The sequence below is a fragment of the Rattus norvegicus genome, chromosome X (assembly GCF_036323735.1).
Source record: "Rattus norvegicus strain BN/NHsdMcwi chromosome X, GRCr8, whole genome shotgun sequence".
NCBI classification, from domain to species: domain Eukaryota; kingdom Metazoa; phylum Chordata; class Mammalia; order Rodentia; family Muridae; genus Rattus; species Rattus norvegicus.
The window spans coordinates 11507558-12084273 of record NC_086039.1 but is presented as its reverse complement, the minus strand read 5'-3'; the positions used below and the strand labels follow the sequence as shown (position 1 = coordinate 12084273).

The 576716-nt window shown below is 40.5% G+C and overlaps 4 protein-coding genes, 1 long non-coding RNA gene and 2 other non-coding genes across 26 annotated transcripts; 5 read left to right on the top strand and 2 right to left on the bottom strand.

Moving 5' to 3' along the window:
• Window positions 1-109557: 109557 nt before the first annotated feature.
• Nyx (nyctalopin) lies at window positions 109558-130594 on the top strand. Its single transcript, NM_001100967.1, is given in 3 exon segments — window positions 109558-109702; window positions 110007-110084; window positions 128847-130594. Coding segments are annotated over 2 exon segments (1431 nt in total). The 5' UTR covers window positions 109558-109702; window positions 110007-110062; the 3' UTR covers window positions 130256-130594.
• Window positions 130595-168442: 37848 nt separating this feature from the next.
• Cask (calcium/calmodulin dependent serine protein kinase) lies at window positions 168443-511946 on the bottom strand. Of its 18 annotated transcripts, none has more exons than XM_063279864.1 (27): window positions 511223-511946; window positions 436850-436980; window positions 378920-379025; window positions 343245-343322; window positions 338347-338419; window positions 289133-289235; window positions 284167-284342; window positions 279465-279587; window positions 273816-273899; window positions 265361-265460; window positions 261484-261501; window positions 252291-252412; window positions 228632-228709; window positions 225110-225190; window positions 216795-216983; window positions 208674-208752; window positions 206817-206902; window positions 204609-204677; window positions 202011-202079; window positions 200597-200632; window positions 198824-199020; window positions 194437-194552; window positions 187460-187525; window positions 187285-187365; window positions 184709-184911; window positions 177386-177469; window positions 168443-173671 (listed from the first exon to the last, which is right to left on the bottom strand). In XM_063279864.1, exons 1-27 carry the CDS (start codon window positions 511279-511281, stop codon window positions 173495-173497), a joined length of 2784 nt encoding a protein of 927 aa, XP_063135934.1. In that variant the 5' UTR covers window positions 511282-511946; the 3' UTR covers window positions 168443-173494.
• On the top strand, window positions 230195-230266 carry Trnad-guc13 (transfer RNA aspartic acid (anticodon GUC) 13). The gene has a single exon. It is a non-coding gene; the product is annotated as a tRNA-Asp (tRNA).
• Window positions 262625-286481, top strand: LOC120099226 (uncharacterized). The gene is made up of 3 exons (XR_005498289.1): window positions 262625-262879; window positions 274069-274119; window positions 286376-286481. It is a non-coding gene; the product is annotated as an uncharacterized LOC120099226 (long non-coding RNA).
• Window positions 297634-306607, top strand: Gpr34 (G protein-coupled receptor 34). Of its 3 annotated transcripts, XM_006256675.5 has the most exons (4): window positions 297634-297796; window positions 298265-298455; window positions 299070-299135; window positions 304902-306607. In XM_006256675.5, exon 4 carries the CDS (start codon window positions 304995-304997, stop codon window positions 306114-306116), a length of 1122 nt encoding a protein of 373 aa, XP_006256737.1. In that variant the 5' UTR covers window positions 297634-297796; window positions 298265-298455; window positions 299070-299135; window positions 304902-304994; the 3' UTR covers window positions 306117-306607.
• On the top strand, window positions 326748-332428 carry Gpr82 (G protein-coupled receptor 82). The gene is made up of 4 exons (NM_001401218.1): window positions 326748-326854; window positions 327729-327816; window positions 330015-330074; window positions 330170-332428. Exon 4 carries the CDS (start codon window positions 330204-330206, stop codon window positions 331188-331190), a length of 987 nt encoding a protein of 328 aa, NP_001388147.1. The 5' UTR covers window positions 326748-326854; window positions 327729-327816; window positions 330015-330074; window positions 330170-330203; the 3' UTR covers window positions 331191-332428.
• Window positions 511947-523344: 11398 nt separating the features above from the next.
• On the bottom strand, window positions 523345-523416 carry Trnaq-uug5 (transfer RNA glutamine (anticodon UUG) 5). Its single transcript has one exon. It is a non-coding gene; the product is annotated as a tRNA-Gln (tRNA).
• Between the last annotated feature and the right edge of the window lie 53300 nt (window positions 523417-576716).

The window sequence follows — 576716 nt, the reverse complement described above, 5'->3', positions numbered from 1 at the left end:
GGAGGGTATTAGGTTGGAACACAGGACTTCACATTTGCTAAGCCTATACTCACTTGTGAGCTCTATGTGTCCTAACAGTGGGACAATTCTGAGGTGTGCTCTGCACAATCTCTACACTGCTTCCCAACAGGACAGAGCCCCATGGAGGTAACCAGGTCATAAATAACAGTCCAATGTCTTTCCTCACTACCCAGTCTCTCCTTTGTGCTTCCTGGAGTCATGTCCAGAACGAATCATCTGCTCCCCAAGCCTTTGAGTCAGCACCAGGGATGGGAGTGGAGACTCTGTGAGCACAAAGAGGGGGGTGTCCACCCAGATTTGCTGGTTTGCAAGATGTCACCAAGTAAAGGGCCATAGCCAGATTGGATTCAAAATCTTAGTGTGGAGCTGGAGAGATGGCTTAGCAGTTATGGACACTTGTTACCCTGCAGAGGACCTGGGATTGGTTCTTAGCACCAAATGATGGTTCACAGCCACCTATAACTCCAGTTCCAGGGAATCCAATACCCTCTTCTCTCCCCCATGGGGACAAGGAACACACATCATGTACATACATACATGCAGGCAAAACATGAACATACGTAAAGCAAAACAAAACAAACCCCTAGTGCATTAGTCATAAAGGAAAAAGAATTGAGGTCCAGGTTGAGTCACTAGCAAGGGGAGCACTGTGTGGATGTGAGAACCTAGAGGAGGACATGCTCCTTCACTTACTTAATAGAAAGAGATGGCTCAGCGGTTAAGAGCACTGACTACTCTTCCAGAGGTCCTGAGTTCAAATCCCAGCAACCACATGGTGGCTCACAACCATCTGTAATGGGATCTGGTGTGTCTGAAGACAGCTACAGTGTACTTATATATTATAAATAAATAAATCTTAAAAAAAAGCCCTTGCAGAGTCTCTGGCTTCAGTTCCCACCACCTATGTCAGAGGTTTGCAACTATCCCTAATCCCACTCCAGGAGATCTTTAGACAATATCCCAAATTGAATGTGTGGTCCTCTAGGATAACCAGCCCCACTGCCCTGAGAGTGGCTCATAGTGCTGATGGTTGCCTGCAGTTGGGCAAGCCCCTTGAACACAAGGCCCATTTTATAAGAAAATGGGAGAATGCCTCATATAATTTGTTGACCACTATTCTTTTTTTTTTTTTTTTTTTGGTTCTTTTTTTTTGGAGCTGGGGACCGAACCCAGGGCCTTGCGCTTCCTAGGCAAGCGCTCTACCACTGAGCTAAATCCCCAACCCTGCTTTTTTTTTTTTTTTTTTTTTTTTTTTTTTTTTTTTTTTGTAGTGCTTAACTCTTTTTTTTTTTTATTAACTTGAGTATTTCTTATTTACATTTCGAGTGTTATTCCCTTTCCCGGTTTCCGGGCAAACATCCCCCTAATCCCTCCCCCCTCCCCTTCCTTATGGGTGTTCCCCTCCCCATCCTTCCCCCATTGCCGCCCTCCCCCCAACAATCTAGTTCACTGGGGGTTCAGCCTTAGCAGGACCCAGGGCTTCCCCTTCCACTGGTGCTCTTACTAGGATATTCATTGCTACCTATGAGGTCAGAGTCCAGGGTCAGTCCATGTATAGTCTTTAGGTAGTGGCTTAGTCCCTGGAAGCTCTGGTTGCTTGGCATTGTTGTTCATAAGGGGTCTCGAGCCCCTTCGAGCTCTTCCAGTCCTTTCTCTGATTCCTTCAACGGGGTTCCCGTTCTCAGTTCAGTGGTTTGCTGCTGGCATTCGCCTCTGTATTTGCTGTATTCTGGCTGTGTCTCTCAGGAGCGATCTACATCCGGCTCCTGTCGGCCTGCACTTCTTTGCTTCATCCATCTTGTCTAATTGGATGGCTGTATATGTATGGGCCACATGTGGGGCAGGCTCTAAATGGGTGTTCCTTCTGTGTCTGTTTTAATCTTTGCCTCTCTATTCCCTGCCAAGGGTATTCTTGTTCCCCTTTTAAAGAAGGAGTGAAGCATTCACATTTTGATCATCCGTCTTGAGTTTCATTTGTTCTAGGCATCTAGGGTAATTCAAGCAATTGGGCTAATAGCCACTTATCAATGAGTGCATACCATGTGTGTTTTTCTGTGATTGGGTTACCTCACTCAGGATGATATTTTCCACTTCCAACCATTTGCCTACGAATTTCATAAAGTCATTGATTTTGATAGCTGAGTAATATTTCATTGTGTAGATGTACCACATTTTCTGTATCCATTCCTCTGTTGAAGGGCATCTGGGTTCTTTCCAGCTTCTGACTATTATAAATAAGGCTGCGATGAACATAGTGGAGCATTTGTCTTTGTTATATGTTGGGGCATCTTTTGGGTATATGCCCAAGAGAGGTATAGCTGGATCCTCAGGCAGTTCAATGTCCAATTTTCTGAGGAACCTCCAGACTGATTTCCAGAATGGTTGTACCAGTCTGCAATCCCACCAACAATGGAGGAGTGTTCCTCTTTCTCCACATCCTCGCCAGCGTCTGCTGTCACCTGAGTTTTTGATCTTAGCCATTCTCACTGGTGTGAGGTGAAATCTCAGGGTTGTTTTGATTTGCATTTCCCTTATGACTAAAGATTTTGAACATTTCTTTAGGTGTTTCTCAGCCATTTGGCATTCCTCAGCTGTGAATTCTTTGTTTAGCTCTGAAGCCCATTTTTTAATAGGGTTATTTGTCTCCCTGTGGTCTAACTTCTTGAGTTCTTTGTATATTTTGGATATAAGGCCTCTATCTGTTGTAGGATTGGTAAAGATCTTTTCCCAATCTGTTGGTTGCTGTTTTGTCCTAACCACAGTGTCCTTTGCCTTACAGAAGCTTTGCAGTTTTATGAGATCCCATTTGTCGATTCTTGATCTTAGAGAATAAGCCATTGGTGTTTTGTTCAGGAAATTTTTCCAGTGCCCATGTGTTCCAGATGCTTCCCTAGTTTTTCTTCTATTAGTTTGAGTGTATCTGGTTTGATGTGGAGGTCCTTGATCCACTTGGACTTAAGCTTTGTACAGGGTGATAAGCATGGATCGATCTGCATTCTTCTACATGTTGACCTCCAGTTGAACCAGCACCATTTGCTGAAAATGCTATCTTTTTTCCATTGGATGGTTTTGGCTCCTTTGTCAAAAATCAAGTGCCCATAGGTGTGTGGGTTCATTTCTGGGTCTTCAATTCTGTTCCATTGTTGACCACTATTCCTAAAGTGACAAATAAGTGTGTAAGTTTACTTTCACATCATCATACAGTCCAAGAGGCAAACTGAAGCATCTGAGGTCTGGGCCAACTGCAGAAAGCAGTTTACATATGTGTGCAAAGTGCAGCCGGGTATCTGGCTTGTGCTCTGTGCTCCTTTTGTTTTTCTTTGTTTTATATAATGAAAAATGATTGTATTTTTAGGTGTATGTATGTGTGCCTGCATGGGTTTATGTGTGCCATACACATGCAGATGTCGGAGGGTGTGGAATTCCCTGAAACTGAAATTACAGGTGGTTGGGAGCCATCTGATGTGGGTACTGGGGATCAAACCCCAGGCCTCTGCTGCAAGAGCAGTAAGCTAAGTCTTCTCTCCAGCACCCCACACCCTTTCTGAGACAGGGTTTGGTTATCCTGGAATTTCTGATGATCCTCCTTCCTCTGCCTCCTGAAAGCTGAGGTCACAAGCATGCACCACAGCAGGATGTGGACTCCATTAGCTTTTCCAGTAGCCTCCTCTTCCCCACCGAGATCACAGGCACACAGCTCTGTGACAGGACTTTATGCTTGTGCTGGGGAGTGACTTTAGGTCCTCATGCTTGCATGGCACACATGTCACCAGTTGAGCCATTTCACTACTTCCTGAATTACATTTGTGATCGAGTGCTTTCAACTTTAAAAATCAGATCATTTTATACCAACACCTTACCCGGGGTTTCTCTCTACCTTGACACCCATTGAAAGGAAATAACATCCAATCTTGAAATGCTGGCCTTTTAAGAAAAGTTTGGACAGTTTTCTTATGTAAAAATGTTTTACATTTGCTCAGTGGTGGTGACTCACATCTTTAATGTCAGCTCCTGGGAGGCAGAGGCAGGTGGATCTCTATGAGTTTGAAGTCAGCCTAGTCTACAAAGTGAATTTCAGGACAGTCAAGGCTGTCGAGACAGAGAACTCTGTCTTGAAAGCCCTACCAATGAAACCAACCAAATATTTTACATTTATTTACTTACTGTGTATGTGTGTTAGCACATGTGTTAGTGTGGAGGTCAGAGTACAACTTGTGTGAGTAGGTCCCAGCACATGGATTCTGGGCCTGGAACTTGGAAGCAAGCACCCTTAACCTAGATTTTTCCCAAATAAACATAAAACATTTCCAGGCCAGAGACATGGCTCAGTTGGTAGAGTGGTTGCCTAGTATGCATGTGCCCTGGGTTTGATAGATAAACCAGGCACTACGGCATAAGATAACATTTGGGAAATTCAAGGTCAGGTACATAATGAGTTCTAGGCTAGCCTGGTATATATGAAACCTGTCTTTTTTAAAACAGAATTATTTATTTAATGTATGTGTGTACACTGTAGCTGTCTTCAGACACACCAGAAGAGGGCATCAAATCCCATTACAGATGGTTGTGAGCCACCATGTGGTTGCTGGGATTTGAACTCAGGCCCTCTGGACGAGCAGTCAGTGCTCTTAACCACTGAGCCATTTCCCCAGCCCATGAAACCTATCTTAAACGAACGAAACAAAACAAGTATTTTCACTCCAAGTTGGGATGGGGCAATGGATAAAGTAATTAACTGGTGGTGCATGCCTACAGTCCTAGGGAGGTTGAAGTAGGAGGAATGTCATGAGTTTGAGAGAGGCCAGCGTGGGGGTACATATTGAATACCAGGCCAACAATGCCTAATGGCAAAGACCATGCCCCCATGCCCAAATAAAATGTCGCTTGGTTCACTATTTAGTCTCATCATAAATTTGGGGCACTAGGGATTGGGTTCTTGGGAGAAGGACTAACTGAGTGAGGTACCACCATGTTGGTTGCATAGTCAATCCTAAGGCATTATTCTTGTAGGGGACATCTTTGTTTCCAAGTAGCAAGTAGACATTTCTGTTTAAAAAAAAGCCAGTGCATCTGTGTCAAGTGCAAGAGACAGCCACATCTGTTTTATACTTCCCTTGGCATGGACAGTAGGTATGATCCAAGGGATCATGCCAGTGACCAAGATTTCATTGGCATCTTTGTTTAACAGCACTGACATTTTCACAATGACAAGATCACCAGATCACCTAATGATGCATTTCTCAGGAGTCCCTTTGTTTCTTTCCTCAGCTGAGCAGAGGAAAAGTGGCTTCCCTGCCTCTTCTCCCTCCCTCCTCCCTGTTCTGTCCTCCTCCTTCCTCCTTTCCCTCTTTTCCCTTCCCTCCAACTCACTATGGGAACAAAGCTAATCTTAATCTTTTACTGCTGTTTGTTTTTCTTGCTGGGTCATAGAAACAAGACTTTGTTCTTGAAAGAGAACAAAGGTCACTGGGAAACAGCCTCTCTCCTTCCTCGTCCCCTCCCACACAAAAATCCTTGGGACTAGTTTATCCTCTTCCACAGATCCTCATCAACACATCGATTATGTCTTCCTTTTAGCCTCTACCTAAACAGTAGCATTTTCTATACCACCCTAAACTATATGGTGTGTGTGTGTGTGTGTGTGTGTGTGTGTGTGTGTGTGTGTGTGTGTGTGTCTACTTGAGCACTTGTATGCTTGTGATGACCAGACCTATGTCAGAATGTCAGATGTCTTTCTTACTTGCTTTCCACTATATTCTCTGGGACAGGGTCTGTCACCAAACCTGGAGCTCACTGATTGGGTCAGGTTAACTAGTCAGCCAGCTCCTGTGTCTGCCTGCCCAGGGCTGGGATTGGAGGCTTGTGACAGCATTGGCCAGCTTTAAGACTGGATCTGAACTCCAGCCCTCACATGTGTGTCCCAAGTACTTTCTTGACTGAGCCATCTCCCCAGCCCTCCTAAACCTTATGATTTTAGCTTAACGTAATCCCTGGATTTATTTCTGTGTTACTGTATTTGGGGTGGTCTCATAATGAAGGTGCATGCTATTGTGTGTTTGCCTGGCCTAGATATTGACATATATGTAGGTCACACATAATTTTTGTTATTTTAGACAAGGTATCTTGTGTATCCCAAGTGTGTGGATATATTTGTTGGGAGGATTTTCTAAAGGCAGAGCTGTGGGGTCAAAGGGACCTCTTCAATTTTACCTCCAATTTTTAGATATTGCCAATTTGTCCTCCATAGAGGACTATTTACACAGCAGCCAACAATCAGTGGACGTGGCAGCTTCTCACACCCTTTAAACACAGTCTACTGGATTTCCGGTGCTGTGCAATAAATTACCTCATACTTAGTGACTTATGACAACACTCAGTAATTAGCTCACTGTTTTGTAGATCAGAAGTCTGCAGTGGTCCAGCGAGGTGCTTTATTCAGGAATCACCGGGGTGAGACGGAGGTGTTGTCAGGGCTGAAATCTTTCTGGAGGCCATGACAAAGTCTTTAGTGATGATTGGCAGAATTCAGGTCTGTTCAGTTGTAGGATGGCGATCTGCCTATTCTTTCTTAAGTCCAGTCAGGGGCCTGTTCTGCATTCTGGACCAGGTGGCCTCCTCAGTACTGCTCCAAATCTTTCTACTGTTTTGGAATGTCTCCTCCTCCTCCTCCTCCTCCTCCTCCTCCTCCTCCTCCTCCTCCTCCTCCTCTTCCTCCTCCTCCTCCTCCTCTTCCTCCTCCTCCTCCTCTTCCTCCTCCTCCTCCTCTTCCTCCTCCTCCTCCCCCTTCTCCTCCCCCTCCTCCTCCTTCTTCTTCTTCTTCTCTCTCTCTCTCTCTCTCTCTCTCTCTCTCTCTCTCTCTCTCTGTCTCTGTCTGTCTCTCATCTATGTCAAGCACTAAGAGACTTGTATGAAGCTGGGATGATGGTGGAGGCCTATATTCCAGTTACTTTTAAATTTTAAAAACACTTTCTTAAAGATTTATTTTCTTTTGTGTATATGTGAGTGTTTTGCCTGCATGTATGTATATATACCACAATGATACCTGATGTCATTGGAGTTCATAAGAGGGGATCAGATCCCCTAGAACTGGAGTTGTAGGTGGTTGTAAGCCATTGTGTGGGTGCTAGAATTGAACACGGGTCATCTCTAAAAGAAGCCCATATTCTTAACTGCTGATCTATCTCTCTAGCCCCAGTTTGAAACTTTTAGACAATTGCCTAGGAGGCTGAGGTAGGGGGTATCTAAGATTCAAAGCTCACCTTGGTCACAGAGTGAGTTCAGGATTTTTATATGTAAAGGATCAGTACTTTCTTTTAAATTTTTTTTTGCGTGTGGTATATGGTTGTGTGCACACCTGTGTGCAGGTGTGCTTACTGGTGTATGTCTGTGTGGAGACCAGAAGCTGACATTTAAGTGTTTATCTAAATTGCATCTTCATATATACATATACATATATTATATTATATATATTAGAGACAAGGTTTCTATGTAGTCCTGGCTGTCCTGGAATAATAGACCAGGCTGGCCTAGTATTCACAGAGATCCACCTGTCTTTGTATCCCCAAGTGCTGGGACTAAAACCTTGAGCTACCACACCTAGCTTTTTGTTTTATTTTCTTGAGACAGGATCTTACTACGTCGCTCTGGCTGTCCTGGAACTCACTCTGTAGAACAGGCTTGCCTCAAACTTACAGAGACCCATCTGCCTCTACCTCCAGGGTGCTGGGATTAAAGGAATGTGCTGCTAGTACTACCAGGTTTTGAGGCTGAGCTTGATGTAGTGAGGATGATCTTGAATTCTTGAGCTTCTCAAGTGCTGACATAAGAGGCACGTGTCACCACATTAGGCTCTGCCAAGTTCTTTTTTATTGCAGAGATACAAAGAGATTGCTGTATAAAAGTGAACATGTGAAATGCACAAAACAAAATAAAAATGGAACCAGATATTATAGCAAGCACTTGTAATCCACACGTGGGATGCTGAGGCAGGAGGATTGAGAATTGGTAGCTAAATGTTCTGCCATGGAGCTATATCCCTAGGATTGAGAGTTTGAGGCCAGCCTGGCCTATATAGCAAAACCTTGTCATAAAAACAAAGCAAGCAAACAAACAACAATAAAAAACAAAACAACAAAAAACCTAGTATCATTTATTGGAATTTTTAATTTACATTTCAAATGTTATTCCTTTTCCTGGTTTCCTGGACATAAGCTCCCTATCCTATCCCCCCTCCCCTTCCCCTCCTCAACTATGCCCCCTTCTACCACCCTGACATTCCCCTGCACTGTCCAACCTTGGCAGGACAAAGGGCTTCTTCTCCCATTGGTGCCCAACAAGGCCATCCTCTGCTACATATGCAGCTGGAGCCATGGGTCATGTCTTTGGGTAGTGGTTTAGTCCCTGGGAGCTCTGGTTGGTTGATATTATTCTTATGGGGTTGCAAGCCCCTTCAGCTCCTTCAATCTTTCTCTAATTCCTCCAACGGGGATTCCATTCTCACGATATGGATATCTTGAATTAAATCTGAACTCTCCATTCTCAGTGACCATACCTTCTATGTATATTACAAGTAGCCATTACCATACTTCTTTACCATTTTTCCCCTTTGAGACAAAGTCTTGTGTAGCCCAGATTGACCTAGAATTCACTATGTAGCAGAGAGTGGTCTTGAACACCTGATCCTCCTGCCTCTACCTCGAGAGGGGTAGCATTAGAGATGGGTGTCTGTTTTTTTTTTTTTATTTTATTTTTTTTAAAGATTTTATTTATTTCATATATATAAGTACACTGTAGCTGTCTTCAGACACACCAGAAGAGGGCATCGGATCCCATTACAGATGGTTGTGAGCCACCACGCGGTTGCTGGGACTTGAACTCAGGACCTCTGGAAGAGCAGTCAGTGCTCTCAACCGCTGAGCCATCTCTCCAGCCCTGTTTTTATATTTTTAATTTTTATTTCATGTGTAATGGAGTTTTGCCTGCTTGTATGTCAGTGTGAGGGTGTTCAAGCCTCTGGAACTGAAGTTACAGACAGTTCTGAGTTGCCATATGGGTGCTGGGATTTGAAGATCAGGCAATGCTCTTACCACTGAGCTACCTCTCCAGCCCTGCACCATGTCTGTTTTATATGGTATTGAGATATGAACCTAGGACACCGTACACACATTCTATCAACCCTGCTACATTTGCAGTCCCTTTTTGTTTTGGGACAGGCTCTTATACTGTAGCCCTGATAAGCTCCTTGTAAGCATCCTCCTGTCCCAGCTGTTGAGGTCTGCTCCTCTAGCATAGATGTAACCATTTTATTCCATAACTGCCAGCTATTACATACTGTTGCTGTAATATGCCTGCCAGTCATTGACACAGAAAAATAACTTGACTCAGATCAAGATCATGCTGATCACATATCCTGTTATGTTCTCTATGAGGTTTGTTAATCTTAAGAACTTCCACAAAGCTTTGTGTAGGATACATCGAATTAAAGGTCAATGTGAACCATTATGTCTAAAATGACTTGCATCAGAGCAGACCAGCAGGCAGCACTTCCTGTATGAGCTTGGTGTGGTTTTGGCAGTTTTAGCGTCCATAAGCTGACAGAGATAAGATGTGTCTTCAGAGCCTCAGCCCGGAATTCTGAGCTATGGCTCTGATCTATCAGTCTTAGGATGTGTGTTCAATAAACCATCCCTGACTGACTGATGTTAGTGTTTGCGTGGTTTGTGGGTGACTCTTGAACCCCAACATCAGCCTCTTAGTCCCTGTCACCTTTGTGAGGAATCTACCTGAGAAGACTGCTTGGACAAGGGTTTAAGCCAATAGAACAATTTTGGTGGAAGAAGCTCAGGTATCCCTGTGGTGATGGCTATGAATCTGGTGATGGAAATGGTGGCTATGGTAAAATCTTTTTTAAAGATTTATTTACTATTTTATGTATGAGTACACCATAGCTGTCTTCACTCACATCAGAAGAGGGCATCGAGTCCCATTACAGATGGTTGTGAGCCACCATCTGGTTGTTGGGAATTGAAATCAGGACCTCTGGGAGAGCAATCATGCTCTTAACCTCTGAGTCATCTCTCCAGCCCCGCTATTAGTTATCTTTTTTTTTTAAATTAACTTGAGTAATTCTTTTTTTTTTAGATTTCAATGTAATTTTTTATTCTTCCTTTATTTAAAGAAACTTGCTTTAAAATGGCCGCTCTCAGTAATCAGCCACTTACGTCTTATAGTAAATGATAGGGTAGGGGGAAAAGTATATTTTATGTAAGATTTGGAAGCTTAAGTAAGTTGTAAGGGTCTAAAAAGTGTTTTTTTTTAATTTTTTTTATTAACTCGAGTATTTCTTATTTACATTTCGAGTGTTATTCCCTTTCCTGTTTTCCGGGCCAACATCCCCCTAAACCCCTCCCCCTCCCCTTCCTTATGGGTGTTCCCCTCCCCATTCTCCCCCCATTGCTGCCCTTCCCCCAACAATCCTGTTCACTGGGGGTTCAGTCTTGGCAGGACCAAGGGCTTTCCCTTCCACTGGTGCTCTCACTAGGATATTCATTGCTACCTGTGAGGTTGGAGCCCAGGGTCAGTCCATGTATAGTCTTTAGGTAGTGGCTTAGTCCCTGGAAGCTCTGGTAGCAGAAGGTTTTAAACTAAAACAGAAACGGCTACAGTTCTTGGTTCTTTTTTTTTTTTTTTCGGAGCTGGGGACCGAACCCAGGGCCTTGCGCTTCCTAGGTAAGCGCTCTACCACTGAGCTAAATCCCCAGCCCCCATGGCTACAGTTCTTAGCAGGAGAGAGAGCGAGGAGTTACTTTGAGACAGTCGTCCTGAATGCATTAGAGGAACTGTAAAAATCTGCCACAGAAGGAATGATGATCCATAGTCAGAAAAGTTACTGCAGCTTAAACAGGAAGCCCTTCTTGTTCAGGACTGCCACAGCCACAGTTTGCAAAAGTGCAGCTATTGATTGATGCAACATGATGTCAATTGTATATACATCCCTGAGATTATTTTATATGCTGTAGCTTTTTCTTTTCATCACATCAGGTATATACAACTCTGTAGATTATTGTAATGATACAAGAATAAAAATTAATGAACTTGTCTTTATTAGCAGGCAGCCACCTATACTGGGTGTTCAGGATCCCAGTGTAGCTCTAAGCTTTTCTCAGGATGAGCTTTTAAACACAAAAATCATGTCCTGGTTCAGCATACTTCAGTTAACAGGCAAAAGCAGAGCTACAGAAGCCAAAAAGCAAGGTTAGTCCATTTGAGACTTTCCCAGACTATGGGCTTTGATGGTTTAGGTCTTTGTTTTCATTCTGGCATGTGGTATTGTTAATGCGTTGAGTTTTACAGCCTGAATTGTACCTCCATCATGGCGTCAGTTGTGCTAAGGTCTTGGTGCCTGTACAGTTACATCCCAGTTGTTCCCAGTCTCACTCTCTAGAATAATAGTATATCTGAGGCAATAGATTACAAGTAAATCCACAATTTGACTGCTGTTGTCCATTATAATTTCTAAAGTCATTATAGTTCTCATTAAAACCATCATATATTAATAAAGCCATTAAAAGAAAACATTTAACAACTTTTAAAATGTCCCATAGCTTTATATATTTAACTATAATCTTTGAAAGTTTCTTTTGTAATATCAAAATAAAGTATCATTTTTTGAGAATGAAGAAGTCGTAGGGCATAACCATAATTTTAGAAGACAAAACTAATTTTCAATTTTTAAAAACAGTTTAAACAATCAAGTGTTTCTAAAACCAATATCAAGTTCCTTATTTTCAAGTTACAAAGTTTGACCATCAGCAAAAGCGTTTGCATACAAGCACTTTTCTTGCTGGCGTTCAAATCCTACAATGTGAAGGTGCAGATTTAATACCATTATTAAAGAAACATTTTTAAAATCCTATCTTTTTAAGTCTGGGTTCTAGGACAGGAATTACATAAAATATTATTCCAATCCAAAAAATCTTTAGAGACCTGTTTCTCTGGGTTGTCTCATGCTGACTGTTGTTGCCCAGAATGGCTCCAACCCTAAGTTGTTTGTTTGTAGGACAATTTTTTGTTACCGACATTAATTTAACCATAAACTGGAGACCTGCCTGGCCTTGGAATGACTAGAGGTGGGACACAGAATTGGATGGAGGCTAAAAGACTGATGATCTCTGTTCTGGAAACTCTTTCTAACTGTACTAGGAGCTTCTAGAAACTTAATACTCTCTTGCTTATTTTGTGGCTGAAAACTTCTGGCTTTGACCATCGACACATGCTATATAGTATTGGGGTGGGGGAATTAGGTAAAGGATTTCTTGCTAGCATTTCCTTCTCTGGCTACCCAGCCAGGAGCCCATCCTTGCCCAGGCTAGCTAAGCCTTTGTGAACCAGAGAGGAAAGAGTCACTTATACAGAAAACACGCATACCAGATGAAGCAGAAAATGGCTATAGCCATAAATCATAAATTATAAACCAATATTTTATAACAAATACATACAGAACAATTCATTTAAGACCAGTAAGAAGTAAAGATGTAAAATGTAGTGGCCATATACATTTATACATTAAAAAATTATTTTATTTATTTACATTCCAGCTGTTCCCCCCTTTCAGTTCCCCTCCCACAGTTCCTCATCCTGTTCCTCCTCTCCCTTGCCTCAGAGAGGGTGCTTCCCCCACCAGGCATCCCCCTTCCCTGTGGCCTCAAGTCTCTCTAGGGTTAGGTGCATCTTCTCCCACTGAGGCCAGACCAGGCAGTGCTCTGCTCTATATGAGCTGGGGCCACAGACCAGCCCATGTAGATAGACAGGGCCTCAAGTGGAGGGATGGGGTTACCAACCCACATTCAAAATTTCTGGCTCAGAACTGTTACTGTTTAAAAGAATTGTAGGACAAAATGGAGAAGAGATTGAGGGAAAGGGAGTCCAGTGACTGGCCAAACTTGAGATCCCTCTCATGTTGGGATAGTGGTGGTGGGCGCCAAGGCCTGACACTATTACTGATGCTATGATGTGCTTACAGACAGGAGCCTAGCATGGCTGTACTCAGAGGCCCTACCAGCAGCTGACTGAGACAGAGGCAGATACTTAGACCCAACCACTGTACTGAAGTCAGGGACCCCTATGGTTGAATTAGGGGAAGGATTGAAGAAGCTGAAGGGGAGAGTGACCCAGGAGGACCAGTAGTTTCAACTAATCTGGACCCCTGGGAGCTTCTAGATACTGAGCCACCAACCAGGCAACATACATTGGCATTTATACATTTAAAACAGACAGACAAAAGATTAACCTTGATACCTGTTGAATCCAATTCTCACGGGCACAGAGATTTTGTATTGGCAGTTTTCTTATCAGAGAAGCTGAGAAGCTGCTGCTGTCTCTGGCCTGCTGTCACCGTGGTCCAGGCAGGAGGCAGGGCTTCTCCTGCAGTTTTAGACTCCTAGCTGCAGGTGCCAGATTATCTTAGCCGCAGATGATGTTTTAACCAACAGAGCAATAATCAAGTAATACAACAAAACAACAGACATAAACAGACCGGCTCGACAAGGACAACCAATAGAGGTGGGGTAAGAGGGAGAGGGAAGAGAACCAGATGTCCCACCAAAGGAACCCAGAACCAGAACCTGGCCTTTCCCCAGTGGGAACCAGAGAGGAAGCAGAACGTCTCCTGACCTCTTCTTGACCCTATTAGATTTCGCTTTGTCTAGCCCTCCTCCTTTGGGTCTGCAAAAGTCTAGACCAAAGCAGAAACAAAACCAAAACAAGAAAAAGAACTGAGCAGGCACAGGAGGGAGCCAGCTTGGTGGGGTTCATTAGCAATAAGTGAGGGGTACTCAAGGGTAAGGGGCATTCCCTGCCAATGCACCAAATGTTGGGGCCTAGAATAAGCTGTGCACTGACCATTCAGACACCAGTCTCTAACATGATGGAAGGTTATTGAATGCTTTCAGACTGATCAATCAGGACCACAATTAGGCTTTCCTTCCATGAGATCCAATCCTACATAGATTCGGAATCATCTTGGAAATTTGACCACGAAATGTAATAAACTTTTTTGATGTACTTTGTGGCTTTAATGAGTTGACTGGTGTCATGGGGTAGAGACCCAAATGCCACTTAGCATGACCAAAGTCCAAATTGAGAGTCATAGTAAGCTAGCTGGTCTGCAACTGCCTTGAAAGAAACACCTCTCATAGAGCTACCTGAAATGCATTTTACAGAGAGCTTTAAGAGGCAAAGAACACACACATACAAAAATCCCCTACATCCTGTTTGGGAGTTGCAGAGGGGAAGTAGAGCAAGCAAGCTGTTTAACAGAAGTCAAAACATACAGCTAGTTGGGTCATTTGGATCCAGAGTTTCTAGAACAGAGCTGGGTACTTTTCCATGGGATTTTTCATGGCAGGGGCTAGAAAGGGAAGGTGTCAATTTCAGGTTAAATAAGATGGTTTTAGCTGGGACAAGATGGAGCAACATTTTTCATGTCACAGCTAGATACTCAAAAATCTTTCTCTGGTATTACAAGTGAGACAGACTTGGTTTTTGCTGTATCTCCCCCGACCCTTTTTTTTCGGAGCTGAGGACAGAACCCAGGACCTCGCCCTTGCCTGGCAAGCACTCTACTACTGAGCTAAATCCCCAATCCCTGTATCTCCTTCTTATACCATTTGCTGAAGCAAATTATTCCCTAGTCTAGATCTTTATTTGTCAAATCAATCAGGAACTGGGTACATGCCTATAATTCCCACCCTTGAGAGGTAGAACAAGGAAGATTGAGTGTTTAAGATCATTTTGGCTACAAAGTCAGTTCAAGGACAGCCTGCATTACCTGATACACTGTTTTAAAAAGAAAAAAAAAAGAGAAAAGAAACTTCTGGGTGTGGTGGTATGCATCTTTAATCCCAGCACTACTGAAGCACAGGCAGACTATCCTGGTTTCCATAGCTCCAGGAAATCCAGTAATACATAGAGAGAGCCTGTCTCAAAAAACAAAAAACAAAACAAAACAAAACAAAACAGGCTGGCAGTGGTGATTCAGGTCTTTAATCCCAGCACTCAAGAGGCAGAAGTAGGGGGATCTCTGAGTGGTCTACAGAGTGAGTTCTGGGACAGCTAGAGTTACACAGAGAAAACATGTCTAGAAAAACCAACCCCACAAACAAAACAAAACAAATCAGCTAAGCCAGGTGTGGTGGTGTATGCTTTTATGATCCCACTTGGAAGGTTGGAGAATAATGAAGGTCAGGTAGGATACATGTGACCCTGTCTCAAAAGCAAGAATGACAAAACCTAAATCAGAAATCAAGCAACCAACCAAAACCAGCAAGAAAATCAGTCAGGATGTTCTTGCCTCCTACTGTGGCTGTCAGGATTGAGTGAAACAAAGTACTTCTTTCATTGCAGCATTCACTGTGTGCTGATCTATGTAGATAAGAAATGTCTTAAGCATTAAAATAAGTCAAATTGAATTTTACCTTTATTGTACAACCTACATTGAAATGAATGCTTCTTTTCTTGAAATGCATGTTAACATTCAGCTGCAAAAAACATGATAGTCAATAGGTCATGGTTCCTGCTGGGGTCTGGGAAGTGCCACACAAGACACGCAGACACTGATCTCAGTCAAACACACACCCCGAGACTGATCCATCAGGGATGCAATCCAGACTCTGGAGCTAAACTGACACACCTGGCTGAATCCTATAGAGCTTTTAAGCCTGAAATTCACAAATATTTATGCCAAGTTATTCCACCAATTGGGATTTAGGGATAGGGCATTTCCTTAGGAACACGTCTTTGTTGTACACTTGTCCTGCTCCCATTGGTTGGGGTATTCAACTGTGGTGGGAGATTTGCCTTGTCTAATATTCATGCCCTAACTTGTCTACCAGGATAGGATTGTCTAACATTCATGTCTTTGCTTGTCAACCAGGTTGTTAGTTACCCATGTACATGACTGTCAGCCAAGTAGGATGTTAATTCCCAGGGAGGCCTTGGGAACTTAAACTTTATTCGATATCTACTCAAAATGGAAGTCTTACTCCAAATGGCTTCTTATATTGGTGCAGGTTGGGGTCCAGCCCAGTGGAAACTTATAAAAGTAAAACCCATAAAAGCTCATACACAGGTGCAGGAAGTGCTGCCGGGTGGTCGGTTTGGGTCCAAGATTATTGTGGCTAACTATACAAAGCATTCTAACTGAACGCTACTGTGATTGGATTCCAAGAACACCAAAGCACAGAACATCACAGAATATGCAATCAACTTGAGCATGAGAAAGTTTCCTTACTAAAAAACAAAAGAAAGTTTCCTTATAACACTAGTAACAACACAAAATGACTGGCTAGACAGGTGACAGTTACCAAGGCCTTAACTGTTCACATAGTGTTCAGTAGTAGAAAGGACATTGTTTGCAGTGTTATCTCCTCTTCTGCCCCTAGGGAATGATGGGGAGAAAAGTCACACATGGGAGCTGGCAGAACTCATGCTGTCCAACAATTATTCTTGTCTATAATTTCAAGCTTTCTTAGCCTGTCTTTAAAGAATACATTTTTAAAAATTTAAAGGAATTTTAAATGAGTGTGTATGTGTGCACAGAGGTTGAAGGACAACTTGGTGGGTGTCAGTTCTCTCCTTCCACCATTGGGATTGAACTCAAGTCATCAGGTTTGGTGGCAAGTGCCATTACTCACCGAACTATCTCTCTGTCCTGCCAATTTGAGGTCTTGGGAGAGGTTTTACAGTTAATGGTCAGCACTTTTCTCATCTTCCAAATATAATCGACCAAATAATCTGTTTTCAAGATCTGAGAAGAGCAATATCTTCAGGTTGTATTTGGTTTGTTTTATAGTTTTTAGTTCAAAGTCTTTGCTCAAAGGCAAAGTCTCATTATGCAGCCCCAAGCTGGCCTGGTATTATTCACCATGCTGCCCAGTTTGGCCTTAAACTTAAAGCAAACCTCTTGCCTCAGCCTCCTAAGTTCTGGGATTAGTGTGTGCTGCCAAACCTGTCTTGTATGCTCCTCCTCCTCCTATTATTATTATTATTATTATTAATCTGTATGTGTGTTTTACTTGTGTGTATATCTGTATTCCATATCCATGCCTGTTGCCAGTAAAATCTGGAAGAGGGCATTGGATCGTCTAAAACTGGAGTTACAGACGGTTGTGAACTGCCATGAGGGTGCTGGGAACCAAATCCAGGTCTGCACAACAACAGCAAGTGCTCCTAATTGCTGAGCCATCTCTTCAGCTCCTAAAGCCTAATTTAAAATGATGATCACAAAATAATGCTTTCCTTTTCTTTCTGTTGAGGAAGGATGAGAAAGGATCTTGTGCAGCCCAGGCTGGCCCCAAACTTGCTACATAGCCAAGGCTAGCCTAGAACTCTTGACCCTCCTGACTCCCATCTTTTAAGTGCTGGAATTGCAGGCTTATGCTACTATATCCAACTGAACCTTTTAATTTAAACCAAGTAATTCTAGGAAAATTTTCTTAATGAACACAATAGAGGGCTGGTGTGGGGACTGAGCAGGCAAAGGCACTTGTTTCAAAGACTGACAAGAACCAGCTCCTGCAATTTGTCCTCTGACCACCACAGGATACATGATAATCAAATAATTCAAAAATCACACATACACACACACACACACACACACACACACACACACACACACACACACACACACTTGTTTCAGGGCTGGTAGATAAACACTGATGGCTTTTCAACTATGTTTGTGAGGTCTGGTTCCCTTGTAGGAAATGGTGTAGAGACCACTTGTAAGTCCCCATGTTCTTGTCCTTTTGACACTCATTTTGACACTCAAATAAAATTTATACCTAAATGTTTTTGAAGGGTATCTCTAGCAGGCCTGAGCACAGCAAACATGGCTCTGGCCGCCTTGCTCTTCTCCCCCATTCCCTCTGCCCTGCTACGTCTGTTAGATGACATTCCTAAAGCTTATCACCAAGGTCTGTTCCCTTATTTGGCTACTTCCTCTTCCTGAGGCTGACCACTAAGATCCAGCACTCAAACTATAAAAGTCCTGCAGTCAAAAGCCCCATTTTACTACCCTAATTAATATAATCAAAATCAAACACCTCATCATGACATGAGGCTTCCCCTCTTTATAAACTGCCATTTGCCTATGTGCCACATCTGTTTCTTCTTATCCAGAGGCAGTCTTGTCCCTCCAGGGCAAATAACTCTTTCCCCCCCTTCCCTTGCTACCTCTGTCGCCCTCCTTTGTTTCCCTTCCCCTTCTCCCTCTGTCCTCTGTCTCCTGTCTTTGTTGATTTTTTCCTGCTCTTTCTCCATCTGGGGCAAATAAATCTCCTTTGTGTTCAGAAGTTAGTCTTGGGGTGTCTAGCGCCAGCATCAAGGTCCTTTCAGTTTTCCCAAATGACTCATGTGCACCCCAGCATGCAAAGACACATGAAGACCTCATGGGTACCTACGTCCTAGCTCTTGTGGGACTCGGCCCTGCACTCCGCCCTTGGTTCGGTGTGGGTTTGTATTGGTCTTCCTATTCATGTTGGTTTGGGCTCTGTTAATGAGACTGGAACCTGTCATGTGCTAAGCATGCGCTCTACTGCTGAGCTATTCTTCCTACTCTAGCTCTCTCAAAGCCCAGCCGTGCTGCGCCCTTTGGTCTCCTGAAATGGCTCCTTAGTCATACCTCTTTCTGCTCCAGCTGTGTCCCACAGCTGCTCTGTTCTGGCCTGTCACTAGTGGAGTGGTTGGCTGCTGTAATCAGGACAAAGTCCAGGAGCTTTTGTTACAGACACAGGGCTGCGGTGGCTTCTACTCAAGGCTTATCTTTGTTGGGGGTTAAGCAGCTTCAATCCCTGTCCTCATGTACTTCAGCTCATAGGCTCAGGCAGCTCTTAGAGCCTGGCCATCCGTTCCTGACCCCAGAGTGCCTGTCAGAAGCCATCTGCTGGGTTTTCTGAGAGACTTGGCACCTTAAGGCCAAATATCACTTTGGTACGTGCATTCAACAGACCTCCACCCACCCTGTTTACAAAGAGCCTCTCTCTCCACCTCCGCAGGCCACCCCGCCAGATTTGCAGCCGAGCTGCACTTTTCTGTAATTACAGCCTTCACTGAGTACTTTTCGTATGCTAGGCACTGCGCTAAGCATTTTGCTAGGAGTATCTCCTTTGGGCTAATTACAGCCCTGAGATGTAGGTACTGGTTCAGCCCACTTCACAGATGAAGGAACAGAAGAGTCCGGAGTTTCTGTCGTTAGGCAGGCTGCCACCACAACTTTGCAACTAATGCCCTTACAGCCAGACTGAGTGACTCACTTGGCTCCATGCTAACTCATCATCCGGGTAACAGGTCACCTGTGAACGTGTCTCCCTCTATCCAGAACATTCATTCTACTTCTTGGTGCTCTGAGTGTCCATTCCAACTGCCACGGAACTATGTCATAATGTCCACCGTCTGTTAATATCTAGCAAGGCTGCTCCTGCCCCAGTAAGGCATGGCCCTTGTTATTTACCTTTTTGTTTCTTTGTTTTTGAGACAGAGTCTTGCTATCTCTGATCCCTGGGTATCCTGATATCCCTGGCTGTCCTGGAATTCTCTATGTAGAGCAGGCTGGCCTCAAACTCACAGAAATCTGCCTGCTTCTGCCTCCCCAGTGCTAGGATTTGATGTTTGTACCAACATGCTTGGCCTTATTTTTCTATGTCCTATTTGTTGTCTGAGCATAAAGGGCAGAGGACAAACTTGAAGGAGTTGATACTTTTCCTTTCACCCTTTAGGCCCAGAGATTAAACTCAGGTCATCAGGGTTGTGAGGCAAGCCCTTTTATCAACTGATCTCAACAGCACCCCCCCACCCCCCCCCCACCCCCGTCAGATTTAAAGTAGCCTGTGGGTTATATTGTATACTATGGGCTAACCAACAGACTCTGGGCTTCAAGAGAGACAACCAGAGGTAAGAGCCCAAATCAACAGTTTACTTTGCTTGGTGGAAACGAAACAAAACAACAAAACAACGTCCGTTTTTGAGGGTCTTGCCAGGTCTGCGGACTCAAACCACTTCATGGTCAGTTGACTGTGAGTGACCTTGCCTAGAGTCCAACTCAACAGCTGCTCTGGGGAACATCTGTTCTCAGTCACTTGCTTGTGGTCCTATGTTACAGCAGAATTCTTTGGTCCATGTCTCTCTCCCCATCTTCAAAGCCAGAAGCATAACATCTTCAAATTCCTAGATCTCTCTCCTTTGTTTCTTTCTCCATTGATACCCCACCTTCTCTGGCTGTAACCATAGTCCAAGATGAGTTTGCCTTTGTGAGACCCTTGACTTAATCATCTACAAATTCCCTTTTGTCGTATAATTAATAAGCGATGTACTCCAGGTTCTGGGATCAGCATACATACCTCCTGTGATGGCATTTTTATATTTGTTTTATTTTATGTGTATTAATGTTTTGGCTGCATGTATGTACACTATGTGCATGTCTTTTGCCTGCAGGGGTTCAGAAAAGGGCACTAGATCCCTTAGAAATGGAGTTACGATGATTGTGAGTTACCATGTGGGTACTGGGAAACAAACCCAGATTCTCTATAAGAGCAACAATTGCTCTTAACTCCTGAGCCAACTCTTCAGCCCTGAGGATCAGTTTTAAATATCTGCTTGCTACCATTTGGAATCAACTGGGATGGGAAGAGAATTCTCAACTGAGCAATTGTCTTTATCAGGTTGCCCTGTGAACATGTCCGTGGAGGACTGTCTTCATTGGTAATTGATGTAGCAAGACCAGCCCACTGTGGGCAGCACCATTCCCTGGACAGTGGTCCTGGGCTACATGAGTCTGTACTTTCCAAGCAGACTCCTCCATCATTCTTGCCCTACTTCCTTGATTGACAGTGAGTTCCTTGGTCATCAGTACTGCTGTGTGGGAGTGTAAGCAGACCTGGGTCTGACTTTTCTCATGATGAGGCAACTTGTTTTATTTTCTTTGTGGGGGAGGGGTTGAGACAGGGTTTCTCTGTATAACAGCCCCAGCTGTCTTGGAACTCACTTTGTGGACCAAACTGGCCTCAAATTCACAGAGATCTGCCTGCCTCTGCCTCCTGAGTACTGGGATTAAAGGTATGTGCCACCACTGCCTGGCTTTTGAACTGTAACTTGTAAGTGGAAATAAACTCCCCCAAGTCCCATGCTACTTTTGGCCACAGTGTTTGCTACAGCAACAAAATGCAACTAGAATAGCTTCCTACTACCATAGCCCAATCTCTGGGGATAGCAAGGAGGGCATGGCAAAAGCAGTTGTTTGGGACAACATCTAATTGGGGCTTGCTTAAAGTTTCAGAGGTTCAGTCCATTATCATCATGGTGGGAAGCGTGGCAGTGCAGGCAGGCACGGTGCTGGAGGAGCTGAGATGTTAGATGGTGTTTGCTAAAGGAGACATGTGAAGGAATGTTTTGCTGAAGCAGACACAAGTGAAAGGATAATTTGCTAAAGCAAGCACATGAAAGGACACATGTGGGGCTGGAGAGATGGCTCAGTGGTTAAGAGCACTGACTGCTCTTCCAGAGGTCCTGAGTTCAAATCCCAGCATCCACATGGTGGATTACGACCATCTGTAATGAGAACTGATGCCCTCTTCTGGTGTGTCTGAAGACAGCTACAGTGCACTCATATAGATAAAATAAATAAATCTTAAAAAAATAAAGAAAGGACACATGTTGAAGGATTCTTCACTAACGAAGTGTGTACATGTATTGGGTCGCCTTGCACTGTGTAGCTGAGCTCCATTTATTGTGACTCTTTAAAAAGAAACACACCAAAAATTTCTAGTGCTGTTCTGGTGGCTTTTGCCACTTCTGTGGACTCAGGACGATTGGCAGAGTGATGTCAGCTGATACAGACTCATGTGCTGAGAGAAGACCCGTGTGAGGACAAGTGATGTTTGGAGGGAGTATAAACAGGACTTGACAGACTGTGTGAGGGGCCTGCGTAGCCAGCTTTGCAGTGCATTGTTGCTCTTCGCTGATCTTCACTTTGTTGAGAGAGGCACAGCAAAAACTATTCCTGCTGTCCCTGTTGGTTCTGGTCACTCTCCCTGACTCACGCCAGCTGAGTCCTGCCTCTGCTAGGTCATGCCACTACTGCTGAGTTGTGTTTGCTATCCCGACTCTACTGAATTGGACACATTCATGAAGTGGTATATTCATGAAGTGTTTGTGAGTGGAGTACCTTTATATTTATTATAACTCTTAAACAGTATAAAAACTGGGTAGTTGCCTATCCTCTATGTTGTTAAAATCTATTTTTATATTGGTAGTCCTGTTATTATTTACTATGTTTTATTTGGGCTGTTCTTAACTCCAATTGGCCAGTCCTCCGGGGCATGTTTTCCTGACTTCCAACCCATGGCAGCTTCTCCTTCCTTCTCTTGCCCTTCTATGGTCCTCTCCAACCCCCAACCCCCACAAACTAAACCCACCTATGTCTCTTCTACTCAACTATTGATTATTGACATCTTATTACCAATCGAAAATTGCTTAAGGCCAAGACTCTCTCATCTCTAAGACAACCAAGTGTTAGAGGCCCACACTTAATATTACAATAGATAACAAAAGACCTAACAAAATACCCGTGTGTCAGCCACTGCACCTTAAGAAGGTGATAATGCTCTTTGCAAAGGATCTAAAAATACTCACTGCTATTCTTGCCTTCTTCTCCCTGGCTTCTGGCCCACAGGCACTCTGACCTGAATGTGGTGTTATGTACAGATTTTTTTCTGCTAAATAGAAGCTTGGATTCATGAATAATTGAGGGTTTTTTCCTCTAGACATACAATCTCAAAATACTTAATGGTTTGGTTCATTCAAACGTAGCTCTTCAGCCAGGCATGGTGTTGAGGTTTGTAATCACAGCACTCAGGAGGCAGGAGGAATGATGAATGTTCAAGGTCAGCCTACTCTACATAGAGAGTCCAAGCTGCCCATAGGGAGATCCTGTGTCAAAACCCAAAACTAAAGCTGGAGAGAAGGATCAGTGGTTTAAGAGCACTGGCCAGTCTTCCAGAGGATGGGAATTCAGTTGTCCAGTACTTACACGGCAGTTCACAGCCACGTGAAACTCCAGTTACTGGGGAATTTAACACCCTTTCTGGTCTTCTCAGGCACCAGACACGCACACGATGCACAGGCCAGCACATAGGCATATACATAAAACAAAATAAACCATAAAAAACAAAAGAACAAAACCAAAACAAATACGGTTCATCAGGTTTCTGTCCAACAATGGAAACAATACAGTGAAGAAGAAACCTCAGAATGGAAGAGAGTCTTTGCCAGCTACACAGCTGACAGGTGATCAGTATCCAGAATACACGAAGAACTCAAACAAACAGACAAAACCAAAGAGTCAAGGAAACAAATGACCCAGTTTAAAAGAAATGGGCTAGGGGTATCTAAACAGAGAGAAAAAAAAATAAAAGTGGCTAAGAGATGTCTTTAAAATGTTCATCATTCCTAGCAATCAGAAAATATAAATTAAACAATGTTAAGATTTCATCTTGCCCTGGTCAGAATGGCAAAGGTCAATAAAACAACTGACAACAGATACTGGGGGGCAGGGGGCTATAGGGAAATGGGAAGCCCCATTCTCTCTTGGTTGCAATGCAAATTGATGCAGCCACTCTGGAAATCAGTCTGGAAGACCATCAAACAAACAAATAAACAAACAAACAAGCAAACTGAAAATAAGTCTACCATATGACACAACTATGTGGTGGTGGTGGTGGTGCACACCCTTAATCCAAGCACTCCAGAGGCAGAGGCAGGGGGATCTGAGTTCAAGGTCAGCCTGCTCTATGGAGTAACTTCCTGGACAGTCAAGGTTACACAGAGAAACCATGTCTTGGGGCAAAAATATAACCCAGCCATTCCACTTCTTTGCATGTGTCCAAAGGACCCAATATCCTACTGCACAGATACTGACTCAGCCATGTTCGTGGACGCTCTAGTCACAATGACTAGTAATGGAAACAACCAAAATATCCTTCAACTGATAAATGAGAAATGACAACATGCACAGTATGGAATAATCTTCAGCTATAAAGGAAAATGAGACGAAGACATTTGCAGGTAAATAGAAGAAATTTGAAAAGATTTATAGCCATTGGGGTAACCCACAACTGCTGTGTATTCTTTCTCACCTGCAGTTCTTAGCTCCACACTTTAGATGTGACTATATAACGGAGTATAGCCACACAAACCAGGAAAGACTAAAGGGACCATTGAGGGAGGGGGCTCGAGAGAGGAATAGCACATGATGTGAAGTGGGAAATGCAAAAACAGGAAGGGGGCTCTAACTGAAGAGAGGGAGGAAGGTCAATACAGGAGAAAGAGGGTCGGGGAAAATGACAGCAAGTCTGTTTGATATACCTTAAGGAGTCTTATCTTGTATTTACCAAAAATCATACACATTACATACAAACATATGAACACACATGTTAAAGGAAGTAATATCATTAGGGCTAATAATTCTTCCCATGAGACCAATAGATGAACAAGAACCTGTGGCATAAAAAATTTCCTTTAGAATGGTTGGTCATGGTAGTCTAAGTGACTCCCAAAACAATATAGACTGTTGCACTTGTTTTCCTCTCAAGAGGTTGAAGCCCCTATTGCTGAAGCACATACATACTCTGGACGCCGGACTCAGATTATTCAAGCTGGATCTAACCTGAAAGCCTCCTTCCTGTGGTGTAGCTTCTATAGTACAAGAAAATACTATGCATGTTGCTAAAGGATGGAAACAATTAATAGTCCTACTTAGCAGTAACACCTATGAACTACAATTACCAGTATCCAGGATGTGTGTAAAGATGAGGTAAGTGACAGTCACATATTAGTGGTAACCAAGAGCTACCTAATTGGACTGAAGTCCATTTGACAGGAGGGAAATGATACATGGTTCTAGAAACTTAGCCAGCCTCCTGGGGCTAGTGAGGTTATACATATTTTTTCCCCCTTAATAACATTTATTTATTTATTTATTTATTTGTTTGTTTATTTATTTATTTACAGCCTGATTGCAGCCCCCCTCTCTCCTTTCCTCCCAGTCCTACCCTCAGATTCCCTCCCCCACTTTCCCATCCCTTTTTTTCTCAGAGAAGGGGAGGTCTCCTATGGGTACCAACCCACCCAGGTACATCAAGTTGAAGGAGGATAAGTGCATTCTCTCCCACTGAGGCCAGACAAGGCAGCCTAGTCATGTGGAAGGGATCCAAAAGCAGGCAACAGAATCAGAGACGGCCCCACTTTAATTGTATTTAAATTTAATTTATTTACATAAATATAATAAAATAACAAATATAAATAATTGTATTTAATTTAATTAGGGGACTCATAGGAAGAACAAGCTGCACACATGATACATCTGTGTAGGGGCCTAGGTCCAGCCTACAAATGCTCTTTGGTTGGTGGCCCAGTCTCTATGAGCCCCCATGGGCCCAGGTTAGTTGACTCATCTGCCTCGATTCTCTGCTGGATGAGGCCTCTCAGGAGACAGTTATGCTAGGCACCTGTCTGCAAGCATAGCAGGGTATCATTAATAATGTCTGGGTTTGACTCTTTCCCATGGGATGGGTTTCATTTGGGCAGCCATTAGTTAGCCATTCTCTCAGTCTCTGCTCCATATTTATCCCTGCACATCTTGTGGGCAAGACAAATTTTGGGTTGAAGGTTTTGTGGGTGGATTGATGTTCCCTTTTGTCCTTTGGAAATCCTGCCTGGCTACAGGAGGTGGTCACTTCAGTCTCCATATACCTTCTGGTAGAAACTTTAGCTAGGGTACCCCCAAAGACTCCCCTTATAAGTGGACATTAGCCCTCCACAAATATTTATTCTCATTCCCAGCCTTTTCCCGCTCACCCTCCCCACACCTAATAGCCATCCCTGTTCTCCTTCTCATCCCATTTCCCATCCAGTTCCCTCCCTCCCTCCACCTCCAATGACTATTTGTTTCCCCTTCTGATTGAGCTTCAAACATGCTCCCTTGGAACCTCCTTATTACCCAGTTTCTTTGTGTCTGTGGATTGCAGCATGGTTATCCTACATTTTATGGCTAATGTCCACTTATAAGTTAGTACATACCATACATGATTTTCTCACCCAGGATGATATTCTCAAGTTCCATTCATTTGCCTGTAAATTTCATGATGTCATTGTTGAATAGTATTTCATTATGTAGATGTACCACATTTTTTTCATTCTTCAACTGAAGGACATCTAGGTTGTGTCCAGTTTCTGGTTATTACGAATAAATCTGCTATGAACATAGTTGAGCAAGTGTCCCTGTGGGATGATGCAGCATCTTTGGGGTATATGCCCGAGAATGGTATAGCTAGGTCCTGGGTTACAATTATTCCCATTTTCCCCCACTATCAGTGGAAGAATGTTCCCCTTGCTCCACATCCTTGCATGAAAAACCCTTTCCAACCCTTTACTCTGAGGAAATATCTATGTTTGTTGCTGAGGTGTGTTTCTTGTATGCAGTAGAATGATGTGTCCTGTTTTCACATCGATACTGTTAGCTTTTGCCTTTTTATTGGGGAATGGAGTCCACTGATGTTGAGAGATATTGATGACCAGTGATTGTTAATTCCTGTTATTTCGAAGTTGGTGGTGTTTATGTGTGTGTGTGTGTGTGTGTGTGTGTGTGCGCATGCACACACTTCCCTTGTTTTTGTTGGTATGGAATTACTTATTTCTTGTGTTTTCTTGGATGTAGTTATCCTTCTTGGGTTAGAGTTTTCCTTCTAGTATTTTCTGTCAAGCTGGATATGTGAATAGGCATTGTTTAAATTTGTATTTGTCTTGAAATATCTTGTTTTCTCCATCTGTGGTGATTGAGAGTTTCGTTGGGTATAGTAGTCTGGGTTGGTATCTGTGGGTTTTTTAGAGGCTGTAAGGCATCTGTCCAGGCCCTTCTAGCTTTTAGAGTATCAGTTGAGAAGTTGTCTGTAATTCTAATAGATCTTTTTACCTTGAAGTTTTTAATATTCTTTTCTTTTTCTGAAGATTTATTATTTTGTGGTGGGAGGATTTTTCTTGTGCAATCTAATTGGTATTCCATAAGCTTCTTGAATATCTATAGGCATTTCTTTCTTTAGGTTGGGGAATTTTTCTTGGGCCTTGGAGCAGGGACTATTCACCTTCTATTTCTATATTCTTAGGTTAAGTCTTTTCATAATGTCCCATATTTCTTGGATGTTTTATGGATGGTCCTGGTATAGCAGGTCTCAATAAGGGGGACTAACTTGGATGTTTCCTGTGTAGCAGTCCCTGGGTGGGAATCCTTGGGCTAGATAATGGTACTCAGGTGACAGTGCATGTGTCAGGGCAGCTGGACATGCCTCAAGGGACTTGATGGGCAAGAGATTGGGGTAGGAAGGGATCTAACCTGGCTGTTCCTGGTACATCAGGTCTGGCAGATCTGTGGCAGGATTGAGTGAGGGTTGGGGGTGGGGTGGAGTGAAGATCTAACTTGGATGTTCCTGGTACCACAGGCCTGGTGAAGGGGGGTAAAGTGGCTGGACAATGGAGATGGGGGTTGGGGGACACAGCACTGAATATTTCGTTTTTTGGTTTTTGTTTTTCTTTCTTTCTTTCTTTCTTTCTTTCTTTCTTTTTTTTTTTTGGTTCTTTTTTTCGGAGCTGGGGACCGAACCCAGGGCCTTGCACTTCCTAGGTAAGCGCTCTACCACTGAGCTAAATCCCCAGCCCCGGTTTTTGTTTTTCAAGACAAGTTTTCTCTGTGTAGTCCTGGCTGTCCTGGAACTTACTCTTTTGTAGACCAGGCTGTCCTTGAACTCATAGAGATTCACCTACGTCTGCTTCCCAAGTGCTAAAATAAGATGTGTACCACCACCCAGCGAAGTTATGAATCTTAGAGGCCTATCTACTACCTCTGTTTTGCTAGACCAGCATAATTCCTAACTACATTTTAAATCTTATCCTTATATGAACAGAAAAATATAGCTACCATACCTCATCAAAGAAGCTTCTCTTTACAGCAAGTGAAGGCTATCACAGAAAACTTCAGTTGGACACAATGGGGAGACCAATGAGATCATGGGTAGCCCAGCCTCAATGGATACATTTCTATGATGGTCCCAACATCTGTGGCTCAGGGAAGTTCAGGAGGAAAAGATGAAAAGAGTCTAAGGGCCAGGATGCCAAGAAGTGTGCTGTAAAATGGCCTCTTCTAGAAATGGCTTCAGAAACAAGATCTGAACAAAGGCAATATCAATAGACATGGTAACACAGAAGTGGGAGAATGTCATGGGATCATACCTCTGAACAAGGAGTTACAGGCAACTGATGACTACTGAGAGAGGGAGAAATAGTCTCTCCCAGGGATGTGGCCAGGCCCAAAACCATATACATACACAACAAAAATAGACTCAGCACACTGTACTTATATATTTGTACACACACACACACACACACACACACACACACACAGACCATTTTAATTGTGGAAGAAATACTATCAAACTGGAAGTGGAGAAACATGGAAGGAATTGGAGTGATGGTCTAGAAGGAGGAACGGGGAGGGAGAAAATAATCTAATTATGTTTTAAATAATGTATTTATATGTTTATATACTTTTGCATGTATGTATTTATGTATGTATGTATGTATGTATGGTATGTATGTATTTAAGACATGGTCTTATGTATCCCAGGCTAGCCTCAAATAGGATGTATAACCAAAATTGGCTTTGAACTTTGGTCCTTGTGCCTCCACTTTTCAACTGCTGGGATTACAGATGTGTGGCATGGCATCCTTCTGGTGATTGAACCCAGGACCATGTGCATGCTAGACCAGCATCAGCTACTGAGCTACAACCCTCTCCTCAGATCTTGGATTTTAGCAGGATAAAGTGGTGTATGTACCTGCAATCTCAGCACTTGGGAAGTTGAAACAGGATGAATGCCAAAGGTTTTGGACTAATTTGGGCTGCACAGTGAGTTCCACATGAGCCAAGGCTGCACAGCATGAATCACAGTCTCTATGTTCCTTACTCTGAAAATCATTCAAACCAAACCCATTAACAAACCCCAACAGATCCTGGCATCTATGGGGGAAAGAATGATTTGCAGTGAGCAAACCAGCCTATAAAATCAGAACTGATTAGATAGCCAAAACATATGACAGACATCTGGACATGTGGAAAACATCTGCCTGAATTCTGTAGCTGTAAGAGAAGCAAGATAACTGGATACTTGAAGAATCGTCTCTGCCAGCCCATGGTGGCGAGCGTCCTAAGATAGCCATGGCTACACAGAGATACCCTCGCTGTGCTATCTGCTTTTGCAGAGGACCCAAACAGAACCATATCAAGGTTTTCTGAGTGCTAAAAACATCAAGAGAAAGTACTTGTGCATTGAGCAACTGATGCTTGAGGGAAGGTTTGATAAAACTAAAAGCTAAAACCCAAGTTAAACAGACACAGCAAAACAAATGCATGACCACATGAACTATTATAAGCTGAATATCTTCATAACCACCACAAATGTCAACAATGACTCTCAGGCGAGCAAGATGACTCAGTGGGCATTTGCCACCAAGCCCAGTGACCTGGGTTCAATCCCTGTGGTCCCTATGGTGGAGGGAGAGGACAGATTTCCACAGATTTTCCTCTGACTTCTGAGTGGGCTTTGTGGTACCCATTCATGCCCACAGAAGAAATAAAACATAACAGTTTTTAAAAGATAAGCATCTTAGGGGGCTGAAGAAATGGATCACCAGTTAGGGCCACCTGCTTTTGCAGAGGACCCTGGTTTGGTTCCCAGCACACACATGGCTGCTCACAGCCATCTTTTAACTCTGGTTCCAAGGGACCCCCACCCCCAATAAGAAAGAAAACAAAAGCCCTGTTTGCATCTTCCCTACTCATATTCCCACCAGAGTCACTCATGGAGACTGCCTTACATGGCCACTTGTGACTCCAGCTCTGGGACATCCAACACCCTCTTTCGGTCTTAATGTGAACCTGGACAGACAAGGCGCCCACCCACACATTCAGATAAGTAAAAGTAATGAAAATGAGTCTTCAAAAAGATGTCTGTTAGCCCACTCAGGAACTCTGAGGCTTGCCATGTTCATCACTGTTCTTCCCCCTCCATCAGGATTCAGGATGTCAGCTTTGACAGTAATCACAAAACTATGTCATCAGTCAACTGCCCCTCCTCACACAGCAAAGTTTAGCTTGCCTTTACATTCTGTTTGTTTGAGGGAGGGACTGGAGAGATGGCTTAGTGGTTAAGAGAACTCTGCTCTTGTAGAGGACTCTGATTTGATTCCCAGCCATCTCTTAGCTCTAATTCTGAGGGGAAATCAAACCAAAACCCAGTCAAACCAAACCATACAACAACAAAGAAAGCAAATAAAGAAAGAAATGGTTCTGTCTCCATTTCCCCTGACTACATTTGCAACCAGAGTCAACCATAGGGACTGCCTGCCCACTAATATGGTAACAGTCTCCTCCTTGTCCTGTCAGTGGAAATAACTCTCCATCCAATTACTCTCTCCATTTCATCCCCATAACATTCATCCCTGGATGTTAGAATTTGGTTAAGAATTGGCATTATAGGTCTGGCCACTGCCCTGGCAGCCCCTATTAGGTCCGATGAACAAGGAAGAACCAGGTTAGATGCCCCCACCCCCAGCCCCACCCCAGCTCCTCTGCCCATCCCCCAGGGCATGCCCAGTTGCCCTGACCTGCTGCTGGCTGTCCTCAAAGCTCCATTGTCTGGCCACTGCTCTTCTGGCCTCCATCAAGCCAGCCAAAACAAGGAACATCCAGTCCTGCTACACCAAGAACATCTAAGCCAAGGCTGCCCACCACAGGCCTGCTGCCTGGGAAACATCTAGATTAGGCCTGCCTTCCTGATGCCTGCTCCACCAGGAATATCCAGGCACAGCCAGATGGCTAAAGGCCAGTATAAGAACACAAACAGTGGGGTTGGGGATTTAGCTCAGTGGTAGAGCGCTTACCTAGGAAGCGCAAGGCCCTGGGTTCGGTCCCCAGCTCCGGAAAAAAAAAAAAAGAACCAAAAAAAAAAAAAAAAAGAACACAAACAGCAAGAGTCAAGACCACATGGCACCTTCATAGCAAAGCTATCCCACTACAGCAAGCCCTGGATGTCCTAACACAACCAAAGCACAAGAAAATGACCTTTCAAGTCACCTTATAAAGATGATTGATGCCTTTAAAGAGGAAACATATAAATCTCTTAGAGAAATTCAGGAAAATACCACCAAACACATAGAGGCCTTTAAAAAGGAAACTAATAAATCCCTTAAAGATATACAGGAAAATACAATTAAACAGATGAAGGAAATGAGTAAAACTGTGCAAGACCTGAAAGTGGAAATAGAAGCAATAAAGAAAATACAAACTGAGGGAGTCCTGGAGATGGAAAAACTGGTGTCAGTGGGAAAGGATGCACCTAGTCCTGCAGCGACTTGATGTTCCAGGGTTGGGGTGATGGGGGTAGGGGGCTCTCCTCAGACAAGAAGAGGAGAGAGAATGGGGGAGGCAATGGGGGAGAGGGACTGGGAGGAAAGGGGCAGATATTGGGATGTAAAGTGAATAAATAAATTAATGAAGAAAAAAATTCACAGTGGGCTTAGAACATGGCTCTACGGTGAAGCCCTTGCCTAGCGTGTTTGAGCCTCTGAGCTGGATTTCTACCACTTTAAAAAAATCACAGCTCATACAAACAAAAGCAGTGGAATGGGAAACGACGTTATATTGCAATAATATCATGGATTCTAATATTTCATCTAAGTATGCTTCCAAATGTCAGAACCAGAACATTCTACACCTCCTCCTCTATGATGTGATGCAGTTAAATCGTACAGCTCCAGGGCCTGGTGGCACAGGCCTAGAACCTTAGCTACTCAGGGGGTAAGGCAGGGAGATTACAAAATCAAAGGCTTACTACTGAGTGAGTGGGTTGAGTTTAAATTCAGCCTGACTCATTTAACAAAGACCTTGTTAAAGGTCTTAGGATCAAAATCAAAAGCTTCTAAAGTTAGTGTGTAGCATGTGCAAGGCTCCAGGTCTAGTCCCCAACAGCAAAAAAACAAAACAAAATAAAACAAAAAACAAAACAGAGATCGGCCAGCTCTGGTGCCAATGTTACACCAAACTGAAAACAAAGCGGAAAGATCACAAAGACCTACCCACTGTTTAAGGAAACGTGACAGATGGAGGAAACTCGTTGGAAAACACCAGACAAATGCATAGTCAGCTAAATATAGACTGGAAAGCTCTGTGTGGGATAAGATCCTTTTTTTCCCACCAAGTTGATAGAATGGGGAGAGAGTGAAAGAAAAAGAGACTTCTAAACAAAGAAAGAAAGGGAGGAAGGAAAGAAGGAAGGGAGGGAGGGAAAACAAAAGGACATAAGAAATATCAAGTAATGCAATTGGAGAACAATCGTTGCCTGAAACAAAAACAAAATAGACTGGGTGTCAGATAGCATTAGAGAACTCGTTTCCTGTTGGCCATGATAAAGGTCTTAAGCTTCTGTTTTTAAAGTCTTTACTCACTAGGGGAAAAACAGAAATGTCTAGTGTGAAATGAGATTGCATACTGGATTTGACTTTAGCCAAGCTAAACAAGTGGTGGGGCAGAGGAGACAAAGGGGTAGTAGAAAGCTGGTAGCTTTGGGAAGTGGCAGATGATGAGGGTTTTCACTGCCTTCCAGTGTACTGCTAATTCTTCCTAAAGCTTCAAAGATACATGGTCCTCACTCAAGCCTTTTCAGATACAGCTGATGCAAAGAGTCTTTTCTGGTTTTCTCTGCATTTTCCTCCAGGCATCCTACTCAGATTTCTTCATCTGAAAATGGAAGGAAAGTAAGCAATCTGATTGTCCATTTTGAGCTATAAGAGTGCCATACATAACCTACAGTGGAAAACTATTAAAGAGGAAAATGAGATTCAGAATGACCGAGTTTTATGGCCCATTTGATTCCCTACGCTTTCCTTTCCTGACTATTTTTTTTTGTTGTTGTTGTTGTTTGGTTGTTTGTTTGGGTGGTTTGGGTTTTGATTTTTTTAAAATTTGTTTGTTTTTATTTTCACTTGGGAGGTTGTTTTGGTTTTTTGGTTTTGTTTTGATTCTAGTAGGGGTAACTTAAAATAAGCTTTATTTTTCTTTGACATGGTCAGAATGGAAAGCCAGGGCCTGTATGCTAGGCTGGTACACTACCACTGAGTCACATCCCCACTCAATAGTGGGGGGTGGAGGGTGGGGGATGGGGTGGGGGTGGGGGGTGGGGGTGTTTCTTGGATGTCTCAGGTGTCAAGGCCTTAGTAAATTTGTATTCTTCCTGGTGGAAGGGAAAGTTTCAGCCCACTGCAGATCAGTCAGCTGGAGAAGGCAGCTCCAGTCAGCCAGAACCCCCCCACCCAATATCCTTCAAGCTTCTTCTCTTGGCATTTCATTTTCTTGTTTTATAAAATAGGCTGGGTTTACTTCTTCATAATTAAAGCCTGTGAAAGCACTTTTAAAGAAGATCCTAAGATGTGTGGTGCTAGAGAAGTGAAACTTATCATTAATATATTTTAATCATCATGTTAAATACCCATATAGACACACCCGCCTCTTCTCAACTCAGACAGGTTTGTACTACTGGTTAATTAACAGTGATGGTGTCAAAACCACAGGTGGCTACAAAGTTTCCAAACACCCCTGATTGTACTGTGAAAGCATATTTACGAATTCTCCATTTTATTTACAAATTCTCCCTATCCGACTTTAAAAAGTATACAAAAGAGAAAGCCCTTGCTTCTTTGTCTACACCACCAATGAACATCACATTCACCTTCCCTTGGTAAAGTCTGATAAAAGTCCGGAAAAGTAGCAAGACTGAGATAAAAGGCCAAGAGTGAAAGCATGTGGAATCAAGGGACTGCCTCTGTGAAGAACTAACTGCCTTTTATATCTTTGCCAGGAAGTGAGCCAATACAAGCTTCCTGTCTTTCCTTACTGAGCAGGGGTGACAAGTCTCCAGCCATTAAATGACAAGACCAGTTCCTTAACAACCACCATGTGGCTCTTTGAAGATCCAGTGCACTGGTTCCTAATCCCTTGATGGTGACTAAGAAGTCTTTTTCCAGAATCTACAGGGATTTCCTGGAATAGGGGGTGGGAGCTGTAATGGAGGTTTTGGGAATTAGGATGCCTAAATGATTTGGCATGGTACCAATGCAAATACCCCCATGAACCCTGACATCTGTGAGGGTTTCTTCTCCTAGGACAAAGATATATCTCTCAGTTCAAGTAGCTGAAGCCACAGCTTAACCTCCATATGCAAATTCCCTGTCTTTTATCTGAATTCATTTCTATGAATGGTAACATTATAGTGAGTAAGGCAGAGACACTAAGAAGTTTATTTTCCGAAGTTCTGACCAGAACTGTAAATAGACGCATCCATCCACACACACATTGTGTTTTGTTTTGTGTTGTCTTTTTCTTCTTTCTTTAAGAATCATTTTTCCCCATCTTTATTAAATTGGGTATTTCTTTTGTTTTTTTTGTTTTTTTTGTTTTTTTTTTTTTTTTTTATTAACTTGAGTATTTCTTATATACATTTCAAGTGTTATTCCCTTTCCCGGTTTCCGGGCAAACATCCCCCTCCCCCCTCCCCTTCCTTATGGGTGTTCCCCTCCCAACCCTCCCACCATTGCCGCCCTCCCCCCATAGACTAGTTCACTGGGGGTTCAGTCTTAGCAGGACCCAGGGCTTCCCCTTCCACTGGTGCTCTTACTAGGATATTCATTGCTACCTATGGGGTCAGAGTCCAGGGTCAGTCCATGTATAGTCTTTAGGTAGTGGCTTAGTCCCTGGAAGCTCTGGTTGCTTGGCATTGTTGTACTTTTGGGGTCTCGAGCCCCTTCAAGCTCTTCCAGTTCTTTCTCTGATTCCTTCAATAGGGGACCTATTCTCGGTTCAGTGGTTTGCTGCTGGCATTCGCCTCTGTATTTGCTGTATTCTGGCTGTGTCTCTCAGGAGCGATCTACATCCGGCTCCTGTCGGTCTGCACTTCTTTGCTTCATCCATCTTGTCCAATTGGGTGGCTGTATATGTATGGGCCAAATGTGGGACAGGCTCTGAATGGGTGTTCCTTCAGTCTCTGTTTTAATCTTTGCCTCTTCCTTCCCTGCCAAGGGTATTCTTTTTCCTCATTTAAAGAAGGAGTGAAGCATTCACATTTTGATCATCCGTCTTGAGTTTCGTTTGTTCAAGGGATCTAGGGTAATTCAAGCATTTGGGCTAATAGCCACTTATCAATGAGTGCATACCATGTATGTCTTTCTGTGATTGGGTTAGTTCACTCAGGATGATATTTTCCAGTTCCAACCATTTGCCTACGAATTTCATAAACTCGTTGTTTTTGATAGCTGAGTAGTATTCCATTGTGTAGATGTACCATATTTTCTGTATCCATTCCTCTGTTGAAGGGCATCTGGGTTCTTTCCATTTTCTGGCTATTATAAATAAGGCTGCGATGAACATAGTGGAGCACGTGTCTCTTTTATATGTTGAGGCATCTTTTGGGTATATGCCCAAGAGAGGTATAGCTGGATCCTCAGGCAGTTCAATGTCCAATTTTCTGAGGAACCTCCAGACTGATTTCCAGAATGGTTTTACCAGTCTGCAATCCCACCAACAATGGAGGAGTGTTCCTCTTTCTCCACAACCTCGCCAGCATCTGCTGTCACCTGAGTTTTTGATCTTAGCCAATCGCACTGGTGTGAGGTGAAATCTCAGGGTTGTTTTGATTTGCATTTCCCTTATGACTAAAGATGTTGAACATTTCTTTAGGTGTTTCTCAGCCATTCGGCATTCCTCAGCTGTGAATTCTTTGTTTAGCTCTGAACCCCATTTTTTAATAGGGTTATTTGTTTCCCTGCGGTCTAACTTCTTGAGTTCTTTGTATATTTTGGATATAAGGCCTCTATCTGTTGTAGGGTTGGTAAAGATCTTTTCCCAATCTGTTGGTTGCCGTTTTGTCCTAACCACAGTGTCCTTTGCCTTACAGAAGCTTTGCAGTTTTATGAGATCCCATTTGTCAATTCTTGATCTTAGAGCATAAGCCATTGGTGTTTTGTTCAGGAAATTTTTTTCCAGTGCCCATGTGTTCCAGATGCTTCCCTAGTTTTTCTTCTATTAGTTTGAGTGTGTCTGGTTTGATGTGGAGGTCCTTGATCCACTTCGACTTAAGCTTTGTACAGGGTGATAAGCATGGATCGATCTGCATTCTTCTACATGTTGCCCTCCAGTTGAACCAGCACCATTTGCTGAAAATGCTATCTTTTTTCCATTGGATGGTTTTGGCTCCTTTGTCAAAAATCAAGTGACCATAGGTGTGTGGGTTCATTTCTGGGTCTTCAATTCTATTCCATTGGTCTATCTGTCTGTCTCTGTACCAATACCATGCAGTTTTTATCACTATTGCTCTGTAATACTGCTTGAGTTCAGGGATAGTGATTCCCCCTGAAGTCCTTTTATTCTTGAGGATAGCTTTAGCTATCCTGGGTTTTTTGTTATTCCAGATGAATTTGCAAATTGTTCTGTCTAACTCTTTGAAGAATTGGATTGGTATTTTGATGGGGATTGCATTGAATCTGTAGATTGCTTTTGGTAAAATGGCCATTTTTACTATATTAATCCTGCCAATCCATGAGCATGGGAGATCTTTCCATCTTCTGAGGTCTTCTTCAATTTCTTTCTTCAGTGACTTGAAGTTCTTATTGTACAGATCTTTTACTTGCTTGGTTAAAGTCACACCGAGGTACTTTATATTATTTGGGTCTATTATGAAGGGTGTCGTTTCCCTAATTTCTTTCTCGGCTTGTTTCTCTTTTGTATAGAGGAAGGCAACTGATTTATTTGAGTTAATTTTATACCCAGCCACTTTGCTGAAGTTGTTTATCAGCTTTAGTAGTTCTCTGGTGGAACTTTTGGGATCACTTAAATATACTATCATATCATCTGCAAATAGTGATATTTTGACCTCTTCTTTTCCGATCTGTATCCCTTTGATCTCCTTTTGTTGTCTGATTGCTCTGGCTAGAACTTCAAGAACTATATTGAATAAGTAGGGAGAGAGTGGGCAGCCTTGTCTAGTCCCTGATTTTAGTGGGATTGCTTCAAGTTTCTCTCCATTTAGTTTAATGTTAGCAACTGGTTTGCTGTATATGGCTTTTACTATGTTTAGGTATGGGCCTTGAATTCCTATTCTTTCCAGGACTTTTATCATGAAGGGGTGTTGAATTTTGTCAAATGCTTTCTCAGCATCTAATGAAATGATCATGTGGTTCTGTTCTTTCAGTTTGTTTATATAATGGATCACGTTGATGGTTTTCCGTATATTAAACCATCCCTGCATGCCTGGGATGAAGCCTACTTGATCATGGTGGATGATTGTTTTGATGTGCTCTTGAATTCGGTTTGCCAGAATTTTATTGAGTATTTTTGCGTCGATATTCATAAGGGAAATTGGTCTGAAGTTCTCTTTCTTTGTTGTGTCTTTGTGTGGTTTAGGTATAAGAGTAATTGTAGATTCGTAGAAGGAATTCGGTAGGGCTCCATCTGTTTCAATTTTGTGGAATAGTTTGGATAATATTGGTATGAGGTCTTCTATGAAGGTTTGATAGAATTCTGCACTAAACCTGTCTGTACCTGGGCTCTTTTTGGTTGGGAGACCTTTAATGACTGCTTCTATTTCCTTAGGAGTTATGGGGTTGTTTAACTGGTTTATCTGTTCCTGATTTAACTTCGATACCTGGTATCTGTCTAGGAAATAGTCCATTTCCTGAAGATTTTCAAATTTTGTTGAATATAGGTTTTTATAGTAAGATCTGATGATTTTTTGAATTTCCTCTGAATCTGTAGTTATGTCTCCCTTTTCATTTCTGATTTTGTTAATTTGGACGCACTCTCTGTGTCCTCTCGTTAGTCTGGCTAAGGGTTTATCTATCTTGTTGATTTTCTCAAAGAACCAACTTTTGGTCCTGTTGATTCTTTCTATGGTCCTTTTTGTTTCTACTTGGTTGATTTCAGCTCTGAGTTTGATTATTTCCTGCCTTCTACTCCTCCTGGGTGTATTTGCTTCTTTTTGTTCTAGAGCTTTTAGGTGTGCTGTCAAGCTGCTGACATATGCTCTTTCCTGTTTCTTTCTGCAGGCACTCAGCGCTATGAGTTTTCCTCTTAGCACAGCTTTCATTGTGTCCCATAAGTTTGAGTATGTTGTATCTTCATTTTCATTAAATTCTAAGAAGTTTTTAATTTCTTTCTTTATTTCTTCCTTGACCAGGTTATCATTGAGTAGAGCATTGTTCAATTTCCACGTATATGTGGGCATTCTTCCCTTATTGTTATTGAAGACCAGTTTTAGGCCGTGGTGGTCCGATAGCACGCATGGGATTATTTCTATCTTTCTGTACCTGTTGAGGCCCGTTTTTTGACCAATTATATGGTCAATTTTGGAGAAAGTACCATGAGGAGCTGAGAAGAAGGTATATCCTTTTGCTTTAGGATAGAATGTTCTATAAATATCTGTTAAGTCCATTTGGCTCATGACTTCTCTTAGTCTGTCGACATCACTGTTTAATTTCTGTTTCCATGATCTGTCCATTGATGAGAGTGGGGTGTTGAAGTCTCCCACTATTATTGTGTGAGGTGCAATGTGTGTTTTGAGCTTTAGTAAGGTTTCTTTTACGTATGTAGGTGCCCTTGTATTTGGGGCATAGATATTTAGGATTGAGAGTTCATCTTGGTTGATTTTTCCTTTGATGAATATGAAGTGTCCTTCCTTATCTTTTTTGATGACTTTTAGTTGGAAATTGATTTTATTTGATATTAGAATGGCTACTCCAGCTTGCTTCTTCTGACCATTTGCTTGGAAAGTTGTTTTCCAGCCTTTCACTCTGAGGTAGTGTCTGTCTTTGTCTCTGAGGTGTGTTTCCTGTAGGCAGCAGAATGCAGGGTCCTCGTTGCGTATCCAGTTTGTTAATCTATGTCTTTTTATTGGGGAGTTGAGGCCATTGATATTGAGAGATATTAAGGAATAGTGATTATTGTTTCCCTTTATATTCATATTTGGATGTGAGGTTATGTTTGTGTGCTTTCATTCTCTTTGTTTTGTTGCCAAGACGATTAGTTTCTTGCTTCTTCTAGGGTATAGCTTGCCTCCTTATGGTGGGCTTTACCATTTATTATCCTTTGTAGTGCTGGATTTGTAGAAAGATATTGTGTAAATTTGGTTTTGTCATGGAATATCTTGGTTTCTCCATCAATGTTAATTGAGAGTTTTGCTGGATACAGTAACCTGGGCTGGCATTTGTGTTCTCTTAGGGTCTGTATGACATCAGTCCAGGATCTTCTGGCCTTCATAGTTTCTGGCGAGAAGTCTGGTGTGATTCTGATAGGTCTCCCTTTATATGTTACTTGACCTTTTTCCCTTACTGCTTTTAATATTCTTTCTTTATTTTGTGCGTTTGGTGTTTTGACAATTATGTGACGGGAGGTGTTTCTTTTCTGGTCCAATCTATTTGGAGTTCTGTAGGCTTCTTGTATGCCTATGGGTATCTCTTTTTTTAGGTTAGGGAAGTTTTCTTCTATGATTTTGTTGAAGATATTTACTGGTCCTTTGAGCTGGGAGTCTTCACTCTCTTCTATACCTATTATCCTTAGGTTTGATCTTCTCATTGAGTCCTGGATTTCCTGTATGTTTTGGACCAGTAGCTTTTTCCGCTTTACATTATCTTTGACAGTTGAGTCAATGATTTCTATGGAATCTTCCGCTCCTGAGATTCTCTCTTCCATCTCTTGTATTCTGTTGGTGAAGCTTGTATCTACAGCTCCTTGTCTCTTCTTTTGGTTTTCTATATCCAGGGTTGTTTCCATGTGTTCTTTCTTGATTGCTTCTATTTCCATTTTTAATTCCTTCATCTGTTTGATTGTGTTTTCCTGGAATTCTTTCAGGGATTTTTGCCATTCCTCTCTGTAGGCCTCTACTTGTTTATTAATGATTTCCTGTGTTTCCCTAAGTGTGTTCATGTCTTTCTTGAAGTCCTCCAGCATCATGATCAAATATGATTTTGAAACTAGATCTTGCTTTTCTGGTGTGTTTGGATATTCCATGTTTGTTTTGATTGGAGAATTGGTCTCCGATGATGGCATGCAGTCTTGGTTTCTGTTGCTTGGGTTCCTGCGCTTGCCTCTCGCCATCAGATTATCTCTAGTGTTACTTTGTTCTGCTATTTCTGACAGTGGCTAGACTGACCTATAAGCCTGTGTGTCAGGAGTGCTGTAGACCTGTTTTCCTCTCTTTCAGTCAGTTATGGGGACAGTGTGTTCTGCTTTCCGGCGTGTAGTTTTTCCTCTTTACAGGTCTTCAGCTGTTCTTGTGGGCCTGTGTCTTGAGTTCACCAGGCAGCTTTCTTGCAGCAGAAAATTTGGTCTTACCTGTGGTCCCGAGGCTCAGGTTCGCTCGTGGGTTGCTGCCCAGGGGCTCTCTGCAGCGGCAGCAACCAGGAAGACCTGTGCCGCCCCTTCCGGGAGCTTCAGTGCACCAGGGTTCCAGATGGTCTTTGGCTTTTTCCTCTGGCGTCCGAGATGTGTGTGCAGGGAGCAGTCTCTTCTGGTTTCCCAGGCTTGTCTGCCTCTCTGAAGGTTTAGCTCTCCCTCCCACGGGATTTGGGTGCAGAGAACTGTTTATCTGGTCTGTTTCTTTCAGGTTCCGGCGGCGGTGTCTCAGGCGCAGAAGTCCTGCCGCTCCTGGGCCCTCCCCCACGGGAGCCCAGAGGCCTTATACAGTTTCCTCTTGGGCCAGGGATGTGGGCAGGGGTGAGCAGTGTTGGTGGTCTCTTCCGCTCTGCAGCCTCAGGAGTGCCCACCTGACCAGGCGGTTGGGTCTCTCTCTCACCGGGTCTGGGAGCAGAGAGCTGCTGCGGGCCGGGATCCGCGGGTGTGGGACTTCCGGTAAACACAGACCGTGCCTCCTAGAGAAATTCTGCTTCCGTGTCCCAAGCTCACCAGGCAGCTTTCTTGCAGCAGAAAGTTTGGTCTTACCTGTGGTCCCGAGGCTCAGGTTCGCTCGTGGGGTGCTGCCCAGGGGCTCTCTGCAGCGGCAGCAACCAGGAAGACCTGTCAAATTGGGTATTTCTTATTTACATTTCAAATGTTATTACCTTTCCCGGTTTCCAGGACAACATCCCCCTAACCCCCCCTCCCCTTCTATATGGGTGTTCCCCTCCCCATCCTCCCCCCATTGCCGCCCTCCCCTCAACAATCCCATTCACTGGGGGTCCAGCCTTGGTAGGACCCAGGGCTTCCCCTTCCACTGGTGCTCTTACTAGGCTATTCATTGCTACCTATGAGGTCAGAGTCCAGGGTCAGTCCATGTATAGTCTTTAGGTAGTGGGTTAGTCCCTGGAAGCTCTGGTTGCTTGACATTGTTGTACTTTTGGGGTCTCAAGCCCCTTCAAGCTCTTCCAGTTCTTTCTATGATTCCTTCAACGGGGGTCCTGTTCTCAGTTCAGTGGTTTGCTGCTGGCATTCGCCCATGTATTTGCTGTATTCTGGCTGTGTCTCTCAGAAGATATCTACATCCGGTTCCTGTCGGCCTGCACTTCTTTGCTTCATCCATCTTATTTAGTCTGGTAGCTGTATATGAATGGGACACATGTGGGGCAGGCTCTGAATGGGCGATCCTTCAGCCTCTGTTCTAAACTTTGCCTCCCTATACCCTCCTAAGGGTATTCTTGTTCCCCTTTTAAAGAAGGAGTGGGGTTTTTAGCAGGAGTCCCAAACCCGTGGATCCCTGCCAGCAGCAGCTCTCTGTTCCCAAACGCCGTGGGAGAGAGAGCTCACCGCCTGGACAGGTGGGCACTCCTGAGACTGCAGAGTGGAAGAGACCACCAACACTGCCCACCCCTGCCCACATCCCTGGCCCAAGAGGAAACTGTATATGGCCTCTGGGTTCCCTTGGATAAGGGCACAGCAGAAGCGGGTCCCCTGCGTCTGAGACACCGCCAGAACCTGAAGGGACCGACCTGATAAACAGTTATCTGCACCCAAAATCCCTTGGGAGGGAGAGCTAAACCTTCAGAGAGGCAGACACGCCTGGGAAACCAGAAGAGACTGCACTCTGGACACATTACTGATTCCAGAGGAAAACACCAAATGCCATCTGGAACCCTGGTGCATGGAAGCTCCCAGAAAGGGCGGCATAGATCTTCCTGGTTGCTGCCCCAACAGAGAGCTCATAAGCAACACCCCACGAGCAAACCTGAGCCTCAGGACCACAGGTAAGACCAACTTTTCTGCTCCAAGCGACCTGCCTGGTGAACTCAAGACACAGGCCCACAGGAACAGCTGAAGAACTGTAGATAGGAAAAACTACACGCCTGAAAGCAGAACACTCTGTTCCCATAACTGGCTGAAAGAAAACAGGAAAACAGGTCTACAGCACCCCTGACACACAGGCTTATAGGATAGTCTAGCCACTGTCAGAAATAGAAGAACAAAGTAATACTAGAGATAATCTGATGGCGAGAGGCAAACGCAGGAATCCAAGCAACAGAAACCAAGACTACACGGCATCATTGGAGCCCAATTCTCCCAACAAAGCAAACACGGAATATCCAAACACACCAGAAAAGCAAGATCTAGTTTCAAAATCATATTTCATCAGGATGCTGGAGGACTTCAAGAAAGACGTGAAGAACTCCCTTAGAGAAACACAGGAAAACATTAATAAACAAGTAGAAGCCTACAGAGAGGAATCGCAAAAAATGCCTGAAAGAATTCCAGGAAAACATAAATAAACAAGTAGAAGCCCATAGACAGGAGTCACAAAAATCCCTGAAAGAATTCAAGGAAAACACAATCAAACAGTTGAAGGAATTAAAAATGGAAATAGAAGCAATCAAGAAAGAACACATGGAAACAACCCTGGAGATAGAAAACCAAAAGAAGAGACAAGGAGCCATAGATACAAGCATCACCAACAGAATACAAGAGATGGAAGAGAGAATCTCAGGAGCTGAAGATTCCATAGAAATCATCGACTCAACTGTCAAAGATAATGTAAAGTGGAAAAAGCTACTCCAAAACATACAGGAAATCCAGGACTCAATGAGAAGATCAAACCTAAGGATAATAGGTATAGAAGAGAGTGAAGACTCCCAGCTCAAAGGACCAGTAAATATCTTAACAAAATCATAGAAGAAAACTTCCCTAACCTAAAGAAAGAGATACCCATAAGCATACAAGAAGCCTACAGAACTCCAAATAGATTGGACCAGAGAAGAAACTCCTCCTGTCACATAATAGTCAAAACACCAAACGCACAAAATAAAGAATATTAAAAGCAGTAAGGGAAAAAGGTCAAGTAACATATAAAGGCAGACCTATCAGAATCACACCAGACTTCTCGCCAGAGACTATGAAAGCCAGAAGATCCTGGACAGATGTCATACAGACCCTAAGAGAACACAAATGCCAGCTCAGGTTACTGTATCCTGCAAAACTCTCAATTAGCATAGATGGAGAAACCAAGATATTCCATGACAAAACCAAATTTACACACTATCTTTCTACAAATCCAGTACTACAAAGGATAATAAATGGTAAAGCCCAACATAAGGAGGCAAGCTATACACTAGAAGAAGCAAAAACTAATCATCTTGGGAACAAAACAAAGAGAAGAAAAGCACACAAACATAATCTCATATCCAAATATGAATATAAAGGGAAACAATAATCACTATTCCTTAATATCTCTCAACATCAATGGCCTCAACTCCCCAATAAAAAGACATAGATTAACAAACTGGATACGCAACGAGGACCCTGCATTCTGCTGCCTACAGGAAACACACCTCACAGACAAAGACAGATACTACCTCAGAGTGAAAGGCTGGAAAACAACTTTCCAAGCAAATGGTCAGAAGAAGCGAGCTGGAGTAGCCATTCTAATATCAAATAAAATAAATTTTCAACTAAAATTCATCAAAAAAGATAAGGAAGGACACTTCATATTCATCAAAGGAAAAATCCACCAAAATGAACTGTCAATCCTAAATATCTATGCCCCAAATACAAGGGCACCTACGGTTGGGGATTTAGCTCAGTGGTAGAGCGCTTGCCTAGGAAGCGCAAGGCCCTGGGTTCGGTCTCCAGCTCCGAAAAAAAAAAAAAAAAAGAACCAAAAAAAAAAAAAAAAGAACAAGGGCACCTACATACATAAAAGAAACCTTACTAAAGCTCAAAACACACATTGGACCTCACACAATAATAGTAGGAGATTTCAACACCCCACTCTTATCAATGGACAGATCATGGAAACAGAAATTAAATAGAGACGTAAACAGACTAAGAGATGTCATGAGCCAAATGGACTTAACAGATATTTATAGAACATTCTATCCTAAAGCAAAAGGATATACATTCTTCTCAGCTCCTCATGGTACTTTCTCCAAAATTGACCATATAATTGGTCAAAAAACGGGCCTCAACAGGTACAGAAAGATAGAAATAATCCCATGCAGCCTATCAGACCACCCCGGGCTAAAGCTGGTCATCAATAACAACAAGGAAAGAATGCCCACATATTCATGGAAGTTGAACAATGCTCTACTCAATGATAACATGGTCAAGGAAAAAATAAAAATAGAAATTAAATACTTCTTAGAATTTAATGAAAATGAAGGTACAACGTACCCAAACTTATGGGACACAATGAAAGCTGTGCTAAGAGGAAAACTCATAGCTCTTAGTGCCTGCAGAACGAAACAGGAAAGAGCATATGTCACCAGCTTGACAGCACACCTAAAAGCTCTAGAACAAAAAGAAGCAATTACACCCAGGAGGAGTAGAAGGCAGGAAATAATCAAACTCAGAGCTGAAATCAACCAAGTAGAAACAAAAGGGACCATAGAAAGAATCAACAGAACCAAAAGTTGGTTCTTTGAGAAAATCAACAAGATAGATAAACCCTTAGCCAGACTAACTAGAGGACACAGAGAGTGTATCCAAATTAACAAAATCAGAAATGAAACTACATAACTACAGATTCAGAGGAAATTCAAAAAATCATCAGATCTTACTGTAAAAGCCTATATTCAACAAAACTTGAAAATCTTCAGGAAATGGACAATTTCCTAGACAGATACCAGGTACCGAAGTTAAATCAGGAACAGATAAACCAGTTAAACAACCCCATAACTCCTAAGGAAATAGAAGCAGTCATTAAAGGTCTCCCAACCAAAAAGAGCCCAGTTCCAGACGGGTTTAGTGCAGAATGCTATCAGACCTTCATAGAAGACCTCATACCAATACTATCCAAACTATTCCACAAAATTGAAACAGATGGAGCACTACCGAATTCCTTCTATGAAGCCACAATTACTCTTATACCTAAACCACACAAAGACCCAACAAAGAAAGAGAACTTCAGACCAATTGCCCTTATGAATATCGATGCAAAAATACTCAATAAAATTCTGGCAAACCGAATCCAAGAGCACATCAAAACAATCATCCACCATGATCAAGTAGGTTTCATCCCAGGCATGCAGGGATGGTTTAATATACGGAAAACCATCAACGTGATCCATTATTATAAACAAACTGAAAGAACAAAACCATATGATCATTTCATTAGATGCTGAGAAAGCATTTGACAAAATTCAACACCCCTTCATGATAAAAGTCCTGGAAAGAATAGGAATTCAAGAAGTGCAAGGCCCTGGGTTCGGTCCCCAGCTCCGAAAAAAAGAACCAAAAAAAAAAAAAAAAAAAAGAATAGGAATTCAAGGCCCATACCTAAACATAGTAAAAGCCATATACAGCAAACCAGTTGCTAACATTAAACTAAATGGAGAGAAACTTGAAGCAATCCCACTAAAATCAGGGACTAGAAAAGGCTGCCCACTCTTTCCCTACTTATTCAATATAGTTTTTGAAGTTCTAGCCAGAACAATCAGACAACAAAAGGAGGTCAAGGGGATACAGATCGGAAAAGAAGAAGACAAAATATCACTATTTGCAGATGATATGATAGTATATTTAAGTGATCCCAAAAGTTCCACCAGAGAACTACTAAAGCTGATAAACAACTTCAGCCAAGTGGCTGGGTATAAAATTAACTCAAATAAATCAGCAGCCTTCCTTTACACAAAAGAGAAACAAGCCGAGAAAGATATTAGGGAAACGACACCCTTCATAATAGACCCAAATAATATAAAGTACCTCCGTGTGACTTTAACCAAGCAAGTAAAATATCTGTACAATACGAACTTCAAGACTCTGAAGAAAGAAATTGAAGAAGACCTCAGAAGATGGAAAGATCTCCCATGCTCATGGATTGGTAGGATTAATATAGTAAAAATGACCATTTTACCGAAAGCGATCTACAGATTCAATGCAATCCCCATCAAAATACCAATCCATTTCTTCAAACAGTTAGACAGAACAATTTGCAAATTCATCTGGAATAACAAAAAACCCAGGATAGCTAAAACTATCCTCAAGAATAAAAGGACTTCAGGGGGAATCACTATCCCTGAACTCAAGCAGTATTACAGAGCAATACTGATAAAAACTGCATGGTATTGGTACAGAGACAGACAGATAGACCAATTGAACAGAATTGAAGACCCAGAAATGAACCCACACACCTATGGGCACTTGATTTTTGACAAAGGAGCCAAAACCATCCAATGGAAAAAAGATAGCATTTTCAGCAAATGGTGCCGGTTCAACTGGAGGTCAACATGTAGAAGAATGCAGATCGATCCATGCTTATCACCCTGTACAAAGCTGAAGTCCAAGTGGATCAAGGACCTCCACATCAAACCAGATACACTCAAACTAATAGAAGAAAAACTAGGGCAGCATCTCGAACACAAGGGCACTGGAAAAAATTTCCCGAACAGAACACCAATGACTTATGCTCTAAGATCAAGAATCGACAAATGGGATCTCATAAAACTGCAAAGCTTCTGTAAGGCAAAGGACACTGTGGTTAGGACAAAACGGCAACCAACAGATTGGGAAAAGATCTTTACCAATCCTACAACAGATATATATATATATATATATATATATATATATATATATATATATATATCCTTATATCCAAAATATACAAAGAACTCAAGAGGTTAGACCGCAGGGAGACAAATAACCCTATAGAAAAATGGAGCTAAACAAAGAATTCACAGCTGAGGAATGCCGAATGGCTGAGAAACACTTTTTTTTTTTTTTATTAACTTGAGTATTTCTTATATACATTTCGAGTGTTATTCCCTTTCCCGGTTTCCGGGCAAACATCCCCCTCCCCCCTCCCCTTCCTTATGGGTGTTCCCCTCCCAACCCTCCCCCCATTGCCGCCCTCCCCCCATAGACTAGTTCACTGGGGGTTCAGTCTTAGCAGTACCCAGGGCTTCCCCTTCCACTGGTGCTCTTACTAGGATATTCATTGCTACCTATGGGGTCAGAGCCCAGGGTCAGTCCATCTATAGTCTTTAGGTAGTGGCTTAGTCCCTGGAAGCTCTGGTTGCTTGGCATTGTTGTACTTTTGGGGTCTCGAGCCCCTTCAAGCTCTTCCAGTTCTTTCTCTGATTCCTTCAATAGGGGACCTATTCTCAGTTCAGTGGTTTGCTGCTGGCATTCGCCTCTGTATTTGCTGTATTCTGGCTGTGTCTCTCAGGAGCGATCTACATCCGGCTCCTGTCGGTCTGCACTTCTTTGCTTCATCCATCTTGTCTAATTGGGTGGCTGTATATGTATGGGCCACATGTGGGGCAGGCTCTGAATGGGTGTTCCTTAAGTCTCTGTTTTAATCTTTGCCTCTCCCTTCCCTGCCAAGGTTATTCTTTTTCCTCATTTAAAGAAGGAGTGAAGCATTCACATTTTGATCATCCGTCTTGAGTTTCGTTTGTTCTAGGGATCTAGGGTAATTCAAGCATTTGGGCTAATAGCCACTTATCAATGAGTGCATACCATGTATGTCTTTCTGTGATTGGGTTAGCTCACTCAGGATGATATTTTCCAGTTCCAACCATTTGCCTACGAATTTCATAAACTCGTTGTTTTTGATAGCTGAGTAATATTCCATTGTGTAGATGTACCACATTTTCTGTATCCATTCCTCTGTTGAAGGGCATCTGGGTTCTTTCCATTTTCTGGCTATTATAAATAAGGCTGCGATGAACATAGTGGAGCACGTGTCTCTTTTATATGTTGAGGCATCTTTTGGGTATATGCCCAAGAGAGGTATAGCTGGATCCTCAGGCAGTTCAATGTCCAATTTTCTGAGGAACCTCCAGACTGATTTCCAGAATGGTTGTACCAGTCTGCAATCCCACCAACAATGGAGGAGTGTTCCTCTTTCTCCACATCCTCGCCAGCATCTGCTGTCACCTGAGTTTTTGATCTTAGCCAATCGCACTGATATGAGGTGAAATCTCAGGGTTGTTTTGATTTGCATTTTCCTTATGACTAAAGATGTTGAACATTTCTTTAGGTGTTTCTCAGCCATTCGGCATTCCTCAGCTGTGAATTCTTTGTTTAGCTCTGAACCCCATTTTTTAATAGGGTTATTTGTTTCCCTGCGGTCTAACTTCTTGAGTTCTTTGTATATTTTGGATATAAGGCCTCTATCTGTTGTAGGATTGGTAAAGATCTTTTCCCAATCTGTTGGTTGCCGTTTTGTCCTAACCACAGTGTCCTTTGCCTTACAGAAGCTTTGCAGTTTTATGAGATCCCATTTGTCGATTCTTGATCTTAGAGCATAAGCCATTGGTGTTTTGTTCAGGAAATTTTTTCCAGTGCCCATGTCTTCCAGATGTTTCCCTAGTTTTTCTTCTATTAGTTTGAGTGTGTCTGGTTTGATGTGGAGGTCCTTGATCCACTTCGACTTAAGCTTTGTACAGGGTGATAAGCATGGATCGATCTGCATTCTTCTACATGTTGCCCTCCAGTTGAACCAGCACCATTTGCTGAAAATGCTATCTTTTTTCCATTGGATGGTTTTGGCTCCTTTGTCAAAAATCAAGTGACCATAGGTGTGTGGGTTCATTTCTGGGTCTTCAATTCTATTCCATTGGTCTATCTGTCTGTCTCTGTACCAATACCATGCAGTTTTTATCAGCATTGCTCTGTAATACTGCTTGAGTTCAGGGATAGTGATTACCCCTGAAGTCCTTTTATTCTTGAGGATAGCTTTAGCTATCCTGGGTTTTTTGTTATTCCAGATGAATTTGCAAATTGTTCTGTCTAACTCTTTGAAGAATTGGATTGGTATTTTGATGGAGATTGCATTGAATCTGTAGATTGCTTTTGGTAAAATGGCCATTTTTACTATATTAATCCTACCAATCCATGAGCATGGGAGATCTTTCCATCTTCTGAGGTCTTCTTCAATTTCTTTCCTCAGTGTCTTGAAGTTCTTATTGTACAGATCTTTTACTTGCTTGGTTAAAGTCACACCGAGGTACTTTATATTATTTGGGTCTATTATGAAGGGTGTCGTTTCCCTAATTTCTTTCTCGGCTTGTTTCTCTTTTGTATAGAGGAAGGCAACTGATTTATTTGAGTTAATTTTATACCCTGCCACTTTGCTGAAGTTGTTTATCAGCTTTAGTAGTTCTCTGGTGGAACTTTTGGGATCACTTAAATATACTATCATGTCATCTGCAAATAGTGATATTTTGACCTCTTCTTTTCTGATCTGTATCCCTTTGATCTCCTTTTGTTGTCTGATTGCTCTGGCTAGAACTTCAAGAACTATATTGAATAAGTAGGGAGAGAGTGGGCAGCCTTGTCTAGTCCCTGATTTTAGTGGGATTGCTTCAAGTTTCTCTCCATTTAGTTTAATGTTAGCAACTGGTTTGCTGTATATGGCTTTTACTATGTTTAGGTATGGGCCTTGAATTCCTATTCTTTCCAGGACTTTTATCATGAAGGGGTGTTGAATTTTGTCAAATGCTTTCTCAGCATCTAATGAAATGATCATGTGGTTCTGTTCTTTCAGTTTGTTTATATAATGGATCACGTTGATGGTTTTCCGTATATTAAACCATCCCTGCATGCCTGGGATGAAGCCTACTTGATCATGGTGGATGATTGTTTTGATGTGCTCTTGAATTCGGTTTGCCAGAATTTTATTGAGTATTTTTGCGTCGATATTCATAAGGGAAATTGGTCTGAACTTGTCTTTTTTTGTTGTGTCTTTGTGTGGTTTAGGTATAAGAGTAATTGTAGATTCGTAGAAGGAATTCGGTAGGGCTCCATCTGTTTCAATTTTGTGGAATAGTTTGGATAATATTGGTATGAGGTCTTCTATGAAGGTTTGATAGAATTCTGCACTAAACCTGTCTGTACCTGGGCTCTTTTTGGTTGGGAGACCTTTAATGACTGCTTCTATTTCCTTAGGAGTTATGGGGTTGTTTAACTGGTTTATCTGTTCCTGATTTAACTTCGATACCTGGTATCTGTCTAGGAAATTGTCCATTTCCTGAAGATTTTCAAATTTTGTTGAATATAGGTTTTTAATAGTTAGATCTGATGATTTTTTGAATTTCCTCTGAATCTGTAGTTATGTCTCCCTTTTCATTTCTGATTTTGTTAATTTGGACGCACTCTCTGTGTCCTCTCGTTAGTCTGGCTAAGGGTTGATCTATCTTGTTGATTTTCTCAAAGAACCAACTTTTAGTTCTGTTGATTCTTTCTATGGTCCTTTTTGTTTCTACTTGGTTGATTTCAGCTCTGAGTTTGATTATTTCCTTCCTTCTACTCCTCCTGGGTGTATTTGCTTCTTTTTGTTCTAGAGCTTTTAGGTGTGCTGTCAAGCTGCTGACATATGCTCTTTCCTGTTTCTTTCTGCAGGCACTCAGCGCTATGAGTTTTTCTCTTAGCACAGCTTTCATTGTGTCCCATAAGTTTGAGTATGTTGTATCTTCATTTTCATTAAATTCTAAAAAGTTTTTAATTTCTTTCTTTATTTCTTCCTTGACCAGGTTATCATTGAGTAGAGCATTGTTCAATTTCCACGTATATGTGGGCATTCTTCCCTTATTGTTATTGAAGACCAGTTTTAGGCCGTGGTGGTCTGATAGCACGCATGGGATTATTTCTATCTTTCTGTACCTGTTGAGGCCCGTTTTTTGACCAATTATATGGTCAATTTTGGAGAAAGTACCATGAGGAGCTGAGAAGAAGGTATATCCTTTTGCTTTAGGATAGAATGTTCTATAAATATCCGTTAAGTCCATTTGGCTCATGACTTCTCTTAGTCTGTCGACATCACTGTTTAATTTCTGTTTCCATGATCTGTCCATTGATGAGAGTGGGGTGTTGAAATCTCCCACTATTATTGTGTGAGGTGCAATGTGTGTTTTGAGCTTTAGTAAGGTTTCTTTTATGTATGTAGGTGCCCTTGTATTTGGGGCATAGATATTTAGGATTGAGAGTTCATCTTGGTGGATTTTTCCTTTGATGAATATGAAGTGTCCTTCCTTATCTTTTTTGATGACTTTTAGTTGGAAATTGATTTTATTTGATATTAGAATGGCTACTCCAGCTTGCTTCTTCTGACCATTTGCTTGGAAAGTTGTTTTCCAGCCTTTCACTCTGAGGTAGTGTCTGTCTTTGTCTCTGAGGTGTGTTTCCTGTAGGCAGCAGAATGCAGGGTCCTCGTTGCGTATCCAGTTTGTTAATCTATGTCTTTTTATTGGGGAGTTGAGGCCATTGATATTGAGAGATATTAAGGAATAGTGATTATTGTTTCCCTTTATATTCATATTTGGATGTGACGTTATGTTTGTGTGCTTTCATTCTCTTTGTTTTGTTGCCAAGACGATTAGTTTCTTGCTTCTTCTAGGGTATAGCTTGCCTCCTTATGTTGGGCTTTACCATTTATTATCCTTTGTAGTGCTGGATTTGTAGAAAGATATTGTGTAAATTTGGTTTTGTCATGGAATATCTTGGTTTCTCCATCAATGTTAATTGAGAGTTTTGCTGGATACAGTAACCTGGGCTGGCAGTTGTGTTCTCTTAGGGTCTGTATGACATCAGTCCAGGATCTTCTGGCCTTCATAGTTTCTGGCGAGAAGTCTGGTGTGATTCTGATAGGTCTCCCTTTATATGTTACTTGACCCTTTTCCCTTACTGCTTTTAATATTCTTTCTTTATTTTGTGCGTTTGGTGTTTTGACAATTATGTGACGGGAGGTGTTTCTTTTCTGGTCCAATCTATTTGGAGTTCTGTAGGCTTCTTGTATGTCTATGGGTATCTCTTTTTTTAGGTTAGGGAAGTTTTCTTCTATGATTTTGTTGAAGATATTTACTGGTCCTTTGAGCTGGGAGTCTTCACTCTCTTCTATACCTATTATCCTTAGGTTTGATCTTCTCATTGAGTCCTGGATTTCCTGTATGTTTTGGACCAGTAGCTTTTTCCGCTTTACATTATCTTTGACAGTTGAGTCAATGATTTCTATGGAATCTTCTGCTCCTGAGATTCTCTCTTCCATCTCTTGTATTCTGTTGGTGAAGCTTGTATCTACAGCTCCTTGTCTCTTCTTTTGGTTTTCTATATCCAGGGTTGTTTCCATGTGTTCTTTCTTGATTGCTTCTATTTCCATTTTTAATTCCTTCAACTGTTTGATTGTGTTTTCCTGGAATTCTTTCAGGGATTTTTGTGATTCCTCTCTGTAGGCTTCTACTTGTTTATTAATGTTTTCCTGTGTTTCCCTAAGTGTGTTCATGTCTTTCTTGAAGTCCTCCAGCATCATGATCAAATATGATTTTGAAACTAGATCTTGCTTTTCTGGTGTGTTTGGATATTCCTTGTTTGTTTTGGTGGGAGAATTGGGCTCCGATGATGGCATGTCGTCTTGGTTTCTGTTGCTTGGGTTCCTGCGCTTGCCTCTCGCCATCAGATTATCTCTAGTGTTACTTTGTTCTGCTATTTCTGACAGTGGCTAGACTGTCCTATAAGCCTGTGTGTCAGGAGTGCTGTAGACCTGTTTTCCTCTCTTTCAGTCAGATATGGGGACAGAGTGTTCTGCTTTCGGGCGTGTAGTTTTTCCTCTCTACAGGTCTTCAGCTGTTCCTGTGGGCCTGTGTCTTGACTTCACCAGGCAGCTTTCTTGCAGCAGAAAATTTGGTCTTACCTGTGGTCCCGAGGCTCAAGTTCGCTCGTGGGGTGCTGCCCAGGGGCTCTCTGCAGCGGCAGCAACCAGGAAGACCTGTGCCGCCCCTTCCGGGAGCTTCAGTGCACCAGGGTTCCAGATGGTCTTTGGCTTTTTCCTCTGGCGTCCGAGATGTGTGTGCAGGGAGCAGTCTCTTCTGGTTTCCCAGGCTTGTCTGCCTCTCTGAAGGTTTAGCTCTCCCTCCCACGGGATTTGGGTGCAGAGAACTGTTTATCTGGTCTGTTTCTTTCAGGTTCCGGCGGTGTCTCAGGCAGGTGTCCTGCCGCTCCTGGGCCCTCCCCCACGGAAGCCCAGAGGCCTTATACAGTTTCCTCTTGGGCCAGGGATGTGGGCAGGGGTGAGCAGTGTTGGTGGTCTCTTCCGCTCTGCAGCCTCAGGAGTGCCCACCTGACCAGGCGTTTGGGTCTCTCTCTCACCGGGTCTGGGAGCAGAGAGCTGCTGCGGGCCGGGATCCGCGGGTGTGGGACTTCTGGTAAACACAGAACGTGCCGGGTCCTACCGTGTGTCCCAAGCTCACCAGGCAGCTTTCTTGCAGCAGAAAATTTGGTTTTACCTGTGGTCCCGAGGCTCAGGTTCGCTCGTGGGGTGCTGCCCAGGGGCTCTCTGCAGCGGCAGCAACCAGGAAGACCTGGGAGAAACACTTAAAGAAGTGTTCAACATCTTTAGTCATAAGGGAAATGCAAATCAAAACAACCCTGAAATTTCACCTCACACCAGTGAGAGTGGCTAAGTTCAAAAACTCAGGTGACAGCAGATGCTGGCGAGGATGCGGAGAAAGAGGAACACTCCTCCATTGTTGGTGGGATTGCAGACTGGTACAACCATTCTGGAAATCAGTCTGGAGGTTCCTCAGAAAATTGGACATTGAACTGCCTGAGGATCCAACTATACCTCTCTTGGGCATATACCCAAAGATGCCCCAACATATAAAAAAGACATGTGCTCCACTGTGTTCATCGCAGCCTTATTTATAATAGCCAGAAGCTGGAAAGAACCCAGATGCCCTTCAACAGAGGAATGGATACAGAAAATGTGGTACATCTACACAATGGAATATTACTCAGCTATCAAAAACAATGACTTTATGAAATTCGTTGGCAAATGGTTGGAACTGGAAAATATCATCCTGAGTGAGGTAACCCAATCACAGAAAAACACACATGGTATGCACTCATTGATAAGTGGCTATTACCCCAAATGCTTGAATTACTCTAGATGCCTAGAACAAAGGAAACTCAAGACGGATGATCAAAATGTGAATGCTTCACTCCTTCTTTAAAAGGGGAACAAGAATACCCTCGGCAGGGAATAGAGAGGCAAAGATTAAAACAGACACAGAAGGAACACCCATTTAGAGCCTGCCCCACATGTGGCCCATACATATACAGCCATCCAATTAGACAAGATGGATGAAGCAAAGAAGTGCAGGCCGACAGGAGCCGGATGTAGATCGCTCCTGAGAGACACAGCCAGAATACAGCAAATACAGAGGCGAATGCCAGCAGCAAACCACTGAACTGAGAATAGGTCCCCCGTTGAAGGAATCAGAGAAAGAACTGGAAGAGCTTGAAGGGACTCGAGACCCCAAAAGTACAACAATGTCAAGCAACCAGAGCTTCCAGGGACTAACCCACTACCTAAAGACTATACATGGACTGACCCTGGACTCTGACCCCATAGGTAACAATGAATATCCTAGTAAGAGCACCAGTGGAAGGGGAAGCCCTGGGTCCTGCTAAGACTGAACCCCCAGTGAACTAGATTGTTGGGGGGAGGGCAGCAATGGGGGTAGGATGGGGAGGGGAACACCCATAAAGAATGGGAGGGTGAGGGGAGGAATTAGGGGGATGTTTGCCTGGAAACCCGGAAAGGGAATAACACTCGAAATGTAAATAAGAAATACTCAAGTTAATAATGAAAAAAAAATGAGTGAAGCATCCGCGTTTTGGTCATCCTTCTTGGGTTTCATGTATTCTGTGAATCTAGGGTATGGGCCTTGAATTCCTATTCTTTCCAGGACTTTTATCATGAAGGGGTGTTGAATTTTGTCAAATGCTTTCTCAGCATCTAATGAAATGATCATGTGGTTTTGTTCTTTCAGTTTGTTTATATAGTGGATTACGTTGATGGTTTTCCATATATTAAACCATCCCTGCATGCCTGGGATGAAGCCTACTTGATCATGGTGGATGATTGTTTTGATGTCCTCTTGGATTCGGTTTGCAAGAATTTTATTGAGTATCTTTGTGTTGATATTCATAAGGGGAATTGGTCTGAAGTCCTCTTTCTTTGTTGGATCTTTGTGTAGTTTAGGTATAAGAGTAATTGTGGCTTCATAGAAGGAATTCGGTAGCGCTCCGTCTGTTTCAATTTTGTGGAATAGTTTGGATAGTATTGGTATGAGGTCTTCTATGAAGGCCTGATAGAATTCTGCACTGAACCCATCTGGACCTGGGTTCTTTTTGGTTGGGAGACCTTTAATGACTGCTTCTATTTCTTTAGGAGTTTTTAAAAATGATTTATCTGTTCCTGATTTAACTTTGGTACCTGGTATATGTCTAGGAAATTGTCTATTTCCTTCAGATTTTCAAGTTTTGTTGAATATAGGCTTTTGTAGTAGGACCTGATGATTTTTGAATTTCCTCTTATTCTGTTTTTATGTTTCCCTTTTCATTTCTGATTTTTGTTAATTTGGACATACTCTCTGTGTCCTCCGGTTAGTCTGGCTAAGGGTTTATCTATCTTGTTGATATTCTCAAAGAACCAGCTTTTGGTCCTATTGATACTTGTATAGTCCTTTTTGTTTCTACTTGGTTGATTTCAGCTCTGAGTTTGATTATTTCTTGCCTTCTACTCTTCCTGGGTGTGTTTGCTTCTTTTTGTTCTAGAGCTTTTAGATGTGCTCTTAAACTGCTGATATATGCTCTCTCCTGTTTCCTTCTGCAAGCACTCAGAGCTATGAGATTTCCTCTTAGCACAGCTTTCATTGTGTCCCATAAGTTTGGGTACGTTGTACCTTCATTTTCATTAAATTCTAAGAAGTATTTAATTTCTGTTTTTATTTTTTCCTTGACCATGTTATCATTGAGTAGAGCATTGTTCAATTTCCATGAATATGTGGGCATTCTTTCCTTGTTGTTATTGATGACCAGCTTTAGCCCGTGGTGGTCTGATAGCACGCATGGGATTATTTCTATCTTTCCGTACCCGTTGAGGCCTGTTTTTTGACCAATTATATGGTCAATTTTGGAGAAAGTACCATGAGGAGCTGAGAAGAAGGTATATCCTTTTGCTTTAGGATAGAATGTTCTATAAATATCTGTTAAGTCCATTTGGCTCATGACTTCTCTTAGTCTGTCGACATCACTGTTTAATTTCTGTTTCCATGATCTGTCCATTGATGAGAGTGGGGTGTTGAAATCTCCTACTATTATTGTGTGCGGTGCAATGTGTGCTTTGAGCTTTAGTAAGATTTGTTTATGTATGTAGGTGCCCTTTTATTTGGAGCATAGATATTTAGGATTGAGAGTTCATCTTGGTGGAATTTTCCTTTGATGAATATGAAGTGTCCTTCCTTATCTTTTTTGATGATTTTTGGTTGATAATAGATTTTATTCAATATTAGAATGATTACTCCAGCTTGCTTCTTCAGACCATTTGCTTGGAAAGTTGTTTTCCAGCCTTTTACTCTGAGGTAGTGTCTGTCTTTTTCTCTGAGATGTGTTTTCTGTACGCAGCAAAATGTGGTGTCCTCATTGTGTATCCAGATTGTTAATCTGTGTCTTTTTATTGGGGAATTGAGTTCATTGATGTTGAGAGATATTAAGGAATAGTGATTTTTGCTTCCTGTTATTTTTGTGTTTGGATGCGAGATTATGTTTGTGTGCTTTTCTTCTCTTTGTTTTGTTCCCAAGACGATTAGTTTCTTGCTTCTTCTAGTGTATCGCTTGCCTCCTTATGTTGGGCTTTACCATTTATTATCCTTTGTAGTGCTGGATTTGTAGAAAGATACTGTATAAATTTGGTATTGTCATGGAATATCTTGGTTTCTCCATCTATGTTAATTGAGAGTTTTGCTAGATACAGTAACCTGGGCTGGCATTTGTGTTCTCTTAGGGTCTGTATGACATCTGTCCAGGATGTTCTGGCTTTCATAGTCTGTGGTGAGAAGTCTGGTGTAATTCTGGTAGGTCTGCCTTTGTATGTTACTTGACCTTTTTCCCTTACTGCTTTTAATATTCTTTCTTTGTTTTTTGCATTTGGTGCTTGATTGTTATGTGACAGGCGGAGTTTCTTCTCTGGTCCAATCTATTTGGAGTTCTGTAGGCTTCTTGTATGTTTATGGGCATCTCTTTCTTTAGGTTAGGGAAGTTTTCTTCTATGATTTTGTTGAATATATTTGCTGGTCCTTTGAGTTGGTGGTCTTCAGTCTCTTCTGTACCTATCATCCTTAGGTTTGATCTTCTCATTGAGTCCTGGATTTCCTGTATGTTTTGGGCCAGTAGCTTTTTCCATTTTACATTATCTTTGACAGTTGTGTAGATGATTTCTATGGAATCTTCAGCTCCTGAGATTCTCTCCTCTATCTCTTGTATTCTGTTGGTGAAGCTTGTATCTATGGCTCCTTGTCTCTTCTTTTGGTTTTCTATATCCAGGGTTGTCTCCCTTTGTGCTTTCTTTATTGCTTCTATTTCCATTTTTAATTCCTTCTCCTGTTTGATTGTGTTTTCCTATAATTCTTTCAGGGATTTTTGTGTTTCCTCTTTATAGGGTTCTGCTTGTTTATTTGTGTTTTCCTCCATTTGTCTAAGTGAGTTCTTTATGTCTTTCTTGAAGTCTTCTATCATCATGTTCAAATGTGATTTTAAATCTAGATCTTGCTTTTCTGGTGTGTTTGGATATTCAGTGTTTGCTTTGGTGGGAGAATTGGGCTCTGATGATGCCATATAGTCTTGGTTTCTGTTGCTTGGGTTCCTGCACTTGCCTCTTGCCATCAGGTTGTCTCTGGTGTTAACTTGTTCTGCTATTTCTGACAGGTTTACCTTCCTATAGGGCTGTGTGTCAGGAGTGCTGTAGACCTGTGTTCCTGTTTTCTTTCAGCCAGTTATGGGAACAGAGTGTTCTGCTTTCAGGTGTGTAGTCGTTCCTCTCTACTGGTCTCCAGGTGTTCTTGTGGGTGTGTGTCCTGAGTCCACCAGGCAGGTCACTTGGAGGAGAAATGTTGGTCTTACCTCTGGTATCGGGTCTGATGTTGCTCCTCATTGCTGGGTTTCAGCTTTCCCTGAGGGCAGCAACCAGAAGGGCCTGCCCCTCCTTCTCCTGGGTCCATGTGCACAGGGGCCCAGATGGCTCTAGGTGTTTTCCTCTAGAGTCAGAAATATGGGCAGAGAGTAGTCTCCTCTGGTTTCCCAGGTGTGTCTGCCCCTCTGAAGGTCTAGCTCTCCCTCCCAAGGGATTTGGGTGCAGGGAGCTGTTTGACCAGGTCCCTTCAGATCAGGGCAGAGTCTGGACTGCAGTGTTCCTGTAGGTTGAGTGCCCCTATCTTCTTGTGTTGTCTTTTGAAATGGAATCTCACTGTGTAGCTCTGACTGGCTTGGAACTTGTTGTGTAGATAAGATTTGTTTAAAATCAGAAACTCACCTGATTCTGCCTCAGCAAGTGTTGGGACCATGCCCAGGCAAAATTCCCAATTGTTTTTTTTTTTTTAATTTCTTGGGAGAGTGCTGTGTTTAGCTTGCTCTGCAGATCAGCGCTGCACTACAACTCGAAGAAAAAAAAATCCATCTCTCCCCCTTGCCAAGGTGCTGGGATTAAATGCATGTGACACTTTAGATGCTTATCTATTTTGTGTCTTCTTCTTTTAATGTGGGAAGCAGTTCTTACTTACATCCAACTTTTATGGTCTGGGGTTCCAAAAACAGGATAGAGGAGAGCTTCGTGTTTAACCATTGACTTCCTATTCTGATCTCCAGCTTTCTCAGAAATCTGTATTCCTCATTTTGCATCTTATTTCCTCTCCATTGTAGTTGCCAACCTTACCATATAGTAAGCTTGTCTTTCTCAGTTTCCCCAAGCATCACTGTGAATTAGAGCAACAGATATTTGCTGTAGATTTAGACCAGCTATGGGCACCATAAGGTCTTAAGACCATGGGGTCTTAAGAAATTCAGATCCTTACAGGAAATACTATACCAGCAACAAAAACAGTCTACCCCAGGAGCCCTGCACACTCTCATGGGAGAAAGATTTTAGCCAAAACTGCAAATGAATTAATTTTTCCATTTTATTTCTGTGGTGTTGGTATGATAGACCTCTATGTGCATGCATGGTTAAATGTGTGCTCAGGCACACATTTTTATAATAACCATGCATTTGCACCTGAAGGCAGAGATCAACATCAGACATCTTCCTAATTATTCTCCACTGTATGTATTTTTTGGATGGGTTCTTTCACTGTAACTGGAGTTCATGGATGCAGCTACATGGACTGTTGGGAGAACTCCAGAGATTCACCTATCTCTGTCCCCATCTCAGGACTGGAAATACAAACACAAGTTTTGCCTTGCCTTTGCCTGTGCCTGGCTTTTACATTGGTGCTGGAGATCCAGACACAGGTCTTCATGCTTGCCGAGCCCAGCAGACCCTAGTGCAGACAGAGTGACATGGTTCCTGACCCTGGGACAAGGCCCTGGTATGAGCCTCCATGAGTGTCGATGAATGCTATAAACATGAGGCTTGTTTGTGTAATAATGTACACATTTTCACATCCCTCTGTTAACATTTATGACTCCATGACAATCTGAGACAGCATGAGTTCAGGAGTCAATGGTCAGGCTAATGTCTCAGCAAAATGGTAAATACTGGGGCCTTTAGGAGAGAGCCCTTAAGAACTTAAAATACATGAGTTCAAGAACATACAATTTCCCAACTATGCGAAAATATAAGGATGCAATCAATATAAATTATGGGGGTGGGGTTCACAAATCTAAAGGAACCAAAGGCACTTGCATTAATGAGTCAGCTTGTCAGAAAGATACAAAGGCAGGCAGATTCCTGAGTTTAAGGTCAGCCTAGCACACAGCAAGGTTAGGCCCAGGTATGATAGAACCAGTTTGCTTAGTGTCTGTGTGTAACACAGGCAGTCAGATCTCTGAATTCTTTTGCAATGTTAAAGGAAAACGTGTGCTTGCAGTTTCCTAAGAATCAAAGGGCCGGGGTTCACAGGATGCTGATTCATAGGATAATCAAAGGGGAACCTGGAATAAATAACTGAATTGCTATGTAATATAAAAAACTGGGATTTTGGTCTACATGAGATGAGCTAGCAGAAAGTGATAGCAGTTCTTAAGAAATTTCTCTATCAAAAGCTGAGTTGTCTGGAGATCTCTGGAGAGCAAGAACAGCTCTTCAGGAAATTTTTTCAACAATAGAAACACCAGAAAGCCAACAAACTCATGGAAATTGAACAACTCTACTCAATGTTCCCTGGGTCAGGGAAGAGATAAAGAAAGAAATCAGAGATGTTTTAAAATTCAATGAAAATGAAGGCATACTGTACCCAAATTTATGGGACACAATGAAAGCAGTACTGAGAGGAAAGTTCATAGCACTAAGTGCCTTCATAAAGAAATTAGAGGAGAGGAGACAGGAGGGAGACAGCGAGAAGCCATGGCAGGTGATGTTAAGATTCTGCTCTGTGTATTTACAGGTTGTTGTTATTAATGTTCTTAAGGTATGGATGGTACTGGGCTTTGTATGTTTAGGTGGGCAATTATATCTTACCAATTGGGTCAAAGATTATTGTGTTGTGTCTTCTTTCATGTATAGATTTAAGTGTAATGGAGTATGGGGCGGCTGGTCCGAACTGCCAAGGAACTGGAATGTGTGCTTCTGGCAAGATATCCAGCAGATATCTTGGGGCATTGTGGTGCCGGACCTAGCGGGATAAAAGACAACCCTATCTTTTTTATTTTTTTATATTTTACTACAACAGATGGTGAACCAATATGATGGGCAAGAATGCACTAGTAATCCTAAGAGTTGAGAGAAACTTTTATTTTCTAAGTAAGAGGAGGCCAGCGCCATGTTGAGTCATGTGATATCTCAAGGGCGGGAATTTAAACAAAGAAACAGGGAAATAGCCTGGGCTGGCAGACTGTAGGTCCCCTGCTGTGTGATAAGTAATGGCAGATCAGAGAGTTAAAGATTAAATGCTGCTTTTTAAAGAAAGTTGTTTAGAAAGTCTTTCAGGACACTCATATTCCTTTCAACTTGTCCACAGGAATTTTGGGTTGAAATCCTAGTTAGACAAGCTACTTCTTAATGACAGGAATTATTAAAAGGTGATTAAGTTTGTTTTTAGAAAGAAGAGAGTAAAGAGATTGCCTGAATCAGGTGGGGATTTTCATCCATAGTTCAGAATTTAGATAGGGAAAATTTAGTCACTAACTCCAAGTACAGAGTTGTGATAAATGTCTGTAACACCAGGCAGCGTGAATGCAGATATATATTATAGAAATTATTAAGGTTAAATAAAAATCTGAGGATCCAGGTAGAGAGCTTATCAGATCAATATATTTTGGGCTAAAGTCCTGGTTTGATAAGTTGTTTATTGGTATTAGAATTGATAGAAGGTGTTTAAGTTTGTTTTAAGGAGAGTACCGAGATCACATGGGATTTTCATCCATGGTTCAGAACTTAAATAGGGAAAAATTAGTCACTAACTCAAAGTAGAGAGTCGTGATGAATGTCTGTAACACCAGGCAGAGTGAATGCAGACATATATTATAGAAGTTATTGAGGTTAAATAAAAATCTGTGGCTCCAGGTAGAAAGCTTAACAGATGGACATATTTTGAGCTAAAGTCCTGGTTTGATACATTGCTTATTGGTATTACAATGGATAGAAGGTGTTTAGTTTGTTTTATGAATTACCCCGCTAAAGGCCATATGGCTCATTGGTGCCGGCTAACGAGGGTTTGTGGTTATTTTTTATATCTACCACGACAGAAAGCTCAGATTCTCTTAATGTGGGTTCCACAGGAATTTTGGGTTGGTTTCCTGATATCACAGAGTACAAAAGCCTATCAGGCTCACTGTTTAGATTACTTCCTTTTTAAAATTGTTTAATCTTCATAATGGCTTATGCTCTAAGATCAAGAATCGACAAATGGGATCTCATAAAACTGCAAAACTTCTGTAAGGCAAAGGACACTGTCAATAGGACGAAATGGCAGCCTACTGATAGGGAAAGGATCTTCATCAACCCTAAAACTGACAGAGGGGTAATATCCAAAATATATAAAGAACTCAAAAAGTTAGATTCCAAGAAACTAAATAACTCAATTAAAATGGGTTACAGAGCTAAACAGAATTCTCATAAGAGGAGTCTCAAAGGGCCAAGAAACACTTAAAGAAATGTTCAACATCCTTAGTCATTAGGGAAATGCAAATCAAAAAAAAACCCTCTGAGATTCTGTCTTACACTGGTCAGAATGTTTAAGATTAAAAAACTCAAGTGACAGCACATGCTGGTGAGGATGTAGAACAAGAGAAACACTTCTCCATTGCTGTGGGAGTGTAAACTTATATAACCTCATTGGAAATCATTTTGGCGGTTTCTTAGAAAACTGGGAATAGTTCTACCTTAAGACCCAGCTATACCACTCACAGGTATATACCCAAAAGATGTTCCACCATCACACAAAAGACACTTGTTCAACTATATTCATAGCAGCTTTATTTATTAATTCATAATAGCCAGAAACTGGAAACAACCTAGATGTCCCTCAACTGAAGAATGGATAAAGAAAATGTGGCACATCTACACAATAGAATATTATTCAGCTGTTAAAAACAAAGACATCATGAATTTTGCAGACAAATGGATGGAACTTGAGATTATCATTCTGAATGAAGTAACCCAGTCCCAAAAGGACATTCAGGTATGCACTCATAAGTGGATATTATTAGCTATGTACACTCCATAGACCCAAAGAAGCTAAACAAGAAGGAAGGCATAAGCAAGGATGTTTGAATCTCACTTAGAAGGGGGAATAAAATAGTTATAAGAGGCAAATAGAGGGAAGGAACTGGGAGGGAGAGGAGATGGGGAGAGAAATGTGGGGAGTCAAGATCAGATGTGAGGAGGGACAGGAGAGATGACTAGATGACCATGAGAATTAATGGAAATCTGCAACTGACAGGGAAGAGGAGGTAGGAGGAGTCTCCACAAGACAGAGACCTGGAATAAGGGAGGCACCCAAGAATCAATGGGGGTGACCTAAGCTATGACTCACAACACTGGGACTATGGAACCTGAAGAGGTCATCTCTTGTAGCCAGGCAGGAATCCCAGTGGAGCAATAGAGACACCAATCCACACACACAACTTTTGACCCGAGATTTATCCTGTCTATGAAAAATGCAGAAATGGGGGATGGAGGACAGCCTGAGGGAATGGCCAACCAATAACAGGTCCAACTTGAGGCCCATCCCATGGGCAGGCACCAATCCCTGACACTATTAATGATACTATTATGCTTGTAGACAGGAGCCTAGCAAGGCTGTTCTCTGAGAGACTCCACCCACAGCTGACTCAGACAGATTAAGATACCCATAGAGCTTGGGGACCTTTATGGAAGGATAGAAGGAAGGATTATAGGCCCTGAAGGGAATAGGACCTCCACAGGAAGACCAAGAGAAACAACTAACTTGGACCCTTAGGGCTCTCAGAGACTGAACCACCAACCAAAGAACATACACAGGCCTCCCCACACATTTGTAGCAAATGTGCAGCTTTGTGTTCATGTTGGTCCCAAACAGTAGCCAGGCTATTCCCAAAAGCTGTTGCCTATCCATGGGATATGTTCTTCTAGCTGGGCTGCCTTGTCTGGCCTCAGTGGGAGAGGATGCACCTAGCCCCACAGAAACTTGACAAGCTAGGATGTGGGGGATACCAAAGAGACCCTTACCTACAGAAGAAGGAGAGGGGAGATGGATGGAAGGACTGTGGGAGAGGTGGTCAGGAGGGGAGCAGTGAGTGGGATGTAAAATTAATAAATAAAAATAATAATAACAATTTAAAAATACCATTCTGGGCTGAGAGATATAACTTAGCAACAACATGCTTGCCTAGCATGCATAAGGCCTTAGGGTTGAGTCTGGAGAGGTGGTTCAGTGATTAGGAGTACTGACTGTTCTTCTAGAGGTCCCAAGCCAAGATCATGGCATCGATAACCTCACACTCCAAATGCCCATGCCAGGCTTTAACCCCAAGGCAATTATAGAAAACAGAGAAGACCTGTCAATAGTAAGATGCACAGGAGAAATCAGCCCATTATAACACTGACAAAGGACAAATTTGACAAGACAAAGTAACACAGCAACCAAAGACTTGAAAGATGGGACAGAGAACAAAGAGTCAAGTTTTTAAAACTAGCCTTTAGGCCATGTGATGGCCATTCCTGGTTGTCAACTGTATTACCTCTGGAATTAACTAAAACCCAAGCAGCTGGATACATCTATGAGGAATTTTTTCTAAAATCATTTGAATTGAAAAGACCTACTTTTAACCCAGATCTTTTGGGGTAGGAAGATCCACCTTTTAATCTGGGCCACACCTTCTGCTAGAAATCTATGTAAAGGGCTTGAAGAAATGAAGAAAGAAGCTTGATATTTTTGCCTGCTTGCCCTCACAAGCAAGCAAGTCCATCCCTTCACTGGCATTAGAGCATAGTACTTTAGGATTGCAGTGTATACTGAAGACCAGCTGAGACATCCAACCTCATGCACTGAATTCTTGGACCTTCTGTTGGTAGACAACCATTGTTAGACCACTCATAAGCCATTCTAATAAATCCCCTTTAGATAGATGGATAGATAGATGATAGATGATAGATAGATAGATAGATAGATAGATAGATAGATAGATAGATAGAGATTGTTTTTATAAATTCTGTTCCTATAGAGAACCTTGATTAACAAAGATTTAGGTACTAAAGCAACAGTACTATAGGGATGAATTTTTTAAACATAATGTTTTTATTGATTATTTGGAAATTTCATATAATGCATCCTGATCACATTCACATTCCAGTCCTCCATGGCCAACCTCCCAACCTAGTGACCTCCTCAAAAACAAAAGAAGAAAAAAATTACCAAGTTCAATTTGTGTTGTTCATACACTCACTGGAGCACGAGCAAACTTCTGGTGGCCAGTCCCTTAACGAAAACTGAGTTAGTGATGGATTTTTTAAGTGTCTGGAATAGGCTTTCAAATTGCCAACATCTACAGTAAACCAAAGCTTCTCCAGTTACTGAAACCTCTCCTGGGAGTTCAGAGAGTACTGAAAGCCCATGATGTAAACTGTTACTAACTTAAGTACACAAATGCATTTGATTATTCTGATTAATCAGTTGAGGGTGGGCAATGGACTTCAAGATTCTGTTTATAAAAAAATTGGCAATTTGTGGGAAAAGTAAGTTGCTCCTGCACCTCTGGATAAATTGATGAAGGAAAAGAACAAGCTCTGTGATTAACTAACTTCTAGCTTCTCAGTATACAATAAAGGGAAACAATGAACCCAGTAATAAATTGACCAACTGCAGACTTGTACAAATAGTCTCTAAGTGTGCCCTTGAAGGGAATCTTTTCTCCAGCAGCCACAGAGCTCAAGTTGTGGAAAGCTGAAACCCTTAGTATAAGGTTGGCCAAATTATAGTGAAAATTCAAGTCCCGGCCTCAGAAATTATCAGCTTTTAAAAATAAGGGCATTAACTGGGAAAGAATGGGATCTCAAAACTTGGGATAGGAATGTGTAAAAGGACCAAAGAGAGCGGTGCTTCTCAATTTGTGACCCCCTTAGAGTTGAATAACTCTTTCACAAGGGTTTCCTTAAAACCATTGGAAAGCGCAGATATTTACAATGTGATTCAGAACTGTAGCAAAATTACAGTTATAAAATAACAATGAAAAAAATGTTATGGTGGGGAGTCGCCACATCTAAGGAATGATATTAAAGGGTGAGAACCTATAGTTGAGAATTCAGCTATAGAAACTGAAAACTTTGAACCCTCAGATTCTAAAGGGTTTATCTCACCGGAGTCTCTTCATCCTCAACAGAAGATGTACCTCACCCCCCAACTGTTGGAGATTAGTTCTAATTCTTTGATTCAATTGAGAATCTGCATACCCAAATGCTAAAGGTCCTTGTTCCCAATTGGGTTTTTGATCAATACAGATCACAATAGCTAATGGCTGCGCACAGGGCAGGACACTAAGAAGATGAGAGAGGAATGAGAGCGATTCGCCATGACTCAGGGAAGAATAGAACACAGTAGCAACAGGAGATAAAGCCAACCGGCCATGTGAGATTTTGGGTAAGTGGCCACTGGCCACTTCCTCGATTGGGCTGAGGGTAGCAGGTTTAAGAGTTCAACCTTTGAGGCAGCCAAGGCATTTAAAAATAAGCTAATATGTGTGTGTCTTTCATTTGTGAATCTAAAGATAGCTCCTGAGTGGAGGCATGCATTCGAACCGTAGGGAGCCTAAGTGGTATAGTGAAAACTCCCGCTGTAACTAACCCTATGCCTAGCCCCAGAAATTTTGCCTTTTTTACTTTTGACTAAAGAAATTTAATCCTTTATTGTCTGTTAAGCCAGCAGTGACTTTCTCTGAAGGAGATGCCAGGTACGACAATATTGATGTCTCTCAGGGCCCACCAACAATTGCCTCTAGACCCATAACCAGACTAAAAGCTCAGCAGGCTCCAAGAGGGGAGGGGAGAAAGTGCAGTCCATGAGGAGATCCACTTCACTTCAAGACACTGTACTACACTAAAGCGCTTCACGAGTTGGCTAATTCATTCAAGCAGAAGTCTGGGGAATAATGGAGATAGTGGATTTTAAGGATGTGGGATAACGGACATAAAACTTTGGTCAGGTTGAGGTTATTGATACAGGGCCTCTGAGTGGAGATTTTTTTTTTTATTAACTTGAGTATTTCTTATTTACATTTCAAGTGTTATTCCCTTTCCCGGTTTCCGGGCAAACATCTCCCTAATCCCTCCCCCTCCCCTCCTTTATGGGTGTTCCCCTCCCAACCCTCCCCCCATTACCGCCCTCCCCCCATAGTCTAGTTCACTGGGCGTTCAGTCTTAGCAGGACCCAGGGCTTCCCCTTCCACTGGTGCTCTTACTAGGATATTCATTGCTACCTATGAGGTCAGAGTCCAGGGTCAGTCCATGTATAGTCTTTAGGCAGTGGCTTAGTCCCTGGAAGCTCTGGTTGCTTGGCATTGTTGTTTATATGGGGTCTCGAGCCCCTTCAAGCTCTTCCAGTTCTTTCTCTGATTCCTTCAACAGGGGTCCTGTTCTCAGTTCAGTGGTTTGCTGCTGGCATTCGCCTATGTATTTGCTGTATTCTGGCTGTGTCTCTCAGGAGAGATCTACATCCGGCTCCTGTCGGTCTGCACTTCTTTGCTTCATCCATCTTGTCTAATTGGGTGGCTGTATATGTATGGGCCACATGTGGGGCAGGCTCTAAATGGGTGTTCCTTCAGTCTCTGTTTTAATCTTTGCCTCTCTCTTCCCTGCCAAGGGTACTCTTGTTCCCCTTTTAAAGAAGGAGTGAAGCATTCACATTTTGATCATCCGTCTTGAGTTTCATTTGTTCTAGGCATCTAGGGTAATTCAAGCATTTGGGCTAATAGCCACTTATCAATGAGTGCATACCATGTGTGTTTTTCTGTGGTTGGGTTACCTCACTCAGGATGATATGATATGATATGGCCGTTCACACAGTTAGAACTAAAAGAGTGTCAAAAGTTTGTTTGATAGCTGGATAATGGTGGTGTGCACTTTTAATCACAGCACTAGGGAGGCAGAGGCAGATCTCTAAGTTTGAGTTCAAGGCCAGTCTGATCTACAGAGTGAGTTCCAGGACAGCCGAGGCTACACAGAGGAACTAAAAAACCAACCAACCAACCAACCAACCAAACAAACAAACAAACAAACAAGTTTATTTGAACAGTTGACTGAAGCATTTGTCAAAAGGTGCTCTAGTAGAAAGGAGTTGCAGATGCCTGATAGCCCTTGGCTCAGTATTGATAAAGGGATTTTAAGGCCCATTGCAATACTACAGTGGGTATGCTAATCTTCCACAATGGGAAGACCCAGAAGACATGCCCTTCACTAACCCGATAAAAGATACAAACTGGTAAGGGCCACCGGCACACTGGAAGAGCTTTGTCGTTGCCCTTTTCCTTGTGCCAGACCTTACTTGGGGCTGGAGATGCTGCTGCTCAGTTGTATTGGGTGAATTAAATGCCACGGGTTTAATTGTGTCCCAGTGTAGCAGGGGCCAGGCAGCAGCACTGAATTGCCAAAGGCAAGGTGACCATGGTCAGCATAATCAGCAGCAAAGCAATGTTCATGACCCCTAATGGGCAGTGCAGGCGGTGAATTTTATAGTAGCATGACTCATATAGACTTTTGGTACTCTGCTAATCAGTCATGGTGCTTCCAGACATGAAACAGATAAGAAGCCTACAGAATTTCTGCTTTATCCATATAAGCAGAAAAATCCTCAAACAAATGAAAGAAAGGCTATATACACTGTCTTGGCCTGTGACCCAATTTCCAGACATGAGCCAGTTTGTTGACCCAGAACTCTTTAAAAGAAGGGATGGTTGGGTCCCCCTAAGCAAGGATCTTGATAAAATACCTTAGATTTTTACTGTACACTGGAGGAAAGGGAACAATCAGATATTTTAGGGGTCTGTTGGATGCTGGTTCTGAATTGACACTGACTCTAAAAAAATACCAAGAAACATTATGGCCCTCCAGTTAATAACCCTCCAGTTAAAGTAAGGGCTTACGGAAGTCAGGTAATTAATGGAGTTTTGGCTGAATTCCAACTCACAGTAGGTCCAGTGGGTCCTCTAACTCATTTTGTGGTTATGTCCCCAGTTCCAGAATGTGTAAGTGGGATAAATATACTTAGGAAATTGGCAGATCTCTCATGTTGGTTCTCTGATCTTTAGTGTGAGGGCTTTTATGGTTAGAAAGGCTAAAAGGAAGCCTTAGTGAGAAGGGATTTTTTTGTTTGTTTTTCAAGACAGGGTTTCTTTGTGTAGCCCTGGCTGTCCAGGAACACACTCTGTAGACCAGGCTGGCCTCAGAATCAGAGATCCTGCCTCTGCCTCCCAAGTGCTGGGAATAAAGGTGTACACCATTGCCCAGCTGTTAGAAGGGATCTTGTCCCTCTGTTTCTTCCACAAAGTATTATTGGTGCACTATATTAAGGACACTATGCATTTTGGACCAAGTGAACAGAAGATGAAACCACTGTGGACTTCTTGGTAACACATACGTGCACCAAAGGATGAGAAACAAAAAGTCCAACCAAAATTCCAAAACCGTCTACCTCAGTGAAATTCTTAGGCATACAGTGCTATGAGGCACACAGATCTATTCCTTTTAGAGTGAAGGATAAGTTATTGCACTTAGCTACTCCCAATTACCAAGAGTGAAGCACATTTAATGAGCCTACTTGGATTCTGGAGACAGCACATTCCTCACTTCTGTGTGTTACTCGGGCCCATTCACTAAGTGACTGAGAAAGTTGCTAGCTTCATGTGGGGCCTGGAACAGGAAAAAGGTCTTCGATATGTTAAGGCTGCTGTGCAATGATCCGGAAGCCCTCATGGCACTTGAGGTGTCAGTGTCAGATTGGGGTGTTACTTGGAGTCTTTGTGAGGGTCCCTGGGGGTGAATCACAGAAAGACCTTTGAGATTTTGGAGCAAGCTCTTTGATCATCTATAGACAACTATTCTCCCTGTGAGAGACCACTCTTGGCCTGCTACTGCTAAGGGCCTTAGTGGAACTCGACATCTGACAATAAGCCACCAATAGTATATATATATATATATATATATATATATATATATATCCTGTGCTGCCCTTTGTGAACTGAGTGTTGCCTGACCCACTAAGTCAGAAAGTAGGACGTGCACAGCAGCAATCCATTATCAAATGGAAGTGATATATACATGACTGGACCTGAGAAGGTCCTGAAGGTACAAACACGTTACATGAAGGTGTTCGAATGTTGGGGCTTCTACTCCCATTAAAGTGTAGTCTGCTGCCAAGCCTGCACCTATAGACTCAGAGAGTGTGCCCTATGATCAGTTGACTGAGGAAAAGAAGACTGAACCTGCTTTCCTCATTGTCCTACACACTATGCAGGGACCCAGAAGTGGACAGCTGCAACATTACAACCCCTGTGCTGGTTTGAATAAGAGTGGCCCCCATGATATATTTGAATGTTTATGGAATGCCATTATTTAAAAGGATTAAAACGTGTGGCCTTGTCAAAGTGGCTGTGGCCTTGGTGGTGTAGGTGTGGTCTTGTTGGAAGAAGTGTCTTAGTTGGGGTGGGCTTTGAGGTTTCAGAAGCCCAACCCAGACCTGGTGGCCCTCTCTCCTCTTGTTGCTCAAAGAGCCAGATATAGAATTCTCAGGTATAGCTCCAGCGGCATGCCTGCCTGTGTGCCACCATCCTTCCCACCATGATGATAATGGACTAAACCTCTGAACTGTAAGCCAGCCCCAATTTAATGTTTCCCTTTGTAAGAATTGCTATGGTTGGTGTTTCTTCACAGCAATAAAATACAGATTAAGACGAGCCCTTTCTAGGGCAACCCTGAAAGCCACCAGTGAAGGGAAATATTCACAGTGGTCAGAACTTTGGGCAGTACACATTTTGTTTGAAAGAAGAAATAGCCTGATTTATTTCTCCTCCTCCTCCTCCTCCTCCTCCTCCTCCTCCTCCTCCTCCTCCTCCTCTTCCTCCTCCTCCTCCTCCTCCCCCTCCCCCTCCCCATCCCCCCCTCCTCCTCCCTCCTCTTCCTCTTCCTCTTCACTTTTGAGACAGTGTTTATTCCATTTAATTCTGGCTGTCCTAGAACTTACCCTGTAGACAAGACTGGCCTCAAACTCAGAGAGCTATGATCTCTATCTTCCAAATGGCAGTAGTAAAGGTGTGCACCACCACTGCCCAGCTCAAAGTTTCTAGAGCTCACTGATTCGTGAGCCAATACACTGACTGGATGGTCAGGAACTTGGAAAGAACATGATTGGAAAATTGAAGAGAAAGTTACCTAGGCAAGAAGTATGTGGTTAGATCTTTGCAAATGGGTGAAGGATGTGTGCCATGTAAATGTTCATCAAAAGGTGACTTCACCTGAGGAAGAATTCAATAATTGAGTAGATAAGGTGACCCGTTCTGTGAATAGTCAGCCTTTCCCCCAGACATTTCTGGAATTGCCCAATTGGCCCATGAACAAAGTGGCCATGGTGGCAGAGATACAGTTTATGCATGGACTCAATAACATGGACCTCTGCTCAATAACATGGACTTCCACTCACCAAGGCTGACCTGGCTATAGCTGCTGCTAAATGCCCGATCTGCCAATACTGAGCCTCAGATATGGCACTATTTCCCAGAGTGACCAGCCAGTGACCTGGTGGCAGGTTGACTACTATTATGGCTATTCCAGGTTGTTGTGGTGGTAGCTTAAATAGGTATAGACCCTAAAGACTTGTGTGGCACTATTACAAGGTATGGCCTTGTGGGTAGGTGTGGTCTTATGGGTGGAAATGTATCACTGTGGAGGTAGGCTTTAAAGTACATCCATTCCTTCACTAGCATCAGAGACTACCTGAGGATTCCAGTGTATACTGAAGACCAGATAAAACATTCAGCCTGTGGACAGAACAACTACTGGATTCATGGACCTTTTGTTCATATAGGTAGCCATTGTTGGGGTTAGCTGGACCACACCAATACGTCATTCAAGAAATCTCATATATATATATATATATATATATATATATATATATATATATATATATATATATATATAAAAGAGAGAGAGAGAGAGAGAGAGAGAGAGAGAGAGAGAGAGAGAGAGAGAGAGAATGAATCATTCTATAAGTTCTGCAACTGTAGAGAACCCTGACTAATACAACAACTATATTGGACCACTGCTGTGGAAAAACAACGCTTTGCCCTCACTGAAGTAGATAGTTATTCTGGTTATGGAATTGTTTTTCCTCCATGTAATGCTCCTGCCAAAATCACCATCTAGGGACTTTAAAAGTACCTTACTTATCATCATGGTATTCCACACAGTATTGCTCCTGACCAAGAAAATCTCTTCACAGCCAAAAAAGTATGAAAGTGAGCCCAGGATTATGGAATCCACTGGTCTTACCATGTTCCCCATCATCCTGAAGCAGCTGGTTTAATAGAAAGTCAAAATGGCCTTTTAAAGAAACAGTTATATTGTCAATTAGGTGGCAGCAGCATGGAGGGCTGGGGAAGTGTCCTCCAGAAGGCAGAAACATATATTTTGAATATGTTTCCAATATATGCTATGGTTTCTCCCATAGCCGGGCTCCATGGGTCTAAGAATCAAGGATCAGAAATAGAATAGCTCTAGTCACTATCAACTCCAGTGACCCAGTAGGAAAATTTTTGCTCTTTCCCATGATCCTAAGTTCTGATGGTCTAGAAAGTTTGGTTCCGGAATGGGGAGCACTCCTGCCAGGAGCAAAGGCAAACATTTCATTGAACTGGAACCTCAGACTCCCCTTGCCTCGCCCTCTAGTCACTCTGGATTTCTGATGCCCTTAAGTCAACAGGCTAAGAAAGGAATCACAGTGTAAGGAAGGATAATTAATCCAAATTATCATGGGGAAATTGAATTTCTTCTACACAATGGAGGTAAGAAAGATTATGTCTGGAGTGCAGGAGATCCTTTAAGGCAATGGTTCTCAAACTTCCTAATGCTGAGACCCTTTAATACAGTTCCTCATGTTGTGGTGACCCCCCAACCAAAATATTATTTCATTGCTATTTCATAACTGTAATTCTGACATTATGTTATTACTATTCAGGATATCTAATATGACCAAAGAGGTCACAACCCTAAAGCAGGTTGTGAACCATTGCTTTAGGGTAGTACTACTGTGTCCTCTGTTTAAAGTCAATTGGAAACTACAATAGCACAATATGGGCACACATTTTGCAGCCTATTTAAATAAGCATTCAACCTCCCCTCTAGCCCACCACCCACCAGAGGTAGTGGATGAGAAAAATTATTAAGACACAGGGGAAGTAGACCTGTTTAGAAATAGTTCTTTGGGGTGAGTCCAATCTTCATTCAGGATATCAGTAGTTCGGTACAATAGCAAACACCAAATATGAATCAGCAGCTGTAGTTCAGTCCTCTCATCAGTCACCAAACATGAACCAGCAAGGGCAGTTCAATCCTAAAGAAACAACAAGGCTTGCTAACCTTCTGGAGCCCTTGGAAACAGCAAGAAACCTCAGGAACCTAACAGGAAGTCTGGTGCATTTCTCTCTATGGGGTCACCACAAGAGCTGCGCAGCAACCTAATGTAAGGCGAACCAATACATGCATGCTCTTAGAAAGAATAGCGAGGCAGAGCCAAAGCAAACCAACGCGAAAGTGTTGTGGGGTCATGTTTAAGTTTGAACATCATGTGTCCTTCCAGGTGTTTGCTATAGCAAAACATCCTTTCATCTGTGTCTGCTTCAGCACAATATTCTTTCACATGACTGCCCCATTAAAACATCCTTTAACCTGTGTGCCCCAGCAAAACATCATTTGATATAACTGACTTTCCAAAGAAATCAGAAGTTTCCAATTTAGCCTAATCCAGGAAGGATGACAAAGGGCACAGAATGAAGGCATGGAATGAAGGCATGAGTCACTGCTCCAGGAAACCATGTTCCTGTCAAGAATGGGGGAAAGGGGCTGGAGAGATGGCTCAGCGGTTAAGAGCGCTGATTGCTCTTCCAGAGGTCCTGAGTTCAACTCCCAGCAACCACATGGTGGCTCACAACCATCTATAATGGGATCTGATGCCCTCTTCTGGTGTGTCTGAAGATAGCTACAGTGTACTTATATACATAAAATAAATAAAAAACTAGAAAAAAAAGAATGGGGGAAAAACGGAATGGGTACTAGAAGAAGGCAGTTATAAACACCAGCTAAGGTCATGTGACCAGTTGCAGAAATGAGAATTATGATTGACATAGTACTTCTGTCATATTTTGTTTAAAATGTGTTTGTACAGATATTTTGTTTTCTTCCTCAATTTCTTTTTTTTTTTTTTTGGTTCTTTTTTTCTGAGCTGGGGACCAAACCCAGGGCCTTGCGCTTCCTAGGCAAGCGCTCTGCCACTGAGCCAAATCCCCAACCCCCTCAATTTCTTTATCCCGAGATGCAACATCAATTAAGAAAATATCAGTAGTTATCATATATAAGTTGGAGAAACTAAATGATTGTCCTTCAAGGAACATTGCTATCTATTCTAAAGTTAAAATGTTTTTGCAAGGGATAGTTATATCATGTTAGTCATAATTATGACCTGGTTAAACATATAATGAGTTTGCAATTGTATGTGGAATTGTTATGTTAGACATAACTATTGTTATGTTTTTGGTTATTGTTTTCATTTGGAAATTACCATGATATAAGAATATATGAATGAGTGTTAAATTGACAAGGAGTAGACTTGTGATAGTTATTCTTTGGAATTCTGGCATATACTGAAAAGCTGTCTGTGAGACATCTAGCCTTGTGGACTGAACAATTACTGGATTCTTGGACCTCCCACTGTTAGAAAGCCGTTGTGATACTAGCTGGACCAGGGCCTGTAAGCCACTCTAATAAACCCCCTTAATAGATAGATAGATAGATAGATAGATAGATAGATAGATAGATAGATAATTCTATAAGTTCTGTTCCTCTAGAGAACCCTGTCTAATACAGGCCAAAGGTAGTAGCACAGGCCTTTAATCCCAGCACACAGGAGGCAGAGGCAGATGAATCCCTGTGACAAGCAGATCTCTGTGAGTTCAAGGCCAACCTGGTCTATATACCAAGTCCACGCTAGCCAGTGCTATACAGACAGACCTTGTCTTTAAAAAATAAACAAAAGAAACAACAACAACAACAACAACAAAAACCTTGGCTTTATTCTATCATTGTTGGTGCTCAAACTCAGAGCCTCGTATACTAAGCGAGCTGTCTATCACTGAGCCACAGTCCTAGCCATTAAAAGGTAGAGTTTTAGGTTCCACTTGAAGGCTGGGCTGTAGCTCACTGTCAAGCATTAACTTATTTTGCATGAGTCTAAAGTTCCTGAAATGCAAGTTTAAAACAGAGAGACAGAGACAGACAAAGAGTTAATCCAAAATATCCAGGTTAATTATAGAAGTGAATGTAAGTGCTAACAGTTTTATAAAAGTATAACAAATTGCAAATCTTAAGAAGATAAATTTATTAACTGTTGATGTGAGGTTTTTTTTTTTAAGTTTAAAGTATCCTGCATAAGCACCACAAATTGAAATCAAGGCAATACATAAAAAGTAAAAAGAAGCAAGGCATGGTAAAAATGTTAAAAATCCAGGCATTGAACGACAACAAGCTGAATTCGTTTATCAAAAGATGGCTTCCTGGCTACAAAAACAATCTAAAAAATTTTTGCTTATAAGAAATACAAGCCGGGGTTGGGGATTTAGCTCAGTGGTAGAGTGCTTGCCTAGTAAGTACAAGGTCCTGGGTTCGGTTCTCAGCTCCTGAAAAAAAAAAAGAAAAAAAAAAAGAAATACAAGCCAAGAACATTGTTCACAGAACAGCCTTGTAAGAGGCTATTCCTACATGAGCAGGGGACGAGCTGGGATTACTATGTTGGCAGCAGATAAGGCAGATGTCGTAGAACAAAGCAGCACAATAAGTAAATAATGTCCCCACATACTGGCAAGCACTTGCGGATTAGGAAAATTACAAGAACACTGATGAGTGCATCACCTAAACTATTGCTACCCAAGCATAGTGGTGCACACTTGTAATCTCAGCACTTAAGGCACTGAGGCAGGAGGATAGCCATGAAGTCAAGCCCAGCCTGGCTTACATAGTAAGACCCTGTCTCAAAACAAAATTGCAACAACACCCACACTGGTTATGATGACACACAGTTGTAACCTCAGAACTCAGGATGCTAAAGCAGGAGGATTAGCATAAGTTTCAGGCCAGCCTGGGCTGTAGAATTAGACTCTGTCTCAAAATGGGACAGCGATAATAAGAACAAATAAAAATCTATCGCAACAACACAAATGTAGCACTATACAGTGGCACACATTTGTACTCCTGGTACTCAGGAGGCTAAAAGCAAGAGGACTGTTGTGAGCTCGAGAGCATCTGGACCGTAAAGCAAGTCTCAAGACAGCCTGGGCTATATAGCATGGTATCTACCAAAAGAGAGTGGGAAGTATGCGGGAGAACCTCTTTCCCCCGCTGGTTATCACAGTGTGATACTTGTGACACTATGTAAGCGGTGGTGTGTGAAGTGCTGCGTGAGAAGCCATGCAAGCACAGGAACTTCCTGCAAACGGTGGACCTACACGTCAGCCCGAAAAATGATGAGTCAGGAGGACAAGAGCTTCTCAGGTACCATCAAGCTTACGTCCACTCTAACTGAAGTTCTCTGTGTGCATCCTGGGGAGCCAGCAGCCCAGTGATGAGAGGGTAGCTGTGGATATTCTAGGCGTGTACATCCAGGTACAGAAGAAGCACAACAATATGAAGTCGAGGGTTAGAAAGAAGGCTTGGTAGGTAAAATTGCTTGCCTCAACATCCTGAGGATCGAAATTCAATCCCTGAAACCCCACGTAAAAAGGCAGATGTAATTCCAACACTCTTATTACAAGATGAGAGGTAGAGTCAGTATCAGCCAGGCACCTGCAGGCAAGCTAGTCTAAAGTACACAGAGAAATGACAGAAACAAGAGACCTTGCCTCAAAAATACAGTTACATGTCAAGAGACACATAGCCTTCTATAAATTGCGCTCCAGAGGATCTGATGCCCTCTTCTGACTTCTTTTGGCACCTGCACATGTCACACACACACACACACACACACACAATTTCAAAAATTAATAAAATCTTTTTTTAAAAAAAGAAATGAATGAACCAGCTCCTGGGAAATTATCCTCTGATCTTCACATGCATGCTGTAATATGTATGCACCCATTCTCCACCCCCCCTCACACATACACTCACTGAATAAATAAGTGAATTTTTAAGAGAAAGAATATGAAGTTGGTCAAGAAGTTGGCCAGGAGGTAATAGGGCTTTTTCACCTCTGAGCCTCTGTTGATGTAGCTCTCAGAAGTCCCTAGAGCCAGGCCTAAATGAAGCTAGCACACTCTTTTCCCTGATGGCATACAGTAAAAACACAGTGGCCTAGTCAAGAATTGAAACTCAAGTCAAATTCCAGATGAAAATGGTTCTCCAACTGCCTGTGGCACTTGGTCATGTGACAGTGACAGCCTATTAGCTAGTCTACAGCACCTGCCTGGCCAGCTATGTCTTGATGTCATTGCTCACAGATTGGAAAAATATCCAGACGTTATGCATCAAGAGTACCAGGGGCAACACTCACTGTCTGTATTAGGGCTTACCTTACTAAAATTTTAGTGCTAACAAACCAAACCAAAGATTTTTGGAAGACCAGAATCATAGCTCAGTTGGTAGAGGGCCTGCCTAGTACTTGTGATGTCCTAAGTTCAATTCCCAGCTCCACATAAATTGGGTGTAGTGGGGCATGCCTTTAAATCCCAGCACCCAGTGGCAGAGGTAGGGAGATTAAAAAGTAAAATTCATCCTTGGGTGCACATTTGGGGCCAGCCTAGGCTACATCAGATCTTACCTAAAAAGCAAATGAGCAGGCCTAGGGATGTGAGGAAGTTGGTACAGTGCTTCCCTAGAAAGCATGCACTCGTGGTTCAGCCCAAAGCACTTTGTAACTAAAATGCAGGAGAATCAGAAATTCAAGGTCATCCGTAGCCACATTTCAAGGTTGAGGCCAAAAACAAAACTAAGCAAACAAAACAAAATGTATTGCATTGTTATTTCCTTCTCAAACTACATGTACAAGATGGACAGGTGGATGAGGTGGTCTAGCTCAGGAGGTGGTGCTGGCCACCAAGAAGTCAATTTCTGGAACCTACATGGTAGAAAAGAAGAACTGACTCCTGCAATTTGTCACACGCACACACAGACACCCCCAAACACACACAGACAGACACACACACTCACACACACACCCCCACAGACACACACACACACACTCACACACACACAGACACCCCCCCCACACACACATGAATAATATGCCTCAACCTCCTGAGTGTTGGGATTACAGGAATGAGCCACCACGCCCGGCTTTTCCCTTAAGTCTGAATATCAGTTACAAGAGTGGCTGTCTCAAGAAAATCATAGTTTGGGGCTGTATGACCACTGGAATTCAAGATGGCAGACTTGCCTGTGCAAGTTTCTCTACATTCTTTTGCCATGTGGCAGTCTCTAAAACACGGAGCTTCCTTTCACATGGGCTACCCTGTGTCTTACTTTTCTAATACTGTGAGGAGACTAAGGTATGTTAAGGAAGAAAGGGGGGACTTGCTTACAGTTTCAGAAGATGTGCATGACCATCATGGCAGGAAGCATGGCAGCAGGCAGGCAGGCATGGCACTGGAGCAGTAGCTGAAAGCTTATGTCATATCAGAAAGTTGAGGTCAGAGAAAGAGAAACTGGATCTAGTTTGAGCTTTTGAAACCTCAAAGCTTACCTCTAGTAATACACCTCCTAATCCTTCCCCAAAACAAACAGTTCCACCAGCTATGGAATAAGCGTTCAAATACATTAGACTATAGAGGTCATTCTCACCAAAACCATCACAGCATGTTCTGGACTCATGGAAGGGAAGGAAATCTTCCACAGAGAACCTTCTGGTCAATCAACTACCTGGTTTGTTTGTTCTTTGTTCAATCAGTCTCTCTCTCTCTCTCTCTCTCTCTCTCTCTCTCTCTCTCTCTCTGTGTCTTTCTCCCCTTCCCTCCCTCCCTCCCTCCCTCCTTCCCTCCCTCCCTCTTCCCTCTCTCAGGGGAGGAACAATTCTCTTTGTGTCTCCACAGTAGGCAACCCATCGACTGACCTCGGGCTCCTGGGCTCGAGGGATTACTGCCTTAGCCTCCTAAGTAGTTAGGACTGAGCTGCACTATGCCAACTGAGGCCCTTTTGGAGGAACTTCCCAACAGTGGTGGCAGTGCAGGCAGAAACAGGTCTTTTGTAGAAAGACGAGTCTCAACTGAGGCAGGCCCTGGATGCTATTTGATGAGGGCCTGGCTTCTTTCACAACTTCGGGGAAGCTTGCCAGAACTGAGGATGAAGCCAACAGAGAGTGACTTGTTGGATGTTCCCCAGTCCTGCCTGGTATAAAATGGGGGAAGTGGAGGAAGAAATTTTGAGGAAGGAAACTGGTCAGGATGAGAACCTAGGGGCCAGGATGAAGAGGAAGATGCTACTATGAGAATCTAAATAGTGACAACTAAATATGCACTTGCCCTATTGAAAAGCCTGAGTTGGTGGAGCTCACTTTGCAATCTTCCTTTTTTGTAGGCAAAACTGCCTGATAGAAGACAGAAAAACATGGGGAAAACACAACAAATGGATCACTAACAGCTGACAGTCTCAGGAGGCTGAGGCAGAAGGATTGCCATGATTTGGGTCTACACAATGATTTGGGTCTCCAGGCCAGGATAGGTAGGCCAACAAAGCGTACTTGGGAGTGGGAGGTGGGGGTGTGTTCTTCTATGAAACAGGGTCTCATTATGTATACCTGACTGGCCTGGGATTTATTATATAGTTCAGGCTGGCCTCAAATTCAGAGATGCAGCAACCTGTGTTTCTGCAGTGCTGGGATTAGAGATGTATGCCACCATACCTGGCCAAAAACAGTTTTATACATTTATCTAGATCTTCTTTTAATTTAATTCACCAGAATTTTGGATATGATCATATATATCATTAATTATGGTCATATGATTGGCTTTATACTTTTAACTTTCACTTGCTTTAGGCCAGTATATTAAAAAGCAACTGACTTTTAAAAATACTTTTACATTTTCTTTGAAATTTTCATACATGTATACAATGTATTTTCATCTTATCCACCCCAACTACCTCCCTCCAACTTTGCCAGGACCCACCAACCCATCTCCCTCCCAACTTCAATTTCATGTCCCTCTTTTCGTAGTAGTATTATTATCAATATGTCCTTGAGTCCAATTCGATCTGACCATGTTTGAATGGCTATGGAGTCATCACCGGGACATGGACAATCTACTGGCAGTCACATTTCCAAAGAAGGGTGATTCTTTCTCCCCCAGCATCCATCAACTGCTCAAAGCTCCTCAGCTAAGGGTATGGGCTTCAGGAAGGAGCCCATCCCCTGTCCATGCTGGAAGTTTGACTGCCTTTGTATCATGCTAATCTTGTGCAGGAGACAACGGCTGTTGTGAGTTCATGTGTGCATCACCTGTATCATATCTAAAAGACAGCAATCACAAGTCACCTCCCCATCCTCCAGATCGTTCATCACCTGTCCCATACCAGATCCTATTTCATTTCCCAGAAAATTGTAATTTTAACCCGTCACAGAGGAACTAGTGTTTCATAACAAACTGGAGTACATGATTCATTTGATTAAATAAAAATAGACATAAGGGTGGTCCTATAAGCATCTGGACTTTAGGTCTACCAATTGGCCTGTGGATCCAAAGTGATGCCATGAGACTCTCCATAGGACAGGGTGGTTCAGCATGATTTGCAATGGGCCCCTCTTGAGATATCATCTGGGCAGGACAGAGGAAGTCAGCAGCCCCTCACTGTGAGCATTCTATGGATTCTCAAGGTGCCATGCTGCAGAGGGGAAAACTTGGATGGCTTTTTTGAATTCCTCATATACAATGAACATGAAAGGTCCCACCCATGTCATGCAGGATATTGGAGCATATCCCTTGAAGAAAGCCTTTCTGTGCTCATTCTTGAACACCTTTCTCTAGCAATCCACAGTGCCCAGATATGTGATGTCCAGTCCTTTCCAGGCAGACTGCATCACATGTCTCTATTACTCCCTGCACTGTCATGCAGTGGTACTACGCTATGCATGCTCTTGGGGTCCAGGAACATGCCACACTTGGCGGTATGCTTCACCCTGAACTTTGCAGCACAGTAGATAATGACACCCAGAACAAAGGTGTTGAAGCTCTAGTATGGGCTATAGATTCTGTCTGATATACTGATCGTCAACAGTCCTCACAAAGCCCTCAAACTCACACACTCAGCCAGACTTGTCCTGATTGGCCAGCGTCTGGATGAAATCTAGCAGGTAGATGAGGCACTGGAAGGTCATACCAGTAGACCTTCTGGGGACCAGAGTACTGGAGAAACTCCTCCAGAGCTGGGCGTGCGTTTCTTTCCATGCTGCCCAAGAATAGCTGCTTAAACTTACCCTTGAAGGTAAAACCGAAAGCTACAGAGGGGAGTAATGGATGATGTTAGCCATGTTGCCATGCCAGAAGAATGGCATGGCCTCCTCTTTGGAGATTCAAACTGTGCAGCCCACAATGTCCTTGTGCTGCTTGTCTGGCAGGATCTGCTTGCCAACCAGGGTGCTGCCCCTGCATGCGCAGCTTGCCTGGCTTGATCTAGCTCCAGTTGCATTGGAGATTGTATCTGCAATTTCCCCGGACTGACTGGACATCTGTAGTCATGCAGGGAGGAGCTGGCTAAGGCCTGCTTGGAGCTGCTAAACTGGCTCACCATCAATGCCATCACAGAGATCTGAAAAGGATAAAATGGAACAGGAGTAATAAACCGAATGGCCTCTGTATCAGTTAAGATGACAGAGATTTATCCACTACCTGGATAAATGATAGGGATCCTCTATGGTGATCTCAATGGCTTTGTTGGGGACAGAGGTCATCAGTTTCTAGGTGTCATATAGGAGAGCATCAGCCTTCAACTGCCAAACCCAAAATGTCTGAGAGATTTTCCTGTAGAAGAGAATCTTGTGGATATTGACCTATCTTGGTGAGGCAGAGTAGACCTGTCAACCCAACAGTGTCCACAGTTTGGACAGGGCCCTGCTGGGGCAATAAGGAATGGAACAGTTCTTTGCCCAGTGGTCAGCGTTACCACACTTGAAGTTAAGCGTAACAGGACTTTTGGCTATTTTGTGAGTTCCTTTTCCTTCTGTTCTTTTCCATCCCTTTACTTCTTCCCTTTCAACCCCATAACATTAGGTAGGATAGAAAGAATAGAGGGAAGAGAGAGACAGAAAGAAATCCTCAAATATAAAAGCAGGAGTAGCAAAGGGGGTGATATTGTTAGACTACATCCTGCTGATAAGGGGCACTGAGTTCCTTAGGGAAAGTTTGATCTTTGCCATCAGGATAGCTAATTTCTTCTTCTCATTTCTTTGTGCATGACTACTTGACAACCTGCAACCAATAGCATCCAGCCACCAACTGGCCAACTGGCCAAACAGCCAAACAGCCAAACAGCCAAACAGCCAAACAGCCAAACAGCCCCTTCTATGGGGTTATAGCATGTATATATCCTCTGAAAAGTCCCCAGAATTCCAAAACATCATACACTTGCAGAAACTACCTGCAGCTGACAAAATTATGCCCATGTTGGAGCACAAGGCAAATCAGAGTCACCTGCTGTGAAGCAGCCCCATATCCCCCTACCTGGGATTAAAACATAATCCCATAATATTTCTATGTTTGTGGTGTTTTGAATATAATTAACCCAGGGGGTGGCACTATTAGGAGGTGTGGCCTTGTTGGAGGAAGTGTGTCACTGTGGGGTTGGGCTTGGAGACCCTCCTACTAGCTGCCTGAGGATGCCAGTCTTCTGTTTGCCTTCAGAACAAAATATAGAACTCTCAGTTCCTCCTGTACCATGCCTACCTAGGTGCTGCCATGCTCCCACCTTGATGATGTTGGACTGAACCTATAAGCCAGCCCCAATTAAATGTTGTCCTTATAAGTGTTTCCTTAGTCATGGTGTCTGTTCACAGCAGTAAAACCTCAACTAAGACAGTGTTTTATGAAGGAACCAAAATTTTCACTATAGTTAAGCTCTAAGTGTAGTCCTTTGGTGCTTGTAATCTTTGGAGATACCCTCAGCTGCTGCAGCCAGAAACTGGTATGTCTATCAAAGGAAGCCTTTTGATTAATCATTTTACATGTTATATTCAGCAGATCTCTCTGAGGAGTTGGTGAACCATCATCTATTACATTAGATATATCTGATTTTAAACAAACTTTGTTTTCGTTACCCTGACAACAAAAACAGAAGGCTAAAATAGACCAGGTAAGTGAGTTATAGTCGTACATGACTATAAGTGAGATCTGAGCACATTAAAGAATTTGATCGGGGTTGGGGATTTAGCTCAGTGGTAGAGCACTTGCCTAGCAAGCGCAAGGCCCTGGGTTCAGTCCCCAGCTCTGGAAAAAAAAAAAAAGAAAAGGGAAGAATTTGATCACTTATACGGTGACTGGTGACTAGTTTGTATAACTTAATTATATTTGACAGTTTACAGGCTGTCCTAGTTACTGTTCTGTTGCTGTGAAGAGACACCATGGTCTCAGCAACTCTAAAAAGAAAGCATTTAATCGGGGTTGGCTTGCAGGTTCAGAGGTTTAGTTCATTACCAACATGGGAGGAAGCATGAGAGTCTGCAGGCAGACACGGTGCTGGAGAAGGAGCTGAGAGGTCTATGTCTGGATCCTCAGGCAGCAGGAAGTAACAGTGACACACTGGCCAGGGTTGAGTTTCTGCCACCCCAAAGCCCACCCCTAGTGACACACCTCCTCAATAATGTCATACCTACTCCAACATGGCCTTAGCATCCATTCTTCTCAAGTATTGCCACTTCCTGATAACAAAACATTCGAAAATATGACACTGTGGGGACTGACTTGGTCAAAGTTACGTTGTGGTTAAGAGACACCATGATCTACTTAACTCTTATAATAGGAAAACATTTCATTAGGGCTGCCTTTCAGGTTCAGTCCATTATCATCATGGTGGGAAGAATGGTAGCATGCAGGCAGATGTGGTCCTGGAGAAGGAGCCAGTCCTACATCTGGATCTACAGGGAACAGAAAGAGAGAGTGACACTGGTCCTGGATTGAGTATTTGACACTTCAAAGTCCGCCCTCAGTGACACACTTGGAACCGAATCAAAGTCCTCTACAAGAGCAGAGTTCACTTAACCACTAAGCCATCTCTCCAGTCCCTCCCTCAAACAAACAGAATGTAAAGGCAAGCTAAACTTTGCTGTGTGAGGAGGGGCAGTTGACTGATGACATAGTTTTGTGATTACTGTCAAAGCTGACATCCTGAATCCTGATGGAGGGGGAAGAACAGTGATGAACATGGCAAGCCTCAGAGTTCCTGAGTGGGCTAACAGACATCTTTTTGAAGACTCATTTTCATTACTTTTACTTATCTGAATGTGTGGGTGGGTGCCTTGTGTGTCCAGGTTCACATTAAGACCGAAAGAGGGTGTTGGATGTCCCAGAGCTGGAGTCACAAGTGGCCATGTAAGGCAGTCTCCATGAGTGACTCTGGTGGGAATATGAGTAGGGAAGATGCAAACAGGGCTTTTGTTTTCTTTCTTATTGGGGGTGGGGGTCCCTTGGAACCAGAGTTAAAAGATGGCTGTGAGCAGCCATGTGTGTGCTGGGAACCAAACCAGGGTCCTCTGCAAAAGCAGGTGGCCCTAACTGGTGATCCATTTCTTCAGCCCCCTAAGATGCTTATCTTTTAAAAACTATTATGTTTTATTTCTTCTGTGAGCATGAATGGGTACCACAAAGCCCACTCAGAAGTCAGAGGAAAATCTGTGGAAATCTGTCCTCTCCCTCCACCATAGGGACCACAGGGATTGAACCCAGGTCACTGGGCTTGGTGGCAAATGCCCACTGAGTCATCTTGCTCGCCTGAGAGTCATTGTTGACATTTGTGGTGGTTATGAAGATATTCAGCTTATAATAGTTCATGTGGTCATGCATTTGTTTTGCTGTGTCTGTTTAACTTGGGTTTTAGCTTTTAGTTTTATCAAACCTTCCCTCACAACACACAAGGACTTTCTCTTGTTGTTTTCAAGCACTCAGAAAAACATTAGCATGCTTTTGTTTGGAGTTTTTTGTTTGCTTGTTTTTGGTTTGTTTTGCTCTTGTTAACAACAAAACACAGGGTTTCTCTGGGTAGCCTACTGTCCGGGAACTCCTGCTATAGATCAGTCTGGCCTAGAATTCAGAGATCCACCTGCCTCTGCTTCCCAAGTGCTGCAATTAAATGTGTGTGGCACCACCAGCCTTAACATTTCTTATTATGTATCTTTTTTTCCTCCATATTTATTAAATTGGGTATTTCTTATTTACATTTCAATTGTTATTCCCTTTCCCGGTTTCCAGGCCAACATCCCCCTAGCTCCTCCACCTCCCCATCCTCCCCCCATTACCACCCTCCCCCCAATAATCTAGTTCACTGGGGGTTCAGTCTTGGCAGGACCCAGGGCTTCCCCTTCCACTGGTGCCCTTGCTAGGCTATTCATTGCTACCTATGAGGTTGGAGCCCAGGGTCAGTCCATGTATAGTCTTTAGGTAGTGGCTTAGTCCCTGGAACCTCTGGTTGGTTGGCATTGTTGTTCATATGGGGTCTCAAGCCCCTTCAAGCTCCTCCAGTCCTTTCTCTGATTCCTTCAATGGGGATCCTGTTCTCAGTTCAGTGGTTTGCTGCTGGCATTCACCTATGTATTTGCTGTATTCTGGCTGTGTCTCTCAGGAGAGATCTACATCCGGTTCCTGTCAGCCTGCACTTCTTTGCTTCATCCATCTTATCTAATTGGGTGGCTGTATGTGTATGGGCCACATGTGGGGCAGGCTCTGAATGGGTATTCCTTCTGCCTCTGTTCTAAACTTTGCCTCCCTATTCCCTACCAAGAGTATTCTTGATCCCCATTTAAAGAAGGAGTGAAGCATTCGCATTTTGGTCATCCTTCTTGAGTTTCATGTGTTCTGTGTATCTAGGGTAATTCGAGCATTTGGGCTAATAGCCACTTATCAATGAATGCATACCGTGTGTGTTTTTCTGTGATTGGGTTACCTCACTCAGGATGATATTTTCCAGTTCCATCCATTTGCCTATGAATTCCATAAAGTCATTGTTTTTGATAGCTGAGTAATATTCCATTGTGTAGATGTACCACATTTTCTGTATCCATTCCTCTGTTGAAGGGCATCTGGGTTCTTTCCAGCTTCTGGCTATTATAAATAAGGCTGCGATGAACATAGTGGAGCATGTGTCTTTGTTATACGTAGGGGCATCTTTTGGGTATATGCCCAAGAGAGGTATAGCTGGATCCTCAGGTAGTGCAATGTCCAATTTTCTGAGGAACCTCCAGACTGGATTCCAGAATGGTTGTACCAGTCTGCAATCCCACCAACGATGGAGGAGTGTTCCTCTTTCTCCACATCCTCATTCTCCACATCCAGCATTTGCTGTCACCTGAGTTTTTGACCTTAGCCATTCTCACTGGTGTGAGGTGAAATCTCAGGGTTGTTTTGATTTGCATTTCCCTTATGACTAAAGATGTTGAACATTTCTTTAGGTGCTTCTCAGCCATTCGGCATTCCTCAGCTGTGAATTCATTATTTAGCTTGAACTCCATTTTTAATAGGGTTATTTGTCTCCCTGCAGTCTAACTTTGTGAGTTCTTTGTATAGTTTCGATATAAGCCCTCTGTCAGTTATAGGATTGGTAAATGTCTTTTCCCAATCTGTTGGTTGCCGTTTTGTCCTAACAACAGTGTCCTTTGCCTTACAGAAGCTTTGCAGTTTTATGAGATCCCATTTGTCGATTCTTGATCTTAGAGCATAAGCCATTGCTGCTTTGTTCAGGAAGTTTTTTCCAGTGCCCATGTGTTTGATATTCTTCCGCAGTTTTTCTTCTATTAGTTTGAGTGTATCTGGTTTAATGTGGAGGTCCTTGATCCACTTGGACTTAAGCTTTGTACAGGGTGGTAAGAATGGTTGTTCTGCATTCTTCTACATGGTGACCTCCAGTTGAACCAGCACCATTTGCTGAAAATGCTATCTTTTTTCCATTGGATGGTTTTGGCTCCTTTGTCAAAAATCAAGTGACCATAGGTGTATGGGTTCATTTCTGGGTCTTCAATTCTATTCCACTGTTCTATCTGTCTGTCTCTGTACCAATACCATGCAGTTTTTATCACTATTGCTCTTTAATACTGCTTGAGTTCAGGGAGAGTGATTCCCCTGGAAGTCCTTTTATTGATGAGGATAGTTTTAGCTATCCTGGGTTTTTTGTTATTCCAGATGAATTTGCAAATTGTTCTGTTTAACTCTATGAAGAATAGGAATGGAATTTTGATGAGGATTGCATTGAATCTGTAGATCGCTTTTGGTAAAATGCCCATTTTTACTATATTAATCCTGCCAATCCATGAGCATGGGAGATCTTTCCATCTTCTGAGATCTTCTTCAATTTCTTTCTACAGAGAATTGAAGTTCTTATCATATAGCTCTTTCACTTGCTTGGTTAAAGTCACACTGAGGTATTTTATACTATTCGGGTCTATTATGAAGGGTGTTGTTTCCCTAATTTCTTTCTCGGTTTGTTTCTCTTTTGTGTAGAGGAAGGCTACTGATTTATTTGAGTTAATTTTATACCCAGCCACTTTGCTGAAGGTGTTTATCAGGTTTAGTAGTTCTCTGGTGGAACTTTTGGGATCACTTAAATATACTATCATAACATCTGCAAATAGTGATATTTTGACTTCTTCCTTTCCAATCTGTATCCCTTTGACCTCCTTTTGTCTGATTGTTCTGGCTAGAACTTCAAGAACTATATTGAATAAGTAGGGAGAGAATGGGCAGCCTTGTCTAGTCCCTGATTTTAGTGGAGTGCTTCAAGTTTCTCTCCATTTAGTTTAATGTTAGCAACTGGTTTGCTGTATATGGCTTTTACTATGTTTAGGTATAAGCCTTGAATTTCTTTTCTTTCCAGGCCTTTTATCATGAAGGGGTGTTGAATTTTGTCAAATGCTTTCTCAGCATCTAATGAAATGATCATGTGGTTTTTAATCTTTCGGTTTGTTTATATAGTAAATTACTTTGATGGTTTCCTGCATATTAAACCATCCCTGCATCCCTGGAATGAAGCCTACTTGACCATGAGGGATGATTGTTTTGATGTTCTCTTGGATTCGGTTTGCAAGAATTTTTTTGAGTATCTTTGCATCGACATCCATAAGGGAAGTTGGCCTGACAGTCTCTTTCTTTGTTGGGTCTTTGTGTGGTTTGGGTATAAGAGTAATTGTGGCTTCATAGAAGGAATTCGGTAGTGCTCCATCTGTTTCAATTTTGTGGAATAGTTTGGATAGTATTGGTATGAGGTCTTCTATGAAGGTCTGATAGAATTCTGCACTAAACCTGTCTGGACCTGTACTCTTTTTGGTTGGGAGAACTTTTAATGACTGCTTCTATTTCGTTAGGAGTTATGGGATTGTGTAAATGGTTTGTCTGTTTCTGATTTAACTTTGGTACCTGGTATCTGTCTAGGAAATTGTCCATTTCCTTCAGATTTTCAAGTTTTGTTGAATATATGCTTTTGTAGTAGGATCTGATGATTTTTGAATTTCCTCTGAATCTGTAGTTATGTCTCCCTTTTCATTTCTGATTTTGTTAATTTGGACACACTCTCTGTGTCCTCTGGTTAGTCTGGCTAGGGGTTTATCTATCTTGTTGATATTCTCAAAGAACCAGCTTTTGGTTCTGCTGATTCTTTGTATAGTCCTTTTTGTTTCTACTTGGTTGATTTCAGCTCTGAGTTTGATTATTTCCTGCCTTCTACTCCTCCTGGGTGTGTTTGCTTCTTTTTGTTCTGGAGCTTTTAGGTGTGCTGTCAAGCTGCTGATATATGCTCTCTCCTGTTTCTTTCTACAGGCACTCAGAGATATGAGTTTTCCTCTTAACACAGCTTTCATTGTGTCCCATTAGTTTGGGTATGTTGTACCTTCATTTTCATTAAATTCTAGGAAGTCTTTAATTTCTTTATTTCTTCCTTGACCAGGTTATCATTGAGTAGAGCATTGTTCAACTTCCATGTATATGTAGACGTTCTTCCCTTATTGTTATTGAAGACGAGCTTTAGCCCGTGGTGGTCTGATAGGACGCATCAGAATATTTCTATCTTTCTGTATCTGTTGAGGTCTGTTTTATGACTGATTATATGGTCAATTTTGGAGAAAGTACCATGACGTGGTGAGAAGAAGGTATATCCTTTTGTTTTTATTTATAGAATGTTCTATAAATATCTGTTAAGTTCATTTGGTTCCTGACTTCTCTTAGTCTGTCTATGTCTCTGTTTAATTTCTGTTTCCATGATCTGTCCATTGATGAGAGTGGGGTGTTGAAATCTCCTACTATTTTTGTGTGAGGTGCAGTATGTGCTTTGAACTTTAGTATGGTTTCTTTTATGTGTGTAGGTGCCCTTGTATTTGGAGCATAGATATTTAGGATTGAGAGTTCATCTTGGTGGATTTTTCATTTGATGAATATGAATTGTCCTTCCTTATCTTTTTTGATGACCTTTGGTTGAAAATCGATTTTCTTCGATATTAGAATGGCTACTCCAGCTTGCTTCTTCAGATCATTTGCTTGGAAAGTTGTTTCCAGCCTTTTACTCTGAGGTAGTGTCTGTCTTTTTCTCTGAGGTGTGTTTCCTGTAGGCAGCAAGATGCTGGGTCCTCATTGCATATCCAGTTTGTTAATCTGTGTCTTTTTATTTGGGAATTGAGTCCATTGATGTTGAGAGATATTAAGGAATAGTGATGTTGCTTCCTGTTATATTCGTATTTGGATATGAGATTATGTTTGTGTGCTTGTCTTCTCTTTGTTTTGTTGCAAAACGATTAGTTTCTTTCTTTTTCTAGGGTGTATCTTGCTTCCTTGTGTTGGGCTTTACCATTTATTAACCTTTGTAGGGCTGGATTTGTAGAAAGATATTGTGTAAATTCGGTTTTTTCATGGAATATCTTGGTTTCTCCATCTATGTTAATTGAGAGTTTTGCTGGATACAGTAAATTGGGCTGGCATTTGTGTTCTCTTAGCGTCTGTATGACATCTGTCCAGGATGTTCTGGCTTTCATAGTCTCTGGTGCGAAGTCTGGTATAATTTTGATATGTCTGCCTTTATATGTTACTTACTGTTTTTTATATTCTTTCTTTGTTTTGTGCATTTGGTGTTTTGACTATTATGTGAATGGAGGAGTTTCTTTTCTGGTCCAATCTATTTGGAGTTCTGTAGGCTTCTTGTATGCTTATGGGCATCTCTTTTTTTAGGTTAGGGAAGTTTTCTTCTATGATTTTGTTGAAGATATTTACTGGTCCTTTGAGCTGGGAGTCTTCACTCTCTTCTGCACCTATTATCCTTAGGTTTGATCTTCTCATTGAGTCCTGGATTTCCTGTATGTTTTGGACCAGTAGCTTTTTCCGTTTTACATTATCTTTGACAGTTGAGTCAATGATTTCTATGGAATCTTCTGCTCCTGACATTCTCTCTTCTATCTCTTGTATTCTGTTGGTGATGCTTGTATCTACGACTCCTTGTCTCTTCCTTTGGTTTTCTATATCCAGGGTTGTCTCCCTTTGTGCTTTCTTTTTTGCTTCTATTTCCATTTTTAATTCCTTTGCCTGTTTGATTGTGTTTTCCTGTAATTCTTTCTGGCATTTTTGTGTTTTCTCTCTATAGGCTTCTGCTTGTTTATTTATGTTTTCTTGCGTTTCTCTAAGGGAGTTCTTTATGTCTTTCTTGAAGTCTTCTATCATCATGATCAAATGTGATTTTAAATCTAGGTCTTGTTTTACTGGTGTGTTTGGATATTCGGTGTTTGCTTTGGTGGGAGAATTGGGCTCTGATGATGCCAAGTAGTCTTGGTTTCTGTTGCTTCATTTCCTGTGCTTGCCTCTCACCATCAGGTTGTCTCTGGTGCTACCTTGTTCTGCTATTTCTGACAGTGGCTTGACTGTCCTATAGGCCTGTGTGTCAGGAGTGCTGCAGACATGTTTTCCTGTTTTCTTTCAGCCAGTTATGGGAACAGAGTGTTCTGCTTTCAGGTATGTAGTTGTTCCTGTCCCCTTGTCTTCACATGTTCCTGAGGGTGTGTGTCCTGAGTCCACCAGGAGGTCACTTGGAGCAGAAAAGTTGGTCTTACCTCTGGTCTCAGGCCTAAAGTCGCTCCTTGGAGATGGGTTTCAGCTCTCCATGAGGGCACCAACCAGAAGGGCCTCCCCTGCCTTCTTTTGGGTCCCTGTGCACAGGGGGCCCAGATGGCGCTAGGTGTTTTCCTCTAGAGTCAGAAATGTGGGCAGAGAGTAGTCTCCTCTGGCTTCCCAGGTGTGTCTGCCCCTCTGAGGGTCTAGCTCTCCCTCCTTTGGGATTTGGCTGCAGGGAGCTGTTTGACCTGGTCCCTTCAGATCTGGGGGGAGTCTGGACTGCATTGTTCCTGCAGCTTGAGTGCCCTTATCTTCCTGTTCCCAGAGGCCCTATACAATTTCCTCTTGGGCCAGGGATGTGGGCAAGGGTGGGCAGTACTGGCAGTCTCTCCTGTCCTGCAGTCTCGGGAGTGCCCACTAGTGTGGGCGATGAGCTCTCTCCCCCCTGGGGTTTGGGGGCAAGGAGCTGTGGGCCGGGATCAGCGATGTTCAGGCTAGAAACCGGAAGTGCCTGGTCCCAGAGGAATTTTGCCTCTGTGTGTCCTGAGTCCACCAGGCAGGTCATTGGAGCAGAAAAGTTGGTCTTACCTCTGGTCTCCTGCCTGAAGTTGCTCCTCAGAACTGGGTTACAGCTTTCCGTGAGGGCAGCAACCAGAAGGCTTACTATGTCTCTTTGAAGGCTGAGAAAAATCTGCACCAAGCTCTCATCTGATTCTAAACTTTCCTCAGTAACTCAGTAAGTAAAGGAAACCTGAGAGCCTTCCTAGAGAGATGAAGAGAAGCTCCCATCAAACATGTTACCTGAGATCTCAAGTCAATGGGGGAATGTCTCATCTTGAGAGAACGCTTATTGTTTATCTGATATTGTGAACATAAGTTAGTCTGCCCTGACCCTGAATATCAAGCAGAAATTATAAAATTATAATTAGAAAAGTTTGCCTGGGGTCTGACAATACCTGACACTTTCAAGAAAACCAGTAAGGTGTTCTATAATCTAGACCAGGAGGAAACTAGGGAAAGAGAGCAACAAGACAGAACAAAGACCCTCTTCTTAATGGCTACCCTCCAATAGCAAAGAGCTACTGTGACTCAGTGCCTTTTACTGGTAGGTGGTGTGAATGTGGAAGGACAGGGCATTCCAACGACCACCACCCCAAGACCTGTCCCAATTGTCAGTAAGCAAATGAACAACTTTCCCAGTGACAAGGGCTCAGGTAGACAGAAAGTAACCTGATCCTGGTCCTGCAAGTGCTGGACTGAAGGATCCTGGGTTGTCCTATACCTCTAGGTGACATCTAATATCTCTTTGTGAATCCTGGGTAACCCTGTTGGTAGAGGGACAAGATATCTGTCCTTGAGAGTGCCAGAGCACCTTTTTCTTCTGGGGCAAGATCTCATGTCCTGATTGGGAACTACCATACTTTTGGTTCAGGATAGGACTTCATTCTCCCTGTAATGGAGAATGAAATCAATCCAAGAGTATGAGCTATCTAGGAGGCAGACTGAAAGAGCAGATATAGGCTTGTAACTTTATTTTTTTAAATCCTATTTTTAATGATGATTCTTAAATGCTTTAACTTTCCTTGTAACCTACCAACCACCAGAGGTAGTAAAAAAAAAAGGATGGGAGGGTGTGGGATGGGGGGAAGTGGATCTGTCTAGAAAAGTTCTTTGGAGCAACTCCTGTACATGTTGTCTGACAGATGAAGCTCAACTACACAATGTAAGGCAGACTAATACATGTATGTTACAAGCAAAGGATCTTTCATAACATGTCCTTTCATTTGCTTGTTTTAGCAGAACATCCTCTCTCCTGCGTCTGCTTCAGTGAAGTGTTCTTTCATGTGTTTGTCCCTGTTGTTATAATAATATAATAAATAAATCAGTCTTTTTATCTCCTACTAGATCCCAAGACATCTGCTAGATATCTTAATTATCAGCCAGCAAAGCCTCTCACCCACTTTGCTCCATCCTATATCACACTGCCGAAGGTCTCTCTCTAAGCCATCAGCAATCTTTCTACCTATTTCCCAAGGCAGGTTTCCATGCTAGAAACACACATCCCAATTCCGTGGTGGCCCAGTGTCTCCAAGCTGCCACACACTTTCCTACACTCAAACCGTCACATAATAGAACACACAACAAAATAACCTTTGGCCTAATTGATAAGATATAATTGCCCATCTAAACATAAAAAGCCCAGTACACATCCATCCCTTAAGAACATTAATAACAACCTGTAAATACACAGGGTGGAATCTTAACATCAGCTTCCATTTTCTCTCCGCCGCAGCTACCCTCTCCGTCCCTCCTGTCTCTTCCTCCTTTCCATTCCTGTCTCCTCCTCTTCCTTCAAACTTTTCTCCCGCCCATCCTTCCTTCTCATCCAATGACAGGCCTGCTTCTATCCTGTACCTGCCCTCACCTGTATTTTACAAATTAAATGGGGAGAAGGTTCTGGTGAAGTCACCTGTGTCCTGAGTTTGTGACTAAGTAGCTGTCCTTGGGGCAGCGGAATTAGCATCAAAATACAGATAACTTCAGGGCAAACCACAACATGTCCCAGCAAAATACCATCCAACCGTCTTTCCTTCTTTTTCTTTTCTTTTATTTTTTTCGGAGCTGGGGACCGAACCCAGGCCTTGCGCTTGCTAGGCAGGTGCTCTACCACTGAGCTAAATCCCCAACCCCACAACCGTCTTTCCAAAGAAGCCTTGTTTTCAATTTATAGCTTCCTTATTAAAAACCATCTCAAAGACTCCTTTTATTTCCCCTTCCCCAACAGTAATCGTTACAACTTGATGCATGACATAGCTTACAAAACACCATATAATTGGAAACAGTAGTGTTTCATGATTCCCTGTAACACCCCTAATCTAGGTTTTCAAAACCCTAATAGTGGAGACTATTCTACTTTCCTGACCTAGATCCTAGAGGACTCCAAATGGTTTACTGTTCTAGACTTAAAGAAAGCCCTTTTTTGTATACCTTTACATCCTGTGCTGGATAGTTTTATGTCAACTTGACACAAACTGGAGTCATCTGAGAGAAGGAAACCTCAACTGAGAAAATGCTTCCATAAGATCAGGCTGCAGGCAGGCCTGTAGGGCAATTTTTCTTATTTAGTGATTGATGGGGGAGGGCTCAGCTCATTGTGGATGGGTCAATCCATGGACCAGAAAGCCAGAATTTTATAAGAAAGCATAAGGAACATAAAGCATAAGAAAGCATAAGCCATGAGGAAAAATTCAGCACCCCTCCATGGCCTCTGCATCAGCTCCTGCCTCCAAGTTCCTGCCCTGTTTGAGTTCCTGTCCTGGCTTTCTTCAGTGATGGACAATGATGTACAAGTGTAAGCTGAATAAACCCTTTCTTCGTCAACTTGCTTTTTGGTCCCAGTGTTTCATTGCAGCAATAGAAATCCTAACTATGGCATACTAAGAGTCTCGATACATGTTTGCTTTTAAAGACCCAACTCCTCAGATTAGCCAACTCACCTGGATGGTCCTGCCCCAGTTGATACCCAGAGGCAAGCTTGACTCTTTGGGTAGGCTTTATCTAGGGACTTGCTTGACTTCTTGAGCTCTCAAGCCAAGATGTGGATGATTTTCTTCCTGTGTCCTCACAGAAAGAAGATCCCCAAGAAGGATACAAAGCACTCTGAAGTTCTTACTTAAAAGGGGCTAGAAGGTCACCAATTGTCAGTGAGATACTTAGGACTGGGCATACCTAAAGGAGAAGAGACCTGAGGATCAGGTGCAATTTTTCTTTTTCCTTCCCTCTACTAAAACCACTTGAACACTTTTAGGAGTTCTAGGAATTAAGGGATTCTACAGGCTCTGGATCGACCATACAGAAGAAATAGTCTGGCTTCTGTATCAGCTAATGAAAGAGACTCAGAGGGAATGAAAATTCGAACCCTGTCCCAGGGGCCAAGGAACTAAGACTTTAAGGATGCATTCCTAAGGGTCCTAGCTTTGAGTCCTTCCTCTAGTAAAGACTTCAATCTCTAAGTAACTGAAAGAGGAACAATGGTTTGGGGGATGCTTGCTGTAGTCTAGCAGGCCCACTCAATAATGCCTAGGCTATCTTGGCTTAGAACTGGACCTCATGGCTAAAGACTGGCTTACATGCTTCAGAGATTGTAAGCCAGTCACTGTGTTTGTTCCAGAAGCACCTGCATTGACCTTGGGACATGACTTGACTGTATATCTCCAATAATATGACAGGGCCATTGGAATAAAAAAGGAGTCCGAATAGCTGACCTGTCTTTACTCTTGGGGGGCCCAGTCATTCAAATAAAAACTTGCTACATCTTTGATCCTGCCACCTTCCTCCTCAAGAAAATTAAAAGTGAAGACAGTGCAAAACACAACTGAACAAATAATTCAACAAACTTCTATTATTAGGGAAGGACTTGGACAGTGCTCTGCAATCTCTAATTAGGTCTTTATGGATAGCAGTGGCTTCATTGAGCATGGAATCCACAGAGTCAGGTATGATATAATAATCCTTTATGATACCCTAAAAAGTAAAGCTCCCCTCCCCAGGGACCAGTACTCAGGTAGCACCAACCAGAACCTAAGAGATGTCAAAACAAGAGGGGCCCCCTTTACACTGATTCTAAATAAGCCATTTTAGTTCTACATGACTATGCCATGGCTTACAAGGAGAGAAACTACTGAATATCATTAAGAAACAAACAGGCTGCTTTCTGTCATATTTCAGCCCCCAAAATGACAATCACCCATTGTAGAGGACAACAAAGGGGAACTGATGAGGTGCAATACTTGCTCAAATTGGGTTACTACACCAGAGGCTTCCTTTCCATGGCCACCATAATCTGTGGCTTTCTTACCCCCTGGCTCCTGTAACCATGAGAGGAACAGGATTTCTTTTTTACTTTTTCTGTAGTTATTGGCTACTGGTCAGCGTGACTGACACCCTCTTACCCAACTCACTAATGTTTCCGATTGCTAGATCTTTCCACAATAGGACCCAACCAACCCCAAAGAGACATCTCTGTGAGCCTAGTTCCTGAACCATACCGGGATGGGTCCAATCTTACCAGTCAATAATCTGAATCCTCTGAACCAGTACAATGGCTTCACTTGTGTACCTGAAGGAGACAAGATGCTCTTTTCCTGACTAATGTTCTAATGTTTTCTTTGTTTTGAAACTATTTAAAAGCACCCTCCTCACTGCTTGTTCTTCTTTGGGAACTTCAGGAGTTCAGGAGTTTCCCTTTGGTGTCCTTTCTAATCTACCTACTGATTGAGTCTGTCTCTCTCTGTCTCTTTATCTCTTTCTCTCTCTTTCTCTGTCTCTGTCTCTCTTTCTCACTTTCTCTCTCTTTCTCCTCTCCTCTCTCTCTCTCTCTCTCTCTCTCTCTCTCTCTCTCTCTCTCTCCTCCCCCCCCGCCCCTCTCTCTCCAGACTTCATTTCTCCTTGTCCCAGGACAACCATCCTGGGATTGCAGACCACAGCTATTATAATCTTCCAGCCTCAACCTCTGGAGTGCTGGGTTTACTTATGTGAGCCACTACATGCCTGGTATAGTCACTGTTCTTGATGATGCTACTGTTAGCATCACATCCATGAACCCGAATGCCTTTGTTACTCTGTATTTCCTTTATTTAAACATTTAAACAGTTTTATTGGAGAGAGAGAGAGAGAGAGAGAGAGAGAGAGAGAGAGAGAGAGAGAGGAACTCTGGAGGCCAGGGAACAATGGCAGGAGTTATCTTCTTTCATCACGTAGGTCCAGGAGATAGAACTCACATTACTGGCTAGTTTCCCTGTATTGTAAATAAAGCAAGACCCAGACATTTGTAGAAACAATTTTGGTTTCTTTAAAAAACACAGAAATATTATAAGAACATGTTTTTCAGGTGTGGGGACATGGGGCTGCTTCACAGCAGCTGACTATGATTTGCCTCGTGCTCTAGCAGGGGTGGGGTTTTGCCAGCTGCAGATACTTTCTGCAAGTGTGTAATGTTTGGAATTCTGGAGACTTTTCAGAGGATGTATAAATGCTAGAGCCCCAACAATGTGACTGGCCGTTTGGTGGTTGGATGCTATTGGGTGCTGTAGGGTGTGGTTTGTCAGGTGGTCATGAGCAAGGAGATGAGAAGAAATTAGTATCCTGGTGGCAATTAACAAACATTCCCCAAGGAACTTGATGACCCCAGTGAGTAGGAAGCAGTCTAAAGATAATGGCCCCCTTTCTCTCCTATCCTTTTCTCACTCCTACCTAGTGTTGGCAGAAAGGGTAGGGTAAGGGCAGAAGAAAAAGCAAACCCACAAAGTGGGCAAAAGCCTGGCTACAGACATTGGTAAAGAAAAGATGATTTCTTTAGAGTTTGGCCAAATGGGGAGACAGAGAAGTCTAAATTCCTCACCAGTGAGCCTTTGGCCATTTTACATTTTATAAACAGCCATAGGACAATGCCTAGAACATATGTAAATGTAAATGAGGAGTGCTAATCAGTTCTTTCCTAAGAAAAGGGAACCTGTGTTCCCAGGTTGCCTATGTTCCCTATAACAAAGTTTTTATTTATTTCTTTGTGTGTGTGTGTGTGTGTGTGTGTGTGTGTGTCTGTCTGTCTGTCTGTCTGTCTGTGTGCAGTGCATGCTTGGTGTACAGAAGTAATGGTCAGAGCAGGATGTTTGATGCTTTTCTCTATTACTCTCAGCCTTGCTGCTTTGTTCAAGAATGATCTCTTATTGAACAGGAACCTTATAGGTTCAGTTATGGTGGCTGGGCAAGCAGCTCCCAGGACCCACTTGCGTTTCGGTGCTCTTGTTGCAGGCATGTGCCGCTGTGTCTGGGTTTTGTTTTTCTTTTCAATGTAGGTGCTGAGGATTTGATCTCAGGTCCTCATGTTTGCTACTTCATCCCGCAAGCCATCTTCTTTGCCCCAGTGTATATATTTGATTTTCATTCCACATTTTAGAAACATAAAATCATTCATATATAATGTATATTTATAACAATGCACATGCATGTATGAGTGTCACACACACACACACACACACACACACACACACACACACACACACACACACATACAGGGCACATATAGTCCAGGGTGACTTCAAATGCAGTCCTTCTGCTTCAGCCTCTTATGTGCAGACTTTTAGGTATGCATTGCAAGTCCTACCACCAATGATATATGCTGTATAATGTTATACATGTTTTATTTTACTTTAAATTATGCTTATAATTGAAATAGAATCAGCTACCCTTGAAGCCCTTCCATGTCCTCTTGTACTCCCAAGTAGATACCACATTTTTGTTTATTGTCACTTATTGTGTATGTGCATGCATGTGAATGTGAAATATGGACACACACATATTTACAACCTGCTGAGTCTGTTTTTGTTGGTGGTGTATATGTAGTTTCAAGGCTGACCACTGCATTAGACAAACAAGAAAGGTGCTCATCCCTGGGAGAGGCTAATTCTCCTTCCTGCAGTCATTAGGTGCCTATAACTCTTTGCCTAGGGATGGGGTTCGGTGGGTTTTCCCCTTCCCTGAGAACATGTCCGTGACATTACCATTGTTCTGATGTGTTTATGCAGTCATTTCTGGAGTGACTGTTTCACAGCAGACTTCCTGGTATTCTGCCTATCAAGATCTTATTGTCCTCTCTTCCTTGATGGTCCTTGAGCCATAGATGGAGGAGCTGTGATGTAGGTGTATCCGTTGGGACTGGGCTCCCCATGATCTCTGTATTGGGCTCTCCTGTATTGTATCCAGTTGTGGTTTTCTGTGGTAGCCTCCATTTGCTGTCAGGAGAGGCTTCTTTCACGAGGGATGGTAGCCACACGTATCCAGGGAAGGTGGCTCTCAAGCCTAACAAAGTTTTAAATTCAAGTCCTGGGTGAGGAAAATAAGGGTTTTTTGTTTGTTTGTTTGTTTGCTTGGGGTTTTTTGTTTTTTTTTAAATAATGTTTTAAAGCCCTTCCATTTTTTTTTTCAAATAGAAAAGTGTCTCGGGGTTTTGTGGGGTGGAAGATCCCATTCCATCTCAGGCCTGACAGACTTCTTTGTTCCTAGATCCATTCCTTTGACAAATGGGAAGTAGAAACCTTTGTATCTTTTCTTTTCGGGTCAGCTTCCAGCTCTAGACTCTGATATCTCTGTCAAACACTAATTTTCTAAGTGGCAAAGGTGATGATCTGAGAGCAGCAGGGAGGCCCACAAGCATTTGTTCTTCTGACAGGGCATCAGCAGAGACTCCATTACATGGCGGCTCAACATTCCACAGACTCAAGTATCTTTGATGGCTTGTCTTCTGAAATCAGATGTTCCAGGATCTCTTGCCTGCCCTGAATACCTGTGATAAGAGAGCTTTGAAATGCTCTAAATTAAGTTCCAGGCCAGGGGATGGAGGGAGAGATCAGACGAGATTATTTTAACTGACAGCTTCCAGCTAAATCAACAAAGAAAAAGACAAAACCGCTGCACTGCATTATTTTCCCGTGTACCGAAGGCTCCATGAAGGTCACCTCCCTTTCAGCTTCCAGAACAGACTAGTCAAAAAGCAGCAAGTCTGCTATGGACTGAACTAACCCTTCAGTCCTGGGACTCTGTCCTTATCCTAGCCCTTATTCCTCTTATCCTAGCCCTTCTGGTCACAGGTTTAAACAATGCTTCTTTCCGCCAACATTTTATTCTAAAGCATCTGGCTCCTTAGGTCCATAACTACTGCTTTTATCTGTTGTCTGGCCATGCTGCTGGTGGCTTAGGAAACTTGGCCCAGGACCTCTTTCACCTCTTAGCATGTGTCAGCGCCATCAATCACTTTTTTTCAGAGGCCTATTTGAGACTGCGATATTGATTTGATACTTGGCAGTGCCCTGATGCATGGAGTTTTGGGTCTTTTCCTTGGGCAAGACTGATGGACCTACAGCTCTATTTTGGAGGCCACACAGAGCGATTTCACAAGCAGCTCCTAGAAAGTGCATTTTGGAGTAGAGGGGCAGCGAGTCTGTTGAGAAGGATGGCTGAAGGAATGAATCATGTGCTGTGTCAAAATGGCTTGCTTATAAGCCACCCTCCTGACTCCAGGGCCCGTCAGATGAGTAGGTCACTGAATGACCCTCTCCAGAGGGACCTTATGCAGGCTGGGCTTTGGCCAGGGCAGTCAGCCTTCCAGCGGCTTCAGGTGCGTGACTAAGGTTTCCGGCTCAGGCGTGCCCCGGGCCTTTCCGGAGCAGGCAGCCGCCCCCGCGCCGCCATGCTGGAGCCTGCCTCCGGGCGGGGGGCGATAAGGCGGGCTGCGGTGGCACTGGTCCAGCGCCGGAGCTTCAGCGCCCTCTGATGGACAAGCCTGGGAAGGCGGGGCCCAATGCTCTGATGCCCTGCCCCTTCAGACGCTGGGAGCGGGCGGGGCTGCAGCATCAGTTACGGGCAGAGTCTGCCCAGGTTTCGCAAGGACGTGACCTTGAGGTGGAAAAAGTCCCCTGGTGCGTCACGAGTGGTTGTTAACCCGGGCTAGCGAGCTGAACTAGTTTTCGAAGTCCAGAGAACTGAGAAGGAATAGGGACTTAAACGTTCATAATAGGGATTCTAGCTGCCTCTCTAGAACCGCCAAGGCGGCTTTGTGCCCAGGGCCCGAAAGCCTGTAAGAGCCTGTATCGCTACGTCGTCTGGGCCTGCCCTGGGGATGACGTCATTCTGAGAGTCAGCAGAGTATGTCGCTTCCCCTCCTTCAGTCCAGAGCTAAGGCTGTTGATGCAGGTCGATTTGCCTAGCCCCAGAAGGAGCTAGGGGTTTTCAACAGAAGGATGGTTTCGCTAAGGTAGTTTAGGGGGTGCGTCACAAAGACTAGAATGGATGGTTTGCCTCATCCTGATCTCACATAGGCAGTGAGGGCGACTCTTTGTCTTCTTACTGGAGTCTCAGGAGAAAACAAAAAACAACAAAAGCAAAACCAAAAACCAAGCACGACCTAAGCGTCCAAGTCTTTGCTCCGCCTTCAGCACTGTGAACTGACATTTTCTGAAGTTTTGTCTGACTAGAACAATTTGGTGGTGGAATTTTGTGAAAAGAGGGGAGTCAAAATTGCCTTATTTTAGAAACTTTAATAACCATTGACTTTAACTTTTATATCTGATCTAACATGTGTGCGTGTGCGTGTTGCGTGTTGCGTGTGTGTGTTGTGTGTGTGTGTGTGTGGTATGTGCGTGTGTGGTGTGTGTGTTAGGTGTGTGTGTGTGATGTGTTTGGTGTGTGGTGTGTGTGTGTGTGTGTGTGTGTGTGGTTTGTGTGGTCTGTGTGTGGGGTGTGTGTGTGCGTGTGTGTGTGTGTGTGTGTGTGTGTGCATGTGAAATCCAGAAGACAACAACCTTGGGTGCCCTCAGGAGACGTCTACTTGATTTATTTTGAGATTTGTCTGAAGCTTACTAAGTATGCTGGGCTGGCTGGCTAGTGGGCTCCAGAGATCTGTCTGTTTCTGTTACCACGTTGTTGTTTTTTTAAAATGTGGTTTCTGAGGATCCAACTCAGATTTACTGACTAAGCTATCTTCGAAGCCCTGACCTAAATTCTTTACAAATTAAAAAAAAGTGTGTGTATTTGTGTCTGTGGGTGTGCATGCCACACCACATGAGAGGAAATCAAAGACCAACTTACGGGAGTCTATTCTCTCCCTCCACCGTGTGGGTCTGGGGGAGGATCCAGCTCAGGTTGTCAGGCTTGGCAGCAAGCACCCTTAATAGCTGAGCCATTTTACAGGTCCCTAGCCCAATGTTCTTGTAATTATCAGAGAAGCGTCACCACTGTATCACAGAACTTAGCAGACCTTTGGCCTCCACATTCCCTAAAACAAAGAACTCTGGGAGATAACACATAGCTGCTTTGTGGCCTGGCCGTTGCCAGTCTACAGGATGCTCCTACCAATGTAATCGAATGAAAGTTTATTGATTTACAACTTTACATTCTTCTGTAACTCTACAGTTCATGTCATCTCTTCCACTATGGAACATAATATTCAAGGCTCCCAGGTTATATGACTCAGAATAAACTCTTTTCTTACTTCCTTTAAGGCAGAGTCACTTTCTGTCAACACTTGCCATCTTGAGCAGCAGGTCTCTTGCCCTTTCTGGGCCTTAGTATCCTTACATGAGGAATCTAGGGTCTGAGTTAGACTATGAGGCACAGAACCTCAGGGTGTCTGTCTGTCTGAGACCAGAAAGTGAGAGAAAAGGGCAGGATAAGGGTCAATCTTTACCCCAGTTCTTTTACTCTAGTTCCTCCACACAGGCTTCACTTCAGGCTAACATTTGGACACCTCCACCTATATAGCAAACAGGCTAGCCTCTGATATTTGTGGGATCTGGGGTTAAGAGTACACAGGGAGAGTCATATACCATGTGTCTAAATGTTTGAATGTTTTAAATATTTGAAAGTTATAAATCTAACAAACCATCGAATGAAATATGTCCTATCCTCCCTCTGCGTGTGTGTGTGTGTGTGTGTGTGTGTGTGAGAGAGAGAGAGAGAGAGAGAGAGAGAGAGAGAGAGTTAGACACATTCCTTGGAAGTCAGACAGAGAAGGATAAGGGCCATGACTAGAAAATAAGACAACAAACTTCTAAGATGGCCAGCTTCCTCTTCTCAAGATGGCTGCCTTTTTCCTCACCTTCTTGAATTGAGATAATGGCCTGACCATCTAAAATAAAGGCCTGGTGGACTTTTTTTTCTTTCATCAGTAGGACCTGATAAGTTTAAGGCCAGATCAGTAAATGTTTACAGGCTCTCAAGTTCCTGCCTAACAGCAGCTGTTTTTAGGGTGTCTACAATATGTTGACACATAGCTCAAGATGGCTAGCAAATACATAGTCCCTCATCGCCCCTGGGGGCAGACATCAGAGAGAACTCAGGTGGGTGGTGGGCAGGATAAGTGGCATCAGCCCCGGGGGCCTGATAACAGTGCTTTATCCATCCCTACCCTCTACCCTGTCCCCTGTGGAGCTTCTGTCAATCACCTCCCAAACAAAATAATTCCATCTGTGTCCTTGTCTCAGAATCCACTTCTGTGGGAACAAGAGGCAGAGAACATTTTATGCTACAGACCAGGCATCCAGAAATAAAGACCTGAACTATGGCTGAGACTTCTTCTTGCCCTCCTAGGTCTCTGCCTCTCAACAAGCAAAACCTTACTTGGTTTCATTGGTGTCAGGCTAAACATGCCATGCACACACACATTAGCCCTCCCTAATGGTCTAGTTTTTATTGGCTGTGTGTATGCCTGTGAAGTAGAGGTTTGAGGCAAAAGAAAAAAAAATGTGGCTTTAGTATATGAGCTTTAGCCAAAAGCACCCAAGAAGACTCTCTGAACATCTGAAGCCATGAACCTCCTTAATAGGTTCAAATTAAATATCTTTCTGAAGGTAGTGAGAGAAAAGGACCCATGGTGAGGGTTGTATCTGGCTACTATGTGTTACATTGAGAACACAGGCTGGGATTAAAAGAAAGATTAAGGGTAAAAAAATGTCAGTCTGAGATACTGAGGAAGAAGAATAGGAGGGATGATAGCTTGCTGTGAGATAACCAAGCTAGACTGATAAGAGGCCAGCTTCCTCCTCTCAAGATGGCTGCCTTTTTCCTCACCTTCTTGAACTGAGATAATGGCCTGACCATCTAAAATAAAGGCTTGGATAGTGACCTCCCTCCGGCTTCCAGTAACACACAAAAGGCACTGTTGTCCTTTCATATATTCTTGCTTCTAATGAAAAGCCTTAATTGTTAGTAAATTGTTAGCTTCTAATAAGAAGCTTCTAGCTGGGAGACCACCCCAGAACACTGTATAGACAAGGAGCTAAATATGACAACTAAAAAAGACTGTATCTATATCTTGGTAACTGATAGAATTAATGCTCTGTCATGGTAAAACTTCAAGTTGATCATGCTCACAGGCTCATGGTTAGCTAACTTTCTTATATAGACCAGGACCACTTGGCCAGGGAATGGTGCTGCCCATAGTGGGCTAGGCTTTCCCATATCAGCAATACTTTCTGGGCAAGTGGTCCTGGGCTGTATAAAAAAGTTAGCTAACCATATGCCCGTGAGCAAGTCAGCGAGCCACATTCTTCTATGGTTTCTGCTTCCAGTTTCTGCTTGAGTTCCTGCCTGGACATCTCTCAATGATGAACAGTGACTTGGAAGTGTAAGCCAAGAAAGTCCTATCTTTCCTTAAGTTACTTTTGGCCATGATATTTGTCACAGCAACAGAATGAAATGAGAACACTGGCCAAGTGACTAACAGCTAGTAGGCAGTCAAGGTCAAAGCTGGATAGAGAGGGGCTTCAACTACCCAGAGTAGGTAGGCAGTACATAAACAGCATATGATCAACTTCCTGATTGGGCTAGGGCAGCAGGCATAGAGCACATAGGCCCTTCCTTGGTACAGCTCATGATAGCCTAGAGAATTAACCAATGTCAGGAGAGATGTCCCTAGCCTTTCTCCAGTTTCTGCTGTTGCCCTATAAGGAACTCTAGAAGAGAAGAATTTAACCGAATTCCCATACTCTTGTAAGCCCCCACAATTCTCTGGAGTTCCTTTCAATTTTCCTTAAAAAATTAGTCTTCTCATTTTCTCACTCTTCTGTAATAATTCAGAATAAAGCCTGCCTCTGCTTTGCAGAGCCTCACCACTGTCTATGTCATTAATATTCCTTGGTATGTGACAGTGAATTTTGAGCTACTGTTCCACGCCAGTCTCTGATGACTGCATGTGGTTGGCATCTTAGGTCTATGGGGCATACCTAACTGTGCTGTGGAAGGTCCCGTCATACTAAAACCCCTGCATAGGGGGAGTTTTATATTGCCTTTCAATTGTGATCGCTTTGAAACCAATGGGCAGAAATAACACAGAAACACTTAGCCTGTCTCTTCTGATGAGGAAGCATCCTTTAGAAGACCTGCAAGGGGGAAAACTGGGTCTGAGCCATCTCTCATCCTTCTCTCCCTCCATCCCTCTGCCCAGTGAATCATGACCTAAAGCCAGAAAGAACATATAAGGACCCTTCTACATTTTTAAAAAATTGAGACGAAGTGTTGTGTGACTTCTCTCTCTGTCTCTGTCTCTCTGTCTCTCTGTCTCTCTGTCTCTCTGACTCTCTCTCTCTCTCTCTCTCTCTCTCTCTCTCTCTCTCTCTCTCTGTATGTCTATTCACCACAGAAAATGTTAATACCATCGAATGAGAAAAAAGACCACTGACCCAAATCCTTTTAGTTGAATTAAGCGAGCTTTATTTTCTGTCAGACACAGCTGTCTCCCTAAAGCAGGGTTTGAGACAGGAGCCATAAACACAGGAATCAGTGTGGTTTATATAGGTCAAAAACCTGCAAGACTTTGAGGTTTCAAGGGTTGGGTGTTTTTTGTTTCGTTTCGTTTTCGGTTTTTTTTTTTTATTATGTAGGAATTTGGATGAAAAATTATTTGGCAGAACACCTTATCTGAGTGGAGGTCAGGATATAGGGTATGGAACATGTCAAATTCTAGAAAATGGGTCAAGATACTGTCAAATTTAAGTTATACAGGAAACAAGAATGAACTTACTTTAACCTTGTAAGAACATGGCTTCTAATCTTAAGATGGAGTCAGGCTGGTTCATCAACAGGTCCCAGGTAACAGACAAGGGTTACTTATTCCGTGATGTCCCCTTCCCTTTCCCATAGATGGCAAGGGTCTTTGTCAGTGAGCTTCTTGTGCTAGAGCTCTTGACCCATGGGTTTGATGAAGCTGGAAGGTAAGAGGGACGTGATTAGCTGCCAACAAGGGCTGTGAGTGTAACCAGACCCACTTTTATAGCCATATTCCAGCCTCTGACTTGCTGAAAGGGGGAGGGAAAGGGCATGGAGACTTCACTGTTCAAAGTGAAGGTACAAGTGGATTCAGTGGGGGTCAGGATTTGGTTGGTTCCTTCAAGGGATTCTAGGTTCTGTGTTGAGGATAAGAAAGGACCCAACAGGGAGGACTTTAGCCGAAATACCCAACAAAGGAGGGAGAGAACCTGTCTACACATTCAGTAGGTAGGGATGGCCCCTGGTTGAGGGATGGAGCCAGCCACCCATCTCAAAATATTAACCCAGAATTCTTCCTTTCAAAAGGAAATGCAGGGACAAAGAATGGAGCAGAGGCTGAAGGAAAGGCCTTCCAGGGACTGCTCCACCTAAGGATTCATCTCATATACAGCCACCAAACCCAGTCATTATTGCAAATGCCAAGAAGTGCTTGCTGACAGGAGCCTGATACAGTTGTCTCCTGAGAGGCTCTGCCAGAGCCTTACTGATACTGATGCGGATGCTTGCAGCTAACCATCAGACTGAGCATGGGGACCCCAATGGAGGAGTTGGGGAAGGACTGTAGGAGCTGAAGGGGTTTGAAACCCCATAGGAAGAACAACAATACCAACCAACCAACCAGATCCCCCAGAGCTCCCAGGAACTAAACCATAAACCAAAGAGTAGACATGGAGGAACCCATGGCTCCAGCCACATATGTAGCAGATGGCTTTGTTGGGCATCAATGGGAGGGGAGGCCCTTGGTCCTGTGGAGGCTAGATGGTCCAGTGTAGGGAATACTAGAGGGGTGAGGCAGAAGTGGGTGAGTGGGTAGGGGAGCACCCCCATAGAGGCAGGTGGAGCTGGGAGGGTATAGGAGATTTGTGGAAGAGAAACTGGGAAAGGGGATACTATTTGAAATGTAAATAAATAAAATAACCAATAGAAAAAGGAAAAAGAAAGCTAATGCTGACATGTAGATAGCAGCAGAAGCAGGAATGGTTTATTCAACTCAACAGTTAAAGATTATGAGTACTTACTGCTTTTCCAGAGGACTGGGGTTGGGTTCTGGGCACCCATGCCAGGCGTCTCCCAACCATCTATCACCCCAGTTCCAGGGGATCAGATGCCTCTGGCCTCCTCCGGCAGTTGAACTCACATACCCATATGTGGACACGTCCACCTACACATAACTAAAAATGATGAAAATATAAGTTGAAAAAGGTGCATTCGAGGGGAGAAGCAAGAGTAGGAGGAAGTTTAGAAGCACAAATGGCCAACTCTGTACCAGGATGGGGCTTTTATGTCACATAGCAGGGGCTTTGGAGCTCCTTTGTATAACTCGGACTTTCTTGTCCATGCTATTCTGTGTGATTCCACTCACAAGTTAATGGATTACCCGTCTCTCATTATCATCCTCACACACTCTGGACCTTCTGCTCCTATGGCTTCAAACAGTTGTAGCAGGCCTCTTGGCTCTGTGTGTGTGTGTGTGGGGGGAGCAGGGTGGTTCCAGGCTTGGGGTTTGTTTACCAGCGGGTCTTTCTCTAATGCTAATCTTGCATGGTTTCTGGTAGGCCTTCAGACCTCATGGCCAGTTCTACCTTCCTGCTACACAAAGACCTCTGCAACACTGGTGGCTATAGACTGTGTCTACCAGCCCCAATTAACCTAGGGATAAGGACTTCAGGTGGGGTGAGGGAACGCCTCCTTTACTATATTACTTCCAGCTGTCCCATCCCATCCCATTAATTCCTTCCTGTGGTGCTTTGACTAGGAATAGGGACCCTCATAAACTCATGTGTTTGAATGCTTGACCCACTGGAGTGGCACTATAGGAGGTGTAGCCTTTTTGGAGTATGTGTGGCTTGTTGAAGGAAGTTTGTCCCGGGGGGTGGGCTTTGAGGTCCCCTATACTCAAGCTATACCCAGTGTGCCGCACAGTCTTTCCCTGCTGCTTTCGAATCAAGATGTAGAACTTTTATCTCTTCCAGCCCTATGCCTGCCTGGACGCTGCCATGCTCCTGCCATGATGATAATGGACTGAACCTCTGCACCTGTAAGTCAGCCCCAATTAAATGTTGTGCTTTATAAGAGTCGCCATGGTCATGGTGTCTCTCCACACTTCGTATCAGAGGTTAGAACAGTTCAGTCATATTTTGGCTTTCAATGTCCAAATGTAAGAAACCAGTAATTCTCCACGGTATTGTGGCCTTGATGGCTGAATTCACAAACAGAGCCCTTATTATAGGAAAGGAATGTCAACTTTCCTCTCAGCAGAGCCAGAATTTGGCATGTTTTCATGGATATCTGGGACTGATAGTGTCTCATAAAGGAGCAGCCCTTAACGTCCATCCACACTCAGGCCTGGAGGAACTGCTGGGACCAGGAGCATGTAGGACAGCCGAACTATGCTGCGGTAGTGGTGGGGTGGTGGTGGGGGACAGAGAAACATATCTGCCTGTCCAGGAATCAATCTGTGTAACCTCCCTGGAGAGGAATCTCCCACACTTGCTTGTTAAAATGCAATGAGCCTGGGCTGGGGGTGGGGCGCCTGAGTCTCTGCGTTCCTAACCAGCTCCCAGGCAGTGCTGCAGCTGTCACCTCTGTTGCATCCACAAACCAAACAGAGCAGAAAGAGCTTACGTCCTAGCCTGATAGGATTTTAAAAACCTCAGATTCTGAACATGACACGGAACTTAATGGCCTTAGGCCAAGCATGGCTGCAAGCCTCAACACCAAAGCCTCTTGCCTGCTGGGAAGGGCCTCTGCCACCTTCTGTTTGGGGATCATCCGCCTTTCCAAAGAGATGAACTCAGCAGTCTGCAATTTGGGAAAAACACGGTTATGTTAAAGTGCCTGGTCGTCGCTCAAGTCCTCTAAAGTTACGTAATGTGCCCTTGTTGCAGAGACCTATAATACCATTTGGTAGCGGGAAGCCGATTTCAGACTGCTTATTGCTGATGGGTGGGGCTAGGGCTGGGGTCAGGGAACTGGGCAGAATGTGGGAAGGGTTTAAAGAAAAAAAGGGGCCTGACAGATGGAGAGGGCAGGAAGGCTCCTGGTGGCCAAGGCTTGGGGATAAAACTGATTGGTGTGTCAGCAAAATCTGTCATTGGCTTTGGCAATTCAAAAGGCAGACACGTTTGCTCATCTTTGCTAATCCTTATCTGATACAGAGGCTTTTCCAGCTTCTCTCTTTTGAGAAAGAAAAATAAGCAGTCAAACCTGCATGCACAGTCCTTGCTCTTCACCCCTGTGTGCTCCCTGCTCCAGCCTTTACTTCTTATTGCACCATTTCTTGGGAGATGGAGGGACTGGGGATGCTATGGGCAGATCCCCAGGACGGTAAGCAATATTTGGAGATGGGCCTTTAAGGGTTTTCTGCAGAGGCTTTCCACCATCTATTTCCTTGCTGGGTCCTGAGTGATACCTCGGTTGCTGCTGGGCCTTAGCCTGGTGAAGGGTTTCCAAATGGATGGACATGGTGAAATTGGAGTGCGCCCAACATTAGGAGCCTTGGGGAAGGAATGAATGCAACGAAGGGGACATGGCTGGGTATAGACAAGGAAGAGTGGAGATGCGGGCAGAGTTCCCAAGGGACACCTCTTGGGGAGCCTACGACCTGCTGATCTGCTCTTTCTCCTCTCAGGTAGGGATCCTACAACAGAGTGGCTCTAAGCCACCAGGTGCAAAGAAGGCCAAGGTATGCTGAACCTGCTTCTTTATGGTGAGTCCTGGGCCAGTGGTGCTGGGATGGGACGGTAGGCAGGGGTCACAGGGCTCCTACCTAAAGAGTATGAGCTCCAAGTGGCGTCAGTTACAGCTGTATCTCTGGATACTCTTTCTGATTAGATGACCCTGCTCTGTGACTATGGGGAAAAGCTAGAAAATGAGAAAGAAGTAAATGGTAGGTTGTTTTTCCCCCTTAATTTCTTCATAAACAAAACTCCTGAGCCAAATATGGGATAGTTTTTTAAAAAATTAATATTCATATACTCTTACATTTTGATTATGAATTTATTAGTGATTTTCTAGACTTACTATTTTAAACTCAAGGTAGGTATTGTGGCTTAAGCTTAATTTAGTCTCAGAACTTAGAAGACAAAGGCAGGTGGATCTCAGTGAGTTCAAGGCCAACTTGATCCACATATTGAGTTCCAGGGCTACATAGTGAGTCTAAATTGTGAAAAATAGTTTCATATTTTAAACTCATTTAGCAAAAACCAACCAAAAATCCCTTGGAAAGGCCATCTTCCTAAAAAGGGGGTTGGAGCCAATGGAACTGTGACATCATAGATGTTTAAATATTTTTATTTTTTCAAACTTTGTGCATATATATGTGTGTGTATGTATATCGAAACAGAGTCTCATATAGTGCAGGCTAGCCTCAAACTTATTATGTGTCCAAGGCGCACCTTGAATTTTCAGGATGCCTCTTCCCTTAGCCTCCCAAGTGCTGGTGTTACAAGTGTGTGCCACCATCCTTCCCACTACCCCTTGGTTAGTATATCAAAGCAGGGGCTGTGCCTATAGCTGCATGGTGGAATGCGTGCTTAGTGTGACTAGAGAACCATCCCCAGCCCTGCAGAAAACAAGCACATCTGTCTTCAAAATGTTTGTCACAAAATACTTTCTCCAGTGGCTCAAAATCTCAGCCCAGGGGGGTGGGGACAATCTCGGTTTCAGTTCTTCAGTAAATGATTACACACTAACAATCTGTTTTTCTGTCCCTTATGGGAGTTAACTGCTTGAAGTTACAGTGATGTATGTCATGCTCTTTATATATGGCGCATGTTACAGAATATTTTACCAGCTGATTCTCAAATACACATAATAGTATTTTATGTTCTTGTTTTTTTAATGTGATGGTGAGAAAAACACTCGGGCCAAAAACAACAAAGGGGAAGAAGGGATTTATTCAATTCACAGTTCTGGGTCATGCTATACATTCAGAAGTCAAGGCAAGCTCAAGGCAGGAACTTGAAGGAAGGCTCCTTGCAAATCCATACAGGATTTCCATTCACCTAGGGACTCACAGCCAAAGAAGTACAGCAGGAACTGAGGAAGGATGCTGCTTGCTGGCTTGTTGGCTGGCTTATGTTTAGCTGGATTTCTTATCCAGCCCAGAACCACCTGCCTGGGGATGGTGCTCCTATAGTGTGCACTCTCACAATCAACCAACAGTCAAGACAAACCCTTACAGATGTGCTCATGGGCTAATCCATTCTAGGAATTTCGTCAATTGAGGCTCCCTTCCAAGATGACTCTAGGTTGTGTCAAGTTGACAGTGAAAGCTAACCAGAACATTCTACCTTCCATCTTTTTTTTATAATAAGTGGGAAATGCTCTGTTCCATCAAACAATTGATACTGTACGTTCAGTGTACACAAGGGATGCCATAGGGGTAGAATAACCACATGGCTTTTGTCTTTGAGAAACCTACATGCCTTAATGGAGAGCCAGTGAACAAATAAGAAAGCAAAACTAAGCCAAAAACCACCAAGGGGGCATAGGGCCCATCATGACAAATAGGATATGACTCCCTACTCAAGGATCCTCCAAAGGACAGAGGTTGACATTTATATAATGACTAACACCCAGCACCTTGCCATTTCTCCTCCTTAGAAAGGAGAAGATTGACTGAGTCATGGGGACAGAATGTTTGCTTCCAAGAGCCAATATTATTTTCAATGCATACCCAGAGTTCTGCTGCCAGTCACAAAGTCCAGACCGTATTCAGAGCCTGCGTGCTGCAGAACAGAGCTGTCTCTGCTACAGAACCCTGAAAGACATCCAGACTGCTTGTGACAGTTTGGCAAGCTCAAGTGGTGACATCATTTACTAACAATAGACACACATCCCCTAGTGCTTTCATTTAAAACACACTCCAGCAGCACAGAGACTGTTTCTCTGATGATAAGTTTCAAGCAATGGGAACAACATGTTCCCAAGAAGCAGGCAGGGATGGATCTGTCTCCTTGGCTGGGAGAACAAAAAGACCGTGAGAATTAGAAGTGGCTCAGAGCAGGAGAAATGTGAGGCAAGACTGAATGAAGCAGAACAGTTTTCTTGGGGACATGTTGGAAGTCTTTCTCACAGAGAAAGACACTCCCACATCCTCCTCCCGGTGGTACCAATTTCCTAGCTTCTTGTTGTTTGCAGGATCATATTTCAGTTCCAGAACTCACTTTCTAGAGTCCTCCATACTCTGCTTGCTCTACACTGACTCATTAAAGTGATCAGGTTTTGCGTCTTGACCACTTCTCTGTCAGAATCTAAGAGGTGCCTAATAATGGCTTGTTGAATGAAAGCATGAAGCAGCCCAGAGTAAGTAGATTCCTTTCCTCTGTTGGATGGCCTCATTCATACTAGTTCTTAGGCCTCTGTCTAGAAGGATAAGGAAAGCCTATAGGAAACTTGTAAGATGCTATTCTCAGACCCACACCAAGAGCCAAAATGTGAAAGATTGACAACCATCAAGCTTTGATGAGAATTAAAACAACTGGAATGCTCGTGTGTCCTTGGCAGGAATAGAAAATGGTACAACCATTTTGGAGGACAATTTTGTGGAAAGGCAAATATATTTATATGGCCCAAGAAGTCCTACTCCTAGATAAGTGAGAAATGCATGTTCATACACACACACACACACACACACACACACACACACCACACAGACACACACACCTCACTCACACACACACCACACTCACACACACACACTCACACACACACCACACTCACACACACACACTCACACACACATACTCTCACACACAGAGACACAGAGACACACCACACACACACACTCACACACACACTCACACACACATACTCACACACAGAGAGACACACAGAGACACACAGACACACCACACACACACACACACACAGAGAGAGAGAGAGAGAGAGAGAGAGAGAGAGAGAGAGAGAGAGATAGTTTCCTTTGTTCATCATGGCAGGGAGGGAATGGTTGAATAGATCAGTTAATATCATGGCAGAGCCAGGAAGGAAACAGGGAAAAAGGAATAAGGAAGGGATGGGGCACGATACCTCTCCCAAGGACTCGTTCATTTGGCCTAGATTGTCCAGGTAGGCATCACTTCCTCAACTTACACTCAAAATAACTCCAGGAGCTTGGAGCAGGCACTCAATACCTGTATCTATCAGAGCCATCTCCTATTCAGACCATAGCACAGATAAAGGAATACGTTCGTCAAGGTACCGCTATTGTTTATCACAGGCTAGTGAACACATCTCAACATGGAAAAACCCCATAAGCATACTGTTGAGTGAAAGAACCATTCACTACCATTTCGATAAAATCCTACAAAGACAGACCTCAGTTCAGAAAGCAGCTCTGTGGTCTGCAGAGAGGACATGTGTCAAAGGGACAAGAAGGAACTTTCTAGAGATTTGATGAGAAATCCCCTCAGTCTTGATTGATGTGATAGGTGTAAATATTTGTTCTACACTTTAAAATGGGCACTTTCTTGTGTACCACTGCACCTGCTTTTACATGATGCTGAAGCCAAGACTTTATGCTTGCTAGACAATACAACTGAGCTACAGTCAGTAACCAACATGGGTACATTTTTATTGAAGGCAATCTTAATTGTACCTCAAGCAACTAAGCTTAAAAGAAGAAAGCAGGAGTGTATGGAGAGAGCTGGACTCCAGGGGGAATTCTCTCACTGCAGAAGTAGATACTGTGGCATGTTGAACAACACATGTAAGAGATGCACTGGTGACCAGTGAATATGGTCTTTGTATGGATACATTGTTGATGTATGTATTTCCTTATTGTTAGGAATTGAAGTTGATTCCTGTTAGGGCCATGTTTTTGGTTGCTATACCAAAATGTTCAAGGCTAGATATTTTATAAAGAAAAGAGGTATATTTAGGTTATGACTTTGGAGGTCAAAGAACATGGCACCAGTATGTACTTAGCCTTGGTGAGGGTCTCATAGTAGATGAATATGCAACAGGAAAAAAGTAAATATGGTGAGACAGGAAGCAAGAAATATTCTGGGGAGGTGCCAGGCTTGCTGGTAACATCTACTCTTCTGGGGCTTCCTGAGAGAATAAGAAATACATTAATCTCTTCTAAGAGCAGTGCTCTCAATGACCAAATTACTTGCACTAAGTTCCTGTTCTTGCAGGGCTTACCACCTGGACTGGGCATACTGGGAAATGCCTACAAACCCAGCACTCAGGAGGCAGAGGCAGGAACATGGGGATCAGGAGTGTAAGGCTTTCTTTGGCTGCAATAGAGAAGTCAAAGCCAGCCTGGGCTACATGAAACTTTGTCTCAAAATAACCAAAAGGGAAAACAAGTGGTGGTAGGTGGGTTTGGAAGACACTGGTGAGATGGTTCAGTGGTTAAGAGTACCAGCTGCTCCAGCAGAGAACTGGGCATTGATTCCCAGTACCCACGTGTAAGCAAACTTAGAAGTGTAATTCCAGTTCCAGGAGATCTGACTCCCTCTTCTGGCCTACATAGGCACCACACAAATGTGGTGCACAGAAATGAAGGCAAAATACCCATACACACAAAATAAAAATAATAAAAGAGAAAGAAAAAGTCTACACCCCGTCATCACCACATTGATCTTTTCTTTTCTATTTCTAGTCTAAAAGTCTTTTGGTACCGAGTCAACTTCATGTATTTTGAGTGATTTGCTGGGTCATAAGGTTCTCCAACTTGTTTTACTTTTTAATAAAAGATTTATGTATTTTGTTTATTTATTTCGATTGCTGAGTCATCTCTTTGGCTCCTTCTTTTCCTTCTTGTGATAACAGGTACCTGCATGGAGTAAGAAGCAAGTTCTGGGGTCACCTGAGGCCATAGGCCATGGCATGTCGCTCCCTCGTACATTTCTGTCTCTCCATTAGTCCTGTTTTGAAAACCTAGCCCTGGGCTTGGCTGGAGGAGCAACCAGGACAACGTTTGCCAGGAGTGGGAAGAGAATGATTTCTAGAGCCAAAGTGGCTAAGTAGATTCTGCTGAAACCAGAAAACTGACCACATTTTCCCATACTATTTTAGTTTTGTAAGGCACAAGTCTTTTTCAAACAATGAGAATACAAAAATATTCCAAGCTCGGCCTGTGGTTGGAAACTCCATGAGTAACCATTCCCCTAACAAACCTCAGGGGGGATAAACACATATTTGCAGAGCCTAGTTCCTCTAGAGAGAAGCTTCCCAGCTGGCCCATATTAAGACACCATTCTGTGGGGCGCCTGGGCCTGGTCAGCAATGCCTCCCCGTAGCTTGGAGCTGGCCCATCCATCTCACCAGGCCGCAGACCGACAGCTTATTTCTGGTGTTTGCCAGATTTAGGAACACCTTGTAAGTTTTTAAAAAATAAATTGATATAAAATTCACATAAAATGTACTACCCTATCACATGGGATGTTTAGAACAATTAACAGTGTTGTGTAACTGTCACTTTTATCTAGTCGCCACAAGCTTTGCACTGTCCCAGAACTTGCGAAATGTGCTATTATTATGCAGTTACTTGAAGCTTGCCCCTCTTCTCAGCCCCTGGCAACCTCTAATCTGCCATCTTTATGGATTTTCCTGTTGGAGACATTTCCTATAAATGGAAGTAATATGATATGTGGCCTTGTGACCAGCTTATTTCCCCAAGCATAATTTGTTTTGCAGTTTTGGGGATTGAAGCCTGGGCCTCACACATGCTTTGTAAACCCTCTGTCACTAAGCTTTATGCCAGACCTCTTTTTGATGTTGTTGTTTTTGACTACATAGCCCTGGTTGTCCTAGAGCTCACTATGTAGACCAGCAGGCTGGACTAGAACTCATAGAGATTTGCCTGCCTCTGCCCCCTGAGTACTGGGATTAAAGGTGTGAGCCACCATGCCAGGACCTCCCCCCTATTTTGAAATAAGGCCTCAATATCATGTACAGGCTGGTCTTGAATTTGTGATCTTTCTTTCTAACTCTCTGAGATTACTGACCTGTGTTAGAGAGCCCAGCTTTGCATATTTTAGAAATTTCCACTTCGTCTGCATCTTGGCATGTGCCTATACCTGTTCTTTTTAAGGTGGGATGTTCCGGCGTCCAGGGTACCACACTTGCTTCTCCATCCATTAGTTCATAGCTATTAGTTGTTTCCACCTTTTGGCTTTTGCTCATAGTGCTACCATGAATGTTGGTGCATATCGGCTTTCTTTCTTTCTTTTTTCTTGTTTTTTTTTTTTTTCCCCAAGACAAGGCTTCTCTGTGTAACAGCCCTGGCTGTCCTGGTACTTACTCTGTAGATCAGGCTGGCCTTGAATTCAGAGATATGCCTGCCTCTACTTCCTAAGTGCTGGGATTAAAGGCATGTGCCACATTCCTTGATTTTACTCCTAGGAGAGACATTGCCAGGCCACTCAGTGATTCCATACTAGACCTTACCACTGTCTACCTCTTTAGAGATAAGGTCTTATTATAGAGGTCAGGCCGGCTTTGAAATTGTGATCCTCCTACTTCAGCCCCCTGAGACCTAGGATTACAGGTATGCATCCCAACACCTAGCTTACCACAGTTTGCACAGCAAAGATGGACCCCATTTTTACAAAGTTGGTCTACAAACACTTTGATTTTAAGCTTCACATTGGAATTGGTATTTGGTTGGTGTGTGTGTATGTGTGTGTGTGTGTGTGTGTGTCCAGGCAACCTCCATCTTGGGTAGCATCCTCTGGTGCTGTTCTTGGTTTCTGAGACAAGGTCTCTCATCCACCTGCTATTTGCCAAGTAAGACAGTGAGCCCCAGGGATGAGCTTTCCTAGTTCTGCATTTACAGTCCTGCACCACCCTGCTCTCCTTTATCCGGGTTCTGAGGTGGGACTCAGGTCCTTGCAGCACTTGCAGTCTATAGACTAAACTATCACCCCAGGCCCACATGTAGAACCTTAAAAATATCAAGGTTCTGGCAAGGCACACTGGTACTTGGCAAGTGGTCACAAATTCAAGGCTAGCGTGGGTTACACTGAGTTCCAGGTCAACCTCAACTACCTAACAAGACCTTGATTGAAAAAGAAAACAGGACAAAACAAGAAACCAAACCCCACGTACACACAAGAAAAGCAAGCAAACTACAAAACAAGGGCTGGGGATGGAGCATCTAAGAGGCAGAGTATTTTTTTTTTTTTGGTATGCACAAGGCCTTGGGCTCCATGCTCAGCGTAGACTACTAAGCAGATAAGTAAGCAATATAAAAGCACACGGATGCTGGAGCCCATCCATGCTACAGCTAGCTGGGGCATTGTGAGCTTAAGAAACTCCATGGGATTTTAATGTGCAGCCCTAGCTGGACCATCCTGGATCCTTTGCATAGTCAGACTCTCCTTAGTAATAGCGTCAATGTTCTGATTCCCGATGTGTCAATCAGCTTTCCATTGCTGTGGCAGAAATACCTGAGCTAACTAATTTGCTAAGGACACTATTCATCTCATGCCTTCAGGCTTCAGCCTGTGATGAGCCAGCTGTCTTGTTCTGGGGCTTCAGGTGAGGCAGAATACCATGGTGGGGAAAACACAGTGTAAAGCTCTTTATTTCATAGCTGCCAGGAGACAGAACATGTGTGAGTGTGGTGAAGCTAGCATCCCTTCACAATGGCACATGCCCAGTGACCTGATTGCCTTTCACTAGGTCCTGTCTCTGAAAGGTTCCATCACTTCCCAATAGTGCCACAGGCAGGGGACCAAGCCAGCACATGAGATTTTAGGGGATATTTAATCTAAACAGAATGTCTGGTGTTTTGCTTCCTATTCTGGGACATATTTGCACTTGGCTTTGAGGGATTTGTCTCTTGATGATCTTTAATCCTGCGACAAGTGGCTCGTGGAGTCCACTTCTGGCTTGGCCTAGTGCTTTCACAGCTGTCCCAAGCAGTACGGTCCACCTGTTCCTCATAGCTGCCCACACAACCCAGGCAGGGGAACTGAGTGACAGGGATATTCTGTCTGAGGTGTAAAAAGAAGAAAGCAGCATGAGGACACTGGGAGACCGAAGTGGCAATCGCAGAGCCTACACGGGTCTGCAGTAGGCCCTCTGCATACATGCTGGGCTTGCTTGGCTTGGGGTTTTGTGGAACTCCGAACACCGGGAACAGGGCTGTCTCTAACTCTTTTGTGTGCACTTGGGACCCTTTTCCTCCTACTGGGTTGCTTCACCCAGACTTGATCTGAGCGTTTGTGCCTGTTCTTATTGCATCTTGTTATGCCCTGTTCAGTTGATATCCCTGGGAGGCCTGTCCTTTTTGCGGGGGTGGGAGGATGGATAAGGGAAAAGAAGTGACTGGGAGGAGTGGAGGGAGGGGATTCTGCAGTTGGGATGTATTGTATGAGAGAAGAACAACTAAAAATGTAAGAAAAGAAAGAAGGGAGCAGAATGTGAGCAGAGACGAGAGTTATCCTGGGGAGAGTCTACGGGACTCTGAGAAAAGTGGAACAGAAGGACATGACCTCAGGGAGAGGATTTGACCATGGGATGTTTTGGAAAGGCTCACGTCTGAATATGCCAGAACCTTCTCTAGCATTTCTTGTTTTCCCCTCCCTATTCCTTAGACCTGATATCCAGATAGATCCATCCTCAAAATACTGCCATGAGAGGGGATACTGCTAAGCAACTGACAGACGAATTGACTTTCTATTCTCACAAACTGGAATCTTGATTTTAATTGTGCAATAGGCTCTTCTGTCTAAGGATTTCCCATGGAACTCAGCTCACACCAGTCAAGGAGATTTATTGTTGAAATCACTACTGCTGATTCTGAGAGGGGCCACCCTTCATGTGGTACGGAAGAGTCAGGGTTGTCTGGACTTCTCAATTCACTCTTACAGATTTGCTCTCAAGGAAGGTTCCTTTTGGTTCTGAATTCAGGGCATTTTCCTGGGCAAGGTGAAATATTCACAGTTCCTCTAGGGGAGAGGAGGAGCCACAAGGAGGGAGCCTGTACTACAAAAATGAAGGTGGTGAGTTGTGTTAGCTTTCCATTTCTGGACCAAAGATCCACGGTAGACAGCTTAGGAGGAGGGAACGTTTATTTACACTCATCATTTCACAGGTTTCCATCCATGTCTACTTGGTTCTGTTGCTTTAAGCTCAAAGTGGCGCAGTCTACCATGGTGGATGGTAGAGGCAGAGGGCCGATCAACTTCACGACATTTAGTAATCGAGGGGAGAGAAAGGCTGGGCCTGGGATGTCAATAGTCCCTTCAAGGACACCCCTCCCTCTAAAGACCTAGTTCAGTGAGCTCTATTTCTTAAAGGTTCCTCCTAATAGTTCCAGAGGTTTTGGACCAAGGTTTACCACATGGGTCTTTGGAAAGGCATTTCAAAACCAAACTATAACACCTGTGTTAGGCTGCTGCTTAAGACTTTTACCAGGACTGGCCAGATGGCTCAGTGGGTAAAGGTGTTGCCCTCCAAGCCTGACCATGTGAGTTCAATCCTTAGAATCCACATGGTGCAAGAATAGAACTGACTCCTACAAGTTGTCCTCTGATCTCCATATGCATACTGTGGTACATACTTACACAAACACACACGCGTGCGCGTGCGCGCGCGCGCACACACACACACACACACACACACACACACACACACACACACACACAAGCTGCAAACTATAGGACCTATTCTAGGCTACAGAGGCAAATCAGGAGCTTATTCATGTTCCTAGCATTCTTGATTGGAAGCTTCACTGACAGGCAAAACGCCTATATCAGGAGGTGGGCAAGTCCAGCCATTTAGTGCATACATTTACACATAGGAGACATGTTAGGAGCTGGGTGTCAGCAATTCCATCATGCAGATTTTTTCTCTCTCTGAAAGTCAAATGTCCTGCCATTCTGTCCAGAAAATGGTTTCTGCCTGAAGCCTCCTTCTATTCTAAATCTTGCTAGCTGTCTGCTTGACAAATCTAGGTCATGGTTTGAACTGCGAGAGAAAGTTAGGAAGGAGAGTTCTGGCTTCTAGGTAAATGTAGAAGGAGTAGTTTAAAGGCATCATCTCTGCTGTCAAATGTTTACTATAATCACAGACTGTTTCATTGTAAAGAACAGAAATCCACTTATTCATACAGATGATTTGAATGCATTTCTGAAATGGGAACAGGGAAGTAACAAGGGCCTTGTGGGAACTCTATCGGTCTCTCTGCACAAGAATGGACTGAATGCCTTGAGTTGCATTCCTAAATCACAATTGAAACCACATTCCCAGTGGGCTGGAATGAGGAGGGAGGCAGGGCCTTCTGGGAGGTGATAGGTCACAAAGGAGGAGCTCTCAAACCTGGGATTGTCATTATTGAGACAGGGTCTCACTATGTATCCCTGGCCTGGAACTCACTGGCTTGCTTCTGCCTCTCTAGTTCTGGGATTAAAAATGTACACCATGTGCCAGAGAGTTCTTCTGTCATGAGGACAAATCAAGACGATGGCTGTCTGTGATACAGGAAGCCAGCCCTCACCAACCACCAAATCTGCTTTGATCTGGACCTTCCCAGCCTGTGGACCCACAAGAAATGTTTGTTTACAAGCAATGTACCCAGTTTAGAACACTTTGTTATGGCATTCTCAGAAGTGGGACAGTACGCTGGCTTCCTCAGACTGCCCTTGGCTTAGCTTCTCACAGCTTTGCATCACATGCTGCTTTTTGTTAGTTCCAGGTTTTGTTTATTAAGACAGGATATTATACAGTAGCTCACGCTGATCTCAGAGTTGTTATGTAGCCAGTGATGGTCTTGAACTCCATTCTCCTGCCTTCAATCACGAAGTGCTGGTGTCACAGGCTTGCATCATGACATCCTCATTACTTGCGGCTTTGAAACAAACCCCAGTCCCAAAGCTAGGCAGACCTCTCTCACCAGAGCTTGCTGGCCTTATGCCTTCCTTATTTATTTCACTTTCATGGAGAAGGAATGAATCCAATTAGATTTGCTTACATCAAAGTGTTCACCCATGGTGCAAACAGCTGGTCCTGGGAGGAGGCAGCAGAGACCCATGGGACCTGGAGTGGGGCGTGTTTTCTTAGAAACTGTGCTTGGTAACAGCCACTATAGAACCATGGACACCGAGTGTCAGGAGGGCCCGCAAAGGTCAGAGAGCGCAGTTCTTTCATAGCATAGTTAGACACAGAGCTCAGATTAGGTGTGTGGTCTGGGAGACAATAAAGTTTAGTGGAAAGATAAACAAAAATTAGTACCATTGAGCCCACGCCCTTAACTTTCACTTTCTATTAAGACGAGGAGAATAATTCGGAGGAGCAAGGCTGTCAGAGTCAGAGAGAATATCTTATGACTCCGTGAACGAACACTTACTAAACTTGATTATTACAGCTAGGCATGACGGCATACACTTGTAATTTCAGCACTTCAGAGTCTGAAGCAAGAGGTTCATGAGTTCAAGACCAGCCCGAAGTACAAGTGAAATAGGGTTTCAAACTTTTAAAACGTTGGTTCTTAGGCAAGGAAAAGAAAATTGAGTGGCATTATAATGTTCATGTCACTTGTGTGACATGTGTTGCTATAGTCCCTGAACTATTTCCTATAGTCACTGCCCATGGGACTTTGCTCACTGTACATGGTGTGAGGGAGGGGTTGAGATTCTTTTTATTTTCTGGGGATTTCAATATGCAGGTCCGATTTGTCCTGGTCTACCTTAATCTTGTTACCATACATTTGGGAAGTCTGGGTGGGGTTGTTAAATGTTGCAGGGGAACTTGGGGTCTCTTTTCAGGGTTCTTAGTCTTGTTAGTAAAACTATTTGGCGATCCTCCCACCACCTTTCCCCCACCTGCATCAGACTCCTGAACCACACAGACAGGAGCATGTTGTCATCCGCGAGGCTCCGCCCAGCGGCTGACCCAGACAGTCAAACAGTGGGTGGAGCTTGGGCACTCATATGGAAGAATAGGAGGAAGGATTGCAGGCCCTGAAGGAGATAGGAACAACACAGGAAGACCAACAGAGTCAACTAACCTGTACCCTTGGACTCTTAGAGGCTGAACCACCAACCAAAGAACATGCACGGGCTGGACCTAGGCCTCCCTGAACATGTGTAGCAGATGTGCAGCTTGGCCTTCATATGGGTCCTGAACAACTGGAATGGGGGCTGTCCCAAAAGCTATTGCTTGTTTGTGGGATATGCTCTTCTAGGTGGGCTGGAATCAGTGGGAGAGGAAGTGCCTAGCCTCACAGAGACTTTAAGTGCTAGGGACTGGGGGATACTCATATATGTCATAAACTCCACAACTACATGCTATTTTTATTTTAAACGATCTCTTGTCTGTTAAGCAATTAAGGTGAGAAAAGGAAGGTTTTGTGTATTTCGAGATGCATCTACCCTTTCCATTGTTCTTTATTACCTTCCTCTAGCTTTTTCTCTAGCTTCATTTACGTCCAGAGCGGGTCCATAGAAAGCTTCATATTAGGATTACTAAGGAAACATTTTTATAAATCTGTTAAAAAGAATTTACAGGGAAAGATGGGTCTAAGGAATGAAAGCATGGGGAACAGGACTTCCAAAAAGAAATAAAGGAACTCTAAAAACAAGGGTTGAGGAGGTGACTCAGCTAGTAAACTGCTTGATACATAAGCATGGGAACCCGACCTCAAGTCCTAGCACCAGCATAAAAAGCAGGAGCGGAAAGATTACAGCCTGTAATCCCAGGGCTGAGGATACAAACACAAGAGGCCCTCTGGGGTTTGCTTACTAGCCAAACTAGACAAATTGGAGAGCTCCAGATTCAGCAAGAAACTCTCCATATAGTGCTGACTGAGGAAGACATTCAGAGTGATTTGTCCTCCACACACACATGCACACGGTGCAGGCACATACTCTACCAGAAGTATATTCCTTGAGTGGATATGCCACATTTGTTCATCCCTTTATCCATCAATGGGTATTTGTTGTTTCTATCTTTTGGATGGTATGCTGCTATGAACACCCCTGTTCAGGTGTTTCTTATGCCTGTTTACAACTCCTTTGATTGTATACTTCAGCTTGGAGCTGCTAGCCACCCAGTGGTCACTCGGTTATATCTTGTAACATCTCCCCATCCAATCCCTACAAATGAAATCCCATATTATAAAGTTGGTTTCTTACTTTGGATGCATATTGGGACCAGCCCCTTGGGGATTTACAAATACCAGTGCCTGGTCTCATCCCTAAAGATCTTGATGCAATTAGCTTGAGAGTATTAGAGCTCTCATGTAGCTCCAGTGTGAGTCCTGGTTAGTATGCCCATAAATTTTGACCTTTCTCTATAGTCTCCTTGTAGCAATAACTATGGGCATAATGTAGCTATTAGCAGAAATATTCATGTGATGGAAGACACTCTGCTATGATTTTGAGCAGGACTGACCACAATATGTTATTATTATATTTTAAATATTTTTCTTGACACCCTGCCTACTAATCACATACCTAGTCTTCATACCTGGTAAGCAAATATTGGAGCTCTGTTGTCTGTTTTGAGAATTGACTTGATTTCATTTAAGTTTTGCTTACTAATATAGGTTGATGTCATTATGCAGGTGAAAGCAGACAAGATAAAACAAGACTTGTCATTGGATGAGAAGGAAGAGAGGCAGGAACACAGGTTTTAGAAGAAGTGGGAGAAGCAGGAGGACGGGCTGGAGAAGGAGCGGGGAGAACATGGCAGCTGATGTTAAGATTCTTCCTGTGCATAGACACAGGTTGTTATGAGTTTTAAGGGATGGGTGTATACAGGATTTTGTGTTGTCCAAATGGGTAAATTATATCTTAATTGGATCAGAGGTTATTGTGTGGTGTGTTCTTTCATTGGGTGACTTAATTGAGTCCACAGTGAGAGCCACAAAATAGGCGGTCTCTTTATGAAACTTGCGTGGCAGCAACCAGCCAAGGGAGCTGTGAGTGAGGATAGGGTGGCTTGTCAGGGTGCCACGCTGGAACTGCTCGCAGACAGCCCGGGTCACACTGGGGGCAGCGTGGAGCCACTGAGATAAATTAGCGCTAGATCCAATGGCCTGCCAGAGCTGGAACCAGTGAGAGAGCAACCAGCAGGGTACGCATGGAACCATTCTGCCCTTTTTTATTTTTACCAAAACATATTAATCCAGTAAAGTACTGTCTCCAATGATTATCAGTCTCAGAGACCAAAAATAGGTCTCTGGTGGTGATATATTGAATGCTTTGTAGAAATTTAAAATAAACTGTAATCTACTTTTTGAAATAGTTTATAATACATCCACATGGTAAGTGTCCCATTTTCATCCTGGTTTTAAAGAAAATGCCTGGCTCAGTGGTAAAAGCAAGTATTCCTCTTCCAGAGGACCCAGATTTGGTGTCCAGAGCCCACATCAGGTGGCTCACAACTGCCTATAACTCCAGCTGTAGAGAGTCAAATATACTCCTTTGTCCTCTTTGGGCCCTAAACTTGCATGCATAATGTGGCTCATGGCTTCAGAGGTTTTAGTTCATGTCCCTTCTCTGTCTTTGGGCCTGTGGTGAAGCAGCACAGAGTGTTGAGTGGGTTTGGTGTAGTAGAGCTACATGGCCATCAGAAGCAAAGTGAGACAGATAGGATTGGGACAAGACACATGCATCAAAGACTTTTTATCAGTGCTCCGCCTCCTCCCACTTTTTTTTTTTTTTTGAGACAGGGTTTTGCTGGGTAGCCTTGGCTGTCCTGGAATTTATTCTGTAGACCAGGCTGGACTCAAACTCACAGAGATCCACCTGCTTCTGCCTTCTGAGTGCTGGGACCAAAGGTGTGCACCACTGCCACCCAGCTTCTTCCCATCTCTTAACAGTCCACTCAGCTATGAAGCATCTCTCGAGATACAATCACTGATCAAAAAGCCAGCAACTGGGCCTCTACTGGATGAGGTTTTGAGACATATTTTTAGATTTAAACCATAGCAACATGGCTCAAAAATTTAATTGTAAAAGGGAATATACAGTTGTTGTGTTGTGGTAAAAAATAAAAAATGGAACGGCGGCTATTGGTACCCGCGTGTTCCCACTCTGCGTGGATCAGCGAGAGCTACACGCTCTGGCTGTCTCTCTGCCAGACGCTTTCTCACACTGTCCCCTTGGCAGGTTGTTATGACGCCTGACACACACACATCACGTTCCCAGGTATTCTATAGCCGCTCTCTCCAGGCTGTCTCTCTGCCTGCTGGGAACTTTGCTCACATCCCCTGTAGCCTGGTAAAATTCTAGACATTTGTAATTTAGCAATCAGACTTATAGGTTAAATCCTCAATCCACAATACATCCACAAAGTAAATTCACTGCCAATTAATAAAGATATAAACCAGCCACCTAAACTGGATGAACAAACATTGACCTAAACAAAAATTGACCTTGTCCACCTGGACCTGCTCCATCTTCTCCATCTTGATTTTCCCGCTTCTCCTCCTCTCTCCTTCCTAGACGTTTTCCCCGCCTACCTTTCCTTCTCATCCAATGGTAGGCTTATCCTTATCCTGGACCCTCCTTGCTGCATAATGACATCATCCTACATTGCTGGGCATAGTGGTGAATGCTTTTAATCTCAGCACTTGGGAGGCAAAGGCAGGCAGATCTGTGAGTTCAAGACCAGACCTGGTCTACAGATTGAGTTCCAGGACAGCCAGGGCTACATAGAGAGCACTGTCTGGGGGGAAGTGAGATGAAGAGAGGCAATATACAATGGAAAACGTCATGCTATGTGTCTCAAAAGCATGTAAAAAACATTAGCAACCATCTTTTTGATCTCTTGAATTATACACACCAGTTGTGATTATCGCAATAATATAATTTGCTAGAGCTGGAGTTACAGGCAGGTGTGAGCCACTCTCTTATAATCCTGAGTTGTTTACAAAGAGTTCTCAAAACAAATGGCATTCTTTGGCAAGAAGTTCATAAAGGAAGGCGTCAATTCCATTTACTTCTGCAAACATGTATTGAGCCATACTGTGTGCTTGGAACAATGTTGGCTGTTCAGCAGGAGACACATGAGTCATATGATTGAGAATGTACTTTACTTAATTAGAAAGAAGAGAGGAAAATGAAGGGCTGCTGGTAAGGAAATGTGACACTTCAACTTTACCTAGTTGGAAGGGTTGATGAGAACAGGTTACTCCTGTGTTCTGAAGAGGACTGGAGTTAAGGTATTTTGGGCCCTGCTACCCTAGCAGGATATATCTCAATCAACAAGAGATCTTATTCACAGCCAGTCTGACAGTCTAAGTTCCAAGAATCTTGCTGGTAGCTTGATGTCTATCTCACAGTGTTTAGGGAGAAGGAGAAGCTATATCAAGCTTCCTCAACAGCAGAATAATAAAGTAGCACATTTTCAGTTGAACACTCAAAGACAAGTCTGAAAGTGCCAAATTGCCTTTGGAGCAGCTCGGAAACCATAGAGTGTTCCCAACAGATGAACTGCTGGAAGCTGAGCAAGCCCTCAGTGGCAGCAGCAAACATCTCGAGTACATCTGTGTTGTCTATGCCTTCAAGTTGCACAGGGACTTAAGAGAGCCAAGGTACTGTGTATGTGATAGGAGGGACCAAATGTCAGGATTGGGGGTAGGTTGCTAGAACTTGAACAAGTTGTACCTGGACACCCCCTTTCTTTACAACCTGTGAAACTGAACACTGCCTGAAATCACTTGGTCGGAAGATAAACGTGGTCCATCTGTCAGTGTTGCCTTCCCCTCTTCTCTCCTCTTCTCCAGGGTCTTATACTTGGCTGGCCTTGAACTGAAGATGACCTAGAAGCTCAGATCCTCCTGCCTTCCTTCCTGAGCACTGGGATTACAGGCAGGTACCACGGAACTTGGTCTATGCAGGGGCTACAGATGGAACTCAGGCCTTCGTGTGTGCTGACCAAGTACAATACCATCCAAGCTACATCCCCAGCCTCAGACTAGGCTTGGGACCACTGCTTTGCATGAGGAAGTAGGCCGTGCTATCCTGTTTGCTGTCAGTGGTAACCATACTGGAAGTGGTGAGGTTTTCAATGACTTTATTTGGTCATTCACTTGAATTTTCATAATGAAATTTATAGGTAGTTTTCTTTCCCAGTATGATATAAAACAGTTTCTAGAGAGTGAGGACTAGTGAATGGAACTTAACTCTATAGTGTCCATAATCATTTCTTTCAAGATGTAAGAGGTCAGTGACAGTGTAGTCAACATATGCTGACCTTGGAACATGAGAGGCCATGTAGTGCTGGTGAGGTGGCTCAGCAGGCAAGCACATGTGTGACCAAGTTTGATCTGAGTTTGATCCTGGGGCTTCATATGATAGAAAGGAGAAAACTGATTCCTGTAAGTTGTCTTCTGACCTCTGCATGTACACATCCATGCACAGGCATAAAATAAAGTAAAATAAGATGGTGGGTAGCAGGGGTGGGGTGGGGTGGGGGTGGGCTGAGGGGCAGATAGGGATCCTCATGGGGACAAGGCAAAAAAAGGTTCTCATGCCCTTAATTCGTAACCTGATAGCTGGTCAAGAGTCCCTTTGTCCTTTTAGACAATGCATGGCATGTGCTTGTCCCTATCACAAGATAACAAGAAATCTTACAGGATGACTCATCAGCCATTGATCTTGGAGACTAACAAAAAAATCACTAGGTCTCACACCACTCATACCAGTCAGAGTAAAATGTCTGCTTTCTGCTGTTTCTGAGTCGGATCTCCCACAACAGCTCTCTCCCTCTTTTCCAACTGAAATTCGTCTGAGAGTTCCTTCTGTATGTTTCACTTTTTATCTCTGCCATCACTGGGATCAGACATTATCTTTAATACTTAAATTTTAAGTGACTGTTAAAGACAAAGAAAGGCAATAATAGGATTTTCCAACCCCCCCATCCTCTAATATTTCCTTTTTTCATGAAACTTAATTGAATCACTGTGGGGGTGGGGTGTGTCAAAATGGAATTCGTATGGTGGGCCAGTGACTCCAATTAAAATGTATCACAAGCTCCATTCATAAATACATTTCCCAAGTAGCCACATTTGACTTTAATCTGTATCATCTAAAACCACCATTTCAATATGTAACCTATACAAAATTATTGATGTACTAGTTAACTTTTTGGCATCCTCTGTATACTTTTAGTACTCAATTTGGCTGGACACATTTCAAATGGTCTGGGCCACATGTGGCTACTGGCTACTGCACTGGGTAGCACAGACCTTAATGTGGGGTATAGTGACACCCGCGGAGAGTCCCCTACTCTCACAATCAACAAACCTAGTCATATTCTAAAAGTGTACGGTGTTCTCTGTATCATAAGGAAGGTTAGAGCAAAGTGGGATGTAGCAGAGTTTCTGATTAAGGTCAACAGAAAGCGAAGGCGAGGGCACTGCAGATGGGGAAACCTGTGTTGGTAAGCAGATGGAAGGAGGCCATTTGATGATGGCAGGACTCGGTGGAGGGTCTGTAACCTGCAACTGGGGTGACCTTTGACTATTGTTGTCTTTTCTTCTGGCCCCTCTCTTCTCTAGCGGTGGTCTTCAGCCTGCCCTGCACCCGGGCCACCGAGGCCTGTCTGCGGGCCTGCCCTGCGGCCTGCACTTGCAGTAACGTGGAGCGTGGCTGCTCAGTGCGCTGTGACCGTGCGGGCCTCCAGCGGGTGCCCACTGAGTTTCCGTGTGAGGCGGCCTCCATCGACCTAGACCGGAATGGGTTGCGCATCCTGGGCGAGCGGGCCTTTGGCACGCTGCCATCGTTACGCTGCCTGTCGCTGCGCCACAACAACCTGTCCTTTATTACGCCTGGCGCCTTCAAGGGCCTGCCGCGGTTGGCCGAGCTGCGCCTGGCGCACAATGGTGAGCTACGCTATCTGCACGTGCGGACCTTCGCGGCGCTGGGTCGCCTGCGCCGCCTGGACCTGGCGGCCTGCCGCCTCTTCAGCGTGCCCGAGCGTCTCCTGGCCGAGCTGCCGGCCCTGCGTGAGCTCACGGCCTTCGACAATCTCTTCCGCCGGGTGCCCGGCGCGCTCCGTGGCCTGGCTAACCTGACGCACGCGCATTTCGAGCGCAGCCGCATCGAGGCTGTGGCCTCCAGCTCGCTGCTGGGCATGCGGCGTCTGCGCTCGCTCAGCCTGCAGGCCAACCGCGTGCGCGCAGTGCATGCCGGGGCCTTTGGCGACTGCGTGGCCCTGGAGCACCTGCTGCTCAACGATAACCTGCTGGCCTCGCTGCCTGCCGCCGCCTTCCGCGGCCTTCGCCGTCTGCGCACCCTCAATCTGGGCGGCAACGCGTTGGGCAGCGTGGCGCGCGGCTGGTTCTCCGACCTGGCAGAGCTCGAGCTGCTTTACCTAGATCGCAACAGCATCACCTTTGTGGAGGAAGGCGCCTTCCAGAACCTCTCGGGCCTCCTGGCCCTGCATCTCAATGGCAACCGCCTCACTGTGCTCTCCTGGGCCGCTTTCCAGCCAGGCTTCTTCCTGGGCCGCCTTTTTCTCTTCCGCAACCCTTGGCGCTGTGACTGCCACCTGGAGTGGTTGCGTGATTGGATGGAGGGCTCTGGGCGTGTGGCTGATGTGGCATGCGCCTCCCCTGGCTCTGTGGCCGGCCAGGACCTCAGCCAGGTGGTCTTTGAGCGCTCCTCTGATGGCATCTGTGTGGACCCTGATGAGCTGAACTTCACCACGTTCAGTCCAGGCCCGAGTCCAGAGCCAGTGGCCACCACTGTGAGCAGATTCAGCAGCCTCCTCTCCAAGCTGCTGGCCCCAAGGGCCCCTGTGGAGGAGGTAGCCAACACCACCTGGGAGCTGGTCAATGTCTCCTTGAATGACAGTTTTCGGTCCCATGGAGTGATGGTCATGTGCTACAAGGCCACGTTTCTCTTCACTTCTTGCCTCTGGCTCAGCCTGGCCCAGTATGTGGTGTTGGGTCCACAGAGGGACTGACTGCCACACTGAAGTGACCCAAACCACTTTGGCCAAAAGGGGGAAGGTTTGCCTGGTGTGTCTGTAGTAAGTGGAGAGAGAATAGGAATGGGATTGGTGATTAAAGTTCTTGCTCAGTGTGGAAGAAACACTTTGTCTCCACAGATAGCCCTACGCAGAGAGCTCTGGAAAATGCCACTGGAGTGGGTGTAAATTTATGCTTTCCTCGCATGGGCATCCACTGAAAACGAGAAGAATGAACACGGGCCCTTTGGAGGGTAGATGAAAAGTGGAAGTTCCTGGGAAGTACTCTCCTACTTCACCAGGCAACAGGGCCTACAGGCCTAAATTAAAGTAGAACTCAATTGGCTAAGTACTAAGAACGATGTCAGTTCTTCTGTCTCAGTAGCCCATAAACCCAATCCCCGTCTTTTCTAACATGATACTTCTCCTTCCCTTTATCCCCAGGAGCTTGGGGCCAGCAAGGTTCAGGAAGATGGACAGGGCATTAGAGAAGGGGCATGGAAAAGAGACCTAGATCCAAGGCAGGCGGTTGTTGCTGAGGTCTGAGGTGTGTGTTAAGAGGCATTTAAAACAAAGATTCATTTCTGTCACAACTGATCCCTCAGTATGTAGGCACTGTCAATCTTATATTAAGGTGTGTGTTTGTGGACCACATTTATAAAATGCTAAAGTTAAACCAGTTTCTCTAAGCCTTTTCAGAGTCTTTCAAATGCTATTGTGAGTTTCCAGTGTATTGTGAATGTCCAAGGAAGCACAAAATCCTCTAGAAAATGCTAAGAAATAGCATTTCTTTTTTGTGGGACGAGTGTCTGTTCCCACAAAGTGCTTTGTTAGCAGGGAAGACCATCTCCAGCTGGGATGATTCCATTAGGTATGGAAATTGCTGTGAGCTGCTTGAATGGAGACTAACAGCCAGGAAAGAAGAAAGCAGCAAGGACCTATGAAAGACCCCAGATTTCCCAGGGTTTTCCCACTGTATTCCCGAGGGCAAAGTTCTACCAGATTTTTTTTGTGAATGTTCAGGGGCTGAGTGTAGAGTCGGAGAAGGTACAGATGCCAAGCCCCACCCAGGGCCCCTGACACACCAGCTTTTCTCAGGGTGATGTGGAAAAGAATCGAGGTTGACTGTTTTGTCAGCTTCCAAATTAGTAGCTCTTTAGGCCTCCTGCTCTGAGGGCCTAAGTGTTTGCAGGTTGCCTTCTAAATGTTGGCCCCTGGGCTGGAGGTTGTGGGTCAGTTGTATAGTGCTTGCTTAAAATGGGTGAGGCCCTGGCTTCTATCGCCATTGAAGAAAACAACAACAACAACAACAACAACAACAACAACAACAACAACAATAAAACTAGCCAGACCCCCTCCCATGTTGGCAGTAGAACCAGCCTGTGCTGATCACAAAAGGTGCAGGTTCCTAATGGACTATCGGGTGATCAGGCCAATAAACATGCTATGTGTCTGCAAAGTAGATGCTCCAGTAAGTCTCAACACTGAGCAGTGACAGCTCTATTCATCAGTGTCCTGGAAATAAGGTACAGTCTTCATGCATTGACTTCCTTTCTTTGTACATAGAGAGGTGAGTTTTCAAAACCCACAGAGATTAGGGTAGGCCAAGATGTCAATGGCAACAGTACTTTAAAAATATGGTTATTTTTATTCTTTGATAAGTTCATAATTCTTTGTGTTTGTGTGTGACAGGGTCTCACTATATAGCTGGCCTCAAACTATATAACATGCTCCTACTTTCTCAGCTTCCCCAATTGCTGGGATTACAAAGGTTTCTAGTGTGCGTGTGTGCACACACATAATTAGAAGTAAATCTTTAAAAGCAAACACAAGGCATGAGGGTTTTAAGAATGTAGCTCAGCGATACTGTATACCATGAACAAGGTCATGTGTTCTTTCCTCAGTACAAACCATAGCAAAAACTCCAAATCCAACATCAACATTGCATTGTAAAGTCTGTAATTTGCATGTGCGTTTTCAAATTGTAAGTACCTGTGTGTACTATGTTGCTACAAGTTATATGTAATGGTGGAGTTATAGTTTAAAAAATATGAAAGCTAGTGATCTGGAGAATGCACTTGCTTTGGTTTAACTTTTAAAATTACATATTGTGGAGGCTCTCCTCTCACGCCATGGCATGACATGGGTAGAGGTCAGAGCATAGCTGTGGAAGTCTGTTCTCTCCTTCAACCGTGTGCGTCCTAGGGATTGAACAGGCTTGGCAAGCATCTTTACCTGCTGAGCCATCTCACTGAGTTCTGATCCCCAGAGGTCATGTACAATGCTGGTCACGGTAAATGAGCCTGTAATCCCAGTACTGTTGATGCAGGTGGGGCAAGAAGATTACCAGAACTCTCTCTCTCTTCCCATTGTAGTATTTCTTACTAATACTTTAAATTCAAATATCATGACCCTTCCCCTTAAATACATTTGTGTGTGTTTCCTAGGAATGAAACTATTCTCTTATCAATACCATTCTTGAAAATCAGGATATCTATAACTGATAAAATACTATTATTTAAATTATAATCTTTGGGGGCTAGAGATTGAGCCATGCCTAACATGTACAAACCACGGGTTTGGTTTGATCCCCAGCGCACTGCATGAAGCAGGCTTATGACTCTAAGCACTCCCTGCACTGGGAAGGTAGAGGCAGGAAGGTCAGAAGTTCAAGAAGTTCAGCCTAATACGCAGTGGTATAGCCGATTCTTGGCCACCTGGGCTACATGAGACCTCAAAAAATACAAACAAAAACATTCTGGTCTAGGAGTGTGGCCTAGTGGTAGAATTGCCTAGCATATATAAGACCCTGAGTTTCAGCTCCAGAACAGATACAACATTTTAAAAAGTTAAAAAAAATACTCTATTGAAATATCAACAACTGTGAAGTATTTATTTTTAAATTGGCCATCTTCCTACTGCTAGAAAATGAGATTCATAAATCTTGACTTGTCTTCATTTGGTCACAGTCCTCACAACTCTAAGCCTGTTCATTGACTTTAATATTTCAGAGCAAACTGGTTCTTTGAATGTCTTCTTTTCCCAACGTGAGACTCTGATGAAGTCAGAAATGTTATTTGCTCAAGTGTGCATTGTGGCCATGGAGACTGAGTAAAGACCACTAGAGTCCCCTAGGGCAGGTCTCTGTGTTTGGGTAACCATGGAAGTCCACAGCAGATACACAGCCTAGGTTACTGAGGAATGAGGTGTTGCCTTGAGAGTAATGTCCTTTCATTTGGAATAGCGTCAAGGCTTTGCTCTAGTTCTGCCTAGGTTGGGTGGCCAGCTTGAAATGAGTATTTATTTGGATGAATTTTTGAACAAATATCAGCACTAAAATAGCATCCTGGGAGACAGAGTTTTGCAGACGTACCTACTCCGATAGAATTCTGGGAATGTGGGAGCTACTTACTGCCAAATAGACCCAGAGATGCCTGAACAGTAGCCTTCATAAACTCTTGAGAGATCAGAAAGTGAATCTTCCCCATTATGAATTCATTAAAGCCTGTCATGTGTGAACGAGGCCCTGAGTGAACATGTGCTGTTGACACGAGCACAGCCCAAGGCCGGCCCCAGACCCATGGGAGTGTCAAAGCCTTCCCCAAGTAAGGCTCAGAGGGATGGCAAAGCCTTCCTCAGGGGTCTAGGTGTGAATGTTGGCAGTGTGCAGAAAATATCCACCATAGCTTCCTCCTCCACCCCAAATTTACAGCCTGCAGACTGCTCCCCTACAAGACTGCCCCTACTGAAATTAGCTATACATATCCCTTTGATCCATTGTATACTGTAAATCTCACCTCTTCAGCTGTATCCAACAACCTGCTTCTCTGTTCAGTTCCCTATAATAAATACATATGCCGAGCTTTGGGATGTTGAGGATCTCCATATGTCTGTCATTTCTTCATTCCCCCACCACCCTATTCAGGTTAATCACCAGAGCCATGTGAGGGGGCAGCACTCCCCTCAATCGTTGGCTAGTTATCACTTTGGGAAATGTTACCTAGGTGCCATAGGTTTTGCTAAGCAAAACTATCTGTAGCAGTCAGGATGGGCCACATTCTGCTACAGTGACAAACGGCCCTGGGGGCGGGGGGGGGCAGTGGGTTAGCCATCTTACTGTAGTTTGTTTCTTGCTTATAGTATATAGTCAATGAAGGCTTATTAGGGGAGTCACTGTGGTACTTCCTCCTTGTAACTACTCAGACTCAGTCATGGTTACCAAAATACAAAGCTTCAACATTCCCAGCCACAACAAAAGGGGGGTTGGTAGAATTAAGCATTCTTTTTAAATGTTTCTACACAGTTGACCCATGTTGATGTTGTGTGATAGATTTCCTGGGTAGATGCAGCACACTGGTCTACTCAACCCAGATAGGGAGCCTACAACAGACCAAAGTGCAGATTTCACCAAAATCCAACTTGGTGAACCTAAGAGTTTGATTGGTGTTATTTATAGGAATATGGGTGAGGGGTTACTTACAGGAGCAGAAATGACTCAAAGAGAGCTGCTTCACCAAATCCTACCCCAGCATTGTGACAGCTCATAAAAGTTGGAAACCTGGAGCATACTGCACATCCTGCAGGCAACTCAACAGTTGGAGGCTGTCCTTTCCAAGTGACTCAGTTTGTCTGAGCCTCTTCCAGGAGCTGGGCTTGTCTCTCTGTTCTTTCTAGGCCGTTGAGCTCACCTCAGTTTTCTTTGTAGTTTAATTCCTCTGAGTGCAACTCAGCAGCTCTTTACTGTTTATTCTTGAAGGGACCTAGTGAATCTGGTCAATTTCAGAGACTTCCTGAAGCTCTTTTGGATTGTTTGCTTCCTCTCTTAAGGAGCTTCCCTGCAGGATGAAATGTTTCAATCAAGGAGAAAACTACTACACAGTAGTCCATGCTCATATAAAAGAAACTGTACTTACTAAGACAGGGAATTAGGGTCCCTCATCTCTCCAGGAGAGGAGAAACCGGTCTATATGTGAACACAACAAAGCATAGTGCTAGTGACTCTAATTTGGTGGCCCGTTCAGTAGAGCACTCCTTAGAACTGCCTGAAGGAGACTGAAGGAATAAAGCTCCCAGGAAGGATTCTGAAAAGCGTTTGCTTTAGCTAATAGTGTTGCTATAATCTCTTTCTATTGGTTATTTCGAGAAAGGGGAGAGATGCCAGGCATGGCGCCACATGCCTGTTAAAGGGACCTGCATACAGTGGGGGCTCTCCCCTCAATCCTGGAGTAGGCGCTAACTATACCCAAACCTCTATTTTCACAGAGAGATCCTTTATTAAGGTGGCAGCTTTCTGTCTCAGGCAGAAAACAGGAGCAAATGACCTCACAGGTGTAACTTTTAAGAACAGGAAAAAAGGTCTGTGTTAGAATGGGCTAGGATGTGGTGGTATATTTTGATTGGGCATGTTAAGTAGGTGAGCCAAAGGGGGCTTTTAATTGCTGGACTTTTGGTAGCCAGCTTCAGGAATGAGTCTGACATTAGAAGGTGTCTAAATAAAGGAATAGACCTAGCTTTAGGGGTGTAATTTATAGTTTACAAGGGAGAAGGAAGCAGGACAGAAGCAGGGCTAGGCTTGCCAGTATCATGTTAGCCAAGCCCAAGACTGCTAGAGCCTGCCACCTGTTATCCCAGCACTTGAAATGCTGTGGTAGGAGGATGGTTCAAGGTCAGCCAGGCTATATAGTGAACTTGTCTCCCACAACATAAAATGGTGGATCTTGGAGGAGTTAGGGAGAAGAATGGGGAGGAGATATGATCAGGTATATTCTATACTCATAGGGGATTCTTTTTTAAAGATGTATTTATTTATTATAAATAAGCATATAAGTACACTGTAGCTATCTTCAGACACACCAGAAGAGGACATCAGATCTCTTAACGGATGGTTGTGAGCCACCATGTGGTTGCTGGTAATTGAACTCAGGACCTCTGGAAAAGCAGTCCCCCATGTGGGATTCTTAAAGAATAAAAATATATTGAAATCAACATACTAAAATGGGTAAAGACAGAGTTCATATTTTTCCTTTAAAAAGTGTTTTTCAGCTGGGTATAGTTAGTCTCTCCTCTCTTTCTCTTTCTCTCTTCTCTCTCTCTCTCTCTTTCTCTCTCTCTCTTTCATACACACACACACACACACACACACACACACACACACACACCCCTTTAATCTTTGTATTTGGGAAGCAGAGGCAGGAAGATCTCTGTGAGTTTCAGGCAAGCCTGAAATAGCAAATTTCAGGCCAGCCAGAGCTACAGACCCTGTCTCAAAGAAAAACATTTTGCAAGCTCAGGGATAGCACTTTAGCATGTGTAAGGCCCTGGACTACATCCTTGGCTCTTAAAAATGCTTTTTATACACGCACTCACTTTATAATACTTCCTAAAGTTTGATCTATGAAAAAAGTTCCCCAAGGGAAGATCCATAGATGGTTTGCAAAAATAGTCCCTTAAGCTGGCCTCCCAAGGATGGTCAACAACACTAATGTTAACTCTCCTCTTTGTCAGGTCAGCCCTATACTCCCTCCACAGCTAGGTCTGCTGGGCATAGCTGTCCTTTTTCTTGGTCTTCATTGCTACCCTCCCTCCTGCAAGAGAGAAGACACATTCTCTTTTGTTTTTGGCCAAAGTTGTCCCTGACCTATGAATCCCTCACAGTCCGGAAGAGAGGGGAATAACACTTTTCCAAAGGGGTGGTTAGAGTGGGAGAGAGAAAAGTAGGCCAGCCAGCTGTTGCTGGGAGGGGCTGTTGGCATCATTCGAGGCCCCAGCCTTCTTGTAGGCCTCACCCAAATGCCAGGAACTGCCAAGGTGTCTCTCTGTTTCCCAAACCAAACTGGCAGTGAGGAGTTTTTTTCTTCTCTTTAAGAGCCGGCATCTGAAGCTCCACCTAGGAAATTGCAGTGTCTAGAAAGTGGCTGCCCTGTCATTTTCTGCAGTACTTCCCCCTAGAATATAACAGTCCTACTGTGTGGCCACCACAGCAAGAGACGATAGAGAAGTTCAGACTGTCAGCCCTGCCTGTTGACCTTCTAGTCTTTTCTCCATCCCAGTTCTATAATGATTAAAAATGGCTGCTCAGAGCTGCAAGGATAACAGTGAGGCCAGTGGGCCTAACCTACATAGACTGACACAGTTCTCTATAAATAGTCCCAACCTATAGGAAGTGGGATCACCTCTCATTAACGTGTTCCACGTACAATCAATGTTTTCCTCCTTTCTGTTGCAGGCCCTCTCTGAGAATGTCTGCAGGTTGTTCTTAGAGAGGCCTTAGTGGGCTCTTTCTGTTCATATAAGGGTTCACAGACAAAGGACAACAGTGTTTTCGTCTTGGGAAGCAGGGACTACTGAACTCTGCCATCCTCTGTCCTTGCATCTCCTGGGTTAGTGGGTGCTGGGGCTGGCACACTATCATATTCAGCTTTCAGGGAACGTAGGGGAGCACAGTGCATGGTTGATCTCGATTGTATGATTTTCTTTTTCAATTCTGGGGATGGAACTCAGGGCCTCATACATATTAGGCAAGCTCTCTGCCACCGAACCACACCCACAACCCTGCTTTTATGTCCTAAGCAGCAGCAGAAACTGCTGGATCACTTCCCCTTGAGATGGCTGTTTCTCCCTGGCTGGGTCGATTTGAGTTTTCATCTAATTCTCTTCTCCCTAACACACCACATACAATCAGCCCCTGGTCTGGAGGAGTGGTCTGGTGTTTGCTTCTTTGTGGTTTGGGGTACAGGCTGGAGTGAGGCCTGGCCTTTGGCCTCCTCTCTCCCCATCCGCAGCCAACTTCAGTTCCTGAATGAATGCGACCTCTATTCCTTCTCTTTGTGCTCCAGGCAGATGAAGTTGAAAGGCACTTGGGTAAACATACAATTTTGAAGGGCGTTCCCTTGACATTTTGCTGACTTTTAAAACTGTGTCCCTAAGAGGAGAAAAAGAGTTGTTATTTATGGCCAGAGTGAGTTCCACCAAGTCCAATGCACACGGAGGGCTGAGGAGGCTTTTTCTCTGTCCTTGCCATTGATGGAGTTCCCTATTGGCCTGCAAATAGCTCCTCATGCCAGAAGGCTACTCACAGCTCACTCTTTTGTTGTGGTTTTAGGAGATTTTTACTTTGTAGCCCAGGCTAGCTTTGAACTCAGGGCAACCCCCCTGCCTCAATCCCCTGAGTACTGAAATGACAGGCACGACTCAACTCGCTGTACCTGGTTCTTATCACCCATGTTTTGTACATTAGTGGGTTATGGAACTAGTAGATGCTAAAACAAACAAACAAACAAACACCAGAATTGCTCAGAGTAACTCAGTGGTATAGTGTACTTACCTTGTGGGAGGCCGTGGGCTCAGTCCTCAGCAGTCCCCTACCCCCTTGTCTTGGTTTCTTTTCCTGTTGCTATGATAAAGTAATCTGATGAAAGCAACGTAAGGGAGAAAAGGCTTATTTTACTTATAATTAAATGTACAGGGAAGTCAAGACAGCGGGAGCTTGAAGCAGCTGGTCACATTGCACCTACATTCTGGAAACAGAGACAAATGCTGCTGCTTAGTTCAGGATCCTAACCAGGGAATGGTGCTGCCCACAGTGGGCATGTCCTTCCTGCCTCAATCAAGATAATCAAGATAATTCTCCACAGGCATGTTCAGAGGCCCAACTCCTACATGATTTTAGATTTTGTTGACAATTAACACTAATCACCACTCCTACCTCACAAAATAACTAAGTAAAGAGAAATGTTAGCATGTGTCAGAAGTAGTGAAAATGTGTTTACAGGATTCCTTGTGTACTATAATTTTGTTCGTTTGTTTTCAAGACAGGGTTTCTCTGTGTAGCTCTGACTGTCTTGGAACTCACTCTGCAGACCAGGCTGGCCTTGACCTCACAGAGATCTGCCTGCCTCCGCATCCCCTGAGTGCTAGGCATGTGCCACTGTACCTGGTTAATTTTAACTATTAAGCCAGGGTCACAGATCTCTCTGATTCCTTGTTTTCAAAGAGTGTATCATTGAAAGGAGATGTGGGATTAGTCAGTCTCTCTTCTCAAGCCACCAGAACATGTGACTTCCGTATGCTCTAACATAGTTAGATCCAAAAAAGTTAGACCAGGAATTTGGAAGATCACCTGGGCCATTGCAAGGATATACATCCAAGCTGCTAATGAGTGCTGGTCTCCTGCAGTGAGATGCTGCTTCATTTAATAAGTTAATAGCTATTAGTGAGAATGTCCTTGAGTGACCCTCCTGGTGTCCTGCAGTGATACTTATTATTAATTCTCTTAATAACACAAAACCCCCAAAAACCCAAGGAGAAAATAACTACAGGGATTGTCATCAATAGGAGGAACCTCATTATGTCAGTTCTGTACCCGATTCCTAATGCTATATATACCTGCCTTTGCCAAACTTTTCTCCCTTTATTTCAAGATGTGTATTCCTCTGGAAATGTGATGGTTACTACCATCCATTGTGTACTATGTGCCCGGTAGGGAGTCAGTGCAGAGTTATTTCTCTCATCTAGCCCTGTAACAACCCTGCAGGATAGGCAGTTACACCCGATTTTACAAATGTGGAAACTGAGGTTAGAGGCTCAAGTGACTTGACAAAAGTCCATAGCTAGTATATGGCAAAAGTGGTATTTGATTATATGTCTCAGCTCCAGTCTCCAAGACAATGTCCCTGCTCTATATAGTAAGGGGACGGACACTTCTCTCTGGAGCTCACAATTGATGGTTGGAAGGGATGAAAAAAATGATTCGCAAAGAAGTAGCCTCTGGGTTAGTCATCGTTCTCGTCACTTTGACAAATACCTTAGAGGGCCAGGCAGTGATGGTATATGCCTTTAATTCTGGCACTTGGCAGGCAGATATTTTTGAGTTTGAGATTAGCCTGGTGTATAGATAGTTACTTCCAGAACAGATAAGGCTATTACACAGAGAAACCCTGACTAGGGGATGGAGGACAGGCAGTGGCACAGAAACAACCTGACAGGAGCCACTTAAGAAAGACAAGATTGATTTTGGCTGAGTTGCAGATTTTATTCTGTAGTGCTGGGGAAGGCATAGCCGAGTGGCTCCAACCGTGGAGGTGGGCTGTATGTTATGGATTTCCCATATGACTGTGGTATACAAGAAACAAAGAACTGCACTAACTGGGAACTAATACTGGGCTTGCATTGAGGTTTTTTCCTTTACTGTCTATTGTAACGCTAAATGTGGGCCCCCAAGATCTGGAGTCTGCACATAGCCTCTGGGCCCACAAGTTAATTCTGATTGGTGAATAAAGATGCTGACGGCTGATAGCTGGGCAGAAGAGGCATAGTTGGGGTTGAGATTTTACGACAGGATTGGAGAGAGAGGACCAAGAGGAGGGAGGGAGGAGAAGGATGCCACCGTGGAAGAAGAATGTGCAGGGAGTGGGGGAGCTACCATGGGCTAAGGGCCAAGAGAACGTGGCCCAGAGGGTTGTCAATTAAGTTAAGTGCAGGCCAGACGGGGCATAGTAAATAGTAAGTGATAACTTGAAGTATCTGTGGGAGGTAGATTCTAACAGCGTGGAGGGTAGGCAGGTGCCCAGCCATTGTGCTGCTTAAGACATATTAAAATATAAAGGCTGTATGTGCTTTTCTTCTGGGAACATAAATGGTCTGAGGTGGCTGGGAGTTTTATTATTTCTACTACAGGGTTGGCCTGTACCGTCTTCAGGCCTGGCCTTACTGACCCACTTCCTCCTTCCAGGCCCCTCCTCCTAAACAGGGGTTCCCAACCTGTGGGTTGCAACCCCTTTGGGGTTGCATATCAGATATTTACATTATGATTCATAAAAGTACTAAAATTACAGTTATGAAGTAGCAACAAAATAATTTTATGGTGGGGGGTCAGTCACCACATCATGAGGAACTGCATCAAAGGGTTGCAGCATTGGGAAGGTTGAGAGATCACTGTAAGGTTTTATAGCCTTCAGAATACTTCCACAAGCTGGGATGAAACTTGAATCATTCACCATGTTCAACATGTGGCCTTTGGGCAAGTGGGTGTTTATAGGTTAAAAAAACAAAAAGCAAAAAGCCTAAACCTCACACCGTGTACAAAAAATAACTCAAAATGAGTCATTAAATTAAGTAAAAATATAAGATATTTGGGAAACAATGGGATGGGGTTGGGTGGAACTTTGGAGCTAGGAACAATCTTAGACCTGATGTCAAAAGGATAAACTGATCGATTCTCATCAAAATTAAAACATTATTTTGTAACAGACCACGTGTTTAAGATGGACGCATAAGTTACAGGGCTGATGAGATAGCTCAGCATATAAAAACATGATGGCCTGAGTTTAATCCCAGGGACTTACGTGGCAGAAGGAGAGAACTCCTGGAAGCTGCTCTCTGATCTCCACACACATGCCAAGGAGTGCATGGGTCAACACATACACAAAATCAATAAAGAAACAAAACAATAAATTACAGATTGGAGGGGTTGGGGATTTGGCTCAGTGGTAGAGCGCTTGCCTAGGAAGTGCAAGGTCCTGGGTTCGATCCCCAGCCCCGAAAAAAAAAATTACAGATTGGAGGAACATATTTTCAAACCACATAGCCCACAAAGGGCCTTCAAACCTCAGTAGTGAAAATGGCGACAGTACAGTTAGGAAATGGGCAGAAGCCATAGACAGACCTATCATTGAAGAGGATGCAGAGACGGAGAATAAACATGCAAAGACACTCAGTGTCACCACCCAGCAGAGACAGGCATAGCCGAGCCACAGTGAGGTAAGTCAGTATGTCTCTCGGAATGGCAAAAATAAAACCCAATGATGACACCCGATGCTGGTGGCTCATGTATGAAAGTGCAGATGGAAGAAATTTGGCAGTTTCTTATAAAATCAAACACACAACTGTAGGATGATGTCATACAGCTGAAGGCAGGTACAGGATAGAAGGAGGCCTGTCATTGGCGAGAAGGAAGGATGGGTGGGAGAAAAGTTTGGGGGAAGAGGAGGAGACCGTAAAGGAAGGAGACTGGAGAGGAAGCCACCAAGAGAACATGGAGGCTGATGTTATGATTCCACTCTGTGTATTTACAGGTTGTTATGAATGTTCTTCAGGGATGGATGTGTACAGGGCTTTGTATGTTTAGGTGGGCAATTACATATTATCAATTAGATCAGAGGTTGTTGTGTTGTGTGTTCTTTCTTGTGGTGAATAAGTTTAAGAGAGTATGTGGCGGCTGGGACACTAAGCCACCATGGAATTGAGGTCTATATTTCTGGCATGGCGACAGCCTGCATGGGGGACTGGATGGGTAGAGAGATTGTTACCAGGCTCAGAGAGAGACCATTGCCAGTGTTATGTGGGATGGAGCAAAGCGGGTGAGAGGCTTTGCTGACTGAGATTAAGATATCTATCAGATATCTTGGGGCACCATGGTGCCGCATCTAGTGTGGGGTGAAAGACAGCCGTTTTTTTATAATTTTACAACAACACACAACCACCATGCAGTATAGCATTAGCACTCCTGCCCCTTCGTCCTACTGAAATGAAAACTTCTATTCACACAGGGACCTACATATGAATGGTCATAGCAGTTTGACTCATAAGAGCCAAAAAAGGGAAAACCAGCTAGATGTCTGTCCAACTGGTTACAGAAATTCAGGCACCAGTAGAGTTTAATTGCTGAAATTCGTTTGCTTTATTTTTTTTAAAAAATGGCTTAAAATTTCATTTATGGTTAATAATATAAATTATTTATTCTTCAAGAAGCTTGCTCATGTATACGATGCATTTTAATCATAATCACCCCTCACTTTCTTCAAACTCTTTGCAGACCACTCTCACTGTGTCCTGTCCTGATTTGATTTCTTTTTTTAAATTTTTTTATTAGATATATTTCTTTACTTACATTTCATATGTTATTCCCCTTCCCGGTTTCCTGTCCATAAGCCCCCATCCCCTCCCCTCCTCCTCCCCTATACGGGTATTCTCCCTATACATCCCCCTTATTGCCCCCCATATTCCCCTGCACTGGGGGTCCAACCTTGGTAGGACCAAGGGCTTCCCCTTCCCCTGGTGACCCAACAAGGCTATTCTCTGCTACATATGCAGTTGGAGCCCTGGGTCAGTCCATGTATAGTCTTTGGGTAGTGGCTTAGTCCCTGGAAGCTCTGGTTGGTTGGCATTGTTGTTTTTATGGGGTTGCAAGCTCCTTCAGCTCTTTCAATACTTCCTCTAATTCCCCCCAAGGGGGTCCTGTTCTCAGTTCAGTGATTTGCTGCTAGCATTGACCTCTGTATTGGACATGCTCTAGCTGTGTCTCTCAGGAGAGATCTATATCCAGTCCCATTCAGCATGCATTTTTTTAGCTTCATCAATCTTCTCTAGTTTTGGTGGCTGTATATATAAGGGCTCTGAATGGCCATTCCTTGAGTCACTGCTCTAAACTTTGCTTCCATATTCCCTCCTATGAATATTTTCCCCCTTTTAAGAAGGAGTGGGAGAATCTGCATTTTGGTCATCCTTCTTCTTGAGCTTCCTGTGGTCTGTAGATTGCATCTTGGGTAATTCAAGCTTTTTGGCTAATATCCACTTATCAATGAGTACATACCAAGTGTGTTTTTCTGTGATTGGGTAACCTCACTAAGGATGATATTTTCTAGTTCATTCCATTTGCCTATGAATTTCATGAAGTCATTGTTTTTGATAGCTGAGTAGTACTCCATTGTGTAGATGCACCACTTTTTTTTTTTTCAGAGCTGGGGACCGAACCCAGGGCCTTGCGCTTCCTAGGTAAGCGCTCTACCAATTTTTTTTTTAATCCATTCCTCCGTTGAAGGGCATCTGGGTTCTTTCCAGCTTCTGGCTATTATAAATAAGGCTGCTATGAACATAGTGGAGCATGTGTCTTTGTTATATGTTGGAGCATCTTTTGGGTATATGCCCAAGAGAGGTATAGCTGGGTCCTCAGGTAGTTCAATGTCCAATTTTCTGAGGAACCTCCAGACTGATTTCCAGAATGGTTGTACCAGTCTGCAACCCCACCAACAATGGAGGAGTGTTCCTCTTTCTCTACATCCTCGCCAGCATCTGCTGTCACCTGAGTTTTTGAACTTAGCCACTCTCACTGGTGTGAGGTGGAATCTCAGGGTTGTTTTGATTTGCATTTCCCTGATGACTAAGGATGTTGAACATTTCTTTAGGTGTTTTTTGGCCATTCGATAATCCTCAGCTGAGACTGTTTTGTTTAGCTCTGTACCACATTTTTTAATAGGGTGATTTGGCTCTCTGGAGTCTAACTTCTTGCTTCTTTGTATATTTTGGATATTAGCCCTCTATCAGATGTAGGATTGGTAAAGATCTTTTCCCAATCTGTTGGTTGTCGTTTTGTCCTAACGACAGTGTCTTTTGCCTTACAAAAGCTTTGCAGTTTTATGAGGTCCCATTTGTCTATTCTTGATCTTAGAGCATAAGCCATTGGTGTTTTGTTCAGGAAAATTTCCCCAGTGCCCATGTGTTCGAGATGCTTCCCTAGTTTTTCTTCTATTAGTTTGAGTGTATCTGGTTTGATGTGGAGGACCTTGATCCACTTGGACTTAAGCTTTGTACATGGTGATAAGAATGGATCAATCTGCATTCTTCTACATGCTGACCTCCAGTTGATCCAGCACCATCTGTTGAAAATGCTATCTTTCTTCCATTGGGTGGTTTTAGCTCCTTTGTCAAAGATCAAGTGGCTATAGGTGTGTGGGTTCATTTCTGGGTCTTCAATTCTGATCCATTGATCTACCTGTCTGTCTCTGTACCAATACCAACACCATACAGTTTTTATGACTACTTCTCTGTAATACTGCTTGAAGTCAGGGATGGTGATTCCCCCAGAAGTTCTTTTATTGTTGGGTATAGTTTTCGCTATCCTGGTTTTTTTGTTATTCCAAATGAATTTGCAAATTGCTCTTTCTATCTCTACAAAGAATTGAGTAGGAATTTTGATGGGGATTGCATTGAATGGAAAATGGCCATCTTTATTATATTAATCCTGCCAATCCATGAGCATGGAAGGTCTTTCCATCTTCTGAGATCTTCCTCAATTTCTTTCTTCAGAGATTTGAAGTTCTTGTCATACAGGTCTTTCACTTGCTTGGTTAAAGTCACGCCAAGATATTTTATGTTATTTGGACTATTGTGAAGGGTGTCATTTCCTTAATTTCTTTCTCAGCCTGTTTATCCTTTGAGTAGAGGAAGGCTACTGAATTGTTTGAGTTAATTTTATACCCTGACACTTTGCTGAAGTTGTTTATCAGGTTAAGTAGTTCTCTGGTGGAACTTTTGGGGTCACTTAAGTACACTATCATATCATCTGCAAATAGTGATATTTTGATTTCTTCCCTTCCAATTTGTATCCCTTTGACCTCCTTTTGCTGTCTGATTGCTCTGGCTAGGGCTTCGAGTGCTATATTGAATAAGAAGGGAGAGGGTGGGCAGCCTTGTCTAGTCCCTGATTTTAGTGGGATTGCTTCAAGTTTCTCTCCATTTAGTTTGATGTTAGCTACTGGTTTGCTGTATATTGCTTTTCCTATGTTTAGATATGGGCCTTGAATTCCTGATCTTTCCAGGACTTTTATCATGAAGCGGTGTTGAATTTTATCAAAATCTTTCTCAGCATCTAATGAAATGACCATGCGGTTCTTATCTTTGAGTTTCTTTATATAGTGGATTACATTGATGGTTTTCTGTATATTGAACCATCCCTGCATGCCTGGGATGAAGCCTACTTGATCATGGTGGATGATTGTTTTGATGTGTTCTTAGATTCTGTTTGCAAGAATTTTATTGAGTATTTTTGCGTCAATATTCATAAGGGGAATTGGTCTGAAGTTCTCTTTCTTTGTTGGGTCTTTGTGTGGTTTAGGTTTAAGAGAAATTGTGGCTTCATAGAAGGAATTCGGTAGCGCTCCATCTGTTTCAATTTTGTGGAATAGTTTGGATAGTATTGGTATGAGGTCTTCTATGAAGGTCAGATAGAATTCTGCACTAAACCCGTCTGGACCTGGGCTCTTTTTGGTTGGGAGACTTTTAATGACTGCTTCTATTTCTTTACGAGTTGTGGGGTTGTTTAGATGATTTATTTGTTCCTGATTTAACTTTGGTACCTGGAGTCTCTCTAGAAAATTGTCCATTTCCTCCAGATTTTTTTTTTTTTCGGAGCTGGGGACCGAACCCAGGGCCTTGCGCTTCCTAGGCAAGCGCTCTACCACTGAGCTAAATCCCCAACCCCTCCTCCAGATTTTCAAGTTTTGTTGAATATAGGCTTTTGTGGTAGGATCTGATGAGTTTTTTTTAAATTTCTTCAGGTTCTGTAGTTATGTCTTCCTTTTCATTTCTGATTTTGTTAGTTTGGATACACTCTCTGTGACCTCTGGTTAGTCTGGCTAAGGGTTTATCTATCTTGTTGATTTTCTCAAAGAACTAGCTCCTGCTTTTGTTGATTCTTTGTATAGTCCTTTTCGTTTTTACTTGGTTGATTTCAGCTCTTAGTTTGATTATTTCCTGCCTTCTACTGCTCTTGGGTTTGTTTATTTCTTTTTGTTCTAGAGCTTTTAGGTGTGCTGTCAAGCTGCTGACATAGGCTCTCTCCTATTTCTTTTTGCAGGCACTCAGAGCTATGAGTTTTCCTCTTAGCATGGCTTTCATTGTGTCCCATAAGTTTGGGAATGCTGTATCTTCATTTTCATTAAATTCTAAGAAGTCTTTAATTTCTTTCTTTATTTCTTCCTTGACCAAGTTGTCATTGAGTAGAGCATTGTTCAATTTCCATGTATATGTGGGCTTTCTGTCATTATTGTTGTTATTGAAGACCAGTCTTAGTGTGTGGTGGTCTGATAGGATGCATGGAATTATTTCTATCTTTCTGTACCCGTTGAGGCCTGTTTTATGACCAATTATATGGTCAGTTTTGGAGAAGGTTCCGTGAGGTGCTGAGAAGAAGGTATATCCTTTTGTTTTAGGATGGAATGTTCTATAAATACCTGTTAAATCCAATTGGTTCATAACTTCTGTTAGTTTCTCTATGTCTCTGTTTAATTTCTGTTTCCACAATCTGTCCATTGATGAGATTGGGATGTTGAAATCTCCTACTATTATCCCGTGAGGTGCAATGTGTGCTTTGAGCTTTAGTAAGGTTTCTTTTGTGTATGTAGGTGCTCTTGTATTTGGAGCATAGATATTTAGGATTGAGAGTTCATCTTGGTGGATTTTTCCTTTGATGAATATGAAGTGTCCTTCCTTATCTTTTTTAATGACTCTTGCTTGAAAGTCAATTTTATTTGATATTAGAATGGCAACTCCAGCTTGTTTCTTCGAGCCATTTGCTTGGAAAATTGTTTTCCAGTCATTTACTCTGAGATAATGTCTGTCTTTGTCTCTGAGTGTGTTTCCTGCATGAAGCAAAATGCTGGATCCTCTTTATGTATCTAGTCTCTTAGTCTATGTCTTTTTATTGGGGAATTGAGTCCGTTGATGTTGAGAGATATTAAGGAATAGTGATTGTTGCTTCCTGTTATTTTCGTTGTTAGAGGTGGAATTATGTTTGTTTTTCTCTCTTTTGGTTTCATTGCAAGGAAATTATATTCTTGCTTTCTGTATGGTGTATATCTCCTTGTGTTGGAGTTTTCCATCTATTATCCTTTGTAGGGTTGGATTTGTAGAAAGATATTGCATAAATTTGGTTTTGTCATGAAATATCTTGGTTTCTCCATCTATGTTAATTGAAAGTTTTGCTGGATACAGTAACTTGGACTGGCATTTGTGTTCTCTTAGGATCTGTATGACATCTATCCAGGATCTTCTGGCTTTCATAGTCTCTGGTGAGAAGTCTGGTGTGATTCTGATAGGTTTGCCTTTATATATCACTTGTATCACTTGACCTTTTTCCCTTACTGCTTTTAATATTTTTTCTTTGTTTTGTGCATTTGCTGTTTTAACTATTATGTAATGGGAGGAATTTCTCTTCTGGTCCAATCTATTTGGAGTTCTGTAGGCTTCTTGTATGTTTATGGGCATCTCTTTCTTAAGGTTAGGGAAGTTTTCTTCTATGATTTTGTTGAATATGTTTACTGACCTTTTAAGTTGGGAGTCCTCACTTTCTTCTATACCTATTATCCTTAGGTTTGATCTTCTCCTTGTGTCCTGGACTTCCTGTATGTTTTGGACCAGTAGCTCTTTTCATTTTACATTATCTTTGACAATTGTGTAGATGATTTCTATGGAATTCTATGGATTCTATGGTATCTGCTCCTGAGATTCTCTCTTTTATCGCTTGTATTCTGTTGGTGATGCTTGTGTCTATGGCTCCTTGTCTCTTCCTTTGGTTTTCTATATCCAGGGTTGTCTCCCTTTGTGCTTTCTTTATTGTTTCTATTTCCATTTTCAATTCCTTCACCTGTTTGATTGTGTTTTCCTGTAATTCTTTCAGGGATTTTTGTGTTTCTTCTCTAAGGGCTTCTACTTGTTTACTTGTGCTTTCCTGCATTTCTCTATGGGCGTTCTTTATGTCTTTCTTAAAGTCCTCCATCATTATAAAAAAATGTGATTTCAAACCTAATTCTTGCTGTTTTGGTTTGTTTGGATATCCAGTATTTTTTTTTTTTTTGGTGAGAGAACTGGGCTCTGATGATGATAAGTAGTCTTGGTTTCTGTTGCTTAGGTTCCTGCACTTGCCTCTAGCCATTGGATTGTCTCTGGTGTTTGCTTGTCTTGGTGTTTCTGGGAGTGACTTGGTCTTGCTGTAGGCCTCTGTGTCAGCACTCCTGTAGAACTGTTTTCCTGTTTTCTTTCAGCCTTTCCTGAGAACAGGTACTCTGCTCTCAGCTGTGGCGGTGCTCCTGGAGACTGTCTTCCAGCTCTAGGCACCAGCAGGCATCAAAGGGTCTTGCCCCTGATTGCTCGTGTAGGTCCTTGCACCCCTCGGGCACAGCTGGCACTATGTGATTCCCTCTTGGGTCTGGACTGTGGGCAGAGGGTATTCTCCTCTGACTTCTCAGGAGTATCCACACTTCTGAGGGTCCAGCTCTCTCCCCCACGGGATTTGGGTGCAGGGAGCTGTTCAGCGGGATCAGTTCGGTCCTGGGTGCAGACCAGAACCTCGGGTACCGGTTCCTGTTCCTATATCCCTCTATCCAGAGGGACTGTGCAGTTTCCTCTTGGACCAGGGATGTGGGCCGAGGTGTGCAGAGGTGGCAGTCTGTACTGCGGCCTTGGGATGTCTGCACTCCTGGGTGGTCTGCTCTGTTCCCCACGGGATTTGGGTTCTGATTTGATTTCTATTGCCATAATAATTACCGGGACCAAAAGTGATTGGGGGTGGGGCAGGGTTTATTTCAGCTTACACTGTCCATCATTGAAGGAAGGCAGGGCAGGAGCCCAGGGCAGGAGCTCAGGGTATGAACTGAAGAGGCTGTGGAGGAGAGCTGCTTACTGGTTTGTCCCTCATGGTTTCCTCAGTTTGCATTTTGTGCAACCCATGCTGAGCTGCCCAGGGGTGAACCTTTTCATACCAATCAATAATCAAGAAAATGCTGCACAGATTTGCCCACAGGCCAATCTGATGGAGGCATTTCCTCAGTTAAGGGTCCCTCTTCCTAGATGATTCTAGCTTATGTCAAGCTGACCTTAAAAAAAACTCATGAGTCCAATTAGTGCTGCTTCTGAATGTGTATAGGGCCATTCACTGGAGCTTAGGCAACCTATCAGGGGCCACCTACCTGAAGAAAACTGACTGTTCCTTCCTCCATTAGACAGTATCTGCCAATTAGTCCTCTGATACTGGTGAGGCTTTGTGAGCCTTTCCCCCATTCATGTTTCATGTGTGCACACACATAGGTTCTTGTGCTCCTAGGATTGGAACTCAGGGCCTTGTACATATGCATGGAGCTATGTCTCCAATCCAATTTTCTTTTTTCCTTTCTTTTTATCTTTTATATTTTCTTTCTTCCTTCCTTTCTCTTCCTTCCTTCCTCCCTTCATTCCTCTCTTCCTCTCTTCCTCTTTTCCTTCCTTGCTTTCTTGCTTCCTTCCTTTCTTTCTTTTTCTCTTTTTTTCTTTGGGCTAGGCCTAATCTCACAGTTCTGACTGGCCAGGAACTCACTGTGTTGCAGACTAGTCTGGTTTTAAACTCACAGAGGTTCGTCTGCCTCTGCTTCCCTAGTGTTGGAATTAACCAGTTTTATTTTTTAAAAAAGGAATCTCTGGGGCTAGAGAGGTGGCTCAGAAGTAAGACACATGTGGCTTTTGCAGGTTTGTTCACAAGCACCCATAAGGTACCTCACAATCATCTGTAGCTCCAGCTCCAAACGGTCAGACTCCTTGATGACTCTGTGGACATTGCATGCAAGTGGCCCTGTCATTACACACAAGCAAACACATATGCATAAGGGCTTTTTAAAAAACATAATTATTATGAACTTTTAAAGTGAGCATACAAAGTGATGAACATTTTCTTACATTTATGATATGAGAATTTCTTCCTTTGTCCTTCTCTTCCACTGCCCTCTTCCATCCCCCACCCTTCTCCATCTCTGCCCCTGTCTTCTACTTCCCACTCCCTCTTCGTTCTTCTCCATCCCCCACCCTCCTCCAACTTCCCCTCTATCCCCTGCCTCCTCCATTCCTTGCCTCCTCTTTCTGGTTCCTCTCAGCTTTCATGACATCTGAATGCCATTGCACTCTCTCCTCTCCTTATTCTGAGTTAGGCTTACCTCACTTATATTCCTCAGGTCTATGCATTTTGCGGCACTGTCATGATTTGATTTCTCTGTATTTGCACAGAATTCCACTGTATCTGTAGCACACTTTCTTTCTCTATCCATCTATAATTGTGTGGCAGTGCTGTGCATGATTGTCCTCTGAGACAAACTATCAACAATACCTTGGGGACTTCAGCTCAACTTCCTTGCAGAACCCTTCAGTTGGGTTTGCTGATGACTTGCTTACACCCCTCACACAGGTCACAAGACCCTCACCCAAGTATCCGGTGGCTCCATACCACCTGGTGTATGCAACACTCCCCTAATTGCAGGTCATCTCAAGAATGGGGTGGGGACACTAGAGAAGGAGGACTCCTTCCACGGGGCTATAGAGAAGCCCTCATCCTTGTGGTGTAAAGGCCTCTGTGGCTGGTTGTGGAGGAGGAATACCCACACCCCTGTAAATAACTCCTCACCTGTGCTCTGCAATAAAGTCCACAAAACTCATCGGTTCTGTTCCTCAGAGTGAACTTTGGGGGAATCACTTCCCTATCACTGGGACCCTCGGGGGAGGGTAGATGTTGAGGAGGCCTCCCCAATGGAAGGAATTCTGGCTCTGAGCAATGATATGGATGAGTGAGTATCTCCAGTAGGTGATAGACAGAGCACTCCAGGTACAGACAATGGGTCATATGCGCACTTCTATAGTTTAGATGTGTGAAGAGCCTCCAGACACATTTCCTAGTGTCTGTACGAGTTTACACAGCCACCATTATTTGTTGTCACTTTGTTTCTTGGCAACAGCCACTCTGACTTAAGTGAGGTGGAATTTCAAAGAAATTTCAATCCACATGTCCCTGCTAGCTAAGGATGTTGAATATTTTCCCAGATATTTACTGGCCATTTGTAGTTCTTCTTTTAAAAAACTTAGTTTTGAGACAAAGGCTCACTATAGAGACAAGGCTGCTCTTTAGGTTATAATGCCCCATCCTCGAACACCATTTTAATTCTCTCTCTGTCTCTCTGTCTCTCCCTTTCCCTCTCTCTCTCTCTGTCTCTTTTCTCTGTGTCTCTGTCTGTCTTTGTCTCTCTGTTTCTCTCTGTCTCTTCTCTCTCTCTCTCTCTCTCTCTCTCTCTCTCTCTCTCTCTCTCTCTCTCTCTGTGTGTGTACCTGTGTGTTTTCTTTCTCTACATTTCCCTTTCAAACTGATAGGTGTGTATAGGGTCTTGTGAAAGCACTTGTCCTTTGGAAGCTGGTTTCCTGATGCCCAAAACTACCTGCGCACTTCTGGGATTTCTGATTGTGACTGCAGAACACATCTCCTGTTTTCTGGCTCCCCTGGCACTTCGCTGACTAAGGCAGCAGCTGCAGGCGCAGCCTTCTGGAAAGACAAAGACAGTGTCATTTGTCTCTCCTCCACCGCCTGCAGTGCTGCGGCTCGATTTTCCTCATTAGGAAAATTCCTTTCACCTCAAGGAGCTGAGTGAGGAGCGAAGGGGAAATAGCCATGGGACCCTTTTTCAGAGCCAAAGAAAAGTGAGTCACTGCTGGAGGCTGGATGGCGCTGAGCTGAGGGTAAACTCCAGTGCCAGAGGCTGAGATGGCCTAGAACTTCATTTTTTTTTCATGATACAGTCCACATCTGTGGGAGTGTATGGAAGAACCTGAAGGACGTTAAGCCAGACAGAGGAAACCAGATAGCACATGATCTCATCCCTACAGGGAACCTGAAGCCAGTTGAAACCATAAAGGCAGAGAGAGTACAAGGAGGGCTGTCTGCAGCTGGGGCATGAGACATGTTAGTACAAAGTTTCACATACACAGGGTGGACTGGCCTTCCTGGATAGTGTGCTAACTCTAGGTAGCAATACTACTTACTTGAAGTTTGCTGAGAGGTTTTTATTAAATGTTCTTGCTAGAAAAGTAATCTATGTGAAAACTAGAGAAATGACTTAGTAATTAAGAGCACTGGCTGTTCTTGCAGAGAACCTGGGTTCAATTGCCATCTCACAACCATCCAGAAGTCCATTTCCAGGGAATCTGATTCTCTCTTCTGGCCTAGGCAGGTAAAAACACTCATACACATAAACTAAAAATCAAAAAATATTTTTAAAGTAATAAATCTGCGAAACAATGGAGAAATAGCTTGATTTAGCTATTTTATAAATGCATGCATAGGTCAAAGCATCATGATGTACATCATAACTTTAAATAATTTTTATTTGCCAATTAGTGAATATCCGAGGGCAGAGCATATAGTTCAATAATCTTCACAAGGTCCTGGGTTTCATCCCTACCACCCCATATCAAACCATGACAAAACAACTCCTTTAAGTTCAGTAGGAAGGAAATCTGTAGCCTATGTGGCTGCACTACATACCTCCAAAAGACCCACACTTCTCATAAGTTATCCCTCCCTGTATGTTGTTCTCATTCCCATAGTCACCTCATAATCCAACAGGGCTGCCAAGGCACCAGCCATCACATGCTTAGTCATGTCAGAAGGAGGGAGGAAGGGAAACAAGTAAAACTGCATTTTTTTTCTATCAAGAATATTTTCTGGCCAGGCATGGTGGTGCACACCTTTAATGCCAACACTAGGAAGACAGAGACAGGTGGATCTCTGTGTGTTCAAGCCAGTCCTGGTTCCAGGACAACCAGGCCTACATAACAGAGAGATCTTGTCACAAACAAACAAAAACAAAATACAAACAAATCCTAAAAGGAATTTTTTTTTACATAATTCTGCTCTCGGAACTCCTAGGTTATTAAAGAAAAATCTCAGTGCCAGGTATGGGATGCTTAATTATGAAACATTGGTGAAGAAGGCCTTAGGGGACCTCAAAATGATACCGGGTTTTGTCATTGCTCTCAGTTGCCCACTAGAACTAGATGAAAATACCACACACAACACCACACCCTTGGGATGCTAGGTATAGAGATACTAATCTAGAACTGTGCTGGTAGCTTTTCCTTGCTAGTTAGCTTTCATGTGCTGTGTAGGCTGCTGAGGGAGAAAACTCATCAGCAGCCTTACCCAGCTGTGAACGCTGTGAGTTGCAGTACCAACTTGACACCAAGAGGTGCCCGTTAGTGCAGTAGTGGCACAGCTGCTGGGGGTAAGCCACAGCTTTCTGGAAGAAGTTATGCCTGCCACTGTAAGTCTGGTCAAAACCCCATGGCTACGGAGGCCATAAGCCCTAATGGGAAGCGAGGCAGGAACCTATTACTGTTCTGCCACATGGACATGATGCCCAACTGCCTTCCAAAAATGTTTACACCCATAGTTTAGTGTTGCTCTCAGCTTTGGTCAGAGAAGCTTCTGTTCACTGTGGGCAACAGTTGATGCAGAGGGTCATTATTGGTCAAAGTGCTCAGCTGGAAGTGGGACATCTATATCACACCTGCCACTCCCGGGGCTCGGGGAACACAGCAGAAGAGGAGAAAGAATGTGAGAGGCAGAGGAGGAAGAGGGCTGCTGGGAAATTCTGCCTTCTGGACATGCTGTGGCACTTGCACCATTGAACTCCTAGCAGCAGTTGTTCTCTGGACCATAATGGGAATTTCTTTTTTCTTTTTTTTTTTTTTTTTTTGGTTCTTTTTTTTCGGAGCTGGGGACCGAACCCAGGGCCTTGCGCTTCCTAGGTAAGCGCTCTACCACTGAGCTAAATCCCCAGCCCCCATAATGGGAATTTCTTAAGAAGTCCATTGTGGACTGAAGAAATGCTTGTAAGACTCCACCCCCCTCCCTGAGAGCTATAGACTGTAAATGGTAGTGGGGAAGCAGTGGTCATATCCCTCAGGTTAGTTGCTTTTGTGCAAGTCAATGCCCACCTCATGCCCATGCAAGCAAAGCTCATTAAATGTGTGGGACACACACTGAGACATGACAGAAGGAGGGAGATGTAGAAAGAAAATCGGTTTGGTGGGAAGGGAAAGGGGATAAGAGGGTAATGGGGGTAAATGTGTTCAGAGTACATTACCTATGTGCATAAGCGTGTGAAAGAATCAATATGTGAATGGTATTTTTTGTCAGTTGCTTACTTCTCTGCATTCATTCCCCATTTGACCAAATACAAAGACACTAGAGGCAGAGGCATGTTCTGTCTCCAGTGGAAGCGGGAGAGAGAAACATAAGCTGAAGAGAAACTAAGGTCTGTATGTGCCAGCCAAAGCCCAAGATGCTATTGCTGTAGAAAGGGGGCAATTGTGGCAAGAAGAAAGACTGCTACACCTTGCAGGGGAAGCAGGGAAATGAGAGGCTTGAGCTGCGGCTTGCAGCAGGGACTTAGCAGAAGACCTGGTCAAGTCAACAAAAATATGAGCAGGTAAGAGGTGGCACGATGGCTCCATTGGCAAAAGCACTTGCCAGGACCTGTGTTTGATCCCAGCATTCATGTAAAAGCTGGGCACAACAGTATGTATCTTTAATCACAGGCAGGGAGGCAGAGGTGGGATGATGTTGATTTGTCTCAAAAAAAAAAAAGTGGCAGGCTAGCAAGATGGCTCATGGTTCATTGGGTAAAAGTTCCTGAGTTTGCCTTCCTTCCAGAATCCATGGTGGAAGGAGAGCACTGACTCCCAAAATTGTCCTCTGATGTCATAAGAACACTTGCAGGCATAGCCATCCTTCACTCGATCCTCAAATGAATAAATAAAATGGAAATTAAAAAATAAAGTGCAGAACGATTGAAATACATACCCAACCTTGATCTTTGGCCCACATATGCATGCACACATGCAAACACAAACACATGAGCATGCACACATACGCACAAGTATGTTTCTAAATGTAAACCTTCTCTGGGGTTGTATCTGGCTTGGGAGGAACTTTGCCTTGGCAAAGTCAGCCTGGGCTCTGGAGTGCACTGGGCCTCAGGTCCTGGGGAGGTCGCCCCTGCCTTGGTACGAGTGTGCACAAAGGGAAGAGGCTTGTCTTTGTCCAGCCTTCAGGCCCTCTATTTCCTGCTCTAATACGATGCTTCTTCCTGTTTGTCAGGCGTGATCTGCTTACCCCCTCCTCCCCCAGCTGCAGTAGTTCCTTCTAAACTTTCCCCAGGTCCTACCCAGGAAAGGGTACTTCTCCTATTCCCATGGCCACTTCTTGTACCCTTTAAGGGACATAAAGCATAGAAGTAGAACCCCCACCTACTCTGTGTGTGTGTGTCTGTCTCTCTGTGTGTCTGTCTCTCTGTCTCTGTCTCTGTCTCTCTCTGTGTGTGTCTGTATCTTTGTCTCTCTCTGTCTCTCTCTGTGTCTGTATCTCTGTCTCTGTCTCTCTCTGTGTCGGTAACTCTGTGTGTCTGTCTCTCTGTCTCTCTTTCTCTCTCTCTGTGTGTCTGTATCTCTGTCTCTCTGTCTCTCTCTGTGTCTGTAACTCTGTGTGTCTGTCTCTCTGTCTCTCTTTCTCTCTGTGTGTGTCTGTGTCTCTGTCTCTTTCTTTCTCTCTCTGTGTCTGTAACTCTGTGTGTCTGTATCTCTTTCTCTCTGTGTGTGTGTCTGTCTCTCTGTCTCTGTCTCTGTCTCTGTGTGTGTGTGTGTGTGTGTGTGTTTATCTCTGTGTGTATCTGTTCATGCACCTGAGTGTTATTCCTTAGGTGCCATTTATTTTTCTTTTGTTTGGAAAGAGTCTCTCCCTGCTAAAACCACTAGTCTGGCTGCTCAGAGCATAGCAGTGATTTGCCTGTCTCTCCCCCAACCCTTGCCAGTGTTGGGATGACAAATGCATGCCCCCATAGTTTGGTTTGGTTTGGCTTTGCAATGGACTGTGACGATCACCCTCAGGTCCTTGTGCTAACATAACAGCAGTTTCCTAACTGAATCACCTCTTTTAGAAACATCTGTATCAATTCCAACATCTCTGTTTCTGTGTCTTACAAAGTGAACATGGTGATGATAGCTGCCCTTCAGGATTGTCTGGAGAATACAGTACCTGGTCTAAAGTGCTTTTCTTTTTGTAATTAATGAGTCCCCTAGGTAGACGTGCTGGTGTTATGTGATACTATCCCTAAGGAGATATGAACAAATGCCTACTTACTCCAGACAGGGACCCAGTTTTATTGGGATTACTAATAGGAATATGGGGGAGGGGCTACTTACAGGAGCGGATATGACTCAGGTGGTCAGAGCAACAAGTGTCCTAGAGCCCACAGTGTTTCCCCCTTCTTTTTTTATTTTTCATCTTTATTACCTTGAATATTTCTTATTTACATTTTGATTATTCCCCTTCCCAGTTTCCAGGCCAACATCCCCCTAACCCTTCCCCCCCTTCTATATGGGTGTTCCCCTCCCCATCCTCCCCTGATTACCGCCCTCCCCCCAACAACCACGTTCACTGGGGGTTCAGTCTTGGCAGGACCCAGGGCTTCCCCTTCCACTGGTGCTCTTACTAGGATATTCATTGCTACCTATGAGGTCAGAGTCCAGGGTCAGTCCATGTATAGTCTTTAGGTAGTGGCTTAGTCCCTGGAAGCTCTGGTTGGTTGGCATTGTTGTTCATATGGGGTCTCGAGCCCCTTCAAGCTCTTCCAGTTCTTTCTCTGATTCCTTCAACGGGGGTCCTATTCTCAGTTCAGTGGTTTGCTGCTGGCATTCGCCTCTGTATTTGCTGTATTCTGGCTGTGTCTCTCAGGAGAGATCTACATCCGGTTCCTGTTGGCCTTCACTTCTTTGCTTCATCCAACTTGTCTAATTGGGTGGCTGTATATGTATGAGCCACATGTGGGGCAGGCTCTGAATGGGAGTTCCTTCAGTCTCAGTTCTAAACTTTGCCTCCCTATCCCCTCCCGAGGGTATTCTTGTTCCACTTTTAAAAAAGGAGTGAAGCATTCACATTTTGATCATTCGTCTTGAGTTTCATTTGTTCTAGGCATCTAGGGTAATTCAAGCATTTGGGGTAATAGCCACTTATCAATGAGTGCATACCATGTGTGTTTTTCTGTGATTGGGTTACCTCACTCAGGATGATATTTTCCAGTTCCAACCATTTGTCTATGAATTTCATAAAGTCATTGTTTTTGATAGCTGAGTAATATTCCATTGTGTAGATGTACCACATTTTCTGTATCCATTCCTCTGTTGAAGGGCATCTGGGTTCTTTCCAGCTTCTGGCTATTATAAATAAGGCTGCTATGAACATAGTGGAGCACGTGTCTTTTTTATATGTTGGGGCATCTTTTGGGTATATGCCCAAGAGAGGTATAGCTGGATCCTCAGGCAGTTCAATGTCCAATTTTCTGAGGAACCTCCAGACTGATTTCCAGAATGGTTGTACCAGTCTGCAATCGCACCAACAATGGAGGAGTGTTCCTCTTTCTCCACATCCTCGCCAGCATCTGCTGTCACCTGAGTTTTTGATCTTAGCCATTCTGACTGATGTGAGGTGAAATCTCAGGGTTGTTTTGATTTGCATTTCCCTTATCACTAAAGATGTTGAACATTTATTTAGGTGCTTCTCAGCCATTCGGCATTCCTCAGCTGTGAATTCATTCTTTAGCTCTGAACTCCAGTTTTAATAGGGTTATTTGTCTCCCTGTGGTCTAACTTCTTGAGTTCTTTGTATATTTTGGATATAAGGCCTCTATCTGTTGTAGGATTGGTAAAGATCTTTTCCCAATCTGTTGGTTGCCGTTTTGTCCTAACCACAGTGTCCTTTGCCTTACAGAAGCTTTGCAGTTTTATGAGATCCCATTTGTCGATTCTTGATCTTAGAGCATAAGCCATTGGTGTTTTGTTCAGGAAATTTTTTTCCAGTGCCCATGTGTTCCAGATGTTTCCCTAGTTTTTCTTCTATTAGTTTGAGTGTGTCTGGTTTGATGTGGAGGTCCGTGATCCACTTGGACTTAAGCTTTGTACAGGGTGATAAGCATGGATCGATCTGCATTCTTCTACATGTTGACCTCCAGTTGAACCAGCACCATTTGCTGAAAATGCTATCTTTTTTCCATTGGATGGTTTTGGCTCCTTTGTCAAAAATCAAGTGCCCATAGGTGTGTGGGTTCATTTCTGGGTCTTCAATTCTGTTCCACTGGTCTAGCTGTCTGTCTCTGTACCAAGTGTTTCCCTCTTCTCTTCCCTTCTCCTACCCTCCCCTTTCCTTCCATTCCTTTCCCCCCTTTTCCTCTCCTCCCTTTCCCTCCTCTCCCTCGCCCTCCCTTCTCTATTTTGTGCTTTAGGCTGCCTTGTACTTGTCATCTCCCTGCCTCAGTTTCCTGAATGTTAGGATTAGATGTATGTGCTACCACATGTATCTAATCTAAGGTTTTTTTCTTTATTTTTAAGTTTCAGTTTTGTTATATTTTTTTTTTGTGTGTATGTGTGGGCAGGAACATGGATGGCATGGTTCCCTGTGGAGGTCAAAGGACAACTTTTGAGAATACATCTTTTCCTTTCATTATATGGGTCCTGGGTATCAAACTCAGGCCCTCAGGCTTGGTGGTAAGTGCCTTTACCTGCTGAGCCATATAGTCAATGCTGCTTAGCTTTTAAGAAAAGAATAATTATGCTTATTTATGGATTACAGGATGAAATTCAGTACATGTATATACCGTGTAATGATCAGATCAATGTAACTAGTGTATCTATAACTTAGATGTCTTTGTAGTTGTTCTGGGAACTCTCAAAATAGTCTCTAATAATCAATTGCCCTGAACTATAGTTACTGTATCACAGAATATTAGATGTTATTCTTCCTCCCCAACAGTAACCCTGGATCTAGAAGTTTCTATATAGTTTTTCTATACTTGAACCAGCTTGAATGTTTTTTGATTCTAGAACACAGATGTTCTATTCCTAGATTGCTAATAGTGTTCTTTAGGAATGGGTTTCAAACATAACCAAATAATGCCATTGGCTCCTTATTGAGATGAGGATTTTCTGTCAAAATAGTATATTGAAAGAAGCCTTAATTATCCTAGAAGATCCTCATAATCTCAATAGCCAGAACTAGAAAAAGTTACAAGATGCTCTCCTTAAAATAGGGAGCAAGACAGTGGTAAAGAATAAAGAGAGAGACACGATGGACACTGACATAGTAGGAGGATGAGTATGTCTGGACTCATGTCTATCAAAACCACAGCCAGGCCAGGAGCAGTGGTGCTCGCCTGTGTTCCCAGCACTTGAGAGGTAGAGGTGAGAGGAGCTCTGGTGTGAGGACAGCCTGGGCTGCATAATGAGTTCCCAGGCACTCTGAGCTACACAGTGAGACCCGTCCTCAAAAAGAGAAAGGAAAAGAGCTGGAGAGATAGCTCATTGGCTAAGAACACTTGCAGAAAGTTCAGAGAGCTGAGTTTATTTCCCAGTACCTATTTTGGGCAGCTTACAGCAGTCTGTAACTCCAGTTCCAGAGGATCCAACATAACACCCTCTTCTGGCCTCTATAGGCATCATCACACATATGGGGACAACACACACACACACACACACACACACACACACACACGCTTACTTTTTAAAAGAAAATTTGGTGTGGGGGAGTCAAGACAGGGTTTCTCTGTGTAGCCCTGGCTAGCCTAGAGCTCACTTTGTAGACCAGGCTGGCCCTGACCTCAGAGATCAGCCTGTCTATGCCTCTTGAATGCTGGAATTAAATGCGTGCACCATCATTGCCAGTTAAAAACAAACAAACAAACAAAAAAACATAACACAAGCTTTTTTGGTAAGGTGAGTGCTATACTTCTCTGTGGGTGTAAGTATTTAGCATGCAGTTGGGATTACATTGTTTTGGAAAGTGGCAGTAATATGTTCTCTAGGGTCTATGACTTCATTCACCACACACAGGTCAGGTTTCTACTGCCAGGCATGAATTTCTTCCCACTGAATGGACCTTAAATCTATGAAATGGCTGTTGGCTAAGCCATTTAACCCTGAGGATGTAAGTGGCCCTCTGCCACTCTAGGGGTTATCTTGCTGTGCTGGTTCTGTCTATGGTTCACAGGTTTTACACCCGGGTGGGACTTGCAATTGCTCCTCTCCCTTGGCACCTTCCACAAGCTCCTTCCAAGCCTGTGAGAGAAAGTCCTTAGGGACTTAGTCCTTACTTCCAGCTCAATTCCTCTGTGTCCTCAAGCCCTGTGTCCAAAGTTTGTGCTGCCTTTAGCAATAGAGTCTTAACCTTCAAGAAACTTCTTTTTGTAGCAGATAGAGATCATCACTAACATCTATAACTGGTCAAAATTCAGAGAACAACTGACCACAGGATATCCCACAACACTTACTATATCTACAACACAACCTCTACATCTATGGCTTAAGGAACATCACCGAAGGGAGGGTGGAAAGATTGTAAGAGGCAGGGATCAGCATGTCTGCTACTCAACAGTGTCTTCTATACATGACAGGGAAGCCTGCCCATCAGAGCTTAAGAATACAGTTGCCCAGACAAGACCTGACTGCCATTTTCCAAACCAGTGTAATCCCACAGCATGTTAAATACTTAGACCCACAGAAAAGTATAGTGTTTACCCTCATCAAGGAAGCTTTTGTTACTTTCCTTTTTAATAAAAGGTTTCTTTTCTTCTCCTCTCTCTCTCTCTCTCTCTCTCTCTCTCTCTCTCTCTCTCTCTCTCTCTCTCTCTCTCTCTCTGACCTGGCAGTGGTGGTGCATGACTTAGTCTCAGCATTCAGGAGTCAGAGGCAGGTGGATCTCTGTGAGTTCCAGGCCAGCCTGCTGTCTATAAATCGAGTTCCAGGATGGCCAGGGCTACACAGAGACAACCTGTCTCAAAAACCTGACAGCAGTTGACATCTCAAGATGGATATGGAAAACAATCTCAGAAGCTCTTGCCCCTAGATGAAGGTCTACAGGGAATTAATGACTTCTAAAAGAGGACAATCAATCTTCTCTTGGGATGAGTCCCCTGTTAGGTTACCCAATCCCAAGGGATCAGCCCTAAATCCTAAATGGATTTAGTAGGTTGTGTTCATATAAGTAGAGGTAATGGATTTGAGATGGAGTAGGGGTGGCAGGGGATGAGTTGGAGGGAGAAGGAAGGGGGATGATGTAAGTACAATGCCCGCATGTATGAAATTATCAAAAAACAATGTTTAAAAACAAACAAAACCAACCAATCAAAACCATGCCCCAATGGCAACCACACTGTAATACACAGAAAAAAATTATTGAATAAATTTTGTGTGTATGTTTTGGTAGAGAATAGTGCTATTATTCCATTCCTCTTCCTTTTTTGATTTTTGTAGAAAGAGGGTCCACGGTTTTTTTTTTCCCCCTGAGGTTCTCTCAGAGTTTGGGAATCAGAGTCTTGTGATGGTCTGATCATCACTGCTCCCACCCTGTGTGTGTGTGTGTGTGTGTGTGTGTGTGTGTGTGTGTGAGAGAGAGAGAGAGAGAGAGAGAGAGAGAGAGAGAGAGAGAGAGAGAGAGAGATGCAGAGAGATACAGAGAGGGGGAGATAACTTGCAGGAATCAGTTCTCTCCTCCATTATGTTGTTTCAGAGGTTAGAACTCAGGTTGGCAGTCTTGGGTCTTGGTGCAAGCAGCTTCGAGGCTGAGCCATCTCCCCATCCTCCCACTTTTGTTTAACTGTATCCCGGAACAATTCTTGGGACAGTATTTGCATCTCTGCTTAGAAAGATATGTCTCATCTTTTTCTCCTCCCTCAAAGACTCCAACAGGAGTGGTCAGGCCTTGCTCACACACATACTGCAGAGAGGAGGGAAAAGTAGATCTCCTCTTCTGTTATTTAAAGTGTGTGTGTGTGTGTGTGTGTGTGTGTGTGTGTGTGTGTGTGTGTGTGTGGTGGAGGGCGGGGAGTAGAGCTCCATCTGCCTGAGTTGAAGCATCTCCTTGAGTAGAAAGGAAATGCTTTTTTTAAAATTTATTTTATGTATATGAGTACAATGTCGCTGTCTTCAGACACACCAGAAGAGGGCATCAGATCCCATTACAGATGGTTGTGAGCCACCATGTGGGTGCTGGGAATTGAACTCAGGACCTCTGGAAGAGCAGTCGATGCTTTTAACCACAGTTTGACCCCAAAGCTCTGTGAGCTTGGGAAACACTGTCATTTTTGCTAAGGGTGGGACATAACCCTAGGCCCATGTGCTTCTTTAGAAGGTGGTCTTTTGCTTCTGGTGCTTTTGGCCGAGGTTATGGAATTCACTGGAGTTGGGGCCTGGCTAGAGGAAGTGGGCTGCTCTGGGGTGAGGCTTGGGCATTATATACCTTTTTCTGACTGCCAAAGTTGTATGGCTAGCTGTCTTAAACTCCTGCCACACCTTTCTTCCTTTACACTGCCTCTCGCCATATTTGGTCAAAGCAACGGGAAAGCCAACTAATACTGTACTAAACTGTTCAAGAGCAAACATCATCTTTCCCACTTTCATCCCAAGCCTGTTCCTCCTGTCTTCCCATTTACAAATGAATACCCACCCTCCTTGTAATGAAGACAAGACATTGAGAAGATCTGAAGTTGGAAGTGCCATCAAGGGTGACTCCTGGTTGCTGGGATGAGGAGCTACAATCTATATTCAAAATGGAATATTCAAATTTCACCACAGGAATTTTCTATAAGTGCAACTTTTTTGTTTTCTGAGTATTCATTTACCTATCTCCTTTTGTATATGTGTGTACACGTTCATATGTGTACACACGTGTGTCACTACATGTACTTGTGCATCCAGGTTAGAGATCAATGCGTGACACCATCCTGGCTTGCTCGTCACTTCATTTATTTGTTAAGACAAAGCTTCCACTGAACCTGGAGCTTGCCAAGTAGTTCAGCTGGTCAGCAAGTGAGTGCCCACCTCCAGGATTTCTCGGATTCTGCCTCCTCCTGATGTGGATTTCCAATAACATGTTATTGTGCGTGGCTTCCTATGTGAGGTGAATTCAGGTCTCTTGCTCATGTGCCAAGTGCTTTACCCACTGAGCTCAAAAATGTTGCTAGGGACCCTAGCAACTTTGTGGGTAAAATTTAAAGTATTTTATGTATTTATTTCTCTATTACTTTTGACATTATAGTACAATTAAATCATCTCTCCCTTCCCTTTTTTCTCTCCAAACCTTCCCATATACCTTTTCTTCCTGTCTTTCAAATCCACAGCCTCTTTTTTATTACTTGTTTACATACATGTTATGTATACATATTATATATATACATATTATATACATATTGGTTACACACACACACACACACACACACACACACACACACATCTATATATCTCCTTAAATGCTGACTATTTGCTGTCAGATAACTGATTGGTGTACCCTTCACTGGAGAAGACTATTTTATTCACTCTGAACATTCTTCAGTTGCCTGTAGTTCTTTGTGTGGGGTTGAAGCTTCATGGACTTTTCTCCATCCACTTTGGCATGGCTATTGGTGTCACCCTTGTTCAGCTCATTGGGCAGTTAGGTGGGTGAGACTTTAATGTGTGTAGCTTGTAAAATTCTTAGGAGACAGAATGTCACCAGCACCCTCCCCCCAGCTCCTGGCTCTTGCAATCTTTTTTTTTTCTTTTTTCTTTTCTTTTTTTTTTTCGGAGCTGGGGACCGAACTCAGGGCCTTGCGCTTGCTAGGCAAGCGCTCTACCACTGAGCTAAATCCCCAACCCTGGCTCTTGCAATCTTTAAGCCTCTTCTTCCAAAACATTCCCTGAGCCTCAGGTGCAGGAGTGGTTTTGAAGATAGCCCAGTTGCGATTGAGTGCCACAGTCTTCATTTTGATCAGTTGTGGTTTTATGGAATGGTCTCTATCTTTTGCAAAGAGAAGTTTCAAATTTATTAAGTGCCTAGTATGCACAACGTCGTGGGTTCTATCCCCAGCATTATGGGAAAAAAGTATTAGGGGGCTTAAAGAACTGAGGGTAGACCAGATGTTCCATAGTGAAGGAAAACAAACCAAACAGCTCAAAGTGTTTTTGTTCGATTCCTTCAGAGAAACTCCATGGCCACTGCAGCCAGGTGGAGTCAGAGCCTGTCACCTCTCTGTGACAGTTACAAGCCTCTACTGCCACCTTGAGCATAAAGCTTCTTTCTTCTGAGTTCAGGTGCCCCATAGGGGCAGAAGGTGTAGGTCACAGACCCAGTCTGTTGTTCACTGCCAGGGAAGTCAAGAACAGATCTCATGGCTTCCACTTTGGAAAGATTTCTTTACCTTGTTGGAAGGTGTTTAAAAGATTCCAGGTCTGTCTAGAGCTTGTCACTCCAGCCAGGTTCCCATCACCCCTGCTGCTGAGGACTGAAACGGGTCATTAACTAGTGATTTTGTTTTTTGTTTTTGACAAATCCATTCAAATTCTCTGGTCCTGAGTTCTCTATGCTTTGAACTCCAGATTCTCATGTCTCAGCTTTGAGTGCTAGGATTACAGGCTGTACTATGGCGATTGGCTTTTATTTTAATTCTTTTTTTTTTCCGGAGCTGGGGACCGAACCCAGGGCCTTGCGCTTCCTAGGTAAGCGCTCTACCACTGAGCTAAATCCCCAGCCCCTTAATTCTTAAGATCCTAAATTTGATGGTTGAATTAATTAATCCTTTCCTCTATAGTCTGTGCTTTTGATAATAGTTTGACCTCTGCTTGGAAATTATAACCTCTTAATTTTCTTCTCGTGATTATATAATGGGACTCTAAGAATAAGTCTGTTTTAAAAAAATGTGTTTTTTCAGCTCCATCTCTCTACAGGAAATACCACACTGGGAGTGAAAATAGTCCAACCTAAGATCCGTGGTGCTAGGAAAAAGTATCTCCCTGTCTGGGAACCTGAGCCCACAGCTAAATTTAAATATGCATATTTTCTGGTTTTTGCTTCATTTTTTTCTATAAATTATAACACTGCTATATGGGCAAAGCAGAGGCAGATGGAGAAATTCTGTCTCCCCAGTTTTGGCTGAATTAATTTACACACACACACACACACACACACACACACACACACGCCCACACACAGAGCTCTGTTAAATCAGGCTAGTGTTTAAATTCTGAACCAGGCATTATGTCTGGGAATTCTGGGAAATAATTGCTCTTAAGTAGCATCTTTAACGTACAAAAGTCTATTAGTTAATTCCTGACCTTGACAATGTAAAACTTAAGCCATGTTAATGCTATCTCCTTCCCCACTTCTGTGTTAGCATTATAACGAATTTAAATGTATGTAGAGCTAAAAGTCAAATAAGGTGTCATTAGTATTAGTGTGTAAATGTATTCATCTACTTTCCTACTTTCTCTTCATGTTCTAGGTAGTTTTAAAGTATTTATTTTGTGTATGTATGTGTGTATGCATGTATGTATGTGTTTGGATATATTAATGCCACAGTATATGTCAAATGACAACTTTCAGGAGTCAGTTCTTTCCTTTCTGTGGAAGAGGTAAGTGCTCCAGGAGGAGAATTCTTCCAGGTTTCCTCCCTGCCTTTGGCATTGTCCTGGTCCCAGTTCATTCAACCCCTCACTCCATCGTTCATTTCTTTCTGCGTTTGTGCATACATGGACTCATTTATTCATGTGTAATTCGTACCTGCACGTGAGTTCCTATGTAGGTGTGTGTTCTTGGGCATGTGGGGCTCCACATTAGGTGTCTTCTCTGATTGATTTCCTCCTTATTGTTTTTCAGATGGTCTCTCAGGGAACCTGGAGCTCACCAATTATGCTAGACTGGTTTCTGGGGATCCTCCTGTCCTCCATCCCAGTTGTGGGATCACAGGCCTGTGTTGCGCTGCTGGCTCTGGCTCTGGCTCATTTACCCGGGTGCTGGGGACCTGGGTTGAGGTCCTCACGTTTATGCAGACTCTGAAGCAGCTCCTTTTTAGCAGCTAAGGATATTTGTGTCTGCTTTGACTGGATCCTTTTCAGATTAGGTCTCAGCATTAGATTTTGTCAAATAATCAGCTGCAAAAGTGATCATAGTTGGTGAGTTTGGTGTTTTTTTTTCTGAGATACATGCTATATAACAGAAAGCACACAGACCTTAAGTGTTGGCTTTGATATGTTGCTGACATCACACATATGTCTGTGAGCATATAAGAGTATTCATGGTATTCAAGATTGTTCTAGGGGAAATTCTGTGAAAACTGTTAATTTGTGGTGAACTTGCCTTGTGCGGTCTCTGCTTTCCCACCTCCAGCCTCAGTTTACCCCCTCACAACCAGAAGCCACTTGTGAGGTTGTAGCAGGCTGTTTTTTCCTCCATTTTCTTACAATAGCTCATCAGAATTGAGTCAGATCCTCTGGCAGTGTGTGACTGTGATGAACCCCAGCTTCATTGATGGAGCCCCCTTCACTAGTCTTTCCAGCCTATATAGTCAAAGTATCTCCCTGTGACCACATGCAATTAAGACGGTTGTATACAATAGGTGGCAGAGTGGCTGATACTTAGGTGAGGTGTTGTGACCTTCTCCACCCCCTCATAAGTGGGTACAAATAGTCAACAAGCTCAGCTAATGTGATTCTTTTCCAAGGGGGAACAGCTCAACTCCCCAAGATGGCGGCTGCTTGGCTTGGAGGAGAGTCACTCACAACAGTGTGTGTGCATGTGTGTACACAGGTGGAGGCCAAAGGCCCACCTCATGCTCTTCAGTAGTTGTTTGCTTTCTCTTTTGAGATAGGGTCTCTCACAGAGGCTTGAGGTACTCTAATTCAGCTAGGTTGGGAGGCCAGCTGAGCCCCAGAATTTATGTCTCTGCCTCTCCAGCACTGGGATTACCAGGCTTTGTCGCCATGCCTGGCCTTTTCTATGGGTGCTGGGGATCAGACCCGTGCTCACGCTGCCACAAGCTTTACTGACCAGCTGTTACCCCACCCCCATCATATCTAGACTCTTATAGTGATTAAGTTCGAGTAAAGCGTTGGCTTATAGTCACTAGGATTTATGTTTCCTTATTGCAAATTTTCAAGTGAGCAGGTAAAATTTACTGGGGCTTGGCTCCTTTCTGGGGTGTATGCAGCACAGGCAAGTGTGAGTCTCCACTACGACTTTCTTGAGCAAAGCAAAAGGCCAGAGCAGGGAGTGTGTCAATGAGGTGAGCAGGGGCATACTAAAAGCCACGTCCCATATTCTAGCTTGAAGCCAAACCACAAACAGCATCTGTATCAAGCCAAGTAACAAGCCTGGAGCACTTCCTCCTACAGCTTTTTGTGCAAACGTCATATAACCACATTTGCTGAGCTGCGGCACCTACATCACTAAAATCAATTTAGACTTCTATTTCCAGCAGCTGTCACAACTTGTGTTTGTCTCTTTTTATAAAGATCAGAAGCTATTTGAAACGTGCATTCACATGCAAGTTGAAGCCTGAGAGGAAGGTTTCCAGGATGGACACCAGGAGCCTGGGACACACTCTTCCCAGAAAGGATAGAAGCCATCCCTTTGGTACAGACCTTTGCGGGGGAGTCCTGCAAAGCCGAGCCATGCAGAGGGCCTAAAATACGGCCGTCCCTCCTCTTCTACACCATGAAAGGGTGTTTGTTCCCAAGCTGTTTGGCCTGGAATCTGAGGAGACACGTGCCTTTTCATGTTTTATACATTTTATTCATACATTTCTCCAACTTTGAAATGACAAAAGCCCAAGTCTATGGTTTCCCATTACACAGCATCCTACAGGTATGTATATTCTACAAAGAATACTATGCAGTTTCTCTTCTTCCCCTGTCACACGAGATAACTGATTAGGGTTTCGACTTGTACTGTGCTGGCAATGCCACCAGCCTTGTGTTTGTTCAGGTGACAGGGCAAAAGGGGTTGGGATGGGAGGGCGTGTGCTAAGGCATGTAAATAGATACACACAGAGAGAAAGAAAAGCAGGACATTTACAAAGAATCCGAACCTTTCCAACCCCTTCAGCTCCTCTTGCAAGCTAAGGCTTGGCTGTACCCTGCGAATACTTACAATCGGATACGGTGAAATATACAACAACCATTAACATCTCTCTCTTTTTATCACTGAGACAATACTTCAAAACCTTTTATAAAAAGGCAATAATACATACAGAAAGAAAGAACACATTGGCAAAGCTTTATGCAAAACCACCCCAGAACTGAGTCTGAATGGCAATGCACCTACACTGCACTGGAACATGATGCTGGGGTCTCAGCACCACCTGCCTGCAGAGGACATCCCAGGCAAACGTCAAAGACGGAAATCAACCCCTACCCCCCAATTCTTGGTCTCTGCCAAATGAAAAATAAAGGCAAGGCCACTTTCAGTGGAGGAATGCCTACTTCTACTCCCAAGCACAAGTCTCTCTGCTGAGATTCTCTCCTGGGTCCAGAAAGACTCATCCCTGGACCTTACTCAGTCACGCGCTATAGAGAATGGATTGAACTTTAAGCAGTAGCCAAGCTGGAGTTATGCTTGGGGCCAGCAATGAGGTCTCCTATGTGGCTGCAATCATCTCCTTCTGTTTTCTTTTGCTTGGTCCATTTGCACAGGTTCATTTAAGGGAGTTAATGGAGGGTCAGATGACAGATAGTGGGACGTCAGGATGTTCTCTCCCATCCCTCTAACAGCTAAGATTTGAGGATGCCTTTCCCAGAGATGGTACTGCTCTTTCCCTATAGCTGCTGCTGCTGCTGTGGTCCGAGGGCACTAACAGGAAGTGCAGAAGGGAAGGCTGGGTGCTTTCCCTCTTTTCCCCTACTTCCAGATGGTATGAGAGCTGAACTTCACTCTATACGTTGGGCAACCCGAGACTTTCCACAAGTTTAAGGCAAATGGACGCGTGCGGTGACCAGCACAGCCAGTTACCATGAGGCGTCCCAAGTATGGTCCCTTAGCCAGTGGTACCACAGAGAGGGAGACCCTATTTCTAAAGGGGCTAGAAAAGGGCAGGTGCCCCCAAACGAGAATAGGGATGAGATGAGCACGCAGCCCTTCTGAAAGCCATAGTAAGAGACAAGGCATCAAGATGCTTGCAGGGCCTTCCGTTTGCCTCAGCAGCCACAGCCCTTGTGAAGAGAACAGATGGAGCAGGCTGTGTTCAGTGCTGACAAACAGCCACCGGCATCTACCCACCAGAATGCTGACCTGAAACAAGTGATGGGGGTTGCCAGGGGCTTGATTTTGGAATGCTTCTCAGTGTTGCCCTCTACTATTTCTAAGGAGACATTTGTATTAAGAATTTACTAACCAAGCCATTTTCTTGATAGTGTTTGTGGGAAGCTAAGCCTATTTTGGCCCTGTGTAAGAAACTGACCTGAGATGCTAAGGAACATCCCATCAGTGGGAGACAAGAGAATGCTTTGGGCTGCCTCACCCTTAAGGGGCAGTTTCCATTCTGGGTAGCTCCTTCCTTCCTGGAGGGTGGTTCAGTTGATTGAACTTTTTGCAAAGAACAAACTAGTAACCTTAACCAAGAGACACCTGATTGGAAAACAGAACTCTGAGACAAAAAGCTTGAAAAGGTAACAGTAGCTTCAAAGGAACACTTGGCCCCCCTGCCTGCCCTCCTACCTGGTCCAGGCCTTGGATACAGGGAACAGACTGCTTCCTGCCACTCTTCATTTGCTGGGGAACTCTACGCTTTACCTAGTCTGCCACCAATAGCCTGAGACAATGCCTTCTGAATGCAAATGGCAAGAAGTAGGTCAGTTCTTTTTTTCCCTTTCTGAGCAGATATTTTAAGCCATCTCACCTGATGGGGTACATCTAAAGAAGTTCCAATGTTATCTTGACACTGGGAAACTTCCAGAGGAATTACAATGAGTGGCACTTTCCTTTTCAGTGTTCAGAGAGGAATACGCTGCATGTGAGAAGTATTTACTACTTTATGACTAGAAAATCAGCTCATGCCATCATTCAAACAAAGAACTTAGGAGATCTAAACATTCCCTCTCCTATTGTAGGGAGTAGGGCTTGGGTGGCAGAAAGGACCTGCAATCTGGCCTTCTAACACTTCAGCTGACTACTGATTTAGCAATCTCTGGTCATTTGCTCTAATCTCTGTGTGTGTGTGTGTGTGTGTGTGTGTGTGTGTGTGTGTGTGTGTGTGTGTGTGTTTCTGCTGATGAAATGGAAGCAGTCAAGAAGCTTTGAGCAATTTCCTCTGATTGCTCGGGGTATGACTGTCCTGGCAGTACTCCTACTTAAGATGTTTTGTCCTCTAGGTCATAAGCACACTGCTTTAGAGCTGTGTATTAGTGGAAAAGAGCAGGTGAGTTGCTGGGGCAGCTGCTGTGTTCTAGGTGCAGGGTTTCACCACCTGCATAAGGGCAGGAAGGATGCCTGCCTGTGCTCTTCTCTCAGGTCCCCAGAAAGCCAGTGAGGAGGAGAGAAGTCCCCCAGACCCCGAGTCCTAGAGTACTTTTTTAAGTCTGTGGTCACCTGTACTTCAGCTGGCCTCACTTTCTTATGCCCATTCTACCTGTAGAGACATGGTAGATGGCTACAGACAGGCCTTGCTAGCATCTCTGGAGATCTGCTCTCAAGAGAAAGTGGGAGCATAAGGGGGGTTCTACCAGAGGGAGGAATGGTTCTTTTTCCCACACCTTAGTCTTCTTTGTGCTTTACTGGAAGAGGTAGAGCAGGCACCGAGCCATTGAGAAGGGTGGCTCATGGTCAGTACTACTGCAGTAATGGTGTCTGGCCTGGGCATTGATTAGGATTGAGGTCAGCACTACACAGCCCTAAGCAACTCCTGAAGTTTTCTCCCTCCAACTAGCAAGAGCCCACTGTTGAGCCTGTCTCTGGGGTGCTGTTAGGTCACCCTCACTTGTGGGACCGAATGTAAGTTCTTCTCATAGTATCTTGTTGGTTAGTTGCGACCCTTCTGGGCACTGACAAAAAATGGTCTACAAATGGAAACCAAATGGTATCATGTAATAATAGTTGGGATGGGTGAGATGCTGAAAACAGGAGAGGAGTATGATGCAAAAACTGCCTTCTCTCTTCAGTGCCAAAGAGGAGCTGTTCAGCCCAGAACTCATTCTGCCAAGGCACAAAGTGATGGGGGCCAGCTAACCTGCAAGAAATGAAAGCAATGGTGTGTTTCCAAGGACCGGAGTCATGTCAGTGCCTTGTCCTTGCACACTTGAAGGGGAAACACTCTAGTGACCTCTGGCAAAGAGTCTGAGAACCCCAGCCTGAACCTCTAGTGATTCTGACAGCATGGCGGGGGATGAGAGGGTGAAATGTTTCTAAAGCAACAAGGACGGGTGACTCCCCTGTGCCAAGGGATAGAGCAAGAGGAAGGAGAGACCATAGGTGGCCTTGCGAGTCAGATGTGGTCCAAGCTGTGCCCTGGCAGGCTGCTTTGTTGCCCTGCCAAATGATACTCATTCTGGGCCTTTGATGGGTCAGTGAGCATCTAACAAACCTTAAAACTGAGGAGATTGCCAGCTTGGAGACCTGAACAAATCTATAATGAAATGAAGGACCCAAAGGCATTTAATTATTGAACACATACAATGAAGTATATTTTAAAAAATGGTCAGACTGTCCTGTTAGTTATCATTTTAAAGGAATTTACAGGGCGGTTATAGATTATTCTTTTGGAATAATTCAGTTTGTAGCAAATGCCTAAACTGTTTTCTTCATTGCACAGTATATTCTCTTTAAATGGGTGCTTAAAACAATTACATACAGATTAAAAATCCGCATTTCTTTGCTTAATTAAAACGTTAATACTCTTAGACAACACAGATCTGAAATGGCGAAACCAGCAGTACCCCCTCCCACCTTACAACAAATTAAATTGAGACAAAATTACAAACACATTTCACTACATGATTATTATTAATAAAAATCTTTTTTTTCTGTTTTATAAAGTTGCCCGAAATGCAAGGGATGTGCATAGGTTTACAACTTAGTCATAATAGCAATTTATTCTTACTCCCCTGGGTATGCCCCGTGAACGGAATGTACTTCGCTGTAATTACAGATTGTTTTGTCCAACACAGACACACCGACAGCATAAACGCTCGCGACTGTCCACATGCATTAAGAGTCAAGACCCAACTTCAAATCTCTAAAAGGTTTACAGGGTGCTTCAAAGAGACAGTATCACAGTATCTGGATGTTACATAAAGGACTTAAAAAAAAGAGAGAGAAAAAAGGCCTTTAAAAATTTATGACTGTTTTGTAATCACTAGACTAATCATTTCAAATAAATAAAGGAAAGAAAGGTATTCCAATCCATAAAATCAGACTCTAAAAAGAATGTAGTGTTCCACCCCCAGTCAAGGTAACAGAATCATGTTTATTATTATTAAAATAGATTATAGAAAGCAGCATCTATTTTGTGCAGTTTTTAGGGGCCTTGGAAATAAAAAGCTATGATTTCCAAAAATATAACATTCCAAAGGATTGAATAATACATACATTTAAAGATACATTTTATTAAAGTTTAGGAGAACTGATTAAAAAAGATACTGTCTCTTTAAATTAGTGTGTAATTGATTTTCTCCTCCTATCTATTCGGACATGACAATAATTATAAATGTAGGTCACACTACAACTAGGTAGTCTCTAGGGACCACGACCTGCTGACACAAGGCCGATAACAAAGAGGCTTTTCCACATAGGAAGTGGCTCCTGGTTTTATACTCAGATAGCCACAGAGAAGCCTAATAGACCCAGGAGACCGGGACCCACTGTGGGGCTGTGCACACAAGCTCGACAGCTTCCTCCAGATGTCTGATTGTCTCATCAATTTCATTGTTGATAATTGTGAGATCGAAGTAGTGTGCATATGTTCTCTGCAAGACATCGGACTCCTTCTGCAGGCGCTGAAGAGATTCATCCTGTATAGGGTGGCATGGGAGAGGGGGAGGGATGGGAGAAGGGAAAAGCAAATGAAAGGTGGAAGTCAGTCAGTGTCTTTCTCTTTCCACAATCCATCTCAGTGTTAGAACAGGTCAAAACTAAACAAGGGTGGGATACAAGGCCAAGATGGCTGTGTGACAGAGATGGCGATCCCTGTCCTGTGATGGTAGTGTCACAGAATTCCTACCGGTAACTGACTGGTTGACATGCAACCGGGGTCTCTGTGAAAAGAAGACAAAACCAACACTGCAGCAAACACAGAGCCCCCAGCCAAGCTTACCTGGGTCTCTCCCCAAAGCCCACTCCGGGAGACCACACAAGGCTTGGATTTCTAGTGGCTACAGTTCTTTTATCCTTCCACTGAGCCAAGGAGAACCAGAACTACCTCCTTTTTGGTGAGAGTGCTAGTGTGGTTGAGTTGAACTCTTAGTCTCTTTCCCTTGGACCTTAAAGCTCATTTGAGTTTTGTGTGTTTGTGCTAATAAGCCTCGTTGTTGGATAATAAATTAAGTTGTATTTCCCTCCATCTAGTTAAAAGGTTTAGTGTGTTCCAGGAATGCAACGGCATATAAGAGCCCTCATTTGACAGCAGTCCATTCCAGAGGCAAAGCTTTTAGGATGCTATAAATAATGGTGGAATAAGGCCATTTCCCACATATCATACATAGTAACTGGCAGCTGAGGAATGCCCCCAAGTTGGTCTGTACTGGAAATGGCCAGAAAAATATCAGGCTTTGTGCATGTACTCATGTCTCTTAAGAAAACCATCCCAAAGCCTTGAACCCTAAGTAGGCTTGCTGCAGGACAAACCCCTGTACTCAGCTGGCCGCAGACTATCAAAACTGTCCCCAGGCTGAGTCAACACCAGGAGGGAACCTGGACTCTCAAGCTTGTCCCATGAACACTGCTTTTCTTTTTGAGCTAGAGTCTCACTATGTAGCAGGCTAGCCTAGAATTTGGGATCCTGTTTTAGCTTCCCAAGTGTTAGATATGTTTACTGTCCTAAAGAGTTACCAGAAAGAAGGTCTGTTTCTGTTATGACAGGTTAAATTTCTTATGCTGATTTCACAAAGGCCAAATTCAAATTTGAATTTTTTGAGTGAAACAAACTAGAAGTTTCTTGATCTACTTCCCAAACACTAGGTAGTTATAAACTATTGGAGTCCTAAAAGACACAGACACACAGACACACAGACACACAGACACACAGACACAGACACAGACACAGACATACACACACACACACACACACACACACACACACACACACACACACACACACACAAAATTCCCCTGCCCTTGGGAAGAGACAGGGACAGAGTCTTTGTGTAGCTTAGGCTAGCCTTAGTCCATATTCATATATGGCCACATCTATACCTTTATGTTTATTAGCTTATTGCCCCTCTCCTCAACCAGGGCATAAAAACTTTTATGTTCTGCTATTGCTGTGCCCTAGGGCTAAGCAGAGTGGCACACACACATAGTATATGCTCAGTAAATGCTATTGCAAGAACAAGTGTTTGCTTCACTGAAACTGGTTCTTTTAGAATTTTTTTTTTCCGGAGCTGGGGACCGAACCCAGGGCCTTGCGCTTCCTAGGCAAGGGCTCTACCACTGAGCTAAATCCCCAACCCCTCTTTTAGAATTTTTAGACGTATAAATCTATTGTCAAGAGACTGGGTGATTGGGAAATGGGGCTCAGGGTAACAGAGTCTGATCTCTGGAGGATGCCAAACCTGTGATACCCTCAGGGACCAAGGAGTTCTAGGTACCCAGCCCTGGCTAAGGACCCCTCTTCCTGCTCTCTGAGGGCACAGCTCTTTGGCAAGGGTATGAGCAGACTTTCAGCCCTGTGCAGGGACAGACACAAGGGCAGCCAGGAACCCAGTGTTCCTTATCTGGGCACTCTGACCAATCAAAGTCTACTGGTTTAGCCACCCTCTACAGGAATTTCAAAGCAGGACACAGCATGCTTTGGATATCAGTGTTAACTATCCCAAATGGTTGTAAGACCTCAGTCACTAGTCACCTTTTACGGCTAAATACACACATTATGCTTGTACCTGAAAAAGCATATTTTCACTGTGGCTCAGTTTCACAAGAAACAAAACCCCCTTTCAGCAAACGTGTTCAACAGAGCCAGGAGCGCTTCCCACAAGTCCCTGTTGGCACAGTTCTAAGAAGTCAGTCTCTGTGCCAAGGGGGTTCTCTGTGCTATGCGGTCCTGGGCCTGGGACGCTGCTAGCAGGTTCTGGTTTGTTCAGAAGGCTGGGCTGATGCAAACATTCAAGAAAATTTATGGCTAGACAGAGTTCTCTTTGCAGAAGAACAAAGCTGCCTTGTGTTTGCATCCTCTAAGGTGAGGCTCTGTCAGCTTCTTTTGCAGCAGCTTGTCCCTCCCCTGTGAACAGGCTTAGCTCAGTGAAAACAAAATGCCTTTATTCTACAGCAAAGCAAGGATTTATGGGAACCAAATGTCTACATTCTACATTAAAAGACACAGGCCGTATTTCATCACCTCCTAGCTGGTACTTACAGGCAATTTTCTGCACCATTTTGGCAGCTATGGAAAATTAGTAAAAGGGCAGGACAACAGGCAAAACAAAAACAAAAACAAAGCAAAGATGATAATTCAAGAAAAAAATACATAGTAACCATGGCAAAACGTTAACTATAATGAGGAGTTCCAAAAACACATGGGAAAATAGAATTTTACAAAGGAATATGTCTCTTGCCAAAGAAATGACAAAAAACCCCAAATATTGAAAATATGAGCAATAAAGGTCAACCTAAATATGAAAGGCACACATAACTTCCAAGCCGCACTCTGACTGTAGTATACGAATGGGTCAACTGCTGGACACAGTTGAGAGTCTGCTGCTTTCTAGAATCTGCAAACTCATGCTCTTCAGGATAAGTTTACACAGAAGTGTCTTCCTAGCGCAGGACCACAGGAAGTAGATGCGATCACACTGCCAGCATATGCTGCCACCCTTACCTTCCCAGGCAATAACCCTCTGTTGGGCTTGGCAAGACCTGGAGCCAGTTCTGGCAAGTGCTGACTTGAGTTGGCTTAAAAGCACCCAGGATTTTATTCCTTTTGTGGTGCTGGGGATAGAACCTAGGGCCGTGTACATACTAGGCAAATGAGAAGTGAGGTTCCTGTCCAGCCCAGCTCATTTCTAGGTTTGGTAGTCTCCAGACATCTCCACAAGATAGGGAACCTGGGCAGTCCCATCAAGGCCATAGATTCTTTATAGCCCCTCTTGGCTCCAGGAGCTGCCACTGTCTTAACAAAGTCCTGTCAGGGAGGCAGAAGAGCAGTGCCATGGAATGAAGAGTCTGCATGGAACACCTCAGTCCTTGGGAACTGAGGGGCTTTCCCCTTGGAATTCCCAAGCACACATATTGAGTCAGGCTACAGGCTGTCCCACTGACTGGTCTAGTCCACATCTCATCTCCTGGGGCAGACCTGCTCTACTAGGGATAGGGCTGGAATTTGTTCTGATCTCAGAAGAATCACCCTGCCTATGTGTCTAATTCCCAATACTAAATGAGGTCCTTGTACTCTGGGAATCAGAGTGTCCAGCAAAAGGACAAAGCAGAGCTTTGCCCAGGTGTCTTCAGTGCAAGACATCTACACTCCTTAGCCCAGAGTGTGCTTATCCGGAGATGGGCAAATTCACTCTTACCTCATTTAAACCTGGAGTGATAGTTGGCGCCGCAATGAAGACAACAAAAGGGGCAAACTCTGCAGTTCTCAGGACCTTCAATGCCTGTGCAGAAAAGGAAGACACTTAGAAGAGGCAATAACCGAGAAAACATGCAGAGGACCCTATAAAATGTGACCCAACTGAAAACGTCAAAGCCTTGGCTTCAGTTTTTGGCAAGATAAAATTAAAAGTACCAACTTGATACGTTGTGTATTGCTTTCCTCCTAAAGGGTGGACAACAGCTTGGAAAATAAGAGCTGACAAATTGGACCTGTTTGTTATGAATCTTACAGCTTATATGTGCATTTGTGTTCATTTAAACCTGGTGATTTGATAAAACCTGAATTGTAGTTGATGGGAAATGCATTCTGGGGACTTGGATCTTCAGGCTGGCTTCGCACTGATCAGGAACCCAGTTTGTCACATATCCAACTGCCAGTTGCTAACCAAAGAAAGCAAATCTTGGCCACTGTCACTGTGTGGGCTGTAGTCACATTTACACAGGCCTTCTGATGAAAGCCCCCCCCCCCCCGGAACTCAAGGAAGAAAGGGAGACAGACCCTTGTTCAGGGCTGCAATCATGAGGTCTTGCCAATAAACACACTGTGGTTGTGATCAATGTCTTGACCCATGTGAGGACATGGCATTCAAGTGGAAGGCCCTCTGAGGTTCCTTCTAGTACCTTTCCAAAAGGCGGCAAATCTGTGCAAGTCATTAATTTGCTTAGATGTGTGCCTGGGCTGTGATGAGGTGGCATAGGAACAGGCTCTGGGAAGGCTCCCTGTTTCTGTTCCTCCCCGGGAAGCCATGAGATTCTCAGAGGTTATAAATATCTAATCCAGGACAAAGCTGACCACATTCAGGTATATAATCCACACATGACTGACATGTGCGTGATTCATAGGCATCAGAAGTAAACAGCTTGCTGCTCTCTGTTTAATTTTAGTTTTCTTTCCCCAGAAACAAGTATTTACAGGCTGGTTTCAAACAGACAACCCTTCTGTACTGGCCTGGAGTTACTGCTTGTTGCTCTTTAAACAAGACCCAAACACGTCTATTTTGTTACCTATATATTTTGCATTGTAAACGCTCTTTGCTTTTGTTTTCCTTCCCGTTTCTTGTGCTCCAACCTTAGCCTGGTTTCTAGTAATAACCTTTAGACTGATTCTCTGCCTCTAGTTTTAGGGGCTTTTAAATCCATAGTCCAACCCACGGTTAGCTGATCTTTCTGAGCGGCCCTTCAACGGCCCACTTCTACATTGCAGGGAAAACACATATTCCTTGGCTGGGTCCCATATTTAACTCCTGCCTAGCTCTGCTCCATTTCAGGGTAGACTGGCCTTACTGAACCACCTTCAGTTCTAGAAAAGGTCCAGCTCTTTCTGGCTTCTTGGCCTTTCTGCTTGGTGCTTCCGCTACCTACACTTCCCGCTCCCCCTTCTTTCCCACTGTCCTTTCTGTTTGGCTGAATAATACATTAGAACCTAGTTTCTGAAAAGTTCTGTTTTGAACATGGTCTCAGATAGAGAAGAATGACCTCGTACTTCCAACCCTCCCTCTTCCACCTGCTGAAGGCTGGGATTACGACATGTCCAGTGTTATGCAGTGCTGGGGGCTGAATCTGGGGTTTCAAGCATGCTAGGCATGCTCTATTGACTGAGTTGGACCTTGGGCACCTGATCCTCTTGTGCTGATGATAGGACACGTGGTAGTTTCTCTAGAACGTTCCCCTTTTGGCTCTGAGGCCCTTCTGTGTGCTCCTAAAGTAACCATCAGTCACACTGGAAAGAGTCTCTGGGGGTGGTCTGAGGGCAAAGGCTGTGTCTTGCTCAGTCGTTTCTCTTACACTCAATATGGTACACTATAAACTGCCTTTATGGTTCAGTAAAAATGTAAAAACAGTAAATGTAACAAGTACATTTATCCTGGCCTTTGCAGCAGGTCTAACCAGGGAGCTGTTGCTCTCTCAGCAACTCTGAGCACACAGAGTTCTAATATCCAATCTGATATGAAAGGTTTTCGATTTTGAGTCTAAGTCCTGCCTGTACTAGGATTCTTGTTTTAGAGTTTGGTCACATACTGCCTGGGTAGGTGAGGGAACCCAGCTCACTGTCTCATTTGCCTAAAGCTGTTTATTGGTCAAGCCTCAGGCTCAGAGTCCCCCTCCAAGAATGGTTTCCAAGGCCGCCATGTTCATTTCTGATGGAGCTAGCTAGCTGCCCATTTCTTTGTTTGTCTGTTATGACTGAGCACATGATTCAGGTAAGCCTAACATGGCCCTCACTTAGAAAGGTCCACTTTGTCACTATTACCTTCGGTCTTTGTTCTTTCCTTCCTATGCTCTGGCAGCAAAGAAGGTATATTCCAAGTAGGGTGTAAGGCTTTCTCATCATTTCCACTGACCTGAGTCTCTCTCCCTCTCCCTCTGTCCCTGTCCCTGTCTCTCTGTGTCTCTGTCTCTGTCTGTCTCTCTCTCATCTAAGATGTGGAAACATCCTACTCGCTTTTTTCGCCAACCTACCTCTGAGTGCCTGCTGGAAGGGCCTACAGCCTATACTGAATGGAGCTTAGAGGACAATGACAATGACAGCCAGGTGGGAGATGGATTTCTTTTTAGTCATCCACCATGCTACCCACCCAATCCTGTGGGTGTTTTCGATTTCTAGCCTGCCATTGTGCTACTGTCTAAAGAAACCATCCCTTCGAAAGCAGCAGTTTAGCTCGCAGTGGGTTAGCCACACATGCACTGTGTGCTGTCCTGAGTCTACAGCAGACAAGGAGGACCACGCAACTCAACTCTGCAGTCGTCAAGGAAGGCCATGTTCATCACACTGCCAGAGGTTTTTGGTCCCCTCCCCCACGACACAAAGTTTAGGACCAAATTAATGCTCCTCACAATAAGTACAGCAGTAGTTCCTATGGTTAACATATTTGTTCCCCTGCTTTTTCATGTTCCTTCTATCTCTATCCTATATTATTACATTTTCCAAAATTCCAATGTGCCTCAAATCCCAATTGTGATTTTCTTGTCTAGTCAGCATCACTACACATGTCCTCTTTTGTTTTTGACAATCCCTGTCAACATATCCTGCTCGATCTATGGTTTTCAAGCGGGAGCCAGGTTAGGTCCAGGCTCTGCTAAGCTGAGATTCAGTCACTTCAGGGATAGGAAATGGAACTGCTCACAGGATGCCCCCTCCCTCAGGTGGTTAACAACAGAGTTAAAGACGAACTCTACATCTTGGATTTAAGGTGACATACAAATTGTTAATAGTGACAGGTAAATCTTTATGTGAGGAGAGGAAGAAAGGGAAGGAGGGAGGAAAAAGAGGAGGAAGTAGAGGGACAGAGGGAGGAAGGGAAAGAGGTGGGGAGTTGAGGGTAGAGGAGGGAGGGAGTCAGAGAAAGAAAATTCTATAGAAAAATTATGGGAAACATACTGGATTCAAATAATTACTAGATTCATACTAGACTTAAAAAGTATTGTTCATTTATGAAAGGTAATTTATGGAGATAAAATTCATTTTTGTATTTCCTTTACCTATGGGCAAGAATTAATCTCATATTATTATTGCCAAGGGAAAAGAACTCATTTGAACCAAGGACCTAAGTAAGGTACAGGTCTCATTAGACTAAAGTAGATTGCAAAGCTACAAAATATACAGGACAGCAGCCTAGCTGCTCCTGTACACAGACTCGGGGCTTCGGGAAGAGCACAGTAACTCCACCATGCTAATGAGAGCAGAACAGCCTCTGGTTCTAGTTTGTGTTTTCGTACTGTGGAGGGAATCTAATATCCTCCCGCAATGCTAAGCAGCACCCCTACCACTGAGCTAGGTCCCAAGCCCCTGACTATTTTTCTTTTTCAAGTTCAAGATTCCTACTAAGTTTGAGATTTATCTCTGGATGACAACTTTTCTCCCTTTGGGCAAAGGCAAAGCTACAAATAATCTGCTATTAACCATATTTAACGTAGAGTCTGGATATACGGTCTAGGCTGGCCTTGGATTTATGATCCTCCTGCCTTATCCTCCCGAGCATGGGTATGCCCAGTGGGTAGCAGTAACTTTGTAATACTTCTGATTGGTAAATAAGAATGCAGTTCAAGTTAAAAACCATTATATTAAGTTCCCATTATATAATACACTTATTATTCTATGGTTTCTGCCTTACTGATATAGATTTACTCCTTAAGTTATAGTTTTATTTCCATGAAAATGAGTTTTATAGAATTTTTTCAGGTTTCATTACCCTATAGACTTTCCCACATGTTAAAAGAAAAAAAATCCAGGTTTAAACTGTACTGTTATGCACAAGGTGGGAGACCTAGAGGGTGCCCAGAGTTACCTTGCCTATGATGACACAAAAGGTTGGGACTGATCATAAAGTTTAAAGCAAAACCCAACACAGTTCAAACCTCACTTTCTACCAGCTGGAAAATGTTGATCACAATCGCTTCAAGTCTGTTTTCTTTGTCTATGGCAGTAGATACTGATAGAGTTCCTTAAGGTTACCAGGACTGGCAGTATAGGAATACAATTCCTTGCTAATGTGAAAGCAGCCAGGTTACTGGTTTATTTTTTTTCTGGCTTAGTATTACTGCCAGGATCCTCTAGATTTGAAGTTGGACCACCACACCTTCTTATTTAGTATTGGTACTTCAATTTAGCCTCAACTGTCTTAAATAAATTAAGATAGAACAAAGCATTAGACATGTCTGAAGGGAACTGAGCACCAGTGTTAGGTGGTAATCCATGAGGCCACCCATGGGAGAAATGGCTTCAGCTGGAGTAGATGTTGAGCAGATTAAAACAAGAAAAGGCACAGGTTGCTTTCCCTCCTTTGGATATTTTCTGAGGCACATGCAGGAAGGAATTTCATCCTCACCAGCTTTCACTCTTTAGCACTTTTGGCTCTGGGCACATAGCCTGGCATATTGGTGCTCAGTACGAGTGTGTTGAATCAGACTGTCAATCTAACCAGCTGGGGTGGGAAAGAGGCACGGAGGAAAATGTTCTAAGAACAAGGTCCTGTCTGAAAGTAAGTCACTCATGGCCCCTGCAATCCTGAAAGCAGGATGAGGGTGTTCCCCAGCCCTGGAGAGAGAGAGGGCTGAGGGCAGGGAGGCCCAGGAGAGCCCTGTTAGTATGGACTCCATACATATCCCTGGTTCTACTGCCATATGGCATCCAGCTAGGAGTCTAGACTGGGCAGGAGAGCCTGGGACCAGAGTGGTCAACCAGTCCATACAGGGGCCAGATGGCCCTGGGCCATCCTTGTCCCCAGAGCCACAGCCCCATAGCGGCTAGGGCAGAGGCCAGGATGCCTAGGACCTGCCTTCAGAGGCCAGTAAAACTGAAAGATCACGGTTGTGAGAGGAGGGGAAACAGGAAGCAGGAGAGGAGCGCAGGTGAGCTCATCCAGCAGTCAGAGCAGCAGGGGCCAGTGGACCTGGCAGGAGGAGGTGCCGGGCCAAGTGCAATGGGGAAAGGATTGGCTGTGGACATCCTGAGGAGGCTGAGAGATGGCTCTCCCGCTCAGCAGTGCAGAGCAGTGCATGGCTGTGCAAGGGCAAGGGGACAGGGAGAACTGGGTGCTATGAGTGGAGCAGCAGCGGCAGCAGCGGTGGTGGTGGTGGTGGTGGTGGTGTTGGCGGCGGCGGTGGCAGCAGCAGCAGCAGCAGGGAAGGCAGAAAGCCCTTGGAAGTGGCCTGAGGTAATGCAGAGGGATCTGAGGAGCCCTGCAGCCAGCATACTGCTAGAGACATTACTACCAGCAGAAAACGACGTTCAGGTGAAGACCAGTGTGGAACCCAAGGAGAGGATGTCGAAGACCAGGACCAGGATTGAGACTTTGCCTCTAGCCACCCCTGGCCAGAAGATTTTTCCAATCCCTAGTAAGGAGGGATTAGTAGTTAAACAAAGATCAATCTGCGTTACACATCATCATATTTAGTTCTATATAGGTCCAAGTTAACCGTTAAGTGAACCACAGTGGTTACCCTAATGTCGTACTCCACCCTATCCCCTAACCAGATCTTGTGATTTCCAAACTTCTGAGTATAAGAAGCCCACTTGGATTGGAAATGGATGAACCTATTGGCCATGGGTTAGAATCTTGGAGCTCAGACACTGAGCCATCAGTGCCCAGGTCACACAGACTGTTCTAGCACTTAGAGATGGCTATGAGAGCAAGTCTCATGCAGTGGCCTCTCAATTGCTAGAGACATTACTACCAGCAGAAAACGACGTTCAGGTGAAGACCAGTGTGGAACCCAAGGAGAGCGGCCCTGCCTGGGATGGGTACATAAGCCTCTTCCTGCTGAAGCAGAGTCTGCTCCACCAGGAGCACGTCTCCACATCTTAGCAGGTGGTATGCCCATTCTCATCTAAGCAATGAAACGTGCGGGTTATAGATCCATCTTATCAATGGTAGCTCTGAGTCACTAAGGGTCCCTCCCCATCTGCCTGTCCTGTAACCTCCTCTGATGTCTATCATTCCTGAGGCCTTTTCCTTGTGCTTTAAGCCCCACCTGGGCTTATGCTCAGGCATGAAAAGTCAGCCTGTCAGCACTTCCATTTTGCTTGTTTGTGCTAACATGTGCCCACCCTACTGCTCAGCTGAGATGATGCCAATCCCTACGTGGAGTGTTTGGTCTTCTCTTTCTCAAGTTCCATCATTGCTATTGCTTCCTACATAAGACTTGGTTATAAAATCAATAGATTTTTTGACCTAGCTCCATTTTGAGTCCTCTTGGAGTTCATTTCTCTTTCAGGAAAGAGCAGAGGCTGAGAGCCACCTGGGCTCTTAAATCCCTGCTCCGTCTAACACTGGGCTCACTCGCACTGGCTTTCAGTAAGCTATGGCTGTTTCATATCCAGACCTCAGAATCAGTTTCTTATAAGCAATCAATGTGAGATAGTGGCAGATGCTCTACTGGTTCAGCATGGCTGTGCCAGGAGAACAGAGGTGGGCTGCCATGATAACAATTGCCAGAGCCCCATCCTGAGGTCAGGCCAGTGTGGGATTTTTGGAAGGCACAGGCCCAAATGTGTGCTTCACCGAGTATCTGCGGATAAGCTGTAGAAAAGAAGAATTTGCTTCTTAAATGCATCTGTGTCCGCTGAGTTCAGTGACAGGTTACTTTGCATTCTAGACTGGTGACCCAGGAAGTCTTGAGTACTTAAACTTAGAGAATTACTTCTGTGACCCAAAACTTTCTGATGGAATTTTGGATTTCAGAATCTGAGCTTTTGAGCATGCAGGCAAGATGGAGTGCGTTCAGGGTGGCTTGGACATTACCTGAGGCTCCACGTCCAGAATTGCAATCAGCCCCTGCTCATGGATTTTCCGAATGGTCTCCAGTTTTGTCCCATACATTGCATCCTCATGGCTGCCGTACTCCAAGTATTCATTATTTGAGATATCTTGCATCATTTGGTCATGAGATACAAAGTAATAATTCTTGCCATTTTCTTCATCTTTCTTTGGAGGTCTGGTTGTATCTGAAAAGTTACATCCATGAGAGGTTTAAACAGCTGGATTGGTGAATTATACTCCCAACAGACCTATTCAACTCAATCACTGTGTGTGTGCGCATGTGTGCACTGGGATCTAGATGTTCATGTATGTTGACGTGTATGTTAGGTAAGTACTCTACTACTGAGCTCTATAACCTTAGCTCCTCAATTGTTTCTTAAAAGCTCATTAACCCACAGCTTAATTATAGCACACAGCTGCAAAGCCATCACCTGAGAGGTGGCAACAGGAAGATTACATGTTCAAGGCCAGCCTGGGATACAAGAGACCCTGTCTCAAAAAGAAAAAAAGGCTGTTGTTTTTTTTAGAGTGTCTCATATCCCCTGTTCCCATTTCCAATAACATTGCAGATTTTAAAACAAAGCAATTTAAAAATCATATTTATCTGTGCATATCAGCATATTAGTTGCCTTTTCTTGTTTGGTGAATATTTCAGTGTTGTGACATATTTCATGCCACCCCAGGGGGAAAGACATGAAGTGATTGTGGTGTTTTGAATGAAAAATGGCTGTATAGGATCATGTATTTGAATACTTGGTCTCCTGTGGGTGGAACTGTTTGTGGAGGTTGACCCTTGTTAGAGAGAGTGTCTCACTTAAGATAGGCTTGGATAGTTCATAGCCTTCTCCCTCTTCCAGTTTGCTCTCTCTGCTTTGTGTTTGAGGTTAGAAATATGATCTCTCAGCTTCTTGCTCTGTTGCTATCCTCCCACCCCTTTAGTACAATGGCATCTTATCCCTCTGGAACTGTAAGCTAAAACAAAGTCCTTTTTCTGTAAGTTACTCTGGTCAGAATATTTTATCACAATAAAAATATCACTAATAGAATGGCCCAAGACTAACATAACTCACTGTCCTTACTTTCGTCTCTTGCAGAAAGAAGAAAGAATAAAAGAATGGACAACTATGTGTGGTTATTCACATTCAAATGAATGATAGTGAAGTAATTCAGTTTCTTAGTCCCATGAGCCACATTTCAATGGCTGAAGAGCCACAAAAGACTACTGGATAGGACAGTTCAGATGTTGAAAGTCTTAGTCTATAATACTTTGTAAATGAGGATGCTAGCATACAGCAAAAGACACACTGTACTGGAAACAAATGGGCTTAAAGAGGTTTGGGTAGGATTATCATAGAAGAATGAAAACAAAAGGTGAAGCAGGGAAGTTGTGAATTGGTTTATAGACCAAATTGTCTTTCAGAGTTGTTGTTGTGGTTTTTTTTTTTTTTTTTTTTTTTTGAGACAAGGTTTTGCTTTGTAGGCTTGGCTAGCCTCGTACTTGGTATGTTGCTCCAGCTGTACTCAAGCCCATGACAATCCTTCTGTCTCAGCCTCAAGTGCTGGGGCTGTAGGTGTGTACTACTGTGGCTGCTTTCCTTTAAAATTTTTGTTTTTAAGATTTATATTTTAAGTGCAGGAGTATTTTGTTTACATGCACACCAGTGCCCGTGTGTGTGTGTGTGTGTGTGTGTGTGTGTGTGTGTGTGTGTGTGTGTGTGTGTATGTGTGTGTCTACAGAGTCAGGATGAGGGCATTAGATATAGATACGCTGGACCTGGAGTTATAGACCCCTGTGAGCTGACATGTGGGTACTGGGAACCACACCTGAGTTCTCCACTAGAGCAGCAAGGGCTCTTAGTTACTGAGCCATTTCTCCAGACTCCGTCTTAAAGTTCTACTGAAACATAACCATGCTTATTTGTTGATAATTTGTCTAGTGAGTGCTATTTTCACTCTTCAGTGGTGGAGAGGAGTAACTCTGTCCCTGGTTACTTCTGTAGCTCTAGAATAATTTTTCATTTGCTTTGCCTAACCTGTAGAATAATGATGTAAACAATAAAATGATAGGTCAGAGAGTTATGAATTAGCTGCCATCTGCTTCAGTACACAGTCTTGAAGCCTTTTTACAACCATGCGGTTATTTCATTTTACAGCTGAGGAAATGGAAGAGGGTAAGGGGTCGAGAATACGAAGTAGACTAGTAAGGGGGATCGAAAAATCCTGCAGATCTGAATTCATTATTCCAGACAACAGATAGTACCTGGACTGGGCTTTGAAAACTGATAAGAAGTCAATAATATAGATAATGAGTACACAAAGCATAGTTGCATCAGAGAAAACATACTGCCAACAAAATGGATAAGACTAATGCTGCAACTTCCCATGGAGTACTTATAATTTGGAAAAATGAAGTTGGAATTACCTTATTTTCTTCAGTGTTTCTATACATTTTCTATAGTAAACAGTTACTGTTTTTGTAATTGGAAAAAATATACACATTACAATGAAAAGAATGCGACGGGAGAAAAAGAGTTCAAAGAGACCGAGCCGCTGCTTACGCGGAATGGGGTACGCGAAGCGCTCCGGGTGCTTTGTGATGAGGGTGTTTTTGATGTGTCTTCTCCCAACACCATGTGCACCTAAGTGATGTGGGCAACAATGGAAAAGTTAATGACTAGTAGTAACATGTGTAAAACACTTTGGAGGTAAGAATAAGCATACAGCATAACTTACCTAATAAGACTAATGTTTTCCTTTTGAACGCTGGCAGTTTCACTACTTCTTCATACGTGACAAGATCTAATTGATCAAACACTAAAACGCAAAGATTTAGAAGAAAGATAAATTTATGGAATGGCTAACTCATGTAGGTGAATTACAATTTTCTTGGAAAGATTAAGTTACAGTAACACCACGAATCCTGCTTATGACATGTAGCTTACATGTGCTTGAATTCATAGTGCCAGTACAGGAGAGAGTCTCATTTTTAAGCCCATGAAAATGACTCAAGAACCAACCAAAGAGACGATGAGTACATGCAGGAAAGTCCAATTCTAGAGGATATCATGTTATTTTTTTTTCATGCAGTATTCCAACAAATCATTTGAATTCACTCAGAACCACATGCTGTTCATAGTTTCACAGTTCTAAGAAACCGGCAATACTAAAAAGAAAAGTTCTATGGGCAGCGACCAACACAAGTGGAGCATGGGTGCAACTGAAGTCAAGCGAGGGAGGGCCAGCTGAGCGCTTCCAAAGAAGGGTGAGAAATGCATGGTCACCCAGGTCTGTATTTCATTGCACTGCTTTTTACTACTTCGTATGACTTGATGAAGGCAGCATGTTAGAATCTGTCAAAGCTAAGTTCTGCAAGGAGTTTTACAAGCTTTTAATTGAATATTTCACAGTCTACTGTAACTGAGGTCTTGGGACGTTAAGTAGGGAAACATGCATTCCTGGCCCAGAAACCATGTCAGCCATTAATTATAGAGGAAGCTATGTGGTAAATCAGGATGAACAGGATGGAAATAACCATGAACAGTCTGAGCTTTGAGACCTTTGAGAAAGAAAGACCTTAAAAATATGTTTCTGAAACCTGCCTCTTAACAACGCTATGATGAGAACAATTTCAAGCAATATGGGGAAATTATTATAGTGAATTATCATTGCTGTCGAAGTTCAATGGGATCTGATTCTCACACATGTTTGAAAATTCTCCTGAGAAAGCTGAGCTTCTACACCTGTGTTTCCTGTACCCCTGCCTCCCAGCCCTGGTACAGAGTGAAGTTTCTTCTTAAAATATTGAGTTCTCCCAGGACTTTAAGGGGCTGAAGTGTTCTAGTAAAACGGATTCTGTGGTTGAATCATTCAGAGAGTGTCTGCTCCCTGCCTGCACTAATATGGCCACGTGATCTTGAGAATCAGCTTAGTCCTTTTCACTTGTGATCTGCGCAGGAACAAAACTTTATGATGCAAAACAAGATACCATGGAGTGCAACAGATCACAAGCACAAAATTGAACAAAAAGCACCATTCCCAAAATATACAGGGAAAGCAATATAATATATTAAAATAAAGGTTAGTGTATATTAATGGGTCTGTGTGCATTTCTCTTCTTTTGATAGTTTGATTCTATAAAAGTTAAGGAAAAAAATTTTAGATCATATTCTCTAGCAATAGCTTATATTGGAGAAACATTTGCAGGATGTCATGGTCACAAAATAAAAATGTACACGACACTCCCTGTGGTAGAGCTACGTCACGGTGCTGCAGTGGGAACGGAATGATGGGAAGCACAGAAGTAAAGGCAGAGTGCTTACGGTATGGCTTTCTGTACCTACTGTCCTGAATACTGTGCCCATCAAGGAAAAGTGAGCTTATGGGAAGAAGTGCAACAGTAAGCTTATGTGTTTTAAACTATTAAAACCATCAAGTGTTTTTTGAAGCACGAGATGGTGATGACACAAAGTTTTCTGGAAGGGAGACACCCCTCTCTCCCTCTAGAGCACCCTAATGTGAGTCTTGCTTATTTATGTTTTTGTCATCATCTAAAAGTACATGAGTTAGGGATTAACATAACAGTCAATACGCCACAAACAAAGCAACAGATAGGTTGAACATTAGAATTTGAACCATGAATGAGCAGCATGAAAAGGTTACTCTGGTTTAAATAAAATTGTCACATAGTCATAGGGTTGCGGAACAAAACAGAACAAAACAAAACAAAATGAAACAGGATATTTGAAAAGAGTACTGAAAGACTGAACTTATGAAGGGTTTAAATTGCTTGCTGATTAAAGAAAAAGGGGCTTAATAAAATGAAATCATTAAAAACACAGAGGTATAGTTATTCAACAGGTTACTTACATGCACAGAGGCCATTGGGAGTGAGACAGCATGAAAAATGTACAGGGGTCATTGAAATATGACTTTTTATATATTAGTAAAATAAAAGTATAATAGGCACAAAATAAACTTTATCATGCAATATTTTAAACACAAGGTAAATAAACCACATTAAGAAACAAACTCATTTTAATACAACTTCAATCATACCTTTATATGAAAGCCAGTAGTGGATTTTATATGCTAGCATGTATATAGAAATTTTATGTGTGAATGACAAGAAACCATCTTTAGAGAGGATAAATGTAGGAGCCTTTCATTTTTTTACTTTGTGCATTCCTGTATTGTGTGTGGTTTCTAATTACGTGTACCCATTTTCTTATTATTATATTTTATGGAGCTTGGGCTCAAACCCAGAGCCTTGTATATGCTACTAAAGTACTCTATCACCAAGCCATATCTAAATCCCTACTTTTATTATTAAAAAATGCCAATGTCAGTCAGGTTATACGTCACTTTTCTTTAGGACAGTTTGTAGTATTAAGCATAACTTAAAAATAACTATGAATACTATTCCAGAAATCCTCTAAGTTCATATATACCCATGTAAGCAGCATTTTCAGGACCCTAGATACCACTGTTTTGATGGCTCACATTGAAAAAAAATGAAGATGGACTTCGTAATTTGTTAAAAAGTTTAAGTCAGTAACTTGAACTAAAAGTGACTTCTTAAAGTCTTGGGTTTAAGAAGCTCAGTGCCTCCAGAGTCCAGGTCTAGCAGGTGACAGTACTGTTTGCATCAGATGCATGTGGCTACAGGTCTCACGTGTTTACAGAAACTGTATATAAATACTACAATATCATAAAACATTTATTCCCAAGAATTTAGAAATAATGTCTGGGATACTTTGTTTATATTTCTCTGTTTTCCTAGTAAGCTACTTAACATTTCAGGCACTTAAGTATTTAAGCAACTATATTGGCAGGAAAAAACCAAGCAGTTAACATTGAATCCTTGCCTCTACTTGGAAGGCTGTAAATAGCTTCAAATATTGCACAGAAAAGCCCCCAAAGACAAAACAAAACCACAAACAAACAACCCCCAAACAAAAACTCCTAAGAATGAATTTCAAATAGTGGCACTAGCCCAGAGTGGATACTGCAGGTCTGTAGTGACCAGATAGCTAATGTGGTTGAATGAAGGGAGCCAGGCAAAAAATCTGGGGCATGTGGGTATACAGGGATAAGAGGGAATGAAATGTCCATCTAAGACGGACATCAGCCAACCCACACTCCCAAAGGAAGGAAGTGGCTTAGTGTTGTTGCATTCATTACTCTGCCAAGGGATGTTGAAAACCCAAAGTTTTATGTTACATAACCTGATTTTCAAATGTGGTATCATAAAATTATTTAAATACTGAGTAAAATAATATGTATTTATGCCATTGTACTATGTAGAATGTAGGCTGCACAGTTTGATCAGGATTCTGCTTTAATTAGATGTGGGAATTTTCCTGGTGATAAAAAAAATAGATTTGGATAGTATTATTTCCATTCTTGGTGTTGTTGATAAAGTCTCTAATCTTTATTTTACTTGATCATACAAGTCATTTCCAGCTTTGATTATAAAATTTAGAGCTTGTCATCAATGAGTGGTGAATTTTCAAAGGCTTGGTATGGGTAACAAAACCCATAGCCTTATTTTGAATTACTGCACACCACAGAAAGAACAGAGTAGCTGTATTTCATAGTCAGTTTCTGAAAGAAATCCTTGAGCTGTATAGTTTGATCTGTGGGTATCTGGCTAGTTGTTGCGATGAAATAATACACTATTTCCAAGTTGTCATAGCATAGAGGCTAACAGTATTTTACAGCAATTCTTTATATGGGTAATCTGATAATTCATGAGGGAATCTCATCCTAGCCAAAGTACACAACTGTCTGCTGACAGCCTGGTTTCTTGCAACACAATAAACAATGGGTTCTTCTGGATTTTAGGATAAACAAGAGAGAAACGTTCATCAATAAAGTAGAGGAGTGCTGAAGAGAAAGAAGGTGACAGAAAGAAATGCTAAGCTTAGTTGGGCAGGTTTATTGCAGACAGGACAGAATAGAGAAAGGAAGGAGAGCTCATGACTCTGCAGGGAAGGAACCCTGACAGCACTTTTCTGTCTAGGGACTCACAGACAAGCAGAAACACAAAGGTTTAGAAAGAAATGTAAGTGGTATGCAAAGACCTTCCTTCCAAGGTACTCAGACTCCTTTGAAGGCCATAAACATGGACAGGTAGGACAATCCCTCAAGCACGACAAGGACTATCTGGATGCCTAGAGGAGGTCAATGGTTAGGAAAATACTAAGGGCAACAAAAAGAGTGGTGGCCTTGTCCCCTGTGCAATTAAGATTACTTTTCCTTAGTTGGATTTTTTGAGAACTTTGGCACATGGTTCTGAGATATGGGGATGTCAGGCCAAAGAATGGAGAGGAAAACAATTGTATCCCATTGTCTAAAATCAAGGATAAATACTTTCCAACCTGGACAGGGAGTGTTTCTCAGGGAGCTACAGCCTGAGACATAGGGTACTGCAAGATAACTCAGATCTACCACGAGGGTACCTTTTTGCCAGGCTGAGCAGTGAAAGAACCTTAGATCCACTGAGGTTTAGCATTAGAAAGGACTGCCTTGACAGGCTAACCTAATTGCTTGGTTTGAAGGCCTCAGTGAGCTAAGTCATACACTCGCTTGGGTGAACTAATGATCTTGACTCATGTTGCCTATTAGGTTGATAGTCACATCTGCAGGAATAGTTTACACTAACCACTGGGGATCCAAATGGGTATGATGGAAGGAGCACAGTGATACCCAGTGTTCCAAGAACAGAAAACATGAACCATAGGAAATGAGAACCACTAGTTGTCAGACTGGATATTGATTCTCTGGCACAATTCTTCGACCAATGATTTCATTAAGTCTTTGTCAACAGTTAGAGAGGTCAGGTTTTCTGATCAATTCACTTAGTTATCCTCAGAGTCAAGTTAAAGAATACCGACAAAGTGAATACTCATGTCTACATGCCTTCCAATTAGTAGAGTATAAAAATAATGAAATATTAGCAGATTTACCTGGCTATTTCTTTGCTTTTGTAGGTTTGAATTAATTTAGTGTCATCAGTATTTATATATCATTTAACACTATACAAATGACAAGTTAAATTAGAAAATTTCCTCTCTCATTTGGATGCTGGGGATGGAACCTAGGACCTTGCATATGCTAGGCAAATACTTTACTACAATTCCCAGCTGATTAATTGTTTTGTATTTAACTAATGTGATTTAGATTTAACTAATCTCCTGTGTGCTGGTTCGATTGTCTTACACTAGTGGAAGCAGACAGAAGAGAAGGCAAGTAAGAAGACTTGGCAGTAAGTCTGATATCTCAGCTAAGCTACCTTGTGCTGATGCTGAACACTTAGTTTCTCAAACAGTGCCACTTGAACAGAGTGGTTGCTAGTGTCTATTTACATACATGGCTTTATGTATTTCTTTCCTTTATGAAACAAACACAAAAGCCATTGTGTGGCTAGTGCACCGTGGTAATACAAAACCAAGTATACTCCTCATTGGGAATAAGTGTGCATAATGTAACTGGTGGGAAGGCAAAAAGCCCTCATTTAACTGAGCATTCCAGTTTAATCCATGTGGAAATTCACATTCACTCTGGATTATACGGCAGTTCACAAATGCTTACATTTAATTTCTGGTTAAGAAAGGAGACTGCAGAAGTCTTAAAGAACTTTTCCAAGCACATGCTGATGCATGCTGGAATGCTGCACAGAGAATGCTGCTTTCTAGATTTCCCAGAGAGAGATGGACTGAATTGCACATGGATGACTGCAGTCACTGGGCTTTTTTGGGCCAAGTGCTTGATAGTTTGGAGTTATTTCTGAAATCTTGGAAACAAAGCTAATGCTAAGCTTTAATTCCTCAGGAAAAGTCCCTTATTGAGAAGTCAATGAAATTAAGTATACCGTCACATATTTTCTTTCAGCTTAAATGATATCCTGTGAGTCTTCTGGGAATTCAAGTGCAAGAACCGATCACACTTTACTTGGTGAGCATTTCAGTTTTAACACAACAGTCAACCCCATGATTCAGTTGAACCCCAGCTTCAATACAGTCAGAGGGGAGAGCCTAGCTAATCACCTTGTGTTTTTGAGAAGTTGAGAGGGGAACACCCATATAGAATGGAAGGGGGAGGGGTTAGGGGGATGTTGGCATGGAAACCAGGAAAGGGAATAACACTTGAAATGTAGATAAGCAATACCCAATTTATTAAAGATGGAAAAAAAAAGAAAGTACAATGGGGGAAGGTGAATAGTCATAGAAACTAACCCAAGTTAGTATCCATGTTACCCATGCCCTTTCAAATCAGCTACAGAACCCTCTGTAGCACAGCCCTTCTGTGTATCTTTGTCTCTAATATTTGTCAGGGGTCCAAATCCAAGAACTAAGAGGAACTAGGAGGGACGGTTATCCTCTTAAGGACAATGTCTGTCTGTCAGAGAGGAGAGAACCCCAGGGACTCAGCGCACCCCAGCACTTATTTCTCATGGGAGGACTTAGCCTGTGGAGCTCCTTTCATCATAGAGGGGTGCCACCTCCCAACAGCACCTCTGTCCTAGAAAGTAGAGCTCTACAAACTAACTGGTAGGAGGCACGGCTTCTGAACACATCTGCAAGTTGGTCAAGGTCTTGTAGGCTACAATGTTCTGGAAAGAGAACTCTGAAGAGCAAATGTAAATGCTGTATCTGTTTAGGTCTCGGAGATGTTGGACCCCGCCTCAGAAACAGACATGCTTTTCCTACCTGCATTGTGCTTTGCCAAATATTTATCTTTGTACTGCTTCTTTTTCTTGCCAAACCAAGTACAGCTGGCCTGCTGCTCTTGTTTGGTCTTCTCCATGGCAATGCAAGCTACTCGCCTAGTACACAAAGAGAAGAAGGAAAGAATGGAAGGAAGAAAGGAAGAAAGGGGGGAAAAATCCAACAAAGTTAATCATAGTTTTATGTTGAAAAAAGAGAAAAAGTCATTTGACGGCTACACACAACAGGATGACTATCCCTCCTCAGTTCTGGACATCATGGACATAAAGAGGCTTCTTCGGCTTTCATGACAACCCTTAGGAATGGCTTAAGACTACAGGCTTATGTTAAAACTGCTGTGTTCCTTGGGTCCACATTAGCTGATATAAGGGTCAGAAGTCTTAATACATGGTTGTGAGATTCAGGGTGTTGATCAAGGGATTGTGAGTCAAGGCAGGCCTGTTTTGCAACCTGATTTGTTACGCATTAGCCTGTTTTAAGTGCTTAGTGCTTAGTATCAGGCAAGTTTCTAGGAATTTCTTATACAGCAACCCAAGCAATATTTCTGATAAACTAAACTGCATCACAAATCACACAGAAATTCTTAAAGTTTATAGTTTTGTCTTTCATATTTTATTGTGTAAGAATTTTTTTTCTTATCATGTAAAGTAGGAGTCCATTCTCTTTTGTTAAGAAGCCCTGCCTTCTACCAGTTAGTTTGGCTCTTAGAGATATTCAATTGTTCTAGCAGGCTATACTAAAAAGTAAGAGCATTCTTCACTGCTGCGCTATGCTACTAGTTACACAGAAAGGAGCTATTTAGGTTTAAAAGTGCTTTATGGTTCTGTCTCTTTAGTTGGTCTAGCTTAGCATTTCTGAACTACTATACCTTAGTGAGTTTTCATATTTGGTTGAATAAGACCTTGTTCTTTGTTCAAGAACATCCTGGCCATTCCTGAATTTGTGGGTTTCTAGGCACAAATAATTAAAGATAATTATGTATGTATGTATGTATGTATGTATGTATGTATGTATGTATGTATGTATGAGTTAAGTGTTGGGTATCCTTGTCACTCTCTACCTAGTCCTTTGAGGCAGGTTCTCTCCCTGAACCTGTTCCTCATATTTTCTTGGATAAATTGAAAATCAGCAAGTTGTAGTGATTTCCCTGTCTTCGCTTGCCTAGGAGCTGGGGTTAGAGGGAAACACCTGGCTTGCTATGTGGGTGCTGATATGAACTCGGATTCCTGACTGCATAGTTAATCCTCTTAGTTATTTTCTGAGTCATTTCTCCAACCTCTTCATGTAAACTTTAAAATTAGTCTGTCAGTTTCAAAGCTTGGAATTTTAATTGAGATTGCACTGGTACAATTAATGTGGGAAGGATAGACACCGTTACAATACTGAGTCTTACAGTCAATTAATGCAATGTTTCTCTGTCTTCTTTAAAGCCTTATTGAATTTTCTGTTGTTTTGTTTGAGCCAGCTTCTTGAATACCGAAGAGTGGCCTGAAACTCTTTATGAAGCTAAGGGTGACTTGGCTGATGCTCTTGCCTGTACCTCTAAGTGCTGGAGCTGCAAATGTGTACCATATTGCCTGATACCTTTTATTTTCTTCTTAAAAACTACATTTCATATAGCCCAGGCTGGCCTCAAAGTCACTGAAAATGAGGCTGGCTTTAAATTTATCTTCCTTTGGGATTTACAGGCATGAGTTACCACTCCCAGTTCAAAATTCCCCCTAAGGCTTTACATAGTTCTAGACAAGCATTCTATCATTGCGCTATATCCCTACCCTTGTCTCAGTAAACTAGAAACCAGTTTTATATTTTGTAGTTTCAGGAGAGTCGAATTTATTTTTCCTTTTGAGAGGGGGGTCTCTGTAGCTCATGCTGGCCTGGATCTCACTATGTTGATTAGGTTACCCTTGAACTTCTAGAAATTTTCCTTCTTTAGTGCACAATGTACAGGGATTCAGATGGGTTCTACAATACTCAGCTGATTGAATTGTTTTTTTTTTTTTTTTGGTTCTTTTTTTCGGAGCTGGGGACCGAACCCAGGGCCTTGCGCTTCCTAGGCAAGCGCTCTACCACTGAGCTAAATCCCCAACCCCTTGAATTGTTTTTTAAACTGTGCCTCTATGTCTTTAATATGTCCTATTTTCCTGTAAACAAGGAAATAATCTAGAGTCCTCCTCCTTTTTTGTTTGAGACAGGGTCTCATGTAGTCCAGGGTGGTCCTGAATTTACTATACAGGCCAGACTGGACTCAAATTCTCCTGCCTCAGTTTCCTGAGTACTGGGATTACAGGTATATGCTACCATGCTCCAGCCTCTGTTTTTCTTTTTTGATAAACTAACATTTAATGTCAATTACTTAGTATTTTTAAAATTTTTATTCTATTTAATTTTTTATTGGATAGTTTATATATTTACATTTCAAATGTTATCCCCTTTCCCAGTTTTTTTAAATCTCTGGTATACCAACTTTTGTGGTCCTAACAATGTGAGGAAGGGTTCCTCATAGATTGTCCATCTTCCTTAAGCCTGTGGTCTTACTCTTGGTTCTTTGGCATAATAGTGAATGCTTTCTTGGTAAGACGGGACACTTGGTACTCTAAGATTTTGCTTACAGCTTTGAGGAAAGGTTCTCATAGAAGAACTGGTTGTTGGGTTCCCCATCACCATTTGAGTTATTCAGCACTTTCAAGCTCATTAAAAAACAAAGCAAAATAAAACACCCTTTTAGTTTCTGCAGCATTTTTTCTTTGCAGCAGAATGATTGGTCTGAACAGTCCAGACCTCAGCAGAGACAAGAAGCAAACCTCCTTTTCCTTCTGCAGCTTCTTCAGATTTCTGCAGAGGACTAAGAGCTCATGATTTATATCACTGCTGCAACTAGAAAGAAATCTGCAATCTATGTAATTATTGTTTTTCTTCCCTTAACATTTCTTTCAGTACAGCCCCTGTAACCGAGGATGGTCTCAAACTCTCTCTATAACTAAAGATGACCCTGAACTTCTGAGCATCCAGCCTAAGCCTCCCTAGTGCTGGACTGCAGGCCTGCACCACCACACCTGCTTTACTTGGTGCTGAGAATCACACCCAGAGTTTCACCACTTGAGCTACTACATCCCCAGCCCATACATGGTTATTCTGAATAAATGCTCATGTGACTGCTCTCTAGAAGACATTTTGTGAAATGTATAATTCACAGTAGCAACATCAGAAAGACTTAGAAACTGCTTTTCTCCTGCTTATGTTAAACTGTCTGCACAAGATCAGACTGAGAGACAGTGCCAGATGGCAGGCTGTTGCTTCTCTGTTTGGGCCCCGTTTCCCCATTTGTAGCACAATGGCATCTGAAGCCTTCATCTACTTTAACACTCAAATGTAAGAATAGTTTTAGGGAACATGAGAGAGCTGAAAGGGGCAATCAAGCCAAAGAGATCAACCAAGAAAACACTTTAATAGTGAAAAGAACTGGTGAAAAAGTGGAAATATTTATAGACTCAATATTTTTGGTTACTTTTAACTAAGTTCAAGTATTTTTGTGGGGTATAGGTTAGGGAGTGGCAGAATTCCAGTTTTTGGCAGGTTAGGTTTTGTTACATAAAACAAACCCAGGTATTAAATTACTCTTTTCTTGTAGTAGATTTCTGATAGATACTGGGAACATATTTAAGAGGATAGATTATGGACATTTAATAGATGATACAGTCCTGTCTTCTTGCAATTAAAGAGGGTTTAAAATGCCTGTCTCATTTCACCCTGCTTCACAGTGTAAGCTTTCTAACAGAATAGATCCTCTTTTCCTGTCTCTGTCTCTTGTTCTGTGCATGGAGCCCAGGGTAATACTTCTATATAGCAAGCATCTACTTCTGAGCTGCCCACCCCTAAACTCCAAAAAACCAGTCTTAAAGAATGGTAAGGCCAAGAACAAAGCCTCTGATTGTGCGTTCTTCCAACAGTGGAACAGGCTGCACCTTTAAATAACTTGAGTGACATCAAATCATGGCTCTTGAAGCGTTTTCCCTGATGAGGTATGGTGGTCATAGAAGGATACAGAGTGATACAACTGAAGAAAAGACCATTGTAAAAAGATTAGAACAGTTTATGGGAGTTGAGGGCTTTGCCCAAATGATCTGAAGCCATCCACTTAGCTTGTCTTCTCCCCTTTTCCTTATACATAAAGTGTGGGTCTAACTGGAACCAGTATCTGACCATAACCTCTCCAGGTTTGAGAAGTTCTGGACGACTGACGTTTGGATTTGATCTTAGACAACTGGAACTTAAATAGTTACCAAAGAAAAGGATTTTATAATATAAAATATGAAACTGAGAACTGGAAGAGAGGGCTCAGTTTCACCATAAAGTAACAAAAACATACCATTCCTGAAGTTCAGGAGAAGGAATGAGACCTGCAGTTCCGTTTTTGGAGTTTTCCAGTTTACCCTGCCACCAGTTGTGGTCATCCTTACTAATAATCTGGATGATGTCACCAACTCGGAACCGGATGCCAGCTTCTTTGCAGGGGATGAGGTCATCCTTGGCTGGATCATATTCAAATTGTGCTCTTACATAGATCTATAAAATAGGAGTTTGTAAGAATGGAGGCCACAGCGGTGTGAAGAAAAACAGTGAATGCTATTCTAATAACCACACATCAACATTGACAACACAACAGGACATCAGATGGTGAAAGCTGAAACGATGTATGGAGATAGGACACAAGAAACATCTACCACTAGAAACAGGGTGCCATCTCTGATGCATAGAGCTTCATTTTCGCTGTTTATATTTGGAAGGAACACTTAAAATACTTGTTGAATAACTTTTGCCTTTAGCAATAAGATAGGTGCATAATTAAGCGCACCAATTTTAAAACTTGCTGTGGTCATGGTAATGGTATGGATACATTGTCATGACCATGAAGCAGCCTTTAAGGCATAGAGACTAGTACTCAGGGTAGGTTTTCATGGTAAAGTAGTGAGAACTGTGGGTTGGTAACTTGCTCTCATGACATTGGACGCCATGCTTTCATGACAACTGACAGCGTGTCTATATACTGCAGACAAAGCTATAAGTAACTCAAACAATATTAAAAAGTTCAACATACAGCTTTATTTCTTTAGAGAGATTTTGGCTTTGTATTTGTGCTTTATTTTTCTGAGAAAATAAAGGTGACTGTAAACCCTTGCTTTGACAATGTAACACTTGAAATCAGCACAGAGCATTAAGGCATGCATAGTTTAGGCTCTGAGCTTTATGGTGTATGAATTGAGGAGACACATTGGCAGACAGGGGTTATAACACACAGCAGCGTTTTATGAATGACTGGAATTCTAAGTGCTTTAAAATAAGGCACTATATATCCAAGGTTGCCCCAGTTATGAAATCCTGAGATTACACTGTGGGGGTTATTCTACTAATCAGTAACTTAAACAATTCTTAACTTAAAATCAGATTTATTATTTTTTAGCATATATTTCAAGAAAAATGATTCTATCTATTGACATTAAGCTCGAATGTCCCATTTAAGTCACCGGAAAACCAACCTGAAGGCTTTGGAACTATTATGTGATATTTTATTTTAGTAACCCAGCCCTTAAAATGAATAGCTCTCTGCATTTGTCCTAAAATGCACACTTTAAAAGTGCTGGCTGTTTGATGCTTGCTGACGCCTGACAGCACCTAGCATTTCGAACTAGCACAGGCACATCTGAGTGAAGACCAAGGTGCTGACGCTGTGTTTTTACTGTATGTAGCTTTCAGATACAGAGACAAATAGAAATTTAATTTTAATTCAGCTTTTAATTTCAGAAAAGTGCCTTAAATTGCTCATTAGGGCGTGACTTTTAGTTATACCTAGAATTCTATTGTATGCACCAGAGGCAGGTAAGACTCCCTAACACCAAAACCAGTTTACTGCCAGCAAAAAATGATCAGGTTTTAATTACAATAACCATCACAGCTACAGAGATGTGAGGGAAAAACTTTTATAGAGAATTAGTCATGTATAATGTGTTAAAATGAAATGGTACAAGCTTTTAATGCTCAAATGTTATGGTCCGAAATGCAGACATTATGGGATGGAAAGGGTTAATAAAGGATCAGCTATTAGCTCAGTTTAGAGAAGTTTCTATAGAGGGTATCTATTCACCTGTCGTCCTTTTGGTTGGGTGGTTGATGGCAAGTCCTGTAGAATAAAGCCAACCCAGGAGAAAAATTTTCATTTACTTGTCAAGAGTACAAAGTAAGTTGTGTGTTTCTGTTACAATATGGTTAAAAACTAGATTTAAGTTGTAAAGAGATCATATACATTATTACATTTCTCAGAAATGTTGAGTTATTAGGAAAAAAATCAAACCCAGGCCATTTAGCAGCAAGCTGAAGAAAGCAGGTAAGTTGAAGCAGAGAGAAAATGTGTTCTTAAGAAACAACTCAGCATCTTCAACACAAAAGCCACTGCGGTTCAAACAGCCTATCACAACCCCCCTGAGCACAAAAGAACGGTTGTCCTTTTCAACTTCATCATTGCAACCGTTCAGAGTTTGAAAATTTTAATGGCTCTATGGATTTTTACCATCTTAATAGCATTACATGCTAGCGTTAAAAAAGAATTCTTTGAGAACCTAGGTTCACATTGGAAACACTGTTATGAACAATTTTCTCACACAATTTCTTACTTAGATACTTGGGATATCATTCCATTTGAGATGATCTTTGAATGACTGATGATTTTATTTGATAAGAAAGTTGATATATTTTTAAAGGGAAAATTAAAAGTCAGAACAAAAGGCAACACTGCCGCATTCTTAGAGGTCTCATAATTGCAGTTGGGTGACAGGCAGCAGCATCAGCAACGTAAGAGAATATTTGGCTATCCCCCAAACCTGCAAACGTGTGCACGTAAGTGCTTCCATTTGCTTGAACGTTTCTATAATCCAAAATGGAGAGTTCTGAAAAAATGGCCACTTTCCAAGTTTAAGTCAAATATGTACTTTGTGTTAAAGATGTGATACCAGCATGGCTTAAGTGCAGTTTGAAGCCAGTTCCTTTTGCTTTTCATATCCAGGCAAGGCTTATAATTCACAAAAATATGTGCACGTACCACAATAACAAGAGGGCACACCAATTCGTAAACTTAGATAGCGGAAACTAAAAGATGTTGCTGATATCCCTCGGAATGGAAAACTACGAAGCCCAAGAACACCCAAATGCTTATTCTGAAAATTCCCTTACATTTATCATTTTCAAATGAAAAAATTCTTAAAGAAATTTAAACACATTTCTATTTATATCCTTTGAGCAGCCATATGTATTGGTGGGGTGGCTGAGAGGTATTTCTAGAACAACTTTAGCAGTCTTGAAGTACATTTCTTCAAGTGTGACTGCTTTATAAGGAGAAGGAAATGTTGAGGAAGGTTCTCCAGGAGTCAGTTGCAAGGCTGCTGCAGTAGCCGTGTACGTCTGCAGAAGACAATCTTTCCACTGAACACATGGAACTAAACACTCATGGCAGGTGGGCACCAACAAAATTGTCACACTTGGCTGTGTGGAGCTAGAGTTCTTACCGAAACAGAATTGTTAGTGCTGCTATGACCATTAGCAGGGGACTGTCTGGAAGTGGAGGGGGAATCTCTCTGAAATAAGACACAAGGTTCATTAACACAGAGCACTAGCACAGAAACAGATATTCACATCAACAGTCACAACCACAGTCTGGCGACTATTTCCTCTGAGGTTAATGCTATAAAAGGTGTCATGCTGACTGACTTACATGATTTCACAGAAGTATGAAAATACTTTTTTGCAGTTTGAAGATTCCCATATTATAGGTGAGGGCTGTGCTTTTATTCATTAATGATTATTCTCCTGTATCCCAAATTCTATAATCTTTGCTTTTTTTATTGGGACCTCAGGACACTTTAGGGTTTATTAAAACCCTATCAAAGGGCTCACGATGCTATAATGCTATTATACTGAGGATCTCAACTGCCTAGTTTTATATTAAAGACTAGGTTAAAGGATGGGTTTGCAAAGTAATTTATTGTTCTTAGGTACCCCACTGTCAAGAATTACCAAATAACTCCACTGAAAGTAAATGAGCCTAAGAGAAAGACTTTTTACATGTTGTAATCATCTTAGACCTTTCTAGAACAAATATTACTTACTAATGGGGTAAAAAGAGAAAGCTGCACCAGAAAATAAATCTCTTTCTTTGCAACATTCTAGCAGACTGAGTAAGACGGTAACTCTAAGCAACAGGGCTCTATTTCTGGCCAAACTTCCCAGAAGCCCACACTCTTCGCTGTTCAACCCACTCCGAAGCCTTTCCAGGTTCTGCTCCTTATTGTCCAAGTCACTCTCAGAAAGAAGAAAACAAGAACTCTCAGAAGAAGAAAATGAGTCCATTAAGACATTTCATTTGTAGAGTTCTGTATCGACTTCTGTTCAAAAGATATGTTTCTCTCTAGGACACTGAAAGAATACTTCTGGAATTGGTTAGCCTGAAATAGAATGAGATCCTTTAGAGGAACATCCTCAAACATTATGCAGCGAATTGATCTCATTTGTCACCTTTAGGGATTCAAATCAGTAAAGATAGGGTCTGGGGGAAGTGGACAAGAGAAGCCATTTGAGAAGCCTCACCCTAGTTAAGAAGAGCCTAAACTCATGTGGGTTAAAAAAAACAGTGGTGTTTCTATGTTGGGGGTGAACAGAGTAAGAGGAGGGGATCATTTGTTTCAAATATTTAAAGGTATAGAATTTATATGTATAATATTGGTGTCTCCCTCGAACTAGTTCAGCAACTTGTAAAAAAGGGAGAAACTTGTATTAATAACTGTCTTCTGGTTAGCACCACCCTCAATCCAATCTATTTATTCAATGTCTTCAACTCATGAGAAATGCTGTGAGGCATATCTATGGTTTTAGAATATTTAGAATTATTTATGTAAAAATATGTACATGCATGCCATTCTCTCTTTCCCTGGAAAGTTTATACTCTAACAAAATTTAATGCTCTGAATCTTGAAGCTAGAGCAGTGCTGCATATTTTTGAAGTATATTATTAATTGACATTCCATAGGGAGTCACCAAGAGGAGCTTAAGACCCAATAAAATACGATACTTTAATTGATAATTTTCTACTTGTTGTCTTGTGAAGTTTGTAGCACCATTATAGACTTAAAAAGTGTACTCTTTCTTTCAAATTTTCTTAAGTACAGATCCAGTAAGTTAGCTACCAGCCTTTAAAAAATAGCCTTAGAAAATGTACACTTCATGTCTATTTATTTGCAGTGATAAACATTGAACCCAGGGCCTCACACATGCTAGGCAATTATTCATAACTCTGCTATATCCCCAGCTCTTGTCCTTCATATTAACATACTTGGAAGGGCCACAGGGACATTTTAAAAATAAGGTTCAATAAATACAACTTGAGCTGAATGTGCTATAACCAAAGAATGATTCTATGATAATTTATGTCTCGTAATTATACAAAGAATAGATTTCTGACTATTGAGTAAAATAAAACTGAAAAAAAAACCCTCCATAAGTTGAAAGAGTTCTAATTGCCAGAGGATCATGTGTTTCAGAAATGTAGATGGGAGGGGATATTTTACAAAAGGTACTTGTTTATGAGACATTTCCTGTTTCAGATATGCAGACTTTTAGAAAGGTTGCAGGAGCCTGTACCCTTGCAGTGAAGTCAGTTACCAATTCATCAGGGTGTCATTGTGAGACCTGTCAGTCATTTGAACACTCAACAGAATCTGATCATTTCTTGGACTCTTGGAAAGAGGAACTACTGTGGGATTTCTTAACAGGTGAAGTGAATGGACTTCCTGGAAACACTGCTGGATTTTTTGCCTCAGGGATTTCTTTCTTTCATTTTCTTATCAAGCTTTATGTTACTGTAACTTTTCTATATTTGGCTTTGATTTTGCTGCAAAAAGGCTGAAGACATGTGCATGGAAGTAGGGCTGAGGAGGTGGGTGGGACCTCCTCTGTTCCGTTATCTTTGTTGTAAAATTGGTGTGCAGTGATCTAACAGCACAGGCAGAAACAATTTCCCAGAAAGCAAAAACATTCAGCCATCAGCAGACAGTTAGTTAAGAACTCGGAGGAGACAGGGGTTGAGGGGAATGCTTGTTAGACTTTATTACCTCACAGGACGAAGACTGAGTGCGGTAGCTTGGCACAATCTTGAAGGTAATACTCCCTCGCATTTCCCTCTGGGGGAAGAAAAGAGGATAGTTCTCATGCAAACACATGTTGCACACAAAAACACAGAAGAAACCACTCAAAACATGTGGGTGCAATCGGTACACATCACCTGACAGCACACAGCCCTAAAAACACACCCCTAATTATAAAGCAGGAACCACTCAGGTTATTGGTCGAGGTTTCTGGGAAAGGTCCCTTGAATTCAAGGCTGACGATCTTGGATCTAGCAATGAATGGTCTCCGAGATCTCTGAGGATCATCTTTTTGTACACATGAATACAAAAGTGTTGAAATGACATGCCTTACAAAAATGACTGTACACTGAACTGAAGAAAAGACTTAAGTACTTACATAAAAATCCTATTTAATATGCGACTCTTGGATGCTATCGCCATGAAGTTGCTTTTATACTTTATTAATTCTGGCATTCTTTTTTACTGCGGTAAGCTTGGGATGCTTACTCCATGCCTAATAGGTATTTGTTCCATGAGAAGCTGCCGCACTGCAGCAGGAAGGACTCAAGGCACAAAACAAATGTTTCCCTCTGTTTACTACAACCCAGCATAGATGGGGGGTCTGCCAATGCTTTTTATTGACAGCCTAACTTCAGTATAGATTTTTTTTTGTTGAGTGGAGTCAATAATGGCCTGGCCTACAATTACCTTCCTCCTCTTTGTGCCATAGGGAGATACACTATAGCTGGCTGTGACTCAGCTAAACAGGAAAGAGGTTTCTGATAGTATTTATGTCAGGAGCCCTTTGAGGTCAGTGAGACACTAGTTCACATGAGTGTGTACTGGGAAGGTTTGTCTGTAAATATCTGGTTGGTAAGAAACCAAGGAAGGGTAACAGTGTGCAAACTCACACTGCTAAAGGCAGGCAAAATGGTTCCAAACTCCACTGCAGTTACCACATTTTCCTAGTTTTTTTAGTTTTTAATAAATAGTACACAAGTTCAGCTTCGCATAAATGATGGTACAAGAAGTATTCTGATTATGACTGAAGAACCATTACGTGTGTTTTCTTTACACCTATTTATTTAGTGTGTGTGTGTTAGGTATGAGTGGGAACACCTCAGTTGCTGTATGTATGTTCAGTGTATGAACATGTGTGTATACAGGTATCAGGACCTGTGTGTATGTGCTTGTGGAGGTGAGAAGAGCATGTTGGGTATTCTGCCCCATTATTCTCCATCTTATTTCTTTGATACAGGGTCTCTCACTGAACCTTGAGCTAGGCTGGTGGCTAGCAAGCTCCAGCTATCCTTACGTCTCTACCAGACATAATGCTGGGATTACAGGCAGGTGAGACCATGCTCTGTTTTTTATATGGGTGTGGCATCCAGACTCGAATACTCTCACAAGTGCTTTTACTCACTGAGCCATCTTTCCATTGCCAATATTATGTGTGTTTTTATGAAATAAGTGAATAGAGCTGTCAAGAAGGTTTAGCAACAGGACCTATACAATGAGAAGACCAGCAGACATGCTATTGTGGAAGGGGGAAATCTCATGGGGCCCTATTCCTAGATGAAGAACTACAGGCAACTAAGGAAAGTTGAGAGGGAGAAGTAGCTGTTCCCAGGGATGTTCCCTTGGTCATCCAATTCTAAGTGGTTAGCTCTAAAAGCATTTACATTCAAGTGACACTTAATGGACTGAGCATGCTATATTTATATGTGCAAGCAACTATATATGCACGCAACACTGCAAAGGAAAAGAGTCCATGAATGAGAGGGATTGAGGGAGTGGGAGATATACATATACATATATACACATATATGTATATATATATACACACACATATATATGTATATATATATGTATATATGGCTTAGAGGGAGAAAGGGGGAGGAGGGAAGTGTTGTAATTATATTTTAATTAAAATATAATAGTAAAAATAGATGGCTCAGTATGTAAAGGCATTTGTCACCAAGCTTGATGACCTGAGTTCAATTCCTGGGACCCACATGGTTGAAGCTGAGACCCAACTCTCAAATTGTCCTCTGAACCCCACATATGTTGGGGCATGGGTGCATCCACAGTGCACACCAAAACACAAAATAAATAAGATGTAATAAAAAAATCAAAATCTAAGCTAATGGATGAAAAGTAATCTTAGAGAAGGGCAAACTTCCATTGGCTTACAAGCATTTTTTGTAGCTGTTCCACTGTTTGGTTAGCGACACTGATGCCATTGATTTCTCGGATTTCATCACCAACATGAAGTGTACCTAAGGAAATCATATGCAGTTATAAACATGAACGGAGAAAACACTTTTACAATAATGAAAAGTGAAAGGTAACAATATAACACAAAAATAAATTACAGATCTAAAAGTCAGTGATTCAGAGACCACATCAATTGCAGAATTATTTCACCTTTGTGTAGTAAAACCATCCAAATAGATATATCTACTTGCAGAGAGCAAGTTTGATGGATGGCCATAGAAATCTGGTGACTACCCAAAAAGAAACTATCAGATATGAGCAGACAGAACTGAAAATAAAGTAAATGACTACCACTACATAAAAACATAAATGATGATATAGGCTAATAAATGGATACATTGAGTAAGTGTTCAGACATGGCTGAGGAGGGTCTCCGTGAAATTGAAGATGTAACAGAAGATTACTTAAGGGCACAGAAATAAAGGCATAAGGAAACCAGGAAACAAGAAAAGGAATATATAAAAAGCTATGGGATACAGGAATGTTTAATATGCATCTAACTGAAATTCAGAAAGAACAAAGAGAATGAAGAAGAGGCAATGTTTGAGTGGATAAACATTTTCTTGAACTGATGAAAGCATTACTGTGCAGATCCAGGAAGAATAAGATAAATAAAAAGAAATCTGGGCCAGAAGTAAAAGGTTTTTGCCACCAAGTCTGATAATCAATGTTCAATCCCTGGAACCCACGTGGTAGAAAGAGAATTGATTCCCACAGATTGCTCCCTGACCTCTACATACACACTGTGGCATGTGTATGTGTGAACATATGTGTGTGTGTGTGTGTGTGTGTGTGTGTATGTAGACACACAGAGAAATAAGTAAACATAAAGATATTGTTTAACTTTAATATGTGGAAACTCTAAAGTTTCTAGGTAACCACTAATATCAGATAAATAGGATGCCAAGATTAAAAGCTAGGGGATAACAAAACAAAAATGTCTAAAAATAGTAGAATCATCACATTGAATATTAATGAACTACTTTATCAAAATACAGTGATCAAAACTGGACACAGTAGGGCATGATCTTAATCCCAGCATTCAGGAGGTGGAAGCAGGAGGATTACAAGTTTAAGGTTACCCTAGGCTGCATAGTGAGTTTGAGGCCCATGTACCTGACTCATATAAATATTTAAGTCTAAAGAGAGATTTATAAATAGATACCGAAATACTCTACTATGATAAATGGATATTTTATGAAGTATTTGTGGGTCAAGCATACCCAAAAATTAATCAACACATGAAAGATTTGAACAAAAAGTTTAATGACACCAAGCCAGTTAGGAACTCTATAGCAGCAATTAAAAAATAAAGGTTCTTCATAAATATACACCCATAAAAATGATTAAAGTGCTTTGCCAGGAGGGAAGGTCTTAACAAACTATGGTGTCATACAGATCACACTCTCTGACCACAATGCGATTAAGTTAGAAGTAAATTACAGAAAGATGTCTCAAAAAATTCTTTAAAAATGGTAAATAAAAATACTTCTAAATAACTTATGGGCCAATAAAAGTATAATAGAGATGTAAGAACAAGGACAAATGAATCAGAACAAATTGTTGCGTATCAAACTTGTGGGATCCAGATAAGAGAGTACTTGGAAGTTTTACTTCCTTCCTGGTGGTGGGGATGGAATTTAGGAACGAGGTCTACAATAACTGAAACTCAAAGACAAACGGCTCTTTTGTGTGAATCATAAAAAGCCCTACTCCATCGGAGGTCTAGGAAGAATCGAGGAAGGTGAAGGAAGGATCCCAGGCGGAACTTACCTTGCCTGTGAATCATCCCGCCATGCATGATTCTCGCAACAATACAATGATTGAGCTCATTCATTTTTAAAGTGATTCCCTGTTAAGGAAAACCAAGTCGGTAAGGATGCAATTGAATGAAAGCATTATTTTATATTTGTGGTTTTACTGCAGGTAATTTTAATTAGAAGAGATAAAATCATTAGAGAACATATAGGAAACGAAGACTATTACTTTACACACAAAAGTGTTCCATGACAGAAATGCTACTTGTTGGTATTTTGATTGCTAAATAGTAAGAATACATTTTACGTGAGTAGCTTTTAATATTTTAATTATAATTATTTTTTCACATTACTTTTGTTTTTTTATACTGCCAATTATTTTTAAAAAGGTTTTTACTACTAAGGGTATATACATTAGTGTACCCCTTATATTTCTTCCACAAAATAACAGCTTTATTTTATAACCCACATAAAATATCTCAAACTGTAAATTTGCCAAGTTTAACATAAGCACGCATATGTGAATTTGTCACTACAATCAGATGGTAACTATGTCTCTTATCCCCCAAAATTCCCTCTTGTTTGTTGGCAATCTCTTCCAATTGCTTTGCATTCTCCACTCATGCCCAGACAACCACGGATGGGCCCCTTCTGAATATGGAGAAGTTTGTATTATCGGTAAATGAAACTGTATTCATTTGGGTTGCTTTCTTACACTTTTCATAATTATTTTGGGATTCTACCATGTTGTTATATTATCTATAGCTTATTCTTTGCTGTTAGTATTACAATGTTTAGACACACCAAGTTGCTCATGCACCCTTCCGCTTCCCTGCTTACAGTTTTGGTATCTATAAACAAAGCAACATTCCTGTCTTAATCCCTGCTCTCCTGTAACATTGTTTTTATTTAAAGTATCTGGGACATGTCATGTATTTGTGCATCATCTTCCAACAGATGCTAGAACAATTTTTCTGTGTTAATATTTTAGTATATACATTGTTGAAATGAACATCTATTAGTATTTTCATATTTTATTTGCTTTCCTAAAATTATGTTTAGAAGTTTTGCATCTATATTCACGAGGAACTCCATTCTGTGCTCTTCTTGTAATATTATTGCCTGGTTTTCTAGGACAGCACCGGGCTCATAGAACGAGTTGGGAAAAACTCATTTCTTTTCATTGTTTTGGGAGAAGTCTATGGAGAATTATCTGTGGCCTGTCTGGGATGAACAGACATTTGTTGACATCTCTTCAGCAAACATTAATGCAATGGTCATATAGTCATTATTCACGATCGGTCTGATCTTCTGTTTGATTTGTGCTGTTCCATTTGTTTTCTAGCCCACTGAGTTCTAATTTTTTCCTAGTTCTGAGAACTGAATTCAGGGCCTCACAGATGCTAAACAAACACTTTACCATTTATATATATTAGCATTCTCATTTCTATTGATTCTCATTATGTCTTTTACTTATTTTGGCTTTAATATGTTCTCTTTTGTCTTGAGTTATTTTACATGGGGATTTGAGATAAGGTCACTAATTTGAGATCTTCCTTTCTGTTTTTTTGAAAATATATATTTAAATATTAAAATTTATTGTTATATATTTCTTCTTCTTAAGTATTATTCCAGTGGCATCACACAAAATTTGATACAGTGTGTTTAATTATCATTAATTGGAAAACACTATTTACCTCTGACTTCTTTTCTCTATGGGTTACTTCAAATTGTGAGGTTTTTTGCGATTTTCTTTTCACTTTTTATTTTTGAGGCAATCTTGCTGTATAGCTCAGGACAGCCCTAAATTCACAATCCTCCTGCCTCTGTCTCTGAGCATTGGGAATGCAGGTGTGCGCCACTGTGCCTGACTTCCATTTGTTATTACTTCCCAACTTACCTTCATTTTTGTCTAAGAATAAACTCTGATATCAATATAGTCACTTCAGCCTTCATCTCAATAATAATGTTATAGTGATATAGCTTTTCTACCCATATTTAGAAATTATTTTTCTTTTTGTATAAAGTACAATTCTTGCATGTGAGATGTAATTGAATACTTAACCTCTGCTTTGTGTGTGTGTATGTGTGTGTGTGTGTGACCAGGTAAGGTTTCTCTGTGTAGCCCTGGTTATCCTGAAACTCGTTTTGTTGACCAGGTTAGCCTCAAGCTCTGAGATCCATCTGTCTTCTTTTCCTGAGTACTGGGATTAAAGGTGTGTCAACCTCTGCTTTTTTTCTTGCATATTTTATGTATTTATATTTCAAATGTTATCCACTTTCCCCCTTCTCCCATACCCCTCCCCCGCCCCACCTCAATACCTAGCATTCCCTACACTGGAGAAATGAGCCTTCACAGGACCAAGGGCTTCTCCTCCTATTGATGCCAGACAGTGCCATCCTCTGCTACATATGCAGCTGGAGCCATAGGTCCCTCAATGTGTACTCTTTGTTTGGTGGTTTAGTCCCTGGGATATCTGGGGGGTTGGTTGGTTGATACTGTTGTTCTTCCTATGGGGTTGCAAACCCCATAAGCTCCTTCAGTCTTTGCTCTAATTTTTCCATTGGGGTCCCTGTGCTCAGTCTGATGGTTGGCTGCAAGCATCCTCATCTGTATCAGTAGAGCTCTGGCAGAGCCTCTCAGGAGACACCCATATCAGGTTCCTGTCAGCAAGCATCTCCTGGCATCTGCAATAGTGACTGGGTTTGGTGGCTGCATATGGGATGGATCCCCAGGTGGGGCAGTCTCTGGATGGCCTTTCCTTCAGTCCCTGCTCCACTCTTTGCCCCTGTATTTCTTCCAGTGAGTTTTTTGTTCCCCCTTCAAAGAAGGACTGAGATTTTAGTATGATTGTTAACATAGTTTGGCATAAATATATCTTCTTGTGTTCCACTTACTTTGTTTTCTTTTAACCTCTTTTTCTGTGCTTTTGGGGATTTATTCCCATTCTGTTGTATCTCTTGTGTTGTCACATTAGCTATAACCTTTTTGGTGTGTATGTGCACATGCACATGCGTGTGTGTGGTATATGCATATATGTGTGGGTATGTTTGTTCATGTGTATGTGTAGGCCAGAGGATGTCATTGCGTATCCTCTTATGCTCTCTACCTTACTATCTTGAAGCAGGCTTTTTTTATTTGTTTTTCCTTTTACAGAACCTAGAGCATATATATATATATGGCTCTGCTGATAGCTGCCAGGTCCTAGTGATGTTCCTTGGTCCTGCGTCTCCATTGCTGCAGTTCCAAGCACATCTGACTTTTTATTTTATTTTATTTTTTTATTTTCCTTTTTTCCTCATTTTTATTAAATTAGGTATTTCTTATTTACATTTCAAATGTTATTCCCTTTTCTGGTTTCCTGTCCATCAGCCCCTAACCCCTGCCCCTCCCCTTTTATATGGGTGTTCCCCTCCCCATGCACCCCCCATTACCCCCCAACAATTCCCTACACTAGGGGTCCAGCCTTGGTAGGACCAAGGGCCTTTTCTCAATTAGTGATCAATGGGGGAGGTCCCAGCCCATGGTGAGTGGTGCCATCCCTAAGCTGGTGGCCCTGGATTCTATAAGAAAGCAGGTTGAGCAAGCCAGGTGAAGCAATCCAGTAAGCAGCACCCTTCCATAGCCTCTAAATATCTCCTGCCTCTAGGATTCTTCCCTACTTGAGTTTCTGTCCTGACTTCCTTCAATGATGAACACATCTGACTTTTTATAAGGGTACCGGGAATCCCAACTCAGCAAGCCCTCTTACCCACTGAGCCACATCTTCAATAGCCCCCAAGTCTCATTAGCTGCGAGTTGTTGCTTTTAGTGACTGTATTGGCTTTATTATAGTATATACATTTAACCTACCAATTTGCCTTTCAGTGATACTATGCTACTTCATTTAAAGAAATTTCGAATAGTACAGAACTATTTCTTTCTACTTGACCTTTATGTTACCTGTGTAATCCATTCTACATATGCTATACGTTCCAATGGGAAGTTTCTTCGAAAGAGATTTACGAGATAAGGGAAAAGTTATAGTCTTTTTAGCTTTGGTGTATCTACAGATGTTTCCTATTTGGCCTATTTTTGAAAGACGATTTCGTTGTCTCTCCAGATTCTTGGCTCTGGTCCCTCAATCCAGGGACTCTGGCTCCTTTGCTTAAGAATCCCCTCTCCATGCACTGGCTTGGAAACTTTCTGAAGGCGGTAAGACGGAACAATGATAAGCGTTACTGTCTTTGCATCATCTCTCTGAGATCTTTGTCCTTTGTTGCTTGATGTCCAACCATTATCACATGTAATTTAATATTTGTTATAATTTCATCTGTTTTAGATTAGAGGGCCAGAAGCCCAAGTTTCATAGTTATATTTAAAGCCATTTTACATTTTATTTCAACTATTCACTATTAAGACAACCTTCCATAAATATATTTTTGCAGTAGATCTGGTTGATCCTAATACTCATACAGGGATCTGTTAAATAATGCTGACTCTTAAGCACACTCTTCAGATTTATATTCACATGGACAGGAATGGAGTCTAAAATTATGTATCTTTTAACGAGGTCACTTCATAGGAAGATGGTCTTGAATTTGAAGAGGTTAGTAGCAGACATTCGATTTCGCCTCTCTGCAGAATAACATTGTCAGAAAGCTTCATGGAATTATCTAAGAATTTACATTCTAGTTTTATTTTTGCACGCTTCTTCCTATCTTGAAGCTCTCTGAAGGCCCAGGAAAGCACTGTGAAAAGTACAGTTTACCAAAATGACTTTGCCTAGCATTCAATTATAATGTTCAAGTTTCATTTTCAACTGTATACTCAATTAGCATGTACGGTTACTTAGAGAAGTATTGTGGGAAAATGCCATAAATGAATGCATACGTCAAACCGAGTTCCATAAGAGAAATGATGTTACAACAGAGTCTGCCCTTGAAGCTAACAGGTTTCTATATTAACACAATTGACATTAATGGGAACCTACAATGTGGTTGATACTGTTTTAAGCACAGTAGTAAAGGAGACAGATAGCATTTTCATTGCCAGGAAAATTTACTTCAAATCAATTATAGTCAACATTTTTTATTGTGTCTCCCCCAAAATTTCTTTGCAGAGAAGTGACTCATGTTCTTTCTCCAGGGAATGCACTGGCTCAACATGGGATGGGTACCCATCAAAGCTTGAGGAATTGGGTGATGGTGGCATATATTCCTGGTCTTTCATTGTTTACACAAGCCTTTCCCCTATTGTGTAAGCTAGTTGAGGTATGGTCTTTGTCACTTCTAACTATTGGAATCACAATCTATAGAGAAATAATTCTGAGTACAGTGTTATAAACTGGGAAAATACAGGGTCTAAAGGGACTGTATCAACCTTAGGGAATTTATGCAGTATAGAGAGTCTCCAGGCAGAAGAGGTCATGTAAATACGACCTGCAGAGTAACACAGAGCTATGCAGAAGACAAGGCAAAGAGCATAGTAACTGTAAGAGTTATAACTATTACTGTTAATATATATTTTACATGAAATCCTGTTTTCATGGCAGCCAGTGAAACCATACGCCATCACCAAGATCACATGATTGAGAACAACCTTTTAAAGGAGACTTTGAGGAGTGATTCAAGGTCATTTTATGCTTTCTGAAAAAGCTAACTCAGAGATAGATATTTATACTTTTCCTCAATCTGTGTAGTCAGCCCTCATCCAAAAGACAAGCAAGTGCTATTAGCTTGCTTCAGATTATATGATCACAAGGTACTGTGAGACCTCCTTGTGGGCCTTTATACCTTTCTGTCTGCTTTGCTTGGTTGAACATCACCCCACTTGCCTTTCCGTAATAGTCTTCTTTTCTTTCTACCTTTGTTGGAACTGGGCTTGTCAAACTGTGCTAAGCTGCAAATTTACCCATTTAATGTGGAGCACACTGTGGAAAGTGAGCTCCAGGAACGGGCCATGACTTATCTGCCCCTGTATCACATGTATGTAATGCAGTGACGTAGCGCATGTACTTTCAACATTTGCTCACTTAAGCAAAGTATAGAATGAAAGAATGAGATTTTTGACTTCTACAGTTTGGAGGGACGTCAGGGTCATTTAGTCAGTGTGCTTCTGGAGATGAATAACCTGAGGTCCATGGATATGAAGGGTGTGCACAAATCCTCCAAAGCTGCTGCCGCCCGTGCTCTTAAGACCAAGGGTTACTAAACCCTGAGAGCACTAGAATGGGTATGTACTTTGCATGCCCCCTGTGTGCTGTGCCGTCAGGTAATGGTAGAACAACTGACTAAGAACACTGAACAGGAATACAAACAGAAGTGTCTAGATCTGAGGGTTCTGTGTGAACTGTAGTCACAGATCTGCTCTTCTGCATTTCTTTCTTATCTGGACGGTAACTGGTCAACTTTTCTTAAGTAGGTATTTTGCTTCTCTTAAGAACTCTGAGGAAAGGCTATAAATGCATATAATGTTTTCCTCCCTAGAAATGTGCTCCCATTTCTCAACTTGAAATCTGCCCAATGTTCCAACTCAATGTCACCATCTCCTTGTGCATTCAATTGTATGAGCTTGAAGTTTGAGGGTCATCCTTGACTCTTGCTTCTCTCATTGCAATCTATTTGCCTTACTGATTTACTTTCATTCATTTGTTCTGAGACAGGATATTAAATTAGCCTAGGTTGGCCTTGCATTTGTTATGTAGTTGAGGATGACCTTGAATTGATTCTCCTGCCTCCCCAGGACTGGGGTTACAGGTGTGGTCACCAAGTCTGGCTCTTCCAATCTTTACCTTGATATACATCCTGCCAGTTCTGAGTACCATGACTTCTTCCTTACACCATGGCAGGGTCTGCTTTCGTATCTAGTATCCCTAAACTCTGTAAGTTCCCAGAGTGCTAGTTCTAAAATGAAAACCCAATCCAGCTCCATGCTTAAAATGATTCAACAGACGGCTCCACCCAGGGATCCATCCTATATACTGTCACCAAACCCAGACAATATTATGGATGCCAAGAAGTGCAAGCTGACAGAAGCCTGATATAGCTGTCTCGTGACAGGCCCTGCCAGAGCATGACAAATAGAGTCAGATACTCTTAACCAACCATTGGACTGAAAACAGGGTCCCCAGTGGAGGAGTTAGAAAAAGGACTGAAGGAGCTGAAGGGGTTTTCAACCCCATAGGAAAAACAACAATATCAACCAACCAGACCCTCCCAGAGCTCCCAGGGACTAAACCACCAACCAAACAGTACACATCCAGAGATCTATGGCTCCACCTGCATATGTAGCAGAGGATGGCCTTTTTGGGCATCAATGGGAGAGAAGGCCTTTGGTCCTGTGAAGGCTTGATACCCAAGTGTAGGGGAAAGCCACGGGGTGAGATTGGAGTAGGTGGGTGAGTGGGGAAGGACCCTCATAGCAGCAGTGTGAGGGGGGATGGGATAGGAGGTTTTTGGAGGGGAAATTGGGAAAGGGGGTAACATTTGAAATGCAAGTAAAGAAAATATCCAATAAAAAATGATTCAACAACTTTGTGCTAGAGGCAGACCAGACCAGACACTGTAACATGTTTTTCAGTTCTCACCACTCGCCATGCTGCCTGTCAGCCTGCTGCAGTGCCTTCTTTTCATTTGGAAACTAAGAAAGAGCTTTTCACTAACTCAGAGCCCTTCCTCGATCACCTCAATCTATGATGCTCCTGAGAATGAGTGCAGACACAGTATCGATTCTCTTTCAACTGTATGCCTCGGCATGGGAAAATGGACAAGCAGGTCAATGTGAATGGAAGGAATCATATTTCAGCAACATTAATCAGGTCTCTGAACATTTCCTGAATTACTTTTCTGTTTTACTTATTTATTTAACAATGCTAATACTTCAAATTCCCTCTCTTTTGCTATATGACAGATATTTTTACATTCTGGAGTAATGTACCTGTTCTTGGAAAGTAGAAAAGTAATTGTTACAGGAGAGGTGTGATGGCCAGAATGTCTAAGACCTGATTTCAGGCAAAATACTTCTTGGTGAAAAGGGTAGGAGAACTGACGACAATCTGGACACTGATTTCTTTAGGACCACCCATGTCCCTCCCTCTCCCCTCCCTCCTTGAGTAGCAGTCTGCACAGGGTAAAGTTCGAAGCTCTTCTTACTTACCATTGGCTCATCTGTGTTCTTTTGAAACTGTACCAGGCGAACTCTGGTCACATTCTCCATGTCCATGTCTCCATTTGCACTTTCTGGAGAATCACCGTTTAAATACGGGGAAGTCGGCGGAGGTGTGACCCTTAATGCTTCATCACTGTAAACTTCATGTGCCACTACGTCGTGAGTCTGAAGTAAGGCCTGGCATTTTTATAAAAGATGGAAAATATTATGGTACCATTCTAGCAGAAATCTGTTACATAAGCACTTGTATAACCACATCTTAAAAGTATTTTTTTTTATCTAAAGAGACTGCAAATGAAGTACACCTCTAAACTATCAGACCTCAATTTCTTTCTGGCAAATTATCATGATAGATGGATTTCTTTTTAAAAATAGAATGAATAAGTGACAGAGCAAATCAATGAATGCATGGGCCTGTCAATCAGTTAGAGGGATCATCTGGTGTTAGGCTACAAAACTGTATTTAATACACATATTCAAATCAAGGCTGATATACTGAAATTTTAAATAATTTAGCAGAAAAGAATCAATTATAAAAAGAGCTAACAAATTTGCACTGGGGCTTTAAACTGATAAAAAATTTAAAAGATATTACAAAATGACTACTGTACTTTATATGAATAAAAAAGATGAAGTATTGCCTACTACTAATAGTAGTAATGGAAATGAGGGAGAAGCATAGATCAAGGAGGATCTATAACCTTCAGGTTCATGCAACTGAATGGACAATTACACAGTGAAATCAATTTTTATATAGCCTAAAGGATGAAGATAATTTATAACATGATTTAGGAAATAAAATGACAACTGTATGAATATACTTAAGACATAAAATTTTAAAAATATCACACATATTATGGAACTCAAATTCGACAATTTCCATTTGTTTACACGTATTTATTTACTGTTTGTGCGAATGTGCACGTGTGTGAATGCACACATTTGTCATGGTGTTCATGTGGAGGTCATGGGACAACCTGTTAGAATAGTTTTCTACTTCTACCTTGTGAGTCCCAGGGATCAAACTCGCTTAGATTTGGTGCAAAGTGCTTTTGCCTGATGAGACATTTTATCTCCAAAAGGAATCATTTGAAATGTTTTGTTCATTTTTGGTTTTTTTGGGGGGGGCTTTTGGATAAATCTGACAATTATGATCATGTTTTAGAGATGGCCTCATGTCTTCCAGATTGGCCTTGAAGTCACCAGGGAAGGATGACTTTACCTGTTTCTACCTCCCAAGTTCCAGAATCATGGGATTATACTACCATATTTGTCTCATGTGGTGTTAGGAAGGAAGGAAGCAATCTACCAACCGAGCTACTACTCCTAACTTGAAAAGGATTCCTTATTTATTTTGCAAAATGCACTAGCAAAGAAAAATGGTTTCTTTATATCGACATCTGTATGTCATCTTGGTGAACTTCAATAGTAAATCTTTTTTTTTCTTTAAAAGAGATACCCTTCTGTTCCCATTACAAACTCTTTGTAATAAACATAAGAAATTTTAGTTCAAAGAGAATTTACAACTGACTATTGGTCTATTTAGAACTTTATAGAGGTGAGTATGTGTATGCTAAGTCTAAATTTAGTCTCATTTTCATCTGTAATATGTGTGGTAATGAGATATGCACATATAATGAAATATAATTAAAAAGTATTTTGGCATCTGAAATAATATCCTAAAAGACTTATCAGAGCTATAACTTAGCTACTTTAAAGTCATACATAAAGGCAAAAATAAGATAATGATGTGTGAAAACCAGAAAGGAAGCAGGGCAGTGGATCTCTCTGAGTTTGAGGCCTGCTTGGTCTATAGAGTGAGTTCCAGGATCTCCAGGGCTACACAGAGAAACCCTGTCTCAAAAAACAAAACCAACCAACCAACCAACCAACCAACCAACCAACCAACACCAGAAGGAAAGAAGATGGTGCTGACCTGTTGTCAGCAGGTACTCAGAGTAATCTATTTACTCTGTTTCTGAGGGAAATGGTCAATATCACCACAATCCCAAGCTACTGTTCTCAACTGCAGATTTGGGTGAAGGTGGCTGTAGGGCACCGACAATGTGTCAATGCATAGGTTTAAAGTAGAGCTCTACAAGGGGTCTGGAGACTATAGCTACCAAATGTGGAGGTTGGATCATATGGGCAAGTCCTTTCTGTTTAATTGTAACCACCAAAGAAGCTAAGACTTAGAACAGAGAAGCCAAATCAGGAATGAGTCAACTAGAGAAGTTTATCTGTTAAGATCAGGTCCACCATCTAAGTAGAGAGATGTCTTTTATGACTCATGACGCTTTTTCTGATGGCTAAATACAGGCAAGCTTTTCATGGGAATGAGGTCAGTCCCAATGTCCTATGAATTGGGTAAAATGTTTATGTTGTTTTTTTTTTTGTAGATGATTTCTATAAATCCTTTAAAGTTATATAAACAGGTGCTTGCATTTAATGTATTATTTATAAGGAGAATTAAGCCTTCAATCATAAAATAGTATGAGACTGAATTTCAAAAAGTTTAAATTACGTTGCCAAATAAGGTCACACTTGATATTAACCAGAATTTCCTGCTGTCAATGATTGCTGCCACAAAGTAAAATTAATTCTCCAGCTCTAATTTACATATAAAGAGAAAGGGGGAACATGTGCAGAATGGTTCAAAAAGAATACATAAGGTATACATAAGAAAATTGAAGTTTGGACATTTTCCTTTAAATGGCCTCTAGGGTATGATTGATCAATTGGTACTAGGCTGAAATACCTGGTAGTTTGTTTCCAGACACAGTGCTGCTATGTACCCAGGTTGGCCTAGAGTTTGCAACCTTCCTGTCTTAGCATTCTGAGCAGCAGGCTTGAGCTTCAATACAGAGCTTCAATTTATCCTTATTTTTCACTCCCATGATTTTTTAATATTTGTTTACTTTCTGTGTGTGCATGTGTGTTTGAACCCATGAATATGCTTGCCGTGGCACATGTGTGGAGATCAGAGGACAGGCTTGGGAGAGCTGATTCTCTCCTTCCACCACGTAGGTTCCAGGGATTGAACTCAGGTCATCAAGTTTACCTGCTGGGCTACCTCATTGGCCCCCTTCATTTTCTCTCCTTTAAGTTATTGCAAATATTTTTAAAAGTATCTGTTAGTAACTGAAAGTTAATCCTCTGGATATAATGATTAGAAATCAAAGAAAGGTCCAGATAATTGAGAAAATTAAATATTTAATCACAAATATGTTAAAAACAACTAGAATTTCATTAGAACAAGTACCAGATTTTTTCAAATATCACTATATAGCTATTGATATTTTTAAAAGCCTGGGGTTTTAAAGTCATTATTAAAATATGTGTAAGAAAAACAAACAACAAACAAATGTGTAAGACAGAAAACTGTAGTACTTAAAAACATATTTATATATATTTTAGAATTTTATTTCTTTCAGGAGACATTATCCGCATGTATGTTTGATGGCGTACTCCTTCTGCCTCAGAACATTACTGCACTCAGAACCTCTGCCCATCTGTGTTCCCAATAAAGAAAGACCTCCCTCTTCGAGACTGCTTCCCCAAATTCCCCTGCATCTTCCCCTCTTTATCTAGCCAACCTTTCGTCTGAACAACATCCCATTTCCTATACCTGCTACTGTTTTTACTCTTGTTCAGCTTGCAACAGAAGGGTTATCTGGGTCTCCAGTACGCAGGTGCTGGCAATCCTTGGCTTAGCTCTTTCTCCCATTCCATCCAGCAGTTCTCTACCCACTTGTGCATGCATGTGATTTCTGCCTGGGTCAATGTGTGTGTGGGTATGTGTGCATGATATGTCACAAAGAGGGGACCTGAGCTGGAATCCCAGAGCATTGAGGCCCTGAGATCTAATGTTCTTGGCTTCCTTGGTACATGTTACAGAATAGTAAATGGGATGAGTGTTAAAAGAAGAATTATCAATAAGTTTAATATAAGCTTACATGGAAATTCATTTGCATTACAAATAGTCTATTTTAAGAGCCAGCCAGATCTGGCTTGAATCTTAGGGAAGCCATATTTATACTAGGTGGATGACTTTAAACAAGTATCTACCTCGCAGGGCAATTTCCTTCTAAGGCTAGTCACAACTTTGCATCCCACCAGAAGTCCCGTTGCTCCCTACCATCTCTAACATGAAATCCCAACCTGTCCATCTGCCACCATCCCAGTTTTCCTCCAAGCCCCCATCATTTTTCTCAGTGTCTTCTAATTGGTCTTTCTTCTACAGTCCATTCAGAGCATGTGAGTTCCAGCATCTTCCCCCCCTCTCACTTTTGAGAGAGTGCTTTTCTCTGAAGTACTGGCTGGCTTGATACTTACTATATACCTCAGGGTGGACTTAGGCTTAGTGGAATTCTTTCTCAGTCTATTAAGTGCTGTGATTACAGGAATGTGTAACTATGTCCGGGAGCAACCTTGAAAGCATGAATCTGGTTATATTTTCTTGTTCACAATCAATCACTGAGTAGAACTACTACTTCAAACAGGAGAAAACCCTAGACTCTTTACCATGATCTGGGAGAGCCTCCTTAGTCTGGCCTCTGCCAAGCTCTGTAAGCATTTCTGTAGCTCTTTCTTCCCCTTTCCTTAATCCCATCTTTAACAGACTTAGTTCTGTTCCCCGAACCTACACTACTTCCTTCTGCCCCTTCCTCTCACTTGGATGTTTAGGGGCTCAGCTCTTCTGATAACAAGTCGTAATTAACTCGTCAGAGGGCTTTCCCTGAGGATAAAAAATAGCTTAAACTTGTACTACTGCCTCTAGACCACAATCTCTTATTCACAGTTACTGTCACTATATAAAATTATCATGTTATCAGATGTGTTCAGTCTGTTTCTTTTTTTTTTTTTCTTTTTTCTTTTTTTCGGAGCTGGGGACCGAACCCAGGGCCTTGCACTTGCTAGTCAAGCGCTCTACCACTGAGCTAAATCCCCAACCCCTTCAGTCAGTTTCTAATTAGAAACTCCTATCCTGCACCCTCACTGAAGTGGGAAATTCCATGAGGGCTAAGACTGTGCTTTTCCTATTCATGACTAGATCCTCAGTGGCCAGCAGTGTACCTGGAACATAGTAGGCATTTAGATTTTGAGATAAGAATAAAGATGTCTTTTAAGTAATGAGCTCTGTTTTCAAGGAATTTGAGGAATTATTTCTGAAAATGTTTACTGATAGGGACACACACACACACACACACACACACACTATTCTCTCTAAGTTTAGAAATGCAAAATAAAACAAGGCTTAGAAGGTAGGTAAGCTGTGAGACACTGGTGTGTCTGAGCTTTAATGATTTTTTTTCCTGGAAAAAAACTTTACCCTGTAAAAAGGTCTTATTTGGATATAGGCTAACTTATTTATGTAGTCTTCATCAAGTCTAAAAGATTTTTTTTTTGGTTCTTTTTTTTGGAGCTGGGGACTGAACCCAGGGCCTAACGCTTCCTAGGCAAGCGCTCTACCACTGAGCTAAATCCCCAACCCCCTAAAAGATTTAATAATCTGAAATATTCCTATATAATTTCTTGGAAGTAGCCCAGGTTATACAGCAGTTCATAGTCTGTTCTAAAATATGGAGAACACACTGCACAGAGCAGTGGGTGCCGAGGAGAACCTACTTGCAAATGGGCCAAATATGCTCAGCGTTTTACTAGAGCTTACAATATAAGCTCTGTGCACAGGCAGAGGACACACTGTGGGGTAAGTAATAATCCTCATTAGTTAACACTAAGCACTAAGCATATATCAGGCAGAACCAGGCTAAGTACAGTAGACAAATCTATTTAGTTCTTATTTCAACTAAAAGAGTTTGGGTTTGAAGTTCACAGAGCTATTTCACAGCAGTGAGGAAGGAGTTTAACCTCAGGCCCATCAGAATTAAGAGTTTAACCACATTTATCCCATAGAAGATGTGATATCTGAAGAGGAATGAATTATAATGTGGAGAAACATGGCCCCCACATATGTAAAATCAGTGAACAAAATAGTACCACGGGTAATTATCTCCTGCGAGTGGATGAACCCACCACTGATAGCAGTTGTGATTGCTCAGATTTGATGATATTGATAGGACATAGTCTTTTTATTTTCCTGCTCTGGTATACAGAGGACAACAATGAGTAAATGAGATCCTAAGCTCACAGAGCTAAGCTGAGACTAGGGCAGACATGGGAGAACTGTGCAGAGCCATCCTCCAGGGAAAGGACCTGTTTCAGCAGGCCAGTGTTATTAGAATGCTACCCACAGGAATAGAAAGTGGAGAATAGAGGCTGGCAGGGTATTACAGTAATTAGGAATGACTTTAACAGCAAAGGTGGGATTCGAACTGAGCTCTGCCTTGACACATTTCATCTGTAAAAGTGTGCTTGCTCAGAAATAGAATGGAGTTAAACACTCCCAGAGATGTGCTTGAGTTTGGCCATTAAAACTTAGAAAAATTTGGGAAGGGAAATAGAAAATTGCAGATAATTACCAAGAAGGACAATGGTAAAGTTTTAGAAGCACTGCACGTACAACAAAATAGTATGACTTAAAACCTCCCAGGCATTGATATGATACATATGTTTCATTGTAGCTATGATTTTAAAACTAACATTTAAAATAAATAGTTGTAATAAGAACAACAAGTTTTTAAGTCACATTTTCACCCAGAGGGAAGTTAGCTGGATATTCAACTCTTTGTATATTCCATATTATATTAGTCAAGGATTTTCACCTATAACTGTGCTTTTTTTTTAAAGAAAAAAATCTGTCCTCTTTTCATTTATGTGTCTGTGTCTGTACATCTGTGTGTATATGGAGGCCAGAAGATGTTGGCTCCCTTGGAGCTAGAGTTAGAAGAGTTATGAGGAACCTGACGTGGGTGTTGAAAAGTGACCCTAGGTCCTTTGGAGGAGCGGCGGGCACTCTCCAACACACAGCCGTCTTGTCAGCCCTGAAATTCTACTTTTGAATTGCAGATAAGTAGATAGCAATTTTTCTACAAAAAAGTTTCTTAGCTATTTCAAGTTTCTAACAATTGGCTAAATTTAAGTGCTATTCCCATTTTTATAGAAATCAATAACAAAAAAGTATAGGACTTCTGCATTGTCTAAAACACAGACACCTTGAGTTTAAGTCCTGAAGCCACATGGTGGAAGGAAGACTCCTTCAACTTGTTCTCTGATCTCCATGTATGCGTTGTGGCACATGTGCCCCCTAAATAAATATAATGCAAAAACCGAAGACAGCTTTTCATGAAAATAAATTGCCTTCAATTTCAGCTCTTTGTCATTTAGGCGGCATAGAGTTCCAGTGAGTGATGTGAGAACATACGGAAGTAGATGATTATGTGAGGTGTACATGGTCCTTGATGAGCCACTTCACATGTGGCATGTTTACAACTGTGATATAAGGTCAAGAAGAATAATGCAATAAAGCTATTTGTTATTACCTGGAGTTCCAATCTTAGTTTGACATTATAGTCATGAAGTACAAAATGACATTTCAGTCAATGAGACATTGTACATAAACAGGATTATATTGAAAGCAAAAAATTCCTGGGGCCTAGTGAGTTTATGGCACTAGTTACATGGTTTTGGTGGTGATGCTGGCACAAAGAAACTACAGCAGTTAGTTCAGATGAAAGCATAACACATACAGTTATCTATGGCCCATTGGACTTGAGAGCTGTGATGTTACTGGTTTAGTATTTAGTACTTTTTAAAATCATTATTTTGCTGTGTGCCCCCACCCCTTTACTTAGGAAAAGTTTATCATGGTGGCACATGCTTATCATCTTAGTAGTTAGGAGTTCAAGGTAGGATCCTGAATGTGAGGCTAGTCTGGGCGACCTAGTGAGATCCTACATAAAAAATAAATCAAATCAAAACCAAAACTAAAAGCAAAATGAAAATAAAGAACAACATTATTTCCTGTAAAAATGTATGTTGTGGTATCCAGGCACCAGCTGTGCAAGCTTGTGTTATGGTGTCTTGATTTTATCACTTCTCTAGTGCTTGTTAAATTTCATATGGCTCTGTGTGTGAATCTAAGCATGTCCCAAGACTATGCCGTACACACTGTGTAGCCTGGTGTACACTAGTATCTTCTATCACCTAGGCTCTTATAAGGACACTCTATGATGGGCGTACAATGACAAACTGCCTAATGACATATTCTTCAAAATGCACACCAGCAGATGACATGACTGTACAAGGATAAACATACATTTGATGACACTAGCAATATTTTAGGACGGTTATTAAAAACGTCTTGTGAAACGATGTTTTCCATCTAGTCATATGCTACTTACCATGAAATGAGGTTGTGTTAAAATACGCTTTAGTTCCTTCGCGTCATTATTCTCAGGGTAACATGAAATTTCTTCCAATACCTAGAAAAACGAATAAGATACACATTAATGCAAAATGAGCTTCACAAAGTACGGGACTCCTTTAAATTAAAAACCATGAATGTGTTTTGGGAACAGGAACGGCAATTACTTTCAAAACATTTATTGAGCTAAAAAGCTATTAAAATATGAGAATACTGATAATAAAATGAAATATTTGGATAATAATAGTTTACCTGCTTTACCCAACTATGACCCAAAGGTAACAAAAAACCTAAAAAACAAAATGGGAAGTTTGTAACACATACTTGCCCTTTAAAATTTACCAGCACTGCTAGTTCCTTAAAAGATGACACCAGTTCAATGAAAACAATATACAAAAGAGTGCTAATTAACTAGAATAATTAACTAAGAATGCACTTAAGTGATTTTCCTTGTAGCCTGGCGGGAGTAATGCTGTTCTCCACGCTTGTCTTCCAACACAGAGAAAAGCATGCTTCAACCACATGCTCCTTTCAGGAAAGTCCAGTGAACCCAAGACCAAATTTAAAACCTTAAACACCTTCAGCAGCAAACTCTCCTGACTAATTAGGCATTAACGCTCTCTCTGCACTGGTGGAAATGCTGCTTGCAAGTACATAGTTCTTTTTTTTTTTTTTTTTTTTTTTATTAACTTGAGTATTTCTTATATACATTTCGAGTGTTATTCCCTTTCCCGGTTTCCGGGCAAACATCCCCCTCCCCCCTCCCCTTCCTTATGGGTGTTCCCCTCCAAACCCTCCCCCCATTGCCGCCCTCCCCCCATAGACTAGTTCACTGGGGGTTCAGTCTTAGCAGGACCCAGGGCTTCCCCTTCCACTGGTGCTCTTACTAGGATATTCATTGCTACCTATGGGGTCAGAGTCCAGGGTCAGTCCATGTATAGTCTTTAGGTAGTGGCTTAGTCCCTGGAAGCTCTGGTTGCTTGGCATTGTTGTACTTTTGGGGTCTCGAGCCCCTTCAAGCTCTTCCAGTTCTTTCTCTGATTCCTTCAATAGGGGACCTATTCTCAGTTCAGTGGTTTGCTGCTGGCATTCGCCTCTATATTTGCTGTATTCTGGCTGTGTCTCTCAGGAGCGATCTACATCCGGCTCCTGTCGGTCTGCACTTCTTTGCTTCATCCATCTTGTCTAATTGGGTGGCTGTATATGTATGGGCCACATGTGGGGCAGGCTCTGAATGGGTGTTCCTTCAGTCTCTGTTTTAATCTTTGCCTCTCCCTTCCCTGCCAAGGGTATTCTTTTTCCTCATTTAAAGAAGGAGTGAAGCATTCACATTTTGATCATCCGTCTTGAGTTTCATTTGTTCTAGGGATCTAGGGTAATTCAAGCATTTGGGCTAATAGCCACTTATCAATGAGTGCATACCATGTATGTCTTTCTGTGATTGGGTTAGCTCACTCAGGATGATATTTTCCAGTTCCAACCATTTGCCTACGAATTTCATAAACTCGTTGTTTTTGATAGCTGAGTAATATTCCATTGTGTAGATGTACCACATTTTCTGTATCCATTCCTCTGTTGAAGGGCATCTGGGTTCTTTCCAGCTTCTGGCTATTATAAATAAGGCTGCGATGAACATAGTGGAGCACGTGTCTCTTTTATATGCAAGTACATAGTTCTTAAGGCTTCTCCCTTCCATCCAAGAATGGAGTTTGTCTACCAGCCTCTGGGAGTGAGGCCTCTGTTTTTCTGAGCAGGCACCTGTCACTGCTCTTACTGCAGATGGCACACAGAGACCTCTACACTGCACTCAACTGAATTCTAATCACACAGACTATCTAGGATTGCCTCAGCACCACTGGTCCTAAGGGGCACATAGCTCCTCAACCAGTAGGACTCTTCCAACTCAACCTTCAAGAGCTTCAGAGAGGGGCTCACTCTGAGTCCCAGATTTCAGCATCCTACCATGTAATATACTCTGCTACTTCAGCACAGGAAAGAGTGGGTGAAGGAACAAATGAACACACAAAACACACACAAGGAGTGAATGAGTGAAACACACATGGGCTCGCACATACCACACACACACACACACACACACACACACACACACACACACACACACACGCACACACACATCAAACCAAACCCAACAACAAAACAAACACTTCTGACTGCTGGCTACGTTGCTAATTTATATTGCTTAATGATATTAACATAGTTTTCTTTGGTGTATTTTCAGCTTCTCTTCCAGGAAACAATGAGGGGAAAAACACAAAATCTCTCCTTTCCCTTGCTACTTTCATGGCCCATGATCTTAAGTATAGAGGTACGACCTAAGCTAGGGGAAATTCTTCAACTGTCAAGTTAGGACAAAGGATTGTCCCCAGAGTATTTCTGATTCTGTCTATTTAGGTATTGTCAAAACTGGGCAGTGACTCGTGATTCCTGCCTGACAGTGTAATTCCTTTCAAAGAATGCTTGCTGAGCAAACTAAGACAAGACTTCTCTTACCCTAGACTCACCGAGACAGCAGGTCTGGCAGCCAGTATTGGTATAATTTATCAGTGAGTATATGAGCATATACAATATATATTTTAGTAAAAATCATGTTTAACCTCTGCTAAGAAGCTGGATGGGGTGGTACACACCTGTCATCCCAACACTGGGTACATGGTGAGATTGTATCTCAACAAAACAAAACCCAGAACAAAATCTACTAGGAAAGGGATTGTATTATGTCTTCAATACATTTAGTAATCACACTTTATAAAAATATTTTTAAAAGGAAATGTTTATTTGCATAAAAACTTTAAAAGATCAAATAGTAAAAAGAATAAGGCACTTACTAATGGGGGTAGTTTCTATATCATTTTAGTAATAGGACAAAATTAGTTATTGTGCTATAGTTATAAAGACCAAGTAGAGGTGTAAAATGCTTATTACACAATACTAGGCCCAAACCGACATATTTTGATTGGGAATAAATCAAATCCTACGTGCAAATGAACAATGATAGGATTCTGGGTGAACTTTGTTTTCCAAGCTCTCTGCAATGCCATAATAATAAGCAAGTATGAAAAAAGCTATGGGAGATACTTTTATATTTTGATCATACATAAAATGACTTCTCTAAACTCAGTATATTCAATTGTTCTGGAAAGTCAATTAACCTCCATTTAATACCACATTAAAAAACACAACTCAAAAGTTTAAAGCATATCTGTTTCTACCAGGTACAGTAAAATAATATTAAAAAAGACACCCCTACTCTCCCAAACAACTAATATGTTCATCCGCACAGCAGAAGCAGGAGAAACCGAGGTACTCCTGCTGCTGAGAGTTTTTCTTCCACATCGGTGTTCAGTGATAAACTTAGCAATCAGAATCTGAGTATGTGTCAAACTGTCATCCTAAACAGTGTGCCCCTTAACATGCAGACATCTTCAGCAAAGGTAGCAAATGTGGCAATGTTAAGTACTTCGAGACAAGTGTCACTTACCTCTTTGGCTCTCTGTACTGCATCGCTTGGAGGATTCCTGATTTGTGGCGAAGACTTTGTGTTAATTTTGTCATACAGCTAAAAAGCAAAGAAGAAAATCCAGTCAATACACATCCTGCTTTGCTACAGTTTATAGCTGTTTATTATTTCAGCAAATGATATTTTTCTTCTTAAAAAGTCAGGGAGATGATATCGGCAGGTTTTCTTTGCAATTGTTCATCATTCAGAATATGGGTTTTGTGCACATCTTTTAAAGTAAATGCTTTTATAGAGAGGAACCAAAATTCTATCCTTAGCAATTAACATTTGTCAGTATAGCAGCAACCCCAGTGTTTCCCTCCGGACAGAAGCAACGATCACTAACGGGAATGTGGAATAAAAGGAAAGAACAGATTCTGGCCAAGAGGAGTCTGAAAGAATTTTCACAGAAGCCTAGACCTTGGGAAAGGGCAAACACAACTCCTATGAAGGAGTGTTCCCATGGAAGTTTCTAATCATCTTATTAACAGAATCAGCGTTGGGGACTTCAGCCGGGACTCAAGGACAGAAACGTGGTCTCTTTGAGCTTTGCAAATTCAAGGAGTTGTGAGAAGACTGAAAATGATCTAAATATATTTACAACCCCCCAAACCTGAAAGACTCAAACATCAACTTGATAAAGAACATTAATTTAATTCATCAGAGAAAATACACTTCAGTTTAGAAGTGCAAGTTACATACTAGTTCTACCTCGAATGAAATGGCTTGCAGTCAGTGGCTGGCCTGCTTTGAAAAGACGTTAAAAAAAGACCTGTCAGTCTGATGGCTTCTATTTCCCAACTTCTCTAAAACAGCCTGAGATTTTGGGGATGGTTTTGTTCCCTACCTCTTTTTTTTTTTTTTAACTACACACCAGCGCTAGTCCAGAGGTGAAATACTGACTGTAAACATTCTTCAAATTATAGCTAGATGTGAGATAAATCTTTATGACTTGTAAATATTTAGGCCAATGAGGCAAGAGAAAGTGAAAATAGAGGAGGGGCCATTTTCACATGATGTCATTAATTAAGAAAGTACTACTGAATTGAAGACCGAACAAATAGTTTGAGCAGAATGGTAAAATGCTACTTAAATATTTTATTAACATTTTAGGGCACCAGTGATATGATGTTTGACCAAATACTTGGAGAATATACATATATATATATTTCCATCTCTAGTGATTGCTAACTAAAATTTGGAATGAAAAAAAAAAGGTACTTTCTTATAGAAATATATCTATGCAGGGTCTTACTATGTATCCCTGGCTGGCCTGGAACTTACCATGTAGACCAGGCTGGCTTTTAACTTGTAGATATCTACTTGTCTTTGCAATCAGAGAGTTAGGTCTGTGCTGTCTCTCAAGTATTAGAATTAAAGGGTATACCACAATGCCCTCCTTACTGAAATAGTGTAGCGATTAGCCTCCCAGACTAGTCTATGAAAAGAAATGAAATACTGCATATATAAAATATAAAAAGAAAATCTCATCAAAATGAATGCCATCTACTACAAAAATCCAAAACAAGAATGAATTATAAGTCATCCTCGTTAGTATAGTGGTGAGTATCCCCGCCTGTCACGCAGGAGACCGGGGTTCAATTCCCCGACGGGGAGACATTGAAGTCCTTTGGGGGTTGGGGATTTAGCTCAGTGGTAGAGCGCTTGCCTAGCAAGCGCAAGGCCCTGGGTTTGGTCCCCAGCTCCGAATAAAAAAAAGAATGAATTATAAGTATTTAAATATATTACAAGATGAATAAATCTTATAACATTACATCTGTAGATAACAGGCATATATTTTTGATGACAGTAAATACCATTCTGTGTTCTTAGCAAAATAAAACAATATTCAAAGACACCAGGGCTGAAAGATGGTTCAGTATATAAAGACACATTTAGCTAAACCTGTTAACACGAACTTGATTCCCGGGTGGGTGGAAGGAGAGAACCAACTCTCAAAGGTTGTCTGCTAAAATCCACATGTGTGCAATCCCATAACCCCCCACCAAAGAATATAGTTTTTAAAAGTTAAAAAAAATACATTTGTTGATTCTGGGCATGGTAGTGTACATCTTTAATCTCAGCACTCTGGAAGTAGAAGCAGGTGGATCTCTGTGAGTTTGAGACCAGCCTGGTCTAAACAGTGAGTTCTAGGACAGCGAAGGCTACATAACAGAGGGACTCTGTCTCAAAAATCAAAGTAACAACAAACACCACTGCTACTACCAACTGTCTAGTGGGCTAGTACAATGGCTCAGTGGGTAAAAGTGCTTACTACCATCAAGCCTAATGACCTGAGTTCAATCCCTAGAACCCTCAATGGTAGAAGGAGAAAACAGGTTCCCAGAAGTTGTTCTCTGACCTTCACACATGTACACACAGAGGTATATACACAGGTATGCACACACACTCGCACACACACAAATAGAAGTATAATGTAAAAGACAGTTATCTCTGATGTCAAAATATTAGTAGCTAAAATTTAAAGAACTTAGATGAATAATAATAACAGTAAGAAAAATCTCAAGGCTATTTAAATAATAGCAATCTTAATTCAAGGCTTCCTAGGTTGATTCTGCTGTCATTCTACCCTGTCTGCACTGACTTTTTTCCTAGCCAAAGACTTTTGCTGATACTACCTCCAACACTTTCAAATATGTGTAGTATTGTTATTTACAAAATTAATAAATGCACTACCAACTTTTTTTAGATTACTGTTAATTTTCCTTTTATTAATTCATTTGTTCCTTGACATTTTCTTTTTTTTTCTTATAAAGGACAATATTTAATTGGGGCTGGATTACAGGTTCAGAGGTTCAATTATCATCAAGGAGGGAACATGGCAGCATCCAGTCAGGCATGGTGCAAGAAGAGCTGAAAGTTCTACATCTTCATCTGAAGGCTGCTAGCAGAATATTGGCTCCCAGGCAGCTAGGATCAAGAGTATTAAAGCTCACACCCACAAGGCCACACCTACTCCAACAAGGCCACGCCTCCCAACAGTGCCACTGCCTGGGCCAAGCATATATAAACCATCACAATCTTCTTCTGATTTCATGTTTCTATGTGAGTATGTGCACCTTCACATTCATGCACATGCATCATAAATATGGTGCACACACATCTTTTATATTTAAAATTTATATTTAGTATGCTGTTCCATAACATATTTGTGTGTGTGTGTGTGTGTGTGTGTGTATGCGTGTGCACGTGTGTGTGTGTTTGTGTGTGTTTTGATTTAATTGGTGTTTAATTTCAAAAACTAGAAAAACAGAAGGCAAATGAAACTTACTTCTCTGGACCTAGAACTGTTGCTTGAAACTTCCTCTTTTCCTAGTTCCCTCACATCTATGCTTTTAACAGCTGCCTACAGATGTTTGCATGTTCTTAATTTTTTTTCTAAATTTTTTATTATATATTTCTTTACTTACATTTCAAAGGTTATTCCCCTTCCCGGTTTTCTGTCCATACGCCTCCATTCCCTCCCCCTTCCTCCTACGGGTATTCCCCCTATCCATCCTCCTTACTCCCCCTGCATAATCCACTGCACTGGGGGCCTAACCTTGGCAGGACCAAGGGCTTCCCCTTCCACTGGTGCCCCAACAAGGCTATTCTCTGCTACATATGCAGTTGGAGCCCTGGGTCAGTCCATGTATAGTCTTTGGGTAGTGGTTTAGTCCCTGGGAGCTCTGGTTGGTTGGCATTGTTGTTCATATGGGGTTGCAAGTCCCTTCAGCTCTTTCAATTCTTCCTCTAATTGCCCCTAAGGGGGTCCTATTCTCAGTTCAGTGGTTTGCTGCTAGCATTGACCTCTGTATTGGACGTGCTCTGCATTATCAACTTTTACTTAGAGCAGCAAACATCTCCCAATTCCTGAACCTGGAGACTTGATTTTTAACCTGGCCTTATTGTGTCAAGTACAGTCCTCTAGCTTTTATGTCAGTATAGTTCCTTTTAGAAGGTTTTGTTCTTAGTGTTATACATGGTACTCAGGGCTTTGACTCGGCTAATCTCTAAGAACTGTATGTCAGTATACTGTCTTGAAGACTTTTAGCTGGTGCCTAGGAGACATTCTTGGGCCTAATTCAGGCCTTCTCACATGCTCTGTGGGTTTCATATTACTATTCTATGTGGTATAAACTTTTGAGTAATAGCAGTCATTCTAGTTGCTTACTCCATGAGACGGAACCCATATCCAACACTGCTTGGGTGACAAAACCTGAGACTAGACAGCCCAGGGACCCAGGGGAAAACCAAATGCTACTGTTCTCTAAAGAAAAAGTAGCAATAAAATGACTCCTACTGATATGCTGCTAGACTCATTGGTCAGTGCCTTATTCAGCCATCAGAGAGGGTTCCATCTGCAATACATTAAAAACAATGACAAGGACCCATGGGCAGACATTACATAGAGAAACCTTGAAACCCAGTTATAAATGGGATGTCTCTATCAAATCTCTTCCCTCAGAGACCAGGGGACTGGTGGAAGAGGGTGCTGAAAGAGTTAAGAGCCAGAAGGTGATGGAGGACACCAAGGAAACAGGCCTTCTAAATCAACAGGATCAATGCGCACATGCATTCATAGAGACTGAGGCAGCATGCATAAAACCTGCATGGGTCTGCACCAGAAGGGGTTCTAGACAGAAAGGAGAAGTGAGTATATGCTCCAATCTTTAATTTAGAAGCTATCTCCAACTCGTAACCACTCACAAATGAAAACGTAGTTGCTTCCAAGGGAGACAGAGTCACTGGGGAAACAAACTACTGTTAAGTGTAGGCTGCGTGGCCAGCCGTTCACTGCCGACAGAAAACACACGCAGTGACATCTTTGGAGGCTCCTTGTCTCACGATGCTATGTCAGGGATTTTCCTCCTCCTCCCTTTAAAATTGTACCTTACTATTTTTATTTTTTTAATTATATATCTTCTACTCCTCCTCTTCCTCCTCTTCCCGTCTTTCTTTTTTCTTTTTACCCTACAGGTGCTTTCTGTATACATTATGGCCCAGTTAAGTTGTTTCAATGACATTCCTGAGTGTGCAAATGAATGGGTCTATGTCCTATACCTTCTCCTGGGCTCTTTTTCTGTTGGTTTGTCTATTTTGATGTGTTATTTTTGCATATATCTATGTATATGGAGTATTATCACATAGGAATGTGTTTTCTAATGAAAAACAGAAATGGGGTGGATCTGGATGGGAGAAAGGGTAGGGAGAAACTGGATGGGGTAAAGGGAGGGGAAATTTTATGGATATATTATGTAAGGAAAAATCCATTTTAATAAAAGAAAAATCACAAATTTGAAAACTTTAAAATCAGAAATGTTCCAACATCTGAAATACCCACAAATCTGAAACCTCTAAAATACTGAACTGACTCTACAAGTGGAAAATTCCACAGATTACGTCACATGAGGGGTTGCAGTCAAATTCCAGGCACACTAAAATGTTGCACAAAATTGTTTTCAGGCTGTGTGGACTGTAATATATGGACCATAACTGTTTGTGTTTAGACTTTGCTTCTAAGCCCAAAATATCCCTATGTGTACTCAAATATTTAAATTTGGAAAAGAAGTCCTCAAATATAAAACCCTTCAGTTCCCAAGCATTTCAGATAAGAGATATTCAACCTGTTCCACTAGGAACAATGATGACTGCTTCTTTTATTGAGCACTTAATAGTGAAAGATCTTAATGTAAATGCTTCCACTTAACCTCAGCTAATATTGCAAGGCTAGTGCCTCTGTTATTCCTGTTTTACACAAGGAAAAGAGACCACAGTGAAGTAAGAACCACAGTTCTAGCTTTAGGATGATTTCCTGAGTGGCATGCAGGCACAGAACTTTCATGGCTATATTGTAAGGAAGGTGCTCAGATAAAACTCTGTACTTTTGGTATGGCCCCACACACACACACACACACACACACACACACACACACACACACACACACACACACACACACTCTTTGCCTTTGCTGTCAAGCCTTCACCATCATGGATGGGTATCTGTACACTCCCAGGAAGGTCCTGTCCCAGTTAGTAGCACTGCCCCTATCACTGTGTAGGATCCCCAGGTGGGTGAAGTTGATATGAAGGAACGGATTTACAAACTGGCCAAGAAAGACATGACTCCCAGATAGGTCTGTTTTGTGACTGGTAATAAAATCTTGAGAATCCTTATGTCCAAAGCTTTGCCCCTGATCCCCCTGAGGATCTCTATTATCCGATTACAAAAGCAGTTGCTGTCTGCAAGCATCTTGAGAGGAGCAGAAAGGATAACGATGCTAAATTCCATTTGACTCCGAGAGAGAGAGCAGGATTCATCAGTTGGCTCGTTACTGAAAGACTAAGCGTGTGCTCCCACCCAATTGGAAATAATGAGTCGTCCACAGTCTCTGCTCTAGTGGTATAAATGCTGTTGTGTATACGAGCAATAAAATCACTTTGAATAATAATTAAAAAAAGAACTTAAAGTAAGGCCCACAGGAGGCTGACAGTTCTGGTGTAGTGCTTGCTTCATAGTAGCCAGTGTTTCTTCCATACTTGGCCTAGGCTTATTCTACCTATGGAGGCAGAAGCCTGCATGTGTAGGAGTCAAAGAACTGGGGAGAGCTCATATTTGATTTTCCCTTCCCCTTCTTCTTGAGAAAAGGAGAGGGAACTGTTCTTCCTCCCATGAAAAGTGAAGGGTAGGAACCCTCCAGAAAAGCTTGTCCCAGAACTGGAAGTTCCAGACGGTAACGGCTCCCTTTTATGCCTCACCTGGGATAGCCCACACTTGCAGTGCATATTAAAGTAAGAAGGCGTGCTCCCTATAAGTCAAAGAAATGAATGAGAGGGAACCTGCACAATGTTATTCTGATGGCGTCCTGCCCGAGAGCACTTCCTGCAGAGAGCAAGAAGACCCAGAAATAGGAGCTGTGGGCATGAGACAAGAGTGTGCTGCTGAGGCTAGCTGCAGGCTGGGCCAACAGTGCTAAAGCTGCAAATTTGCACCTCAGGTCAGCACCAACACTGCCATGCCTGCCACACTAAGGTCATCGACAACCAAAAAGGAAGTGGCCGTCTGATGTCGGTGATTAGAGAGCATGCTGTGTAAGGGATTCTTTTTCTTCTCTGTGACCATTGAGGTTTCCAATATAAGGTAACAGGACACAGTGTGTGTTTCATAGTTGTTTCTTCAAAAAATAAAAAATGTGAACTTGTCTGTAGACATTATAAATATATTTAAAAAACAAAAAAAAGAGTACCACAAAAATAAACAGCGGGAATACTTCTTTTAGCTTGTTTCTTTGGGAACCAGATACAATTTCTATTTGATCCTGCTTGCATACTAAAAACTTTTTCCCTAAAATCAAACATTGTATATATTTAATTTTTGTAGATCTTTCAAGTTTGACTTACTAAACAAGTTTTTTTAAAGATAGAGAAGACTTTAGATATCAATAAATTTGAAGAGAATCCTATAGTTTGGATAAATGTTGCCCAAGAACCTATATATTAAAAGGCACAATTGCCAGCTAGTGGCACTAGTGGGAGGTGGTGGAGCCTTTAAGAGGCGGGCCCTAGTAGGAGAAAGTTAGGTCAGTGGGACTGTGTCCCCTGAAATAGTAGGATTCCATTGCCTCCTTCTCTGCTCTTTGTGTGCCATGAGGTGTGTAGCTTCTTCTGCAGTGATGTTTTGCCTTCCCATAGGCCCAAAGCAGTAGGGAGAATAGCCCAAAACTTCTAAAACTGTGAGCCAAAATATATCTTTCTTCCTTTTAAGGTGATTATCTTAGGCATCATAGCAACTGAAAGCTGACCAAGAAAGAGGAGAGAACTAATGCATTGTTATGTGGAGTGCGGCACTCAGGGTTATACGACCAGGGCAGCAGGAATGAGAGCATGGCCTTCTGTGTCACACCAGACCTCTTTGGGTTGTATTAGAGATAGATAAAACTAACAGCTTGGGCTAGGGAGGTGCCTTTAGTAATATTTGGGGGGGGGGATGCAGAAAATGCTATTCATAGACCATGATTTGGAAGTCAATCAATTGTTAGTTTTGTCATGTTAAGTAATGGTAAGTAAGATCTTAATCTTATCCTGGACAAATAGGTACTGTTTAAGCTTAAGGGGCTATCTGGTCTCTGTCACCAGTATTAAAGACTGTTGTGTTGTATAAAAGCAGCTGTTAACAATGAACAGACATAGCTGTGTTTCAGTAAATTATTTATCAAACACGTGCTTGGCTGGATTTGGCTTGAGGGTGATAACTTGCAACTTCTGCTCCAGAAATGTAAATTGAAGGTAGACTGGTAACATAGCTTTCTTTTTGTTGTTTGCATTCCTTAAATCTGAAGATACTGAAGCATATTCAGAAGGCTGGCATGCTGAAAGGAGTAGGGGAGCGGACAGAAAGATGTCTAGATTATTCCTAGAGGGAAAACAAGGATGTAGAACTCTGGCTGCTTGCACTCTTTTTCTAAAGAAATTAGTTACCCAAATTCAGCACTACACCACACACACACACACACACACACACACACACACACACACACACACACACACACACACAGAATCAAGGCAAAAACAAGGAAATGTGAGCAGCTGCAAGGGAAGTTTCACACATTGTGTCACTCCCAGACAGGCTTGTTCCTGGCCAGTCTTTGGCACTGGGTCAGAAACGACCACACACAGCTTCACAGACTCACTTCACTTCTGTCTCAAGGAGAGTCAGTGTAATTCCATTGGGAAACTGTATTCTACAGATGGTCCAAACAAAGCAGAGGAAACTCAGTGGTACTATTCAGTTCCTATCACCTAAGCGTGTACTTTCCAACAGACAGATGAAATCAGTCATGTTTAACTTACTTATAAAGCATTAAAGGAAGCGTCTGTTTGAAAACACAATACATTTCACTCCTGATTTCTTTGTCCTCAAATAGAAGTGATTGCTCATGTTTTGTCTTTTTTAAATTGGATATTTTCTTTACTTACATTTTAAATGTTATCCCCTTTTCCTGTTTTCCCTCTGGAATTCCCCTATCCCTTTCTTCTTCCCTCTGCCTCTATGATACTGTTACCCCACTTACTCACTCACTCGCTCCGGCCTCCCCGCCCCAGCATTCCCCTACACTAGGGCATTGAGCCTTCACAGGACCAAGGGCTTCTCCTTTCATTGATGCCAGATAAGGTCATCCTCTGATACCTATGCAGCTGGAGCCATGGGTCCCTCCATGTCTACTCTTTGGTTTATGGTTTAGTCCCTGGGAGCTCTGGTTGGTTGGTATTGTTGTTCTTCTTATGGGGTTGAATACCCCTTCAGCTCCTTCAATCCTTTTTCTAACTCTTGCATTAGGGACCTCGTTTTCCATCCAATGTTTGGTTGAGAACATTTGAATCTGTATTTGTCAGGTTCTGGCAGAGTTTCTCAGGAGACATCCATCTCAGGCTCCTGTCAGCATGAACTTCTTGGCATCCACAATATTGTCTGGGTTTGGTGACTGTATATGGGATGGATCCCTGGTTGTGGCAGTCTCTGGATGACCTTTCCCTCAGTCTCTGCTCCACACTTTGTCTCTGTATTTCCTCCTGTGAATATTTTGTTCCCCCTTCTAAGAAGGACTAAAACATCCACTCTTTGGTCTTCCAACTTCTTGAGCTTCATGTGGTCTGTGGATTGTATCTTGGGTAATTCAAGCATTTTGGTTAATAGCCACTTATCAATGAGTGCATACCATGTGTGTTTTTCTGTGATTGGGTTACCTCACTCAGGATGATATTTTCCAGTTCCAACCATTTGCCTATGAATTTCATAAAGTCATTGTTTTTGATAGCTGAGTAGTATTCCATTGTGTAGATGTACCACATTTTCTCTATCCATTCCTCTGTTGAAGGGCATCTGGGTTCTTTCCAGCTTCTGGCTGTTATAAATAAGGCTGCTATGAACATAGTGAAGCACGTGTCTTTGTTATATGTTGGAGCATCTTTTGGGTATATGCCCAAGAGAGGTATAGCTGGGTCCTCAGGTAGTGCAATGTCCAATTTTCTGAGGAACCTCCAGACTGATTTCCAGAATGGTTGTACCAGTCTGCAATCCCACCAACAATGGAGGAGTGTTCCTCTTTCTCCGCATCCTCACCAGCATTTGCTGTCACCTGAGTTTTTGAACTTAGCCATTCTCACTGGTGTGAGGTGAAATCTCAGGGTTGTTTTGATTTGCATTTCCCTTATGACTAAAGATGTTGAACATTTCTTTAGGTGTTTCTCAGCCATTCGGCATTCCTCAGCTGTGAATTCTATGTTTAGTTCTGAACCCCATTTTTAATAGGGTTATTTGTCTCCCTGCGGTCTAACTTCTTGAGTTCTTTGTATATTTTGGATATAAGGCCTCTATCTGTTGTAGGATTGGTAAAGATCTTCTCCCAATCTGTTGGTTGCCGTTTTGTCCTAACAACAGTGTCCTTTGCCTTACAGAAGGTCTGCAATTTAATTTTTCACTGTTTTATTGATCAGATATTCCACATTTAGGTATTTGTTCCATATCTATTATAAATACTCTATAATTAAAATTATTGTGAAGATACTATGAAATAATTATCCCTGAGTTGTGCAGTCCATCAGTCTTTTCTTTCACACAGAGAAAACCTTATCAAAGGACAAGAATATATACTACTTGGGTCAAGATTATAACTTTTAGAAAAAGACTCTAAGTAGAGATCAAAAAATGAAGGGGCCTCTAGAGCTTCAAAGGATAGTGAAGTTCATTAACAACCACTTACTTTAAAGATGCTGAAGCAAATTTCTGTTGGAGAAGAATTCAAGTTCATATTTAGCTGCAAAATAATGAAATGTGCCCTCAAGTGTGGTGAGACAGCTAGTAAGAGTATGAGAAAGGCTGCATGAAAGGACAGTGATGAGAGGAGAGTCTGTCAGAGAGTGAAGAGGAACCAAGTTCCAATATCATGCCTTAGTGAACTGAGAAGTGCTAGGCAAAAGGACTTTTTTTTCACGTGTAATATATTTGAAATCCAGCAAAATGTTAGAGAAAGGCAGGCCATTTAATACTAAATTTTAGGGAACTGACAAGCAGCTATCATTTTGAAGATGATTTTTTAAATATATAAGTTGGAGAAAAGTTTCCAAGATCTGAGCTCTATTTTCCTGCCCAAATTAACATACCAACTTGAGATCTTCAGCTTAGACACCTACCCAGGAAGCTTGAACCGCATAGTTCCTGGACAGCCTGGGGAAACCCTACTCTTAAATATAAGCCAAACCAAAAATGAAAGTCCCTTTCAGACATTAAAAATGAGAGAGTGCAAAGATAGTCTATGTAGGTCTAAGAGGAATACTGTAAAACTTGAAATGGCATTTTCAAAAAAAATTAGGAACTATAAATTTATAAACTGAAAGAAAAATGTTTTACATGTCTAAGAATGAATGATTATGCATCATTGTGATTCCATGATTTACAAAATTATATAAAAACCACCAGGAGTCAGAAATTTTGACTGTAGATTTGTAACCCTGTCCCTCCCCTTGAGGTCCTGTTTTCCTACTGGAGGTGGACTCATCGAGTTCCCTTTCTCCAATGTTGGGCATTTTGGCTAAGGTCCCCCCTTTGAGTCCTGAGAGTCTCTCACCTCCCAGGTCTCTGGTACATTCTGGAAGGTCACCCCTCCCCTGCTGCTTATCTCTATTGTCTTCGCTCTCTGGGCTTTTCTCCCCCCACCTATATTTGATTCTGTTCCCCCTTTACTCTTCTCCTTCTCTCTCCCATGCAGGTCTCTTCTTCCCTCTGCCTCCCATGATTATTTCCTTCCCCCTTTTAAGTGGGATTGAAGCAGTCTCATTTGGACCTTTCTGCTTGTTACACTTCTTACGATCTGTGGGTGGTATCCTAGGTTTTCTGTACTTTTTTGTGACTAATATCCACTTATTAGTGAGTACAAACCATGCATGTACTTTTGGGTCTGAGATACCTCACCCAGGATGATATTTTCTAGTTCCATCCATTTGCCTGCAAAATTCACGACGAACTGTTCCTGTCTAAAAGAACAGCAGGGACAAAAATGGAGAAGAGACTAAAGCAAGGGCAGTCCAATGACCCGCCTAACTTGGGATCCATATCAAGGGGAGGCTCTAAGGCCTGACACTATTACTGATGCTATGATATGCTTACAGACAAGAGTATAGCATGGCTGTCCTCTGAGAGGCCCTACCAGCAGCTGACTGAGACAGATGTAGATACTTACACCCAACTATTGAAATGAAGTCGGGCACCCCTGTGGTTGAATTAGGGGAAGGATTGAAGAAGCTCAAGGGGAGAGCAGCCCCATAGAAAACCAGAAGTAACAATTTACCCAGACCTTAGGGAGCTTCCAGAGACTGAGCCACCAACTAGAAGCATACACGGGCTGGTCTGAGGCCCCTAGCACATATATACCAGACGACTGCCTGGTCTGGCCTCAGTGAGAGAAGATGCCCTTAATTCTTGAGAGACTTGGGGCCTCATGGAAGGGAGAGGCCTGGTGTGTGTATGTGGGAGCACCCTCTCAGAGGCAAGAGGGAGGAAGAATGGGATGAGTGACTATGGGAAGGGGGACTGAGGGGCTGGCAATGACTCCAGTGTAAATATATTAAGTAAAAAAAAAATTGCTGAGGTATATAGCTCCCCAAAACCCCACCAGGATGATTTTTCTTTTATGGAGTAAATATTTGCCTATCCTATCAGTACCATTTTCTCCCTAAAAACGAATATACTAATGAATTTTCAAATTATTTAATTAAAATATCTTTCTCTCCTCCCTCCCTCCTTCTCCCTTCTTTCCCACCTCTTTCTGTGTGTGATAGAGTGCATTCCACATATGTTCGGGTGCCCACAGCGTCCAGAAGAGGGTGTGAGATCCCCTGGAGCTGGTATTTCAGATGGTTGTGAGCTATTTGATACTGCTGCTAGGAACTGAACTCAGGAGGAACAGTAAGTAGTCTTAACCACTACACCATCTTTCTAGCTCCTAGTTTATTCTGAATAGTTAAAAAGAAAATATTAAACTATTAGTCATATATATGACTCACCATTGCATGCATTATTTAGAAAGGTGAACTTCTATTTCTTTGAACAGCATCATTACAGTTTATGAGTTAATGCTCCTTCCAAATATTCAGAAAACAAAGCACCTTTTAGAAATCTTAAAATAAACTTGTGTTTCTTCTTAATAAGTGTGTTAAACCACAGAATCTAGTGACTGGAGTAAAGCAGCAATTAGATTCTAAGTCTGGAATTTAGCTTATCCTTGGTTGGGGCCCAGCTCATACTGAATAGCTTGAACTGGAAATGGACTGGGAGTGTACACAGTGGCTGGATGCTCTTGAGTTAGATGGGTCAGGAAAACTTTTGTTTAATAGCATAATAGTGAAATGCTAGCTTAAGTCATTTTTGGTGGGAATTGCATCCTTACTTGAAGTCTGAAGGACCAATTTCATGTCCAGTAACATGTAACTCCTAAGTAAAGCCAGGACTGAAGCTTGCTGAGGGCAGTGAAGATGACTGGAAGATCAGTACCTTTGGGCTAACTGAAGAGTTTCTCAAGTTCATAGTTAAATTTTTTTTGTTTGTTTTATATTCTGGCAGCAAAATGCTTGTATGCATAGACCCTTGTTTGGTGGAAATTTTGTGTGTGTACAGCTTTGTTTCAGTCTTAGTTGGATATTTCACTTCAGGGATTTACTTTTGAATTGAAGAATTAAGACCTGCTTGACTTCACAGTTCAGTCTAAAAAATTGTCCCTTTGGTGGCTTAACAATATAAAACAATGTGGCAATGTCTGGTGATTTGGCAGCTTTTTCTGATGAACTTAAGACATTAGTTGTGTATGCCCTAACTTGATTGCTATTTTTGAGTTGGCAAATCACTTTAAAATGAACTTTAGAAAGAAAGAAATCACACCTCCTATTCTTGAGCAGGCAAGGAAAAAAAAGGAAAACAATCTCCAAAAACAACAACAGCAAAAAAGCACCAAATAAACAAAGAAAGAAAATGAAAACAAACCAAGAATCAGGAGGAGAAACAATGACAGGATAGAATATAGGCAGCCTTTACTTGAATAAATTATTTATTGTACATATGCATTTGCCTGGGCTAATGGTACACAACTGGAGGTGAGAGGACAACTTGTAGTTGATTTTTCTTTCCAGCATTTGGGTCTCAGGAACAGAACTCACGTTGTCAGACTTGGTGGCAAGCACCCTTATTTGTTGAGCTTTGCAGAGTCTCCCTGCGTATCCTAGGCAGGCTTCACACTAGATGTCCTTGAACTTCAGCCTCCATCTCTTGAGTGCTGGCATTATAGGTGTATAGCACCACACTGCATTAATGTGCTGGGGATGGAACTCAGTGTCCAATCCTGCCAGGCAAGAAGTCTATCAACTGAGTCTTAATCCCCAGTCCCTGTTTTAATAAAGCCTCCTGGAGGCAGGTTCCTTTTGATAGTAAGTACAAGGCTTGGCTCAACTGTGAGGTATTTACACTCTGATATGAATATCTTTTCTATATTTTAATGGTTTAAAGCCTTATTTTCTAGCTCCATTGTCCTTATATATTTGTTTTACAGGTAAAAATATTTACATTAAAGAAAATTTCACTATCATCCTGATGCTTAAAAATCCATTAATGTTACATTAGTATTATTTTTGGAAGCCATAGTTAAGTCACGAAAAGAATTTAAAAAGAGAGCAACACAAAGTGTGACAGAAGTGATTTTTCTTTTTGAGAAGAAAGCAGCTGTGTTGTTGGACTGCTAATGTTATAAGTCACCCCTCATTCTTTAATGGAGCATAACCACATTCCTTTCTGGAGACCCCTGCCCTCCCGCCTTTTCCTCTGAGACAAGCTTAAAGAACCAGTGCTTATTGTACTTCGAAGACTGTTGGAAAATTCACTTGCCTTCTTAGAAAGTAAATATAAAAAGAGAACATCACTCAGAGTGGGCAATACTGTCAGTGGGGACAAACTGATTTAGTACTGTATTATCTACTTTAGTACTACAAAGTCAATTTCAAATCCTGGTTTATGCAATCTACCCCCCCCACAAAAAAACCCCCACAGAAAATCAAAACAGGAACTACAATAAAGCCCTGTAACCCATAACACAGTCAGAGAAAAATAGTTCATTCTTTTAAAAATGAGAAAGAATATACGAACCAACTTGGGGTCCAGAAAGTGCAATTATGTGAAGAATGAACCAAGATAGAAATCTCTGTGACTGGCATTTTGAGAAGCTGTTTTTTCCTGTTACATATTTACCACATGACATGGAGAGCGGAGAAGTGGGAGAGAAAAATGCAACATATACACACAAAATAGACTACTATTCAACCTTACAAAGAGAGGACCCATGCCACAACATGGTTGACTGATAAGGACCATGATGCTAAATAAGATAGGCTAGTGATAAACAGACAGATACTGGACTATTAAGGTATCTAAGGGGATAAAATTCTAAGGCGATAAAGTTGCTTGTCCCAAGGCCTGGGAACCCGAAATTAATCTTCAGAAGCCACATGGTGGAAGGAGAGAGTCAACTCCTAGAAAGTGTCTTTTGATCTTCATAAGTACTATGGCAATATGTGCACCTAAGCAGCAGGACACACACACACACACACACACACGCACACACACACCCACACATGCACACCACATAATTAAACGCATTAAAAAGCTAAATATTGTGTGACACAATGATGTTCTTGGAATAGTTACACTGATAGAGACGGTAAGTCGAATCAGAACTATCTTGAGCTGAGAGTGAGAGGGGAAGAAGATATGGTTTTATGTTTTAGCTCAGTTGAGAAAGATGAAAATAGAGGGTAGCAGTGGTTAAGCAATCATGCAAAAGCACTTAGCCCCACAGAACTGTACACTTTACAATGCTGAAACTGGCACTGGAGAGATGGCTCAGTGGTTAAGAATATGCTTTGCTTTTGTAGTGGATCTGAGTTCTCTTCTCAACTGCACACTGGGTCACTCATAACTACTATAACTCTAACTCCAGGGGGTGGGTACTTGCATATACATACATACATACATACATACATACATACATACATACATACATACACACACACACACACACACACACACACACACACACACACACACACAGGATCCTTCTGTCACCATCTCCTGAGTGCTTGGATTACGGGTATGTATGATCAACATTATCTGGTTTATGAGGATCGAATCTAGGACTTTCTGCATGCTGGGTAAGCATTCTGCTAAGTTACATCTCTAGTTCCTACAACAACCTTATCTTGAAAGGTTGCAAAAATGCTAAAAGAGGTTTAAAGAAAAACCTGATTGCTTTCTCTCATTTATAAGGGCTTAGTTCAAGTACACAGTGTGGCCACTGTAAGTGAATAGATTGATGATGGCTGGTAAACATTTAGCTGTGGTTTATCTTGGTTGTCACCTTGAATTGAATTTGGCATTAAATTAGAACCACACTTCTGGGCAGGTCCTTGAAGGATTTCCTGAATGGTTAACAAGATGAAAGGGCTTCTCCCAGAGTAGGCAGCACCCCACAGTCTAGGGGGGAAGGAGTGTAAAGAAAGCAATGCTGCTTTATTCCTGCCTGCCTTTGTTCCTTGCTGGTAAGTGCATTTTTCTCCTTGCTGATGCTGCTATGGCCAGCTTTTGTTGACACTGGAATTCAGCTTCCTCCAACATAGACTGAAGACCAGCAGTTGTCTAGGAATCCCCCAGTCCTTGAGTATAATATTGGAATTACTGAGGTATTCAACCTCATGGACTGAAGAGCTACTGGGTATCCAGCCTTTCCAGTGTGTAAATACTCAGTGTTAGACATCTGAACTACATTGTGCAAGCCATTACATAGTATGCATTCATTCTATCAGTTCTTTTACTGCAGAAAACCTTAACTAATAGTTACATAGTTATTATCTCAATCCAGTTTTAGAACATTTCCCTAATTCCTTTGTGTTTGCCCATCACAATGCAATTAATATTTACTCAGATGTATGTATGTATGTATGTATGTATGTATGTATGTATGTATGTATGTGTGTATATGTAAATATTTAAATTTTAGGGGCCATGCCACTAGGGAGGTACCATAGTGGCAAAGCACTTGCCTAACATGCATGTTATCCTATGTTTGCTTCTCAATACCACAACGTAAAACAAAATTTATAACTTTAAACTCTTATAATGACCCTACAATTCCCTTTGAGGTTATTGTTTATTCTGAGATAATTTTTGTATATGGTTTAAGAGTCCAAGTTCATGTCTTTCCTTGTGGAGGTCCAATAGTGGTGGCCCCATCTAAACACTATTCCTTTGTCATTTAACTGTCTTGACAGTTTATTTTTATATCATTTTTGCTTATATCTTATGATCTTACATTTTATGACTGTGGTAAAGTTAATATTAATTTGAGTAGATTATAAAATAGATTCTTCAAGATTTTCCCTATGTAATCCAGGCATAGTGGGACATGCTTTTAACCCCAGAATGCAGGAGGCAGAGACAGGAGGAGCTCTGTGAGTTTGGGATTAACCTGGTCTACAAAGGGAGTTCCAGGAGACCTACGGCTGTTACAGAGAAAAACCCAATCTTGAAAAGAAACCAAGAACCAAAAAACCAAAACAAAAAAGACTTTCATATCTCTGAGAGATGATAATTTTACATTTTCATTCCCAACCTTTATGCTTTGAATGTTTTTCTTGCCTTATTGAATTGCTTAGCACCCCCAGTGTAATGTTGAACAGAAGTGGTTAAGAAAGAGAGAAGGACTTGGAAGGAAGAGGGGGGGGAGGGAAAAGAGAGGCAGAATCAGGTAAGGGAGGAGATGGAGGAGATGGACAGAGGGTCAGGAAATTGAACAGAAGTGTGTAGCAATGGGGGATAGGGAACTGGGAGTAGCAACCAGAAATTCCCAGATGCTAGGAAAACAAGAGGCTCCTAAGACCCCACAGGGATGATATTAGCTAAAGTACCCTACAAAGGAGGAAGGAGATCTTGTTGAGACCATATCCAGAGGTTAGGCATGCCCCTCCTACCAGCCCCTGTCCAGTTCAATGATGGGGCTACCCACCCATCTCCAAAATTTTAACCCAGAATCGCTCCTATCTAAAGGAAATACAGGGACAAAGAGTGGAGCAGAGACTGAAGGAAAGGCCACCCAGAGACTGCCCCACCTGGGGATCCATCCCATCTACAGACACCAAACCCAGTCACTATTGCAGATGCCAGGAGATGCTTGCTGACAGGAGCCTGATATGGGTGTCTCCTGAGAGGCTCTGTCAGAGCATGACAAATACAGATGGAGATGCTTGCAACCAATCATTCAGCTGAGCACAGAGACTCCAATGGAGGAGTTAGGGGGAAGGACCGAAAGGAGTTAGGTTGAAATAGCTACATTAAAAAGAACCAGCTAACCCAGCTCTCAGGTACTTGTGTCTTGAAGTAAGTTCCCACTGCAGAGATGGAAACAGACACAGAGAAGTTTTTGTTTAGCCAATTAGAAATGGTAGAATACATGACTCCCTAAAGCAGAACTGCTTCGGTCTTCAGCTGTAAGAAGTGCACAACAGCACAAAGAGCACTACCACTGGCCCACCACCCAGCCAGCCTGGACCTGCCAAAGCTGATGACTCTTTAAGCCTGGATGGGGGTGGGGGCTGCCAGTAACTTGGTCTCCCAAGGTTCTCAGGGCTTTTATTCCAGACATTTAAGTCCAGAATTCTCAAGAAACAGTCTGGCATTTCCTGACTGGTAATGACTTTACACATTCAAACTGTTGTAACTCATTTCTCAGACTTCAAATTGCTAAACAAAACCAAAAAACAAAACAAAACAAAACAAAACAAAAAACCCAAAACAACCCATTATCAGCAGGTTACTTACTCTAACTGTTCTACTTCTTTTTTTCCTTTAGGAGACTTCTGAGTTCCAAAAAATATTGTATTCTAAACATGTCTACTAAATTAATGTCATCTCAAAGAGGCAAAACAGTAAATCAAGTGTTGTAGTTTTCTAGGCTAGATGGAAAAACTCCGAACTCTTTTTAAGCAATTAAGCACTACAAGAAAGATGGCAGCCATATGAAATATGACAGATTCCAAGCACTTGTTTATTTCTAATGCAAGATTTTAAAGTATTAAGAAATAAAACACTACTTCATGTATTTGACAATTGATGTATAAGTCAACATCTAAATTACACTACTCCCAGAGTCAGCCTTCTGGTCTTAGTAATTCATTTACTCAATTACATTTTTAGTAAACAAGTCTAAGATTTCCTACAAAACCATATTAATTATGTGGGGGCATCATATTTACTACTGAAATGGCAGTACATGCTAGCAGTCAGAGGTCTGACAGGCAGTGAGTCAAGTTTTGAAGTTTAGTTATCAATGTGTGGTAGAGAGATGCGATTTTCTCCTTTTGTAAATCTACACATAATAACTGGACATTATTAGCAGAGAGTGATGTGGTGTGTTAATAAGTGTATGTTGGGTAGCAATCAAATCAAGGTATTTAGTGTATCTGTCACCTCATACCTTTATCATTTCTTTGTGGTAAGAATACTTAAAATCCTCTTTTGTAGCAATTTGGAAATATTCAATACGATATTATGAACCAAAGCCAACCTACTATGCAAGAGATCACCAGATCACATTCTTTGAAGCAACTTTGGACACTGGCCATCCTCTCCTCATCCTTTCATCACCAGCATCCCCGGCCACTCATAATGACTATTCTTTCTACCCACTTTCTGTGAGACTAATGCTAGATCCCACGTATGAGTGACATCATGCTGCAGCTGTCTTTCTGGGTCTGGCTTATTACACCAATCATAATGCTCTCCAGGTTCACTCACGCTGCTGCAAATGACAGGCATTTCAACACTTTGGCAATTTTGTTCTCTCTAAATTCTAACGATGTCCTCTTGAAAGCTAAGTTTGCTTAAATCTAGAGCCATGATGCGGGCAAGCCAAGACCTCAGATGCTCCAGTCATCCTTAAAATCTTACTCTTATGTGTTTTGTCAGCTTAAAGCCTCTGGTCTCAGACTTACGTATTTAGAGTGTTAATGATTTAACAAGAATACCATATAACAGTTTTTTGGGACTCAGCAGCCTGACTCAGTTCACAGTCCACACAACTCCGCCAGTGGTATGCCACTATTAAGGACCTTGCCAAACAAAACAATCCATACCAAGCATGTGGTGTGGAGTAGTAGAAGGAGGGCAAATGTATGGGCAAAGTTTTATAAGTTTCTTCACAAGTGCTACTCATCTGTACTTTCTCTGGTTTTAAATTTTTAATTTATTTATAACAATAACAACTTCTTCTTCTTCTTCTTCTTCTTCTTCTTCTTCTTCTTCTTCTTCTTCTTCTTCTTCTTCTTCTTCTTCTTCTCCTCCTCCTCCTCCTCCTCCTCCTCCTCTTCCTCCTCCTCCTCCCCCTCCTCCTCCCCCTCCTCCTCCTCCTCTTCCTCCTCCTCCTTCTTCTTTTTCCTCCTCCTCCTCCTTCTTTTTCCTCCTCCTCCTTCTTTTTCCTCCTCCTCCTCCTCCTCCTCCTCCTCCTCCTCCTCCTCTTCCTCTTCCTTCCTCTCTCTCTCTCTCTCTCTCTCTCTCTCTCTCTCTCTCTGTCTGCGGATTAAGTTTTGGAAAAAAACTTCTATGGGCTTTGGCAGCAAGTGCCTTTACCTGCTGAGCCATTTCACTTGCCCTTCATTTTTGAGACAGTGTCACTATGCACACTAGTCTGGCTTCTAACTTGTGATCCTCTTGCCTCAGTCTCCTGAGTGCTGAGGATCAAACCAAGAAGCTTGTACATGCTAAACAAATGTTCTACCACTGAGCTACATGTCTAATCTATGCGTGTGTCTGAATTGTATGTTCTATGTCCGTTACATTCTAAAGTCAGAGGTCAAAGACAATGTTTAAGAGTTGGGTCTCTCCTTCCACTATGTAGGCTCCAGGGATTGAACTCAGATCATCAAGCTTGGTGGCAAATGCCTTTACATTCCGAGCCACCTGACCAGCTCCACAGGTCAGGTGGCTCGGCATGTAAAGGCATTTTTTTTTTAGGATAGTAATCAATGGTTTTATTTTCCTAGAACTCAAATTATCTATTGTTCTCAGAGCTACACTTCCAAAGCTACAGTCTGCAATTTTTCTTCAGAGCCCAGAGGAGGGATGGGAGGAAAGACAAGAGAAGGAAAAGGGACAGAAGAAACCACTAGAAGAGGCTGGAGGACACTTTTCCCAGTATTCTCAGTGGACTACAAATGGTGTGCACACACCAGAGACCAACTCTGGAAGAATATCAAAGCCCCCGCTCCAAAGAGAAAGCCAACTCCAATCAGAAGGTGAGCCTCCTGGTACACCTCAAAAATGGGTTAGTAGTGGGGAGAAAGGAGCAGAAAAGGGAGCACACAAAGGGGAGGGTTAACTTTTTTCTTTCTTTTATTTGTGGGTTATTTTTTTGGTAATTTTATTAAAAACATTTCCTTAAAATGTGTGTCTTTTCCATTATGTCTCGGTGACATACCTGACTACAGACTGGCCTTGAGAATAGGGAATGGGACAAAGGCAGCAGTGTCTCCCCAGGTTACCATTTCTGCCCTGAGACTACAGAGACATTTCCTCAATGCCAATCAGTTGATCCGTTGACTCTCAGCTCTCTCCAGATTCTAGGCCCAAACAACTTGGAAAATCCAAAGTATCCATGTTAATCTACAATTCCTCGAACCCTGTGTAAATGCATATAGGATTGCCTATAGAAGTCAAAGAGGGTGTTGGATCTCCCAGAGTTACAGGAAGTTGTGTGCTGTCTGATGTGGGTAATGGGAATTGAATTTGGGTCCTCTGGAAAAACAGCAGTGCTCTCTTTCCAGTCCCTATAACCATAATTTAGAACTGTATGCTATAGCAATTCATATATAGCAAATCATATACGCATATATATGATTCATATATGCATTATAAAAGAAAATAAAACAGGAGAGAGGTAGATGGTCAGTGAGTGAAGTGTACACTGTGTAAGCATTAGGAATTGAGTTCAGATACCCAGAATCCACATACAAAGCTGGGCTCAGCACTGTGTCTGTAACTTTATTGCTAGGGGTGTGTGTGCTTGTGGTCCTTGGAGATCATTAGTCAGTCAGCCTAGAAAAATTAAAAGCTGCAGGTTTAGTGAGAGATCCTGTCTCAAAAAATAAGGTAGAGAATGACCAAAGACAATGTTCCATGTCATCTTTGGCCTCTACATTCATGTGTATGCATGTACACATGTACCCACACAGCCTCATAAATGTGTACCCACCTCCAAAGCTAAAGTCACTAAGAAAATCTGATAATTAATTTGAGCTGATCAAATTTATGAAGAGAAGCCCCCTTCAATAACTATAATTGTACAGCATGAGGTTGAAACAAGATGCACCATTTTAAGCTTAGCTTTTCCTATAGTGTTCCTTACTGAAACAGGACTTTACAGGATTTCAAAGAGAAGATCTGTACCCAAGAAATAGTATTAAATAAATCTCAAAAGTTCCTTCCCTTCAGGACATGTTAGCACTGTTAATAATGCCCATAGGAACCCCATGCTTATTTAGTCACCAACTAATCAATCAGTTAAAGCTCTGTTTTCCTTTCCTGGACTAGTATTGCCTAGCAGAAGGTTTTATAGCACATCCTGTTTTGCCACAGTGCAATCTGCATCTCTGGTGGGTTAATCAAGAAGTATCAAACAGTTCTGGGTCTCCCAAAGAAGATTTGTTCTCTTCTTAAGGGAAAGAGCTTCCTGCACACCAACTGAAATACACCATTACCATCAGAACTACCGGAGATTTTCATTGTAGAAATCAACCAGGCTTTTTGAGGTACACTGAAGGCAGACATAGATTGTCAGTTTTTGTTTCTATTCTTTTCTTGAGACAGAGTCTCACCATGTAGTCTTAGCTGTCTTAGAACTTTCTTTGTAAACCAGGACGGTCACAAACTCATAGAGATCTGCCTGCCTCTACCTTCTGAGTACTGAGAGGCATGTGCCACCACATCTGCTTAAGGTCTTGGGTTTTGTTTGTTTGCTTGTGTTCTAGTCTGCTGCCAAATTTAATAATGGAACACCCTTTTATATTTGAAGAAGATACCAGATTTACAAATGCCAGTGTACCATTGATTTTAAGTATGTATGTGTGTGAATCTACTCCATCACACAGTATCCTCTTTGGTTTTTAATCTCTTCTGTATGCAAGATTGAAAAATAATCTTTTAAGGCAATAGAAAGAAATCACTGTTAAGATTAATAGTTTGTTATAGTAGAAATAAAAAAAATACCTTGGTAATTTAAGGTTGTGCTACACTCTGTAAAAATCTTGCTCATCGCTTGCACGCACAAATTATAAGTACACACAATTTCCTCTTGTGGCTGGCTAGGCTATGCTGCATTTGTACTACACATATGCATTATTTTAGTTTGCTATCTGTACTAGAAAGTTTTGTCCATTTTCATACACACAAAGAAGTCAAAAAGGGAGTGCTATGATATAAGATCTGGGAATTCCTGTAAAGAGTTCTGCTAAATACTAAATGTTCTCCAAACAAGAAAAATATACAAGAGACAAGACTTACATCCAGCAGTGTGTGAAGATGCTGATCCTGGAAAACACTGTGTAGAAAATCTAGGTCCTTTTCACTGCAGTCTGTAAGTGCGTGAATCTCTTCCAGGCTGTCCAGCACCTGAGAGACGGCTCCTGGGGGACAAAAGGAAAAGAAACTGCTAGTACATAGTCAATGTTACATTAGCCTTTGCGACCTTCAGTTTACATTTAATAACAATGAGCATCAGAACTGAGGAGGCTTGTGTTTTTATGAAGGACAGGCTTAAATGCTTCATTCATATCATTTAAGAACAGAATACCTTGTGTTTATGTCCTCAACAAAGTATTTCTGCCTTTTGCATTCAAAGTGAACTTAACCTTGTATGTTTACATTAAAGCACTTTGTCAACACAACTGAGATACTACAGCAGACAATTTTGGTGGAGCAAATTATACAACAGCTAAACAGTAAAGGTATCAGGACCCCAAGACCTTTTACAATATTATAAACATAGGAGGGCTTTTATTAAGTACTGACAGTACAAGAAACTATAGATTAGAGGCACAGACCATCAATTGAGAGCTCTCGATACTTAAAATAAGCTTAGAATTTTTTATAATTATAGTTAGCAAAGACCTCAGTCTATTTATTTCTTTTTGAAATTTTACATATGGAGCCAAGAGAAGCAGAATCACTGTCTCAGGTATACAGACTCAATGAGACAAAGCGCTGGTAGGTTAACAGGAGTAATGGACATCCAAATACCACAGGAAATGCTAAGGAAAGTTCTTTGTAGGGCAAAGAGAATAGAAGTGTTCTCAGTTTCCCCACATCTCCTCATGCCTAGCATACTAGGCAGCTATCATTAGTGAAAGCTATACATGAGCATTATTAAAGTCATGTACACAGCCTTAATGAACCAATTAACCTATTTTTACACTACAGACAATATGCAAATATACACTCCATAAAAAAGAATCCCAAGAGGCCTGAGCACATTTGTATATACCAAGGAAGTCTGAGAATAAGTGCTTCATTCACAGTTAAGTCTTCAGATCAGTGGTCCTTGACTGAATGTGGGGGTTGATTTTGCTCTCTAAGGGGATATTTTTTAGTGTCTGGGGCAACTCTGGGTTGTGACAGCAGCAGGACAGAGGGTGGCTATTGGCCTGTAGTGTTAAGAAGTGAGGGATGGTACTGAATAGTCTCCAATGTCTAGGACAGCACTCTACAACTAAGAGTTTTCTGACCCAAAATGTCAGTGCTCGGTATGAAAAACACTGTTTCAGACAAAAATAAAATATTCTTTAGGAACTGTTTCTAGTTCTTCTTGTTCTCAGATCCTATCCTAATATTACAATGTGCTTAATGGTGAGAATGTAAGTCAGAGTTATTTCCTCAGAAGGTACTCTGGCAAGATATACCCCAAACCTTAAATGCCTAATTTAATGTGCTAATTTCATTTGCAAAAATCTACTCTAAAGAGAAATATAGAAGGATTCTGTACAAGGATACTTATCTTATAAATGGAAGAAAAATCTAATAGACAATGATTATATAAATTATTAGGATGTTCACATAATGAAATATATAGATAAATAAAATTGTTTTTGAAAAATTTAAAGATACAGGAGAATTCTTATGGTATCAAGTAGACACAAAACCATCGAACTTATATTGCCTTAGTTCTAGTAAAAAAACAAGAGAGACATACAGCAGACAGACATACCGACACACACACACACACACACACACACACACACACACACACACACAGGATAAAATAAAACTAGTACAGTAGAAGTAGAACAGTAGCTATCATTTTCCTACACAGTTCATCCTGGTTTTGTTCATACCTTCCAGGGTTTCTACAACAGCAAAAACAGTCGCTGCATAAGCTACTCACGTTGGTAATGCCATTTAATTACATTAACGTTTTGGTGTCACAAATCATGTGACCATTCACATGGAAACTACTGTGACCATTTAAAAAAAATCTGTCTTTATTTTGGGACCGCTATAGATGTAATGTACTTGTGAAAAAAATGACACAAAGATTTAAGTTTCTCTGAAAATATCATCTGATAAAACCTTAGTAGATATCACGGTCAGGATGACAGCATAGGTACAATAAGCTACAAAACATCCATCCACACAAGGCACCGCCATGATGCCATAGACCCCTTGGTTTGTCTCCCATTCTGCTCTTTCCTAATCCCTGACAACCACCAACCTGTTCTCCAGTTCTATAATTTTGCTGTTTTAGGGATGCCATCTAAACGAAATCACATAGCGTATCATCTTTGGAGATTGGCTCCTTTTCATTTTTCAAACCGAGCATGTGTCTCTGTAGTCATCCAGTTTGTTTCTCTTTATTGCTGAGTTGTATAATTCATGGCACAGATATGCCAGTTTAACCATTTACTTGTTCGGAAGTAACTATTGGTACTTTCAACTTTTAGATAATTTATGCCTATCAGGCTATTGAGATTTTCACCAGAAACATTAAGTAGATTATCAAATGGGATAAAAAGGTATGAGGTAGGAATTAGCCCCATTGCCCCTGCTATTCCTAAAGATGTAGGGACACGACCTGACGTTAGGATTTTTACCTTGCTTAGGGTAGCAACAAACAAACAAACAAACAAACAAACAAACAAACAAACACCAAAACAAACAGGAGCCTCAAAGAATAACAACAACAATAAAACCCTGTAAAGTAGCACAAAGCCAACTCTGTTCCCTTATTGAAAGGTTTGGAAAGTTAATTAGTCTCCAATGGCCCTATGAATCTCCGATTCCCCAAACCACACCATGGCTAGCAGACTAAAATGATACTGGGGTTATCAAATTGTTAAAACCAATTCTAACATCCTGAACTTAAGAAACTATAATAATAAAAGTATCAATGAAGTGGGTTTTATATACTTAAAGTCAGCAAATAAATAAAACCTAGTTATTAGTTCCATTCAGTCATTTTAATAATTATCGTGCTAGTAGAGATATGTTATATATATCTATATTATCTGACTATCAAGATTAAACCAAAATGATCATGCGTTACGTGAAATATAAGATGGCCAGACTGGTGACTGGGAAGCACATCCACCTGTCCCTGACCAGGGGCACTTCATTCATTGATCTGTGAACTCCCCCAGGTACTTGTGTTGTTACTGTCCTATTAACACATTCTACAAGTTACTTGGTCAATCTGGGTATTTATTTTTTAAGAGTTATAAGATCCCCAAGGAAGGTCTGCTTTGCACTGGATTGAGCCCTTTAGAATAAGTAATAAGGGCTACAGAGATGGTGCTGCGGTTAGGATTACCTGCTGTTCTTAAAGAGGACTCAAGTTCAATGCCTAGTCCACAACTGCTTCTAATTCCAGCTCTAGAGGGACTTGATGTCTCTAGCCTCTGCGAGTCCCTGTACTCACAGCATATACCCCCCACCCCGCCACACACAAATAATCAAAATAATAAATTAAAAAGAGAATTCACAACAACAGTAACTCCCAATTCTTTAGTTTCTATTATTAGCCAACACAACTTTACCCTATTGGGTCACACAATGGCCAAGTTCCTTTCTGAATTAAATGTTCCTCCTTTGGCCAGGTACTAGGTAGGGGCTTCAAAGGAAATAGAAATATGCTTTCAAGGCCTCAAGGGACTCTCAGGTTGGTGTAGGTAGTAGACAAACTACACCTTCAAGTGAATCATCCTGGGATAAGATTGAGGAGGAAGAGGAAGATGAGCAGGAAGTCCCCACCTTAACCTGCTGATGGGGCCAGTGGATGATGTCTTTCCTGAAAACATTTAAGACATCTGCTAGCCTGCATTTCCATGGTCTCCGATGGTCTACTAAACGTCCTCATCTGTCACTTCTGAAGTGACTTATAGTCCTAGCTTGTACACAAACAGGATTCATTAATGGACTCTCCCTCATAAAGGGCGGGCATTTCCTCAGCTGTATGCAAGTTGCCTATTTCCAGCTCTGCAAAAGGGCCCTAATTTAACTTTCTGCAGTTATATAGGAGAATTACTGTTTTATTTTATTTCTGTTTCATCTTTTGAATTGAACGTATGTTTTTGTCTATCCTTAAAATCTTTCTTCACCTTTGGCTATTATACTATTACTACTACTACTACTACTACTACTACTACTACTACTACTACTACTACTACTACTATTATTATTATTATTTGCAGAGCTGGATATTGAACCCAGGGCCCCATTAATGGCTGGCAGATACTCTTCTACTGAGCTATACTCTATCCCTAACCCTGACCATTCAACAGCTTCTTTTAAAAGAATCTTTTCTAGTCTAATTCTTTCTTTCTGTTTGTTTTCGTTTTTGTCATTTTGGAGACAGTATCTCACTCACTATGTGGCCCTGCCTGGCCTTAGAATAAGAGCCTCTGCTTGTACTACCGTGTTCTGCAGTCTTGTTATTTCTTTCTTTGGGTTTGACCAGCAGAACCACAAAACACATTTCAGGTCTGATAGACATGGGTATCTCTAATCATGTACCAAGCCCATCTAAAAGACTAATAGTGTTTCAGTGAAAAAAAAGTAAGAAAAATGAATGGACAAAGACTTTGGTAGGGCTTCCCCATTGCTATTGCTTCAGATTTTAAATACAGGTAGTAGTGGCAGTTACACACACACACACACACACACACACACACACACACACACACACACGCGCGCGCGCGCGCGCGCGTTTAAGCAGTTACTAGTATTCATTTGTAGATTAATAATGTCATAGGAACTAGTCATTCTTTTCAAAGACTGAAAATGATGTTTTCCCTATAAAACTCTAGAGTAAATTCTAACTGCCTTCCAAAAGTCATCCAATAAGTAGTCCACAAGCTCTCCCTAGGTGATAGCTATCTGATGGCTTAACCACATTTGCTTTTGTATTCTGGGCTGTACTTTGTAGAATGTATGGTTCAAAAGGATGCTTCAAAGGGTCCTTGATTAAAGAGATATTTTTTCCTAAACAAATTTTGAAGAATTTAGAGATAAATATTAGAATAGATGGTTTACTCATAGGGAAAAATTATTTTTTTGGACATAGAGACTTACTATGTAGCTCCTGCTAACCTCAAATTCCTGATTGTCTTGTTTCATGCTCCCAAGAGATGGGATTACAGACGTGAGGTAATACACAGAGAAAAAAATGGAAATTATCTTCATACTAACACATGTGATAATTTGCGCTTTTACCCTTTCTACCTTATGTGATTTTGCAATAACCTGTTACATAGACAAATGCTTTTATATTTGAAAAACTAGAGGCTCATCAGGGTTCATGGACCTATCCAAGGGCCACAAACAGACAGGGAGCAGAGGAATGAATCCCAGCGCACAACTAGGACTCCTGCTGCAGTGTTCTTCTCTACAACCTCAAACCACATATTACCTTTAGCAATGTACCTGAATCATGTGTTCCATAATGCTGTGCTTTGCAATATTTCTATATTTTTAATTTCATTTATATTTACCATATGAGGTTCATTTCTAGCATTTGGTCCAAACTTTTATTTTACTTTTTGTTTTTCAAGACAGGGTTTCTCTGTGTAGCCTTGGCTATCCTGAAACTCACTCTGTAGATCAAGGCTAGCCTTGAACTCAGAAGTCTACCTCCTTAGTGCTGAGATTAAAGGCATGTTCCACCATCACTTGGCTTTTTTAAAATATTTATTACTTATGTGAGTATGTGCGTGGCTATATGTACCTGTGTGGATGTACCTGTGAAGGTGAGAAGAGCTGGAGTTATGAATTCTCTTATGAATCACCCAACATGGGGCCTGGGAACAGAACGTGCGTCCTCTGTAAGAGCAGCATGTGTTATTGTCCACTGAGATATCTGCTGGCCCAGACTTGGCCCAAACTTTTACACTGGTAAATTTACTAAAAGCAATTATACCTGACTTCGGGTAACATTTTACACTGTTCATTCAATAACCAACCCTGTTTCTAAAAATTCAGATTGAATTTTAAACACTTATACTTTCCCAAAGAATCTCACTTCTATGAAAGTTTTTCCAAAAAGTCTTCTGTTACTATTATGAAACAACAGTCAAAATAGCATAAATATGTCAACTATTTAAAAATATTTTCTAGGTCTATTTATTTAAAGAGGAATATGTTTTTAAGGTCAATAAAAGCTTGGGATACAGACTAGCTTCATTATAAGAGTGGAAAAGTCTCACAAAAATTTTTACCAAGTAAAAATAAACCAAAAAGGACAGAAAAATAAACAGAACAATGTTTAAACTAAGAGATTCTCAGTGCTGATGTGGGCTCTCTCTTAAACCCTTTCTCCCACATAGCAAACTCTGAGCAATTCCAAGCAGGCGGGAAGTCTGACATCCACGCAGGCCACATTTTGCTGTATGTTCAATCATCTGTATTGCCAGCTATCCATCTGGCAACTCATCGCATTTCTCCTTCTCCTTACAGGAAGTGGCAGAGTGGCTGACACCAGCCACTTCCTCTTACACACTTCAGCAAAGATTTCAATTCTTCTCTTAGATAAAATTTAAGCCAGGAAAGTCCACACATCTTAAGTTCACCATTCAATGGGCTTTGATGTTCCCACGTTTACCTGGAAGTAATTTCAAGGAAGATCTGCTTGCATTTCTCATCGCCATGTAGAGCGATTCCCATTCCACGAGTGGCTCATTAATGTACCACTACACCACTGCACGTGCACTCTCCCTTGCAACATGATAACTTTTTTTGAGACAGGGACCCATTACGTAGCTCAGGCTGGTCTTGATGTTTTGATTATCCTGCCTTAGCCCCATTGGGTGCTGTCATTATTGGTGTAAACCCTGTCCTCAGCTAAGTAATATAATGCTGAAAATTTGTTTTTTCAGGTGTGGTAGCATATGCCTTTAATGTCATCATCAGGAAACAGAGGAAGGCAGATCTCTGAGTTCAAGGCCAGCTTGGTCTTCATAGTGAATTCCAGGGCAGCCAGGGCTACATAGTGAGACCTGGTCTCAATTTTTTTCATACATTATTACTTTAAACTTACTAATCTAAGCATGCAGTGCAGTGTTATCTCTCAAAAAACATCTCCCCTTGTCTAACTGCAGTCTGTCTCTTCTCACCACCACCCCCTAGCCAACAGCTTTTATTTCCAACATACAAAGCAAATTCGGCTTTTAATCATGTTATAAGCAATAGTGAACCCCACAGTGGAAACTATTTTGACCTCTGGCAGGTGTACTATATCCAATTCTAGTTGTGAAAACTTGGATATGATGACAAATGTCTCAGATTCTTCATGTATAGATTATGGCACAGGTACCTCAAAAATGTATTTAGCTTAAATTTCTTAAGGAACTCTGCATATACATTTCATCAGCATAGTGAGGCTACAATTCTCGTGACATCATGTTTATTAAAATAGTTTGTTTCTAAGTAGTAACATTCTTTTTTATTTTTAAATACACTAGACAAGATCTCTGGCTGTTCTGGAACTCACTCTGTAGACGAGGTTGGCCTTGAAGTCACAGAGATCCACCTGCTTCTGCCTCCTGACTGCTGGGATTAAAGATGTGTACCACTAGGCACAAGTAGTAACATTTTTTGACCACCATTTTTCAAAGTATTTTGACACTATTCTGCTAGCCTTAAGTGCTGCTTTGCATTAAGTTTTATACAGATTGGTAGGTATGACTGACAGGATGCTCCTTCCTGAGTATGGTGATAAGATATGGCTGGCTGAAAAGGATAGAAGAGAGGAAAAAGGAAAGGGGAGAGAGGGGAAGAATAGATTGATTGCTTGACTGATTTCCACTTTTATAGTCACCAGCGTGGATATGTCAGTAGCCTGTAAAGCCCTAACATCCTGTCCCCTGATATTCTTACCATTTGTGATCAACTACTTCTCCTGGCATGGGGCCTGAGCATAGAGAATGTTACTTCTGATGGGAGGTTAAAAACTATTCCCTGTCTTGGGAACAACAAGGAACAATTCCTGCTTTCCCTTTAGTCATTTATTTGGGGCAGCAAGCTGCTGGGTTGTGAATGGCCTTGTAGACAAGCCCACAGCCAGTGAGGATTAGAAATTTTCTATTAACCACTGGGTGAGTTTCAAAGTTTTCTCCTAGAATCATGCCTTCAAGGAGGATGGCAGCTCTGGAGTGTTATCGCAAGAGGCCTTGGGGCAGAGGCACTTAGCAAAGCCAAACCCCTACTTGTGACCCGCAGGCGCTGCCACTCTCAGGCACAAACTACTAGAATATGGTGAGATTTTTGTATTGTCTGTAACTTTAGCTATAAATATCAAATGCAACAAAAGTGACAACTAAGTTCATTGTTAACACCCAGATTTTCTAATATATCTTTGTCTCTTATTACTTAGTAATAATGCTCTTAGTAAATATGACTTTGAGGTAAATTTTAAATTTTAATTGCATTTTAAATACTGATATTGTTATAATCTACCCTCTTTGTCTGGACAGTTTCAGTTTTACACACACACACACACACACACACACACACACCACTGTGTGTGCATATTTTGTACAGCTTATTTTTTTACATATTCAAATTAAATTTCTTTGTAGTTAAAGGATAGCTACTATTACTTTTATTTGCTATTTATTTTCTGTGACAAGGTCTCACTACATAGCCAAGACTGGTCTCCAACTGTTACCTTCCTGCCTCCATCTCCTGAGTCTGGGACTGTACCTGTGTACCTGTATGCCTTCCAACCACTGTATCTGATGGCAGGAGTTGTTAAATGACACAATTTCAGAGTTTACTTCACAGTCCAACAATAATAAACAATATGGCTTTTGTATCAGCAATAAAAACTACTTGTATAACAAAATTGTCAAAAGAAAACTCACTTACTCTAAAAGTTTTCTTGACCGCCAACTTCAAAATAAAATGTTACCTTTCCCCAGAATGAATATATATTGTGTTTGAATTTCAAATATGAAATAATATTAAGTATGGTTGAAATTTTAACACTGCCTCCTCCCTACCCCTTGAAAGAAGTGAGAAATTCAGTTGTATAACAATGCCTCAGCAAATCAATATAGACAAGTTCTTATTTTATGGTCAGACAGTGTTAAAATTCACTTTAGAACATCTAAACACAAACAGCCATGGAAAAAGTCAAGCTGATTATGAACCATGCAAAGCCAAACACTTTTGCATAAAGATAAACCTTAGAGGAAAACAAAGGGATACCTACTTTCTGCTGCTAGAAGTCCTAGGAGGAAGGCAGCATATGGACAAAGGACAAACATTATGATTTTAGAGCAAGCAGGTCATTAAGCCATAGGTGGGCCCTCTAGATAGTCCACAAGCACAGCCCCCAAGCTGTCCCCCCAAATTTCAGACATTAATTACTGGGATCTCATTCTAAATTCTTTGCTTTGAAAGGAGAACATTTTCACTTTGAATTAAGTAACAAAGCAATAAGATACTGTTTATCACAAGATTAACTTTAGTGAATCTAGTAAAAGCATAACGAATAAACTTCAATAATCAAAATGGAAAAGTATGTTTCAGAAAAATTAGTTTGTATTACAATGATACACCCAAACATGTGCAGCTTTTCTCTGGATGGCAGGCTGTGGAGCTGATCAACTTTTACACTGTGATTTTTAAATACATTTCTCAAATGCATACTCTTCTTTGTTTTTAATTTAAGGAAATAACATGCTGCCTTTTGTGGGCAAGCAGCTTTAGTTACTGTTCTCAAACTTCACAATATTGTAGAAGCAATTAAAAAAATTTGGGGCTGCTATCCCACAGTCAAAGCTCTGATCCATAATTGTTCCTGTTTGAAAGAACTGCAGGGATGGAAATGGAGAAGAGCCTGAGGAAAAGAAGGTCCAGCGACAGGCCCCAAGTAGGATCTAGCTCAAGGGGGTAGGGGGAGGCCCCAAGACCTGACATCATTACTGAGGCTATGAAGCACTCAGAAAAAGGGACCTATCATGACTGCCCTCCAAGGGACCCAAAAAGCAGCTGAAAGAGTCAGATGCAGATATTTGCACCCAACCACTGAACAGAAGCTGCTGACCCCTCTATTGAATTAGGGAAAAGCTGGAGGAAGCTGAGGAGAAGGGCGACCCTTAGGAGGACCAGCAGTCTCAGTTAACCTGGACCCCTGAGATCTCTCAGACACTGGATCATCAACCAGGCAGCATACACCAGCTGAGAAGGTCCAGGTCCCCAACACATATACAGCAGAGGATTCCTAGGTCTGGACTCAGTCAGAGAAGATGTACCTAACCCTCAAGGGACTGGAACCCCCAGGAAGTTTAGAGGTCTGGAGGGGTGGGTGAGGTGGGGACATCCTTATGGAGAAGGGGTGGTGGTGGTGAGGAGGTATGGGATATGGAACAGTTGGAGGGTAAACTGGGAGGGGAATAAAATCTAGACTGTAAAAAAATTGGGGGACAAAACTGATATTGCCAATTATGACTTTTGTTAGGCTTATTGGATCCACCCATTATTTCATCAGAATGGAAAAGGTATTCTGGAAGGCGGAAAGAATGGGCAGCTGATAAAATGCACTGTTCTCTTGTTTCTTCTCAGTCCATCCCAACCTCCTTCGATGATGGTCTATAGTCTTTAAGGTGAGCCCTTTCCTCCCTAAGTTGCTTTTGGTCATGGCCTTTAACATAGCACTAGAAAGGAAACTAGGATAGTAGCTAGGTGGCTTCTCATACGAAACTTCATGCCATGCTTTCAGGCAACATTTCAGTTCTAAAACTCCATGGTCTGGGTAGACATAGTCAGCATCCTACAAGTGTAGGCTCTGCAGTCCTTTCTCTCTTTCTCTCTTTCTCATCTCAGACTTGGATGCACTTGCAGGTAATAACAAAAAGTGCTTCTGGTTTTGCAGTGTAAAACAGACACATATAAATTCAGACATCAAGACAGGGAAAAGGGTAACTTTGGGAATTTGAAATAAACAAGCGTAAGGATAAAAGGAAGATTTTTTTAGGTTTAAAAAGTAATGAAAATACTCAAAATGAGATGAAAATAATGAAAAACAAATGAAGATATTTTCATTTACAAAAGTACAAAGCTTTGAGTCCAGATAAAATCCATAAACGGCTTTCTGCAGCCGATGCACTGCTGTTGGCTGTAGAGAGGCTATGGGCTGGCAGATGGCTCTAGGTCAATACTGTTGATTAGGACAGAATGCCTTCCTCAAATGGCTTAGCATTAAAAATTAATTTTGGAAATGTATGAATAATTTCTGGTAGCTATGTGAAATGTGTTACACTTTTCTTTAAAAATCTCCATTGCTTCTGACTACATAAAAATTTCCCCTTTATTTAGGGTAGTGATTTACATTTAGATTTTAAGTCTACTTTTCCCTTGTAGCACCCAGATAGCATCCTTGAAAAAGTCCTTTCCAGATATTTACCACAGCCATACACTGCTTAGAAGATCATGAAGTTCCCAGAATTAAAGAGAAGAAAAAGGATGTAACAAGATGAGACCACAGGAAAGGGAAGACAAGAAGAAAAGTTCAATTGCAAACAATTAATGTGAAACCTTGCAGGTAGCCTGCAAGACGGAGGAAGGTGCTGTTTTGCTGTCTTTGTTGTTGTTGTTGTTTGCTTGTTTAAAAACATAGTACTACACACAAAAAAACCTCAAAAATGGTTTCAACCAAAACCATTTGAAAATATACTAAAGAAGGGGACCAGGTGATAAAATATATTTAATATAAGTAAGCATGTTTACAAATGTACATAATTTCTTTTTGTAAAGGAAAAATTCAATTCTTCCAGGAAAAGAACACTTAAGGCCTTATTACATTGTCAGGGGGTAGAGGAAAATATTAATTAAAAGCAAACTTTCAAGATTAAGGACTGTAATGCTTTCTAGGCCCATTTCAAAAGTGAAAGTGATAGTACATTGATCATAAATCCTGAAGAGATAATGTATTCAAAATATAGTAAAGCTGGGCTTCTATCCTGTCATCACAGAGATAAAATAAAATCATGCCTGGATCCACGCTCCCTAAATAGGGCCAACTGCAATCTATGCTGAAAGCCGGAAGAGAGATGCTCAACTTGTAAAAACGGTCCATGGAAGGGAACAGAATATAGTAGGAAGAAAAGATGGGCAGAGATGAAGTGGTCCAGAGGACATGGACAATCACAACCATGCTCCAGCCTGCTGCAGCATAGGGGCTCAGGAAGTTCTAAAGCAGCCCAAGAGGAAGCCTAGTCACTTCTCTAAGATTCTGAATGTGACTGGAAATCACCTTTGCTCAAAAGAGGAAGATTCATATCCCGATTGGTAAAAGTCAAAAGGAGGAAGCACACATGTGCTGGACTAGGAAACTCAGTCTGGTCATTTGACATATGAAATAGGCCCATATTGATTGGTAAGAGCTTTTGAGTTTGTATGTGCATGTATATGCATAGAAGAGGGCAGAAGCTAAACACTGACAGACATTTCCAGACCCTCCAGGAAAAAGCTCTCCTATATTGTTGTTGACTGTAGGACACACTACTCATGCTGTAGGGATTCTAATGCTCATATACAAATATTAAAGAAGAACAGAAAAAAAATCGGAGGGGCAAATCCAACCAAAAAAGAATTTCTCTCTAGCAGAAGTAAAATTGAAGCCAGATGACATACGACTCAGTAGTTAAGTAAATAAACAAAAGAGAGCCCATGTCTGACACTGCCTAGATGGCCAGCATCAGGAAGCTGGATGGCTCAGAGACCTAGGGTAGGACCAAAGAGGATGTTAGAAGGTTTTGCAGTGGGAGAAGATGACCATCAAGATCTAGTGAGTCTATCTACAACACCGGCATGAATGAATGCAGTACAGAGTTTGGACTGTACAAAGGGGAAGAAGAATTGAGGTAAAAAGAAACTGGCATAATGTTGGTTTGGGAGCATTCAGAGAGGACAGTTTTGGTATTCAAATAGGAACTGCACATACGTAGGTATGATTTTGTGGGTGACATACTTCCTTAGAATCTCTCGGAGGACTTAACTGAATTCCCACAAAGATTACTCAGAATGGAAGAAAAAAGAGAGATGAAAGTGATTCCCACAGGTGAATGAGTAAATTACCCAGTTACCTGAGGAGGTAGGGTCTTCGGAGAAATCTGGCAACTCTTCAGGAGGGTCCCCGTAGAAGGAATTGAATTTGTGACTTGACACAGCCGCTAGTACTGCACCCTAACAGGAGAAGGTAAAAAAAGTTACACAATTAAACCGAACACGCAAACAAACATATGGTTATTCATAATGGTTATTCAGCTTAAGGATTAGTCAGAAAGTAAAATTTGTAAGACACGTTGGCTAAAAGGGAGGGGACTCTCAAAAGGAATGCTCGATGTTAATTTCATATGCAGAATGAAGTGTATGAACTAATTACATTTTGGATTTATATCACATGGTACCAAACTCTGTCATTATAAAATGATAGTGTAGAGGGATATTTAATGAAATAGAAATACTCTTGTAATAAATCATATTTTTAAAAGTTTTTAAAATAGCACATACTATGATCACTTATTTTGGAAAAATAGTCAATTATAAAATAGTAAACAGATATCGGAATGTTAACAATAGTATCACTGAGGATTATGAATTCCTCATTTTTCAGTCTTTTCCCTCTGGTCTTTTTATAACAATGACTATGTTACTCTTGCACATCAATTCTCTATCAGGCTACACATCTACATGTAAATGTTTTTTAGACTATGTAACATGCAGCACAGGTTGGCCTTGAATTTGCTATGTAGGTGAGGCTGCCCAAAACTCGTGATCCAATTGTCTTTACCTCTCCCCAAGGGCTGGTATTATAGACATGCAACACCACAGCTGGTTACATGTGGATCCTAGAAGCCACAGAGAGGATCCACTGAACCACAGTGGAGAAACGCTATCATACACAGCGCTGGTATCTTTAGGACTAGTATGTGGGACAGCAATGTGTGTTAATGTTTTAGCAATAGGAAGAACCGTAAGCTGCCATACTTGCTTTCTAGTCATGTTCTAGCTCCACAGTATTGCTTGAAGAGATCATTAAAACTTTCTAGGTTTCCCTGCTCTTGCATGATGTATGTGTGCAAATGAGGGCCAGAGCTATACCCTAGGTGTCATTCCTCAGGAGCCAGTCACTTGTTTATGAGACAGAGTCTCACTGGGAACAGGGGCTTGCTGATGAGACTAGGCTGGGCTGCTCAGTGGGCCCCAGGGATCCTCTTGTCTCTGCCCCAGTGCCGGGATTGTGTATTCTCTCGTCTCAGAGGCCTCAGTGCGGGCCTTCTGTGTGGCTAGGGGTGGAACTCGGTTCTCATGTTTGTGCAGGAAGCATTTTTGTGGCTGAGCTCTCGATCTTCTCAACTCCTCTCTAGTCTTATTATCTGTAAACTGAGAGCATGAAAGGGGATGCACCTTACTTTACATTGCCTAAAGTCTTAATGTACACTAAAGTGCTTTGAAAACGGTTCAACGCTCCGGAAGTATAAATCATTAATAAGCCTACTAAAACAGAGGCAGAACATGAGCGCGAATCTTTTGCTGTTCTATATAGAATTGTTCACTTAGGTAGTTTAAATATCAAATCGCTGAAGTGGTTTAAGTCTATCATGGTTTCTATGTAAATTTTAAATATTGGACTCATGACAGATAAACCTGCCATCCATGAAGGCACTTCTACATGGCACATACATGAAAATGTTGGCAACAATGCACTTCCACAAAGTCTGCTTTTTTGGGGGTATCACATTAAGTTGCTTTCTCTAAATATTACTTGAGAAATGGACTAAAGGAGAGAAGAACCAATATGATGTTGCACGCCTCAAGTACAGGAAGATTGGGGGTTCCAGCCTAGCCTGGGTTACATAGCAAGACCATGTCTCAAAATAGCAGCAGCAGCAACGACGACTACCACTACTGCTATCATCACTCCAAAAAGATGAGAAAGGGAGAAACACAAAATAAAACACAAGTGGTTTTGATCTTGCCATTTGATGCAACTTCCTACGTTTCCCATAGTGCGGGGTTAACAAAGTTTTTTTTTTTTCCCTCAGAACTTTATCAACCACATAGGAAAATATATTGGATGTTGAGATTCTTTCTAAGAATCTTATTTCACTTTGCATATTATACATGCTCCCTAAAACCTGGGTAGAATGGAATTCTTATATATCCAATCATATTTCCCACACACCCAAACCAGAATTTTAGAGATGTTTTGTTTTATTTCCAAGTGAAGTTCAATTGAGTTTCTTAGTATGTTAGTGTTACATTTTAAGGCTTTTAGCAACTACTTCTGTAGTTGAAGATCTAGAAACAAGTACTTACACTGGTACTTAAAAGAGCCTGAGAGAGAAAGAGCTCTGAAACAGTAAGTTCCTAGCAGCTTGGTTTATTTAGTTTCTTAGTTCAGTGACCATATATGGTTCCACTGCCCAGTGTAAGACAATTATGTGAACCAGGAAAACAGTTTCAAAATAGCTCAGACTCACAGAACTTTACTACAGTCTGAGGGCCAATCTCAGTGATGAGGCATTCAAAAGGATTCATTTCATACGAGAGAAGACTGAGGTTCAGACAGGCTTAGCACACTGCTATGATTAAAGATGCAATCACCCATGGTCAGAACTGAGATCCATTGATTAGTCTTCCTAACTTACTAGTTTTTATTCTTCTAGGAATTAACTTTTTTTTTCTTTTACATCTGTGAAGGGCCAGAGCCTACATATTTTAGGTTTTGAAGGCTACATATTTTCTGTTGCTACTACACAACTCTGTTGCTAAAGCACAAATCAACAGACAAAATGTAAATGAATATATGAGACTGAATTCTAATAAAACTTAATATCCTTTAAAAAGGTAGTGGGCTGGATTAGACCCCAAGCCATTGTTCGGCAACTCCCATAGTACAGTTCATCTAGTGAAGAGCCTATTGGGTACAGGAATAGAGATGATAGCTTATATTAGCACTTCTCTATTTTTTTTCCTGGTTAATCCAACTGTGACAAATCTCTTCAAATTTACTAGGTGTACTTTAGCAGATTTTAGGGATTAAACATAATTTCGAGTTAAGACTATGTAAAATCTGTTAAGAAAAACTTTAATAAAGTTGCAACTTTTTGCTTTTAAAGTACTAAAACAGTATTCCAAAACAGTATTCCTAAACTGCATTTTCTTATACTAAGCTATACATGTGCAATTTGCAAAAACAATAAAGTTGTAGAGAGTTGTCAGAAATCTCCCTTGTTTTTGTTCATTTCCTTTATAAATTGAATTTCTTCTTTTTTTTTTTTTTTTTTTGGTTCTTTTTTTCGGAGCTGGGGACCGAACCCAGGGCCTTGCGCTTCCTAGGTAAGCGCTCTACCACTGAGCTAAATCCCCAGCCCTATAAATTGAATTTCTTATTTGACAATTTCTCCATGGATTTAATATATTTTGGCCACAGCCACCCCCCTGCATCCTCCCACTAAGTCCCTATTTTTCTCTCAAGTCCTTTTGTTTTCTGTCTGTTTTTACTTTGTGACTTCCTAGGGTTTAACCTGAGCTGCCTGCATGGGTATAGGTGAAGAGCTATGCAGTGGACTGTGGGTAACTCAGCAATGACTGCACTGAGAAATAGAACGACTTCTTCCCTAGCAGTCTCAGGCTGTCATTAGCTTCTTTGAGTGGGGTGGAAGCCATGAAACTCCTCTCCCATCTATGAGTAAATGTCTTGTGCAGACTCCATGAAGGAAGAATTAGTTAGGGAAAATTCATGTGAGTCTTCTTGAGAGGAGGTTCTTCCTTGCTTTCTATATTAAAACTATATGTGGCTTTATCCTTTTAATAAAACTGCTTGGCTTCAACTCACTGTAGCCCTTGTTTTGGATTTTTTTTTGGAACAGCATGGCTAGATATCCCAGGTTGGCTTTGAATTTGTGCTGGGATTACAAGTGTGTGACACCCTGCTTGGCTCAAACCACTGTTTCCTAAATTGACTGTGGTTAATTTACTCACACATAGACTATTGCTTCTATTTACACATATATTTTCCTTTAAAGGCTAAACCTTATATTTATGTTCCATTATATTTCAGTTTAATAGACATTATTTTAAATAGAGACACTGAAATGAAAATTGTTATAATAGTCTAATAACATCTGCTTATACAAAAATCAGTAGTGATAGTGAAGGGGATGAAAAGATTTTATTCCAAAACACATTACTTTGATTAAAGGATTTTTTTAAACTTAGGAAACATTTTAAAAGTGTTCAGAATTTTATACACGCATACATAACATGTTTTATAACATGTTTTGCTTCATTATAGAGAAGTATGCTTTCTAGGACTCCAAATAACTCCTGAAGTAAAAGGGATAACTTTTGCAGCAGATACCCTATTGAGTTTGTTGCTAGATTGACAAGGTCATATACCAATGGATAGCCGTTTCTTTATAACTTCCTTAGTAGCTGATGCCCAGGTTAGCAGACAGTGCACTCTGTTGTGATACTTAAATTTCCACTGTCAACTTGGCTGGACTTGGAATGACCATACATATCACCACTGGGTGAGCCTAGGAGAGTGTTTCTAGAGAGGATTAACCGAGGAGGGAAGAGCTGGCCTAATTGTGGGCAGCACCATTCCTCGGGCTTAGGACCAAGAATAACTAAAGAGAAGGAGCTGAGCACCAGCATTCCTCTCTCTTGACTTCCGGTCTATGGACACAACATGACTACTTTCCTCACACTTTCGCTGTTATGCCCCCATATACTCTAACAGTGAGCCAAAGTGAATCCTTCCTTCCTTAAGTTGGGTTTGTCAGGTATTTTGTTGCGGCAACGAGAAAGTAACTAATATATCATGTAAGGAGCCTGCACCTCAGAGCACCAATCTTCCTTGCAGCCTAGATAAAGCACCCTTTACTTAGATTCCTAATTTTTCCAGCAATATTAATTTATACACCTTGTTTTTATTTTGTTGGATTTATTTCTGAACATTTCATTGTTATGTTGCAGTGAATTATTTCTTAATTTCCTCTTAAGACTATTCATTGTTCATATATGTGTGGATATATGAATATATGTGAGTAATTTTTGTTCTAATTCATAACTTATACTTGGTAAGAACTTGTTATTTATAGTGAATTTCTTAGGATTTACTACAATGTGGAACCATGTCATCTGCAGACAGTGTTTTCTTATTTCCAAATGGAAGCTTTTTCCTTTCTTACCTGAATATATTCCAACCCAGGAGGTTCTATTTCTAATATGCTCCAGGTGATGCTGATCCAAGAGCCTCACATGAGGAGTGTAGACCAGTCTCCCCTTTCCTCAGTTCTAGCTACTTACAGTCAATCTTTGTACGGAAAAAATTACAGGGAAAATTCCAGAAGCCAATAATTTAAATGTTTTAAATGATGTTTATAATAATATGTTGCTATAATTATTACATTTTACTATGAATTATTATTTACTATGATTATTGTTAATGTTACTGTGCCTGAATTATTATTTTATTAGAAGCATATTTATATGTAAAAATGGCAGAATATATGCAATTCAAAACAAAGAAAGATTTCAGGCACCTATTAAGGGTCTTGTCTGATACATGGCTGTACTGCTTGTGGAAAGAAGTTACAAGGGAGTGAATATAATCATTCAAGTATAAAAATTTCTTGTAGATAATGTAAGGGAAAATGATAATAAATAGTGAGAAAAGTCTAAGATAATTAGTTTAGAAGAAATGTGAGAGATTATTCGGTAAACATTTTCAGTGTTTTATACATTGTTTTAATGTCCCTCGGGGCTGGCAAGATTGTTCAGGGGGTAAAGAGGCCTGCCTCCTACAAGCTGTCCTTCAACCTCCATCTGCCTAGTAGGGCATGTCTGCTTCCTGACCTTCAGACACACAAAACACATAACAAAGTAACAAAAGGTTAAAAGTTTCTAAAAGTTCTAAAATCTTAAAGTGAGTGACTAACAAGACTATAAAATGGCATACGGTATTTATGTAGGAATTACAATCCTCACAGATCACTAAATACAAGGTAGTATCATTAAAATCTTAATACTATATTAAGGAAAATCACGAAGTTAACAGCAAAAAAGAAATTTGGAGCATTTAGCACAGCCCGGTCTTCTAAGTGCTGGAACAGGGGCTCATTGCGTCCCGCTACTCCTAGGAATCAGCTGCCCTGTGCACTATGTATACCTCCTAGAGAAAGATGACTGAGGCACAAAGACTCAGGCAATTTGCTCAAGGCTTCCCGCGAGGGAGGATCAGAGCTAGGATTTACCCACCCACCCACCATGGCTTGAGCTGCTCTTTGCTGCATTGCTATATACTTCTTATTTCTTTGATTAATCAAAGTTCCGTAATTGACTTTCAGCAAATTAACAGTGAAGTTTAGAATCATTTCTAAGGTAGTGTTAAATTTTTGGTTGCTGCACCATTTGGGGAACTTTCAAATCAGTGTCTGGGGTAAAGGTGAGTGGGCACCTAGCTGTTTATTTGTGGCAGTAAGCTTGGGATGGTGGGTGTTGGAAACCAGGGAGGATCCCATCTTTGTTCTACGTCATAGGAGAAGGAGAATAGGCTCCCTGAGGAAGGCAGGTGTGGCATGTGCTAACTTTACGACCGACAACTCTTCAGAATGCAGCCTTAGCTGAAAAGCAGCCCAGAAGGATTAGACTGATGTTTCTAATTCTACATTGCTTGGCGGGTCTTGAGACTTTAAATAGCCCTGCAAAGGGATGTGGTAAATCCGCATGACCCCCGCTTGTTATGATAGTTTGGCCCTGTCCAAATGCATCTTAGTCACCAGTTTGGCTATTTTTGGTCTATGTCTGCTTCTGCGGCACCAGGGGAAGAGCATGTCTCCTGTGATGGGCGAGCTCAAGCCTGAGTGAAACCCCTCTGTTTCAGCAATGAAGGTTCGACCCTGCATAGAGTAATGTTATATGAAGTCAAAGCGGAGCCAAGGATTAACAAGATTTAGAGGAGTGTTAAGAAAAAGGCACAGACACAGTTGCTTTGGACAGAAAACTAACTGCAGAAGAGCTGCCCACATTTAACTCTGAATGATTCGCTTTTCTTTCATTTGATGCCTGTATCGATCAGTTCAGTTAGATGTCAAAGTAAAGATGTCAAGCCTTAATAAACTTCCTTGGGCACGATCTCAGTGATAGCATATCATTAATAACCATTTTTTGCAAAGGATTTTATAAAACCATAGAGAAGAGCCAGTTTGAACTCCTGACCACAGGAGAATTAGGGGGAAAACTTGAATAAAAGGCTCACCATTTAACAGTGATATGTGAAAACTCTTGCTGTTCGGCAGCTTTTCATATCGGGTAGAATCTTCTACAAGGGTAGGAATGTTTTGTGTGTGTGCTGTTCAAGAAGGTAGCTACTAGCCCACTGAGCGCTTGGTATGAATGGGTAAGTGGCACTTGGAATTTTAAATTTTAAGTAACTTAAATTCACACACCTACATGTGGCTAATAAAGAGCATTTTGGATATTTCATCCTTCTATGGTCCTATTATACCTGAGAGTTTCCCCAAACATTTGTATATAATTTCTAGCTGTATAAAACCATTCATAATCTTCACGGCATGGAGAATAATAAATAGTATTTTAATTTAAGACATGTGAAAATACCCAAGCAAGTTTTGTAGTTGATAGTTGCATGTGATTAGAGACTATGACCCAATCAGCTACTTCCAGAACAGACCTAACACGTTCAGCACCACAGATCAAACATCAATCGTTTGCTCTGGATCTTTGTGGCCAGCTTCTGCTGCCCATAGCATTTCCTCCCAGAGCTGGAGCGCTCCAGCACTGAATTGTGGGTATTTTTCAGAAAGTCCTGAACTACAATGGCTCCCCGTGAGGGCTCATTACCCTTGTGCTCTTTTCCCTTTTGAGACAGAAGACAGGGAGAATGGCAAGAAAGCCACAGAGGAAGAACAGAAGATGACAGGAAATCTGCAAACATTTTCTCACAGATTATGGCAGTTTGCCTTTTATTTATTGCTTTAAGATGGTTGCTACACCCTAGCTCCAATGTTAACTGAGCTGCAGTTTCCAGAGAACTAAGGTCGCATTTAAAATTTTTAAGGTCTTATCATTGTTAGTTTAACATCTTGAAGCAGTGTTTCATTCTATAGCCCAGGCTGGCCTGAAACTCATAAACTTCCTGCTTCAGTTTTCTCAGTGGTGGGATTATAGATATGTACCATGTTATTGTCAAAATATTTATGTTTGAGAAAACATAGCTTAGATTCATAATGTAGCCATATCTTTGCTATGAAGTTTAGCAGAACAAAATAAATCTAAAATATAATATGTCTTCTGGTTGCTAAATTCATTTTTGATTCATACTGAAATATTAACTTTAATGATTTAAAAAAAACCCAAAGTTTACTGGAAGGGCAACAACTTTTGGAAATAATTTAGCTGTAGCAAAATCAATGGCCAACACAAGGATATGCTTATGCAAATTAAAACAGAACAGAATCGTGATTACAAACTCCAGTGAGCTTTTAGGTGGTTTTAAAATCTTACCTTTAGTTTTCTCCTTGCATTGAATTTCCTCAGTTGTTCTACTGTTTCTGGAAGATGAATTTTGTAGGCATAACGATCCCGCTCCTATAAAAGAAGATCTTTTTTAGTAAGAATAAAAGATTAAAGTAATAGATTATCTCACTTTCATATAAAGTTATCATAATGGTTGTAAAAGTATGAAGTTATCTTTTTCTAAATAAATTGTTAGTTAGCATGGAAAAATAATAGCTTTCTTTATGACTTTATTTTGCAGATACACACATAATCACATCGGAGTGAAGTGGTCTTCATTATGAACTGTCAGGTAAAATGAGATCTTAAAAATGAAGTCTATACTGACTCAGCATTCTGTACTTCCAGCAATAACTGAACAACAAAAATGTAGAAAGTCTTCCAACTAGGACAGACTTTTCAAGGGGCATCTAATTCAACCACTTCACCCATACAGGGTCATCATCAGTTCTTGCCCAGAAATAAATAACTTCTTTTGTAGCAGCCCTTTAGAATTCCAAGAGAGCGATTTCAAACTTTATTTTCAAAGATTCAAACCAGATCCCTATCTTTTACCCTGCATAAAAGTCAACTCCAAATGGATCCAATACCTTAATGTAAGACCTGAAATTGTAAAACTGTGAAAGGAAAATAACAGGGCAAACACTTGAAAGTGTAGGCACAGAGAAGGGCTTTCTCAATGGGACCCTGGTCATCCCGGAAATAAGGTCAACAACACACAGACAGAACCTCCTGGTATTAAAAGGCTTCTGTACAACAAAGGAAACTGTAAATTGACTGAAAAGGCAGTCTACAGACAAAAATCGTTGCTAGCCAGAGATCTGACAGACAAGTAATATCTGGAATGTACAAAGGACTAACAAGACCTAAGACAACTAACTCAACAATTGGGCTAATGAAATGAACAGATAGTTTGCCAAATATGGCCAATAAACATTATGAAAAAATGGTCAACCTCACTAGCCATTTGAGAATACGAGTTACAAGGAGCCAGACTGGCAATCATTAAGCAAACAATTAACATATGATGGGGTCCTATTTACTGAGAGAGAGACTGAAATAGAGCAAAGTGCCTAGCACAGGGCTCTAAGGAGTGAGAATGTGTGGAAATTCTAATAAAGAGCAAGCAGATTAGTCCGTGTACAGGGAACACAGTGCTGGAACAGTGTTGGGTCAGATCAGATGGAGGGATGGTGAGCATGGGGCAGGTTGGGCTGGCTTTATTATACAAAGACAGGGATAGGATAGAGGTGCTTGCTGTCCAGCCTCATGACTTGAGTTTGGTCCTCAGAACCCACATGGAAGAAAGACAGAACCAGCTCTACAAGCTATCTATTGACTCCTCACTATGATATGTGCCATGATAATAAATGACTTACATTCTTGAATGGCAATAAATAAATAAATGTAAAAAAGCCTTCTTATGAACATTCAGATACAAGTCAATCTTTGTATGAATATGCACTTAATTTCTCTAAGGAACAGAATGGCTAGGGCATGTAAATGGACTATGTTTAACTTTTTAAGAGGCAAACTGTTTTTATAAATTCTGTTTTCTTTTCCCTTCGCAGTAATAGCATGAGTTATAGATGTTCTGTATGTCTGTCAACATTAAGCACTTATGAATTCTTTGTTTAGATTTATTTAATGTGTGTTTTGCCTGTATATGTGTACCATGTGTGTGCAGTGCCTTTGAAGGACAGAAGATGGCACAGATTTCTGGAACTGGAGTTACAGATTGCTGAGTCACCATGTGGTTGCCAGGAATTGAACTTGAGCCCTTTGGTAGAGCAGCCAGTGCTCTTAACTGCGAGCTACCTGTGTAGCCCTAGACATTTGTACTTAAGCCATCCTAACACAGTTGTGCAGGTCTCTCTGTGGCATTTTTTTGGATTTCCCTAATGACTACTAATGCTGAGCAGCTTTGAACATGCTTACCAGTCATCTGTGTATCTTTGTAAGAAATGTTTGCTCAAATATTTTCAAAGTTTGCATTAGATTTTATGTTTTAAGCATTCTGTCCTTCATCAGATTCCTAGTTTGGAAGGATTTATGCTCAGTTTGCAGTTTGTTTCTCATTCTCTTAATAGTGTCTCTCAAATAATAGTTTTTAGTTCTGTATGTATTTCGAGGTAGAACAGGACGTTCTGACAGACTGAGCACGGGTAATGGGAGGAAGAAGACACCATGATACAGCACAGTTTTGGGGATGAGTAAATGGAAGTCTGAGTCCTGCTGTACTGGGAAGACTAGAGCAAGCAGCCTGAAAGATGCATGCCTTCTTTGGATACACATCAAGAGATGGGGCTTACAGTTGATTGTGAAAACACCCTCTACATAATACATAAAATACCTTTTCCAAACTGTTAGGTATGGACAATAAGGAAATCAGTTCAGAAGTGTAGGGGTGAAAGGATTGCCTAGTGGTGAGTGATGAGACAGAGCAAGTAGTACATTTCATCACATGCTTCTGCTGATTAAAGGCTCTGGGTAGGTTCCTTGGTATAATGGCTAGAAAGACTGAAAGCTGGAGAAAGAAAGGTAGACATTTTAGGGGTCCCATGGTTGGAGGAAAAATCCTAGGCTGATACTGCTGCTATTTTATTTATTCTATTTACTTGGCTTTATTTTATTTTTTGATTCCTAACATATCCTAGCCTATGTGTTAAGACTGTTGCTTGAGAAGTCAAGGACAAGAAACACTGGCAAAATGAGCCCTGAGAAATGCCCAAGGAGAGGCTATCTGTGCAGAATAGAAGATGCCCATGGAGAGGCTACCCACGCAAGATAGAAACTTCTGTCTTTTCTCCCTATCAGTGCCATTTGAAAATCTACTTACTGTCTTATTGGCTCTGTCTTCCTTTCAGACTAGAAAGTTCATTACAACTATGACCCTGAACTCTGTGTATACTTAATCTTACTTTTGTTAGGATGAATATTCATAGCAAGTTATCATTAATTCAGATAGATAAAGATATTAAACGGGTGAAAGTCAATAACTATAAGGGATTCATATATTACTTGGTTTAATACTCAGATTGTTTTTCAACATGGAATAAATAAAAAGATGCTTTTTTAAATCAAAGAAATAATTCTTTTTGCTCTTATTTTGGATTCAAAACAATGGTATTTTGACTCTGGACACTCTGTATTACAAGAATGGTCATCATTCTATTTCTTGCTTTGTTGTTATTGAAGGCGTTTTTATTAAATGATGGCTCACACTTTAGCCTTTCTAAATCAGCATAGCTTACACCCACTGTAATGGGACACACATACAAGAACACGTGTTAAATGTAAACTAAAGCTGCTCTCTCCAGCTACATAAGCTCTTCCCTGACTCCGTCATCTCCAGATGACGCATGAGCAATGCGGACAAACAGCAGGCCATGCTCAGCAGGTGACTCTGAGTTCAGCTTTCCAGACTTTTCCTTTTATATTACTGACATTTTAAACCATTTTGGTGCCAGAAATCTTTTCTATATAAAGCTCAGACTACTTAGGGAGAACTCTAATCATCAGTAGAGACAAGAATTTTCAGGAAGAAGTATGTTATTACGCAAGATAAGCTTTGATAATGTAAGCTACTATAACTGTATAATGCTAAGACTTTTTATAAAGGATCGGAAAAGTGACTTAAACAGCTGCTATTGTCCTTATCTGGCATTTAAAGTAACTTTTAAATGGCAAAAGAGCCTTATTAGAAAAAGTTGAGAGAAGCAAAGAAGGAATAGAAACCTTCTAAGATGATCATTTCATATCTGGGAGAAAAACATACTAAGATTTACTAAAAGTAAGAAAGTACTGAAGAATCTATTCTTTGCTAGGAAATTCAGAAATACTAGTATTAAAATATCAAAAGGCTGAATGAAGATTTCTAAAGTAATATTCTTTTAAATGTTACTGGAGACCATACTTGGGGACTTATGCATGCTAAGAAAGTGCTCTATTATTAGAAAACAATACCCCCTCAGCCCAAGAAGGATTAAGAATCACTAAAATGTCAAAATTGCTCTATAATATCATTCTACATCATAGTCACTAAGATATATTATTGACTGATATTTTTACATATCTTAGTGTCTTGCATAAACTCTGAGGAAGCATCATGATATAATAGTCACCAGGGAAGATTTTACCAAGAAGCTGGTAGTTAAATATGGATCTGATGTGAGGGAATAAACCACAAAGTGGCCTAGAGGAAGAATGTTCTAGGGAGACAGTATAATTACTGCAGGAGTGTTGAGGTAATGATGTACCTGTTGTCCAAGGATCAGCAAGGAGGCCAGAATAAAAGAAACTGAGGCAAAGGAGACTAAGGATTAAACCAGCAATCTATCAGGAAACCCAGTTAGACAGTGGGTTAAGGAAGAATACTTCAGGAGAGAGGCCTAGATTTAGGACTCATCATGTACAGATACTTAAAGGCAGTCAAACTCAATGAGGTTTCCAACAAGTATAGAGTGAGCTGGGATGGAGACCAGTCAGTGGCATATCCATGTGATGTGGTGTAAGGAGGCGACACAAAATCTGTAGGACTGGAGAAGAAGCAGCCAGACTAGCAGAAGGGAAACAGAGGGTAGGTATCATGGGAGCCAGGGAAAGAAAGTTTCAGGAGATGGATGTCAAATGCTGTCAACAGATCAAGAAATTGTGACTTTGGAATTTGATCATTAGACTTAGCAATGTGAAGGTCAGCAGTGACTAGGCAAGAGTTGTTTTTCTTTTGAGTTTTGGAGGTTCTGGGTTGAAACTCAGGGTCTTGCACATGCTAGGCAAGGACTGTACTGAGGCATACCCATAGCTAATAAGAATTGTTTTAGTGGGATTGGTATGATTGAGATCCTGACAACATATGAGCTCAAGAGATAGGGTTGGGAAAGACTGGAGAAATGGGTACAAGATAATTCTTTTTAGTTTTGCAATTGAGAGGACCAAAGAATGGGGGCAGAAGCTGGAAGAATTTGTAGGGTCAAGAGAAGGCAGATGTTCATGCGTGAATGTGAATGCAAGCAATAAAAACAATCACATGTTAAATCCAAAAGATCCAGAAAACTGAGAATGTAGGAAAGAGGGAAGTGGCTGGAGCAATGTCATCTAGTCAGTGAAAGGGACAGATATATAGCATTAATAATAGGTAGCAGTAGGGTGAACTGAAATCTTGGCTCCAACAATAACAAGTTTTGTGACTCACAGCAAAATTCTGAACATCTCTTGAGGATGTTATGAAGCAAGAATTTCCTGGAATTACAGCACAATGCTTTAATGAAACAATACTATTTTCTGATATTTAAAAAACTTCTGAATGTGTCTCTCCCTTAAAATTGTAAGTCTACACTTAGTGCCTATTGGAACCCGGTGAAATCCTACAAAGTATATAGTCATATGTGACATAAAGATAATGTAAGATGAAATGGTTACTTTAGATGCTCCTTTCCGTCTTTGGTACATGTGTTGCTGGACAACAGCCTGCCTTAATTTGATTTTGTGTTCAGTCCAATACCATACACGTCCCAGAGAAGGTGGAAGACAGCAAACACAATGGACAAAACTGATGGCAAGGCTGAGAAAAGTGACAGGTCCCTCTTGGAGAATCCTTTAAGGCCAGTGTGGCTGGTGACCTGGGAGCAACGGTACCTTAAGCCATGGGTGATTCAGTGCTTCATAAACAGTGATCCTTTCAGCAGGATCCAGCATCAGCATGCGGCGCACTAGGTCTTTGGCACTTTCAGAGATATGGCTCCACTGCCTTGGATTCATCTGAGAAGGAAAGAAGGAAAGCTCTATGGTTACCTTCAAGAAGTCAACACTTAGTATTATACTATTTCAGTGTAATATTCTCAGGGCAAAGAACACAGATTAACAGACCTGTTTTCCCAAGGAAGAAGACACATGCAATGCTTTGTGGTTTTGTTCCTTATTATTTATATCAGGAATTTTTCTGTTGATATCGATATATTGTAATATTTTCAATATTTGAAAGGTCTGCTCATGATTCTGATTTCTAGTTTTTGATTCTCAGCTAAAAAGGCCAGAATATACTGATAAAGTACTGAAATAAATTTGAAGTGAAAAAAATTAAAGGACGATTCTTTTTTGGAGACAAGGTTTCCTTAAGCACAGGATGGACTAGAACTCACTGTGTAGCCAAGGTAGACCTTGAACCTCCAGTTGCTTCTACCCTAGCCTCTTAAGTGACGACGTTACAGGTCTCTGCCATCATTCCCAGCTAAAGAAACATTTGAAAACTACTGTCTTCCAACGTTAGGATCAGGTGTTGAGTGTGGTATGCACCAGTATAATCTTAGCACCTGAGACACTAAGGCAAGGGAATTCCTAGACAGGGTAAAAATTCCTAAAGGAAGAAAGAAACATACGCACAAGCCCTAAAACAAAACTGGGGCAATATTAATTGTGAGGCTATTAAAATCATTAATTGGATATTCTGACCGGGGTATTTCAATATCTAAGGAAAAATATTACTATCATCATAAAATAGCTAGTTTCACTTGTATACTGTACTCAGTGAAGCTCTCTGTTTTAGAGATGGGACGACTAATTCGTGTGGTAAAACTGAGTAAAAGTAAACAAAAAGAATTACACATTTTTCACGTCTCTTTGATAATGGCTATGGATGTTTGAGGGAAAGACCAGAAGGCTCCTGGAGAAAGGGTTATGTCTAAGGTCAGAAATGAGAAAAACACTCAGAGCTCGGAGCTGGGAAGGGAAGTGGGAACTGGAGGCAGTGGCAAAAGTGGAAGTTGCCTGATTGAATGACCATATGGGAGCTGCCTGGTGCCAGGAGCTTCATACAGTAGCCAGTTTTTTTTGTAACTGCTGCTGTTGTTTGTCAGTGTTGGAGACAGAACCGTGGTGCATGTGCTCTGCCAAGGAACTACATCTCTGGCTCAGTGTGCTGGCCTTAACCATTAGCGATCTATGTTACCTCTTAAGAGAAAATGATGAAGAATGAATATTATAATTTAAAGGCAAACAAAATCACAGTACTTGCATCCCAGCATAAAGGAATCATTCCAGTTCAGCTGAGGGCTGGCAACAGACACAGAGCTTTGGCTCAGGTGAGGCTTTGAACTTACAGATGGGGAGGGCAAAGCATCTGCATACTAGGGAGAGCTCTTACAGTTGGACAGTGTTCTACTTTCCTTTTCTGAGAGGCAAAATTACTACAGCAATCACTTCCATTTGTTGAATCCCATGAGGAAACTGGCATGGGACTGCTTAAATATTGTCATTTTATCAGAATTGTGGTCAGTGGACTTGTCTGAAATTCATGGTGGTGACTGATTAGGCATTACCTAGATAGATAAGCTCCCCTGTCTTTTTCCCCAACCTGTCACAAGCTAGTTATCTAGGAAGGGGGAGCTCAAGTGAGAAAACGCCTCCATCAGATTGGTCTGTAGGTAAGCCTGTGGGATTGTCTTGATTAATGATTGATGTGGGAGGGGAGGACCACAACTGGTCATCCTGGGTTGCATAAAAAACAATGCGGACTGACAAAGCCATGGGGCACAAGGCCATAATCAACATTCCTCCATGGCCTCTGCTTCACTCTCTGCCTCCAAGTCCCTGTCTTGGATTTCCCCAATTATGGACTGTAACCTGTAAGCCAAATAAACCCTTTCCTCCACAATTTGCTATTAGCCATGGTGTTATCACAGCAGTAGAAACCTGGTTAAAACACCCTTCTTCCCTATCCTGGGTCTCATGTGATTTCATCGAGCTTCCCTTTACACATGTCCAAGATCAGGATTTGACTGCTTCTTTTGATAAGTACTATCAGGGTATTGAGATGATTTTTTTGAGACGTTTTAGAATAACCTAAAAGTGTGTGAAATGCAGAACAAGATTGGTAATACATTAAGTATGGAAGCTGAGAGCTCTCCATCATCCTTGTGTGTTTGACTATTTCCATGATAAAGAAGCGGCAATGCATATTGATAGAATCATATCACAGTATGTCAAAAAGGAAAAAGAAATAGAAAAAACGATGAGGCCCATGAAGCTCATAGAAGTGGTAGAAGTGGCAGAAGTGGATCCATATTTTAAACTGAAGACCTGGGCCTTTTGTAAAGGAGACCATGAAGCCCAGCAAGAAGAGACACTAGCTGAATAAAGTGGGAAATAAAGCTGCAAAGCCACAAGCCCTTGGTACAGCAATCACGGTCTCACTCCTACCTTCTTTATCACTTCCTATAATATTACCATTATTTGCTAAGAATAGGAAATTTTAAAATAACTTAATTTTTAGACAGTGCAAGCAGTTGAAATTACTTACCAAGGCTTAAAAATAAGTATTCAATGCTTTAAAAATAGACAAAATCAAATACCAGACGCTGCTGGAATGAGGCACATTGCCTTGGAAACCAGGAATTAAGCAAGTGAACAAACACAAAGGAAGGATTCTATTCTTAGCAAATGCTTATAACTCAAGAAGGCAGGTGGGAGATTTTATCACATGCTAATAGGCCATGAGCTGCTGAGAAGACTGACTGAATTGCTCAGTGCAGGTCCTGGTGCAGATGAAGTACTCTGCTACTATTCTTAGTAACCTGGTGCCTGACTTTGTTTCCTTCTTTTTGGTATTTTTGAGACAGAGCCTAACCGCGTAGCTTCGGTTGGTCTGGAGCTTGCTATGTAGCCTAGATTAGCCTCAAACTCATAGAGAGTCTCCTGTCTCAGCCTCCTTAAGGTGTTAAAGGCGTGTACCACCATGCTTGGCCCTTCATTTTCAACTGAGTTTCTTGCAACACATTAGCATTTGTAATTTCATTTGATTTGGTAACATTCAGCCAGAAAGACCAGTCTTTGTATTACTGGTAACATTCACAATCTCCCAGGATAGGAGGGGGCCATTGCTTAATAAGCAATCTCCCAGAGTTTTTAGTTACTTGGAAAGTATTGCTTTTATTTACTGGTCAACTAACTCTAAGACAAGCAGAAAAACGTCTGCTTCTTTCTGTTTCAGAAAGATACTGTTTGCTCTCATGAGCTGACAGTGCACAAGGTAAACAAAGTAAAGTATTTGCCATTTTCACCTCCACATGCTTTAGTTATAGTTTAAAGGGACAAGGCTGCAGCTCAGAAACTACCTTTCCACATTATGGGCTGGAAAGATGGCTTGACGGTTAAGAGTAAATATTGGTGCTGCAGAGAACCTGTGCTTCAGTCCCAGCTTCCACATGACTTGTCTAACAACCTCCTGTAACTCCAGCGCCAGGGAGTCTGAGGTCTCTGGCCTCCACTGGCACCTTTTCTCTCTGGTGCGCATACCCACACACAAACCCAAACATATACATAATTAAAATAAAAAATAATCTTAAAAATTATAACATTACTAACAAATTGAAAAGAAAATGTTAGCAGCGTCACAGTTTGGGAGTCTAGTATTATATAAACTTATATTTCATCTTATATAACCAGGCATGGCCAAAAAAGAAGCAATGATTCAGTTGAATAGAAAGTATGAGCTTCAGTAATAATGGGGGGGGGATTTCCCCAGCATTAAGTGCCGCCACATACACACACTTGCAGCTCTAGACCCTACCAGATACATGTGTTGAGACATGCTTAGAGTAAGAAGAGTTGGGACTGTGAATAGACCTTCAGCTTACTTATTTCTGAGAGTCCTTAGGGTTTTTAAAATATAACTCTCTATAATATGTCATAGCATTGACTCTTTTAAAATAAGGAAATCAGTAATCTAGTAATTACAAGACAGTGATAATATTTGAGGCTTCCGATGCATAGTAGCTAAGGAATATGGATGTGTAAGTCATATCAAACTGCCTCTAAGATGGGGCTGGAGAGGTGGTTTAGCTCTTCTGGAGGATCCGAGTTTGCTTCCTAGCATCCATGTTGGGTGAGTTCACTACTGCCTGCACTCTAGTGTATCCAAAACCTCTGGCCTCTGCAGGCTCACATGCACCTACCTACATGCAGACACATACAGAAAACTGATAAAAACAAATTCTTTAGAGATAACAAAATTAGGATAAGAAAGGACTGAAAATACCTGAGTGAAATTTCCATTTGAATGTTAGAAAGTAAGAAAAAAGCTTTAAAAATAAAGGGCTTTTCTTAATTATACAAAAGAGGCCCACAGAAGTTCAGCTGCTCACTGAGTTGAGCTCATGGTGACTCAAACTGACCAAGACCCCATTGTGCTTCACAGGGCTACTGGGTCCTGAGGGCAACACAGACTTGCTCTGGTCCTGGCAGTGATAAGTTAATGAGCAAAGACAGACAACAGCTTCAAAACAAATACTTTTCTGAGGCCCATGTAATTTGAATGGAAAATAAAATGGTCATAATTCATTACCTTATATTTTCCTTTAATAATGCCTTCAAACAATCTTTCCTTGGTTCCGTAGAAAGGCAAACAGCCGCTGAGCAGGATGAAAAGAATCACACCGCAGCCCCAGACATCCACAGGCTTTCCATAAGGCTCTCTCTTGACCACTTCTGGGGCCATAAAGTGAGGTGTTCCAACGCGTCCTGTTATTTAAAACAGCAACATTATGGAAAACTGGTTTTGTGAAACGTGTTTTTTTTTTGTACTTGAAATCTGAAAATTAAAAAAGCAATTATCGGTTTGGATAAAAAATTTATCAATGTCAGTGTTCTATTACTTCCCTTTCTAACAGGAATTCATGGAAAGAAAAAAATAGTTTATCTGACCACTGGGTCAGAAAAGACTAGGCCAAGAACAGGGTCCCCTTCTCTGAATTCTGGACGTTATATAATAGGTCTTCTATTTCTTGCTCCTTGAAGAATTTTAAATGTTCCAATTTAGAGCAGAGCCAGGGAAGAGTGTGTTGCTAGCCTGTACCTGCTGGGACGAGGCGGAAGGCTTACCCTAAGGAGAGGCAGGGGCAGAGAGAGGGCAAAAGTAAGAAACAGCTTGATGGCAAAAAGATTACTTTTAACGGCCCAGCTCCTATTAGGTCAATCACAGCTAATCTCAATGGCTACTGGAATGGGAATCCTTAGCTTATTCCTAATGTTAACATTTGAAGAGGACAAGAGCTAACCGACGGCACACACTAAATTGAAATCAGGAACTCCTTCCCATGCAATCCTTTCACTCTCGTCTTCTTTGAAGATGTTTCTTTTTTTCCCCCTCCCTCTTAAGGGAGGGAACCAGTTTTCTAGAAGGAATCTGGTTCTGGCTGCTTGTACACTATAACTATCTTTCACTGAGTACCCTCGAGGTAGTCTTTTTCTCTGTGGAGGAATAAAAGGCTTCTTCAACTCTGCCAGGAAAGGACTTTGGGACAGGCCACTGCCTGACCAACTTGGCAGCTCTTCTACATTCTGCAGGCCCAGCCCTGGCCTTCCTTCCTGCTTCTTGTCCATCTGCATGTCTCTTCTTATGATCAAGCCAGGATGATTGTCACTTTGGAGATTGTAAAATACTTTATCTCACTGTGGTCTCATGTTTTAAAAGAACCTGAGAGACCTTTTAACCCATTTACAGAGAATATATTGCCAAGGCCTGTTGATGGTTATCAAACTAAGCTGGGGTGGAGAGGCTAGTTAGTTCCTCAGTCTGGATGACAGACAGCCTCTCCTGTGTTCCCTCCCATTTCTTAAAGGAAGAGATCAAGCTCAGCATTGGCTACAAGTCCTGATGAGAGAAAAAACAATTATTTTTGATTGTCTGATTTTACTTCTTCAAGCAGCAACATTGATTTTGCAGTATTGGGAGCTGAACTTTCCACTTCATTGGGAGCTTCTGTAATGCAGGGTCCCAGGATAATAAACATTGTTTTGATGGAGCTGTCAGGAGTAAAGAAAAGCAGGGCCAAGAGCTCAGGGTACCATTTGAAATACAGCTATTAGAACCCATTTGGTACCTGCTGAAAAGTTCTTTGACATGCAACTCCTACAACTTCCTACTCAGGTAGAGTGACTCATTGTGGGGGACCTCCTTGTGGGGGATAACTGAAACCTCCACAGTCAGGCCCAGCCGTCCTAAAGAGAAGACCGCCCCCACTACAGAGAAATTAGTGCTCTTTCTTCAGGAGGATGTATACTTTGAGTTCAAAATTTTTCTCAGAGGTGACAGAGAGATACAGTGGTGACTTTTTAATGTCAAGAACATCAGTAGAATTTGAAAAACTTCACTAAATTTCTTGTGTTTGCTACTAATTTTCTCCTCCTCCTCCTCCTCCTCTTCTTCCTCTTCCTCTTCCTTTTCTTCTTCTTCTTCTTCGTGTGTGTGTGTGTGTGTGTGTGTGTGTGTGTGTGTGTGTGTGTGACCACTTGACTTCGATCACAAAATTCTAAGAACAGGAAACCAATTACCAAACCAAACACATAACGTTTTTGAAATACTTCAGATAGGTACATACATATTTAAATGCTAATTTCAATGCAATAATAAACCTTTCGTCAAACTTCAGGGAGGGAGTTATTCTGAGTGGCTATGTTTTTAATATTTTAGGCTGTGAATCTTCATACATACAAGCACTGTTACCTTCTTCATTTTGTAGGCTTTTTACAATTTCCTGACTATTTTTACATAGGATGTTACACAGCATTTAGCCCTTTCGTGGTGAATTCAGTTGGTACCCTGGCTATCAACAAAGGAACTATGCTACAGAACAGATTGCTCTCTCAGGAGTGTAACAGGTATGTAACAATGGACCTCTGTGGCATCAGACAGCTCTTATGCACTGTTACTTGGCTTTCCTTTTCTTTCCTCTTACCATGCTTTCTCCAGTCCTGGCATCTCTTGATTTGTTGCTTATAATCTGCTACTGACTAGAAAATGGCTCGTCACTACAGTCTTTCATTTAAACATTTCTGGAGTGTTTGCCAGGCCCTAGCCGCTGTGATAGGTGTAGCAGATATTTGGAGGGATGAGCCATGGCTCTCTTACCCCTTACAAATCTCTTGTTTTTGCTGTTTGATCAAATGTTGTTAGGAAGCAGGCAAGCTAGATAGTTTTCATTAGATAGAAGAGGGGAGAGGTCACATAACTAGGACAGTTATGATATACTTACTTTTAAAAGGCAATAATTGTTAGCTTAGTCTTCAAGCAAACAGCTAAATGTGACAGATAAAATGACAAAAGGCATTATGAGTAGATGGAGTAACGGGTACAAATTATGAGGGGACACAAATCTATACAATTTTATTTAAAACAGAGGAAGGCAGCCCCCCATGCATGTATTTAGTTCTCAATGGGGAGGACTATTGTTTTATAGGTTTTATTCAGGGTAAGTGGATTCTCTAGACTGTTGAATATTAGGTGGGGGAATGTAATGTTGGTACACGGTTTTGGTATGTAGAACATGTAGAAGGAGATAATCTTTTCTCTTTGGAAGCCCAGGTAATCAAAGAGTCCAATCTACCGATAAACAGCTTTCTGTTCTAAAGTTGGTAAATATTAGTAAAATTTCAAAAGTACTTTAAACAGTAGGAAAGCTGTTTTCTAAGGAAAATAATGTATCCCTTCCTCCTTCCCATTGTGCTTTTAAAGGCACCGTAATGTTTAAAATAGTTATTTCAGGCATGTATGGAAAGGTACATTAAGAAATGATAATATTTTGACTACCAGAAAGTACTTTAGGATGCAGCTTGACAGTGTCCTTGCCTAGCATGTGCAAGCCCTGAGTTCCACCTCCAGTGCGATGGTGTATCTGTAATCCTAGTGTTCAGGCATGGAGCCAGGAGGATCACAAGTTCAGATCTTCAATTCCTTATCAACTTGGAGGCCAGCCTTAGCCACATAAAATCCTTTCTCAAAGTAAAATAAAACCTTTTTAGAGTATAGGAAATAGTACTTTTTGAATAAAGGACATGTTGTGAGTTCAAAACTGTTGAAAAATAAGAATTAGGGGAAGAGTTCATAGACTTTATGAAAATAGGTGAACATGGAGGCAGACTTAATCAATCTACCACCATCAAGATTTATGAAATAAAACAGTCCATGCCACAATGAATATGAACAGAATGCAGATCCAGAATAACAGACACAAAGTCATTTTAGTGTATAACATATGAAAAGAATTTGGCTCATTTTCTCTCACTCTCATGTTTACTGGAAATGCTTAGCTGGAAAACTATGTAAGATTTGAACTTAACCCAATTTAATTTCAGAGAGCAGTGTGCTGTCGAGAGTGATTTTTAAAATACAATTCTAATTCATGCTCATTTTTCAGAAGAGGGTCCATGTTATTACTGCTTGATGCTCTATCCCCAGTCACATTGAATGAAATGTCTTCTGTAACAGACAGCTAGTTTAAAAGTTAAGGTTTGGAAAGCATTTGATTTAACATGAGCATTTGCTTCATTTTCTTTTATGGGATAGTATCTTGCTATGTTCTCCAGGCTGGTCTCAGACTCAAATCAATCTTCTTGCCTCAGCCTCCAAAGTTCTGGGATTCTGTACGTACATCACCAGACTGGCTTAACGGAAATATCCTGAAGGTTGGAAAATTGACTTGAAGACTCCATAGTAAAGGCTATGCTTCATGTTTTTCTTCTCCATGAAGCTCTTAGTACTTGGAGCACTGCCCACACCAGCAGTACAGAATGGAGAACTATGCAGTCTGCAAAACTAAGAAATAGAAGTAAACCCTGGGCAGTGTTGTGGTCTGAATTCTGGAAAAGAATGCATAGAAGCCTAATAATACTGGAATCTAAGTTAGCACCCACTTCTATACACCAGTGAGGATTTTCACTTTCTGTTATGGCACAGGAGTTTTAAAATCATGTTTTGCTTTGGTTAATGAGAAAACCAGCTTGTATTCTTTTCTACTTGCTCTTCACAAACACACAGACTGACGACTTTAGCAGGCTTCTTTGATATGTAGAAAAAGGAAAATGGTAGGAAATTTAAACTTAGACATGCTGTGACCCTAAAAGGTAAACCTAGCTATACTAGAAGTAATTTTATTTGTCCAGTTCAACTTCGAAATGGTATCCTCTTTGCGCACTGTTTTTGGATTGTGCTTCTGTGGGGTTTCTTCTCTGAAGTGCTAGGCATATGATGGAGAAATCTACACAGTACTTCTACACTGCTGGAGATAGAAGCCAGCACCTCAGGCCTGCTAGACAAGTGTTCTATCACTAAACTACACCTATAAGCCCAGAGTCTATTCTTAAGGGACAAAAATTCTAGGTATGACTATGGAGTAACTAAATTGAAAATGATCTGATGGTGCTGGGTAGAATAGAGTGTGAAACACTCAGGCTGGATTAGTATCTAGTTTGAGATTTTATACCAACTTAAAAGTAACCAGGTTTTGAAGGGGGGCATGTTAAAGTGCTCTTACCTCCAGCAACAAGTCCAGATTCTCCTAACTGGATGGCTACCCCAAAGCCCCCAAGCTTAACAGGTGCAGAATTTTCTTTTGAGGCGAGGAGAACACAGTGGGGCTGAAAAGAAAAAAAAAAGCAACAATCAAATCAAAGATAAGAATTAATGCAAAAGAATTCAGTTTACATAAAACTAAATAATACAATATAGTCATACTTATAAAACAAAACAAAACTTGGGAATTGGTTTGGCAAAGATGAGTCACAGGGTAAAAGTACTTGCCACCAAGTCTGACATCTTGGGACTCACAAGGTGGGGACTCCTACACATTGTTTTCTGATTTTCCCAACCCTCCCGAAAATAAAACTACATGGATTAAAAAACCTATTATAAAAACAAATTTCAATTTTTAAAAAGTGTCTGTAAGCTGAGCTGCGGTGGTGCACACCTTTAATCCTAGCACATGGGAGGCAGGGGCAGGTGGGGCTAAGTGTTCCAGGACAGCTAGGACCACACAGAGAAACCTCGTCTCAAATTTGAAAAAAATAAAGAATAAATGAAAGAAAGCTTCTGAATTATTTTATATGCTTGAATTCTTTGTTCTTTTCTCACTTCTGAATGCTTTCTCTAAAGACTTAGGAATCATTTGTTTCCAAGTTTAAGCTATCACCCAGGAAGCATGGGTGTTCAAAAAGTACAGATACATTTTCTCGTTTTGTACCATAGTCTCTGTATTTGATTGACAGTTTATATTTGTTTCAGCAAAAATACACTGTGTAGTTCTTCCTGCTCCAACGTGATTTTACTTAAAGTCACTACACTTTGACCCTTAGGGAATGCCAGCGGCCTCCTCTTTGTTCACCTTCCCCATCCTCTTCCTTTTCTTTTCTTTTTTTCTACCCCAGGGTAATAGGAATATCAAAAGGCTATTTTGTTGTTGTTGTTAGAGGCAGGGTCTGGAACTCTGGCTGTCCCGGAACTCACAAAGTAGCCTAAGAAGGCTTTAAACTCCCAGAGATCTGCCTGCCTTTGCTTCCCAAGTGCTGTTATTAAAGGTGTGGCTGTTGGGTTTTACTAACTTGAATTGAACTGTGTGCTCCCAGGGATTTCTTCCTGGGCATTGCCCGTGGATCTGCTTTCCTCCCTCTACTGTGGTAACAATGTGGTTTCCCATGGGATCTCATCTTCATCTATTTCTCTATGGAAGTTTGTTGGAGGTGGTGTCAGAAAAGAATGTCGTAGTAGTGACCTTTGGTATTTGCTCACCTACTTTATTCTCTGATACACAGAGCAATGCATTTGGATGATTCTCAAAAACATGGTCTAATGGGGTTGGGGATTTGGCTCAGTGGTAGAGCGCTTACCTAGGAAGCGCAAGGTCCTGGGTTCGGTCCCCAGCCCCAGAAAAAAAAAAACAAAAACATGGTCTAATATAAAAAGACAAGCCTTTTAAGATAACACTGTTTATTCTCTCTTATATGATGAACCTACAAGTACTCGGAAGCCACTCAGTATGTGTGCTGGGGATTGATACCATTTTTTAAAGGTTTATTTTGTTTTATGAATGTGAGTACACTGTCACTGTCTTCAGACACACCAGAAGAGGGCATCTGATCCCATTACAGATGGTTGTGAGCCACCATGTAGTTGCTGGGAATTGAACTCAGGACCTCTGGAAGAGCAGTCAGTGCTCTTAACTGCTGAGCCATCTCTCCAGCCCAACTGATATCATTTTAAATAAATTTAGCTGACAAGACAGTTGCCTTGAAAAAAGCCCCCTACCACCCTGTACAATAAAACCGAACTAGTGTACCCAGATGTTGATGGTGAAAAGTGAAAGTGGGAAGGATCCTTATTCTTCCCAATGAGAGCACCAGAAATCTACTTTGGAAGTCACTCCAACTATTGGGACCATTTTATTTTTTATTTATTTATTTTTTGGTTCTTTTTTTTTCGGAGCTGGGGACCAAACCCAGGGCCTTGCGCTTCCTAGGTAAGCACTCTAACCACTGAGCTAAATCCCCAGCCCCGGGACCATTTTAAAATACATGGTCTATCCAAAAGAAAGATGAATCCTCAAATATAAGTGTACATAATATATGAGAAAAACGGGAAAGAAGGAAGGAAGGAAGGAAGGAAGGAAGGAAGGAAGGAAGGGAGGGAGGGAGGGAGGGAGGGAGGGAGGGAGGAAGGAAAGGAGACAGGAAAAGCTGGTATACAGACCACTAGTGAACAAAGGGACAGGACAAAGCAGTGAGAAGAGTGTATGGGAGCTCGGGATGCCGCTCAGGGGAGAGCACTTGTCCAGCTCGTACAGGCCTGAGAAAGCATGGGCATAACGCAGGAGAAAAAGATCCAGCTGAGATCCAAACGGGGTCTCTTGGTCATGCTGGTGCAAGCATCTTATCACCTTCTTAGGGACAGGTATAACCTTAAGTCACAAGGCTACTCTTCACAGTCTGCTGACTATGTGTCTTCTGAAGTTAATGTTATACTGTAATCTATGAAATCCTCATCACTATGTGGATTCTGCCATTTTCAATCAACTATCTGTCAAAAGTCAAAAATTTGAACTCCAGGGAAAAATTAAGCATACCCATAGATACGCATGAATAGGCAATAAGACAGAAAGCATATAATGTTAAATTGGAGAACAGCTATTTTATTTTGGTGGGTGTCATAGGAGCCTTTCTTATTATGACAAAATCCAAACAGAGACTAGGGTGAAGTAAAAAAATAAATAAAAAAGCAAGCCACATAGAAGCAAGTTCTGGGCAGAGAAAATGAATAAACTTCCACACACCCATCACTTTGTATGAGCAATTACTGTCATCCTGTCATTCTCTGAAGCTTTCGATTACACTCGAGTGTGTATGTCCTTATGTGTATAATTGTGTGCCATGTCAGAGGACAACTTGTACATGTCAGTTCTTTCTTTTTACTGTGTAGGTTCTGGGGATCACACTTAGTCATCAGGCTTGGTGGCACCCACCTTTACCAGCTGAACACTCTTTCTGCCATTCTTGTTTGACTTAGCCTCATTTGCTACTCCTTGTTTAAGTATTCCAAAGCCATCATAAGATTTCACTTGTTTACCAAGCTCAGTGCCTCTAACAGAGGACTTAAAAATAATGACATTTTTAATATATATAAGTAAATAATTTAATATAAATTATTATCACATCAAAAGTGACAATTAGAATTATTTTTCTTTAAAAAACATATTTTTATATTTTTTGGTAAAGATTTATTTATATGAATACAGTGTAGCTGTCTTCAGACATACTAGAAGAGGGCATCAGATCCCATTACAGATGGTTGTGAGTCACCATGTGGTTGCTGGGAATTGAACTCAGAACCTCTGGAAGAGCAGTCAGTGCTCTTAACTGCTGAGTCATCTCTCCAGCCCCATATCTTTTTATTCTTATGCATGTGTTTGTGTATGTGCACATTCATGAATGCAGGGTCTATAGAGGCTAAAGAAGGTGTGTGTGTGTGCGTGTGTGTGTGTCTGCGTGCACACGCACGTGCATATGTGTGCACCATCTGCAGAGGCTAAGAAAGGTATCTGATTCCTTGGAACTTGAGTTACAGGACGTTGTGAGCCATGTAATGTGGCTGTTGAGAAGTGGCTCTAGAAGAGCACAGGGAGTTATCTTAATTGCTACACTATCTCTCTAGCTCTCTAATTACCTGATATTTATAACACACTCAGTTTTTCTCAACTATCAAAATAATGCTTTTTAGTTGTGGTTTAGTTTAAAATAAGACCCAGATCTTAGTACTTGTGAAGTGGAGACAGGAAGATCAGGAGTTCAAGGCCAGCCTTAGCTGACTATTAATAGTAAGTCTGAGGCCATCCTGAACTCCAAAAGATCCTATCTAAAAATTAAATGAGATCCATGGCCAATATACATATGGAACAGATTTCCCCTTCTAATATGTCTTTTATGCCTCTACTCTAATTTTCATAGTATTGATTTAAGATACTCAGTAATTTCCCCTATAAAATCCCCTATAGTCTAGATTTGGGTTTATCATTTATTATGCTGGTACTTTACTGTATTTCATGGAGATTCATAGTTACATCCAGAATCTTGATTACAGTCAGGTTTAATTTCAGTTTTATGTACTAATACATCATGCTGTTTAACTGTTCTATCTCATCAGGAAGAATCTGCCTGGTTGCACTGCCTTAGTTGCAGGATTCAGCTATAGGTTCAGGTGTTATTTGTGTGACCCATCATGAAATTCACTATGAACTGTTCGCTCAGTGATGTTAGCAGCCTCCTTTCATAGATTCATACTTTGAGGTCCTAAAAACGTAGTATCTGTAAAAATATTGAAGTAAAATTTACATAGCATGAAATGTGCACATCATAATATACTACTAGAGAGTTTTGGTGAAGTGCATTGTGCAACCCAGAACCTTTTCAGGACAGTACCACCATCCCAGAATCTCTTCATCCACTTTCAATCCATCCAGTTTCTGCTATTATCTCATATTGTTCTAGGAGTTTCCCAGCAAGGACTTGCTTTGCCAGTGTTAGGACTTCATATACATGAAAGCAAATAAAAAATGTATTGTTTCATGCAAAATTTCTTTCAGCATGTTTCCAAGATCCAGCCATTTTCTTGTGATCAGGAAGTAATTTTTTTTACTATTGTATTCCAAACAGTATTAATCATGTGTTTTTCTACACCCTAGGGATGGTTTTTTGAGCTGTTTCCTGCTTTTGTGTGTGTGCATACATTTCTATGGTGTATGCATATGCATGTGCGAGCATATGTGCCTATACACAGAGGCCAGAGGAAGCAGCAGGTGTCATGCTCTATCACCTTTTGCCTCAGTCCTTTGAGACGAAGTTGCTCACTGAACCTGGAGCTAGATTGGATGCCAGTAAACCCCAGGGACCTTCCTGTCTCCACCCCAATCCCTATCACTGGCATGTCATGTGTGACCATGCCAGCTTTTATGGGAGTTAGCATCTGAATCTGGGTCATCATGCTTGAAGAACAAGTGCTCATAGCCACTGAGGCATCTCTCTGTCCCTCCTGTTTTCTTGATAATTATTATAAATAAAGTTCCTATGAATCATTTCCAGAATATAGATTTGATAACTAGGCAGCTTCCAAAGGTGACTGACAAACATTTCATACTATAAATTTATGGACTTCATTACATTTGATATGTTTCAATTGCTTACTGCCTTTTTAAATTTTTGATTATTAACTTGCTCCACTTTTGTTTAGAGAGAACCTCTAATTCAATTCGACCTTTTCCTAGGATTATAGCAGTCACTTAACTTCACTGATTTCAGGCACAACAGGCTATCCTAAGCTTGTGTTACTCTTGCCCCAGATCTGAAACCAGCCATTTTTCTAAGCACCCCTTTTTCCTTTTAGTTGGAAAAGGTATTTAAATCTGTAAGAGGCTCCTAAGCAAACAGTTACTTAGTTAATATTGTTCTACTGTTCCAAGTAGACAGAGTTTAAAATGTGTATTTATAGAAGGGGGAAAATTACAAATTCACTCTTATTCAACTATAAGGTTTTGGCTTCTTTTATTTAGCAAGTAATGCTGGTACCTAATAACAGTGACATAATCATTCATTTGCTTTGTTTATACCAGCACTTCTCAGCAGTGGGTCATGACCCCCTTGGGGGGGTGCCAAAATCAATCACATATCCTGCCTATCAGATATTTACATTATGTTTCATAACAGTAGCAACATAGCAGTAGCAATAAAATAATTTTATGAGGAGCTGTATTCAGGAGTTACAGCACTAGGAAGGTTAAGAACCAGTGATCTACACATATAGGATTTAAACTAATACCTACAGCAGCAGTAGCAGGAGAGGTAACTATGTATGATTTCTTTGGATCAGTTTTATTATTGAGTTAATATTTAATACTGAACAAAGATGCTGTAAGTCCATATTGATATAAATAAATAAAACAAACACATGGGGAGGAGATGCCTTTCTCTCTTTCTTTCCCTCCCTCCCTTTCCCCCTCATCCTCATTTTCTTTTTTCTGAGACAGGATTTCTCTGTGTAGACCTGGGTGTCTTGGATCTTGCTCCACAGACCAGGCTGGCCTCAAATGCAGAGCTCCACCTGCCTCTGCCTCTTGAGTAAAGGTGTATGCACCACCACATCTAGTGGACATTTCTTTCTTTATGTATATAATATAATATAATATAATATAATATAATATAATATAATATAATTGTTAGAATCCAAAACCATCACCCAGCAGCTTTTCTCACATAATTGATCCATGTAAGAATTACTAAGGATGCTGACTAGATGGGCAAAGTTTGAAGAGTGACAGGATACTTATACATTCTCAAAGTACCATCCTACAGGATACTTACTAATTACAAAATGGAATGGTAATATTTCAAGGGAGAAGCCTAGAACAAAGTAGCCCAGAGAACAAAGCAAATAATGGGACTAGGCAATAATCCATCATCTTGATATGATGCATTGAGAAGCCAGACACACTGTCACGGTACCCTTGGCAATTAGATCTAGCAATGCCCAAGAAGCATTCTAGAAAGTAGCAGGCTTATGCTCTTCAAAACTAGCCCTGGACTCAAGGGTTTCAGGGAAACTAAAGGAGTATCACAGATAAATGTGATCATCTTATTATTTTTTGCTCTAGAAAGTATTAGGGCAGTTGATGAAATTTATAACAAGGATTGTCAAATATATTCTTTTAATGTAAATTTCCTGATTTTGATTACTGCACTGTATAGTGTAGCTTTTTTTAAGTCTAAAAGTATGTCCCGAACCTGCCCTTCCCATCCTATTTTAAAGGAACCTAAAATAGCTTTTCATGTGGTTATGCTTTTATTTTGTCATATAATAAGGCTTATTTAGTTTAATTAGATTTGTACAGTTTGGTAATTACAGAAAACATGCCTGTACTTCCAAATTCAGAACTGCAAAACAAATTATATTCAGAGGTCTAGTTTTCCTTTTCTTTTATTATGCTTCAATATCTCCCACCTTATTTGGAAGATTAAAACTAAGAAATAAAATGCATAGAAAAATGCATATGTTTCCTGTAATGTGCCCTGTAGCTATGGAGGAGGTTCCTTTCTAAGTGTTTCTGCTTTCTTAGGGAAATGAAAAGGAACTTCTAGGTGAGAGTGGGGAAGGAAATGGGGTAGCTGTCAGTTTGAGAAGGTTGAAGGTGTGAAACACTATTTTTTAGGGAGGATGAACTAGGGTAATGGCGGTTACATTTAAAACCAGAGTCACACAGACTGTTGGCCCTCATACCCAGATTTTCTGCTTGGGTCTGGATGAGCTTAGAGTATACCTCAGTTGCAAGCTTCTGAATGTTTTTGACGTTAGTGGTCTGGAAGTCATCTTTTGAGAATTACTGGGCTAAGGACATTAGAATTCACTCTAAGGAGTTCTGGCAGTGCAGGGGACCCTTAAGGTTTCTGATTGGCAATCTGAAGACAGGCTACTGTGTCTGATTGAGTGCTTGTACCCAGCCAGCAATCCTCATCTTCACTGTGGAGGTTCGGGACTGGAGGAGGTGGGAAGCTGAACTTCACTAGGGTTGGGTTTCACATAAAGAGGGGATGGTGACAAAGTTCAGAATGATCAGGAACTAGGAAATAATACTCAAACCTTACATCAACAAGAAGATGTGACTACAATATGAGAACCCTAAAGCTGAAAAACACAATTTTGAAATGGGGTGGCATAAGCGTGGGACAACAGTACAATACAAAAATAGTATTTCAGTAGATAAACAGCACTTCATGACTCATTTAGTCATGAAAATCCTGCCAGAATTTTAGAGATATCTGCATATTCCTGCTTGTTGTAGCGATATTCATAATTGCCTGTGAGTGGAGATAACGTACATGTTTATTGAAAGATGATAAAGACAATTAAATATAGGCAAACAATGGAAATGTGCAGCCTTAAAAACAAAGGAAACTATATTACATGCTATAGCTTGGGTGAACCTCAAGGATACTAGGCTAAATAAAATTAACTAGTCACAAAAAGGTTGTATAATTTGACTCAATGTCCCAGAATCATGGTTGCTAATGTTGGGAATAGGGGCAGAGAAAATTTGTATGCCGTAGGTTTAGAGGTTTAATTTTGCAACACGAAAATGTTACGGTGAAGTGCTGCATGATGACAGAAGTACACTGAGCACCACTGCATGACAGACTCAAAACTGGCTATGTGGTAAATCTAGTGGTATGTGTCGCTTACCACAGTAAGACAAAAACATGCTGCCGGACAAATACAGTAACCGTCTTCCTTCTCAAAGATTCTTAGGGGGAAGTAAGCATTCTAAAATATTTTTATTGTAACAATATAAAATTATGGTCTCATATATTATGACTCTTAAACAAACTAAACTAAAAGCTCTGGAGAATATGAGGTTCAGAAGAACATTCCCAGAAATACAATGTTAGATGAAGCCCAGGGAGTTAAATATTATTTAAACAAGGCTGCAAAGCTAGAGAATGACAATCATATTCTAAACAACAACCAAAAGGGGAAATGACACTCAAGTGCAGGGCCAGCAGTTACAAAAGAACCGATGGGGGTTAAATAGTGAACTGGGCCAGAATGGACGCTGCAGAGCCTCATCATACTTTCCTTGAAATAGGACAGAGCACCCCGGCCTACTTGGGTGAGTTTATTATCGTGCTGGGGAGGGAATAGTACTACAAATCCCACCTAGTCTCCAAATTGTAAGATGTCTTAGGAAAGAAATCCAAGGAAGATACAAAATGATACTAAAATAACAGAGAGAGCAAATAATTCAGCAAAATCAAAGAGTTAAAAAAAAACCCTATTGGCAATGTTGGTATGCTTTAGGGCAGAAAGTTCATAAGTTTTCTAACAGTAGCAACTTCTAAAATGAATCCAGAAGGAAATGGAAATTCTGGGGTTGTATTCTAAAATCCATACAGGATATCACTCATCATTTCTTAGGAAAGGCAGAATCTGCTCATTTCTGCTTATATTTTACAGTTTGTTGGCATTTTAGGGGATGACTGACGCACTCCTTAGTTTAGGCTAGAAGGGACTCAGACAGAAGATGCAGTTTCCTAAAGTTCAACTTGAAGTTGTTGCTAAGAGTGGGGTCTTTTCTTAGCTCCAAACGGGGCCCAAGGGCTGTCACACTGAAAAAAGAAAGAAAAGGGGAAAAACAACTGTACCACATGTGAATATAAAAAAGAAGAGAACTCTAGCCAATTGCACCAGCACCGGATGGAAGAGTCCAGCTGACACGACCTGGTCGAGGGAGCTTTGGGTTTCCTCCTTTACTTCAGCAAAGCCTCAACTGTAAGTATGCTTTGATTTTAAAAGCCACGCACAGGAGCCTTTGTTTAGTTAAAACCTGATTATCTGAATGTCCAGAGTGTCTCAATGTGTAATGCTGATAATGAATGCTACCAGCAAATCTTCATTTTATTAGAGTCGCTGAGTAAACTGCTTTGGACGACACCTCTGCTTTTAAAAGGAGGCTCTGTCTTTTTGGATAGAATAAGTAATAACAATAGTCACATTGTTTATTGGCATTGTGGGGTCACAATGGTTTGCAGCTATATTTGAATCAACTATAGTTATTTTCAGACGTTGTAAATTTAATTGCAATATACTACAGATTTCCTATCTTTTATCTCTTGACTTCACTCTGCTGTGCTGTCTCCCCATCTTAAATATTTTTATTATATTTTTACTATCTTATGGTACAGACCAATTACAATGTAAGTTTCATGTTTTGGAACTAAATAAAGAGAATACTTTATTCTCCTTTAAAGGAAAATAAATCACAACATACTTTAGAAAAATAATTCGAACAATTAAAAGTGGACTGTTAAATTTACAACAAAACTAAATATAGTACTAATGTCATTATTTCCCAAGTAACATGCTTTCAATTGTTCTGTATGCAGCAGTTCCTGTGACTTCTGAAGTATGGCCTGAATAGATTCAATCATTATTAGTCCATTATCATATAGGTATGTATTTCAACACATGAGATTGATAGAAACAACACCCAAATAACATGTTAGAGGGTCTTTTCTTGGCTACTGAAGGAAACCTGGGAGAGGTAGAATGGTGGCAGTCGGGGCATGAGAACTCACACAGGGCTGCAAACATAGGAACGGGTTTCCTGAGTACCAAACACTACCTGCTATTAGAGAATGAGCTGTGTGAGTTACAAGTCAGGTCCACCATGTCAACATGCTATGTTCACTTATTTCTTATCTTCACTGGCAAATTCTTATCAAACAAGTAGCTTTTGCAGTATGAATAAGCAGCCTTAAGAATAATTAGTGAACTCTAGGTGTGGTGGCGCACGCCTTTTAATCCCAGCACTCAGGAGGCAGAGGCAGGTGGATCTCCTAAGTTTGAGGGCAGCCTGGTCTACAGAGTGAGTTCCAGGATAGCCAGGGCTACTCAAAGAAACTGTCTTGACCCCCAAAATTAATGATGATAATGATGGCAGTGGCGGCAGCGGCGGTGGTGGTGGTGGTGATCAGTAAGTGAATGATACCAACACACCAGGTGACTTATAGCTGACTTACTTATTTTCTTGCATTTGCAGTATTGGATTTTGAACTCCAAGGGCTTGTGCTTGCTAAGCAACTCCTCTTCCACTTAGATATGCTCCTGGCCCTCTTTTAACTTGTTCCTTTGACGTGGGGTCTCACTAAGTTAGACAGCATTGCTGTAAACTTGTTATTGTCCTGCCCTGGACTCCCAAGGAGCTGTGATTACAGGCATACATGAGCCACTAAGTCCAGCTCCCCATTTACTTTAAAGGTGACACAAGTTAGTTACCAAATTTGAGACCGGATGTAACTTGTGAATTGTTTGATAATGACTGGCTCCTGGCTAGCTGCTCTCTGGTATGCTATGCCATGCTTCTGTTGCTGCTGAAACACATTGCTTTTGCTTTATTCTCCTTCAACTTGACACTAACAGCTCAAAAGACTTATTAGTGGTTTTGTCCAATTATTATCGATTAATTTACTTAATTTTACTTGCACATTAGAGTTGAAGAAATGGTCTTAGGATATGTTCTCTGTGCTGATATCTTCCTAGAAACATCTTGATTATCGCGCTTTGGCCCAGAAATAAGTCTGGAAGTTTTGATTAGTAATTTGATTCCATGAAGTCTGGGTGTACGTGCATACTGTTATAGACCTAGCAAGTGGAAAGATCAATTACTTTAGAGGAGCAAAGCTACACAGTACAACCTCTTCATAAAACAACTCAAGTAGCAGTAAAGGAATCCTGGTAAACTACTATTAGTTGATAGAATTCAACATTAATAAGGAAACAGTGATCAGTTATGATAGAAATGGAGTTTGCCAAATTCAGGGTCTTTCAGAGTCAGAGTGAAATCTCAACTTTGGCACGGTCACTTAAGGGTTTGAGGCCGCAATACCTATGGCTCTTTTCACGGACGTGCTACTATAACGACTCTATGGAGCCAGAGCGATGGCTCAGTGGTTAAGATCACTGACTGCTCTTTCAGAGGCCCCGAGTTCAATTCCCACATTGTGGCTCACAACCATCTGGAATGGGGTCTGATGCCCTCTACTGGTATGTCTGAAGACAGCTACAGTGTACTCAAATGCATAAAACAAATAGAAATTCTTTAAAAAGACTATATTAAAAAATTGTATCATGTGTTCAAACAGTATCTGGATCACAGTAAGTGCTAAATAAGGATTACCTAATCATTTGACCATTTAGCTCAAGTGTTCAATTTTGACCACACACTGGACACTTCTCACTGATTTTTAAACCAGTGTATCAAGCCCATTCCAGAACTATACCAGGATATCTGGGAAGAAGCTAGACATTGGTATCTTCAAAGACATGCTCATCCTCAGACTACAGTACTACTGAGAATCCCTTCTACAGAGTGCTGCAGCTCTAAATCTCTAGCTTGAAGACTTAGTAGCTAGAAGATTTAGTACCTTCCTCGCTAGACTGCTTCATTCTGCAAAAGTATTATCTCGCAAGGAGGCAATAGCTGTCTCTGCACTTTCCAGCACGTCCTTGCTTTGCTTTCTGTACGCATGAATAAGGGAAGCGCATCTTCTTCATGGCCTTGCCAAACATTCATACCTATAGATTACTGTGCCTATTTCCTTACATCTACGGCAATATCTGAATTCCACTGCTCCCTGTTTGGTGCATGGTCTTTCTTAAGTATACCACTGAGGATGATAAAAAAAATTATCAACCTAGGATAGAATGCAGGTCAACAGTAGCAATTTTCATTTAAAATACCACAGATTTTTGAGTTAAACCAAAGATGGGGTTAGTTTTTGCTGATAGGGCACAGGGCACTGTGTTACTGTGAAGCACTTGAAGCTTCCAATACTTGACTTTTAACACTTTACTTTTTTTCCCAAGCTCCTTCTTTCATTCAGTAATATTTATTGGGCTAAACCCCTGGTACACAGAGAAGCAAACAAAACAAACTCAGTTCCTAACCCTAATAGGGTTTTAAATATGTCAGGAAGAAAAACTACTTACAGACGCCTATCCCAAGTCAGTCAGCTTCCTGAGTCATGTCACTTGAGTCTCCCTATCCTTTCACCTATGGATAGGATGTCTCTATCTGAGCTTCTGAGGGCTTCCTACATAACCACACACCGCAGGCTTCTCTTCCCATTACTGACAATGGACTTTGCAGTATCAGCAGCCTGCTACCTTTCCTAAATTGCTTCTTCCTTTTAAGATTTCAGCTCATAAGAACCCAGGCCTGGATGTTTCTACACGCATTGCGAAGTTTGTCTTCCTACATCGGAGACAGCCTCACCTTTTCCTTCATTCCTTTCTCCTTTCCTCCCACTACCCTTCTCTCTTTCTCAAGATGGCTTAACAGAGCTTCCTCCTCACCAGCCACTTCCTCTTCCTTGAAACCAAATCCTTCCTTCAGTCTGTGAACATTTAAAGCTGACCACTACTTTCTATTAAAAGCCTGTACTTGACTAAAATATAGTTTTAAGAGAGGCTACATTTTTTCAAATGTTTTTCTCTATATATAACATCGAATCAAGAAATTGATTACCCAAAGACAAATGTTACATGTTTACTCTCATATATAGAATCTAGATATAAAAATATAGCATGTAGAAGACATAAAAACAGAAGGAGGAGGAGGATGTGGGAGAGGAATGGGTCTAAGGGAGGGAGAACAAAGGGGAATAATGAAGGTGAAGAAACACAAAGACTGCATGTTTTCTTTCATGTAGATTATATAATTAATATTATGTTTCTCTACTCGTCCATCCATATGACATTAAAGCAGAGATACAATTTTGGGGAGGGAAACAGACAGATTGGCAGAGGAGAGTGGTGGGAAAGAATCTGAGCAAAGTACAAAGACACAAACGTATAAAATGTCATATTTAGTGAAATACATTTTGTATACTAACTAAAACCACTTAATTTTAAAAGGAAGCAAAAATCGAAGAATCTATTATGCAGAGATGTGATTCAGTGGTAGAATATTTACCTAGTATGTGCAAGGTTTTGGGTTCAATTTTCAGCACCAGAAAATAATGACAACACAAAAAGTTAATTATCATAATTAACATCTACCCTTTAGAGCTGGATGGTAGTGTATGCCTTTAATTCCAGTACTCAGGAGGCAGAGAAAGATGGATCTTGTGGCCAGCCTGATGTACACAGTGAGTTCTAGGACAGCCAGAATTGCATAAAGAAATGCTGTCTCAGAAAAAACAAAACAAAACAAACTACTATTTATTACTGCATTTAGGGTTTGAAAATATAGTCCTCTAAAACTGCTTAGTAAGAACAGGATCTCTGTTTTAATATTATTAATATGCAATATTGTTAATATTGGTCTTAATATCCAAGCAGTAATTAAGCAAATCTATAATGTTTAGATTGATCATTAGGTACCTATGATTTTTCCCTATGATTAATTTTTTATTAGATTTTTTATTTACATTTCAAATGTTATTCCCTTTCCTGGTTTTCTGTCCATAACCCCCATCCCATCCCCCCCTCCCCTTCTTCTATAAGGGTATTTCCCCTCTGCATCCACCCCCCTTCTTGTCTCCCCACCCTGACACTCCCCTACACTGGGGGGGGGGTCCAGCCTTGGCAGGACCAAGGTCTTCTCCTTCCATTGGTGCCCAACAAGGCTACCCTCTGCTACATATACAGCTGGAGCCATGGGTCTGTCCATGTGTACTCTTTGGATGGTGGTTTAGTCCCTGGGAGCTCTGGTTGCTTGAGGTACCTAGTTTTTAAAGCTAGCTTTTTTTTTTCAGTGCTGGGAACCGAACCAGGATTGCACACATACTAGAGAAGTGTTCTATCACTGAGTTACAGGGCCTAGGCTCAAAGCCAACTATTTTGAACACTTACTATATATTGGGGTTAAGTGTTTCACCTAAAAACTTTGCAGTTTTACAAGTGAGAAAAGAAGCTTAGTAATGATTTTTCCTTGATTATGAAGTTAAGTGTAATTGTGAAAGTCCTGCTTTGAAGCCTTTGATTTTTATTACACTTATTTATCTGTTTGTTTGTTTGTGACAAGCATGTGCCACCACGCACATCTGGAAGTTGGAGAATGACTTGTGGAGTCAGTTCTCCCCTTCTATCATGCAGATCCTGGAGAGCAGCTTCAGTAGTTAAGTTCAGCAGAACATTCGTTTACCTGTCTGAGCCACCTCATCTGTACTCTGCTCTAAAGTCTGTCTTACACCCACGAAAGGGATTCACAGGAAACAGGGCAGTTGCTATAAGGAAGGGATGTGAGGAGACCGGCTTGAGTTCTCCTTACATATATAATAGGTCCGTCTCAACAGTCAAATGCCTGAGAATTGTTTAATAGCGAGTAGCACTGGGAACAAGTAAAATTGACATACTTAAGAAGGTTCTAGTGCCAATCTCAAATGATATAACCCAGGGAAAAATTAATGTTTAGTTAGTTAACCTCTCATAATCTCGGAATCCATGGTACTCTTTCTCATCTATATTACTGTCCTACACTTCTAGGCTGGGAGTGGTTTATTGGCTGCTCTCTGATCTGGTTTTATTTGACCACTATGTTCTCCCGTGAAGTGTTACAGGAGTCTCTGAAAGGAGGCAGGTGTCAGCCTTGGTCTGTTCTGGAACTGCACATTTCTATAGATAGGTAATTTTAATACTGCTATATTAGTCTTAGGTGAAGAAGGAAAATTTAGGATCCTCCTTTCTATTCTTGCTATGGAAGGGTAGATCACTAGAGTGTATCTAATATACACTACATGCCACTGCATGTCAAAATGAATGAGAGAACAGAGCAGAACAGGAGGCATTCCTAAAGTCAAGCAGGATCAGCACGGGACCCAGCTCACTCATGGCTAGAAGGACCTTTATGTAAAGTTGACATTCATCCTTGAAAAATAGAAGCTGCTCTTTCTTTTGATTATTTCTAGTCCCCAAACAATATCTCTAAGGGAGATTATCATATGGTCCAATTATTTATTTTTCTTTTAGTCATTGTTTTAATATAATAAATAAAATGAACTCTGTATGCATGCCACAGCAACAGAAAAGGTTAGAGAGATCCTAACGTATTTACTGCTGCTGTGTGACGTAATAATGCTACTTACTACACATGTGTAAATAGCAAACTGAACCCTAGTAGACTAAAGTCTGAAGTGAGATCCTTATCTATGCCTTATGTTAAAGTAGCTGTTATTATCCCAGCAAATGACTCAGTGTTTGGAATTCTGTTGTAGGAAAATCTGAAGACACCAAGAAGTATAAAGAGCATGTCATTTAGCACCCTGTCCTGATAGTTACAGAAGACATTGAGAAGTTACAGTGTAACAATGACGACTACAGTTGACAGCTGGCTTTGCTCCTCTCCTGGAATGCACTTTATAACTAATGACAGTGACCAAGTCTCACAAAATTTCTCAGGAGTGTCAAATGTCACTAGCTGTCCAATGGATGAAAAATTACTGTCTACTGTGTTAACAACTTTCTACTCTGTGATATTCATCGTGGGACTGGTTGGAAACATCATTGCCCTTTATGTATTTCTGGGCATCCACCGCAAAAGAAATTCCATTCAAATTTATCTACTTAATGTGGCTGTTGCAGACCTTCTACTCATCTTCTGCCTCCCTTTCCGCATAATGTATCACATCAACCAAAATAGGTGGACACTAGGTGTGATTCTTTGCAAAGTTGTGGGGACACTATTTTACATGAACATGTACATTAGTATTATTCTGCTTGGGTTTATCAGTTTGGATCGATATATAAAAATCAACCGGTCTATACAACAAAGAAGGGCAATAACCACCAAGCAAAGTGTTTACGTTTGCTGTGTAGTCTGGACAGTTGCTCTAGCTGGATTTTTAACAATGATCATTTTGACACTGAAGAAGGGAGGGCACAATTCCACAATGTGTTTCCATTACAGAGATAAGCATAATGCAAAGGGAGAAGCGATCTTTAACTTTGCTCTTGTAGTAATGTTCTGGCTCATTTTCCTACTGATAATCCTTTCATATATTAAGATTGGCAAGAATCTACTGAGGATTTCTAAAAGGAGGTCAAAATTTCCTAACTCTGGCAAATATGCCACGACAGCCCGGAACTCCTTCATTGTACTAATCATTTTTACTATATGCTTCGTGCCTTATCATGCCTTTCGATTCATTTACATTTCTTCACAGCTAAATGCGTCTTCTTGCTACTGGAAGGAAATCATTCATAAAACCAATGAGATCATGTTGGTTCTCTCCTCTTTCAACAGCTGCTTGGATCCTGTCATGTATTTCCTAATGTCCAGTAATATTCGCAAAATCATGTGTCAACTTCTTTTTAGAAGATTTCAAAGTGACACAAGCAGAAGTGAAAGCACTTCAGAATTTAAGCCAGGATATTCCTTGCATGATCTATCTGTGACGGTCAAAATGCAGTACAGCACTAAGGGTAACTGAGGCACATGCAGTAAAATGAACAACATAAACCAGCCTCTTCATTCCTTGAGGTTGGTAAAATTATGGAACAAATTCCTAGCATGTTCAAAAACCAGATCTTTAGAAGTGGTCTTTCACTTGCTTAACTGCAAAATAGTTCAAGGCAAAGAAAAGCTTACACTAATCCCTAGATTTTAGAACTATATGTAGAATCTTCACAGAATACATTGTTAAGCTAACACTTTTAACAATGGTTATAATGTTAAGTGAAGTTCATGGAATTAACAACGAAATGGATGAAATGTCATTGTTTCCTGAAGTCACTAAAGAATTACTAAAGTTAGAAACTTGATACTAATTTTAAATATGTTTAAAATTAAGTAATTTGGGGACTGAGTTGAAATGTCAGTAAACATGAGTATTACTTCAAAATCTTACATCACTTGATGCTATATTCATTTATGTCTAAATCTCTGCTAACAGATGAAATAATAAAATTCTAATAAAAGTGAGATTGCCCACTATCACTGCTTAGAAAAAAAATGTGAAGAATTTAAATACCAAATAGTCAAGCTAAAAATGTAAGCCTGGCAAAAGGAATGACTTAATGCAGATTCATAAATGATTCATCCATTTGAGTCTATCCACTCTGATAGAGTGAAGACACAGGCTATATATGTGATGATATAATCCAGCAAGTGCACTGCAAGGTGTATCTCTTATAGGAGCATGCAAATACATTCATAAGAACATATATTTAATGATACTCATAACTCAGAACAATTAAGGATGTACGAGTAAAAGCATAAAAAAGTAAATTGTGGTTTACCATATGACGTATCTTTAAATTTCAATGCAATAAATTACACACACACACACACACACACACACACATACACACACACACACACACACACACACACACACACACACACACACACACACACACACACCAGACATGGGGACATCGCAAAAATAGTATTGTGTGGGCTGGAGAAATGTGAAGCCCTGGCTGCTCTTCTGGCCTCCTGGGGCAATGTAAATACTCAAACACACTAAAAAATAGTATCATTTTCTTTATGCCCATATAAATAAAAAAGTCAAAGCATGAATGATAACATATATAACATACAGACAAATTTAAACTTAATGGTCACATGTGAAGAATTTGACACAAACATGGTCAAACCCAGGTACATAATAAGTGTTAGTCTGATAAGTTTCCGAGGGAAAGATTTTGTGACAATACAGAAAACCTGCAGGGTGAAATTAAAAGAATCAAACAGAAAACTTCATGTATGTTCAAGAACAAAGAGTAAGCTCTAAAGGGAAGGGACCCATCACTGACTCCTAGGTCAGTGTAGCTTGGCAAGTCAGAAGCAACATTTTCCAAGGAATTGAATGAACAAAGGAAGAAAGGAGAGATAGACAAATAAGGGGGTGGGGAGATATTTAAAAGAAAAAATAGTCCTAAGTAGCCTTTCCCCAGTTATTATTCTGGATAGAGCTGAAGGAACATTGTACATTGCATTCTAAACAGAAGGTATCCTTAGAGAAACTGCAAAAACTTGGCTAGTGTTTGTTTGTGTACTATTTTTCTTGCTAAACACAGAACCAGAATGCCACTGTCTAAATATGTAAAAGACTGTTGCAACAAACTCCATGGATCTATGATTAAATTTCTATCACAGAATATGGAATTTTCTTTAAAAGTCAGTATGCCTTAGCACTCTAACACTTCCAACACAGTTAGTTTTGCACCTAGATGGCAGTGACGACTACAATGACAATGACAATGACAATGACAATGACAACAACAACTACTACTTTTTTGAGAAGGAGTCTTACTATGGAGTCCTGGCTGGCCTGGAACTCACTATGTAAACCAAACTGGCCCTGAAGTCACAGACATCACATGCCTTTGCTGCCCAAATGTTGGGATTAGAGGTATGTATTATCATGTCCTGCCTAGAATACTTCTTCCAACTCGTTAAATCACTGGCTGGAAAACAATGTCATAAAGCATTACATATTGAGAATGCAGTTACGAATTAAATTGATTTAAGGCAGTAGTAGGTTCTTCTCTAAGACCTATGATCTCATTAGCCCTGGAGAACTGACTGGGTTTACGGTACCAGGCATAGTTTCCCTGCTATGGATCAAGACTTAAGGCCAATTAGAAAGCTGTTGGTTACTACCAAAATATGTGCCACTATAGCACCTTTAGACATGTTGCTATGCTGGTCATTGCTGTGGCTAATAGCTGGCACAGCTGGGTAGGACTACTGGTTGCATTCCTTTTATGGCAGCTTGTAAAGTACTGTCCAGTACTATGGAAGCTAGTCCTCAAGGGTGAAGCTTTCAGGTCAGAGCCAGTGGCATTCAAAATACTCCTTCTATCCACAGGTAAGTGGCTCTTTACCCCTCAAAGAAGCTTCTTTTGCATCAGAGACCATTACCCAAAGTACCATCTTGTCAAAATGCAGACATCAACTGATCATGGGCTGCCCAGGCCCAGCTGATACATCTACAACATAACCCATACACGTAAGGCTCAGGGAACACTGTGGAAGCGGAAAGTGAAAATATTTTAAGAACTTTCTAGATAGGGCACAGAAGGTATACCTAAGACATCTCAACAGTATGGCTGCTTATGCAAGACTTAATGACTACACCAGTTGACTTGCCAATGTGGATGAGGGAAATGTCATGGGGCCAAACCCCCAGATGAAGAAGTACAGGCAACTAATGATTGCCAAGAGAGAAAAAACTAGTCTTCCTCAGGGAGGTGCCTCTAATTGGTTATCCAATACCAAGTAATTAACCCTGAAATCATATACAACACAAGCAACATTAACCACAGTATGTTGTATTTACATATTTATACATTTACACATGTATGTGACAATAATAATTAAATGAATAAGAGGGAGTGAGGTGGAAATATAGTGGGAAGAGAGGGAGGGAGAAATGATATAATTATAATTTTAAGAAACTGCAAAAAATAACTTGGATGAGAAAAAAGCATGCAGATTTTTGATGCGCTGAATTTTATCTCAATGAGATTTGCTTGTATATAGTTAGAACTAAGTTTCATTTAGCAGTATATTTCAGACAGTGCACAAACAGGTTGAATAAAGAATGGATTAAGCAAAAGTATATCTAGAAATACAAATAACATTTGAGGATAAAAACTGGAAGCTTTCAGAACAATTAGAGGCTCATAAAAAGTGTTAAAACAATTTTAGCTGGTGTCCTGACAATGGTATCAGATAATATCTAAATGAAATTTATTAACTGTATAATTTTAAATAATGAAAACTTGGATCCTATTAGTGGTAAGGATTCTTTACCTCTTAATATCCCATTAGTAAACACAGTTTATTATCAAGAGCTGTAGAGATGGCTCAGTGGACTTGCTAGTTTATGTTTATTTGATATAAGTTAAGAGTCATCAGAGATGAGGGAGCCTCAATTGAGAAAATATCTTGAGAAAAAGATCAAGCTGTAGGATAACCTATAGGCATTTTCTTAATTAGTGATTGATAGGGGAGGGCCCAGTAGCCCAGTCCATTGTGGGTGGGGACACCCCTGGGCAGGTAGTCCTAGGTTCTATAAGAAAACAGGTTGAGAATGCCATAAGCATTACCCTCTATGGCCTCTGCTTTGGCTCCAGTCTTGAGGTTCCTGCTGTGCTTGAGTTTCTGCCCTGACTTCCTTCAATAAAGGGGTGATGTGGAGGTTCATAAGCCAAACAAACCCTTTCCTCTGCAAGTTGTTTTGGTCATGGTGTTTCATCACAGCAATGATAACCAGAGCAAATGGGCTGGGGTGCAGAGGTAGGCATATCCTGGGACTTGATGGCCAATTGACCTGGTAGATAGATGGAGTAGGGCACCTAATGTGCTCCTCTGACCTCTGCACAGAAGTACACATACAAGAACACATGTGCATGCACAAGCATACACACCACACAGACACATGCCTGAACACACTCATGCATGCCAACACACAAACTATACTAGTAGTTACTACATGTTCAGGAACATTAAAACAAAATACTCATGATTCAAGAAGTGATCTCATTATATTAAACAACGATCTCTATTAAATATTTGAAAACATTTACTAAATTAACTTATGCTAATTGTAATAAAGAAAAATTTGATTATAGTCATCCTTCCATAATGCCTTTTTTTTACTGATAGAAATTTAATTTTAAGTATTCCTTAAATTATTCTGAATCTTGAGTTGAGAACAGTTCTAGAATTTTTAAAAAAACATGCTACCGACTCACTAAATTTAGGGATATTTATTACATATAATGTCTTATTGATCATTGGTGTATGTACTTAGGAAATACTGACTTTCCATCTGCTAACATAAGGCTTAGTTTTAGGTATACACAGAAAAAGGAAATTCAGAAGCACATGTTCACCTTGCAAAAGGTCTGTAGACAGAATAAGCTTCTAAATACTATTTCATATGTGCAATGCCATCTAAGGGCAACATGAGCTGCCTGGCTCCCTGAGTGACATCTCAGTGCTAAGCACTGCTGTCAGCTTTCGGAAAGCACTACGCACAGAGCCAGGTTAGATGGTGCCTGTTCCTGCCATCTTAGAAAAAGATAATTCTATATAAGCCTTGATTTTAATAAACAAATGGACTAATCCTGCTTAGACAAAAATAGAACTAATAAAATTACAACGATTTCAATCAGAGCCTATTGGAAGTTACCCAGAAAACACAAAGTAGAAAAATTTCAATAGGAATGCTGCAGAATTATTATGTTTTTAGGTTTCTAAAGTAAGTATATACTCAGCATACCTAATTTTAAAACCTTAAAGTTAAAATGCTCCAAAATCTGAAATGTTTTAAAATTTTAGATACTGGAATTTTAGGGTAGGAATGTTCAACCAGTAAAGTTTATGCAGATATTCCTGATCAGAGTAACTCTAAAATCTGAAAAACGTATAGTCCTTAACATTTCAGATAAGGGACATTTAACCTGATAATAGAAACTTACTTCACTTCTATTAAACACTCTTAGCCTTCAATTAAAAGAAAACTAGCAAACAAGGGAGCAATGTGGCGGGTGGCTGGCTCTCAGACATGGGCAGGAACTAATCAGAGGGAAACCTAAAGCTTTGTCAGTTACGGTGTACCTATTTTTGCAACGCTTCTAAGGTAACTCTTAAACATCCAGCTCCCTGAGAGAAAAATCACTGAAAATAAAGGGACCATCGCAAAGAGCTGCAAGAAGGCAGAGATGGTTCAATAAATAGTGCTGAGTAAATTTCAAATAAAAAGCCAATTTATATCCTCACTTTGTACCACACCAAAGGAAATTTCAATGGAATTAAAAGTTAGTTGTAAATAAAGAAGCAATGAACATTTAAAGACATAGATGGCTAAATCATCTGTGGCTGGGAAATAGTTTTCTATTAATGCAGCGATAGCAATGATAGAGAAGTGCCCATGGTATGTCTGGGTGAATGGCTGCTGTGGTGTCTTAGTTCAGTTTGGGTTTGCAGATGAAGACTTGGTGAGCTGGTTGGGTAGCGGGAACAATGGTCATAGTTCTGGAAAACAGGTATGAGGTTTGTCCTAGACTTCCACTTTGCCTCTTATTTTCTTCCTTCCTGTTTACAAGCAACAAAATGGGAAGAAAAGTAAACATGTATTTTATATGCCTTTTATCCTGCTAGTACTTCACTGGCATCATGTCACTGTGTTGTGGTGTGTCTGCAGTGGCTGTATTTAACTGAGAGAATACAAACTGATAACCTTCCATTCCACAGATTGTCTCTACTAAAACAATGTTTTTCTTTGTCATTTCACGCTACCTAAGTACACTGATAATTGCCAGGATGTCTTTTGTGTACATACGCCTTCATGTGCATGGAGGTGTGCAGGTGCACACTGGAAGCCAGAGGTCAGCATGAAATGTTATCCTCAATCACTTTTTGCCTTATTTTTGAGACAAGGTCCCTCACTGAACCTGTAGTTCTGATCGGGCTAGACTGGCTGGCCAACAAGCCCCAGGGATCTTCCTGTCTCTGCCTCCCTACTATGTATTCTCATGCCTAAAGTTTTCATGTGGGTGCTGGGGATTAAACCCAGGTCTTACTGTTTGTGTAGCAAGCAATTAATCAACTGAGCTATTTCTCTAAGCCTCCAAGATGATAGTCACTAAGAACAGACAACCCCAACCTCCCCAAAATTTAGTACTATTAATACGTAACTCGTGCAAAAACTTATTTATCAAAACTGTATGATGCCCAAACTCCCAAACCTTCAAGACTGGCTTTCTGGCTATCATATATTTGCATATCTTGCAAGCTCTACTTGAATCTTGAAAGCTAATTCAGTGCAAACCCAGACACATGAAACTATTGTTTTTCAAAAAATTGGTATATTTTTACCTAATTTAATTTTTTTAAGTTCATAAAACATAGCAAGATGAGTTCTGGAAAAGTTATTCAGTTAAAATTCACTTTTAGCTTTGGTTACCAATTGGTTCAGGAGCAACAGTTAGCCAGTATTTATCTTATTTGGTAATTTCGCATATAAGTTTACTTTATATGTATATAAACTATGTTTTCTTTTCTTGAAACAGGAAAGTGATATATAGTATAGGCTGGTCTTGAACTTGTTATCTTACTGTTTGGTCATGCTGGGATTTTACAGGTATGCATTATTATACTTGGGTAAATATTTTTAATTAGAAACATTTTAAAAGGGAAGTTCAATCCATAGCACAATAGATAGATGCCTATGTTTCAAATGGAACAGATTTGTTTTACAGTTATGTAATAGTTGACTTGCTAGGCATGGTGGTACATGAGTCCCAGCTCTTCAGGAGACTGAAGCAAGAGGCTTGAAAACTCGAGATACAGTGAGATCAGGGCCAGCTGGGCCAACGCAGTGAGACCTTGCCTAAACAGAGAGAGTGGCGATGATACAATAATAATTCTCTAGTACCCACACGCACGATTCAAAGTTAGATATACTAAAGCTCATCTCACAGCATCCCCCAAAGTCTATTTTCTAAACATAATATACATTGTCTCAATGGATATTTTTGTCCTTTTATAACCCATATGTATAACAAGATACGCATTCTTTTTCTAAACAGCTTCCAAGTGGTGTAACTACTACTTTATCATCTTATAGGTTTCCTTTCTACAGCTATGCTTATCTATGTCGAACACAGAGCCTTTATTTCCTTTCACAGATGTAGTGTTATAGGACACAAATCAGCACGAGTTCATTTCTCCATTTCCCCTACCAACGGACACTTAGGTAGTTTCCAGTTTTTCTGTCAGTAAGAGAGGAGCAGTCTTCTGCTCACCAAGGGTCCTTGCATGGAGGTTCCTTAGAGTTGACACCTCAAGCAACAATGCCTGGCTGTGAGCCTATGCAGGTCTTCAGCCTATCCCAGTTCTGATCATTTTCCAAAGCACTTTTATTATACACCCAATCTCACAAGAAGGCAGAAGTGAGCTCTTAGCTGCCCACATCCTCACTAACCCTCACTAAGTGTGGGTTTCATCACACAAAACTTTTTATCAATCAGATGGGTGTAAGATGGGTATCTCCTTGTGGCTTCAGTGTGCACCTTCCCGATCACTAGGGCCATGTAGTGTCATTGTCTGTAAAGCTTCCTGCGTGGAGGCTTGCTCTTGGGTGAATGGTCTCTTCGTAGCTGCACTGGCCCCTCCTCCCTAGTTGCTTAGCTTTCTTTCTTTACTGCAATTGTTGAAGTACTTTTATATCTATTCTGGACCTTAATCCTTTCTTCTTTAAATGGGTCACAAAGAACTTCAACTTCTATGTGCGTATACTTAGTTTAATGGCTTCTTCTGCCAGGCAACCGTAGCGAGGACAAAACAAAATCAAACACACAAATAAAAAAAAACATTTATCAATAAATCTAGCCTATGAGACACCTAGCAATGGAGGGTACGGAGCCTGAATGGCCACCTCCTGTAGCCAGGCAACACTTCCAGTGGAGGGACTGGGACACCAACCCAGCCACAACACTTTGACCTACAATTTGTCCTGCCTACAAGATGTGCTGGGATAAAGGTAGCACATAACATGTGAGACCCATGCCATGAGATGGAGTCCACCCTTGACACTGCCTGGAGGGCCAGGAATCAGAGACCGGATAGCCCAGAGACCCAGGATAGAACCAAACATTACTGGCAAAAAAAAAAAAGGCAATGAAACTACTTCTAATGATATTCTGCCATACTCATAGGTTGGTGCCTAGCCCAGTTGTCATCAGAGAGGCAGCCAGAAATTTATGGAAACAGATGCAGAGACTCACAGCCAAACATTAGGTGGAACTCGGGGAATCCTGCAGAAATGGGGGAAAGGACTGTAGAAGCCAGAGAGATCTAGGATACTACAAGAAAATCCACAGAATCAACTATCCTGGGCTCATAGGGACCCACTGCCAGCCAGGGAGCCTATATGGGTCTGACCTTGGCCCTCTGTACATGTTACAGTTGTAACATGGGTCTTCTTGTGGAACTCCTAACAGTGGGAGCAAGGGCTGTCTCTGGCTCTGTAGCCTGCATTTGGGATCCTTTCCTTCTACTGGGTTGCCCTGTCTAGCCTTAATAGGAGAGAAGCTGACTAGTCTTACTGCAAGTTGATATGCCATAGATAGTTGAAATCCATGAGAGGCCTGCTCTTTTCTGAAGAGAAATGGAGGGGGAGTGGATGGGTGGGCAGAGAGGGGAGGTGGTAGTGGGAGACCAGGAGGAAAGGAGGGAGGGGAAACTACAGTCAGGACATAAACAAACAAACAAATAATAAATCTAGCTAGTCACTAGTCTTAATATATATTCCTCAAGGATTTTAAAATTCATAGATCAGATCATATTTTTGATAGCTTAGCATTTTACTTACAAATAGTACTGAGGTATCAAATGTGGGGATCCCCGAGAACATAAAAATAGAAATGTTTTCTGAGTCTTAAAACTACAAAACCTAAGCACTTGTGTATAAATATGTACAAAGTACTTTTAAGAAGCACAATGTCATGGGAGAGAGACCTCACCGCCTGATCAGGTGGGCACTCCTGAGGCTGCACAGCGGAGGAGACCACCAACACTGCCCACCCCTGCCCACATCCCTGGCCCAAAAGGCAACTGTATAGGGCCTCTGGGTTCCCGTAGGGGAGGGCCCGGGAGCGGCAGGACCCCTGTGCCAGAGACACCGCCGGAACCTGAAGGAAACAGACCAGATAAACAGTTCTCTGCACCCAAATCCTGTGGGAGGGAGAGCTGAACCTTCAGAGAGGCGGACACGCCTGGGAAACCAGAAGAGACTGCACTCTGTGCACATCCAGACGCCAGAGGAAAACACCAAACGTCATCTGGAACCCTGGTGCACGGAGGCTCAGTAAAGAGCGGCGCAGATCTTCCCGGTTGCTGCCGCCGCGGAGAGGACTTAGGCAGTACCCCACGAGCAAACTTGAGCCTTGGAACCACAGGTAGGACCAACTTTTCCCCTGCAAGAAACCTGCCTGGTGAACTCAAGACACAGGCCCACAGGAACAGCTGAAGACCTGTAGAGAGGAAAAACTACACGCCCGAAAGCAGAACACTCTGTCCCCATAACTGGCTGAAAGAAAACAGGAAAACAGGTCTACAGCACTCCTGACACACAGGCTTATAGGACAGTCTAGCCACGGTCAGAAATAGCAGAACAAAGTAACACTAGAGATAATCTGATGGCGAGAGGCAAGCGCAGGAACCCAAGCAACAGAAACCAAGACTACATGGCATCATCAGAGCCCAATTCTCCCACCAAAGCAAACACGGAATATCCAAACACACCAGAAAAGCAAGATCTACTTTCAAAATCATATTTGGTCATGATGCTGGAGGACTTCAAGAAAGACATAAAGAACTCCCTTAGAGAACAAGTAGAAGCCTACAGAGAGGAATCGCAAAAATCCCTGAAAGAATTCCAGGAAAACACAATCAAACAGTTGAAGGAATTAAAAATGGAAATAGAAGCAATCAAGAAAGAACACATGGAAACAACCCTGGACATAGAAAATCAAAAGAAAAGACAAGGAGCTGTAGATACAAGCTTCACCAACAGAATACAAGAGATGGAAGAGAGAATCTCGGGAGCAGAAGATTCCATAGAAATCATTGACTCAACTGTCAAAGATAATGTAAAGCAGAAAAAGCTACTGGTCCAAAACATACAGGAAATCCAGGACTCAATGAGAAGATCAAACCTAAGGATAATAGGTATAGAAGAGAGTGAAGACTCCCAGCTCAAAGGACCAGTAAATATCTTCAACAAAATCATAGAAGAAAACTTCCCTAACCTAAAAAAAGAGATACCCATAGGCATACAAGAAGCCTACAGAACTCCAAATAGATTGGACCAGAAAAGAAACACCTCCCGTCACATAATAGTCAAAACACCAAACGCACAAAATAAAGAAAGAATATTAAAAGCAGTAAGGGAAAAAGGTCAAGTAACATATAAAGGCAGACCTATCAGAATCACACCAGACTTCTCGCCAGAAACTATGAAGGCCAGAAGATCCTGGACAGATGTCATACAGACCCTAAGAGAACACAAATGCCAGCCCAGGTTACTGTATCCTGCAAAACTCTCAACATAGATGGAGAAACCAAGATATTCCATGACAAAACCAAATTTACACAATATCTTTCTACAAATCCAGCACTACAAAGGATAATAAAGGGTAAAGCCCAACATAAGGAGGCAAGCTAAACCCTAGAAGAAGCAAGAAACTAATCATCTTGGCAACAAAACAAAGAGAAGAAAAGCATACAAACATAACCTCACATCCAAATATGAATATAACGGGAAGCAATAATCACTATTCCTTAATATCTCTCAACATCAATGGCCTCAACTCCCCAATAAAAAGACATAGATTAACAAACTGGATACGCAATGAGGACCCTGCATTCTGCTGCCTACAGGAAACACACCTCAGAGACAAAGACAGACACTACCTCAGAGTGAAAGGCTGGAAAACAACTTTCCAAGCAAATGGTCTGAAGAAGCAAGCTGGAGTAGCCATTCTAATATCAAATAAAATCAATTTTCAATTAAAAGTCATCAAAAAAGATAAGGAAGGACACTTCATATTCATCAAAGGAAAAATCCACCAAGATGAACTCTCAATCCTCATCTTCGATTGGTTTATATACAAGTGTGCAATTTCTAGGCTTGAAAGTAAAATGATGCTATCTGGTGCTGGATAGAGTAGCCTTATTTTTTATTATGGCAGCTTGCTATTTTTGTAACATGGTGATTTGGTTGAACACAATAAAGTACAGTAGTAACTGATCTCCCCTTCTTCCTGGATGAGTGAGGAGATGATTAAATGTTGATGTCAGCATCCTTGAGCATATTCAGATGAGCTTCTGCTTCTGTTGAAAAGGATGCTGTGTTTGATTGTGGTCCGAAGCTTTGAAGCACTACTTGGCATCTCCTTCCTTGGAGGTCTCACTGTTTAAACATAACAGATTTGATAGCTTGTTGGTAAGGTGAGGTCCAGCTTGTCTCCACTAGGTCATCTTCATGTGAATCCGGTGGTTATACGGTTTTGTTCTAGGGATATTTCATTTTTTTAATAATGGTTTTAGCTGACATTCATGGAGAGAATGAATCCTTAGAACTGTGCCACTAGTGAAAGGAAATCCTGTCTAGAGTATGTTTCCTTACAAAGCTGTGTCACACCGTCCTTTGGGCCCTCTGCTGGAAAAGTAGAATCAAGTCTCAAATAATGCCTTTTAAATTGTATCCTCTAGTATTATAGATGTAGGACAGTACTGTATCATACCTCTGTGGATGTAAAATAGCTTGTACCTGCTTTATGATACGTAGTAGTGACCGTGTTTTATCAGAGCTGTTTTTAATGATGTTGTTCAGAATGTTTTCTTTCCAGATGATGATTGAGAAGCTAATTTAAAAAAAAATGGTGCCAGGTACCACAAGAGTAACAGAACTGTGCTGTTTTCTCGGGTTTTGTTTTTTTACTTTTTTTTTTTAATGGAGTGTGCTGGATGTCTCTACAGTTTTGTTCAGATGACTGCAGAACCTGGAAAAGCTGTTGCTGCTGTTGATGCATAACATACTGCTATTATTGGTCTTTTTATATAAATATAAATATATATATACAGATAAAAAAACTGCTTGAAGAAGAAAAAAAGGGGGGGGGAACAAGACTACCCTTGGCAGGGAATAGAGAGGCAAAGATTAAAACAGAGACAAAGGAACACCCATTCAGAGCCTGCCCCACATGTGGCCCATACATATACAGCCACCCAATTAGACAAGATGGATGAAGCAAATAAGTGCAGGCCGACAGGCGCCGGATGTAGATCGCTCCTGAGAGACACAGCCAGAATACAGCAAATACAGAGGCGAATGCCAGCAGCAAACCACTGAACTGAGAATAGGACCCCCGTTGAAGGAATCAGAGAAAGAACTGGAAGAGCTTGAAGGGGCTCGAGACCCCTTATGAACAACAATGCCAACCAACCAGAGCTTCCAGGGACTAAGCCACTACCTAAAGACTATACATGGACTAACCCTGGACTCTGACCTCATAGGTAGCAATGAATATCCTAGTAAGAGCACCAGTGGAAGGGGAAGTCCAGGGTCCTGCTAACACTGAACCTCCAGTGAACTAGATTGTTGTGGGGAGGGCGGCAATGGGGGGAGGATGGGGAGGGGAACACCCATAAAGAAGGGGAGGGGGAGGGATTAGGGGGATGTTTGCCCGGAAACCGGGAAAGGGAATAACACTCGAAATGTATATAAGAAATACTCGTTAATAAAAAAAAAATTCAAAAAAAAAAAAAAGAAGCACAATGTCTCAGTTCAGGTGTGCTGATTAAATATTAAACATGTCTCAGGAAAGAATTAGTGGTTCACTAGAGAATAAAAGAAAATTAAGGGGAAGCTGTGCAGGGGAAATGTCAGTACTGCCTATTCCAACAGTCTAGTGGATTAGTGTTGGCCAATGAATATGGAGTGTAATCTATGACTTCATTGACGCGACCATGGGAAGAAGCCTGGTGAGGCCAAATGCAACTTAGAGCTTAAGTACACTTCAGTAAATAAGGAACGAGAGGCAGCATAATAGGCAGGCTAAAAGATTGCCTGAGTTCAAATATTTGCTCCATCATTTATAAATTGCCTTGGACACGCTCTTTCTCTTCCAGAGAAAAACATGAGTAATGGCTGGACCTCACTCAAGAGAGTTGTTAAGAGGGCTGAATGACTTAATAAAAGTACCCAGCAATCAGAAAATATTTGGTATGTTATCCAAATAGCCAAATACCAGGGAAAAGGGCGAAATTCACAGCTGGAGGCTGAGGGTAAACATGAGGTCTGGAGAGGTATACAAGGAAAGTGACTCTGGGCCAATTCTAGAAGAAACCCACAAAGTGAACTGAAGCCTAGCTTGCAATCCTAACAGCAGTATCTGGAGAGGTAGCAGATCCATTCTGTTTTATGCTAGCCAGACCATACTCTGAAACTCAGCAAGCAGACAAAGAATGTGAGGTCATCTGGAAAGACACCAGAAGCTACATTAATATGCATCTGAGCCTTGGCCTTTCTGTACAATCTGGGTCGCTGAACTAGCCACCACATTACAATGGAAAATAGCAACAAGGCCACGGCCCTAGAGATCTGCCTCAATGGTAGGAACTCAATTGAGAGGAGTAACCCTAATCCCTCTGCTGTGCTATTTTGGTTTTGTTCTTTTGGAGGCAGGAACTCTTCACATAGCCCAGGCTGGCGTTCAACATACTATTCTAGTGGTGGACTCTTCCAGGTTCAGGGATTTATAAGTGAATACCACCATGGCCAGTCTATCCTGTTTTCAAATAGTGGCCAACAGCAAGTTTCTAGATCAAAGTTCTTTATGCCTTCTGCTAATCCTGCTGGCATAGACTTTACAGAGTCCTTTAATAGCAGTTCCTTTCTCTGTTTCCTTCCTGCCTCTTTCTGGTGTCCTCCAAATGAGATTTTCTTAGCACCCTGGACACTCCCTTCTACTGTTTTCTTTTCCTGTATTCAGGAGCACCTCTTTCTCTTTCCCAGTTCGGTTTTGTCTCTGTGTCCCTACTTTTCTCTTTCAAGACCCCTTTCCCATAACTGCATTCACTCTTCTTTTCTGCACCCCCTCTCCATCTGTCAGAAGCAGAAATGCTTATCTTGATGGGGAAATTCAGCCTGTACTCAGAAGAAAAACACCGTTTCCTCTATATTTTTAAGCCAACACATTGAGCTGGCTGCAAAGGGAACTGACAGGTTTGCATGCATGCTCATATTCACTTCCCCTTTGTGGCCAGCAAGGCTTGAAAAACACAGGACACATGGGGTCAGCTCTCGTGGGTAAAGATTACATGGTTCCAAGTATGTGTGGCAATTAGGAGGAGAGGACAGCCAAGTAACACAAGTGAGTCTCCTGACCCGTTGACTGGATATTTATGATCCTCATAGTAGTGAATGGGTACAGCGCAGAGGGGTGGGAGAAGTGCTCCCTTACCCTTCTGGAAGACTCATTTTCTACATCCTTTCAGACTGTGGGACTGTAGACGTCACTGAAGGATTGAATAAACTTCTAGAACTAGCAGGACTAGATTTTTTCTTCTAGTTTTATTGCCAAGTCAGATTGATGTTCTACAAGGACAGAAACGGAATGGATATTCATAGTGGACAAAAATTACAAAGGCAATGGCCTAGATTTGTGGTACATTTGCTGTAGGTTTTAATATGAGAAGGAACCAAAGCAGTTCGACAGCTCCAGGACCTACCTGGGATATGTGAGGTCCCTTTGCAAAGCACAATTTTCTTTCCTTTGAGGAACATTGCTGAGGAAACAGTGGACTCTAAGCTACACATACCTTATTAATCCCTAGGGAGAGAGCCAGCTTACTGCACTTAAAGGAAAGAATATAAAAGCCTTGTCAGAACATCAAAAGTAAAAGCATATTAAAAGAAATATGGCAGATTCAAATGAAAATAGTGTATTCAAACTACTTTCTAAAAAGGTGATAATGGACAGGAGGAGACATTTCTTTAAGAAAAAGTGAGTTCTTTGAGTGATTTCACTTGCCAGCTCTTCTGTTTGTGAGGTGGGACGAGGGAACTGTGTATGTGAGACATCCACGGAGGATGGGAGGGGTGACTGAAGATTTAGTGACAAACCAAATGTTCTCAGGGATAAAACCATGGATGTGCCCCTGCTGTAGAGAGCTGAGATGTGAGGCACCTTTAGGAGGAAGGATCAACATAGCTGATTGGCTGCTGGAGGAAGTGAGGACAGCAGAGGAGAAAGGGTATCTCTTCTAATACTTTCTTCAGAGAATTTCATTATAAGCCCTTAAGAATTTTCGACTTTTCAAACTATATCCATCAGCTGCCATAATTTTATTTTAGAAGTTAAATATCAGAAGATGATCACAAAAGTGTCCCATGCTAAAATGTTAGGCTGTTTTTGTTTTCTTTTTCCTTTTTCTTCTTTTAATGGGTGTAGGATCTCAGTATGTGGCTTTGGCTGTCCTAGAAGACAGGCTAGCTTCACAGACATCCACCTGTCTCTGCCTCCTGAGTGCAGGGAGTAAAGGCGTGCACCACCACATTGGCTTGCCAGACTTTCTTTTTTTTTTTTTTTTCGGAGCTGGGGACGGAACCCAGGGTCTTGCGCTTCGTAGGCAAGCGCTCTACCACTGAGCTAAATCCCCAACCTTGCCAGACTTTCTTTTAACCTCCAAGATAATTAGAGTCATGAATATTTCACGAAAGCGACTCATGATAATCATTAAAACAAGACAAGACAAAAACAAGCCTTAAATGATTCATCCTATTCATAGCTGATGAGTGGCACTGAGTTTTCATCTTGAGATAATTTATTGTTTCAAAATTATTTTTACCTTATCACTTTTAAAGTGGTTTTCATGCACTAGAAAAAGGACATCTATAGATTTCTTAGAGCTTAAAAGAATAAGCTCCCTGTTTTTTGTTTTTCCCCAGCCTGTACTGCAGTCATTTCCAGCTGGAAACTTAGCAAATTGAAAGGAAGTATTGTGGCTTTGTTGCGGTGAAACACTGCCCTCTGCCGGCCACAGCTCTGAAGTAGCACGCAGCTTGCTTACAGAGGTGTTCTGTGGTAAAACTTAAGGAAGGTTTTCTCTCCAATTGCTTTCTACTAGGTATTTCTGGAGATGTGGAACTCAAACGAATTTATTATTTCCAAGCATCCATGCTTAGTATTATTAAAATCAACACATTTCAGGTTGGTTTTTCCTAAAAGAAAGGCAACAAGAAAATATTAGAAACAGAGCCCTGCATGTATACATGTATACTTGTTTGGAATGATGACTTGAAATGACTAATTTCAACTCTAAACTATTCCCACACATCAAAAGATTACCAAGATGCAAGCACCAAGGGGCGAGTCTCCGAGATTGGTAGGGATCATCAATGATAGCTAAAATCCACTGGGGAAAAGGGTGACATTGAATTTAGGATCTCAAACTATAACCTGCAGATTACATGAAAAGCTCACGTAAGTGAAAGCTATTTGGTCAAAGGAGATATGAGATACTTGTCACCTTATCAGAAGTAATAACGCCCAAACAGACTCTATGTGTCTTTCATGGTCGCCTTTCCTTTTTGATGTTACTTATCTTATTTACTTAGTTTCCATTTGTTTTTCTTTTCTTTTCTTTTTTCTTTTTTTTGAGACAGAAAGAGACAAAAGAGAGAGTGGGGGAGGAGGAAGTGAGAATGTGAATTTGGGTAGGGAGGATTTGGGGGAGAGGAAAGAATATGATAAAGATATATTGTATGAAATGTCTTTTTAAATAAAATAAAACAGATTCTGTGAGTGCTATCTTATTTAATGTAAGTCGGGATAAAACAACATTTAATACTTGTGGTCAACTCAAGGCCTAGTTGTATTACCACAGAAAATTTGTTTGTCTTCTGTGGAAGTACATGAACTATCTAGAAAGCTGAAGAAATAAAAGAATTTATCTCAGAGATATCTTAAACCTTGTATGTATGTATGTATGTATGTATGTATGTATGTATGTATGTATGTGTGTAATTATAAAATGTAGTTAAATGGTTGTCATTTATTAACACATTTTGTTTTCTTCGAGACAGGGTTTCTTTGTGTAGCCTTGGCTGTCCTGGAACTGCCTCTATAGAACAGGCTAGTCTCAAATTCACGGAGATCTCCTTGGGATTAGAGGGGTGTGCCACCACTGCCTGCCTGCCTGCCTCCCTTTCTCCCTCCCTCCTTCCCTTCCTTTTTGAGACAAGGTCTTGTTAGATAGACTAGTTTGACCTGGAACTGTGTAGACCAGGCTGGCCTCAAAGTCAGAGAGATGCACCTGCCCCTGCCTCCTGAGTGCTGGAATTAAAGGCATGTGCTGCCATGCCTGGCTATCACCAAATGTTCTAAAAGAAATTCACATAAACTCTAGCACTTCAATATTTGGGGCTCTCAATATGAACAACTAAATGTAAACACTAAGAGGTACAGGAAAGAAGACTTCATGCCCAATTCTCCTTCACCGGACCTTGATATAGCCCTATCCTGAATAAAGACAGAAAGGGACACAAATACAGCCTTAATCTTAAGACACTTTTACTGAGAGATTCAAAAGTGGCTACTAATAAAACGACCTAGTTCTTGGAAAGAAGCATGGAGAATTCTGGGCACTGATACATGATTTTAAGCTCTCTACATTCCCACTTGCTGTGTTGTGATGTGGGCACATGTTTACTTGTGGTAATTCTCGATAGGTCACATTCCTCCCATACTCCTGTCAAATGTTTTATTTTCAGAAACGTCTGCTTTTAAGGAAAGAAAATAAGTTTCTTTGTACACTTCAAAGAAAGCACAGGCACGGCAGTAACACAAGAAGTGCTGGCCCATTTCCATCTTTACCCACAGAGAAGAACAGTTGGTTCTGAAACATGACATGAACATACATGTACCTGCACACACATGGACACATGCACACATCCACAGAAAGAGGCGGGGAAACCCTGATGGTCCTAAAAAGCACTGACTTCTCATTCAGGCCCCCAGTCACCTAAAAGCACAATGTAAGCCTGGTGTTTCTGCCTTCATTTTGTACCTATCCCTCTAAATCTGGCTTATTAGTTATGTCTCCATATGTCAATATGAATCACTCAAGGGGTGTCTATCAGTGATCACTTAGTCCAATGTCCATTGAGGCCAAGGACACAAAGACAGGAGTAAAGGGAGCATCTTAGTGTTAGCTTTTTACCAAGGCCTGTTCTAGATGCCTACGAGGTACCTACAGATGTTCAATTATTATCCTAAGTCAGCATTCCTTTGGATTCCATCACCTAGATGAGGGCAGTGATCCACAGTGAGGACTACAGCATGAGCAGTCAGCTCCTGAGGACCATCCTTGCTCCCTCGAACAATAAGAGATTCTACAGATCACCTGTGCTGAAGCAGAACTGAGACAATGACCTGTGAGTCACACAAACTACTGGCTACACCTTGACTAAGGCTGCTCAACTATGCACAGCTCTTGCCTCCTTGCCTCAATTTGTCCTCTGTTTAAAACCTACAGCTGATATCAGTACCCTGCAGAGGGATGTGGGGTCAGCAGACACTTATCTATTCCTCTTTCTGATGTGCACAGGATCATCTCTCCTTTCTCTGCCTTTCACAATTTGTCATTTGCTTCTTGAATTGGCATTTTTAGGATGGGTGGGCAAGGCCAGCCTGTTAAGGCTGCTGGAGAAAGAGCTTTCCTCCTAAAACCCTAGTTACCCCAGGCTCTTCCACAACTACAGCTTCTTGTAGTAGGATGTGAGGACCTGAGAGCAGTAGCACTGGAAACAAGGCTGTGGCCAGATACCACATCCTAAAGAGAACAGAATCACTGAACTTGAACAAACCACAGCTTTGAGTAGCAGGACTGCACTGCATGTCTTAAGCTAACTGGCTTGGGTAAGCATTGAACTGAACAATGCTTACCACGGCCCCCTTTGAGGTAAATCAAGAATGTGATGTTCTAATGTGCACATATTTAGACACATGTTCTTGTCTTGCACAACAGCTTCCCTCTCAGTGCCCCAAGCTTCTGATTGGTCAGATGGACAATTTCTAATTTGTCCAGTCGTAGCCAGTTTAGATATTAGCTTGGAGAGCCAAAAATAAGTTCCCATTTGAAACACACCAGTTCAAGTATGACTAAGGTATCTCATGTACTCCTGCTTTTGGTTTTGAGGGTGATTAGTAAGTGACCTTTAAACCCAGCCCTCAAAGTTGATAGAGGCAGTAACAACAGCTGGCCATGGGCGGAAAAATGGAATGGGTGCATGCCTGCCTTTTGGATCACTCTTCCTAAAGTACTCCAAAGGCATTCATTCCAGGGGCCAGATTTAAAAACTTCACTTGAGGCCGACCAGAAGGATCAGAAGAATCCGTAGGGAGGAGTGTTTGGGCAGATGATATGAGAAGAAATCAGATAAAGACATTTATACGTGGACAAAAGAAACAGCGCTCCGAAGAGGAGAATGTTGAGTATACAAAGAGTCAGAAAACACTTGTACCATGGAGTCCAAAAGGGCACACTATTTCCTAGAGTACTTGCAACTTGTTTTAATGTTCTTGAAATAGCTCCATGACAAGTAGTATTTTTGTTAGCTTAGAATTTCCTGCCATTAATTTTTCTACCATTGGAGAGTATTGTTTACTGTCTTCAAAACCTTTTATAGTATTTACCTAGTAGTCTCATGTGAGCTGCTCCTTCCCTGAGCCTCATTTTCTACCATCATTCATCACATGTGCTCTGTTCTTTCCTTTGACTTATTTTAAAGAACCATTGTGATTTACCAATTCACTAATTTTCGAATTCTCAGAGCAGCTCAAGTCTGTCTAACACATCACATCTTCCTTGGATTTTATAAAACCCCAGTTTGTGGTTTGCATTCTATTTCTGGGACCTCCATGTGCTGCTAGAAATATGGTAAAAACTCCAATAAATATCTGAGTCAACTGTACTGTTTAAGGAAAATGTACAACAGTAAAATCCAAAGCAGTCTGAGGATGAAGCAATGGCCACCTTTTTTTGTCCATCTTGGGAAGCTCAGGTCTAGGAAAGGGTTTGCCGGATATGCAAATGTCCCCGAATAGGGCCAGACTGAACATGCAGTGGGATAGTAGGGGGAAATGCTCAACCCCCTTTTTCTTCTCAAGCAGTTACCTTTACCTGTTTGGCTTCTGTTACTCTAAATGCTAAAGAAAAGCACACCTAAATGACAAAAATGTTAACTGCCAAACAAGTTTTGGATTTATTGACACCCCCCCACCCCCACCCCACCTCCAACTCCTGGTGACTTTCTGATAATATCAGAATGTGTGGCTCTCTTTGTTCTTTCAATTCCTGCATCAGTTAACACAAAGCATCCAAATTGCTGTGAAGGTTAACTTGCAGATGTGTTTTAACTTTCTTCAGGAGGTCAAGGTTGATTAAGTTCTAGCCAGAGGCCAGGAGGGGAATGGGCACAGAGTTTCCTTTCCATTGTGCCACTGTATAACCCAGGCTTTCCTGCCCTTCCCGGAACCCAGTTCTCCAAGACAGAGCTTTGCGGATGGCAGCCTTATCCAGCTTCTCAGGATCAATCTTTGAGTAAACCCAACTTCTCAACGTCTACGTACTAGATGAGTGGTAAGCAGATGAGGCGGACTTGGGTTTGGAAACAAGAATTGGCTGAACAGGGCAGGTAGCTCAGTTGTCAGTGCTAAATGTACATTTACCCTTCACTCATGGTCAGTTCAGACTATGCTATAACTTGTTTTGAAACATACGTGCTACTTCCAAAACCCATCATAAAATGTTCTAACTCATGTACTCACTACTTCAGCTCCAAATGGAGGTAGAACATGCCAATTAGAAGCAGAGCAAAGTTGTTTATTAGTGACCAAACTGGGTTCAAGTCCCTATGTATGTACAGTCTGAGCATACAGATGCATCTCTGAGCATCAGCTTTTTCAACCTTAAACCAGCAGAGACCACTGATGACCATGCATTTTAATCCAGCCTAGTGACATTTGATTTGAGCAAGCTGGTATAAATAAGAAAACTTGAAGTTTTGTTTTCCTCTACCCTTGGAAAAGATGGATTGCAAAGAAGCTGTCCACAAATGATTTTTGTAGTTAAGTTTAGAGACAACTTTATGTTGGCATTTTATTGAGCTACTGGAAAGTAGTTCCTTCTATCATACTTACAGAAAAAGAATTAGTTTTGGGGGACTAAATCTTGGAAATGTAACTTCAGCCTCTCACAATAATAAAGCTAATAAAGCTAACTACTCCATGAAACAATCATAAGTACACTAAATACACATTTGTTTATAAAGTATGTACTTGTACTAAATATATATAGCCCACTAACTTCCTCCCACTAAAGAAATAGAGAAATGAGGGTTGTTTGGGTTTTTTTTTTTTTTTTGAGGAGGTGCTTGCAATATTTACCATAGCTATTGAATTTCTTCAATAGTCTGATTTCCTTTTTCTCCAAGTTGTACTTGGTGTTATGTAAGACTACTCAGACTGATTAAGGACATTGGAAGAGTGAAGATCGGGGAACTGTGAGTGTGAAACCTTAGTGAACATAAGATACTCATACAGGTAAGGGTGAGTTTTTGTTCAGTTTTAGCTTAAAAATTAACTTTATAAATGTATACAAGGATTAGACTGTTTGAATTATAAAATCTGATCATTAACTAAGGCAGTCAGCATAAGAAGTGTTTAAATAGCCATGAGTAACTGCTGGAGTTGTAGAAGTTTTCTCATTTGTCGAACAAGCACACTGTGTACACAGACATTCTGCTGAGGAGAATGCACACTTGGAAACATTTTCTTGGAAGCAATTCTGTAAGAACTCACTTTTATTTGACTTCTCAAGTTTAATTGCATTTTACAAATTTCGGAAACTATTTTTCTGGTAGCTTTGGAAGCTGAAGATGGCGAGCTAGTTGGCCTTTGCTTTTGTAGTGACTTGACATCATCTGGCTTCTCAATAATGGTCTTGTGCTCTCCTCTCCTTAGGGAATACTTGCTACTGATATTCATAGATGTACTGTCGCCTCTGCTGCTCTCAACACGTAATGCATTATGTCTGTGAGGCAGAGGCTACTGCTTCTCAGAAAAGAAGTTCCATCCCTTTAAAAAAGCTTTGGCCCTGAGGGAAAACCAAAATTTCTTTTGAACAGAAGGAATTTTTTTTCTTAATAAATGAACTGGTTCACTTCAATCTCGATTTGTCTGATTTTGAAATCAGCAAGGTTACGGATTAAGGTGGCATATTTAAGAGTCTGCACAACTGCGATCCATAAAGGCACCGTGAAGCATGTGGTGCAATTTCTGAATAAAAACTGTAAAGAAAGAAAATGAAGACAGCGATTGATTAAGGGTCTCAGTACTTGAATACAGACTAACTGCATAGTCTTTTAAGTGTTTAGGTAAGAGATTGGCTTAAAAGCGGTTTCAGAATGATAATGTGTTATAAAATGATCCTCATTTTTATAAAATGTGACATAATTTTAAAGCAATTCAAGATACAGGAAATAATAAGACCAGGATTCTGAGGTGGGGTAGAGAATGCAATCCGGAGAGGCAGAGATCACAAGATGCATTGTGAGAAAACCTTTTCATGTTTACCATCAAAAGAGAGAAGATGATTAATCAAAAAACTAAGAAACTCTGCTAAAATATGGTGTCCCAAAAGTCAATGGCAAAACCAGAGAAATCATGTGCCTTTAAAAAAAATCAATAAATATAATTTATTAGGTTGCCAATGATAACCTCAGCTTTGGAAGATAGAAATCATGATTGTTATTTGAGCAGAACATAGTAACTTTCCCATTCTCACCTGAGAAAAAGTAAATAAGGCAAAACAGAAGAGAGCCTGGTTGGGATTTCTCACTTCTTCACATAGCCCTCTACAGCAGCAAAGACTTAAAAAGAAGATATATCAAAACGTAAACACCAGAGCTGGAGAGGTGCCTCAGTGGTTCAGTGCCCTGGTTGGTCTTCCAGGGAGCCCAGCAGCCATACAGTACCTCACAACTGTGTGTAACTCGAGTCCCAGGGGAACTGATACTGTTTTCTGGCGTCTGCAGGCATTGCATGCACGTGTTGCATGGGCATACGTGCAAGCAAAACACCCATTCACATATAAAAAAATAAATTTAAAAAAGTAAAATCCACATCTACATTGATTCTGGATTGAAAATCTATAACCTCTAAACAAACAAACAAACAAACAAACAAACAAACAAACCCTGAAACCCACAGATACTACACTCCAGAAGAGGACACATTAGGTACTCTAGCCATCAAGCACACCAAGGCTAACTTTGACACATAATGTAATTTACTGAAGTGTGAAGAGTTTAGCAGTATTTGGAATGAGAGATTACTGATGACCTTGTAATGACCACGGGTTCTGGAGTTTATTCTTATTCAGGATCTTGTCTGAGTATCTTGTTCATCTGGAATGGGGCTTACTTCTAGATTACTGGATATAATCAAGGTTGGAATTAAAAACTAGCTTTTACTTATTAGTTTTAAAAATAAAAGCTTACATATAAAAACTTGCAAATAAAAACGATTAATTCTTAAGTTATCTTATAAAGTGATGTGTTTTACCTGTCAATGTGTCCACATTTGTACCACTGTCCTCTTACTGTGCTTTTAGATATCTAGGCAAAATCTATCATCATTTACATATTGCTTTATAATCTAAGAAGTATAAATTTGTCAAACCTACAAATGGTAAATGTCAGGCATTTAATTAACTATTCGTATCAAACTTTGTTTTATAGACGAAGGCTTTAAATACTGTTGCTTTTACTTTAACCAGACCACTGTGAAAACTAGAAAAGGTAAGATGCTACCTGGATTTTCTTGTTCCATCAAAACAAAAAAAAATGCCTTTTGTTGTTAGTTTTAATATTAAGTATATATAATTCCATTCTAGCTCCTGTGACAAAAATCAAGAAAATCTAATATAAATGAATAATAATTCGACATGCATTCAACCATCCGTGATTTCTACCACAGCTTTACCAATCACTTACATCTTTTTATGTATTGTTGGTCTCTTTGGAAACTCACTTGCTCAGTGGGTATTTTTAACAAAAATAGGTAAGAAAACATCAACACATATCTACTTGGCCAATCTTGTGACTGCAAACTTACTTGTATGTACTGCTATGCCTTTCATGGGTGCATATTTCTTGAGGGGTTTTTATTGGAAATATCAGTCTGTACAATGCAGACTGGTCAATTTTTTGGGAACTCTATCCCTGCATGTAAGTATGTTTGTCAGCCTCATAATTTTAAGCTGGATTGCCATAAGCCGCTATGCTACTTTAATGAAAAAGGAGTCCATGCAAGAGGCCACCTCATGCTATGAAAGAATATTTTATGGTCATTTACTGAAAAGATTTCGCCAGCCCAAGTTTGCCAGAGCAACGTGTATTTACATATGGGGAGTTGTGCTTGTCGTAATCATTCCAGTTATCCTATACTACTCAGTGGTCGAGGCTACAGAAGACGGAGAGAGCCATTGCTACAATCGGCGGATGGAACTGGGAGCCAGTCCTTCTCAGATTGCGGGTCTCATTGGAACCACATTTATTGGATTCTCATTTTTAGTAGTAGTGACATCATACTATTCTTTTGTTAGCCATCTGAGAAGAGTAAGAACCTGTACCTCCATTACTGAGAGAGATTTGACCTACAGATCTGTGAAGAGACACCTTTTGATTATCCAGGTCCTCCTCGTAGTTTGCTTTCTTCCATACAGTATTTTTAAACCCATTTTTTATGTTCTGCACCAGAAGGAAGAAGACTGTCAGCAGCTGAATTATTTAATAGAAGCAAAAAATATCCTCACATGTCTTGCATCTGCCAGAAGTAGTACAGACCCCATTATATTTCTTTTATTAGATAAAACATTCAAGAAGACGCTGTATGATCTCATTACAAAATCTTAATTCACTGCACATACTACCATATGGTTGGCTTTTGGATAGAAAAACACCACAAAATAGAAAAAAATGCATGTGACTCTATTAGTGACATTAACGGGCACCATGAAAACCTCTATGGGTTTAAAAACAAATATATGCATAAAATGAGACTTGCAGTTCTACTTATACTGAAATGTGAGATGGCGAGACTTTTGGAGACAAGTCAAGCATACCAGAAGGATTCTACTGTGTATGAAGACAGACATTTTTTGTTTGTTTTCCATCAGTTGTGGATCTTCTGTTCAAAACACAATATTTGATGACTATAGGATGAAGAAGTGAAAAGGCTTAGGGGTTTGCCTGCTTTCTAATCCAATGCAAGTACCTATCTATGGTCAGATTTGATTTTCTTTGTAACTTGAAAAAATAATTACAAAAATGTAAGTACTGGAAAAGTCAACCAGTAAGAAATGTCTTTATTTAAATACCATCTAACTGCATGAATAATGCAGTGTGAAATCAGTTTGGTATTATTTGGCTCATTTTACTGGGAAAGGCAATATTCAATGATTCTAATATTTAATACATAGATTTTATTTACATTTGAATTATACTTGTCAAAATAAAAAACTATACACACACACACACACACAATCATATGCCCATCTATATCCTATTTTCATATATTTCCAATATAAATAATGGCACTATCAGTAATGACAGTACCTGCTATAGAGTTACGTTTAATTAATTTTTTGTAAACTAAACAAATGAAGTATAAAGAAGTGTAATCATGTTGGCTAAATGGCTGGCCTCTGGATTCAAACTCTCTGGGTTCAATACAAGCTCCATCTCTTATTTAGCTGGAGAATCTTGAGCAAATTATTTGCCCTCTTTATATATTAGCTTTTTTTAATTATGGAACAGAAAATATGACCTGGTTCATATCACTCTTATTAAATCAGATACTGTTCCTATTGTGAGCTACCCGCTAGTCAGCACTTGTTCACTCTGTGTATACAGTTCCCAATTATAATTTTAATCATCACAACCACAAAGCATGTTAATGCACTTACTGATGAAAAAACCCAGATATGAAGTTAAGTGGTTATCCCAATTCCTCCAGTATTTAAGTATATTTAAGAAGCAATCATTTCTTAGTGATAATTTCTTTTGTGTAATCTTGCCAGTAGGAAAAAGTGATTATATTCTGTATTGTGTATATTATGATTAAAAATAAAACAATGTGTTCTCCGAATGATCATAAGCCCTATCTTCCTTTGCTACTCCCATGGCACTTGCATTCTCTTCTTGAATGGGAACAAATGAAACAGCTGAGTAAAATCAACCACTGGGCACATTCGTTAGGAACTGCTCAGAGGCTCATTTGCCTCTCTTCCACATGGTGCTCTTCCACTTTGGTGCTCAAAGAGAAGTTTACGTTAAATTCATGTGCGTCTACAGATCTTTAATTTCATAGCAGGTTTTGTTCCTGAACAAGAAGTGTAGAAGCAACTCATTGAATAGATTCTCTAAGAGCCATGCGCTCAAAATTAGTAGACAGTTTGTGTAGTTCTCATCAAAATCCAATACTGAAGAAACCTAGTAAATCCTTGTTCTTCTTAACTCATTCCTTAACTGAGAGATGAAAATAGCCAAAGCTGGAACACATTCTAGCTTCAGATACTTACAGAGTATATCTATTCTTCTGTGTCTCTGTTTGCATACGTACATGCATATGTGTGTGGGTGCATGTGTTGCAACATGTGCTTGGGTGTAGAGACTAGAAGTTAACTTTAGTTTTTATCTTCAGGAGCCATCCATGTTGACTTTGAAAGAGTAGAGTCCCTCACTAGGACCTGGGCTTACAGATCATAGAAGGCTGGCTGGTCAGTACGTGCCAGGGATGTGCCTGTCTCCCCAGCACCGGGATTACTAGTATGTGTCACCTAGCCTACCTTTTGACTTGGGTGCTGGGCACTGAGTACTTCTCCCCAGTCTGTACCTATCTCCCTAGTCTGAGTACTTATTTTTTCATAGGACCATTTAAGTTTTTGGTTCAGTAACATGCAGAGACAAAGGGTAACTAGAAACCTGGTGATCTGTACAGGCTGAAAACTGAGGTGTCTAAGGAGTGACTTTGCAAATCTGCAAAGCCCAGAATAACTCCACATTAAGTGCATTGTCTGAAATGCCTAGCGTTCTCCAAAGTTCCAACTTATCCTTACTAAATAAGTTTTAAACCCCAAATTGATTAGACTAAGAGGAACTGAAATGATCAGAATTTTTTATGGAGACTGTATCATATTAACTCACTGTACCGAGTTTCAAATATACATATACTTTTAAAAATTGTTATTTAAAAAATCACTTTGCAGCTGGAGAAAAGGCTCATCTGTTCAGAGTACTGGTTGCTCTTCAGAGGACCTGGGTTTGATTCCCAACATTCATATTGTGGCTCATAACTGTCTGTAAATTTAGTTCCAGAGAGAGAATCTAATGCCCTCGAAGTACATGGACATACATGCAAGCAAAACACCCCAGCACATAAAATAATAAAATATTTAAAAAGCATTCCTTTCACAGGCAAGGTACAGTGGTGCACTCCTTTAATCTCAGTACTTGGGAAGCAGAGGCAGGCAGATCTTCTAGTCTCAGGCCAACTAGGACTGCATAATGAGATCTCATCTTTTTGTTGTTGTTACTGTTGGTTTTCTTTTCTTTTTTTTTTAAATTGCCTTACAGTTCTATTTACTATGTTAAAGATAAATGATATTGCTAAACTAGAGTTATTAATATTTAAAAGGTAATATGCAAAGAGGTATGCAATTTCTCTTTGGATTGCTCATTCTGACATAAAATGGAAGCTATATTAAATTATACATTGAGTTTATTCAATATATTTGTCTTTGTATGATTTCTATAAATCATGTTGAAGTTTTCATAGTATTGAAGAATTGGTTATTTTAAAGTATAGAAAAATATTTTTTAAAAGCATCACTCTTTAAATCTACCCTAATTTTAAGGTTTATATTTTAGAAATCTCAAATATTGTAACTATAGAAAACAGGAGTGATCCCTTCTCTTCCTCCCTCAGACACACTTTCCTTAAGGCAACTGTGAAATTATAAGCCAGGAATCCAAACCATTAAGATTGGGCAAACCAAATTTAAGAATCACTATTTAATCTGAAGCAGGTCCGCCTTCCCTGGGTAGGAGAAGAAGGTGGCCCTTCGTTCTGATTTGGTGAGAACTTCCTGGTCTTACAGCCTGTCAGGGCGGGAGCTGTGATGAATAAGTGGGGGACAGGAAAGCCTGCAGGCGAACCACAAAGAGAAATTGCTGAGCATTTCGGCAGTGTAGCTGAAAGCTGGGGATTGCCATCTGGTACCCCTACTCCCTTTGATGTCGTTTCAAAAGTCATTAAAGACAGAAGCGTTTTGTAATTGATAGAAAAGCCTGCTTGGTTATATGACACCTGCTCCCCAGGGACTTTTGGAGTTGTTGTAATAGCTGGTATAAAAGAAATGCCAGAGAGGGAACACAGGAGGAAGGAGTATCTTCTGAAATCCATACTGCTGTGGCCACCACTGTTTCTTGTAACCGTGAAGAACGCATATTTATAAGAAAGTCAGGCACTTCGCAGGTGAAAGGAGAACTGAGAGCAGAAGAGGTCCAAAGAACAGTCAGGCGTGCTGACACAGGCAGCAAAGGAAACCATTGAGGAAGCACAGCCAGAAACACTGAGGTAGAGGCCTTAGGTGGAGTGTATGTGCATCTGAGGCTAGCAGTTTTGAGAACTAAAAACTGAAACTTCCTGGGCCAGGCCCCACTCAGAATGGAGAGCAATTGTGTTTGGCAAGCGGTTTGTACCCTGGAAAGTTGCTTTACTTTGACTTCCATTACTAAAGGTAGATCAGAGGGATAAAGAGAAACAGAGGGCCGAAGAGTACTGTGTCTCTGCAAACCCAGACAATGCTTTGGGGTCCAGGGGAGCTGAGGGGATCAGATCAAGAGTCAGCCAAGGATCTAGGAGCTGCACTGACCTTGACAATGGTCTGATTTTCCTCCAAAGTACTCTGAATTTAGGCGTGAGAGGACAAAGGGGGGTATCACTTAATCATAATATAAGTTTCCTTAACTTTTCACAAGATAAAGAGAAGAAGATGGATGAAAAAAAGTGTTTTACCTACAAGGATGTAAAACACAATATAGTATTAGAACTTTGGGCGTTACCTGGGGGCAATTTTATGACTCAGGAGACATTTTTGGTTGCCACAAATTGGAGGGCTGGAGATATTCCTGGCATTTAATGGGCAAAGGCCAGGGTACCGCTTAAGCATATTAAAACATCTTAGATAGCGTCCCACAACCAGTTGTCAAACCCCAATCTCACTAGTAGACTGGTGGGAGATCCTACATCATCATGACGTAGCTCCCTAAACTGCAAAGACTTACCATTTTAAAAAGTGCAATTTCTTGAGAAACTGCTTCTCCAAAGCCAGCAGTTTCCACTGTGGTTATGTGGTAGTATATGCTCAAATCTAACCAAAACACCTCTTTCAATTTCATTACTATGACTTCAAAAGGAAACAACTACTAAGCGGAGGAAAAAATACAGTTAATCAATATAAAATCTGCTCTTAGATCATCTGGTAAGGCAGGGAAGGGGAAAGAGAGAAGAAAGGGAGAGGGGAGGGAAGAAAGGGGGGGAGAGAATGTGAATATAATTGACTGTTAGCTAGATGAGACAAGTTAAACTGAAATTTCCCTCACGAAAGTGAAGTATTGTCATGGCTTTCTATTTTCTTCACTAACTAAAAGGAAGTAAACAAAGATTAACATAACAACATAAGTGAAATTTTCAATCATGTGAAATATTTTGGTATTGTATGTGAGGGGTGCAGTTCTAGATATATGGATGTCCTGAGACCTAACAGGTATGAAGGTTTTACAATGACTGGCCAGCAGGATCACCCACTAGAAGAAGCCCAGGAATTCCACTAAATTTAGGTAAGTTATTTAAGAAGTATTAGGAAATTCTGTTGATACAACCTTCAAAATACAGCTACAATCTGTGTTCTCTCCCCCCACCCCACTCTCCCTCTCTCAAAGATATATATCTTTGCCACCTATTCTGCTTTCAGTTGAGTACAATCATCTCTACTCTGTATTAATTTATTCTGACTTTTGACCACTTGACCTGGCCACAGTGGAGTAGAGATGCCTGTGCTCTTGTCTCTGTATTAGCATGATGACTTTTCTTTCCTCTTCTCCTGACTCAGCATACTCCCTCTGGTTTCTTCAAGCCTTTGCTTGGGTGCCATGTCACCTCAACCTCATGTGCCTTCCTTGACAACTACTCAATTTAAGTCTGTAGCCCTATCTACATTTCCTAGTTCTCTGTCTCTCTGTGTCCCTCCCTCCCCTCACCTTTCTCTGTGTATTCCTGGCCATCTTGGAATTTACTGTAATCCCTGGCCTCAGACTCAGAGATCCACCTGCCTCTGCCTCTCCAGTGCCTCTTAGTTTCTAAACTTCCAGTTTACTTCAGGAAATCCATAGGCAAATGGATGGAACTAGAAAATATCATCCTGAGTGAGGTAACCCAATCACAGAAAAACACACATGGCATGCACTCACTGATAAGTGAATATTAGCCCAAAATCTCAAATTACTCAAGATAAAATCCACAGACCACATGAAGCTCAAAAAGAATGATGATCGGATTGTGGATACTGCAGTCCTTCTTAAAAGGGGGAACAAAAATATTCATAGGAGGAGATAGGGAGGCAAAGTTTGGAACAGAGACTAAAGGAATGGCCATTCTGAGCCTGTCCCACATGGGTATACAGCCCATTTACATACAGCCACTAAAACTAGATAATATTGATGAAGCCAATAAATGCATGCTGACAGGAACCGGATATAGCTGTCTCCTGAGAGGCTCTGCCAGAGTATGTCAAATACAAAGGCGAATGCTAGCAGCCAACCATTGAACTGAGAATGTGGTCCCCATTGGAGGAGTTAGAGAAAGAATTGAAGGAGCTGAAGGAGCTTGCAACCCCATAAGAACAACAATAACATCCAACTAGAGCTCCCAGGGACTAAACCACTACCCAAAGTCTGTACATGGACAGACCCATGGCTCCAGCTGCATATGTAGCAGAGGATGGCCTTGTTGGGCACCAATGGGAGGAGAAGCCCTTGGTTCTGCTAAGGATGGACCCCCCCAGTGCAGGGGAATGTCGGGGCAGGGAGGCATGGAAGGAGAGTGGAGGGGAACACCATCATAGAAAAAGAGGAGGGGGATGGAATGGGGTCTTATGTCCGTGAAATAGGGAAAGGGAATAACATTTGAAATGTAAATATAAATATCCAATAAAAATATTTTATATCGACTTCTAGTGCGAGGAGTTTTTAACCCCACTGGTTCTATTTTCTTTAATTTGATTTATAACTTACACTAAGTCTCTTCTAGTCTTACTCATTATTTTTGTTTTATGCTAATAGGTATGTGTGTACGAAGTCAGGAGGTAACTTTTTGGAATAAACTGGCTTCTTTTATAATTCCTATCTTTTTTAACACTGTGTTTTACTCCTTTGCAAATCGCAATGACGCTGTAAGGTAGTGGTGAGTCAGCAAAGACCACAAAGGAGATTCTGATTCCAAGGCAACTTTCTCACTTGGCTGACAACTGCTTTTTGGTTAGGGGTGTCTTTTACTTTGGCCCTTTGCTTGTCTCTTATTTCTTTCAGTTTACAATACTTCAGCTTTACTTGAAAGACAGAAATCTGGGTGAAGAAAAGTTATAGAAAAATAAATGATAAATTTAAACATATTATGGTTAATTTTTTAAAAAAATAGTTTTGTTTCCTCTTTTTTGGCTTTGCTTTTAATCTGATAGCAAAAGAGGAAAAACATTAGCTTACACGAACCTTTTAGGGGAAAAAAAACCTAAGGAAAGTGAAATCACAGTGTTCCTATTAAAAATTAGTATAATGACTCTGAGTATGAAGCAGTTAATTCTTATTTGCAAATAAAGTCTAAGATGCTCTGTATATTAAAGAAATTTTCTGGTTGTTATTATTATTATTATTATTATTATCATTATTATCATTATTATTATCACCTAGTTTCCATTCAGAAACATTAATGGTAGTGAGAAGAAATACTTACCTTCACATCCCTGTGAATTATGTTATTATCATGACAGTAGCGTAGAGCTTCCAGTATCTGTCTCATGTAGTGACTGTAAAATAAAAGAGAAATCTAAAACTGTAAAAAACTTTCATTGTCCAAATTAATACACAGTGTCCCTGCTTTATAACTCCCTCCTTTATTAGCTGGCTACAAATATCTTTCATTTGTAGACAAGAGAGTGAGACAATAAAAATGTTGCCAAGTGTATATGCTTCCTTAAGAAACAGAATGTTCTTCTGAGTCATCAAAAGATTTCCACATAATTTAATAAACAGCGTTGCTATACATACTAAAGGGGTAAACCTAAAATAATAAAAAACAAACAAACCTGGTTACCTCTATTTAGCTAAACCAGATTGCTATGAAGGAAACTGCTCGGAGGTATTGGAATGATTCCGACTAAAGGAGCCCTTTTGTCTGCCACTCAAAGCAGTTCTCTGCTTGGTTTTCATTTGGACCTGAGAAAAATCTACAGAGCCCATACACATTCTCTTTGCAATGTAATCAGGCTTTATTTGAGGGCACTCTTGAACAAAGAAAAGTTATTGCTCGTCAGCTGGGGTCTACAGAAGCCTCCACTGGGTACAGGAAAAGAACAAAGAAGGAATTAATGTTTTTGCAGGGTTCTAACGGGGTCAACTAGCAACAGATGACAAGAGTACAAATGTTCTCTTTCTGTTATTATGGGTTTATATCTGGATAGACACATCTGAAGCTGAAACTATGGTAGGTTGAAAGTGCATCAAACACACCCCTAACCTATCTCTGAACATTAAAGCCTCAGTTTGCTGTAGGTATTTTTTCCTTTTTTTTGCTTTAGGTATTCTTAAAACACTAACATTAGCCACATCATAGTGCATACGCATCACTAGCCTAGCAAAACTTGGAAGTGTACTTTCTACTGACTGCACATCTTTTTTGTATACCATCATAAAGTACAAAATTGAGGTCAAACTAAGGCAAGACATGGATGTCCTGTGTTTTCATCTCAAGCAGCCACGGCACAGCAATGCTCTATTTCAACATTTTATTGTACAGTGTTTATTAAACTTGGTTGTACTTCTTCCACTAAAACAAAACAAAGCAGTTTAAATTAGAGCACTCACAGGACACCTTACAAATGTGTTTATGACTTTAGACAAAACTGAAAGATTTCTACCAAGTTTCTTCTTCACTACACTACTGTTTAACATGCTCATACAATTATCCATCTAGTCAACATATAGATGATTTTATGTATTATAACAGATTACAAGTTTCTCTTAAAAATAGGAGGTAGAGGCGAATAACCTCCAAACTTAATGCAAAGCAGCTCCCTTTTTGTTGTACATATCATCTCCTCATACCTGGGCTCTAAGCAGTTCTTAGTGGGATGCTCTGCAGAGAATGGATGGATAAGGGTTTTATCTGGTCCAGTGTACTCTATAGCTAAGCTTCTTAAAATCAGGGCAGACTTAACTTAGCATTGGGGTCTTTCAGTCATTCGAAGTAGATCTTGGAGGAACTGTGATCACCTGAAGTGGCTAATAACAAGTGTCATGATGCTTTGGAACCTGTAATGAAGTCACTATTATTAACCTCAGTCAAAGTCTAAAAATGTCAATCCAGATGTCAAAATAGAGGGTTTAAATTAAGCAAAGTGGACATATACCCACAGAGCAGACTATTTTGAATATATAGTACTGAGCTAGCCACCTAAATTATCTGCTGCGAAAAGAAAATTCTCATTATCTAGTCTTAAAAACCAAAGAAAACTCAGTGGCTGAGCATGTTAAAGTGTGATTATCATTGGAGTTCATTATTTGGCTGAATGAAGCTCAGTGACAGAGGATTTGTTTAAGAGGCACGAAGCTCTAGATTTAATTCTCGGCCACTAGAAAATGGGGCACTTTATTAGTTGATTCAAATATGCAAACATAGCGGAATCTTACATCATATAAGTAATTTCATGAATAATCACAGTTCATTTTTTTAGAAAGCCTCAGAAATGCATATCTTTATCTTTATCTTCCTGAAGAATCTGGAAAAATGATAATTCTATACAAAGAAACAACTGTCCATTTCCTTTCTCTAGAAGGAGGTGTTTTTGATGGTAAAGAAAGATGACTCAGCTTCCTCCTGAGGTAAAAAATGGGTTAAAACCTCTAAATATTTGCTGGGCAGAAGAGATTGTATCTCTGAAATGTTCTTAGGTAAATATTATCTATGGTAAATAGAACTAGGGATCTTTGAGGAATGGACAGCTTGAGGGAGAATGTAAATATAAGCCAACCACCATGGTCAGTTATAAAACAAACATGTTTCAAAATTGAAATGCTCCCTCAAATATGTGGAATCCCACTAACCCTAAGTAGAGAATTTGTTCTGGACCAGAGGTGTATTACTAGTTAATGTGGGAAGAAGTGAAGTGGGGAGGCCTTGACAGTGCAGGGCTTCAGATGGGCCTTTTGGTTGTCTTCAAACTTCACAACATTAGGAAAGCTTGTTACTAGGGGAGTCATCACTCTGATTTTAAGAGTTGGAGTCGATGACCTTATGTCTGCTTATTCCACAGACAAAAGAACAAGAACTCATTAGCTGGGCTCATAAGCACCATGCAGATGTGTGCTTTGGGCCACGTTTTCCTACTCTTCTTGAACCCAAACAGCTTTAACCATTTGATTGAGTCTCCAAGTCTTGCAGTTGAACTCACTAGAATATCCATACAAGCTGAATTTCCTCACGGAAAATCATAGACCCAGAGAGAAGAAAGGAAAAGTTTGAAGTTACCTGGCAAAACACTCCCCACCATTAAGAGTTATCGACCTGGTATAGGAGGGAACTAATACTGAATGGTACCCGAGTCTCCCTGCTTCCATTTTCATTGTTACGAAGCAAAGACTTCACTAAAGTGTGTCCAAACTGCTCTCTGAATAATGTTGCTTACTGGTCCCACTCCTGTTGTTTCCCATTCCATTCTGATGAACGCCTTTCATAAAACCGTTTTAAGAGCAAATATAAGTGACTTTTTAAAAAATCAATAAGCTTTCATCCTGATATATACACAAACATCTATCTTTTTGATAAGTCTCAAAAATGAGAGAGCCCAGAAGGCAATTCACTACATGACATTACCTGTACATGTCTAGGCTGAGACCCAGGCTGACCGTAGACCTGGGATTGAATATAAAGGTAAACTAAAAAAGGCACCAAAAACTGGAAATGAAAGGAAAAGTAGTGGCCACCATGTACACCATGTTCCAGGGTTACTGTTCATCAAAAGGGGAAAAAAACAACAACAAAAAACCCCCCAAAACCAAACAAATACCCCCCCAACCAAAACCCAACAAATTGCCTCCCTTCATTGAGGAAAAGTTTGAAGACTGAAAATTCTGAAATTTTGATTTTTCTTACTTTCTGTTGTTTTTAATAACTACAAAAGAGGGCATAGGGCAGAGCACCTAATCAGCATGTGAGAGGTCATAGGTTCAGGTTAGAGTTTGGTGATAAAAAAACATACAATAGTTTCTTTGAATTCTTTAAGAAATTTGTGTGTATGCAAAAGTCTGAATTCAATTTACTTTGATAAGGTGTTTTTCAACAACGCCACAAGAAAATCCAGATAATACTGACAGTTTAGAGTATTAGAGTATGCTTTTTACTTTGGAAGCATAGTCAAGAATGACAATTTAATAACTGTGATATAAGGTCAAAATAGGGAACTGGAACCTAAAACTGCACTTTAGAAAGCATGATATACAAGAGGATACTTAGCTTTCATTCTGCCGAATGTCACTGAGGCAAGTAAATAGTACAGTTAACACATTAAGCTTTCATCGGCTTCTCTGCCACAGCTCCAGGAGTATACATAAAAAAGCAACTATCCCTCTGAGGCTATTCTTATTCTGTGCAACACTGACAGCCACCTCGTCTTTGACACTGGAGCCTTTGATCCTCAGCCAATCTACATTGGGCTAGAGGTTGTGTTAAGGTAGTTACTTAGTTGTTTCCAACTATGTCCTAGGATGGGATACCCCTAGGACACTTGATATAACCATTTTTCGAATGACAAAACATTTTAATAGATCGTTGTAGTTCTGTGAGTCTAAACCCTTCACCATATTGTGGCCAGTGACTGAGGAAGGAAGGAAGGGAGGGAGGGAGGGAGGGAGGGAGGGAGGGAGGGAGGGAGGGAGGGAGGGACGGAGGGAGGGAGGGAGGGAGGGAGGGAGGCTTTACTTTATGTATCAAATCGGTAACCTACCGTGCACGATTACGCTGTGACTGAATACAACCGAAAGCTTTGTCTGTAGGTTAGTGGTGCAATGCATTCATGGCTACTATAATTTTTCATATTTACTTCTCTTTTGAGTTGTTCAGATTTTATGAGTACTGCTCCACTTAGTGTAACAGTTATCACTCGGTTGAGAGACTACATACTGGCCTGAGGCAATATATAAAGCAGGAAAATGGTGTTTTTATTTTGGTTCCTCTTACTCTTCTGTGCTGTTCTTAGATGAACTGGCCACATAATAATCTGATATCTCAAAAAAAGCAAAGTGAAGAACTAATAAGGCACAATCTGCCGAGGCTGAGCATCAAATAAAATCCTCGAGCTTAATTCCTGGCCTCCCAGGCCCCTCTTTGTAGAAAGGAATCAGGGATCAGTAAAATAGAAGCATTTGTGTGCAAAACCAGAGCCATGTTAACAGAGCTAGTATTTGCCGTTCATTATACCTTTTCTTCTATGGTCGAGCTTCTAGCACACTGAAGCAACTATAGCATCTGCAGAGATGCGTGCAGTGTGCTTGCAGACAGGCTACTTCCTGTGATTTCTTGGTCATTTCTTTCTTTTACTTCCACTTTACTTCTGGGGATTAGATGCAGTTACATACCTGGCTACAGCTTCACTGTATACAAAACCAGCATCAGCTCGCTTTACAATTTCAAAACACAGATCTGCTCCATCCATACTGCAGAGAAATGTGAAAAAGAGTATTAGCAAAGAGAACCTTCCAAGACAATATTCCAAGTGCACAAACATCACTGTTGGGAGCTGGCTGACTACTGACTACATTATTTAAACCTCCATTCTTTCAATGAAAAACATATAAACTGTACTGGGCCTTATAACCAGTTGCTGAGAATAGAGAAAAAGAAATATTGAGGGACATATCAAATAAAACAGTAATAAGTCTCACAAGGGAGCAACTCTAAAGGTGATGGGGATAATTTTTTAATTAAATCTCCAAATTATCCACGTCAAATAATGTATTTTAAGGATACAAATCTTTTTACAACATTTTGCAATAGTTATTACCAATAAATGGGAAATTTAAGTTGCATGCTGTGAAGAGAAAAAATAATAAGCCAGCACAGAATTTATTTATTTTACCTTCCATTACCCAAATCAATTATTGCTGACATATTCTTACACTGTGTGTTGGTAATGGCCTGTTACTACCTTGCCCTCAAATGTAAATTAGTTCTAAAAATCTCACCTGCTAGGTCAGATCACTTTGACCTAATCTACCCAATGACATTTTAAGAAAATCAAAGTGTACATAGATTGATCTTATTATTGCTTTATTTTTTATTGAAAATAGATTCTTCTTTCATACAATACATCCCAACAACAGTTTCCCCTCCATGCCTCCCTCCTTCTAGCCACCCAACCCCTACCATCTCCCTAGGTCCACTCCCCCTCCATTCCCATCTATAAAGAAAACTCCCTTAGTCCTTAACAGCTTTTTAACTGCTAACAAGTTGCCGTCCGCATTGTAACATTTAGGCTTTATGCAACCCAAGAACACACAAATATACAGATACACACACGAAACTCATGTAACATTACTTATATTAAAAATAATTCAAATATTAACAGTAAAATTTTTCATAATGCTTTAAGGCTTATAAAATATTTTGAAATTCTTTTTTTTTTTAATTCACTAGGTTAGTTTTCAAATAATTATTGCAAGCAACACAAAAACTCCTGGAATGCAAAGTCAAGGCACTTACACACTGCTATTATGAGGTTTCATAGGAAGCAGTCTGTCAGGTCTCTTTTCATACTTACAGCTAAGCACCCCATAAAGTCAACAATTTGATTCCAAAGTAAATCTAGATATTGGTTAAAGTGATAGGGACAGGACTCAAATATGCCTGGCAGTGTTCATTGCTTTAAATCTATCTGGTTGTGTTTATTGCTTTTCCCAAGGGATGAATATATATCAAAGAACAAGTGTACACCATCAAACAGCCCAAGAGTATAAAGTCCTAAAGACCAGTTTATGCTTCCAACACACGCTAATACAATACTTTGCAGAATACCCAGTGCACAGAACTTTTACCTGTATCATTTGGTTCTCAGTGTGGCTTTAGCAAGTGAAACATTTCCATATCTTTACGCGCCGTACTTCTTGAACATTTTTCAGTGTGAAATCAAATTCTTCAAAGTGTTTATTATGAAAAAATTGTGAGTTTCTCTTTAAATTCCCCCATGTACTCGAGGCTTACATGGGTTGTGAACAATTCTGATCATGTACTAGAGGAGCATTCTGGAGTGGAAGTTTCTAGGTCAAGGTATTTGCACTAATGTTTTTATTGCCAGACATATCTTACCAATTGTACTGTTGTTGCTGAATGTGAATGTGCCCTTTCCTCTCATATACCCTTACAATGATTCCTCTTTTTCATCTTTGCCAGAGAGGAGAAAAACAGTCGTTTATACTTGCTTTAATTTATATTTTCTTGATTACTAGAAAAGCTGACCATTCTCTTTCTTTCTTTTTAGTGTGGAGTGAAAAATGCTACTTTTAGAACTGACTATAGTTTTAAGTTGGTTAGTTGATGTATGAGGACTAAAAAATGAAATCTCATAGTGAGGGATTTCTTCTATTTAGGCAATTTCCCTTTTTACTGAATTTAAAACATAAGTACCACTCAAAAAGTGGGGTGAAGGAGAAAGCCAAATGGATTGCAAAATACAGTAATAAAAATCTGAATCTGAGGGGTTGGGGATTTAGCTCAGTGGTAGAGCGCTTGCCTAGCAAGCACAAGGCCCTGGGTTTGGTCCCCAGCTCCGAAAAAAAAAAAGAAAAAAAATCTGAATTTGTCTTGAGAGCTAAAGGAAGCCTTATGAGATGGGAAAAGAAGATAATGGTAGGGAAGTAACAAAGTAATACAAGGTCAAAGTGTAAGTCTGGGACATGTTGTGACATGATTAGGAATTATTTACTGACCAGTGCTATAGTTATTGGAATGGATCAATCTGTTTCTGGACATATCTGAAATACTAGTATCTCCAGTGATCATACAGCCCATAGGCACTTTTTTTCTTTTGGTTTCTGTTCCCTTCCACTGACTGGTCTATGCTTGTATCTAGTATTATACAATTTTCTACCTGAAGACCCAACTATACCACTCCTGGGCATATACCTAAAAGACGCCCCACTGTACCACAAGGACATGTGTCCCACTATGTTCATAGCAGCCTTACTTGTAATAGCCAGAAACTTGAAGCAACCCTGATGTCCCTCAACTGAAGAATGGATACAGAAAATGTGGTTCTTTTATACAATGGAGTACTATTCAGCTATTAAGAACAAGGACATCATAAATTTTGCAGGCAAATGGTTAGAACTAGAAAATATCATCCTGAGTGAGGTAACCCAGACCGAAAAGGACACGAATGCTATGTACTCACTGATAAGTGCATATTAGGCAAAAAGTACAGAATACCTAGGATACGACCCACAGACAAACCATAACAAGTTTTAACAAGCAGAAAGGCCCAAGTGAAGATTCTTCAATCCCACTTAGAAGGGGAAAGAAAATAATCATGGGAGGCAGAGGGAGGGAGGAAGTTGGGTGGGAGAGGGAGAAGAGGGAAAGGGGGAACAGGATCAGATATTGGGGGGACAGGAGAGAGCCCAGAGGGCCAAGAGAATGAATAGAAATAAGCAGCCTCGGGGAATGGGGGAATGAGAGGAACCTTCTAGAAAGTACTAGAGACCCAGGAGGTCAGAGACTCTCAGTACTCATTGGGGGTGACCTTAGCCAAAATGCCCAACATCAGGAAGAAGGAACTCTAAGAGTCCACCTCCAGTAGACAGACAGGGCCTCAAGTGGAGAGACAGAGTTACTAACCCATAGTCAAAATTTCTGACCCACAATTGTTCCTGTCTAAAAGAAGTGCAGAGACAAAAATGAAGACACTGAAGGAAAAGAAGTCCAACTTGGGATCCATCTCATGGTGGGGCACCAAGGCCTGACACTATTACTGATGCTATGATGTGTTTACAGACAGGAGCCTAGCATGGCTGCCCTCTGAGAGGCCCTATCAGCAGCTGACTGAGACAGATGCAGATACTTACATCCGACCATTGGACTGAAGTTGGGGAACCCTATGGTTGAATTAGGGAAAGAATTGAAGAAGCTGAAGGGGAGAGCAGCCCCATAGGAAGACTAGCAGACTCAACCAATACAGACCCCAGGGAGCTTCCAAATACTAAGCTACCAACCAGGAGTATACCAGCCTGAGGCCCCTGGCACAGCAGAAGTCTGCTTGCTCTGGCCTCAGTGAGAGAAGATGTCCTTAATCCTCTAGAGACTTGAGGCTCCAGGGAAGGGGGAGGTCTGGTGGGGGAGCACCCTCACAGAGGCAATGGGGGAGGAGGAATGGATTGAACAACTGTGGGAGAAGGGACTGGCTAGGTGGGGGAGTAATGATTGTAATGTAAATAAAAAAATAACTTAAAAATAAAAAAAAATCCATAGTGTCTTTAAGAACATTTCACCACAGTTGAACATTTAAAACAATTTTGTGTAACTGGAAGATATCTTTAATTTTAGCTAAGATGGAATTATTTATATTTTAACATCCAGAATTTAATATTTACTAATATTTTATTGGTTATTTTATTTATTTACATTTCAAATGTTATCCCCCCTTCCCACTTTCCCCTCCACAAGCCCCCTAAACCCTCCTCTCTCCCCCTGCCCCTATGAGGGTGCTCCCCTACTCATCCACCCACTCTTGACTCAGCGCCCTAGCATTCCCATATCCTGGGACATCAAGCCTCCACAAGACCAAGGTGCTTCCCTCCCAGTGATGCCAGATAAGGCAATCCTCTGCTACAGATCCAGGTAGAGCCATGGGTCCCTCCATGTGCATTCTTTGGTTGGTGGATTAGTCTCTGGGAGCTTTGGGGGGTCTAGTTTGTTGACACTGTTGCTCTTCCTGTGGGGTTGCAAACCCCTTCAGCTCCTACAGTTCTTGCCCTAACTCCCCCATTGGGTCCCCACGGTCAGTCCAATGTTTGACTGTGTACATCTGCATCTGTATTGGTCCAGCTCTGGCAGAATCTCTCAGGGGACAGATGTACTAGGTTCCTGTCAGCAAGTACTTCTTGGCATTAGCAATAGTGACTGGGTTTGATGTCAGCAGATGGGATGGACCCTAGGTGGGGCAGTCTCTGGATGACTGTCCCTTCAGACTCTGCTTCACCCTTTGTCCCTGCATTTCCTTTTGGCAGGAGGAATTTTAGATTAATATTTTTGAGGTGGGTGGATGGCCCCATCCGTCAACTGGGGGCCATGCCTACCCACTGGATAAGGTCTCCACAGGTTCTATCTCCCCTTTGTTGGGTATTTTGGCTAAAGTCCTCCCTGTTGGGTCCTGGGAACCTCTTGGGTCCTTGGCATCTGGGACTTTCTAGTGGCTACCCCCAGTTCCACCTCTCCCACTGCTACACACCTACTTTCAAATTCCTGACTGTCTGTACTTCTCCCTAATCCCCTCCCATATCTGAACTGGCTCTCCTTTTCTCTCCCTCTTCTATCTCCCTCCCAGATCCCTCTCTCCCTTTACTTCCCAGAGATTGTTCTCTTCCCCCTACTGAGTAGTAGTGTAACATCCACACTTTTGTGTGATCTTCTTTCTTCTTGAGTTTCATATGGTCTTTAGCACTGTAGTGCTGAGAATAGAACTCAAAGCCTTACACATGCTAGGCAAGTACTCTGCTACCGAACTACATACCTAGCTCTGGTGTTTTAGTTATCAAAAAATGAGGTCTTTTGAACATTCTAACTTTTTTTTAATTCAGGGATTTATAACCAGGAGCACTGAACAAAATCACAGGTGTAACTTTTAAAATATGTGGCATGTTTTAGGAAGGATTATTCTGAAAGAATGACCATGAAATTGCCTATTATTAAAGCCATCTGATTACTTATAACATTAATTGATATTCCAATTTTAAATTTCATTAGGTACAGAATTAAAACTAAAAGTATTGTTATTTATGCAAATCTTATTCATCAAAATTTTAATTTATACATATTCATAATATATACAATCCTGATATAATAACCTTGGACATTTTACACAAAATTGATTTTTTTATTCTTTTTATTAGATGTTATTTATATATCAAATGTTTCCCAGTTTCCATTCTGCAAATCACCTATTCCATACCCCTCCCCCTGCTTTTATGAGGGTGCTCCTCCACTGACCCATTTTACCAAAAGCGATCTACAGATTCAATGCAATCCCCATCAAAATACCAATCCAATTCTTCAGAGATTTAGACAGAACAATTTGCAAATTCATCTGGAATAACAAAAAACCCAGAATAGCTAAAACTATCCTCAACAATAAAAGGACTTCAGGGGGAATCACTATCCCTGAACTCAAGCAGTATTACAGAGCAATAGTGATAAAAACTACACGGTATTGGTACAAAGACAGACAGATAGACCAATGGAACAGAATTGAAGACCCAGAAATGAACCCACACACCTATGGGCACTTGATTTTTGACAAAGGAGCCAAAACCATCCAATGGAAAAAAGATAGCATTTTCAGCAAATGGTGCTGGTTCAACTGGAGGTCAACATGTAGAAGAATGCAGATCGATCCATGCTTATCACCCTGTACAAAGCTTAAGTCCAAGTGGATCAAGGGCCTCCACATCAAACCAGATACACTCAAACTAATAGAAGAAAAAGTGGGGAAGCATCTCGAACACATGGGCACTGGGGAACATTTCCTGAACAGAACACAAAATTGATTTTTGTCCTTTGATAGATTAATTGAAAATTCAATACTTATAAAAACAGCAAGAAGGCCTCTTTTGCTCATTTTCTCTTGGTTTCCCATCTTTGGGTGTTTATTCAGCTGTCAGGAATCTTCTATTCTCCTAGTCTCCTAGTTGTCTCCACTCTGAGAGTCAAGTAAAGGGGAGAGGAAATCTTTATGCATCAAGAATTGAGAAAATGATCCAAAGTCAATGTATCGAATAAACAAAATAGGTGGTAGGCAAACAACTACGGTATGATTGTGTGAAAGTGATGAGACTATGCCATGCCCAATTCTGCCAGTCTGGCCTAAGGGCGTCTTGAGCTGAAAGCACAGCATCGTCTATCATGATTCTGCCACCATGTCAAAGTGCAGCAGCAATTTCTACATGTTTACTCTCACTTTCTATACCTATCTCGCAGCAGACCAACATGTAACAGATGGCATATTGGCATTTGTATGCAAATCATTCTTTGAGGAACACTGTTGTAAGGACAGACAAATTTCTCTGATCAGCATTTCCTTGAAAGATAACAAAACAACTATAAAACCTATTAGAAATTAGAAAAATAATATTTTTACATTTTCAAAGAATAAGCAGCACAGCGAGTGAGAAACTACCTATTGAGAACAGGGAATGAGAACTCAAAGAGATGAACGAGAAGAGTTGCTTTTGCCTTGGTCGGGGATGAGGCATGCGATAGTGAGCCATAGAAAGGAGGCAGCTGTGGGAGGACAGTGTTGTGGAACTATAAGATGACAGAGTCCTCATGCTTTTCCACCTGGGGACCTAAGAGGGAGTGAACTCTTGTTTGGCAGATGTCTGTAGAGTCTGTCAAAGACTAAGGTCCAGAAGAATTAGCCCTTGTTGGCACTAAACAGCTGCGTTTTGAAAACTGGGTATAGAGTACATTCTGGTGTAACATGTTGGTAGCACAGGAAACCACTAAACGCTGGCTGTTAATTATTATGTAGATAAAAGATAAACATACAAATTTCAGCAAAAGCAAGCATTCAGGGTATGTTTCTTGGTCACAATGTAGTTGTGTTAGAAGTAAATTAATTAAGCATTAACAAGGTCCTTATAAAACTTGTTAATTGAGGAATGTACACTCAGTAACTTATTTATCAAGAAAAACCTCATAATGATATTTAGAAAATATTTCTAACATTAATAATAAACGGGTATAAAAACTTGTGTAAAATTGAGGGATTGACATGGGTATATACACCTTTAATCCCAAAATTCAAGCAGCAGATGCAAATGGATTGCTCCTAATCCTAGGCCAATCTGGTATACATAGTATATTCCAGAGCTACAGTTTAATAAGCTAGGGCATAGTTCTAATCCTCCAGTGTAAGAAGATGTCAATCCATGTAACACACACACAGACACACATAGACACATACACACAGACACACATAGACACACAGACACACATAAACAGACATACATACTCACACATATACACACAGACACACAGAGAAAAACATACTCATACACACAGACACACACACAGACACACAGAGACACATACACACACATACACACACATACACAGACACACACAGACACACACATAGACACACACAGAAAAACACACTCATACACACACAGACACATAGACACACACATACACACACACACACGCACACACAGACACACACACAGACACACACACACACAACTTGGCATTGGAGAAACTTTTCTTTAGTCATCAAATTCAATGTTCACGGAAAGATGTATCAATAATCAATATAATCTTTCTAAAGGACAACTTTATGGTGCTTGTCAAATGCTTTAAAATATACATGTGTTCCTTGACTTCTTTAATCTTATTCTAAAGGAAGAATTAGGGATATCTCCCTGTTGTAATGAGAAGGGTTTATCATAGTTATTTATAATAGGAAGTTGGAAGCAACTTAAATTTCAGTAATAGAAGAATGCATATATTAATTGTGGCAAACTCATAGGAATATTAAATGACACTATACATTTATTGACACAAAAAGACATTCATAATTTAGGAAGACACAGCAGCAGATATCTGTATGTAGAGATGCAGAACTTGCTGGATAGTAAGAGGACTAAAGAGTGGATAGAATGATGCTTTAAACACTTTGCTTCATTTTACTTTTTCATAAACAGGCATTTATCACTTGAAATCAGTTCTAATCATTTAAAAATGTGAAAAGATTCCTTCAGAACAGTGCTAAAGTAGCCCTTACAAAACAGTCTGAGTCCATCATTTTGTGACAATCATCTTATTTTTCTATAATAAAGCAATTAAATCTAGTATTCAGTGCATTGCTACATGGTGGGCATTTTCCAGGTGATTTACATACACTGATATCCAGTGGTTACAGGAAGTCTATTTATTAGGTAAGGTAGTGCAAGCATTTCCATTTTCTTTAGGAGAAAACAGAAACAGAACAGGGTGATCGCATGGTGTTCTTTCTCTCTTGAACTTTTCAAGGCAGGAGCTTATTACATAGTCCTGGCTGGCTTTGACATCTGTTAAGGTCAGGATTCAAATCAGGCAGTGTGACTTTGAGGTCCATACAATACCCCTCAAACCAGTCAGGTTTCAAAGAGGAAAACATCATTTTCATGCCAACTATGGAAATCACATGGTCTAAAATAGAGTGCATACATCTGATGTACTGATCTTTTAAGACCAAGGACATACTTTGTAGCCCAGGCTGACCTAGAACTCATAGGGCTCCCTCTGACTCAATTTTGTAAGTGCTGGGATTATAGGTATATGCTACTATGCCTGTGGTGCTACTATGCTTGGTGGTAAACCCTGTATTCCTTGCACATACAAGTTATCTTTTGATTTAAAAGAATCTTAATTTTGTTTTAATTTTCCTCAGATTTACAGTTTTGTTTGTGGTGATGATTTGATACCTTCCTAAATGTTGCATACCCAATGTCTTTTCCCTACTCTTTGGCCCTCATTATGTCTCTGTCTAGAATATTCTCTGTCTGGGATATGCTCTGTCTAATTTTTTACATGTCTGACTCCTATACCAGCACTGATGCCCTTCACCAACTTCTGTGGTTCTTCCTATCACAGCTTACAACTCTTCTCTAATGAACATGTGGCTTCAAGAATCTAGGCCATTTGGACCCATATTCTGAGTTATTGTTTATTTTACAGGCAAGTACCTGTCTGGTCTATACAAATGGACTGTAGAGAACTTGGAGGGAAAAACAGGTCTTTTATCTTCATTAGAAAACCGCACTTATTGGTGATTATTTGTAAACATTTACAGGGAATGAGTTAATTTCTGAAAGAAAGAAATCACACACATGCCTTTCTCACTCTTCCTGATCTATGCACAACCAGGAGGAAGGGAACAATTATTGAGCATTTAACACAGGTAGAGGATTGAAAGACAAGTTTTACGAATAGCATCTCTTCAAGAGCCTACGTCACAGAAGAGAAGATAAAGGATGCAAGCAAAACCAAGCCAAAGCTGCCTCCATTTTAGAGTTCTGATGGACAGAAATGCTCCATCTCTGAAGGACTCCACAGAGTAACCTCCAAGATGGGTTCTGGAGAAGGTGGGGAGAAGATGAAAAAAAGAACAAAAGAATGCAAGAATGGAGCTAAGGGGGCTAGTTTAGAGGGAAGTAGTACTTCAAGGGACTCTTCTGTTAAACAGCTAACAGTGTAGCCTGGATGGAGTCCCGGCAAGCAAGGAGGCATGGCAGCTGGCTTTGTGGTGGGTAAGAACATGCATGAGGCTAGAGGGTGAGCGACATTCTCCCTTCTGACGGCTACTGTAAACAGGCCACACATATTTCAGTGTGAACCTAGGCAGAGCCCAGACAAGTACTTAGGATTTGTTAATGAGAAAATACCATATTGTCAATGGAGAAAGAGGTCACTCACTGGAATGGGAACTGAATGGCTTACTAAAGCAATAATGATATTGTCAAAAATGTTAAAATAACTTGAATATTTAAAATAACGTGCCTATTTGCCAGTTATGTTTCTTTTGGTGAGAGTCATTTAGTTTTGTCCTCACCTATTTGTGCATGAAGTTCAATATCTTCACTTTCTTTTAAAAATAAGTTTCAGTGTCATTTTATTGGAACGAACTCTATACTCAATGGGCTACAGTTCTTTTATATTAATATTCACTCAAATTATTTTTTTCAATTTAAAATGGAATGAGGAACTATGGGAGGGCAGACCAGGAGGGGGGTAATGACTAGACTGTAAAAAAAATTAAAAGTAATAAAGAAAATCTTAAGAAAAAAATCTATCCAAGCTTTTCTTTGTGAACCTTTGAAGTCTTAAACCATGTAGTATTCCTAGTTGTGTTTAGGGATAGGGTGGAATTTCTGAATAGTTAATTTTCTCTTTACTGTAATTTTCTGAACTTTATCACATGTGCTCTTTAGTAGGCTCCTACAGAAAGGGATGCTAGTTGTCTAGCTGAGATCTCTGGTACATCTTCTGCCCCATGTGACCTTTCAGAGCTTTGTGGATTTGAATGCTTGGTAGAACTGAAAAAGAAGAAAAAGAAGTGGGTGTTGAAGATTGGGAAGTGTCTGAAGGACTTCTTCTCATACATCATAGAAGGGCTAAGAGACCAAAAAGGCTGCAAGTGAGGTAAGTGGACAGAAGCAAGCAGAACCCCAAAGGAAGAGAAAGGCCATGGAGAAAAGGGAAGATATATCCGCAACACATCCTCCTCCTCTGCACTTCATTAGCCCATCACAGTACAGATCCACTTTTTTAAAAACACACATGTCACAGGAAGCCTTCCTTAGTTAAGGTCACACCTAGCATGTTCAGGGCATGAGAGAAGTGAATAAAGGAAGCCCATGAACAGAACACTAATAGGGCAGGCACTAAGATCAACAATTAACACATGGGACCTCATGAAACGAAAAAGCTTCTGTAAGGCAAAGGACAGCATCAATAGGACTAAACAGCAGCCTACAGGGTGGGAAGAGTTCCACCAGCTCCACATCTGACAGCGGGCTAACAGCCAAAATATATAAAGAACTCAAGAAACTAGAGAGCAACAAACTAAATATTCCAATTAAAAATGAGGTATAGAACTAAACAGAGAATTCTCAAAAGAGGAATCTCAAATGGCCAAGATACATTTGAAGAAATGTTCGACATCTTTAGCCATTCAGGAAAATAGAAATCAAAACTACTTTGAGATGCCATCTGTCAGGATGGCTAAGACAAAGAGCACAAGTGGCAGCTCCTAATGATGTGGAGCAAGGGGAACACTCCCTCATAGCCGGTGGAAGTGCAAACGTGTAGAGCCACTTTGGAAATCAATAGAGCTATTTCTCAGAAAATTGGGGATTGATTTACCATCCCTGGGTATATACCCAACGGATGCACCACCACAGCAGCTTTATTCATAATAGCCAGAAATGTCCCTCAACCAAAGAATGAAAAAAGAATGGTTGTTGTGTAAATGGTTCATGAAAAAAATAACGTCATGAAATTTGCAGGCAAATGGATGGAACTAGAAAAAAAAATCATCCTGAGTGAGGTATCTCAGATCCAGAAAGATAAACATGGTCTGTACTCACTCATAAGTAGACATGAGCTTTAAAGTAAAAGATGACCACGTTATAGTTCAGATTCAGGGAGGTTAAGTAATAAGGAGGGCTCAAGGGGGTACACATGGATCTCCCTGGGAAGAGGAAATAGACTAGATTTTGAGAATGAACTGGAGGATGGGTGGGAATGGGAGCAGGAGGGATCAGGTCAGGAGTGGATGGAGAGAGTACTGAGAGGTGACTTGAATGGGAGGTGGGATTTAGGAGGGCAATGTAGAAACCTAGGGCAAAGGAAACTGCTTGGAATCTGAGAGGATGATCCTAGTGAAGACCTGTAATGGGGGATATGGAGCTTGAAATGGTCATCTATAACCAAGCCACAAAACCTTTAACCTACAATTTGTCCTGCCTGCAAGATATGCTGGGTTAAAGGTAGCACGAAATTTGTGGGAGTGGCCAACCAATGACTTGTCTGAACTAAGATCCATGCCATGAGAGGGAGCCCAGGCATTATACTGCCTGGATGGCCAGGAACCAGAGGGTGGATAGCCAAGAGACCTAGGACAGAATCAAATACACCTGCAAAAAGTCAATAAAAAGGATTCTTAATGATATTCTGCTATACTTGTACAAGCACAATTGCCATCACAGAGACCCACAGCTAAGCATTAGGCAGAGCTTGGGGAATTCCTCAAAAGAAGGAGAGGAAGGATTGTATGAGCCAGAGGGCTCAAGGGCATCACAAGACCATGGTCCACAGACTCAACTAACTAGGACTCATGGGGGAGGGGGCACAGAGACTAAAGCGACTATTAGGGAGCCTATCTGTGTCTGACCCAGGTCCTATGCATATATGTTATGGTTGCATAGCTTGGTGTTCTTATGGAAGTCTTAACAGTGGGAGTTGGGGCTGTCTCTGACTCTTTGGGGACCATTTCTCTTTTTACTGGGTTGCTTTGTCCAGCCTTAATATAAAGGGTTGTTCGTAGTCTTATTTTAACTTGTTATGTCATGTTCAACTGATATCCCTTTGAGGCTTGGCCTTTTCTGAAGGGAAACAGAAGAGGACACACATTCATTTATGTGTTATATAAAAAGGCGATATATATACCCTGAAGGCAGTTTTCTCAATATTTTCCTGTGCCTATGATTTTACTGTCATCCATCACATGAGGTAAGGTGTAGATTTTTCCACCTACGCTTTTAATTTGTCATTCAATTTTCTTTAGGATTTTGGGGGCATTTTGGATATTTTGGACTGGGGATATTTAACTTGTCCATTAAACTTACAAATTGCTAAACATATTCTACAAGGCTGAGTGTGGTGGCATACAACTCCGATTCTGGAACTCAGGAGACAAATGGGTCTGTGAGTTCAAGTCACTCTATCTAAGGCCACCTAGGGCAACACGAGAGAGAGAGGCAGAGACAGACAGTCAGACAGACAGACAGAGAGACAGAGACAGAGACAGAGACAGACACTAAATGAGTTCTAGATGCCTTGACAAATTGCAAATAGAATTTCAAAGTGACTTGGAATTCTTGTGTTCCTCACTAGAACTGTTTGATAATGGTGCCTCCTAGTGGATAAAAACAAAAACCAAGCCAAACTCAAAATCCTTGTTTCAAGGGACTGTGAAACATCTTAAAATACTAGCAGCAGAGCTCTGAAGGATTTATCAGCTGTCCATGTTCCCATACCCTCTAAAGTTCTGTGAACTTCCGAGTCAAAAAGGAAGGCAGACAGGAACCACAGCCCAGTTCTATCACATAGTAACTTAGCTATTCACTTAGCGATCTCATTAATCCCCACAGTCGAATACCCATGTCCCCAACCTCCAGGTATCAATGACAATCAACAAAGAACTTGTTTTTGAGACAAGATCTCATTCTGAGGCCCAGGCTAGCATGGAACTCACTGGATAAGTCAATTTTCCAAACCACCATTATTTCCAATCTGTCTTTAGATTTTAACCAGAACAACTTGTACATGCACACAACAGTGTCTAAAGGCCAATGTTCTCGAGTCTCTCCTTTCTGGAAAGCTCTCTTCCCCTAATTTCTTAAACCATCATTATTTCTAAAACATAACTGCATAAATAAAGTAACACACAATACTTCATTTATTGTGTATATTAATTAGCTCATCTAGTTTAAACAGATTTCATGGTTCTTAAGAGGTCTCATCTAGTCCTGTACACCCTTGTAGGTGAGAGCCTGGACACAATCCCTATCACCCCAAATAGATACCAATCAATACACCTGATTGCTTCCAATCTCATCTAAAGTCTGTGTTCATGTGGATGTGAGGACATGTGTGCATGAGTGTGTGTGTGTGTGTGTGTGTGTGTGTGTGTGTGTTTGTATGCATGCATGGAGGCCAGAGAACAATATTCAATGTCTTTTTCCTGATGTCTTTTTGAGACAGAGTCTGCCATTCAATCTGGTGTGTGTGTGTGTGTGTGTGTGTGTGTGTGTGTGTGTGTGTGTGCGCGCGCGCGCGCGCACGTGCATGTGTGGAGGCCAGAGAACAATGTCTTTTTCCTGATGTCTTTCTACCTTATTTTTTGAGACATGGTCTGCCATTCAATCTGGAACTCATAGATTCAGCTACACTGGCTGGCCAGAGAGTTCAAAAGATCCACTTGTCCCCACCTCCACAGCACCCTGCTTACAGATATGTGCAACTACACTGGCTTTTTCACATTAGGTTTAAGGCAGCCATTATCTCCCCAGGTCCCTCAGTTCTTACAGCTGTTATGGGTGGGTACATATGTGTAATCTTAAATATCTATAAATCCTCTTGCCATTTTAACCATAAAAATAGGGTTTCCCTCTTGCTTCAGGGCCATGAGTCCAGGTACTGCCACCACTAATCACAAGGCTCCTGGAAAGAAGCGTACATGAGGGGTTGGGGATTTAGCTCAGTGGTAGAGCACTTGCCTAGCAAGCGCAAGGCCCTGGGTTTGGTCCCCAGCTCCGAAGAAAAGAAAAAAGAAAGAGAAAAAAAAAAAGAAGCGTACATGAAAAGCACATAGGTTCCTCGTAGGTCTTGTGCAATTAAGGACTTAGCACCTATCTCTGACAGTTCAACTTTTGGAATATCTTCTGTCAGTCTGTTTTATAAACATTTAAAGAACTGTAAATGATCATGCCAGCCTTGATGTACTCTGCAGATGAGGAGAGACTGGGCTAATTTGGAAAATGATCTCACCTTGAACAAATGTAACAGAGATTACAAAATAATCAAGGAGTTAATTATTGGTTTTCTTTTTTGTTTCACTGTCATTTGCATAGTGAAATCAAACCAGCTGGTTTAATTCTTACTTGTAGGCACTTCCTAGCTAAAATGAAATGTTAATGCTGGTACTTATAAACCTCTAGGTGTACAAATACAAACAAAACCAGGTGCAAACATTGGTATCTGCTTAAGACTTAACCATTCTAATTTAGCAAAAACAAAACAGAACCACTTCTTTGTCCTGAGGAGGACATCTTATATGCTTGTAAATTATTTCAGTTTCAGACATCATAAATAAAAAATATGAGCCCTTAAATGTTCAAACAGCATCAAGGTCAATTTTCAAACAGTGACAAAACTGTTTACATGGACAAATAAAAGCCAGCAGTTAACTAAACTGATCCTTTGTGTGTTACAGGAACACGTAGTTAACTAAACCAATCCTTTGTGTATTACAAGAACACGTAGAAACCTACGTTTATTATCCTTACATACTATGATTTTTTATATTAGTCACTCCTTCAAGATTAAAATACTGTATGTTCCCGTTAAAAGCAGGTATGTTAATAGCTAATACTAAAGATTTACTGAGTGTCTAACTACCTTGCAAGCACCATTTTAAATGGTTTGTAAGTATTAATTTAATCCCCATAACAATACTAGGAGATAAATTCTATTTTGCAGGTGAACAAATTGAGGCTTAATAGAAATGTTATGTAACTTGTCCAAGAGCACATAGTTACAAAGTACAGTAAGAAACTGAAATGTAAGCAATGGGCTCTGGGGTTCTGAGATCTTAACCTCTAATCCTGTGGCTCTATACTAAGTAGCATTTGTGACTATGACAACACAGATAACATTTAGCTCAGTGATCAGACTACTTAACTATTTTACTTCATTTCACGACTAGCCAAAGAAGAAACTGAGTGCCAAGGTCTACAATAGAACCCAGGTCAATGGTAGTGACTCCTATATTCTACCTGTGATGGGAGACAGGTTCCCAAGGTTGCTTGTACTGAACAGCAATAATATATAATATTATATATGTAATATATGATGATATAGAATAAAAACAATATATTATATATAATATATAATAATATAGAACTCTGTGTTCTATAATCAGCACAAATGCAAAAGACCCAAGTATATGAGTAATATCTATTCCCAAAGTTTATTCTGAAAAGAGTGTTTCTTCAACTTGGGACCATTTTTGGCTATTATTTCTTTAGTAAGGCCTTTCCTTTTCATCATTCCTTCCCTGCTCTACTTACAGAATTATTGTTCCTAAAGTATGTCAGATATTCTCCAATTGACCTTCATGGTTTTCAGTGTCTCTTTTATACTTAAGATCTCTAGCTGCCTGCTCTTTGTTCTCCATTGGTTATTCAGTGCTACTGTTCAACCGGCCCATGTCAGTTCCAAAGACAGAGACAGACACACACATGTGTGCACATATACCACACACACTCATATGGCCTTTTCAACTTTCACCAAATAGAAACAGCCTCTTGTTCTGTGGTTGTTAATCCCTCAGAGTCCCCGTTTATATGATCTATATTTTCTTGAGCTCAAATATTTGAAAACTTCAAAATTCCTTTTTCTATTTCCTACATTTCTTTGAGTTCAAATTTTCCATGCAGAGAGTTTTATGATGTTAGCTTTGTCATGGGACTTTTAATGTTTGAATTTGAATACTAGCCAGAGATTTTGTTTTCTTCTTCTGACCCTTTGAAGTACTCCTTCTTATCTGATGGTCAGAGTCTCAGCCGTTATACTAGGCTCAGGATCTTTACCCATCTCCTGACTTCACTCATGGGCTTGCTTCTGGTTTTGTTTCCCATGCATGAGCTTTTGGTAACCCTCTCATAGAGGCTCAACTCCAGGTTGCATTTTGCATGCAATTACTTACTGACTTGTTTCAAGTGTTTACTACTGTTTTTCATACTGAGTTTAGAGGTCTCTGTCTCATGTACAAATCTGTTTATAGGATTACTTTGGTAAAATTATTCTAATGTGCTCTATCACCTATACAGTCAAGCTTTACATGTGATTAAAGGCCACTTCCTGAGATAGGGCTTTCATGGATGTCCTCTGAAGCAGTACTCTCTAATGCTCGGCATTCTCTATTCCTTATCTGGCTCCACTCCTAATGGCATATTCAGCACTTATTTTTAGTACTATATACTTGTCTGTCTCTTCCACTAGAATATTAAGTCTATGTACTTATGGACTTTGCTCACTGCTAAATCTGTAGCACTTAGAACAGTACCCGGTATCCTGCATGCACTCTGTAAGTACTTGTTGAATATATGGACTAAAGACCTTGGTAATATGGAATCAAAAGACATAGACTTAGCAGAGTGATTCTGAGTGGGGCCCTAGAATCAAATGGCCTAAACTAGAATTCTGGTTGCAGCACACAGTGTCGTAAACTTGAGCAAGCTGCAACTTTATGTTTCAGGCTGTTTTTAACTGCAAAAAGGGCACTGTGGTTAAAGTTAGTCAATTATTAAGAAGAATTAAAAATATAAAGTGCCACGTGAAGTAATACACATTACTGATGGTTTTATTACTACATGTTCAAACTTATGACCAATCTTCTACTTTACTTCAGAGCAAGACCTACATTATTAGAAATGCCGCAGGCACACACCCTGGCTCACATTTCTGCCCATTCTCCATGCTTGCCCTCCGGCTGTAATGCCTAGCTCTTTTCCCATGAATGTGGTCAATGTGCCATCCACAGTCTATTAAATGTACCCATCCCACCATGGAAACAACAGTGGGCTCTGATTTGCTCTGGATTAACAAAGAAAATATTCTGGATTCAAAAGCAGTCTAACCATAGTAGGCCAGGTAAATAACCTAGGGCACTACATGCTAAGAAAGAAAAAAGGGTGGGAAGTGAGACAATCATATAAGGCTATTAGTATTTCCTCTCTGTATTTGGAATGTAAAGAGATACCTAAAGGTATTTATGAGAGCTGGAAACTGGAGAACCTGCTTAGGGCCAAGTACAAGCCCCTGCATAAACAGACAAGCTGTGAAGGGGCTCAAGACCCCATATGTACAACAATGCCAAGCAACCAGAGCTTCCAGGGACTAAGCCACTACCCAAAGACTATACATGGACTGACCCTGGACTCTGACCTCATAGGTAGCAATGAATATCCTAGTAAGAGCACCAGTGGAAGGGGAAGCCCTGGGTCCTGCTAAGACTGAACCCCCAGTGAACTAGACTGTTGGGGGGAGGGGGACAATGGGGGGAGGGTGGGGAGGGGAACACCGATAAGAAAGGGGAGGGGGGAGGGGGATGTTTGCCCGGAAACTGGGAAAGGGAATAACACTCGAAATGTATATAAGAAATACTCAAGTTAATAATTAAAAAAAAAAAAAAACAGACAAGCTGGTCTTTCTAAAGCAAAGTTAGTACCGAGCTGCCTCTCTGCACTTCCCAGAAAGAGTAGTAGCTTTGGCTTCTGTGCTCTTTCCTGTCCCTAGTGTGCATCAGACTTAGCCTCATTCTGCTTATCTTCTCTAAATTTCATGGGATTGACATATTTTTATAGTTTTGCTTGTTTGCCTAAGTTCATCCGTACTATTACCACCCAGCAAACTCCTGGTTACCCATCCTTCCCAGTCTCAGTACCACCTTTTCTACAACGGCCACTTTTAAATCTGTTTCTAGCCAAGATTGCTGTGTTCCTAACCTATGTGTTTAACACTGTCATGGGGTGTCTCGCAGACACCTCAACAGGTTCCGATTCTATTTTATCGCCCACTTCTAGGACACTCTCTCATATCACGTGCTCAAGTCAGAGATGGAGAGTCAACTTTGGCTCCTCCTCATTCCTAACTTCTTTATCCAATCAACCTGCTCTTTCTAAGTACCTGCTTTATCCAATCGACCTGCTCTTTCTAAGTACTTGGAAACTATATTTGCTTCCTTTGCTGTCTGTTAACACTCATCTACCTTGATTATCAATGGAACATCCATACTAAACTGCTTGGATCATTTCATAATTCTCCCTACATCCAATGTGTTCCTCCTAATCTCATGGCACATTGTTTCTAAAAAGTCCTTTTAAAATGACATGTTAAGTAAAGAAATAAGTTAATTAATAAAACAAACAAATAAATAAATGACAATTTGAGAATAAACACCCATTTTTAGGCTAGAACCCTGAGTTCTTGCCATACCTTAAAGGACCCACCAAGAGCTTGTGATTGATCCCCTTGTTCCCTGAATGCTATGCTTGAGAACAGACTGAGGACAAGCAATACTTTTTTTTGCTTGAGTTTGGCAATGTGTGCGAGTGTGTGTGTGTGTGTGTGTGTGTGTGTGTACATGCACATGCACACGTGCACACACACAACTTTTATTAAGATCCAATGATACTGTGAACATTTAATGGAACCAATGGCAAGCATTACATTTTTCTTGGATTCAGCAATCATATGGTGGTAAGAAAGTCAGTGTAATTAACAACATGTTAGCAAAGTCCACAGATATGGGTACGTCAATGAAACATGTAATAATTTATCTACAACCATCCTTGTCCAGATATATACACAGAAGTACAACTGTTTTAAAATGAGGGAAATATATGCTAGCTAATAGGACTGAGATTCAGTTCAGGTCTTTAATCACAACGTAAAATCAAAGCTTATATTTTCACACAATGCTAGCAGTATAATATTTATAGAAGGAATTTGACATTTGTAACAGTATTAAATGAAGCCTGCAAAATGTTATTTATATAATAGAATAAAATTGAGATGATCCAAATATCCACCAACACAGGAAAGGTGTAATGACTATTTTGTATTATAAATGGGGTACTAAACAGATATAAATAGGAATGAAAATGTCTAGCTACTACTATGGAATCCTTCAGTGTTTTCCACACTCTTAAAGTACAAAGTCAAGGTTTAGCTAGAAGAAAGTACATGTGAATGTGTAGGGGTGGACTAGAAAATAGTTATTTTCATATATATGTATATACACATATCATACATATTTATATACACATATCAAGTATAACAGAAAAACAAAACAAATCTTAAAAAGTTTCCACTAGGGCAAGGAAGCAAGGGGCTAAAAGGATGAAAACCAAATCTTTCTGAATGAGCCCTAATCGTAAGTTTGACTTTGTACTTGTGTAAATGTCCTAATAACCTAAAAACAACAGAAGAAAAAAGATAATCTACTTAATTATAAACCAATGGACAGACATATACTAATATTTCTAGATTCTATTAATGTCAGTAGTCTTGTTGTGACATTATACAACTTTTGCAGGATTTTAGGAAAATTAGGCAAATCTACAAGGATCTGTATTATTTCTTTCAGCTACATGTGAACCTACATATCGTGTCAATAAAAATTTTAACCAAACAACTGGCTGAGTGTGGGGACACATGCCCTAGATTTCAGCACTTAGGAGGCAAGCATATCTGTATGAGTTTGAGGCCAGCCTGGTCAACATACAGAGTTTCAGGACAATCAGAGCTATCAAAACACGGCAGTCACAAAAACAAAATCCCAAATAACCTAATCTGATCCAGGTCAAGTCTGTGCCATAGCCAGAAAAGGGAGATATTGCAAATTACTTTAGAACTTAGCCTTTTGATTTTGTACCTGGGCAAGTCTATAAGCAAAAGAGAAAATAAATGCAAGGAAATCCAAGTCTGCTTTACGTACTCATATGTGGGCTATATATTTAAACTAGTGAGATGAAGCAAATACATGTGTTAATGTGGTAAAGAATACTTTAGAGATATAATTTAGCAATGTATAATTTAAAAGTTAAAACACTGCATAATTTCTTTTACTAAAAAACTACAGAAAATCTCAAATGTTAAAATATGAAACTTCTGTAAAAAAAATGCAACACACCACCTAATTTTGTTTTACCTCTAATCCTGAGATGGAGCCCATGCTTAGGCCCATTCCCATAGGTCTTGAAGGAGGGCCAGTCACTGACCTAGCTATGTTCCCTACTTCTTAACTCTCTTAGGGTTTTCATTAATGCTCCCTTGGAGTCCAGGAATAACAGGTATTATTGATGAACATCTTAAAATATAAGATGGGGATGTCTATAGTAGGATTAGCTAAGCAACAGCAGTTGCTTCTCGGGACCAGAAGTTTTGAATGATCAAATTTGAAGGGCCAACATAATGATCAATCAGACCAAACCAGACAGAAATGACTTGGACTGCTACTTGGTTGTTTTGAAACAAATCTCAGATGTCAGTAAAATGTACTAGAGAAATATTTCAGTATTTATCTTCAGACAGAAAGAACTCTTTTGGTAAAATAATCACAGCACTAAAGTTATATATTAGAACTGATAACTGGTTGTCTAATAACATCCTTATTACATAATAACTGTATTATCTAATGAATGAAAAAAATCTTAATTTCTAATCTAACCTGGACATAATAGTATAAACTTGTGGCTTATTTTTATTTTTAATTAAAGACAACTTAAAAAAATTAGGGTACCAAGTGCTGGAGATGAACCACAGGGATTAAGTGACAGTCTTCCTTCAAGGAGCACCATGAAACATAACCTTTTATTTTTTATTTATATATAAGTTGCAAATATCGAGAAATTATGCACACCTGTCATCAATTTCCCTCAGGATTAACATCTTGGGTGACAGTTCCTTAGTTTTCTCCTAGATAATTAAAAAAAAAAAAAAAACCCTGGTCAAGGGTTTTATAATGTCCCTCAATTGGGTACTGTCTGATCATTTCTTCTTCCATAGACTCTGTTACTTTACTTTTTTTCGGGGTGGGGAGAGGAGTATCCAAGGTGAAATGCCTTTCTCATCCCATGTTGGAGAGTGCCCATGGAAGAGGAGGGGCGTGCCCACAGTGCTCAGCTTTCCCGAGCGCTGCCTCTTCTTTCAAAACCTTCACTGTCCTCTTTTTTTTTTTTAAATTTTTTTCCCCATTTTTATTAAATTGGGTATTTCTTATTAATATTTCAAATGTTATCCCTTTCCAGGTTTCCAGGCCAACACCCCTGTCCTTCCTTTTGAGTGGTGTGTAATCACAGATTCCGGCACATTTGTGCTGTAATCCAACACTACTTTAGTTTGCTGCTCCGACTGACTGCTCTAGGTTTGGCCCCCTGGGATGCTTTCAGATTGGTTTCTATGTCTCTTTGACATGCAAGTATCTTTATGAACATTTCATTACTTTCTGGTACTCTAAGATGCTTCAGGCTTATCTGACATTTTCTCTGTCTCAGTCCTAGAATTAATAAACATTTCTTTCAAGAAAGCCTAGCTCCTTCTATTATAGAAAGCTATTTGGAAATGAAGACCTTGGAGGATGTGGACATATAATAAGTGATCTGAAGTTGCTCTCAACCTCTAATACAGTAATGTAGTGTCCATCCTAGCCCATCCTCTTGCTGATTTGTAACTTCTTCCTTGACTGAATTTCAGCCTTCTGGTTTTTAAAAAAAAAATCAACAAGTAAAATAATCAAACTATAAACAAAATTAAACAAGCAGTTTTTGGAGAAACATTTGCAAACACATGAAAAAGAAAAACATGCTTAGAAAAATAAAGAATTCTTTTGGGTCGAAAAGATGGCTCCTTGGTTAGGAGCACCTGTTGATCTTACAGAGGACCCGGGTTCAATTCCCTGCACCCACATGTTATCTCACAAACACCAGTAACTTCAGCTCTGTGGGATCTGATGCCTTCTTCTGATCTCCAAAAACATCAAACATGTATGTGACAACATATACACATGAGGGAAAAGCATTTACACACAAAATAAGTAAAAAATTCAAAAATAAGACAATAAGAAATTCTTTAAAATGGCAAAAAAAACCCCTAAAGAAAGTGCATGAAAGAGAAATAAACTGGTAAACATCCTTTTACAGCATTTTATAGCATTAATGGCAAAATGAATGCCAATTAATCCAAAACATTATTTGACCTATCAAAATGGAAGCATGGAAGTTATTTATAAAGTATTTGTCACATAAGCATTAGGAACTGAGTTGGTTTTCCCAGCATCTACTTTAAACCCAGGCACAGTGGTGTGTGTCTACAATACTAGCACTGGCAGGACAGAGATAGGCAAATCCCTGGGGTTTATATGCCAGCCAGTCTACCCAATCAGCAGGCTCCATGGACATTTAAACTCCTTGTCTCAAAAAACATGGTAGAGGGCAACTAGGGAAGACACTGGACTCCATTCACACTACCATACACAAGCACAAAGTAAACATGGGTCTGCTCATCTCCATTAATGTGGAGATAAACACACATATTTACAGAAAGGAATGTGAACTACAAATAGCTGTGTGTTGTAATGAATTAGCCAATCAACACACCTGATCCCTGACCCAACTAAGTATCCCCAAAACTCTAAGTCTTAGACTTTCAGATAATTTCAAGTTGCTAGAGCCTGAGGGTATCTAGCCCAAGGGGGAGGGGGTGAATAAGCATCAACACAATATCCAGCAGGCAGTTAAAAGGAATTGGGTACTTAATGGAATCAGAGAGCTTGACAAAGAGCCAGAATAGAGAAGACATAAAAACAAAATCAAGTGGAGTTCCTCAACACTAGGTTATTAAGTAATGAAGCTTACTAGGTCTACCGAATACAACAATCCATCTTTAAACTTTTGCGAAATTTTGTAAAAAAATTACAAAAAGTAATACAGTAGATACTTAAAATAAGAAGAAACCTTAAAAGTACAAACTAAAAAATGTAATTAAAAATCTAGAAGGCAGACTGACAGCAATTCAGCAATGCTGAAGAGAAAACAGACCTGGAAGACAGGACAGCAAAAGCAAGAGATCAGAGGGATGCAAAGTACAAGAAAGAATGTAGTCTACACATAAAATATTATAAGGTTCATCTCTTAAGTATATTTAATTGGCTCTCAAAAATGGTAAGTAAAAGAAACAGAGGAAGTATTTTAAGAGATAATGGCAAAGAAGTTTCCATAACTACAAATAATATCAACACACTTATTTCAGACACTTACAGAACTCTAGGCAAGGTTAAAACACACAGACACAATTCTTAAGATATAGCACAGAGAAAACTTCAGAAAGCAAAAGATGAAGGAAAAATTTAATAGCTTGAAAAATAACACTACTACTTTTAGAGAAATGTCAGATTGCTAGCCGAAATCTCAACATCAATGGAAGCTGGAAAAGAGGGAACGATGTTTAATAGGCCAATCTAGACCTCTCCACACAGAAGACAGCCTCCAGACTAAAGGGAATGTAAGAAAAACCGAAAACTAATAAAAATAGAAGTTTGTACCCAGGAGACTGACACAAGGGGAATAAAACCAGATAAAACCATAGCTCTGCTCAGAGAACAAAGATAGGTAAGTATGGGAGTGAATCTAAATGACTAAATTAAAAAAAAGAAGCTGCTGTGATGTGACTATATGTACCTCATATTTTATTGATAAAAATAGTTAAATGAAACATGGGATATAAGACAAAGGTGATATTCAATGGATTAATGCATTCTACAGAATTTGTACTTTTCAAGACTATAATTACTTATAAATATTTGAATGTACTGGGTTAGGAAGTATTTTGGAATTTCTGGGCTACTCAGTAAGGTGGCAGAAGAATGTTTAAACTCCCTAATTAATAAAAGGAAGCAATATGACAAAAGGTATTAAATTGATCCAAATAACTAAAAGGATAGAATCATGCTAACAGGTACTGCAAGAAGAGTACAACGTATTTATAACCTCAAAAATAAGATAATAAAAATAAATGTAATTTAAACAAAACAAAAACCATAAGAAGATAAGAAAGCACACAAGAAGGCCACACATGTAAATCAACAGGTATGAAGGAGGGAGGCAAGATGGATGGCTAAAGTACTTGCTGTCAACCCTGATGATTTGAGTTAAACCCCCAGGATGACGCATCGAGAATCAACTTCTCCAAATTGTTTTCTGACCTCTGCAAGTATGTTTACGTACACATGTATTCACACACACACAGACACACACACACACACACACACACACACACACACACACACACACACACCCAACTAAATAAAACAGACATGGCCACAGAGCCCAAAGAACAGCTTTATGCCAAAACTGTTTAGAATCCACATAAAATTGACCTTTCCCCTAGTAAAATGCAATTGCTAAACATGGCATACTAATGACCAGAACTGCTGAATATTCCTGCAAATATTTAAAGAACTGAAACAGAAACAGAAACTCTTCTCATAAGAAACTCTTGTTCATGTGAGTTTTATGAACCAATAAGGAATGAAAAGAAAGGTCAGCTAAAGAGAGGAGCTTCAACTACTTTATAAAGCTATTTATTGTAATCTAGATAGGAAAACCTGGTGTGGATAGTACAGCTGTCCCATAAGCATAAATGTAAACAAAATCTAGCACACATAAAAAGGGTTATAAAGCTTATTTATATTTAACAATCAATTTGGGTCAATGCAAGAATCAGTGCAATTCAGTGCATCAGTAGATCAAAGGCTGCTAGTATCTGGCCATTTCAAAATATGCACCAAAAAAGCATTTGATGGAATTCATTTTCCACTCATTCTTATTATAGCCAATGTTTTTCTGGATGCTTTATCTATTATAATAAAGGCAATACAATGAAAAAGAAGTACAACATAATTAGGGACTGACAAGATGGTTCAGTGAGTAAAGGCAATTTCCAAGAAGCCTGAAAACCTGAGTTCAATCCCTGAAACCCATGCAGTGAAGGGAACCAACTGCCATAAGTTGTCTACTGACTTCCATGTGTGTCATATTGCATGTGCCCTCCACAAACAAACAAACAAACAAACAAACAAACAGATGAATGAACGAATGAATGTAATTAAAAAAGAACTGGGATGGAAGGAAACAAATTATCATATACAAATAATGTGATCATGTATTCAGAAAATCCAAATGATTGTAAAAATTACTGGAATTAAAGCCTGCTGAATGGAAATGGATACAGCTAGTACCCGAGAACAAAACTAACAAAACGTAATCAAGTTGTTATCATTCTCTAATATGTATTGATCAAAAACACATCGAATATAGATGCATACGGTCTTCATAGAAAAAGCATAGAAATTCATTGAAAGAAGTCAAAGAGCTAAACGGGAAGCTACATATGTCATTAATGAATTAAAAGATTCAATATTAACACTGTAAGCAGGTCAATTATTCTCAAATTGTTATAAAGATTGAATATAAAAACATTAATGTAAAAATTGCCAATATTTTTTTTTCTGGTGGAAACTGATGGTCACTTTCTAAAATGTTCTTAGAAAATTCAGAAACAAGTATATCCTCCAAGCATGCCTAAAAAGGAATGCAGCTAGAAGGATCTGCTTTACAAGTTTCCAGAACTTGTAAGACAACAGAGTCCTGCTGGCACAATGCCAGGCAAGCAATCCAATGGGCTCGAACTGAGCCTGGAAACAATCATTCATATATGGATGTTTGATTTATGGTAAAGGCTATACCATAGAGCAGGCTTTTTAATAACTGTGCTGGGACAATTGAATCTCCATATGGAAAGACATGAAATTGGACTGCTATTTTACACTGTATCTCTAATCAATTCCAGATGGATGATAAAATATAGGAGAAAATATTCATTTTCTCAGGATTGGTAGTAAATGATTCTTCTTAAGACACAAAAATGCTAACAAAAAGCAAAACAAGTGACAGATTATATTAGAGAATTACCAAATTCTCTTTCATTAAGAAAAACTAAAAGAATGAAGAGAGAGGATTAAAAGTGGCAGTCAGAGACTGCCCCACATGGGGATGCATTCAATATACAGCCACCAAACCCAGACAATATTGCTGATGCCAAGAAGTGCATGCTGACAGGAGCCTGATATAGCTGTCTCCTGAGAGGCACAGCCAGAGCATGACAAATACAGAGGTGGATGCTTGCTGCCAACCATTGAACTGAGAGTGGGGTCCCCAATGGAGGAGTTAGAGAAAGGACTGAAGGAGCTGAAGGGACTTGCAACCCCATAAGAACAATACCAACCATACAGAGCTCCTAGGGAATAAGCCACCACCCAAAGAGTACGCATGGACAGACCAATGGCTCCAGCTGCACTTGTAGCAGAGGATGGCCTTGTTGGACATCAGTGGGAAGAGAGGTCCTTGGTCCTGTGAAGATTTGATGCCCCAATGTAGGGGAATGTCAGGGTGGAGAGGTGAGAGCTCCGGAGTGGGTGGGTGGAGTACACCCTCATAGAAGCAGGGGGAGGGGGATGGGATAGCAGATTTCTGGAGGGGAAACCAAGAGAGGGGACAACATTTGAAACATAAGTAAAAAATATCCAATAAAAATATGTTTTAAAAAGTGGCAATCAGGAAAGGTAATGAGGAAAAACTACATCCCAACTGGCCAAATAAAAAATCTGGCAACACCAAGAGTGAGGAGGGCTATGCAGCGCAGGATAGATAATGGGTGTAAGGAGAGCATGCTATTAGTAATGACTAACAACAGGCTGAAATGACGGCAGTTCCAGGAAAGCTAGGCTTTCCCTGATACTCATTAACTTTCATATGAATAAATACTGAAAGTCTGTTCACTGCAATGCTACATAGTGATGAAAAGGAATACATGCACAAAGCAACTTGGATGGGTCTTACAGATCTAAAATATACACTGTGTGTCTTCACAGAAAAACAAGGGACATTGAATTCCATTATGTAGGCTGTTTATTTGGATGAGATCGCTGGAGAAGCATAAAAATGACATGCCTATTTAAGCTGCCTTACAGAGAAAGGGGCTACGGTCACAAAGCCTTAGAATTAAGGCTTCGAAGTGTTGGCCATTATTTTTATTTCTTAACTTGGGTTGTAGCTATGTGGATGTTCCTTTTAGAGTAATTCCTTAGGCTGTGTATTTATGTACATGAGTTATCCTAAATATGATGTACATGTTAGCTTAAATCTATGAATATTATGTTTGTTAATACTCATATGCTGATTATATAGTAATCCCATTTAGGTAATTGTAATCAAGAATATTAATTGTCAAGTATGTGTGGTGTGCTCAACCATAAATGGGACATTTATATCAAAGTCCCACCTTCAAGGCTCCAGTACTGTTGTGGATGAGAGGGCAAAGAGATTATAAAAGTCAGAGGCCAGGGAGAGCCTAGGCTAAATAGTCGTCATCTGACACGACAAGACTGCAGCACTCATGACTTACAGCAGTTGTGGCTGCCTGCATACGATCTGTATAGAATTCATTCCAGCATGGAGGAAGAAGGGGCTTACAAGTACCCACTCCTAGCTGAAGAACAGTTATTGGCAGTTGAAACCTGCTGGGCGACAGACAGTGACTTTTCTTCAAGGTGTGGCCCCTGGTAGGTTGGCCATGTCCCAATGGATGGCCTCACACTCTTAAGTATATGGGCAGCACAAACTGAACTTAGTGGTTATTGAATTCTCAAGGATGAATAAATATCTATCTATATCTACCTATCTACCTGCCTACCTGCCTGGTTGGCTGCCTGCTTGTCTGTCTGTCTGTCTGTCTGTCTGTCTGTCTGTCTGTCTGTCTGTAAGATGGCTTAGTAGTTAAGAGCACTGGCTACTCTCCTAGAGGACTGGGATTTGAGTCTCAGCACTGACACGGTAGCTTACAACTGTCTGTTAACTCCAGTTCCAGAGGATCTGATGGCCTCTATAGGTACCAGACATGTACATGGTGCACAGATATTCACTCAGGCCAAATACTCATACATTTACAACAATAAAACAATAAAATATTATATTAAAGAGAGTATTAGATACAGCATCATTTTAATAAGGAAATTATCAAATTAAATATGGTATATTCACATATTTTAGTATCTTAGTGCTGTCCTAAAATGCTATTCTCAAAAAATTTAATGTTACAAAAAATGGGTAAGACTACTAAGTAGAAAAAAAAATCAGGAAACACAATTAGGTTTATAAAACAAAGCATTATAAACACTCCATTGATTAAGGTTTGTTAGTGGCATTATTTGTGTCATAATAATTTTCAATCATTTGTCAATCGGTACAAAGTAGGTATATTATACTGATTTTATATACTTAAATTGTTTATAATTTTAAGATTAATTGTACCTTTGAATTCCAGAAAAATCAACTGAATTAATCCAATGGTATAGGCATATAATTTAATTAAAATTATCTTATTGTATTGAAGATCAGATTTAATATGCTGAACAAAAAATACTAGAGTGACAATTTCAAATGTATTTTTCTAATAATAGTATCAGAATATATTTTAATTTCAAATATAACTTCAAAGCTTAAAATCCCTGCTACACTATAAAATCTCAACTAACAATTTGCTTCAGAGATCTGGCCACCTAATTTTTTTCTACTCCATATTAAAATGATACCACAATTACAATTAAAAGTCAAAAACAACTCTGAACTCAAAGCTTATAATTATCTTCATAAGCAATTACATTTGGTTTGTGGAGCGAGTTAATCAACTCAAAAATCCATCTTCTATTTCTCTGTTTTAGTTTACGTAGGATTAGCATAGCAGATCTTGTGAAAGTTCTGACATGGCCACTTCCAATGTTGGCTCTGATAGGCATCTGAGGACTTGAACCTCAGGAAGTTCTTAGTTCACTAACTGAAAAGAATGTCTGCCTGCATCTAAACTGTGCAAACAGCAGTTTACATTGAAAATCTAGTTGTGTTTGGGGAGTCTGGAGGCTGGTACATGCCAGGCATAGGGTACCTATGCAGCCAGCCCTCAATAAAGACTCTGGGCACTAAGTCTCCAATGAGATTCTCCGGTTGGCAGCATTTCACAATTTAATTGCTGGAAAAGACCACTGGAAGCTTGCTCCCTGGATCTTATGCACCGTTTCCTTTTGTTGCATTAAATCACAGCAATGGATATGGCAGCACAGCACCCTTTGAGTGGTAGTCTTGGGGAGCCTGAAATGGTATTTAGAACTAAAATCGATGGAAATTTTTGACCAACAATCAAGAGAAATGTTACTGTGCTGAATAGTAATCTGCATCATCATACATAAAAAATATCAAATAGACTAGAGAAGGTGATTTGAAATATATACATTTAAATAAATTAAGACACTATGGTCCAGATTTTCACTGTATGGTAGGAGACAGAGACATTTTCCCGTAAGTGGCAACTTTGCTGGTAAGTAATAATTAGTTCCACTTAGTTAATGAATTTCGCACACATTCCCTTCCCCATGAATTCATATCAGACAAAAATTAAAGTTAAAAAGAGCAGTTCCAGCCTATTATCTCCTTTGTAAGCTTCAAAACTACAAACGGAGAGTGTTATTTTAAAAGATAAAAAACTATTGTTTTCATGTCAGACGTGTTTAAAATCCATACTTAATTACTGTAAAATTCTCCCTGTGGTATATGTAATCACACTATAATAAGGTAATTAAAATTCCTTAGCCAGCCAATTTAGGATTTACAGCTTAACTCAAGTACCAGACACTACTAAAAACATGCCTGAATGTGCTACTGAGAAACAAATATTTAAATTTTTTTTGGAGGGGGAACACAACTCAACCCTATCTTCAAATCTGAATCTGTATTTTAAAGTAAGTTTGGCAAATCACTACAGACAGGCTCGTATTTAAGAATAATCCCAAAGCAATGGATGTAGAGCCAGCACACAGACTTGTCAACTGTCTTACTGTGGGTGGTAGGGATTAACAATAAAGCATTACTCCTGCTTCAAAGGTCACTCCTCTCACCTGGTGCCTCAAAGACCTGCATCTGTTCAAACTGAACTCAGAGATGGGACCTAGATATGTGTTTGCCTAAGCTACTCTGCACAGTATTTATTTTCTGTCTGTCTCTGTCTCTGTCTCTGTCTGTCTCTGTCTCTGTCTCTCTCTCTCTCTCTCCCTCCCTCCCTCCCTCCCTCTTTTCTTCCCTCCCAGATAGAGTGTTTCTGTGTAGCTCTGGCTGCTCTGGAACTGACTCTAGCCACCAACTTAGAGATCCACCTGCTTCTGCCTCCCAAATGCTGGAATTAAGAGTGAGTGCCACCAAGACCAGCTTGCATTAGGCGTTCTAAGTTTTGAAATCTACTGCTCTGAATCTTTTCCAGTTCTACAATTCTGGTTCTGTGTCTATATTTAAGTATGCTTTATGTTTACAAACTATTTCTAATTATGCATATACCAACTGTTTCCTAAGGTTTTCTAATATCCAACAACATAATTATATCATATAATTTCATGATTGCAACTTAGAAGAAGTATTGGTTACACATAGGCCTAGGAAAAGACAGATATGGATACCAAATTTAGTAACATGCTGGTAATCCAAATATGTTCTTCAGTCTAGCTTTTCCCCTCATAAGAGCTTCCAGAAAGCCATGAAACAAGAAAATCAATGAGCCTAATTTGATTTGTTTCCTCTTTCGCTATCTATTATGTATTGATGTAACATTATAAAACGGTGGAAAGGATCCAGATCCCTCATAACTTGAGCAATGAGCCCTTGAATGCCAGGGGAGCTTACAGCTCTTGCCAGAATACGGACCAAGTCTGGGATAGCTTAATCCAAACTGCAGCTGTACATGCATTTTGTCTCTCGGCCAGTAGGTGGAGGCACACACAAGTGTACCAACCAGCATTGCCCTGTGAGCCCGAGGATCACAGTTCCTAGAGTAACCTGTTTCTGGCTTGTTGGTTGGAATCCAGAAGATCAAGAGGTAGAAAAACTGGGCAAAGAGCTGTGAAGATGGATTTATAAAATAATGATAGAGAAGAAGAATTTTACATCTCTATTTTGGTTCTGGCCTTTTAAAGAAATCACTGTTATTTTAGCTGTGAATTTATAATCTACTTTCAGATCCCTAGAGCTCATAAAAAAGTTCTAAATTTAGGTAGCTGTCATTTAAGATTCATGCTCAATTAGGAAAAACTGAATGTCAAGTGAATATGATATGATATTGAGAAATTATTGGTGATTTTGTTAGGCATGATAACAGTGTTAACATTTAAAACAGGAGTGTTTCGGGGTGAAAGGAAACAGCTGCGGCAACTCCCAGTGGCTAATGGTAACAGGAAAGGATAGTTTGAACGGAGAATGACGAGTGTTTTGATAACTGCTGGAGCTCAGTGCTGCCTTTCTTTACATTAGTCTCCCTTTCATTTGAAAATTTCCAAAATAAAAGGTGGAAAAAAGAAAATAGCTATGTTTTATTAATTTAGGCTAAGATTGGGATTAGGGCACTGATAAATGTTTATGTTTAATGAGACGTCATCTTCAGTCACAGCCGTTGGATTATTTTAATCATGATAGTATCATACGAAATCAGTCACAAAAGCATAAGGACTGCATCAACAGCACGAAGCCCAAATCCCAGAGTTGATGCCAACAAAGAACATCTTCTCTCTAGTAGTGCCATTTTAGGGCCCCTTGACACAAGCTGAATGGGAGTCAAAATCTAGGTCAATTTTAACATGTTGCTTTCTGTGCTTGTCACTTTATGGTATATGATTAAATATGCTTTTAGTTCTCTCAGGAAAAAAATATGGACAGAAACAGGGTTCTTGAGGGAAGAATAAAATTAAAACAGAAAAGGGATTTAAAAAGAATTTTCTTAAAAGTGAGTAGGATGTCAGGAACCCTCTCTAGTCTCAAAGTAAGACCCTACCTCAGCCCTCTTGGATGGCTACAGCATCTCTTGAGGATGTGTGCCTTGTGAAGTGAGGGTGATTATGGGGTGAAGGACTTGTAAGGGCAGGACTGGAAGGAGAAGGTGGGAGAGGGGCTGTGAGTGAGATGTAATCTGAATTTAAAAAATTGACAGTGGCTTCATTCCTGGACTAAATCTTATCATTAGAGACCCTTCCTTATTTAAAGGTGATATTTGTCACTTGTTCATTCTAATGGTGGCCTGTAATGCCACTGTGAACAAGGACATACTCTTACAAATCACAATCTTTCAAATCACTGCAGATACTGATTCTGTTCTCCCTATATTGGATTCTTAGACTACAAAAATCAATACATTCCTGAGTATCCTTGACTCCAATGTCTTTAAGAGCATTTCATTTGGGATTCAACTATGTCTAGAAGTATGCAAAATCTTTCCAAGGGACATGTGAACTAGATTTTTTTTTCTTTAAAAATTACCTATTATTATTGGAGCACTACACTGTGCATGTGGAAGTGAGAGGACAACTTTCAAGAGTTGGGTCTCACCTTCTATCTTGCGGAGGCAGCGTTTCCCTTAGTTTCTGCTGCACTGTGCACTTCACGCTGGCTTGCTTGAGAGCTTCCAGGCTATTATGCGGTGGGGATTTAACTCAGGTCATCAGGACTGGGCAGCACGGCAAGAGCTTTTACCCACTGAAGCCATCTTGCTGGGCTCCAGAACTAGGATGTTTTAAAGCAATCAATTTTCTATTTCCTCTCTTCCAATAACCCAGTCTGCCGGAAAACAAATCCTATGATCTGTTACTTTTCCTTTCATATCTCTGGATTTACAATCAGCGGTCTCAAAAGACCAAGTGCTCCCCTATCCCAGAAGCCTGTCTACCTTCAAAGTCAGTTGGGGAGCGCAAAGACTCTGGAGGGGAAGACAGCCCAGAAGCAAAGCCAAGAGCCGAGGAAGGAAGATCTAGACAATGTGCTCGTGACAGAGCGTCATCCATTTTAGAGTTGAAAATCAATAGTCAGATGAATGACATCAGGATGTCTGTTAATGTTTTCATTACATTCAAAAAAGAAATCAAGTCTGACTGGCTCTATGAGTTGACAGAGAGGATTTCCTTTGCCACGCAGGTCACATAGTACACATTTCCCTAAATGTGGCTACACTGTTGTGAAGGAAATAGAGCTAAAAGAATATTCAAGGTGCTGAAAGAAATTTTCTTACAATAAAAAATTAATTCTTTTTAGATTTTATTTTATACATAGGTCTTTTTGTTTGCATGTATGTCTATGTACCATGCACATGTCTGATGCCTAGAGGCCAGAAGAGGGCAAGAGATCTCTTGCAGCTGGAGTTACGGATAGTTGTGAGCTGCTAAGTGGCTGCTAGGAATCTAAGCTAGGGCCTCTCCAAGAGCAGCCAGTGCTCTTAACTTCTGAGCCATCTCTCTAGCTCAATAATAGCAGTTTTTTATATCAACTTATAGCAGACCCAGCTCAAAATTCCAGCATGTTTGCCAGGCAGTGTTTTGAAGGCTTTTTTGTTCTATAAACACTGCGGTGTACTGCTTACTATGAATACTCCAGGGTAAGAGAGCAGTGTGTAAGGGTGGGAGTGTGGCCTTGTTTTGAATTCTATACACTTTCTAATTAATGTGGCCTAAGATTCCATTTAGGATTTGTAAGCTATTGCAAACAACTATTCAAAACATTGACATCCTATCCAGTAAATAGCCACAGTTAAATTCACACTGATCTTGCACTTACGTGGTTGAACTTGCAATCAAATTTAGTTTTTTGGTTCAGTTCTTTGGATTCAAACTTCTACATAGAGAGGTAATGTATTAGTGAGCGTTCTGTAGGGTAAAATGCCTCCCCGAGGCTCCTACTTCTTGCTATGTAGGTCCAGGTATGTGAGCTTGACCTGATGACTCATTTCTAGCTAATAAAATATGCCAGGAGAGATGTCCTGCAACTTTGGGAACTAGGTTCTAAGACTGATCTCTATCTTTGTTGCTTGCTCTGCCAAAGCTAGTAGCCATCCTGTTGTATGAAGAGGTCCATGTAACAAGGGACAAAGGCATGCCTCAGGCCAATGGCTCTTAGAAACTGAGGTCCTTACTCAGGACATGATTGCTAGCAGCCATGTGAATGAAATTGGAAGTAGGTCTACCCTCAGTAGAGTCTTAAGATGGCTCTGGCCCATCTTGTGAGAGATCTAGAGTCAGAGAATTTATCTAAGTTGAACTTCACTCTGGATGCTCAGAAGGTGAGGTAATACATGGACACTGCTTAAAAGCCACTAAATTTTGGAGTAATATGTTATGAAGCAATAGACAATGAATACATCATCTGATTTTAGTATCTTGATTACTGAAGCTTGAGTATCTTCCTTTCTCTATTTTCCTAATCAAAGTCATGGGTTAATTTTATAGAAAAGATTAAAGACAAAATATTGTTTGTCATCCCATAAAGCCCTACATAATCTCTTTGGACACTTATCCAAGCATCTACAGATTATTTAGTTGTACTTGGCTCATACTCCTCCATCTTGAACAAAATTAAGTGATGGTCAAAGTGAGGTCGTGTCCTAAAATCAAGATACTGTTGGTTGTGAAGTTTCCTTTTATGGCAATATGACTACATGAAAAGAGAAAGTTATGTGCGTTGCTACACATTTCCGCTTGCCAGAGAGACTTCCTATGTTGAATCCTCTGCTCTCATCTGTCTCTTCTTCACTAAGATGCAAACTCAAGATTTCGGGACACTCTAGGTCGTTTTAGAGCCTCTTCTCTGAAGTGTGCTGAAAACTGTAAGAGTACTTGATATGGCCAGCTTTTGTTTCCTTTGCCACTTGTCCTTAAATGAGAAAATCCTTCTTTTTTACCTGTGACTTCAGATCTCTTGAAACAGATGAGTCCACAACTGTTGCTAAACTTGAAGAAAAAGGTGTTAAGATTTTCTGCAACCAACATCACTTAAAACTTTACTCAAGAAATAAAATGTACACTCACAATTCAAAAACCATGTAAAGCATCCCATCTGAGCTATATGTCTCCAACAGCTCTACAATGTGTGGATGCTTCAGCATATGACAGATACTGGCTTCCCGCTTTAGATCTGCAAAACAAACACACAGCACACTTCATTAGGTAGGAACAGGAGACAAATAGAGTGAAGGATGAATGAATGGATGGATGTGATCTATGGGAACATGAAGACTTCTCTGTCTAAGGAGATGAAATCCCCCATTTAAACTGAGCTGCTCTTCTCACCCTTTCACATCTGTGGCCACAACCTTCCATATCTTTTCAGCTTCCATCCAGATGTGGGAGAAAGCTCTTACTAATAAAGGTTCTCATTCCTTTGAGCACAGAAACAGCTTGTCCCAAAGTAAAATAAGTGCATGTATATTCCCACAAACTCTTGTAGTCGAGTTTCAGCCTCCAAATTGATAACCTCTCCTCAAGCTGCTGCTAAGTAACTCAATTTAGTTTTGAATTTTACCTTTGTCTTACTTTTCCTTAAGCCAGATAAGAATAAAATGTAGCAGGTTACAGACATTTCACGGAATTTATGTGAAATATGAAAAGAAATAGTATGGTTTACACAGAAGGGTACTGTTCCCAGAGCCAAAGTTAGAATCAATCAACTGATTAGTTTTTGCAGTGATGGGAATGGAATTCAGGGTCTCACGTGTTATAAGTATGTGGTCTGCTGTTGAATTACAGCTGTAGCCTGGGAATTTTTAAATATCATCTGTGAAACATGTTGACTAACTCAGGATCTTTTAAAGAACAGACAGACAATGCAGGTAGGGCTGCCATGTATAAGATAGCAGTGCTGTTTGCCGCTGGGCATGGCAGCATCTGCTTGGAATCCTAGCACTTGGAAGGTGGAGGTAGGAGGATCAGCATTTCAAGGCTACTCACACCTAGACGGTGAGCTTAGGGTCAACGTGGGCTACATGAGACTCTATCTTATAACAACAACAACAACAACAACAACAACAAAATCCTATTTGGAAAACAAAATTAATGTCAACATCCTCACATTAAGGATGGGCAGGGACACCACTTGTTTTATGTTTAACTAAAGTCTTCCACTACTAATACTGCTATACCTGTTTGCTGATACATAAAATACAATGTGGTGTTTTTATATGTGAAAGTAGAAGGGAGACAAGAGAGTAAGAACCAAATCCAGACTGCACAATTCAATAGACAACATGAACTCTTTTCTTGTTTTTTATTAATTCAAACTTAGCCCTGTCATCAAGCACAATGGCTGAAGAGAAAACCTTACGAAAGCTACTCACGTACAGGCAACATAAAGAAAAGAATAGGTACCACGAGAAATGGAGAGATCAATAATACAGTGTTAAGAAAGTCAAGGGCATAGAGAAAATAAAGGCATATAAAAGTGGTTAAGGTTGCAATCTGAGGGGAAAAAAGCCATGAACATTCTGAGCTGGTAAGGTTCCAAGGAAAGGTCAATCAGTGCCAGGAACTAGTGAAGTCCTAAGTGAATGTATACTACTGACATATGCACAGCCATGTCAAAGACCCAAAAGCTCCAGATCCACAGGAGTGGCAAAGCCTTCCCCAAGTGAGATTAAGAGGGCTCACAAAGCCTTCCTTGGGTGGAAGTGGGAATACTGCACATCTAATAAGTAAAGAGGTGGATCTGTAGGGAGCAGGTGAGGTCCTTAGTGAATGTGTGTGGTCGATAAGGCCATACATATATGGCAAGGATTCCAATGCCTTAGACCCCTGGGAAATGGAAATGCTTCTCTTGGCTTAGGCTCAAAGAAACGGCAAAGCTTTCCCTCCTGGTCCAAGTGTGAATGAGAGTGTACACAGAAAATGCCCACAGTAGCTTTCTCTCCCTTCACCACAATGTTTACAGCCTGAGGACTGTTTCTGTTCAGACACAGTTCCTGTTATGATTGCCAAACATGCCTGCTTGATTTACTTATATGCCATAAACCCTGCCTCTTTGATTTAGCTGTATATGCTAATCGTGCTTTGTTGGGGGTTAGAGAAGTACGGCAGCTCCTCCATCCTAGAACACAGACCACTTGATCCCATCTTTTCTTGTGCCTGTCATTTTTTCTTCCCTCAGGGTCCCCTAGGCAGGGTCTTGGAACCCAAGCTATGGGAGGATATATGGCAGGTTGGCGCTGAACTTGTTATACAAACGATAATTATTTAATGTTAGATTAAAATTTATCATTTCTCTCACTGAGCTGAAAACTCCAACCATTCTGTGAGGTAGGTAAATTACTGATGAGGAAACTCACTCAGGATTGGAAACCTGTTCAAAATCGCACAGCTCTACAGCTATCACAGGAGTGAGCTTTGAACCCTGACTCTAAAGTCAGTAAGCTTTCTATTATACTGTGTTATGGATGTGGGTGTGATCACAGTTAAAGAATCTGGAAATAAAAAAGAAAGGAAGAAACTAATAGAAGAAATGGCTAGGCAGTTTTTGCTTGTATGCTCACTGTAGAAGGAAACACTGTGTGTGGCTAAAAGTGGCCCTGCACGGATTAAAAAGTTCAGAGAATCTGCAGTCAGAAACAGTGGTTGTGAATCCTGCCTTTGTCCCTGCCACCTGCATACCAAATACTGACTTCTCTAAATGACCTGCTTATAGTCACCGAAATGTGAATGGTGAGAGTACATGGTACCTTCAGTCTACTAATTTGACTTCAAAGGGCAGTGCAAGCTCACAACAAGAAGTCATGTGGGAGAGAAACATGTAGAGTACAGCACGTGGGGAAAGAGGCCAAAGTGTGTGTGTGTGTGTGTGTGTGTGTGTGTGTGTGTGTTAGCATTCACCTCAAAAAAAGAAAAAAACCTGGAGCCTAGGGAAAATGCCTCCTACAGGAGGAGAGAGTGAAACAGTTGCAGGGCTTGTCCAGGGAGATGCTAAGGAACCATGAGGAAGGTCTTTAACAGGTGTGTTGGAGGGCCAATGGGAGCCAAACATCAGATACATGCACGGCTCTCTCCTCTCAAGAATGTTCTGCTTCCCAACTCCAGGGAAAGCTTGAGAGTTTTATAATTTCTTTTTACTTTCTCTCTAGTTTCTCATGTTCTCAGAAGTCACCCTTTCATACCTCTGATTTTCACATTAGCGGTTCCTTCTTTGTTTCTGTTCTGATGAAAGGCAGTTTTAACTCTGCTCTGACACTCATGAAGCAAACACATTCAGTGTTTGCCACCATCAAGCCTGGTCTCTTTCCTGCTCTGCAGTTTCTTTTTCATTTTGCCCCTTTCATGTAACTACAGCATGCTTCAGTCCCCACTCTTTGGTACGTGACAGCTTTGTTACACTGAAAGCTTTTAGTAGAAACAGATCTGCCAAAGACCCCCCCTGTGCTGGGCATGGAGAAGGCTTGAAAAAGCTCTTGGTTTAATACCTAGTACTCTCCAAACAAAGGCAGAATTTCTGGGGCTCTTACTTTCCAATAACAATGTGACATAAATGTCAGTGAATCTGACATTTTGTAGCCAAAATGCTGACAGGATAGCACAACACTGACAGTATAAAAATAAATTTGAGATGATAGGGACAGCAATGTAAAAAAATGCACAATTGTTTCCATAATTTAAATATCAAGTAAATAGTGCAAAAAAACACTTACTTTAAAAAACAACTATCAAAATAAAAATTAAATTAAAGAATCTCAAAAAGGATGAATATATTGTATATGCATCATTTTAACTGTAGATTCCAAACGTAGGAAACTCAAATGGTCATTTGAAAATGTAAGGAAGGGAACATGCACCTGTCAAGTGCTGTTAAGTCGATGATGACATAGTGGAGTAAACTACTCTTTACCTACATAGTGACTCATGAGGCAGGAAGGGAAGAACTGGAAAGCACATGGTCATACTTTGGCATGACTGTGTGACTGTTTACAGATGCTACTATAAAACACACCTGTAAGGACCATGGCAGAGTGGGGCCATCTCTGCTTGGAATGAGAGCTTTGTTAGTAACTGGCAGCCTTCTCCTTCCTCCCTTCCCCCTTCTCTCTTCCCTTTTCCTTAGGAAATTTTTGAAAGAGACTTTCAATCCTCTATTTCTATATTTAGTGCCCTCACATTTAACTATGTAACTATATTTAATCAACTCATTTCCTTTTAAAAGAGGCACTAATGATACTTAATGTTATAGCTCAAGTCAGTAACATATTTAAATTAAATTAGCATACGATACAAACTTAAAACTACTATTAATCTCCTAAGAAGTTTAGGCTGCCCAACAGCAATAATCTTGTGAGTGCCATTGCATAGTACTAATAAATAGTGCTGTGGACGGCTGATCAGTCTCTCAAATAAGGGAGAGCTAGAGAATCGGTTTTAGTAATGTTTCAAAATAATTTTCCTGAAAATTTTTATTATTTATTTTACAACCACTTATTAGAGTTCATAAAAATTGGGTACCATTTGGAGCTGTAATTCTACGGCAAGCTTATTTGACAATGGGTAAGAACTAGGTTTGGTATTTATAAATACTATTGAAGAAAGGAGCCATTAAAAAATGTTTAGTTGTAGAATAGCAGTGTCAACCTCACTATCTGTATTTAAACAGCCTACACATAAGAGTTCAGTTGCCCAGGAACCTACAATGATGATTAGATCAGCTATTTTAAGAGTATCATATTCAACCCAATGTATGAAAAATATTATTTGAACACACATTTAAAATTAATAAAACTGTTACTTTTGTGCTCTTTTAGATCTGTATGTTTCTTATACTTAATCTATATAAAGCAATCTAGTCAGAATTTAAGTGCTTAGCAGCCACATGTTAGTAGCAGTTACAAATGGTACAGCTCTAGATAAATTGACATTTTTCTTATTATCTTTACTTATCTGTGTGTTCATGTGCACAGGTGTGACAAAGTTACATGTGGATGTCAGAAGACAACTACTGGAAATCAGTTCTCTTATTCCACCATGTGTTCCAGGAATGTTCTCAGGCTTCATGGCAAGGGACTTGATCGGCTGAGCCATCTCACCAGCCCAATTTGCATTAATTCTTATCTTTTTCTATGACCCCCCCCATCAAATTCATAACCCTGAGCTGCCGGGGAAGCATTCTGTCCATAAGCTACACAGCCCAAACTCTTGTTTGCCATTTTCAGACAAACATTTGCAGTTAATAATTTAAAAAAGAATCTAAATTCAGTTATGTGTAATTCAGGAATGACTATAAAAGGAAACTTTGTATCTTGTCTTAATAACTATGATTTATCAATTAATAGCTAAATAGGAAATTTTTCTACCACTGTTAATCTAAATCATTTATTTGTTCTGTCATTTAAAATTATTTTTATCTTGCTTAATGTACCAAACAAGATGGTACATAGTTGTATATACTATATACAGCTGTGTGCTTCAGAACTTAATGGAATGAATTGCTTTATAGATTCTAACACTAGAATATACAATAAAATATTTGAGGTTTACAAGCACTCACTTCAAGTAGTTACTAAATAACTGTGATCACCCATGTAAGAGTGTGTGTGTGTGTGTGTGTGTGTGTGTGTGTGTGTGTGTGTGTGTGTTTGTGTGTGTTCTCATTTTACAGAGAAAGAAAATGAGGTCCTGGTTGAATGATATTTAAGTTGCTGAAAAAATGACACAATTTCTAAGTAAAAGGCAAGATTAATGACAAAACCCCAGTGCTCTTGACATTATACCACAATGACACCTGGACTCTGTAGTTTACTTACGGCCCAAGATCTACCTGGGCAACAATGCTAACACGATAATGCATGCCTGGCTGTGCAGCTAGCGAAACTACTATACACCAGCTTCTTCCTGTTACACTGTCATCACTGACAGCCAGCAGGCTGGCATGATTTCCTGACAAAGCACAGAAATACTCTCATCCACTTTTAAAAAACGTCTAAGTTGCATCATAAACTCAACATTTAAATTCTATAAGAAGAGACCCAAGCTCCAAAGGCAAAGTGAATATCCTAATGCTGTCCTAGAAAGAATTAGGGCCAGAAGTAATGTGTTTATTTAAATAAATGTTAACAACCAAGTAAGTCAATGAAATCAGTATTGATAACATTTTCCTTGCTTCCATAAAATTAATAACCATATGATGTTTTAAGAAAGGAACCTAAGCAGAACCATGGAGACGTTATATTAGTAAAGTCATTTTCTGTGGCTGAGTTCCACCTTCATATAATATCCAATACAAAGGCTAAAGTACAGTTGAGATTCGCTTTAATAAGGCTATTTTTCTATAAATAGAAATACCTTCTCAACTAGTGATGATCTAAGGCCCAGAGAGAACCACATAAGTTATTTCTTTGCTCTTGTACACATTTTACTACTCTCCCTACAAATTTTATTATTTCTTTTCACACACTTATAGAGACCTGTGCATCTTCTAATTTCTTTGTGTTCTTCCCCACCTTTTATTCTTATAAACTAAACTCTCATTTGTCTTTTGAATGAAGAAAGGGAATTGAGGATGTTTGACTAACAAATTTTTTGTTGTTGTTGTTTCTCAACTAGAGAAAAGTGCATTGATTAGAAATTACCCTTAATTGCATGGATTATTTCAAAATTAATGAGATTTTGGTAATATATTTCTCAGAGTTTTTGGGTTCTGGTCTAATGTAACAAACACATTACAGCGCACTGCCCAGTTTAATATTAAATTCAAACCAAAGCCAATGCTATATGCACAAATACCAATCATCTATAAAATAAAGACAGTTGCTGTGGTAACTGCTTGTCTTTCTCTTTCATTCGGATGAGTTGGTAAATAAGGGCCTACAAATATTACTTATTTACTTTGGCTTTAAGTTCTAAAAATGTCAGGACATTCCTAATCCATATTTAAGTACTAAAAAGCATTGATCTTACTAGTTGTATATTAATAAATGTTCCAGGTGACAAATTCAAAGCTCCTTATTAAAATTTATCTTCTGGCATATTAAAGTGTCTTTAAAGAAAAGTATCTGCTTAAAAGCCATTTATGGGTAAGAACCAACATTACATTAAAAAGAAACCAACTTAGTCATTTCAGAAAATATAGCCTTCAGTATTCTAAAGTGCAAGGAGTTACTCAAGCATGATCATGGTGGAAGTCTTTTGGGGGATGCACTAATAAACCATGTTAATGAGACAGCTAAAAAGAAAAGGTGGAGGAAACTGAGATCCAAAGCAAACCAAGCTCAGTGCTTCATTTTCTCACATATACAAATGATTGTTGAGATTATATTTAATGCATGCTAACAACTAAATACAATGTTCCTGATGTCTCTAATAGGTACAGTCCTCTGCTTGTTTTTCATTTGAGGAGGTATAAACCAAGGAAGGGAAGATCTGGGTGTTTTAGGATGATTAAAACCAGATACCTATTTCAACATTGTATTTTTCACTTAATAAAAGGAAATTGGAGAAACCCTACTTAATGCTTCAATTACTTCTCAATATTAAAGTCTCAAAAAGCATCATACACACACACACACACACACACACACACACACACACACACACACACACACAGAGATGAGGATGCTTTGTAAGGTGATCATTCGTTAAAGCTCACTGATCTACAGATTTAGATGGGTTTATTTTAATGCACATAAATTTTACCCAATAAAGTTTAAAATAGCAAAGAAGTTATTATAATAAAACAATTCAACTAATTTGTCAAAGTCTAGTGCATAATATTTCCTGATTATATTATCGAGATTTACTTCCTATTTTTATTTATTGATAAATAAATGTATTGGGGATTCCCCCAAAGATACCCACCAGGATAGATTTCCTTACCACTTACTTCTCTCTACAAAGCCTTTCTCCACTATGAAGCCACTGCAAATAGGGCCAAAAATTTCCTCAGGAAACAACTTATGATCTAGTTTAATATATAAATAAGTAAATAACTAAGACAAAGGATGTCCATGGTACAGTGAAATTATTACCAATGGTTTTAATTTATACAGGTTTCCCATCTAGTCATAAAATCTTTCTGTCAACAAACTATCATAGAATAGTATTAAAGCTGTGCATTGCAGTTAGCACCTGGAATCCCAGCAATGTTGAGTCCAAGGCAGAAGGACTGCAAGGCATGGACTACAGAGAGAAACTGTCTCAAAAATAATATGAAACAAATTTATATCAAAAGTATCAACTAATTGTGGAAAGAATAGTAGCTGCTTTATAAAATCAGACATAGATACACTTACAGATTCATATACATAACCACCAAATTATTTATATATCTTACTTTGATAGTCTACTGACACAGTGTATTATCAAGAGAAGCTTGCTAACAGGTGTGTGTAGGTAGCCATTTACTCTTAAGTTTTTAAACCAGTCACAAAGCTTTGAAAAATACTAGAAAATTTTTAGTTCAAAGTAGAATCACCCAGCAGTTGCTGGAAAGTGGCAAGATGATGTTTTATACACAATGAAACTCTTGTGTAAGGGAAGAGCCTTCTGGAAGGGCTCTATTTCCCCAGTGTTTTAATAAATTTTAGTCATATTATACTGTCTTGTCCTCATAACAAATCTTTCATTTTGTCTTCCATAAAAATAAGGAAGCATCTTATTTAGTACTCAAAATATAGTAGCTATCTAGACACACAATTTAAAACTTATTTGGAGCCAGAATCCATTTCAAAAAGTCTGTTGAAATAGTAGATGTTCTGCCTCCAAAGAGTCTTCAGTGACATTTAAGGGAAGCACAAAAGCCACGAGTAAGGTCAGGATGGAGACAGGAAATCGTCTAATGTACCTCCTGGCTGTTACGACACAGGAACTCAGGCTCTGTCATGCACTCCAGCAACGAGCAGTTTTGAGAATAACTGTTGAGGTTTCAAAAAGTACAACTCTCATAATATTTCAGCTGTTTGCTGCCAAACCCAGCACTGTACTATGTGAAATGTATAAAACTACCATTAGCTGTGTTCCTCTATTCTTTGAAAAAAATTATAAGAAGTTCCTTGGGGACATTCTATGCAGTCCAATTTGCTGTTTCCCATCTTGATATCAAAATAATATAAATTATGTACTAATTAGTGTATAAATGTTTACAAGAATGAAATAAATATATTTTAGAGTGTCTGCCAAATAATGACACTGAAGCTCTTCTCTAGTTTTTGTAGGCAGAGTGCCAGAATGTGCATTTTCTTACTCTGTAAAGAGCATACATTTATAAGCAATCTTCTTTCCGCATTTTTTTCTCTGAATAGCTCTTTTGCCAGTTCATCAAACTGAGAATGAAAAAAACAAAAGTTTCCTTAACAATTGAGTTTGAGAGGCAGAGGCTTCTCACATCTGATTCACATATAGCTGAGTGGAATCCTCCCAGCTAGTGAAAACAGGCAGGCCGGCCTCACCTCCTCTTCAGTTTAAGAATCAGTGGTCACTAAGTCATAACAAAAGCCCTAACTCATGACACAGCATTACAGTAAACAGTTACAATGGACACATTATTTAGATCATTGTAGATAATGGTGCATTTTATATAAGGTTTTAGAGCACCGATTTTTTTTGGGGGGGGGGGAGTTCACTTAGGACTTTCCTGGCCAGTCACATTATTCCATAGATCTGGCATGTATCTTTCAAATCACTGACACTTGTGCTGATAATATAACAGACTTGTAGTCAAAGGTCCATTTAAAAATCCTGCCCCCAACAACCGGTAGCTATCCCACCCTTAGAGCCTTACATTCCTCCATCTGTAAAACAGGAAGATAAGAGAACGACTGCTACTCAGGACTGTGGAGAGGCCTAGGGAGTTTGTGAAGCCCGTGAAAGCACCTTGTCTAGTACACAACATGGAACATAGCTCTTTTTACTTTGACTATTTTTGATAAAAATTATTTCTCCCTATCGTTACCAAAATCATTTGAAGCAAGTGTAAAGACAAAAAGATGGCAGTGTGAATACCCACTACTAGGCCACACTGTTAGATGGTTCAATCCAACTTTAACGTCTATAACTTCTTCGGAAATCATTCATCTGGGCCCCTCTTGGAGTTATCCTCAGACAAACCACTGCCTCTCTTCCTCTTAGTAGTCACAGCTGCATCACCTGTCAAAACAATTTCCCTTCCCGCTATTAGCCCAGTTTTGATTTTTACCAACTCTTGTCTGGACCACAGCAATAATCATCTACTGTGCCCCTCTGCCTTCAGTTTCTTCTTTTCATGTTACTCATTAAAGCGTTATTGGAGTTTAAAGCAGCTATTATTATCATATTACTTCAAACTCCTTCACTGTGCTCTGTTCTGTGCATTAAAATGTTATAATCCTTCAGGATGGCTTTGATTTTTACCTCCAACCACTTAACTAGAGTCCACAGACCCATTTAGCACCACAACTGGAACCTAAGGGCTTTTTTTTCCTCTTTCCTCTAAAATATTCCACATATCCACATTTCAGCTTCTACATTATATTTACATCCCTTCAGCTTCTGACCCATGCTTATGTGCTTTAAAATTCACCTTTTAATTTTTTTAAATATTTTAATTATTATTAAAATATTATTTAATTAATTATTTTTAAAATATTTTAATTTATAATCCAAATGTTGCTCCTTCCCAGTCCCATCCTCACAGAATCCCTCTACCATGCCCCACCCCAATTGCCTCTGAGAGGATGGGGCCTTCTGTGTAACCCCCTGATTAAGTCTCTGCAGGATTAGGCACATCCCCTCCCTCTGAGGCCAGACAAGGCAGCCCTCTGCTACATATGTGCTGGGAGCTTCAGTCTAGCCCTAGTCTTTGGTTGGTGGCTTAGTCTCTGGGAGCTCCCAGGGATCTAGGTTAGTTAATACTGTTGGTCTTCCATAGGGGTCACCAGTCTCAGTCTAATGTTTGGCTGTGGGTATCTACATCTGTTTCAGTCAGCTGCTGGGTTAAGCCTCTCAGAGGACACTTATGCTACACTGCTGTCTGTAATCATAAGAGAGTATCATTTATAGTGTCAGGGATTGGAGTTGCCCATGGGATGGGTGTCAAGTTGGGCTGGTTATTGGTTGGCCTTTCCTTCAATCTATTCCATCGTAATCCCTGCATTTCTTTTAGACATGACAAATTAGGCGTCAAAACTTTTGTGGGTGGGTTGCTGTCTTTACCCCTCCACTGGGGCTCCTGTATCCTTAGTCATCAGAGAAATGCAAATGAATATGAACCAGAGATTCCACTTTACACCAATCAGAATGACAAAGACCAAAACTGAAGGGATAGCACATGGTGTTGAGGACATGGAGAAAGGGGAACCCTCCTCCCACTGTTGGTGGGATTGCAAACTGGTGCAACCACTCTGGAAACCAGTCTGGCAGTTCCTCAGAAAATTGGACATAGTAGTTACTACCTGAGGACCCAGCTATACTGCTCCTGGGCATATATCCAAAAGATGTTCCACCATGCCACAAGAACACGTGCTCCACTATGTTCATAGCAGCTTTATTTTTAATAGCCAGAAACTGGAAGCAACCCAGATGTCCCTCAACTGAAGAATAGATACAGAAAATATGGTTCATTTACACAGTGGAATACTATTCAGGTATTAAAAATGTGGACATCATGAATTTTGCAGGCAAATGGATAGATCTAGAAAATATCATCCTTAGTGAGGAAACCCAGACCCAAAAGGACATACATGGTATACAGAATACCTATGATACATAGACCCAAAGAGGTTAAACAAGAAGGAAGGCCAAATGAGGAAACTTGAATCTCACTTAGAACGGGGAACAAATAGTCATGGGAAACAGAGGAAGGAGGGAACTGAGTGGAAGACAGGAGGGGGATGGGAATGGGGGGTAGGATCAGGTGTGGAGAGAGCCAAGTGGCTTGGAAGTCCAAGAGAATGGATGGAACTATGCAGCTGGTGGGGGTGGGGAGGTGGGGGGCATCTCTAGGAAGTCCCAGAGACCTGGGATGGGGGGGCTCCAGGAGTCAACAGGGGTGACCTTAGCGGAGATGCCTAAAAGCGGGATAATGGAACCTAAAAATGCACCTTTTTTCAAACCTCTAAATTCATTCTCCTAGAAAAGGAAGGGGACTAATGGGATGGATTAGTAGAGAAAGTGGAAGGTGTAGGAGGGTGAATATGGTCAAAGTACAGGATGTACTTGCGTGAAAATAGCTCTAAGAAAGGCATCGAAATAACCACTCGTTCCCCATTTAATACTTCATATAATTCTTCACCCTGAGGAACATTACTCATTCACCCAAATCCCCTGTACACTCCGCCTCACAGCTGTTTTTAACAGTCTTCAGCAGACGGAGGCATATGCTGCTGTGATGAAATTGCAACACTGCCCCCCTAACCCCTGCACCCCCATGCCGGAAGACCTCAGCATTTAGCAACTTCGCCTGCTGCTGGTAATTCTGCCAATCTTGCTGGAAGGCAGCACCAAGTGCCCAGAACCCATTTATCCTATGTCTATTGTCACATAGAAGTACAGAGAATTCTAAAAATGGACATGACTGTAAGCCATCATTGTAACACTCCTTTTGATGTTCACATTTTACTCAGAAAGAAAATGAGGCCCTGGTAGGCAAGAGACATGCTCAAATTCCCATGACTAATTTATACCCAAGTGAAAGATGAGCACAGGTTTTTGATTCCCGATCCATCCAGGACTCTGTATCCCATACTTCTATGGAAGATGATGCTAAAACCATCCAAACGTTCAGGCAATCTCTTCTCAGCAGCATACCACATTGATTAGACTTTTCAGAGAATGGTTAAGACATACAATCTACATATAACAAAAAGTATAAATATTACCCTCTACATTTTGTTACCATGACTGCAAATGGAAAACTTCAAGGTATTTGCCACAACATAGGCAAAATAATGGAGGATTGGCATTTTTTGTGTAGTTCATATACTGTATTATTTAATAATATCACATGGCTCTAAGGTTTTTCTTGGAAAAAACACTTAAGATCAAAGGTTTCCGGAAAATTTAACAATTAAAGGCATTTATATGCATATCTATTGGTTAACTAGTCAGGAGCTGTTTTTAAAAAGAGCACATCTGACCTTCCTCCACTAGAGGGCACTCAAAATCACATATACTTAGCAAGGGAGTACAGAATCACTAAGATCTATGTGAATATTGAGGTGGTTAGTGGAGACCCTCTTGTTGCCAACTGGGTTCTTGTCTCGCCCTTTCCAAGACTGAGGTGGGCAGTCAGCCAAGAATGTACAAAGGAAAGGTACTTTATTATCACAGGATTAACAGCCTTAAATGAGATTAACCAATTTTGAACTGGAAAAACAGTTCTTTGTGGGACTGATGTGAGGCAGGAGAGGGGGACCTTCTAGAAAGTACCAGAGACCTCAGAGGTGAGAGGGAACTCATAGAATCCACCTTCAGTAGAAAGACATGAAGTGGAGGGATGGGGTTGCTATCCCACAGTCAAAAACTCTGACCTAGAATTGCTCCTATCTAAAAGAACTGCAGGGACAAAAATGGAGAAGAGACTGAGGGAAAGGAGGTTCAGTCACAGGCCCAACTTGGGATCCATCTCAAAGGGAACTTCAAGGCCTGACACTATTACTGATGCTGTGGTGTGCTTACAGACAGGAGCCTAGCATGGCTGTCCTCTGAGACTCCCTACCAGCAGCTGACTGAGACAGAGGCAGATACAAACATTGGACTGAAGTCGGGGACCCCTGTGGCTGAATTAGGGAAAAGCTGGAAGAAGCTGAGGAGGAGGGAGACACCATAGAAAGACCAACAGTCTCAACTAACGTGGACCCCTGAGATCTCTCAGACCCTGAGCCACCAACCAGGCAGCATACACCAGCTGGTCCAAAGCCCCTGACACATATACAACAGAGGATTACCTGGTCTGGCCTCAGTGGGGGAGGTATGCCTAACCCTTGGGAGACCCGGGACCCTAGAGAATGGGGAGGCTTGGCCAGTGGGAACATCCTCTTGGAGACAGGGAGAGGAGGAATGAGATGAGGAACTGTGGGAGGGCGGACAAGGAAGAGGTAACAACTAACGACTAGACTGTAAAATAAATAAATAAAAGTCATAAAAAAGAACAGAATAGATGTGAACTCTTGGTAGCTTTAGGATACTAGCCAGAAGTGTTACAGCTATGAAAACTGTTAGGACTACTGGATTTCTTGGAGCTGTAGGTCTCAAAGTCTGGAGCCACAGGTATCTGAAGTAGTAGGTCTTGGAAACTAGAAAATGTCACAGAGGTTGGAGTTCTGGAGACTGAGGCATGAATGAATCCTCCTGTAGCTATGGAGGCAGTCCTTTTGGGTTGCCTCACCAAGGTCTGTCTGTTTTCAGTCTGTCTCTCATGGGTCTTGAAGGCAGTCTTTGTTTTCTTTTTCCTCAGAAGAAGACTTCAATAAGATGTTTCTTTAATGCTCATCCTACACAGTTACATTGAGCCACCTGGACCCCTGATTGGCTGAATATGTATGCATAAAGTTAAGGTGAAAAATGGGACCAATCAGAGAACAGTTGTCTAGCTTGGAGTGGGGTCGGGGGAGAACACTGATCCCACCAAAAGTACCCAATCAGGTCGCCAACTCTGCTTCCTGCCACTGTAGCTGTCAGAAGGAGTTGTATCAGTTTCAGTTACTATAATGACATGGATCACATTTGCATCTGGGGCTATTCCTGGGATCTTTTCCAGGTGCCAGCCATTTCTGTTGTCTGGAGGTTATTGTTAAATGCAGCAGTCTGACTGTTGCAGGCCACAGCCCATTCCAGACTGTTATGCACTCAAGGGCTCCTCCTGTCATCTTTCCTTTAGCCAAGGTTCTTTACTTTGCTCCCTGTTGCCACTTTACTTACAATTTAGATGGTGACAATAGGGGGCTGCCAGTCAGCAGTCTACTACCAGCAATTCATTGCCCTCAGGGTTTGAGCATGGTGGCCTCCTCTCGTCTCCATAATTATTGACCTTGATAATATAATTCACAAATGAGATGATGATTTTTCTTTAACTTGTCTATTGTAACAATAAATATCTGCTAACCTTTATTGGGCATGTTACTGTGAGTCAGGTTGTTTTACTATGAGTTAGCCCATTTAATTCTCACAACTTTGAAGGGGCAGGCAATACTTATCTAAAACAAAGACTGAGAGCAATTCAATAAATCACCCACAGAATAAGTTGTAAAACAAAGATTTTTAACCCAGGGGATGAATGAAAATCAATATCCCCCCCCTCTTTGTGTGTGTGTGTGTGTGTGTGTGTGTGTGTTTCATTCATATGTATGTGCAGATGCAGATGCACAAACCATGTAGAGAGATGTAGAGTTCAGAAGATGACATTGAATTCTTCCTCAATTAATTTTTTCCACCTCGGTTTTTGAGAGAGGGTCTCTCAGTGAGCCTGGAGCTCACTGTCGTAACTAGATTGGTGGGTCACAGAGACTCTGGGCTCTTGCCTCTTCCCTGTAAATGTTGTAGTTATAGGCATGTACCATACATCTGACTTTTATTTGAGTTCTGGGGATACAAACAAACTCAGGTCCTCATGCTAACACAACACACACTTTACCCACTGAGCCACCTCCCCACTCCTGAATCCATGCTCTTAATTTCCTGACATAATGCTTCTCACGTCTGGAACGGATCAATTCAAGTCACCTAATTATCATTTCAAAAATTACTTTGAATTAAGGTACAGAATTACTGGAGCACGATGTCAAGGTGGGGTTCCTAGGAGCTCAGGGAAAACCTGTCTCCTGGATATACCATACCAAATATTCCCGCGGTGTCTGAATGAGATAGCTTCCAGAACCATACCAAAATCTGTGGTTGTTCAAGTACCTTACAAAAAACAGTGTAGTATTGGCATGCAACTTTTACTTGAAGTCCTCCCTAGATCACTTATAACACCAATGCAGTGTGAGTGCTGTGTGAACACTTGTTCTGCTACATTATTTAGGAAATAATGGCAAGGGGTAAAAGTCCATACTCGCTTAGTACACACACAATTCTGCCCAAATATTCTCATTTCATGATGGGGTGAGTCTCTGGATGCAGATCCTGAAGGTACAGAGGTCTTACTGTATTTAGGTGGTTAGAACCAACAATTATGTTGGAGCATCTTTTGGATATATACCCTGGAGTGGTATAGCTGGGTCCTCAGGTAGAACTATGTCCAATTTTCTGAGGAACCTCCATAATGATTTCCAGAATGGTTGTACCAGTCTGCAATCCCACCAACAATGGAGGAGTGTTCCTCTTTCTCCACATCCTCACCATAGCAGCCTTACTTATAATAGCCAGAAACTGGAAAGAACCCAGATGTCCCTAAACAGAGGAATGGATAAAGAAAATGTGGTACATTTACACAATGGAGTACTACTCAGCTATCAAAAACAATGACTTCATGATTCATAGGCAAATGGATGGAACTGGAAAATATTATCTTGAGTGAGGTAACACACACACACACACACACACACACACACACACAACCACACACTCGCTGATAAGTGGATATTAGCCCAAAAGCTTGGATCACCCAAGATATAATCCGCAGACCTCAAGAAGGACGACCAAAGTGCAGATGCTTCAGTCCTTCTTAGAAGGGGGATCAAAAATACACACAGGAAGACATACAGAGACAAAGTGTGTAGCAGACACTGCAGGAAAAGCCATCCAGAGACTGCCACACCTGGGGATCCAGCCCATATACTGTCACCAAACCCAGACAATATTGCCGATGCCAAGAAGTGCATGCTGACAGGAGCCTGATATAGCTCTCTCCTGAGAAACTCTGCCAGAGTATGACAAATACAGAGGCAAATGCTCACAGCCAACCATTGGACTGAGAATGGGGTCCCCAATGGAGGAGTTAGAGAAAGAACTGAAAGAGCTGAAGAGGTTTACAACCCCATAGGAAGAACAACAATATCAACCAACCAGAGACTCCAGGGACTGAACCACCATCCAAAGATTGCACATGGACTGACCCATGGCTCCAGCTGTATACATAGTAGAGTGTGGCCTTGTTGGGCATCAATGGGAGGAGAAGGCCTTGTGTAGGGGAATACAGGAAGGCAGGAAGGCTGGAAGGGGTGGACGGTTGGGTGAAGGAACACCCTCATAGAAGAAGGGGGAGGGGATGGGATAGGGGGGTTGTGGATGGGAAACAGGGAAAGGGGATAACATTTGAAATGTAAAGTAAAAAAATCCAATACAAAAAACATAAAAAAAGAACCAAGAAATACAATCATTTCAAGCTTCTGGAGACAGATCAAAAGGCTTACAATAAACTGAGAAGCATTTATTCAATATAATCTACAGAACCTGAGGTAGAACAATGGGAAACCTCTACAACTGAGAGAGAATGTACAGGGGTGGGGGTGGGGGTACTTACTTCCCTAGTGTGTTTTGCAAAAAGAGCTGTTTTAGGGAGTTCAGCAGCTGGTAAAAGTAGGTGGTCACTTACTCCAGAGATCATGAGGAAGAAGGCCTAGAGTGAACAGGTGAGAAGAGCCAACAGAGCAGCCACTCCTCCACCTTCACTTCCAGGGAAACTCTGAAGATTTAGGAGAAGACAACAGAGTATAGTTACTCCTTTATGAACAGCTCTGACTTGGGAGAGAGCTACAGAGATGGCTTGGTAGTCATTTCCTGCAGCTTCCTAGAGTAAAAGGTCTATTCCAAGTACATTCAGCATCTGGTGAATACTGGTAGATGTCATGCTCTCTGGCTGTAGGGTATCTGTACCATCTGATAGAGAACCAGGAAAGCATCAAGTCATACTACACTCTCCCCTAAAAAAATAGATCCCCTACTTCTACCAACAAATAGAATCTGTGTGGAATAGCCAATGAGGTGTGAATGAGTTCCCTATTTCTTGGCATTGTTCAAATTAACTAAGGTTAGTCACTACTGGGCCTGTGTGCAACACAGGACTGCTTTACAGGAGGTGACCAAAGAGCCCATAATATGATAAAATAGATTGTATATAGTTCAATAAATCATGTTTGAACTTTATGAGTAAGTGAACCAGTATTTCCACTTAAACAATGGTTTAAACACATATTTCTCTACAATTTCTGAAAGTTCTTCATAGTTTTGCTTTATTTTATTTAGTTTTCAGACATGCATATAAGAAGTTTCAATCAAATCCATCCTCTAGTTTCCTCCAATCTCTACTACCCCTTGAAAGCTAGCTAAAAATTCAATAAACAAATTACAAGTTAATAGCTTAAAAGAATGAGCTAAGACACAGATGTACACTGGATAAATAAACAAATTTCAGAATAAGGAATAAGTAAATGGTCAGTGGATCAAAGAAAGTTGAAGTCCAATTGGGGTTATCCTTATGATGTACCCTTCAATCTATGATGGTAGGAGTGTAAAAGACTGACCATACAGGTATAGCACAATTATCAACCCAAGACAGACATTCTAGACTCTTCCTCATCAAACTGACTGGATTAAGGAAAACAAACAAACAAACAAACAAACAAAAAACCCAAACCCTACAGATACTAGACAACTTCTGGGGCTGTCAAAAATGGCCCAGTTCTTTTCTGATCAATCATAGTTAAATTATGCCTATATCTATAGTTTCTAGGCAACTGTTGCATATTGACCCCAGAAGGAAGGACGAGAGGGAAGGGAAAGACAGAATGAATGAAAGAAAGAAAAGAAAGATAGGCAGGTGGGAGGCAGAAAGAAAGAAAAGCTAAGTAAGTGTCATCAGATATAAGAGGAAAACCTCTAAAAAGAAAAAGTCTAAAAAGAAACAGAAAAAAATTCTGAGGAGGCATTTTTTTTTTATAAAAGCCAAACGAGGGGAATGTCAAATGAAACATGATATATGTAATGGTCGATCTTGATTAAGGTAATAGGGTTGAGCATAGAAGATTAATAAAGTACACTTCTAGGTGTAGCTGTGAAGTGTGCCTGTGTGAGTATTTCCAAATGGGGTTAACTACAAGAGGGAGACTATTCCTGAACATAGTCAGCACAATCCTACAGGGGGCCTGGATGGACCACATACATTGTTTCCTGGTCACAATAACTCTTCTGTGCCACATTCTCCTCACCACGATGGATGACACCTTTGAAACACAAAGCCAAAACAAGTCTTTCTTCCCTTCTGCTGTTTTGCTAAGATTATTTTGTCATGACCTTTGAACAAGTACTTAACATAGAAAACTGGTACCAGAGAAGAAGTGTTACTATTGTACCCATCTGACTATGTGGTTTAGAAGTCTTTGGAACTGGGCCATGGAAGGAATCTGGAAGAGTTTGGAGATGTGGGCTCTAGAAACTCTAGAACTCTGTAAACAGAACTTAATGCTTCTAGTGGGAGCTGAGACGAGAATGCTGTTAAGAGTATGGAGAATAACGATGGCTCATAAAGTTTCACATGGAAATGAGGGGTCTGTCGGGAACTTTACTAGAGGCCATGGACATGACAGTCTGACAAAGCCCTGCCTTGGTCTTTGGAGTGAAGCTGAATGAAAAAGTGGTAGAACACGTGCTGGAGGAAGTCTCGGGGCAGTCCAGCATTCAGGCTGAAGAATGCACAGTGCTGGCTGCTTTTAGCCAAGTTCATAATAAACAGTGAACAAAAAGAGGAACAGAAATGTTTGAAAAACTTGCAGTTTGCTCAGAAAAGAACTGTGTAAAGTTGGCAACAAGGAAATTCAGAGTGCTGAAGAGATCAGGGTCATTAAGAGGAAGTCAAACGCTTTGCCTTGGAACAACAGGAAAGATCTCTTGAAAGAATCTCAAGAATTGAGCTGCCATTAGAGCCTCAAGAGTAGAAAGATTCTTTTTTAAAGTAATGAATAAGTTTTAAAAAGTCAGACTTCTCTGCTTACACAGAGCTGACAGAGAATCTACCTCTTCCCTTTCCTCAGTAATTCAGGAACCCTGAGACCACTGCAGCCATGACCCAGAGGATCCTGACTCCTATTGGAACTGTGGGAGACTTTGGCATAGTCCATGGGATGCTGTGTTTGCAAGAATGCAGAATACAAGAATTGCAGGAGCTTGGAAATATCTAATGTTTTCTTGATTTCACAGAGGCTCACAGCTAAGAGTTTGCATTGAGTCTCAGATTTTGAAAATTGGACTTCTGAACAGCTTTTGTCTGTTAAAACTTAAAGGACTCTGGGAGATAGAATAAGTGCATTTTGAAATAGGAATTAGATATGAGGTTTGGGGAGGAAGAGAAAGAGTAAGACATTCCAGCTTAAGGAGACATATTTGGGTGCCCACGTGGTGAGAATAGACTTGTAATTATTGATTTTGATTGTTAGCGTGAATGGTCTGAAAAAGTATGATTAGTAAAGCACACTTCTAGTTATTCCTCCATAGGTATTTCTAGGAATTAACTATGGCGAAAGGACCTTCCTCCTACAGGCTGGACTGCTAAGTAGAGCAAAGAGGAATGGGAAAAAGCCCTGTAGTAGAAGGACTTACTTGTGTCTGCTTCCTAGCAGTAATAATGTAAGTTACTTATTATGCCCTCCCTGCCATGATGACCTAAACCCTTTGACATTGCATGCCAAAATAAACATTCTTGCTTTTGTTTTTTCCCCTCAGATATGTTGTCAGAACAATAAGAAAAACTAACACAGGAGATAAAAATGCTAGGAAACTGTATAATACTAACTTAAACCAAAACAGTCAGAGAATACCACCTTTGTAAATGGTAAATTAAGAGAAAAGATAGGCAATCCAAACAGAAGGGTTAAAAAGTCAAGTTGAAAAAGTAAAGCTAGGACAAAGTAACAAGAAATAGCAGGAAAAGCAAAGGTTAGAGATATGGCTAATTATATACTCCATGTTATTTCAATAACAGAAACCTGAACGGAAGAACAGAGAAACTAGAGAGATGCAGTTATCTAAGAATTTCTCTCCTCTGAACAAAAGAACAATGAATTTCTAGATATAGAGTTCCAAGCATGATTTTTATAAGAGTTCAGAATAAAGCATATCACTGAAAAATCTGAAGGGTTACTGGAGCAGAGTATCACTAAAGCTATCAAAAGAGAGACAGGAGGATAGGTATTGTCCTTGTGAGATATATATCTCATTAAACCCTCTTAGCAATTTTACAAACTGGTAAAATGTTATACCTGAGTTTTAGATGAAGAAACAGACAGAGGTGTTATACGATATACACATGTAATACAACTGGTAGGTTTGATATAAAGAAGCTAATTGCAGTGTATACACTTTTATACATCTGATGTATTTTTTCAAAACCCTGAGAGATTACATCTGACCAAGAATCCTATACCTAACTAAATTACTGTTCAAAGCATAGAATTGGATAAATGCAATTTACATATCTAAAGACTAAAACAAACCAAAAAAAACAAACAAACAAAACTTTTTCTCAGGAAGTTACTGGAGAGTCTACCCCAGTAAATAAAAGCAAAGCAAAAAAACAAAAATTAAGAAATACAGGAAACCCAGAAAATAGGGATACCAACCAGCACAGAACAAAATGAGAATTCCTTTAATGACAATCAAGAAAGGCAAGATGCTGCAACCAGGGATCCCTCTGCTATCACGAAAAATAATGAATCTACTAATAATGAATCTATATATGTGTACGTACACACACACACACACACACACACACACACACACACACACACACACACGGTGGACTAGGTGTGGATGGGGACAGGAGCAAGCGGGATCAGATGGGGAGATGGGATAAAGGGGAAAAAGATAAATATAATTAAAGAGAAAGAAATGGAGAAAGCAAAGTAAGAAGAAGCAAGAAGGAAGAGAGGGAACTTAGAGAAAAACTATGTAATTTGAAGCAGTAGGTGATAATTGATATTTAAGACTATAAAGCCAAGAGATGGTCTATGTTGTGATAATGCTTAAAGAGGTTATGACAGAAATTCCTTTTGTGTTGTTGCGGAAGTACTGTGAGTTGATATTATAATCTATGTAGAGGGATGTGAGTATAGTTCTTTTCTGAGAGAGAGAAACTGTTACCAAGTTCTAGTGTAAAGGGAAATAAATCCTTTCCTTCCCAAGTTGCTTTTGGTCAGAATATTTTATCACATAACCACATAAAACCAAAGCAGAGCGGGCATAAAGGGGAGAAAAGGAGAGCGCAGCGGGAATGAACCTATTGAAGAAGTAATTTACTCACTAAATTTAATAATGTAATACCGGCAATCTTGGATAAAACTGGCTGTCTTGGGGGAATATATTTTACATGTTACAAATTATAAAGCTTTGTTTTTAAGGGTGGCAAAATTATATATTACAATGGGGCTATAAAAGTATACTAACAAAATTTTTACTTATTTATTTTTATTTATTGTATAAGCTATATTAGAAAAGTTTTGTGTTTGTTCTCCTGTATAGCATTTATTTAAAAGCTCTTGTCAAAATAATAGAGATTTTACAAGCATTACCAAAATGGTACCAATATTCACTTAAGTCTAAGATACTCTGAAATAAATGCACACCTCTATAGTGAGTGTGGATGGCTCTCCCACTTAAACACAAGAACTCATTTTATATTGTTCCAATTCACGTAGAGTTTGAGCCACTCTTAATGGAGTGCTAAAAACCACAATTAAAAAGGTCCTTTTTCTCATTTTATTTCTCGGTTAATTACAATGTTCAAACAGAGCACTGGAAATAATTTCCTCTTAAACTTTTGTTTAGAAAGTTTAAACAAACACATCAGTTTTGTCTGTTTTATTCTCTTCCTCTCTTTTTAATATGGCATGGGTCTCATTAATGTCATTAGTTGCAGGGCCTGCTGAGAGAAAACGCTGACTTCATGCACATGGAATCAATTTCCTGAATTAAAAAAAAAGAGCTTTGTGATGCTACTTTTCATATAGTATTTATTTTCTTAGAAGCTTTCCCTGTAGGAAATGCTTTGAGTAGTGTGATAGGTGCTAGACTGTTGAATCTCATTTATGCAATGAACACAATCTCAAACTGTGTTCATTTTTTGTTTCCATCTATTTAATCACGCTGCAATTTATGAAGTCTGAGGCAGCATATACAGACCTTATTAAATGTCCTTCCTTAGAAAGACGGAACACTATTTTGTGGCTAAAGTTACTCTTGAGAGAAAAGAGAGCAGGAAACCAAAAGGGCATGTCAAAAAAGGTATAGGTAGGAGGGAAAGAGGGACTCTCATGTACAACTCAAGAGGGATTAGCATAGCAGGTCCTGGCCAGGAGGGCCAGGAGGAGGCAAACAAAGCCACAGACAGGATTTATAGCCAAGTCTGGAGAACAAAGAAAAGGAAAACATGAAAAGGAGACATGACCAAGATAAAGGAGAGACACCAAACTTAAAAACGAAAAACCAGAGTTAGAATCCTGAAGTAGTGTGAACAGACTGCTGTCCTTAAACTTAACATAGAAATGGAAGGACAATGCCTGCCACATCTGCCCAGTTATGTGACAAACTGTTATAGGTACTTGTATTTCTGGACTATATCCTCAAAGACCTACAAAAGTCCTTGAGGAAAAGCTCAGGTTTTTATAAGGTGGGGCTTAATAAAAAATAATAAATACTGGGAAAATATGGAGAAGAGATATCAGAAAACAAAACAGAACAATAGGAAGAGTGCCCGGTATGGAAGCATACGCCTCTAATCCTGTAGTAGCAGCACCAGCACCTGGGGGCTGAAGCTGGATTAGGAGGTCAAGGCCATAGGATACAAGGCCAGCCCAAGATACACAGTGAGTCCATGTCTCGAAATTCAAAGACCAATAAACAAAAAGAAAATAGTAGGAGTAATATAGCCAATACATGGATGTTGAGCTTTCAAAAGGACAGCGTACATAAAGTCAGACATTCTGAATTTATAGGGATAGAAAAGTATTTCAAAACAGCATAATCCATTGGTAAACATCTTTTATCAATTGTGTAAATGTGTGTGTGTGTGTGTGTGTCTGTGTGTGAGTGTGTGTGTGCTTGTGTGTCCTGTGTTGGAGGACAACTCTGTGGAGTTGAGTGTGTCTTTTCCTTTATGTGGATCCTGCATTTCAAATGGATGTACTTGCATGACTGGTAGTTGGTCAGGCCAATCCACTGGCCTTTGCTAACATACTATTTGCTTACACTCACAACCAGCTATGTAAATATTTTAAACATTAGGATACACTCATGAGTAGGTTTACAAAACATCTGAACAATATTATGCATAACGGAACCAAAAAATGTCATAAGCTGTTCAGTAAAGCCTTTAGTAAAGAGGAAATTAATAAAAATAAATACTGATGAATCATCTATTGGAGAAGGCAACTTATTTAAAAAAATTGAAACTCCCTAAGTTGAATACAGATAAGGATTATGTTTATTTATCATACAGATACACTATATCTGATAGAATCTATCCAATAGATGGTGCACATAGCAGATAGCACATTTATCTACTAAGAATTTGAAGACTGGCGACCCAGAGCTAAAATGGAACAAGGATAACCTACACATTCTGCTAAGAAGTGACTCATAGAATAACTGGTTCTCTTTAAAAAGAAAGACGCAAAGTGCTGTATGAGACACGATACTTTTCAATCAAGAAAGAGGAATCTGTGAGTGTGTTTATAACACAGTACTTATAATACTGTAAGTATGAACTATAACTTTTATATAATCTTAGAGATTTAGAATAAACACTATTGAAAACTATTAAATGTGAAGGACACAAGAATAGAAAACATATTTATGTGAATGGACCTTAATTCACAGTTTACTTTTAGAACCATCAAATTATTTTCTAAAATTTAAAAACATTAAATAGAAAGTAAAAATAGCCATAAATAAAATTAGAGTGAAACAAGTTAATAATACAGCAGCCAGTCTGTGGCTAAACCACAAAGAATAGCTAGTTTAAGTAAACGTTACATCTAAACACCTTTTACTTTGATATGTCAGACTTAACAAAATTACCACATACTTTGTAACTATAAACACAGTTACCATGTTTTCAGTAATACTCTCTGCTTCCATGCCACTTCATCATTACCAAAATATGTCTAAACACAGTTATAATACAAATGAAAGCCAATGATAAGGTCTCTTATAGGTCCACTTAGATTTCCAATCACACATGGATAAAAGAAAGATGTCATCAGAATCTCTGTGTACATTGTGCTTAAAAGACTGCTGACTTGATCTTATGAAGCAGAAAAAGCACTGAAAAAGTACCTGAAGAAAGGCTGCTGTAGGAAACCTGGAAATGCTCGCCTGACTCCACCCCAAGCAGTGGATCTCAGACTTCAAGTTCTGAAGGTGATTCCTTAGCTGTCAGAGCTGCCTGTCCACCTAAAGGCCAGTGTGGTGATTATGAACGGGACCTTGGAGATTGACAATGCTGACCTTAACTTGACAATACTCAGAATCTAGGACACTTAACTTGATTGTTTTCTGAGTCTGAACAAGCCACTTAACCTCTGTCAAGCTTCAGTTCTTTCCCCTGCAAAACTGGTATAATATAGAGACTATATAATAGAATAGTAATGATTGAAAAATGAGCTACTTTTTAGCAAGGCATCTTACACAACTAAAATGCTAAGTGAATGTTATGTGTTAATTTTTTGTATTATTAATTCTCATCACGGTAACATCCTATTCATCCTATTTCACCCTAACAAAATTCTATTTTTAACCACACTGGAAGTGTTGTGATAATTCCCCAACCACAACACCAATGGAAACAAGATGAGGTTGATGATATTTGTCAGAATTTGATAACACCATCTCCCTTTCTGAAAGTCATTAGAATTAAGATTCTTTGAAATCACATGAAAAGCACATTAAAAGCCATGATAACAACTTTTTCTAAGCATGAAAGTTTAATTGGAAAAGAACTTTCTTTTCCCATTGAACTAGAAAACTGAAAAAAATGTATGATACAAATATTTTCAGATACTGAGCTAATTCGGGAAGCAATGCCCAATTTCAGAACAGGGAGAGGAGACAAAGCAGAGCAGAAGGGTGCCTCTGAGTTGAGGAGGAGAATGGGGGAGAGGAGATATTCTGGGCATAGTACAGAAGAAAGAAGGCACAGAAAGAGCTTCAAACGACACAGTGGCTCCTCACCTTCCTAGTAATTTGGGTGTGCACAGCTTGACCCTCCATGAAGCTAAGTGAAGAGAGCACTGGAGCCATAACCAAATATTATTGGAGAGAAACCTCACATAATGCCAAAGACAATTCATATTAAACATGGGGACCTTAAACATTAAAAACGGGTGCTAGAAGAGAAGTTACTTTAGTTCTGGACTAATAAAAGTACTACAGAAGCACTTTGTTAAAAAGTTAAACCAGGGGTTGGGGATTTAGCTCAGTGGTAGAGCACTTGCCTGGCAAACGCAAGGCCCTGGGTTCGGTCCCCAGCTCCGAAAAAAAGAAAAAGAAAAAAAAAAGTTAAACCACCCCTCAATAAAAATTCTAGGCTCACATGGCATCATTAATTAATTCTATCAAATATACAATTAAGAATGTCAATTTTACACAAACCTATCTTCAAATAGAAAAGGGGTGCATCTTAAATTGTTATATAAAATCAGCACAACCTTGTTATCAAAACCAGCTAGAGACATTACAAGAAAACTACAGACCTATCTGAATTTTTCAGCAGTGGTTTATCACTACAGAGATAAAAATAGGTGGCTGTTAAACTTAAAAGTAAAATGCATAATCATTTAAATTAGTGTAAAATAGCAATTGACAAAATACAACATCTATTCCCTAGAACAAAACAAAAATGTGAACAAAGTAGGAATAGAAAGAAAGAAATTTCTTTGATCTGATAAAGGCCATTCACAAAACAAAATAAAAGAAAACAAAACAAACCCTTCCAGCTAATATTATATATACTGGTAAGAGACCAAATGCTTTCTAAGTTGAGGATGAGACATTGGATCCCAAGACTAGTCTTGTTATACTGGAGTAAAGTTTTAGCTAGTGTAGTACAGAAAAAACACCCCATAGACTAGAAAAGATCTATAGTTGAGAAGACATAGTTAACACATAATCAGTCTTCCATGGACAAATTCATTGAGGACCTATCACAAAATTCCACAAGTACTGAACTTAGCAAGACTGTAGGATACAACAAAACTAAAATATCAAAAATCAGTTGCATGCATGTATTCTAATACAAAAACCTGAACAACAAAACCTAAGGCCAACAGTAAAAATAGAATCAAATATAAGAACTAAAGTTTACAAATGATGTGAAAAGATTTGAAATAGTATAAATAATTTCAACAATCATCATTAAGTTAAAAGGTACAAGAAAAACTAAAACCATTTCCTCTAAAATTAACAAAAGAAAAGATGTTACCATTTTTATTCAAAATAATGCTTTGAAAACTTATTCAAAGAAATAAGGTAAGAGACTGGTATAAAAAGGATACGAACAGCAAAAGAAGTAAAATTATCCGTTTGCAGATAATAAAACCTCATATTTAGAAGATTCTAAAGACTACACTGGAAGACATTAGAAGCAGCTTTTAAAAAGTAACAAGATCCTCAACATAAAACCAGATACACTAAATCTGATAATAGGGAAAGTGGGGAGTAGCCTTGGATACATTGGCATAGGAGACAACTTCCTGAACAGAACGCCAATGGCTCAGGCACTAAGATCAACAATTGATAAACGAGAGCTCATGAAACTGAAAAGCTTCTGTAAGGCAAAGAACAGTTACTAGGACAAAGCAACAGTCTACACATTGGGAAAAGGTCTTCACCAACCCCACATCTGAGAGAGGGCTAAAATATAAAATATATAAAGAACTCAAGAAACCAGACATTGACAAACAAAGAAATCCAATTTAAAATGAAGAACAGATCTAAACAGAGAATTCTTGACAGGAAACTTTTTTTTTTCAGAGCTGAGGACCAAACCCAGGGCCTTGCGTTTGCTAGGCAAGCTGAGCTAAATCCCCAACCCCGACAGGAAACTCAAATGGCTGAGAAGCACTTAAAGAAATGCTCAACATCCTTAGCCAGCAGGAAAATGCAAATCAAAACTACTTTGAGATTTTGTCAGAATGGCTAAAATCAACAAAACAAGTAACAGCTCATGCTGGCTAGGATGTGGAGCAAGGGGAACATTCTTTCATTGTTGTTGAGAGGGAAAACATGTATAACCACTTTGGAAAATAATACAGCTGTTTCTCAGAAAATTGGGAATTGATCTATCTGAAGACCCAGCTATACCACTCCTGGGCATAAACCCAGAGGATGCACCATAGCACAAGGACACTTACTCATCTTTATAGCAGCTTTACTCATAATAGCCAAAAAACTGGAAACAACCCAGATGCCCCTCAACTGAAGATGGTCATTCATGCTAAAATGACAGCATGAAATTTTCAGGCAAATGGGTGAAAGTAGAAAAAAATCATCGTCCTGAGTGAGGTAATCAAGACGTAGAAAGACATAGTATGTTAGTACTTACAAGTAGACATTAGCTGGTCAGTTAAGGATAATCATGCTATAACCCACAGACTCAGAGAGGCTAAGTAAGAAGGATTACTCAAAGAGAGGACAACAACATGTGGATGTCCCTGGGAAGGAGAAATTGAAAAGATTCTGTATGTAGACTAGGGGAGGGTGGGGGATGGGAACAGGAGGGTTTAGGAGCCAGGGTTGGGGGTGGAAGAGAAAACAGGAATTGGGAGGCATTTGGGTGAGATGCAGAAACTTAGTGCAGTGGAAACTCCTGAAATCTCTGAGAATGACCCTCGTAATGGAAGACAAGTCCAACCAGCCATCTTCTATAACCAGGCAAGGCTCCCAGCAGTGGGACTGGACCATTAACTTAGCCACAAAGCCTTTGACCTACATTCTGTCCTGCCTGGAAGATGTGCTGGGGCAATGGTGGGGCAGAGAACTTACCTGAGTGGCCAACCATTGACTGGTCCAACTTGAAGCCCACACCACAAGTACACACCTAGCAGTACCTGGATGTTGAGAAACCAAAGGCTAGACATCCCAGAGACCCAGGCTAGAGATAAACACACTGCAAAAAAAATCAATGAAATGATTCCTAAGCAATATTCTACTATACTCATAGATTGTTGCCTAGCTCGATTGCCATAGAGAGGCACCATCCGGCTCCTGATGGGAGCAGATGCAGAGACTCACAGCCAAACAGTAGGTGGAGCCAGGGGAACCCTGCAGAAAACGGAGAGGAAAGATGGCAGGAGCTAGAGGGACTGAGGACAGCATGAGAACAGTGCCCACAGAATCAACTAAACAAGGTTCATAGGGGCTAACAGAGACTGAAATGACAATCATGGACCTTGTATTGGTCTGAACTTTAACATATACATTATTGTTATGTGTTTGGTGTTCTTATGGGACAGCTAACAGTGGGAGTGGGGGGTGTCTCTGAAACTTTTGCCTGCTTTTGGGACCCTTTTCCTCCTACTTGGTTGTCCCATCCTGCCTTGGTTGATATGTGGGTATGTGCCTAGTCTTATTGTAACTTTTTATGCCATGTTCAGTTGATATCCCTGAGAGGTCTGTTCTTTTCTGAAGGAAAATGAAGGAATAGTTGATCTGGGGGAAGGGGCGGGGGAGGGGAATAGGATGGATAGAGGGGAGTAACTGCAGTCATGATATAATGTATGAGAAAAGAATTTTTAAAAAGTAGTAAGATACAAAAGTCAGTGGTTTCTCTATACAATGAGAAGTGTTCTGAAAAAGAACTCAAGGAAATACCACAATAGCTTTACATTGTCTATTTATCATTTTTAACCAAAAATATGAAAAACTACAATAAAAACTCCAAAACACTGAATAAATTCAAGACTTCACAAATTTATGGAGTAGATTAATACTGACAATATTCAATGAAACCCTCATAAAAGACCTACAGAGACTAAAAAGTAAAACGGGCATCTTCCACATGGAAGTCAGATGTGCTGTTACATGCCTTTAATCTCAGCACTAGTCGGGAAGGCACAGGATGAGCTCTGAGAGTTTGAGGACAGCCTGGTCTACATAGGGAGTACTAGGACAGCCAGGGATACACAGAGAGAACCTGTCTCAAAAAAATTCATGTAGAAACTGAAAAAAAACTTAAATAACCAAAGCAATCTTGAGCAAAAGAGCAATGCTAGAGGTATTATAGTATCTCAAACTACCTTGCATAGAAACAAGCAAGCAAAAAGCCCCGCCAGTATAGCAATATTAAGTAACACACATAAAATCACTCTCACACACACAATGCTAGCAATGTTTTCTTAAGATACAGAAACCATAAAAGAAAAACTCAAATTGAATTATTAGAAGTATTCTCTTATTAGAAGTATATAGAATTGAACATCACAAACTGAGAAAAAAGTTGCAATAGGTATACTTGACAAAGAACAAGTATCCAGAATATGAGTCACTGTAATTTAATACAATGAAGATATATCTCCCACCTCTTCACACACACACACACACACACACACACACACACACACACACACACACACACACTAGTAGTACTATAGTAAGTGTACTACTACTACTACTACAGAACACAGTGGTCCTTAAGCAGAAACATATATAGTCATCAGGTAAACATAAATTAAAAGCCCCATGAACTTCCACTAGAATGGCTAAAGTTGAGAAAGCTGACATATCAAGCACTGGCAGTGGTGTAGAGTAGCTGCAACTCCTGTATGATGTTGGTATTATCGTTGGTATTACTACAGTACAACCACCATGGGGAATAATTTAGTGGTTTCCTAATGACAAAGGGGCAAGAAGTCTGCAGTAGCTGGCCCCTTGAGGAAGCCTAGCCATCTCTCCTCCTACCTTTATTCCATTTTCCTAAAGTGTGGATATGACCCTTCCTTCCTAGCTCTCCTATCCACCGCATGCTTCCTACTTTACCAACAACATCACTCTGGCTCCTCCTCCTTCAGCTTCTGTTCTAGTTTCTTTTGTATTATTTTGATAAACAAGATGAACAATGGCAAGTGAGGGGAGGAAAGGGTTTATTTCAGTTCATTGGTTACTGTCCACTATTGACAAAAGTGAGGGTAGGAACTCAAGCAGGAACTTGAATGGGAAATCATGGAGAAAAGGCTGCTTGCTGGCTTGTTCAGTTGGACGTTTAGCTAGCTTTCTTATATAGCCAAGGACTACCTAACAAGGAAACAGCACTGCTCACTGGTGGGTGGGCCCTTTTATTTACATCAACGAGAAGTCGGGACAATACTTCACAGACATGCTGACAGGACAATCTGATCAGGCAATCTCTCAACTGAAATGTCCTTCTCTGGTTACTCTAGGCCAGAGTAAAATGTGGGTTGTGACCCCTTTGGGCACAGGGGTTGCATACCAGATATCCTACATATAAGACATTTATCTTATGATTCATAACAGGAAAATTACAGTTATAAAGTAGCAGCAAAATAATTTTATGGCCGGGGGCACCACAACAGGAGGAACTGTATTAGAGTTGCAGCATTAGGAAGGTTGAGAACCACTGTGCTAGGCTATGTCAAATTAACAGTTAAAGCTAACAAGGAGAGCTTCTTATTTATGTCAAGGGGCACCCCACTTGAGCTGTTTGCAACCAAAACCCACTCTATCAGTCATGCTTTCTTATTCTTTCCTATTAGTTCCTACTTCCAAGCAATACTGATGCTGACCCTCACCCCACCTTATCTCCACCCCTCCCACACACACTGTTCTATTTGCAACCCCTTTTCGACCAGGAAATTCGTATTCAACCTTGGGTATATAGGTATATAAAAATAAAGTATTTACTGATAAACAAATCATAAAGAAGCTATAAAATAATTCTTCTGCACTCATATAATTTTACTATTGATTAAAGATGAAAGCAAATTTGCATAGTAATGAGAGATGTGCTTGTTTATTTGCAAAGAATTAAATTCTGGCTGGATATTTGATACTGTGGGACAGAAAATCTTTGCTTTTCAGAGTTGATCGATAGTTTGATTTTATAATTGTCAATGCTGAAAATGCCTTTTTTCATATGTATATACTAAAACATGGCAGAAATATATATAGGACTATTTCAGAAATTACTGGAAATTCTGCTCTAATTGAAAGCCAAATTCATTTAATGATTCCTAGAAAATAAAACCAAAGCCAGCAACTCAAACAATAATGTAAAAAAATCAAACATATAAGTACAATTCAATATTTAATATTTATTATTAAATGGTAGGGCAATATTGTCTTTTTTTCTATAATTAAACCACTATTATATTTCCATAAAAGCCAAACCCTTTTTGTGTACAACAAAACAAAGCACTATGTTATAGCATACAATAGTCTCAAATCTGAGCTGAGGTGTTTCTGGCAGTGTTTGTTGGTATTATGTCACGTGACAGAATGTGAGGTGGAAAGGGTGTGCAGTGTGGGCTGAGAAACAAGGCTGCAGTGAAGTCACGTGATGTAACACTCGTGCCAGGAGGAACTTCAAATTTAGCATGCATTAGCTTTTGAATCAAGGTTTGTTTGTTGCATGTTCAGAAATTGTTTCCTGTTGCCAATTTTTTACAGCCCTCATATTCTGTTATGTGATGTCATATGGGATTGCTACCCACAGCTTAAATCAGGATCTAGTGGAACACCCCTGTTACACACGTCTCCTCTCTTCCCACTCTAGAAAATCTCTGGATTATCTCCAGAACAAATTTTCCTTTCAAAAAGTATCCTGTATTTATTCCTCTCTGTGTACTCCTTCCTCAGCCTACTGCAATCTGGCTTCTGGCTTTACCACAGGACTGAAACAATCTGGCCAAGGTTCCCACTGATTTCCATGCTGACAAAGCCCACTGCCATCACAGTCACATCACATCAATTGGTCTCTAAACCATTTCCGACAGCAGAGAAATGATTTTTATCTCTCAGCTTTGATGACAGCATTCTCCGAGGATAATCAAGTCTCTTTGGGTAACTCTGGCTCTGCCCAACCCTTTATAAATGGAAGTGTTCCTCAAGATCCTGTTTCCATTGTTTCTTTATTTCATCTTTTGCTCAGACCTTTGTCCTAACTTTTTTTTAGTTTCTCTGTGTATTGTTATTTTTTCCTTTTAAAAATTTTCTAATTTATTTCTACACTCCAGATTTCATTCCCCTCCTGCAGTCCACCCTTCGACTGTTCCACACCCCATTACCCTCCCCCACCCATTTCCACAAGGATGAAGGATGTCCCCACCTCACCCACCCCTTCAGACCTCTAAACTCCCTGGGGGTTCCAGTCCTTTGAGGGTTAGGTGAGTCTTCTCTGACTGAGTCCAGACCTAGGAGTCCTCTGCTGTATATGTGTTGGGGCCCTCATCTCAGCTGCTGTATGCTGCCTGGTTGGTGATAATAGTGTCTGAGAGATCTCAGGGTTCCAGGTTAATTGAGACTGCTGGCCCTCCTAAGGGTCGCCCTTCTCCTCAGCTTCCTCCAGCTTTTCCCTAATTGAACCAGAGGGGTCAGCAGCTTCTGTTCATTGGTTGGGTGGACATATCTGCATCTGACTCTTTCAGCTGCTTGCTTGGTCTTTTGGCAGGCAGTCATGATAGGTCCTTTTTTGTGAGTACCCCATAGCCTTAGTAATGGTGTCAGGTCGTGGGGCCTTCCCTTGAGCTGGATCCCACTTTGGGCTTATTTCTGGACCTTCTTTTCCTTAGGCCCTTCTCCATTTCCATCCTTGCATTTCTTTCAGACAGGAAGAATTATGGGTCAGAGTTTTGATTGTGGGATAGCAACGTCACTTGATGCCCTGTCTTTCTGCTGGAGGTGGGCTCAATAAGTTCCGTCTCCCCACTGTAGGGCATTTCATATGAGAGTCCTGAGAGTCTCTCACTTTCCAGGTCTCTGGTACATTCTAGAGGGTCCCCCCAACCTCCTTCTTCCCGAGGTCACCTGTTTCCATTCTTTCTGCTGCCCCTCATGGCTTATCAAAATAAAAAAAATTATATTTTAGAAGTTCACCAGGAGCAAAATGTTCAAAACTCACTTATTTCATCCTTTGACCATGTGTGCTGAAAAAAATGTTATCGAAATCCAACTTATCATATGAACCAAACATATGAGCATTTCTCAGAATTTTCTCTTTAAAGGTACTACATCCCACTGCATGAGACCTCCTATTCAACCCCTTTCCTTCATCCAAAGTCACCTATTTCTCATGAGGACATTGCACCTTCTTAGCCGGTTCTCTCTTTAAATAGCTGTCTGTGTAACAGTGTCCAATTGTCTTAAATACATACTCAACTGTGGCACTCCCTGCTTGAAATCTACCAATGTTTCTTCAGTGCCTGAAAAATAAAGTCCAAACTTCTTAGCATCGAAGAGAGAACAGTCATAACCTAGCTACTTTCTCTCTAATAGCATGAACTACCTGCACACTAAGTCTACGAATTCACCAGTCTCCACCTCTATTCACCCTTGCCCCTCCTTCAGTGACCTGCCCCCATGTCCATTTACTAATTCAGTGACTCTTTTAGAAGAAGTTCACACTTCCCCTTCCATGCAAGTGCCTATTTAAGTGTAATAGTTTCCTGCTGCATGGACAGTAAGTCACTTCAAACTCTATGGCTTTCAGCAACATAACATAATGATTTTAGAGTTTTAGAGGTAAAGCCTCCCCAGTGAGTGCTAGTGAACTAAAATCAAGGTGTTGGCAGAGTTGGTTTCTTTCAGAGGTTCTAAGGAGGAGACCCTTTAAACTTGTACCAGACTTCCAATGTTCCCGAGATCCCAGCTGAATCATCCCATGTCTAATCTGGCACACTACCTTCTCCCGTAAGTAAAATCTTACTCATCCTGTCTTTTTATCAAGCTGTTGTCATTAGTTTGTGCTCACACAAATAATCCAGGATAATCTCCCATCTCAAGATCTTTAACTACATTTACAGTTTCATTTTGCCATATAAGGGTAACATAATCTTGAACTGTAGGATTTGGATATGAACATCTTTTAGGGGTTAGTGACTATCACTACCCTCCACACACTATAATAATTGTGTAAAATTTAGATTCTAAATGAATCTCCCTTTGCTGCCTGTGCCTTCCTTCAGGGTAGGCTGAATTTATCTGACATAGGAACAAGATAACAAAGATCTACTAAATCAACCTAGCAAAGCATTCCTGTGGGGAAGTGACATAAAACATGAATGTCCTGGAAATGCAAACATCAGATAATTTAATATCAGTGTTTTAATTCAATCTCAAAGCAATGGAGTTACAGAGAAATACACTATTAATGATATGTTCTGAAGACTGGGGGAAATGAAAGTAGTAATTAAGAGAGAAAAAACTGTAGGTAATTGGCAGACTGAATTAGAGGTGGGTTGAGACTGGAGAACAACCTACAGGAAGAGTTTGCAATGGCCCAGCAATGGGTAAGCTTGGCTGTTGGTAAGTAGGAATGGAGAAAGGCCAGAAAGGAATGCGCCTCTTGTATTACACAGAAAACAAACCGCTCTCCAGGACAGTATTATTAGTTTACCACTCTGCAATGTGTTGGTGGGCATCTATGTGATACACTATTAGAGGATCATACCCAATTCTTCATATTCTTCTTTAAAGTCCTTTGAGTTTTCAGAGAGAAACTCTGGCTTATATTTTAATATACAGTCCAATAACATTTTTACCAAAACTCACTTTGTCATTCCTATTATAGAAACTCTCTATATAATATTTGTGAATCCCTACTAGAACAAGTCTAAGTGCACAATATGGACTAACACAATATTCTGAATCAAATCACAGGTTTGTTTTACTTATATACATGATGTTTTAGGTAAAATTTTACTTCAAAAACTGAATTTTCCCAAATTGATAACCATCAATACTAAAAATTCTACTGTGGATATGCTATGATATTTAGTCATTAATCATTTAAAGGAAACAAGGAAAAGAAAGCAAAATAAAATGGAAAACATTGCCAAGTATTACAGATGGGGTAGCTAGATACAATATGGCATCAAGCTATCCCATCTGTGTGGGGACAGGTCATGGAACTAGAGAGGATACCCTCACAGGGGAAAAATCCTAAGGGGCAGGTAAAACCAGAGAGAGGAAGGTATTGGGACAAATGTTAAGAAGAAAAGATATCTACTGGGAGAGGGGACTATCGAGAGGGAGGCAAGGGGATAGAGTAGGGTAGCAAAGAGGGAATGCATAACAAAATATACAAGAACGCATTATAACAAAACCTAGCAATTTGTATGCTGTTTTAGAAGGTAACAATAAAAAACCCCACTATATTCAATGAAGCATGGTGGCATATGCCTGTAACCCCAACACTCAGGAGGGCAAGGAAATGAGTTTAAGGCCAGCTTGAGCTTCAGAATGAGATTCTGTCTCAAAAAAATCACAGTACGACAAAAACTCCACTGTATCCCGAAAAGCTTCATGCCCTACACTACTTATGAATTCAGTCTCTGCACTTCCACCCATTATGATTTACTGCTTTGCACTACTGAAGCTGAACTCAATGTTTTTCCAGCTGACCCAACATTAAGGTTTGCCAACAGAGGGCATTGGAGGGACACTAAAGCAGAAGCATTTTGCTCTCTGGTTCCAGTGTTTTTCTCTTAAGGCTCCCTGGTGTGTGCAGTTTATTTTCAGTGCTCAGCATGTGGCACCTGTCCATGAGCAACTTCTCTCAGAACCCTCTTGAGGTGGCTTTGCAGCAGTGTACTGCCAGTAGAGTGTCCTGTCTGTGACCAACTTCCTCAGGGACATCTTTAGTCAGTTTTCTCACATTCAGAGGTGAAGCCTATCCCTAAGGATGGCTTCCCTTAAACTCTAGAAGGCAGACTCCTGTTGTGTCCTACCAGCACGATGTCTCAGTAAACCTATGGTCCTTAGCTACCACATGTTCTCTTCCAGTAAAGCTTCAATTTCAGTGGTACTGGGAGACTGACCAAACCCCTGCCTGGTCCTTCCATTTCAGCCCTTAGAGTGGAAGTCCTTATGTTTGCTAGTCCTATATTTCTTTGTCAGAGTTCTAGAATTCTTACTGGCCCCTAATATAAGGAACAATTATTCACAGTAAACTTTGCCTGTTCAAATACTTGCTGTTCAGCCTCTATCTCTGGAAGGGGTTACGCACCTCAGAAGCAACCAATTAAAATAATAACAGTATTCAGCAAACCCTTTGAATTCTTGAAACTATAGATATTAAAGTGGTTAAAAACAGAAAGAGAATAGCCTTAGAATTTTTCCCTATTTCAGGATCAAACATTTAAAAATACATTATGAAAGCAACAATTGCAAGTACACTTTCTTCCATGACTTTTTTTTTCAGCTAAATTGCATACATCTGTCTATTGGGATCGCACCAAACTAGCTTTGTACTCAAATCTAACCATTTTCTTGCAGAAGAATATCATGTCTTCCAGCCTATTCTACCACTGAAGATGTGTCCTTACAGATTTTTTTGGCAAACCTAAACCATTTGCCAAAACTGAGAAGTGTTTTACAGTTCAAAAAAGGCAATCATCATCTGTCTCCTTATAATATTCTTTAAAACCATGCTAAAAGGCATATAAAAACAATCTGCCTAAGATAAATTATCTTTTGATTACAAAAACTATTAAAAATTCTGTTTTTAATGAACAGTTCTAGACTGGATTTTAGTGTCTAATTGCAGAGCACAATATATTCTTATTTTAGTCTCTGATTTGGAGACAAATTATTCACTGTTGTCATATTTCTCTTCTTCAATTGAGAACATCTGCTGCTTCCTGCTTTGGGATGGAGTAAAGACCAATGCCAACCAAGACCTCACTCAAACACTGAACTAACAGTCTGGGTTTAAAATGTATTTGGTAGGGGCTGGAGAGATGGCTCAGCAGTTAAGAGCACTAGCAGCTCTCTGACCTAGTTTCAATTCCCAGTACCCACATGGCAGCTCAGAACTATCGATAGTTAAGGTTCCAGGGGGATCTGACACCTCACACAAACATTCACGAAGGCAAAACACCGATGTACATAAATATATGTAAAAATATTTTAATGTACTTGGTATGGCAGAGTAAAGATAGCCAGAGATTTCTATCTTTCATATGCAGAGATGGGATCTGTACATTTTCTTCTTCAATACCAAAAAGTTGTGACTTTTCAGATCAATAAAGAACAGCAGAAAAGAAACTACCTGTGATCATTTTTCTTACTATCTAGGTAGCCCTGTCATCACACCACTTGGACTTTTAGTTTTAAAACGTCATTTATGTGTATGGGTTGTCTAATAATTGCAAATTTTCACTTAAAATGTCTATATTAAAATATATTTTTTCTAAAAAATAGTACTATTACTAAATAATATTTTGCTAAATAATAATTTATATTATTATTACTTAATCATTATGCTTGGTGAAAGTGCCTTTACCTGTTGAGCTATCTCACTGGCCCCATGTCAGAAATACTTTTATATAAACTCACTTAGTTTTCATTTAGTAGAAATCTTTTACTCATCTTATGCTCATAGGCACCGATTTTACTTAATTGAAAATCATTGTATGATTCAATAAATTTTAAATTTGTACTGTCTTACAGAAGATTCCATATTGTAATTATTTGAATATTTGTTCTTCATTTTTCCTATCAACATTCTCATTTTGTATTCTATAGCATGATGATTTAAGACTAGAGATTTTTAGAGTGACATTTCACATTAAACTATTCCAATTGTGGCCTTATACACCAACGAGGTAAGTTATTTCCATTTTAAAGTTTTTTCTTTTCTTTTCTTTTTTTTTTTTCAGAGCTGGGGACTGAACCCAGGGCCTTGCGTTTGCTAGGCAAGCGCTCTACCACTGAGCTAAATCCCCAACCCCAGTTATTTCCATTTTAAAGCTTCACTCTTGTCACTGGGCACAGCCAACCGGGTGGCTGGGAGAACTAAGGAGATAACAATAAAGCAATCTCTAAGCAAAGAGCTTGGTGTTTAGTGTGCAGTATGTCTTCTTGTTAATGTCATTATCTTATATAATTATATGTCACATCCTAGTTATTCCATACAATCACATTCTTGTATCATCTTCATTTGACAAGTGAAAAAACTGAGTTTGGAGTCTTCTTAAAAAGAACACTAATCCTATTGGTGGAGGCTTTGTTTCTGTGATTTAGTTCCCTCCAAAAGCCCCACCTCCTAATCCTTGGAGATTAGAATTCAACTATAAATTTGGGGAGAGTCACAAGTATTCACATACTTGTAGCAGACTCAAGCCCCCTATCCCAAGTCAGCTGCCTTTAATATGTCAGACTTGGAAAATAGAAAATTAATTTAATTAGCTGCTCTGCCGACAGAGCTTTTGAAAGGAAACATTATTATCCATGAGCATCTTTGATTTTTTTATTTAAAATATTTTTGGACATTTTGCTAACAGTATTAGAAAAACTTTTTGTCTTCTCATTGCTTACAAAAACTACCCCCTCATTGTTTTATTTGGGAAGAAAGAAAAGAAAGTAATTAAAATAAGCACACAGAATGATGAAACTGATGTTGCTAAGATTAAGGTAACTCCAGAATTAATTGATGATACATCTTTGAAACGCAGGACAGGGAAATTACACATTACCTACACTACATGATATGCAGTAAGTTGAAGAACTTCAAACATCCTTATTCTTAATCTTAGTGCCAGCTCTGTGAGGACATTATCATCATCCTCATGAAAGCTGAGGTCATGGTGTACTGACAAATTTGGAATGTTTGACTTCAGCTCTTCTCAGGTGTTTCCTGGGTCTAGAAGGAAAACTAAAGCCTTCTAGCTATAATTCCCTTAGAACTTAACAATCTTAAACTTTTCCTTGGATTTAAGAACTCAACAGGATAGAAATGTCATTTACTTCATCTCCATAAATAAGAAAAGAATTCTCAAATATCAGGGGACAAGATGATCACATTAAAATGAAATGGACTCCGAAGGCTCTATTTATATATTCATATGCACATGTATGTACACATATGCATGTGTGTGCACATGCTTGCCCACCCACTCACCCCCACACACAGAGAGACATAAAGGTCATGAACTTAAAAAGAAGTAGGGAGACATCAGAGTTGGAGGCAGAGAAGGTAGGGTAGAAATGATGTAAACACAAGTACTCATGGATGAAATCTTTAAAAGTATGTTTAGAAACAATAAAGCATTAGATTCTGAAGCTTAAACAACAGGATTGAGTAAGCAGACAATTATGGTGGAGATCACAGATACTTTGTAAGACCTCCATTCACATATCCAAAGTGTTAAAAAATATGTACACATTATAGAGACAAACTGCCAGAGCATCTTCAAAAGCCAATACTTGCTTACTCAATAATGAGTAATTTGGCAATCATTCCTCAAATAGGAAATCTTCTGGCAGTCATTTCTGAAGTATAATATAGAACAGAAACAATTTCCACATTGATAGGGAAGAAATTTAAGCAAGCCAAGACAAAGGCGGAAAATACAAGGCCAGTTTAAACACACTAGGAAAACTGTTTTCTAAACATTTCAGAAATGGTACTACGTCATAATTTTAGATAAAATTTATATAATAATTGAACCAACTGACTTCTCATAATTTTCTAAGTATCCAATGAAGATAACAAATCAGATTTACTAGTGTCCTGAGTAATTTCTCCTTCATATTATTGAGAAGACCATCTTCTATCTGGATTATTACACTTACAGTTCTCTATGTTATATATCTATTTGTACTCACCCCAGTCATTACTAGTATTCTGCAGAATGGTTACCTAATAAGCACAAAACTAAAAGAAAGCCTTTTAAGAACAAATAAAACTATATTTAAAATGTAAGCATCTAAAGAGTTCATCTTTACCACATGAATGGACAAAGTAACATATTAAAACTGTTCCCGTCTCTTGCCCTTGGAACAGTGCATACCCATCCATTGAATATAACTTAGAAGAGTGTGGCTTGCTGGATGCTCAGTGAACTCTCTAATAGTCAAGACGCAAGTGTACAGACAGTACCTTAGTAGCTGTACTGTCCCCCACCAGCCACTATCTTGTCTCAGTTTGAATTCAAACATTCACAGCAGTTTTGAATTTTAAATGAATGTTGCCAGATAGTGCGTGTTTTATTTTGTGTGTGTGTGTGTGTGTGTGTGTGTGTGTGTGTGTGTGTGTGTGTGTGTGTTGAGGCATGTGTGTCATGGCATGCATGTGAAAGTTGGAGGAGAATGGAGAACTTTGAGGAGCTGGTTCTCCATCTTATTGATGCAGGATCTCTCGTTTCTGCTACTGGGCCGAATACCCCAAGCTAGCTGGCATCTGAGAGCTTCTAGGCAAGTACCCTACCTCAGCCTCCATCCTACGTACAGTAGCAGTACTGGGATTACAAAAGAGTGACACATTTGCTTTCTTATGTGGGTTCAGGTGATTGACCTCAGGTCGTCAGGCTTGTGCATCTGGCACTTTTATCTGCTGAGCCCTGTCCCCAGCCCAGAGTGAGTGGCCCTCTATGCCTGGCTTCTTTCACATATCATGCTGTGGGAGTCATCTATATTTTGTATGTAACAAAGACACATCTATTTTCTTTTTACTGTTTCACTATATGAGGACACTATAACTTTCTGTGCTATTATTTTTGGAACATGGGATGTTTCTAATTTATACTATCATGAAGAATTCTACTAAAACCACACTTGCACATGTTTTTGGTGATACATATTAAAGTAGTTCTATAAGGATATTAGGCACGTACGTCGGCTTTGGTAGATAGTTCCAGTTTACAAATTTATTCTCGTACTAGAAGAGCTCTTGGTAGTTTTCCATCTTCACTGACACTTGGAATTGTCATTCATTCTGTTCGTAATACAGTGCTATCAATTTGTGGTTTAATCTGGATCTCTCTGATGACTAAGTTATATACCATTTACTGGCCACGTACATGAATTTCTTTTTGAATCCTGAACTATTTTTCCAGTTTTTTGACCATTCCTGATCTGCATTTGGGATCATTGCAAGGTTTACTCTGAAGACACCTAAACTTGACTTCCTATAGTATGAGACGAGTCACCGCCTACTGCCATAACTGATTATATGGCCTCACTATACACAGCTGCAGAATATGCTTACACAACAAAGTAGTCTAGATATCCCAGAGAGTAGGCCAGGTTAAGAAGGATAAATAGTATTAGAATCGTTTATTTTTATAGTCCAACTTTGGAGTACTGACCATAAAAATGTAACAAAACCATTTGAATTTAATAGGTGCAACAACCTTCACCAAACACTCAAAATCTTCACGCACTATTAATATCACAGCATTGCTTTGCTGTAGTATCCCTAGAATCCTCACTAGATTAAGAAATATGCACCATGTCTACTCTGTGCTGGGCACTATTCTAGATGGCTTTGAGGTGTGGGGTATGTAAAGCCAAGAGTATCTGAACACTGTGATATAGAGTAGGAGAGGGCAGTCTCGAGTAGATGCTTGTCATTAAAATGTATTCAGGGTACAGACACAATATTTACTACAACAGAAGCACAAATTGCTTCTCTTTATAGACGCTGCTCTTTTTTATACTTGTCATTAAAATATTTAATTACATACTCAATTTTCATGCTACTAGAAGGGTTGATGTAAATTTGTCAACTTAAAAATACTGTCTTAACACATTTCTATCTAGGCTTAACAACTTCCTACTCAAGGCTTAAGCACTCTAGATGCAATGTCATAAATTGACCACAAGAAATTTGGACAAAAAAAGGAACTGAGACAGGTGATAAAAATCTGATACAATGAACAAAGCAAGGAATCCATGTTAGGAAAACTGTAAGTGTTCCTTGAAATTAAACATCCAGGGCAATTCCAATACTTGCCCAACAATGACACCATTTCCTCGTGCCTGATCAAATATGACAATGTTTAACTCAAATTTGAATCCTCTTCTCGTCATTATATGTATAAAGGCTGAGAAAATTTGCCCACAAAGATGCTATGTTATAGCCTAGCAATGCTACCCTTTTATTTCTATTTTGGCTGTACTAGGAATAGAACCTACAGCCTCACAGACACTAGGCAAAACTACTATGCTATATGCCCATTCTGTGATGCTACTCTTGAACAAACACTCAAGAAAACTCAAACATATATAGTTATGAAAAATCATATACAACTGATTTTTTATTATTCATAGTTCTTATATTTTCTAGTTAGCCCCTACATGGGATAAACACTGAGCCATTACTCTACAGAAGAAATAGAAGGTTAGGTTCTTATAAATTTCTGGTCAGATATATCTGGTCAACTGATCAGTATATATCCTCTATATGTTTATATGAACATACATTTGTTCACATATGTTAATTTTTAACTGAACTCACGGCAAAGGGCTCTGATTCATATCTAACTGTGCACTTCCTTTGTAAATTACATAATAGCATTCTTACATTCAAGGGATGCTAGGCAACACTTTGGCAGTACACTTGGTGGCTACTTTTAAGCAGCTAAATCAATAGCCAAAAGCACAAAAAAAGGGAAGTGTGGAACTAAATAGACCTTGAAAAGGACACTCATTTCAGAATGAGAGCTAAAATAAGAAGAAAAGAGCTGCACTATTTTACCTCAACTAGGAACCCAAGTGTTAAGCAATTTAAATTTTCACTGCTTTGCAGGTCTGTGGGTGACCACAAAAGTGCCACAAGTATTAGTTTGAAAGTTACAAAGAAATGTTGCTGAATAGATGAATACACAAAGTACAAAAACCATGAATGAAAATTGATCGTATACTAATGTTAACAGCGGCATTACATGTGGTAGCTAACGAAGTGGTCCAATACCAATCCTAAGTTAACTAATGGATATGCATCCATACATTAGTATATGGAGTATATCCATACAATGGCCAAAGTCCACCTCCAGCATCTAGACAGGGCCTCAAATGGTGACACTAAGTTACCATACCACAGTCAAAATTTCTGACTCCAAATTGTTCCTGTCTAAAAGAACTGCAGGGACAAAAATGGAGAAGAGACTGAGGGAAAGGAGGTCCAGTGACAGGCCCAAATTGGGATCCATCTCATGGGGAGTCCCCAATCCTTGACACTATTACTGATGTTATGGTGTGCTTAAAGACAGGAGCCTAGCATGGCTGTCCTCTGAGAGGCCCTACCAGCAGCTGACTGAGACAGATGCAGATATTTATACCCAGCCATTGGATTGAAGTTGGAGACCCCTATTGTTGAATTAAGGGAAGGATTGAAGGCGCTGAAGAGGAGGGTGACCCCATAGGAAGATCAGCAGTCTCAACTATCCCAGATCTCAGGGAGCTCCCAGAGACTGAGTCATCAACCAGGAGCATGCATGGATTGGTCTGAGGCCCCTGGCACAAATATAGCAGAGGTCTGCCTGGCCTCAATGGGAGAAGATACACTTAATCCTTGAGAGGCTTAAGGCCTGAGGAAAAGGAGAGGCCTGGTAGGAGTAGGACCAGAGGTAGGAAAACTGGATTATATCATAGGTCTATTTCTTGAGGACACTCCATTCTGATCTATAGCTTGTGTGTGTGTGTGTGTGTGTGTGTGTGTGTGTGTGTGTGTGTGTGTGTGTAGGTCACTGGGGTAAGATGATAGGTAACTCACTGTAATTATTTTTTAGTTGAAGGTGTCAGAACTTGGAGTTACAGACAGCTATGAGTTGCCATGTGGGTGCCAGAATTTGAACCTGGGTCTCTGGAAGAGCAGTCAACACTTTTAACCACTAACCCACCTATCTATCCAGTCCCTAACCATAATTATTAATAACATTTCCTGTGTGACTATAGAAACTGAGCATTTTTCCAAGTACTTGTTGGTTATTTTATTTCTTCTTTCAATAAATTTCTATTCACACCAATTGCTTATCTTTTGTTTTATCTTGAACTCATTACAAGCTTCAGGTTGATTTGGATGCTGCCATTCTCTTCTCTCGGGCTCCTGAACCCTGGCATTAAAGGTATGCACCATTATCCCAAGAAGATATGTTAATTTTTCTCCATGGTGTTATGGATAAGAGCCTGGGCCTTATTCATAAGTACTCTACCGCTATCCATCTATGTCCCAGCCCTTTATTTGCCTATTTAAAAAGCAGTACATTTTTTCATTTTATGTGTGTACATATAGATATGCTGACACATGCTTGTACATAAGTGTGTATGTATGTGCCACGGCGCATGTGTAGAGTCAGAAGACAATTGGCAGGAATACATTGTCCTCCTTCACCATGTGTGTTCAGAATACCGAACTCAAGTTATCAGGCAGGAACCTTTACTATCTATCTGGCCTTCTGCCCACTTTAAAAAGTAGATTTATTTATGATATGTATTTTAGGTCATATACACAACTGGCTATTAACCCTTTGTCATCCATACAGTTGGCAAATTATTCACCTAATCTATATGTTTTTTTTCTATTGTTTCAACCCTATTATCATTTTTTAAAATATAAGTAGATGGAAATGCCTGGTGCTTTGTAAGAGCAATCTCTCTTTGGTTTATATCCCATGAATTCCATAATGACAATAAATTTTCATTTCTACTGCTCTATCAGCTGGCAAGTTGGTTGTGGTCCATGAATTTTACTGAAACTAAAAAGAGAATCAATCTAACTAATTCCCCCTTTCACATCTAATGCCAATTTTCAACATGCCCCTTTATTTGGCAATCTAGAGGCATTTATAGATATTGCAACACACAACAATATTTTAGAGGGGAGAGAAGACTCCTCACTGTAATATGAGACAATAAAATATTATGAAAGGAGATATGAAAGAGAAAAATTGTATATCCATGAGCATTTTCTTATGCATATCAACTTTAGAAATAATGAGAGGAGATGAATTCTGAAAGTGGTTCCTTTGGAAGTTCCTATGTCTGACGTTGTATGGGAAGTGCTTGTGAACATTTAGGAATACTTGTACCCCTGAGTCTGTAGAATGCCTGTTACAGAGTGAACAATCAAGTATCTGTTCTCTAAATTCCCCATTTCACTTTCTGATTGAATTCATTTATTGACAAGTAATACCATTACCACTTAAAATTTACTATTTCCATACTATCTCTGAATTGGTTTCAAATTTCAATAAGACACACTGCCTATGTTTCTTTGTATATCCTTCATATTACTGAGAATAAGGCAATGTAAACGGTATTCAATACTTTAAATCATCTCCAGGAAACTTTCAAATCCCAAGGAGTTCTTCAACTATACTGTTTAGGAATTCATTACAAGATAAGAGTTTATACTTGATTAGTATTGATAATTTTCTCTTTTGCAAAATATTTCCAATCTGTGTTTGGATGAACCTACTGATGAATAAGGAGGTTGAACTGTATACATAAAAATCTGCTGACAATATAGCCTACTCTTTGCTAAAGAAAGTCAGGATTAATAATATATTCTTGTATAAATTAGGAATATAAAAATGATGCAGTAAATATTAACAATAACCTGCCAAAGGCTTTACAGTTGAACATTTGTTAAATTTTACTTGAACTCCCTGATCATGGAAAAATACCAAATGTTAATAAATTTACCAACTTTTATGCTTTAAAAAACAGCTTCCAAAAACAACAACAAAACCTTTCCTTTACGACTTATGTAAGATTCATGTGCTCCTTTACTTATCTATGACAAGGCCAAACAGACATTCTGAGTTACCATTCCTTGCCTTAGCTCAACTTGATTAGCCCAACTGCGAAATCAGTAAGAACAATAGACCAGTTAAAAACAAACAAACAACAAAATTTGATTAAGCCCCTTTCTGTCCTCCAAGCTTTGTTTACTCCTCTCATATAAGAAAAATTCTGTTCTGTCTGATATTTGAGAAGACCTTCCACAAACACAGATTTGTCTTTTAAAAGAGATTCTACTCCCTTTGTTTGGCATCTGAAAGATTTCTGTACATACTTCAGTGGACCACAATAAGATCCTGGGTGGGACTAAGACAAATTCTCATCCATAAAACATTGCAATAGTTCCTTTCTCTTTTTGTGCAATACTCCTTTTAAATAGATGCTCTCCTTACTAAGTTAGCATTTGCTTTTGTGAATATACATTGAACTACATAATGCGAACTACTGAAGAATAACAACCTTAATAACAAAGTAAGATTTCTTAGCTTATTTCAAATGCCTATTCATTTAGCCATAACAACAGCAACTCAAACATATAAGGATTACCTCTCAGTTGCTTTAGACTTAAATATTATAATCAACTACATGCAAAAACTCTCATTATTTTACAGATATTTTTCTATCTCCATCTAGCAGGGTTTATGCATTCATCAACCTAACAAAACATCCATCACTGTCTATCTTTATGGTTTCCTGAGAAATTCTCTAAATCACATAATATAAATAATGGCATAAAGATTTGTAAGAATAGGTAGGTATTTGTATAAAGAAAGGGGAGTAGGGAAATTTTTTAAAAATCCACATGTGGTGGAGGTGAGACAACCTTAAAATACTATATTATTTCAGAATAAACATTTCAAAATAAAATCTTATTTTACAGTTTTTCATATTGTTACATTTCTTGAATATGACATTAAGATGATATTAAGATTAAATTGAATATATAAACCACAGGGCTTTGAGAGCACTAATATATAAATATGACAGCCCATTTATCAACACATCTAATATGTGAGATGAAAAATCTAGATTAAGAGACATTTATAATAATGGCACCAGGAATATAGTCAACATATTAAATGTTCACATCTAGAATTGTTACCTAGTGAGTCTGAGTCACTTAGTTAACAAAAACAGCCATAAACTTCTAGGAACAGGTAATCTAGACTGCCACAAATAATCATTTAAAATGGATGCATTTGTTTAAAAGGTGACTTTTTAGCTCAACAAAGTTCAATATAAACAGACAGGTAGGCAGGCAAAGAGACAGGCAGGCAGACAAACAGACTAAAAAACTGACAGACTCCCTTTCTCTTCTCTTCTCTTCTCTTCTCTTCTCTTCTCTTCTCTTCTCTCTCTCTCTCTCTCTCTCTCTCTCTTTCTCTCTCTTTCTCTCTCTCCCTCCCTCCCTCTCTCTGTATGTCAAGAAAAATAGCTAAAGATGTACCATCAATGTAGTTTGCTAAAAAACATTAATTCTATCATCTAAGATATATAAAATACAGAAATATAGGAATTCTCTTTTCTTTTAATGTATGCTTCAGCAGTCTAGAAATATCCTAACAGGAAAATCCTCTTCTAAAATATACTAGCCAGTGACCCAATGCAAAAACTAAATGGGAACTATGGTCAAAAATGGCGAAAATAGACATTCTGTGGAAAATTACACAACTGCCTGGAAGCCAGTCTCCAACTAGTTTTGCTCAAGTATTTCATTTAATATGAAATCTTTTGTTTTCTCCATAAAACTAATACCAAAAAATAAAGTGATTAAGATATCAGCCACATTTAACTATTTTCAGATTCTAGGAATCCATGTTTAATAATACTAATGCTAAAAGTGATTATGCCATAATTCCACAAGAAAATCAATTTGTCTTACATGCATAGGATGAGGCACATACAGGATAATTCAATAACATCTAAAAGAATGGGGATTTTCATTTCCAATGCTGAATTCAAAAATTACAATTTGATTCATTAAATCTGGGGCCAGGACTTCATAATCCACAGGCAAAGTGTTCAGAAACTGCACATGACAAAATTAAAGTATAAACCTAATGTCTTGAAATTCACTGTGTTGCTTCCATACATGCCACAGCAGAAAAAGGAATAGCACTAAAAAAATACACAGCAAGTAAAACATTTTTACATGCTTTCTGCACACAGGAGAGGATATAGATTAATTAGCTAGACCAGTAATTATCCTACAAAATGAATGTAAATTCATTATGTAAATTAGAATTATTAAATATTCATGTTCCCTAGGGAAAGCAAGTAACTGTTTGATGATGCTCTCAGTTACATCAATCAAGATTTGCCCATACATACCAATTTGAGCTATTAGAAACCAAAACCTTTAGTTAAAATTGTGTTTTTCCATACTCCTGAATATTTGGGGGATAATTATTACTTTTGTAGAAGACTGTACGAACCACAAAGCAATTTTAAAGAACATCTTTTATTCTAGAATAATTATACAATAACAGAAATGTGGAAAAATAATGCAAAGGAGCTTTGTATATGATTAACCTAGGCCCTTCCTTCCCTTGATAATATCTTACACAACCACAGTACAATATCAAATGCAGGAAATTGACATTGCTACAAACAATAGAGCCCATTTAGGTTTCACAGGTTTCCATGAACTAATGCATTCTATGTATAAATACTCAATTTTATTACCAACAAAATGGAAAACAGATGTGTGCCACAAAAGAGATACTCCACAATGAGTCCTATGATATTATTCCTTTAAAATCACACTGATCATATTTCATGATTTTAACCCTAACATTGCAGTGCCCCATACAAGGCAATCAATCTGCCCTGCAGCTCTTAAAGCACTGACATTGAGTCTTTCAACTTTGCTTTTCTGGATATTTTGGTAGCTCTTCTGATTATTTTGCCTTATTATAGAACTTTAGAATCTCTTTGTCAATATCCAAAAAGTGGTTGGCTGGAATCACAATTGGTAATGCAACGAATCTATATATTAACTTGGGAAGACATAACCTTAATAGGACTGTCTTCCTATCCACAAATATAAGAAAGGCTCCCCATTTACTTGGATTAAAAAGCAACTGTCTAAAATTTCAAGTTTCCTATATGTAGCTCTTATTACGTTTATACACACACATTTCAATTTATGTAAATGTTATGGTTTTCTACTTAAAGCTCAAATTATTATGTTTCTGCTATACCCTGTACATGGTACAGAAACTACAAGCAGAATCCATCGTGCTTGCCATTTTAACATGGGCTCTCAGTCCACCAGCTGAGTAAAGTATCACCGAAACCCAAATTTCGGGTTTACGTAGAGCTATCTTAGATTTCTTTTGGTTACAGTTTGAAAGGTAAATCTTTTCCTACCATTTCAACTTAAATTGCATTTGAATCTAAAATATGACTCTGGCTAGAACAATGGCTCACCAAGTAGAGGTGCTTGCTACCAAGCATGATGAACTGAGTTTCATCCCTGGGTCCTACGTGATGGATGGAGAGATAGTTATCCTCTGATCACCAAATACGTATTATAGAGTATGTACACACACACATGCACATAAAAAACCAATAAATATATGTAATAAAATAAAATATGACTATTGTAGATAATATATGATAGCATGTTTTTTAATCATTGTGCCTATTTCTGCCTTACAATTGGTTGTAATTCATTTATATTTAATGGTATATTTAATGGTACCAATGGTTTATAGTAGAAACTTTGCTGTGTTCCTGCATTCCTCTATCAGGTACTTCTTTGGCTGTGTACAGATGGTTGTGATAGCTTGCACATGCTTGGCCCAGGGAGTGGAATGTGATGGTTTGCATATGCTTAGCCCAGGGAGTGGCATTATTAGAAGGTATGGCCTTGTTGGAGGAAGTGTATCACTGTGGGATGGACTTGGAGACCCTCCTCCTAGCTTCTCCTAGGATTTTGAGGCTGTTCCTGGATTCCTTCAGATGAAGATGTAGAACTCAGCTCCTCCTGCACCATGCCTGCCTGGATGCTGCCATGTTCCTGCCTTGATGATAATGGACTGAACCTCTGAACCTGTAAGTCAGCCCCAGTTAAATGTTGTTCTTTATAAAACATGCACTGATCATGGTATCTGTTCACAGCAGTAAGACCCTAAGTAAGACAGATGGTATCTACCACACCATTTATAATCATCTTGTCATATTTTATACTATAGCTATTGAGTACTTATACTGGTTAATTTGGGGTGACACTCTTGCATAATGGTCTCATTAACATAGCTTCATAATGCTACTTTATGCAGTTATCCTTTCAGTCAGTCAAGAGAAATATAGGTACAATAAAAATGTATTTATAGCCAGAGGTAGTAGCACAAGTTCTTAATGCTACTTGGAAGGAAGAGGCAGGCAGATCTCTGTGAATTCAAGACCAGCCCGGAATACCTAACCACTTTCAGATCAACCAATGCTACATATTGAGACCATGTTTCAAAAAAGTATGTTTATACTGTCATATATTTTTTTTCTTAAGGGTGATTTTATTTCTATATAGCTTCAAGATATTAACAAATACTTCCTGTTCAGACTGTAAAATCTACCTTGAGAATTCCTTGTAGAGCAAGTTTATGAGTCCCAATAACTGGGCAGCCAGATTTCCTCAAGTTTTGTTTATCTGAAAATATCTTATACTTCATTTTTGAAGTATATTCTTTCTGTATAATGGATTCTTGATAATGTTTTCTTTCAGCATGTTTAATGCTATTCGATTGCCACTAGTCTTCATGATTTCTGATGAAAAATCTGCTGGTACCTAATGCAGATAGATCCCTTGTCTATGATGAGTCCATCCCTTCTTGCTTTCTTCTGTAGTTTACTTTCCTTGTCCATAATTATTGACAGTGTGACTATGATATATCTATGTAGAACGTATGAGAATTCTGTGCCATTAGTTCCTCAAGCAGTCCTTTACACATTCTTCCTCTTTCCTTTTCCCTTTCCTTTCAGCACTCCTATTACACCATGTTGTGACTGATGGCTCTGCAGGTCCCTATTTTGCTTTTTTCCTCCTTTTCTTCAACTATATAATCTTAATGAGCCTATCTTCAAGTCTTCTGGCTGTAATTCTTTCTTCTGTCTGTTCAAATCTGCTGATATTTCATTTGGATGAGTTACTTTTTAACTCCAAAATGTCTACTCTGTACCTTTTCTTTTTGTTTGTGTCATTTCTATCTCATTATTGCTGTTTTCTTTTTGTCAGGATATTGCTTCCATACCTCTTTTACTCATTTTATACTGTTTTCCTCTATTTTTATAGTATATTAAAATAGCTAATTAAAATATCTGCATCTGCTTGTGGATAATTCCTGTGTATTGCTCCTCCCAATATCTTATGCAAGAATTGTATTTGTTGTTGTTTTTTCATTACATGTAAACTTCATAATTGGCTATTGAAAACTGGATGTTTTCAGCATAATATCACCTGTAAAATCAGAATATCTTACCCAAGACTAATTATTGTTGCTACTGTTTATTTTATTTGATATTTAGTAAGTAATTAGGAAGAAATCTTGTAAAGTGTGTATTCTTTCTTATGTGTGGCCAGTGAGTCCTGATTGGTCTGCTTAGGCTTTACTTAGAGGCTCTGGAGGCAGTTTACCAGTCTTCCTTCCTCAGAAATTGCTGACTTCCTACAGAAACTTGGAAAGGGAATTTTATAATTTCCTGAGCCTTGTGAGTTTCACTAGTCCTATAAGCCTCTGTCTTTCCTCTAGGAGGGAATGTTTGAACTCGTAGGAAATATCTACACAAAACAGGATCTTTCACTAAACAATCTTTATTCAAACTATGGTTTTGGACTGGAAGTAAAGTGCACAGTAGATCGTATACTTAGCATAATCAAAGCTATGCTTTCAAACCCTAGCACCAAAATCAGTAAGTAAAATTAAAAGTAACTCAGAACTCTGGAAATTCACTTTCTAATTCTATTTTACTATCTTTTTATTTCCTTGTTTGCTTGGATAAATTTTCATAATATTTTAAAAATAAAGCCTTAAAACATAGCAGACTATGAGATAAAAAGTGCATTAATTAAAAGTTCAAAGATGGATCCCAAGTTGGGCTAGTCACTGGTTGGCCATTCATTCAATGTCTACTCCATTTTTGTCCCTCCATTTCTTTTACACAGAAACAATTCTGGGTGGATATTTTTCAAGGTGGGTTGGTGTCCCCACCCACTAGGGCCCTAACTACCAGAAATGATCTCTTCAGGTTCCATATCTCCACTATTGGACATTTTGGCTAAGGTCACCCATATTATGTCCTGGGAGTCTCCCACATCCCAGGTCTCTGGTACTTTCTAGAGGTTCCCCCAACCCCCCACTCTGGGGAGCTATATATTCCCATTCATTCTCCTGGTCCTTTCGGCTTCTTTCCTGTCTCCCACCATACCTGATACTGAACCCCTTTTCCTCTCCCTATCCCCTCTTCCACTCAGTTTCTTCCCTCCCTCTGCCTCCCATGATTATTTTTCTCCAACTTGGGATCCATCCCATGGGCAGGCACCAATCCCTGACACTATTGCTGATGCTATGATGTGCTTGCAGACAGGAGCCTAGCATGGCTGCCCTCTGAGAGGCCCTACCAGCAGCTGACTGAGACAAATGCAGATACTTACAGACAAACGTTAGACGGAGGGTGGGGACCCCTATAGAAGAGTTAGGGGAAGGACAGAGGAACTGAAGGGAATGGCATCCCCATAGGAAAACCAACAGTGTCAACTCACCCTGAAGCTCCTAGAGACTACACCATCAACGAAAGAGCATACATGGGCTGGATCATGGACTGCGGGACATATGTAGCAGAGGGCTGCCTTGTTTTACCTCAATGGGAGAGGATGTGACTAATCCTGTAGAGATTTGATGCCAGAGGGAAGGGGAATTTTGAGGGGACACCCTATCACAGGTGATGGGGGGGAATGGGGAGAAGAACTCTGTGGGTGGGGCTAGGAGGGGGCAACATTTGGGATGTAAACTAATAAACTAATTAAATAATAATAAAAACAATAAAAATTTATTCTTTCAGAAAAAATTTCAAAGATAAGAATATAGAAATTTCACTAATGGGATGTATTTATATGTCTTTGTTTCTATGTGTGTGTCTGAAAATATCTCCTAATGAGAGGTGGGAGAAATGGTTCAATCGTTAAGAATACTTCTTGCTCTTCCACAGGACAGTTTGGTTCCTAGCAACCATACCTGGTGGCTTACAATTATGTGTAACTCTAGGTTCAGATGATCTGATACCTTCTTCTGGTTTCTACAGAAACCCACACATATAATAACACAAACATACACATATAAATAATTAAATCTTAAAACGTTTTATTACATTTACTTATTCATCCTGTGAGTTTATGTGTATGTGCAGGTCAGAACATGACTTCCAGGAGTCAAGTCAGTCATACCATGTGGGTTCTTGGGATCAAACTAACACTGTCATACTTGGTGACCTGTTGATCTATCTCACTGGGCCCATATCAGAAATTTTTTAATATAAAATTATTACCTTTCATTTAGTACAAATGTTTTACTTATACTCATAAGCAATTCTACTTTTTTATACATATAAATGATATGTCTGGTTCAGAAATTTCTAAAAGCTTAAAGAAAAATGAGCACATATGTAAAATGTAGTTTTTCAAGAGACTATTAATAGATTTTGTACAACTTGAAAAACCCTACTGAACAAAAAATAGAATATTGACAGCAAAAAACGAAGAAAAATATTCAAGTAATAATATGGAAACCTCCATAAGGCAATATAAATTCAAAATTTATTGACTAATATAGAGATCTTCAATTAATGAAATTTTTATTTCCAAATTAAATTTGTATATTACTTTTATAGAGTTTAGTATAAATGTTTCTAATAAAATCGTATAATAAACAATGACCTATCCAAATAAGTGATGTATGGTAGGCTGCCAGGTGATCTCATTAGAGATGAACTCATATTGGTTACTATTTTCTTTCTTGAGACACAGTATCATGCAGCACAGACTGGCTTTGAAATCATGGGCTCGAACTATGGAGCCCATGATGACCTGCAACTTCTGATCGTCTGGCCTTCATCTAATCTTTGGATTATAGTCCTACTCAACCACATCTAGCTTATATTTTGAAAATAAATAACTACATCTAGCTCATAATATATCTTGAAACAGATAAGGTAACAGGAAAAAATGGTCAATGATAAGGGTCATAAACTAAAAGCCAAGGGGAGAAAAGATATGAGTAAGGAAAGAATAAGGCATAGGATAGAGTTTAGATGATTTATTACATAAGAAGTTGTCTTAAATAGCTAGAAATCAAAGATATTTTTAGATAATCTTACTTGAGCTTATAGATTCCTCTTTACTGTGCTAAATTTCACTCCAGAATTTGTTCCTTCTTAATACAGTATATCTTGTATGCTTGCCATGAAACAGGTTATTTTTGGACCCTAACAATTTATGAATGGAATAGAAGAGCAGACGGAATCAGACAATTTTTGCCTGTAGTAGCTAGAAAAGGGGTAAAAAGAACGTGGGCAGAAAGGTCTGAAGGGGCCAATATTCAAAGTGATCTTATATAATTTACTATTTAATAAATATATTTTACATCATATAAAATGTGGCAAAGTCAGAATGAAGTAGGCCAGTGTGAATAAGTGCAACAGAGAGTACAGGAATTCCATTGCACAAAAGTAAGAAGGTACTAGATGTAAGATTTAACTCTGTTTCTCAGTTAACTTAAAGTAAGGCACTGTTCTGGAAAAAAAAAAAAACTGGCCAGACTAAAGGGTAGTACCATGAATATGGCAATACCACAGTTTCACTAGCATACCACTGAATTCTGACCCAAACCAGATAGTCTCAGATAATATGAAGAATTCAAATGGGTACATTTAAAATCTGTAGGTAGATAACATTGATATAAAAATAGCACAAGATTCCAACTGTCCAAAGAGATGTAGAGTATAAAGGATCAATTGAATATCTCAGTCTTGTTTTCAGGACAGAACTTGAAGACAATTTTATCACCAAAACAACAAACATGTGAGCTACAACTTCACTGATATAGAAACAGAATCTGAAAGGAGGGATATAAATTATATGTGATATCCACCTTCCATTTTTAAAACTTGACTATTTTGTTTTTATTGTTGTTTAGTTGTTTGTTTTCAGACAGAGCCTCAATATATAGTCTTGGCTAGTCTGGCAATTTTTATGTACACCAGAATAACCTTGAACTCATAGAGATCTGCCTATCTCTGCTCCTGCCTCCTGAATTCTGGGATTGAAGGAGGAAATCACCATGTCCTGCTCTAAGTAAGTGTAAAAGTGATTCACTCTCATATTCTGAGTCTATAGTTCCAGAAATCTGACTAAAGAAATCTAACAATAATTTACTATGGACAAATGAAAAAAGTACTTGTCTCCTTTAAAAATATCTTTGGAAATTTAAAACTGTGTCTGGAAAGGCACAGAATTAGGTATAATGATAAGACAAATCAAACTTTGATACTAATAATTGGGGGCTAATAAATATGCAATAAATATTTATTGTAGTTATTTGTAATACTATGTAAGATATTTTAATTCCGTTATTCTAATTTAATACAGGTAATTGAATAATTGATTTAACATTTGTAATTTTAAATTACATCTATACTAAGTTGTTAAACACTATCCAAACTCTTTTCCAAGTTTAGCAAAACATCTACTTGTTTAATAATCAGGTTCATACAAAACTACCCTCAGTGCCATTATAGACTACTGAGGCCTAAAGAACTTTAAACGCAAAAGTAGTTAAAAGTTAAGAGAAACAGTATTTGCTTAGCTTGTCTGAGGACCTGGATTTGATCCCTAACACTACAAAGCAAATAACACAACCAAACATAAAATGGTTGAAGGGAAAAATAATTATAAAGTCCACCAAAAGACAAAATTTCCATTTTGCTAAGCATATAAAATAATGTATATTTAAAAGCAGTTAACGACCAATTCTGACAATGAAATCGTGAACTATGAAACACCTAAATTTTACTATAAGGTTTCCCCCCCAGTAGTGTGGTCATGTTTATTTAATCTAAATGTATGCATACACTTTGACCGAGAAGTCCCCTTGTAGATATCCCATAAAGATTAAAGCACTAAAAACAAATCAGCAAGGGATTTTTTTCTTATAAGTAACTTAAAAATGTTTGTTAAAAGATTTATTTTCATTTTATTCAAATGAGAGTTTTGCCTGCATTCATGTCTGTGGACCGAGTGCATGATGGGTGCTGATGGGGGCCAGAACCACGCCCGATCCCCTGAGACTCAGGATAGAGATGGTTTGTGAGCCCTCATGGGATCAAACCCAAGTGCTCTGGAAGAGCAGTTGGGACTCCTAACCACTGAGCTATTTCTTCAGTCTCTTAGTAATAATTTTTAACAATCTTCTCAAAAACACTACATTGATAATAATAATGTAAAGAGTCACAAGTATTTAGAAGTAATCATCCTGAATAAAAATCTACAGGGACAGATTAGAACTCACAGTGTGTGAGATTCTATCTTCCAAAACATGATAATCAGGCAAACACAAATGGGATACTTCACTTTGAATTTTCTTCAATTGCTCTGCTTTTAAAATTAAAAAAACGAAATACTAAAGAAGAATACGTCTTTTATTAGGTTGTGGTAAAGTCTAAAGCTGGTAGATAGGCTAATTAGAAAAGTCAATATAATAATCAGTTTTGTTACCTTTAATGTGCATTGTGGTACACATTTAAATGTACACACACACACACACACACACACACACACACACACATATCTTAAAAAAATTCTAAGTCTCAAAATTCTAATACTATTGACCTTTCAACTTTCACAAATTCAGTATGTGATTAGGCCAGATGTGAATCAAAATGCCAATCATCTAGTTATAGTAGATGGTAATCCCAAAGGCAGTAAATTATACTTAAAGGACCTTGGCTGCTTCTACATCTTCAATTAACATCCTTGTAATTATTTCCTTTCCTTCCCATCCTACATCTCACAGAACAAGACTTAAATTACACCCTAAAAAATATATGTCCCTATTTCACTCTCTTTCTAGTAAAAGAAAGTGTAAGCTCATAAAGATCCCAGATGATTATAATGCTTCCACATTTCAAATGCTATCTTTTAGATTTCTGAGCAACTACTTCAACTAGAGTTCACACTGTCTCCACCCACTTCCCCGCTATATCATACCCTCTGCTTCCCCACCCCCAGATGAGGTTAGGTTGATAAATGGGTTTTGGAGATGGAATAAAGCCAGACATCAAATAACTTACTTGAAATCCATCTCTTACCTTCTGTACTTAACCCTGGACTTGATGTGAACTTGGCTACGTCAACAATTTTTACAGCAAATTGTTGTCCAGTTTCTCTGTTGATGCATCGTCGTACAACACTGAAGGGACCCCTAAAAAACAAAAAGTCAATTTTAATTCATTGACATTAATTTCCTCTTTTTCATCAACATCTTACTGTGTTTACTTATTTACCACAGTCAAACTATAGAGCTTCACAGTAAAATTTGATAAATATAATTTTGAGCATTATTGTCTAATTCAAAGGTAATTCATCATGTTAAGATATTGTTATACCAAAAACTAGAAGCCAAATAAATAGGTTTTTCAAACCAAGATATATATTTTTTAAATTTTTTTTTTTCTTCCGGAGCTGGGGACCGAACCCAGGGCCGTGCGCTTCCTAGGTAAGCGCTCTACCACTGAGCTAAATCCCCAGCCCCCTATTTTTTAAATTCTAAGTAGTATCCTTATACTCAAGACAAAACAATAACTGTAGGAATTGCAAATAATTATCAACATCTGACACAAGGGGCAGTTTGTAGAAGTGGGAGTGTACATACTTTTTGTTTAATATAACATTGTATTTTAATTACAATGTCTGCCCCTTCCCTTTCCTCCTTCCAAACCCTTTCATATACTCCCCCCTGCTTTCCTTCAAATTCATGGCCACTTTTTTCAGCAATTTCTACTGCACACATATAGATATACTCTTTTTGAAGCCAAAAGTTAAATCATTAACACCTCCCCTTTATCTTGCCACAAACCTAATCTTTATTTCCATATCTTACTGAGTTTCTCTCCATCATTTCTTGGCATATCACAAACTCTTAACTTAATGCTCTAAATATTTTTCAATGACCACTGAAAAATGTTTCTCATTCATTCTTGTACTGTTGTTTAAAAAGAAAAACTTATATTATGTTCTCACTTAAAATCCTAGAGAAAAAGTTTTACAAACACACACACACACACACACACACACACACACACACACACACACACACCTAATCAAAAACATATAAGCAATTACTACATAAAACAAGGAAAAGATATAAGCAAAGAGTTCACAAGGGAAAATCCCTGTGATATGATGTCCAGGAACCTCTCTAGTCTGACCAAAAAAAAACCATTATAGAAATCCTTCATCATTCTAATCAGAACTATTTTAACTGCCATGCGTAATGAACTGCCTTATCAGTAAAAGTCACTGTACTGGTCTAGTGACTCATTTACCTACGCCTTCCTGCAATCTTCATCAGTGACTCAATCTATGCCACAGTTGGATATGCAGAGTGAAATAAAATGTCAATACTTGGGTCCAGAAAACACACACACACACTCACACTCACACACGGGGGTGGGGGGGGGAGAGAGAGAGAGAGAGAGAGAGAGAGAGAGAGATATCTTTTGAGATGAACAGTTATGAAATAAATATCAGAATTCAAGAATTTAAGATACCCAATGACAGATTTGTTGTGTGAAACTAGCACTTCAACTCTGATTCATAAATTAAATATAAGAGCATATATGCATGCATACATTTTTTCCAAATTCTACTGGTGGAAGAATAGACAACACTCTCACTGGCTATTAGAGGGCATACAGGAAGAAAAACATTTATGTAGTGTTCCTCTGACTTGTAATACTGTTTCTCCTTTTTTTCAATTAAAGGACAAGCAAATACATTTAATCTAACCTATACATAAACACTGATTTGTGATCAAATGAATGCCATCATCATGACCATCAATTCCACCCAGCTTCAAATCTTTCCACAAACGGCAAAGTTAACCCGGAAGGGAAAGAAGGGTTAATAATGCTAATGTTCAGATCACAAGTCTACAGAAAGAAAACTTTTACTACAGTCGCTGAAAACCACTAGAAGATCTTCCTCAGTGACAACACAAGGAAGTGAGGCAGGACTCCCACAAATGCTTCCATTTTTAACCTGATGTCGTACTTGTGATTATTTGGTCCGACAATAGCATGCAATTTCAGGAACTATTTAACATAATCAGGTTTTGTCCACACAAAAGTCTTCAGGGTCTCTATTTATATATACATTTTGTGTAGTATGACTCAACTCAATGCACCATTTTGCAAAATTTCTGAGTTCTGTCTGTGGGGTTGTTTGTGATCGATCTGAAAGCCCCTTTCCTGCTTGACTAAGGGGAAAGAAGAAAGCATATGTTTCTCCTGCTAACACTGTATGAGAACTAAGATAGCTAGGGAGAAAGGAGAGGAAAAGCCATGAGACAACAAAACCACCTTTTACAAATAGGAGCACACACACACATACAAAATCACAGCAATTAGAAAAGAGGCCATGGATTTGAAAGACAGCAGGGCACTACACGAGAGGACTTGGAGGGAAGAAAGGGGAGAAAGAAAGAGATGGTGTAACTATACTCTCAAAATATTTTTAAAAATATGAATAAAAATTAAACCCATTGGTCTATTAAGCTTATTTAATAAGGTTTAAAAAGGAGTGTATTTATGAGTTCTTCAAGACCTGAGCACAAGTCATAAGGAAAGCAGAATAAAGGCTTTTCCTTTAATACCATGAAGGAAGCTAACAAAGGTGAGCTGAAACAAATTTAATAACCTTAAAAGACATCAAAACATAGTCTGAGATTGCTTAGGATTTCATTCACAACTTAAAACTCAGCAGATACTAATAAAAGAAGTAATTTGGGTAGGAAAATGGAAAGTAATAAACAGTATTAACATACAACAGTATCAACATAGTTATATTTAGCTGACAGTTTAAGGAAAATAAAAGGTCAGGAAGAACAGATTTCAGTTTTGCTTGTTAACCCTTTCTTGACACTTTGAGGTTTTTACCTAAAATTTATTTAATGTACTGTGTAGCCAATTCTTGAGTATTGATATGGAAGAAAATGAGACATTATCTTTATCGACTAGGGTACTGAACAAAATAGAATGACAACTGGTGATATTTCAGATTTGATTAAATATTGCCAGGGAGAGAGAGTTTATTTTTATTTGTTCATTTATTTTTAAAGATGTGTCCACTGGTAGGTTCCACATGCTCCAGTAATGGCCTCTTATCCATGGCTATTCAGGCAGCACTAAGTGGACTTAACAAGTCATTAAATACAAAACGCATGAAGTTGGGGGTTGTTGGGATATTGATGGGACTAGAGCGAAAAGTTAGAAGTAGAAATAATCATATTTCATTGATACACCATGAGATTTTCAAAACTAAAGAAACATATAATAAGACAAAACAAGTATCTGTACACTACATAGGCATGAGTGTACAAGCACACACTCTCTACTCAACTCCTCACAAATACCAAATATTGACTGGAGTTATGACACAATATTCTTATTAAGGCAGATGGATACGTGCATAATTCTATGGCTTTGACATTTTTTAATTAACTTTACTATTTGACAATTTCATACAAATGCATAATACACACTAACCACTCTCAATTTCAATCCTCTCTCATTTCACTACTACTCGTACACGCACACTTCCTCTTTCAGACATTTCTTTCTCACATGTGTCTGTTTTTCTTTGCAACCTACGGTGCTTAACCAGGGCTGTATAAGTAACTGTGGGTTTGAAGCTATCTGAAGCTATCTGTCGGGCTCTGGTGGGCCCAGCAGTGTATATATAACTAGAGACAATTATTCCCCCTGTTCCCCAAACCGATCAATAGCCAACAGTGCAATAGGAAGGTATAGGGATGGCTTCCCTTTAACATGACCTGTCTTGCATGTGACCACTGAGGGTCAGTGCACTTCCTGAACTCCTGATTGTGACAGTTGTATTGAGTTCAGAAGATGGTATTCACAGGCTTTCCCCTTTTCTTCTGGCTTTTGCACACTTCCTAAATGCCTCTCCCAGTGCTCTCTGACCATTAGAGGGAGGACTGTAAAAGTCTGTTTAGGACTGAGGCTTCAACCATACCCCATTCTTAGATTGTAGGGCACTATGAGTCTAGTCTTTGCATTCATTGCTAATAATTGTAAAGAGAGGCTTTTCTCACTATGTCTGAGAATAGCCTTTGTCAATGGATGTAAATATATATATATATATTTAGAAGGCACTTTGATGATGGATCAATTTAGTTCCTCCAGTTGGCCATTACTGCCCTATGCATAGACTGTTAAGTGGGCTTACTAGCTATGAGTTCCATTCTTGGGAACAGGCCTCAAATCTTATCAGATGGCAGCTAGGTATCCTTACAACAATCGTGCCACTATTGCACAGGTAGGAACATCTTCCAGGCAGGTTTTTTTTCTGTTTTCTAGGGAACACAGATGGGGAAGGCCAATAACACCTTTGTTCTCTCTCCCACCAGCCTGTAGAGTAGCACATTGTGGGACTATGAGAGTAGCCAGAAGGGAGGACATTTCTAGCTCGGTTTCAGCTTGCTTTCTCTCTATCTTGTAACTAGGGTATCTTCAGCAAAAGGGTGATACCCTCTAATGGTGGAGAACTAAAAGTTCTGACAGAATCTTTTTTGTTTTGGGGACATCTGAGGCTTCCTTGATCAATTTCTGTGGAGGTATGCCATACCAGCTATCGGAAAGTTTGCTTAGCCACACAGGTTCACTGCTATCTGAAAAGATCTCAAATAATTAGCTGAAGGATGCACTTAAAGTCTTGGAAAAGCAAAGCAAACCACACCCGAAAACACTACACAGGGAAGCACATCCCTAGAATCATAGAACAGAGAAGGCAGGCAGATTTCTGTGAGTTTGAGGCCAGCCTGATCTACATAGAAAGTTCTAGGCCAGCCAAGTTTACACTGTGAGACCTTGTCACAAAAATTAAGATCAGAGCAGAAATTAATGAACTGGAAACAAATATAATACAAAGAATAGATGAAACAAAGAGTGGTTTCAAATAATCACGGAGGTAGAGGCTGAGAAGGACTTCTGAGGAGAGGGGAAAGGGAGCAGGATTAGGTATGGGAAGAGACAGGGGGAAAGTATAGAGGGTCAGGAAATCGAACAGAGGTGTGTAGCAAGGAGTTATGGGTGACTGGGGGTAGCCACCAGAAGATCCCAGAAGCTAGGAAAGCAAGAGGGTCCCAGAACTAAGCGGGGATAACACTAGCTGAAATACCCCCAAAAAGGTGAGAAGGAACCTGTAGAGACCATATCCACAGGTTAAGCACGGCCCCTGGTTAAGAAGGAATGGGGCTACCCACACATCTCAAAAATATTAACCCAGAAATATTCATGTCTAAAGGAAATACGGGGACAAAGAGGGTAACAGTACTGAAGGAAAGGCCATCCAGAGATTGCCACACAAAGGGATCTATCCCATCTGCAGACACCAAACCCAGTTACAATTGCTGATGCCAAGAAGTGCATGGTGACAGGAGCCTGCCTGGTATAGCTGTCTCCTGAAAGGCTCTGCCAGAGCATGAGAAATACAGAGGCAGATGCTCACAGCCAACCATTGGACTGAGAACAGAGTCCCCAATGGAGGAGGAGTTAGAGAAAGGACTGAAGGAGCTGAATGGGTTTGCAACCCCATCGGAAGAACAACAATATTAACCAAACAGACCCCCTCCCCACAGAGCTCTCAGGGACTAAACCACCAACCAAGGAATATACATGAAGGAACCGATGGCTCCAGCTGCATATGTAGCAGAGGATGGCCTTATATAGCATCAAAGGGAGGAGAGGCTCTTGGTCCTGTGAAGGCTTGATGCCCCAGTGTAGGGGAATGCTAGGGCAGTGAAGCAGGAGTGCATGGTTGGGTGGGGGAGTACCCTCATAGAAACAGGGGGAGAGGTATGGGGTAGGGGGCTTGTGGAGTGGAAACTGGGAAAGGGAATAGCATTGGAAATGTAAATGAATAAAATATTCAATAACAAAATGAAAGCATTATTTCTCTGAAAAGCAAGATTGTCCAATCCTTTGCAATGTAACAAAAAGAAAAACCAGAAGACCTACATCAATCACTAAAATTAGATATGAAAAGTAAGATGTTGTAACACATATCACTGAAATCCAGAAAAATATTGAGGATACACCTTATAAACCTGTATTCCATTAACTTTGAAAATCTAAAAAAAAAAGATGAATTTTCCAATACCTATGACCTACCAAAGTGCAACCAAGATGAAATAAATATTTAAACATATATGTATGTATATATTTCCAGCAACAAGACTGAAACAGTAAAAGTCTCCCAACTTAAAACATCTCAGAAGCAGATAGATGGACTCACTGCAGAATTCTAGTAGATCTTCAAAGAACTAGCACATGATACTGTGAGGATTATTCCACAAAACGGAAATGAAAGCAATGTTTCCAAATTCTTTTTATGAAGCCAGTATTATCCAAATACCAAAGACAGATAAAGAAATAACACACAAAAAACTGTATCGTTAGAACATCTCCTAGAATTTTGGAAAGATCATAACTGCCCTATGTAGACACGGAATATTTCCTTTACTCTTCATCTTTTCTTTTTTTTTTTTTTTCCGGAGCTGGGGATTGAACCCAGGGCCTTGCGCTTGCTAGGCAAGTGCTCTACCGCTGAGCTAAATCCCCAACCCTTTACTCTTCATCTACAAGGAAAGTTAAATGTAGGCAATAGCCAATCCCTATATAGAAGCTAAATATAATTTTTAAAAGACTATAATTACAAGAAACTATGCTACAAATTATGCCTGGTTCCCAGCAAACCAAGATAAATTGAACACAGTGTAGATAATTATTTCCCAAATCTACTAAGAGGAGCTTAAAGAAAAGACTGGGTGATCAGGAGAGATGAAATGTAATAATCAAATTTGAGGGAAAAAGAGCGTACACAGATACAATGATGTTAACTCATCCAGCAAACTTGGGAGAGAGCTGAATTAGAGAAAACAAGAAACCAAACCGATTTATGTTACAGAACAATCAAGAATCTCATGAAATTGGAACTAGAAAAAAATTTTAAAGAAGCAGTTAGGTCTCTGCTCTACCTTCTACCATGGGTAACTGCTCCTTCATCATCCTAACGGGGTTCATACTTGAGAGGCAACAATACATTCTCAGGACCAGAGAGAAGGCCATTGACAAAGGGATGTTACATAGAAAGCAAAGGAACATGAGGTTGTGTGTGTGTGTGTGTGTGTGTGTGTGTGTGTGTGTGTGTGTGGTGTCGGGTGGTATATTAACAGTCTTGTTCCTTTTCAAAGATAAGATATGAGGTTCCCAACGTCATTCAACTATATCTCAGCTTCTTATTGTCCCGCGCTATCGTCTCGCCAGCAAGAACACACGCGGACACCAGGATCCTTCTGCAGCAAAGCATTTATTGCATCTTGAAGAGGGGAGACGCCGTGGCCCCAGAGAGTGTTAGCTTTATATCCCCCAAAGCAACGTGTTCCTTCCTGATTGGCCGCATAGCCGTGATCTCATTGGCACGCCCCGGGGTGGGCAAAGACTTGGCGTGAACACACCCTTGCGCATACGCACTGCGTCCTTCGGGGTGGACAACAGCTGTGCCCTGTACTAACAGACAACAGCTGGTACGGGTGGCTACCAACATCTTATGACATGGGATGTGGTCCTAGGGAGCCACAAATCTGAATGTGTTACCCACATGCATGCACACACGCACGCACACACATCGTGCCAAAAGGTTTCTCATGCCAAACAACAAGAAAAATTCCAAATTCAATGTGCAGTGAATGTGTATTGTGTCAGAGCTTTGACTTTAAACTCACAGCAGCATGCTCACTTCGCAATGCACATGCCACTCAACACCAATGATTGCTTCCTAAAACACTTTCACGCCCATTTGAGACTGATGTTATGAATGACAGTGTGTTTAATGTACATAGAATGTTTTCTGCTCTTATCAAAACAATCAAAACAATGTTTTGATTATGAAAACAGGCTTTTAATATTTTCCTACTATGATTCCTGAGCATGTAATAAATTAATATACCTTTTTATTGCATTGGGTTAGAGTGATGGATTTTTAAAATCGGTGTTTGAGTTTCTGACTTGAGTTTCATTCGAAAAGAACATTAAATGCATTTTGGCTTGGTATCAGGAAAGAATTTCTAACAATTTCTAAAATGATCCTAAATACATTTCTATCATTTTCTATTGTGTATTTATGCAAAACAATGTTCTCAGCATTGACAATCACAAAATCAGTATCAATCAACTCTAAAAAACATTTAATATGTTCTATGCCCTTGGTATCAAACATTCAGCCAAGATTTAATTCATGTAAAAAGGAGCAATCCACTTAATTAGTATGCAAATTTGTTTGCATTCTTAACAAATGGTAAAACTACACACACACACACACACACACACACACACACACACACACACAAGCAATTGTTTTCAAACAAATATGTTTATGACTCATACAGTAAATGTTTGATTTGTATGTTTATTTTACCTGAAGTTGTTTTCGAGTTTCTCAGGTGAAAAGGGTCATGATGCCCTGGATTAAATTCCCTTACAGAGACACTCTGGTTTCTCAGGAAGTCTTCAGCTGTGGGTTATCTCAAGTTATCACTATTGTCATTTTGAGCTGAATGTTTCTTTTTCCTTGTATCAGAAAGTAATATGCACTGTTATCACTGAAGACTAGTAGCACCCCTCCAGGTTTTTTTTCCCCTCCATCTTTATTAACTTGGGTATTTCTTTTTTTTTAAAGACTTATTTATTTACTTAATATGAGTACACTGTAGCTGCTTTCAGATACACCAGAAGAGGGCATCTGATCCCATTACAGATGGTTGTGAGCCACCATGTGGTTGCTGGGAATTGAACTCAGGACCCCTGGAAGAGCAGTCAGTGCTCTTAACTGCTGAGCCATCTCTCCAGCCCCTGGGTATTTCTTATTTACATTTCAATTGTTATTCCCTTTCCTGGTTTCCATGCCAACATCCCCCTAACCCCTCCCCCTTCCCTTCTATATGGGTGTTCCTCTCCCCATCCTCCCCTCATTACCAAACTCCCCCACCAACAATCACGTTCACTGGGGGTTCAGTCTTGGCAGGACCAAGGACTTCCCCTTCCACTGGTGCCCTTACTAGGATATTCATTGCTACCTATGAGGTCAGAGTCCAGGGTCAGTCCATGAATAGTCTTTAGTTAGTGGCTTAGTCCCTGGAAGCTCTGGTTGGTTGGCATTGTTATACATATGGGGTCTCGAGCCCCTTCAAGCTCTTCCAGTTCTTTCTCTGATTCCTTCAACGGGGGTCCCGTTCTCAGTTCAGTGGATTGCTGCTGGCATTTGCCTATGTATTTGCTGTATTCTGGCTGTGTCTCTCAGGAGAGATCTACATCCGGTTCCTGTCACCTTGCACTTCTTTGCTTCATCCATTTTATCTAGTTTGGTGGCTGTATATGTATGGGCAACATGTGGGGCAGGCTCTGAATCAAAGTTGTCTCCAAGTGTTGTCAAATATCCCAGAGGTTGAGGGGTAATACTACCTTCAAGTGAGAACAATGCTTGATTTCTAATCATGGCCAGACAGCCACAGCTCCCAAGACTTCTGCAGAAGAGTCTAAAACAGGGCCAATGCTAACAGAAAGTGTAATTCAGAGCAAACACACCAAACAAGAAAAGCACTGAAAATTCTTAGTAAGATTTAATAACTATGAAACAAACCAGAAATTGCAGAAAACAAAAAGGGAGCTTTAAAAAAAATAAAGTAAAAATAATTGTCTGGCCTCAGTGGGCGAGGAAGCACCTAGCTTTGCAGAGACTTGAAGTGCTAAGGTCAGGGAGGGGACCCCACCTACTCAGAGGAGAAGGGGAGGGAGGATGGGAGAAAGCTTGTGGGTAGGGGAGCAATGAGCAGGATGTAAAGTGAATAAGAAAGACATTTTTAATTAAAAAATAAATGCAGAGCCTTATTTATAATAGCCAGAAGCTGGAAAGAACCCAGATGCCCTTCAACAGAGGAATGGATACAGAAAATGTGGTACATCTACACAATGGAATATTACTCAGCTATCAAAAACAATGACTTTATGAAATTCATAAGCAAAATGGATGGAACTAGAAAATATCATCCTGAGTGAGGTAACCCAATCACAGAAAGACAAACATTTTATGCACTCACTGATAGGTGGATATTAGGCCCAAAAACTTGAATTACCTGAGATATAATCCACAGACCACATGAAGCTCAAGAAGAATGACCAAAGTGTGGATGCTTCACTCCTTCTTAAAAGGGGGAACAAAAATATCCATAGGAGGGGATATGGAGGCAAAGTTTGGAGCAGAGACTGAAGGAATGGCCATTCAGAGCTATACAGCCCATTTATATACAGTACCAAAACTAGATAATATTGATGAAGCCAAGAAATGCATGGTGATAGGGACTGGATGTAGATCTCTCCTGAGAGACACAGCTAGAGCATGTCAAATACAGAGGCAAACGCTAGCAGCAAACCACTGAACTGAGAATAGGACCCCCTTGTGGGGAATCAGAGAAAGGACTGAAAGAGCTTGAAGGGGCTTGCAACCCCATAAGAACAACAACGCCAACCAACCAGAACTCCCAGGGACTAAACCACTACCAAAAGACTATACATGGACTGACCCTGGGCTCCAAGTACATATGTAGCAGAGAATAACGTTCAGTGGAAAGGGAAGCACTTGATCCTGCCAAGGCTGGACCCCAGTGTAAGGGAATGTCAGGGGGTGGGAATGGGGTGTGGTTGTGGAGGGGTAACACCCTTATGGGGGACGGGCAGGTGGATAGGGGGTTTATGGCTGGGAAATGGGGAAAGGGAATAACATTTGAAATTTAAATTTAAATTCTTTTAGGAGAAAATACATACATACATACATACATACATACATACATACATACATAGGATGACATTGTCCAGCATCAATAGGAGGAGAAGCCCTTGGTTCTGTGAAGGCTCATTTCCTCAATGTAGGGGAATGCCAGGGTGTTCAGGTTAGAGTGGGTGGGTGGGCGTGGGAGCATCCTTATAGAAGCAGGGGGAAGGGGGTATGAGAGAGGAGGAAAGGGGGTAACATTTGAAATGTAAATACATGAAATAGCCAAGAAAAAATAAAATTAAAAAAAGAAAAGAGAAATTGACTTGCAAAAAATAAACAAACAAACAAATGAACACAGGAAGAAACCTGACAGTCAACATAAAGGATGGCAGGCAGTACTGAGAAAATTTCCCATAAAGTAAAGCACAAATAATAAAGAAAATAGAAAGAAAAATTCCCATTTTCAAAGGTATTACCAAAGATTCAGCAAAATAACCCAAACCTATGCATATACCATTGTGAAATATAATTTTCTCATTGCCAGCTATGGAGGTGAGAGTGCACAGGGAACAAAGATGAGCACACTTCATACATGGTGCCCCAGACCCTCCAAGGCCTTCCAATCACCAAGTGGCAACACTAGAACAGGGAAAATGCCCTCCAACTCTTAACTCTCTATTTAGCACCAAAACTCAACAGAGTATTCTTAGACACTAGAAAGCCAACAGTGACTTGGCCATGCATTATGGAAAACTTATTATAGAATGTATTTGTACACAGGAGTGTACTAATTAAAAAGAAACTAAAAAGATTTCATACAGGAGCTCCACTACAGAATAAAGAAGGAAATCCCTAGTAATATAAAGAAGAGAAATCAGGCTGACTGCAAGGCACCAAAATACAGAGGGGAATTAGCCCCTTCTATATGACAGTGGGTTCCTACAACTGACTACCTCTTAATCTGGAACCACAATGGTGGTGAGTTGCTCCAGATTCCTGTTTGGTATTTTCTGGCTATGGACTGATGACATATCCTGTTCTTTTTTGCTGTATGGACCAACTAAGTACCTTTATTTCACTCTGCTGCAGCATCCTGCTTTCATGTATTCCTGATTACTAACTAGAGGCAAGTGTCAGTGGGCCCAAGAGCAGGAAGTGACGTATGACCTATGTCTTGGAGCACATTCCTGTAGAACCCAGTCTACATTCACTGTAACTCCAATTTCCTTCCTTCCTGGCAAAAGTCCCCAAATTATAGGATTTACTAGTAACCTTGCCAACAAATGACTTTCAGAATGGAATTCTAAAGATTCTTGGGGCATCTGAAATCACAATATAAGAATCGGTTTCACCATTCCATTCATCATAGGATAGTAACAATATTGTCCTTTCTTTACATAGCTAAATTTGTAGATGTAACACAATATACTGTGTCAAGGACAACATACATTTTGTGTAAAGCTACAAAGAAAGATAAAAAGAAATTATGATAAAGGGCAAGATGATGGTTTAAACGGGGAAGGAGGGAGAGACTATGAGAAGAAAAGAGGCTTTGAAAGCAATAAAAATATTCTATTTCCTAATTTGACATTAGATTTGCCATTTTTATTTTGTTATCACTCTTTATACATATATACTACAAATTCCTTCCTATATGGTTTCCTTTATTTTTCTAGCTTTAAAATACTTTAATGGCTGAGTGGATAAATTTCTAAGATTTTGCTAATCAACAGAAGTCTTCTTAATATTTATCTATTTATATAATTAAAATTATATACATTAGTGAAGAAAATAGTAATTCAAACACAAAGTCAATAGAGACTGTTGATTATAATTATATCTCTAATGGAAATAAATTTAAAGGAATATTGAAGTTTCAATATACAGACTTTTATGTTACATTTGTAATATAAATTTTTACTCTATGAAAGGTTTACAAGTAAAAAAAATATCCTAGAAGCTTTTAAAAGCTAGGGTAAGCTTGTAAATATTATAGGCCTGGACGCTTTGTTATATTTATAATGAACTGTACAGTGTACTACAAAATGTGTAAAAAATAATGAATAATAATTTTTAAAGGAAAGAAAACATTAATATGAAGGTTTGCAATAAAGATATATATTTACATGTATATATGTATATGTATATATGTTCACAGCTTGTATAATTATAATAGAGTTCATATACTGTTGATCCCAATTAGTCAAAAATTCCATATGTGTCAATTTTCCTACTTGCTTAAATTTATTTTTAACCTTAAAAATCAATGCTTGATGCACCTTTATAGTTTATGGTTATGCATACAAGGTCAAAAATTTTGAGTCTCCTGATGAACTTGTTGCCAGCTGAGGTCAAATGAGGTTATATCCCCTCCTTTTGTTCCTGTTGTAACTCTATAAAGAAATTACTTTGTGAAGTTTATTTGGTCTGTGTGCTTCCTATTTTGTGCATTTTGTTGATTTCACTACTCAAAATGTCCCCAAACATGGTGATGAAGTGCTTTCTCTTGCTTGTCTTGTCTCTAAACCACAAAAAGGCTATAATGTGCTTCACATGGAAAATATGTATTAGATGAGATTCACTGAGGCATAAATTTTAGAACTGTTGACTAGGTTCAATGTTAATGATTATAAACAATATATTACATATAGCATTCTTAAACAGAGTCACACAGAGAAAAAGGTTATATAGACTGGCTGATGAATATTCTTAAAAGTTTCAAAGGAATTTAATCCTCTATTTCCTCAAAGAATAATATTTAAATTATTTTTTTTATTAACGTGAGTATTTCTTATTTACATTTCGAATGTTATTCCCTTTCCCCGTTTCCGGGCAAACATCCCCCTAATCCCTCCCCCTCCCCTTCTTTATGGGTGCTCCCCTCCCCACCCTCCCCCCATTGCCACCCTCCCCCCAACAATCACGTTCACTGGGGGTTCAGTCTTAGCAGGACCCAGGGCTTCCCCTTCCACTGGTGCTCTTACTAGGATATTCATTGCTACCTATGAGGTCAGAGTCCAGGGTCAGTCCATGTATAGTCTTTAGGTAGTGGCTTAGTCCCTGGAAGCTCTGTGTTGTTCATAAGGGGTCTCGAGCCCCTTCAAGCTCTTCCAGTTCTTTCTCTGATTCCTTCAACGGGGGTCCTATTCTCAGTTCAGTGGTTTGCTGCTGGCATTCGCCTCTGTGTTTGCTGTATTCTGGCTGTGTCTCTCAGGAGAGATCTACATCCGGCTCCTGTCGGCCTGCACTTCTTTGCTTCATCCATCTTGTCTAATTGGGTGGCTGTATCTGTATGGGCCACATGTGGGGCAGGCTCTGAATGGGTGTTCCTTCTGTCTCTGTTTTAATCTTTGCCTCTCTATTCCCTCCCAAGGGTATTCTTGTTCCCCCTTTTAAAGAAGGAGTGAAGCATTCACATTTTGATCATCCGTCTTGAGTTTCATGTATTCTATGCATCTAGGGTAATTCAAGCATTTGGGCTAATAGCCACTTATCAATGAGTGCATACCATGTGTGTTTTTCTGTGATTGGGTTACCTCACACAGGATGATTATACATGTATATATGACACACATATATACAAATGTGCATATTATATAATATACATATACACATTTCTTGGTGTCTAAAGAGGATTGGTTATAAAAGCCCATATAGGTACCAAATTTCACTAATATTTAAGTCCTCCATATAAAATGGCAACTATCAAGAGTATAATTTACACATACATTCTGTACATGTTAAATCATCTCTAGATTACTTATTAAACTTCTTACATTTAGATATGTGTGTTTCATGTGAAATACTCACAGAGGCTGGAAACTTACTAAGAGGCCATGAGTAGGGGTAGTTGAGGGAGAGGAGATCCAATGCATTGGTATAAAATGTTAAAAGGGACATTGTAAGGAAGGGGTGGATTGGGTTGGGGTAGGGGAAGACAGGATAGAAGAAAGAAAGTGGAAGGGATAAATCACACTGATGAGGTTTTTTAAGCCATATGGAAATCTACTAGTGTACAAGGTTCTTAAGGCATATCTATCAATATAGATAAAAGGACTTAAGATGGAGTTATCTTAAAATGAAGCAACCATGCCCCTACCAGACAGCAGAGGCTAAAAAGTAAAAGCCATAGTCTCAGAAGTAGGTTACTTCTTGCAGACCTAAAGATCCCCAAACATTACAAGTCATTACTAATGTTCTTGGCTACCTCCAAAACTTGACAGTAAGTCCCTACTGCTGAAGATGCTATATACTTGAGTCACAGAACAAAGAGAAATCAAGCTAGCACTGAACTGAAATCTTCATCCCTACTGGCTAGCTTTCATGGCACCAAACAGTGTACGTACAGTACTAGAGGAGAAAAGTAATCAATCTCACCCACCTGTGAACAACCTGGTGAGCTATGAGTGATGGCCAAAACATGCTCACTGTACATGAGCATGTACTACAACAGTGGCACGAAATGTGGAAATAACCAACCACTTCGTGATTAGATTTAAGGTTTACTCCACAAGATGAACCTCATCCCTGGCATCATTACCAGGCCAAGATAGACCCTAGGAGAGAACCTACTACTATATTTTGCTAAATGGACATTCTAGTAATTAAACTTGTTATAATTTATCCTCATACCCACATATTAAGGAAGGCCCCTCTCAGTCCTCATCAGAGAGCCTTCTGATTGCTATAGATGATCAACACAGCAAACTACAAGTAGCTAAGGTGCAGAGAATAAGACAATGTAGAATGTTCATCCCTAAACAGAACATATATATACTACACCTCTCCTCTAATGGCTCAGGGATCATTGTAAAAGAGGGGGTGGAAAGAGTGTAAGAGCCACAGGGGATAAATGTCTCCAGAAAGCTGTGTCTTCTGGACCCAGCAAGGAAGCTGCATATATGTACTCACAGCAGGTGTGACAGCATGCGTAAGGTCTACAATCCCAATCCAGACCAAATCCCAGCAGGAAGGGGAAATGGGCACAAAGCTCCACCCTGAGCCAATTACTGGCAATTGTTAGCTGCTGAGAGAGGAGGTCTCACGAACTTGCTGCCTAAATGATAACAACTGAAGATTGACGATATGCAGATTGATAAGTAAAGACTGATCAAAACAGAAAACACAAGCTTACTTTGAAAAGTTGGCAATAGATCTCCAATAACCTAACAGAACAAATCAGGTTTACCTGTGTCTTCAAAAGTTTAAGACTGGTTAAAATTATTTACTAACTCAGTACTTAAAATGACATAATTAGTCCCTCTGTCAAACCTAAATAGTTCAATGGAAAGTTTAGTAGGCTTTGCTTTTGTTTTCATGTACCATGCTAGCATCTGGTCTAGCACTGTGTGTGTGTGTGTGTGTGTGTGTGTGTGTGTGTGTGTGTGTGTGTGTGTGTGTGTGTGTGTTGACATTTCTTGTCTTGTTGCTTGTTTTGAGTTTTGTTTTTGTAGGGAGGTGGGGGGTCCTGGGAGGAGTTGGGGAAAGAGAAGAAGCATGATCAAAATACAGTGTGTAACTTTTTTTGAGACAGGGCTTCTCGATGTAGTCCTGGCTGTTCTGGATCTCACTACGCAGAACAGACGGGTCTTAAATTCATACAGACCTACTTGCCTCTGGATGTTGGAATTAAAGGTGAATGCCTAAAGGCGAGCTCTTAAACCTCAGTATTTTGCAGAAAATATAACATGGAGGCCAAATGTATAACAGAGTCTGCTCTGCACAGTATCACAGAGTTCTATATCACAAACTGGCTCACAAAAGAGACAAGAGTTTTGAAACTAAGTCTTCACTTTTTCTCTTTTTAACTAATTTCCTACTAGTGTTCATGAACAAAATTACCTATAATTAGTGCTGGCATTATCAAAATTGCCAAATTTTCTGTGCATAATCCAATTCTTATAAACTGAAACTAATAATTATTGAAGTCCGAGAGTGTGAAATTACATTGTAAATCACATCTTCAAAGTAATGTGTTTTTGTTGGAATTCACTAACAGATTGTATTCAAGATGGCACATTATCATATAATAATATTATTGGAAGCCACTATCACAACTGTACCTAAGGGTGAGTGGGATTAATACTTAGGCTCAGAAGCTACCTTTAACAGTCTGCTTTTCAGTACTCTGTGGAATGTTATAAATCTTTTTCTGTTCAGAACCATGTTTTAAAGATCCCTAGTTAAACCTACTAGTAAATTACATAAAATATTAATTTTATGTATCTAATTTAAATTAAGGTAGTAAAAGAAATCTTGAGGCCAGCAACACTCCCTTCTTATCTACTATTCATGTAGCTGCTTAAGATTACACAATTTTGATATTTAAACAAAAAACACAAGACATAATTAGCTAACACTGTAAATTGAGCTTTTCTGGTTTGGTATCATGTAGAGTTCTTTAAAGAGTGAAGTTTTCTAAGTTAAGTCAGATTGTGAATATCACATGAAGACCTGCCTTATGTCTTCCTCATATCCTGTGGCATGCTAGTGACCCGGTCTTCTGGTTGGGAATAAGCATCCCTTCCTTGCTGTGCCCTATCATGAAGAAATTACTAATCAATGATGTTCTCTGGAAAAAACCTGATGCTACAATGATATGAATCTTTCTTTTAAGGATTAAATTTGTTCTTTGTCAAAGACAACATATATAGAGAGATGATTTGACTCTTAATATTTAGAATAACAACATGCGTTATGTTATAATGTTTTAAGGGCTGTTCAAATATCATTTTTCTGTGACAAATGTCCAAATATGGCATATAAACTGTTGATTAAATAACTTTGGGGGTGTTAATCCAATTGTTTGTTTAATAATGGATAGGAAAGATTTAGCTATGTAATTTAAATGTCTATTCATTAGTACTCCCCAAAGTAATTTACTTTCTTTTACAATTGTTAATATAAGCATATTCAGCAGGCAACCTCTGGTCTTTTAACCAAAAAACACTTAACACAATGGCAAAGCATGCAGAGGAAATAACCATTTACACTCAATTACCCAGCTCGGTGCAGGGCAGCAGAAAATAGGTTTTGAATTATAATTGTAGTAATCAGTTTCTAGGTCTAACGAAGAAAAGTAGATGATCTGGAAAATAATTGCTTTGAGGAAAGAAATCTGAAAATAAGAGTACAGTGGATATAATTGTTTAAGCAAGATAGTAAAACATGCAAACATTTAGGAAAACAATTAAGTTAGGTAAGAAACCAAAGTCCCTCAGTAACAATAGTGTCTGCTAGTTAGTAAAGCTCACTTGCAACCAGTCCAAAGAACAGAACAACCTCTCAGCATTTACATGACTTCCTATTAGCAAGTAAGGTACAAAACAGAGCATGGAGAACAAGAAAACAGCCAACCACATCCCTCAAAACGAGAGCAAGGAAACTCCCTAAGTGTTCTCTTTTTCCCCTTGCCCTTTTGCAATCAAAGATAACTCCTAATAGCTTAGTGAAAAATTATGGTGTCATTCTTGACCACATTCTTCTACATTCTAATTTTAATTAATCAGTTAAGGCTCCTACTGCACTTTGCACGTCTTTTCATTCAGCTGATTGTTGGAGCAACTTTAAGACACCTCAACAAAAATCTTCATCAGTTCATTTTAGTATCTGCTTCATCTCAGCCTTGGAATCAGTTGGTTGGCTACTCTCATTTAAATCATTTTACCCAGTACTTGTGTCAATAGTATCCAGTATAGTATGTGTATTAGTTAGAGACTGGGGATTAGAGGATCTTTTATTTTAGCAAGCAGCCACTTTATTTAGTGCATAAATTCTAGACTCTTTTTGTAGGCTTTATTTCCAATGGAAGTGTAATTCTCTCAGCACTCACAAGGCAACTCTGGCTTATTCTTCAGGGACTCTGTGATGGCTAGTGTTCACTGTCAGAACTTGACAGAATCTAGAAATCACCTGGAAGACAGGACTCTGGGCATGTTTATGAAAACTGCCTTGATTTAATTAATTCAGGTTGGAAGACCCATCCTCTGTGAATGACACTATTCTCTCACTCAAATCCTAGACTACACAGGTGGAGAAATGGCACTTAGCACTTTCTGCTTCTGCCACTTTGAATTTCCTCACCATGGTAACTCTTAAACTATAAGTCAGAATAAATCCTTTCTCCCTTAAACTATTTGGGTCAGCACATTTTGTCAAAGCCATAAAAAAGAGAAACTAAGACAGGCTCCAATTCAACCTCTACTGATCTATCCCCCGTAGGGACAAAGGTATGTCCCAGGACCATGTGCCAATTATCTCTGGGCCATTCTGAGGGAGAGAGCCCACAAGCTTGGGTCTTGGTCTTCTTAAGACATGGGGTGAAGGGAAGGCAAACACATGACTGCAACCTACAAAGTGCATACTTGGTTGGTGGAAGGAGTGGAGATAGGTATAACCTTTGTTTCGCTGCTCTCGTTTCAGACCAGACATTTCGGACAGAGGAAGAAATGAGCAGGTATTATAGTCACTGTCAGGTCAGACTACCTGCTAGAGTCCAGTTGTGAGGTAAGGGCTTAGAGGGACTGGATAGTTCTTTTCCCGTGGGTGGATAAGACTGTCCATAGAGGGGCCAGTGTGGAGCAGCAGAGATGAGGAGGTCTAGGTCTGTGGTCATTTGGCAGAGAAAATGGGCCCACTGATGACATGTGTCATAGGTTTTGCAGTGCTCAATCTAGGAGCAAATGGAAGGTTTAAAAAAAATCCAGTGAGCTAACTAATGCTTGTTATGTTTGTTTACATTCTAAGGTTTCTAACTGCTCTCACCAACTTTTTATTCTAAAATTCAGGAAGCATGTACTGTTTTTACGTGACTCCATTCCTAGGCCAGTTGCCGATATTTATAAGGGAGAGATGCTGGGGCTTAGGTCGAAAATGGTCCCTACTGGTTCATGTTTTGAATACTTGTTTCTCAGCTGCTACTGATACTTTGGGAAATTGTGGAAACTTTATAAAAAGAGGGAGCCTCATTTGAGGAAGGTCACCAGGGGCAGTTTGTATTTAAATACTTCATTACTCTAATTACTGAAAACAGGCCTTGTAAAGATGAGATGCTTCCCAAAATAGTACTTTGTAGCTCTTTAAGAGCTCAGAAAGTTTTCCATCCTAAAATTTTATAAAAAGTAATGACAGTAATTTGTTGCATGTTTTAATAATTCACTAAAACAATTCAGTTTATATTATTAAATATGAGCTTCAGCTTTTCTAACTTTATCAACAAAAGATACGCTAAGTAGAAAAAATCTTTAATTATCCATATAATTCCTTTTGTACGGCAGACAATGACTTTTTTTTAAAAGGAAAGGGTTCTAAATTAATGCTAAGCATAAGTTTGAACTGGTAGATAGCCATGAAACAGGCAGAAAAAAGGAAAAGAAAAAAAAGAAAGTTTAGCCATGACAATTGCATCAGTTCATGTCTTACCCTTGAGCCAACTACTAGGAAAAATATAGGATAATGCATCAAAGCTATGTAGTCTAGACACAAGTAAAATAGGTGATCATCAAAAAGAGCACGTTTTAAATGTAAGGATTCTTTTAGGGTGACATATAGGTAATACTTGTGGAAGTTAGAGGAGGATGTTAGATGTCCAGCTCTATCATGGGCTACCTTATCTGCTCAAGGCAGGGTCTCTCTATGAAACCTAGAGCTCACCACTTTGACTAGACTGGTAGTGGGAACCAGCAGTCCCAACTATCCTTCCAACTCTACCTGAAAGAGTGCTGAGATGATGCATAGCCACACTAGGTTTCTTATGTTGGTACTACGGATTTGAACTCAGGTCAATACTTACATAGCAAGCTCTCTTATTTACTGAGCCATCTCCATAACCTCAACATGTGAGGGTTTTTAAGCACTTTCATTAACTGGCCATTGAGCTAAGGAAAGAAATTCATTATACTAGCCAAGCATCCCTACACATTAAATTTCACAATGAATTTACAGTTTCCTTTTGGCATGCCCAGGAAACCTAGGAGTACAAGCACTCCAGTTCAAAATATCTTTTAATTAGAAAAAGTCTTCTTTTAAAAAGCCATTCTTGATAGACTTCAACTTTTGCTTCTTTGAATCAAGTCTATTATGAGGTAAGTAGCTGAGAGTTTAGAACGGGAGTTGAATCTTGGGTATCATTATTAATTAGGATGATGAGTAGTTATTTAATATCTTAGTTTATTTGAACTGTGAAACAGGGATGGAAGATACTTTCAGAAAGTCACAAGGAATATAGAAGAATACAAGCATACTTAGCATATATACACAAGATAGAACAGCTAGGGGTAATCTCATAAGTACCGCTTAACTACCTCTCCCCTAAAATATATTTTCTCATACTACAAGGTATCATTTCACTAACAGTAAGAACCAAAAAATAACCAAAGAGTGTCCTATTTTCAATAATAATGAAATATGTAGCCTGGGCCAATTTTCCTACTAAGGAACAAAATAAAACTTGGATACACACACACACACACACACACACACACACACACACACACACACACAGGGAGGGCAGAGAGATAAGAGACAGACAGGCAGGCAGGCAGGCAGGCAGGCAGATATACAGATGGAGAGGGGAGGCAGAGAGAGACTGTCTTTTTGAAAGTGCCAAATATCTAATAAGATACTTCAGTTCTGCTGTCTGATGTTCTAGGCAAGGAAGTATAGATGCAGCTCAGTTAAATCAGTACTTAAGGCCTAGCAAGCATGAAGCCCTGGGTTTGATCCCTAGTACCATATAAAATCAGGCATGGTAGCACATTCTTGTAAGCCAGCACTAGGGAAGGCAAAGGCAGTAGAATTAAAAGGACAAGATCTTTCTTGGATATATATCAAGTTTGAAGCCAACCACAGACATTCAAGATCCTGTTCCAATAAAAGAAAAAATCTAGGCAAAAATGAGAACCTGTAGTGTTAATTTCAGCCACACGGGGCTATTTTGCTGACTGGACAATTTTCTACCATCTGGAAGCAGACATCTCATTGAACTCAGGAAGACTTTGGAAGAATGGATGAGTAAAGAGAAGATATAAAACCAACATGAGAAAATTATAACAATACTCTTTTCCAGTGTCTGCTGAAATGTCATCCCAGAATTGGAGGTAAATTGAAAGTAAATGGTCTTCTACAGCTCCCTCTCACCATGTGGGCCACAGGTTCTCACTGAAGTTAGACTAGGGCAGTTCTATGTGTGAGCAACTCAACCTCTCCCAACAAATCTTACGAAAATAGTTATCTTAGAATGAGCAAAAATTAGGATAAAACACAAAGGCAAATACATGAGATACCGAAACAGAGTATTTGGGAATGCAAAGGCAAAATATAAACATTGTTCAATAGATTTCAGTGCAACGTGAGCTGAAGGAAGAACTATGAAGAACAATCAACATCAGAAAAACAACATTAGACAGAATATACAATGGAGAAACAAGAGGATGGGTTTCTAGCATACGTGACAGGAAAAGAAACTTGGGTGAAATAAGTTTTAATATATGATGATTGCAATCTTATCTGGAAAGGAGAGAGGATAAATTAGGACAATGAGGAAATGGTTCAGAATTTCTCATAGAATGTTTTCAGAGAATTTTTATCAAACAAGTTTAAAATACTCAGTGAATTATAAGATTGTTAAAAATAAATTTGTGCCTACATACTGTACAAAAAATAAAAGAGAAAATATTATTAACCTGAGGTTAAAAACAAACCTATTTTTTTAAAAGAGAGCATGACAGCTGATAATAGAAATAAGAAAATTAAATAAAGACGTATTTTATGTGCTGAAATAAAGTGCGTTCAACCATTTCTGAACCAAGGGAAATTACTTGATGTTGGAAGCAAACTAAAGCTAAACAGACACTGGTGGTTTGTCATAGAAGACTCATACTCAACACATTTCTAAAAGCTACTTCAGAGATGCAAAGAATGAAGGGAAATGGGTTGTGTCAAAGTGGGAAAAGCAAAACCAAAATCATCTGTAAAATCATAAATTCTTGTGGGGTTTTTCAAATATAGAGAACATTATAAGGTAAGATATATATTATATGCTATGGAGGATTGAAGTTAAATGTCTTAATATCCTTGCATTATCTAAGATAAAAGAAAATGTGAGGAAGAGCCTCGAACACATGGGCACTGCGGAAAATTTCCTGAACAAAACACCAATGGCTTATGCTCTAAGCTCAAGAATCGACAAATGGGACCTCATAAAATTGCAAAGCTTCTGTAAGGCAAAGGACACTGTCATTTGGACAAAATGGCAACCAACAGATTGGGAAAAGCCTTACCAATCCTACATCTGATAGAGGGCTAATATCCAATATATACAAAAAACTCTAGAAGTAAGACTCCAAAGAGCAAATAACTCTATTAAAAATGGGGTACAGTGCTAAACAAAGAATTCTTAGCTGAGGGATATCAAATGGCTAAGAAGTACCTAAAGAAATGCTAAACATCCTTAGTAATCAGGGAAATGCAATCAAAACAACCCTGAGACCAGTCAGAATGGCTAAGATCAAAAACTCAGGTGACAACAGATGCTGGCGAGGATGTGGAAAAAGAGGAACACTCCTCCATTGTTGGTGGGATTGCAGACTGGTACAACCATTCTGGAAATCAGTCTGCAGGTTCCTCAGAAAATTGGACATTGAACTACCTGAGGACCCAGCTATACCTCTCTTGGGCATATACCCAAAAGATGCTCCAACATATAACAAAGACACGTGCTCCACTATGTTCATAGCAGCCTTATTTATAATAGCCAGAAGCTGGAAAGAACCCAGATGCCCTTCAACAGAGGAATGGATACAGAAAATGTGGTACATCTACACAATGGAATATTACTCAGCTATCAAAAACAATGACTTCATGAAATTCGTAAGCAAATGGATGGAAGCAGAAAATATCATCCTCAGTGAGGTGCCCCAACAAAAAACACATAGTATACACTCACTGATAAGTGGATATTAGCCCAAAAGCTCAAATTATCCAAGATAAAATCCACAGACCACATGAAGCTCAAGAAGAAGAAGGACCACCGAAGTGTGGATGCTTCAGACCTTCTTTAAAGGGGGGACAAAAATATTCATAGGAGGAGATATGGAGACAAAGTTTGGAGCAGAGACTGAAGGAATGGCCATCCAGAGACTGCCCCACCTGGGATCCAGTCCATATACATACAGCCACCAAACCCAGACAATATTGCTGATGCCAAGAAGTGCATGCTGACAGGAACCTGATATAGCTATCTCGTGAGAAGCTCTGCCAGAGCATGACAAATACAGAGGCGAATGCTAGCAGCAAACCACTGAACTGAGAATGGGGTTCCCATTGGAGGAGTTAGAGAAAGGATTGAAGGAGCTGAAGGGGCTTGCAATCCCATAAGAACAACAACGCCAACCAACCAGAGCTCCCAGGGACTAAACCACCATCCAAAGAGTACACATGGACAGACCCATGGCTCCAGCTGCATATGTAGCAGAGTATGGCCTTGTTGGGCACCAAAGGAAGAAGCCCTTGGTCCTGCCAAGGTTGGACCCCCCAGTGTAGGGAAATTTCAGGGGGGGCAGGAAGGGGGTGTGGATGGGGAGGGGGAACACTCTCATAGAAGAAGGGGAAGAAGATGGGATAGGGGGCTTATGGATGGGAAACCAGGAAAGGGAATAACATTTAAAATGTAAATAAAAAATATCCAATAAAAAATAAAGGAAATGGGAAAGGGAGGAAAGATCTGTCTAGAAGAAGACAGGAAATAGCCAACAGCAGCATTGGTCTTTACTAAAATGCAAATAAAACAACAAAGTTATGACTCATATCAAGGCAGACTTCAAGGACAAGAGGATATGGGAACACTTGTGTCCTATTGGTGGAAATAGAACAATAAAACCCCTGTGAAAAAGTATGGCAATGACATAAATGAATGTAGTTGTCAAATGTCCAAGCAATTACACTCCTACCTTTATACCAAAGTAAATACAGAGCCGGATAAAGCTGTACACAAAAGTTTGTAATAACATTATTAAAAATGGCAAAAGTAAAAATAAACCAAATGTCCTTTAAATAAAGAAAATGTGACTAACATTACTTTGACAACTGTATGGTACATGTTATTTTAAGGTTAATAGCCAAAAAGGTTAAAAGAAGTGTCTACCTTTTATACTAGGGAGAGGAGATTTTTTTAAGTTGCAGATAGGGGAGTGATTTTAGAAAATATTTCACATGAAATGCAGGAAAAAACAGGTTATGCCAAGAGTTAGATGTATTATTTCCATGTGCCTGGAACAGGAAGAAGTGTACAAATAAACAAAATGAATCATGAAGTACAATAAGCAGAATGAGTCTACAGAGGAAAAATCAGAATATTGCAAAAGGGTTGACGTACTTAATGGGCTTGGGATAGGGCTTGGTATTTTATAGCGCAGTCAAAGAAAGTCTCATCAAGAAAGTGGCCTGCCTACACCAGTTGTGGTGGCACATGTCTTTAATTCCAGCATTTTCAATATATCTATCCTTCCCACCGTTGTGAATCCTTCCATTTCATTGGTAGTCCTGAGGATGACAACAGCTATACTGTTACCATTTTGGGATACTTGGCGACTACCAGGTATAAGTGTGTTGAAAAGAGCTCATGCAGTTCTCAATTCTTGCAGAAATAAAAACATCAATGCTTTATATGCAATGCTCCACATTGCAGAGCTAGAATTTTAACATAAACTCTAGTAAGGTCTATGAAGTTTCCTCTATGCATGCTACATCTGGTGCTATGACCAAGAAAAGGGGAAAGATTTCCCCCTGTCCTGTCCCCATCAAAAGAGGTTGATAGGTGCTCCTGGGCCTATTAAGGATGCTCATTGAGCAATTGGCTGAGATGTATGAAGAGAACTGTGTATAAATAATGCACACAGAATTGAGTTTTCCAACTGGATTGGAAAGCCAACACTGAGCCATTTTCAATAGCTACACGCCATACCTCATTACTAGCCATCCTCCCTTGTTTCGCTTCTAATGGTTCTCTTTGATTTTGTCTAATGTTCATGAAATCTTAGCTGTTCTTAATCTCTGGGCAATACTGGGCTTTCCTGTCTCATTACCTTTGTCTAGTAGGAAATGTTCATGATTTTACTTCTTAAACCACATACTGGGCAATTTCTTCCAAATAACTAAAACTTAAAATCCAATAAACTGTAAAGGTAAACTAACTTTCCCAGGTGTTTTAAAGACATTCTTATACAATGTTTTATGCTGTTAAGATGGTCACACTACATCCAGAGAAAAGAGATTTCCCTGTCACTGTATCAGAAGTACCACCGAGACCTATGAGACAAGTACTTAATAGTCTACTTTCCCCAAACCTCTTCATTCTCTTTTTTGTGGGGAGGGGTGGCACTGGAGAGAAAGGCATGGTCTCTAATAGTGTAAGAAGCAGGGTGAGTGGAACTATCCTGGCAAGATACTCTAAAGCAGCAAGCAGTTCTCAACCTGTAAGTTGAGATCCCTTTGGAGGTGGAAAGACCCTTTCACAGGGGTGATGTCACCTAATAGTGTCAGACAACACAGATATTTACATTATGACTCATGATAGTAGGAAAATTAAAGTTATTGAAAGAGCAACAAAAATAACTCTATGGGGTGGGGTCACGACAACATGAGGCTCACAGCATTAGGGAGTTGAGAACCACTGCCCTAAAGGGAAACACTCTTCCCCTTTGACTATCGACTATGGATTTCTTCACATCAGGACAGAAAAGCCTGGGTGGGGGGTGGGTAACTTGGCCTCTCTACTTGTTCTTTCCCTCAGTGTGCTCACACTAATCATTTCTTTGTCTTGCTATTACTTGGCTTTTAAACTGGCTTATAAAAGGTGAGTGCTCGGCCTAGACTGTTAGGGCACTCAAGGCCCAGACTTCCACCCTAACAGTTCTGGTAACAAAAAACGATGCTGTGATAGTGTTGTCAATCTGACAGGATCTGGAATCATCCAGGAGGCAAGCCTTCAGGCAAACCTAGGAAGTTGAATGAGACGGATGATCAGTTGTATCCACGGGCAAAAAGCTCTTCTTTTAGGATGTGGTTCCCCACCTCAATTAACCTAAGGAGGATAATCCCTCACAGGTATGGCAAATGATCTTATGTACAAATAAACCATGTGCATCCACCTCTCCACTGCTGCCATTTCAATGCTCCTTGTCAACAGAAGCAGAGCAGTACTATTCTACCTTGTTCTGACTGCACTCCTTTATAAATTCTTAAGGAGTTAGCATGTTACCTAGTGGGCAGTATGACCTTTTAGCTGAGGGCTCAGCAAGCTACAAGATATAGATGAAAACCAGACTCACCTGTTTCAATAAATACGACATTCGTTGGCTTAGGTATTGTCTATGCTTTTTTGCTTCAATAGCAGTTGAGTGGTTGCTAACTATTCACTATCAGGTACTTTACAGAACTAGGTTGCCCATACCTTAGTTATCCCCCAAATAGTGTTGAGTTCACTTTTAGAATACATTTGGATTGAAGTTTTAGAGCATGAGATATGATTATCTTCACCACTTCTTCAGCTCTGCTGTAAGTGAATTCAGATGTCAGCTTTATTTAAAAGAAGGAATCATGTTTGAATTATGCTTGATAGCATTGCCAGGATTACTGAAGTGTAGATCTCAAGACGCATCCAATCAAACCATCTCTTATTTTCTTTTCAAATAGTTTTAGACTTTCAGGGGGGAAGAAAGCCATACATAAAACAATAGAGTTTCCATATAGCATTTACTTATTTCCGTGAGGAAGTTAAAATGGCATATGTTACAATAAATGAACCTACAGGGATAAATAGGTTATTAACTCATGTCTATTAGATTTCCTTTTTATTTAAATATCCTTTTTTCTATATTGGTATCTCATCTATGCCAAGGTATACTACATGTCATCAAATCTCCTTAGATTTTTCCTGGCTGTGGCTTTTTTTACCTACCTTGGTTTTGATAGTTCAAACCACCTTACAGAACTAATCTATAATTATGCCTGTATAAGATGTTTCATGATTTAAATTCCTATGCCCTAGAGGAGGTCCATGTGTTGAAAGCTTGGTCCCCAGAATAGTGTTATTGGGAGGTGGTGGAATCTTTTGAAGGTAGGAACTAAAGGGGAGTCTTTAGGTCACTACAGATGCCCGAATGGATTGAACTGGCATCTTCCTGCTCTTTTTTGAATTCTGACCACAAAGGAAGAGGTTTGCTGCCACTACTAGTCACCAGAACCTGAAAGTGATAGATCTGCCCAATCGTGGACTGAAACTGAGCCAAATCAAACTGCTCCCTTTAGAAGTTAATGATCTCAGGGACTTCGGCATAAGTAACAATAGAAAGCCATCATAAGATCTCTAATACATCAACTGAGACCAGGCACGTGCTCCTTATTTCTTTTGGTGTCCACATTATGAGTACCTACTTCTTGGTTAAAAGTAAATTAAATGAAAAGCTTTCAGAAAAGTGCTTTTCTCCAGCAGGACTATCAAGAAGATGAAAAGGATCACTTGAATACTACCTAAAAGACATGTTCTCACAAGGGCTTTTTATTCAAAATATCGAATTATATAATTAATATTAAATTTTAGCCAAAAAGAAAAAGAAATGAGTACTGTTGACTTTGACCTAACCAAGCCCAATCCCATTCAAAGAACACCCTGAGAAGGAGCTGCAAAGTCAATGCTGAACTTACTTTTTTCCTTTGGGAATAAAAAAAAAATGAGACTCTAATTATGTCTTTTCGAAAGACACACGGATACCACTTAACATTAAGTGCTCCAAACAAAAGGCTAATACTGAAATAAAAGGTGAAAAATTCATGCCAAGAACCAAAACTCTAAAACTGCATCTGTTGTGCAATTTACTGCAGGCTGAGGACAATTAGGGTTTCTTCAAATCTCTTTTACAGAGCCAGCTAATAACAGAAGAAATAAGTTCTACTGAGCACTTATTTTATTTTGGTTGTAATATTATTAGTAAAAAGTACTAAAAACACTAAATTAGAAAGTATTTATCAATTGAAAAATTATGACTCGCCATTCTTTCCAGAGAACACATCAAAAAGCCATTACTATTTGACTTATAAAAATTCTTGTTCTTCACAGTACACAAATTCAGAGTTACTATCCTTAATGAGACTGTCGTTTGTAACTTCCATATAACAGACTGCCTTTTTTTAAAGCTTGTTTTAAAGCTTGTCTGGTTTCCCACAAACACTTATCTGCTCTGTATTACAAATAAGCCAAAGTACTATACATCTGCTGCTTTCATTTACTATACAGATAAAATGGATCTCAACACTAGGTAAGCAAATGAAATGATAGTAAAAGTCTCCTATGCAGGTAATATACTATTGGTAAAAATTAGTCATTTTAAGGAGCTCATTCAGCTTAAACATTGAATGTCATAATAAAATGTTTCGTGGTAAACGGAAAATATGATTGTGATCAGCAGTTTTGGCAAAGGCTATTTAGATCACAGCTCCTTACTCCTTGCCTTGCCAGAATACTGTTCTCCACAGAACAGAGACAAGCATGGATAGTAACAGATGCTTACTAATTTGGATTAGGACTTGATTTGAATGTTTAATGCTTTAAAAATTAAATAAACTATCAACCACGGCACATGATGCTAAAGCCATTAGAGCAAATCTGTCTTTATGGCTTTATCTAAAATCTTGGGAGACTGTTCTACCCTAAACCAAAAAAGTCATTACTTTGCAAAAGAATAGTCTCGATAATGTGTTTTCTAAAGAGTGAAAGTCTGTGTTTATATCTTTGATTGGAGTAGAACTGATCCAGGACGATGAATATTTGAAAAGCACATACTAATACCTTTTTGGTTTTTAAGTTTCTAAATATTCTCTACCACCAAACTAAACATTATAGCCTTCTTTCTCACCTGAAGGTTCTGTGACTTAGCTTCTTTATTGTACTTGTAAAGCCTTTTGGCCTTTTCCCACCTCTGCTCATACAGAACAGCTTGGTTAAGACAGCTATGCTACTTTTCTAGTCATCAGAAGCATTGGAGGGACATCTGACCCTCAGGTCCAGTACCAACATATGGAATTGATTAAGCTCTCTGACTCTAAAAGTAACAAGCTGTTAGAAGGCCCTGTGTTAACAGTATCACAGTGGAAGAAAGTTGGTAGATATGACTACAATAGAAACAAGAATGTATTTTAAATGAAGCATGGCAATTATGAAGGCATAATAACACTTCCTTTAGAAGGTTATATTGGCTTTCTCATGTGCACCTGCTGGTTGCTGTCAAACATTGAGGTAGCACTTCAGGTCACTGCTAAAGATATACTCTAGTGGCTGCAATGCTCTGATATTTGTAACAAATGAGTATAAAAGAGATACAGATTATGTCATTTCAGTGGAAGTCCAATATAGGTATGAAGCAAAGAACACCATAGTGATTAAGAAAGTTTTAGACAGTGCATATAGAACTTTAAATTTTGAAATCTGATCGAAGCAGTTAAAAAAATCAGAGAGCTGTTGCTAAGTTATTTAACTTCTCTGCACCTCAGTTTGCTCATCTGTAAAACAGGGCTAAAGAAACTACTACTAAGTATAATTGATTCAGAATTATTCTGAGAACTCAGTGAATGATTGGCATGTAATGAGAATTTGATACCTAATTAACTACAATGTCTTCTTCCATTTTGTGCTACCATTATGACAAACTGGGGGATTTATAACAAACAGATTCATTTGGTCATGGTTCTGAGGTCTGAGATAAACAAGATCAAGAGCTGCACCTGGCAACAATGTTTATTAGAGATACATGTAGAATAAAGTAAAGGCAGGTGTAGCGATGAACCCAAGGTATCATCTGACCAACCCCTTGTTTTGTTGACGACTCTATGCCTACAAAATGCAAGAGATGATCACTAACTCCCACAAGGCACTAGGAACAGAAATGGAGCTCAATGTAGTAACAGTTTTCATTGCCATCATGCCACTCTCTGTATCTTTCCCTTCTAAATGACAATACTGGCTCAAGAGTAGAAGATTCATCTGATATACCAAGGCTTTGGGGAAAAGAGTGAAGCCCTAGTTCTCATGATCCCTATGTGTCATAGGCACACTTAATGGATATTATTTTAGGATCTTTGCAGAAATCACAACAATTTTATTTGATTAAAGTATAATTTGTTTCAATCTCTATGTCGCTTCTTATTTAACTTGTAAATGTGATTCCTTTTTCTGCTTTCTTTAAAACTGACAGTGTCTGGTATGTGTTAAGTATGTGTATGCATGTTTGCATGTGTGAGTACAAATCCGTGTGCAAGTGTCTGAGCAAGTGTATACCTGTGGAGGTCTGAGGTTGGTCTCGGGAATCATTCCCAATTGCTCTTCCGCCTTATTCACCGAGGCAGGGTCTCTTAATAGGCCTAGAGACCCCCCAACATTACTAGTCTCACTAACCAGTTTTCTCCAACATCCAAGGCTGAAATTACAGGTGAGCCACTCAACCCACCTGGCATTTCCACGGTTTCTAGGGACCTAAACTCAGGCCCTAATGCTTACAAAGACAAGTGCTGTAATTGTTGAGTCATTTCCCTAGCTTATCAATTATTTTTAGAATTTTGTTGAGAATTTAACACACAAGTACATTTCCATCATTTCCACACCCCTCTTCTCCTATGTTTCTCTACTCCTCAAATCCATGACCTCTTCTTCAACTATTGTTTTACACACACTTACACACACACACACACACAAACACACACACACACACACACACACCTGCATTTTGTATTACTCATATGCACATGTGTTCAGGGATGACCACTTGGTGTCAGATAACCTATCGGGCATTCATCCCAGGAGAAGACAGATTCTCCTTCTCTTAGCAGCCATTAATTGCCTGTAGCTTTTGATCTAGGGGTGGGGCCTTATGAGATTTCCCCTACCCACATTGGCATACCAACTGGGATTGCTATCATGAAGGTCTTGTTTAGGCAACGACATAATTAAGATTTCACCATTTCACAGCAGACATCCTGTTCTTCTGCCTCTTACACTCTTTCTGTGCCCACTTATGTGCCTGAACCACAGGGTGTTAGGTCTATCAACTGGGGATGGGTAAAAACAAACAACATGGTCAGTTGTTTTCTGTATTTTTATCAGTTGTGGATTTTTGGAATAATCTCCACCTGCTACAAAAAGAAGCTTCTTTGATGAAGAGTGAGAGCAGTGTTTATCTGTAGATGTAAGGATAAGTATTTAAAATGCAGTTGGGAATTATACTGCTTTAGGAAAGCAGGGTCTCCCCTGTAGTCCATGACCTAACTAGCCATGGGCACTTGACCAGGATGAATTCCCTCCTGTCCAGCACTACTTAAGTTCAATTAGAGAGCTGCTGCTTACCACCAAAATGTAAGGGCCACTATTTGCACCCTAGCAATACAAATAGAAAAATGCAGGATGACTGGTACTGTTTGGCATATTGGTGAATAAACATCAGAATTCAGGTTTGAATTTTCATGTCATTAAAAAATTATTACACTTATTTTATGTATGTGCGCACATATATGTGTGTATACATCGCAGCATGTATGTAGAGGTCAAAGGACACTGTGTGGGAATCAGTTCTCTCCTTTCACTTTGTAGGTCCTGGCTTTAAGTGCCTTTACCTGCTGAGCCAACTCTCCTACAGAATTTTTATGTCATTTTTATATTATGTAAGTTGTCCTTTAAAATGCAATTTTTAACAAAACCTTGGCAACCCCAAGAATATTTACCAATATTACTCCCCATTTGAAAGTGGAGTAGGAAGAATCCTGAGAATTCTACTACATTTACTGGTTTTACATTTCATTTTATTGACACTGTGCATATTTATGGTTCATATCTTTTAAAATTGCTACTCATACTTTACACATTTATATTTCTCTCTCATTAACACCTCAAAACAGATCAAATAAAGCGTTAGTAAAAGAACTGATATCAACTAACTACATAAATGACTTAATGAAGAAAAAAATTATTACAACATAAATAGACCCTCCAAAGTAAAAGTCTCATTTCTGATAAATTCTTTTTTTCTTTTTACCATTTACTATAAAAAGCTAAACATGTTCTGATGTTGAATTACATGGACTCAAATTTTTTTCAAAGGATGAGATTTTGACACATTAAAGGAGGACAAAATACATGCTACACCTACTCAAAAAAACAAAACAATACAAAAAAACCAAACCAATTATTTTTAAGACTAACATTCTCCCCCGTGATTTAGGAAGAAATCTTTCTGTTGAGGAGATTACAAAGATTTGACAGCAAGCTGAAGAGACTATGTAGGTTTCCTGCTAATCTGAAGGCAACAGGGATGGCTGAGTCTATGCTAAATAGTCAGAACGGCATTTAGTTAAGTTAAGCACTGAAGTTTGAAAATTTGATATAAAATGTAATTATATATCCCATGCAACTTGAAATGTCTCTCTAATTGAATCAGAAAAATTAGTAAACTATGGGATATAAGTTATAAATTATAAATGTTTCCGAACTTTTATCAGTTGTATACTAGATGGTAGGAATAGTGTTTTGGCCACCTTCATTGTTTTTTACTGAATAGATTTAATTTCAGTAATAAGCTTTTGTTGCCTGAGAAACACTCCAGTGTAGTACGGGAAAGTAATTTTCCCAGTGAGAATAAGTTTACTGTAGGAAAAAAAAAAACCATCACCTGTCAATAAAAAAGCTGATGACCAATGAGCTGAGGCGGGACATAAGAGGTGGGGCACTGGCAGAAGAAGAGGATTCTGAGAAATAGTAAAATAAAGGAGAGATGCAGGGAGAGCCCCAGAGTCCAACTAGAGACAGCGCCCCAGAGCACGACAGAGGAGACGGTAAAGCAGAAGGCAGATGAACTCAGGGAGACAGGCATGAAGGAAGAAGCAGGCCGGGGCTGAGACAGAAGTGACAAACCAACCAGTAGACACACAATAGTTTAAATGGTTAAATAAGCTACGAGCTAGTGAGGGAATGAGCATGAGTTTATGGCCAAGACATTTATGGATGATTGGTCTCAGGGTAGTCATTCCAGGAGCAGGACTGGAAAGAAAAAATGGATTTTTAAAATATTACAACAATTTACTTTTATACACAGGTGAATAGGGAAACTATTCCCTTCTGCCTAAACAGATGTAAGAAATTCAAATGCATGAGACAATTACAATAGTGTCTTCCTAAATGGGCTTGAATTTAAATTACCTTATGTTGTATTCATATTTAAGACATCTTTCTCTAACCACTAACCCACATTCTGTCTTCTAACTAGTGAATAGGTTTTTCTATAAGTCAATATCAAACCTCTTAAAATCCAAAAGTAAATTCTGGTAAGTTCAAGACTTGTGTCCATTTTCAGTATTTGGATTGTTTTTCATTACAAGGAGTTATTTCTTAAGACACACTCAGATAGGGAGAGTGGTTGCACATTTGCTGGCTGTAAAAAAAAAAAAACTATACATTTTATTTAGAATGATGGGTCATAGTAACTATATAAGGCATGTGCTATGCCCATAGAAACATGATTTTAAAATTGTGTCACATTTATGTGTTTTCTTGAGAGAGAGAGAGAGAGAGAGAGAGAGAGAGAGAGAGAGAGAGAGAGAGATGACATACACATGGAGGCCAGAGAATAACTTAAGAGATTCAGCTCTCTCCTTCCACTGTGTGGAAGGATCACTCAGGTGGTCCTTTGGGCCTAACTGCAAATGTCTACCCATCTTGCTGACTCTTTTTTTTTTAATATTTCAAAGCTTAGTCCTCCAGGGCAGACTCTCAACTAGCCCATCTGAGTTAACCAGAACACTTAGCTCCATCCAGCCACGTGGCTAGATAGACCTTCCAGGTCTGTAATCACCACCACCATCTCCTCTCTTGCTGACTCTTGAATGATTGCTTTTAGATGGACAACTATTTCATCCTTTGCTTGGTAGTTCTCCAAGTCATTTCCCTAATTACTTCAAATTTAATTGGTTCTTCTTGGGAAACTGACTATGTACTTATGCTATTAGGAGGCTGTTTGTTTTCTTTTTTATGCTTTGTGTTGTTTCTTCACACACAAAGATATTTCCTCCATTTTCTGATAAAATAATGGAACCAAAGTCATGTGAAACAGGGCTTTTGGTAATGTTCTAATTTCTTTACTAGGATTCCAGTTCATAAAATCTTACTAACTGCATACACTTCTGATTTTTTGCATGGTGCACTCTTAAGAGGAAGCTCTGAAGAGTAAAATCCTGATTCATAGTCCAGAATGCTCCAGTGCCAAAGACTGGGAGCTGCCAGTTCCAATGTAGAACCTGGAGCCCTAGGTAGTTCTCAGTGCTCTGTCTCGCACTCCCTGACTGCTCCTATTGTCCATTTCCTCTTACTTGAGCTCTTAGTGCCCTCTGTGATCATTAACAAAACATGTTACCTCATTAACAGAAAATACTTGTAGCACCAATGTCAAAAACTTTCTCTTCAGGGGCTAAAGTGATAGATAGCCCAGTGGTTAAAAACACTTGACGCTTTTGAAAAGGATCCAGGTTCAGTTCCCAGAACCCACCTCATAGCTCACAACCATCTGTAAAACTTCAGTTCTGGAGATCTTTTGGCCACCATGGTGTATGTGGTAAACACACAGGTATTTGTAAAGTGAAGTATATAATTCCAACTTTCTCTTCAGGGGCTAAGGATGAAAGTCAGTGGGAGAGCACTTGGCTTGGTACATATAAGACCTGAGGTTCAATCCCCAGCACTAAAAAAATAAAACAATGCTTATTCTTTGGGGCTGGGTTTGTAGCTCAGTGGTAGAACACTTGCTCAGCATGGGTAAGTATCTGGGTCCCACCCCTATCATCACCACACACACACACACACGCAGGGGCTCACACACACATAGCTACCCCCCACAGGAATGACAAAGGGGATCCATGATCCATCTTGCCATGATGGCAAGAGAAGGGGAAGGGAGAGAGAAAGGGGAGAGAAAATAAACAAAAACACCAGCTTTCTTTTCAGGCTTACTTGACCTTATATAAGTGATAATAGCTCAGCCCTCTCCCTTTTCTGTGGGTAATGGTTCTTGCTCTAGCTCCCTACATTAAATGGGATATTTTTACATACAACTAAGGCAGATTCACCTACATTTTTTAAATTCTCTATTGAATAAAATACCAAATATAATGCAAATGCTATTAAGTAGTTTTCATACTAGGTAACATATATAGAATAACATACACAGTGTTAGTAAAGATTCATTATTTTTAATATGTGGTTAGTTGAATCTACAAATATGGGACTCAGACATGGAAAGTTAATTGTATATTCTTATAATACCTAAGCCTCAGCTTAGCTATAAGCCCTTCCTGCACTTTAATACTTTGTGTATTCGTTCCTTTTTACTGCCACGACAACATGTCCAAAGTAGCATATAGAAGAAAACAGTTTATCTTATCTTATGGTTTGAAAGGGATCAGAATTCACTACAGCACGCAGACGTGGCAACAGGCGGGCATGGTGGCAGGAGGAGGAAGCTGAGAGCTTACATCTTGAACCACTCCATGAAGCAGAAGGGGGCTCCCAGTGACATATTCCTCCAGGTAAACTCTGCATCCTAAACCTCCCCCAAATAGCTCCATTAACTGGAGGACAAGTGTTTAAATATCTGAGCCTACGGCAGACATGTCATTCAAAGCACTACACTTTGGGAATGGGATTCCAATCGTTATTACTGCATCCTATATACTTTTAGAACTGTAAGATATCTCTACTCAAACTACGGTAGTCAATAATGACATGGTTTATTTTTAAAATGCAAACAATTAGAAAGAGGGAAGAAATAAAATTTCCTATTTCTTAGATTCGCTGAGGTGATGGGAGAAAGGTTAATAGAATACTACTCTGAAAAGCAGATTTGATTACATAAATATTTTTATTTTCTGCCTACTTTTCCTGATTCATCTCTCAACACAATCTAGACCTGCACCATATCTAGCTTTACCACTCACAATCATCTTCCTAACATAAGCTTCTTCTTTTTCCCAGTGCCTCCCTCTGTGTAAACATTGTACAAGCTTTTCCTCAGCCTAAAACACCCTTCTTTTACATCTATCTACAAGACTTGGCTCTGGCAGTTAAGAATTGTTTTTCATTCCCTTCAAAGCCAGTTAAATTCATTCTTCCCCAGTGACACAAAGTACAAGTCTGTAGTATATTTGCAGAAATAACAATGAATCAAGAGTCATAAAATATTAGATTGTGGAAATTAAGAGATCTCTACTCAGAAAATAGACTGCTCCATTATTTCTAATTTCTGGAGTAGGTTTAATTTCCTTTTCAATTTCTATCACAGAACCTATGTGCCATTCCCTCATAGTATTCAACATCAATGACTTTTAAACAACTGTTTATGGAATTATTTAACATCTGTTTCTCTCTCTGAAATGCAATTTCTATGACAGAAACAGAATCTCTTGTATTACTCAGTGCTGTATCCTCAAGGCCAAAAAAACCCCAGAACATAATAACTGCTCAATAAATTTTGTTGAATTAATATTTCCGAAAAGCTCCATGCCATGTGGGGTTGATATTCCATTTTAATTCACTAAGCATTCCAAAGTCTTTTGCATATAATTTTTGGACATTGCAAAGGAACATACAACTATGTCAAAATTAAGAACATGAAATAATTCAATTTACTATTTCTATTTACTTCCTCCTATTAAGATGAACTCCCAAATGGCAAGGGCCACACATAATTGGAGCTGGAGAGCACAGACTTGAGAATCAAATTAACTTAGACTCCCAGCTTTATGCCTTATATCTCTCTGAGCCTCAGTTTACAAATCTCTATAAAAAAGGGAAATGTTTCAGATCTTAAATCTCCCTCCTGTGCTGGACTAGAGATGTGGCTCAGTTGGAAAAGCATTTGTCCCGCAAGTATGAGGATGTGAGTTCAGATGCACAACAGCCACATGAAAAAACAAAACCAACCAACCAAAGAACAGGTACCACATGCCTGTGAACCTAGCGCCGTGAATGCAGCAACAAGAAAGATGTGAGACATTTGTTGGCCAGCGAGTCTAACTAAATAGGTGAACTCTAGGTTTAGTGAGAGACTGTGTCTCAAAAGCTAAGGTGATGAGGGATTGAGGATGACAAATAGCGTCAACCTCTGCCACCCACACATACATGGAGGTTGTTGTGGAGTAGAGAGACAGACCCATGAGTTAAGCCTTGTTTCTTAGCACTGCATTTTGGAAGGTTGTGTAACTCTTAAATACTGGGGCATAATGGGCAATCTTGAGATCATTGCATGTGTATCCCTGAAAGGTAGAGTAGGACCCCAATCATCTTTCTGTCTTTAGTTACCCAGTCATGAGGTAAGAAGTTTACCTCCTCTTTGAACTCCTGTCATGATGTGTGAGCTTGTTACAGATGCAAAACAATAGGTACAATTGACCATGCTGCAAAATACATGAGGCAAATACATCACTTCCCATTACAAGTCGATTATCTCAAGTATACATTATAATGCCAGAAAACTAGTCTACCTTTGGAGATTGTTCTGGGGATTAAAGAATGTAAACTATTTACTGCTGTGCCTACTATTTAAGAAATACTCAATAAAACAGCTACTATTTACCAATATTAAGTCCTGTTATCTAATATAATACCTCACACCTACTTTGGCTGAGAAGCTTCTTTTGCAGGTCAGTGTTAACTGCAGAGAGTTATAACTGTTCAAAGTGCTGAGAATAAGTACCCGGTGAATGCTCAGCTACAAATGGGAGCCCTACTAGGTTCAGAGAGCTCACAGCAGGAGAAGGAAGAATGTTAGAGCTGGAGGAAAGTGAAGAGTGGAGTGCTAGTATGAAACATCCACTCCTAGGCCTCCAATGGCTGTTGCACTCTAACACACATCAGCCGTGGTTCCTGCACAAGACTGCGCCCACCAACAACCTGTTGCCGAGAAGGCATGCTTTCACAGGGCTCCAAATTCCTCCCCGAGACAAGTTAATGGTTGACAGGAGAGGGAGAGACTTTTTTTCCCAGAGGAAAAGCTGCTCAAAAGGTACACATGCTCCTGAAAACAAACTCACCCATACTCCCATATTCTGTAATGAACTTTAATGAAGCTTAATGGATCACCAAGAAAGTCATGAAAGTAGCAAAGAAGAGAACTGAGGAATTAGAGGATCTAGGAGAGGGACAAGAGAAGGGGTGTGTGTGTGTGTGTGTGTGTGTGTGTGTGTGTGTGTGTGTGAGAGAGAGAGAGAGAGAGAGAGAGAGAGAGAGAGACCTGAACACATTATTGTGGATGATCTAAATATATTCTGCATATAAAAATGAAATCCATTATTTTGTATAATTAATGCATGCTATTAAAATATGTTTAAAAATGCCTGATAACTGGTGTACAAGTATGCTGCACAATGATTCTTTCCTTAATGTTTTAAAAGATGTAAAAGTATTTGAGATTCTTTTTCTTAAAAAACTGAGATTCAAGTAAAAGGACATGGATGGCAAGAGTCTAGCATAACTGTCCTCTGAGAGGTTCCACCCTGCAGCCAATGGAAAGAGATGCGGAGATCCACAGCCAAACCTTGGATGGAGCTCAGAGAGTCTTGCAGAAGACTCAGGGAAGGATTGAGGGACCTGAAGAAGGTAGGGACTCCACAGAAAGACTAACAGAGTCAACTAAGCTGGACCTTTGGGGGCTACCAGAGACTGAACCACTAACGAAGAGCAAGCATGGGCTGGACCTAATCCACACTCCCTACCCTCATAATATGTAGCAGATATATAGCTTGATCTTCCTGCGGGTCCCCCAATAACTGGAGCGGGGGCTGTCTCTGAACCTGTTGCCTACCTGTGGATCCCATTCCTCTAATTCGACCACTGTGTCTGCCTACAGTGGAAGAGAATGCCCTAGTCTTTCAGTGATTTGATGTCACAGCATGGGGTGACACCAGGGGGGACTCCCCATTCTCAGAGGAGAAGAGGGGAGGGGAACAGGGGGAGGAGCTGTTGGAGGAGTGGGAGGAGGAAGGCTAATAATTGAATGTAAAGTGATAAATAAATAATAAATTAGAGGAAAAGTAATAATTCTTTAAAAAAAGAAAATAAGATTCTAGTAAAGGCCACAGGCTACTTAGTCTCTCTTTAGTATACCAATTTTGGGGAATCTAGTTAAGGAAAACTAGCAAAGTAGAAAATTTATAAAACTAAAACATTTCAAGTTAAATACCATGGAAGTTCTCCATTAGAGCTTGTCCTTCAAGATTACTTCTTAGTCCAGCATGTTACTAAAAGAGTAGTGTTTATAAGGTCTAAGTCTTACTAAAATTGATTGAGCATATTTTTATAAAGGTAAACTTAAAAGCATGAATGATAATAGGCATCTATATCAATAGGACATCTGTATCAACAATCTTCTTCTAATTCAAGGCTCAGAGACCATCATATTAGAGGGAGCAGAAAGAAAGAACTGGAGGATGCATGTATGTGTGGTTGCGCGCACACGCACACACACACACACACAATGTGAAATCCGGTCTTGTATAACATGGACGCTGTTCTCATAAATTCACAACAGCTATACTCAAGACATGCAAAACATCATCAAGCCAGTCAGCATTCCCATACAGATAAAGGAGGGATTTACAATCCCTAGCTGACAAGCTATTGACAACTGATGCTTGTTAGGAACAAGGCAGTCAATTTTTGCTGGAAGTCTGTAGCTGCTGCTAGGTTGCTTATGCTCTCTCTGGTGAATGGCTCCACACCTATACACATTCCTGGAGTATTACATAAACTCAGAGCCAAAAGCACACAAAAGTGGGAGGGGTGTGTTACGAGGGAGTAGGATGGGGAATCTAGAGGGGTAGATATGATCATGATTGTATGCTTGTTTGCAACTGTCAAAGAAGAAACAGAAATATTTTTAAAGAATACGCAAGTACTACTGAAAGCAAAAGAAAATAATTTTAATTTCAAGAAGTGATTATACAATAGTTCTTGTTATATTCTTTATCTGAAGTTTTCTTTACTAGCTCATGTTTTGAATGCTTAGTCCCCAGTTTATTGGCACTATTTTTTCCTTTGGAAAAAATTTATTCACAATTATTAGTGCATATGTACGTATGCTTAAGAGAGAGAATGTGTATTCTATCACATGTGTGGAGGTCAGAGGACAACTTTTTGGCATCCATTCTTTTCTTCATTATGGCCTAGGGCAGAATCTACTACAGATATTTTGCTAAATTGACATGTAGTCTAATGGCCTTCTATGGATTTACATTTATACCCATAAAATAGTGCTGCTCTTTTGAGCTATGGATCTCCTTAGGAAGTAAAGTCTGTCTGAAGAAAAGTTATTTATTTATTTATTTTACACTCCAGATTTTACTCCCCTCCTGGTACACACCCTGACTGGGGGCCTCATCTCAGCTGCTGTATGCTGCCTGGTTGGTGATCCAGTGTCAGAGATCTCAGGGTTCCAGGTTAATTGAGACTGCTGGTCCTCCTACAGGGTTGTCCTCCTCCTTAGCTTCCTCCAGCTTTTCCCTAATTGAACCAGCAGCTTCTGTTCATTGGTTGGGTGCACATCTCTGCATCTGACTCTTACAGCTGCTTGCTGGGTCTTTTGGAGGGCAGTCATGATAGGTCCTTTTGTGAGCACTTCATAGTCTCAGTAATAATAGTCTTAGGCCTTGGGAAACTCCCCTTGAGCTGGATCCTGGCTTTCAGGGTTACACTCTCATTCCTGGTTCTAGCCAGTGGGCTCCACTTCCTGGTTGGCTATAATGAGAAAAAACCTGTGACATGTCCTTCCGCTGCCACAAAAGGAGATCTGCTGGAGTGAAATGTGTCTGAAATTGTGAGCCAAAATACACATTTTTCTGGGGCTGGAGAGATGGCTCAGCAGTTATGAGCACTTGTTGCTCTTGCAGAGGTCCCAGGTTCAACTCTCAGTATCCTACTCATATGATGGCTCTATTAACTGATGGATCTGTTAACTTCAGGTCAAGAGGATTCCATATCCTCTTCTGACCTGTGTGGGCACCAGGGATTCACACGGTGTGCATACATACACACATACATATATACATACATGCAAAACAATGATATACATAAAGTTAAATAATTCTTTAATACACTTTCCCTTGCTTAAGCTGTTTTTGTGGTTACTTTGTCACAGCAAAAGGAAAGTAACTTAATCTTGGTTCTAATATTTGTAAACATAAACCACTAGTAATGGTTCCCTTCACGGTAAACAGGAGCTAATAGTCTGAGTAAATTACATAAGCTAGTTTAAATAGCTTGCATGGTATCCATTTGGCCTCAACAGGATCACAGAAAGACTACTTTGCCCATTTTTATTGATCATTTATTTATCCCCACACACACTGATTAATTCCCTTCTTAGCAATTATGTCTACATATTTTCTTAAACATTGCTGTCCTTGGAAAAATCATTTTCCCTGGTCCTAATCTCAGTTTTTGAGTCTAAGAAGTAAATATACATTAAACTGCTTATTATCACCTATATTGGGGCAAATAAAAGACTTAAAGGAAAACTAGTCTTAAAAAACTGGTGCCAGGGGCTGGAAAGCTGGCTCAGTGGGTAAACACGATTGCTGAACAAGCAGAAAGACTCAAATCTGAATCTCAAGCGGCCATGTAAAGCACTGGGCCACACTCCTGGAATCTCAATGCTGTGGTAGGTGGAGACAGGAGGGTTTTGGGGGTGTGCTGGCTGCAAGCCTAACTCCAGGTTCAATAAGAGACCTTGACTCAAATGACTAAGGTGGGGAATGGACTCTCCACGTAGCCAAAGATAACCTTGAACTTCTGATCCTCTTCCTTCCATTTCCAAGTACTGGGATTACAGAAGTGTCACCATACTCAGTTTTATAGTTAGGGATGGAACACAAGGCTTCATGCATGGTAAGAAAGCACCCTATCAAGTGAGCTACATCCCTGGCCCCTTGAGGCTTTTCTTTAGAAAGATATTGGTTCTTTCCCATGCAGCTTACTTATAGAAGAAAGGTAAATAAAATCCTATACGTTTTTTGAGGTAAACATAATCATGAAAACCCCAAAACAAAACTGCAGCAAACAAAAACTATTGGATTTGTAAACTAAATTTTGGTCCTAAATTTACAGCAACAGGATATTGGCTGAGAAGCTACAAAACACCCAGGAAAGTATGGTCTACTCCTAGCACTCGAGATGGAGGCAGACAAGGAAGGGTGATGAAGAGCTTCTAAGGGACAGCCCAAGGTTTCTGGGTGGGGAGAGGAAACAAACACCCTTTGGCACCACAGATCAGTCTGTTTGCTTTGCTGACTCTGCTACCCACTTCAGTAATTATCCTAACTGACTGCCTTTCGCTTAGGCTTCCCAATCAGTAACAGTGGGCCTCATTGAAATTTCTGACAGAACACAGGCCTCTGAGACTCCTCCTCGCAAATTTACTTTCCAGGTAAAGAAAGTCACTCTCGAGAGCTACCCAGGAATAGGTTCTGTGCACACAGGTCATCCAAGAAGCCAGGGTCAGGAGTCTACTTTCCCTGACCAATAGGAATAATAACCCATACTGCCTCTTTTCAGGGCAGAAAGTTTTACTAGTTAACCTATTTGTTTTCCACCTATTATAGTTTGGGTCAAGTATAAATTCTCCCCATAAAAGGCTTGGTCCTTAACTGTTAGGATTACATAAGAGTAGTTCTGGAAACTTTGGAAGGTAGAATGTAATTAGAGGAAGTAGGCCACTACCAGCTGGCCCTTGGAAGTTGTATTTGATCCTGCTCTGTTCCTGCTTCCTGCAGTTCTATGAAAACAGTTACCTCTGACAAAGTTCCCCCCACCATAGAACTAGAAGCAATGAAGCCAAGAATTCTGTACTGAGACCTCTGAATCTCTGAGCCAAAATGTATCTTTCCTTCCTTAAATTCTTTACCTCCTCCTAATGGAGAAGGCTGTACATCATAAAAACACTGAGGAATTAAATACCACAATACAGAGATTTTTTTCTCATTGAAAGGGTGGGAAGTTTTCTGTACAGAAAAAAGTATAAGAATTAGATAGCCAGAGAGTTAGTTATTCTTTAGCAAAGATTATTAATCATCTACTACAATATTTACTCTTTCCCCTTTTCATGCTATCAGAAACCCAGTGCTGTTGGGTTCTAATGTACTCCAGTAACAAACATTTCCCAACTTTGTAGTAGATGAGATAGTTTCATAATATCATCCAGTCAGTAAGATAAAAGCAGATTTCACTTTTTTTTAGTTTATGGAAAAGTTTATTTAAGATGGCTCACTCGGCTGGCAGGCACCATCTTGTCCTATCTTTCAACTTGTCCCCAACATAAACGTGATGACTAGGGACTTGGAGACTATTCTGTGACCATCAGTATATAATAAGGAGAGCTGAAAGGAAGGCTAGAAGGTGCCATGTCCCTAATAGTATATTAGATGTACCTGTCAGCCATGGAATATACTTTGGAATTCTTGTTTTGTGAGGGAAAATGGACACAAATTTACTTAGGCTGTTACTCAGATTTCCTGTACCAGACAAGATGAGATATAGCAAATCCTGTAACTTACTATGATATTGTTCATACTTTTTCCTAATATGCCCAGCAAAACAGAATCTGTAAGAAAAAGCTCTATCAGGTACTCTTAAAAAGTCATAATGGGGTTAGTCAGATCATTACATATTTATCATTCATATGTTACCATATGTCCACTTCAAGCATAATTAATAGACCAGGACGGTCTCTGCCAACAACAGAAAATGCCAGTTGAGACCCTCAAAGGTCTCAAACTCTCCAATCGCTGTGGACTTCTCACTCAATGCTTTAGAACCTATTTTCTATTTGTATGAACTTAGGTTTCTTCTCAACTCTAGATCTCAGGGATTCAAAAGCAAACTCTAGACCTTAGAATGGAGAAAGTGTGTGAAGCTGTCCATACATAGTTAATAATTCTGATCTAATTAAATCATCGAACTCTTCAACTTCGGATCAACCACATTTTGAAAAAAATTACATGTTCATTCACCCAGAGATAAGAATATTAGGAAAACTGACTCATATAGCTGACATAAAACACATGTACAAAATGAGTATTAAGAAAAGAAGCTCTAAATAGGTAGAGTGTTTGCCAGTCAGACATGACACAAATTCAATCCCCATAAGCCACATGAAAGTAGAAGAGAATAGAGTCCTAAAAGTTGTCCTCTGAGCTACACACACACACACACACACACACACACACACACACACACACAGAGAGAGACAGAGACAGAGACTGTGGCATGCACACCTGTACAAACATCTCATAGGCACACACACACCAATGAGCATTTTTTAAAAAACCCTGAATCCTAATGTACTATGAATATATAAAGTATTAACTAAATCTATAGTATATAATTTATTCATACCCAATATAATAATTTGCTACCCTTTGGATACACTCAACAACACTTTTTTTAGGGCTTAAGTTCACTTGAAGAACATAGCTATACGGTCCCATGCAGCAATGTACCAAGTTCACTGTTCTGGTTTTATAGCAAAGAAATAATGACCTGGGATAGAGAGAGCATGAAAAGATCAAAGGGTATAGTCTGTCTCTACTGCTTTGGTTTCACCAGACAGAACCAACACAGTTGACTGATGACTAAACGGAATCATCTGTTTTATGATAATAGTACGAATCACAGCTCCCTCTGATCTCAAGGAGAACAGTGAAGCAATCCAAGACAAAAATACAACTGAAATTTCATTAATATTAAAATGTACTTCATTAAAATCTCACTATCCATAGTTAGTCCCAACTCCCGCCCCCATTAACATTTTCAAAGCTAAGGTCAACACACGGGGAAACACTTCAAAAGTCTAGAACTATAACCTTAAAAAGACTAGAAAAGAAACTACAGCAATGTAGAACAAGCTATATCTTGAAGGCCAAGGTTGCTTTAGATCACTTTCAGAATACCTTACACTGAATATGTAAAAAGAACACAAATCCCAACTATAGAAAAAAAGGCATATATGCAGAAAACACAATTGCCTGCTCTACTGTAGGCTCTAAATGCTATCGAAATGCTCAAGGACCTTAGTATTTGTTTTGGAGGCTTTCTGGCTCTGCTTGGAGTCAAACCCAGGGTCCTGTATATGCTAAGCAAGCTGTCTACCACTGAACTACATCTGCATCCCTAAGACCTTAGTTTTTTAAAAGTAACAGTTAAGGTCGTATGACATGGTTAGGAAATTTCAAGTGAAAATCTGGCTAGATGAGAAGATCAAAGTTTGCTTCAAAAAATGCAGTTACCTGCCAGAGATAAAAGCAGAAGACATATGTATTGTCTAATCTAATCTGCTTGGCTGATGTAGATGGAAAGCTTTAGAAAAGCTACTCTGCATAATATATGTGTTGTAGCACACCTTTGACACTAGTTCACAAACTCACAAAAAGGAGACATATGCTAGACACTGTCGTATTAACAGCTTTCTTCCTTGCTATTACTATCCATAATGGCTACCATCTGGGCTGACTTAGAGAGTAATACCAGGGGAAAAAACCAAAAACTTGAAATGCATTCCATATTCTTCTGTAAAATTTATTTGCCTACAGTTACTTAAGTGGTATTAGGTGTTGAAAATGGAAGTAACAACCTCTCAGGAAAATGAGCAAAAATTAAAGTACATAGCAAAAGGGAAAAATGACATGTGGTGCAAAAAGCAGAGGCAAATTCTTCATCACACATATATCCTAAACATGTTCTCATGTTACTCATCTGCCTGTCTCTTTCTGTGTGTATATGTATGACTATGCACATAAATATGCATGAAATGTCAATTTTTTTGCCAAGCAACTAAATATTTAATATATCTAAATTTTTATCACATATCTATACAAATAAGCCTAAGTATATCACTGTATTTTAAGATAAATGTACTTAAATAGCCAGATATGTCCTTACACTTAGGGACACATTAAAACAATATATTAAGTTGAGGAATCACCTTGAATTCTATTAAACGGGGCAGTAAGCAACACTGTGTATTTGGGGCTAATTTTCTCTTTTCATTAGATCCCAAGACTTTATTTTAATGTGTCAGATACTTTGGGTCAGCAAATACTGAATTAAAAACTTTGTGACACTTTTTCTGAAACCTATACAAAGTAGTGACACCTTTTTAATTATTTTAAATCTTATTGCTAAAGGCACCAGCAATAAAATCATATCTATGGAAGCTGGATATAATAGCTCATGCCTTTCTCAAAATGATGCAGAGGCAAGTGGATATCTGTATGAAGCAAACCTGATCTACATAGCAAGTTCCAGGCAACCATAAAGGGAGAGAGGTGGGGAGGGAGAGACAGAGAGAAAGAGACAGAGAATCAGATCTATTATACCATCAACTCCAATTTTCTTAGCTAATCCCAGATAAAGAAACGTGAATCTGAAAGAACAAAAATCAACCAAACACACCAGAAGAGGACATCAGATTCCATTACAGATGGTTGTGAGCCACCATGTGGTTGCTGGGATTTGAACTCAGGACCTCTGAAAGAGTAGTCAGTGCTCTTAACCACTGAGCCATCTCTCCAGCCCAAAGATGATGATGAAGATGATGATGAATAAGTTGGTTCTAGTGCAGTTTTTTCTTGTCTATAAAGCATTTAACCCCTCTGTACATAACCCACTCCTTTTAAAGAAAAAAATCGAAATATATGGCTCTGTAAGATTTGTTTTTAAACTGTACAGTGTCTTTTTTGTATAGTTAACAGACTACCAAATGTATCTTTAGCTGGCCCTGTCCTGGTGGTATTTTCAATACCACTAACCTTGCCTGGTAGAGTCTGGGGTTGTAAATTGGCATGGAAATTAAAGCAGGTTCTTGTTGATGCACAGTACAAATTAGTTATATATGGGGACAGTAGTTTGGTTTCTGTTTTTTTTTTTTCTTTTGGTTTCATTTTTGGTTTTTTCCCATCTTCAGTTGTTCCTGTGCAGCTTATATGAAGATAATTGTTATTCTGTTAACTGAATGCCACACTGTAGTTGCAAAAAAAGAAAAAAATGTGACTGTTTTGTTGACATTCTGAATGTTTCTAAGTAAATATAATTTTTTATTAAAATAAAGCAACCAAAGAAAAACAACACAAGAACAAAGCAGGAATGCTGTCATCTATCTACATATTCTGAGACATCTCAGTATTTCTCTGTTCACAAAAAATATCACAACTTTCAATGTATCCTTCTTCCATTTCATTTTCCTTCTATTTTAGAAGAAAAAGAAAGATAAATGAAAACCCTGACACAAGGATCCCAATTTAGCCATCTGCCAACAGATCAAAAAGCCATATGAAGTTTTAGATTGTGAAGCAGCCACAGGTAGTTCCAGATGGTCTGAAAAACTTTGGGGCGCTGGCTCCGTGTGCTTTGTCTGTGCTTTCTAGCAAGAACCTCCAATGACTTAAACCTGGGGAAAGAGAAATGTAGGCCTTGAAATTGGTGCTTTCCAGAGGAAGGGAAGAAAACTAATACAGACACCACTGTTGGGTGGTATCTGTGTGCTTTCACTCAAAGCTGGTGGATACCCTAAAGTTACCTATGGTATCAATAAAGAGCAGGATGACTAAACAATCTATCAACACCAAACATTATTTTGAAGATAAAACAACACAACTCATTAAAAGGTGAAGCAGTAAAAAGCTAGGACTAGCATAAACATTATCATGTAATAACATTTTCTACTAAGAACTTTTGCCCCATGGCAGTTCCACAGTATTGATTTCCACAGAATACTAAGAAGTCACTCACAGCCTTGAACAGCATATAGGCAATGGTTCACAAGCTGACCTAATGCTATGACCCTGGAAAAGTAGATGCACCAAGAGATGTCTGGTTACTCCAGAGGAAGGCTTATATTAAAAAAAGACATCATATTTAAAAGATGAATAATTTTCCAGCAGAAATTCACAAAATTCAGAGAGCAAATCATGGTTTCAAGTTGTCAAGTTTTATAGACTATTCTTTAGTTACTTCCTTGTTGATGAACTACACTATGTTTATTAAACTGCTTAGTAAACAAACTACCTTATCTACTATTATCTAAGTAAGAGACCAGCTACCTCTTCAAATGTCCATTTGTGAAGAGTCCAGGTACTGAAAAGGGTCCTTTGAGAAATACCTTCTTCTAACTAGATCTGGGCTTACTCAATTTTTTCAGTTTTGTTTTTCTTTTTCTCTGACCCTGCTCCACTCTACTGGGATGAGCCCACTACTCTAGTGTACCTTGCTTTAACTTCTCCCAATTATATAAACCAATAGTTTTCAGATTGTACCTTGCTCTGGGTGACTGCTAGATTAACAGCAGTTGGCTCCAGTTTGCATGTAATGCTCAAACAGGATGACTCTACCTTATTGTACACATGAATAGTCTCCAGCATGGCTTATGAGACACTGATAACTTATTCCTAAAAGTAAAAAGGTACTACACTAGAAGATCAAACACACCATCAAACACACCAGATCAAGAAATGGTACAACACCCTTAACTGTGCTCCATACAAGAGAGGATACCCAACACCTAAATCAATGGTGATGGCCCCACTGCAATATCAGCTGACCTATTAATATGTATGTCAAGAGACCAATGATTGACAGGGTTCAGTTCCATCTCCACTGCTAGCACAGGCTACCTGGAATGGCCATCCTACAGTCTCTCCATCTTTTCCCATCTGATCCTACATTTTACCGCTTTGATCAGTCTCTTTGAAGAAAGCACTTACTATGGGGGTAAGGGGTCCTGCCACATCATTTGAGGGTATAAAAAAGCTACTTTACTAGGCATTATATCTTTACTACCCACTCAAAAACTAAATAAATTTCAGATTAACCAACAACAACAAGTAGAAAAAAAAAAAGAAGACGGCATGATGCTCAGGAAGCAGCAAAACAACCAAAGAAATCAAGAAAAAGACTGATAGGTTATAAAAATGGAAGTGTTGTGTTTAATCAACCTCCACTAACAAATTACACAGTATGAAATTTAATTAATGCCCACAGCAATGCTGACTGCCTAATGCTGATTGGTTCCTGGAAAATGAACATGCACTAGAGCCCCACAAATTAAAGTGTCATTTATGTTTCTTCACACATGTGTTTCCCTTTATGGTAGCTCTGTATGTGTTTCTGGCATTCTTAATTATAGGTTGCATATATATTACATCAAATATGATTAAAAAAATGAAAGGTCAAAACTGAAAAAAGAAAGAGGTAAAGATGATCCTATATTAAATGTATGTGACAAACCTGTAAAACATTTGGGGGGACTGTAAGAGACATTTTACTCTACTTTAAAGATATATAAACTCAGAACTAGGGACATTAGTGATATAAGTTGCCAAGAAAAGACAAATAGGACATGTTCTCATTTATATGTAGAAGCCAAAAGCATAGTAGAACTCAGGCTGGTAAGGGTAGCAGCAGGTAAGGGAGATGGGATGAAGGATCGTGGGCTGAGCATGGTAGTGCATACCTTTAGCCCTAGCACTAGGAAGGCAGAGGAAGGAAGATAGATCTCTTGAGTTTGAGGCTAGCCTGATCCACATAGTGAGTTTCAGGCCAGCCAGAGCTACATAGTGAAACCTTGTATCAAACCCCCACCACTCCCCCAAAAAATCCTGAATGTTCTCAACACAAAGCAATTACTTATGTTTGAAATGATGGTTATATCGACCTCTCTAATTGTTTCATATAGTAAATACAATTGAAATAGCACATGCTACCTAATAAATATGTACAAGTAAATGAAATTAGTGTCCATTAAAATTTTGTCATACATATTTTTAAAGATATGTTCATATTAAGCTAGAAGTTGGGAGGGCTACAGCCATGCTTAAAATTGGAAATAACCTTTCTCTCTTTAATAGACCCAGCTATGAGATCCAATCACATCACGTAGAGGCTTCTTCTGCATGTCTAGTTTTTCAATATCCAAAATTCATTAGGAAAAGTTAACTAACTTTGAAAAATGCATAAAAGGTAATAGCAGATTTGTATCTTTGATATATAAAATTAGAGAGAAGAAAAGAATGGGTGTGGATTTGGAGGGTGGGAAAGTGGGAAGGATCTGGAAAAGAAACGACGCAGTATATATTGTATAGAAGAAAATCTATTTTAACCACAACAAAAGAAAGAAAGAAAGAAAGAAAGAAAGAAAGAAAGAAAGAAAGAAAGAAGGAAGGAAGAAAGAAAGAAAGAGAGAAAGATACAGGGCACAGAAGGAACAAAAGGTAAAATAAATGGGCAATTTATAAAGGAATATTTTTAAAATTAAATATAAAAATTAATACTTTTATTGGCTATCAAAAAGACAAAATACAGTGTTACGTGATACCATTTCTACCTATCAGGTCAATAACATGTAAGAAATAAGCCAGACATAGTGCCACGTGACTCTGGTCCTAGCACTTGAGAGGCAGAGGCAGGCAGATCGCTGAATCTGAGACCAGCCTTGTCTATACAGTGAATTGTAGGCCAGCCAGGACTGCATAGTGAGATCCTGTCACAAAACAAAACAAAACAAAACATTCTAAAGCAATAAGCACAACAGTATTGCCAGTACACAATACAACAGATATTAGTTTACCACTAAAATCAAACATTTATTGTAAGTTTTCTTGAAATCACTCTGGTGATCCTTCTAAACTGGAGTTTTAGAAATGTTGAGAACTAGTGAGATGGGTCAGTGGGCAGAGGCATTTGCTCTGCAAGCCCAACAACCTTAGTTCAATGCCCAGAATCCACGTGAAGGTGAAGGGAGAAAGTCAACTCCATCAAGTTGTTCTCTAACACTGAAGCCAATAATAATCATTTGACATTTGACAGTTACATTTCTGGAACTTCATTCTTGGTTAACACACACACACACACACACACACACACACACACACACACACACACACACACACAATCTGGATAAAGCCTTGGCGGGAAGACATACTTTCTGAAAGTACTAATTGTAACATTATAAAAAGTGGGGAAACCAAAACTATCATGTTAGACACTGAGGGTGTGAAGTAGGGCAAAGTAAACAAAACAGTTGCAGGCTTTGCTGAGGTTCAAGCCTATTGGGAAAATCAGTCAAATTATATAAGTAATTATCTAAAGTACAATAATAGGGGAAACACCAAGTAAATTATAAGGCTTTCAAATAAAAAGATGACACAGTCACCAGAAATGACTTATAATGAATTATCAAGGACAGGAGGAAATACTTGTACTGAATGAAAAGCTAACAAATTACAGACACAGCATAAACCTATGGGGTAAGGCATAAAATAGCAGAACGAGGCCTTTGCCTACAGATGATGGGTAATATCAGAAGGTCTGTGGCATTTGACATGGAGCTGCTCCTGTCCCTTACCAGGACTCTGTGATATCCTAGCTTTGTAGAAACGGCCATTGAAGGGAGTTGACCTGATTTTTGAACCCCATTGTTGGGGCACTGCTGAAAAGAATAGCAATCATCAGTGCACAATCAAAACCCACAGCTGCCTAAACTCACAGTATTTCTTTGAGGCAAATAAGACAATAGCCAAGCATGTAAATAGGAGATCTTTGAAATGACACAAAGAGGACTTAAACCGCTAATGTATTTTGGAGGTTCAGGACGACTGTGTACAGAGCTGTGTGCATTCCTGAGAGGGACTGGGCAGGGACCCAATTACCTAAAACTGCTGGCTGATTGTGAGGCTCTGTACAAACTCCAAGTATTTCAACTAGTTGACAAAGTCATAGGTTTTCATACATGTTTCATTTGGCTGGCTCCCCACCATCTCGCATCAGTTTGCCTTCCTCATCATGCCTTTTCCCCAGTATTGCTCCCTTTCATATTTAATTGTGGCCCCTACTGGTCACTGCTAGAGCCTTTTTTCCCCAGCCGTATGTGCTCATACCTAGTTTCCTGGCCTTTGCCCATTCTCCCTCCCACCTGATAAGCACACTTTATGGATTGGGGATGGAATCTGCATATAGGAAAGAATATGCGTATTTGTCTTTCTGAGCCTCAGCTACCTCACTTAGGATTTTCCAGTTACACCCACTTTCTTGCAAAATCCTAAGTATATTTTTACAGTGGAATAAAACCCCATTAGATGCACGCGTATGTGCACACATACATTAATCATTCCATCTTCTGTTGATGGATATCCAGGCTGATTTAATTTCCTTGCTATTGTAAAAGCAGTGACAAGCATGGCTACGCAAGTATCTCTAGAGTAGAATGCAGCATTTTGAGGGGAGATTTTGAGGAATGGTCTAGCTGGGTTAACGATCTGTATAGTGGTGCATTATCCTAGTGTATAAGTGTATAAGGGTTCTCCTTTCCTATATCTGAACCTGCACTTGTCATCATTTATTTTCTGGACTGCTATTCCCAGTAGGGCAAGATGAAATCTCAAAGATGTATGATACTTCTTCCCTCCTATCCATCCTACCTGAAATTTAATACTAAGTAAATGAAATATAAAATTAGTTTGATTGGGATCACAGGTAAAATGAAATAATCAGTTAATACAACATTTACAACTACAGAATCACTAATTTTAGAAGTCAAGTGGACTTAAGAATTATCAGTGACGTCAACCTCTCCATTTTCCCATTGGGACACTCACCCTAGAAATCAAAGAAGTGTGCTTACTTGTCCATGTCAAGCTATATGATAATGAGCATGCTCAAAAGTCCCTTTAGGCAAAGCATTTTTCTAACAAGTGTGAAAGTTGTGAAAACCAAAATAAGTCACTTATGACAAAGTGTATTAATCAGGAAACCATGAAGAGAGGGGTTCTCATGCATATGTGATACAAGTTATCACAAACATTGCCAAAATTGCAACTTTGCACAAAGAAATACTTCTATAAGTATGTCTACCCAGCCATTACTATTCAACTTTGGACTGACATATGCTATCCATTACTGAGCTTTGTAACCAAGGGTAATTCTTTCAAAAATAACATATATAACTTTCCTTGTTTTGTCTTTTTTTTAAAGTTCATTTTTTTTTTTTTTGCCTCCTTGGCATACCTATGGTCCATCATAATACCTACAATAGCAATCTTGTCATTTCCCATTAAAATCTTTGTTTGTGAAAGCCAGTTTTTCTGTCACTCATTTGAGGTTAAGGAAATGATACATGCCTCTTTTAAGATGTTATTAAATTTGGATTGCTTGTATTTGGTTGAAGAATCTGCAGCTTATGTCAATCATGGATATTGACTTGTACTTTTCTTTTTTCTTGTAGTGTCTTAGTCTGCCTTGGCATTAGAGCAATACTTGCCTCATAAAGTCAGTGTGCACTGACTCCTCCTCTTCAAATTTTTAAGAGTTTGCAAAGGACTGACACTAACTCTCTTCTTTAAAGGAGAATTTATCAATGAAGCCACCAACTTTGACTCCTTTCTTTTCTTGGTGGAAAGGTTTTTTGCTTACTAATTTCCTTGTCCATTATTCGTCTGTTCATATTTCCTATTTCTTTATGATCTAATCTTAAAAAGAAACATTTTTCTAAGACTTTATTCATTTCTTCAGGTGATCCAATTTGTTTCCATGTAATTGATCACAGCAGTCTCTTATAAGCCTATCTCTCTATTATCTGGTGTAAAAACCCCTTTTCATTTATTTATTTTTCGTAGTCTGGCTAAAGGTTTGTAGATTCCATCTTTAAAAAGAACTAACTTAGTTTTGCTAGCTTTGTTGTCCTTTTCTATTTTCTATTTCAGTAATTCTTCCTATTTTCTATTTCTTTCATTTTGCTGATTTGGGGCTTAGATTTGTTTGAGTTTTTTATTTTGTTTTGTTTTTGTTTTTGCTTTTCTACTTCAGGTACAAAGTTAAATATTTATTTGCGATCTTTGCTTTTTCTTCATACTGACTTGTGAGAGTGTGCACACTTGCGTGTATGTACATGTGTAGGCCAAAGGTGGACATCAGGTGTCTTCTTCAGGTATCTTCAACTTACCTTCTGAGACAGAGTCTCTCACTTTACCTGGAACTTACCTATTTGGCTAGAGTGGCTAGGCAGTGAGTTCCAAGGTTCTGTCAGATTCTACCTGCCCAGGGATTACTGGAATATACTGGCACACTCAGATTTTTTACTTGGAATCTGGGATCTGAATTCTGGTCCTTACATTTGCATGGCAAGCAACTTACCAACTTGAGTCAGAGTCATTTCTCCAGCCTCTAACGTGGATGTTGAGCATCATAAACATCAGTCATAGAATAGGGTTTTGCTGTATTTCTCAAGTTTTAGTATATTTTATTTCCATTTGTCTCAAATTAGAGGTAAAATATTTTCTCTTTTAGTTTCTTCTTTGACCTATCAGTTGTTTAGGAATGAGTCATTTAATTTGCACGTGTTTGTGAATTTTCCAGCTACTCTTATTGTTGATTTGTAGTTTTAGAACACTGTGCTTGGAAAAGATACTGGGTATAATTTCAATTGTCTTAAAATTGTTAACACATTGTTATGACTTAACATGTGATTTATTCTAGTAAATTTTACATATGCACTTGGAATGAAATGTAGTAGGCTATTGTTGGATGGGCTATTCTGTAGATGATTGTTAGGACCTTTGAGTCTACAGTGTTCTTTCCTTACTGATTTCTCTTCTGGATAATCTACCTGTTCTTGAAAGAATGGTACTAAAACCCACCAATATTTTCAGTGGTAGAGCGCTTGCCTAGGAAGCGCAAGGCCCTGGGTTCGGTCCCCAGCTCCGGAAAAAAAGAACCAAAAAAAAAAAAAAAACCCACCAATATTGTACTGCCATCTACTCCCTTCATCATTCTAATATTTGCCATATATATTTAGGTATTCTGATGTTGGGTGAATATATACTTACAGTTGTCGATGCCATCATGATTTAATGTATTATTCTATAATCATTTATAAAATATCAATCAAATTAAAGAGTATTATAAAGACATTTACATATATAATTTAGTATAGTTTCTTATTGCTAACATAACAAATTACCACAAACCCAGTGGGTTTAAAACATAAGTTTCTTCACTTATACTTCTAGATGTCACAAGTCTAAAATCAAGGTGTTGGCTGAGGCTACCTGCATGCCTTGGCTTATGATTCTCTACATCATTGAAATGTATCATTACAAACTGATTGGTTTCACTGTCACGTTTGTTTAAACTGACTTTGATCGTGTATTTAACTTGGCTCTGATCATGTTTCATCTCTCTCGTAAGGACCCATATGATTTAACTGGGCTTATCCAAGCAGTCCACAATACCCATTTGATGTCAAGAACCACTAATTCATTCATATTTGCAAGGATCCTTTTACCATCCAACAACAGCGTAATACATTTCAAGTACACGTGGAACACTTACCAGGGTAAGTCACATGTTAGGTCACAAAAACGTATTACAAAGAAAAAAAAATGTAAAGTTCAGTACTGTCATGCAGGTGGAGATTGGAGAGGCTTATGTGTGGGAAAAGGTAATGTATAAATTAAAGGTTTTTATACTAGAAGACAGCATCTTTATTAGTCACTAGTTAAGATAGCTAGTCACTAACTAACATAAGCACCATGGATGTGTCACAATGTCACAAAAAATAATCTTGTCAGTACCCTCGTTTGTATTTTAGGATGTCACACAAATGTCAACCAAGTGAAATAAGGGCCCTCAGAGTTGCCTGGCATAGTATATAATTATTTCCTTAATAGGTGAATACCTTTTAATTTGGAAACTATTAGAAAATAACTACAGAACTGGAAACAGTAAAGAGGGTAACCATGGGTACAGACAGCTTCACAAAAGGTGAGCTACTTGCACTGTGCTTTCAGACAAGTGCCATGACTATGTGTGCATATGCTCATATATAGTAACATCTATTATGACACTATAAGTAGTTCCAGTGAGAACAGAAGATGAATGGTAAGAAAATCAGAAAACTTTATATAGAAAAAAAAACCATAATGCCTTAGACCAGAAACTAAAAACCTATATAAAAATTGGCTTGGCCCCTTCTACCTATGTAAATCTCGTAATAGCCAGTAAAGCCCCAATTTCATAATTTATAAGACACAACCTCTAATATCACTTACCACTTTCATTTGAGAATGATTTGAAAAATAGGCTGGGGGTGTCTCTTAATGTAACAGTTAGATAGTAGTAAAATGCCATAAATCAACATTACTCCAACTCTTCTAGACTCTTTTTGGTTTTTAGGCTGGGCGCTCGCTCTCTCTCTGTCTCTCTCTGTCTCTCTCTGTCTCTCTCTGTCTCTCTCTCTCTCTCTCTCTCTCTCTCTCTCTCTCTCTCTCTCTCTCTCTTCCTTACTTTCTTTTCTTTTTTGGTCCCTATTATGAGTCTCAAATCCTCTCAATCAGTGTGCTATTTAACAAAATTGTGGGTGATGACAAAAACATTCCAAATCTGTGCTAGCAACATGTAGCCACTAACAACGCATAGCTATTGAGCATGTGAAGTGTGGCTGGCATGACTAAAGAGCTAAAATTTTTAAAATAACATTTTTATTGAGATATCCGCAAACAATAAAATTTGCTCTTCTGAACTATACAATGTGGTGGGCTTTAGTATATTCAAACTTGTGCCTTGATGAGTAAGCAGTATCCTGGAGGCCAAAGAAGACATCCCATGATCACTGACAGTCACTCTTCAGCCTGTCTTTCCTCCGCAACTCCTGGGAACCACTAATTTGGTTCTTCTATCAAAAGATGTATTTATTCTGGAAATTTATATCAACACAATTATACACCAAGTATAATTTTCTTTCATTTATCACAAGCTTTAGAGGGAAAACTTTTAGAGTTGAAAACTGTGTAAATACTTCACTCCTTTTATGGCCAAATAATAATAATTCACTGTGCAATTACTAAATTTTCTTAACTGTTTATCTACCAATGTGCACTGGAGTTGTTTCTACATCTTGTCCATTAAGAATAATGTATATATGAGTATTTTTTATATGAGTTTTGTGTAAATACAAAATTTCTGTTCTCTTAGCTATATACCTAATAAGGGAATTGCTGGGTCACACAAAACTTACTTTTTGAAGAACTGACAGCATATTTTGTACAGTGGCTGTACCATTTTATATTCTCACCAATCTATAATCTTGCTATCATTTGTCTTTTGCAAATCAATTACGCTTGTTCTTAGACAATTTCATATATGTGTATAAGGCATTCTAGTTACTTTCTCTTCCCACTCTCTTTTATCTTCCTCCCATTCAAATGAACCTCTCTTCCTTCCTCCTAGTCTTTTTCCCAGATTCCTGACTTTTCGTTTTATGATCCATTTAGTTTAACCAGAGCCTCCTGTGCAAAGCAGATATCCATCTTCTTAATTCTAACCATCCTAAGTGTAAAGTGGTGGGCACTATGGTTTCTTTTTTGCATTTTCAATGATTTTAGTGTTTGTACACTTTTTCCTGAGTCTACTGGTGGTAAGTTCTGTTTAATGAATTATATTTAATATTGACAAATCTAAAATAGCTGTATCCTAGTAGCTACTGTATTACCTACCTTTGCACAAGGTCAAGTTGGGCTAAGTAGTTGACTGAAAGCAAGTCTAGCCACATGGGTTACACTAGATCAGCGTTCATTGTCCTGTGAGTTTTGAACCCTTTGGAGGGTGAACAAACCCTTTCACGGGTGTTGCCCAAGATCACCAGAAAACACTGATATCTACATCATGATCAATAATGGTAGCAGAATTACAGCTACGAGGTAGCAATGAAAATAATGCTATGGATGTGGGTCACCACAGCATGAAGAACTATAGTAAAGGGTCACAGCTTTAGGAAGGTTGAGAACCACCACACTAGTGAAAACTCTGAAAAAAACTGTGGTACCTAGTATAAAGCCTGACAGTTTGAAAGTTTTCAGAAACTAGGGAAACTAACCAGTAATTCATACTAGATAGGATTCTACCATTATATTCAATATCCACAATACAATTCTATGTTTACTAATGACCTTCAAAGAGGCATTGGGAGACTTCAACGGTTTGAAAGCAGGAAAATATTAGTACAAAAAGAACATAAAACTTGTTACCTAGAGACCTAGGTACAAAGTCTATTTCCTAATGAGCCTTATCTGATACTGCACCATAAACACTCTTAAATTGCACTCTCTACTTACTAAGAAATTTTGAATCTGAACATCATAGCCTTGAAAATGGTTCAAAAGCCACATTCAGTAGAATTTATCCAGCAGTTGCTTCTCTGAAAGGAATGCTCACCTCCCAAGGATAACTGGGTGCCAAGGAGGTGAGGAAAATTACTGAAGTTTACCTCTGAATCTGTAGGCTGTCTCAGCCGCCCCTGCACAAGAAAGAACAACACAGCACAATCCAGCATTCCTCTTACTTAAAGTGCAATGTGATTTACCAAACTTTTATCATCACCCACTGTCTCTGTTTCAGGTTGATAAAACAGAAAGGATGAGGTGGTTCAAATGATTTTTGTGGGTGGCTATTGTAATGGCTGGGAAAATAACACTGCCTTCTTTTAAAGAGTTCATGTTTTAGTCATAGCCATAAATAATTTAATTAAAGAATACTTCACTTCCAACACTATTTTGCAGAAAAGAGTAAACCTCAAATTATCTGACAGAAAGGCTGCCTTGGACAATAGACCTGAATGACCAATTTCTGTGTGTTGGCCTTTGTAGGTGTCTCCTCTTAGTATCTCACCACTGGGATGAGGAAGTAGGGCAAAAGGTATGAATTAAGTTGATGGGAAAGGCCTAAAAATAATGAAAGGGCTGATTCAGTCATGTCCACTCTGAACTCATTAACTATGTTCCTTGTCTGGGATAAATCATGAACCAAACAAACTCGGACATAAAACAGCTCAATAACACTTAGCCAAGTCCTCTTTTCTTACTTAAAAACACTAATAGAGGGAGGGGGATGTTTGCCCGGAAACCGGGAAAGGGAATAACACTCGAAATGTATATAAGAAATACTCAAGTTAATAATAAAAAAAAAAAAAACCACTAATAGAAGGAAAATAAATACAAGCACGGAATCACACCTGCAACTAAGCTTCTGCTTTTGCTATTAGAGCAGGAGACTATAGCATAGCCTTTCTTTCAAAAGAAAATCCATTGGTTTTCCTTCAGTGATATAGGGAAACAGAAGTATCCCAGTCCATCAATAAGAAGAGTAGTAAAAGCCCTCCTTATATTTCATGTAATGCTGACCACTTAACAACTTAGAGCAAGAACAAAAGAAAAATCACTTCAGAATGGCATCCCAACTATGGACATGAACCACCATTCTTGGTTGGATATGCAAATGTTGACAACAACTCTCCCAGGAAATGCTTGAAGATTACCCAAGAGATTTGGTATCTGTGTGGAAATCATTCTGGTAAGTGCAAGCAACAACACCACTGCAGGACAAAGGAGACAATAGCACTTCTGGCACAACAATTAGCTCACAGATTCTTCAACATAGCAGTCACAAAGTGGGATTCGCCCTGAGGAAACAAAATGGCTGGAGGAATAGAGAGAAATGAAGGTTGCCATGGATGATCAAGTTAGATTACACTAGAATACAGAAATGCCAAGGCACAGCACATGGAATCAGTGAGAAACGGTCACCGCATTACTACCAAGCCTGGTACTATTACCAAGCAGAAAAAAGAAAGGGCACCATCATATGTTATTTGTATTTAAAAGTCTAGTCATTGAGTTCATCAGTTGATATTCAAGAGGAATGGGCTTGTAGAAATATGAGGGTCATGTGTAAAGGAAGATGTATTTACCTAATGATTTTAACCACTCACACTTTAGAATTATGGGGAAGAAACCATTCCTAAAACATCACCTCAAACAGGGATCAATGAGCTTTTTGTTTACAGGGCCAAATAACAAATCATCAAGGCTCTGTGGACAATGGTCCTGCAGAACTACCCAACTCTGCTGATAGCCTAAAAAGCAGCCATAGACAATAAACAGGTACTGAGCCATTTCAGTCTACAGGTCACTACTGATCTAGTGTTGTAAGTAGATAGTTCTCAAAAATGTGGTGTACAACAGTATTCTCTTGGAAATCTTGTTAACACAGTGATAGTGGAGCTCTATATTCCCAGCTTCTGATCCGGAGGGTTGAGGTGAGGCCTGAGATCTGCATTTCTACCACATTCCTACTAGCAGCTAGTAGTCAGAAGGTGTTCTACACTTCCAGAATACCTGAATTCTTCCTTACCAGTTAACCATTTGTTGAAGAGTCTAACTTTATATCTGGTTGGATACAATGTTTCCTACTTAAAGTTCCAAATTTAAAGGCTCAGTGGAAATTTTACAATTTAAGAAAAAAAGAATGTTGGGCTGGAGAGATGGCTCAGTGGTTAAGGGTACTGACTGCTCTTCCAGAGGTCCTGAGTTCAAATCCCAGCAACCACATGTTGACTCACAATCATCTATCTGTAATGAGACCTGAAGCCCTCTTCTGGTGTGTCTGAAGACAGTGGTAGTGCACTCATATATAATAAATAAATCTTAGAAAAAGAAAAATGTTAATTTCCATTGTCTTTGCTTTAAGTGTGAATTTATTATTGCTCCATCAGTAAATATAATTTACCTTTGTACAATCAACTTTTTGACCTAACATATTCTGAGTCAGACTTAAGAGACACAGCATATTATGTAAGGCTCAGAAAAATAACACAAAATCAGTTTAAAGACAAAGGCAGAGCCCAGCAAGCTGTGTGTAAAGGTACTCACTGCACAATTGTTATAGCTTGGGTTGGAGTCCTAAGAGCAACGTGGTGGAAGGAGAGAATCAATCATACACACGCACGCGTGGAGCGCAGAAGCAGACTCAAGACTGTGTACATATGTACACTTCCCAAATCAAAGAAAATTCAACAGAGCCTATTTCTACATAGATGTACTTCACTTCACTTCAACCAAATGGATGCATACAGAGAGCAATTTAAGACATTTTGAAATTATGTCACTCAGGAGAATCTCACAAAATTAACAGTTACCAGTCATTACTATCCCCTTTTAAAATGTTTGGTTTTGATTTTTATTTTATGAGCATGTGTGTCTGTGTGTACATGCACACCATGTGCACTTGGTTACTCACAGAAACCAAAAGATAGCACTGGATCCCCTGGAACTGGAATTCCAGGCAGCTGTGAGATGCCCAACATGGGTGCTAGCAACAGAACTTGGGTCCTCTGTAAGATCAGCCAAGTCCTCTTAACATCTAAGCCATCATCCAGCTATCCATTCTTTTATGAGATGAAGAAATAAGAATGAAATAATCCAAATACTGATGTCACATGACAATTATTTAATAATTTTCTAAGAGGCATGGGGGCATGTGGTTTTTTTTTCCTTCATCTTTATTGACTTGGGTATTTCTTATTTACATTTCAATTGTTATTCCCTTTCCTGGTTTCCAGGCCAACATCCCCCTAACCCTTCCCCCTCCCCTTCAATATGGTGTTCCCCTCCCCATCCTCCCCCATTGGCGCCCTCCCCCCAACAGTCTAGTTCACTGGGGGTTCAGTCTTAGCAGGACCCAGGGCTTCCCCTTCCACTGGTGATCTTACTAGGATATTCATTGCTACCTATGAGGTCAGAGTCCAGGGTCAGTCCATGTATAGTCTTTAGGTAGTGGCTTAGTCCCTGGAAGCTCTGGTTGCTTGGCATTGTTGTACATATGGGGTCTCGAGCCCCTTCAAGCTCTTCCAGTTCTTTCTCTGAATCCTTCAACGGGGGTCCTATTCTCAGTTCAGTGGTTTGCTGCTGGCATTCGCCTCTGTGTTTGCTGTATTCTGACTGTGTCTCTCAGGAGCGATCTACATCTGGGAAGCTGAGGGAGTTGAATCTCCGTATGAGGTCTGCCTGGTCTACATTGTGAATGCCAGGCCAGCCAGGGAGACCTTACCAAGCAAATAAATATTTTTAAAAATAAAGTTTCTTTTGAATACTTATTTCTCTTGGTCATTTATTTTTTGGAATGGTGCATTTTACGCGAGGTTCTTACTCTGTAATTCAGTCTAACCTTGAATTTACAGTAATCTTCCTGTCTTTACCTCCCAGCTGCTGGAATTGCAGGAATGAGCTGTGGTGCCTGGATTGCCAATTCCTAAATTGCTCTTTTTTGTGCAAATCCAACTTCCAGCTCTTTATGTTTGTGTCTAGGAAAGGATCTGGAAATGAGAGGAATTGTGTTAATAAGGCCATCAAGTCCATATTCATATTTGTAAGCCTAATACTGAAGCTACCAGGGTGAGTCTAACCAAGAAGCCTGAGGCTCCAGATATCAATTTAAAGCCCACTAAACCTTTAGGATAGATAAGTAGGTCATAGACTCTAAAGTATGATCCAGCAGTGTAAAGGGGACACTCCAGCATAGGAGAAACAGTAGTACTGAGACTCTAAAACGTGTAGCAGCAAGCTTGGATGCTCCCTCTTCCAATTTCCAGGTTTCTCTGCAATGACGATAACAAAGCATGCTCGTGTGAACAGACGTTTCCACAGATTGGTTTAATAGCCACAAAAAATCTTTTAAAAAACTTTTCAGATTATAATTACACCTTGCCTTTCCCTCTCCTCCCTCCAAATCTCCCTTACAGCCCTCCTGACTCTCCTTCAGTTTCATGGCCTCTTTTTTCACTAATTGTTCTTGTATGTATATGTGTAGAAATACAATATAACCTATATGTAAGTTTTCAGGACTGACTGTTCAGCACTGAACAACCAATTGTGTGCTTTCCTCTGGGGAAGATCACCTCTCCCACTCCCAACTTTCCTCAGCTGCTTCCAGTTCTTTGTGTGGGGTTGAGGCCTCATGGGCTTCTCTCCTCCAGTTTGGCATGCTCATTGATGGCATCCTTGTTCAGATCATGTCTGGCCAGTCATATTGGTGAGACTTTATGAGTTTATCTTCTGATGTTAGTAGGAGACATAACCTCATTGGTCTTTAGCTCGTACAATCATCAAACTTCCAGGTTCTTACTATCTTTTCACCCCCTCTTCCTCAATGTTCCTTGAGCCTCAGGTGCCAAGAGTGCTTTGTAGATATAACCATTGGGAGAAATCTTTTTAAAAGAAAAGAAAGAGGGGCTGGGGATTTAGCTCAGTGGTAGAGCGCTTACCTAGGAAGCGCAAGGCCCTGGGTTCGGTCCCCAGCTCCGAAAAAAAAAAGAACCAAAAAAAAAAAAAGAAAAGAAATAGCATAGGTTACAACATGTATGGCTAGTAAAGGGTCTTCCCCCCACATCTTAGCATGACTTAAAATATGTTGATTATACTATGAGATAATTATATTCCCAATTTGATCTGTTATCCAAATAGTCTAGTAATAATTTTTTCAAATTCATATGAAATATAATTAAGAATGGTCTCAGTGAAAAGAACTTCCTGTTTTACAAGCATCTAATTACTTTATGAATAACTTAATTTAAAAGAAAACATTATGAAAAAGATAATCATGCTAGAGTTATGACTGAGTGGTTAAGGGTAGAGGACCCTGCTCCAGTCCCTAGCACTTCTCTGGCTACTCATAAAACTAAATAACTCTTTTAAAAGATAGTATCAAGGTAGGCATGGTAGCCCATGCCTTTAACCCAAGTGTACATTGTTGTCTACAAGCAGGTGAAGGCAGGCACAAGATAAGGCAAGGTCTGTGATTGGGCAGTGAAAAAGGCAGACACAGAGTTTTGAAGGGAGGAGAGAGAGAGAAAGAGAACCAAGATGGAGGAGAAGGACGACCCAGATCTGTGTGGCCTTAAAGAGCCACAAGTAGTTATGAATATTTCATAAGAGATGGATTATTACAGGACAATTTGTCTTATCTAGGTGGAGAGTTTATATCACTATCAATTGGTTGTGAGTTTATTGTCCAGACGTTTTGTGGAATTTGAATTTACTGATATAAATTTGATTGATAAATTTTAACAGGTTACTGGGAGTTGTGACTATATGGGCTCAAAGAGTAGCCAGCAGCAGTGTGGGATGGAGATTGGGAGTTTAGCGGGTGAGACACTTTGCTGATTGAGATGAAAATACCCCACAGATGCCATGTGGCCCAACAGAGCCCATAACAGCGTGGGTTGGTAGTCTTTTTTTATTATTTACCACTACACCAACAATCAAGAGGCAGAGACATGTGGATGTCTGTGAGTGAAGCCAGCCTGGTCTACAGAGTTGAGATCATGTCTCAAAAAACCTGATAATCTCAAATTTAATAGTATATTGTACTGCTAGACTAAATGCCTAATTAAGATAATAATATTAAGCCTAAGTAGAAGATGGGAAATTATTCATATACAAATAATTTCGGACAATAGTCCTTTTAAACTAATAGTTTAAGGGAAACAGGTGGAGTCAGTGAAACTGCTAACCTAAATGATGTAATATAAATAACACTGTCCGAGGAACATAAGAAAAGACACCGTTTACTCTCCTCTGAAGCCAATCTATTTCCATACAGGTGCTCTAAGTAGACCGCGCTCTTCCATCACGATGATCATTCTTTTTTTTTTTTGTATAAAATGAAGTTTATTTGGGGGCATGGGAAAGCAGGTGAGAGGGGAGTATGGGAAAGAAATGAGACAGAGAGAGGAGAGTGAAAGAAGGGAAGAGGCTGGCCAGGAACTAATGGAGAGATGGGGTGCACAGGGCAGAGAGAGTCAGGATGATCACACAGAGTGTGGGTTTAGACACTTTAGAGTCAGTGCCCAATCTTTCAGACTACTCATTTGCCCCCAGTTAAGATATGGAAACTGCTATCATAACAAAATTTGGGAAACTACTACAGCATAAATTTAACAAATCATGTATATATTTAATGCTTAAAATACATATTCCAGGATCTTCCTTTTCTTTTAAACAAATTAGCACAATTTGTATTATATGTATATATGTACACACAGCAGAAAACAACTTGCAGGAACTGATTCTCTCCTTCCACCATGTGAGTCCCAGCAGGAATGAAACTCAAGTAGTCAGGCTTGGTGGCAATACCATTACCCTCTGATCCACTTCAGCAGTCCTAGAATTTCCTTTTCTTCCTCATGAAATCTCACATTATAAACAATTAATTCTTTCAAATGTCCAAATGCAAAGGTAAGATATAAGACTCTTTTAACAAAAATTTTGGAGCTTTTAACCACACTGTAATACTACAACCCCGGAAAGCCTTGCAGATAAATTATGAAAACACAAAGAATATCTTTTGTAGCATATAGCATTTTTTTTGTTAAAACACACTAGGTACTCTTGAATATAGTTTTATATTCCTAAGAGTTATTAGAGTTCCTCTATCTAAATTTATCTACTCTTTTTTAGAAATGAGGAAGCAAGCCTAAGATTTTAAGAATTACCCAAGGACTAACAAAACTTTCAAGTTTCATGTCTGCTACAAAGATTTCCTCAAAAAGATTTTCCTGCTAGGTTGTCACACTATCTCTGGATTTCTCACAATTCAACAACTACTGATTTTTCTTTATGCTGGTTAAAGAACTAGGCACAGACAGCATCATGAACAAGTCAGGTGTGACTCTTGCCTTATTGCCTTATCGGGATTCAAGAATCTGTGTGATATGGTCTAGATCTAAACATCTGTCTCTTATTGACAGAAAGCTCCTTGAAGCTGGAGAATTCAAGTGTTTGCTGGATGATGGTGGTGGTGGTGTTGATGATGATGCAACTAAAATAAAAACTGCACACATTTCCAAAGATTGTATTATTTAATCCTCAAAATCCTCCTCAGAAGACTATACTACCATTTTCATTTTACAGGTAAAGGAACTAATGATCAGAGATGTTAACTTATTTGCCCATAACTTTACAGCTACAAATGAATGAATGAATAAATGATAATTTACCTACACCATAGGAATGTTCATTTCAAAATATTATTTATGTAAGAGAGCATGTGTTTAGCATTGAGAAAGAACACATATAAAACTGTTGAAACTTGCATACAAAATGTCAAAAGAAATTTGAGTATGGCAGAGGCATTCTACAAATAAAAAACATTCAACCTTCACTTTACAATCACTAATCTATGCAAATAAATAGCTTGTGAAGCAGCTATCATTCCTTCTATAAAGACAAAAATAAACCCAAAGGTTCATTGATCAGATCTTTGGGGCTGCCTTGCAAGCTACAAAACAACAGAATTAGATATTTGGGGGAAATAAAAAAGATAATCAGAAAGGCTGAAAAATGTATGTTTCCTTAAAGTACCAATATGGATGCACGAACTACAGCAATATAATGGCTATTTGCATCCCATAGCAGCGGTAGAGACCTCTGGAACTGAATAAACCATCCCTTCATTTAATAAGCAGTAAAATCTATCTATGGCTCAGCGATGTCCTAGTTTGTTTGCTGCAATCAAACACTGACCAAAAACCAAGTTGGGGGAGGAAAGCGTTTATTTGGTTTACATGACCCAGTACTGGTCTGTCATTGAGGGAAGCCAGGGAGGAGGAACGCCAGCAGGAGCAGAGGCAGGAACCAGAAAGAAAAGCTGTTTAAGGTGAGCGAGAGGATGAGAAAGGAAAGGCTGGGAGCATCCTAGCACCATCCAAGGACAAAGAATCCTTGACACCAGAAAGAATTAACATCTCTACAATGGAACAATTTAAGGAAACAATATTAATGTGATAAATACCAAGAACTTAAAGAAAAATATAAAAAAGAGAAAAACTGTACTGAATCTTCACTTTGTCATTCAATGAAAGGCTTCCATCTAATTCGTAGTCATATACAAGCTAGTGAATCAAACTATTTTACTTAAAAGTTGGTAATCAAAATCTATAAAACACAAATGCAGTGAAAAAGAAATGTATTATAAATGGTAACTAAAAGATAAGCTCCTCCTTGTGAAAGCAGAACATCCCATCAGCCTGGCGGCTGTGACAGGTCCTTGCTCCACAGTGCAACAGCACCAAAGTAGGGTAGCGTGCATGTTCACTAAAGTGAACAGCGCTGGCAGCCGAGACAGATTCAGAAGCTGCAGTTTAGGACATGGTTCTCAAAGTCAAAAGCAATTCAGTATGTATCACAGGATATAAGAAATCATCCACCCTACCCTCCAACAAATGCCTAGCTCTGAAAACCGCACTACTTCTGGCTTAGAAACTTAGAGTAATTAATGTGGGGGGAAACACTTGCGGAGTAAAAGGGATAGAGAATGGTTCAAAACTTATTATATTTTGAAAGATGGTTAAGAATCCTTAGTTCCACTGTTAAAGAAAAGATTTATCAATTACTTTGGTTACAAATGCTAATATTTCATCACAGATCAATGGTTCTCAACCTTCCTAATGTGACCCTTTAATATAGTTCCTCATGATGTGGTGACCCCCAATCATAAAATTATTTTCATTGCTACTTCATAACTGTAATTTTGATACCCTTACGAGTCATAATGTAAATATCTGATATGTAGTATATGTGATATATGATTCCTGTGAAAGGGTCATGTGACCCCAAAGCAGTTGCAGCCCACAGGTTGAGAAGCAATGTCATAAAGCAAGAGAAAAAAGAAGTAATGAAAGAAAGAATAGTATAGACTACCAAAGAGGTGAGAAATGTAACTGGAAAGTAATCATCTTTTACAGTAATAAATTTTAAAGATGAAAATTAGTCTTATTTTAAAGAAATCCAACACGGCATTTTTTTTTCATAATTGAATCACCAGTAGAATGTGGCCAAAAGGAACAATCCTTAGAAGCAGATACAATCCCATGTGATCGTAGCCAGATCACTCCTCACCACCTCTTAAGCTCCTTATTCTCTGTGAAAAGGGTTAGAATTAAATGAGATGATACATGCGAAGTGCCTAATATTAGAAATGTGAGTCAATGTCCTTTGCAAGGTAGTCATTAGGTTATAAAACATTCTTTTATTTTTAAAGCTTACCATGTCAAAGTTCCTTTACACATAGTTAAAGTCTGAAAACATTTACAAAAAGGCAACCATTTGAACACAATCTCAAAGAAATGTGGTGTACTTATTTCTAGATCATAGATATAAATGGAGATGCAAGAACTTTCATCATAAAGGAAATATCTAAGAACACAATTTAAAGGAAATTAGAAATACATTCCATTGGGTGAAGCTTGTATATACAAGAGAAAAACTGAGGAAAGTGAACTGTGCATTTCAAATTATACACAACAAAGAAGTTGCAAGTGACAACCCCTAAAGTAACCTGTAAAAATCTACATAAAGAGATATGTACAAAGGCAAAGTAACTAAAGAGCTCACTTTCCCCCTAAGAATCAACTGCTCAGAAACTTCCCTTGTCTCAAAATTCTGTAGGTTGTCCTCTATAAAAGGACAGCTAAATTCCAAGAGGTGGAATTATCTAGATTCTTAGAAACATATAGCTGGCAACTGTGTACTGATCTTACTACATGGCTATTGCTGTGATCATGTTCTCTCCTATAATGCCCCTTGCTTTGGGAAAAATTTGAAATCATTCAGACTTACACATAACCTACTGAAAACTATTTTATATACAGTGTGTACTTAAGTTTTCAGGACAATTCTTCTGCATCCTGTAACATTCCCCCTTGGGTACTAGAACTTTAATTCGCTGATATAATCAATACATGGGAAAGCCAGAGTGATTGGTGCAAAACAGAAAAGCTGGATTTTCCCTCTAAGCTTAATTATGTATTTTATATATTATTAATCCAGTATTTATATAAGACTGCTTTTAACTCAATTCTCTGGTAGATTACATTATTATAGTCGCAATTAGAGAACTTAAAGTACATAAGTAACTTAACCATTCTCTTTTAATAAAGTGTGTGTGCAAACAATCCATACTAAACTAATGAATTTCTTATTAAATTAAGCCATTGTAGGAGAAAGCTATCATCAACAGTTATTGAAGCGATCCTTGTTCTGTGTTGCTCCAAACATCAGACAATCATCATGTTAGCATTAAACAAGTGTCATAAATCAATGAAAATCTTAAAAGGCCCAGGAATCCAAAGCCAAACACAGGCTGAAATTAAATTCTTACACAACAGGCTCAGAGACATAAATGCATAGAAGATAAAAATCCATGTTTTCCTCTGGTAGCTTAAATGTACTACAAAACATATTTATTCTACTTTGTAAAAATTTTAATCCCCTGAAAAGCTAGTCCCAGAATGCCGTTTATAGCAGCTAAGTTTTAAAACAGTGACTCTTCATACAAGATTCATTTAGTTTTACAAAATACCTGTGTCATGTCTCAGAATTCTGCCTTACACTCTTCTGTCACAGGGTCCTGGCATTGATCTTTTATAAAAGATCCCCTGACAGTTCTAATATGTAGCCAGGTAAAGCACAACTACTTTAAACTAATTCAGCCTTTTGGGACAATAATTACTCCAAAGTTGATAAATACACTTTTTGCCTTTTAATAGATTTTTATTAAAACTACTCAATTTATCCAACAGCTAATAAGTGACTATTTTCATGCAGGTTGTGCATTTAGCAATGGAGAAACATATTTGTTATATATTTCCCTGCCTTCACGAAGCTACCTAGTAGCTAGGTAGAGAGACCATAAACAAGTAACTGTGATTAAATATGTTAAGTGTTCTCAAGGTATAAGCAAATACAGTACACCTGGCAAACTTGCATGTTGTCCATGAGCAAGGATCATGCTTCATCATTCCAATGTATGTCTTAGCAGAACAGGGCTGTCAGAAGTTCCAGGTTACTGAACACTCTAAAACCCAGGGCAAATATTCATGAATGCACATTAAAAACTGTACATTGTGTAATCCTCTTCCAAACATACTGCTTATACCTGAAAGATCGTGCATGGGTTTTATGTTTTAATTTAAATGAACTCTTTTAAAACTTATTTCATATACTATTACTAGCTTTACATTCACCTACAAAACTATAAATCTGCAGAAGGAACAGTAAGTAGTTATGACAAAATTAGTTATTAACTTGTATTTGCATAATACCCTTTCTTTCCAGCAACTGCTACATTTGTTAAGATAAGAAGTTTGGGGACTAGATGGGTGTGGTGGTGCTCTGTAATGAATCTCAGCATGTGGGAGGCAGAAGCAGAGGCAGGTGTATATCTCCGAGTTTGAGGCCAGTCTGATCATATAGTGAAACTGTGTCAAAAACAAAAACAAACAGAAAAAAGAAGTTTGGGACTATATTTGTATTTGCTTCGATATCTTGAAAGATATCATATGAAAATGTTATGGAAACAAAAGTCATTTAAACGTTTCTACAACTTTCAAAAAATAAAAAAAACACAGAGGGTGTCTTACTTTTTCAAAAAGAAACGGCACCTTGCCAATCTTTATAATTAAGATACATGATTCTTTCAAAGATAGCTTTAATAAGAGTAAAGTTTGTAACAACTACAAAGAAAATGTACTGCAAATAGCAATCTCTCATGCTCTTAGCCAAGAAAAAGACACCAAAGGGGGTCTAAATTACATTGGAAATTTAAGCCAGGTGCGACTGCATGCACCTTTAATCCCGGCATTTCAAAAGCAGGGACAGGCAGATCTCTGAGTTCAAGAGCAGCCTGATTTACAGAACAAGCTCCACTCCAACCAGCTAGGGCTGCATTCCTGAGACCCTCCCTCCCTCCCCCACTCCCTCCCTCCCTCCCCCACTCCCTCCCTCCCTCCCTCCCAGTTGAAATTTCCTTACACCACCAAGTAAAGCCTAGCTCATAGAAGATGAGTGAGTAGGTGGGTGGGTCGAGGAGTGAGTGGGTGGCCAATATGTCTTAAAAACTGAAACCTATTTTAAAGAAGCTTAGTGAAAATTTAAAACTCTTAAGACATTGTGGTGTAAGCACAATTTGTGATACTAATCTGACACAAAAGAAAATCAAAATACTGTGGAGTCTGGATAGAAATCAACAAGAAGATTTTCAGATTGAACAATGATCTGCAAAGCCTATCTGTTTAAGCTCATAATTGAACAAATTCTAAGTTTAAATGTATGCTGTCAAGGTCTCTGAAGAAAAAAGAAACCTCAAACGAATTTCAATTTCAGGATCGATATATACTGACACAATTTACCGGAGAAACCTTCAACCTTTGCCCTGGGTGAAGAACACCATCATTACATTCTTTAAGACTGAGTCTATCTTGGATTCATTATTTCAAGGAATGGCATTTTATAAATGACACCAAGTCAGATTTTGTAGGATAGGAATAAAATCTCACAGTTCACAGTTGTGCAGGCAGCCACTGACTAGGTAGCCTATCAAAATTAGCTTGCTCTTCCTCCTTCTGCAGCTGCAGAACAGAATGGATAAACTTAATTCTTCCAGGGGTGTCTTCTGAAAATATTTTCTCAATTTTAAGTCAGCACAATACAGACTACTAACATGAAGCTGACCACTTTTGAAATCTACACTGTCATCCTTTCAGACCTGAAGGAATCAGAACCAATCACCAAAATTGATTCAATGACTGCTATTTCCATCACCATAATTTAATATGCAAACATCTTAATCCCAGTTTCCAATGACTGACTTCAGGCTCACAACAGCTATAACTAAGATACAACAAGTATCACTCACTCTCACAGTCATTTTGGTGGTTTTTGAGAAACATCTAATTTGCCTTCTTTGTGTCCCCATAACAATGAAGAAATGAAGGAGATTTTTGAAAATTTTCTCTCCAAAAATGTAGCAGTCCACTGTGGCTATTAACCACTTGAAATGTGGCTAATCAAACTGAGGCAATATATTTTGCATTCTGCTTAATTGATTAAAATTTAGAAATAGTAAATTCAGTTACTGGAAAACTTTTATGTATGTTTGGAACAACTTGAATATGTGAACCTACTTTTTTGCATATGCAAATTTTATGAGACCTAAATACAGATCAAGTACTTCTGGTAAAAATTTAGCTTGGCGTCAAAATTGAGATGTTCGGTTAGTATAAAACACACACTGCATTTCAATGGCTTAGTAGGAAAAGATGTACAGTATGGCAAAAATGTTCAAGCTGAGATCACTATATATATATATATATATATATATATATATGCATATATATCACATAAATATTTTACTAAAATTCCACCTTTTTGTTCGACATCTTTCTAAAGTGGCTACTAGAAAATGATAAATTACACGTGGCTCTCATTAAATAGCTTTGAACAGCGCTGCTCTGGGCACATCCACAAAGACTGGAGGAGACACATTTGGACATCCTCCTCCTAACAGATAGGCTGGTCACTGAACAATGGGGCAAGGAGCATTTGAGTCTAAGAAAAGAGTGTAGCAAGCTCTACCCACAATTTCTCCATGTGTAATGCCTCAATATGGAGGAAAAAAATGAGTTACCCGTACTCAAAAAATTGAAACTGAGTATACTGCAGACAACTTAAAGAGGTAAATGCAACCGCTCTGTCTTGCTTTCATTTCCCAAGTGTGGACCTTAAAATAGACAATAAAGCACCGCTTCCAAAATGAAGTAAAATATTCTAATACTAGCTATCTAATGAGCCCCAGTAAATAAGCAAAAATCGCTCTTAAATCTTATCTCAACTTCCAAAGCCAGAGAATACACGCTGAGCTAGGAAATCAACTTCAGATTGCCAGCATTTCCCTCACAAGCAAATTAGCAGGATTGTGCACTTGGAATATTGTTTGACAAGAATGAAAAGGAAACAATTCAAAACAGATTTCAGGACTGGACAATTAGATGAGGAACTGCAGATTTAATTCTCAATCAGCACTGTGATTAATCTGATTCCCTGCTTTTCCCTAGAGTAATTATACAACACAGACGAAAGGATGAGCATTTGGACTGTCAGTTCTATATTCTAGACCAGCCCGGTGACTCAAAGCAGACGGCTGTACCACGCTAACCACCATCCCAACAACAGTGGAAGGGAGCCTCGAGCACTGATTGTACAGTCATTGCATAACGAGACATTAAAATTTTGGGTGCCCCTAACTCTTTCTATGTTCGTCTATGGCAGATGAAGAATTTGCTGAAACTGGACGCATCCGTCTTCAATGACCCTCTTAAATACGGGCATGGGGTGAACACAAAGGCATCTGTCTAATATCCTGGCACAATAGACACACACCCCACAATTAAAAACCCCGGACGCGCTCTCTCGCCCTCTCCACACAAGCACACGAAATGCAGACTGCTCTTTTTGGAAAAGGTCTATGGTACAGGAAAGGTAACAATAACCCCAACTGTTCCCAGGAAGCAACTATAAAATCGGTCCTGCCACGTCCCTGTCTAACCGTCAGATAAAATGCAGGCAGCCCGCCCCACGCCTTATGGGGTGGCCGACCGGGACTCGGTGGCCTCCACGGATCGCTGAGAAGCCCCCAGACTCCCTCCTGGCAGGAGATCCAGGTACACGTCTATAAATACTCCAGGGTGAAGAGGACAAGGGAGACAGAGGGGAGGGAGAGAGGGCAGGGGGCAGGCCCGGAGCGGGTGCGGGAGGCCCCGGGCATCGCTGAAAAGCATTTTTCCACACTCCCGCTCCCTCGCGTGGAGACTCACTTGCCGATCACCTCGCACAGCTCGTACACATCCTCGAACAGCACGTCGTCGTCGGCCATGGTCCGGAGGGGACAGCGGCCGCAGCGTGGAGGGTTCTGAAAACTGGGTTGGGGGCGCCCAAGAGCTCAGTGCCCGGCTCCGGGCTCGTGTCCTCCCCTCAGGACCCGCAAGCCCTCGGTGCTGAGGAAGCTCGACCGGGGCCGCGAGGCCCGGAGACTGCAGCGCCTTTCCTCTGCCGGCTGCCGCCCCGGCGCGGGCGGCGGGGCCGGGGCGTGGGAGCGAGGGCGGCCCGGGCCCGGCGCCGCCCGCCCGCCCGCTGCTCCTCGCGCGGTTGCTGGCGGCCGCGCTGCCGGGGCGTGCGGACCCTCGGGGACCGCGAAGCACCGCACTCTCCGCTCGTCAGCCCGCGCGGGCCGCGAGGCCGCGACCGCTCCCTCTGCCCGAAACCGGCTCCGGCGCGGCGCGGGGCAGCTCGGGCTACAGGGGGGGCCGCGACAGCACCATGGAGGGAGGATCGTCGCGAAGGGAGGTGGTGGCGGCTGATCCGCGCTGGGGACCAGGAGGCGGCGGCAGAGACGCTCCCTCCTCCTTCTCTCCTCCTCCCTCCGCCGCCGCCCGCCCGAGTGTGGGAGGGGGCTTCGCGGGATGAGAGTTCAGTGCGGGCGGGAGCCGCGACCGCTGCCTTCAGCTCCTCCCCTCAGCCTCAGCAGCCGCCTGGCTCCTGAGCGCTGTACACCCGCCTCCCGCGGACAAACCCTCCTCCCTTTCGGCCCGCAAGGCAGCGAGACCTGCAGGCCCCGCCCCTCCAGCCCGTTGGGAGGCGGGGACCGCGGAAGGAGGCGGAGGAAGGGAGGGAAAAAAGAGGCGCTCCCAGTGGCGCCTGCGCGCAGCGCCCTCAACGTCACGGAGAACCGGCGGGCGCGGGGAATCTAGAGGGCGCTGGGGGTCGGCAAGCGGAGCTTCCCGGGTTGCGGGTTGCAGCTGCTGAGGTGGGGCTGGTGCAGGTCGTCGCCCCTACTCCCAAGCCGCAACCAAGGGGAGAAGCGACAAAAGGTCCACAGCACTGTGCACGTTCTTGGACGGCGTGCTCAGCACTCTGGCAGCTTTCCCTCTTCTTTCGTAACCCCAGGAAGCCGTTCCCAGGTTTTTGCTGGGGAGAAAAAAAAAAACCCCAACAACTCAGGGAAAGGGTTCTAATGAATGGAAAAGCCAGAGAGGAGGTGGAGAGAGGTTGTCACTCAAGACCGTGTTTGGCGGCGGAGGATGCTTTTAGTGCCACCCTGCCATTCCTTAATGAAGATGAGGGCTGGGGGAGGGGGAAAATTGTCCAAGGAAAGAACCGAACAAAAACTGCAGAGGAAGGTGTACCACAAAAACTAGCGAAACAGCTTCTCCTACTGCCCGCTCCAAACTCACCAAATATCTATGCAGTGTCTATTGCTGCTAGACAAAACCTAGAGACGGACCAGAAAAATAGTGACATAAAGCGACTTTAAATCCATTGAACATTGTTCCCCAGCCCCAGCATCGACTTTGTTTACTCCCTATAAGTGTTGGAGTTCTTCGCATAAAAATGCAACTAGAGGAAAGGGACACACAGGGTCAGCCGCGGAGTAAGGCTGTGGGTGTTGCCGCTGTGCTAGGTTGTATGCAATATGAAGATTCTGTTCAACTGAGCATGTGCAGAATGAGCCAACGCCACCAGACAGGTATATGCCTCAGTTGAAGACCAATAAAAAAGGAAGTCTTTGTTCCTCCGCACAGCAGAAGTGTCCAATTAGTTCATAAGTCAGCTCTCCAGAAATCATCTGTTAAAATTCTCAGCGCGGTATTTTTTAAACTAGTATTTACCAAAGTGCAGGGGGCAGGGTGAAGATTCAGCCTATTTCCCTTTCAAATACAAAACAAAAAACAAAAAACAAACAAACAAACAAAAACGATCTGCACAAACCCTTGGTCCGTCCCTCGAGAGGTTGGGTGATTTGCTTGTTAAATATTTGGGAGCTTAACCTTTTCTTTCTTGCAAATCAGAGGAAATATAATTGCATAAATATGTTTTCCTCCTTTCCCAAAGATTTTGTATTTTCTCTAAAGAAAGGGCTTCAGAGCCCAAAACACTTTGTCTTCTTTCGGGGGTCCAACAGTTACAAGTCGCTTACCCCAACCTATCATGTGTCCCTGCCACCTAATGAATAAGGCATCATCCACTCTCCTCTGAATTGTACATAAATCCTCACAAGTCACCTTGCCAGCTTAGCTTCTTTGCTCCTGCCAAAACAGGAGCTATGTCGAGGCTTGCCTACTTCAGTTTGGAGTTTATCTTTCATGGAGAATTTCTCTCAAAAGTAGAAATGGATGATTATTAAGCAAAAAAGGGAGCCCAGGTGGGAAAGAAAGGTAATGGCAAGGCTAAGCCTGGTCTCTGCTCATGGACTTCTGGTTTAGATCTGAAAAGAGTCTTAGTGGTTAAGTGGTCCAATTCCCTTATCTACAGCAGTGGGGGGTTTATAGGTGGATTGCCTGATCAAGAGCTACCCCACACCTCCACTATTTGATAGCAGTTTTTCTAGGTTTGCTGTGGGATTATGCTTAATCTTTGTTGGAGAGGTGCATTCATTAAACTAACCAATACACAACCCCCTCCAGAGGTTGGCCTAATCTTATCAGCTCTTGACACTTCCTGGTCGGCCTTGCTTCCAATCACCACAAAGTTCAAAACATTCCCTCCAGCTAGGACGTATATCTCCTAGCTCCTAGGGTGGTCTATCAGCTACACAGAACATTCTTAGCAACCCACAGCTACTAGAGTTTTGTCTTAGTCAGGGTTTCTATTCCTGCACAAACATCAGGACCAAGAAGCAAGTAGGGGAGGAAAGGATTTATTCAGCTTACACTTCCACATTGCTGTTGAAGCTGTTGAAGGAAGTCAGGACTGGAACTCAAGCAGGTCAGGAAGCAGGAGCTGATGCAGAGGCCATGGAGGGATGTTTCTTACTGACTTGCTTCCCCAGGCTTGCTCAGCCTGCTTTCTTACTGAACCCAAGACTACCAGCCCAGGAATGGCACCACCCACAATGGGCTGGGCCCTCCCATTCTCTGCGATAACTCTAGCTTGTGTCAAGTTGACACAAAACTAGCCAGTACAAGTTTGTATCATGGACTAATGGCAAGTGGAAATGGCTCTCTGCTTCCAGAATGAAAATAACCAAACCTTTTAGATGAAATTATTTATTTCCTAATTTTCTTCCAAAAAGACAATACTGTACCCCAAATAAAAATGGTCAGGTGTCAATAATTATGTTTTAGTTAAAGGAAATGGTAAAGTAACTAGTCACATGAGTTAAAACTACATTCGGTTTTGTTAACTGTCATTTAACAATTGGGGGTAGTGACTTTCTCATTTAACATGGAATCTGGAGATGTGTGGTTACTGACATTGGATCCACTACTCCATAGTGTCATCAGTGACCTGGTTTGTTCTTTCCACTCAGGCATCCTTGATAGTCTTATGTCTTTCCCTATTTTGTTTTTCATCATCTCAAAATGGGTGCCAGTCTTTCAAACATCATCAGTATGCAACGGGAAGGCAGTGAGGGCATATGAGGTCTTTCTACTCCCTGCCTTATCTCTCTATTGAGGAAATAAAATGTATTTTCCCCTTCTTACTTGTCTGGGTGACCAAAGTCACCTAGAAGGCAACCTCACCTGCAAGAGAGCCTAAGGACATAGGTAGTTTTGCTTTCAATTTGGAGGTAGAGGGAAAGAAGCTGCGTGGGAACAGACATCAGAAATCAATCAGCATATCTGTGTAGCATAGGGAAGTTACCTGTCATCATCATCATCATCATCATCATCATCATCAGCAGCAGCAGCAGCAGCAGCAGCAGCAGCAGCAGCAGCAGCATGTAGTTATGCCACCAGTGTATAACTGATTATCCAGAAAACTTTTTGGAACTCTCTAAAAGCCCCAAGGATGTAATTGATAACTACACAAATTTGACTCTTAGACTTCATTACCAATCTTCAGTGATTTTGAGTGTTTGTTTGAATTTCTCAAAGTTGAGATAGACATTCGCAGTTTTTCCAGCTCCCATGCAATTTTAGTATTACATAGATATAGCAGGGAAAAACAGACTCCAGGGAAATATTAGGATAAGGGCCACATGGAGGTCAATGTGGCATAAGGCTAATTTAGGCAATTTAGAGATCAGCCTCATTCTGCAATATGACTGTTTAATCATATAAGTTATTATTGAATTAATGAAAAATTAAGATAGAGACTGTTATCATCTGGAATGAAGTTACTGCCTCATGGCGTAAACAGGGTGTTCTAAGCTCAGATGGAAGACATTGTCCATTGCTCCAATAAAAACCATACAGATTACACATATACTTCAGTATTTTGTGGTTCTTTGTTAGCTATTGGTCGAATGTGCAAGCAAGCCACCAGGACTAAAGTGACAAATAATACAGGCATAATTCCTGTCCATTCTCAGCTGCACCATAAAAGAAAACAAGGATCAGGCAAAAGATTACAATGAGAAGTGATGGTCCTTACTTGCCAAGTTTGAGGCATCACAAATGAAGAGGGTCTGTAGGTCTGGGGAGATGATGTGCTGCTGTGTGAGCATGAAGCCCAAAGTCCACATCCCCACCAGCCATTCTAGTTGAAACAAGAGCTTCAAGCTTAGCGAAAGACCCTTTCACAAAGAACTAAGTTAGAGAGATAGAGGAAAACACTTGATGTTAGCCTTTGACTTACCTATGACACAGCATACCTGCATACACATACTCACATACACCACATAATAATATGTGCATACATATCTATCACACAACTATCTATTTATATGAATGATATATATATATAATATATATATATATATGAAACTCTATGGTTGAAGTATACCAAACTGAAAAAATGTTTATACCAAGACTTGAAAAAATAGAGAAATTAGCAAGTTAGAAGGACTGGGACAGTAATCAGCAGAGAGAATAACATTTATAGATTCTTGGTGGTGAACATGAACATGTGCTCTGAACAAATGACAATGTTCTTTTGGAGTCCTGGGCCATAGCTGGATCATACATTGGAGGAAGAAAGAAGCCATAAATACATTAGAGAAATAGAAAGAGGCCAGATATTAAAAGATGCTAAATGCCATGTCACAGAGTTCACCTATTAAGTACTTGATTTCAGTGATACTGAGTCTTCTATGTAAGCTTTGATTCCCCAGCCTGGTACATAAATGGAATGATACATTTTAACAATCTTTATTAACATATTTGTAACTGTTGCACACATAGAAACACACACACACACACACACACACACACACACACACACTTGCCAGAAGAGAGCATCAGATCCCCTCAAGCTGGAGTTACAAATGATTGTAAACTACCCAGTGTATGTGTGCTAGGAACTTACCTCAAATCCTCAGGTCTAACAGGGAATGCTTTCAATTGCTGAGCTATTGCTCTAGCCTTCAAATTCTTTTAAGTAGTCCTTCTTTTTGTACTTGGTACACACTGTCTTCTCCCACCATTACTTTTTTAACTGTGGAAACTTCTCTAGTACATTATTTAAATCCACTGTGATCCCATTTACCATTTCTGAGTGTCCCATGCCAGTTTCAGTATAGGGTTGTTTACAAAGACTATGCTTGTGACTTAGAGGACTTCCCACAAGCTGCCAGAACCATTTTGCAATGTGGAAATGCCTAGGGGGTTAGGTCTCCTACACCATTCACTAATAGTGCAAGAATGTGGAAATCCAATTCTCTAGGGAGGGAAAGAGGGAAAGAGGGATTAGTTCCTTCTACTGCCTAGCTCCCTTGTGAGACTGAGTTGACCCCATTGGCGCTGTCCCAGAAATCTATATTAGAATCTTTAAAAAATATATTTTAAAAATTTAATTATATACATGTGCATCTTTCTCTCTCTCTCTTTGTCTGTTCGTGTGTGTGTGTGTGTGTGTGTGTGTGTGTGTGTGTGTGTGTGTGTGTGTGCATGCACGCAGATAAGCACATTACTGGAGGAAGCTAGAGGCTTCCGGCTTCAGATCCCCATGGATCTGAAGTTACAGGCAGTTGTGTGCTGCCCAATGTGGGTGCTGAGAGCTGAACTTGAATTAGGGTTCCCTGCAAGAGAAGTACATACTCTTAAAGACATGGCCATCTATCCAGCCCCGGGCATCTATATTTTTATATGCTGTCACCAAGTGACTCTTGTACAACTAAAAACAAATAATCCCTGCTCTAATAGTTGCTTGATGAACTATCTGGAGGAATTAAAAAAGCAAGGCTAACATTACTACTAGGGTGGGGAAGCCATAGGAAATGTACAAGAGAAGAGGAGAGGGCCTGAATACAAATGTGTTTGCTACCCAGTGCCTTCCAGTTCCAGTCCTGTAAACCTCCCTCCAAAGATCTACTTTGCCTTTTTATTTTTAATAGCCATAAACAAGTGACTTAGTTGGGGTTTTACTGCTGTGAACAAACACCATGACCAAGGTAAGTCTTATAAAGGACAACATTTAATTGGGATTAGCTTACAGGTTCAGAAGTTCAGTTCATTATCATCAAGGTGGGAATGTGGCAGCATCCAGGCAGGCATGGTGCAGGAGGAGCTGAGTTCTACATCTTCATCTGAAGGCTGCTAGGAGAATACTGGCTTCCAGGCAGCTGGGATGAGGGTCTTAAACCCCCACCCACAGTGACACACCTACTCCTCTTTATTGGTTTTATCTTTCAGTCCCATGAGATAGTAACTGGGTCTTTAGGTTCTCCCCCTTGAACTACCTAAACATTTGACACTGTTTCTAACTCCACCAGCCTATACACAAGAGCGAAGAGTCTAGTCTCTCAGGTCCTATCCTTGCTCAAAGATTCCTTCTCATTGGCCTGACAAGGAGGGTCAAAACTATGCTGAAACCAGTCATTGGAAGCAGGGAACAAGAGTTTCTAACTCACTTGATCCAATCATGACCAACCCTTAAAGTACCACAAAGGAAAATCAAGAGAAAGGCAGAAGCCCTGTGTCTTAGTCATTGGGTGTGTCTTAGCACTCTGTCTTATTCAATTAAACTAGGCATTGCCTCCTGCCAACTTCTCTATCAAAATTTCATCTAGTTTCTCCCCTTCTTTTCCATTTCTTCAGTCTCTACCCCAATTGACTGTTCTATCAGCCTATACTATTACCCTCAACTGCTTCTCCTATTCTGTTCACTGGACAGGGGGTGGGATAGCCAGTTTGTGTTCATAAGAGAGAAGTCTCAACATCAAGAATTGGGCCTGGTGTGGAGTAAACATTCTGAAGCCATTTGCCAAATGTTGACTGAGTGAGTGGATAACTTTACTGTTTTCATTAACTCCTGTGATTCTCTTTTATTGACCTTTGCTTATAGTCTTGTTCCTTCCTGCCTTCCACCTAGAAAATGTCTGGAGCATATTAGGCCTTCCTTATGTATCTGTTAAATAAATGAAAGACTGCAGACAGTTTCTGAATTATTATAGTTCACCTTATGATTATCCAATGTTTCTATTGTCCAAAAGTGACATGAATTCAATAGAAAACATACCTTGGGTTTTGAACTTGGATCTTTACCCAGGATAGCTTTATGTGGTCTGATATTCTTTAGTGATGATGGACAGCAGCAGCAGCAACAATGGCAGCTCCTAGTCAGCCTCATGATCATGAAGGAAACAATCAATGCTCTCCAGTGTGTTGTGATGCTAAGCTGGGATAAGCAGGACATAGCATATTAAATGCATTTATACTTAGGATACTTTCTACTTATGAAGGGTTTATAGGGACATCATCCCATTGTAAGTAGAAAAGTGTGTGTGTGTGTGTGTGTGTGTGTGTGTGTGTGTGTGTGTGTGTGTGTGTGTACTGGAGAAGGAATCCAAGGTCTCACTCTACCACTGAGCCACACTCTCACCTTATTCCACATCTTTGATGTTTGAGACAATGTAAGGCTTACATTGTGTAGCCCAGGCTGGTTTGAATTCATGATCCACCTGCTTCAGCCTCCAGAAAGCTGAGACCACAGGGATGTGACATTCTGACTGACCATTGCACATATTTCTTGAATTGAGTTAGAGAATTATTTTATAGTTAGAACTAGAGTTAAAAACCTAAAGAAATAAAATACCTGAATTTTCAAAAATGGAGATACATAACAGAAAGATGGAGATTTTTATGGAGGAGAGGACCAACAGCATCCTAACTAGAGAGCTGTCAAAGGAAGCAGTGACAAAAACAAAGGCCATTGGATTTATTTCTACTAATTGAGAAAGTTTTATTTATTAGTTATCTTTTATCTGGGGAAACAAAAAGAATTCTTATATGGCATTGGAGTATTTCCTCCTGCTTAGCTGTAAGAGATTTAGAAGGTAAACATAGGGAATTAAATCCCCTCCTTAATTTCTTTTGTCTGGGTTTCCTAGCTTGTTCTTTCTAGGCTGGCATTAAACTGTCACACGTGGCAAAGGCATGAGATGAGCTGCAACATGCTCAGTGTGTGACTTACATCAAGCCTGGGTCTGGCTACACTACAAAGAGTCATGGTAAGACACCCAGGCTTCTCTGGGAAGGAGTATAATTTACTATGCTAAGTGCACAGTGGAAAAGGTCAAGTGATTAATAAGTCACCGATATGAAATGCGAGCCTATCAACCCTCTGCAGGGCTTGAGGGAAGGAAAGCCTTGCTAGGGGGGCTTTTGTAGCACTGAAAATCTGCAGACCTCTCAAGCAGTTATCTCCTTTCTTCTCTTAACTTTCTCATAAAATAAGTGGACGATCTCTCCCCCTCCCAACAACAACAACAACAAAAAAAAACCTTTAATCTCACAGAAGTGATCTATAATGTCAGGCTCTATACTCATAAGATAGTTTCCATTTTGGCCAAGAGGAAATAAAAACACAAACAGAGTGTTTGCCATAGTTCTCAGTTCCTATAGGAAGATTTCAACCAAGTTTTACCTCCTGTGTCCTAATCAAATACCTCCCACTCAAACCTGTTTACCCTGGTTATGGCTTTTAAATTGTTTTGTAAATGGGAACAATACTCAAGAAAGTAACCTTTTAAAACAAACTAAGGGGAAAGGAGAGACTTTAATGATCTGTAAAGAAATAACTGAAGGGGCATTTGTTGAGGGAGGTTCCAGAAAACATACATATTTCATTCATCCACAGCACAACCTTCTGAGGTAGGTACCATTCTCTTACAGATGAGAAAGCTGACTCTTGGACAGAGGTTGAGTGATGTGCCAAGACCACATAACTGCAAAGAGATGGAGCCAGAGTAAGCAGAGTTTGCCTTGGGAAAATGGTACAATGGGTTCAGTAACATCGATGACCATTTCTATTTCTTGAAGTTTTTCATGTGTCAAGCACAGCAGTATGTATTTCCAAATACTCATTTGCTCATAGAACGAAACATTGTTGAGCCTTTATTATATACTGGTTACCAAAAATACAGTAGTTAGCTAAAGCATCCTGATTCATCCCCCCTCCCCACCCCCATCCCCCTCTCCCTCAGACCATTCCATTATTAGAGTTTGAGAGAAAAACCACAAGGCAGGCAAGTTGTAAATCTCAGCAACTGCCAAGAGGAAGAAGATGAAGAAGCAGAAGAGAGCAAGCTATGCCTTTTGAATCAAGGTTAACAATACAACTGGGCTAGAAGCGGTATGAAGAGGGCTTGAGGGAGTGGGATTCAGAGACACAGAGTTGCCCAGAGTGTGGGGCAAGCATACTTAAGATTTGTGTTAGTGTCCAAAGGAAAGATGGAAAGGAGTAAAGGAAAAGTTATGTGTTTAAATGTTTTCATTTATTTTGCATTTGCTTTTGTGGCTCAGCAGTTCAAACTACTGGCTGCTCTTCTAGAGGACCTGGCTTCAGTTCCCAACCCCCACATGGCAGCTCACAACTGTCTCTAAGTCCAAGATCTGACACTCTCACACAGAAACATATGCAGGCAAAACACCAATACACATAAAATAAAAATAAATATAAAATTTAAAAAAATTTAAGTAACATTTATTTATTTTGTGTGCCACCATACCTGGCTAATTATTTATTTGTATGTGTGCTTGTGTACTTGTGTGCTTGTGTGTGCACATGTGTTCATATACCTATGTGGCATGGCCTGTGTATGTAGGTCAAAGAAAAACTAGTGAGAGTGAATTCTTTCCTTCCACCACATTGGGTCCCTGGGGTTGAATTCAGGGTATCAGGCTACTTCAGAACGCTCCGTTACCACCGAACCATCTTGCTAACCCTCAAAAGTTATATATTTCATACTTTATACTCCACAAAATTCTGGAGTAGAACAAATAGCAAAATCTTAGTGACATTGGATATGGCAAAGATTTCTTACATATGATATTTAATGAAAAAGCAACCAAATTAAAATACATAAATTAGGCTATATCAAAATTTAAAATTTCTTCACCTTAAAGATACAATCATCCTAGTATGGTGTGGCATGACTTTAATCCTGACAGTGGAGCGGGGTGGGCTGGGGAGGGGGAGTGGAGCAGAGGCACGTGTATTTCTGTGAGTTCAAGGCCAGCCTGGTCTAAATAGCAAGTTCCAGGGACGTAAGGGCTACACAGTGACACTCTGTCTTTAAACAAACAAACAAACAAACAAAAATATATAATTCAATGTTGGATGTAGTCATAGAAAAAAGAAAAAAGAAAAAAATTCAAAGGACACAGAAAGTTCAGATTTTCTTTAGGCAGAGACCAAGAGAATAGAGGGGAAAGGCTAGGACCGCGGTGTGTCCAGGCGTGTATGCAAATGACCAAGGAGGGGTACGGGGGTGGGGCGGGGGCGGGGGCGGGGCGGGGCAGCGCCTTTCCAGGGCAATCAAGGCTTGATCATTCTCTGCAATCCCACTTACTTGTCTTGAACTGTCCTGTATTAAGTATGTAGTTTCGCCCTCATAAACAAGAACCCTTCTTAATTGGCATGGTTATTATGCTCATTCAATATGAGGCAGCTGCTTTCAGCTTCCAAATCAGTGAGGCCAGTGCTTCTGTGTTTCATGTTCCCAACCTGCCTTCCTAGCTGATACTTGAACCTCTTTTTCCCATTTTACATGTCTCCTGATCGCGAGCAATCTCTTTGCTAATGCCTTTTCCTATGGGCAAGTCATTAGGAATGTCTTCCTATAAACGTTTGTTCTCAATGTGCTATTTAGGAATGTCGTGGTGGGTGGGGTACGTGAATGCTTAGAATGAAATAAAACGTTCTTGGTACTGAAAGGTAAAACTGACTGTAGTGGTTTAGCTCTGTGATCCCAGTAAAGGAGGATGAGTCAGGAGATTCCCAGTTTTAAAATCACTTTGTACGACGTCGCCAAGTTCCATAAGAAGGTAGCCTATGGAAGCAGCAAAACTATTTATGAATCAATTCAACAACAAAAACCCTTACAGGTCAATTTAAAAATGTTCAAAAAGGGGACTAGAGAGTTGGCTCACTGGTGAAGAGCATCCACATTCAGTTGCTCGAGGTCACCTGTAATCCAGCTCCAGGGGGATCCCACACACCTCTGGCCTCTGCAGCAAAAATCACTCATGAGCACACACCCTCCCTCACACAGCATGTTCATACACATACCTAAGACTATTAAACAATAAAATTAAAACTTCAAGATTCATAACCATGTAGAGTTATAAAGGGTCACTTAGAAATTTTTTTTTTACGTTCAAAAGGTTTTTGTTAAAAGAGGATATGCAAACTGGCCAGATGAGGGTGCACATAGCTTTAATTCCAGCATTCGGGAGGCAGAGGCAGGCAAATTTCTGTGGTTTCCAGACCAACCAGTAATTCACAGTGAGATCTTGTATGCCGGAGATATGACTGAGCAGTTTTATCTATCTACGGTCCTTTCGTAGACCCTTCAGTTCTCAGCACCGCGGATGGAGCGCCCCTGTCGGCCACCGTAAGCAAACGTGATCACTTTCACAAACACATGCAGACACACAGACATATACATAAATAAAATAAAACGAACAAATCAATCTTTTTTTAAAAAAAGATATTTCATCAGTCATTTAAAAACCTTAAACCATATTAGCTCCAATTCTAGCCAAAAGTCGTTCCAAGGCCTCACCGAGACTCGAACTCGGATCGCTGGATTCAAAGTCCAGAGTGCTAACCATTACACCATGAGACCACCTTGCTGCTGAGTGTTAATTATAACCCTCTTATAGACAACTCTAGTTTCAGAACTGCTGTATTACATCTTCAATTTATGGCTGTAGATGAAATTTGATCACATTTTCTGACTTTTAAATTCATAGTATGCATTTTCACCCAACTTAAATAACCAGATCTTAAAAGAAAAAAAGAAAAACTACCTCTTTGTGTGTGTGTGTGTGTGTGTGTCTGTTGTTTATTTGGTTTTTTTTGGATTTTTATTTTGTTTTCTTTTTTTGTTGTTTTGTTTGGTTATTGTTTTTTTTTTTTTTTTTGGTGTTTTTTGTTTTGTTTGGTTTTGGATTGGTTTTTTGAAACAGTGTTTCTCCGTGTAGTACTGGCTGTCCTTGAAGTCTCTCCGTAGACCAGGCTGGCCTCCAGTTTGGTAATCTGCCTGCCTCTGCCTCCTGAGTGCTGGGATTAAAGGTGCGCAGCAACTCCGCCCAGCAAAAGCCACCCCATGATGGCTTTGGCAAACAAGGTATGAGAAATCACAAAGCACTTTATTTGGAATGAAGTGCGCCTATCAGTGGCTGTCTAGGTTGTCTATCTCCTGTAATTTTTCCAGCCCCTCTTTACACACATCCCCATTCTGGGCAAGGAGAAATGCATCTAAATGTGGAATTAGGATAGCAGTTTACTTTCTTTTCATTTCAATTCTAAAAGCTTTCTTTTCCTTCTGCGGTGAAGATAACACCCTAAACCAAAGTGGAGGTAGAGTCTAGAATTTTTTAGTAGAGCAACTGCCTTAAAAACCTGTTGGAGGAACATATTTAGGTTCCTAAATATGGTAGCTGGTGGATGTGAGCTGAAAGCGGTTTCCTCAGGGAAGAAAACAGGCAGATGCCTGACTGCACAATCATGGGGGGTGTTGGGTGTGTTAAAACATGCTGGGGTTGCTGAGATATTTGAGAGTGAAGGAGCTACTAAGGCAACTATGACACTAAATTAAGTCATGCACATGGAGCGGTTTGGCCAAACACCACCACCCAGGTTCATGTGATGCTTTTTAATAAGATCAAAGACCGGACAAATGGTCTATTCTCTTACCCTCTAAGATATATTTCTTATAATTATTTTTTAATTTTGCTTTATGTGCACGGATGTTTTGTCTACATATCTGTCTGTGCACTGTGTGCATGTCTGGTGTCCATAGAGGCCAGGAGAGCGCACTAGATCCCCTGGAACTGGAATCAACAGAGCTCATTAGCCATCACTCTGGTGCTAAAAATGGTGCCAGGATCCTCTGGAAGAGCAGCCAGTGGTTTAATTCCTGAGTCACTTCTGTAGCCTCACTTTTTTCTTTCTTAATAGAGTCTTTTTTGAAAAATAGAGCCTTACTGTGTAGGCCAGACAGGTCTTCAGTTCGAAATCCTCCTAACTTGACCTCCAAAGTGCAGGTATTGCTAGTATGTACAAACATGCACAGTTCTATAATGACTTTTCCTGGCATTGAGGAAGGATAGAAAGACAAGGAAAAATAGGGGGGAAACAATAAAAATGGGGTCTACTTAAAGTCTCTTGTTAGCAGTGAGAAAGACTTTTAGAACAATTAACATTTGCTGTGAAGATTGTATAGAGGCAATGTTCCTTTTTTTTCATACCAGAAATTGAACGAAGGGTCTCATGGCTGCTCAACAAACATTTGACCACTGAGCCACAATCCCAATCCCCAAAAGTCCTTCTGCAGAGAAATATGTTCAAATAAGAATGTTAAAATAGCAATAAAATATACTTAAGGCCTGAGATTGCATATGATTAAGTGTGACATTACTTTTTTCCCTACATTTAAATCTGAAACTTTCTGGGACTGTCAAAAGTAAGATTCTTTTTTTTTTTATTAACTTGAGTATTTCTTATATACATTTCGAGTGTTATTCCCTTTCCCGGTTTCCGGGCAAACATCCCCCTCCCCCCTCCCCTTCCTTATGGGTGTTCCCCTCCCAACCCTCCCCCCATTGCCGCCCTCCCCCCAACAGTCTAGTTCACTGGGGGTTCAGTCTTAGCAGGACCCAGGGCTTCCCCTTCCACTGGTGCTCTTACTAGGCTATTCATTGCTACCTATGAGGTCAGAGTCCAGGGTCAGTCCATGTATAGTCTTTAGGTAGTGGCTTAGTCCCTGGAAGCTCTGGTTGGTTGGCATTGTTGTTCATATGGGGTCTCGAGCTCCTTCAAGCTCTTCCAGTTCTTTCTCTGATTCCTTCAACGGGGTCCCATTCTCAGTTCAGTGGTTTGCTGCTGGCATTCGCCTCTGTATTTGCTGTATTCTGGCTGTGTCTCTCAGGAGCGATCTACATCCGGCTCCTGTCGGTCTGCACTTCTTTGCTTCATCCATCTTGTCTAATTGGGTGGCTGTATATGCCTGGGCCACAGGTGGGGCAGGCTCTGAATGGGTGTTCCTTCAGTCTCTGTTTTAATCTTTGCCTCTCTCTTCCCTGCCAAGGGTATTCTTGTTCCCCTTTTAAAGAAGGAGTGAAGCATTTACATTTTGATCATCAGTCTTGAGTTTCATTTGTTCTAGGCATCTAGGGTAATTCAAGCATTTGGGCTAATAGCCACTTATCAATGAGTGCGTACCATGTATGTCTTTCTGTGATTGGGTTAGCTCACTCAGGATAATATTTTCCAGTTCCAACCATTTGCCTACGAATTTCATAAAGTCGTTGTTTTTGATAGCTGAGTAATATTCCATTGTGTAGATGTACCACATTTTCTGTATCCATTCCTCTGTTGAAGGGCATCTGGGTTCTTTCCAGCTTCTGGCTATTATAAATAAGGCTGCTATGAACATAGTGGAGCACGTGTCATTTTATATGTTGGGGCATCTTTTGGGTATATGCCCAAGAGAGGTATAGCTGGATCCTCAGGCAGTTCAATGTCCAATTTTCTGAGGAACCTCCAGACTGATTTCCAGAATGGTTGTACCAGTCTGCAACCCCACCAACAATGGAGGAGTGTTCCTCTTTCTCCGCATCCTCTCCAGCATCTGCTGTCACCTGAGTTTTTGATCTTAGCCATTCTCACTGGTGTGAGGTGAAATCTCAGGGTTGTTTTAATTTGCATTTCCCTTATGACTAAAGATGTTGAACATTTCTTTAGGTGTTTCTCCGCCATTCGGCATTCCTCAGCTGTGAATTCTTTGTTTACCTCTGAACCCCATTTTTAATAGGGTTATTTGTCTCCCTGCGGTCTAACTTCTTGAGTTCTTTATGTATTTTGGATATAAGGCCTCTATCTGTTGTAGGATTGGTAAGATCTTTTCCCAATCTGTTGGTTGCCGCTTTGTCCTAACCACAGTGTCCTTTGCCTTACAGAAGCTTTGCAGTTTTATGAGATCTCATTTGTCGATTCTTGATCTTAGAGCATAAGCCATTGGTGTTTTGTTCAGGAAATTTTTTCCAGTGCCCATGTGTTCCAGATGCTTCCCTAGTTTTTCTTCTATTAGTTTGAGTGTGTCTGGTTTGATGTGGAGGTCCTTGATCCACTTGGACTTAAGCTTTGTACAGGGTGATAAGCATGGATCGATCTGCATTCTTCTACATGTTGCCCTCCAGTTGAACCAGCACCATTTGCTGAAAATGCTATCTTTTTTCCATTGGATGGTTTTGGCTCCTTTGTCAAAAATCAAGTGCCCATAGGTGTGTGGGTTCATTTCTGGGTCTTCAATTCTATTCCATTGGTCTATCTGTCTGTCTCTGTACCAATACCATGCAGTTTTTATCACTATTGCTCTGTAATACTGCTTGAGTTCAGGGATAGTGATTCCCCCTGAAGTCCTTTTATTGTTGAGGATAGTTTTAGCTATCCTGGGTTTTTTTTTTTTCAAGTTTTGTTGAATATAGGCTTTCGTAGGACAATCTGATGACTTTTTTTTCTTTCTTTTTTTTTTATTATTAACTTGAGTATTTCTTATATACATTTCGAGTGTTATTCCCTTTCCCAGTTTCCGGGCAAACATCCCCCTCCCCTTCCCCTTTCTTATCGGTGTTCCCCTCCCCACCCTCCCCCCATTGTCCCCCTCCCCCCAACAGTCTAGTTCACTGGGGGTTCAGTCTTAGCAGGACCCAGGGCTTCCCCTTCCACTGGTGCTCTTACTAGGATATTCATTGCTACCTATGAGGTCAGAGTCCAGGGTCAGTCCATGTATAGTCTTTAGGTAGTGGCTTAGTCCCTGGAAGCTCTGGTTGGTTGGCATTGTTGTACATATGGGGTCTCGAGCCCCTTCAAGCTCTTCCAGTTCTTTCTCTGATTCCTTCAACGGGGGTCCTATTCTCAGTTCAGTGGTTTGCTGCTGGTATTCGCCTCTGTATTTGCTGTATGCTGGCTGTGTCTCTCAGGAGCGATCTACATCCGGCTCCTGTCGGTCTGCACTTCTTTGCTTCATCCATCTTGTCTAATTGGATGGCTGTATATGCATGGGCCACATGTGGGGCAGACTCTGAATGGGTGTTCCTTCAGTCTCTGTTTTAATCTTTGCCTCTCTCTTCCCTGCCAAGGGTATTCTTGCTCCCCTTTTAAAGAAGGAGTGAACCATTCACATATTGATCATCTGTCTTGAGTTTCATTTGTTCTAGGCATTTAGGGTAATTCAAGCATTTGGGCTAATAGCCACTTATCAGTGAGTGCATACCATTTATGTCTTTCTGTGTTTGGGTTAGCTCACTCAGGATGATATTTTCCAGTTCCAGCCATTTGCCTACGAATTTCATAAAGTCGTTGTTTTTGATAGCTGAGTAATATTCCATTGTGTAGATGTACCACATTTTCTGTATCCATTCCTCTGTTGAAGGGCATCTGGGTTCTTTCCAGCTTCTGGCTATTATAAATAAGGCTGCAATGAACATAGTGGAGCACGTGTCTTTTTTATATGTTGGGGCATCTTTTGGGTATATGCCCAAGAGAGGTATAGCTGGATCCTCAGGCAGTTCAATGTCCAATTTTCTGAGGATCCTCCAGACTGATTTCCAGAATGGTTGTACAAGTTTGCAATCCCACCAACAATGGAGGAGTGTTCCTCTTTCTCCACATCCTCGCCAGCATCTGTTGTCCCCTGAGTTTTTGATCTTAGCCATTCTCACTGGTGTGAGGTGAAATCTCAGGGTTGTTTTGATTTGCATTTCCCTTATGACTAAAGATGTTGAACATTTCTTTAGGTGTTTCTCCGCCATTCGGCATTCCTCAGCTGTGAATTCTTTGTTTAGCTCTGAGCCCCATTTTTTAATAGGGTTATTTGTTTCCCTGTGGTCTAACTTCTTGAGTTCTTTGTATATTTTGGATATAAGGCCTCTATCTGTTGTAGGATTGGTAAAGATCTTTTCCCAATCTGTTGGTTGCCGTTTTGTCCTAACCACAGTGTCCTTTGCCTTACAGAATCTTTGCAGTTTTATGAGATCCCATTTGTCGATTCTTGATCTGAGAGCGTAAGCCATTGGTGTTTTGTTCAGGAAATTTTTTCCAGTGCCCATGTGTTCCAGATGCTTCCCTAGTTTTTCTTCTATTAGTTTGAGTGTGTCTGGTTTGATGTGGAGGTCCTTGATCCACTTGGACTTAAGCTTTGTACAGGGTGATAAGCATGGATCGATCTGCATTCTTCTACATGTTGCCCTCCAGTTGAACCAGTACCATTTGCTGAAAATGCTATCTTTTTTCCATTGGATGGTTTTGGCTCCTTTGTCAAAAATCAAGTGACCATATGTGTGTGGGTTCATTTCTGGGTCTTCAATTCTATTCCATTGGTTTATCTGTCTGTCTCTGTACCAATACCATGCAGTTTTTATCACTATTGCTCTGCAATACTGCTTGAGTTCAGGGATAGTGATTCCCCCTGAATTCCTTTCATTGTTGAGGATAGCTTTAGCTATCCTGGGTTTTTTGTTATTCCAGATGAATTTGCAAATTGTTCTGTCTAACTCTTTGAAGAATTGGATTGGTGTTTTGATGGGGATTGCATTGAATCTGTAGATCGCTTTTGGTAAAATGGCCATTTTTACTGTATTAATCCTGCCAATCCATGAGCATGGGAGATCTTTCCATCTTCTGAAGTCTTCTTCAATTTCTTTCTTCAGTGTCTTGAAGTTCTTATTGTACAGATCTGTTACTTGCTTGGTTAAAGTCACACCGAGGTACTTTATATTATTTGGGTCTATTATGAAGGGTGTCGTTTCCCTAATTTCTTTCTCGGCTTGTTTCTCTTTTGTGTAGAGGAAGGCAACTGATTTATTTGAGTTAATTTTATACCCAGCCACTTTGCTGAAGTTGTTTATCAGCTTTAGTAGTTCTCTGGTGGAACTTTTGGGATCACTTAAATATACTATCATATCGTCTGCAAATAGTGATATTTTGACTTCTTCTTTTCCGATCTGTATCCCCTTGATCTCCTTTTGTTGTCTGATTGCTCTGGCTAGAACTTCAAGAACTATATTGAATAATTAGGGAGCAAGTGGGCAGCCTTGTCTAGTCCCTGAGTTTAGTGGGATTTCTTCAAGTTTCTCTCCATTTAGTTTAATGTTAGCAACTGGTTTGCTGTACGGCTTTTACTATGTTTAGGTATGGGCCTTGAATTCCAATTCTTTCCAGGACTTTTATCATGAAGGGGTGTTGAATTTTGTCAAATGCTTTCTCAGCGTCTAATGAAATGATCATGTGGTTTTGTTCTTTCAGTTTGTTTATATAATGGATCACGTTGATGGTTTTCCGTATATTAAACCATCCCTGCATGCCTGGGATGAAGCCTACTTGATCATGGTGGATGATTGTTTTGATGTGCTCTTGGATTCGGTTTGCCAGAATTTTATTGAGTATTTTTGCGTCGATATTCATAAGGGAAATTGGTCTGAAGTTCTCTTTCTTTTTTGGGTCTTTGTGTGGTTTAGGTATAAGAGTAATTGTGGCTTCGTAGAAGGAATTCGGTAGTGCTCCATCTGTTTCAATTTTGTGGAATAGTTTGGATAATATTGGTATGAGGTCTTCTATGAAGGTTTGATAGAATTCTGCACTAAACCCGTCTGGACCTGGGCTCTTTTTGGTTGGGAGACCTTTAATGACTGCTTCTATTTCCTCAGGAGTTATGGGGTTGTTTAACTGGTTTATCTGTTCCTGATTTAACTTCGGTACCTGGTATCTGTCTAGGAAATTGTCCATTTCCTGTAGATTTTCAAGTTTTGTTGAATATAGGCTTTTATAGTAAGATCTGATGATTTTTTGAATTTCCTCTGAATCTGTAGTTATGTCTCCCTTTTCATTTCTGATTTTGTTAATTTGGACACACTCTCTGTGTCCTCTCGTTAGTCTGGCTAAGGGTTTATCTATCTTGTTGATTTTCTCAAAGAACCAACTTTTGGTTCTGTTGATTCTTTCTATGGTCCTTTTTGTTTCTACTTGGTTGATTTCAGCTCTGAGTTTGATTATTTCCTGCCTTCTACTCCTCCTGTGTGTATTTGCTTCTTTTTTTTGTAGAGCTTTTAGGTGTGCTGTCAAGCTGCTGACATATGCTCTTTCCTGTTTCTTTCTGCAGGCATTCAGCACTATGAGTTTTCCTCTTAGCACAGCTTTCGTTGTGTCCCATAAGTTTGGGTATGTTGTACCTTCATTTTCGTTAAATTCTAAAACGTTTTTAATTTCTTTCTTTATTTCTTCCTTGACCAGGTTATCATTGAGTAGAGCATTGTTCAATTTCCACGTATATGTGGGCATTCTTCCCTTATTGTTATTGAAGACCAGTTTTAGGCCGTGGTGGTCTGATAGCACGCATGGGATTCTTTCTATCTTTCTGTACCTGTTGAGGCCCGTTTTTTGACCAATTATATGGTCAATTTTGGAGAAAGTACCATGAGGAGCTGAGGAGAAGATATATCCTTTTGCTTTAGGATAGAATGTTCTATAAATATCCGTTAAGTCCATTTGGCTCATGACTTCTCTTAGTCTGTCTACGTCTCTGTTCAATTTCTGTTTCCATGATGTGGCCATTGATGAGAGTGGGGTGTTGAAATCTCCTACTATTATTGTGTGAGGTGCAATGTGTGTTTTGAGCTTTAGTAAGGTTTCTTTTACGTATGTAGGTGCCCTTGTATTTGGGGCATAGATATTTAGGATTGAGAGTTCATCTTGGTGGATTTTTCCTTTGATGAATATGAAGCGTCCTTCCTTATCTTTTTTGATGACTTTTAGTTGAAAATTGATTTTATTTGATATTAGAATGGCTACTCCAGCTTGCGTCTTCAGACCATTTGCTTGGAAACTTGTTTTCCAGCCTTTTCACTCTGAGGTAGTGTCTGTCTTTGTGTCTGAGGTGTGTTTCCTGTAGGCAGCAGAATGCAGGGTCCTCGTTGCATATCTAGTTTGTTAATCTATGTCTTTTTATTCGGGAGTTGAGGCCATTGATGTTGAGAGATATTAAGGAATAGTGATTATTGCTTCCTGTTATATTCATATTTGGATGTGAGGTTATGTTTGTGTGCTTTTCTTCTCTTTGTTTTGTTGCCAAGATGATTAGTTTCTTGCTTCTTCTAAGGTATAGCTTGCCTCCTTATGTTGGGCTTTACCCTTTATTATCCTTTGTAGTGCCGGATTTGTAGAAAGATATTGTGTAAATTTGGTTTTGTCATGGAATATCTTGGTTTCTCCATCTATGTTAATTGACAGTTTTGCAGGATATAGTAACCTGGGCTGGCATTTGTGTTCTCTTAGGGTCTGTATGACATCAGTCCAGGATCTTCTGGCCTTCATAGTTTCTGGCGAAAAGTCTGGTGTTATTCTGATAAGTCTGCCTTTATATGTTACTTGACCTTTTTCCCTTACTGCTTTTAATATTCTTTCTTTATTTTGTGCGTTTGGTGTTTTGACTATTATGTGACGGGAGGTGTTTCTTTTCTGGACCAATCTATTTGGAGTTCTGTAGGCTTCTTGTATGTCTATGGGTATCTCTTTTTTTAGGTTAGGGAAGTTTTCTTCTATGATTTTGTTGAAGATATTTACTGGTCCTTTGAGCTGGGAGTCTTCACTCTCTTCTATACCTATTATCGTTAGGTTTGATATTCTCATTGAGTCCTGGATTTCCTGTATGTTTTGGACCAGTAGCTTTTTCTGCTTTACATTATCTTTGACAGTTGAGTCAATGATTTCTATGGAATCTTCTGCTCCTGAGATTCTCTCTTCCATCTCTTGTATTCTGTTGGTGAAGCTTGTATCTACAGCTCCTTTCTCTTCTTTTGGTTTTCTATATCCAGGGTTGTTTCCATGTGTTCTTTCTTGATTGCTTCTATTTACATTTTTATTTCCTTCAACTGTTTGATTGTGTTTTCCTGGAATTCTTTCAGGGATATTTGTGTCTCCTCTCTATGGGCTTCTACTTGTTTATTTATGTTTTCTTGGAATTCTTTCAGGGATTTTTGCGATTCTTCTCTGTAGGCTTCTACTTGTTTATTAATGTTTTCCTGTGTTTCTCTAAGGGAGTTCTTCACGTCTTTCTTGAAGTCCTCCAGCATCATGATCAAATATGATTTTGAAACTAGATCTTGCTTTTCTGGTGTGTTTGGATATTCCATGTTTGTTTTGATGGGAGAATTGGGCTCCGATGGTGCCATGTAGTCTTGGTTTCTTTTGCTTGGGTTCCTGTGCTTGCCTCTCGCCATCAGATTATCTCTAGTGTTACTTTGTTCTGCTATTTCTGACAGTGGCTAGACTGTCCTATAAGCCTGTGTGTCAGGAGTGCTGTAGACCTGTTTTCCTGTTTTCTTTCATCCTTTTATGGGGACAGAGTGTTCTGCTTTCGGGCGTGTAGTTTTTCCTCTCTTCAGGTCTTCAGGTGTTCCTGTGGGCCTGTGTCTTGAGTTCACCAGGCAGGTCTCTTGCAGCAGAAAAGTTGGTCTTACCTGTGGTCCCGAGGCTCAAGTTCGCTTGCAGGATGCTGCCCTCGAGGTCTCTGCGGCGGCAGCAACCAGGAAGATCTGCGCCGCCGTTTCCGGGAACTTCAGTGCACCAGGGTTCCAGATGGCGTTTGGTGTTTTCCTCTGGCGTCCGAGATGTGTGTGCAGAGTGCAGTCTCTTCTGGTTTCCCAGGCTTGTCTGCCTCTCTGAAGGTTTAGCTCTCCCTCCCCCAGGCCATAAGTAAGATTCTAATCCTCCCTGCAACCCTTATGACTCACGTTTTACCTCATCAGGTCTACTTCTATTTAATACATACTGGGATCTCACCTAAGGTGCTTAGCGACCCTTTGAAATAAAACTTCAGAACCCAGCAAAATCTTATTTATATATACAAATAATAATATCACCTAATATTATGGTTTCTGTCTCAAGTAGTGGAGGCTGGTATTGAGCTGATTATTTGACCCACCTTCTAGTCCTGCTCCGGTCATTTTAATATCAGACTCTTTTAGATTGTGTGTGTGTGTGTATGCCATTTGTGAGGGTACCAGAGGAAGGTCTCAGAACCCTTGGAATTGAGGTTACAAGCATTTATGTGTCATCTGATATGGGTGCTGGGAACTGATTATGAGTCTCTTGTAAGAAGAGCTGGGGCTCTTAACCACTAAGCCGTCTCTCCAGCCTCAGACTGTTTTTTGAGGCAAGGTCTCATTATATGGTTCAGGCTAGCCTCTCATTTGTGATCTTCCTACCTTAGCCTATCACATGCTGAAATTACAAGTGTACATCAGCATAGTCGGAAGGCTGAGATCAGACGTTTGATTGAGAGTAATACAAAACATGGTTAGCCAGAAGCTGAAATGCCCTGAGTCATGAATTTCTACTCTTCCTGAACCATGAGGCAAGATAAATGTTGAGGAGAGTGTGGGGAATGGCAACCCACTTACATCATCTTTCATGTCTAGAACCTGGAGATAGTTTTACTGTCCCCTACAAGAGTCTTGTAGGAAATTCTCCTTTGGACGACTTGCGACTGAGGCTGTGCTGGAGCAAGTGCTTGCCGAGGAAAGATGGAAGGCAACACTGATCTCAGAAACAAAGACACTAAGGACAGTTTTTGCAAAGGAGAGATTGCTTTCTTTAGCCGATGCCTATAAAAGTGGGCTTTAAAGCTAATTTTCTTTCCTGTATCCACTTCAGCTCCTGTTCGAATGTAAAGAAACTCCATCTCAAAGTAAGTTGTTCAAATTAAACTTTCATGATTTTGGTACCTAGGTAAAGGGAATTGAGTTCATGGGAGGATCATACCCAGTAGACACTGAATTTTGAAATAAAGAAGTCTCAGAGATGCTATCACCCCATCCTGGGGAAAATGTGGACTTAACCTAGACTGGAAATGTGATAGTGGGAGTCAAGTATGACTTCTCTGCAAGAAGCATGGGCTAGGCCAAGGGTTGGCTTAGATGTTGGAAATTACACACACACGCACAAAGAAACATGTATAAAGGGCCATGGTTCAGGGTCAAATCCCAAACACTACAATCCCCAATTTTGACATTCCCAAACACCAAAAGTCCCTAATAGCTAAAATCCTCCCAAATCAAGATACCCAAAATATGATTCTGGAAGAAATAATTTAAAACTTTATTGAACACATTTCTTTAAATTTTAAAAGAACATCAATTTGAAAAGCATAAAACACCATGACAGAATATGTTATAGGTTGCTTTGCACATTAAAATCAGAAACAAAACTGTACATATTTTTGTAAGCATAAACACTCAGAGGTTGCAGGTAAACACAATATAATAAACAATAAAAGTAATGTTGTCATCCATGATGTAAGGAAATGGGCAATATTTTTGAGTAGATTTATCATATGAAATACCATAGAGATTACTTATGAGTGAAGACTCTCAAAACAAACAGAAAGAGACTCATTGCTTGTGCAGAGTTCAGTTAAGGTTAACAGAAAGTACAAGGCATGAGAAGGGGTTGGGAATTTAGGTCAGTGGTAGAATGCTTGCTTTGCAAGTGCAAGGCCCTGAGTTCAGTCCTCAGCTCAAAAAAAAAAAACCCAAAAAAACAAAAACAAAAACAAAAAAAAACCCCCAAAACCAAAAATAACAGCAACAAAAAAGATAAAAGAAGGCATAAGATGATTGCCCGGGTGTAGCAGACAAACCATATTTAAACGGAACAGATCAAGAAGTGAGTATATAAATGTATATCACTGTGCAAAATACTTTGAGAGATGACCTAAGATGATCGTGTGTGTGTGTGTGTGTGTGTGTGTTTGTGTGTGTGTGTGTGTTTGTGTGTGTGTGTGTGTGTGTGTGTGTGTGTGTGTATTGAGGCAGAGTCTCACTATGTAGCACAAGTTCAATTGGAATTTTCTGGTAGCCCATGCTGATCTCAAACACATAGTCCTTTTCCTTTCCTTGCCTCCCTAGCACTGAGATAACATGTCTATCCACTGTGGGCTAATTCATGAGTTCAATTCCCAGAAACCACATGGTGGCTCACAACCATCTGTGATCTGATACAGTCTTCTGGTGTACATAAGGACAGAGCACTCAGAGGTGACTAAAAACAACAATAACAAGCCTTTCCAGTCTGCACATCCACTTGCACCCATGGTAGATCGGTGTGCCCATGTACCCACCTTACTACAGATCTGCCTATCTCCTATCTCCCAAGAGGATTTCTCTAACCAGGGATGCAGCCCTGCACCAATGCCCACACCAGCTGTGACCTCACAGAATCCAGAAGACATGGGATCTGTTCTGCCCTGCCAGAGCCCCATATCCCTCCTAGTCCTTACCTCCACTTCCACTCCAGCCAAATTGGCAGGCTCACCTCGACTCCATAGCTCTGCCTGTCTCCCAGGAGTCCTGCTTTAACCAGGGGCACAGGAGGCCTGCTCTAACCAGAGACAAACAGCTTCATCTGCCTCCTGGAAGACCTGCTCCAATCCAGGACACCAAGTTCAGTTAACAGCAGAGGCAACCAGAAGTCAAAAGGCAAATGCAAGTCAATCAACAGGAAGCCAGTATAATTTGGTATCATAAGAAGTCAGCTCTCCTACTACAGCAAGCCCTGGATACCCCAACACACCTTAAATCCCATTTCATGAAGATAACAGAGGCCTTTAAAGAGGGTATAAATAATACTCCTAAAGAAATACAGGAAAATAAGTCAAATAGGTAGACGCCCTTAAAGAGAAAGTGAATAAATCCTTTAAAGAAATACAGGAAAATACAAATAGGTGAAGGAGTTGAACAAAATGGTTCAAGACCTAAAAATGAAAATAGAAAAAATAGAGACAACCCTGAGATGGAAAACCTAGGAAAGAGAACATGAACTACAGACACAAACATCACCATAGAATACAAGAGATGGAAGAGAGACGCTCAGGAGTAGAAGATACCATAGAAGATATGGATATATCAGTCAAAGAAAATGCCAAGTGTAAAATGTTCCTAACCCAAAATATAAAATTTAGGACACAATAAAAAGACCAAACATAAGAAGAATAGGAATGGAAGAAGGAGAAGATTCCCAGTTCAAAAGGCCAGAAAACATCTTCAACAAATTCATAGAAGAAAACTTTTTCTAACCTAAAGCAAGAGATGGCCACAAACATACAAAAAAATCCTACAGAACACCAAATAGATTAGACTGGAAAAAAATCCTTCTGACCCATAATAATCAAAACATTAATATTAAAAGATGAAAGAGGAAAAGGCAAAGCAATATATAAAGGCAGACATATCAGAATTACACCAGACTTCCTTTTTCTATTTTTATTGGATATTTTATGCATTTGCATTTCAAATGGTATCCCCTTTCCCCCCTCTACTATGTTCCTCCCCACTCCCACTGCTTCTATGAAGATGTTCCCACTCACACTCATCCACTCACACCTACCCACTACCACCTCAACACCTTGGCATTCCCCTACACTGGGGAAAAGAGCCTTCTCAGAACCAACGGCTTCTGCCCCTATTAATGCCAGACAGTGCCATCCTCTGCTACATATGCTGCTGAAGCCTGGGTCCCTCCATATGTACTCTTTGGTTGGTAGTTTAGTCCCTGGGATCTCCGGGGGGAGGGTCTGGTTGGTTGGTATTGTTGTTCTTCCTATGGGGTTGCAAACCCCTTCAGCTCCTTCAGTTCTTTCTCAAACTCCTCCATTGGAGTCCCTGTGTTCAGTCTGATGGTTAGCTGCAAGCATCCTCATCTGTATCAGTAAGGCTTTGGCATGGCCTCTCCAAAGACAGCTATATCAGTCTCCTGTCAGCATGACCTTCTACATCAGACTTCTTAACAAAGACTCTAAAAGCCTGGGCAGATACCTTGCAGACCCTATAGACCACAGATCCCAGCCCAGACTACTCTACCCAGCAAAACTCTCAATCACCATAGATGGAGAAACCAAAATATTCCATGAAAAAACCAAACTTAACATCTTTCTACTAATCCAGCCCTCAAGAGTATACTAGACAGAAAACTCCAACACAAGGAGGGTAACGACACCCAAGAAAACACAAGCAATTAATCATCTTACAACAAACCCCAAAGAAGAGAATCACACATACATAGTACTATCCCAAATGACAAAATAATAGGAACTAACAATCATTGGTTATTAATATTTCTCAACATCAATGGACTCAATTCACCAATTTAAAAAAACACAGGTTAGCAGAGTAAATATTTAAACAAGATTCATCATTCTGCTGCATACAAAAAACACAAAGATACACACTACTCAGCAACAATAGAAACGATCTCAGAGGAAAGGGCAGGAATAAAGGTTTCCAAGAAAACTGCCCCAAGAAACAAGCTGGAGTAGCTATTCTAATATCCAATAAGACAACTCCTTACATTTTATCAAATTACCACAGACCAAGGCTAGACTTTAAAAAAACAGAAATAACAGTCCACATACTTATGGAAACAGAACAACTCTCTACTCAATGACAACTCAGTGAGAGAAGGAATAAAGAAATTAAAGACTTTCTAGTATTCGGTGAAAACACAGTATTCCCAAACTTATGGGACACAATGAAAGCAGTGCTAAGAGGAAAACTCATAGCACTGGGTCTTAAAGAAATTAGAGAGATTCTATAGTAGCAACTTCACAGCATACCGGAAAGCTCCAGAACAAAAAGAAGCAAACACACCCAAGAGAATTAGAAGGAAGGAAATCGTCAAACTCAGGACTGAAATTAACCAAGTAGAAACAAAAAGAACTATACAAAGAATCAACAAAACAAAGAGCTGGTTCTTTGAGAAAATCAACAAGAAAGATGCTTAGCTAGACTAACCAGAGGGCACAAAAACAGTATCCAAATTACAAAATCAGAAATGGAAATGGAGACATAACAACAGAAACAGGAAATTTAAAAAAAATTATCAGGTCTTACTACAAATGCCTATACATGACAAAAAAATCTAGATAAAGTGGATGTGATTTACTAGCCAGATATCATGTACTAATGTTAAATCAAGATCAGGTAAACTATCTAAACCATCTCATAACCCTAAGGAAGTAGAAGCAGTCATTAGCACCCTCCCATCCAAAAAAACAAAAAACAAAAACAAAAACAAAAACAAAAAAAAAACAAAAAATAAGCCCAGGGTCAGATGGTTTAAGTGCAGAATTCTACAAGACCTTCAAAGGAGCTAATACCAGTACTCCTCAAACTATTCCACAAAACAGAAAGAGAAAGAGCACTACCTAATCCATTCTATGAGGTCACAGTTAATCTGGTAACTAAGCCACACAAACACACAAACAAAGAAATAGAACTTCAGACCAATTTCGCTTATGAACATTGAAGAAAAAAAACTCAATAAAACTGAATAAAAATTTCGCAAACCGAATCCAAGAATAGATCAAAACCATCATTCACCACAGTCAAGTAGGCTTCATCCCAGGGATGCAGGGATGGTTCAATATACAAAAATACATCAAAATGACATCCACTATATAGTCAAACTCAAAGCAAAAAAAATCACATGATCATATCATTAGATGCTAAAAAATCCTTTGACAAAATATAAACACTCCTTCATGTTAAAAATTTTGGAGAGATCGGGAATTAAAAGTACATACCTAAACATAATAAAGACAATATATAGCAAACCATAGCCAACATCAAATTAAATGGAAAGCAATCCCACTAAAATCAGGGACAAGACAAGGCTGCTGCCCACTCTTCATTTCTAGTCCCTAGAACATTGAAGTTCTAGCTAGAGCCATGAGACAACAAATCTTCTGGAGGGATCCCCACCCAGACCTCAAGCTGTACGGCAGAGCAATGGTGATAAAAGCTGCACGGTACAGAGAGACAGGTTGATCAATGAAATAGAATCGAGGACCCAGAAATAAAACCATACACTTATGGACACTTGATCTTTGATAAAGAAGAGAAAACCATACAAAGGAAAAAAAGAAAACATCTTCAATAAATAATGCTGGTCCAACTGAATATCTGCATGCAGAAGAATGTAAATTAATCCATATTTATCCTCCTGCACAAAGCTCAAGTCGAAGTGGATCCGGGACCTCAACATAAAACCAGATTCACTGAATCTAATAGAAGAGAACATGGGAAACAGCCTTGAATGCATTGGCACAGGAGACAATTTTCTAAACAGAATACCGAAGGCTCAGGTTCTAAGATCAACAATTGATAGATGGAATCTCCTGAAACTGAAAAGCTTCTGTAAGGCAAAGGACACTGTCAATAGGACAAAATGGCAGCCTGAAGATATTCAATAACCCTACATCTGATAGAGGGCTAATATCCAAAATATGTAAAGAACTCAAGAAGCTAGACTCCAAAACAAAAACCAGAAAACCAAAACCAACCCTCCCCAAATTAAATAACCCAGTTTAAAAATGGGTTACAGAGATAAACAGAGAATTCTCAACTAAGGAATATCGAATGGCTGAGAAGCACCTAAAGAAATGTTCAACATCCTTAGTCATGAGGGAAATGCTATTCAAAACAACCCTGAGATTCTACCTCACACCAGTCAGAATAGCTAAGATTGAAAAACTCAAGTGACAGTAGATGCTGGCACGGTTGTGATGAAAGAGGAATATTTTTCCATTGCTGGTGGGATTGAAAGCTGGTACAACCACTTTGGAACTCAGTCTAGAGGTTCCTTAGAAAATTGGAAATAGACAGGAAGATACAAGTATCTCATTCCTGAGCATGTACTCAAAAGATGCTCCACTATTTCACATGGACACGTGTTGTATTCCACTATGTTCATAGCAGCTTTATTTGTAATAGCCAGAAACTAGAAGCAACTCAGATGTCCCTCAACCAAAGAATGGACACATAAAATGTGTTTCATTTACACAATGGATTATTATTCAGCCATTTAAAATGAGGACATTATGAACGTCTCAGGCAAATGGAATGAAATAGAAATATCATCCTAAAGGATATAACCCAGACCACAAAGGACAGGTATGGTATTTTCTCACTGGTAAGTGGATATTAGCCAAAAAGTACCCATGATACACCCCACATACCCTGAGATGTTAAATGAGAAGGAAGGCCCAAGTTAGAATGCTTCAATCCCACTTAGAAGGGGAATCCCACTTCATGGGAAGAAGGAGGGAGGAACTTGGGTGGGAGTGGGGAGAGGAAAGGGGGGCAGGATCAAGCATGGGGCAGGAGACAGGAGAGAGGCCCAGAGGATCAGAAGAATGAATGGGAATATGCAGCTGCTGGGCGGTAGAGGGGAATTCTTTAGAAAGTCCCAGAGACCTGAGATGGGGGAGGCTGCAATGTGGCTTACCTTAGCTGAAATGCCCAACAGTGAGTATATGGAACCTGAAGAGACCACCTCCAGTAGTCAGACAGAACCCACACACACACCAGTGGAGGGATGAGGACACCAACTTACCTACAAAACTTTCCATCCAAAATAGGGGAATAGAGCAGAGACTGAAGGAATAGCCACTGAGTGACTGGCCACACCCAGGGATCCGTCCCATGGGTGGGCACCATTCCCTGACACTATTACTGGTACTATGCTGTGCTTGCATCTGCACAGGAGTCTAGCATGGCTGTCCTCTGAAGGTTCTATGTGGGATGATGTCACACGTGAGGCAGGTACAAGATAGGAGGAGGCCTGTCATTGGACGAGAAGGAAGAATGGGCGGGAGAAAAGTTTGAAGGAAGAGGAGGAGACTGGAATGGAAAGGAGGAAGAGACAGGAGGGAGAGGGAGAGAAGCAGTGGCAGGGCAAGATGGTAGCTGATGTTAAGAGTCCACACTGTACCTTTAGAGGTTGTTAGAAATGTTTTTAAGGGATGGATGTGTACAGGGCTTTGTATGGTTAGGTGGGCAATTATATCTTATCAGTTGGGTCAGAGGTTATTGTGTTGTGTGTTCTTTCATTGTGTGTTCTTTTAAGTGTGATGGAATGTGGGGGTACCTGGTCTGGGCTACCACGGAGTTGGGATGTGTGTTTCTAGTATGGAAACCTGCCTTGGGAACTAGGTAGGTAGAGAGATTGCTGCCAGGCTCAGAGAGAGGCCATGGGCAGTGTGATATGGGATGGAGCAAAGTGGGTGAGATACTTCGCTGACTGAGAATTAAGATATCCAGCAGATATCTTGGGGCACTGCAGTGCCGGACCTAAAGTAGGGATAAAAGGCAGCCTTTTTATTTTTTATAGTTTTACAGCAAAAGCTCTACCAGCAGCTGACTGAGGCAGATGCAGATATAGCCATGCATTGGACTGAGACTGGTGACCCGATGGAAGAGTTAGGGAAGGGATTGAAGGCCCTGAAGGGGATGGAAACCCCATAGGAAGACAAACAGCGTCAACTAACCCAGACCCCTGGGAGCTCCCAGAGACTAAGCCACCAACCAAAGAGCATACGTGGGCTGGTCCGAGGCCTCCAGCACATATGTAGCAGAGGGCTGCCTTGTCTGGCTTCAGTAGGAGAGGATGTGCCTAATCCTTTAGAGACTTGATGCCCCAAGGTAAGGGGAGGGGGAACCTGCTGAGAGGGGAAGGGGAGGGGCATGGGGGAAGATGTTTGTGAGGGGTTACCAGGAGGGGGTAACATTTGGGATGTAATTAATTAATTAATTAATATAAAATCTTTAAAAACATATCTTGGTCTGGTGTACTTCCAACTCCCATTATATACCCCAACACATCCTCCCCTTGTGTCTCCCCCCTTTTTTTGTAATTCACTAAGTCCAATTAGTGCTACCAACTGGAATAGTGACTGCTCTTATTGGTTTTATCTTGTGCAAGTGTTGGGCAGGCGACAATAACTGAAGTGCAGGTAATGTGTCTCAGTCTTCCTCTCCACCTTTGGCTCTTATATTCTTTTTGCCCTTTCCTCTGCTCTGATGTTTGATGGGTTTATATATGTCTTAGTTATTGTTCTATTGCTGTGAGAAGATACTATGACTTATAAAAGAGAGCATTTAATTGGGAGCTTGATTAGAGTTTCAAATGTGGTATGGACCATGGCCTCAGGCAGGCAGACATGGTGCTAGAGAAGTAGCTGAAAACTCACATCTGATTTGCAAGTTGGAGAGAGAGAGAGAGAGAGAGAGAGAGAGAGAGAGAGAGCAAGCAGACTGGGTCTGTCATGGGTTTTTGCAACCTCAAACTCAGCCCTAGTAACACACCCCCAGAAAGGCCACTCTTAATCTTTCCCAAAAGTTTACTAACTGGGGAAGCACTCAGACATATGAGCCTGTGAGGTCCATTCTCATTCTTACTACCAGGAAGTGGCTGGTGAGTGCTCACATCTCAATGAGAATGGACCTCACAGGCTCATATGTCTGAGTGCTCACCAGCCACTTCCTCTCAGCTCTTGGACAGGTGGGAGTCATTGTAGTAACTGCTGTCCACTGACGAAAGAAGCTTCGCTGTCCACCATCAGAGCAGCAGTAACCTATGGCTACGACCATGAGTATTTAGAAGGCAGTTGATAACATGTTCTGTCTAAGAGAACAACAGTAGTTGCTTCCCTAGCCCTACTCTGCCAAGGCCTGTGACTTCCCAAGCCATGGACTTTGACTAGGTCTATAATACCAGGCATGAATTACAACCTGCGGAGAGGCTGTCCTCAAACTCAATCAGAAAGTATTTGCTTGGTCTTCTTGTGGGAACATCTTGCCTGCAGGGAAGAAGGTTTTACCTTAATTCTGGCTTGATTTTTCCAGGCCTTGTCACCAAAATTTGTTGTGTCTACTGCAAAAAGATCTTATTATGTTGTTAATGGCAGGTACCCAGAAGCAACGGCCGTAGCCTGTGCTGCTTTAGGTCCAACTTGTCGGAAGGTATCTCTTGCCTGGCATTGAGATTTTCATTTGATAACCTATGTCTTTGGGGGGAATATTATTTACAATGCAGGATAGCTGTGCTCAAACTCCTTTATGAAAAATTATATTTTAAAATTAGCTTACAAAGTAGTGTGCTTCCACAAGAGATTTTTTATATGGTTTTTAAACCAAGACTATTGACAAAACTGATAAAGGAAAAAACCAGAACAATGATTCATTCACTATTCATGAACAGAACCCAAGAATAGTTAGCTTAAGGAACTTTATCTTTTGTTGTTTGAGACATCTCTATATGTAGCCCAGGCTGGCCTGGAAATTGCAACGAAACCAGGTTGACCTTGAACTCACAGAAATTCACATGCCTTTGCTGGTATTAAAAGTGTATTCTACTATGCCCAGCCATGAATTGAATCTGTTCCCAATGCAAGTGTGCAAAAAGGACATCTCTTCATTATTGATGAATTCCAACATTTGAATATATGATCTTTGTGCTTATAAGGATAATGTTGTGATATGTACTTTATGGAGTTAAATTTGCAACAAAATGCATAAAATAAATTATATTTATTTAAAATTATAATATACATTTTATTTCTGAAACTGTATAGCTTGTATCTCCAGATATGCAAGTGATATATAAGTGAAAAACATAACAAGAAAAATGTAAACAATAAACATCTGTCATCCAAGAATTTGGGAGAAGGAGACCACAAGTTTGATGCTAATGATAATAGTAATGATATGGACAATTTAATTTCGCAGGAAAAAACTCAAAAGAGAAATAGAAACCTCCAAATTAGTTGTTTTGATATATTTTTGACATGCAGAAGTAGTGTACTATAAGAATGAAATATGGGTAATTATTCATACAAGGCCATCAACTACTCTATTCTGAAGTTTTGTATTACTGTAAATAGCTGCTCCTTTCCTTTGCAGCATAGCTTCTTGAATATTACACACTCCCATTCATTTTCTGTTGAGGATTATTCTTTTTGAAATCTGTAAAAGGACATAGTAAAATTTTCTCATCATTTGTGCAATGTTTTTATGTTGTTTTGGGAATGGAAATTTATTTCACACTCAAACATAAACCACAGATTTGACAAAATAATACTGATGAGGTCAACCCCACCAAAAATAATACTGATGTGGCAGGCTCGGCCGGCTTAATGACAAGCCTGATACCCTGAGTTTGGCTTTCAGGCCTTACAGAATAGAAGGTAAGAACCAACTCTGGAAATTTGTTCTCTGGCCTCCACTCCACACATTCACCAAGAAATTTATATGGCATGTGCATAATAAATGCAATTTTTAAATCCTAAAATAACAACAACAACAACAACAACAACAACAACAACAACAACAACAACAACAATGGCAACATAGATAATCAAACAGCAACAGAGTTCTTAAGCATCTTCTTGTCCTATGGTGCATGTAATTATTTTAGACTCGGCCAGTAACTTACTGGCTTCTTTTAGGTAACTGTAGTTCTGATTTATTAAAAGTCCCCGGAATTTCATGAGCTGGAATGAATGCCAGTGCAGAAAAAAATGATCCATTTACAATCTAGATTTCTCATGATTGGGACATTATTTGCCCAGGCCTTTCCCCAGAATTAGTTTTCTATTTCTTTTCTATAGAGTTTGTTTTCAAGGGTTTAGCTTTCAGTATTTTCAGCATTTGGAATATTATTAACCTTTTAATAATCTTGAGTAGTCGGGGTTAGAATTAAGGAACATGGGTCTTTCGTAATTTCAGCACTTGGGATTACAGTATTGGGGGATTTATGATTAGTGCTGAAAATCAATAGACTTGCGTTCTGATGAAATCCCATTTACAGCTGAGTACTCGAAAGTTTCTCATTCTCTGCACATTGTTTAATTTTGTGTCTCTGTGTTAATTACCATCAAGGCTCAGGTATCTATGCAGAAGAGGAAAAGAGATTGTAAGACCCAGAGTGATGGACAACTTCAAGGAAATGTCTTCCCAACATGAAAGGATTGATGCCCTTGTGAACGCAAAGATACTGTGGTCACATTCACAAGGCCTGCACAGGTCCAAACCACACAAAATCCCAGCACTGAGAGGATGAAGGGGAAATGAGCTCCTACCTCTAACCAAGAAGTTCTCTGGAATTAGCATCAGTTTGCAGAGTAAAAGTTACCTTTCTTCTATGGCGAGGCACTGAGCATATCAACCACACTTGGACTCTATGTTTGTTGTGTACATTTTTGTATTTTTATCTTGATGTGGTGTTTTTCTTTGTTTGTTTGTTTGTTTTAATTTTCATTATTTTTTTGTTTGGGAAAGGAAGGGAAGGAAGGAGGGGAGGGAGGGAGAGAGGAACATGAAGTTGGGTGTGTAGAAAAGTGTGAAGACTCTAGAAGGAGTTGAGAGAAAGAAAATACTATGATCAAAATAGATTTGAATGAAAAAAATTAATTAAAAAAAGAAAGAATTTGAAAGCAGGCAGGAACAAATGTAATAATGTAAAAAACCTTAAATGAGATTTGGGCCATGGTAGATGTTGTATTTTATAAAAAGATAAGGAGAAAATATATTTGGTGGAAGCACAGTATGGTGTGGGGGAAGGGGGTGCCTCCAAGGGCCCGTGTTTAGGCATCTCTTTCTCCTGAGGGACCAGCCACAGGAGAGGAGACAGTGTAGTATAGAATAGAGTTTATTCAGGACATGGGGAGGGGAGTTGAGGGAAGAGAGAGAGAGACAGAGAGAGAGAAAGAGAGAGACAGAGAGACAGAGAGAGACAGAGAGAGAGAGAGACTGTAGAGGAGTAGAGACTGACAGTGAGCATGCAAAGGGAGGAGAATAGAGAGCGAGGGGGAACAGGAACAAGAGGACAGAGCAAGAGCAGGAAAGCAAGAGGGGGGGAGGAGGGGCAAGCAGCCCTTTTTATAGTGAATCAGGCATACCTGGCTGTTGCCAGGTAACTATGGGGCAGAGCCTAGTCAAAATGCCAACAGTAGAGATTTTTTTCTTTTTAGGTTTTAAGTATAAATTTCCCACAATTAGACCTGAATATTGAAAACACCAGCTGCAGTTTGGAGAATATACTGGAGGGGAGCAAGAATGCAGGACAAAACTATTTGGGCTTCTGTATGATCACATGTGGTGGGGTGGAGCCCTCCATTTCTCCCTGCCTCCTTTTTTCCTCTGCACCTTCTCTCCCTGTTCTATGTCCTGAGAATTTAAACTGGTGTTAATTGTAGGACATCATCCTTTCCTCTCAAGTTTCTGTTTGAGTTTGGCCAATGGAAAATTCCTGATATTAAAAAAAGAACAAGCAGACCCCCCCCATCATGTAAGTGCTATGTAAGGATGAAATTTAGGGTCTGTTGCATGTTTAGTGAACAAACACTCTACCACTGAACTATACCCCTAGTCCTACATGGCTCTATAGTTTTTAGTAACTGCTGCCCTTGCCTGATCTCTTGAGGCTTGTGGGTATGATTTCTCTGAACTTATCCTGGTTTAAATAATTCCTTTTCCAATTCTAGTTTGAACTTGTCATGGTGTTTCCTGTTGGTGCCTTTACCAAATATAGCTGGTAGCAGGATATGAAAGGAAGTGAAAAGTTTAGAGATCATGTTGGGAGATAACTTAGAAAGATGGTCAATGATCAAAAAAATAGCATTACTTACAGGCATCAAAAGGTCACAGAATTTTAATTTTTATGGCAAATAAATAGATGTCATGGGCTCTTAGTTGAGAATGACAATATTTGTTGTATTTTCGTTATTTTTTTATCACTGTGACAAGATATCTGGCCATCTCCATTCCCATGTCTTATACCTTACAAAAATGCTTATACCTACAAAAATGTTTCCCCTACCAGACACCAAAACTACCAGATACTAAAGGAATGCAGAAAAGATACAAAAAAATGTGAAGATGCTGAAACTATTTTTTCTTAAGTGAGGAAGGATTAGGGCAGGGGGAACCTGACCACGAGATGTATGTTCTCTACACAGATCCAAACAGTTAGCAAAAACCCACAGCTGAACTTACTTCCTCCGGCTCCGACCCAGTCTAAACATAGAGGAGACACTTCAAAGGGCATGGACTTCTTAGCAGTGACGTTACATTACAGTTTAGAATTTAGCACTACCATCAAGACTTTTTTGTTTTATCGTCATTTAATTGGAGGAATATTTTGATATATGGCAGAAAGTAGCATAATACTTAGGTGATAGGAACAAGAGAGGTTAATTTGGCGAACATGAGGCATGCTAGGAATAGATTGACAGGAAGGAAACTGTAGTGTGCAGAGGAATGATCATCCCACCACAGGGTGTCTGAGAACCTGCCAACCTGCAACCTTACAGGGAAAGGGCGACTTTGTAGATACGATAGAGTTAAAGTGTGGTTGAGAAAGAATCCTAAATTAGTCTGGTTGTCCTTTGATAAACACACACACACCCCCACACACACCCACACACACACCCACACACACACCCACACCCCCCCCCACACACAGAGTGACATTTGCACATACACAAAATAAATAAATAAAATAAAAAATTTAAAGAGTGTCTCTTTCAAAAGATATTATAAGATACATTTAAAGGCATTATTAATAGATAATGTGGGGAAGAACTCTTTTCTAGATGCTTTTATTAAACTTCATGTGTTTACCAAATGTCCCACAATGAATGTGTAGTTTTCTAACAAAACAGAAATACAGGATTAAAAAAGTAACATGCTTACAATTTTAAGATTCCATGATAACACTAACCACTAGAATTATCAGAGACTAGAACAAACCTTGCTCTATAGTGTAAGCGTTTTTCTTTTCCTGGAAATCAGAGTTGGCTGCATAATTGGTGGGCCCTGTATAAAATAAAAACATGGATCTCCTATTCAAGTGTTAATCCAAATTCCAGCACTACAAAAGCAAATCAAGCAGTAAATGAAGTGTGACCCCCCTTCTAATCACAGAGTTTTATTTGACTGTATTGGTCTTCTATCCATTCGATAAGCCCCGACTGTAATTATTAACATGTGTAAATACAATGACTTTTGCATGCCATTAAGCAAACAATATAAGCTTTGAAGTTGATTTTGAACATTTCAGTGATGAGAGACGTGTGTTAAGTAACCACCTTTGTCATATTTTGGTGTTTTCTTCTTCCTTTTATATTTGGGGCAATAATCATGAGTTTGACTGTGTCTGCCTGATAGCAAAAGGCTTTAAAAATGTGAAGCATTTAGTCGGTTCTTTGGCTCTTTCCCCAGAGCTGCATGCTTCACATCATGCAACCAGTAAATACTGGCTCAGCTTCCGATGGCTAAATTCAGCCTTGGTACTGTACCCCAGAATCCCTCTCCTCTACTAGTTGAAATACTTTGCTCAACTGACAAGAAAGCCAAAACCCCAAACCAAAACTAAAACCAAAGACCCATATTTGCCCATCAAGCTACTGATTAAAACATTGGCCTTTGGAGCTGAAGGGGTTTGGAAGAACAACAATACCAACCAATCAGGCCCCCTAGAGCTCCTAGGGACTAAACCACCAAACCAAAGAATACACATGGAAGGACCCATGGCTCCAGTCACATATGTAGCAGAGGATGGCCTTATCTGACCTCAGTGGGAAGAGAAGCCCTTGGTCCTGTGAAGGCTCAATGACAGATGGTAGGGGAATGCTAGGACACTGAGGCAGGAGTGAATGGGGGGGTGGGGGAGCACCCTCACAGAGGCAGGGGAGGGGAGGGAATGGGGGAAGGGAGAGAGGAAACTGGGAAGGGGGATAACATTTGAAATGTCAATAAATAAAATAACCAATAAAAAAACAAAAAAATATTGGCTTTTGATATGACTGAACAATTTTTGGCATCATGTTTAAATGACTCTGAGGAGCTTATTCATCTGCTATGGAAGAAAATAATTAAGTTAATCAAAGCCCCAATCCAGAGAGATACCAAATAAAGTGGTACCAAATAAACTTGGATAGCCTCAAGTTAAATGAGGCCCTGAAAATCCAAATTTTGCTTATTACACCATAGGTTTAGCTCTACTTCCCATTAAAGGGAAAAACAAACCTTCCGTAGAAATCCTTCAAAGTCTAATTTTGTTTTTTCACTTAATTTATTTTTAGTAGATACAGAAAACAAAAATGGTCCATATTTATGAGATAACAGATGATGATGTCTCGATATGTGCATAAATTGCATAGTGTTTAAATCAGGTTAAACACATTTATCTCCAGAAACATTTATCATTTATTTATGGTAAAAATCCTGAAAAATCCCTTTTTCTGGTTTGTTGAGATGGCTCAGCAGTAAAGATACTTGATGTGCTAAGTCTGTCAACTTGAACTCAATTCCTGGGATCAATGTAAAGACGGAAGGAGAGAAGCTTTTGTCTGGTACCCACACATGGGAAACCTCTCATAATGCGCTTATGCATGATGCTGGTAGTGGTGATGTTGATGATACCCAAGAAGTCTCTTTTTCTAATTTAAAAAATAATAAACAGTAAATTATTGTTATCTATACTCATCCAACTATACAGTATATTGGTATCATTTTTTGGTCCATTCTCTGCTTCAGTTCCTGCCCTATGTTTCTGTAGTAATCTGAACACATATTTATTATAGTTCTCCCACCCCCAATTGTGATAAAATTATATTCTTTTCGTTAGACTATGGTAGAAACCAACACGAGCTGCTCAAATTCACCAGCAGCAGGCAGGGTGTTGTACCTCTTCAAGGGCTGCTTCTGTTAGAGAGAGTTCTCTTGTACTAGGTCATGTGCCACAGAGAGTCCCCCCTCCGGCTCATGTTCTGTCTTAGAAGCTCACAATCTATGACTGATCAGGCTGGAGTTTTTAGACTGGTCCGTGTTCAGATGGACAGTTCTTGTCCCAGAGCTCCCCACAGGCCTGAGTAGCAGCCAACAATTTCTTCTTTGTCCCAGTATCACAGTCCTTCACATTCATCTTATAGATACTGCTCTCAAATTCCACTCCAAGGTCTGCTTTTGGAAAATCTAGTCTAGAGCACAGGCTCTGAGTTCCTGGTTTCATCTGCCTTTGTATTCATGAGCCTTAGCACCTAAGGTTATAGTGCATGCTTGATAAATGCTGCTCGATAAATGCAGAGGGTTGTGGACTAGAACCGCACACCATTGTTCTCTTTCCCTCTCTCCCTGTCACAGTCGAATGATGAAAATCATTGCGATGCTTTTTTAATGTTGTTAGACAACCAATAAAGGAAAACATTATCAAGCAATGCTGAAATATCTTTAAGCATGCCAATATAATCTTTGTGTTATCTGTATAATCTAACATAAAAATATTAGCATTTTAATATAGTATCAGACATTGCCAGTCTCTTTATATACTATTAAAGTAGAGCCTTTGTTAAGCCCCAGGAAAATGTTTATTGTTGGTAGAAATGAAGGCAAACCCCAAAGTGCCTTTTAATATGAAGCATGCGGCATGAATTCTTAGTTATAGGTTTTCCTTGTTTGTTCTTTTTTAACAGTGTGCTTTAGAATAGAAATCAGGTTAGGGGAATTGAAGGAAGCAATGAAGAGGAGAAATAACAAGTTGCTAGCAATGTCAAGAGGCCTTGAGTGATGTGGTACTGTGAAATCATTTCTCACTGCAATTAGGGCTGGGAAGAAAATGGAAAGAAAAAAAGCAAAAAAGGACAAGATGTGTGCCAAACAACATCCCTACCAGCAACGTTCTGAAGAAGCCTCCTTCAAAGCTGTGAAAAAAAAATCCGTCTAATAATCATCATGGCCAGTATAGAAGCATTGATTTCCTATTTATAGGCAATAAATCAATATACAGGCAACTAAAAAAATAGTTATTCCAAAGCTGAAGGGAAAAGGAGTTAGGGTACATTGAAAGAATCCACACGGATGCTCTGTTATACAGTAATGATGGTCACATGATATCAAGTATCTGGCAAACTATGACACCAAGTGTGTATGACATGAGGTACTGCAAAGGTAGTGACAGTAAATGAGAGTTCTAAGACTGCTTCATTGGTAGCATGTACCATTCTTTTTTATTTAAATATTTATTTATTATATATGAGTACACTGTAGCTGTCCTCAGACACACCAGAAGAGGGCATCAGATCCCATTACAGATGGTTGTGAGCCACCATGTGGTTTCTGGGATTCGAACTCAGGACCTCTGGAAGAGCAGTCAGTGCTCTGAACCACTGAGCCATCTCTGCAGCTCCCTGCACCATTCTTTGAACGCTCGTACCATTCTAATGCTATATATTGATAAGTGGATAGGAGGGGAAAAATTATATATAGATACTCTCAGTTCATATTGTTCCTTCCATCAGAAAAATGTCTGTGGCTGGAGATATGTCTCAGTTGATAAGAGCACTCCAGCTCCATGAATGCATGTGACACACATGCATGCACACACAGATACATGTAAATAAAAACATCTCCAAAAGCTGCTCAAAAAAATAAAATCTGTTCACTTACAAACAAACCCATTTCCATCTAATTAAGAGTGCTAAGATGGAAATAAACATGTTGTCTATGGTCTTGTGGGTTCTCTTGTTGCTGGGCCCAAAAGTGTGAGTGTTTAAGTCTTCGGTGAATATCGACAAATTGGCCCCCAGGAAGCTTTTTTATGTGTACACTCACTAATGATGCAAATTTCAATTTCCTCACACCTTTGGCCATAGTACTTGGCTTTTTAGATGCTATTTTGGGAGATGCTATTTTGAGAGCACCCTTGGAAAGAGTTTCAGAAATGTATAACGAGTTTTGCTTCCTTTAAGTTATAACAATAACACTGGGTGGGAAAGTCATTTGTTTATTTATTCACCCAATATTTTAGGCACTGCACATAACAACATCATGCAGGTGACTGTGAATTAGAAACCAGCAGTCACATCATTAGACATTATTAATTCAGTGAGGTGTGGTCTCACTACAACCCTGCAATCTCATCATATGGGAGATAGATGGAGGAACATCATGAATTTAAGGATAGCCTGAGCTACATGGTGATCCTCTGGTCAGCTTAAAAAAAAAACACACAGACAAAATGTAAACAAAACCAAAACACTCCAGACAAACAAAACAAATAACCACAACAAAAGATTATAAATATCTGTATAGCCATGACTTTAGAAGAAAACAATAGTGCCTGAGAGAAAGGATAGCAGTTATTTATGGCTCCTCACCCAAATCCCCTCCCTCACCACTTCAGAGGCCTTTTTTCTCTGGCCTCCAAGGCTTACTTTACCATACATGAACCATCCAGAAGTACAAATAAATTAATGTTTTCCTGTGAATATGGCTTAGCCAGTGAATGACAGTATTCCATTGTGTACTTTAGCTATCTGGCCCCTTTTAAGAAACACCTCTGAGGGGTGTGTGTGTGTGTGTGTGTGTGTGTGTGTGTGTGTGTGTTTGTGTGTGTGCGCGCGCGCAAGCGCGTGTGCCTTGTGGCCACCACAGGTCCCTTAGTGGAACTGAATTCAAATTGCTCATGTTGAAAACAGATGGTTTTGTTGTGGCTTTCTTCTTTTCTGCCTCATTTCTCCACTCTGCTACTGAGTGTGTTTCCTTTACCTTCCAAATAAACTATTTGGCCTTCTGCCCTCGCTTCAGGGCCTGCTTCTGAAGGAGGCCAAATCTAAAACTTAATGTCCAGACATTACATATGGTTGTGGAGACAAGATCTTACTATATAACACAGTCCGGCCTCGAACTTGAGACCTTTCTGCCTCACTCTCTTGAGTTGTTAGGCTAACAGATATGCACAACCATGCCTCATTAATGCATCCTGCACTCAGGGGCTTCTCTAGTGAATTGCCACATAAATAAGCCTTACTTCCGCGCTTCTTTCACAATCTTGGAAAATTACAATCCATGAACAATAGTGAACTGCTATGATTTTTCTTCCAACATATCTCTGAAATTCAGAGAATTCATAATAAGCAGTGGAGTCGTAGCCTTAAATGATTAAAGGAAACTTGGCAAACAGTCACAATGATATTTATCCTCTCATAGCTTAAAAAGAATCTTCCTCTGAAGTGTAAAGGTTATTGTTCTTATTTGAATGTTGCGCTTTCTCCCTTTCCCATCTGAGGTGTGACAGATACATGTGCCCTTTGTTCTCTGGAACTTTTTAATATGCAATAATTATCGCACACAGACTCCAGATCTATATCTTTATAACCGTCTCTCCTCTCACCCGATTGCTGTGTTTAAATAACCCAAACGGTCTCTTTTCTTTTGTGTTTTTCCATCAGAGGAATGTGAGTACAAATATTTAGGCTTCATTGCATTCTCTAAACTTAAATCCATCCAATGGCGAAACTGAAAGGATTTCTTTGTCTCCAGTGGATTGATTAAGCATGGAATTCCATAAAGCTACCAGAGTCCTGTGAACTGTGAGGCTACAATATATTGAGTTAATTTGTTTCAACAAAACTTGGTAGGTTCCATTGTATGTAGTGACTGTCAGATCTACTGCACTGACATGTTCTTTAGCAAAATGATTTCCTTTGAAGGACAGCATGCGAGTGGGAATTTTTTTAGATTTATTTTTCATAGTTTATATAATAAGTGGTAGTCATTTTCATCCCCTAGTTCCCTCTCTCATCCACATGCCTCTCCAACCGGAACCCTTCTCAACCAGTCCCCCTCCTAATTTCACGTTTTCTTTTTGTGTGTGGCCCATTGAGTTTAAGTAGAGTTTCTTGCCAGAGCATAGGTGGGAGATTATCTGAGCAAGACCAGCTCATCAGTGGTTACACCACTGAAGAAAATGCCCTCCCCCAACAGTTGTTAACTTCCAAACGTCTCTCCAGGTTTCTTTCTCCCATGTATGATGAAATGTTGGTCGGACCTAATATGCATCTCACTATGCTGCTCTTGTCTAGATGCCATCTTTTGCTGTACTCTGGCTCTTCTATTGTCCTGTGATGCTCCCCGAATCATGGAAGGTAGTATGTACCTACGCCAGATAGAGCTAAGCACTCCACTTCACTTATTCTTGGCATTTAGGCAAGTTATAGGTTATCTGCTGCTGACCCGCTGCAGTGAGAAGTATTCTCTGATAAAAGCTGAGCACATCCCTTATCTGTGGGTAGAAACACAGGCCTTTAGAAAGACAATCTGACAACTTGACTGTTTATGAACGCAATAGCAGTAGGTTTTCACTTGGGGCCTATGATCTCCTCAGTCACAGGCTCTTAATCGGGTTTACCATCATATTTTAATTACTTAAATTTATACCGTCTGCAGGTTTTGAGGCAGAGGAAGGATATGAGTGTGTGTGTGTGTGTGTGTGTGTGTGTGTGTGTGTGTGTGTGTGTGAATGCACATTTTTAAAAAATGGATTAGTTAGAAATTGTGTGACTGACACATATATATATAATTTCAGAGGCAAAGAGACCTAAACCACTCTTGGCCTCATACTCACAGGGGACATTTTTATTTGCAAAGGAAAATAAATTTTAAAAAGAGAGCTCTGGCAGCAATAGGGGAGATTCTGGGGGGAGGCGCTTAGAGTATCTAATAAGGCCTAAAGCTACTGACACTCCACACAAGTCTGGTATGTGGTTTGTTCTGGTGCAAAATAGAAGGTCATAGTTGTGGGGGGACAGAACAAGCAGAACAGAGGGAGTCATTTTGCATGCTAGACACTCTTCAGCTATAGTTAAATCTCCTAGTTGCTTGGCTGTAAAAGGAAGCAGGAGTGCCTTCAAGGATAGAGCAAACAGGCAGATGAGAAAACATCTTATCTGACCTTCTGGGCCTGCTCTTTTTTTTTCTCCTGCTTACAGTTTCTTTCCTGTCTGTCTCTCCCCCTGTAGCATTTAACACCACTAGGCTGCCTCCGAGGAGAAAGGGATCAAAGCCGCTGTGATCTGCAGGAGCTTCCCTGTGTAAATCCTGGAAGCCTTTCATGCAGATGCTGTCTGGGAACCTAGTCTTTGAAAACCTTTTTGCTGAAGGTTTGAGGATAAACTTAGTTTTGTGGGTGTTAGACAGCTCACGTGGGCCATGGTGACTGATACTCAGATTCATTCTGTCCCACACTCTTTTAACTCGGTTACAGTCTCCACCCTCAATTCAGCTTCCAAAATGTGGTTGCTTAAAGAAAAATAGGAAAGTTATTTACTATGTTCTGGTTAAAAGTATAAAGATGTATGCTATGTAGAAAATAATAAACTAAATCTACCTACTTGGTATGAACCAAAAGCTGTAATTTCTTTTAGTCCATTTAGGATATTTTTCACCCCTGATCCCATATGACTTCTTATATTATTTTACCATTATGTAAATTCTAAATGTTTTGTTCCTCTTATCTTTTTTAGTGACTTCTACTTCCCTTTGCTTTTTTCCTTTGCTACTACATTTTGTCACTTTATAGGCACTGATGTAAATTAAAAAAATATTAATTAATCAATCGTGTGTGTGTGTGTGTGTGTGTGTGTGTGTGTGTGTGTGTGTGTGTGTGTGTGTGTAGGTCAGAGGACTTACAGAAGTCAGCTCTATCTTCCCACTGTGAGAGTCCCAGGCATCAGGCTTAGGAGTAAGTGAGCAATCTCATTGGTCCTGTGAATTTTAATGTTGCTTTAATCACGTTCTCAATCAAGAACCTCAGAAATAAGTCTGTGTCCCTTGCCAAATAAACAGATTTTGTTTTTGTTTTTCTGTTTACGAATATTTTCCCTGTTTCTTGAGCATCTTCTTCCTGTCCCCTGTTGTTCTTTGGTCTTGCAAATCTCTCAAACATATATTTCATATTCACATGATTCTAAAATCAAATAGAGTTGGGAGGGGGATAGGCTAGAGAGGTGAGGGTCTGAGGGGGTTTGAACGGGGGAGTGGTGGTGGACAGGATCAAATACAATGTACACACACAGGATATTCCTTAACAATATATAAGAAATAGATTCTAGGGGTTGGGGATTTAGCTCAGTGGTAGAGCGCTTACCTAGGAAGCGCAAGGCCCTGGGTTTGGTCCCCAGCTCTGAAAAAAAAAAACAAAAAAAAAAAAAAAGAAAAGAAATAGATTCTATTTTTAAAAGTCAAATATATACACATGTGAAAATTTCCTAATTAATTCCAACTCTCACTCACTTGGTTCCTCTGCCTGAAATGGGTATGATGCCAGTGTGTATGTATGTGTGGGGGCATGAGGGGAGGAGAGGACATTTGTGTGTGTGTATGTGTGTGTGTGTGTGTGTGTGTGTGTGTGTGTGTACTTTATGAGCATACAGATTATAGGCATACATTTGTAGACTATATATTATCCTTTACCCATAAAAGTGATGTGTTATGAATACTGCTCTGTAATTTTATTTTTCCCACTTACAAATGTGAAACAATCCCATTTAATGCATAAAGAATCTCCTTATTCTTTTTAATGTATTTATAGCATTCCATGGCATGCATATGTCATGGTTTATTTAACTAGCTCCTTATTGATAGAAAATTAAAATGTCTCCATTGTTTTCTATTACACACAGTGCTAAAAAGCATAGCTATGTATGTATTTTTTTCCTGAGAAAACGTGTCTCTAGAATACATTTATAGAAGTAAATAATAGGTCAAAAGTAACACCCTTAATATGCTTTGCAATTTTGATAGTTGTGGACCAATTACTCCCTTTGAGTACTGTCTCTGGATCTGAATCTCACTTGAACATTTTTCTGCTACTTCTCATCTTCTAGTCCTTCTTAGGTTAGTAGCTCTTCTTTATTCTCAGCACCATATAAAATAATTGGTTATTATTTCCAATAGTGATACCTATTTAGTTATTTATTTTTGTGATTTGGGGACTGTTTAAACCTAGGACTACCTGCATGCCAGGCAAATATACAACCAAGCTACAGCTTCAACCTCTTTTTCCCTTCTCTTTCCTTTGCTCTCCTTTCCCTTCCCTTCTCCTTTCTTCCTCCCTCCCTGTCCCTCCCTCTCTCTTTCTTATGACAGGGTCTCACTCACTATTTATCCTTGCAGACCTGGAATTCACTGTCTAGACCATGATGCCCTTGAATTCACCCAGATCCACTTGCCTCTGCTTCCTGAGTGCTGGGATCAAAGGTGGCCAACACACCTGGTGACATAAGCTTTACAAATTGTTTTTGAGATAGTGTGCTGCTAAGAAACTCTGGCAGATCTTGAACTGAATAATAATTTCTTTTAAGGAAATTGGAATGAAAAGGACTTGGGTGTGAGTCTTGGCTCTATTTTTCCATCCCTGTGTTATTGAGCAAAGTGCTTTTCTCCTCTGAGATTACTTATCATCTGAAAACCTGGATATCTCTCTATCAAACACTTCATAAAAATTAAAAGACTCTGCCTAAGACTAACCGATAATGTGTGAACAAACATTAGGAATCTTATAATTGATTGATTCTTCCCTTCATTGTCCTATTATTTGGTCTTATTTTAAAAACAGGCACAAGATTTCCAAGAGTGTGAAATGATGAGTTATTTAGAATTGTTTTGTAAACTATACCTAGTAGCTGAAGTGTGAGAATATGGCTCATATTTCTACATTATTTTTTTCTAAAGAACATGAACGGGTTGAAAATATACCTCAATACCCTTTCACTATTATTTTATGTTAAATGGCATTGCTAACTTTAAAGGGTGATTAGCCTTAGTGGGTTGACCTAATCCAGTAAGATCATTAGAAGCCCAAAGCATTTGTTCCCTGGCTGGTCACAGGAAAGGAAGGTTTGGTTCAGGAGAAAGCAAACAACTATGGGAACTGTCTTTGGAAAGTTTTACAAAACTGACGCATGGTCACAAGTCATCAATTAAGGGGAGAATGATGGTCTAATTCTTTCAACTACAAGGAAACAGTCAGCCTGAATGAGAGAATCCCAGTTTTAAGCAATCCGCTCTGTGATGTCAGTTTGATGAGATGCTGGGAAGAAAAATCTAACCACATCCTGCTCAGTTTCTAACATACAGAACTTTGAAAGAAGTAATATATGCTGCTTCATAAGTCTGTAGGTTTGTGGCAACTTGTGGTACAGCACTAGGAAAACAGTATGATTCTTGATCTTAGAGCATAAGCCATTGGTGTTTTGTTCAGGAAATTTTTTCCAGTGCCCATGTGTTCGAGATGCTTCCCCACTTTTTCTTCTATTAGCTTGAGTGTATCTGGTTTGATGTGGAGGTCTTTGATCCACTTGGACTTAAGCTTTGTACAGGGTGATAAGCATGGATCGATCTGCATTCTTCTACATGCTGACCTCCAGCACCATTTGCTGAAAATGCTATCTTTTTTCCATTTGATGGTTTTGGCTCCTTTGTCAAAAATCAAGTGCCCATAGGTGTGTGGGTTCATTTCTGGGTCTTCAATTCTGTTCCATTGGTCTACCTGCCTGTTTCTGTATCAATACCATGCAGTTTTTGTTTGTCTGTTTTTTTTTATCACAATTGCTCTGTAATGCAGCTTGATGTCAGGGATGGTGATTCCCTCAGAAGTTCTTTTATTGCTGAGTATAGTTTTTGCTATCCCGAGTTTTCTGTCATTCCAAATGAATTTCCAAAATGCTCTTTTTAACTCTATGAAGAATTGAGTTAGAATTTTGGTGGGTATTGCATTGAATCTGTAGATTGCTTTTGGCAAGATGACCAATTTTACTACATTAATCCTGCTAATCCAGGAGCATAGGAGAGCCTTCCATCTTCTGAAATCTTCTATTTCTTTCTTCAGAGACTTGAAGTTCTTGTCATACAGATCTTCACTTGCTTGGTTAGAGTCACCCCAAGGTATTTTATATTATTTGTGACTATTGTGAAGGGTGTTGTTTCCCTAATTTCTTTCTCAGCCTGTTTATTCTTTGAGTAGAGGAAGGCTACTTGCTGATTTGTTTGAGATAATTTTATACCCAGCCACTTTGCTGAAGTTGTTTATCAGGCTTAGTAGTTCTCTGGTGAAAATTTTGGGGTCACTTAAGTATATTATCACATCATCGGCAAATAGTGATATTTTGACTTCTTCCTTTTCAATTTGTATCCCTTTGATTTCTTTTTGCTGTCTAATTGCTCTGGCTAGGAGATCAAGAATCCACAAATGGGACCTCATAAAATTGCAAATCTTTGGTAAGGCAAAGGACAAAACTGCAACCAACAGATTGGGAAACGATCTTGACTAATTCTCCATCCCATAGAGGGCTAATATCTAATATATACAAAGAACTCAAGAAGTTAGACTCCAGAGAACCAAATAACCCTATTAAAATGGGGCACAGAGCTAAACAAAGAATTCTTAACTGAAGAATATTGAATAGCCAAGAAGCACCTAAAGAAATGTTCAACATCCTTAGTCATCAGGGAGATGCAAATCAAAACAACCCTGAGGTTCCACCTCACACTAGTCAGTTTGGCTAAGATCAAATACTCAGTCAGCAGTAGATGTTGGCAAGGATGTGGAGAAAGAGGAACACTCCTCCATTGTTGGTGGGATTAAAAGCTGGTACAACCACTCTGGAAATCAGTATGGTAGTTCCTCAGAAAATTGGACATAGTGATACCTGAGGACCCAGCTATACTACTCCTGAGCATATACCCAAAAGATTCTCCAACATATAACAAGGATACATGCTCTACTATGTTCCTAGCAGCCTTATTTATAATAGCCAGAAGTTGGAAACAAACCAGATGTCCTTCAACAGAGGAATGGATACAGAAAATGTGGTTCATTTACACAATCAAGTAGTACTTGGCTATTAAAAACAATGACTTTATGAAATTCACAGGCAGTGGATGGTACTAGAAAAAAACATCCTGAATGAGATAACCCAATCATAAAAGAACACACATGGTATGCACTCACTGATAAGTGGATATTATCCCTACAGCTCTGAATACCCAAGATACAATTCACAGACCATCTGAAGCTCAAAAAGAAGGAAGAGGGGAGGGAGAGCTAAACCTTCAGAGAGGCAGACACGCCTGGGAAACCAGAAGAGACTGCACTCTGCGCACATCCAGACGCCAGAGGAAAACACCAAACGCCATCTGGAACCCTGGTGCACGGAGGCTCCCAGAAAGAGCGGCGCAGATCTTCCCGGTTGCTGCCGCTGCGTAGAGGACTTAGGCAGTACCCCACGAGCAAACTTGAGCCTCGGAACCACAGGTAAGACCAACTTTTCTGCTGCAAGAAACCTGCCTGGTGAACTCAGGACACACAGAGGCAAAATTCCTCTAGGACCGGGCACTTCCTGTGTTTACCGAAAGTCCCACACCCCCGGATCCCGGCCCGCAGCAGCTCTCTGCTCCCAAACCCCGTGGGAGAGAGACCTCACCGCCTGGTCAGGTGGGCACTCCCGAGGCTGCAGAGCGGAGGAGACCAACAACACTGCCCACCCCTGCCCACATCCCTGGCCCAAGAGGAAACTGTATAAGGCCTCTGGGTTCCCATAGGGGAGGGCCCAGGAGCGGCAGGACCCCTGCGCCTGAGACACCGCCGGAACCTGAAGGAAACAGACCGGATAAACAGTTCTCTGCACCCAAATCCCGTGGGAGGGAGAGCTAAACCTTCAGAGAGGCAGACACGCCTGGGAAACCAGAAGAGACTGCACTCTACACACACATCTCGGACGCCAGAGGAAAACACCAAACGCCATCTGGAACCCTAGGGCACGGAAGCTCCCGGAAAGGGCGGCGCATATCTTCCTGGTTGCTGCCACCGCAGAGAGCTCGTGGGCAGCACCCCACGAGCAAACTTGAGCCTTGGGACCACAGGTAAGACCAACTTGTCTGCTGCAAGTGACCTGCCTGGTGAACTCAAGACACAGGCCCATAGGAACAGCTGAGGACCTGTAGAGAGGAAAAACTGCACGCCCGAAAGCAGAACACTCTGTCCCCATAACTGGCTGAAAGAAAACAGGAAAACAGGTCTACAGCACTCCTGACACACAGGCTTATAGGACAGTCTAGCCACTGTCAGAAATAGCAGAACAAAGTAACACTAGAGATAATCTGATGGCGAGAGGCAAGAGCAGGAACCCAAGCAACAGAAACCAAGACTACATGGCATTATCGGAGCCCAATTCTCCCACCAAAATAAACATGGAATATCCAAACACACCAGAAAAGCAAGATCTAGTTTCAAAATCATATTTGATCATGATGCTGGAGGACTTCAAGAAAGACGTGAAGAACTCCCTTAGAGAACAAGTAGAAGCCTACAGAGAGGAATCGCAAAAATGCCTGAAAGAATTCCAGGAAAACATAAATAAACAAGTAGAAACCCATAGAGAGGAGACACAAAAATCCCTGAAAGAATTCCAGGAAAACACAATCAAACAGTTGAAGGAATTAAAAATGGAAATAGAAGCAATCAAGAAAGAACACATGGAAACAACCCTGGATGTAGAAAATCAAAAGAAGAGACAAGGAGCTGTAGATACAAGCTTCACCACAGAATACAAGAGATGGAAGAGAGAATCTCGGGAGCAGAAGATACCATAGAAATCATTGACTCAACTGTCAAAGATAATGTAAAGCAGAAAAAGCTACTGGTCCAAAACATAGAGGAAATCCATGACTCAATGAGAAGATCAAACCTAAGGATAATAGGTATAGAAGAGAGTGAAGGCTCCCAGCTCAAAGGACCAGTAAATATCTTCAACAAAATCATAGAAGAAAACTTCCCTAACCTAAAAAAGGAGATACCCATAGGCATACAAGAAGCCTACAGAACTCCAAATAGATTGAACCAGAAAAGAAACACCTCCCGTCACATAATAGTCAAAACACCAAACGCATAAATAAAGAAAGAATATTAAAAGCAGTAAGGGAAAAAGGTCAAGTAACATATAAAGGCAGACCTATCAGACTCACACCAGACTTCTCGCCAGAAACTATGAAGGCCAGAAGATCCTGGACAGATGTCATACAGACCCTAAGAGAACACAAATGCCAGCCCAGGTTACTGTATCCTGCAAAACTCTCAATTAACATAGATGGAGAAACCAAGATATTCCATGACAAAACCAAATTTACACAATATCTTTCTACAAATCCAGCACTACAAAGGATAATAAAGGGTAAAGCCCAACATAAGGAGGCAAGCTATACCCTAGAAGAAGCAAGAAGCTAATCGTCTTGGCAACAAAACAAAGAGAAGAAAAGCACACAAACATAACCTCACATCCAAATATGAATTTAACAGGAAGCAATAATCACTATTCCTTAATATCTCTCAACATCAATAGCCTCAACTCCCCAATAAAAAGACATAGATTAAGAAACTGGATATGCAACGAGGACCCTGCATTCTGCTGCCTACAGGAAACACACCTCAGACACAAAGACAGACACTACCTCAGAGTGAAAGTCTGGAAAACACCTTTCCAAGCAAATGGTCAGAAGAAGCAAGCTGTAGTAGCCATTCTAATATCAAATAAAATCAATTTTCAACTAAAATTCATCAAAAAAGATAAGGAAGGACACTTCATATTCATGAAAGGAAAAATCCACCAAGATGAACTCTCAATCCTAAATATCTATGCCCCAAATACAAGGGCACCTACATACGTAAAAGAAACCTTACTAAAGCTCAAAACACACATTGGACCTCACACAATAATAGTGGGAGATTTCAACACCCCACTCTCATCAATGGACAGATCATGGAAATAGAAATTAAACAGAGACGTAGACAGACTAAGAGAAGTCATGAGCCAAATGGACTTAACGGATATTTATAGAACATTCTATCCTAAAGCAAAAGAATATACCTTCTTCTCAGCTCCTCATGTGTACTTTCTCCAAAATTGACCATATAGTTGGTCAAAAAACGGGCCTCAACAGGTACAGAAAGATAGAAATAATCCCATGCGTGCTATCAGACCACCACGGCCTAAAACTGGTCTTCAATAACAATAAGGGAAGAATGCCCACATATACCTGGAAATTGAACAATGCTCTACTCAATGATAACCTGGTCAAGGAAGAAATAAAGAAAGAAATTAAAAACTTTTTAGAATTTAATGAAAATGAAGGTACAGCATACCCAAACTTATGGGACACAATGAAAGCTGTGCTAAGAGGAAAACTCATAGCGCTGTGTGCCTGCAGAAAGAAACAGGAAAGAGCATATGTCAGCAGCTTGACAGCACACCTAAAAGCTCTAGAGCAAAAAGAAGCAAATACACCCAGGAGGAGTAGAAGGCAGGAAATAATCAAACTCAGAGCTGAAATCAACCAAGTAGAAACAAAAAGGACCATAGAAAGAATCAACAGAACCTAAAGTTGGTTCTTTGAGAAAATCAACAAGATAGATAAACCCTTAGCCAGACTAACGAGAGGACACAGAGAGTGCGTCCAAATTAACAAAATCAGAAATGAAAAGGGAGACATAACTACAGATTCAGAGGAAATTCAAAAAATCATCAGATCTTACTATAAAAGCCTATATTCAACAAAACTTGAAAAACTACAGGAAATGGACAATTTCCTAGACAAATACCAGGTACCGAAGTTAAATCAGGAACAGATAAACCAGTTAAACAACCCCATAACTCCTAAGGAAATAGAAGCAGTCATTAAAGGTCTCCCAACCAAAAAGAGCCCAGGTCCAGACGGGTTTAGTGTAGAATTCTATCAAAACTTTATAGAAGACCTCATACCAATATTATCCAAACTATTCCACAAAATTGAAACAGATGGATCACTCCCGAACTCCTTCTATGAAGCCACAATTACCCTTATACCTAAACCACACAAAGACCCAACAAAGAAAGAGAACTTCATACCATTTTCCCTTATGAATATCGACGCAAAAATACTCAATAAAATTCTGGCAAACCGAATCCAAGAGCACATCAAAACAATCATCCACCATGATCAAGTAGGCTTCATCCCAGGCATGCAGGGATGGTTTAATATACGGAAAACCATCAACGTGATCCATTATATAAACAAACTGAAAGAACAGAACCACATGATCATTTCATTAGATGCTGAGAAAGCATTTGACAAAATTCAACACCCCTTCATGATAAAAGTCCTGGAAAGAATAGGAATTCAAGGCCCATACCTAAACATAGTAAAAGCCATATACAGCAAACCAGTTGCTAACATTAAACTAAATGGAGAGAAACTTGAAGAAATCCCACTAAAATCAGGGACTAGACAAGGCTGCCCACTCTCTCCCTACTTATTCAATATAGTTCTTGAAGTTCTAGCCAGAGCAATCAGACAACAAAAGGAGATCAAGGGGATACAGATCGGAAAAGAAGAGGTCAAAATATCACTATTTGCAGATGACATGATAGTATATTTAAGTGATCCCAAAATTTCCACCAGAGAACTACTAAAGCTGATAAACAACTTCAGCAAAGTGGCTGGGTATAAAATTAACTCAAATAAATCAGTTGCCTTCCTCTATACAAAAGAGAAACAAGCCGAGAAAGAAATTAGGGAAACGACACCCTTCATAATAGACCCAAATAATATAAAGTACCTCGGTGTGACTTTAACCAAGCAAGTAAAAGATCTGTACAATAAGAACTTCAAGACACTGAAGAAAGAAACTGAAGAAGACCTCAGAAGATGGAAAGATCTCCCATGCTCATGGATTGGCAGGATTAATATAGTAAAAATGGCCATTTTACCAAAAGCAATCTACAGATTCAATGCAATCCCCATCAAAATACCAATCCAATTCTTCAAAGAGTTAGACAGAACAATTTGCAAATTCATCTGGAATAACAAAAACCCAGGATAGCTAAAGCTATCCTCAACAATATAAGGACTTCAGGGGGAATCACTATCCCTGAACTCAAGCAGTATTACAGAGCAATAGTGATAAAAACTGCATGGTATTGGTACAGAGACAGACAGATAGACCAATGGAATAGAATTGAAGACCCAGAAATGAACCCACACACCTATGGTCACTTGATTTTTGACAAAGGAGCCAAAACCATCCAATGGAAAAAAGATAGCATTTTCAGCAAATGGTGCTGGTTCAACTGGAGGTCAACATGTAGAAGAATGCAGATCGATCCATCCTTATCACCCTGTACAAAGCTTAAGTCCAAGTGGATCAAGTACCTCCACACTCAAACTAATAGAAGAAAAACTAGGGAAGCATCTGGAACACATGGGCACTGGAAAAAAATTCCTGAACAAAACACCAATGGCTTATGCTCTAAGATCAAGAATCGACAAATGGGATCTCATAAAACTGCAAAGCTTCTGTAAGGCAAAGGACACTGTGGTTAGGAGAAATCGGCAACCAACAGATTGGGAAAAGATCTTTACAAATCCTACAACAGATAGAGGCCTTATATCCAAAATATACAAAGAACTCAAGAAGTTAGACCGCAGGGAGACAAATAACCCTATTAAAAAATGGGGTTCAGAGCTAAACAAAGAATTCACAGCTGAGGAATGCCGAATGGCTGAGAAACACCTAAAGAAATGTTCAACATCTTTAGTCATAAGGGAAATGCAAATCAAAACAACCCTGAGATTTCACCTCACACCAGTGAGAATGGCTAAGATCAAAAACTCAGGGGACAACAGATGCTGGCGAGGATGTGGAGAAAGAGGAACACTCCTCCATTGTTGGTGGGATTGCAAACTGGTACAACCATTCTGGAAATCAGTCTGGAGGTTCCTCAGAAAATTGGACATTGAACTGCCTGAGGATCCAGCTATACCTCTCTTGGGCATATACCCAAAAGATGCCCCAACATATAAAAAAGACACGTGCTCCACTATGTTCATCGCAGCCTTATTTATCATAGCCAGAAGCTGGAAAGAACCCAGATGCCTTTCAACAGAAGAATGGATACAGAAAATGTGGTACATCTACACAATGGAATATTACTCAGCTATCAAAAACAACGGCTTTATGAAATTTGTAGGCAAATGGTTGGAACTGGAAAATATCATCCTGAGTGAGCTAACCGAATCACAGAAAGACATACATGGTATGCACTCACTGATAAGTGGCTATTAGCCCAAATGCTTGAATTACCCTAGATGCCTAGAACAAATGAAACTTAAGACTGATGATCAAAATGTGAATGCTTCACTCCTTCTCTAAAAGGGGAACAAGAATACCCTTGGCAGGGAAGAGAGAGGCAAAGATTAAAACAGAGACTGAAGGAACACCCATTCAGAGCCTGCCCCACCTGTGGCCCATACATATACAGCCACCCAATTAGACAAGATGGATGAAGCAAAGAAGTGCAGACCGACAGGAGCCGGATGTAGATCGCTCCTGAGAGACACAGCCAGAATACAGCAAATACAGAGGCGAATACCAGCAGCAAACCACTGAACTGAGAATAGGACCCCCGTTGAAGGAATCAGAGAAAGAACTGGAAGAGCTTGAAGGGGCTTGAGACCCCAAAAGTACAACAATGTCAAGCAACCAGAGCTTCCAGGGACTAAGCCACTACCTAAAGACTATACATGGACTGACCCTGGACTCTGACCTCATAGGTAGCAATGAATATCCTAGTAAGAGCACCAGTGGAAGGGGAAGGCCTGGGTCCTGCTAAGACTGAACCCCCAGTGAACTAGTCTATGGGGGAGGGCGGCAATGGGGGGAGGGTTGGGAGGGGAACACCCATAAGGAAGGGGAGGGGGGAGGGGGATGTTTGCCTGGAAACTAAAGAATTATTATTAAGTATTAAATAAATTAAAAAAAAAGAAGGAAGAACAAAATGTGGATGTTTCAGTCCTTCTTAGAAGGGGGAACAAAATACTCGTGGGAGGAAATACAAGGACAAAGAGTTGAGCAGAGACTGAAGGAAAGACCATCCAGAGACTTCCCCACCTGTGGATCCCATCCCATATGCAGCCATCAATCCTAGTTACTATAGCTAATGTCAGTAAGTGCTTGCTGACAGGAGCCTGATATGGATGTCTCCTGAGAGGCTGTACTAGAGCCTTACTGATATAGATGAGGATACTTACAGCTGACCGTCGGACTCAGCTTGGGGACCCCAATGGAGGAATTAGAGAAAGGACTGAAGGAGCTGAAGGGGTTTGCAACCCCATTGGAAGAACCTCAATATCAACCAATCAGACTCCTCAGAGCTCCCAGGGACTAAACCACCAACCAAAGAGTACACATGGAGGGACTCATGGCTCCAGCCACATATGTAGCAGAGGATGGCATTGTCTGCATCAATAGAGAAGTTTTTGGTCCTGTGAAGGCTCATTTCCCCAGTGAAGGGGAATGCCAGGGTGTTGAGGTGGGAGTGGTTGCATCCTCATAGAAGCAGGGAGAGGGTTATGGGAGAGTGGGGAACCAGGAAAGGAGATACCATTTGAAATGTAAATACATAAAATATCCAATAAAAAAACAAAAACCAGTTTGGGTCCCATGTTTATGAGATAAACCATTGATGAGGTTGAATAGAGGCCAAAGAACACAAAAAGTAATATTTGAAGACGTAAGTCTTTAAAATATATTTTTATTAGCAATTACTGATTGTACATAATTTTGGATTTCATTTATGGCACTTCCATACAGGTACATAAGTATTTTGGTCATGTTTACTTCCTGTTACCCTGTATAGTCCCTCTCTGTGACCATCAATCCTCTTCCTCTTACTTACTTACTATCCTATTTTCTTTCTTTCTTCTTTCCCTTCCCCCTCCCTCCTTACCTCTCTCCTCCCATCCCTCTCTCATTCTTTCTTTAAGGATTTGTTTTGTGCTTAGTTTCAGATGCTTGAGTCCATAACCATGACTATGACTATCACCATCTCCATCATGATGGGAACGCATGACAGCAGGCAGGCATGGAGCAGCAGCTGAGAGCACATGTCTTGAATCACAAACAAGAAGCAGAGAGAACAAACTTTTAATGGCACAAGCCTTCTTGAAATCACAAAGCCCATCCCCAGTGAAATATTTCCCACATCAAGGTCACCTCTGTAAGCCTTTCCATATAGTCATCAATTGGGGAACAAGTATTCAACTTTTCAGACCATGGGAGATCACTTAAATATCTACACCAGATATGTGCAAATTTGATTTATAATAGGCTGTTGTGCTGGTTTAAATGAGAAATGTCCCACATAGGCTTGGGCTTTGCATACTTTGGTCCCCAACTGTTGGTGCTATTTGGGCAGATTTGGAGCTGTAGTTCTGCTGAAGGAAGTATGTGACTTTAAGAAATATATACATCCCCACCCTACTTCCGGTTCACTCTCTGTGATCTGTGTTTGTGATTGAAGATGTAGTCTTTCAGCATCCTGCTCTTCCCATCATGTCTGCTAGTCACTGATGGACTCTTACACATCTGGAATCACAAGCCAAAATAAACTCCTATTCCATTAATTGCTTTTGTTATGATACCTTTAAATAATAAAATAAAATATAATAAGAAAAAAGTAAAACTAACATGCTGGAATTGGTCAATCTATTTTGTCAGATACTAATATAGCTACAGAAACATGCTTCTGAGGTCCATTTGCTTGGAATATCTTTTTTCATCCCTTTACCCTGAGGTAATGTCTATCCTGGATATTGAAGTATGTTTTGTAGATGCAGCAGAGGGATGGGTCTTCTTTTTGCATCCATTATGTCTGTGTCTTTTTATGGGAATTGAATTGAGTCCACTGATCCATCCTTTGATTGATTCTCATTCTACTTTCAGGTCTGCAACTGTTTTCATTTCTTTCCACGGTCTGTTTGTGTTTTAACTGATATCTTTAAGGGATTCATTTGCTTCCCCTTTAAAAACATCTATCATATTCATATAGACTATTTATAGTTGTTTCTCTTGTGCTTTAGCTCTGTTGCAATACTCAGGGCCTGCTGTGGTAGGGTTGCTGGGCTCTAGTGGAGACATGTTGTCCTGGATGTTACTGATTGTGTTTTTATTTTGGTATTTGCGCATCTGGAATTGGAGAAATTTTAATTCTAGGCACTGATGTCTTGTCTTCGTTTACTGGGTGTTTTGTTCCTTGGTTTCTGTTTCCTTGTCTGGTTCTTAGAAGAGTGTGGTGGCTGTGAGCCTGCTAGTTGTGGCCACTGCAGTTTCCAGGGAAAATTTGTTTCTAGGTATTGGAAGCTGATGCTTAGGAATGGGGGTGGGCTAGGATGGGGGTTGAGGAATTCCTCAGGAAGGAGGTAAAGCACAGTGATGCACCACGATCTGTTTAGTCCCCTTGGAATGGGAATACAGAGTGGGGAAAGGCTACAACAGGTATTCTGCTACAAAGCTGAGGCCAAGATTATGGGATTGGACCTAGAAGGATAGGGTAGAGAAGAAGATCTGCAAGTACCCCGGCAGGAGTATCCAGCCTCAGTTCTACTTTTACTTCTTTTTTACCAAAGAGTTTCATTTATACTTGCTTACAGGAGTATGTGGACCTCAGTAGTGGGTAGACTACTGAAGAGAATGTCTCTCATACCCCTCCACCTAAGAATAAATACTTAGGGACAAGATGAGGTACCTCATGAGACTGTTTCAATTTTGTGATCAGTTGTTGACAGGCCCAGTCTTGTGACAATTTCATGCAAGTAGCCACAGTTGCTGTGAGCTCAGGCTTGAAAATAGCCGTGTCACACCTATGTTTTAACAACAAAATCTAGCCTGAAAAAAGCACTGATAAGATTTTTGCTGAGTATAACGATTTCCTTCTATTATTATGAAATGGTAGAACTAACTCTCGAATGAACAGACTGAGAATTCCATGCTCTGATGTGGCTCTTTACTGTTCACTCATACCGCATGTGTTTAGTGCATTCTTAATCTCCTATAAAGATAATTGTTCATCTTATTTAAGATGAACAACTAGTCAGGAGTTTTCTAAAGAGAAAGCCATTAAGTAACGTGACTTTAACTGATACCAGTAATGCCCATAAGAACAAAATTATGAGTCAGGAGAGCATGCAGAAGCTTAATTTGAAAGTTTATGAAGGGTATGAGATGAGCTATTATACAGTAACAATTATCTGAAAGATAAAACTGATAGATCTATAAATGCTTCAAGTGTGCTGGGTAAGACTTCTTAACTTTTGAATTACCATCTTAGTCTTTTCTATAAACCTCAAAAATTAAAACAATTATTATTTCTTAAAATACATTTAATGAGAACAATAAGCAAACATTCTTGTATGATTATCAAAATCAATGTCATTTTTAGGGTATAATATTTGTTTGAAATTTTATAATTATGATTTTGCATTCTAACTCCTCAGGGGAACATGGAATCTTCTACCTTGAGCTACATATATGAGCTATGAAAGGATATAGTTTGCATGTGTCCTTGGGTAATGATTTTTTTTAATCAAAGATTGCTTAAAAGGGTTGTGGGGAAAGCAAATTTTTAGATGGTGTTTCTATTTAACGTTGTAAATTCATTAACTGAGTAAGGGCTTTTAATATAGACCTGTTATATCTGGCACTTATTTTTTATTCTAAAACTATTGGTTGCTTGAAAGTTAGTGTGTATGTGAGGGGGGCATAATATTTAAGAGTCTCACTATGTGTAGCTCAGGCTGGCATGAAATTTGCAATTCCCCTGCTTTAGTCTCCTCTGTGCTAAGATAATGAGTGTGTATCACCATGCCTGGACAAAAATTAGCTTTTGATGGTTTATATTTACTAAATACGGGAATAAAAGCAGAAAATACCAGCAATCTGTTCCTGATAGTGGCCAATTCACATTCATAGACTTCTAGACCTCACTTTTTCTCTTTGGAGGCCAACGGATTGTACAATTAATCCTCCTAGCTTCCATTTACACTTGATTAAGAACAGGTGGTAGTGTCTTCATTTCACAAATAAGACTCATACACAGAAAGAGGTTCAATGATCTGCGGATGAGCCAGCAACCAAACTGGCCTGGCAGCCCTTATGGCTGCTCTCCCAGCCCAGTATTTCCTGCTCTGAATCAACATGTTTCTGCCCTTATAGCCATACTTTCAGCAAACCTGGTTTTCATTATAAATCCCATGCTTGCCTTGATGAGAAAAATAGAAAAGCTAGACAAGCAGATCCTTCATCAGCCTGTTCTCATCGGATTGCTTAAATAGGCACAGGCCAGATTATTCACAAATGTATTTCTGTCTAGATCTTTGCTCCTCCCTTTTGGCTCTCTATGTGAAGATGCTAGAAATAAATGGTATGGGCTATCATATTTTTTGACAAAGGTCTCTGGAATGCTGTTATTATAATAACAAAATATAATTTTACAGGGAAGGGCTACCATGAGACATTATTAACTCAATAGCATTGACCTAACTAAATGCCAAAGAAAAGATCTTTTATTCTACAAGTATTTCATGAAGTATGCTTCCTTTGTAACCATGTAAGGCTGCGAAGACATGGAGAGCTTTGATGCAGTCATGATTATAAAATAAGTCTTTGCTGTAGAAACATCAAAACACCTCAGGATGGCATCCTGAAATCTTCGTTGTCCCACTGTGTTGTAAAATTTCAAATCGAGAGAAGTAATTGCAGGCCTCACTTTAAAGATATCAAACACAAGAAGTTCATGCAAGCTGCCTCCCCCTTCTCCAGCTGGCAGCACCACCACCAGAATCACAAACAACAGCAGGTAACTTTAGCAGAATATGCCACATCCAAAAGAAAAAAATGCAGTTGTACCAACAGAGAAGCAAAATTCAACAATTAAGCAACAATTAACAAATAAAGTGCCATTGATTCTATAAAGAATATTTGAAAATCTGTAACTGAACTTGGACAGGTTCACATTATCTTTGCTGGAAAAGAAATGATTCAAAGTCAGAAAACTCAGAGTTGTCTAATGTGGTTAGGAAATGAAACGTTCCTGTAAATCCAAATCTTCATCAACAGAAGCAAATTCAACATTAATGAATCTCCACCCACCAATCCATGAGTTCAAGAGACAAGCATTACATTTTTCTAAAGTATCACTTCAGTCGTTTGTGGGATTCTCTTCTTTAATACATTATTTGCCACACCATGATCTGTCTTACCCAGGGCCAAGATACTGTATGGGGTTAAGCCTTCACCTGATCCTCTGCGATTGCTCCATGCTGGGTATAGTGTGATTTGATGGTGTGACATCAATTCCTGTGGAATGTGTTGCTTCCTCTCCAAGGAGCAGACCTCCTTGCTGTAGGCATCATCAATACTTAGTTCTGCCAGTCTGAAGGAATCTCTTTCAGGTTGGAGAGAAGTGTTTTCTCAAAAAGCTCTAAGCTTAAGATTTACAAATCTCTTTTGGGATTAAAAAATGGTAGGAAAATTAGGAGTCCTTTCCAACTTTCTGCAATGCCAAAAAAATATCTCCCTTGAGGCAACAGAATTGCCTAGGTAATTGAAGGTACATATGGAAAAAGAAAAAAAATCTAGGTTAGCATTGCAAAATTTTAATAGCCATTTATTCACTCAACATGGGATTTCTGAACACCTATTGTGTACTGGGCAATGCAGGGTGGCCTTGGGATGTAACAGTGAACAAGATAAGGGGCATCCTGCCCAGGAGCTTATAGTCCAGAGGAGACATACATTAAAGAGTGACTTAAATGATTGATTATAGAATTCCAATTGCAACAAATGCTGTAAAATCCATGACATTTAATGTAAGTGGATGCCATTGAATTTGGGGTTGAGAAGTGTTTTGTGCATTCTGAAGGATGAGCAAGTCAATCTAGTTGGAGTAGGAAAGGAGCATTTGGACAGAGAAGAGTGTGTCTGCCTGACACATGGAAGGGGGTAATGAATGGCTTCTTGACCCAGGTTAACTCCACATATCATGATATACATGCGCAAAGTAATATTACATTTTCAATAATCAGATTTTGCTCTAGACTAAGGTTGCTAACTGGTTGAAGCAGACAATTCATTCTATCCCTTTATACTATGTCTGACTCAATTTACTAAATGTTCCCTAATTTGATGACTATTGATTGAATTACTACTGACTTCAGGAGTGTGTCACTTATTTATCAGTATCTCATGGTACATACCTGGACTGTCACGCAACTATTTAGAAGTTTCTAACTCCTTTACCCTGCCCTAGATTTTGGGTTCCTGGAGGACAGGATCTGGAGTGTTTCTGTGAAAAAAACAACATGTGTGTTCACTTTTCCTTTCTCTGCACAATTGAGAGTAGATGAAAAGCAGGCCAGAGAACACAGGAGCCCTGAAATGAGCCTGAGCCAGTAGTCCAGGTACATAAGAAATACCAGCGATGACATAACAAGTAGATGAAATCAAGGCATACAGAGGAGAGATAACAGGTAGGATTTGCGTCGCTTAGATGTGTGTGAAGGGCCATAAAGGGAAAGGAGAACAACTTTTGGCTTTCAGGATAAATGTTGCTACTTATTGAAATATGGAGCAATTAGAGGAGGTCCAGGTTTGGAGGAAGAAACCTGGAGAGGAAATGTTTTATAAAACAGCATCTTTCTGGCAGAGGTTGGCATCTTTTGAATAGGTTGCCTCAGCCACACTGTGTGCTGGGTTGGTTCAGATCCTGAGGAGTCCTTCTTCTTCTTCTTCTTCTTCTTCTTCTTCTTCTTCTTCTTCTTCTTCTTCTTCTTCTTCTTCTTCTTCTTCTTCTTCTTCTTCTTCTTCTTCTTCTTCTTCTTCTTCTCCCCCTCCTCCTCCTCCCCCTCCTCCTCCTCCTCCCCCTCCTCCCCCTCCCCCTCCTCCTCCTCCCCCTCCTCCCCCTCCTCCCCCTCCCCCTCCTCCTCCTCCTCCCCCTCCTCCCCCTCCTCCTCCTTCTCCTCCTCCTCCTCCTCCTTTTCCCCCTCCCCTTCTCTTGACAGAGTCTAATTAGGTCTTGTAGTCCAGGCTGGTGTTGAACTTTCTTTTCATTAGTTTGTATTTTGTGTGTGTGTGTGTGTGTGTGTGTGTGTGTGTGTGTGTGTGTGTTGTGTTGGTGCCTGGACAAACCAAAAGAGGATGCCAGATCTTCTGGAGCTGGACCTAACAGGTGACTATGAACTTTCTTAAGAGCATGTGCCCAAATTCTAGTCCTCTGCAAGAGCAGAAAGTGCTGTTACCTCTTGAGGCACCTCTGTCCAGATTCTGAGAATCTTCTTATATTACACTGCTTCCTCAGTCTTTCTTCTTGATTGTGAAATTTATACCGTATACTTAGCATGTCCTGAATGCAGTTTCTGACCTTTAGGAAAAACAAAGCAAAATCACTACCACCACTACCACCACCACCACCAAATCCCCCGCGATCCTCCTGCAGTGTTCATTGGCTTTTTCCAGTTGTTCTGGATGAATTCCTGAAATAATCTTTAGTTTTCCTCTTCTATACTACACATATGCAAGAGCCATTATCAAACCCTATTTTTTGCCTTCAAATTACATGCAGAATTCAATAATGTCTCACCTCCACTCCCATCCAAACTATGATCGCTTATTTCCTTTCTCTTTAACTATTGTTCTAGCAGTCTCTTCTATCAAGCTGCTCAGATAAGTCAAAGTGATTCTAATAAATAAACCCTATCATACCACTGCTTTCATTAAACCTCTCCATGACTACTAACTTTTGTTGTTACAAAAGTTAAAGTTTTTGTAGCAGCCTCCAAGACCCTCCATGCTCTGCTTCTACATACCTCTTGCCCTACACTTGCCCTGATGTATGTTTCTTTCCAGCCATTCTGTATCCCCCTGAGTAGCTTTACATACTGAATTCACATCGAAGAAATTCTAGGGATACTATCCTCATCTCAGGCTCTTTGCAATATTTATTGTGCCTGGAATGCCTTTCTTCTCTGTAGATGTATGCTTCACCTTCTTACTTTCTACTGAAATAAGTCAGGTTCTTTCTGACACCCTACTTTAAATTGTAGCCCTGTCTCTACAGTCATTTCTGCTCCCTTTCTGTGCTCAATTTGTTTTCTCATTCACAATCATTTAACGTGTACTGTTACTTAACCATTTTATTATTTAGCTCCTTCTTCTCTAATCCTGCTTGAATCCATGTGCCTAGAGGAAAGCCAGGAAAATGTTCTTCCTGGCTCTAGTGTCCTGGTGGCATTTGACACAAGACAGGCACTTCAGTGGCTTTTCTTTGTAACTAACCCAGCTGCATCTCAAGTTTGGCCTTACATTTGAAGTAATCATCACTTTTGTCCAGCGGGGACAACTTAGGCTGGGAGGAATCCCAAGGTTAGGAGGTTTTCCAATGCCTTTGGCTTTGGCTGTGACACTACCATTCCAATTACTAAGATATGATTCTTTTTCAATTGGGTCATTAGTTTTAACCCAGAGCACCCAGCATGACACAGAAGTCAGATAGTGCTATTTGGCCAAGCTTAAGCCTGCATCCAGCACAACTCACAAATGCCTCCTCATGGAGGTCCCAGTAAACTTAAAATTCTAACATACTGGGCTAGCCATGGCTTAAAATCAGTAGTGGCAGAGGCTCTTAAGCCTCCTTCTCTGAATTTACCTATCTAAGAAATCTTTATGAAAAGTGATGGTCCGGGTTCAGGAAGGGCAGAAGGCCGCCTTCTTCTTCTTCTTCTTCTTCTTCTTCTTCTTCTTCTTCTTCTTCTTCTTCTTCTTCTTCTTCTTCTTCTTCTTCTTCTTCTTCTTCTTCTTCTTTCTCCTTCGCCTTCTCCTTCTCCTCCTTCTCCTTCTCCTTCTCCTCCTTCTCCCTCTCCTCCTCCTCTTCCTCCTCCTCCTCTTCCTCCTCCTCCTCCTTTTCCCCCTCCCCTTCTCTTGACAGAGTCTAATTAGGTCTTGTAGTCCAGGCTGGTGTTGAACTTTCTTTTCATTAGTTTGTATTTTGTGTGTGTGTGTGTGTGTGTGTGTGTGAAAATGTATCTAGTCGATTGGGTCCTTTGTAAAGCCAACATGGATATGAAGTAAGAACTTCAATTGGTTTCTTGGAAATAAAGCTCACAAAAGGTAAACAGGGGGCTGAAAAATGATTAAGCAGAGACAACTCACAGATTGTGATACTCATGTAGCAAATAGTTAACCCAAGCATAAATCTGGAGCAAATAGGAGTAATCATTTGAACAAAATGGACAAGTCTCTGCTTATTTTTCCCAGTTGAGCCATCATATTGGGTTGTCTGAGGAGAGCTTGACCTTATCTCCAAATCTGCGATGAACACTGAAATGATTA

What these genes read in the sequence shown, in the direction of transcription:
- Gpr34 (XM_006256675.5), top strand. Translation starts at nt 304,995, where the DNA reads ATGACGACTACAGTTGACAGCTGGCTTTGCTCCTCTCCTGGAATGCAC.
- Gpr82 (NM_001401218.1), top strand. Translation starts at nt 330,204, where the DNA reads ATGAATAATAATTCGACATGCATTCAACCATCCGTGATTTCTACCACA.
- Cask (XM_039099558.2), bottom strand. Translation starts at nt 511,281, where the DNA reads ATGGCCGACGACGACGTGCTGTTCGAGGATGTGTACGAGCTGTGCGAG. An exon ending in TAATTCACAGGGATGTGAAG is followed by an intron (nt 289,236 to 338,346) that starts GTAAGTATTTCT and finishes TTTTCTTTTCAG; the next exon opens with CCCCACTGTGTTCTCCTCGC. An exon ending in ATCTGGACTTGTTGCTGGAG is followed by an intron (nt 284,343 to 289,132) that starts GTAAGAGCACTT and finishes TTTAAATAACAG; the next exon opens with GACGCGTTGGAACACCTCAC.